Source organism: Phasianus colchicus, chromosome 9 (assembly GCF_987193195.1).
Source record: "Phasianus colchicus chromosome 9, bPhaCol1.hap1.1, whole genome shotgun sequence".
Classification (NCBI taxonomy): Eukaryota; Metazoa; Chordata; class Aves; order Galliformes; family Phasianidae; genus Phasianus; species Phasianus colchicus.
In genome coordinates this window covers 6,865,191-7,402,751 of record NC_143444.1, presented here as the reverse complement: position 1 = coordinate 7,402,751, position 537,561 = coordinate 6,865,191, and the positions used below count along the sequence as shown (strand labels likewise).

The 537,561-nt window shown below is 44.0% G+C and overlaps 13 protein-coding genes, 3 long non-coding RNA genes and 1 other non-coding gene across 73 annotated transcripts; 8 read left to right on the top strand and 9 right to left on the bottom strand.

Annotated features, from left to right (window-relative positions):
* Positions 1–3,299: 3,299 nt before the first annotated feature.
* TDRD5 (tudor domain containing 5) lies at positions 3,300–24,572 on the bottom strand. Of its 5 annotated transcripts, none has more exons than XM_090146003.1 (13): positions 24,554–24,572; positions 17,571–17,811; positions 15,994–16,395; positions 15,180–15,304; positions 12,282–12,329; positions 11,907–12,127; positions 10,662–10,868; positions 10,130–10,196; positions 9,045–9,245; positions 8,399–8,560; positions 7,580–7,720; positions 4,407–4,620; positions 3,300–3,609 (listed from the first exon to the last, which is right to left on the bottom strand). In XM_090146003.1, the coding sequence occupies exons 2-13, from the start codon at positions 17,806–17,808 to the stop codon at positions 3,407–3,409; spliced, it is 2,229 nt and encodes a 742-aa protein (XP_090002129.1). In that variant the 5' UTR covers positions 17,809–17,811; positions 24,554–24,572; the 3' UTR covers positions 3,300–3,406. The 5 variants fall into 5 exon arrangements, with proteins under 5 accessions (XP_090002129.1, XP_090002130.1, XP_031451455.2 ...); XM_090146004.1 differs by lacking the exon at positions 24,554–24,572 and adding an exon at positions 18,341–18,421; XM_031595595.2 differs by lacking the exon at positions 24,554–24,572 and adding an exon at positions 17,936–18,333.
* Positions 18,059–31,354, top strand: NPHS2 (NPHS2 stomatin family member, podocin). Of its 2 annotated transcripts, XR_016469088.1 has the most exons (11): positions 18,059–18,134; positions 19,227–19,572; positions 20,449–20,552; positions 21,201–21,273; positions 21,565–21,647; positions 22,594–22,797; positions 23,484–23,539; positions 24,389–24,467; positions 25,171–25,538; positions 28,955–29,078; positions 30,799–31,354. XR_016469088.1 is itself a non-coding variant. In XM_090146009.1 (9 exons), the coding sequence occupies exons 2-9, from the start codon at positions 19,272–19,274 to the stop codon at positions 25,447–25,449; spliced, it is 1,179 nt and encodes a 392-aa protein (XP_090002135.1). In that variant the 5' UTR covers positions 18,059–18,134; positions 19,227–19,271; the 3' UTR covers positions 25,450–25,717. The 2 variants fall into 2 exon arrangements, 1 of the variants encoding a protein (XP_090002135.1); XM_090146009.1 differs by lacking the exons at positions 28,955–29,078; positions 30,799–31,354 and having other exon boundaries at positions 25,171–25,717.
* Positions 26,002–50,476, bottom strand: AXDND1 (axonemal dynein light chain domain containing 1). Of its 3 annotated transcripts, none has more exons than XM_031595594.2 (26): positions 49,086–50,476; positions 47,611–47,768; positions 46,975–47,090; positions 46,504–46,604; positions 45,799–45,916; positions 45,306–45,391; positions 44,403–44,459; positions 44,169–44,274; positions 43,370–43,491; positions 42,718–42,858; positions 42,207–42,311; positions 41,443–41,563; positions 40,756–40,857; positions 40,024–40,187; positions 39,152–39,215; positions 38,488–38,722; positions 35,911–36,124; positions 35,219–35,312; positions 34,351–34,559; positions 33,702–33,798; positions 32,583–32,693; positions 31,646–31,783; positions 31,362–31,493; positions 30,037–30,128; positions 29,470–29,621; positions 26,002–28,775 (listed from the first exon to the last, which is right to left on the bottom strand). In XM_031595594.2, exons 2-26 carry the CDS (start codon positions 47,705–47,707, stop codon positions 28,675–28,677), a joined length of 3,075 nt encoding a protein of 1,024 aa, XP_031451454.2. In that variant the 5' UTR covers positions 47,708–47,768; positions 49,086–50,476; the 3' UTR covers positions 26,002–28,674. The 3 variants fall into 3 exon arrangements, with proteins under 3 accessions (XP_031451454.2, XP_031451453.2, XP_090002128.1); XM_031595593.2 differs by having other exon boundaries at positions 26,007–28,775; positions 46,975–47,156; XM_090146002.1 differs by lacking the exon at positions 49,086–50,476 and adding an exon at positions 48,361–49,023 and having other exon boundaries at positions 26,007–28,775; positions 46,975–47,156.
* Positions 50,477–50,631: 155 nt separating this feature from the next.
* On the bottom strand, positions 50,632–76,534 carry SOAT1 (sterol O-acyltransferase 1). 6 transcript variants are annotated; one of them, XM_090146008.1, is made up of 16 exons: positions 76,430–76,534; positions 73,527–73,660; positions 67,612–67,670; positions 61,688–61,836; positions 61,539–61,598; positions 61,261–61,368; positions 59,266–59,548; positions 58,675–58,753; positions 57,935–58,016; positions 57,214–57,259; positions 55,994–56,123; positions 55,559–55,656; positions 54,956–55,054; positions 54,552–54,687; positions 53,767–53,912; positions 50,632–52,922 (listed from the first exon to the last, which is right to left on the bottom strand). In XM_090146008.1, exons 2-16 carry the CDS (start codon positions 73,648–73,650, stop codon positions 52,866–52,868), a joined length of 1,656 nt encoding a protein of 551 aa, XP_090002134.1. In that variant the 5' UTR covers positions 73,651–73,660; positions 76,430–76,534; the 3' UTR covers positions 50,632–52,865. The 6 variants fall into 6 exon arrangements, with proteins under 6 accessions (XP_090002134.1, XP_031451458.2, XP_031451459.2 ...); XM_031595598.2 differs by lacking the exon at positions 76,430–76,534 and adding an exon at positions 75,919–76,014; XM_031595599.2 differs by lacking the exon at positions 76,430–76,534 and adding an exon at positions 75,919–76,001 and having other exon boundaries at positions 73,527–73,656.
* A 12,457-nt stretch (positions 76,535–88,991) lies between these two features.
* On the top strand, positions 88,992–124,622 carry ABL2 (ABL proto-oncogene 2, non-receptor tyrosine kinase). Of its 3 annotated transcripts, none has more exons than XM_031595588.2 (11): positions 88,992–89,256; positions 112,501–112,671; positions 113,408–113,703; positions 113,951–114,223; positions 114,967–115,051; positions 116,326–116,503; positions 116,596–116,780; positions 117,053–117,205; positions 117,686–117,775; positions 118,955–119,128; positions 120,262–124,622. In XM_031595588.2, exons 1-11 carry the CDS (start codon positions 89,073–89,075, stop codon positions 121,950–121,952), a joined length of 3,480 nt encoding a protein of 1,159 aa, XP_031451448.2. In that variant the 5' UTR covers positions 88,992–89,072; the 3' UTR covers positions 121,953–124,622. The 3 variants fall into 3 exon arrangements, with proteins under 3 accessions (XP_031451448.2, XP_090002122.1, XP_031451449.2); XM_090145996.1 differs by lacking the exon at positions 88,992–89,256 and adding an exon at positions 104,085–104,366; XM_031595589.2 differs by lacking the exon at positions 88,992–89,256 and adding an exon at positions 106,632–109,967.
* A 1,591-nt stretch (positions 124,623–126,213) lies between these two features.
* TOR3A (torsin family 3 member A) lies at positions 126,214–139,081 on the bottom strand. Its single transcript, XM_031595592.2, has 8 exons — positions 138,336–139,081; positions 133,872–134,153; positions 131,620–133,283; positions 131,207–131,320; positions 130,287–130,552; positions 129,737–129,909; positions 127,998–128,122; positions 126,214–127,730 (listed from the first exon to the last, which is right to left on the bottom strand). The coding sequence occupies exons 3-8, from the start codon at positions 131,897–131,899 to the stop codon at positions 127,480–127,482; spliced, it is 1,209 nt and encodes a 402-aa protein (XP_031451452.2). The 5' UTR covers positions 131,900–133,283; positions 133,872–134,153; positions 138,336–139,081; the 3' UTR covers positions 126,214–127,479.
* Positions 139,082–139,236: 155 nt separating this feature from the next.
* FAM20B (FAM20B glycosaminoglycan xylosylkinase) lies at positions 139,237–163,428 on the bottom strand. Of its 4 annotated transcripts, XM_090145998.1 has the most exons (9): positions 163,304–163,320; positions 162,427–162,651; positions 158,084–158,613; positions 155,393–155,479; positions 154,033–154,142; positions 151,737–151,908; positions 143,096–143,287; positions 141,246–141,305; positions 139,237–139,536 (listed from the first exon to the last, which is right to left on the bottom strand). In XM_090145998.1, the coding sequence occupies exons 3-9, from the start codon at positions 158,458–158,460 to the stop codon at positions 139,305–139,307; spliced, it is 1,230 nt and encodes a 409-aa protein (XP_090002124.1). In that variant the 5' UTR covers positions 158,461–158,613; positions 162,427–162,651; positions 163,304–163,320; the 3' UTR covers positions 139,237–139,304. The 4 variants fall into 4 exon arrangements, with proteins under 4 accessions (XP_090002124.1, XP_031451450.1, XP_090002126.1 ...); XM_031595590.2 differs by lacking the exon at positions 162,427–162,651 and having other exon boundaries at positions 163,304–163,428; XM_090146000.1 differs by lacking the exons at positions 162,427–162,651; positions 163,304–163,320 and adding an exon at positions 162,925–163,039.
* Positions 146,503–147,896, top strand: LOC149916798 (uncharacterized). The gene has a single exon (XM_090145997.1). The coding sequence runs from the start codon at positions 146,503–146,505 to the stop codon at positions 147,883–147,885; it is 1,383 nt and encodes a 460-aa protein (XP_090002123.1). The 3' UTR covers positions 147,886–147,896.
* A 3,615-nt stretch (positions 163,429–167,043) lies between the features above and the next one.
* Positions 167,044–175,539, bottom strand: LOC149916797 (uncharacterized). Of its 2 annotated transcripts, none has more exons than XR_016468940.1 (5): positions 175,327–175,539; positions 174,943–175,250; positions 172,158–172,200; positions 171,709–171,813; positions 167,044–167,367 (listed from the first exon to the last, which is right to left on the bottom strand). It is a non-coding gene; the product is annotated as an uncharacterized LOC149916797 (long non-coding RNA). The 2 variants fall into 2 exon arrangements; XR_016468941.1 differs by lacking the exon at positions 167,044–167,367 and adding an exon at positions 170,882–171,516.
* Positions 175,540–191,640: 16,101 nt separating this feature from the next.
* RALGPS2 (Ral GEF with PH domain and SH3 binding motif 2) lies at positions 191,641–325,491 on the bottom strand. Of its 14 annotated transcripts, none has more exons than XM_031595576.2 (20): positions 325,395–325,491; positions 279,409–279,540; positions 275,938–276,066; positions 267,013–267,063; positions 261,288–261,371; positions 252,685–252,774; positions 249,673–249,765; positions 246,488–246,614; positions 223,137–223,274; positions 222,102–222,192; positions 219,667–219,734; positions 219,194–219,329; positions 218,165–218,316; positions 209,667–209,721; positions 205,982–206,059; positions 204,316–204,421; positions 203,716–203,808; positions 196,711–196,816; positions 195,502–195,593; positions 191,641–193,301 (listed from the first exon to the last, which is right to left on the bottom strand). In XM_031595576.2, the coding sequence occupies exons 2-20, from the start codon at positions 279,463–279,465 to the stop codon at positions 193,272–193,274; spliced, it is 1,776 nt and encodes a 591-aa protein (XP_031451436.1). In that variant the 5' UTR covers positions 279,466–279,540; positions 325,395–325,491; the 3' UTR covers positions 191,641–193,271. The 14 variants fall into 14 exon arrangements, with proteins under 14 accessions (XP_031451436.1, XP_031451441.1, XP_090002121.1 ...); XM_031595581.2 differs by lacking the exon at positions 325,395–325,491 and adding an exon at positions 308,489–308,587; XM_090145995.1 differs by lacking the exon at positions 325,395–325,491 and adding an exon at positions 305,930–306,000.
* On the top strand, positions 225,616–244,752 carry ANGPTL1 (angiopoietin like 1). Of its 2 annotated transcripts, XM_031595587.2 has the most exons (5): positions 225,616–226,153; positions 231,754–232,606; positions 236,941–237,134; positions 239,108–239,378; positions 240,337–244,752. In XM_031595587.2, exons 2-5 carry the CDS (start codon positions 231,784–231,786, stop codon positions 240,522–240,524), a joined length of 1,476 nt encoding a protein of 491 aa, XP_031451447.1. In that variant the 5' UTR covers positions 225,616–226,153; positions 231,754–231,783; the 3' UTR covers positions 240,525–244,752. The 2 variants fall into 2 exon arrangements, with proteins under 2 accessions (XP_031451447.1, XP_031451446.1); XM_031595586.2 differs by lacking the exon at positions 225,616–226,153 and having other exon boundaries at positions 230,719–232,606.
* Positions 304,311–369,227, top strand: LOC116230435 (uncharacterized). Of its 6 annotated transcripts, none has more exons than XR_016469083.1 (5): positions 304,311–304,398; positions 308,882–308,950; positions 321,468–321,573; positions 337,687–337,796; positions 339,942–340,022. It is a non-coding gene; the product is annotated as an uncharacterized LOC116230435 (long non-coding RNA). The 6 variants fall into 6 exon arrangements; XR_016469082.1 differs by lacking the exon at positions 339,942–340,022 and adding an exon at positions 338,821–338,899; XR_016469087.1 differs by lacking the exons at positions 337,687–337,796; positions 339,942–340,022 and adding an exon at positions 369,108–369,227.
* On the bottom strand, positions 342,538–492,041 carry RASAL2 (RAS protein activator like 2). Of its 14 annotated transcripts, none has more exons than XM_090145985.1 (19): positions 491,874–492,041; positions 422,435–422,562; positions 416,386–416,509; positions 383,993–384,099; positions 373,177–373,286; positions 364,878–365,031; positions 363,378–363,476; positions 362,383–362,937; positions 359,986–360,130; positions 357,362–357,506; positions 356,271–356,507; positions 355,416–355,617; positions 352,721–352,920; positions 351,403–352,264; positions 348,037–348,171; positions 346,762–346,964; positions 346,178–346,265; positions 344,783–344,813; positions 342,538–342,825 (listed from the first exon to the last, which is right to left on the bottom strand). In XM_090145985.1, the coding sequence occupies exons 1-19, from the start codon at positions 492,031–492,033 to the stop codon at positions 342,683–342,685; spliced, it is 3,828 nt and encodes a 1,275-aa protein (XP_090002111.1). In that variant the 5' UTR covers positions 492,034–492,041; the 3' UTR covers positions 342,538–342,682. The 14 variants fall into 14 exon arrangements, with proteins under 14 accessions (XP_090002111.1, XP_090002116.1, XP_090002114.1 ...); XM_090145990.1 differs by lacking the exon at positions 491,874–492,041 and adding an exon at positions 483,215–483,346; XM_090145988.1 differs by lacking the exon at positions 491,874–492,041 and adding an exon at positions 479,697–479,794.
* A 4,507-nt stretch (positions 492,042–496,548) lies between these two features.
* On the top strand, positions 496,549–507,269 carry LOC116230430 (protein Cryzl2-like). The gene is made up of 11 exons (XM_031595562.2): positions 496,549–496,605; positions 497,074–497,197; positions 497,359–497,455; positions 498,266–498,324; positions 498,656–498,721; positions 498,916–499,025; positions 499,178–499,259; positions 499,707–499,888; positions 500,309–500,537; positions 501,309–503,970; positions 507,175–507,269. Exons 1-10 carry the CDS (start codon positions 496,580–496,582, stop codon positions 501,375–501,377), a joined length of 1,044 nt encoding a protein of 347 aa, XP_031451422.2. The 5' UTR covers positions 496,549–496,579; the 3' UTR covers positions 501,378–503,970; positions 507,175–507,269.
* On the top strand, positions 503,895–519,171 carry SEC16B (SEC16 homolog B, endoplasmic reticulum export factor). Of its 7 annotated transcripts, none has more exons than XM_090145980.1 (26): positions 503,895–503,970; positions 508,485–508,731; positions 508,929–509,035; positions 509,344–509,449; positions 509,561–509,651; positions 509,806–509,935; positions 510,142–510,293; positions 510,713–510,774; positions 511,852–511,987; positions 512,500–512,724; positions 513,011–513,108; positions 513,678–513,759; positions 513,851–513,968; positions 514,105–514,216; positions 514,445–514,550; positions 514,793–514,933; positions 516,346–516,459; positions 516,623–516,692; positions 517,353–517,553; positions 517,793–517,851; positions 517,965–518,096; positions 518,294–518,392; positions 518,561–518,639; positions 518,719–518,762; positions 518,864–518,926; positions 519,028–519,171. In XM_090145980.1, the coding sequence occupies exons 2-26, from the start codon at positions 508,511–508,513 to the stop codon at positions 519,091–519,093; spliced, it is 2,814 nt and encodes a 937-aa protein (XP_090002106.1). In that variant the 5' UTR covers positions 503,895–503,970; positions 508,485–508,510; the 3' UTR covers positions 519,094–519,171. The 7 variants fall into 7 exon arrangements, with proteins under 7 accessions (XP_090002106.1, XP_090002104.1, XP_090002103.1 ...); XM_090145978.1 differs by lacking the exon at positions 503,895–503,970 and adding an exon at positions 507,270–507,408 and having other exon boundaries at positions 510,145–510,293; XM_090145977.1 differs by lacking the exon at positions 503,895–503,970 and adding an exon at positions 507,270–507,408 and having other exon boundaries at positions 517,968–518,096.
* Positions 519,172–519,500: 329 nt separating this feature from the next.
* On the bottom strand, positions 519,501–519,820 carry LOC149916796 (Nuclear RNase P). The gene has a single exon (XR_016469409.1).
* A 224-nt stretch (positions 519,821–520,044) lies between these two features.
* On the top strand, positions 520,045–536,838 carry LOC149916795 (uncharacterized). Its single transcript, XR_016469080.1, has 4 exons — positions 520,045–523,921; positions 526,268–526,498; positions 526,986–527,116; positions 536,295–536,838. It is a non-coding gene; the product is annotated as an uncharacterized LOC149916795 (long non-coding RNA).
* The last annotated feature ends 723 nt before the right edge of the window (positions 536,839–537,561 follow it).

The window sequence follows — 537,561 nt, the reverse complement described above, 5'->3', positions numbered from 1 at the left end:
AAAAACTTCTCAATAAGAGCAGTGGTGCATTGGCACAGACTGTCCATGGAGGTAGTGCACCCTGGGGGTGTTCAATAACTGTGCACTGAAGGATGTGGTCAGTGGTGGGGATGGGGTTGGACTTGGGGATCTTAGAGCTCTTTTCTCAACCTTCATGACTCTATGAGACGCAGCTGCCCAGGTCAGCTCCCCTGTGAACTGTTCCTGCACGATTCAGGGGTTGCTGAGGCACAGGGATGTTTCCCACCCTGGTAGAATGTTTCCAGCAGCTCCTTCCCTCCGGGATCGCCCTAGAGGAGCAGTTTCAGACTGAAGAGAGCAGAGCTGTGCCTCGGCCGCCACCTAGCAGCGATCCAGCAGAGCTGGGGACATCGAGACAGCCAGCAGAGCTGTGCAAACGCACTGCGCACTCCTCTGCACAAGCAGTCTGCAAACACATGGCAGAGACAGCCAAGCTCCATCTACTTTTAGCTTTCTGTGTTTCAGGACATCCCACCCCGGCCTCGTATCAGCACTACACGCTCAGCACCCTAAGAGACAACTCTGCTCTCCACATCCACACATGGGGCACTGAGGGATGAGAGGGCTGCCAGGACCACCAGCATCCCCAAAAACCACCATCAGCAGTGAAGGATGTCACTACAAACCAGTGTCAGCCCACACCAGCAGCACAGCCAGCTGCCTGTTTCACCAGTACCTCAATCTTGTCAGCATTTCCCCAAGCTGCTCAGAACTATCCATATCCTTCCCCCTTTCTGGGGGTATGGCTCTGAGCCAAAGGGCTTCAGGGTGGTGACTTGTGATTTTGGTCCATTTAGAAAGCATTTGGTTTGGACCAGGTAACCAGAAAACACACAGCATCTCTGCCAAAGTAGGTCTGGGCTGGATGAGCCCGCTTACCTCCAGAGTCCATCTCCTTCTGCCCCTGACACCCATGGTTTCTGGTGTTCTCTATCAGAAAACAGCCCAGAAAACAGGTTGCTGTTCTGCTTTGGACAATTCACACACTTGTAAGGTGGGAATGGGAGTGCAATGACAGCATCCAAAAGCCACAGGGCAACTTAGCATGCAGCTGATACAGCAGTGAAACCAGCTGCTGGGGATGGGGCTATGGAGAAGGCAATCAGCAACAGGAAGAAGGTTTTTCTAGGTGACTTGAGATCAAAATACTCAAGAATATCTGAGACTCAATTAAGGCAGCATCACAGCCCCTGACCCAGTGCAGAAGGTGCCTTGGTTGAGCCAGGCAGTGCTGGAGGCAGTGCCAGAGACATACCAGACCACAAACCAGCAAGGGAAGGAGATGAAACAAAAGCTGGCAGGGAGGGGAGTAGAGCCAGGGCAGAGCTCAGCTCTGGAGAAAGGCACCTGTGTGTCCACAGGTTAGATAAAGCCAAAACCCAGCTGCTCCTGGCTGGAACAGGAGGATCCTGACCCAATTATCACCTGGCTCCCTTCTCTATAACACTTCACACAGCAAGCTTTTATCCTCAGCTTGAGGCAACAGAGTCATGAACCTCACCACTAAATAAACTCAATACAAAAAAGACAGGAGGAATCACAGGGCTTGAAAGAAGTGCTGAAGTGCTACCAAAAGCAGCAGGATGCTGTCTATAAGCAGCTGCTCTAGGTAGCTTGGCTCGAGGACAACTCCCAGAATGGAGTTCAGGGGCTTTGCCTTAAACTGAGCTGTCCTGGGGGACAGTCCCCACATAGCCATTCAAGTCCCAGTGACTCTGGACAAACCAGGGCACCCCAAGATACCTGCCTGCACTTTTTGCAATAGGGCAGAAAGCTACCAAGCAATTAGATTTTTTCGCACAGCCCAAAAGTTCAGCATTCCTATCCTTTCCTCGTAGATGCTATTCCTCCTCCACAGGAGAGGAGCTGCTACAAAAGTAATCTCTAGGATAGAAAAACAGATGTTGCCCTCCTCTTTTGGCACGTGAGGAAAACAGACCTTCCAGGAGCATTCAGCTCATTCAAATCCCAGCTATAAAACCAAGCAGATGTTACAGCCCATGCTATATGGGGAACAAGGATCCAGTATATCAAAATATAACTGAGCCCATCTTAGTGTTTGAAAGGACACAAAATGCTTTTTTTCTTTTATTCCCTCCCAGACTGCCCACTACTCAGGTCACAGAGATACATATCCAATTTTCCCTGAGTTCTCATCCCAAGAAGGCATCACAGCAACTGTTTTCCCACAGAAATGGGAATGCTTAACTACCTCAGGCCACAGAAACCTCCCTGTCACATCAGGGAGAAGTAGAAAAAGAAAATTCTGCAGACATGTTCCCATTTGAGGACTTTTATTAGATTGCAATGAGCAGAAAAATTAAGACAAAAAAGCACTCAAACCTAGACAGCTCCATTGCCCACGCAACTCTGAGCAAGCACAAGTGTTTCATCCATTTTCATGCTAGAAGACAAACACTTTTGTTACAACCTCATGGCCTTAACACAGGACCAGAAAGTCAGGCAACTTCTGACACTCCCTGTAGGGCTACACAGCAGCTGCACAATGCATAACTCCCATAGCTCTCAACTTCTCTGCTTTCACCTCCTTTCACTGGCTTTTTGCCCAGTTGTTCACTAACAACCACCCATTTTTCTTTCTTGCTCTCTGCAGTTCTACCCTCATCCACATTCAAAAATTACAACTAAATGGTGAAATTCAAAGAAAATAGTCATCTTTCCTTCATCAGTGCTTCTCAGGGAAAACTCTTAGGTCTGAATCAACTGGGCACACAGTTCATTCCTAGAAAGGAAGCCCTCAACAGCCACAGTGAGATACCAGCACAGGCTGCCCAGGGAGGTGGTGGGGTCACTGTCCCTGGAAGTCTCCAAGCAAAAGGTACATGCTGCACTGACATGGCCCAGAGCAGTCTACAGGCATGGGCTGATGGTTGGATTAGATGGTCATAGTGGTCTTTCCAAGCATAATGTACTTGAAGGGAGCATTTAAACAGGAAGGGGAATGGCTGTTTACAAGGGTGGATAGTGACAGGGTTGGCATACAGCTCTCCTAACAGCAAGGCTTGAGCAAGAGCACCGACTGTGTTAAAACAGATGAAAACATAACCACCTCCTGTACACACACACCGAGGGAGGGATGCATTTCCAGTTTTCCCCTCCTCAGGTTAGAGCACAACGTGACACTCAAGACGTTCTTCTAAATCATTAAAGAGCAATAAGGCAGTATAAGACCAGTACAAGTAAAACAGAATATTATCCTCCACTAAAAGTAACATGTGCTACAGGCACCGGGCATGTCTGAGAAGATGTCACACAAGTTTTTCAAACAAGTGCTTTATAATTAAAAGAATGACAGTACAGTAATATTTCACTGCTCCACAGAGCCTTCCTCAGCAACAGCTCCATTTGCTTCTTTCACCTCTTCTTACAGTTCCTTTCTTCGGCCTGGGAGCCAGTGGAAGTAGCCACGACAAGTGGCTAAGCGTGCAGCAGCTGCCAACACTGCAGACAACGTGGTAGGAGGGACATAGAGCTTGCAGGACATCTCTTGCTCAGACAGCGCTCTGGCGCTGCACTGCTCAAGTGCAAGATTCTCAGGAAGGTCTTTGTTCTTCATTTTCTCATCACCTGCATAAGGAAGGAGACAGGAAAATACCTGCATGAATCTCTTAAGAGTTTCAGCTTAGATAGCAATATCTGCTTGCTGTACTTGATCAGGTGATTGCATGACTACTTCCTACTGCAATCTTACTGAATTAACTTGAAAAAGATGAAATCCAAGAGGTTCTCTCTATCTCCCCCCAGCTCTCATCCCTATTTCCCTCAGAGGTGGGAAAGAAGACTTAAAGTGAATAGCTCCTATCTTGATGACTGGGGCCTCAACTCCAGAAAACAGCAAACTGTTCTATTTCAAGAAATACACATATACTATCTCATGCAAGCCACTTCACTTTGGCTTGTAAATTGGGCAACTCGCACATGGGGGCTGTAAAATTCTTTCATTATTTTGAAAACAGAAAAAAAAAACCTATCCCCTGGTGGACCTTTTAAGGTTAAAAAAGTACTTTTCTGCCTTACAGCTAGAAGGAGAAACTCAGTATGAAATGAACATAGCCTAATGTAGGGAATGGAAAAAAAACTTCAGCATGAAAAGAGCAGAAAGTCTAGGAACCACAAAAAAAAAAACCCTGAGAGAAAAACACCTCAATTCACTATGCTTACTATGCTTACAGAGGTTAAAACAAAGCATTGCATCCAGCCATTTATTTTTGTCACAGCTCGTCCCACAGAAATACCAACAAGTCCATCAGGTCTAGCAAAGAAGAGCACTACGATACTTTCACATTGACTGCAGGTCTCAAGGGACAGTAAGAGATTGCTCAGCTTTCCTCTACATTAAACTTTACTGATAAATCCATTCGTACTGTTACGGTTGTCCAGCATAAATGGTGCTGCCATAAGTAGAAGAGAGGCATGTAGAACTTCACAAGACAGGGCTTTGTCGGAAAATCCTTCTACATTATTAGGGCCATTTTGGCTCGCTTCTGCTGGTTGCTTGACATAGAGGAAGGAGAAGTAGTCTTCCAATGACTTGAAGAAGACAGTAGGCCTTAAGGACTCTCCAAGAGGATGAGGTGTCTGCAATTATATTAAAACAAACAAACAATAAACCCTCAGGAGAGGGTGCGATTAGTGCACACTCAGTTCATTAGCTGCCCTGACCTTCATGATCTCCCTCAGAGTTCATAAAGAACTGAAGTGTCAGCAATAGGATTTTAAAAAAAATACTAGTTACTTGCAACCCCAGGCAAAGGGCAGCTCTTCCTGCACAGTGAGCTGAAAAGAGTGGCAGATTATTACAAGATACAAATTAGCATGTCTTAGCAAAGAATTAACAGCTGGCTCATCTCTCAGCAGCCCCACACAAAACAAGTGATGACAGAGGGAGTTTCTGCAAGGGAGTGAGATCTGAGTCAGAGGAAGTTCCTCTGTGTTTTTTGTCACAAATACAAATTAAATTTAAGTTCCAGGGATGACCACCTACATCTCAGTCAAAGAATGGGACTGAAGCCAGTGTTTTTATTTACTGATTCAGCATGAAGCATGACAAAATAGTGAGACAGGCAAGCCACCGTGCAATTCATCTGCCCAACGGCAGCTGCTCAAAAATTAGGTGCCCACTTTGTAGGCTTCTTCTGCTGAGGCAGCAGAAAAAAGGCACCCACCTTCAGATGAGGTGAATCACCCTCCAGAGGTGCATCATCCACTTGTGAGAGAGCATTCAGATGATTAGCCCGGAACAAAACAGTTTTATACAAGGTGGTCCCGGATGACTGGAGGAAGGGTCACGTCACTCCCATTTACAAGAAAAGGAGCAAGGAGGACACTGGGAAATACAGGCCGGTGAGTCTCACCTCTGTGCCTGGGAAGATCATGGAACAGATCATCCTGGATGACATACTTGATCACACGAGGAAAGGGCGTGTGATCCGTGACAGCCAGCACAGCTTCACCAGAAGAAGGTCATGCTTGACCAATCTGGTGGCCTTTTATGATGGAGTGACGGCATCAGTGGACAAGGGAAAGGCGACTGATGTCATTTACCCGGACTTGAGCAAGGCCTTTGACATGGTCCCCCGCCACATCCTTATCTCCAAACTGGAGGGATGCGGATTTGATGAACCTGATGAGGTTCAACACAGCAAAGTGCAGAGTTCTGCATTTGTGCTGGAGGAATCCCAGGCATACAGACTGGAAGGAGCAGTCCTTGAGAGCAGCCCTGTGGAGAAGGACCTGGGGGTCTTGATAGATGAAAAACTTAGTATGAGCCAGCAGTGTGCCCTTGTGGCTCGGAAGGCAAATGGTATCCTGGGCTCCATCAAAAGAGGGGTAGCCAGTAGGGACAGGGAGGTGATTGTTCCCCTCTACTCTGCTCTTGTGAGGCCCCATCTGGAGTACTGCGTCCAGGTCTGGAGCCCCCAGTACAAGAAAGACAGGGAGCTGTTGGAGAGGGTCCAGAGGAGGGCCACAAAGATGATCAGGGGACTGGAGCACCTCCCCTACGAGGACAGGCTGAGGGAGCTGGGCTTGTTCAGCCTGGAGAAAAGGCGGCTGCGGGGTGACCTCATTGCAGCCTTTCAGTACCTAAAGGGAGCCTACAAACAGGAGGGGAATCAACTCTTGGAAAGGGTTGATAACTGCAGGACAAGGGGAAATGGTTTGAAGTTGAGGGAACGGAGATTTAGCTTGGACATCAGGGGGAAAATCTTTAGAGAGAGTGGTAAAGTACTGGAACAGGCTGCCCAGAGAGGTTGTGGATGCCCCGTCCCTGGAGGTGTTCAAGGCCAGATTGGATAGGGCCTTGGCAGCCTGGTGTAGCATTAGGTGGGAAGGTTGGTGGCCCTGCATGTGGCGGGGGGTTGGAGATTCATGATCCTTAGGTCCCTTCCAACCCTGGCAATTCTGTGATTTAGGAAGTTTAAGTTGGCCGCTCACAGGGGGACTGTGAGAAGCTCCTGAAGCAGCAAGGACAGCCTCAGGGCTGGGCAACAGAAGTATAATGCTGGCAGGATAACAAGGCAATAACTTGAACAACAAGCATGAGAGCCTAATTAACCAGCTACTCAGCTTGATACCACTAGCCCACTAACAATTTCTGCCTAATGTGCAGTAAAAACAGCAGTGTTAGATTAAGAAAGAAAAGCAACATTAAAAAAGGTAATCATGCCCTTTGATAACCACGCTGACTTTGCTGGGGGACTCGAAGTGTCACTGCCACTTCAAGACAAAGAAGGAACATTCATGGAGGAAAGGCTGACAACGGAAGGGTCTATGAGTATTGGAAAAAGCTGGAACGCACACAAGTCATAAATAAGCTGTTCAGAAAAGATAAGAGATAGTATGCCCTAGAGTGCTGTGAGGGGCAGGAAATAAGGAAAGCACTATCTACACTTCCTCCCAATTCACGTGATTAAGATCATCACCACTAAAAGGAAAGCATGAACAATGAAAACTGGAAAAGGGGTGAAATACCACCTGGCAACACTACAGGTACCAGCATCTATTGAGGCCAAGAGATGAAGATGACACAGAGAAAGGAAAAGCTTCTGTTTGTCACAACTAGCTGACTAGACAGCACTTTTCTCCCTAGGCAGAATTCCGCTTTTCATCCCATGGACTTCCTTAACAGAAAATCCTGTCACTTTCTCTAAAGCTCCTAAAGCGATTACAGCCAGAGGCACACAACATGCCCATGATCCAGCTGGGAAATTCCTATGCTTCTATACCCACGTGGTTTCATACTTGCAGAGGAGTGCTTAAGTCAGCTTGCAAGGAGTAAAGAAGGGCCAGATTTGATCCATGAAGTGCTGACACTGACACTTGATTCCATAATGCCTTGATGTACCAGCGAAACACTAATGTTTCTGGTGCTGCTGATAATACAATAGCAAAGAGGTGAACGTACACCTCTGGCCCATACTAATAGCCGATCATTGTTTCATTGTTAGTAATTAAAAAAATTAAAAATAGTCAAATTATCTACAATTTAAAACAACTCCATCCCAGCAGCAGTGGCTGAGAAGAAAAAAAACCTTACCTTAACCAGTGCCATAAGGTCAGTGGAAGATTTATTTGTATCCTCCTGTTTGAGTTCAGGGTCTCGGTCTGCAGTTTTGGAATCAATTACTTCAACTGGAAGTGGCTGCACATCATCCCATTTCTCCTCTGTATACAGGTTCTGTTGCAAGGACACAACCAGCATGAAGAAATCAAGAAGCACTGGAGCAAATCTACTGAAGTGCAAGCTACTGAGCAACCAGATGGTATCACTCTGACAGATTAAGAGAGCAATCTTCCCACCCTGCTCTTTCTGAAGTTTTGGCAACTTTAAAGGACAGAAGAACACAGAGGAAAGGAAACAGCATGAACAAGAAATAAGCTGTCACCTTAACTTCTTTCCACCACCATAAAACTAGTTTCTTGATTAAAATCATACTTTCCAAGAATACTGTCCAGTTAATGCAGCCTCCTGAGAACTTCACCATGTAGGAGTGTCCTAGGCTAAGAGACCTGGTACAACAGCATCCACGCATCTTGTTTTTAAGTGGGAACTGAGGTGTGTGTGGTGGGGAAGCAGCAAGTTGTTAAGACCAACAGGGCAAATCTAAGGTTTGACCACATCAGGAGGGTTTCCCTGCATTGAGAGCAGTTACAAGGAAATGCTAGCTGAGCTGTAACAAGTGTCACATTAGACATGCTTCATTCCAACTCAAAACATGTTATGGGAATGCTGTCAGGCTTTTTTTGGTCTTATTTCCAACGTCTTTGAAAAAGTGCATGGTACTAAACCAATATATGTCAAACAAGCTGGAGTTTATTCTGCTGAATGACAGTTATGCCACAGCCAAATGCCCACCTGATCACACAGTTCATTCTCATCCAGTCTGGAGCTTGATGCTTCATTATCTGCACCTACAGAATCCTGCTGCAAGCAAAGGTCTGGCTCCACCAGTTCAGCACTCTCCTGCTTTGCACCAGGATGAACATACAAGGCTAAAGAATTCAATTCCTTGAACCCCTAGTAACAAACAAACAACAACAAAAAGCAACACGCAGCGGAGTTAAGAAAGATAATCTGTAAATACCACCAATACCAGAAAGAAAAAAGTGTGCTCCAGGCACACTTGACTTCCCGTTGAGATAAATAATCCCAGCAGCATTTTTCTCATGGCTTTCAGACCCACACAGTTCTTATCAAAACAGAGCTGAGACATTCAGATAATGATACAAATTGGCCTAACTCATAACCACTCCCTGGTGCTTGGTTTATATTCTGAATGTCTGCCCTAGGTAGAGCATGCAATCACCATGCTTATGCTGTCCCACACTGCACATTTCACTGGCAAACTAAGACGCTTTTAATCAAGACCATTTCTGTAATTCAGTTTGTCAATGGCATAACTGATCTTCAATGATGAGAGCACTAAAGATCTTCCCATTATAGGCATCCAACCGATCCTACCCCTGCCCTTTCTTACAGCAGCACATTCCTCCCTCCTGACCTGGGAAGGTAAGTTCTCTTTGCAGATGTCAGCATATCCCTTATCCTTCAAGACAGAGTGAATGTAGACATCTTCCTCAGAGGATGTGTCACACAGAAAGAGATGCAAAATGCCATTCACATATTCATCCACAATGCCCACAAGGACCTTTGAGTAGCACAGCTCCTTGAACTGGTGAGTTGCTTCACTGGTCCATGTATCCTCAAGAAGAAACAAGAATATGAAGTTAATATAAACAGACCAGAATCCATCACGTGAGACTTTCCCTTCTGAGCACTCATCAAGATGACAATTAGGCCAAGACAGTTAGGGATAAAAATGCAGGAAAAAAAAATATCAAATTTTCCAGAACTGCACTAAATTAAATTACCCCAAAGTTTGCAAAGCCAGTTACACTGGGAATGCCTTTCCACTATAAGTACCTATTTTTAAGTGTAGTCATTTTATCTTATCTATGGGGAGTGGGAGGAGGCGAATTCCTGGAACCATGAGATGATAAAAGTTAAGCGTCAGGAGTTTTTACAAAGCTGCTAACGCCTCACAGCAATGAAAAACGTGGATCTTTTGCCCTCAAGAAGGAGAGGAAAGTTTAAGAATGTTTTCAAAACACAAATTTGAACTGTGCTCCCGTGCTCTGCTTTGGAAAGACTGTTTCTCAGACTTCTCGACCATGAGATTTCTCAGGACAGGCTGACCCGAGCTTTGGCTTTTTTGATTGCACCAAACTCACTTAAAACTTGGTCTCAGAAAATTTTAGAACAAGGCTGAATCCACCGGTGTTTTAGAAGGACCCTAGAGAACTACTGGAGGGGGAAACAAATACTTGCTAATTTGCTTAACAGTTACTATCTGTTTCTACAATAATATAAGCAAGAATACTACAACATAAAGAAGAAACAATGAAAGGGTTATCACTTGCAGAGAAGCAGTCGTATTCCACTGAACATAACAGCAACAATTCTGCTGTAAACATCAGAGGGACCTGAATAAATTCAAATATTTGTCCTTATCTTGAGAAAAAGCCTCTCTCTTCTTGACAGTTCCTGTATTTATGTCAGTAAACAAAACTGCATATGAACACATACCTCCACAGGCTTCACCCATGCCAAGGAACACGGGATGGCCTGAGCTGGGAGCTTCAAGTAGCACCATCTGCAATATAAAACAAGTGATGGTCATTAGAGCAAACAAAGCAAAAACAGACAGAAGAGCAGAACTTACTCCTCTTCCAGGTTTTAAAAATCCACTTAGGAATAAAGAGTGGATTTATGATTAAAACCCAACAGTAACCTTGGAAAATATCCAGGGAACAGGCACAGTAAAAACTGCACTAACAACTGATCTCTTATGTCTTCCCACACACAAGCATCTTTCTATCATAACCCCTCATGATTACAAAGTTGTGGACAGAGAACAATGACTTTCGAACCAAAGAATGAAGCATAGAAAAGATATTAAATTGCAGAGGCAATCAAGTACCTCTGACAAAAAAATGCAGCTCATTTCAACAGATGACTTCTGAAGAGAATGTTTACATCTGCTCGTGGAATCTAAGATGAGGATGAGATCCAGTCTCAACCATTCTGTCATTCTGTCAACCGTGCGTGATCTACTCACTTGAGGAATCTCAGCCAAGACTTTTGAACAACGCCTACATTTCCGTAATCTGGGTAAAACACCTCCACTTCTTGGTCACTGATCACACGGTGGATGATAACTCGGTACCACCATCGTAAGAACATCACACAGCAAAGCTGCCCAGGCTGTACCGAAGACTCAGGCATGATGTAACGATCGGAAACAAGTTTATTTGAATAACAGCATCTGCAAAACATCATAAGGAAATACTGTGCTTGGAAGGATGCAAGAGATGAACACAAAAATACACAGGACTTCAGAAGAATCCTGATTTCTCAAAACCCAGTGACACAAATTTTCAGAAGTTATTTAAATGGATGCTTTACATCACCATTCTGCTGGACTTAAACTGGAAATGACTATAAGAAATGCAAACCTAGATTTCAACACTGAATGTCCTCCTTGGAGTCCTATTAAAAAGAGAATTCCTTAGAGGCTAAATACAGTCATTTTCATCATTAACTTTTAACATTATCTGGCTAAATCTTTACTTCTTATAAATCAGATTTTGGAGTACTGACTACACATCATCTGTAGTATTTGCCTGCAGAATTTATAACTCCACTTGTATGTGCCCCATGGACATCAGGTGCTTCCTCAACACATAGTTAACAGCAGTTACAGAACTGCTGTGGTGGAAGAGAAACTCAAATGCATAACGTAACTGACTGTCATTGATGAGGCTTTGCTTGCTTTCAAATATACATCGTTTGCTCTGAAAGTAGTGCTTCTTATTTATTTTCACAGTAACCACAACGATACACAACACCACTATTATAGAACATTCACCTCTGACATCATGAGCAGACCATCATACAGGAGGCATTACTTTCGAAGCAGCCCTTGTACATAATGGCAAGTGCGTATTACTTGTTGCATTTTTACAAGCATTGGAAATGGAAGGAAAAAAATTTAACTGAGCCCATTAATAACACACTGAAAAGAGGTGCAAAGAAAGATAAAAATCCCCCTTCTGGAACCTTTATATTCTTTTACAGCTTAGAACTGTCTAGGACACACTCAGCAACTGTGAATTGGTATTAATCATACTTTTGGCTTGCTAATTAAAAGGAATGGATAAGCATTATGAACACATTTCAGACAGCACAGGCATCTCCGTTTCAAGTTACCAAACCAGCTGCAACCATAACTATCAAGCTTGGTGCCCTGTTCTCTCAGTACAAACACAACAGGCAATAGTATCTATCAGCACAGTGTTCTCACCTCATCTCAATCATGAGATCCAACAGTTTATCAGAAGTTTCCGTGCTGCAGACATGGATGTAGAACTCACCAGGAGAGACTATTAAATTCACAATTACTCCCACCAAGCACCTTGTCTCCAGTGGAGGCAAACTGCAAAGTCTTCTGTCCTGAACTGCATCTGGAGGGATGTCTGAAGTCACCATCATTATATCCAGCCTGGACTGTTCCAAATCTTGAGGCTACAAAGAGATAAGAGGGAGGTGGTACTCATATCTCTTCACACGCTGAGCATACATGAATAACTGCTCCAGTAATGTTTTGAAAAGAAAAAGTCTGCTTTGCTTGGAACCTATGAATTACTGAATATCAGCAAATCCCACCAGTTGTGCAAACCTGGATTAGAACTTCCCCTGTGTTGGGAGCATTCGTTCTCTCTTCTCCCTAAAAGGGAAGAATGAAGGAAATCAGTAAATAATAGTAGTGTAACAACAGTGCTTTGCATTCCCACAAGGAGAAAAGGAGTTACAGTCATGTCCTGTATTTAGACAAAAACAGAAAACAGCTATTGCTAAAATATATGTTTTTAAAAAAGTTTGCTGGATTTTACCCAAGAGATGCTATTTTCTATGCTCTGTGACCAAGAAAGAGTATGTGATTGAACCAGGAAAGCTATCTGAAAGTGATTCAAGTGACATTTTCACATTAGAGCTATTTCCCAAGGACAAAAACAAAATCTACAAATTCTGTTTTCTCACTCGAGATCTGTCTGAATGGCTAGTGCAGCTTACCATTTCTGTAGATGGGAATCTGAATCATACATAAGCTACTCTCTCACTGCCTCGAAAGCTTTCTTCTGCAGCAGTGAACAGCATTCCTCCAAAGATCAGAAGTCAAAATGATTTTGTTTTGACCCAAGTCAAAACAAGTTACACTGCATTATACACCAAGCAACGCATGGGAAACATCTTCCAGCACGTTTACCTCTGCTTACCTGGCTAATCCAACTGCAAGCAACATTTTTTGCAACACTGACTCTTCTAAACATTTTTTTTCCAAGAAGTAGATAAGTCTCTCCTTCTACAGAGCAAGAGAGAATGCCCTTGAAGTTTTTGAGTTAAAATTTTGAGTGAAACATTAAATTAAACAACAGCTGAGGAAATTCCTGGCTGAGCAGCAGCTCAAAGAAGAAAAAAATCCATACCATGGAAATCCTTTAAGAAGTGCCTCTGAACAGTGGCATTTCTGAGGGACAGGTTTGCTCCCTTGAACGTTGCTTCATATCACCCTGTTATGGGCATACACTGTCTTTATAATCTAGTTTACAGATCAGTAGTGACAAAAGACATTTCCATGGATGTATAGAAATGTGTATTTGTAAATATGCTTAAAAAAATCCCCAACAAAATAATAACAAGAGAAAACAACAAAACATTAAAAGTGAGTCCTGCAATATATTACAGCCTGTGAAACTGGCTAATCCTTTCCCTAAGACGGACAGGCAGCTGCCACAGTGGTGTGAATGACCCTTCCCTCAGCTGTGGGTGAGAAAAGCTGCTGAGAGCAGCAGTTCCATACACCTCTCCCCTTCTCGGAGCCAAGTGGATTGACTCAGCCCATGTTCCTCACATTATTAGTTTCCTTTCCATTATTAGTTTCTCGTGACAGGATACTGGGATACCTTATAGCAGGGCAGGGATCAGGTCTCTTCTTTCCCCTCTACCTTGCAGCATTCTGATGAACAAGCATTCACTGCACATCCCACATACCAACTAGCTTTCCTCCCTTTTCTGATTTCTTTAAAAACAGAAGAGCAAGCTTAATATCTCATGGGGAACACAAGTTGAACAAACACCTTTAATGACCTGATCAGGAGAAGTCTTTAAACAGGTTCCCATTGTGAGATTTTTGTGCCTTCATATCACTTGAAGTCAGGGTTATCACAGTCTTTTTTTTTTTTTTTTTCCCTTCAGACTCAACAGGCAGACTGCACTTGATTCAAGGAGAATTTCTGGCTGCTTCATCACACCGATCTAAGGCTTCTTTAGAAGCTCAGTGCTGACTACCAGAGAGTTTGCTTTAGGAATGTGAAGTCCAGCTGTAACAATCAGAAAGATCAACACAATGGAAAGGTGATACAAGAGGTTTAATGACAGAGGAACTAATGCAATAGAAAGGCATTATAAAGGAAGGAAAAAAGACTGCTCACCCACCTCTGAAGATCCAGGCTTGCAGGGGAGAGCTCTACAAGAGAGGGATCTCCAGAAAGAAATCCTTCCACAGTGGCTGTCAGCCCTTAAATGAGGTCTAAGAAATACAGCCAGGCTTTACCCCTTCCAGTTGCACAGCTGAAGTGCCTTCACCTGTGCTCCCAGGGCTGACCAGGTCTTTTCCCCAGGTGCTCAATAGTGGTTCAGGCCGTGACTCAACAGTTACCAAATTAATTGCAAAAAACACCAAAGTCAGGAATAACTCTTGGGACTCTTTTCTGGCACTCCAACCCTCAGGTTGCATACAGCCACCTGGAAAGTTTGGCAGAGAGAATTACAGTAGGAAGGTTTTCTGGAGAAAAGGAAGGCAGGAAAAAAAAGAGAGAGAAAAAACAGAGGTGACAAATTCACCCAACCTATTAGATGCTCTGAACTGCTCCTCTCCATCTCCTTCTAGAAATACACTGTCAAACAAATTCAAAACTCTGAAAGTCCAACAAGAACGACTAGGAATCCCCACAACTTTAGACAGTGAATAAAGTCTTATTGTTTCCCTTTACTAAAGGAAAACAAAGGAGACAATTCTTTTTGTGCCCCACTTAACCGCATTATTTAGTCACCTAAGTGAAACTGTAGGAATCTAAGTCTCCACAAGAATCATCTCCCAGTTTTGTCTTCCTGGCTAACTGGACTGAACAAGACACTTAACTCTGCCTACTGCAGCCCAGGAAATTCCACAGAGCTGATCTTCAGATCACCAAGATGTAATAACAAATAAATACACAAAAGAGTATCACCACAACTATCAGGGAATGAGATTATGATTAACTGACCTTGGATGGTTTTTAACACAGATCAGAAGACCAGAACAAGAGAAGAGAAAGATTTAGGTTAGGATGGCATATGAAGCTATATACCAGCCTGAAGTCTTGCCACTTCCAGACTTACCTAGAACAGGTACTGAAAATTTTGTAAGCAGCAGTGCATCAACAACACAACCTCAACAGTAAGAGAACTAAGCAAAGAGCCTCCAATCTGGGATTGAGTCACAAAGAAGCTACAGAGCACTCATCCAGCTACTCACTTGTTTCAGGCCATCACCCGGACCTACTGCTTGTGCATCCACTGGTTCTGACTTCTCTTCTGCTGCCTGATGGAAGACTTCTGTCTCACAGCTGGGTTCCAAAGGAGGCAGCTCAGCCATGGGTACTGCAAAGACAATAACTTGGCTGTTATTCTTTCTTGGACTGATGCAGAGTTACACGTTAAACAGAAAATGCTTGAAAAATGAAAGCACTGGTTGCATTTTTCCGATCTCTTGTAGCATTCAGTTACCACATTCACAAACTTCTGCTAGAGAGGCATCCTTCATAAACGAATTCTACCTAGACAAGTCAGGAACCCTGCAGGTACTGCGTGCAGTTTTCTGCCATGGCTGTTACAGGAACAGTGAGTACACACAGTCTCTTCCGCAGGAGATTATAGCTTAATCTTTCATAGCAGTACTAGTAAATTTTCAGTCTCAAGAAGTGCACTGAAGGGCTCTAACGACTTATGGAGCGAGACACTCAAGAGATCCTTCTACTTTTGTTATCTGCTGCCTGCAACAATTACCATTTCTTGTCCTCCCTGTTTATATTTGGAAGGTAGATCCCTTCTTTCACCTGCCACCAAAAACCAGTGGCAACTTGTAGAAAACCTCCGGTTAAGCTCTCTGCTACTGAGACAACTCCTTAAACTATTTCTACAGAACCACACAGACCTTCCTTGTTAAATCAGAAGGGAAAAGGGACGATTACAGCAACTGAAAACACAGCAACATCAACCAGAAATACGGCTGCTTGTTCACAATGCTTAAAAGACCTACGTGTTTCCAGCTAACTAACACACAGCCTTACCTTGTGTCATCTTCTCCTGCTCTATCTCACTTGAGGAGCTCTTTTTCAGGGTTATCAAGGAACCCCCTATTGTCTCTTTAACCATAATTATATCAGACAAGCTTTCGAAGACTTCAAATATGGATAAAAATCCATATTGCCTGTACTGGAACGTCCGCTTAAATCGTGTGTAGTATGCATCGTTGAAATCCAAGAGCAGAAGTGGTGAGGAACTCAAGAGATCTTGCAGCTCCCTCTTCACTGCTGCTGGCAGGACACGAGTCTTGACCTTTGGAGGCAAACCCTGCTGGTTCTGAGAGGGAAAAGCAGCTCTTCCCTTCCTAGAAGCACTCCGTGCTTTACCACTTGTTTTCTGTCTGGAAATCAGTTTGAAAATATCTTTGGTGGTCTCATCGGCAACAGCTACAGTAGGAAAAAAATATTAGCTATTTATTAGCTATTATAAGACTGGAACAGTAAACCATTCAAAGCTCTGCATAGGCAAAGCTGTTCTTTCCACTCTTCCCATTTCCCTTTTTAGACAGGTCTCTCTTCTAAAAGCAATCCCACTAAACCTATATTGTTTGCTGTACTAAAATACAGACATTTTCCCTCTACAAAATGGACAGAACCAAATTTAATAGCTAATCTGCACCCTCATTCCTATAAAACCAGACAGAAGGAAGGCTGGTCAAATGCATACTGCATCACAAGAAGAAAGCCAGCTGCTGTGGGTTTTGTTGGGAAACAGTAAATGGTTCGCTGCTTCTCTCAGCCTGAATTACAGTACAATCTCAATACAGCTTAAGAGCATCAGGATGTTGATGAACTGAGTCTTATTTCAAAGTGGCTATGAAAAAAGAATCCAACAGCCACCTCAACTCTTGGAAAGGGTAGATAACAGCAGGACAGGGGGAAGTGGTTTTAAGTTGAGGTAGGGAAGACTTAGGTTGGATGTCAGGGGGAAGTTCTTTACCACGAGAGTGGTGAGGTGCTGAAACAGCTGCTCACAGAGGTTGTGGATGCCCTGTCCATCCCTGGAGGTGTTCAAGGAGAGGTTGAACGGGGCCCTGGGCAGCCTGGTCTAGTATTAAATGGGGAGGTTGGTGGCTTTGCATGTGGCAGGGGGGTTGGAGATTTATCATCCTTGAAGTCCCTTCCAACCTGAGCCATTCTGTGATTCTAAGCTTCACAAAACTACAAGAAGCTGCCAACAGCGCTCAAAAAAGGGCTGTGTTTATGCACCTATTCTCCAGGTTCACCATCAATCCTAATACTCAAGCAAAAACAACAGGTCAGAATCACACCAAGAACTGGTGTAGAGGACCTCTCTGGAGATCATCTGGTCCACACACATCCCAGCAGCTCCAAACCAGAGCTGGTACTGATCTTCTCTCACCTTCCTCACCCACTGCTTTTCTCACTCTTAGCCAAACAACGGGAAGCAGCTAAAACAGAAAGTGCCAGAAACACCAGCAACAGCAGGGAGCCAGAGACAGCCTTTGGGTGGGCACCCTACAACACAGCCCTCACTTTGTGGCACTGCTTCACCCCAAGGCGTAACGCCAAGTAATCCTTCTCTACCTGCAAGGTCTCACCTTTGAGGAGAAACCCTCCGTTGCTGTTGGGACAGATCTGGACCACTCCCGGCATGCTGGCCACCAGCTCCATGGTGGAGCAGAACCCCAGGTCACGCAGCGGCAGCGGCCTGCCGACCATGGCCAGGTACTCCTGCTCCAGCTGGGCCGGGGTGAGGCCCCCCTTGGCAGCCAGCAGCTGCGACCTCACCTCCTTCTTCAGCAGCTCCATCAGCTGCGCCTGCTGCGACATGTCCATGCTCTAAGAGAGACAAAAAACGAGCAGAAAACACCTCACACTACAACTGCGAAAGGCTTTTTAACACACGGCGACTGAAAGGCAGCAGGTCAGGCTGAACGCCGCCGCCACGCCCCGACTCCGCTACCTCAGCCACGACGGCACGAGGCCGCACTGCACCTGCGCGCTCCGTTCCCGCCCTTTCGGGCTGAGGTGGGGAGGCGCGCGTTTCTCTTCACAGCGTTTCCCCTCACAGCGCTTCGCCGACGGTGCGGCAGGGGAGGGGACTCCTGCTACCCTGCCTGCTCTGTGGGAGCTGCTCCCTCAGCCTTCACCTGGTAGAGCAGGTGTGCTTCCCTTCTGACAGGAAAAGTCAGACCCACCTGTGAAAAAAAGTTCTCTTTTCTTGAAAGCAACATTTAAACTCAAATGCCAGTGTTAATCAGGGTGATTCTGCATGTTTTTGTCCCATCTGAGAGGAAAGCCTACAGTGGAGTGCCTTAAGTGTCATAAAGTAGCTGTTTTCTGCCGACTTTCATACAGCTTTTCTCACCTACATTCAAGCTGGCACATCTGCCCTCCTGCTTCTAACATCCTGACTCAGGGCAGCCCAAAAGCCTGCAATCAAACAGGAATCTTTTAAGAAAACGAGATCAGCACCTCCCAGGCTGCCTTCCCCGCTCCCTCCAGCAGCTCCTCCGTATGGCACATCTGCCAGAGGCTCAGTGGGAAACCCTGAGCTCAGCACTGCCCAGCCACACAGGGTTGTCACAGCTTGTATGTTTCAGCCTTGTTAAGTGTGATTTCCAGTCAGGTATTGATTTCTTTCAGACAGACAGTGACACGGCGTGATCTGTGGCACTCCTTGCAAAGGTTTTCGCAGACGGTACCACAGTCTGTGCCATATGGCTGCTCTTCCTCTGGTAAAAAGCTCTCGTGTTTGCACTGCCTCACTTTTGCTGTGCAGAATTATGAAGGCATTTTACACACAAACTCTACTGGCAATTTAGAGATAAATTCAATAGTTCTATGCTTGCAAGGACCTCCAAGCTCATCACACTCAGGAACTGAATTGGGAATGTATTGTGCTGAACGCTCAGACCATTTTGGGTTTTGGGAGTTGAGGGTCTTCTAGTTACTTTTAGGTTGTTTTTCAATAGCTTTGTAGAAACCATCTATTAAAAATCATCAAAGTGCTTTTGATTACATTTGATTTCCAAAGGCAGGAAGGTACAAACAGAATGTCTTTCTGCAGTTCACCCTTTTAAGGTCTGACATTCTGTATCATCTCAACAGCCATGTGAGATGAGAGCAGGAGGGAAACAGCTTGCTCACTTCACTGTCCATTTTGTCTGACAAGCTCGTGATAAATTTGAACAAGCCTCCTCAATCTGACACCTCCTCTTCTCTCCTCCCCTGCCTGGATTTTCTGCCCGCAGCAATAAATTCAAGCACGGCTTCATCCCACTCCCACAGGAAGCTGTATGCTCCTCGGTGCAGAGAATCAGATGAGGATGGATAAGAGATCTCGAAGCTCTTCCAGGGAGTCCCATAGGAGAAAGAGAGAGTCTCCAGCTACGCAAAGGAAACGGGAGAAGAGGGAGAGAAGCAAAGAAGCCAGCAAAGAAACAGGAGATATAAGGCAGGAGAAAACAAAGGAGACTAAGAGCACTGTAGGCACTGATGGTAGGGTGCACACATCCACAGTGGTGGACGTGGATGATGTGATATCTGATGAAGAAATGGAAGCAATGATGTTGCTGGACAGCGAGCATCAAGAAGAAGGTATGATTTATAGAAGGGAAGGGGCAGAAAAGCTATGGGCTCTTTGACACTGTGTGGGTGACAGTGTCTTTGCTTTCTGCGTGGTGAGTGTTATCACCCCTTGCATAGATGTGTAATTGTCCTCAAGACAGATTATGGGAAGCTCCAGTCAGCTTCTACAGTCAGTACAGGCACATCAGTGCTGTCTAGCAAAGCAATGGACTTTGAAACAAGCAGTTACATTCCCAGCATCATTTATGCTTCAGTTCACTACTCTCCCATTTTTTTTTCCTGCTCTTTTCTCATTATTTTCTTGCTTCCCCTCCTTTAGGCAGACAGAATTAGCTTTAATGCCAGTTCACAGCCCTAAGAACTGTGCTGTAGGGAGAATGCTTGAGGCATACATTCGTAACTCCCTTCAGGATAGCCTCTGAGTGCAGCTCTATTCTCTGAAATGCGGCTAAAATCCTGTTCCAAAAGACCCTGGGATCTTTTAGATTCCCCAGTGGAGAGGGGTACTTCAGTCTATATGTATTGAAAGTTATGCTTTATTTACAGTCTTTCTGTTTGCCATTAGCTTATCTTTTCAGATAAATTTCTGTGATTTCAGGGTCAGCCAGCAAGTTGCCCATTCTGAATCTTTCAGTGCTGCTTGGTTGTCATATAGATCTACTGTGCAGAAGCCAAAAAAGTAGAATTAAAGTTTGTGAGCCTGTCTTGGGAACTCTCGGCCACTTAGGGCAGAGACTGTTCTTGAAACACAGCTTGAGAGAGCACTGAACAGGCAAGGTCCTAGGCAGAGGACCAGCAGAAACTGACCTGTACAGGCACTCATCAGGTCATCTTTATTTTGGGAACTTTCCTATCCTAACACAGTCGTGTTGGATTTTCCCTTAGGTATGAAATCTCCTGGTCTCAACATCTGTGAGTGGCTTCTGACTATATTGTCTTTCCTGTTCATCATAATGACTTTCCCCATTTCTGTCTGGTTCTGCATGAAGGTAAGAATAGGCATGATGCCTCTTTGGATTTAGTATTTGGTGTCTGATGTAACTGTAACCAGCATGTGTTGGTCATAAGCATATAGCTTAGGTTCTTGTTATTAAACAGTTTGCAGGTCTTTTCACTTTTAAACATAATCTTCAGCTCACCCAATCCGGACATAGCTGTGTTGCAGCAGCAGGATAAAATAGATTTTGTGTTACAAATTTAGAGGGAGGTTGATCTTTCAATTAATAGCAGATTTTTCCTCTTCCTCCAGTTTTCTCTGATTTATAACATGGTTACAAGTAGACATATTTTGATTACAGCTTCTCAGGAAATAGATTTAGCTCAAGGTGTTCAAATTCAGCCAAACTACAATAAAGCAGAATGCTGGCCTCATCCTGGGAAACACTGAGCAACTCTAGCATGGGCTGCTCTCACCTAATCACAGGCTGATTATATGCAAGCCAGCTATCAGTTTGGGGTCAGGTTTTCTTCTGGGTTAAAGAGGCTTAGGAACGGTTGACTCCACTACCTCCGATCTGCTGAAATTCTCCTTTCAAAGGACTTTACCAGAACAGAGGTCTTCCTATGCACAGCCCATAGAGGCTTTTTTCCTGGTCCTATGCCTTCCACTCCAGCCTAGCTTTTGTTTCCCTCTGCAGGTAGTGCGGGAGTATGAGAGAGCCATTGTTTTCCGGCTTGGGCATCTCCTTCCTGGAAGGGCCAGAGGGCCTGGTAAGATGCCCACTGAGTTCCCCCCAGCCATATTGTTCCTCTTCATCATGCTCTACCAAAGCTCTTGTTCTGGTGCCCTCCAGGCAGGTACAGTTAACCAGGAGACTCGTCTTCTTAGGTCCAGCAGCTTCCGATGGCTTTTCCAAATACAGAAGCAGACTCACAGTTTGAGCCTATATATTGCTGTTCCTTCACAGTTCTGTACTCAATCCCCTCTACTTCTCCCTAGAGCTGAAGAATCAATTTCTGTGGTTTTGAATATCACAGGAAGACTTTCTTTTCTTTCCACAGGTCTTTTCTTTTTCCTTCCCTGCCTGGACACATATCACAAAGTGGACCTCCGCCTCAAAACCCTCGAGATCCCCTTCCACCAGGTATGACTACCATCCCTTCTTTATTTTAATTGTTGGATCTCTTTATCTGATTGTATTTGATGACAGCTCTGATTTTGCATTGATGTCAGAAAAAAACAGCTTATGCTTAAGATAGTGATTCTGGTTCCATGTCACTCCACTGGCCACAAGATACTGTTAAACACTGCCAGTCCTTAGATCTTGCTGCAGATATTACATCAAGCCATCTCTGCAAAGCCTTAGCTGCTGAATTCCTGTGAATGTATGAGAAATGTCCTTTACCTTTCTGCCATTTTAAAACCATTGCTTTTAATCCCATTCAGTTTGACAAGCTCTAGTGGTAACCAATAGGAACTGTCTGGGCCATGGATATTGGAGCAGTTTTTACCTATCACACTGCGGGGTACATACAGTGGGGACAGAAATGCAGACTAAGATCTTACAGTGGCATCTCTAAGTGTGGCAACTCGGCTCTTGTATAAGTCAGGGAAGGGGCTGAGAGCTCACTGCTAACTTTGAAACTGGCACCCTCCCTAGCCACAGTCCCACAGGTCAAACCTCCCAATAATCCTGTTGTCTGTGGCGCTGCCTTTATCTGGTACTTTCACCAGCTTCCCTCCCATGGTGTAAAGCAAATCCCTCTGGGGATGGTACTCAGCAACACCAAGCACATAGCAAACAACAGGAATGGACCAAGCAGCTGTGGGCCAGGAGACAGATTAGGATGTTCAACTGCTCACAGTCTCTAGCCCAGCAACCAAACTGAGGAGACAGACGCAATGATGCTATACCAGGGAAGTGAGATCCACAGGTGATGCAGTTTGCTAAGGTCAGAGAGTAGCAGAGGTGGCAACTACAAAGACATAGCCATCTAGCTAGTCTTCGTCTTTCCCAGAGTTGTGTACTTTTCTGTGCTACCTTAAAGTTGTCAGAACCAGATCCATCTTCCCTCACGTCTTCTGCTTAGGTGGTGACTAAAGACATGGTTACACTGGAGATAGATGCTGTCTGCTATTACCGTTTGGAGAATGCCTCTCTTCTCCTCACCACCCTCACCAGCATCTCCAGTGCCATCCAGCTGCTGGTGCAAACCACCACAAAGCGCCTCCTGGCACATCGAGCCTTCTCTGAACTTCTGTTGGAGAGAAAGAGCATCAGCCAGGAGATAAAGGTGCTTCTGCAGCTGGGGAGAGGGTGGAGCAAGCAGGGAATTAAGGCTCTGCTAACAAGCTTGGAAGATAATCAGTCCTAAATCAGTATTTTGCAAAAGAGTGTAATAAGAACATATGCCTCCTTCATAGAAAAATGGGAATTTTTTCTCTTTTTAAAAATCATTTTAGGGGAAGGATTTACAGACAGTGTGGGTCTCACAAGCATATGTGGGTAGTAGCAAACATTATGAGGTGAGAAGCATGAAGGAACTGCAAATCATTTTCATCAGTCTCTGCAGTACCTCGGGTTCTGCACTTATTCCAGAGAGGACTTTCTCATGAGAATGGTTTTCTGCAGTGTGAGAGAAATGCCATAAACCCTGAATACATGGGATCTTCAGCAGCAGTTCTCTGCGGCCACAATGTGCAAACATGATTATACCACTCAGGAACTGAATGTTTCCTATGGAATTGGATTGGTTCTACAGTCAAACCAGTATGGACTAGCTAAATCATACTAAACCCTCAGGGTAAATACAAATCAGAAGTGAGGGGTATAATTTTTATTTCTGAGAGTCTACACACAATATATAATAAATCCTCCTCACTGCCTTGAATTAATGTTCCTGGACTTCTAAGTCCCTCTGAGGGGTCTGGACAAGGGCTTGTGTTCTCCTTGTGCTCTAAAATATCTTCCTCTTGACAGGTGGCTTTGGATGCTGTCACAGGCTGCTGGGGGATCAAAGTGGAGAGAACAGAAATGTAGGTAGGAAGTGCTGGTAGCAGAGACTTCCTTGCCCTTTTGCAAGTATCCATTCTGTCTTACTCATGTTTCTTCTTTGCTCCTGGCCCTCTCCCTGCAGCTATTTTGCAGCCCTCACCTTGTTTTCACTGCCCCTTTCAAACCTCTGTCTCACATAAAACTTTCATGAGCAAAGATGTTACTTGTTCCTGCACTGACAGCCAAATGCAGAATCCTTAGCTGGGATCTCATCAACTCTTTTGCAGACAGAGTTTGTACCCAATTCTGTTAGCCTGAGAGTCACAGCAGGCAGTGAACCTGCTGCGTCCTACTCTAGATCAAAGGCCTCAGGGTCTTAGCAGTGTTTGGACTCAACTCTCAGAAGCCTGTAGAGAAAGGTGGGACTTGCTCATTACATAGAGGACCATGACAGAGAGAGCCAGGCAGCAGAGAAGCACATCTGTAAAGAGAAGGAAACTCCTGTGGCTGTCTTGAGAGCAGTCTCCCAGTGGATCCTCTAGTATCTCACAGATTTTATAAGCCTAAACTTCAAGCCTCAGAGGCACAAACAGAAAAGGCCTCTCTGCTGCCTAGTGATCATGTACATCACTAATGATCTAGTTATCATTCAAATTATTTTCTAATGATTCCAGCTTGGATCTGTAGAAAACCAGGCTGCAAAAGAAAGATGGGAACAGAGGTAGAATGCTAAAGGGATTAATCTATAGAGGGACACACAGAGAACAAAGGATGTTCATGAACATCTCTGTAGAGGCCAGTATATGAGCCAATTCTAAGTCCTAGAGGGCCAGTACAGGGCTGTCAGATGAGCCTAGAGCCCTTCTAATCCTTATCCTTCACTACCACAGCAACAATGTGCAGCTGCCTGCTGAAGTCCAGCAGTCCTTGGCCGTGGAAGCAGAAGCCCAGAGGCAGGCCAAAGTGCGGGTATGTGAACTCTGAAGACCTCCAATCTCCCTCCAAAGCATCCCTCTTTCCTTTCCCCGCTCTAGTTTGAGGTTCTTGGAACATACCACAGTAGGGTACAGCTCTGGGAAGATCTGTTCAAGATCTTCAGATCCTGTTCGAGAGCTGTGTCAAGCAAGGTGAGCTGCAGTAAAAGCATGGCCCAGCGCAGTGGAATCCCAGATCTGGTACCTATGCACAGAAAGACAGATAAGAGGCTGGTACCATTCCTGACCCACAATGCCTATGAGAACCTCTCCCTTCTCAGGGTTTCGCTCTTGCTTAGAAGACCCCGCCAGGAGGGTGGAGCTGGGCTGTCACCACTGTCATGTACCCCACACCTTCCTTACCCTGGGCTGTCTTCCATAACTTATACTGAGCCTAGGTTGGATTTGTGTTCAGTACCCTTCTCACAAGCTTGGCCTGTGGGCTGCCTTCTTACATGCTTTTGCAGCATGCGTATGCCCAGTTGTAAGCTCTGATGGAACTAGTAGCACCCAAAGCACACATAGCTTTGGTGAAAACAAGTTAGACACGAGGTCTAGTACATGCCACGATCAGAACAGCAGGAATGTTACAATCACAGGGGCCCCAGAAAGTTCGTGGTGGCAACCTCCCACTGTAATAAGTAGCCTATGCCCCTTACTCCCTGCCTCACAAAAATCTTTATTCTTCTCCTTGGTAGGTGATTGCTGCTGAGGGGGAGAAGGCTGCTTCTGAGTCCCTGCGGATGGCAGCTGAGATCCTGTCCAGTGCCCCTGCTGCTGCTCAGCTCCGTTACCTTCACGCGCTGCACTCCCTTGCTGCAGAGAAACCTGCTGCCTTCATCTTACCCTTACCTTTGGATCCCACGAATCTGGTCTCTCCGGCTACCCGCAGCCCTCCAGGAGTGAGCAGCGTCATCACAGACACCACAGAGCTCCCAGAAAGCGTGAAAGACAAGAAGGACTCACCCATGCTGTAAGAGTTATCCCAGAATTAGTTGCCATAAGCACTGATTAATCCTGCTCAGAGAGGAGCAAGATGGCTGGTCTATGGACAGCCCACCAGCAGGTACTGGACTGCAGACAGGAGGGAAAGCAGCCCAGACCTGTAATATAAAAGTAGATTATACATGAAAGAAGCTTCTGCTTGTTTTGGAAAGGGAAAAATATGGAGCACAATGAGCAGTGTTGGTGCATATGTGAGCAGGGGACTGAGGGAGAAGTGCCATCCCTTCCTTTTCACATCACCTGATGCACCTTGACACAAAAGATCCCTGGGATCTGATCTGTCCTACCTCATTACATTGGCAGGAAAGCCTGACTAGCCTCTATATGTTTAAACACCCCATCTCCAAATGAACAGCCTGTCACACATCATTTGTTACAGGGAAAACCCCACAGTGGGATAAAAGAGGCACAGGTTGCCTCCTAGGAGGGAATGTCTTATCGGAGGGCATTGTTTTCCACTGGCTCTGTCTTTACACTCAGGCTCTTGGGGTTTTCCCTTTTACACTTAGCTGCAAATGGCTTTTTTTTTTTTTTTTTTTTTTTAAATAAAAGCAAATCCTGCAGCTGGGTGGTAAACAAAGCCAAGGCAGAAAATCTTGGATAGGAACATGTTCCTCCTCACAGCCCATTTCTGCATGCTGCATCCTGAGAAAGTGGGAGCGATTGGGTGGTACAGATGGGATCCTTGCTAAGGTGCCTTTTCCTTTATATGAATTAGTGGGGAAAAGACAACAGGCAGGTGGGGGTGGGAGCCTGACGAATGAGGGAAATAGGAAGGGGCTTAGCATGCAGGTAATTTGGTAGGTGCTGCCAGCCTGGTTCTCCTGTGACAAGAGAATGAACCAGGTCTTATCCATGGTGCACTAGATAAAAGATTTCAGTTGTCACCCATACACATATATGTACATTAGTAGGCAACCAGGATATTTAGTCATAGTACTAGCATAGGAGAAAAGAAGGAAAGTGGCAATGCTTGTGTCTTGCTTGACGCTTCTCAGCCGGGTAGAGGGAGGAAGGCAGGCTGTGCTGCTACGTGCTTCCACTGGGTGGTGAGACAGGACAAGATCTGAGCTTGTGAACCTCTGCTTCCAGCAGGACTGTCTGAAAATATAAGGAAGATGATCCATTTAGCCAACTCCCACTGAGCTGAGAAGTGGGAATCCAGCACTAAGCAAAGAGCCAGCTAAAAGCCTTGAGAACAGTTCCTTTGCCCACTGCAGCCACATTAGTAACCTTTACTCACAGGGAAGGAATGGAGAGTGTCCTCAAAGTTCTTAAAAAATCTTCCCTGCCAAAAGCTACTTGAAATAGCTTTACATACTGTAAGCTTTTACTCTGATAAGACATGGGGCACTGTCAAAGAAAATAACACAGTGCCCTTGCTTTCTTTGCTCCTGGTTCCTTTGGGTGGATATCAACTCCGCTCTTCTCCTTTTACTTGACCTGCAGCATCTAATCTTGCTTCCAAGCAGATCTCCCCTGCACAGCCTTTCCCAGACCAACAACTCTGGCATGCTGCTGGCCAGTAGAGGCCAAAGGAAATTTTGTGTCCCCTGCTCTTAATCACTCATAGTAGTTTCCCATCATCTGTGTAGCTAGCAGGGGTGGACCAGCCAGCTGCTCACTCTTTCTTTTTCACTCAGTCTCTCTTGGCCTGCTAGTTACATTCACACGCTTGGTTCATATCATTAATTAGCAAGACTTCTGGTACATGCAACTGTGTCTCAAGGATGGTCTGCAGGTACTGGTTTAACATTACTACAAAGGACAAGGAGTCCACTCGAATGAGTATCAAGTTATTTTGTATTTAGTCAGCTCTTTCATCTCCATGAAATCCCCTTCTCAACATTCAGTGCTCCCATGTATCTCACTCCCCTAGTATTTGCTAGTCTTGCAGCAGGGACTCTCAGTAAACTAGCCTCCTTAGAGGTGGTTGAGAAGGGAAAAAAAAAACTCACCTGTGAACTTACTGTGAATTACACAGCATCTGAGATCCAGGTGTAACCTCACATTCAACTCATTCTACCACTGTAACTCTCAGGAGATGGCTGGCTACAGGATGCCATTGGCTGCTGCTTGTACGTCTGCAATAAAACTCAGTAGTGATCTAGACACACAAAACTAATTCTGGGAAGCTCTGTAATCTTCCACTGATGAACATGAGCTTTATATTTACTTCTCTAAGGCTGATTCTGTTTTTTTCTCACAATGCTGGAATAAGCCCCTGCTTCCCAACCAGAAGCAAAAGGGTGTAATTCCACACAGGGTGAGCTACAGATGATCCTTTCTCTGAGCACTTCTCTGGCTATATTTCTAACTTCATGTGAAAGGATCCAACCAGACCAAGATTCCTTAGCACATCAAGGACCATCACCTCTGCAAGTTTAATGTCTGAAAGGAACAGTGCTTGGCCAGAGACACGTAGTATTAGGCCAAGGCACACATTACCCTATTTGCACTCGTATTTTCAGAAGCATCTTTCTTCAAACATGCAACTTTTCTACAAAGTTGCAGAAAAGGCAAATGACAGCTAATTGCATCCTCAGTTCCAAAGAAGCCTTGTTCCAGCAGGATTTTCTCTCTTTAACGTATACAGAGTTGGCAGAAACTTGTAATTTTACCTTCAGGAGGTATAGACTCAAAACCTCAAAGAAGGAAAACATCATTTAAAAATGTGCTTCAGTGTTACTGATATATGGTAGGTTCCACAATAGAATTTACTCCAGGGGAATTGGCAGGAGCTGCCTGGAGCAGACATGATTCTTAACAGCTTCAGTACCTGCTCTTCAGAGCTCAGACTGGGTCAAACCTCGGAGTCATGCCAAATCCAGGCAGCTGCTGCTGTCCTGGCAGAGCTTCATAACCACACAGACTAGCCCAGGCTGGTGTCTGACTGAGGCAGAAGCCCTGGGTGACCGCCTCTCTGGATGATTTGGCTTGTTGAGGTTGTAGGGGTACTGCATGTGGGCATATCAGCATACAGAGAAGGTGAACAAGCTGTAGAGATGCTAGAGCTGTGGGGGGAAGTAGAGGACAAGCACAAGACAGGTGTGGAAGTGGTAAAACCAGCTAGAAGAACAGCATAAGTGCCCAGATGGCACAGAGAGAGGGGTGGCTAGTAGAGAATAAAGGCAGCAGTCTGGGGTGAGAAACGATTCTGAATAGTAACGAAGAAACTGCTCAGATATTGTTATTTTTTATTTTTTGCTTTTTCTGGATTGCTTGGGCTGGCCAGAGGTGGAAGTTTTGGGAGTTGAGCAGGCTTCCCCTTCAGGCAAGCTTTCTTGTAAACATTTTTCTGAAAGGAAAAAAAAAAACAACAAAAGCCTGTAGAATGCAGAGTAAATACATCGAAAGTATTGTATTTTAAACAAATTAGTCTCTCTTCTTATTTTGATATCAAAAAGAGCATACACTAGAGTGTTAAGAGAAGTTTTAATTCCCACTTATTCTCCTTCACATCTTATTTCTGAGCAGATCCAGCCGAGAAAGGAAATACATTAATTTACAATAAACATGCCACCTAAAGAACTGACTGCCACACCACATGGGCAAAACCAAGTGGAGACAGCAAGAATGTCCTCTGCTACAAACACAAAAGGTATGTGGGATATGAAGGGACCTGAAACATTCTTTTCTACCCACAAATCAGTGATTCTAAACAGACCTTGACTGTAACAGTACTTAAAAGGAAGGCGAAGCCAATTACAGTGACATCTAATATCTAGAATTTATGTAGACCTGGTGTCATATCGCAAAATCAAAATTATTTTATCTCAAAAACAGACAGAATTCAGCTCAGTTGTTTCTGCCCCAATCTGGAACGAGAGTAAAAGCCTCCTTGCTTAGCTTCTGACAGCGAGTCTAGACAAGAACCTGGGACATGCTCAGGAAGAAAGGAGCATGTGCTAAGTGGGACATGAAGGAGGTATCCTCAAAAATTGCTTCCTACTCTGAGTCCAGGAGAGGTTCAGATCACTGATTATCCTGACCTTGCCCTTCTTTAGGTGTTGGTTCTCGGATGACTTTGCCCCTTTTCTCCAGCTCACTCTCTAGCTCCTGGATTCTCTCTAGGGCTTCTTCCAGCTTCTTCTCAAAATCTTCAGATCTCTGCTCTGCATTCTGAGCACGGATTTCTGTTTCTCTGAAACAAAGAAGCAAAGATAATGCTGAAACCTGAAATCTAAGCAGGTGCTGGCAGAATACTTAAAAGAAAGATTTAGAAAGCTGAAATGTGCAGTGGAATTGAACAACTATAAAATACAGTTATGGTTTCAGAGAAAGGCATTGTTAAAAGAGCTTTAAGAGCTGGGGATATCATGGCACAGCTATGTAAGCCCTGCAAGTGAATTCATTTAAACTCAGCATTTGCTAAGAAAGTGTTAAAAGTATCACATCTTTAGCTAACATCACAATCAATGGCTTGAGACAATCAGAAGAGAAAAAAACCCAAAACTAAGCTAACAGAGATGGCGGAAGCAGAACCTTGATCAGAAAGCAGAACAGATATAAATGAAACCCTGCCCTGTTTATCCCTCCAGCATAGGACCAGCACTCACATAAGCTGCACTTGTAGGTGTTCCAGCAGTGCCAGGGCTTCAAACTCTTTCTGAGAAAAGGGAGTTGATGACTTGCTGGCAGTCATCTCTCTCTGGTTGGGAAGAGCAAAACCTTCCATAAGTGAATGTGAAATCAGCAGTGCTGCATTTCATCTACAATATTGTTTGGCTGGGCATTGCTAGTGTCTCTACATGGTTACAACACATACAAGAGCTCAGTATCTGTAAATCATGTAAAACCAGAAGCTAAGTCAAGCATTTTCTTTTGATTGGATCTGATCACATATTGACATTAAAAATAGACTAAAATCACTTCCTGATTTGGACACAAATATCTCACTTGCACTTAGTCTTGGTTGCACGATTGCCCATGCATTCATCGGGTTACAGATATTGGAGATGGCTATAGCCTGACCAGGAGTGAAGTAACTAACAACCAATGGCCAGAGGCAGCTCCTCATATTGTCCAGCAGGCATTAGTTTTCTTCACTTGAAGAAAAGAACCAGGACTTCTGTAGAGTCCCATTAAAAGACTCCTAATCTAAGCTTAGTAAGGTTACTATGATTTCCAGAGATTCACTTTTACTAACTAATCTAAATCCATAAAAACTTAGTCTCTCACTATCACTGCACTAGCTGTCTGCCTCTAAAGCATTGAGAGCAAGGCACACTTAACAATGCAGCATACTTAAGGAGTAGCACCATCCACTGACAGTTTGCTAAAGCTCCACAATTCATGTACATCTGGGTTCTGCTCTGAAGGTCTGACTAGCCAGGAAGTGACTGGAGAAGGAAAGCTGTATGACTTCTGAAGAGCAACTTCACAAACTGATGCCTTTAGCCTGGACTATTCTTCCAAAGAATACAATCCCAAAGGTAAGTGGAAAAAATGGAGACCCAGGAAGTACAGTTCACCAAAAGCAACCTGAACTTCTTGCATTCCTACTGTTCTGAATATCCCTGAATCTCTTCTTCTGTGTGTTCAGCACCATATGATTTTTACCATCCCAGGAAGTGCTGGCAACACTCAGTCTCTGGTGATAGTTCTGGTTCAGACTACACACATCACCTGTTACTGGTCTCAAGTTCATGGTACAGGGCAGGAATGCATGAGTCACTTGGATAAACTGAGGCAGCAGAAACTGTGCTAATGAATATTTTGTAGTGGCAAGGAGAAATGAGAACACCAGCATCTTTCACTCATGGAGCAGGTCTGATATAAACATTAAACAGTGTCTGACAACAGAGTCTAAATAGACAGCTAAAACCCAGCTCCAAATCTCTGCCACATGTGCTAAAAACATTAGTGTAGTGGAGATTCCTACCCCTGTAACTGAAATGATGTCTGACTTCAAGGACTTCAGGTGGATGTTGGAGTCCTGTCCTACATATCTGATCACATCGGCAGTAGCTTCATCGCCTTCACTCATATCATCTGTACTAGCACCTGGTTGCTCCTAAGAGAGAAAATGAACAAGAAGTAGGAGAAATATCACTAGCTCAGTGATGCTCACGGCAGGTAAAAGGCCATGTTTCCCATCACATGCACCAAGCAATAAAAGAATCCCAACTCTGCTGGAAAGTAGCATATTGCAGCTACTACTGTCACCTGCATAAGGACAATTTTCTCCTTTACTGTTGATGTTTCTTTCTCTGTTATTGGTTTCTTTTCGCTGTTGGCATCATCACCTTCAAGCCCTTCTTGAGTTGAAGAAATGATAGTGTCCTTAAGTTTCAACTGCAATTCCTGTAAGGCACCACAATAATTTGGTTAGTATCAAAAGTCCCTTTTGTCCATCCAAATAACCCAGGCAAAATGGCTGGTCTCTAACTTCCTCTTGCACACATTTAGACTTGGACCCACTGTGGTATATTTGCTTTTTATAGGCCATCATATAGAGAAAAAAACGTAACACATGGCCTACAGCAGTGGCAGTATACTGTAGTACTGACATACTAGGCATAAGTATACAGTTACTCATGACTAACATCACTCTGCTTGAGGGCTGAATTGACAGCTGATGCAAATAATTCGTACATGATAATAGATCTAAAACTATTTCCTTGTCATCTGAATTTAGGTTGTTATGTATGACATCATCAATGCCAGGCCAGCCATCTATAAAACACGTAATTGTCACAGGCAGTGTCAGACACCCATCCAGTCGTATAAAGAATTAACTAGAAGTTCAGCCTGATTCGGGCAAGCCAATCAAAAGAACTTCAGCCAAAGTCCACACCAAAGGATGAAGCAAAAGCTAGCAGGCACCATGCTGAACTGTTCTACCAGTGCAGTAATACCTCGTAGCTTCAGTGAAGCTTCAGTTTTGCCTCAGTAATACCCTCACAAGAAGCACAGTGATTTTTAACCAGTTTACAGTCTTCATTCTTCAAAGCTTTAACTGCAGCCTTGAGTACATGGAGGCCTCCATACTAGATCTTCCCTCAAATTGAATCATAGCTGCTTCATTTAGAAATTTTAAAGCAGATGTTCATTCAAATTGGTTCAACCTAGAACAGCATTTGCAAATGCAGTCAATATATACCTCTGATCCAAAGAGGTTTCTCAGTTCTTCTAAATGCAGAAAGGAGACTGGAGTGCCTTTGATCTCTGAAAGGAGAAGGCTACACACATGAATCCAGTTATAGCACTCAGTCTGAGAAAACATAACAGAAAAGAGGCATTATTGATAAAAAAAAGTCTGTGATCATAATTATTCAGTCAGTTAAATAATTCCATCTTTCTATCTTTATCTGTTCCAGGAACATGAATGGACCCTTCCATTCACACCTCACAGAGCAAATGTAAGACATTTCTCCAAGCTTCCAGATATGGTACTCATCACTGTCTAATCACTCAATTCCTTCAACACGCTCCACCTTAGGCCAGCACAGAATGTCTCTGTTAGACCACTCTCCCAGCCCATGTGGGGAGAAGTGAAGGAAAATCTGAAACTTTACTTTTTCACTTGCAAAACTAACACAGAACAGAAGCTTATGTATTTCAGTCACTGAAAAGAAGCTTCTTGAATTCCTTTTAAAAATCTCATCCGTTCTGTGCTCAGTGCAGTGTTGGGCTTTAGGAAAGGTCTACATCTCAGGTTCCTAAAGCACAGACAAAGCTTGGCTAAACACTGAAGATGACAATGGTAGCAATTACCAGAGGAAGAAACGTACATGCTATCACGCTCCTTGCACTGCTTCAAATAAAGTTGCCACCATCAACATATACTTTCAGTAAGAGCTCAAGTATAGAGTCAAGGAGACAGAAGTGTTAGCTGACAGCAAAACACTTCAACAAAGTCTGTATAATGGTATATTGCACCAAACACCTCCAGAAACTCCCAAGCACTGCTCAAATCTCAATTTACATGGGTCTGACAAGCTCTAATGTAGAGGTAAATCTACTGTTATTCATATGGAATAAATCTAGCAGGATATCCTGAAATGAGATAAGGAAAATATTAAAACTGAGTCATGTTCAGTTTTATGCACTTTCCACTTTTGTGGAGTCAGTTGGAAATTTGAGGGCCCAGGGTAGTTCACTGGAGTGGTACGAGTCTTCTTCCTTGAAAATTATCACATTTATTTTTCTCTACCTTTCACAAAACAAATGTGGTCTCGAGGTACAGACCTAGACAGCATGAAACATTGTGGCTTTTTACCTTGAGTTTATTCAGCTCCTCTAGCTCAAAATCAGCTTCTGCATCCTTCTCTGATCGTTTCTTCCGAACAATTGCACTGACAATCTCATGGCAGCAGCTGCAAAGATGGAGAATGTCATTGACACTGTGGGGGTGCCCTCAAATGCTTTCTGCCTTTCAGTCAGCATCCCTTGCTGTCAGCAAGATGTATGAGCTATCTGTGGACTTCTGTACTAGAGAGCAATCTTCACCTGCATCACTCACACAGTGACCTCCCAGTCAGCTTGTTTGTGCCAGTACTGTACTAGCCCATAGTGGAAATAAGAGCACAGATTCAGGCTTTGCTCCAGGTGACCTGGACTGCAGACTCACTGCCTATACTGCTTTACATCCTCCAGAGGTAATGCTCAGAAGAGTAGACAGAGCCTACAGAGTTACAGATGCATGTTTTACAACAGTACCAGGTATAAAGTAGATACTGCCATTCTCTTTAGATATGCCTAACTTACTAGGCTCCCTCCAAATTCCAGTAAGGACCATTTAGAACCTAGGAAAAGATCTAAAGAAAACCAAATTGATCAGATCTGCTGCTTCAAGGAATCTCTTGGCACACTACACATTTTTCTTTGATTAGCCTCCTTTAGTCAAAATTGAAAATCTCTGTTCATACCTGACTACAGAACCAGACAGTCCACACATCTTGGCAACCAGGTTTTCTGCTTCTTCCTGTAGTTCCTGAGCACTCTGAAGACTGAGATCCTTGCCCATCTCAAAGTCTGACTCTTGCTGCTGGGGACACCGGCAGGACAAGCGATCCGCTATCACATATTGCAGCAAATTCACCAGCCACAGGGTCAGGTTTCTGTGCAGTTCAGTCACCTGCACAAAACATCAAAGCAAATCTGAACCAGTAAGAAATGAACGATCTTATCAAGTAGTCTGAATTCAGTGCATTTCACTTATCCAGTATGCTACCCTAACTCAAGCTGACCTAATAACACAAACATTTACCCATACTTTTTTTTCTCCCATATTCATCCCTATTACCAACAAATATTTTCCTGCTGTGGATCTATCTTTCTGCAAAGTGTTTGTTCAGCAACGAGCTGAACAAGAGCAACGAGCTCTTTATCAGCTATGTGGCATTCTTGTCCATATTTCAGCAGCAAACCAAAAATCACACATCGTGCTTGTAAAACATTTAGAAGATACACAGTGAGAACCTCACTAACACAAACACACACACACACAGAAAAAACACATCAAAAACAGAGAGCTAACAGCCAAAACAGGAAACAGGAAATATCAATATTATTCCAGAGGAAAAGCTTGCTAAAGATTAGCAAAACATAATTCTGTTGGGGCACTATTTTTAGTAGTCTTGATATGTTCCCCTGGCTGGAAGACAAAAGCCACAACTCAAACAAGAAAGAAGGTGTTAAAGGAGAAACAGCATTCCTCTCAGCTGTGGTCTGTCCAGACAAAAATTAGAGGAAAGAGTGAATCTTAAATACAGTGCTTTACTTGCTTCCACTTACTTCTTCATTAAGATGCATGGTGCTCTTCTCAACCTCAATGTTCATGGACAAAATCCATTGTTGAATCCTCTTAAAAAATTCTCCAGGTACCACCCTTAAAAAAAATAATCCAGAGACAAAGTGACATCTAATGCACCACACCCAGGGATTTCGTGTCTCAAAGACACTTTTGTTTCCAGCTCAAGGAAAATAATGTTTAGCACACCAGATGCTGGAGACGTGGCACAAGCAGTTTTATTAACAAGGTGGTTGTGGGTGAGCTTGTCATTTGCAAATAATCTCTGACATATGTTATGCATGTGCTCTGCAAATACTTTATTTCCTGATGATATTTGCAAAAGACAATAGAGCACGATGAGAAGTATGCCCCCACAAATCTGCCTGTAAATTAATCACAAATTGTAGTTTTTTCTTCAAATGCCAAGATCTCCAAACAGGTGGCATTCTAGGAAAGACAGTGATGTTCCAGGAGTTACATTGGAGCCACCAACTGTCTCCACAGATATTGCCAAATCAAAGCAAATGGCCAAATCACAGCAAATGAAAGGCAACCACCAATCATTTTAACACTTCAGCTGATCACAGTTATCCCACTGCCAGTTTCTTGTGCCAGAGTCCCCACAAAACAACATTTTTCTTTTCTTATGCATGTAGTTTAATGTATAAGGCAAAATTAACACCTCTGTCCTTACGGGAAATGCAGTTCCATATCATTTTCAGCTTTATGCAACTGGCTGGAGCCTATAATGCTCATTAATGCATCCACTTGGGTCAACCATGAAGGAATCATGTGATAAAATGCCTGCAGTTCAGTTTCATGCGTGCCAGAACCTCGCGTTAGCTTTTGCGCCTTGAATAACCAATCTTCCATGCTTCTCACCAAGACTGTCAAAAATCTAGCTGTGCCTGGAGGGGAAGAAAATACAAACCTTTAATTACATTCTTTCAGCCAACAAAAACAAGGCTCAATTCAAAGTCCTTTGCCAAGAGGGATGAACAGCCTACATGAGATCTGGCTATACTTAGCGCTAAGAACAAACTGTTTAGTAAGCACTGAATTAAAAACAAGTTGAAAGAAAATCTGCTTGATGTGAAGCCGACTTTCCTTCTTGTCTTGGCAGATTTGACTTGTTGCATAAAGAAATGTGATGGCTTAATAGAACTCTTATAAAAAGCTCTGTAGTTCTTTTCAAAAGAGATACAACATACGTAGATATGCAGAAATGTCTGGATAAGACAGTAAATCACATGTTCATTCACTCATCTGGCATATGCTGATGGATATTCTTTGATTGCTGGAAGTATGCTTGAAATTAACAGTGCTTGCTCCTGATGTCCAGCGTTTAGTCTTTAAATCCTGCTAAGGTCCTGGTCTTCATGACATCTTGTTTCAAAGATAACACGTTACACATGTGGAGGTAATTACCATTTTTGAAACATTTTAATGACTCAATTTCCCCACTGTACTGCTGTGGTACAGAACTGGTTAACTTCTACTCTGGATTATTTGTCGTGCAATGAAGCAACGTTGGGATGTTCAGACTGGTAAGAAAGAAAAGAAGTTCCCCCAAAAGGTTGGATGGTACCAGAACATACTGTGGAAGCCCCACAACCAGACAAGTTCGCTTTGGGAAGACTACCTTTATCTTACAATCAGGTCTACAGGAAAAAAGAAGAGCTAGTAGGATCTCAATGGAGAGATCACTGTGGTCCCAGCCAGTTCAGAGTCAAAAACTTGATCTTACAAAAAAGGTATGACTTTGAGAAATGATCAAGGAAGATCAAAGGTCTTAAGTGAAAATTTATAAATTTCAATTGTATATGCCATTGTTCTCTTTGCATCTTTAATCCTTGTCAACAAATACTAAACCTTTTGTATTTCTGTCACATGGTGCTTGAGATCAGGTAACCTGATCTTAGAAGATAATAAATATTTCAGGTAAATGAGTATCATTGCCTAACAGAAAAAAATTTACAATAATTACAACATTTTCAGTATTTTCTCTCATCTATTTCTTATAGCCACTTTCTTTTTTACCTTTTTTTTTTTTTTTAACTGTAGCTGCAATGTAAACAGATGGAATACCTTGTCTCTTCTCATAGACAGGAGAAGAGCAGAAATGAGTCCAAGCAATTCAAATACACTGCCTTGTATGGAGGAAGAGAATACCCTTACTGAGATCCAGTTCCCAAAACCTTTGTTAAAATAAGCTAAACCTCCTTTTTCTGGACTTTACTGATGGAAGCAATTTTGTATCAGATGCCAGCACTGTGTCACCTAAACCTTTGTTCAGACCACTAATAAATACAAAGACTTCTGACAACCTGCTGTTAACTTTTTGCCATGATATCTGGCCAATTACGTCCCTGCTTCTTTTTCCTTCTTTTACTTTTTAAAGAGAACTGCTAGGAGTATTTACTTCTTTCAGCTGTCTTTTAGATTGGACAGACTTACAGTATATTGTCTCTTTTAGCAGAAATATAAAAGGCAGCATAATGTAGGAAAAAGCAAAGGATAACATTCTGAAAGACTGAGACGACAGAATGAGAAGCAGCTTAGAAAACATGAGCAACGGTTCTAGACGCATATTCATTTTAGTCTTCTAAAAGAAAAGGAGATTAAAAAAACACCAGAGATGAAACAATTCTGAAATCAGAAATGAGTCAAGGCCTAGGAGAGTCAAAGGTTGAAAAAGTTGGTTGCAAATTACCCAACAAATGTTTGTTATCTTAAGCAGAACATGATAACTTTATATCAGCAAGAAAAACATATATTTGCATAGTTTATTATCAGTATAAATCAATATCTAAATTTAGATAACTTTGTCTTAATAATAAGGTAATAAAAAAGTATTACCCTCTGAAACAGTATTATCAGGTTAATGAACTCTAAAGTGACATTTTGCTTTAAAACTTAGACATCTATTCTTTTACTGTCCATTTGCTTTCTTTTCCACACATAATTCACCCAATCACAAACTACACATGCTCTGAACTTAACACAACTTATGTCTTATGTCTTAGTTGTACTGCAATTTTCTTTGATTGTATTGCATTGCATTTCAGATTCCAGATATTCTTTGTGCGATCAAGAGTCAAGTTTCTCAGAGTTTATACCTCCCATGTTTTTGGTTACTGAAACATACGTAGGGATCAGACATTACCTTTGGAAAAAATCACTGCAGATTATACTAACTGGTCCCTTATTACCTGCTACTTCCCTGGTATACCCTAAGAAAGAATGAACTACAAAAATGGTTATTTCTTACCATTATTCCCACTTATCCTTATATTATATTGCTGATAGAGTTCACGTGCACTTTGGTTTATTTCTTCCAGGGCAGTGAACTGTGGAGGCAATGCTCCAGTTAAGTCCTGGTGTCGATTCAGCACCGTTTCTCCTAGCTCTGTCCAGTGTTCCTGTATCCTGGCAGCACTCCTGAGACTTTCAGTCTTGGCTAGATATGTCTCCCCTGCATACAGCTGTACGTCTTCCTTCAGCATCTGAAAGAAAAGCAACAGGCTTACTGTGCCCCCAAAAGTTGGACCACCCCTTGGCTGCAATGGAAAGGTGGTAGAAATCAGGTAAGAGAATGATGAGGTATTCATGAGCATCAAGATGTCATAGTAAGTACAATAAGTTGGAAACTTACTTCATGAGGATGACAACTGTGAATGGTTCTACAGATTAATATAATTTATCAGTCACCAGAACTGGCAATCAGTGCTCAAATGTGTGTAAGCCTAATGGCTGAGCTGCAGTATTGGTCAGTTACAACTTTTATGTGTAGATTCTCGGTTGAAGCTTCAGAACAAAAAATGTCAGTTGATGTGTTTTCATTCACATTTGGGATGGGCATAGATACTGACAGCAAGCGGTCATTTGCTGAGCATATACCACTCAGTAGTATGTCCAACCTCCAGAAATCTTACATTTATTAAGAGCTTTGTATCTTCTAAGATCTCATCCAATAGCTCTTCTTTCATCTGAAAGGAACTAAGCAGAAAAAAAGAAGACATGAGAACTGAGAGAAAAAAATCCCGTAGTAGTTCATGTAAAACCAAGGTCAAGATATACTGTACGCATGCCAAGTTTGTGATACAAATTATAACTTGGGAAAAAAAAAAGCCAAAAACATCAAGCCTTACTTAGCTGGTAAGGCTAAGTCACTCAACATAATGCAAACACAACTGTAGTTATGAAAATCAGTTATTAACATATGTGATAATGAGTGAAGTATGTAAAATGACATCTTTTGTTAGTGCGTACAGTGTGCATTTCTGGATTTTGCACTTGCATTTGTCCTTTATTTAACATATCATGATGGACTAACAAAAAGTCTTCAAAATATACATTAACATACAAGACCACCTTGCATTTGAAACCTCATGTGCCTTACAGTCTCATTTTGTATCTTTACTGCTCTATTGAAGCATTAATGCAAGTGTCATGAGTGTTAAAATGAACCAAACTAAACAGAAGAATTCTGTCATGGCAATCACATCTGCAAAAAGAGAACTGTGGCTCCTAGTAGGAGGGTAAAATCCTTGCTCTACTGGAGTCAGCAGTAACCTCACCACTGAATTCAGCCACAAACATACACCATCACTTTGAAGCTACCACTAAGTACCCAACTATCAAAATAAACATGTCAATCATAAAAACAGAGCAGTGAGGAATATAAAAAATGCAGATTGTAACAAATCTCACAACATCTTAGTCAGGAATTCTGTGCATGCTTTGACTTGCTGCCATGGGGCAAAGGGGAAATGACTATTACTCCCAGTCCCTCCAGGCCACTCACAAGTTACTGTGTTGGTACTGAAGCCATTTGTTGAGGTTTCTGCGCACAATTTGCAGTTTTTCCTTGCTGGACTCCTCCAAATGCTCTATGTCTGCTCCAACGTGACCTAATATTGCTTTGAACTGCTCAGTCTCCTCCTGTAGATCAGCAAGGTCTCTCAGATCCTGCAGCCGTTGAACGGTAAAACAAATGTTGTAACTGTTTTGATCCAAGTAGAAGGAATTCTCCCTTCAGTCTAGGTATTTTGAGATATATCTATATATCAGAGATCTGGGAAATTTCTGCAATTCCACAGCACAGCCTCACAACCCCTTTCATGCAGGATTAAGTTGGCTTACACTTCCCAGGCATTCCAGAAATGAGCACTTAACTGCTGCTTCTATGCTACATAGAGACCATGCAACTATACACCTTCAAAGACAAAATTTCACTAACCTGGATCTGTTTGGTTTTATGGCGATGGAACAAGGAGAGGGAAGGATAACACAAAAGAAGGAAAAAAAAAAGAGGAAAAAGAAAAGCTTGAGGTAGAGGAAAGAGGATATGGAGTAATGAGAAAGGGAACCGGAAAGTCAATGAGCGAGTTCAGGTTTTAACGCTTGTTCAAAACTAGATCAAGATTTAAAGTTCTAGTAACAACAAAAGTACTGAATGCTTTACTGAGTATCAGAGTGCTACATGCACCACACACACAAACACTTTGAACAGGTACCCATGGCAGACAAGTCCTACCTTTGAGGCCAGAAGGACTATGAAATGCTTGAGAACCTTGGTCAGAGCCTTCCCACTTATATGGAGCCTGCGAAACAACGTGAGCTGGTTTCTTTCTATTATCTGAAAGAAACATTATTTTCACTGTTGTCTTTTGAGAGAAGGCATCTGATAGTAATGTGAAGCTCTACCATCAATGAAATAGAGTGCAAGCAGACAAAGCCACTTACCTCAGAAATAAACTTCTTATCCACAAGACAGACCAAGAAGGTAGGTCTGCTAATAAATTTAAACCTTTATCAAGGAAAAGGTCACAAACAAGAAAAACACACAAGCAAGGAAGCAGAGTTATCCAAGAATGCTATTTTGTGAAGCTTAAGGAATCTGGCTACAGATTTATGAGAGAGTCCAAGTTATGGGGAAGAAGGAAACTTTTCAGTCAAACTCATCTCCAACAGGAAATATTCATTTCATCGTTCTTCCTGAACAGAATCTGGAGGCCTGTACTAAAAATGCTGTGTGAATCAGCTGGAACAAACCAAACAAAACATGAAATACAATAGTCCTCAGTAAATGAGGGCAAGAGATGTGTTAGCACCCAATTAGATTAAATAGAAACATTCTTTGGGATGAAATTTGCTTTTAGAACAAGTCTGTCTGCTGTGATGGTCTATACCATGCAGCATATCACTGACCTCCCATACTTACCATCAGAGCCAGATCACGTACAGCTGAGCTCCAAATGTCTCTCTCTTGAGCTACCATCAGAACCTGGTCTTCCAGCCTTCTCCTCTGTAACTCGTATAACTCTCGATACTGTTCCAGAAGGCTAGAAGAAAAAGACAGTGAAATTTGTCCATGCTTCTTATTCACATTTACTGTGTTCCTCCCAATTCCTAAGACATTTCATCTCCCTCTTTCCTTCCTTGATCACCTTCCACATAAGTGTGTGAATTCACAGTTCCTTTACCCAGAGCTCCTACAACACAATTGTGTTGATATCCTCACGTCGAGTTTCCAGTCAGTATTCTTACAAATCTCTGTTGGATCTAGACTAGCTGTTTTCTTCATGACACAAAATTCCTGTAAGTGAACCCCAAACACTCAACACAAATCTGATACCAACCACCTCAGTACTTCATTTTTTAGGTATCTGAAGATGTCTACAGCCTCATACAAGTTCCAAGCTGCAGGCTCTACTTGACTATGAGCTTACCAGCTGTGACTGTGGGGTGAAGAGGATGGCTGCACCTGAGCAACAAATGCAACTTCTATGATTTAAAACTAGAAGCATTTTAAACAGCTTCTTGTCCCTTTGAGGAGTTCAGGACTTATAGAAAAATGACAGCATTTGTCACAAAGAGCCAAGCTCTCTTCCCCAGGAGAAAATCAGTCCTTACTTCTTCCCAGCCAGGAGAACGATACCAGCATGCTGCAGAGATCTCCCAACCTTAACTTTGAAAGTAACTTACTTTGCATTTGCCTCTGCCTCTCGCATGGCTGCAGCTAGCTCTTTTTGAGCCTTTTCTGCTTCTTTGGTCACTTTGCAGTCATGTTCTCGTACCTCATACAGTTCACTGAAACAGCAAGGAACAGCCTAAATAAACATAGCCCAGCCCAAAGGTCTCTGCTCTGCCAAACACAAACTGCTCTCTCCATACACAAACAGCTCGCTATAGAGTTGAAAAGCATTTTGAAGACCTCTTATTCCTGCGCACACAGATTGCTCCTGCAATCCCCTTCAATGCAAAGTGCAAAGGAAAGCAGGTGGTTTAACCCTTATTCTGTGCTTCCATGCTGCACACCTAACAGTAAAAATAAACTAATGGTGTGAGGAGGCTAAAGTGTGGTCCCTGTAGCTCTGGCTGAAATTAGAAAAATAATTGCCTGCTCCTATGGAAGGAAGATTTGAAAACTGAACAAAACCAGTATGCTAAGCTTAGTGCATTGAGATAATTTTTTAGGATCAGGAAGGATTCAGACCTGGCCAGCTGCGCAACACACTCCTTAAAATAGAGTAGTTCTTCTGTAATATGTCTGTCAACCAGTCGCTGAGCCATCATTTTTTTGTAGAGTGTCTTCATCTGCTGCGGAATACGCTCCAGGAGATCCACATACCTCTGCCTTCAGTAAAAAGAATAAAAATAGAAATTTTCCTGAAAGCGAAGATCTGAAAACCATTCCTTTCACTGCACAGGACCGTACCTAGAGGGCAACCTTCTGACTGTTTGGACTTGGGATGTGAAAAACTCTGGAACAATGTAATTGCTACAAATACTGATAATCTGTGTGGTGAAAAAGAGCAGAGGAACCCCAGCTGTGAGAGTAGTTCCAGCTATTCCACACCTGAAAATTTCCATTAAATGTCACACCCATAAGGTGCCCGCATTGTCAAGTGTTGTGTCAAGGGTTCAAGCTCCCAGTTACATAACAGTGGTTCATTAGCACCGGTTGTTAACTAGGCAGGGCAATCCTATTTCACTTCTGGCATCAGATCCCATGCCAATGACATTGTGACAGGCTAGCTTTGTTGGGCGGTGACATTAAGAAAGATCTGCAATAGCTAATGCTGCTCCTGAGAGGATGGACTGCCATAAATCAAGAGGGGGATTAAGGGTGCTTGGCAAATGATGACCTGAGTTTAGAAAGCAGCTGTCCTCTCTCCTTGCAGTCTACGCTGACCTGCCGAATCAGCTCATGGAAAACTATGTTGTAAATGTTCTGCTCCGCCTTCATCAGCTCCAGCACGTTGTGCAGCTGGCAAAACAGATGAGACAAACACCAGCCTTGCAGAGACTGGCAAATCTACTTCATCATCAACTGAGACTGGCACAGCACACTAAATTCTTCTGAATCTAATTTCCCTCTTGAAGGGGTAATGGAGAAGAGAAAGAGCCAACTTGCACACATTCACAGGTTCTTTTTCAAATTTGTTTTGCTCTATCCTCCCATTAACATCTGTGGGAGCTTTTCTGCTAACTCCAGCAGGAGTTCATATTGAAGCAGTGCTATACATTTTTCAAAAATCCTACTTTGTCCATTTAAACCTTCCCCATTACTGTGCAAGAATAATAAAAAGTAAGCCCAAGCAAAGTACAGAGATTTTTTGACACGAGTTTTGGCAAATGAAAGCTTCCAAAGATCCATTTTTAAACACAGCAGCTTGTCTGCTAATGAGGAGATGAGATAGCCACTGCTTTATTTCCTCCATAGTAATGCCAGATGCATTCCTTTCTGGCATTTTTGCAGTTGCTTGTTCTTCAAGGATCAGACAAAGACAACCAGAAGCTCAAGAGGGCGATCTCTCACTTATGACAGCAACTACAGACAGATGGCTTGGGCAAAAAGTAACTGCTTGGAGGCATCTTAAGCACAGCTGAGACAAATGCTAGGGAAAATGATAGTATTTTTCTGGGTATGAGTGAGTTATCCACCTGTGAAGGTCCTGTTACTCCAATCAGCTCATCTACTCCAGCTTTTTCCAACATGCTGTCCATTGCCTCCATCAGCTGTATGACCTCTAACCTCCCAGAAGGTTTCCTGACAGACCAGAAAGAGGCACATCATTATTCTATACAGTATACTATGATATTTTCCTACAAAATGGAATTCAAACTTTTGTGTGTGTTTTTTTTTCCCCCAGTAATAATTTGATTCAGGGTACATACATGGATGGGAACAGACGTAGCCTCTTTTCACTGTCTTCAAGCAGAGTTGTGTATTTACTAAAAAAAATATAAAAACTGAATTATATAACAGCCCTTCCAGTGCTAGCTAAGAAATCCTGCACTTTAATTCAATCTCTATATCCCATGTACAGTAAGATAGGGAAAGAAGTGTGGGGTTGTTCTCAGTGGGAGCACCCAGAGCCTGAAGTCTGACCTCCTGCAGCTGTTCATCCAGCTGACAAACCAACAGGAGCTCCTCCTTGCCACCAACCACATAAATCTTGTAGGAACACTGAAGGTACTCAGCAGCGTTTTGGAGTAAAGCTTCATAAATGAAATTCTAAAGTTACAGCCTGAAAAACTGAAGATCCCAAGCAAACAAACAAACCCACACCAGAATGGTCAGCTCCAAGATGTTAACAGGCCTGAATGAGCTCCAGTGAGAATAAGAACTACCCTGAGTCTGCCCAGTGTTGCTACAGAAAGCAATTCTGGAGGGTAGGTAGAAAAACAAGACTAATCAAAACCACAAAAAAAAAAACCAAAAAAAAAACAAGTGGCAACTTGTTCCTTTTCCTCAAGAGATAAAAAGAGACTTCAGCTTCTACATCCATGTTCAAACAGGGAAAGACTTAGTAGTAATAGCCTACAGGAAATCCTCCTTTACCCTTCCTAAAGCAGTAGAGGCAAAGCAAAGGTGGCTCACATTGCTCTGGTGGGCTGAATGCAGCCTTACCATTAATGCGGGATTTGTAAAGCCACCTTTTTTAAAACAAAACAAAACACTCTCCTCAATTGAAAGAAGTTCATTTTTCCAGCATTCTCAGCCTCTTAGCATTTTACCCCTCCATTCTGAAGCTCTACAACTTGACGACAAATCCTGCTCAATCAGAAAGCACTTACTCATCAAAGTACTTCAAGGGCAAAACTCCCTGCTTTCTCACGATGTGAAATTCCTCAGGAACCAAACTATCTGCTAGGGTTGCTTGCTAGGGATAGAAAAGAGAAAGCATTAAACATCAGCATAGAAGATAACATGCATATTCCCAGTTCCTTGCCAGAGATGGCACAGTTTCGGCCATGTGGAGAGCAAAGCTCACAGAGTGACTTTTTATGGTGCTTTTCTGTTTCCCACTCTACGTAATTAGAGCACAACAGAAACAATCCACGTTTGGAAAAAATTAAAATAATTAATGCTGAACTGTGGCAGGGAGCTGGAGGCTGTGAACTGAAGGGAGAACTGATGGCTTTTAGAATCAGGGTAAAACACTAAAATCATTTTGGCTCAGAAACCGAACAAAGCCACAACCCATGGCAACACTGGGGGTGTACGTGAAGAATTCCCTTCTCCCACTTATTGATGTACACAGAAAAATAAATGAGGAGCAGCACTCACAGGAGTACTTGAGACTGGACCACTGCTTTGTTCCTGAGGACTCTGAGAAAAAGAGCTTTTGAGGGCCACTGTTTTCTTATCTTCTTGGATCATCACATCACACAAGTAAGAGACATCCCTGAAACAAAGGGAAAGAGCTGTACACTGACCCAGAACACAAGCAACCTACCTTTCTCTTCTACTGGCCTCTTGCGGCACAAAAAAGACTGATAAGATAATGTTTGTTTGGCAGATTAATCTCACATTGCCTATTACTGGCCAAGAAACTGCTTTTCATGCCTGTTGTCAATGCTTTGTCAAGTACATAGCTGCAAACTGTAGAGGAGCAAAGCATTTTTCAATTCCTAGTGCTATTTAAGTAACGCTTATTTACAAAGAAGTGTAAAGCTATTCCCTGCTAAGTCCATTAAAGCCAGAAGAGCTTCTTTTCCTAATCCTGGATCAGAGTATGCCAGTGAGCCTGGGATCCATTGGAAGAAAGCTTCCAAGGAGAGATCACATAGCAACTCTTTATTTATTAGCCCTGAAACATCGTTCTCTTGAATTTCACCCAAATAAGCTCAGTTCGGATAGCTGGTCCATTCATCCAGCCTCATTAGGCAGCACAGACACTCACCACTAGAGAAACCAATGGAAAGACCTATCTGCATTTGTAGTGCTAATGTCTTTCCATCGCAGTCAACTCCTTATCCCTTCTTTGCTTACCTTCCAGCGCCTGTCAAGCTGACAGGGTGGTCTGTCAAGTGTCTGAACTTGCTCCGACGATTAGGATAATGCCAAAGCCGATCTGGGGTTTGCAGGCAGCCCTGCAGACAAAGCACACGTGGCTGTCACTTCTTAGCCAGAAATGTGCCAAGGAGTGGGAGAGGTCAAAATGACTGTCTAAACAAGCTCCATGTAATTATTTCGGTCTTAGGGCTAAAGAAAGCAGCATGCACAAAACAGTTGCTACAAGGGGTTCACAGAAACACATCGGTACAAACATGTTTACCATTTTGCAGGCATTAAGACTATGCTTTGGATCCACATCAAATGACACGATCAGAAAAGTAACGTAACGCAAGATCAGTTTGTCTAAGAAGGTTGGCACCCTTCTCTTTCACCAACAGAATAAAAACATGCCCTTAAGAAAGAGTCAATTCTGGACAATAAAAAGCAGAAGATGGAAACGCTTACCCTGAAGCCCATTGTGGTTTTTGTTTTTTGGTAGGACTGTAAGTAGTCTGGGCTGCCAAGAGAACTGCTAGCACAGGTCAGGGCTCGGAAAATCTCTTCGGGAACAAAACTGTACTCTGGGGAGGAAGAAACAGGCCTGACGTGGTCCAGCATCCTCGATGTACCCCTTAACAAAGGGATCTCTGGAAAGCAGTGTGTCAGAACTCATTTATTCTGCTGATAAAACAGAGGGCTGAGAAGAACTGTGAGAAGTTGCTCACTCATTTATCCCAAAGCAGGAACAGTTCTCTCAAACACAGGCAGCTAACCCCATTTTTAGCAGCTGCTGAATCTTTGGCGAAGCCTATAACAAGTTACCTTCAAATTGTGGGGACAGTGGCACTAAATGCATAGCTGTGCCACGCTGTCAGGTGTGCAAACACCAAGGGATGGTATAAGCAGCTGAAGTTATTTATGTTAATCCATTACCCTTCTTCAGGATTTCTACCAGTTAACTTTCTACAAGCTTTAACACCCTGAAATACTAGCAATTGCCTAAACAAAGGCAAGGCTTAGAACTCCCCCAGAAAAGCATCCTGTTGTGAAAAGGAACCCAAAGGACACCATCCTCTGCCCCATCTCCAACTCCAGCCCTACCTGAATGGTCCTTGCTGACAGATCCCATGCACAAGGAATTGCTCATTTGTCTTCCAACTGCTTTCGGTCCAGGAACTGGCATTCCATTGGTGGGCATGGTGAAGAGATGCTTGGATTTTTTTTATGCTTAACCAAGGAAGTTTTCAGTAATGAGCAATCTAGAAACAGAGTCAAACCCACCTTTGTACTTCACAGGGTTAATATTTTTTTGTGTTATTAATTAACAGGGAAAAAAAAAAGCATCTGACACTAGGTAGCTCAGCTGGGAAGAAGCACCTGATGCTTTAGTTCCAGGGAGGAATACCCAACAAGAAGCTCTTAAATGGCTCTACAGAGGGCAAAGCTTGAAGGACTACCCTATTAATTACCTACTTAAACCTATAAAAATGCATTTCATAACTGACATGGCATCAACTTGATTCATAGATGTAGAAAAGTCAAAGGTGTTTAAGTCAAATACAACTTCTGCAATTTATTAACATTTAGCATCACAAAATGATAGCTCAGTGCACTTAATGAAACCATCAGAAGAGTTCTGTTCTCTAAATGCTACATGCACAAGAGTGCTTGATTTTATCATTTGCAAATGGGGTTAACTGCTGCTTTTACACATCTAACAACTGAACCAGACTTCATTGTAACTGTATTTCTCCATTAACATTACTGCTTTTCCTTCTTGCTTGCTAATGAAAAAAAAAATCTTATTTCCATTAATTTTGTAACCTCCAGGGACCCTCATGTGAAGCTTACCCTTGCCAATACACACTGTTCTTTGTGAATACTCTTTGACCTCCTTATCAGCTATATCCTTTTGTACTGAGGTTTCCAGATAGGTTAACAGCATTTCATTGACTGCACAGAAATGTGGTCGTGCACATAGGTGTAACCAAAGAAAAATAGGGTAAAACTTCTGATAGGTGAATACATGGCAGTGATTTCCTCCCGCTCTCCACTCCTCTTTAAAACTAGTGCTTGGCAGTACACTCCATTCTCACCACAAAGGATGGGAAGATTGATTGATGGTGCTATTCTGTCGCTGCTACAGCTTAAGGACATAGAAAAGACTTCAAGCATGTGGTGCACAGCTGGAAAATAGCACATAAAGTTCCTGGCACACAAACCATTTTCAGGCCCAAAGCAAAGGCAGAAATCACCAACATGATGTACATTTTGGCAGTTGTTCCAATTTAACACGGGTTAAGCTGGGAGAGGCTAGAAACTCTAGACTGTTCCAAGAGCTACAGGCCCTTTCCCTGTGCTCCTCTGCACTTCTACCTCAGCTCCAAGAACATCCACTCCTCTAGCAGAGGGGCTGGACTGGACAGAGGCTGTGCAAGGAGCTCCCTGGAGCTGGGACATTTTTCAAGTCACCCCACAGCCATCATCTTGCAGCCCCTGCTGCAGACCAGCAGCTCCCAAACCTCCCAAGTATTCCAGCTCCCACGCTGCATAGGGAGCAGCAGAGCCCTCCATACCTGCTAGCTATTACCAGCCAGGCAGCTCCTCGCTGACTCCATCACTATGGAAACAGAGCATTGCCATCCCTGCATTCTGGAAGCAGCCTCTCACAGCATCTCCCCTCCCAGGGGAACAACCCCACACATTACCCTGCCCCAAGCCCAGCTTTACTCCCCTTCCCCTTCTTCTTCTGCCACCCTCATCCCAAACCAATCCAGAACCTCAGGAAAGAAACAGGCCAAGACAGTTTTTGTTGGTTTTTTTTTTTCTCCTCTAATAGGAAAATATATTTCAACTGCTGTAATACAGTAGATTATAAACAGCTCCTCTGCATGACAGAACACAGTACAGGTTGCATATACGTGGGACTGCTGGTACCAGGGGCCAGCAGGTGACTGCTGCACAGTCCTCTCCTTGCACGCCTCTTCCCTGCCACTCCGCTGCTGGATGAGGAGACAGCAATGGCTTCTTCACCCTGGAAGGGGGAGCTGGCCTGGCTGCAAGCACCAGAAAGGACAAGGGTGAGCTCAGCTGGCTCAGAGGCACAGCACAGAGCTGCTTCACAAACCCGACACTGCAGAGCGTGTGGGCCTGCTCCTGGGTCACACTTACACTGGACTGCCAGCCTTCCAGCCCAACTATATTCAAAAAGGTGGGAACTCAAACAGCTCAGCTGTCCATTGGCAGGTGGACTGATTCATGTCAGTACCATTTTATATTTAAAAATACATTAGGATCTCCCCCCTCCCACCACAGCACGGACCACATGCCTTATTTGGGTGGCAGTCACAGGATAACGTACAGTTAACAGCTCAAATGCAAGACTGCTTCACTTTGGAAGGCAGAAAGCAAAACATCCTAACAGAAAGGACGTACAAGGCGTGAAGACTCTGCACGGATTCAGTTTTCCTGAGAACTAACCATTATCTGCATGATAATGGGACAGATTTTGGATAAATTTCACAATATTAACACTGATTTTTGTGATGTTGAGCAATGAGCTGCAGCTGTACTGGCTGCCATTCCAAAGCTGGACGCTTCCCACCTTAAAACTGAAGGAGTTACTATGGAAGCAAGCTTTATAATTCTTGTGTTGGTAAGAATCACAGAAGACAGTATATACCATTAGAAACTTGAAAAGGGCAGGAAATAAACTTTAACATTCACTTACTTGACCAGAACACCACACCACTAGCTCTGGTACTCATGGTCTAAGCAAGCTCTTTTCAAGCAAACATACTATAACAGACTAATTAAACAGAGGACTCAGTATTCTCCCCTCCAGAAAAATGAATGTAAGCCTATATTCAAAGCAATTTAAAAAACCCTACGAAATTGAAAATAATTCCCTGACAGCACAGTTGTGAGATGCCTTGATCTACAAGGCTGAAAACCTTAACCTGTCATAAATCTTCAGACCAGTGCCAACAGCTGAGCACCCCATCCCGGTTGCCTTTTGCTTGCCAGATGCTTGAACCCCCAGGTTTCCAACACCAAGGATGCTGACCCAGAAAATGCTGATATTTTTCATTAGGGGTATGACACAATGCCAGCTGCAAGGGCAACACTACAACTTGGCACAAAGTGCCAGGATTTTATTTCTTTTCAGAACACTGAGATAGTAGCAAGACCTGACACAGGCATCAAGAAGAAAAAAAATGAGTTCCAAAACCATCACACCCTGTTTGAGTACAATCATATCTGTATATAAGTGTTTCAAGCACCAGCTCTAAAGTACTAAACTGAATTTCATCCTGTATTAAGCAAGTGATAGAGCTGTTTGGCCAAAGGGTTTACTTGCTTTTGTTCATGCTTTCTTTGCGTTTTAAAGAAAAAAGCTTGATTTGAGAGTGACTGTTCAGTTCCTCCAGCACTTCTATCCCTTGCTCTCAAAGCAGAAAGGGAAAGAAAGACTTAGGATTATTCAGACTGAACAAGATAAGAGCAATGTATTTCATTCTTGGGATTTTGTATACTAATACTGTCAAGTTTGGTTACATACACGAACTCCTTCCTCTGAAGCTAACTCAACTGTTTCAGACAAGTTCTGGTAGGAGATGTTTTTAGAAGAGAACAACACATGCAAGTCTGCAATTTGGCAAATTTGACCTGACAGCATCCCTTCTGAAGTATAGCATTTCCTCATATAGGCATTTCAAAAGTTGGAAGAGTAAGTATCGCCTCGCTCTCATGAATTTACTTTTGACTCAGGTTAATAAAAAGAGAAGCCCAAAAGACATTTAAGTGGGAGACAGGTCCACAAGTCCATAACTGCTGGTATCTGATACCAAGGCTGTAGGTTAGTAAGGAAAAGCTGTTGCTGTGATGTGTCAATTAAGAACACTGAGTAATTAAGAGAATTCCCCATGACCAAAGCCAAGGTGACAACAGTTAAAGAAACTAGCAGGTTACCCTCCTTCTCCAATAATGGAAGCTATGATTTCAGGAAAACTGAACAGAAAAACACCCAAATCTGATCTAAATTCCTTTCTGTGCTTAACATCTGACAGAGCAAGGAAACTGAAGGGGCTCTGCCTAATTCAGACAGGATAGCTGCTGTTATAAATACATACTGAAAGATCAAATTCACTACACTTCTTTTAGCAGTGTCTATGGGAAGATGTCCTACCTCTTCAGAAGAAGAGCAGCAATACCTAGATCTTCACCTGAAAAAAATCTCACTGATGAGGGCAGACACAGGCAGATGCAAAAGCAGCTCTGACTCCAGCTGCTGGGTCAACCCTAATTCCCTACTGACAGTGATAGAGACTGCTACAGTACCTGTTGGCAAAGGGCACCATGACATGCTGGTAAAGAACCCAACACAGCCATCTCAAATGAGAAAATACTATGTACCTGTAAAGTCAATCACATTTTCTTACAGTTCAGTCATAGTATTTCAAATCTTTCTCACTACAGAAAGCCTTACTATGTATACCTTAAAGCATCTGCCAAATTAAAAGAAAAAGCTCTTTTATGTAAATTGTGTTAAAAAAAATCTGATTATCTGTGAGCAACGGAAGAGCTACAAGAAATCTATTCCTCAAGTCACGAGGGCTTTCAGAAGACAAAAAAGCTGTAAAGTCAGCAATGAACTTAACGAATATAGAGAAAACCTAAGTTTTCCATTTAAAAGAGACAAACTTCACATACTATGCCCTGCTTCTGAAGATAGAAAGAGCTGATTCTCCAACACAGCCACACAAAAAATACCCTCTTCCTCTGCTCATTTGAAATCTCTAGGCAGCCATCGTACATAGAATGCAGTTCAAAGCCATCCAGGAATGCTTTGGCTATTTTCACAGCAAGGAGGCAAATAACTTGTTGCTCTGTCACTTGTCCGTGGCATAGCAACGGACAAGATCACAAAGAATAGAAGTTCTGTAGACATCCCATTACCAAAAAGGAGAAAGAATTACAAAGGGGTGACCAAGGAAATGGACGGAAGCCAACCATGAGCTACTAGCAAATCTGACTGGACGACTGCCCAGAAGAGCAGCCACTTGGGGGACCCCTGGACGAGTAGGATTCCAGTAGACTCCACCTTCAGCATAATGTTTCACTGGCATGGAAATGGCTCAAAGGGTGGCAGCACATAACAGATGCTGCCTATGAAGCCTGGTGCAATCCAGCTCAACTGGGTTGCCTCAGTACTGTTTTTAAAAGTTACAGTTTCTCCCAAATAATCAGGAGGCAAAAATTCCCTTAGAAAAAGTCCGCAGTGAATTAGTCAATGGTCCAAATATGTGGAGGAAACTCTGTTCTTCTGTGATGGCATGGCCAGAGCATACAAGTTCTTACATCTGCACGTGACACGACCATGAGCGAGGCTTTAGGTAGTCCAGGAACGCAGGCTGCAAAACACAGAGAGGCAGTATGTTAGTCACAGGCAAACAGCACCAGCTGCGGTGTGGTCTGCTGAAGTCAAACTTCCCCAGAAAGAAAGGTCAAACCACATTTCCACACCTCAGACTCTATTCTCATCTCCCCTGAAAAGCACAGGTTTAGCTGCAGACATGACAAGCTCCTTGCCCACCTCCCACTCTGCACAGTATTTAGCAGATGCATCAGAACTGTGGATATAACAGCATCTTGTCTCATGGAGCCTGTAATTTATGATAGTAAACACTTACATGAGACTCAAAATTGGTTTGTCTGAGCATACCTTTGATTAAAATTGAAATCAACTAGCAGAGCAATATATTTTATGTGGAAGACAACTCCGATACCATGAAAGTGTCAGAGTAAGTAAAGGTAAAACCAACTACAGAAACATCTGACAAGAGGCAAGCAATTCTTATTATCACCCATTCTAGCCTAGGAGGAACACAACAGGCTCAGTTTTTGCAGACCTCCTAGAAAAGTTTCCCGTGACCTCAGTAGCCAAGTGCTATAGTTACACTCACATGGCATGAGTGGTCTAGTTTACTTGCAAGTAGTAGCTTATGTTTTCTTCAGTGAGAAAAATGGCCTCAGTTTCAAGAAGTGAAATACTGTCAGCATACAAAATACTAATTAAAGTGCTGCCATGACAAAAAGCTTTGAGACTTCTATGCAGTTTCTGAATAGCTCCTACTGAACTAACATAGCACACTGTCGGAAAGGCTTGTGTCATTTAACCCCTGCCCCATCCCCATGGCAAGAAAGAGCAAGCCACTGGCCTGGTCAGTTATCCCCTAGGGAGGGTCAGCCACTCACATTTTCTGCAGGGCAGTACTGGCGGGCGTACCACTCCTGGCTGTAGAGGCAGATGATGACACCTTGGCCCAGAAAGAGGGATGTCCACATGATCACGTTCCAGATGGGTCCCTTCCGGCGGTCATTAAGGATGAAGTTAAAGAGCACTGGAAATGAGAAGCATCATTCAGAAAACAGCTGATTTTTGCTGGATATTCCCCCTTCCCACTGCTTCACCTCCAGAACAAGGCTGTTCCCCAAGGTCAGTGCAGTGCACAAGTATCTGATTATGCCTGGCAGTACAGCAAATACTACCAATTGACCTTAACTTCCAAAAAAGTTCTCCAAGCTGATGCAGCTCTATGCCACTTTGCTTGGGTGTCAATACTGTTTGTGTTATGCAGATGACCAAATCATGCTGGCAGAGATGACCTAGAGATTTAGAGCCCTCTCACTTACACCCCAAAATGAAATGCCAGAACCTTAACTTGTAAACGCACTCTCTTCCTTGCTGCAGTAGCAAAGTAATACTTGTCTTACACTACAACTTTAAAGGAAGAACATTCCCAACTTGCTGACAAGCAGCAATTCAACTAAGGCTTGGCAAAAAGGAAGCAGTGCTACTAAATGCATAGTGTCACGTGAACATCAGGGTATCATACATAGGTCTCTTCCTCCCCATTCACATCTTCACATCTCTAAGCCATTCACTAGGTTTGGACACACAACTGCAAACTCTTGGAAATCAGATGATTCTGTACAATAATGACGCCACAGCCCACTCACATACTCTACTGGGAACTTACTTCCAAAGCACATAAACAGGCAAAAGAGAACTGGGTAGAAGAAGCCGAAGCAGATGCTCAGAACATACTCGTGCACAGCAGCTGATACTGTGAAAACGGACAGCATAGCTGCAGCTTTGAACTTCTTGCCAAAAAACTGGAAGACAGAAGAATACAAAGTATTATTCATCTATTCTGCTGTGGTTTTAGTTTGGTCATTGCAAGTTGTTTTCTTTTGTTTCATTAAAAAACAAAACCACACAAAATCCTGTAGGCATAGTAAAAGATGCTGTAAAAACTATAGTGGCTGCCCAAAGCCAGCTTTGCTTCTCAGTATAACAGTAGTGATGTTGCATGTTGAAAAAAGCACCATCTTGCTCAAGATTTAATTAGAAATACAAGGAATATATGAGCTTGTTGCTCACCCAGAGGAAGTCCCTATAGGCATAGTAATAGAGCCAGTCGTGCACTACCACGTTCCAAGTTCGGTAATAGTTTGCATAGGATGTGGAATTCCACCAGTCCTGGAAGCAAAGTTGAAAGAATATAAAAAATCTAATTAAGCATCAAACATTCTACAGGTCTCTTCTGGAATATCAAGTTCAAACACATCAATCAGAACAATACGAAGCCAATATAACAATTCACACCACAAAATAAAACACACTGTTGTACTTTCAATGATTTTGAAATGCATAAGGATTTACTCTCATCTAAAACCACAGTGGCTGAGATGATAAAAGAACAATGTCCTGACTGAGCTCTTCAGTAGGCCTGGTGCATAGATCCATTCATGCACAGGGTTACTACTGCACAAACAATTCAGACTACCAAATAAAAATAAGAACTGTTCTAGAACACAACCACCAATTTAAGGCATAAGATAAGGAAAACCCCATGGATTTTTTTTTTTTTAGTAAAAAGCAAGAGGAAAACACCACCACCACCCCCTCTAGTTTCCGCTTTCCCTTCTGTTAGAAAAGGTAATACATTTTATAGAGCCTGCTTTATGAACTTCTGCTTCTTACCTTGTAGAACATCCTATCTGCAAAGCGCATCATCTCAGCAAACGCATTAAGCCAACAGTGAAGGAAGGCAAAGAAGACCAGGAAAAGAATCAGTACACCTAGAAGCAAAGCAGAGTCAAACTGATTTTCTTGTATTTTCACTTGGCAATAAGGGGGAACATGTAACACAGTCAAGATTTTTCTTGTTAGGAAGGGCTTTCCAAGACACTGACACACACAAGCTTTATGCCACCTACACAAAAACAGTAAAACCATTTCAGTTTCTTACTGCACAGGATCACACTTATCTCAGAGGGCAACAGTAAGGTTGCAACAGGACCTATAATTTGAAGACTTCAGTTCAAACTTGCCTATCATGAATGCTTGATGCAAGAGTTATTTTCCCTCCCTTTTGCCTGTTCTACAAAGATAGTTATTCATGAACCCAGGTCTTACCAGGCAGAATCGAGTTGAAGATGCACAAGACCAGCCCTCGAAGATTAAAGGTTTCTTGACTACTGTTGCGAAACTGAGGAATGCAGAGCCTCACAAAGATGTAGTAGGCATAAAAAAGCGAACCAAGCACCTGGAACAAAAAAAAGTAGTCTGACTTTGTAAGAGAAATGCACAGTTAACACATCACCACTTGATAGCTCTGAAAGAAGAGCAGCAGCTGCCAATACAAGCCAAGTATTTTATTTCACTTTGCTACTAATAAGCTTCCATAACAGTCCAGGCAAAGAATAAACAGCAGCCATCTCCCCAGCATGTTGACTGCCAGGAAGAAAGTCATCTTTTCTACTACAGAAGCTCTAAGTTTCTCCTAGTCCTGTCAGCTCAGAAATTACGAGACAGACTTACATCAACATGAAACTAAGCAGGGAACAGTGCCTTGTGATCCAGGTCCAAGACAAGTACAGAATTAATTGAAGAATACTCTATAATTATATCTAGTATTAAAACTTACTTTCCTTAATCCCAAAGAAGATAGTAACAGGCCAAACCACCTCATACCTTCTGTGGCTTACAAACCCATGCTCTGAAAGTTGAAGACCAAACGCAAACCACTGCTTTAGATACTGATGTAAGCCAAATACTCATGTGAGCAGCCAGAGGCCTTTCTGTTACTTGTTTTTATTTTTAAAACAAGACTGTATTGCTTTTAAAGCAAAAGTTTCAATCACACGAAGCCACTGCTTGAAAACAAATCCACAAGAAGCTACTGAAGTTTACAGTCCAAATAGGTTCTCCCTCAATACTGAAGTAAAGATCAGGTCAGATGTGAGCTCAATTAAGCACTGAACTCCAGCCTCTTATTTCAACACTGGTCTGAGTATCTGCAGACAGGTTGCTGTGCAAGTGCAGTACAGCAAAACATCAGAGTAAAGAGGACCAGTGCACAGTGCTCCCCGTACAGGCATACAATTTTAGTTTTTATGGAATGGAGTCCACTTGCTCAAAAAAACCATTTGAAGGTTTAACGACCATTTTCATATATTTTGACAGAATCCTTAGTTGAGCAAGAATGCTTTTTTATTTCTTTTTAAATCATTAAAAAGTATTCTTTTCCAGTTAGCTCACACCATGCTGACAGCAACTAGTGCTAAAGGGCTGTTTAGCAACACAGTTTAGATGATCTCTGAAATATCTGTTCTTCAGAAAGCTGTATTACTCACCTGTGCAAACTTGGTAGCTACGTAGCCCCATCTTACCGTAGGATTCCTAAGATAAAGAATGCAGAATGTCACATCTAAGTAGAATCATAGTGCAGCAAAATCCTCCTTTTGGTTACTGATTCTACTTTGGAAAGACTAGTTTTTTAATTCAAAGTCCGTGACCTCTTGAGTTTTAAAAAGAGGTGCCTAGACCAGATTTGCTGGTTCCTCACAACTATGTAGGACAGCTGTGACAATTACATAAAGGAAAAAGTATCTCTGGGGCAGCATTATGCAATTACACAGGAGGTGGTGATCCACCCGACAGTCATGTAAAGTACTGCTGACTTGACACTATAAAAGTACAACAAGAAGTACATAAAAGTTCATGAGTTCTCAGTTTTATAAGGCTTCATTCTACCTCCTCAAACTCAATAGGCAAGACCATCAATTAGCAATGCATGAAGCAATGCACAAGTCCACTGCCGGGACTGGTACTATTAGATATTAGTGGCAATTTGGTTCAGTTCATGCACACTTCACAAAAGCAACAAAAACAGGAATTGTAATATCAAAAGCACTATTAGTAGCGGAGTGAGTTTTCATAACCAAGACTTGTCCATGCCAGGTTTCTGACTTAACCATGACTTTATGAAAGCTCTACTTAACTAATAGGTCACAATCTGGGGTCCTCAGTACTGGCTTCAGTTCTTTAATGTTCTGCTAATATTGCTCATGTTACCTGGGATAGTTGTCTCTATAAATGAGGGTGGGAGCAAAGAGGAAGTACAAGTATTGAGAAATTCGAGGAATAGGTACTGAGCCTGGAAGAAAAGGAAAAAAAAAAACTCTTCAATCTTTTTGCTTACTGAAGTTTTGTTTTACCTAGTGGTCTTTCCCAATATACAACACTCAGTGTATCAAAAAAGATCAGGCTGGAACTAAAGGTAGAGGATTCCCAAGGAATAAAGCAAACTGTCAGATGGAAATACCCTTGTCAAGTGCAGTTAACAAGCCAGGATGACTAACAGACAGTGCAGTGATGACACATTGATATCACATCTCCTTTCCTGCTCACAAAAATCACAGAATCAATGAGGTTCAAAAAGGATCTCTGGAGGTCATGCAGTCCAACGTCCCTGCTCAAGCAGGGTAGATCAATCTTAAGGCCTGTATCAGCATGTGGGTTCATGTTCAGCTCTGGTATACATTGCCAAGAAGCCCTCTAGAACTGCTGTCACTTGACCAGTGCACTGGACTAGGAGTGAGCAGGCAGCCTCTCCATACTGCTCACAAAAGTGAAATAAGAAGTCCTGCTGAAGCGTGACAGATCTGAGCAACAGTGTAGCTCATTACTTAAAACCAAATAAAAAAATTCAGATTGAAATGATGCTGCAGAAGGCCAGCTCCCTGTCCAAAGTCAACAGCTCTCAGAGCAACAGCTGGTTATGCGCAATTGTCAACTAAAATGAAGTTACTCACTAGACTTGTCCTTTACAGAAGACAGGACTCTGGGCACATTCTCACGGACGAATGAATGAGCCTTCATAACAAGACGAACCTGGGAGATGAACAGAACACCAGTTTAATACCAACTTGCATCGAGTCTTTTAGGGTAGGGCATTCAGCACTTTGGTTTCTCTCCAGTTTGTACATTCCACCAGGAAGAAACAGGTGCTGACTATGTACCCCTTATTTATTTACTTAAAGGGGAATGTTACATAACAGCTTACTGAAGTTGTTTTAAGGCACTTAGCATCCACAAGACAACTAGAAGTAAATGCAGTTTCAGCCTTGATACATGTTCAGAAAAAATTATACAATCAAATCTTGAGGTGAAAAAAAAGAAAGTTGTTTCCATGTCAAAACAAAGCTCACTATCATCAGTTTTTCTCATTAGACCTGATACATGTTTAAGTCATAAACTCACTTCATCCATAGCCCTGTCTTAATTTAATGAATGAAAAAAACAACCAAACAACAATCCCACAACACTTGATTCTTTAAGGAAAAACACCTTTCACTTTTGAAAACAAGCTTCAATATACCCAAGGACACTGGGTAGGTACTTACCTGTTCCAGTATTACAATAAAACGGGAAGCTGGAGGCAGGGCATATGATATAGCAACATAAGTTGGCCCAATCCCAAGCCCAATGGTTTGGAAGAGAGTGAACAGTGTCCCGTAGAAGAGAGAGTAGATTACACGATGGGAGGAAGTGCAGTAACCTTGGGCCCACTGGAAGAAAAGGCTGTATGGAATGATAACCGTGGCACAGAACATGCACAGCCAAGTACAGAAGACGACCGGAAACTTTCCAAAAACGTAGACCAAGAGATCAAACCCAAGGACCAGCCTAGAAGGCACAAGGAAATAGACAACAGTTAGTGTCCACTGTTTCAAGAGGAAGCGCTTCTGTTTCAGTAAATGGCTACAGAAGGCCAACCACACAGATTACAGTTTGAGTCTTGACAGTAGTGAGGAAGGTAGTTTTCAGCTCAGAAACAGAGGGCTGCCTGCAGCAGAGATTTAAGTGACTACCTGCAAGCACATCAGAAGATAAAAACTGAAGGACTCATGCCATCAGTGCTATAAGGCACAGCTGTAAGCTGTCCTTACCTTCAAATCCAGCAGAGCTTAAGTGCACCTTTAAGATGAGAAAGTGCTTTGAGAATACGCTCAAAACTTATTCCTGCTGGTAATTAAGCATGTCACTGAATGATCCACTGCTAAGCTGAACTGGGCCCAAAAGAGCTTTTGGGGAACACTCATAGGATATTGCCACTACTATGTTAAGAACCAGTTTCTCCACAAGAGTTCAACATCGAGAGAGGCCTTCTCCAACTCCCCCCAATAGGAGCAAGATATTTTAACACCTACCACCCAAGCCTAATTTAATTCTGCTTTGTGAAAATGGTAGACATTTTTGCAAATGACTCTAAAGGATAACAGCCAGAGGGAATGACCAAGTTACGTGCACCAGATACATGATTTCACTAACTGAACTTAAATATAAGGACTAGATGTGCAGTCTGAGAGCCTATCAAAGCCACCGATACTTAAGTAGCAATTCTAAAGCAAACTAAGAGGAACAAGTAATGCAAAGCATACCAATGAGATGTATTTGTTCTTAAGGTAGAGGCTCAACTGCAAATCGGATCCAAATTATCAAGTAGTTCAGAACTTATTTTTTTAAAGCAATCACAGATAATCGAGTCCTACTAGCCAATTTTAGAGAAAAATGTCTATCCCCCCAGCATCCACACTGCTATTAAGTTAGAATTAGCCAAATAAACGTTCAGTAGTGCATGAGCCTGCTTTTATACCTAGACAAGCAAGATAACGGTAATAATCAAGACACAGCTCTGGCTTTACACACTGAACAACAGATTATCAGCAAGATAAACATGTAATCCTACTCATGTACACAAGATATATCTTGCCAAAAAGATATTCAAGGCAACAATCAAGTGTGAGGAAAGCAGTCTTTTGCAATCTCTTTCAGAACAGGCTACCTACGAAGCACAAGCTTACAGGCTGTGCCAATATCCTTGAGATTTTTCCACAGGAAAAAATGAGAAGTTTCTATTTTTATTTAAGCACAAGTACAGTGTATCAGAACTGTCATTTCTCACTACAGAAAAGACTGATAACGCATTTCAAGTTTTTTGTGTTTGTTTTTTATTTCTCCCTAAACACAGTCCTCCAAGCACTGCAAGCAGCTGAAAGCTGCTCTTTCCTTACTGATATAAAAAAAAGCAGTCCACATTCACTGATGGCTCCCCTCCATTAGGCCTTGTGATGAACTAAGCATGTTAAATCCACAATTCACTGACAGTACACCTACCTGTAAGATCTTCCCAATGTTTAGCTAATCGTATTTGAAATTACCCTATCCACTCAATAACAATTGCAGGATATCTGAAGAACATCAAGTTGAACATCCCCTTTCAACAGCATCTCAAGAAGAATTACTTTGTGCACCATTCTATAGTTTTCGTGTAGTTCTGGCTCTTTGGGAGTGAGCATTTCCCAGCCCTGGCCCTTGTCCTTCCAGAGCACTCTTACCTTCCTTCATCAATGAAGTCTACTAAAAGCGTGCTGAGGATGAAGACGATGAGAAGAGCGATGAACATGTGATAGATCGTCCTGATGTGACTCACTTCAAATAGTTCACTAGGGGAGAGATTCAAAAGCTATCAGGCCATTCACATAGCAGATCACACATCATACTTGTGTTATGTAGCTTTCAAATGAAGCATCTCAAAGCAAAGGCTAGTTAGTTTGCTGTCAAGAGTACTTTCAGTCAACTTATTTAATGGAAAAAGCAAAGCTACACTACTCACTCCAAGAGGGACCTCCTGGCAGTGAAGATCTTCCCATGTTCTGGAGGAGCTCTCAAGGCCCTGCAATTTAGAAGTAGAACATTCAAGAAAAAGAAAATAAGGCTTCCAGGAAACAATCTTGTTATAGAACTAGCATAGACCTGACTTACTTGGCTTTGTGTAGCTCCTTCTCAGAGCAGGAAGCTGGGAAGAGGGAAGCTGAAGATGAGGAATCCAGGAGTGCTGACTTTGCCACCAAACTGTTCACAAACTCTGTGAAGTGACTGTCCACCTCCTTCATGAAAACTGGCTTCAATTGCTGACCGAGCAAGAATAGAGCAACAAGTTACCAAAATGTATCTAGAGTTAAGTAAGGTATACTCCTTTTTATCCCAGAGCACAACAGAGTAAGGGATCCTGTACCATTAGCCCACAGCTAGAGTCAGCTTGGACAGGGACATCCACACAGCTCTGAATATCCTTAATCTTCCCTACCAGGTGCAATAGAGGAGCAAAGCAAACATACTCAACTTCACACATCTGGAGTGGCAGGTACTTCACATTTTTGGTGGTGCTGTTACGTTTAGCTCAGCTTTCATAATACAGATCCAGAAAACACTTCTCAGTTTTAGTCACAGTTACATCCTTAGTGCTAAAATCAAGTGCAAACAAGATTTACATCATAACCAGTGTAGTGCTACTGGAAGTACTTGTGACTCAAAAATTCCAGGTGAACCTGCTGAATCCCTTTTTGTAAGACAGAGCAAATAACCAGTGTAAAGCTCATGCAACTCATTAGAACAAAACTGCACCATTTTCAGCCTATTCATGCTTTTTTCCCCTCATTTTATCAGAAAAATGCAACTTCTGAAGCATCTTCTTTGCTAGCGCTTCTAAGGATGCATGAGAAACTAGATAAGCATCCTCCTCCTTCACCATCTTCCTGGAAAAACACAGACAGAGCACAAAGAAGGTGTTAACAAATAACTGGCTGTTAACAAGGCATAGGCCACCCTGGTCAAAGACTGCTTACTTTACCTGATTAAAAAAAGTTTACTTTCCAGAAAGGAAAATATTACTTAAACGTTCCAATAACAAGTTAACCAGGAAAGAAAGGCAAACTACACAGTGATGAGATTATAATCCTGTTTCCTTATCACTTCTGTCTTCCCTAAAGGCTAACATGCACAATTCACTCTAATTCTCCAGTCTACAGTATAGTTTAATTTGCTCTTCGGTCTCTCAGCACGAACTTTCAAAGACCTAATCTCCACATGCCTGGAAGACATTAAAAGATGCCTTTAGAAGAAACTAAGCAATAAAATGCTCACTTCAAAGTTACTTACTTCCATAGAAAATATTACACTGAGCTCTGGACAGCTCTTTACTACAGTGCAAATTCTCTTGCTCTTTAGATGCAAACAGGATCCCAAGATTTGCATAGTGGCATAAGAGCTATTCTTGCAAGTAGAAAATCAGGCAAAATGAATTCACTCAAGGAAATAAAAGCAACATGGATTTCAAGTGAACACAAGAGCTTAAAAAACCATGAAATCCTAAGATTATTAGCCCTTCAGAAGTCACATAGTTATCTTCAGCACAGAAGATAAGCATGTTTAACGAAGTTTGTAGGACTACAAATCTAATCATGTATTATGGTCATTGTTGGTTTTCTTCTTGATGCAAGTATTCTTTGCAAAACTTATCTGGCCATCCTTTTGCTTGAGACTTTCTCAGACTGTTCAAGTATTTCTAGGTGGTAGCTGCATATTATTTCATCTTATCTTCCTACTCATCATTGGCTCAAGAAACATTTGTTTTTCTCTCCAAATGCCTTCATGATTCCTTTCTGATACTTATTTTCTAATCTTGAAGGCTGAAAGGCAATAAAACCAAGAAATCCATTTTCAAGGAAGGAAAGAATCTGGAAGTTGTACGCAGGAACACTGCTTTCTTTGGAAGGCCTTTGTGATGCTCTGTTGTTTGGTGTCTTTTTTCTAGAGCCTATTATACCAGAGAAAGATGAAGCACTATTGTTTTTTGCTAAGCAGAAACAGGCAGAAGGACAAATAAGATGAGGAAATAGACCCAAAAAGCCAAGCTAAAAGGTCTTTTTTAGATGAGCAAAGCCTAGTAACAGACAATGCATTTGTAGGAAGTGCTGCTGCGTAACGCAATAACAGCCAAGCAAGCAAGTTTAACTTTCTGGTAGTAAACACAAAACCTGAAATGAGACCACATTCTTCACAGTGGTCAGCTTTAGTGAGAACTAAAAAAGCTGCAGTAGGAGAAAGAATAGATTAATATTTAACTTACAAAACATTTTCTCACTATTTGGCAGCTGCTAGCATAGAACAAACAAGCTTCACTGGCACTTGATGATACAACTCGATTGTCTATTCTTAGAGCTTTCTGGAAAGCAGAGAAGAGGCTGATCTCTTGCAAAAACACAGATTAATCTTTTAAAAACAAGAAGTAAAAAAGTTGAGTACTTTGGAACTACAACCTGTAACAGAAGACTGCTTTTTGGCACAGCCTGTTCTTACAGCACACGTGCACGTATCCCTAACCAAGGAAGTCAAATTCCTACTCCTCCTGGAGTGTGCTCATTTCCGTTCCAGAAAAACACTATTCATTCCTACCACATTTATTTTTATTTTTAACTTTCCTCTCAGCAAGAGTTTAGCAGAAACAATTTCCTTAAATTACACATTCCCTTTGCAGTTAGCACTCTGCTGATGCTGCCCCTCCTAACACAACCCTCCAAGGCTGACATCAACTTATGCACATATTTGGGCTGGGAAAACAAGATGTGAATTCTCATGAAATAAAATAGGATGTAGCCAGAGCAGAAACTCCACGTTAACTGCAATTCTGCACAACAGAACTGCAAAACATTGTATTATACTGACAACCATCACTACTGCCAATCAAAGGCCTGTCTAGTTGAGTAATTGCCAGAGTAACTGTTCACACTCAAACTGATCAAGCCCTGAACTTGTAAAACATAAGAGAATGCACCTCACACAGATCTTCACTGCAATATGGCACAGTCCTCTAGCGGAGCTTAACTGCTCCCTAACTGGTGTTTCAAGTGTTACACAAAGAATAGGGCAGATATGTTCAGCTGTCACAATTTAGTTTTAAATAAAAGAATCTGATCATTGGAACAACAAGGAGGGGGAGCAAGTACGCAATAAATGCTATGCCATAAGAAAACAGAAGCAGGCAAATAATTGATAAGTCAGAGGAAGTTGAGCCAAGCAACCCTGTAACAATGCTACAGAGAAATTCACCAGAGTTTCCCTTAATTTTACTCATTCTAACAGATACAACTGGAATCTATGCTAAGGCACAGTGGACATGAGGAAGCAATATGGGATAACCAGCACAGCTTCACCAAGGGCAGGCCCTGCCTGCCAAACCCCGTGGCTTTTCATGAAAGTTTAACTGTGTCAGTAGACAAGGGGAAAGCCACTGACCTCATCTATCTGGACTTCAGTACAGCCTTTGACACAGTTCCCCACAACAACCTTCTCTCCAAATGGGAAAGATGTGGATTTGATGGGTGAACTGTTTGATGGATGAGGAACTGATTAAGCAATCATACCAGGGAGTGGTGGTCAATGGCTCAGCATCTGGATGTGACAAATGGTGCCCCTCAAGGATCAGGTGTTCTTTAACATCTTCATCAATAATATCAACAGTGGGACTGAGAGCAGCCACAGCAAGTTTGCAGATGACACCAAGCTGTGTGGTGCCACTTGGAGAGACCTAAGCAGTGGGCCCAGGTGAACCTCATGAAGTTCAACAAATCCAAATGCAAGGTCTTGCACCTGAGTTGTGGCAGCCCCCACTATCAATACAAGTACAAAAAAAAGGAGCACAGCCCTGTTGAAAAAGACTTGGGAGTACTGGTGAATGGCAAGCTGAACATGAGCCAGCAGCGTGCCCTCATAACACAGAAAGTCAACTGGATCCTGGGCCACATCAAAAGAAGTGTGATCAGCAGGTCAAAAGACGTGACCTGCCCCTCTACTGTGCACTGGAGAGACCTCACCTGGAGTACTGTGTCCACACGGGGAGTCCTCAGTACAGCAAAGTTCTGGATCTGCTGGAGTGTACCCAGAGAAGGGCCACAAGATGAGCCAAGGGATGGAACACCTCACCTATAAAGACAGGCTGAGAGCCAGAGCTGTTCAGTATGGAGAGAAGGCGGCTCCAAGCAGATGTGAGAGTGGTCTTTCATTATCTAAAAGGTGGCTGTAAGAAAGGAGACAGACTCTTTACCAGAGACTGCTGTGACAGGACAGAGGAAATAGTTTCAAACTAAAAGAGGAGATATTTAGATTGGATATAAGGAAAAAGTTTTTCATGATAAGGGTAGTGAGGCACTGGCACAGGTTTCCCAGAGCAATCTGATCAAGCTGTAGAAATCCCTGTGCATTGTGTTGGAGTTACACTGGGTGAACTTTAAGAGTCCCTTCCAACTCTAAGGATTCTATGATCCTAATTGGAACAACACCCACCAGTTACAACTCCCAGTTAAACGAATGGAAAGGAAGCTGTCAGTGATTAGCGCTTGTCAGAAATGAAGCATCTGTACAGGCCTCAGATACAGACCCCATGAAGGGTAAAATGGGATCCAAGCTTCTGTTGTGTGAACCACCGGTCAAAATGATGAGGCAGAAGAGGAATTCTCGGGCATTTGTAACAGATGTAGGTTTTTATGCTTAGCTATTCTTGGAGCTTTGAGGAATCTTAAATCTGCAATCTGCTGAACTCAGCATATAAAACCTGAACTTCCCATGTTTCAGGAGCAACTTCAGCATTCAAGTGCCACTGAGCCTTCTGGTTTTCTTTGATTCTCTTTCTGAATAAGAAACTGCCTCGACTACAGGCTATCACGTCTCAAACTTTGGAGCCAGAAAGCATACAGAAGGATGACTTTCTCAAAGAAAGAAATCCAAGATCAAGTTGTCCCCCCAGCATCCAGATAGTGTCCCCTGGAACTTACACAGCTACATGTGCTTCAAAGGTTGCTTGTGCAAGCATTAGTTGCAAGCAGTGAATTGCAGTGGTTGTATTTGTCTGCAGAAAAAAGATATGAGGCAGATATGAGACTTGCTCTATCATGCCTTCAGTAAGAGTCACTCAGAGAAGACAATATATGAAATAAAATTAAGAGCTGACTATCCTTCTGATGGGTTGAATTCTAGGAGCATCAGCACAAAAAGCACTACACACTTTGTGAAAGACATTTAAATACACTACAGTTATATCTACTGTAAGTTACACATCATATCTATATAATAAAGAGACTTTAAAACAGGAAAGGACCTCAAAGTTGCAAGGTATCTGTCTCTGTCTTTAAGTATTCAATCCCTAATAATTACATAAGGCTGAGACAATTAGATGACCTCATCTTTAGCATGGAATTCTCTGCAATAAAAGTGAAGCAAGAGTGCAGGACAGTTTGCCTCAAAGAACATGCCTGCTGTGAAACAATGCTTAGCAAGAAGGGTGCAGTTCACTGTTAGCTAACTTCATTTAATTTGGCCATAAATCACCTTAGTGCATGCTAAGGCAATGGTAGCTCACACAGATGCAGATGACATTTATAGAAATATTATTTTCTCTGAGGATAGTGCTTACTGAGAAGTAGTAAGGTCATCTCCACAGCTAGGGCAATGGAAGCCACGAGACACAGGCCAGGTGCATCAATGGGTAACAGGACACAGAATTTGAAGCACTGGATACACAAGCTGTCAAAGGGAACAGGCTAGCTGACAATTAGACTTTCAAAAGTTAGTAGTGAGGCAAGTTCAATTTTATTACAGGCCTCAAAGTTCATTCTTATCACTGGACTCTAACCTATTGGGGTCAAACAAGACAGAGCTGCATCTGACAACAATACTTCTCTTGTGCAAAGTGAGAAGAGATACGGACAGAAAGAGGGCTGTATAAAAGTCACCACGCTTGAATTATGACTGAATAGAGTATATTTGTGTTCCAGGATTGATGAGTCTCCAAAGAAATGATCAGGCTCAATTATCCTGCTCCTCCCCACAAAGAAGCATTAGAGTATATTTACCTCAGCTTCTGCTATTAGCTGCATCTTCCTTGTTATCACATGGTCCACATCAACGCGGCCTAAGGAAGGAAAGCAAATATTTAACAGCTGCATTTGCAGCAGTGTGTCCTGCATGACTGAAAATACAGGAAAAACAGCAGCCAGTAGTTCATTCACTAGTTTCTCATTAATACTTTCGATTCCTAGTAATGTCACAGCAAATACAAAACTAAACTACAGTAAGTTAGTAAGCTATGAGCAAGTATTTTAAACAGCCATTTAGGATCACAACATGATAAAGCAGGCAAGAGCTGATAACGTGTTGGATTTCTGAAAGCTTTGCAACTCTGCAAATCATTCCAAGGTCCTTAAACATATTCAGCCTTGAAACAGCAATCAGAACAAGCCCTAGAAGGTCATATCCAAGCGTGCTGATCTTCTAGCATAATTTTATCTTATGCACTGTGAACTAGACGAAAGATTAGGTTGTCTACTGGCAACGTAGAGACCTCCAGGCAAGGCAGTCAAGACACGACTATCTGTAAAATAACCATCCCTGAAGATGGGCAGACTGGCAAGTTGGAAGGCTGTCATCCTGTATTCAAACCTAGCTACTCTCACTCCTTTCTTCCCCCATCACAAGCATCAGTCTGACTGTATTTCCCCAAAACATTTTATCCCTTAGAAAAAAAAACAGGTCTATGCATGCTAAAAACACCATGGGACTTCTGTCACTAACAATACCAAGAGTTAAGTGAAATATTTCCTATTTCCATCTTCAATGAAACTATACTCATCTGTCAGCATTAGACATTCCTATGACCCCATATCAAGCAGGCAGTAAGAACAGATTTTGGACAGAAAGAAATATACAGTCTATAGACTGAAGATTGGAAAGTGGCAACACCTTCTTACAGGTAGTTTTAGCCACCTCATAATGCAACAAAGAATGGAAATAGTAAATATCATGATTTCTTTATATTTTGGCTGCGTGCAAAATTCACTTTCCACAGAAATAGAATTCCTGGCTGCTAAGCACCTCGCCTCCAAAACAAAAAGTTACCTCAGCATTTAAGTCATTCAGCAAATACAACGGTGTGATAGACTGTCATTTGGGAAACAATTCAAGAGTGTAAAATGGCTTTTGCCACTCAGCTCCTGCACTTCACTGGTCTCAAATGGGCACCACAGAAAAAAATAAGCAAAACCATCCCACAAGCAGCAGGAAAACATATCCTTCATAACATCTCAAGAACTCAGTTCCCTCACTGCACCGCTCCACAACTGTATTAATAGTCCTTCTACCCATTATTGCTGTGCTAAAAACCACTGTGTGTTTACCTGCTGGCAAGCAAACCGCACAGAGCTGTTGAGCTCACAGCCCAGCTACCTTTGCTGCAAAAAGTGAGAACTGCTCTCTCACCCACCTGCCAGTCTTCAAAGTCTTCAACTTCACTAGAAACTGTCCAACAGGGCCAAAGACACCAAGACATCTGAGACTTGGGGGGTCGCACTATTTCCTTTGTAAGCTGAACAAAAAATGAGCAGCAACTGCTTTGACTGCGCATTTCCTATCACTACAGCTGCTCAGGAGTGACTCTCTTAAGAAATAAATCATCCTTTTTCCACTAACAAGGCCCTAAAAATGGCTAGTTTCACCCATACCTTAGCATGTGACTGTAATATTTGTAAAGGAAAATGGGCAGGTCTCTGACCTGTTGACATTGCAATTGCTGAAGTTGTACACAGTGTCCCTCCTATCACTTTATCCACCCCCACACCAGTGAATAAGCAAACACCACGTGGACTAGAAACACAGCATGGCTTAATGAGTCTTTAAATCAAGATCTCAACATCTTCCACACGTACCTCATGCAGCAAACTAAGTAAAACCACCTGTAAGCTCAGCTTTCTTCTGAAAAAGATGCAAAACTGTCTCTTGTTGAAGAAAATCTGCCCCCCCACCAACACATCCTGCTGTTCCACAGGATGAGTTTATTGGGCAGGGCATCACCAGGCAGGTACCAGAGAATAGATAAATCATCATCTTGAATCATTCACCTTCTGCTGTGCAAGCTGCTACTTATGTTTCCTAAAGTCATTTAGAAATAGAATCATCACATGATTTTGAGTCTAAGAGGAACTGTACACCACTAAGAAGTCTAAATTTTCCACTTTCCTTTGCCATCAAAAATCCCTTTGTACCACTCTAGGATTACATTACCATCCAAGAAATCAGACTCAAGGTCACACAAGACAGGCAAACACATCTACCATTAAAGTAAAGCAGGTTCCGACCTAAGAAAACAGGAAATACATTTAGAAGTTGTAAAGAAAAAGATCTTTAAAGACTAGAATGACATAGTAGCAAATCACACAGGAAACCAGCCTTAAAGAGATCATGTAGTTCTCAATTTTCTTATTGTTGAAAATGTGAGCAACTTAAGTTTCACCAAAAAAGGTTTACAAACTGTCTTTTTTTTTTTTAATTGGATTTGATTTTCTTTTCTAATCTTCTTTTGTACATATTACAAGCAAGTGACATTGAGATGAGAAAAAGAATCATCCCAATTCACACAATTCATTAATACTGCAGCCTGGAATCCAGCAAAACCAATTCCTGCATGAGATGCTAGCCAGCACTCTACTGAGCAAGCTCTCAGAAAAATCAACAGCATTAAAAAAAAAAGTACTCATTTTGTTTAACTGCTCCAGTGTGTAATTACAACCAAGAGCACAGGTGGGAATAAGTCGTGTGAGTAAAGGCAAGGCTTGTGAGCAGCGTTACAGTTCCAGCTGGTAATGCCTTCATGAGCCACAGAAGTCAGAACAGCTGAGGAAGATGACTATCTGAACTGCACAGCATTCAAAAACTTTTCTTCCCAGAAAAGCTAAGAAAAGCACACAAATGAACTTCAATTTATTGTCATGTGTTCATAAAACAAAAAGTACTTCCCCAGATGGTTTTAGGACATGCTGTACACAGCTGCATCTGATAACCAGAAATATTTTCCCCAATGATTACAGAAGCTATTTAGCTTCAGGATCTTCTTGGAAAGTAACAGATACCACACAAACTGTACCCAGTACTGCCCTTTCATAAAAGGAGATGAAAGCACTATATTCATTATATCTTGATCAGACAACTTATCACTGAAAAGGTAAAAGGAGGGAGCACTGGCAGGAGGATTTCCTGTTACTGTCAGATACCTGGATTCAAAGGCTCCCAATCTAAAAATCACTGAAGATGCTGTTATCTAAAAGACCAGCTATGTTCAAGCCAGCCTAGCACAGGGATACTGTAAAGGACAGAAGCATTCCACACTAGATACAACAGAACACAAGTCAGTCTTATTCTGAATCATTCCAATTTATGCATCCATACAGCAGATAGGGAACAAAGTATGACTAAATTGCCCTCAACGCTCAGCTGATCTGCTTGAAGAATGCATGGGCTACAGAGGTCACTGTGCTGTAGCGGGGCAAGGAATCCAGTTAAAAAGCAAAGTCTGCAGGGACATGGAACCCAAACAGCCTCTTGACTAGCAGAAGGAAACAGCAGCATTCTCCAGGTCACAACTGCACATTCCCAGGCTTGTCACAAGAAGCTTCTCAGCCTTCAACAAACCCATATATTACAAAACATGTCAGAGCATAAGAATTACCAGCACCCATATAGTCGTGGGCAAGACAGCTTTTTCCATCTAACTCCCTGAAGTGCACCCAAGAAATTCAATTTCAGCAGTTTATGCACACTCGTCACCCTGAGTCAGACAGTAAACTCTCAAGAGTTCAAAATTTCTTCCAGGTTCAAAGCTCCCTCCTCCTGTATCAATAAGGACACATCATCTGTGCAGCTTCATGAACTTTCACACCAGGAATGATCCATAGTAACCTCTTGGTTGGAAGATAACAAGCCCTTTCCAAGACGAGCATTACCAAACATGCTTACTCATACCCAGCAAAGATATGCCACAACAGACTTGTTTGCAGATCAGTCCTCTTCTGATTTCTCCACAGTCATCAGTTTACTGGTTTCAAATGGTCTTACCTCTGCATTTCAGAGGGCCTCAATACAGTGAAGAGCCACATCTTCTCTAACCTTTTACATCTGCCATGCAGTTTCTATTACAGCCATTCCAGGTTAAATCTTTCCGCCACAGTACTGCCCAATGTCAATATCCCATTAAGCAGAACAGTCTTGCATTTATCAATGCATCTGCAGCTGAAAACATGCAAAACTTAGGGCAGCCTGGATTTTGTCAAAGGATTACTGTTGCCTAGATCACCTGCTCACACTATGCCAGGACTAAATCAGCTGCTTAAGACACTCTAGTCTTTTCAAGGAGAAAAGAGTACGAGACCAACACGCTTCTGGAAACAAGTCAATTGCCCCTTAACACTATTAAGTTAAAAAGCAGATTGTCTCTGCTAATCAGGGAGGATAAAGGGTACAAAGTCACATTAATGATTTAGTTTTTCCTGCAGAAAGAATTGCTACAAAAATACTATGTGTTTACTTGCATACAAGATACTGTCCTGGGGTGTCTAGAACTCCTGAACTGCAGTAAACATGCGTATCATTTAAAACTCTACGCAACTCAGGTGTTAAGATGCTACAGTAAAAGGATGTTGCCAGATATTCCAGATCATTAGTCTCAAGCTGCCTGTGTATTTGTCAGGACTAATGCTTTAGGAACAGTTACTCTGAAGCTAGGATGAAAGAAAGCTAGAAAATAGTTATGAGCGCTACTTTTGAGCAACCCTTCCAGCTTAGCTGTGCTTTCACACAAAGTTACAACTACTTACACAAACACATTAGACTGCATGAAAGGGCCACTATCTAGAACATGAGAGCACTCCTTTGACTTGGTAAAGCTTTAAACTCTGTGATGCAGAGCTGCTGGTCTAATCCAGCAGAGAGGAATTCCTGTACAGAGGGATCCATCTTCTGTGTCACCCTATAACACAGTCAGTCAGAGAGTGACTCTTGTCTCCCTGTGAAAGACCTGCACTGCACTTTGGACTGCACTGAAACACGACTTTTTATACTAACCCAACCCACCAGATGTGGACCTGCCCATGAAAGCCCAGCACGCTGTCAGGACATCCATCCCAGATTGTTTAGGTGCTGCCCACTCACAGCATCTCACCTGCAGTGATACGTTGCATTTCAGAGATTCTAAAAAGAAAAGCTCTTAAGAAGCAGGCACACGTGCCTACCACGTGCTAATTATCACAGCTGTATTTATTCTTTACCCACAAGCGTGCAAGAACTCAAACCTACTCACAACAGTTAAGGTTTCCGTAGGTAAAGAGGTAGAAGTCTGCTTCTAAACCCATCGTAATTGTTTTCCAGCAGTCACTACCTGCAAATTTCTAAAAACAGCACTGACATAGCAGTTCCATTCTGCCAGTTTAAAACATTAGTACCACCAACAGCTGAAAGTCTCATTTCTGCAATAGTCTGTGGGACAGCTTTCTCTCAAGGATATCTTTGGAAGAAGAAATTTCACTTGTTCTCAACTTATATTTGCTCCAACCCCTGTTCCACTGAAAGATATACAGTGAAATAGTGACATTATTCAGGAGAGCATTAAAAAAAAAAAGTTATCTCCTTCAATTACTGTTATCAGAGTTTTGGAACAGAGATTCATGTGGCACGTCGTGACAAACTAGCTTAGCTTTTCATCTCATCCTGCCTCCCAAAGAGAAAGAATAAGAGCTGCAGTTCTGTCATTAACCTCCTCACAGAAAGCAGCACAGCATGACCAAGGAAGGACTCTGGGGACTCTGTCTCATAGTCCACAGGCAAAACCACTTAAACTGCCACATAATCATCCACAAATCAAGCCAGCTGTAAGCCACATCACTTCCCAGCTGGCCACAATATAAACTAACACAAACCCAATTAATCCCAAGTGAAAGAACCTCACCATTGCTGGAGTTTTGAAAGGATCTGTCGCCATCAGGTCTCCTCTGCATTTCTTCATTCTCAGGGCTCTTGTAGGTTGTGGTGGAGCCAGACGGGCGTTTTCTTACACAGTCTTCACCTGCCATTGCTGCCTAGCTAAACCAGAAAAGGACAGGAAATAATTAATGACAAAACCCCATTTATTCTTCACATAGTTACAGAATGAATTACACAGTCGCCTCTGCACTACAGTTACGGTTTTTCCCCTGCTATTATGAATTCAGAGTAAGGGTAGTTGAAAAGAAGCACACACTGGCATTAGTCACTGTACTGCAGGTCACACTGCCTTTCCCTTACTGTATCTGTAAAAGAGCAAAGTATCCAAGCAAGTTCTCCCTCACCACTACAAAAAGAGCTTTTATTTTCCCACAGCTCCCTCTTTTCCCTTACAGATCTAAGTATTTAAAATGACTTGAGCCTTTGTGAAATCCTTAAAAGCGCAAAAAGCCCTTGAAAACACTCTCCAGTAGTCAGTCTGACAGCAAAATTTGTCTTCAGAGAGCTCTGGCACGTTTGCTTTGCAAGATCACCCGCACGATTCTGCCTGAGCCAAGCCCCCTCCTGTCAAGCTTCAGTTCTCACTGAAAAAGCAGCTTCCTCAATAGATCCTTGTACTTTGTCTGGCCAGACAACGGCTGTGCTGCGAACCAGGGAAAAACAGGAAGAGAAAATCTGGTTTGAACTACACCAGATTCGATGACAGAAATCACTGCTAGTGTCAGAGCTGCTAGCTAATAGGGAACACCTGATCTATCACAGCTAGGCCAAAGAAAAAGAAGTCACAAAGTATTTAAAGAAGGATTTCCTCAGAAAACTGAAACAGACACAAAAGGGAAACTGGACTCTTATGATCATATGCTGGCAGGAGTCAGCTTCCTGCATTTGTTCCTCCAGCAGAGGATCTGCCAATCTTTTGGGTACACAGCACACAGAAGCAGCTTCTGCAACACCAAGCAAAACATCAATCGACCACAAACCATTTCTTGCAGGACACTGCCCCTTTTCAGCCCCATGTTGTGAAGTCACAGCCAGGTCAGTCTACATGCTATACAAACAGCACAAAAACAACAAGCTTCTCAGCTGACTGATATATAAATTACAGTGGTGTGAGCTTATACAAAAGCCTTTACCTGAAGCACACAAAGAACCAGGCACGAGAACAACACACCTTCTCACAGCAAATAAATACTCTCACTGGTGCAGAAAGCTTGCTGGCAGGATCTGGCCCCCTTCTAACAGCTCTCTGCCATTACCGCTGCAATCAATCTGAACAATCCTCTCACCTATAGAAGCAAGCCAGCCACCACTGTGACAACATGACTTTCTCCACCTTCCTGCCTTCCCACTGCAACAGCACAGGACCGTTTTGCCCACCTGCAGCTTAAGAGCACGTGGAAATTGTAGGAAAGCAGCCACTTCAACCCTTCTGCTCTTACACCGGTGAGACACATCCGTCCTTGAACAGCAAGGGTTCTGTGGCTCCATTCAGAGCGCGCTGCCCACCTCCAAGAAGCAAGGAAGCACTCCTTCCTTCCCACGGCGTGGGAGTTGTTAGCATCCAGCAGAAAGGTTAACAGAAAGGAAGTAAAAACAAGGAGTCCTGGGACAGGGGAAGGAAGGATCATAGAATCATAGAGTGGCCTGGGTTGCAAAGGACCACGGTGATCATCTAATTTCAACCCCCTGCTACGTGCAGGGTCACCAACCAGCAGACCAGGCTGCCCAGAGCCACATCCAGCCTGGCCTTGAATGCCTGCAGGGATGGGGCATCCACAGCCTCCTTGGGACCAAGTTCAAAGTTAAGGAAGGACTCGGTGCCCCATCCGAGCCCCGGGGATACAGCAACACATTAGCACCGGCCACAGCGATTTCTGGCAAGGAAACAAGAGCCGTGCAGAAGGAAATCGAGCAAAACAACTGCCTTCCTCACTTGGGTTCCGTCTGAGCAGCCTAACACCACGGCACCCCAACGCAGCGAGCCTCTGCCACGGCCAAAGCACGGCGGGACAGCGGGCTGAGCTCAAAGCGCCCACCGCATCCCTCGGGAGCATCACAACACCGCCCGCAACCGCCCCGCGCCCCTCCGAGCAGCACACACGCGGGTTCCCAGCGGGCAGCCCGCAGCCGTGCCGGAGCAGCGCGGCACCCGGCGCCCCGAAACACGCGCGGAAGTGACCGCTGCACCACGGCAGCTCCCGCTTCTCCCCTCCTCGTCCTGCCCAGCCCCGACGAGCTCTGCCCCCTCCCGGCCCCTCGCAGCCGAGCCTGCAGCCGGGATAGCCGGGAGCGGGCCGACCGCTCGGAGCCGGCCGGGCAGAGACGAGACAACGGCCGCCCGCAACCCGGACGGTCACCTCCGAGCGCCCGCGCCGCTCCTCTAAGCGCCGGCCCCGCGCCGCTCTTCCCGCCTCCGCCGCTCGCCGCGCGCCCGCGCACGTCACCGCGCAGTGGGAGGGGGGAGCGGCGGCGCCGCCCATTGGCCGCCGGCCGCGCCGCGGTGGGGGGGCACGTGAGGCGCACGTGGGGGGAGCGCGCCGCGCTCCGCTCCGCCCGCATCTCCGCCTGCACGCCCCGGGCCCGCGGGAGATCCCCGCCCTGTGGAGGCTGTGGGCGCTGCAGGCGGGATGCCGGAGTCAAGGCTGGCGGGACCCCGACCCTCCGCCCGTCCTTGTCCTTGGCGGGGAACGCGGTTGCTCAACAAGTTGCTCCGGGGTTCGGCACGACTCGCGGCCTCCGCGGGGAGATCGTTTCAAACGGTTGTGCCGGAACGAGGGCGAATGTTGTTACGGGGAGGGAAACGAGGAGGTCCCGTCTCTGTTCGGAGCGTCAGAAATGGGGTGAAAGGCCCAACCCGCACCCGCTCACCGCCTGCAGCAGGGAGGGCACGGCGCGTGACGGGCTGTGAGTCACTGCGGCACGTCGGCAAACCCCGGTAACCTCTGCCGCTGCAGCGTAAACGGGGAAGTGTTCCTAAACTGAGAACTGAGCCGCCAACCTCCGCCTTCCCTCCTCCTCGCAGCTCCAGGGCTGTGCCCTGCACGCAGCCTGCTGAACGATTATTCCCGGACTGAAGCGTAGGGCTGCTTAGCAGGAAAGCTGCTGTAAAGATTGAAAAAGAGGAAAAAAGTAATTGCTGACGTGCGAATGGCTGGGCTGGAACCTTCAGAACTGAGCCCCCGTTCTCCACAAGTGGGTTTTAACAAGGTGCCTCTCAGAGATGCTCTCAGGGCTGGCGGCACGCAGTCGCGGGTGCCCTCATGCTGGTCGTGCTGTGCTGGCTATTCACACTGCGGTGCCTTGCGGTGCCAGCGTGAGCAGGGGGAGCGAGGAGAAAAAGGGGAAGAAACTGAAAGCTTCGTTTCCTGAAGATCTAAAACTCGCTGATGAAACTGTTGTGTCTGATCAGCAAAAGCTCAGCTCTGGAGGGTAGGAAGATCAGATACCTTTGGCAGAAAGAAGAGAGCACCTGGCGTTCAGAGCTGGTTGCAGGGCTTCACTTATTGTGCCTTATAGAGATGAGGGGTAGGTAGCACCGAGTTTGTTAACAGCTCTTAAAGAACCTCTCTGGCCCAAACATCACTGTGTGACGGGTGCTTCGCTCACCTCTGGTCTCTCAGCCTTTCCCTAAAATCTGTATCACAGCTTCCTTCTGCCCCAGGTGTGTTTGCAGGCAGCACTCCTGACCAGCCCCCCTCGTTGCCTTTCTTCCCATCTTTTATAAATTCAGTGAGGCACTGCCACCACTGATTTTTTTGCCACTCACGTGCATCTTCTGCTCTTGTCTTCACAGGTCCAAATTGCAGCAGTGTTTCATCAGCTACATCCTTTACCATGCTTGTCACCACTCTGCTTGCAATCTTGATTTTCTTGAGCGTTTTACACTAATCCTACAGGCTGCATTGCTCAATGATTGCCTCACCACCACCACCACTTCTCAGCACTCCTGGCTGAATCACGGCGTGTTCGCCCCCACATCACAACTTCTGTCCCAGACACGCCAACCTTTTTGCTTCAGCTTTACTTGATCTCACTTGGAGAGCCAGGACAGGCCGAGGGCTGAGGTTTTCACAGCCCTTCAGGAAGACCTTTGCCTGCTGCTGTACCTTGCCATAAAGCTTGGCACTGTTCCCAAACAGATGGGATTAGTGCTGCTTTTTCTTAATTCTGCATAACTCCATGCGCTACTTAAAGTTCTAAGTAACTGTGGCTGTTTATTGTCACTCATTTTCACAGGAATTAGAGCTTCTATCTGGGCTTTAAATTGAGTCTCCCAGAAGCCTCAGCACTTCCACATATTTCAGTCAAGTGCAGCATTCCCCATAATATCACAGAATTCTAGAACGGCCTGGGCTGAAAAGGCCCACAATGCTCATCCAGTTCCAACCCCCTGCTATGTGCAGGTCACCAACCAGCAGACCAGGCTGCCCAGAGCCACATCCAGCCTGGCTTTGAATGCCTGCAGGGATGGGGCATCCACAGCCTCCTTGGGCAGCCTGTTCCAGTGCATCACCACCCTCTGTGTGAAAAACTTCCTCCTAATATCTAACCTAAATCTCCCTTGTCTCACTCTAAAACCATTCCCCCCTTGTCCTATCACCATCCACCCTCGTAAACAGTCATAATATGCTATTCTAAGTATGGTTTAATCGTTTCTCAATATGCATGCACCATAGCAACTGTCTAAGTGACAATGTATAAATGAAAGAGCTCCCTCAAGTGGTAGGAAATACTGTAACATGTTACACTTTTTAAAGAGTTGGTGTTTTTAAAATCCTTTTTTTTTAAACAAATAACAAAATGACAGTGAACTTAGACCTATATCATCAAGCCAGTTCGAAGCATAGCAATAAATGGTTTGATTTTGTATAACCAGAAAAAATGGTGGTGCTGTAAGGCCGAGGTCAAAACTCAGTCAGCAAAGCAGCAGTTAAAAAAATATCAAATCATCATCATTTAAGAAACTGTAGAGGGTTTCAGCCTGATCTGATAACACATGACTGCATTTTGACAAGAAAACCTAAATCTGGCTTCAGCACACATCACATAGCCAAGGGTGCCCAAAGTGTTTATAGATCACACAGACTGCTTCTGAAACCTCCAGTTCAAGTTTTCACAGTTGCTGCTGTCATCGCATCCAGATTTGGTTTGTAATTACCCTTGCTCCTATTTACTTTGGGAACGTTCAAAATATTTGCTACAAGAGATCCAGATGAGCAAGCTCCTGTAAAGAGACAGGAGCAGCAGGAATTAAACGTGGGCCTCGGTGAGCAATTCCTCGTGCACTTACAAGCAGTGCAATTGCTGCTTTTGCTGGCACTTGGAACAGGCAGAGAACCAAGTGCAGTTCTCTCAGCAGAGGGCAGTGGTTTCCTTACTCAAACATCACTCAGTGCTACTGAAATCAGCCTTCCAAAAAGAAGTGAAGCCCTGCTGCCTGTCAGCAGGTTGCCGGATTGCTCTGCAAGCTCAGAAATTCAAATGCTGACCTTCTTGCCATGTCAAATTTGCATTGTTTTCCAAGAGGCAAATAATTTTTCCTTTCCCTATTATTTTGAATGAGCTGTGTCAGTTTGGTTTTTTGTTTCACTTGAGGACGTTGTTTCTTTGGTATATTTAAAAAGAAGCTCCTTAACTCCGCATCACAAAAGGTACTGAATCTGTGTGGGTGTGACTACAGTTTAACCCTGCAAGTGCTTTTTTCCTTCTGTAACATCCCAGCTTTATTTTGTAATCTTTTAGACTGTCTTCGAAAATAATATTATGAGGCCATGGGAAAGGTGTGGGGAAATGAAATGAGCTGCTCTAGTGAGAACAAATCAGCCAGGTTTTCTCTTTGAGGAAACACGTGATCTCTGAGGTCATCAAGAAGAGATCTTAGAGAGAAATGTCACTTACGTAGTCAGGGTGCTACATAAACTCCACAGTGAACACGATGGAGAAGCCCAGGAGCTTTGGGATGCAACCAGAATCATAATGCTGAAAGTGGTTTCGCTTCTTCATGGTGAAAGCCCTCCAAAAATAAGAGGATGTGGGGAAAAGTAATACCCACCAAAACCACAACCTATCCAGAGGGGAACAAATATCTTCATAAAGCCGCGGGAGACCGAGTCTCCATTATAAACTAAGAAAGAAATTATGTTTTCAGCTTTCAGCATGAGGCATTGCCTCATTTCCACTTTGTTTTAATCTCTGCAGAGATAGATGACATCTACTGAAAGTAGTCCCAAGCAGAAGACGTTTCTAAATCTGTCCAACCAGCAATTTGGCTGTTTCCATGGCAGTGATGCAGCCAGGCCTGCTGCTCTCCCTTCTGCAAGAACCCTTCCCAAGCCTGACAGAGAACACCGTGCATTTGTAGCTGCCCTGCCAAAACCTTCCCTCTTCTTTGCTCAGGGCTGCACCCATCTGTTCCTTTTTGCTTCCCCTTCACTTTGGAAATACCTGGCCAGAGAGGAAATCTCTGCATTTGTTCTCTTCTCTGCTGAAGCCTGCCTGAATCAGGCAAAGGAGGGAGTGCTGCTGGGTTTGAGGGATTGGAGACGGCAGTGCTTTCCAAGTTTCCGAGCTGCCTTGGAAAGAAGTTTTGGGTGATGGTGAGGGAGAACAGTGTAGGAGCCAGGAGCAGAAACAAAGCAGAAAGAAAGAAAATCCAGATTTCTGTCTGGTCTCTCAAAAGAATTAGGCTGAAACTTGGCATCTCTGGCCATAGCAACAAGTAGAGCAGTAAAGAATGTACAGCCTTGGTACAATGCAGTGCTTTTTGAAGGAGATGACAAGCGTGAAGGAACACTTCCAAAACCCTGAATTCAGATAAATCTGTGTCACAGCTGAGTCTCTGGCAGCTCTATTTCACTGCAAGTGAAAAAATAAAATAGAGTTACAAAGCTGAGAGAATAGCCATCCCTATCAGCTGAGGACCAGCAAAAATGGAAGGTTGTAATGGAACCGTACAGGGAGGTGAAGCAATAAGCAGGGTTTGCTGCATTTGATTGGCATTGGGCTGAGTTGATGTGGTTACAAAAACATCTTTGTGCTCAGCAATATTCCGTTGTTGGCCTAGTGCCTTGAGGCTTACATGCTTTGGAAATATGGATGAGGAGATGAAAACTTGAGCTTGTTTAAAGGTTTTAAAGTTGAAGATGGCAGACCTGGGAGAGGGATTCTGAGTTCAGGCATGTAGGTCATGCAAGAAAAGTCTTGTCTTCGCTAGCAAGTTACTATGAAATACAGTAAAAGTGTTCCTGCTGGTTCCACCCTTGCTCACGCACACAGAAAATTCCCCTTGCCTAAAGTGTCAGGGGAAACAAGAATTGACAAACAAACCAGAGGACAGGGTAAGCTTGAGTGAGGTAACTTCATCCTTTACCACTGCCATTTCCCTACATCATGTAGCCAAGTTAGCACCATTAGGACAACCAGCAGTGCTTACTTACCATGGTTTGTCCTCTTGTGCTTTCATCACTGTCTGCTGGCTCCTTGCTTTTCATTTATGAGCTCATTTACTCAGTTGCAAAAGGCATCCGGCATCAACACTAGCAATCACCCATCTTCACTGCAAATGTCTTAGTTTTGCTATTTTGAAAATGTGCCTCCGAAAGACTGCATTTCTCTGTTGCCTGATGATCAGGCACCAAGTCATGGGAGAATCGCTGGTGTGATGCTACTGTAGTCTGTGATTTTAGAAGGAAAGATCCAGGCTGAAAGCTTTCTGGTGGCATTCCAAACGAGCTGTCATGAGAAGAGAATCCAACGCACAAGACCTCAGTGCTGAGAGAAAATCAGAGGGTTTCATGTACTCAGAGGAAAAGTGTGGAACTATAAATGCTAACTCAGTAACTCCCCAGGAATGAGCATGTGCCATGCTGGGACTGAATGCATCATTAGCAAATCCCTGAGGCAGATCTCTATTTCAGACTGCACAGTATAACAGCTCCAGGGAACGCACAGAGACACAGAGGATGCTGATAATTTCACAGTTTCTGCTTCCCTGTGAGGCAGAAAATAGAAATGCTATGAAGCTCTTTCCCAGGAACACAAAACTAATGTTTTCCGGGGCGACTGAAAGCTGAAGGAGACAGCTTTGTTTTCTGTAAACTGAGAGAAAAGGGAACATTACAGCCTGCTGCCATCGCTGCAAAAGAAAATCACTCAGCTGATCAGGCAAGCTCTGTGGATTGAAGCAATACAGCTGGCCCCTTGCAGAAGAGATGCCGAGGGATGCAAAGCTGGCTTAGGTGAACAGAAATCTCAGGGTCACGTCCAACCCACAGTGGGTTGACACTGTCTCAGTGTTCCCTGCAGCAGCACAGACTGTCAATGCACGTCACACGTCTGCCCTTTATCGCGAGCAACCCCTGGGAAAAACTTTGAGACAGATCACTCAAGGTAATTTTGTAGTGTGACTACATCCTGAGAAAGAAGAGACAGAAAGGGAAAGGCAGACAGCAGACAGCCAGGCGGTCTCTAGCATGCTGAGGTCAAATTCCCCTTTCTGTCACTCTCGGGTATGAGAAAGTTGAGGATGACACAGATAGGTAACAGACACACACGACACAAATGTGCTTAAAGGGAGACTTTAACACACACCCATGTGAGCACAACAGTATAACCTCTGACAGAAAGAAGATGCCCGGGTTTCAGGCTTAAATGTCTCAACTTCTCTGCATTGTTCCCATTGTACAGTAAATGTCTCAGCTATATGAAATGTGCTGTTGGCTCTAGGGGGGTATTATTTCAGGTTGGCTGCAGCTGGGAATATACAACACAGCTTCAGGCCTCATTCAGTGCACACTTGACAAGTTTTCCGCTCAAAAGTAAACGGAAGGAAGGTTGTCTTAAGAAGGCAAGGCTTATGCAGCTGTCCTGTGTGTTTGATGAGGGGAGTGCCTGTCTGTCTGCTCCATCTTTTACCTCCAGTAACTTTTGAACCTGATGGCTGATTTTACACAAATCAGATGGAGGAGCAGAGGTTCCGGAAATATTCAGCTCCTGTGAGTTTTGTGAAGAGTTCGGCCAGGCTAAAGGACAGTCTATTAATACTCTGAATGGAGGAAACCTGCAGATGATCTCAACTTTTAACAGAATAAGAATGTAAGCTGGCAGGGCTCATTGGAGCTCAGTGAGTCCAGTCTCCTGACCGAAGCACATCTAGCTTCAAAGTTAGGCAAAGTTGCACAGAGTTTCATTTTGGAAACATCCCAGGTGTCAGAAAATCCACCTCAGATTTCAGTTTTCACAAAACAAATGTATGGAGTCAGCAACTCCTTTGGCTCTGCCGAGTAGTTCTCAGCAAACAACTTTTCCTCTCTTCTACACAGGCCTTAGAAGTGGCAGCCAATGGCAAAGTCTGCAGCAAACCCCACCGCAGGCAGCCCATAGGACTCAGCTGATGTTCAATATATTTAACCACCAGCTAGTTACTTAATTCTGGCATTCTGTGTTAGTTAATGATTAAACGTGCAAAGGCCAAACTCAGAGACACAAGGCTTTGTATGTCTCATTATTTGCTTTACCAGAAGCTACAAGGGAGGGCGTGCGGCTCTGTGTGAGTAGGAACTGCAGGCTACATATCCAGCCTGACAAGCTAATGAGAACAAGTCATTCATTAACAGAAGACTTGCTGCTAGGCAAACACACACAGCTGGTATGGGAGAAGAATTTGGATGCGAAATGAGACAGTGTAAGTTTTTTTCATAAGATGTTTCCCACTTCTGCAAGTTTACAGTCGAACTACAGACCACCCAAAACACTCTAAGAGCCCGATCAGAGGAAGATTAGGGCTTGTGAGAGGTTTGGTAACGAGCAGAGAGGCGGAATCTGCAAAGAGAATGGAAATATTTGCATGTTTAACAGAATGAACAAGTTTTAAACTGAAGTGAGGTTTGATTCCAAACGCCTATGCTGATCCCTTGGGTACTGCTCTGTGTGCTCACACGTGGAAACACAGTCACAGAAACATCTCAGAGAACCACGAGGCTTTCACGGTTTGATTTGTTTGCTTCATTTGTTTGGTTGCATTTTTGTTTTCAGTTTCACGTGGCTGAGCACTTTCCAAAGAAACAACATTAAATCTGAGAACTGCCAAGTGAAGGCATTTAATTCTGTGTTAGAGTATGAGGCAGGAACACAATGTCGTTTGAAAGACGCAGCGATTGCTTGCAATTCTTGCATAATTAAATTAGAAAGCCTGCCAAGGAAGAATCTACCAGGTCTTTGTAGCAGTATTGGAGACTGAACTTGAAGAACTCTCTGGCTGGCAAAGCATTCTGAGCATGAGTGACAGCCAGAGGGGGCGAGAGAGAAGAGAGAGGTGGAGGAAGCATGAGGGGAAACCGGTATGTGAGGCAAAGAGCATGGGAAGGAAGTGCTGTTAAGTCTGAATTCAATTTAATCTTAACTGCACTTATTAGAAAACCAAGAGAAGGATGTATTTTCTTCTGAGCTAATGAAGCCTCTATTTTGTTTTGGACTACTATGGTGCTTTGCTTAGTCTAATTCAAACACGGCACAGTAGTTATCATGGGAGGGTAGGGTGGGATGAGTTTGGACTTGAGGCATTGAGAGAGTACTGCACTCTGAAGTGTTTGCTGTCCCTTAGCTAAATGTCAGCTCTCTGGCTACAAACCTCCCAGCCAGTGAGAAGAGAAAACACAGAACAAAAAGCTTCTGTCTGCAAATAGACATCTCTCACTGTTCAATAAATTAGAAACCAAAAGAATTAGGCTCCTAAATATGAATTTGAAGCAGCGCTGGAACGCTGGTGGCAAAACACTCCTATTGACCCTTCTGCAGACAAACCTAAAAGCCTGAATCATCAGCAACACCACCAGGGAACCTCATATTACCTCAGCAAATGTACTTTATCAGTAATCACGCTGGCCAAGCTGAGTACTGATTTGCAACTGCCAACAGATGCAGAGGCTTGTCATCTTTTTTTTTTTTTTTCTTTTTTCTTTTTTTTTTCTCCCCATTTTCTAGAGAAAAAGGCAAACAAACACCATTCTGAATGTTCTTATCCACATACCCTTGCACCTCTTTTCCTGCCTTAAACAGACACATGGGAAGGACGGTGCAGCTGTAGCACTCACAAATACAGCAGACAGGAAAGCAGTTGCTGAAGAAGTCCAACAAACTGCTTATTCCATGCCCCTGCACCTCTGGCTCTCCCCTGATGGACACTACGAGAAGGTTATGGGTTGTACCGTGATGGGAACAGTTCATGTAAACCCTCAGAGCAGTCAATATGTTCCTATTTGCAATTAATAGATATATGGGCAAGGACGGACACACAGCTGTAACCCAGTGAGAGCAGTTAGTTAACTGGGCACTACGGCTAATGCAAAACCACAGCGTGTGTTTGTAGTTTTTAAAATGTTAACTATGGTGGACCAAAAGAGCAGTTAGTAGCAGAAGAAATGTCATCTGTCAGAGGCTGTGCGTGAATGTTTCTATGCTGCTGGCCAAAATCTGGTAGCAAACCTTCCTTCCCAGGAAAGAGTTTGTGTCTGTAGACTCCCATTAAACAGGCATGCATGCACTCCAAGCAATCTTGCATGCACTGTAACACAATTTAAATCATAGTAAAGATTAAAAATAGCTTTTAAAAGGCTGAAATGCCAACCATTGTGCTGTGACAGATCTCTGCAGACTGTGTGTTAAGAGCCGTCAGTCGGAGACGAAAGGATGAGCGTTCGTGTGTGTTTCATCCAGAAATGACATTCTCCTTTGAAATGGCTCAGCACTTACAGGTTTTATTGTTTTTTGCAGGGTAACTAACCTCTTGTCACAAAAGCTGTATCACATCTTTAAATTTCTCTTTCTTTTTTTCTTGCCTTTCTCCAGAGCCCCTTCGTTTCGACTCAGAGGAGGCCGCCTGGTGTTTGCACTGACCGAGGCTGGGTGTTACAGGTACACCCAGCAGCAATGCCCGGGCCACCTAGTGGACATCACACATTGCCTTTTGCAGCCGTCCCAGGTGAGTTACAGCCATCCTTATTTCCACAGCCTGTTCTCCTGCACTGCAGCAGGAGCACGAAAATCCTGCCATGGGAATCACACATTTCCCTTATTCTCGGGAACTCTCCAAATGCCTCAATTGGGATTAAGCTTCTGCTGTCCTAAGCAATTAACAAATGCTTCAACTAATATCGTCCACTTCCTAAATATGGGCCAAATATTTAATAGTTCTCTCTGTAGCTTCAGTACACAGAAGGTGTATGAGTTGGAAAAAGAACAAAGACTACTCCTAGAATTAATTTTCACATTACCAGTACAGTAATGCTAGTTAATTTTTCCTAAGTTACAAATCCAAATTGCTGAGCTGACTCAACATAGGCTTACGAGTCTCCAATTTATCCATGGGCTTCTTCTGGCACAGAACCCACACTTCATGCAAATGACAGCTGTGAGTTCATGGCATGTAAAGCATAGCACTGCTCATCCACCAATTACTTGATCTTGTGATATTTGGAGCACACCATGGATGTGCTGCAATGCATTCTTAGTACTTAGAAGAAACTTCAAGAAATGGATATCTGGCAAATATTTAAAGTCAGTTCTGAAGTGATGCTGGAAATACCACATTTCTGGTCAGGCCTATTACTGCAACGTCAATGCTGCCATTGTTCCTTGGTGCTTTTATCCCTTACTCAAACAGCTCATGAGATGGCAGATTGACTGGGAACCCAAAATTGCCAGGAGGGCAATAACTGTTAGGGTACCACATGCTGCCAGCCTTCTTCAAAATTTGAAGAAGAATTTGAAATTACCTTCTGACATATAACCAATTCCTGATACTGCGTGTGCCTGATAACATTACAGTTGACAATAAATGGGTAGCACTGATGCAAATTTAAAAATCTCCTCTCAAAAGCAGTTTGTAATCTTGGCATAGTTAACTATAACTGTGACACTCCATGAAGTAAATACTTATTAGCCCCTGTTCTAACAACATGGAGTGGTGTGGCTCTGCGTCATCGGTGACTCAGTCACACAGGGTCAGTTTCAGTTCGGGGAGCTTCTTGTTTATATCCCCATCACTCTTTTAGGTAATTCAGAATGGTGGGCACCAACCAGGACTCAGCATCCCCTGTTACATGGGGCCAGAGGAAATGACACCATTTAAAATACGTTGCTGAGAGAACCAAGTGGGATACAGCCCGAGGACATAGCTCGTTCAGGAGACTGACCACAACTGGGGCACTGGTTTTGAAGCTTCTTATGTAGGGTATGGCACGGTCTTAAAACACTGCTGTAGAGTAGCAAACAGTAACCATGCTGCAGACCCCTTCCCTTTACAACAAAGTCCCTGTTAACCCCCAGTTAAGATGTTACTGTGTGGCAGACATTTTCCAAGCAGTCAGACATTAAGGAAACCCACAGCGAGCTGTTACATGTGCACAAGCTGCTGATACAGGGAGTGAGGGATTTCATAAGGCCTGAGGAATAAGAGCAGTGATTAAACACAATTCTCCTTAGCGCACCTAAGCATAATAGTCTCTTGATGTTGGCATCTCCTTTTGAAATGCTAATGGCCTTCTTCTGGTTAGCTCTTTAGGATCAGCGAGTAAAGAGGCATTAGGAAATAAAAGTACCATTCCTGTTGATATGAGAGAGTTCTTCTATCCTACAAGGCAACTGCAAACGGCACAGAGGAGTTTTATGTTCGTTGTCTCTCCCCAGTCTCCAGAGAACATACATTTTGTTTACGAGGCAAGCCATTTACAAATGCCAAACCCTGCAAATTCTAGCTGGAAGGATACCAGGAAATATCTCCACTGCAGAGATTACCCATGTCGATCAGCTTTGCACAGGACTGCCCATCCTGCACGCACACCCTCTGCTCATACTCTTGTAGCCATGTCTGCACGAAGTCCTGGTTTGGCAGAGTGTACCCCAGATAGTCCCAGTGCTATTTTAGGAACTGCTTTGTTATTAGCAAGCCTGTCTCTATTTCCCGATCTCCCCAGTGTTCCTAGCTTATTAATGCATTTATTAAGGCACTTCTGATTGCTCATGCTCCTCGCTCCTATTCACTCTAGTCTGTGTCAGAGCACGGACCAGCCCAGCCAGTGCACTAGAACTGGGTGCAGTTCAGGTGCATGTGACAATATGGGTAGCATTTTGGTCACACCTTGTGACCCAGGGGAGGTACAATATGGCCTTAGAAATGTCACTAGACACTTCACACAGGCAAGCTGACTGCCATGGAGGAGTTTCTCCTCAGCATCCCAGTCTAGATGGCCACAGGAGGGCTGATGCAGGCACAGGTTGCTGTGGGTCCCTGGGGCCTGGCTGGTTCTGTATCAACAAGTGAGTTTAATGTTGTTCTCAGCGATGAGGTGAGGGCACCTGAGTCTGACAGCCCTGCACCTGATCCATGAAGAAACAAAGACTGCTATGAAACACTGCCTTTACTGCTAAAATTGTAGCCAGCTTGGAGAGCAAAACACCTTTGAGAACTCAGGTCTTCTAAACTGCAGCAAGCATCGCTGTCTCTCAGGATGAAACCTCCCCCCTTTTGCTTCAGTTGGAGAGCCTTATGCGGGATTAGAGAGGCTGAAAGAAGAGGGTTTGGTTGCACACCAATTAGTTACAGTGCGTGCTCAGCCACCTGATGACGAGATGCTGCTGCCAGCCGTGCCTGGGCAGCAACACGCCGGTGTTGTTCGTGTGGCTGTGCCTCCTGCCCTGGGTCAGGAGGGGACAAGAAGGGCAGTTCACCTGGGGCCCTGTGAGCAACGGGAGAGGTGCACGCGGCGTGGGAAGCGTACACAGAGCAGAGGGGGGAAACAGTGCACGCAGAATGAGAAAATGGGCCTGCAGAGGGCTGGGTTCAGCTTCCAGATCCAGTGCCTCCCCACCGCGCTCTGACCCGCACAGGTGGGAAAGCGGTCCCAGGTTTACGTAGAACCATGGAACTGTTCGAGCCGGGAGGAACCTTCACAGGTCGCCCTGCGCAGTGGAACAACCGAACATCCCGAGCTGGAAAGGACCCGCAGGGTTCGTGCATTCGGCCCCGCCGCCTCCCCGCAGGACCACCCCAAAATCGCACGGCGTGGCCGAGCGCGGAGCCCGTGCAGAACCTAGCAATTCCTGACGCCCGAACTGCCCAGCCCCGGGTCACAGCCCGCAGCTCTCGCCCCCAGGCGGGAACGGGGCGCCGTAACGCGGGCAGCGCGGACGCCTCGGCGACTTCAGGAGGACGCGACCCGGCCCGACGCGGCCGCGACCCCCCGCCCGCCGGCGGCACCGCCCGCCAGCCTGGGAGGGGGCGGCCTCCCCGGGAGGACTGCGGGAGCCGCTCTGTCCCCTCTCCCGGCGCTCTGTGGTTTAAGATGGCGGCGGGGGCCGAGGGGGAGAGTCCGTGAGCGCCAGGCCGGAGCGCCGCGGGGCCGGCGGGGGCGGGCGGGAGCCGCCGGGCCGCGCACACGGGGGAGGAGCGGGAGGCCGCCCGCCGGGCCGGGGAGCGGCGGCATGTGAGCGGCGGGCCGCGGCCGGCAGCGCGGCGATGGGGCAGCAGGTGGGCCGCGTCGGGGAGCCGGGCGCCGGGCTCCAGCAGCAGCCGCCGCCCCAGCAGCAGCAGCAGCAGCCGAGGGGACCGCGAGGGAGCGGCGCGGGCAGGCCGGCGGGACGCCGCAGGGAGGCGGCGGGGCGCGCGGCCGAGGGCGGCTTCAACGTCTTCGCGCAGCACGGTGAGGGGCCGGCGGGGCCGCGCGGGGAAGGGGCGAGAGCGCCCTGCCGCACTCCGCTTTTGTTGTGGCCGCCTGGGCCGGGGGGGCGGGGAGGAGCGGCGCCTCGGCCGGGCGGGGATGGCGCTGCGCCGCGCTGGGCTGCGCTGCCACGTCCCGGGGGCGACCGGGGATGCGGCCCGGGGCGCTGACCCGGCCCCGGGGCACGGCGCGGCTCGGCGCCGGTTTGTTTACGAGGACGGCCGCTCCATGTGCTTGCGAGCCGAGCCGGGGCTCACGCTCTATCGAGGGACTCGCGGCGCGCCCGTCTGGATCGGTAACTCCTGCTTTGTCAAGGTCTGTGTGGCACAGGGCTTTCTTTCTGTTGCCTGGGATGCTGCGGCTGCCATCCAGCCGCTTTGCGGCTGAAGTTTGTGCTTATGCCTTTCTGTCTCATGGCTGTGAGCAGAAGCGCTCGATGCGGCGCGATTCATCTCTGTAATCTCTCGCACGGCTCCAAATCCCAACCTTTTATACCTCTGATATTTATCTGTTATCTTGGTTTGACAACTTCCTAATAGAAGACACGGTTTTTTAGGAGGTGCCATAAAAGGACTGGCTCAGCACGAGTACCGAGGCTATAGGTGCGTGGATGAGTCTGTAACCCTGAAGAACTGAATCTGCTCTGGAGAGCATCGTGGTTTGCCTTGTCATAGGGAGACATCAACGTCTATGGAACAAGGCTATTTCTGACAATACATATTTCATTTTGCTCAATAGAATGAGCAGAGGCAGAAAGATTAAGGAACACTCAAGCAGCAGTCTAAATGTAAATATCATCTGCTGTGACTGCTGACATGGAAGCATCAATCAAAACAAGAGTGCAGCACTAAATCTGCTGCTTAAATTCTCAGTGTTATCACAGCTTTTAAGTCCAGGGAACAGCATCAACTAGAAAACCGTAACAGCTCCACGCTCACTGAAATGCTTGACCCACTATTAATACAGTTACAGCTAAAGATTACTATTTCACTGCTTCTTTTAACTACAGTATCATTGATTTGGTGTCTCACACTGTTGTATTTTTGCATTTTAGAAGGCGCTTTGGGGAAAAGGAAAACATTACTGTAAAACAGAATAACACTGTAAATTCAGATCTCTGCTGTGCATCTACCCTCGTTCTTTCAGCTTGCTGACATGTACAGCTTCAGAGACAGAGTAGAATTGCTGTATAGATTGCCAAGCATGACATAGCAGGCAAGAGTCCTGCACGTGCCAATCTGACTTACAGTGCTTTGGTACCATAATGACTGCTTGGCTCTTGTTCTCACAAGGTTGTGTGTAGTAGGAGAAGCAGAAAGGGTGTTTGAAGTGCAGCTACTGCTCCAGCAGTAAGGTAATGAATTTCATTTTACTTAGGCTTTTGTTGCTTCAGTTACCTTTTTTGCAGATGGCACAGTGTCTGTTGAAAATAAAATGCAGATTTGTAATCTTTTAGGTTAGATAAAAGTTTGTGGGTGTTTTTTTTTTTTTTTTCCTATCTTGCTTTGGAGAGATTCAGGGCAACCTTCAGCCTCCCATCCTGTATTGGTGAACTCCTCAGCTCCATATATCCACGTCTGTTCCACTCGGTGTGAGTGAAAAGCTCATGAGCAATAATCTATAGCAAAAGCTAGTTAAAATCGGGTACATTTAAACACCTGTCTTGGGCAATAACCAAAATCCATCGTATTCCTGGATCTGGAACCAACTTCCTTTCTCAGCAATTTCTTCTTTTTTTTTTTTTTGTGACTCTGACTTCCCTTACCTGAGATTTTTTTTCATGAGATCTATTCTTAGCTTTCACTCACTGACCTTCTTCTCCTGTTTTACTTCATCAGGCTTCCTGCAAGCTTTCCTTGAACACCCTGCTGAACACTGTAGCTGCTGGTGGTTGTACTTGAGCATACAGTCTCCTATGCTAGGCCACCAGAACCCAAAACATATTTCTAAACAACTTACTTGAAGTGCATTTGTCTATGAAAGATGGAGATGGAGTTGAGCCAGTTTGTCCCAGCGTTGTTTGCTATACTACAGAGGTTCCAGCTACAGTTATGTACAGATACCCAGAAGTAATGCTTGTACCTATTTTTGGAAGAAACAAAGAGTTTGAAAATGTTTTCCACTTTATAAGAAGAGTAGAGAAAGCTGCATTGTAGCAGCCTGCTATTCTGCCATGAGAACAGACCTCTCAGCTCCTTGGGGCTCCAGCTCACCATTGTATCAGCTTGCTTAGGCCTTTTCTACTCAGCTGCCATACAGTTGTGTGGGTTGCTGTCAGTGGAGCAGAGTTCTTCAAGATCGTAGAATCATAGAAGATCAGCTGTGAATTTTGCAGTTATGCCTTCTAAGTACCTCATGCTAGCATTCCTAGCATGTGATCTGTGACTTAGAAAAGCAAGCAATGTACCACCAAGCACGTTGCTTACTAGTGATGTACTGCAGGGGAGAAGCATGAACTGAAACACTTGTATTCCTTCTTACGCAGCTGCAGGGTTAACTGGACCCACAGAGGCAGTGGGAAGAAGCTGTAGCAGACACCAGTTTAAGATCATTTTTTTCCAGTTCAGTACAGCCAGACAAGAGTTCTTGGTGCTGTCACAGGTTGTTTTCCTTCTAGAGAAAGAGCAGGGTGGAGAACAGGAAGGTAGGCTCTCTCTTATCCTTTAGGTAGTTTGTTGGAGAGAAAGGGTACAGCCACTGAGAACCACGGGATTCCAATTGGTGTTGGCTCTGGTTGGCTCCTTGTATGGCCTTTAAGCAGTGACACGCTCATGTTTTCTTCTCAAAGAGCAGAGATAACCGCCTCCTGTACCAGGATACCCTTTGGAATGGTGTTAGCATGCTTTTCATCTCCGAGAAGACTTGCTGAGTGTTGAAGAAAACATACTGCAGGAAAATGAGATTATTTAAATCCTGGCTGGGAGGCCTTTGCTATACCTGTTTGCAGTACTGCTGCCGTTGCCTTGGTGATATATTTTGGGGTAGCAAAAGGCACTGCCACACTTGAGCTTTTGATCCAGCAGGCGCAGGACATTTGTTCCTTGTTTTGTTTTCTAGAGGAGGGGTTTAGCAACCTTTTGCTCAGTGCATCAAGGTCAAGCAAGATAAGCCTATACTTTTAAAAATAAAATTATCATTAAAGCTCCCCTAAGGCAGTTGGAGTGCTATGCCACATGATAAAAACATTCTAAAATAGGAAGAAGCACAAATAACTGTCCCTTTGAAATCCAGTGAAACTGAAGGGTTGGGTACAGGAAAATGGAAAGAGGGAGAGAAAATAGGGTCAGTTTAACAACTGCACTTTGTGGGCCTCCTAAAATGTTCTTTATTTTTTCGTCCCAGCAAAAAGCAGTGAGTTTGGGCCAGAGCTCCTTGCCCGCAGACTTTCCTGTCAGTAAATGCCCTACGCAGATGGAATATAATCACTGTATTCAGTGCCTGACTCTTTGTACTGTAAATCAGAAATCTTGTGGGACCATAAGGTATAAATAACTCTTAACTAATCATTTGGGGAATAAAGAATAGTTCAGCTGAGTGTCTGGAGGAACGTCTCCTGCAGAATATGAAATTGCAGCCTTCTCATTCTCTGCTGCATCATCCTCCACGACAGCTGAGTTACTCCTGCAGCTTCAGTTGCACGTTCATTCTCATCCCTTGAGTTGGAATTCTTGCATCCTGTACTTCACAAGTGAGAGGACTCTGCTGACTCAGAAGGGACAGTATAATACAGAGCACAGGTCTGTTTGGATTCCTGACATACAGCAGATATATTTCTCAGGTACTTTTCACGTATGCTGGAGCGCAGCTGAAGGTGAGGCTGAAATGAAGTTACTGACAAACACAGTGATCAGAACTATCTTAAAAAGCAGTCTGAAAGCCCAGGCAGATCTGTGGTTTCTCAGCTCTCCACATGCAGCAGATGGCGTGGTACAAGTTGTTCTAGCAATATTTCACAAACTCTCTATTGCTTGCAAGTGCAATGTTTGGCAAAAAAAAAATTGTACATTTTTCTTGAAATAAGGACACAGCCAAGTGAACAAATCAGTGGCAAGTGGCTCTATAAGCTATTGGGCACAAAAGTGAGTTGTCACAAGCAGCTTCAATCATCTTTTTTAATCTAGCTGAACTGACAGCTCCTGTAATTAAGAGTTAAGAGAGGGCTGGGCTGTTTCCTAGTGACACTGCAGCAGGGCTGTCTTCAGGAAGATCTCAGTGCTAATTACAGATTCTGGGACAGTAGGCTTGAAGTCATGTTTTCACTGGCGTTCAGAAAAAGTGACCTGTTCTGTGACCTACTTGCTTCAGCATATGTCAGGTTGCTCAAATCAAATCATACTTTTTAGATCTTGTTTTAGAAATACAGCTAGATAATTGTTAGCATGGTTTATTCTAGCCCATTTCTGGTAGTTGTCACAACTTCATGTTGACTGTCTTCTAACTACTGCTGACAGCTGACTAGTTCACACTGCTAAGATACCACACAGAAATGCAACTAATAGGAACCAAGCAGCAGCATTTTATACTCACTCTGGTAGGGATGTGTGTGAAAGTTACTGGAAGTAGCACAGGTGAGGCTGCTTAGTGACTTGCCAAATTCATTTTCATCTGCTTCAAGAAAGCCAAGGATGGATGAGTGCAGACCAAGGCCCCACCTGGGTTATAACTTTCAGAATCTGAGGGCTGGCATTACTGCTTGCCAGATGGTTGGTTGTTCTTGCAGCACTACAGAATTAGGAGTGATGCAGGGCTTGCTAGCTGTGGTGTGAATGTGTTCCTGATTGGCTTCGCAGGTGAATCTGCAAATAGGCTTTCAGGTTCCTTCCTAACAGCATTCAGAAGATCATGTGCTGATAAACAGTTCTCATGGCTGTTTGGACCACCAGCAGAGAAGCACGGGCTTGTGCCAAGTTGGTAACACAGCTGAGCTCTCAGGCCTGAATTTTTTCTGTCACTGTTACAGCATCATCACTGGCATCTGTCTGGCTTTGTGGTCATGAAATATGTTCTTTTATTTTAAAGACTGATCTTGGTATTACCCAGAGAGATTGTTCTGAGTGTTACAAAACCATTGAGGCTTCCTGTTGGTAACACTGCAAACCACAACAACAAGGCTCAGCTCTATTACCAATATCTGCTTAGGAAGTTTCGTGTGCTTTGTGGTCTTCATAGGAAGACGCAGGCATCTCCCACCATGGCTGCTTATCTGCGCTTGGGTGCACATTAACTCTCACATAGGCAGCCTTTTCATGTAATACTTCGCCTTTCCATCATGGGGAGGGGAAGATAACAATGAACAGAAATGCTTCACTAAGAATTGGATTGACTTTATGGCTGTATTTTGTGGGGTTTTTTTAAGTGTCAATACAGTATTTTCCTTACAATAGAGTTTTCCTCATTTCTTTCCTTCCACCCCGCTGCCCAAACCCAGATAAGTGTTTTCAGCCACAAACATTGCCCTCACAATCTTGATCTATGACATTTCAATTAAAAAAAAAGTTGTTAATCGACGTGGAGCTTCATTTATGTTGATCTGAAGATATTCTGTGATAATAATCACGTGAGAACTTTTCACATAAGAAAAGTTGCTCTTCGATGAAGGAAAACTCATTTTCCCTAAGCCAATTTTACTCTCCCCCATCATTAGATCGTGTTACTGGTTTGGCTTTTGGGCTCATCTCTGCTTTTTTGCTGTTGCTTTGTTATTTAACACTGACAGGAAACAGAAGCAGCTTCTTCCTGGTGTAAGCTGTATGGCAAAGGCATAGCAACTATCATGTGCTGCTGTCTGGGTCAGAGTAGAGGATACAAGAGCGAGAACATTCTGCATTTGTGACCCTGTGTGCATCTGGCCTGTTTCTCCTTCCTTGTTATTGTTATAATTCCAACAACAAAGCATTGAGTTTTCACCTCTGCTGTTCTTGTTTACCTTTGTCTCTCTCAAGTAGAACACATAGAAACAAAAGAAAAAAAAAATCTACTTACCTTCAGAAGGCCTCAGATATGCACAGATCTCCAGCAAGAGATGCCCTCACCTCCACTGCCAACCCTTAAATGAGGGCTGGGAAGGGTTGGATCCTGGCTCCAGCCCTTCCATCACTCAGGTTCATTGCACACACCTGAGCCCTGCCTTCCCACCAGGTGCTCAATCATTGCTTCAGGCTGTGACTTAGCATTTCTGTTATACCCAAGTTCAGTTAGACGCTGACCTTCCCGACCCCAACCCCACACAGCCTAGCAGCTTCCTTATAGTCTTCCCATGGTACCTGTGCCTGTTTCCACTGCCTGTGCGTTTTCTTTCTGCTCTCCAGTTTTGCAGCAGGTCCCAGTTCAGCCACACCAGGTTCTTGCCTTCCTTTCCTGCATTCCTCCACCTGGGGATGGAGAGCTCTTGTGCCCTAAGGAAAGCTTCCTTAAAGCTTCATTTTTGTACACTGGAGATATTAGCTTAGCTGTTCAACTTCAGGAATAATGCTTTAAAATAATATTTTTCTCAGTATTATTTCAAAGCCTTTGCTGCCCTGGGTTCATTTTGCTAACCAGCAGTGTCACAGAGTTAACAAGACTGTTCAGTCCTGCTGCTTAGAAACATGGGGGGGGCTGTGCAACTGATAAGAATATCAATTTTGGGTTGCTGCTTAGAAAACCAAAGAGCACAAGGTATTTCTGAAATGCATTAAATGATGGGAGGAGTCTGGAGGAACTATTGAGTTAAAAGGCCCTGAAAGGATTTCCGAAGAAATCATTTTAAAGTGTAATTTGTGGTCCAGAGACCTCACGTATCACAGCTTTCCAATCAGTGAGACTATGAGGACTGTTTAGGAATAAATGAAGTCTTTGTTTTTGCAAACTTTTTAAAAATTGGTACAAGTGATGTCATCTGGGAAGAGTGAAATGAGCTCTTCATAGACACGTGAATAGCATCCGAGATCTTCTGGAACAGTTTGTGGCACAGCTTTCCTCCCCCATTGAATGGCTGTGCCCAGCAGAGCTCTGTGTTGTGCTGCTCTGAGCTGGGCTGTGTGAGATGGGCTCACTGCAGCTTCTTACACACACCTTACACTTTCATTGTAAGGCTTTCTTTGTGTCCAGCGTAGAAGGAGAGAAACTGTGTCCTTTGTCTCAGAGCTGAACTGCAGTTCCTCTTCCATAACTATTTTTTCCATCCTTGAAGTAGCTGTAAACCAGCAAATACTAACGGTGTCTAACAGTTGGCAGTTCCAAGGCTCAGATTTAAGGTACCTAAATTTAAAATAGCAACTTCTTCGGACTTGAGCTTTAAATTTCTAAATGTCCTACATGTGCTGTTCAGAATATCACTGATCCTTGGTACAGGTACCCTTTGAGTGGCACAGTGATTACACAGTGAAGGCTGTGGTACAGGCAGGACCTTGATCAGCTGCTGGGAGCCTTTCTTTGATCACTTGGTGATGGCGCTCAGTTCTGCTTTGGTTTCAGACCTGCTTTCTTCACTGGCTGGATTGGCATCAAGCGAGGTGTGATGAGCTGTGTGGTTTGTGCAGTAACCTGAATGAGCAGTGAGGGTCTGCTCTCTGCAGCTCAAGAGAATCCGTGCTGTGCCTCCTGACCAAGCAGATGGATGTTTCTCTGGTATCTTTCTCTCTATTTTTTTTCTGACAGGGAGAGTTGTAGAGCCTGGAAGGGACCAGCAGTGTTTTTGTAACCGATACCAGATGAAAGCTGTGCTCTGTCCCAATTACCCAGTGAAGCACAGCAGAATACTTCCCCACTAACCATAAGCTCTGTGCCTGTTATTCGGTGCTGTATTTGTTGGTTTTACCCAGTAGTTATTTGTGGCTGGCTTTAAAATCTCAAGAGTAAACAGAGAAAGCAGAGGTACCGTATCAGATTAAAAAGGCTTTGTCTGGAGGAGATTCTTAGAATAAATAAGGAAATGATGTATCACATCTTCTCAAGAAGCTTTGTTGGTATTAAGTTTTCCATCGCTGTGAGAAATGAGCTGGTTGTTCTTGTTAGAAGCCGAGGCTTTGATTTGTTTCAGTGCAATAACTGGAGTCTGATAGGAGGTGCAGAGGAGCAGCCAGCCTGCTTTTCCTACTTCTTTCTCCCATGGTTGGATGGTTTAAGAGTGCTGTGCAAAACTGGTGGCAGCTCAAATGGTGGTTTGCATAAGCCTGCCATAACTGCCTAATGAAACCCATGGCTGGCAGCTTCGGCTCTTGCTTTTGTCATAACAGCATCCAGTGCTGTGCCAGATTGTCTGTTTGCTCTTTGTAGTCATCATCATTAAATATACTTAAATTCTTAAAGGCAAAAACATCAGGGTGCTGTGACTTTCTGTGCCAGCCTTGTGGCAGTGTTTCTGCTAAAATACGTTTTTCTCATTTCATGGGCTGGGGTTAAGACATAAATTGGCTTCCAGGTCCAGCCTAGCTGGACTAAAACCCAGCAGCCAGCAGTGCCCAGCAGCTCACAATTAGAAAGAAAGGAAGAAGGGAAAGGGGTAAATTGCTGCTGCTTTATGAGAAAATCGTTTTCCAGCCTACCACGAGAGGGTGCTACAATGCTTTGACTTAATTTCTCTCCCACTGCAAAGTTCTTGTTAGCCTTGAAAAGGGAAGTTTTGTAACATTCCTGTGTTACAGTGAAGAGTTGAGATGCTCATCTGAGCCCTGACACTCCTGCTGTGTTCGTCCTTAACAAGCAGCCCCCAGCCAAGCAGTCACATTGCCTGCCATTGCCTCTAGCACCAGGCAGTGACAGGCCACATTAAAGGGAATGCACTGGTCACAAAACAGACTTTTGGAAAAGAGATCTGAAAGCATGTTTTAAAATATAACTAAGATGGATTTCCTCTGGTATGCATATTACTGCCTAAATGCGAGGGCACGAGCTCTGGTGTACTGCAGCTGTCCTTTTCTTCTCCCCTGCACTTTCCTAATTTGTTTCGAGGCCTTAAGTGCATTTCACATCTTAACATCTGGCTTTGTTACATCCCCCCGTCCATTATTTCCTCGTACAGAAAGGTTGAAGCACTCTTCATCACACGGTTGCCTCCCTGTGCTCCCCCTCCTTGGCCTACTGGGAGATGAGCTCGTCAGTTTTTAAACCATAAAAGCAATTACAGCAGCAACATCTCAGTTTGTTAACAGGAGAACAGGCTCAGTACATCAGCCGTACGGCGGTGCTCCATTTAACCAAGCTGAAGATCACCCTTCTTGGGATTACTCTGGATTTGCTTCTAGGAATTAAATAACTGTTATTATGGGGCTGGAACTAGATGATCTTTTAGGTCCCTTCCAACCCAAGCTGTTTTATGAGTTAACTTGAGAAGCAAGTGTCATCCTATGCTGGATATATGGTGTGAAATAAGGTTGTCTGAGGCTTAGGTGGAGGGCAGCAGAGCTGAATGTCCAAGGATAGATGCTGGAAGAATGACCATTTCCTTTTCTTTGGGCATTTAGCTTTCCTGCTCAGCTGCCTGAATCTTTATATTGAGCCACATCCGATCTGTACATGAGACAGGTGAAATCATAGCAGAACAGTCACCTTCCATTCCATTTGTCCTGTGACTATTTTCTATTACATACTGCTCTACAACTTTTCCTTCCTTGAAGTCTACTTTCTGGCCCTGCTGTTCCTTTTTGTGTTGTTCAACATACACGCCCTTGTTTCTTCTGTGGTATTTATCCTTCCTATCACTTGCATAACTCAATATACTTGTTTTTCCTCCCTTTCTTTTTCTTGCTCTGTGCAGGTCCTGCCCCCTTCCTTCTTATCCTGTTGGCATGATGTCTCCCTATCTGACCATCTCCTCTCCCAGTGGAGCAGTCTGTTCCCTTGTTCCCTGCCTTGATGGACAGATGAAGGATGCCAGCTCTAGAACCAGGAATACAGGCATGCAGGAATTGAAGGAAATGTTTTTTCCTCCCCATGAAGATAACCAACCGAAAGAATGGATATTGAAATAAGTAACAATCCCTGCATTTAAGAAAAGCTGTTTTCTTTAGTACTTAGCTACTTAATCTATTTTTCCCATTGATAGGTTAAGTAAATTTATAAAAGGAGGGCAGTGTTTCATTGTAGAGATAAGGCACAAGGCAGAGCAGACAGGATGGTTTGTGCTGCAGAGCTCTGGCAGAACTGCTGACACTTTGAAGTCTATGCTACACACTCACACTGTGTGCTTTCCACAGGTCCAGCTTTCTTTCCAAGCCCAACTATAGAGGCTTTGTGTTGTGCTTCACCCTGTGATGGATTTGCTTCTCTTTTTTGATGCTAGAAGTTAACTTGCTGTAATCCTACTTCATCAGTATGAGGAAGCGTAGGAGAGTTTATGGAGGGAACATGAGTAGTGTTGCACACCAGCTGTTTTTAAAGTCTTGTATGCTTTGTATTGAAGGCATCACTCATTAGGTATATGCTGAAGCTTCTGGCAAGTAGTGGTTAGCAAGGGACTTTGGTTTTAGCTTTAGACTTTCCCTTGCACAGATGGATCTCAACACGAGATGAATCCCAACAGCTGCAGAGGGCTCAGTTTCTCAAAGTTTTTCCTAAGTCCCTACTGCTGGTCTTAAGGGCTACAGAGCCCCGTTCAAGTGGTCAGGATAATGCTAACCTCTTGTGGCGGTGTGACTAAACAGAAATATTGCCCATAGAAACCACTGTGGCTTTAGTTCCCCTTCCTCTTTTTCTCTGCCCAAGTTGCACCTTCCTCTCACGCACTGACTTTTCCCTGCGTTGCCTGCCATCCTTACTGCTGCCCTGCTTCCATAAGAGCAAAGTGCCCATCAGCAGTGGGCTGAGAGCTCCACACCCAGAGCTGAGCATTGTGCCTCCCCAGTCTGAAGGGATGACCTGCACTTCATGGGTTTAGATGATAGCAGCCACCTTCACGTATTAAAAACAAAGCCAGCACTGTTGGTTTCTCCATGATTATGTTGTACCTGTCATTACGCAGGAAGCCCTGCCCTGTCTTCAGAAGTAACATCATTAAACCTCTATATTTTAGTTGGGTGAGTCAGTTTCATTCCTGCTCTTGAAGTGTACATCTATTGTGAGTGTAATTTCACCTTACTGGGGCCAGCAGTAGCAATGCCAGCAGTATGAAGTCCGTTATAAACAAGCTCTCTGCAGTACTCACTGTATAGAATTTTTGGAAGTTGCTTTAAGAATTTTTGAAGAAAAAAAGACTTGGATTTTTTCCTTCAAGAGGAATTAGGTGTGAACGTGAAGGTGGATAAACAAGTGGGTTGATTATTTGACCAGTTTGTCTCTCAGAAAGATGTCAGTTGCGTGAACAAATCTGTTAGTTTCTCCAGTAATTAGAAACTTACTTCTTACACTGCTGATATTCAGCTGCATTTTAATGAGACCAAATTCTCAATGGAGAAGTTTGAACAGTCACGCTGGACGTGACTAATGAATGGACGTACCAGCCTGGATTACTCAGCCCTTTTGAGGGCCCACTGCTTGATGTATTTGATATTAGCAATTTGATGTTTGCCATTAATCAGTTTTTCCAGCTTCAGAAGCTGAGGTGTGACCCTACGTGTTTAAATTAATGGTCTTGCTAGCAGGAAAAAGTGGCAGACTCCATGCAGGTCTCTGGTGGGTGTTCGTGGGGCTCTAATCTCCGTATTTCATTGCTGGATTTGTGTGCTGTGGGTGCTGTATTTGGTCTTTATGGGTGTTTCCCTGTTTTGGGTCTGTGTTCTTAATGGAAGCATAACCTTCAGGGGCCATTGCCCCAGAATCTCTGCTGATCCTTCCTGCAGGAGCTTCAGCATCCTTGGGTGGAGGAGCTCCCATCTGCTGACTGCTGCTGGGATTCAGAATTCCAGCCCCTGCTTCAGTCTCTGCAGAGGCTGACTATGCAGGCTTCATTCAAATGCAACTTTTTATGCTTGTGCAGTTTTGTTTTAGATAGTAAGAGGTTAAGATGTCAAAGCAATATGTTCACGTAAATATCATTCCTTGCCTATCTTCCCTAACTATTTCTGAGGTCTTGGCTTCAATTCTGTGATCTATCAGGAAAGTGGTACTTCTAAGCACCTCGTGCAGCGCAGTCACGTAGCTTTAAGTGCTTACAGCAGCATGAAAGCAATGGGAAGGCTGTTTCTGGCAGTGATGTTGATGGACAGGAAACACGCCATTAATTCTAAAGACCCTTCAGATAACTTTCAAATGTTTATCAGCTTCTGATTCCATGAAGTCTTCCTGAGCTGAAAGGCCTATTTGAAGCCTGCGTGGTGCAGCAGGTGAGAGGCAGGTACAGGCAGAAAGAAGAGACTGTTCTGTTTCTCCATTTTCAGAAGCAACATCAGGCAGCTGAGTTTAGAGGTTTGCTCTGCCTTTAGTTACTCGGATGTCAGATCTGCAGTAGGTTTGCTTTGAAGAGGCTCAAGAGGGAGAGCGATTTTGAGAGGAGCAGTTGCAGCACTGCCTGTTGTTTGGAATTTCGGATTTCAAGACAGCACCTGGTGTGCTGCTGTCAGCCCAGTCTTGAGCCCTGATCCCAGAGGAAGCACTTAGGGTGCCTGGTTCTTGAAGGGATACAATGCAGCCCTGTGTAACCCAAGCAGTCAGCTGTCCTGACAACCTACATGGGCCAGCAACAACTGGGAATGCTTTTCTGTGGAGTGGGAGGAAGAAGGAATGAGGTGGAACTCTGTCAAATTTGTCAATAATTCAATTTAAGATGCTGAAGGAATCTTGGGCTCTGGCAGCAGGAGGTGTGGGGGCACTGGGTGAGGATCCCTTCTGGATGGCACGGCTGCTCCTTGGTCTCAATCTCAATTCAAAATTTCCATCTCCTAAAACAACTCCTAATTGAAGCAGCAGTTACACGTATCCTCCTCAAAGCTGTGAGGCACAGCTGGCAGAGACCTTGCTGTGAAACAGAACACAGCCGAATTCTGTAGGCAGAGGTCTTGTTTTCTGCCTCGGGTTTAGTCGTGGGTGGGTGCTGGGTAGGGGTAACCACTGCTCTGCACAGCCAGAGCAAATGGGATGCTGAGCCAGCAGCAGTGCTGACCTCCCACCAGGAAATCCCATCCCTTTCCTTCTTCCTTCCTCCCTCAGAATATATATAGTACACAGAGTAAATGAAGCACTCGGAGAAGTGTCACCCAAAGGCCAGAGCAGTAAGAGTGGGCAGGATGGCTCCCAGGTAGGAACGCTGACAGCACAGTGAGCGGTGCTGTGTGCTGCTGTGCCACCAGGAGTGCAGGCCGTAGGAGAGAAGCCTCAGACAGCAGTGCCAGTGTTAAGTGGGAGGAAGGCTCCTTAAAGAACTACCCCTGGGTCTCCTCTAACTGCGTCAGCACAGAGTTGTTGCTTTTCTTTACTGCTCTAAAGTCAAACTGGTTAAAAAATACCTGCAGGCTGGCCCTGCTTTGCCTGCATCCAGGCACGTTCAGGTCTCCCATTATCTGCTGTATTCTTCCTAGATGCAACTCTGCACTTTTTAACTGCTCTTTCAGCTCAGCGTTTTCCCTTATAACATCATCTTATGCCTCTCACCACAAGATAGCAGTATTTGGTAACCAAACCCAGTCATACAGCATACTAAGCAGTGGCTATATGTCCTGTTGGAATGCATTCATGTTTTTGTTGTAGGAACAAGAGTGAGGAATGCAGCTACTGGAGAGCTGGGTAAATAGCCTTTTTTGTTCCTAACTTTTCCTTACCTGAGCTGTTCTTTTCATTTAAAAGCTACTATCAGACTGACAAATGATGTGAAGAGGAAGAAGTCAAAAGCAAGCAAGATAGCAAAGTTGCTGATAATATTAAATTGTTAAAAGCAACAGAGAAAAGCCAGTTGAAAGACTGCAGGTTGAAGAAATGATAGAACATTCAGCGTAAGCGTGGATGTTGCTGCACAGGACAATGACTCCCACTCTGCAGGTGGGGTACTGAGCTCTGAGCTGTGTACAACAGCAGGAGAAATGGATCTGTGAGCTGTAATAAGGATGTATTGTGGCAACAATTATCCATTATAAACCTGTAGTCATACTTAGTCACGATATTTACTCATTTGCAGTTACTCTTCTTCATAAGGAAGCCGTCTCTTTTATCAATATACCTGCAGTTCAGACTTGTAGCTTTGATTGCTTTTAGATTATGAATGTTGGACTTGTTCAGTCTTCCTGTCTTCGAAGGGCTCTTTTTCTTCAAAGCTGTATTAATTCTGCTGAATTCCAGGACGACTCTTCAGAAAGTGTAATTTCAGTGAGTGTATTCTTGCTTTAAACACTAGGTCTGGACACACGAGGGCTAACCACCACTGTTAGGAGATCTTAAAAAACAAATGCATGGCGCAGCCTGAAACTGACAAGCTGTCTGCCCCGAGTAGGAACTGTGGGGTTTGTGTTACCCCAGTTATTTGGCAGCTGTTGGGAGCGGCGCTGCTGAATGGAGTCCCTTGTCTGCTCAGCAGAGCCAATTACAAGTGTCTGGCTTTAGCCAAGGGGAAGTGAAATAGCAGCCAGTAACTAAGTTTAGTTTGATGGACACGTTTCTCTGACTTCACCCGTGCTTCCTCACATTGCCCCACACAGCAGTGGGTCGGGGCTGAGGAGGAGCAGGGCAGCTCAGAGTCCCTCAGCCGGGGCTCAGCTCCACGTGAAGGGCTCTCCCTGGTGCTGCAGTCAGGACAGCATGCCATTTTGAGCACTCATCCCTGCTCAGGACAGGTTTCTCTTGGATAAAAGGAAGCACTGGCTTATTTTCTGAAGTGTATGTATTTCATGGAAGCGAGATCATAAGTATTGAGTTAAATATATAGTAAATATTTTTAAAAGAGAAACTCTTCTTTGTTCAAGGGAAGAAAATGGCTGTGGACAATTGCTTGAGCAGCATCTCTGTCAGTGGCTGGCAATTGAGGCTGACAGCTCTGTGATTTATTTTTAGCTCGAGAACTTTGATTAAACCAGAAGCACTGTGTAGCTTTGGCAGTTGCTGCATATTCACTGTGGGTGGATGGAACTGAGCAGTCGCATCTGTGCTAACAAGCATTCCAGGATTGTGTTAAAGAATTAAACTCATGTACTGGAAATTGAAGCTCTATCAGCTCACCTGGGGAGCTCCACCCTCCGAACATCTTCCAGAAGGTAAGTAGTGCCAGCTGCCAAAAGATGCTTGCCAAAACGGCCACTTGGGCTCAAGTCCTGCCATGGCTCAGATTGATGCCATCAGATTGATGTTTCTTTGACTCCTGAAATTGCAGGTCAGTAAGTTAGACTCTACCCTCTCCTTCCAAGTTTTCCCTGTAACTGGAAAAGCTAAAAATAAACCTCAAAAAAGCTGGCTGAGAAGTAGAACAATGCGGTCATTGTTCCAGGTGCTGAGTCTAAGGAGAGATCCTAGCACTGTAGTGCTTCTTATTGGAAGTCATTATGTCACTTGGAAAACAGCTTGGACATTTATGTCATGTTAACTGCAAGGGCTGATCAGTTGCTGCTTTACATCTGCAGAATGAAACTCTCAGCAGCTAGGCTAGGTCAGTGTGGGTATTTCTGGCTTGCTTAGGGTTTTTCAAGTAGCCTTTCTGTAGAACAACTCTAACTTCAAATGCTTGTCTAAGACTGGGTGAGTAAATAGCATCCGTTTGGTTTGCGTAGAAGTAGATAATATCTCAGCTTTGATCTGGCCAGAATTAATGACTCCTCAGAAATTCCATGGAAGCGTAATTCACTTTAAGCTATTTCTCCCCCAAAGTACTGCTTGAATAAACCTAGATGACTGCTGTAAGCTGTCATAACTTTTGGCCAGCCCACCTTTCCTGTAGGGCTGGGTGACCTAATCCTTACTCTTTATAGTGGAGTTTTACTGGAACTCACCACAGCTGAGGAAGAATGTTAAGCACTCTTTTGATCTACATGTGTGTGGTTTCCCAGTTATCTTTGCTGGTGTCCCTCCATAGCACTCCTTTCCTAAAACTGCTCTTGTGGGAGTAAGTCATAGTCTACTGTAGGCAGGATTCAGAGGAACAAAAATTGGACCATCATCACCTCTGTACTCAATGGAAGGAGGTATGTAATATACAGCACCTAAAGCTGGTGGTCTCTCTGCTTCTTTGTGAATACTAGCATTGCAAAGCTAGGTAGCTTCAAATGAGCTGAACCAGTCCTTTGTAATTAGCTAATAGACATTTTTGATAAGATGTTCAGGATTCTGTAAGGAGGTTACAGGTGTAGTTTTTCATTTAAAATCTGTTGTTGTATATCACTTTTAATTGCATTACAACTTCTTTCTCCCATAGGAGAAAATTATTCTTGTTCTATTGTGTGTTAGATTTGGCTTCCTCACATGGAGGCATGTGTCAGACTGGTGAATAGTGTTGTCCCTGACCACTCTTGATGCCCATGACAAGAAACACCTGCTGTGCTTTTTTTAATCATTGTTAGGTCCAGCTCACTTGTGTTCAAATTAGTTCCTCACCTCAAAGTGCTTTCAAGTGCATATAGAAATCTGCATCATCTGTTAGCTGTGTATATCCCAGAGTCATTTTCCTGCCAGAGTTCAGTGAGGACAAGAAATCAGAGGTAATGAGCAGGCAGTCCATCAAGTGTTTCTGCTGAAGGTGGTTGATACTTAATCTGCTTCGAAACTCTTGAAACATTGCTGCTACCAGATGCTTCACAGGAGGTTCAGTCCATTATGCCTGCACAGCCGATGAGCTATGAAAAAATCTGTGCATCTCACATTCAGCAAGGAATGGTCCAAGATTCTCAGATTAATACTTGGATGCTTAAGCTTGATTCATTCCAAATTCTGTATCAGAGCGATGTTTCTTTACCAGGAAGAAGCTGCAAGTAGGAAAGTTCTGCAGTGGGTGATACTGAGAGCAGTGGTGTGCTGTAAGAGTTACTGGCAGCAAGGAAATGTGCTGGTGGACACCACTGAGATCGATCTGTCAGTCTCTCCTTCCACCAGTAAAAATACAGCAATACCAGGTATCGCCTTCGTTTGGCCTTCCACCTCAAACCAGCTCAAAAACATCTTCTGTGCCACTACCCACTGCTTTCACCACGAAATGAACGCAGGAGAACATCTCATCCAGCTCTTTACCACGTTTAAAATAAATCTGTTCTTAAAAGGTGAGCTGTGTGGAGAGCTTTTGGGCTCCCCATGTATTTCACTGTCCAGTACCAGACATCAGTTGTTAACCTTTTCCTGTGTCAGATGCATTCTGATACCTGAGGGAAGAAGGCACGCCAACTTGGCTTGCAACGTGTTTTTATGATGAGGACTCCTCATGATGCAATGTTGTCACTGACTCTGATGCCTCCTCCCACATTCTGTCTCTCCCAGCCTGAGACCATAAATAGAAACCTATTTCTTGCCCATCCCAAGTGCCTGGCTTGGAGCTGTATTTCTTGGCATTATGCAGTGGGTTGTTTATGGTACTTAAACCTCACAGGGCTGTGGGAGGCCCAGAGACTAATTATGGATCTGTGCTCAGCGCAAACAAACCACATTATTAAGAGCCTGCTTGCTTGCAGGAGAAGAACACCTAGGAACAGCAGTTAGTTTTGGTCTCCTGTATCTTACCAGGGCCATACATGGGCTGTCCCAATCATTTTAAGCTGATGTTTTTCATGGCTGCACACATCAGCAGAAAGACTGGGTGGTCCATCGAGGTAAGGCCTCAAGTCTGTTGCTAGGGTAGAAAGTTCATAGGCCTGCTTCTGTGCTACTGAGTTATTAGACAGCAGCTGCTCGGCCTGGCAAGCATTGGTTTGCTTCTTAGGATGGATGGAGTACTTTTGGTTAGTAGGAAGTGCTCAGAGTTGGTTTCAGAAACAAAGCTACTGTAGGGTTTGATAGTGTTCCAAACCTGTCAGCAAAATAGGAAACCCTCTTGCTGCTGTTATCAATTTTGTGTCCTCATCTTCATTAATGCAGAAGACCTCCCACTAAAGCAGGTTGAAGCTCCTGAAGCCTAGCACACGAAGTGATGTGTGTTTGGAGGATGCAGTGGAAAATGGCAGTTATACCAGGAACCATTCGTGACTTGACAGTCCAGTTCCTGTGGTCCAGGCCCATTAATGCCTACACTTTGTTACTCTGTTAGTCTTAGCAGCAAGAGTATGAAGTGAGGCTGGGTAAAGTAGTAGCATGGATTGATACTTGGTTTGAAAACCCCAAGTAGAAATAAAGTGAAAGATGTGGATGCACATGGGGATCTTGGTGGCCTTGTGTTCATAAAACAAAGAAAGGAAACCCAGAACACCCACACTGTGCTTCTTGGTATTAAAAGCTAGTGTCAAAGTGACGCTGTCCTGTAGCTCTTGGCCTCTCTTCCTTCCTACAAAGAAGTCATGTTGGCCTGCTGCCAGCAGCACCAAACCCCTCAGAGCTGCATTTGCTATTTGCACTTCTTTTGTTTGATTAGGAGACATCGACAGCCCGAATCTTCCAGATGTAGCAAGTTTTAGAAGCTGCTCATACTACTTATTTCAAAGTAGTGCAGTCAGCAAGATTTCCTTACATTAAAAGCAGTACCTCAGAAAGGAGGATTTAAGTGGTAGAGGAAGGTTAACCATGCTCAGGAAACAGCTTTGAAGGGCACAGCAGGGAATAGCCCGAGGAGCTGAGAAGAGCTGCTCTGCCTGAAAGGCTGCTGCTTCGGTCAAACAAGTTGAGTGTACCAGAATTCATGTCTTACATTGTGCACTTAGTGTGAAGGGAATAGGAACAGGATGTTTGCTGTGGATGCAGATGTCAAAGCGATGGTCTACACAGTAGAATAACTATCCAGCAATCAGTTTGAAAGAAATGATGCTTATCCTGATGTTCAGAAGAAGTCTGGTTTCATTCTGCCTGGCTGCACATGCCAGGCCTTTACAAACCTCCCCACTGTGCAGGGTCACTGGTGCCCTGCCCACACCAGTGCTGGCTGCCCCAAGCTCACCTACAGACCTGCTGGCCATCACAGCTCAGAGAGGCTACAGACAGCACACTCAGTGCCTGTGCTTCCATGCTGCATTTGTAACCCAGATTCATTATCTTCTAATCCTTCCTTGCTCCAGAGATACCACTTACACATCTGTTGTATTGTAACAAGCAGGCTAATAACTATTTTGTTTGTTAAACTACTGCAGCTGATACTAATTGAGCAACAAATTAATATGTAGCTTTTCACTTCCCTACACCATTTCAGACCCACCTGAAAAGCTTATTTGCTGCAATTATTTGCTCTGCATTTCTCTCACATTGTTATTCTTTGTGTATTAATAAATGCAATATTTCAAATGCCAGCGTAATTAAGAACATTCAGAGCACACAAGAGAGAGAAGACAAACTGCAAGAGGAAGAACAAACAGGAAAAAGATAGCCTGGGGGTTCAGAGGTAAAAGCATCTCAACCTCCAGCTGCTGGGTAGCATGCAGCAGGATTCACAGAGCTTTGTTTTGGAGGAGAAGGAAAGGATGCATCTCAGCTGTCAGAAGAACTTTTGGAGGCCAACTGTATGTAGGCGTTCTAATATATTCTGTCTGGTTTCAATTTCCACTTCATTAGTGATAGTGGAGAGGGGAAAAACTCACAGTACAGCTCACACAGGGAGAAGTAACTCTTTGCACAGCCTGCATCCAGCCTACACCTGTTCTGTAGTGACTCCACACCTACAGCCTTACAAAACACAAACACTTCTAACAAGCCCAACTGCTCATTTCTTACCTTCAGTCTGAGCTGTGCCCTCATCACACGAAGCTGCTGCCTTCCTCACAGAGCTCGTGGCTGTAGAAATGCTGCTCTTGGCTGGTGAGCTGTAACAGCTTCTACCCCTCTACAAAAAGCCAGAGCACTTGCTGCCCTTCCCCTGCTGCCTTTTATGCCCTTCTGCAGGCCCACCAGCATCCCAGCTGTGGGACTGCCACAGGTGATTGCTTGTGTTTTAACCCTTCCTCCTCTGCATTAGAAGTCTGTTCTGCTACCAGCCCTAGAGGCTGCTAGAGAACTGGGGCTCCTGAGGACTCCCCCAAATAGATCTCATGTTTGTGACAGGTAATTTGATGGTGTCCTTTCAGAGAGCTGACCTGAACCTTACTGGGTGAGCAGCTACGCAGCTCAGACTGGGCGTGTTGTGCTGTGCTGCCTCTGCTTGCTGTTCCTCTCTGAAATGTTCAGCAGCATTTTCTCTTTCAATGCTCATTCATCTGTTAATATTTTGACTCGCATCACTTCTGCTTAGTTCATGTGAATGGTGCTCGTGCACTGGCATGGATGTGGAGTGGAAAAATGAATCAATCTGGGCAGTCTCCTTCACGAAGGATCTGTTTGGCAGTTTGCACAAAGGAATTTCTCCAAGGAAACGGTTTGTTTTCTTCCCAACGCTTTGCTGCCTGACTCAGAGCAACACAGCTCTACAGCTCATGTCAAAATTGCTTCCCCCCGCAGTCCAGCCTCCGCATCCCTGGTTTGTTCAGAGCTCCCTGGGAAGCTCCACCCTTCCTAACCAAATAACCACAGCTCCCTCACTCCTCCACCCCGTAGGCTGCGCTTGCTTTTCCATTGGCTGCCAGTACGATCTGCACGTGGAGGCAGCCCAGCACTTCTCGTGGCAGTTAGTTGGCCTTCTGCTTGCTGTGCAGCAGGCATGATTGTGGGCACGGTCCTGTTCCAGCCCAGCAGCTATGGCAAAGAGAACAAGCTGCTCTGCTGCCTTGGCAACGATGCCTCTGAGCCTGCTGGGTCGAGCTTCACAGGTAGGATGCTTAGGGAGATTGCAGTGTGCCCTCCTGTTCCTGTACTGCCCTGGCTTAAAGGAGGGTGTGGAACCTCTCAGCTCTTTGTCTTGTGTGGGAGCAGGACTGAGATTGCCTGCTTTTATTCGGGATTATCAAAATGCTTTGTTTCTACAAGCGTTAGTGGTTCAGAAACACAGACCATCAGCGCCTGATCGGTTCTGCTATGGGAGATGAGGTGTATGCTGGGCTCTCATTCTGCTCTTGAACTGAAGAGATCCGTAATTGTAGCCTCAGTGGCACAGGGTGGGAGGCAAAATGTCTCTTGGTGGTGGTGACTGAATAGGAAAGCATTCGTGTCCGGAGGGAAGCAAAGTGTACTGTGGGAATAAAGCAGAGGAAGGAGGTGGCTGAAGCATAACCTTCCTTGTAGAATAAATGATGATGTAAGTTCTCAACTGTGTAGGAAATGAAAGCGATCACATATGATTTATGGTTAGGCTTTGAGTTGATGTCAAAGAGAACTTCCCAGTTCACTTCCTTGCCCTTGGTGTGACCAGAGCTCACAGCCTGTTCAGTGTGAGGCGTGTCCTTTGTGGTGTCATTTGGCTATCTCAGTTTCCTTACCGAGCTCTTTGTGATTACCGTATTGAACTCAGCTTGCTTATCCTTGCACATGGGATGGCATGGATCCCACGCTGCACTGAGCACCGTAGGTTATTAGGGATTGGATGCCTGGTATATGAGTTGGGCTAGCTTGGAATTGTAAGTCATACATTGGTTGTGAAATAAAACAAGCGTATGTGTTTTTGTTTGAAGCTTTTGCTGTTTCAGCAGCTGAACAATTGAAAGGAAGAACTTAAACACCATTAAGGTATTTCAGAGCAGAAAAGTCAGGATGGTTTTTGGAAGCTGCCTGCTTTTGTATTTGCTGCTTGTAGCCAGCAGGGAAGCACTACTCAGGTTCTCTGTGCAGCACACTTGGTGAGCTGCTTTGCTCAAGACACCAAACCCCCTCCTGCTTTTCTAACACAAGGCCTTGTTGGAGTATGAAGAATGTGTTATTTAATTAACCATCTATTTGTGCTCTACAAAGAGAGCTGGATTTAGGAACCACTTTAGGAACCACTGTCCTTTTCTGTTGCCACTTAAGCTGTTCCTGATGCATAATAACTGCACATGCATGTGCACAAACCCAGCCCTAAAAAGCAGCAGCCTGTGCTGACAGCACAGCATTATTACTCTTTATCTGACAGGCTGGGATGTTGGTAATTGCAGGTGATAGTTAAGAACAAGAAATACAGAAATACTGCATCTGCAGAAAACGAAGCCATACTTCGGTAGCTGTGGCTCTGTCACTTCTGCTCTTGCTAGGAGAACCTTGATAGAGTGGCACTTTGTCATGGCTGGGAAGCAAGTTATTTGAGCAGTGTGATTACCAGAAATGCAGGCAAAAGCCACTTAGCCACGTGTTTGGGAACAAACTAACAAACCTCAGTCATTTCCTTTCCCATCTATGTATAATAAGGCTTAAAAACAATCGAACATGGATTCTGGGAAACCCCCTACACTGAAGTTTTCCAGGCTTGAGCTCCTCACGTGGCACAGATTCGACACGTGTTTGCCTGTTACTTGGCATAGGCCTCTTCCTGTTCTGTCTCTCTGACTTCCCAACTCTCCCATCTGCGTTGCTCTCGAGCTCTTTGTTCTCTCCATGTGCCATGTAGACTGGCTCTTGCTCACGTATGTAAGTCTCATGAGAATGTGTGGGAGCCTGGTGGGGTGGATTCTCCTGCAGCAGTCTGCTTCAATACATCCTGTACCTGACTTCTCAGGCCCTCAGGAACAGGCCAGGTCTGCTTATGGGATGGTTTCATGAGCAGATTCAATGAGGGGCATTGGGAACACGTGGTGGTGCAGGAACAGCTCTCAGTTGTGCCTTCGGAAGCATTACTTACATCATTACACTTGCATATATTTTTGCCCCACGTGTAAGTCTTTCTTGTGTCTTCATACTGAAATGCAGCCAGCTGCTTGTTCCTGGGGGAACTTCAATGTGGATTAGAAAACCCTTTTTCTATAAAAACCATTTCAAGACTGATTTTTCCTCCCACTTCCTTGTACTAGCAAGTATGCATCATCTGAAGCAGTAAGACAGAATTGCCCTGTGTTCAGGAGCACTGCTCCTAAATACCTCGTGTTATCCTTATTACTTTCTATCCTTGTCAGCTTTCCACTTTATTATTTGCATAGTCTTGAAATGTGTCACAAATCACTACCATTCCTACTGACTCAGTTACGGTTGCGTATTATTTGTCATAATTCAGTCTGGTTTACCTCTACTCCTAACATTGCTTTCAAATCCAAGCCACTTATCTCAGCCACGGAAACAAAGATTGAAAATGTAACACTGCAAACTGTAAAAGTTCATTACTTCACATCAAAAGGGCATTTTTTATTTCTTCCACATACTGTGCAGTGGGAGCTCTGCTCTGCTGCTTGCCGGGCTTTGATTTACTTACAGCTGTAATTTCCTCTTCTGCTCTTCCTTCAGAGGCCCTGCACCGCCCCTATGGTTGCGATGTTGAACCCCAGGCACTGAACGAAGCCATTAGGTGGAGCTCCAAGGAGAACCTGCTGGGAGCCACTGAGAGCGATCCCAACCTCTTTGTTGCACTTTACGACTTTGTAGCAAGCGGTGACAACACACTCAGTATCACCAAAGGTGAGGATCTGAGTTGCAGAGCAGCCGCAGGCCGTATGCTTAGCAAGAGAAAATAGAACCCTGAACGCTTCTGCTGTTGTTCCATTGGAAAGAGTGAGTGCAGTTAGAAATTGTTCTCGAACCAAGGATTACAAGCCTATGATCTCTCTCTCCTGTGTTGGAGAGACACCTGCTGGGCAGTTCTAGTACTGGTACACCTTGGATTAACTGGCCAAGGATCTAAACCAAGTACATCCAGGCTCCCCAGCTCCCTGGCTGTGAGGCATCTCTGTGAGGCAGAGGAGAACCTTTACATTATCGGTGATAACTGAATTCAGGAGCTTTGAGCTGCAGCCAAATCAAGAATTAAGAATGTCACAGAAGAATTTCTGTTTAGTAAGTATATCAGAATATGCCCATCTGCCCAATTGTTAAAAAACCAAATGCCACTTAAGGTTTCAGGATGGAGACAAACCTCATTCTTCCAAGAAAAAAGGAAAACATATCTCTAGTCTAAAATGTGGACTGCAAGAAGCTTTGTGAGCTCGTTGTTTACACTGCAGTAAGTTAGTCAAGCGTTTTGGCTGAAACTTTACTCGTAAATACTTTGCATATACCAGTTTAGTTAGGTCACTGCTGCAGGATTTTTATTGTTTAGCTACAAAACAAGGCTTAGTCAGCTGGTAGTGAATGTCTCTTAATGAGACCCAGTAGATCATATTGTGCTTACTTTCCTTTTTTTCCTCTCGGGTCGTAGGTGAGAAGTTGCGAGTCCTGGGTTACAACCAGAATGGTGAATGGAGTGAGGTACGTTCGAAGAATGGGCAGGGCTGGGTACCAAGCAACTACATCACACCAGTGAACAGCCTGGAGAAGCACTCGTGGTATCACGGGCCGGTGTCACGCAGCGCAGCAGAGTATCTGTTGAGCAGCCTCATCAATGGCAGCTTCCTGGTTCGTGAGAGCGAGAGCAGCCCAGGGCAGCTGTCCATCTCGCTCAGGTACGAGGGACGTGTTTACCACTACAGGATCAACACCACCTCAGATGGAAAGGTAAGGATTTCTGCACAGCCCTGTGGGGAAAAGAAATCTAGATGCCTTCTGCAGGTGAAAATTGCACAGAGGAACATTCATTTGCTCAACACAACTGAGAACAAGTACTCTAACACCTGGTTCTATCACTGTTTTCTGTTTTTTTTTTCCAAATCTGTTGGAATGTTTTTACTGTATCCATTTTCCAGCATAACTGAAAGCTCTCAGCAGCCTTTACCTAAGCAGATTCCTGATTCCTTCCTGCCAGGTGTACGTGACAGCAGAAAGCCGTTTCAGCACGCTGGCAGAACTCGTGCACCATCACTCCACAGTAGCAGATGGACTGGTGACGACTCTGCATTACCCAGCACCCAAGTGCAATAAACCCACTGTGTATGGGGTGTCCCCCATCCACGACAAGTGGGAGATGGAGCGGACTGACATCACCATGAAGCACAAACTCGGGGGAGGGCAGTACGGCGAGGTGTATGTTGGTGTCTGGAAGAAATACAACCTCACCGTTGCTGTGAAAACATTAAAGGTGAGTTATCAGATCATTGCATCAGCATTGATGATAAGTAGAAGGAAATTGTAACTTCCTTAGTTATACCACCTGATGATGTGACTATCTGAAAATGGAGCGTGCTGATCTGTATAAAATCCGTGCTTTGAGAGTAGCTTTGCAGAACAAAGATAGCTTGTTGAGCTTGCAGCAGTGCAGGTAGCTTAGAAACAACTTTTGGTCCAATGGGCTCCTGCAGAAACTGCACGTCCAAGCCAGGCCTGTAGGCATGGTTACCACTTCTACTTCCCTTCCCTCAGAAAAGGTGTGGAAGCTGTAAGAAATAAAAGGTGTTGGAAGTACATTCTACAACTTCTCCCATCTTTCTGGAAAAGTTCAGCTTCTCTATTTTTATTTCTCTCAGAGCCTTCTATTTGTTTCAACATGACAGCTGTTGGATGTTAACATTTTAGGTACCCCCCCACCTAAATAAGGGAGATTTCAAATTTAATTTTTACAGCTAGGCAGAACTAAGTGACTTTTAGAGTCATCCTTTTTTCAGCCACAGTAGATACCTAGTTGGTAGAACCTAATGCTTTCCAGAGGCTGTACATCTGTTATTTGGCTGTGCTGCAGGCCAGCTTTTCAGGGGTGTTGTGACATTTTTGCTATAGTAAAAGCCAAAACATCAGAACAGAGATAAGGATACCATTCAGCTAGAATGTGTAGCATTGAGCAGACCTTGGTCGTGAAGATAAATCTTCTCTTCTGTGTTTGTCTAGGAAGATACCATGGAGGTGGAAGAGTTCTTGAAAGAAGCTGCTGTGATGAAGGAAATCAAGCACCCAAATCTAGTGCAGTTACTGGGTTAGTGAAATACCTTGATCTTTCTGTTCTTATTCAGGTTTCTGCCAAAATGTAATCCATCTTGTTGAAAAAGAGTGGCAGGTTTATTTATATAGTTTTTTGAATCAGGTCAGATTATGGGGTGGTATTTTTGACTGCTTTCTCCTTAATATAGCAAAGTTGAGCTGAGACACCAGTTCTAAATAAAACATCAAATATTGTCATATTAGTGACATGACTTTGCTCTTGGGGCACTGTATAAAACTTGCAGTATCAACCTCCTGTTAAACTGTACCATTGGCTTTAGCCATTCTCCTGGATTCAGTTATCAGTGAAGTCAGATTCCTCTTCTACTCAGTTAAGCCAGCCTTACAAAAGTATCTACAAAGATTTTTAATGAGACATTTTAAACTTTTACTGGTGTTTATTTCCATCTGGACTTTTGCTGCCTTTGGGAGCAAAGCTGTCAAGCCAAGCCTAGGATGAAAGGAGAAATGTGAAGAACGTGAAGGATTTTAATAATGTCATCTATTTTGTACCCATTTAAAAAATGGACACAGATGAAGGTCACCCAGCCCTGTTTGCTTCCAGACTAAAACAATTTCTCATTAGAGATGCATTTTTGCTCCTGTATGTGGATAATGGTATCAGCACGCATTCAGCAGTGCTGCAGTGAGAGCTCACAGAGATTTGACATGAGTATCCCGTTGCCTTCCTCCTCCACTCATACATACTTTGTACATAACTGCAATGACTGTAGCAAGGAGTAATCTGAGCAATGTGTGAGAATGCTGCTTTAGGAGCAGGTCCCACTGCTCTGATCCCTTACCCAGCTAGCATACATGGGAGTGCTTCACATTACTCTGTCGTGACATTCCAGCCTGGGTGTCTTGCTGCTGACAGGTACCCACTTCCAGTTGGCCACTCTTTAGCTTTAGGAGAAGAGGGAAAGGAAAGTAAATAATGGGTGTTCAAGATATGTCCTGTTTCGTTCTGTAACCCTCCAAACAACAGTGTATAGTATATAAACGTATAATATACATCCTTTATGCATAACATATAGGAAAAGTGGTGCTTTGGTAGACACGTTTCTCATCATCTGTGGATGGATGTGTAAATAGATGCAATGAACTTTAAGCTGGGCTGCACTGATGCAGGTCTTGTAGATGAAAGGCTTGGATTTTCAGAGAAACCCTCATTGCTAGAGACTGCAACAAATGGGAATTAAATCAGGCATACTGGTAGGCTAGGGAAAAACCAGCAGCTTTATTCACATGCCTTCTCCTCACTGCTAGGTGTGTGTACCCTGGAGCCCCCCTTTTACATCGTGACAGAGTACATGCCATATGGGAACTTGCTTGACTATTTACGGGAATGCAATCGGGAGGAAGTGAGTGCTGTTGTGCTGCTCTATATGGCCACTCAGATATCCTCTGCTATGGAGTACCTGGAGAAGAAGAACTTCATTCACAGGTGGGTAAGATGGCACTGAGAAGCAGAAAGGGACAAACTCTGCAAACACAAGACTGTGTTTAAATGCCCTGTGTGTTTTCTTCTTTATACAGGGACCTGGCAGCACGGAACTGCTTAGTTGGAGAAAACCACGTGGTGAAGGTGGCTGACTTTGGCTTAAGTAGGCTGATGACTGGAGATACCTACACAGCTCATGCTGGAGCCAAGTTCCCAATCAAGTGGACTGCTCCTGAGAGCCTGGCCTATAACACCTTTTCCATCAAATCAGATGTGTGGGGTAAGAAAACTCCACTTCACTGTTATATTCTGTTTCATTCTGGCTTTTAATTTGCCACCCTGGAGAGTAAAGTGTACTCTGGCCTGAGCAGAAACGTGGGAGGAACATGCCAGGTCACAACTTCACAAATTGTTAATGTCTTCACCTAGGCTGGCCTGAAGAGTCTGCAGCAAAGAGGTTCTGCCTCTAGCTGCAGCGAAGGCCAAAATGTAAGAGCAGCATACCATGTGGGCAGTCTTATGACCAGGAATTTTATTTTCTTCCTTCTGCAGCCTTTGGGGTGCTGTTATGGGAAATTGCTACCTATGGGATGTCACCATACCCAGGCATTGATCTCTCTCAGGTGTATGATCTGCTGGAAAAGGGCTATCGGATGGAACAACCGGAGGGATGCCCTCCAAAGGTTTATGAACTGATGAGGGCCTGTGAGTATCTTCTTCCAGTTTGGGGAACAAAGCCTGGCAAGGGTGGGAGAAATCTGTGGTCAGTTCCTAAGTCCTTACTTCTTAATGCCATTTTGTTAGCTGTTGTGGAAAAGTCCCTGTCACCTGAGACATACCTGGTCAAAGTGAGTCTGGTCTCCAGAGAACAAGAACTCTCAAAAACTGTCATCTCTGATTACAGCTAGGTAGCTCTTTGTGGCAAATTGTAGTCACTTGTGAGCAGGACTCTTAATATGGAATCACCAAAAAAGAAGGAAATTTAGTTCTTAGCAAACACAGCACCTCTGCAGGAGACAAGCAGCTGACATGGTTGCACAAACTCATCCTCCAAGTGTGCTGCTTAGCATTTGCCACAAAGAGCTCTCTAATGCTGCATAACAGATTTTTAATCTACTAATGAAAGACAGAATAACAAATTATCTCCTACCTGTTACAGACTTACTCTGCTTTCTCACACTGCAGGTTGGAAGTGGAACCCACCAGACCGACCTTCCTTTGCTGAGACTCACCAGGCTTTTGAAACCATGTTCCACGACTCGAGCATCTCAGAGGGTGAGAGCCCCTGTTGTTTCGTTTCTGAGCAGTGGTAGTGTTTATCCTACAGAGTGCTGTCTCTTAAGCACAGGCTCTTAAAGCTTATCTGCTTGCTGTGGAGGCTGTGATAAGGCTTCATCCTCTACTTCTTATTCATATGTCTGTAAATACATGCTCTTACTCCTGGCACAAATTCTGAATAAACTTTTTAGATGCGTCAGTGCAGACTGCACAGTAATTAACTCCAACACCAAGATACCAAAGAGTTTGTTTAAAGAATATTGTCTCCTTTACTAGAGGAAGCCTAAAGGAAGACTAAAGGAGTCAGGAATAGCGAGCGATGCGAGGGGAGAGAGAAAGATGCATGCATATCACATTCTGTTTCTGATTGCAGAAATTAGTGTAGTGAAATACTACTCTATTAGCATTTACTTAAAAAGTCTGCCTCAATATCTGGATTTTCTACTTAGCTATTTTAGGAGAAAATCTATGCAACTCAACTTTCAAATCTGGTCAGCTAGGAGAGGTGTGATACTAGGCAAAGGAGCACAAATAGTTTCAGCATCTCAAATTCTGAAATCAAGTATGAAAATCCACGCACTTCCCTACTACAGAAAAATCACACCAGATGAAATTCTACCAGGGAGGATCTGTAACAGACATATCAAGGGACCTACACAAACAATAACCTGGGGCTGTACAGGAGGGTTTTTTGGTTAGTGTTTTTAAATCACTTACCTTGTGTTGATACTGAGGAGGAAATGTAAAATCTTCATTTCTAATAGAGATGTGCAGTGTTTTGCCTCAAAGCAGCGTATGTCTAAGAGTCAGAAAGAACACAGCTTTGAGGCAACTAACAAGAGGCACCTTATTTAGAAAGGGAAGAAAATGCATTCATTGTGAACTTTAGCACTTGAGCAACCTTAACCCAGCAAAGAACTAGATATATACCAGAGCCTCACTTGTGCAGATCCTATCACCATTTTGGGCTGGATTTACAAAGATGTAAGTTAGTTTGACTTCTGTTTGTAAAATAAGGTATACCCTAAGCACCTCTGAATTTGCAAAAGGCTAAATTTATAAACTACTTGAATTCTCAGTCACGTCTTCTTGCTGGTCTGGGACTGCTGTAGAGATCCATATTTTATTTTCTTCTGGATTTGTTCCAACTATTCCACTTACTGTTCCTCCTTATAGAGGTAGCAGAGGAGCTTGGAAGAACAGCCTCCTCCTCATCCATTGTTCCTTACCTGCCCCGGTTGCCCATGCTTCCCTCCAAGACAAGAACACTGAAGAAACAGGCAGAGAACAAGGAGAACATTGAAGGAACACAGGATACCCTGGAACATTCGGCATCCAGCTCCGCACCAGGTATGAGCTCTAGGGCACTCACACTGAGGCTGTGTGTTCTGGTATAGATCTGCTCCCAGTTTAAAGACAAGCAGAAGAGAACAGAACATCCACCAACTGGAGATCTTTCAACCAAGTATCCTGCCAGGATGGCTTGTAAAATTTCACATTCTAGTCAAGATATGATTAATAGTGTTGGCTTCTTTCAGTCTGTAGCCTGACTGCAGGACTTACATTATTACTGTGGTAGGAGAGGCAGGGCTGTGGGTACTCTTCCTGGATTAATGAGGTGGAGAGATCTGAATGATGGCAGATTTGCTCCTTGAGGGAGCTGAGGGATGAGATGAGTCTTGGGGAAGAACCCTGCATGGTCTTGTTCTTCAGTGACAGAACGATACAGAGCAGGATGGGAGCCTGGGCCCAGTTCAGGTGTCACTCTCATTCCTGAGAAGGCAGAGGAACTACTTTTGACAACTGAGAAGATGTCTGTACAGGCACAATTCTTTTGGGTTCTGCTCTCGGTTTGCAGAACAAAGAACCCAAATGTTGGGACATGAAGCAGTTCTGTGGTAAATGTGTATGTGGGGCTCCAGCTTTCTTCAGCCTTACATAAGCTGACACCAAGCTCAAGTTAACTCTTGTCCAGCCCAAGTATTCTAGGCTGGTGCTTTGAGCAGCAGTGTCATGAGGGCTGTTTGCCAGCCTGATATTCCCTAGTAACCAGTAAACACAGCAGCTTTTGCAATGTCCTTTTAGTAAATTCCAGTGCATTTTTTTAATTTTAAATTTGATTTAACTAAATTTTTAAGATAACAGCTTTCAAACTGAAATTGACAATGCAAGAGATTTTCTTTTATACTTTGCAGTATCTGGGGAAGGAGAAAAGAACTACAGCAAGGGGGTAAGAAACTGAGGGAAAAGAGCAGCTTCACTTTCTCCTGACCTTCTGCTAAACTGCCTCCCCAGACAACAGACAGGTCACGCATGCACAACGTTAAAAAAATTGAAATCTCAGAAATAAAAGCGCCACCATCCTTTCTCAGTCTTTCTCTGCAGATCCTGTGTAACTAAAAGTTGGGCCCTTACAGCCTTCTGGAGGATAGGGAGGTGGAAATGGAAATAGATTTTGTAGATTCATTCTTGTTTCTTCCTAGGTTTTATCAGAAGCACGCAGCCAACAAGTGGGTCTCCCGCACTGCCTCACAAGCAGAGGGACAAGTCACCCAGCAGCCTGCTGGAGGATGCCAAAGAGACCACTTTCACCAGGGACAGAAAAGGTGGCTTCTTCAGCTCCTTCATGAAGAAGAGGAATGCTCCCACACCTCCCAAGCGCAGTAGCTCCTTCCGGGAGATGGAGAATCAGCCCCACAAGAAATACGAGTTAACGGGTAACTTCTCATCTGTTGCTTCCTTGCAGCACGTGGATGGGTTCGCTTTTGCTCCCACACAGCAGGACGCAAACCTGGCACCACCCAAGTGCTACGGTGGGGGCTTTGTGCAGAGGACCTTCTACAATGATGATGGCACTGGTACCAGCAGCGGTGGGGGTGTGAGCACTGGTGGTGGGTGGTCTGGCATCACAGGTTTCTTTACACCACGCTTAATTAAAAAGACACTGGGTCTACGACCAGGAAAGCCCACTGGCAATGAGGAAGCATCAAAGCCTTTTCCAAGGTCGAACTCTACATCTTCCATGTCCTCAGGGCTTCCAGAGCAGGACAGAATGGCAATGACCCTACCCAGGAATTCCCAGAGGTCAAAAATCCAGCTGGAACGGACGGTGTCCACCTCCTCTCAGCCTGATGAGAGCACGGGGAGGGCAAATGACCTGCTGCCCAAAAGGTTTGAAGAAGGTTCTGCTTTGACCAGAGAAAGACCAAAAGCAAAACTCTTGCCAAGGGGTGCCACAGCTCTCCCTTTCCGAACCCCCTCCAATTCAGAGGAAAAGGAGATTCCAGGGCTAGCAGCAACTCCTAAAAGCAAAGAAAAGAACAGTGGCCCTCGACAAGGGGCCCTCGAGGATGGCGAGAGACCAGGGTGGTCCTCTCCAGTAAAGGGTGCAGCAATACTTCCAACCACTCATAACCACAAAGTGCCAGTCCTAATCTCACCCACTCTAAAACACACTCCAGCAGATGTGCAGCTCATTGGCACAGACTCTCAGGGTAATAAATTTAAGCTCTTATCTGAGCATCAGGTCACTTCTTCCGGTGACAGGGACCGGCCCAGACGGGTAAAACCAAAGTGTGCTCCACCTCCACCACCAGTAATGAGGCTCCTACAGCAGCCAGCTGCCTGCACAGATGCAGCAGAAGAGCTCAGCAATGCAGCGGGAGCGCAGCACGGGCTGGAGTCAAGCGAAGGGAGTAAGAAGGCAGCAGCAGCACCTGTCAGTGGGAAATCTGGGAGGCCCATGATGCCTCCACCTCAAGTGCCTCTGTCGTCGTCTTCCACCTCCCCAGTGAAAATGGCCAATGGCACAGCTGGCGCAAAGGTAGCATTAAGAAAGACCAAACAGGCAACTGAGAAAATCCCAGCAGATAAAATCAGCAAGGAAGCATTGCTGGAGTGCGCCGATCTTCTCTCGAGTGCCATCGCTGAGCCAACACCAAACAGCCAGCTGGTGGACACAGGGCATCAGCTGTTGGATTACTGCTCAGGCTACGTGGACTGCATTCCGCATACACGCAACAAATTTGCCTTCCGGGAAGCCGTGAGCAAACTGGAACTCAGCCTGCAGGAACTGCAGGTGTCCTCAACAGCTGCTAGCATCCCTGGGGCAAACCCCGTCCTTAATAACTTATTGTCGTGCGTCCAAGAAATCAGCGATGTGGTGCAAAGGTAGCTACTGTCAATCTGGGTAAGAGAAATAAACGTGGGGTGGGGGGGACTTTTTTCTGTACTGATGCTTTCAAAAGGAAAGACTGATACTTGAGTATGTGAAGTACCTCAGATCACTGAGTTCTCACGTTTACAAGTTCATCTCAGAAAATGGGGATGGAGAGGGTAGATTCAAGCTGTAAGGGGCAGAACATCAAGTATTTGTCCCTACCTTGCCAGTCTGGTCTGCTCAGTATGGCAAGGCAAGGAAGATCCTTGCTCCTCCCTTTGACAGGCAGGAGAATCGATGGCAGGTTCTCGCTCTGGGAAGGACGGACGGTCTGGCAGCCGGAGTACTGGAGTGGCTGCCGGCCCCTTGGCTGTACAGATGCACCCCATCAGCACTAACACACGCTTTTGGGCTCCTGACAAGGCGAGGAAGGGCCCTGGGGCTCTGCTGGTACCAGCTGCTGAGCAGTCCTGGCTGGGCAGCTCTGAAGGAGCAGGCTGTGTGCAGCTGGGGGCAGGTCTAATGCACTGACAGTATTCAGAGCTGCTGGAGGTGGATGCACTAACCTCAGTGGCTTACTTCCACAGTGCTGTTGCTGCTGTAATGAGAACTGCAAAATTAGTTAATATATGAAATTATCCCTTTTCCCTCCTGTCCACCTCATCTTCCACATGTTCTCGTCTTCATTGTAGCTGAGGCATCAGGAATGCTGGGCAGACTTACCACTGGAATTACCCCCTTCCCACCACACTGCCTTCACTCAGTCGATTCCTATTTCTAGTGGTCTAGCATGAGTGCTGCTTGATGGTCATTGGTTGTGAGTAGTTTGGGGCTCTTGCACAACTTGCCAATGTTAATGGGATAGGGTGTTGTTTTGTTGTTCTTTTTAAAGCTCTAGATTGTTTTTAACTCGTTACCAGGTTGACTCCCCAGTTCAGTTTCAGCACCTTGAGGCCCATGGGAGGCAAGGCAGAACCTCTGCCAGCAGCAGCCCCTGGCTGCAATCTGCTTACCTTCAGCAGGCAGTGCTGGAACCAGCAGAACAGCGTGGCCTGCCTGCAGGTCTCCCTGCATCACTCCCTCCTCCTGACACAGCACAACCACATCACAGCGCTTTCTGGGATTTGTTGCTCTTGCTTAGCAATCTTGCAGGCTTCCACTGTCTGGGGGCGTGAAGGTGACTAGGTATGTCAACACATGAGTCACAGCCATCTTTTTTTAGTTTCTGTATTTTGACAGCTGGACCAGAATCTCCTGCTGTGTAAACTGCACTCGGCCTGAAACGTGACAGAAGCGTTAGGGCCTTGCTTGGAGAGCTTCCACTGGAATATGGTCTCTGCTGGTCTACTGACAATCCCAGAAGGCAGGCAGTCATGTGGCTGGTCTCTTTCCGTCCTGGTGCTGTTTGTTGACTGTTGTGGCCTCAGAAAGCTGGTGTTCTGTGCATGTGCAAGACTGGCAAGTACAGAGACCTCAACTACCTGTTGGTTAGAGAGAAGAAGCAAACAGGCCTGATACCTGCATCCAAATACCTGTTACCCTGCATGCTGCTGCTCACTTCACACTGTTTGTGATGACAGAGGATCTGGCTTGCTTTGCACCTTAAATCTTTTTTTTTTTTTTTTTTTTTTTGCTTTTTTAACTTGTTTTTAAAGCGTGACTGTGCTGCTTTTAGGTTGAGCATTTAGAGTTGAGCTGGAGCACAAGTGTGAATTCAGATGGTTGGCACTCAGGCATTCCTTGTCTGCCTACAAGCATTGCCCTGTTGGTGCTCAGAAGCAGGCTGGACCTCTTGGCACATGCCACTGTTGTTTCCATGGAGCACGGTGAGATGTGGCCTGAACCATTCTTAGTAATGTGCCCCTGTCTGAGAATCCTCATATTATTTACTAGTCTGTAGTAGATAAAGTTGTGTGTCACGCTGCATGAATGTGCACCAGTGGAGCAGTATGCGAGGTGAAATGGACCACGTGTGCTTCACTGTCAAAGTGAGTGAAATAATGAAAAAAAAAAAAAACAATCCTTCCACCCCAGTCAATAGATATTAAGGTAAATTAATTGTTCCTACAAGACGGCAAGCTGATCCCTTTGTGGGTTAGTCATCCTTACCTCATGGCACCAAGCCCACCTGGAAGAGCCTGCTGTCTCATTCTGCAGTAAGATTTCCAGCTTGTCCTGGATCTCCTCTGGGTCTTGCACTTCAGCTGCAGGTCCCTGGGGCAGTTATTCAGCAGGGAGGCAGAGCACCTAACAGCTATCTTGTAGACTTTACCGAGGGCTTTTGTGGTTTACCTTATCTGCTTCAGTCATCTTTATTGAACATGTGCATCACTGCACACCAAATTAGCTGCCTTTAGAAAGCAGACCCATAAAGGGAAAAAAATCTTAAGGCATTGCTTCATGTTGCCTTCTTAACAATCAGGAGGAGTGGAAAGGTATGAGAGCTTTCTTGGTGTCAGAAAGACTGGTCCTGTTTGCCCTGCAGACAATCGTGTGGTTTCATCACTGTACTGCTTTTCAGCCCAGTAAAAGCCAACTGGAACTGAAGTGGTTATTCTCAGGGGAAAGGTATTTTAACCAGAACGTTTTAAAAGTGTTATTCCAGTTCTGCTGAGTATTTTAAAAGAAGCTTTTTAAAATTTATTTTTTCCTGAATGTAGGTCTTCCAAAAAAGCTCCTGCAAAAGTGATAGAATAGCAAACAATTCCCAGAATTCTTAATTATTAGAACAGACCCCTTTCAACTCTTTCACACCCTGCTTAAGAAACAAACTGCCCCAGCAAAGCTACCCTCCCCACTTTTGCTTTCTTTGAGTGTTGCCTGTTTTCTCCTCCCACACAGAGGTAGTTGGCAGGGACACAGCTGTGGGCAGTTAGAAGAAGCAGAATTCACCTGCTCTCACAGGATCACAAACAGTTGGGGCAGCTTCTCTCCCATCACTGTTATAGGTCCTTTCCCTCTGCTAGATTTGCCTTTCTGTTCAGCCTTAAAGGTCTCAACCGTAGCAGCTTCTCTGCTTTCAGCTTTGCACACAGTCTGTGTCAAGTACTGTATGGATGGCAAAGCCCCATTACTTCTTCCAGTGAAGAGCATCTCTTGATCCAGCCTTTGTGGATATGACAACCTCCTCTTGTTGTTTCCTTTGTTCACTGCTGTGAGAAGGCCTCGTGGTAAAGATGCAGATGCAGCTGGGCTCTCTAACTTGCACTACTGTGGTCTAGAATTGAAGGCAGTCATCTTGCAGCAGGTTGTGGCAGACCATAGGGGCCTGGTAAGGGCAGTGTGGGGAATTTCTCTCCCTAGCTCCCAGGGGAGCAGCCGACCTGCAGGTGCAGCTTTCTGCACTGTGTGCCCTTCTTAACCCTGGGCGCAGTGCACTTGGCTGGCTGGGTGGCAGCACACAACTGGCTGTACTTCTCATCAGTGCTGGCAGGACTGAATTAAGAGCTTTGGTCTTAGGACTGCATCAAACTTTGCAGCTGGGAGAGCAGAGCTAAACAGAGCAGCACTCCTGATGCAGAACACAGGGCTGTTCTCTCTGTTCCTTATCCTCACAGAAGAGGCTCCTCCCGAGCACCACTGGCCCGGTGTCAGCAGGGAGCAGCTGGTGTAAATAGGCCGTGGGCACTGGGGTACTCTCAGGCCTGGAGTGTAGAACAAACCCTTGGCCTATTCCCTGGTAGTAGGAAGTGACAGCTTCTGGGATGTATCTGCAGTACCTGCAAGATGAGATATACCTGTACCAAAGGAGGTCATCTTCCCAGCATGGCTGCTGTGCACGAGGGTGTGGAGCCTGCTCAGCATGGCATGCTGCAGGCATCAGTACTGAACTCACAGAGGGCAGGAATGGATTAAATCAAACACATTAATCACCAATCACTCTACAGTGTTGTCAACTGTTTTGTTTTTAATTGTTATTGTAATATATTTTGGTTGTTTTTCTAATTTAATTCTCTCACTATCGTCTGACTGTGAACTGCGAACAGTGTTAAACTTGATGTAAATAAGGCCCTTGGAAGGGCCTCTTTGCCTGTTGTTCCACAAAGTTTTGCCAATTTGCATTTTGTTTTAAATAAAGGTTGCAATATTTTATTGGCAAAAAAAACCTTGCCTAGACATTGATTTTTTTAAGAAGCAGGTTATTTTTTTTAACCTGCACTGTACTAACCCAAAGCCAGTTACTCAAAAAACCAAAACCTTACTGACCTCACGCTGGCTTACACAAGTGACCAAGCAGATCAGCTGGTTGTAAAGCAGAGCCTGAACTGTGCTGTTCTACAGGGTTGCATCCTCACTGAAGAGCTGCTTTCCTTCAGGCACCCATCTGCTGTTTCCAGGACTGATGTGCGTGATGAAATGACAATCCATAAACCAGCTCTGAGCAGTGCCTGATTAAAGTAGGCATAGCACTTAGGTCCAGCCTCAAGTCAGCAGCCAAGCTTAAACTAACTTTGTACAGAGAGCAGCAAGATGAGCAGCTGGCTCACCTCCCTGCTTTGGACCACACAGCCTCATTAGATTAGATCGGCAACCTCGGAGGCTGCAGAGCAGTGCTCAGCCTGTCCATGGAGTTGTGCTGCTCATCACTGCCACTGCTGAGAAGTTCCAAGCTTAAAATAGATCAAAGGTCCGCACATGAGGTAGCTGAGCTGTCCTTGGCAGCTGCTGATTCACCTCACCGTGCAGCAGCTGTGTTGGAAGGGAGTTTTGACCTCGAGGTCACAAAGCGATTCTTGTATCACTGTTGAAGTATTTTGGTCCATTCTTATCACCTGGCAAGTATCCAGACAGCAAACAGCCCCTTGGTGTAGTAATGCTGATACCAGCCAAAACCCCACAGCATACAACATACTGGGGGGAAAAACTATCTTATTCCACCTCTGAAACCCAGAATTCATCTGCAACCTGTTCTTTCACCCACTGTGCTCCTCAGCTGCCCTTTGCCCATGTCTGTCTCTCCCCAAACCAGTTCCTGCAATGCAGCAAACACGCTCTTCACCAAATGGCTCAGAGAAGTGATTTCGGCAGGAGCTCACCTCATCCCACAGCTGCTTCCATGGAGCAAAGACCAAGAGAGCAGAGAGAAGGTCACTCCAAAGCAAAAGGCTGTAGGTTTAAAATCTCCAGTGGAGATGAAGCAGTCATTTTCTGTATGTGACTGAGGAAGCTGTGGACAGGGATGAGGCCATGGCTTGTCTCGATCAGTCTGGCCTGGGCCTTCGCTAAGTGGCAACAAACTGGCAATACCCCCACTCACATGAAACTAAGCATCTGTCAGCACAACCAAATCACTGCTTCAGGGTAAAAGGAGGGAGTGAGAAACACCATGTGGACTTAAAAACCCAGCCGAGCTCAGCCTGCAGGCACCCCAACTGTAAGGTTGGGCAGAGTGCACTGCCTTCCCTGTGAGCAGCCCTCGAAGTAATATGGAGTTCAGTTCCTGCACCTGTGCAGGAATGATCTGCTTGCCTGACCTCGTGCAAGGAGAGCAGCTCCTGGTGTACAGAATCAGTTTCACCAGGGATGTAGTCCCACCTGGCGTTCAAGGAAGGAAGTAATTGATGCGCTGTGATACAGATTTACAACCTTGTGCAGAGAAAAGCTTCTCTTCTTTGGGGACAAACACCATCATCCTGGCAACCTCATCAAGGGCTGCCTCTGTGTAGGGAAGTCCACGGGCCAGGAACGCATCCCGTGCGCAGAGCTTCACGTGGTGGTACTCCAGAGGCAGGAATGGCACAAAGAAATCAACGAGGTTCTCTTCGAGAAGATGGCTGCGGGCATAACCGTTCTCTGCAGCAAAAAGCAAGACAAAGCAAGCTTCAGCCACCTGAGAGCTGGCAGCTCTGGGGCTGAAAGGGAGCAAGATTGGCTCAGCTCCTCTTCCTATGTGCCTTGCTGCCATGCTCACTAGGCTGCGTTATGTGGAAGAAAGGAAGGGTATGTCAACATTTTTCCAGATGTTCCTGAAGCATAAAGCTCATAAGGAAGCCCCAGCCTGGTGCTCATGGGCAGGTTTGTGACTAGGCAGGCTGCCTGCTGCAGTAGCCCAGCTCCTACCTGCAAGCTGCAGCATCTCCAGCTGCAGCTGTTGCTCCAGGAGCTCCACAGGGATCTCCTCCCGTGCCCGTCCAGCTCGCCAGAAGTCCAGGGCGACCTCATTGATGGCACTGCCACCAATATTGCTGCAGACAGAAGAGAAGTCACTCCATGTTACCAGGCTCAGAGCTGCCAGCAGCCTCCTCTACAGGCAAAGCTCAGCAGTTCTGTGTACAGCAAAGCAATCACTGTGCCCAATCAGCACCTGAAACATTCACACAGATGAATGGTGTCAGTCCAGGCCTGGGGCAACCGCTTGCTCTCCCACGTGGGGCCAGGAGCCAACAGAACCTCTGTTTCTGTCAGTACCCTGCCCTGTCTGGGAAGCCACTGACCCCTTAGGTGACACTTGGCTCTACAGCAAACTCTCAGTGAGCCCCTGCCAAGTCCAAGCCAGAGGGCAGAGTACATAGCAGGAGTCCCATGAGAAGAAAAGGGCAGGAACATGGACCTTTCCTGGTGGGGGATGCAGGGTCCAGGCAGCCATTGAGGCTCCCAGGGCAGCCCCCACACCTCAGAAGGCAGCCCCTGATCTGAGCGCCCTCCCCCCCAGGGTATTGGTGATGCTGGGAACCAGCTGGGGTTGCCCAGAGATGTGGAGGAGGCCTTGTCCTTGGAGACACCCAAAATCAGGATGGATGAGACTCTGAGCACCTGATCGACCTGTAGGCATCCCTGTTCACTGCAAGGGAGTTGGGCCAGACAACCTTTAAAGGTTCCTTCCAACTCTAATGATTTTGTAATTCTGTGTGGGGGACTTGGGTCTCATACCTATTTTTCCTTGTGTGTCAGAGACTGCAGACCCGTTCCACAGATGGTGGGGAGGTAAAATGAAGAAGCCATCACCACCTCCCTTTGCCACCTTGCCAGCACAGCTCATACCCATCCTAGTCCATTTGGCTGAGCGGTGGCCATTTGCTCAAGCCCAGCAACAGCTGCAAATCCAGGCCACATCCAGATAAGGCTGGGCCAGAGCCAGCCCTGCAACAACAGGTCTGTGTCACACTGCCACTAGGCATAATGAAACCCCCTCAGGACTGATTACACACTGCTGCAGTTCAAGACGCCCTGCTCTGTCTGGTTGGTGACACAAAGGGGGTGACGTGGGCACTGGGGCTGCGCAGCACGCCAGGTAGGTGGACCAAGGCAGCTCCACACAGCTGGCAGCATGCCTACTCTGCACAGAGTGGACAGGACACATTAGGTCAGCACTGTAGCACCAGGTCCAGAGTCAGGTCTTCTACAAGCAGAGAAGCTTCCCTAGGGAACCGCTGAGCTTGGAGGTCAGCACACTTGCCTGGATGGTGTGAGGTGAAGGTACAAATTCCCTTTCAGACAGAGGGGGAAACTGAATATAGTTTCCCCATATACCAGGCCAGGCAAGTGGGACCTCTCCACATGGCACAGCCACGTCCCACAAGGAACTGCAGTACTGGCTGTGCTCCCTGCAGTGTAGGGTCTCCCTGCTCTCATACAAGGTGCAGAATGACACCACACTATCTCTGAACCTCATTGGTGCCCAGGCACTAGCTCAGCTAGGCCTCAGCTCCTCAGCAGCAGCAAGGAAAGCTGGCCATGGAGGCAACCACCCCTCGGAAGAGCTGGGCATCTCTTCCCTCACCTCTGCATTCCAAGCCCCTCGTACCACACACTTTCAGGGGCTTTGTCCCTCCCCACGTCCTTGGAAGCCCAGGAGTTACCTGAGGAAGAGGAAGATGGATCTCCGGTTATCTTGCTGGCTCTTGTCAGAGTGAACCATGAAGGGCTTGATGACATCCAGGAGACCAAAATGAAGTTTCTCTGCCTCATCAAAGATGAACAGTGACTGCTTGCAGAGCTGCACAGTCTCACTTATCTGCTTCTCCAGCTGAAGCTGCAGAACAGCAAGCAGGAGTGAGGTGCCAACAACAGGAGATGGCGTGGGGACCAGGCCTACCCCAGGCACCCTCCCCTCAGCTTTTACTGCTGAGCACGATGATATATGGGACATCCCCTTGGTGAGTTGTCCCTTTTGTACCCTTTCCCAGTTCCTCGTATACCCCCAACCTACTAGCTGAGGGGCAGAGTGGGAAAAACAGAAAACTTTGAAGCAGCGCGCACACTCAGATCAGTAATAGCTAGAACACCAGTGTTACTAGCTCTGCTTCACTCACAAACCTAAAATACAACACAGCACAGCTAGTATGAAAAAAAAACAAAACAACTCCATCCCAGCTAGACCCAGTACACCAAGATACCACCAGCACTCACCTTGTAGGAGTCTATGTACTTGTGGTGGGGGAAGTGGAGGAGCGCAATGAACACCCTGACACATTCACTCTTCAGCCCATCCTGGTACAGGTGAGCAGCCACCATGCGGGCCACAAAGTTTTTGCCTGTGCCAGACCAGCCATGGAAGGAGAGGACCAGAGCCTTCTGAGGCTGAGGGCTCTCCAGGAACCCTCGCACTGCCTGGATAACAATTTCTTTGGCCAAGTGCTGCCCATGGAGATGCTTATGGAGGTCCAGTTCTAGCCCTGAAAGAAATACAGCAAAAGCTTAGCCTTAACCTAGAAGCCCAGTTGCTGCTGCTAGGAATACGAGAAAACACTGCACAGCACCAAGCCCACACGGCCCTGCTCATGGCACTCATGTTCAAGAGAACCTTGAGCTGACATTAATAGTGCAGGGTTAACAAGGCAAGATGCTCGCAAATCCTGTGCCCTGCTCATATCTGCCACTGACTGCAAAAAGACACAGATCTTCCGCTGACTCCTTTTTCCCTTTGGAAATTGGAGGAAGCATTTGATGACTACACAGGGCACTGAAGCCCCAATCCTTTCTGTAATATTTCCTGTACCACCATTTCCAGGTATCCCCCAGCAAACTGTACAGAGAGCAGAAGTTCCAGGGATGGCAAATGAGTGACACCTGCATGGGGCTTGCACACAGATCCTGGGACACTTTCCTGCCCTGGGGCCAGAACTGCCAGGTGAAGGCAGGGCTGGTGCAAACCACAGCACTGCACTGCACAGAGCATGCTTTCTTGCAGTCCAAGAACTGCAAATGAGTGACAAGAAGCAGGACTTGGCTCAGTCCCTCCTCCCCCCAGAAATGCCTTTTACATGCATCACTTGCTAAAATAGGCTTTTTAGAAGAATGACAACAACAAAGGAAACAGCAGCACCCACCTGTGACATTGTTGATGATGCGGCAGTCTCCTGTCTTGCAGCACTTGCCAAAACTGCAGTACCAGGCAGAGAGGATCTCCAGGTAATCCTGGCCCACCAGAGGCAAGGTCCAGCCTGCAAAGGTCAGAGCAGAGACAAGCCTCACTCCTGCGCTGTACACAGGCACCCAGATGTTCCTAAGTTAACTGCCACCCTGCCCAGGTGCAGGGAAGGAGATGGAGAGAGTGATAACGAGCTGCAGCTGGCTCCATGGCAGGCAGGTGCACCAGAGATGGAGCCAGGATGGGCACGAGCACACTTCCCTCCCCAGGACAGCACATGCTGAGCAATGGGGAATCCCTTTCCACAGAGCTCGTGGGAGCTCGGGGTGCAGACCCCACTACTTCTCCCCAAGGAGAGAGGAAGGAGCTTACCTGGGCCGGTCTTTTCCTCCTTCCCGCAGCCCTCCTGCCACACCTTGCAAGCCAGGTACTGCCAGTACTGCTTGGAGAGAGCTTCCACGGCTCCCAGCTGCTTCTTCACCGCCTCGTACCTCGCTCTGCCCCACGGTGCCGCCTCCGTCACATCGCTCTGGCGCTCCTCCAGCGGCCCCCGCTGCTTCCCACTGCTCCCCAGTACCCCGTAGTTCCCCAGCAGCAGCAGCAGCAAATAGCAGGCTGGCCTCGGGCAAGACAGCAGCGTGCCCCGACCCATGGCCGCGCGGATCTCCTGCCCAGCCGGGCTGTGCGCCCGCGGGCTCCCGTCCTGCCTTCGGGGCGCCGGAGCTGTGAGCTCACTTCCTGCAGCGGTGAAATACGCGGGCCGGGGGCACGGCCAGCTGAGTCCAAGCAGGACGGCCTGCCCCGCTGGGCCGGGCACGGCTCCTCCTCCAGCAGCACGCAGCAAAACCCGGCCCCGGGGATGGCCGTGTGCGCACAGCTGGATGGACGCCGCGGGGACGGGCGGTCCGAGCCGGGCAGCACCGCGCAGCTGCCGCTGAGCGCTCAACACGGGTGGGTTTTGTTTCTGGGGATTTGACTTTCCCTATGGCGTGCTAGGGTGTGAGTTTAGCAGGAAAACGTGATTGCAGATGAAACACACGCAAATCCAAATGCTCAGATGATGCCAGAGACACGAGGTGGGGCTTCGGGAAGCGCCCTCCGGGCTCGCCGTTCCCAGTACGCAGCTGGCCGCGTTGCGCAGCGGGGTCATTTCCAAAGGGCACAGAAATGACGAGGGGGCACAAACGGACTCAGGACAGCTGCGAGGTGCTCCTAGGGACATCTGCTGGGGTTTAGTCGGCAGATCGAGGCTCTGGGAGGAAAGATTTTGGTCTCTGGCTCTGGGATGGGTTTGCTGTGTGTGTCACGTTCCTTATCTACACTAAAGTTCCATTTAGTAATTCTTACATCAGTGCATCTTTGCACACCAGTGCATCCAAACAGCAGCAGCTGGGGTGGGCTCCACACAAGCAGCCAGCAACAAAGTTCAGATCAGCAGATAACCACCATGAAGTCACATCAGAGAACAGCAGTACAACCCATTACCACCAACAACCAGTTTTCTGCAGCAAGCTGCAAAAGCAATGAGCTGCACAGGGCAGCTGCAGGCTGCCAGGCCTTAGGGCTGCCTGCTCTCATTAAAGCAGGAGACTCCGGGACCCCAAGCAAAGCCTGGGTTTGATTTTGGGAGGACATAATAGGGGAAGGGCACACTTCTGCCCTCTAAAAGAGGAGCAGTCAGCGCTGTCATGCCAAGTGCACAAACTCAGCTCTGCAGGGAAGGTGAGAAGTGGATAAGCCACGTGTAATTTGCATTCTACCCCAGGCTGGACCCTCTGCTGGTTTACTGTAAGGAAGTAACAAGTACACAAGTTGGTGAGCGTCAGGATGCCCACAACTTACCCTAACCAAGATAAGGCTGAGACGTGCTGCTTCAGATATGAATGAATGTCAAGTTTATCTCGAGTGCTCAGGAAAATGAAGTGGATCCTGAAATGCAATTCTCTCATCCAGGTGATGGGGAGCAGGATTCCAGCACCAGTACGGCGTGGCATGGAGCACATCTCCATCTGCAGGTGGCCATAAATACTGCAAATCTGCATCAGAAAGATTCTGTGTTGATTAATGTAATCGCTCCAGCTTAAAAAATTATTTGTGAGGCTAAAACCTTAACACTAGATGCTGTAACTAAAACAGAACTAACATCAGTGCACATTAAAAAAAAATAAGCAAAATTAAAAGCATTGTAGCCACAGTGCCATCAGCTAAGAAGAGCCTATCAGAAGAGAGAGGCTTCACACAGAGAAATAGATCCTCCCATGTTCCCAAAGAAAAGGATTTGAAAAATATAATAGCAAAGGTAAAACGACTGTCCCATAGCAACATCAGCCACAGTGCTACAGCACAGCTCCTGGCATGTCACCTTCATGGCACACTGCAAGAGCTAGAGTAGAAAAGAGTCACTGTTCAGTAATCTGCCAAATACATGCACCCTGTCTGACCAGGCTCTGAGGTTAAAAAGGCACTGAAGCAAAAGAAAATGAAGTAACATGAAGAAAAAAAAAAAAAACCAACAAAAATCCACCCTTCCTGAATAATTCAGTTCCCTCTGCAGGGCCTCAGGCAGGAAGTGATGCCCAAGGACCAGATGGGAACATGCAGAAGGGTGGACAAATGGCTCATACCTGGCTTGGGAAGCACAGCACTCAGTGCCCCAGTGCAGTTTGCTGGGACTTCGTTGCTTTTTTCCTCCCTCTGCTGAGTCTCAGGGGTTTGCTGTAGTATTGCTAGCCTTCAGCTGCTCTCACAGGAGGAAGACAGCTGCTGGGGTTTGCCCAGTCCCAGCATAACACTGGGATGTGTGATTTCACCTCACTGCGTTATTCCACAGCAGTCCTGGTGAGCGATATCCATCTGATTAAAAATCCATGATCTTGAGTCAAGCTGGGCCTTACACTGCAGAGCATCTAAAGAAAATGGAAGAACAGCACTGCAAAAAAAAAAAAAAGTAGCTACATCTGCCTTATTCAGCACTCCTGGCAACTTGGTGCAAGCACTCAGAGCAAATCTTGCCATCTGGATTTTATCCTACAGCTGTATCTGCTGGATGGGGAAATGCCAAGCATCCATCCTTCTATGGTTTGAATCACTAAGTAAAAGGAAGATCTGGAGTAAAGGAAATCCCTGTCCCCCTTAATTTATTTGTTCCTACAAAGTCCTGTCCCCAGCCTCCTAAAAATATTGACACTACAAAGGAGAAACAGCAGAGTACCACACATGGGATACATGAAGAATGAACCTACTTTTTTTTCCCCCATTTCTACATTTTAGAAATGTGCAGAGAAAGAACTTGAAAGACGTGCAAGAAAATGCTAGTTTTCAAAAGCATTTTCTGGCTCAAAGTTGTCTCTGTGTATTCTTCTGCAAGATTGTGTTCATTATATAATCAGAAACACTTTAAAACCTTCCACCACTAAGCCCAACTGCACCACAACAGTACAGGAGTATTACAACAATGCTGTCATAAAAACTCTCAAGATGAGCTATTTCAGCCTTTCAAAACTTAAAAGCATCTACAATGTTTACCAGTTATTGACCTGCTTATATACAAAGAACTGTGTCCCATTCATGAAATAAACTGACATCTCACAGATAGAAGTAGGAGATATGAAAAACTGTCACCATGCAATGCTGAGAGCTATGAAAACCCAGAACTGCTCCCAACAACAACAATTAAATCCCAAACCAGTTCTTACAGAAATCAGCAATGCTGAATTCCAAGCTTTCAGCTGAGAAAATGCAATTTAAGAAAAAGTAGGAGCTTCTGGTGGCTTAGCATGGCAGTGCTGCTGATGCTCCAGGGCAGGTCAGAACCAGTGCTGCATTTCCACAAGCACAGTGCCTTGGCCATTTCAGGGCACTCTTGTGCCCAAAGCCACGGGCCAGCACAGCTCACGCAGATGTCACGGGTACACAGCAGCTCCCAGTGGCCTCCTTTGCTTCCAGATGCCTGACACTGAGAGCTGTGAGCATCACCTCCTACCCCTGAAATGCTCACAACTGTTTTATTATTACAAAAACAAGCTCTGATCCAGCTAGGTCAGTCCCTGTGCTCTGTGGGAACAGATTTTTGATAGCTGTTTATTTGCCCTGTCTCATAACAGGGCTTCAATAGGAGCTCAGGGAAGCCAACCACAAATGCATGCCAATTCTATATGCATCTGTTGCCAAATGAACACACACTCCTTGCTCTGTACAACAAATCCAGCCTAGTGGGACACAACCAAGACATCAGCCTGGATGCTTGGCACAAGCAGGGCCCTGGAATGTGTTTTCTAAAGCAAAAAAAAAAAAAAACAAAAAACCACCCATTTTCTTCCCAAAGACCATTTAAGCCTAGGTATGTTTTGTTCAGCATCGCTTGGGAACACTTCTTAAGCACAATCTTCCCTTATTAGCTCTTCCAACCAAGCTGCACATATGGCCCCACTCTTGAAAATACACTTCTGGAATAAATGCCACTGATAAGTATCAGTGAAGGTATAACCATGAAACACCAGCAGCGAAACAATTCAAACATTCAACTCAGTACATGCTGGAATGAGGGGAGGGGGGTGGGTTGGGAGAGAGACTTAAACAATCCATCAGCACTGCTTTATTAAAATCTTTATTCACACAATGTTCCTTTATGCAGAACCCGACCCTGGGGGATACAAGTAGAAAGTTGTGATTGCACTCTGTTTTCTTATTAGCAACCTCCATTTGTGCAGCTGTTCCCAGGGGCAATCCTCTGACAGCTCCAACAGGGGTGTCTGTTTCAAGCATCTTGCTCCAGCTGCCACAGCAAATAAATTACCTTCTTAATAAATTATTATTTTTCAGTTGAAGTTTGTTTGGCAAGACACACTCCAGTTCACTAGCTGCTGGAAGAGGAGCAAGTCTCAGGGGCTCCTCCAGCCCAAGTGCTGACTTAGGAAGGAGGAGACAGAGCATCATCAGCCATCTGCTGTTTCTTTTTAATTAGTTCTTGGTTTCTGTGCTTCAAGCGCTCTGCTACTACTAACATCCACAACATAACTGTTTGGTAACATCTGGAGCCAGGAATTACAGTGTGCAAAGTGAACAACAATTAGAAGTGCCACAAAACCCTCATCGACTTAAGAACATAGCACCTGCCTCACAAGTGGCACTACTGCCAGAGATTCAAGCAGATTCTGGTTTGTATGTAGATGCTGCTGCTTATTTCCTTTGCAACGCTTACAATTGAGTTTAACATTTCTCAGAGATCCACATTCAAACAAAACAGTGATTGCTGCCAGAACACCAGAGATTCTCACAATGCCAAAACTGGATCTTCCTGATTTTGGGGAAGAGAGGAATTCTTCCTCCCTGCTGCAGAACACCAAGCTCCAGCAGTGCTTATAGTGACCAGAAGCATCAATATGACACAAATACAAAAAGAGAAAAAGAAAGCACCTATCTCCTGCTTACTCCTAAATTACGATGCTTGATTTCATGCCCTTTGCTTACAACTAAACCAATACAGTGCTTTAAATCTTTGATATATATATTGATGGAAAACTTATCCCCAAGAGTAATCTGACTGCAAACGCTTTGGTGTAGAAGCCCATGACATACAAAGCATAAGCACTGAACATTAATTTCATTTCATAAAGACAGAGATGCTTTTTTGAAATCTGTTGTTAAAGTCAAACACAAATGACTAAGAGTGGCCAAATCAAAACTTCAAATTTCTGTAGATCCATCCCAAAACATTAAGTGCTCAAAAAGAGAGTAAAAAATTAATGTGCTTTACAGTCTCCCCTTTTGTGTAAATCATTTTGAACTTTTTGGGAAACAAGCTATGTCCAAATGCCTCGGTGTAAGCCTCTTCTGCTTCAGAATGAGAGCATTCCCTAGCCACCTGCTGCTCACTGTACCTCCAGCAATGTCAGCCTCAACTACTCACACCTGCCCACATGTCACAAGTCACGGCAGTGCAGGCAGTGACAGACAGGTCAGCCCTTGGCAGCTCCTGCCCCTGCTCACACCCAGCTATCAGCCCCTGGCTCCGTGCAAAGGGGACACACAAGGCACTGCCCACACTGCCTACATGCAGAAAGGATTGTGGCTTGCAGTGCATGTGTTACATTATCCTGTACAGCAAGAAACAGTTCAACACCAGTGTCCAAAAACTGGCTGTGTGTTAGCCTTAACTAGCACCACCAAGAAGTAATTCTAGCTCCAACCCTTAGTCTGTGTTGTGGCCAAGTCTGAAAGATGTCTACAAGAACATAAAAGCCAATTTCAGGAAAACAGTCGCATTCTGCGTCTGAGATACTCTGCTCAGGCAGTACAAAGACTTCAAACTAAATTCCTTTTAAAAATAAACTCTTTCACTAACACCCCTTTGATCAGGTATGGCAGCAGATGCAAGCAACAGGAAGCAGCTCTTCATCTTATCTGCCTGTCACCCTGCTGCAGAGCTAGAAAGATTTTGACAGACAAATCAAGAAAAAGATCTCGAGCTGACATTTTGCTGCTCTAGCTCATAAATCCAATAACATGTAATCACTTCAGGAAGTGATCTGTTTCCTTACTTTTAAGTTCCATACTGTCTGAACTGAAAATTGATGTGAAGGTGGTAAATTTGGAAGTACGATGGAAGCTGTTTCCCTTCTGGAGACAGATTCAGACCTATCACAAGAGTGACAAGTTTCAAGGTGCGCAAGCTCATCTGCAGTGCAGACTGACACAGTGCTGAGGGATGACAGGACGAGCACAGAGGAGTGCTGCTTGTCTGCTCTGCAAAGCCAACTGGCAGACGGTTCCTCACCTTACAGCAAAACCATCAGGAACAAAGACTTCAGGATGGCTGCCCTCCTGTCAGCACAGCACAGCGTGGGTTGCAGGAAGCAGCTGGGCAAGGCAGAATTCTTACTGCAAGTGCTCACAGCTTCAGAGCTAAGCCACAAAACAGTCCAGGCAGAAGGTGGGCCTGAAAAACTGCTGGTGCTCCACAGAACGGCAGCACTGAGCCGTGCTTACAGCAGCAAGAAGCTCTCTCCATGTGAGATGAGCTCAGGGTTCTCTCCACCCTTCAGGGCCCTTCCCATGGCTGTAGGTTACTGGGAAGTCCATCAATATACCTCTTTTTCAGCAGCATGGCACATCCAGATTCTCCAAATTAAACAGGGCATGCAGTAAGCAGCACGGCTTCGCTAAATGGAATCTGCTTCCAAGGACAGACCCTGTCCTTCTCCTCCTCAGCTACAATATAATAAAGATTTGGTTAATATTGACATAGGACTGGAGGGGTGTTTCCCTAACTCAGACCTTGCCAGGTCTCTTACAAATGGGAAACAGTGAAGGACACGTGGGAACTTATTTTAACTCCAAGTGCTTATAACCACCCTGTCCTCCTCTAAGTCTTCAACCCTGTGCATAAATCTTTGATAGGACTTCAGTGATAAAACTGAAACGTTATCACAAAAGGCAACCCCCTTCCCCAGTTTTTATTGAAGGCAATTGAGCTGAGAGGTCACCACTCCCACCCCAATGGCATTCCGAAGAACATCCCACCCCCTGAGGGGTGCAACTATTCAGTCTAATAATTATTTTATTCACCAGTTCCTCATTTTCTAAAGAAGCAGTAACATACCTAACCAGCTCACAGCTGATTATGTACAACCCTGAATCAAACAAAACTCCCAAGAGTGTACGTGGGGAAGAAAAGGGAGGAGGATCAGACTGTTCATCTCCATTTGTCCCCTCTAAAAATCAGTCCACACATTAGTGTCTGTATTCCATACACTTCCACCAACACCAAGAGCCATTTTTATCCAGTGCAACGTCCACTGCCGGCAATGGACACACCACAATGACCATGATGCCCTTACAGGTACTGAGCCATGCAAGGCTCAAACTTCCCACCTCTCACTGCTGTCAGCCCAAGGTAAAAGCCAGCATCACCTCTGTTTCTCTGGCTCGGAAGCTTTCCTGTTCATTTCAGTCCATCTTGGCCACAGCCTTTCAGAACTGATTGTGCTGTTTTTCTCTTTTTTTTTGTTTGTTTGTTTCTTTCTTATAAAGGGAGTTTCCTCTGTGTTCCACTAGAATTACAAATGAGACAGTGTCATCCTGTCTTCCACCAGCACAACATCTGGCCCAAACTGGTCTGTGCACTGCTTCACTGTAGCCAGAATGCTGAGAAGCCGCTGGTCTAGGGCATCCAGATGAGGGTCAGAAAGCACTGGTGAGATGGGGTCATGCGACATAGCAGTTTTTAAGGCAGACTTCAGTACTCCATTCTTCAGGTAATTGAGTCTGTTCCAGGTAGAAACCCGGATGCTGCAGAAGAAAAACAAAACACGTCATCATACCACTGTCTGGGTAAAGTCCCATCAGCGATAACTAAGGCCAGCTTCTTGATGGAGCTTCTCACATCATGATTTTATCTGCAAAAATGGCTTGGGAATAGCAGGTCAAGACATAACAGCAGCACAGGCAATATATCTAGGTGTAACTCAAAAACTTGCAGTGAAAAAGCGAGAATCTAATGGGACATAATTCTTATGCTGTACAGGAACACTTTCAGCTCCTAGCAGGGAACTTATCCAGCCCTGAGGCCTTCTGGACAAAGTTCCAAACAAAAAAATCAATAGTCTGGCTGTTAATGGCAAAAACAAAACTCATGCTACCTCAGGAAGAACATCACTGATCAGCAACTAATCAGAGGACACAAATCTGTCACTGAACACATCAGTGACCTTTCTGCTTTAATTGCCATTAACTTTTTTATGCTAACCCATTTAAATAGTTTGCTCCAGGAAGCTCCTGAGATTCTCCCAGCACATTTTTGTGTTTTAGAATCACTGGTCTAAACTCTTTTGCTTTTGATGGACTCCAAGGAAACACGCAATGCAAGTAAGTGTTATAACAAACCAACAGTTAAAATAATTCAGTATATGGCTTCTAATAGTGGCACTGTATTGTGCGTAGTGCCTGGTATCAGAAGAAGGGATATCTGAAAAGCAGGCAATTGCAAAGTCTGTTAAAACAAACTTCTCTTCTGGTTGTGTCTTGAAGACTCTACATGAAAGATTCCAAAAGATTCTCATAAAACAGGAAACTAAAAATGCATTTAAAATTAGCACAAGAAAACTAAAGAATCTGAAAAGCATTTAGTTTAATTGTTCTCCCTATGGCTTCTGCAAAAATGTTTCAGAATGTAGGTCAGGTGTGCTGTAGCATACACAGAGCCCTGCTTGGAGCAAGCAGGGGCAAGAGCTCAGGCTTTCTGCAGAGCTTCCAGGTTTCCCAGGCCATGAGGGATTCAGGAGACAGAACCATCCACAAACAGCCTCAAAGAACTCTCAGCTAGAGGCTTATTTTGGCAGGCCTAAGGGGAGATCAATGTTATCTTGGTAAAAGCTGCAGGAAACAGATATAACACTACTTTTCTTCCTGGTACTTTCATCTACTTCTTGTTAATGAGAAGCAGCAGTGGCCTGGTGACAGAGGGGACAAAAAGAATCAACTGCCCACAGGTATTAGAAAAAAAATGAGCAAAAAACACAGTTTACAAGGCTGAAAACAAAAACCTGCAAAAATTGAAAGCCATTTTGCAAGCCACACCCTGAGCAGTGCTACAGTCTTGCTTAGAAATAACACTTGGAAATGAAGGCAGTTCAGTTGCCAGACACAATGAGTTTCCATCAGGGAGAACTGTAACTGTGGTGTGAACTTCCAGCAGGAGCTGGATGCAGACAGCTGCAGATGCAAAGTACCTGCCATACTGACTAAGGACAGATTTGAACCAATGACCTGGAGGTGAGACTGCTTCCTATACTGCCTGATTTACTGCCTTAATAAAAATGTGTTTCTCAGCCTCCTGAGCGCTGACAACACATCAAACAAACACAGTACTTCAAAACTGGAAAGCATCGTAGTACCTGAGTATTTTCAGGTTGCCAGAAAGCTTCAAACGTAATTTTATTGCAAATCTAAGAACAGCAATAGCATAAGTAAAGTCAACAGCATCTCTGCGCTTCACTTACATGCAGCACTGATAAAGAGGAGCTAGGATGCTTCTTTCATCCAGGGCAGGGTTGCCAAAGCTGAAAAGCAAAATAAAAGTAAACGAGTTGAACACAATGTTGCTCTCAACATCAACAGATTTGTAAAGAACTCAAAAATCAATACTAGGCAATTTCACACTCCAATAGCACAAATCATTTAAATGAGAATATAAACAGGTCATGACCAATCACAGAAATAACCCTCAGTGTCAGCTAACATACCAGGTACACGGAAGAAACATCAGTGTACCTAACTCTTCATCAGATCAAGGCACCTCAGGAAACAAACTTCAGAGGAGTTGAAGAACAGAGTTCATCTTGTAAAGTGGAGGAAAGGAGTAAGTAGTACTCCAGACACAGAGCATGAGTTTTGCCTGTCTGACACAGCAGCCACATGTCAGTTTAGACCGCCAAGTTTAGTTCAACAGTTCAGTGTAATTGGTGATCAAGCTTAACACTTCACGATCACACTTCCTAAGGGAGATCTGCCAGAAATATTAAATAGTATTCTAATCTTCATCTAAGCTCCCCCCCCCTTTTTTTTTTACTCCTTGTAACACTGCTTTCAACAAAGAACTTTTCCCTCAGTAAAGATAACTAACCCTATGAGTGTGGCACTACTCTGCTCCAACAATTCTGTTGTTAGTGACTTTAAAAAGCTGCTTCCCTACACTAATCTCAAAGAAGAGGAAAGAATTCTATCCAAGCTTACAAAAAACCAATTTACTTCTTGGCCTGTAAAGCCCCACCAGAAGTGTTTCAGTAATACTATGAGCATGTACCATAAAGAAAGGTTTTTTGTGACCCTCAACTATAATATTCACTTCCAGGGACTAACAAACTAGCATCCTCCCAGCCCACTGCCAGAGCAATACAGAAAGCCATTTTTTGCCAAATTCACCTCAGGCAATCTGAAAGCAACAGTAATTTAGCAATCTCAAGGTAGAACACATCCTGCTGACATAACTGAAGGGGTCTTACTGAAAAGGCTAACATATAAAGACAAAATGTTCAATTCAGCCTCTTCAGACACATGAGAAGCATAGGAAGGGGGAAAGAAAGGAATCCATAATCTGGAAGTGAAATGGATGAAATGGGGAAAGAGCAGACACACACTTAATAGTAAAGGTTGGCCTCAGGAAGGACTTCCCATCAGTTACTCCCAGTTACTACTACACACTTCATTTTTGTCTTGATAGCAGTTAATGTTTTATATAAAAAATGATTTATAAAGTCCCTTAAATATTTTCAAATGTGTGATTCTGCAAAAATGATATTCCTAATAATGTTATCACACCTGAAAGTAGGTTTTTCCTCCTCTATCATATTTTGCTCTCTCTGTATCAGCTCTGTCTCCATTTTAAACTTCTATTGGTATAGCAGGCAGATCCAGAAGGCACTGAATGCTACATCACCCAGAGTGACGTTACAGAGGGATCTGTTTATACCATGGCACTCACACAGCAAATCCTATAACCTAACAGTACAACTGAGAGGGGTTCTGTGGTAGGAGAAGCAAACAAACCTTTAAAAGCTGATTTTAATAAAGAAGTTCTACTGGGTTAATTTGGGAGTTTCTGTAGTTTGATTAAGGCTTTACCCAGAACAATCATACCCACGTAAGCAAAACACAAAGTACCATAGCCTTTGAAAGTTTCTAATATTTGGTGAGTACTAAGATAGCAAGCTTTGGATTTTAGGGAAAACAAAACCAAAAGCAATTATTAATGGAAAAATAAGTGAGAGAAAGATAGAAAACGGAGAGAGCAGATAAATGTGTGCCCTCACACCCGCCGAGGCCTGGCCACCAGGATTTCCCTTACTCTCACCTTTTGGCATTATCCAGAAGGATGAGCATACTGGCTCCTTCATCATCCTGAAAGCTCTCATAGTGATGCCGGTCAGCGTTCCCGATTAAATAGTCAAATATTGCTGTGTCAATGATATCCAGCAGGCGGGGGCCCGAGTCGTAGGGTGAAGTCTTCTTCACTGCATCACAATAGCTTTCATCATACTCCCATCTGTAGGCCATCAAGAGAAATCAAACCAAACCTTTGAGAAAGATCCATCCTTGCACACCACAAGTATTTACAGCTCTCCCAGTATCCAATCATCAGTGTTTAGGGAAAAGTTGAGTGCAGCAAATCAAGACTCTAAAAGAAGAAAGAGCTAGACAAAAGTGTTATCAGAAGAGTAAAACCTGTGTTAGTGCTCTACTGTACAGAGCAAGCCATAGTTTTAATAAAGGGTTTCACATCATCTTCCAACAGAAAAGGTCAGTTTGCTTACTCACTGCTTGCGAGCCAGCAGTGGTTGGGCTGCCTCATGGCACGGATGGATGTCCATCGTGACTGGTCTGCTCTCATTTCATCCAGATTTCAAGCATCACGTCTATTTCTACTGCTATGGTCTGCTTCCATCAGCCTTGCTTTCCACCAACCTCCTGACTGTTTTTCCTGTCTAATGCAAATAACTTCTTCATGGTTACTAATGATCTCCACTGGCTTCAAGATAAGGGCCCCACGTATGCTCATTCTCTTTCACTCACAGTTGCCTCTTTCCTCTTGGAATCTCTCACCTTATCCACTGGCAACATTCAAAGTTTCTCTTTTCTCTCCTTTTCTTCTATACATCGCTTATGCACACACCTGTAGACTTGGAACATAAATATCACATCTCCATTCCCCAAATCTAGGTTTCTAAATTTTCCCCTTTCCTTCTTTACAGTTTTCAGAGCTATTCACCACCACCACCAAATCAGCCAGATCTTTGGCATATTTCCTATCCATCTGTCAATCTAAATAACAAGTACATCTATAACATCTTCCATGTAAAGAATGAAACCATCCTTCGCAAAATAGCAGTTGGCAATGCCTTCAACCATCTGTGAACTGGAAACAAATGGAGGAAACAAAAGCTGGAGAGAATGACGTGCTCAAAAATGTGCAGATTAATTAAAGCTGAGAGAAGATCAGAATTTAACAACTAGAACTGTCACACACCCCAACCTCACCTTCTAAAGGTCTGGACTCTAAGCTCCAATATCCCATCTTACCCTGTTATCCAAAGCAAAGCAACAACAAATTATTTTCTCGGTGCTTTTTGTTAGCACTTCTCTAGTTCTCTCTCTCTTTTGCATCCAGGTCAAACTCATATTCAGTTTACAGCACAAACCCACAAGGCAAAAGCCTCAGAACGTGTTCTTCCTTGTGCTTCGCACGCTTCCTTTATGCTACCTACTCTCTCCCCCTCAAGCGTTTCTCTTTCTCTTATTTTAGATTGGCACTTAAATCTCTTGGAAACAAAGTTGAGATACACTCTCTTCTCCTCATTTTTCATTGAATTCTCAAGACAGATCTTTCTCCAACATTTATTACTCATTCTTAGTATCTAATTAGCCTAGGACTTTGAAGGTCAGAGATTTTATCTATTACATGTCCATTAAAAATTATGTAGACTAATGGCACTATATGAATTATGTTCAAGAGGCCATCTCAGGGCAGAGTATAAGCAGTGAGATCAGAAAGAAAACTCCTATGGTTATTTTTTTCATAATTACCAGAAGCAGAAAAAAAAAAAGTGAGTGAGACATCTGGAACGTTTCATTCTCCTGATGCCCTCAAAGTGAAAAGCACAACACAGTAAGATGTAGAACAACAGAACTACACAATCTGAATGAGTCAAGTTTAAAGTTCAGTGAATATTAAGTGCCATGGGGAAACCCCCACATAAGCAGGTAGCATACGATAAAAAACAGTCCCTCAATAAAGAGCACATTTCCAAGAAAATCAGTCAGTCAGTACTGTAATTGACAGCGTCCTGAATATTGTTGATTTTGACTGGTTGAAAAGGATATAATGTCTGCTCCTCAGAAATCAAATTGTACACTTAATACCCTAAAATAATTCTCGAATCCATTGGATGAGACTCCTTCTGAGAGCAATCACATCACTGCAACTCAACCAGAATTTTAGAACACAGACTAAAAGCCTTTCCACTTGCCATGGATACAGACTTGGTTTGGAGCTCAGTAAGCTTTTCCATCTGTTCTGGCCATGGCAAATACACGGAACTCCAATTTAAATACTAACATACTACATTCACTGTACAGGACTACTAGATTCCATGTCTGTTCTCCTCTAAAAGCATTTTTATATACTGGGCATGCTCCCCAAACATCACTGGTATCAAAAGCAGGTTTAGTGGCCCAGGAGTCTTGGATCTTCAGAGCTTAGAGTGACTGTATGGTGGAGTTATGTAAAGGGCAAGAAAAAGGAAAAAGACAGCACTCAGTACCATGGGAAACAATGAAGGTTTCTTTCTTGCTCACTTTTAAATTAAATCTCATCCCAGACTTCTTGACTTCTACTCCTGTATAAAGAAAGGCACTGACAAAAATCCAGGTTTAGAAAAGACCTGCTCCTTAATCGGCCGTTGTATTGCAAGGGCAATTCCAGAATAAATTATCACATATAAAGATTAACCTTATGTCATGGTTTTGTGATTTTTGGTTTTCGGTATTCCACATCATAACATCATGTGGGGCAGTGGGAGTTTAACTGTTGGTGCTCAAGCTCTGGGTACCTGCCTGGAAGAGAAGAACTACATTCCCCAGGGGACTTTGCGGTCACAGAGAGTCTCGAGATACAACTCCTGGCAAGGTCACCTGATGCACTCTTCTTAGCCTGCTCTTCGTGGGCTCTCCCCCCTTTTTCTCCCTGCTGCTCAACTGGACTGCGCATCTCACCTCAGCTCTCCGCGTTGTGGTGAGGCCTACCCACCTTTCGGACATTCTCTCTCTCATTATATTTGATTTATTAGCTTCAAATTTAATTATATTGTATTATAGTGTGTTATCTTGCATTCCAATACTATATTTAGTAAATTAGTTTGTTTCTCCTCAGATCGTTGCCGCTGTTTTTAATTATTTTGGGGTCCCCTGTTCCCTTTTTCCGGAGGCGCGGATCTGCGGATCCCTCCGCCCCGCTAGTCACGGAACTGGGCCGAACCAGCCCGTAAACCGTTGACATTTTTGGTGGAGAATGCGGGCATAAGCTGCTTTTTAGTTTTTTAGAACGAATCTCTCTCTGCTCTCAGAGAGTTTTGTTGGGAAAGTTTATCTTTTTCACAGGTGCTCACTGAGAACGTGACCTTGAAAGTCTAGGCGGACTGCCAATACTCTGGGATATTTGTAAACTTTGAGCACTATCTTGTTTTTGTAAAGAAAGAGAAAAAAATGATTCTGCTTTCTCTTTTAAACCTGTTTGCAGAGGGAGCTGCTAATTTTACAGAACTTGGGATTTTTAAGCAGGCTCCCAGTCTCTCCTTTGAATCCTTTATGCAGTTTTTGAATGCTCACCTGATCACGTTGTCAATCTCCCTGAATGTTCTTCTCATCATTTCACTCAGTATTTGTATTTATCATATTATGAGGAAGCCTTCCCCAAAACCAGAGAATACTGAGTGGCAGGGAGTGTGGAGAGGCTTGGGAGAGACTTTAGAGAGATGGACATCTTCGGTGTCATGGAACTTCACTCCTGAACACCTGAAAGACCCTGAGAGTTTAAATGCATACTTGAAAGAGGAATGTTGCGGCTCAGGCAGATCTGAGGAGGCACAAATGATTTGGGGCCTAGCTAATGCTTATCGGGCCTTATTCAATAGTATCCCAGAGAGGGAGAGAGTTTGTGAAATTGAGAGAGAGCGTCTGAGAGCTGAAATGGAGAGTCTCAGGGAGACAGTACGAAATGAGCGAGAGAGTCTCCAAGCTGAAAGGGAGAGTTTGCAGGAGAGACTCCGAGCAGAGAGGGAGAATCTCCGGGCTGAGCGAGAGAGTCTCCTGGTCAAGGGAAAAGACCTCCAATCTGAGAGAGATGCCCTCCGGTCTGAGAGGGATAGCCTCAAGTCCGAACAGGATGCCCTCCGAATTGAGAGAGACTCCCTGCAATCCCAAAGAGAGAGTCTCCAAGGCGAGACAGAGAATCTCCAGGTTGAGAAAAAGAGTCTCCTAGCCAGGAGAGAGAATCTCAAAACCTGGCAAGAGTGTCTCCAAACTGAGAAAGAAAGTCTCCAAGCCGAAAGGGAAAATCTTCAAACTGAGAGAAGGGATCTCCAATCTCAACGAGATGCCCTCCAAATCGAGAGAGACTCCCTGCAATCCAAACTCGACACTCTCCAATCTGAACGGGACATTGTCCAAACTGAGCGAGACACCCTTCAATCTGAACTAAATGCTCTCATGATTGAAAAAGACAGACTCCAAGCCGAACTGGAGGGTGAGAGCATTGGAACTGACCAACCTGATCAACCACAGGAGGCACCACAATTGATATCAGTTGCCCCTGTGAGAGGACAGAAAATGAAACGAATCTCGACTCAGTTAGAAGAGAAGAAAGAAATGAAAGACAAAGAGGAAGGTATGGAGTCCAGTCTGCCTGTTAGCAGCATAGAGCCCTGTGTCATATGCCAAAGCAGGCCAAAAAATGGCTGCATAGTACATGGCAAAACAGGCCATCTCATGTCATGTTTTACATGTGCAAGAAAACTGAAGAAGAGGAACAAACCCTGCCCGGTGTGCAGGCAGCCCATCCAAATGATTGTACTAACTTATTTTGGCTAGGGCGATGGAAAGCGACAAAAGGAACTCATAAACTGGTACAGCAAATAAGAGAGTAAGAAATTATTTCTATATGCTTATTGCAGATAAATATTTTGGGTGTCTTTACATTTGGTATGAAAAGTAATTGCTGAAGTAAATGCACTGGAATTGTTAAGTTTAGCCTGATACTTGCTAGTTAATTTAACATTGAACATTTTAAATCCCTCTCAGTAGAAGTAACCAATTCCTGTTGGTCAGTGTTTGTGTTTCCAGGTGTTTTACTGTGCATAAAAGTCAGTAACGTTTCAGTTATGGTATTGATTACCTCAGAAGGGGATACTTTAAGGATCCCAAAGGGTATCGATGGGCCTTTGGAATAGCTGCTGTAGACACGGAAGGTGTTAAGCAGTTGTCTGTTTTGCCTGGCCTATCAGAAGATCCGTCTGTTGTGGGGTTGCTACGAGTAAAAGAGCAACAGGTACCGATTGCTACAAAAACAGTGCACAGGCGGCAGTACCGCACCAACAGGGATTCCTTGCTCCCCATTCAGAAACTGATTCATCAACTAGAGAGTCAGGGAGTGATCAGCAAAACTCACTCGCCTTTTAATAGTCCCATATGGCCAGTGCGTAAAGCCAGTGGAGAATGGAGGTTGACAATAGATTACCGTGGCCTGAATGAAGTCACACCCCCACTGAGTGCTGCTGTGCCGGACATGTTAGAACTCCAATATGAATTGGAGTCAAAAGCAGCAAAATGGTATGCCACCATTGACATTGCTAATGCCTTTTTCTCCATTCCTTTGGACAAAGAATGTAGGCCACAGTTTGCTTTCACCTGGAGGGGCAATCAGTATACCTGGAATCGTTTGCCCCAGGGGTGGAAACATAGCCCAACCATTTGCCATGGGTTGATCCAAGCTGCACTGGAACAGGGCAGTGCTCCTGAGCACTTACAGTATATTGATGACATCATTGTGTGGGGCAACACAGCAAAGGAAGTTTTTGAGAAAGGAGAGCAAATAATCCAGATCCTTCTGCATGCTGGTTTTGCTATTAAGCGAAGCAAAGTGAAAGGACCTGCCCAGGAAATTCAGTTCCTAGGTATAAAGTGGCAAGATGGCCGTCGTCACATCCCGACAGATGTGATCGACAAAATCACTGCCATGTCTCCGCCCACTAATAAGAAAGAGACACAGTCGTTTCTGGGCGTAGTGGGTTTTTGGAGAATGCATGTTCCAAACTACAGCCTCATTGTAAGCCCCCTTTATCACGTGACAAGAATGAAGAATGAGTTTACATGGGGCCCTGAGCAGCAGCAGGCTTTTGAGCAGATTAAGCAAGAGATAGCCCGTGCCGTGGCCCTGGGGCCAGTACGGACGGAGCAGGATGTAAAGAACATTCTCTACACTGCTGCTGGAGAGAAAGGTCCCACTTTGAGTTTGTGGCAAAGAGCCTCAGGAGAGACCCGAGGCCAACCCCTGGGATTCTGGAGTCGGGCCTACAGGGGGTCGGAAGAGGGCTACACTCCAACTGAAAAGGAGATCTTAGCTGCTTATGAGGGGGTTCGGGCTGCTTCTGAAGTAGTTGGTACTGAAACACAGCTCCTTCTGGCACCTCGACTGCCAGTGCTGAACTGGATGTTCAAGGGAAAGGTTCCTTCCACCCATCATGCTACTGATGCCACTTGGAGTAAGTGGATTGCGTTGATTACGCAGCGAGCTCGGATGGGGAACCTCAGCCGTCCAGGGATCCTAGAGGTGATCATGGATTGGCCTGAAGGCAAAACGTTTGGAACACCACCAGCAGAAGAGGTATCACGTGCTAAAGAGGCCCCACCATACAATGAACTACCAGAAAATGAAAAGACATATGCCCTGTTCACTGATGGATCATGTCGTATTGTGGGAAAGCATCGCAGATGGAAAGCTGCTGTGTGGAGCCCCACACGACAAGTTGCAGAGGCCACTGAAGGGAAAGGAGAATCAAGCCAATTTGCAGAGGTAAAGGCTGTCCAACTGGCCTTAGATATTGCTGAACGGGAGAGGTGGCCAATGCTTTATCTTTACACTGACTCATGGATGGTGGCAAATGCTTTATGGGGGTGGTTACAGCAGTGGGAACAGAACAACTGGCAAAGAAGGGGTAAACCCATTTGGGCTGCTGAACTGTGGAAAGACATTGCTGCCCGAATAAAGAATATTGTTGTAAAGGTGCGCCATGTAGATGCTCATGTGCCCAAGAGTCGGGCTACTGAAGAACAGCAAAATAACCATCAGGTAGATCGAGCCGCCAAAATTGAGGTGGCTCAAGTAGACCTGGATTGGCAGAACAAGGGTGAATTATTTCTAGCTCGGTGGGCCCATGAGACCTCGGGTCATCAAGGAAGAGATGCAACATACAAATGGGCTAGAGACCGAGGGGTGGACTTAACTATGGATGCTATTTCACAGGTTATCCATGACTGTGACACATGCGCCACAATTAAACAAGCCAAGAGGATGAAACCTCTCTGGGAGGAAGGGCGATGGCAAAAGTATAAATATGGGGAGGCATGGCAGGTTGATTATATCACCTTGCCACAATCTCACAGTGGTAAGCGTTACGTACTTACTATGGTAGAGGCAACCACTGGGTGGCTTGAAACATATGCAGTACCCCATGCCACCGCCCGAAACACCATACTGGGTCTTGAGAAACAAGTCCTGTGGCGACATGGCACCCCAGAAAGAATTGAGTCAGATAATGGGACTCATTTCAAAAATTCTCTTGTAAATACTTGGGCCAAGGATCATGGCATTGAGTGGATTTATCATATCCCCTATCATGCACCAGCCTCTGGTAAAATTGAACGCTACAATGGGTTGTTAAAAACCATGTTGAAAGCAATAGGTGGCGGAACATTTAAGCATTGGGAGAAGCATTTGGCAGAAGCCACCTGGTTGGTCAATACTAGAGGATCTATCAATCGTGATGGTCCTGCTAGCTCCCTACATACTGTCAAGGGAGATAAGGTCCCTGTAGTACATGTAAAGAACATGCTGGGAAAAGCGGTTTGGGTCTTTTCAGCTTCTGGGAAGGGCAAACCTCTTCGTGGAACTGTTTTTGCCCAGGGACCTGGGTCCACTTGGTGGGTGATGCAGAAAAACGGGGATGTTCAATGTGTACCACAAGGGAATTAGATGTTGGGGGAGTGCAGTCAGTAATTCCATGTATATATACAGGTTTGTGTGTGCATGTGTTTAGTGTTTCATAATTATATTTTGTTTGTATATGTTAAGCATGATGTAGTGATGTAGAATAAGGGGTGGAATGTCATGGTTTTGTGATTTTTGGTTTTCGGTATTCCACATCATAACATCATGTGGGGCAGTGGGAGTTTAACTGTTGGTGCTCAAGCTCTGGGTACCTGCCTGGAAGAGAAGAACTACATTCCCCAGGGGACTTTGCGGTCACAGAGAGTCTCGAGATACAACTCCTGGCAAGGTCACCTGATGCACTCTTCTTAGCCTGCTCTTCGTGGGCTCTCCCCCCTTTTTCTCCCTGCTGCTCAACTGGACTGCGCATCTCACCTCAGCTCTCCGCGTTGTGGTGAGGCCTACCCACCTTTCGGACATTCTCTCTCTCATTATATTTGATTTATTAGCTTCAAATTTAATTATATTGTATTATAGTGTGTTATCTTGCATTCCAATACTATATTTAGTAAATTAGTTTGTTTCTCCTCAGATCGTTGCCGCTGTTTTTAATTATTTTGGGGTCCCCTGTTCCCTTTTTCCGGAGGCGCGGATCTGCGGATCCCTCCGCCCCGCTAGTCACGGAACTGGGCCGAACCAGCCCGTAAACCGTTGACACCTTATCATGGTCTCATACCTGGCAAGTTTGCCCTCACGGTATGTCCTACCCCACGGGTGCCGATGCTTCTGAAGAGGCCAGACATCTGGTAGCCAGAGAGTCACTGACCCCTCCATGATGTCCCCATCTGCACAAGCTGGTTCTGTTTCCCGACAATAGTAGCACTTTCCATAGAAGCAAGTGTTATTACCTTAAAAAAAAAAAAACAAAGATAATCAAAAAGCAGAACTTAATTTGAGGGAAATTCAGGAATGTGTTGTTGCAATAGCATTTCACTGCACTTGACCTCATGCTTCCTCTCTCTAAGAAGGAGAGGCTCAGAAGGGATTTAACAGACATCCATTCATTCAAAACAACATTAAGGACTTATACTCAAAGGAAAGAGTAATTGTATTTTCCCAGAGAAATTGTATTTTTATCACACAGAGATAATACAACACTGTGCAATCGCCAAGCTTTTATGACCCCTTCCTAATCCTCGGGAACTTGACTTTGCAACCTTAGCACTGTTTGTTTAATATTTTTTTCCTTGAAAAAGTTGACCGAAAAGAAAGAAGTAAAAAAAAGACTAGGCAGAACTCAAATGGAGTTGGAGACCTGTAATACATCCTAGCTACGTGAGCTGACTCAGCAGGGGAAACAAGCTGTTGCTCGCAAGAACCAGGAACACAGTAGTGTCAGAAGTTTCTGAGTGTCTTCTGACAGGAGAGAAACAATGAAACCCTGCAGTCTCCAGTCCTTTAAGGGCTTTGAAGCCTGCAGGGTAAACTAATCCATTTGCCTGGATTAACATGTTTAGCTTAGCCTTTTCTGTTTCATCCTCCTAGCCTACCTTGGCTTGAATCTTGCCAAGTCAATTCCAGTTCCATTCTCAGAGGCCTTCTTCCAAAACGTTCTTCAACAATGGTATCACAAGGAAGAGACACACTTACTCCCTGTCCTTTCTTTCTCCAGCTCTACAATCATCATCTTCCCCAAATACCAACACGTGCTTTTCACTTTCCATCCTTAGGCATGGGTTCAAATCCCACACCACAATTCTTTAGTCGGACAGTCTTCTGTGGTCCCCTGTTCATTCAAACCTGGCTCTTACACTCCTAGCATCTCACCTGGACAACTAAAGGACATCAGACATTTACAGCATTGAACTGACAGCAGACCAGATCTCTATGTACATGGAAAGGCCTGTAAGTCTCTCTTCCTATCCATGGCTTACAGGTCTACCAAGAGACAGAATTCTAAGAGATTCTAGAAAATTTGCAGAGTATTCATGAGCTACCTTTCCTTTAAAACCTCAGAAATTTTGGCAAATGTGAGAGATACTCCCCCTGATGCAATCTTCTCCCCGGTACCACCCATTTCTCTGCTTTATGCTCTGTAGAACAAGTTCCAAGAAAGCTAAGGAAAGGCAATGAAAATTCTGCGGAGCCATACTTTTCAAGCCAGTGTTTTTGCTAGAATATTGCTTAGTTATTTTGGCTGAAACGAGAAAAAGTAAATTCTGCCTGTGGCAGACACCCAGTCAGAGTGCAAAAGGTTTGGCAAGGCAAAGTAACCTTCTGAAAGTTCAACCTTAGAATTGAAAGTGTTACGTTAACTCAGTAGGTGAGACTACCAGCAGTGTTTGTAATAGAAATGCATACAGACACAGACATCAGCTGTAATGAACAACTATCACTTAATTCATCCCGTCAAGAGAGAACCAGTAGCTATTAGGATTTTCATGAGGAGCCTGAAGGAGTTAAGGCTGCACTCTAAGTCCCTTCTTGATGCTTAATGACCACCTGGCAGGAGTTCATATTAATCATCTCTAGTGAGCACTATTACATTATCACAGATTTATTACAGTAAACAACATAAGGAAGTTCTGACACAGTTATGAATGCTTACCAGAGTCTGATGTGGCACAAACAACATTTAACATCAACCAACGCTCCTTCTCTATCAATTATCCCAAATAACCACTGTGTTCACATTAAATACAATTCCATTTTTTTCCTTTCAGGTCTCATCACCGATTTTCTACCAGCTTCTGGGAAAATAAATGCATTTCTTACTCAAAAAATCCTCATCTGTAACAGCAGCATTAGGGAATACAGAAATTACAGATGAAAAACTACTTGGAGAAAATGAGGCTCTCCTCCCCCGCCAAATGGGGTTATACAAGCATTACGATCTCTTCTGGCACAGAAAGAAGCTTACCAGCTTCCTGTATCATAGTTAACTGTTCTATAACTGTGTCAGAATCCCACAGTTCTTTTTTCCATTAAGCATTCTTTTTTACTGGGTTGGAGAATCCATGGAATCCACTTACCCACAGTCATGAAGGTACCCAGAAGCTGCTCTGTGGCAACTGGTTTGATCTCTGTTCGTAGATTCACAAACCTGCCAACCACCAGTGGAGCTCGTCGGAAACCCAGAATCCTGATTTGGGGGAAAAAGGGAAGGAAAAAAAAAAAGCAAAACACAAGATGAGGAATGAAAATGAACAACACGGACAGCAGATTGAATTAAAAATAACCAAACAGTACACTGTCTGTCTCTGTGCTGTTGTGTGAAATCAAGATGATTTGAGACCAGGGAATAAAGTTGGAATGCTGCAGCAACCTCCTTGCTGTTCCAAGGCAAAGAAAGGAAATTCCTTTTCCTGAAGTGCCTGCATGTTAGACTCACTTTACAGGATATCAGTGACAGTTCTTTATTAGACCATTTGCAGCAGAACAGCACAGGATGCATCATACTCCAAATCTCAGAAACTGGACTTTATGCCAGAAATATTTATTGTCTGTCTTGTGAACAGAATCAAGCAACAACCATATGATCTCTGGACTGGTCACATGCAAAAATCATCTATTTGTGGGAATTGCAACCTAATAAAATGTTATGCTTAAGCCCAATTTAATCATACTTGGAAGTACACAGTCTAGGAGTCTGGCCTTTGAACAGGGACAATCGATGCAGCAACAATGGCAAAGTCTCTCATTAACAGCTGTGGTTTGATTTGATTTGTAGCGTGGGGTTTTTTGTTGGTTTTCTTTGTTATGGATAACCAACAAATAAGTCCCATAAGTACAAATTAACTCTAAGAACAGGCACCAGTCTGAAAGCAGAAGACTTGCATGAAGAAAAAAACTTGCAGCAAATACAGATAAGCAAGTTTGAGAAAATGTGGGCATTACAAGTAAATAAATGCAGAACTTAGACTTGGAAAACCTGTTGCTGCTGCTTCAGGCTCACACCTGAAAGCCCAGAACCCTGGGCTGCACAGTGCCATTCAGGTCCTCTTTGACACAATGGCATCTTGGGCCAAAATACGTAGCCATCACCACAACAACTAACGTATATGCTAGTTCTGAGGGCATGAGGCTTTTGCTAGGTATTCTTGAAGAACACAAGAATAAAGGGGTACATATCCAACAAGAGATTCTTTCAAATATGATGCATCAGTGGTTTCAGTGCTCAGTCTCCTTTTCAAATACCTCACAAAAATCTTTAATGACAGCAACCTGCATAGATCTTTGAACTTTCACAAAAAACCCTTATCATTTTAACCCAAAAGTAATGTGACATATTGGCAGGTGAGAAACAGCTCACATCTGAGGTATATTTGTCAAAATATACTGAAAAAGCCCTTAACACAGATGATGAAACCAAGTAACCCAGTAGTTCCATACCTATCCAAGTGGAAGGCTGCCACTTCTGCATTGTGTCTGTCATAGCCAGCATACGGTTCTCCTTCCACTACATAATCCCTAGCATACCTGTAATTGAAGTAAGAAAGAATGATTCATGCAGGATTTCCATCAGTTCAGCTGTACAGAGTAAAAAGTACAAGAACAGTGCTAAGCTAAACACTCTCTGGGTTACTTTCAAAATGACTGCCTATGGGAGAAGGAAAATTATTAATGATTTTAAATAGAGTACAAACCATTGAAGTAGTAAATAAAGATGAAAGATCAGTAATTTACAGTGGGCTCAAGAGCTTGGAAGCAGGGCCTGTTCAAACTAATGAGTTTTAATTCAACCATATGCCAAGCCACGTCTAAGAACAAAGCACACAGACCCAGCGACAGAACAGGGGCCTACTTATATTGGAAAGCAGCATCTCTGCAAATGATTTTGGGGTTAGAATGGATTGTAGATGAACATGAAAATAAAACCTGATATTGTGGCAGAAACGTCAAGTGCTATCTTTAGTAGTTAAAGGATCAGCAAGCATGAATCTGAGAATGCAGGATATAAAAAGGCCATTTATTTTGGTGGAGAAAAGACAATTACCAACAAGAAATAGAAATTCAACACACATCACAACAGCAGCCTTTTAAAAAAAAAAAAGTCACTTAAATAGTCAAAGCAGAGAAATGTCAGAGATTCACATCATCTGAATCAGGCCTTGATTTGCTAAAGAAGCATTCTTCAGATAAGCAAAAAATAACACAATTAATACTGAGCAAATGGGTGAAACACAATATGCTGTCACATAAAGTAAGGTAAAATCATCTTACGTGTTTTCTCATTTCCACCTATGAATCTAACTGTGCAAAATGGATGTTTTTTCAAATGACCTGGGGCCCAAGCAGTAGCAGTGGAAGTGAAGCCACAGGGCTCTGATGTTTTAACTCTATGCAGAGAAAATCTCTGGAGCCAGACAACATTTCATCAGCCTGAGTAAATGCTTTGGCTTCTCTGCAGGGCAGCTCAAGAAAGAATTGACCGGTGCTAGATGGCACGCAGGCTTTGGAAGAAGGATATGAGAGATTCCTTCCAAATTTGACAGTTGCTCCAAACAAGCAACTTTACAAAAACCATTGGCATGCAGTGATAGCAACCATTAATCACTGTTCACTTAAGCTAGATTTTGAGTAATTGTGAAATGAGATAGCCACCTTCAGAACACTGCCTCAAAGCCAGGTCTTTTGTATACACTTACAGCAGACTTGTGAAAGCATGATCACATTTTGGAAGCCGCAGAGCTAAAACGTATTGGCAAAACACAATCAACTTCCTGCCTCCACGCACAGTAGGCATCAAGTATTTCCCAGGGCAGAGGTAGCTAATCAAGAGAATCCATTCTTTTCCAGCCAGTAAGCACACTCAAAAAGGTTGTTTAACACAGTAACTTCCATACACGGTTCAGGCCAAAAGCTAGCTAAGCAGACTATCTTGCAATGACAATACAAGACTACCTACAAGAGCAGCTATTCAGCAGTTGCAAACAGAACACGAGGCCATCCATCTGTCCTCACCTGTGGCCATATTACCTAGCACTCTATAAATTGCCTAGCATTCCTGTAAACACTCCCAGAAGCACAAGTTCTTCTTGCAGAACAGTCACTGCTCTTGCTTGCCCAGGCATTCCATTATTGGGATGTAATTTAATGCTTGGTGATACTCTTTATAGCACCCACTTATACAGAAAACACTACAGAAATGCCATGCCTTGTCACTACCTTCACTGGTCACACTGCCTGCTGTGCCACCAGCACCCCTGTGTGAAAGGTTCACACCGTTAAACCCAGCACAGGTCAGTAAATGACCATGTGGAAACAGGGCTGCAAACTAAAAAAGTGAAGGGCAGATGTTTTTCCTCATTCTCTAATCATTCATTAACACGACAGAAAATCTTTATGTTCCTCAATCCAATATCCTTTGGAGAGGTATGTATCACTCTGTGATGACACTTGAAATTTGCAATGGACTCATAAGACACACCTACCTTACATTTTTACATCTTTTTCTTTTCTTCTCCTTCCTTTCCCCCAAGGCAAGCAGTTCAAAAAGCTTTACAGATGGGCTCAAGATTTCATAAGCATTCCATCATGTCAAATTTCCCTTCGGGTCACCATAAATAGAGGCCACACCAAGGAAGTATCACTGCTTGCCCATTCTTAATTTGCTCCTCCTGTACTCAATGCTGGCAGCCAAGAAATGCAGGGGTTTTTGCTCTGACCTACAAGTCATTTTTACAGCCTTAATACGATTGCACCAGACACCCAGATACGCTTTTAAGACCACTGTGAGCTTTCATTCCTTCCCTATTCCTGAACTGCATTCCCTCATGGCACCTTAATGTGACTGTTATCAAGAAAGACCCTCCACGCTCCAGAACCAGCACTTCCAGAATAAGGAAGATGATGTTCAGCACGATCAGGTTTAATCAACATTCCTAAAGGTTGTTTCAAGCTGTACAGCCAGAGACAGCTGGCTCAGTAACCTCAGGTAACCAGGAGACCAGCAAGGCTTTCTACTGTCTCACAAGTAACAGAATGACCTTTCTGTTTGCCTGCAAATTTGTAACGTAGATAAATGCAACAACATAAATAAGTCAGGCAGCTATTAACTCCACCACTGAAGAGAATATTTACCTCTTAGGTTTGAAAACAACCTTCTGTCCTCCTTCAAGTATTAGCAAAGCTTTCAGCTGGGTCCCTTTGTATCCCACGTCAGCTTTGATGATTTTCTTTGTTGACATGGCATGCATAACAGCCCCCAGCTCAGGTGTCTCCTCAGGGTACACCTCGCGGGGCACGACCCACTGGGCTGCGATCTCCCACGGGGACTGCAAGGTGTGGTCGAGCCGGGGGTCCAGTTCTACACGCAGGCTGGCCATCATGCGGTGAAAGGCGCGCTGGTCCTCCCGGTTGGCAGCTGAGGTGTCCAGGTTGTCAATGAGGAAAACTTTTGTGAAAATGAAGATGACAAGGAGGATGGCCAACAGCACAACTCGCTGCTTTAGCTTCATGGCGACCTCGGGCCCTTCTCCTCTCGCCCCTTCTTCTGAGCGTTACAGGAAGTCTATTGGAGATCAGGTGAGGAGCGGGCTGTTAGTTACTAAATTTCATTTGTAACTTGCATTGTAAGAGACAGATTGCCACTGAAGCATCTCCTGGAACTCCTGAAAGTAAGCAAAACACAAACTTAGAAGATTGCCTTCCCACAAGCTAAAAATCAATCCAATCTTGGCACATAAGCCTGGATTACCTACTTGTATCCTAAAGCCCAAGCATTTCTGTTATGTTTTACTGCCTCCCTGTAGCCTGTATGCACACAGAAGGGGAACTTGCCTGATACCATCTCTGTGGAGCCAAAATCATAACAGTATGCTGCTAACTGCAGTTACAACAGTAGAGACTTTTACTGAAACTGCAGTTTCAGCTGATGGCTCCAATTCCACAAACACCCCTCCACCAGTAGAACACACGACTTCCAGTTTCCTAGAGATACGCCTCTCAAGAGAGATGTGCCAGGTAGGCCCCTCTGACATCAAACACTCAGTTACAGCAGCTTCACTGCCTCATTTCCTGAAGGTGTTAAGACTTAAGTACACAACAGACTTAATTTATTGCCTTTGATTTGTAACCACTACAATTTATTCATCTTTCCTCCATTCCTAAAGTGACAACTTCGCTTTCTTGTGGTTAACTATATATCTTATGCAGTCAACCATAACACCAGTAACCACAAAAAAAAAAAAAAGCAGCAAAATACCTGTAATCTCAACAATTGAGATTCAGTTCAACAATTCAATTAACAAGAAGAATAACAGGAAACACTAGCACTGCCTTGTCCCAGAAAACTTACCCAGGGCACACTTAAATTCACACTGTTCTAATGGTGCTGCAAGAGGCGCCTCACCTCTCAACAAACCTGTAACCTGCAGTGGTGCACAGCCATCGTGCCCTGCTGCACAGCTCACCAGGGCTGCAATGGCTCTGCAGCCACCAGGCAGCCCAAGGATCCAGGCTGCTGATCCACCCTGACATGAGCTGCTTTTGCCAGTGTTGAGCCAACTCAATAAGCTGGAGAGAAAAGGGAGGAGGCACAGAAGCTCCAGTAATGGGAGATGACACAGCATAGCCCATCTGTCTCTGCAAGATGGCACGTCAGCACTGCCACTGGAGAGGAGTCCTATGCTCATGTCTTTTCCACCTTCATGTAAGACTTGATGAGCGTTAAAACTTGACCACTTCCCCCACACGTGGTTCCAAGAGTTGCACAAGCATCTGAGGAGGGGATGCTGCAAGAGCAAGCATTTCTCCTGGAGGCAGCGCTGAGGATACCTGAACGTGTAGGTGAAACTACAGCCCACACCAGCACAACAAAGGATAAGTGGCTGAATCTTCTGGAAGAAGCCCGCCAGCAGGGACATGGACATTCCATGGCCAACCAGCAGGCTGTCCTATTTTCAGACCAGCATTTTCCATCAGCACCACTTTGCCACCACTATCCTGCTCCAGGTGACAGCTCAGTTCAGCTGAGCCTTTCCCAAGCCACCCATTTTGCCTCTTAAACACTTCCTACAAAACCCATCCACAAAATCTCCTAATGACAACGAGTTAAAAGTAAAATGTGGACATGGAGCTTAACAGTCACAACAACATAAAAACCCTATGGAGATTAGAGAACAGGGAGAAAGAAGCCTATCAAGCATCAGGGATGCTTTAAACACTGTGGTCATATGCTAAACACATGATGTTAACTTCAATCTACTGAAAAATAAGTGCTTGTACAAATAGTGAAAGACAACAAGCCAGACGTTTATATGGTAATTAAAACAAATTATTGCTCTTCTCTGTTCTGTGGAGGCAGCCTGTATTTCTGCAAACAGCACATCCACTTGTATACTGCATGCTGCCAGCATAACAAGAAGTGCAGGCAAGGAAGACATAGCTGACCCTAGAGCCCTGACTGACAAAAACAAAAAGGAAAGTATTTCAGAAAGCCCTAAATAATAATATTATTCTTAAACCTGAAGAAAACAAAGCAGATCAGGCTACATCTGAGTCCTCAGTCACAATTTCATAACTTCATTTCTTTAAAATGAGTAATTCTAGATCATTTTGAACACTGCTTCTTTCACCCATTTCACAAATGCATTAGTTTGTAAGAAGCTGCACAGGAGAACATCCATTCCTTTCAGAATGGTCACTCCTTATTGTGAGATATCCATCCACACATATGTTTTAGGAAAGTCCCACAGCCCAGTGTTGGCCAGGTAAAGCACTGGATAGAAGACACTCCTAGCTCTGACACTCAAGCTGGGCACTCCATTTCCTAGACTGATTTCCAGGCATTTCTCTAGGGGTGTTTTGGGCTGGGGAGAGGGGGGAGAACACAACTATTGCCACTATTTAAATTAAAGGTCATTGACTTCACTCATCTGTTGTGACAGCTCAAAGTAATTCTGGCTGAAAGCCTCCAACTATGTAGATAGAAGCTAGCAAAAGAAATTAAGTATTTGCTACAAGATGTTTCAGTAATTCCCTTAGCCGAAAAAGCAAAGCTTCCTCCCCACGCTATAGGACTCCTCCTCATGCTCTGATGGAGCCCTGACCACGGCTCTGCTCTCTGCAGCTCCGAGCAGGTGAGCCCACTGACTCCTTATGACATCTGTAAGAAAGAGACATCAGCTGCTTTTCTCCCAGAATCAACCAAGCACCCCTGAGGTTGCTATGAGATCGATTTTGCACACTAGCTGCAGAGCCTGCACATTACTCGTTAGTGCCAATATGATGCTCGTCGCTGTACGAAGCGAGCCAACAAAAATCAATCTTTTCATGAACGAGTTTGCCATGGAGAGCAAGAGCTTCATCTTTATTAAATTCAAGATAGTAAGAGTGACACCACTGGGGTACCGTAAGAAAATATTTATCCGGTTTGGAAAGAAATTAATTTCTCCCAAAAGGACAATTAATTTATTTCAAATGAAAAGTACAAGCCCTTGTCACAACAGATTGAAAAAGAGGATTATGAGAGCTTGGGACGTGTGAAGCTGGTCCTGGAACAAGGACAGAGACGGGAAGAGTGGCCACAGAAACAAGGAAAATAATGGCTACAATGTCATTTTTTTTAAAGGGGGAAAATAAAGGAGAGAGAACTCCATGGAACAAAGGGCAAAAGGTCAATGAGAAAGTAAGGGACCGAGGTAAGCTTTGAGGAGATCCAACAAGGAAATGGTTTCAGAAGCAAACCCAGAAGACAAGGCCAGGATCCCCACACTGGGCAAAAGGGAGCAAAGGGACAAAGAAGCCACTTAGCTCTACATCACAGGAGCATGAGAAGTCTGAAATGATACCACGCATCCTTAATACCAAAAGGCATCAGAGTAGGGAAAGGCAAACAACGTTTAAGCCTCCAACCACAGCTAACACAACACAACAACAGAGTAACCCAGAACAACTCACCTTCCTCCCACAGTGCAGCTAACGTTCATCTCTCTCTAAGCTCAGGTGACTCTAGAGCTGCTGCATTCTTTTTTCTCTTTTTTTTCCCCCCACTCTTTCCAGCTAACATTATTGGACAGAAGACATAACCCAAAGAATCTGCTGCTTTATCACCCAACCTCCATCTCCATGACACAGTACAGAAAAAATCCACTTCCCTCTCTATTGCTTTCCCATACTTGTGATCGAGCAGAAAAACAGAAACAAACAACCATACCAGCTTTCCAATACCACAGTTAATACCAAATATACAATACCAAAAATACTTTTAGATTTTCACCATTTCACCAGGTCATTTCCTGATCAATTCTGCCTCTCATTACGGCCAAGTCTGTATTCTCAGCAGCTAATAAGTCTTCCAACTCGATATCTAAAGAATAGCATCTGCTAATTACCATGGTTAGGTTATTATGGTTAGGTTGCAGTTGGACTTGGCGATCTTTAAGGTCTTTTCCAACCGAGCAGTTCAATGATGGTGGGCTCACCGTGCACACAAACACCTGAACTGAAGCATGCTACAGGCTACAAACGGCAGCAAGCCCACGGGCATGGCCAGCAGGCTCCAAAGCTAGCAGAGCACAGCCAGCTGGGCAGCCATCTCTGAGGCATCTCTGCAACGTGCTCCAAATGACGGAAAAGGTCCGAGCGGTGCAGAAGTTTGCTCTGTTGGCAGCAGGACACAAAACACCAAGGTTTGAGCAGACGACAACCTGAAACAAACACGGTTACGCACGCTCTAATTCCTGTTCAAACACACGTTTTCTTTTCCTACGCCTTTTGGAACCTCCTACGTAAAGGCCCGCAGACCTTCGCTTCGATTTTTCACCTCATTCTGTCACTTCCACTCTCAGCACGCTGTGCCGTGGTGATAATCCAGCACACAAAGCTCCACCTGCCTCTCTTTTTCCGTAAAAAAAATCCCCGCTTGCCCACAGGCAAAACAACCTAAGCGTGAACTTTTCTGTACACAAGGAGAACTCAACCTCCAGCTTCCAACGAGCGCGGTGCGGTCGGCAGGGCTGCGAGGCTGCCCTCTGAAGGCGCTGCGCGCCCGCATGGCAGCTCGAGGCCGTGCAGGTGCTGCTCCCTCAGCCGCGGCGCGCGCCGCTGCCCAACGGCCGTAACGGTCCTAACGGCTCCGCCTTCCCGCCACTCACCCCCTCTCTCACACACACACACGCACGCACGCATCCTGAGGGCTCTCAGGCCGGAGGCGCTCCGCCGAACCCCGCAGCGCCCCGGGTAGGGGCGTGCCCGCCCTTAAGTGCCTCCAGCCCCGCCTGAGCCACGCAGGCAGACGCGGAGCGGATCGACCTTCCCTCCCGCCGCCCGCTGCTCGCCGCCGCCCGTCCCCGCTCTCACCGTGCCCCGCTCCATAGCCCGGCCGGCGCCGCCGCCAGCTCCCCAACATGGTGCCGCCCGCCGCCCCGGGCCCGCCCCGATCGCTGCCCAATGAGAAGCTGCCGTCGCCTCGCCGACGGGACGCGGCGCGCCTTCCCATTGGTCGGCGCCGAGCGCTCCTGTGCTCCCTCCGCCAATAGGGACGGCGGAAGGAGCGCCACCTGCGGCCGGCCAATGGGGCGGGAGGAGGGGAACGCGGGCATTAACCCCGTCGTGCCCGCGGCCGGCCCTGCGGTGCGCAGGTTGTGTGCGCATGGACAGCCCGGCATCCTAAACACGGCGCTGCGCCCTGTCACTGGGGATACAGGACGGCTGCATTGCATTACAGCCTTAACAGCAGCTCCCTACAGCACTTACAGTGCCAACGCCGCTACAAAAGCGATATCATTTTCCCCCTGCGTTTACACGTTTCTGATCGTGCAAATCAGCGCGGGAGGGTTAAGAGAAATCCGCCACAGCAGCGGCACGCGCAGGGCAGAAAGGCTCCCCTGCACCCTCCGGGAGCAGCCGTGGGCTCAGCACCCTCATCTCCTTGGGGCGGCTGGCTCTGAGGCTGCAGCTGGTGGGACAGCCCCTCTGCCACATGCAGGGCCACCAACCTCCACATTTAATCCAGCCCAGGCTGCCCAGGGCCCCATCCAACCTGGCCTTGAACACCTCCAGGGATGGACGGGGCATCCACAGCCTCTCTGGGCAGCTGTTCCAGCACCTCACCACTCTCTCTGTAAAGAACATCCCCCTGACATCCAACCTCAATCTTCCCTCCCTCAACTTCAAACCATTTCCCCCCGTTCTGCTGTCACTCACCCTTTCCAAGAGTTGATTCCCCTCCTGTCTGTAGGCTCCCTTTAGGTACTGAAAGGCTGCAATGAGGTCACCCTGCAGCCTTCTCTTCTCCAGGCTGCACAAGCCCAGCTCCCTCAGCCTGCCCTCACATGGGAGGTGCTCCAGTCCCCTGATCATCTTTGTGGCCCTCCTCTGGACCCTCATACACATGAAGGCAAAACCTCCCCCTCATTTAAGACTGCAAAAATACTGACTGAGACAGGAAATATATTCGCTTCCAGGAGTTTTCTCTTCCATTTTTAAGCTGAGAAATAAAAAGCTTCTTTTTTCCCACGGAACTTTGAGCAGTCCCACCTAACATCTCTCAGCATCCCATCACACTCTAACAGCCCCAGCCATCCTCACACAGGATACTTTTCTTGTGCAGTGTTACTGCTAGAGGGAAAGGTACTTCTGCATATTCATGCAATGTCTATATGCATGTATATGAATAGCACCCCCTGGTATTTATGGACCGCCTCTCTGCTGACTCCTCAGCTAATTAAAATTTTAAACCCAACCACAATTATGGCTTTCATTATTAATTAGCACATCAATATTGAAGTGCCAAGCACTGTAACCATAGAAACATTGAGAGTTCCAAGGGGCCAGGTGGGTTAGGTTATGGGTAAGGTGAGGGGCTGGTGTGGGATAGAGGAAGGAAAATGGTTGTGATGGGCCACCATCTTGGAGAGCTGGCAGGCAGAAAAGCTCCGGTATCCTTTGCCAAGGAGGCAGCAGACTGCAGGAAGAGAGCTTAAAGAACCACAGCTACCAACAAAACCTGAACTGGTACTGGGCATGGGAGCTCGGGCTGGGGAACAAGGTCTGGCTGGGGGAGAGCAGGCCAAGGACAGCCTCAGAAGCTGGGCTCAGTGGTGGAAGGAGGCCAGAGAGACTGTTAAATAATTCTATATCTGCTCCAGGAAAAATCTCAGCATGCTCAGAAGAAAAAGCTTTAAATCAACATAGACACTGTCACCAGATGCTGCACAGATCTTCCTGCTCGGAGAGGTGTGTGATCCTGGCAACAGGCTGAAGCCAGGTTTTTAGAGTACAAAAGAAATTCCTGAGTTGAGAACAACACTTAGACTCAGCCAAGCAAGCTGACTGTTGCTTTGCAGAAGGTATCTATGTAAAATAAAACCATGAGCCAATGGAAACAATAAACTGAAGCCACAGAAATTATTTCAGACAGGGTGACACTAAGGGCAAGCTTCAAACACAAGACTTCAGACCGAAATTCTCAAATAAAATAGATGCTACCTCCTTGCCCTTGGTGAAGCCATGCTGGTTCTCACGTATCACCTCCCTGCCTCCCTCACCATACCTTGCAGGAGGATCTGCTCCATGATCTTCCCCAGCACAGAGGTGAGACTGGCAGGTCAGTAGTTCCTGGGATCACCTTTTTTATCCTTTATAAAAATGGGTGCGGTGTTGCCTTTTTTCTACTCACCAGGGACCTCATCTGATTGCCATGACTTTTCAGGTATTGTTGAGAGTGGCACATGAATGGCATACGGGCTTTGGGTGAAGCATAACGCGTGTCAAAGTCTCTTTGATAACCAGGTCTCTGCAGTAGACTCAGGGTTTGCAGTTTTCTTGCTGACTGCAATTGGCCCCATTCACCCTGCTCACATTTACTATTCCACCTTTATAAAGACATAAACCAGCCTAGCACAAACCAGAGCTTTAACCATCAGCTAAACCACACAAGCTCTCACAGAGCAGAAGAAAAGCAAGTTTGCTGGCATTGGAAGGACCAGATGGGTCAGGAAGGCCCTCCTGGGCCCATCCAGAGGGAAGGATGGAACGCTGCTTTGAGCAAAATTTCTGATGCTCCCCAAACCCAAGTGAAACAGAAACTGCATGCTGTGCATTCCTACTCTACCCCTTGAGCCCAGCAGGCTCCTTTCCTTGCTCCTGCCTGTTTCTCTGCTTGGTTACTGCCAAACCCTGTCCCCTGGTGCCACAGCAGCAGTTCAAGAAGTGAAGAACCCAATTCCCTTTGCCACCAACCTTTCTTTTTCAGAGTCATTTTGAAGAACAAAACAAAGTCTGTTCACTTGGTTTCCTATGATGACATCTGCATCACTCACAATAGAGGCTGTGCTGGGCTAACGAGGAAGAACATGGAGTCATTGAGCTGCCTGCACACCAGAAACCCACAACAACTAAACAAACAAAACCCAACAAAACCAGGTGGTTTTTCTGTGCTTTCAAGCTTCGCAGCAAAGGAATGAAAGATTAAAAAGTTTTCTTTTATCATCTCAGAGTATTTTCAAATCAAGGTGCAAGTCTGGCTTGCTTGTCTCATGAAGCATCAGTGGGCGTAATCAGTGTTTGTAAGGTAGAATCCAATATGGAAAAAATTCTGTGTAAGTCTTGTTTGAAGAGGAGCATTTTGCTTTTATTGCTAGGAACAATAGAAGTGTTAGATACAAGGGTTGAAACAAGAGGACTCTTGGAAGTTTCTTAAACAGACTGAATCCCCTTCGCTTGAGAGACAGCAAGCAGTCACCGTGCCTCAGTATTGTGCCAGTCAGGCTGAGCAGGTTTCTATATCTTTGCTTCCCTTCCTGTCCTGTATGTCAGTATTAACCCAAATAAAGACATTCAAATCATATCTGACTGGAGAGCAAAGCCAGTACACTGCACAGAGGCCCCAGAGGTTCCTCCTATCGCTCGCTTAGGCTGTCAGCAGTCGTGGCAAGTTTTTTTTTCTTTTATCAGCACAACTCTTATCTGATTCACAGCACGGAAGTGCTTCATTCTTCAAGCCAGCTCCTTGAAAGCATGCTCAGTGCTTTTAAGAGAGGTCAGACAGGCTGAGAACTGACTGCGGGGACTTTTACTTTGTGCGTGGGTTTTTTTTTCTTTTCTTTTTCCTGGAGTAATTTAATCTTGACCCTAACTTGACTGATTGTGAGACTGCTGAGGTTCTAGGGCTGCTTTCATGCCAAAGGCTACCAGCTCCTCTCCTGGTGAGAGGGGAGACCACCCAAACTCACCCAACCTTTGTTTGAAAGGAGTGATTGATGCTGTTTGTACTCCACGGCTGCAGGTTGAAACGCTTCCTTACAGACATGACCCGCTTCCTTCAGGGCAGCAGGCAGTGGCTGCAGAACATGGAGCAGATTTATCCACCCACTTTTGATCAGAAGGCGGCACAGCTTCGAGGCAGTAAATCTGGGAGACAACTGAAAGGAAATACACCTTTGTCAGTGATGGCTCTTGGGGCCCAAGGCAGCTGGGTGAAGGGGAAGCACACGTCACCCGATCTGCAGCTGGCACAGCTGGGGATATTGCATTTGGAACACACCCAAGGGGGTGTTTGGGGGGTGAGGGGAGGGAGGAAGCACGCTCAGCCATTTTGAGGTTGAGCTATTCAGTGTTTGAGTCTGCAATCCTGTTCCCAGTCTTGGAAGCTGGATCTGTCCGTAAGAACTTGTTGTCTATAAATATCTTCCATCTCAAACCTCGTTACAAATGGACGTGTTGGCTCTGCATGGAAACCCCATCACCAGGATAGGGCTCCCTGCTACAAACAAACACACTGCTGGGCAGTTCACTGCTTCCATGCCGAATATTAAATATCCATCTTCACCCAGATGAAAGCATGAAGCTCAAGGGAGTGCTGATGTGACTTAAAGTTAGTAAAGTTTGCAATTTGGTCACAGTCCTGGAAGTGAAATATCCATTTTTATGGATGTTTTTATGAGATGCTATCTTTAAAAGGCTTCATTACACTTGAATGTGAACTTCCTCTGCGGTGGAAGGCCTGTCCATAGACAGAGCAGACAGTGCAAACACAAGAGAAATACGCATGCGATCATCCTGGAAGGAAATTATCATACAAGGTGAGTAGAGGACTTGGAGCACTTGGGTTTGCTGTGTTTGAGTGGATGTAACAAACAGAAGCACCCTCACATCCTGCCATCATCTCCTGTGCAATGCACGGCTGCACTCAGAGCACCAGGACACTCCTTGCTACCCAGCCCTGATCCAGATGGGGATCCTGTGCTCAACTCAAGCAAAAAAGGAAATGCACATATCTGGTTTTTTTAATTTTAATTGAGACAGTCTCTGCCCAGAAGCACTGTCAGGAACACAATCAATCGACTTGGAATTGGACCCAGTGATCCTCGTGGGTCCCTTCCAAGTTGGGATATTCTTCGATTCTATGATTCTAGGTGTGTAGAAGAACAGCCTTTGTGCAACGCAACCCATTTCAGGTTCATTCTTTGTATCTTCAAGAATATTCCTCCATAGACCAAGAAATGCTCTTCTTAACAAATGAATGGTTACGGTTTTAGCTACAAGATTAAAAAACCAAATCCGTTCTAATTGAAAAGAGGTAAACGATTTTTTTTTTCTTAATGACTTTTTAAGAAGACGAATTTGGAAGAAGTTTGACAAATGGCCCATCTAAACTAGGACATGAAATAACTCAATAATTAACCCCATGGTATCAATGAGGGCCGGTAAGATCTGCATAATGTCCCTCCGTATGTCTCCACAGGGTGTCAGTGTTTTTTCAAATTTGGGTCATTTCATGCTGGAATCAGACCGATGTCCTCAGCAGCTTAGTTTCAGGAGCTGCTCCTCAGAGGGCAGCCTGTTTGTCCTGTGCTCCCTTTTTCCTCCCTCAGCCAGTGTTAAAATGACGATTCTTAAAATATAAAGACCAGAAAGACACAGTCATGATCTGGGGATGACTTGAGGGTTTCAGGGGCTTGAGAAGGGGCAAGACTCCAAATTTGCTAGTGGTTTGGTGGGTGGGATTCCTGTGGGGCAATCATCTTTCAGCAGGGAATGCAAAGCTCCTTCCTCTGGTGCTAGGTGGTAAGGTGGCAAGCAGTGTGTCAGAATTCACTTGAGCTGCACATACTTGTCACTATTTGTCCTCCCATCCCTACACCAGTTGTGCCAGTACTGTGCAGCTGCCCAGGCTGTTGTAAAGTGCACTGTGGAAGTGACCTTAGTTAAAAGTAACCTGGCAAAGAAAGCAGGTATGTTTAACACAGATTGATTACCCCATCTAATTCACCAACCAGCTGCATAAGCTGCAGCAGGGATGAGGTGCTGGCAACTCAGGTCAGCACTGCTGACAACAGTGGTGATCCAGCTAGAATCCAGCTCAAGCTCTGAGTGTACAACAAGGTGGAAACCCAGATGTCCAAAAGTATCTGATTTCCCACAAAGCTCAAGTTTTCATGTTTCTCCTGCATGAGGAGCCAGTGTACTTTTACTTTCCATTACAAACCTGTCCTAAGCCCCGTGAGCAGCCAAGCCCAGAGGCTGACAGCAGAGACCTGGACTCCTCAGGTCAGCATCACTTCCCCAGCTCAGCATCTCTCAGCTCATGAGGTTGCAGTGAAACAGAAGCTGGCCTGTGGACTGGGCTGAGTGGCTGCTCAGTGGCCAGCCTTCCTTGCCATCACCCATTTGACGGTTGGACTGGATGATCTTGTAGGTCGTTTCCAACCTTGTGATTCTATGATTTCAAGGACTTTTCTATAGGATGACCACCTCCTCTGCTCAATCGTGTGACTGCTTTTTCAACTTGAAGGAAGCTGGAAAAGTTGGAATGCGATGGTGGCAGATGATGTAATGGGATAAGGATAGTGACCCAATGGAAGGCCAGGCTCTGGACCTCTGCTAGCTGCCTACAGAGGCAGAAGAGAAGGATCTCTCTCCCCTTGAGAGTTGTCAGTGGAAAAGTGAGGAAGATCCCGCGCTCCAAAGAAGAGCATCTTCACCAAGACTCTGTGCTATGGGTTCATTCTGGGCAGGCCAAGACAGCAGGTTCTTTCTCCTTCTTTCTCCTTCCCTTCCTGCAGCAGGCAGGCCACCAGCCTCACAGCCAGCCCCGCTCTTGTTTGAAGCTCCCCGGTGGTCTGCAGAACATTAAAATTTCTGGAACGGCTGCACTGAACGATGGTAGAGAAGGGATATTGACTGGGACCACTGTAGCTATTTCTTAAGTTTTTAAAAGAGAAACATCACGGCAGCTATTTAGCACGGCTTTGAAAATTCAAATATTGACAGAAGGAAGTTTTCCGGAGGACGCCAGCAGCGTTTGCAGCAACCCCAGCAGCAGAAACACACTGCAGTGTCAGATGTGGGCTGCAGCATAGACCAAAGCCACAAGCTCCACGCCGGCAGAACTACAGCTGAGCACCAGCAGCACTGCACCTTTCTGTTTGACTGCACTGGAGAAAGGGGTGGTGAGGGCAGGAGAATGGAAGGGAAAGACTAAAACGCCCTGAGGAACTACAATTGCGTTTGCCAAACGCTGCATTTTTACTGGGAAAGGGAGAGAGTGACTTCACTTTTTACCTTGCTTTCCCCACTTCCCCTGCCCCATACAGACAGATGTGGCTTTGCAAGAAAATTAATTACAGATGGAGGCTAAAAAAAAAGGGGAAAAACACCCTCCACCGCAAGGCTTTTTCCTCTGCAGACTGGAGGATGGATGGGGCGGCCTGGGAAAACTGGCAGATGGAAAACCCATTACAGATGTGAGGTTTGGAGAATAAGGCTGAGGGACAATTTGAGAGCTGTAAATTTTAATTTTGGGGGTATAAATGCATTGCTTAGCAACAAGAAACAAATAGGAAGCAAGAAGCCTCAGGAGAGAAATGCTTAAATATTTTAGAATCCCTGTTTGAGGTGAAGACTGCATTACCAGAGACCTGAGGAGCTGCTATTCTCAACAGCTAACGGAGTGGAGTCAAGAGAGAAAGAAAACATGGGCTTCAATCTCATTTCCACACAGAAGTGTGGAAGTGAATGTAACTTACTTTGGGAAAGGAAAACAGCATTGTTTGTTCCCATCCTTGTTGTGTGCAGCACAAACCTGACCAGATCAGACACAAGGTCATCTTTAAGCACTTTCCATCCAAGGAAAGACTTTTCACAACGCAGCCAGGGCTTTGCAGGGAGGCTGCTTTACAGGGCTGTGCAATCATTGCTACCATATGTCTGACCCTCACTGCACGGTCTAATGCCTCTTCATGCTGCTGCATAAATCTTCGCCTAGAATTCCTGACATCTCAAAGGATGATGGGGGCCTCCATCCCCAGGGAGGGGAGGAGAAGGGTGAAAAAGAACAGATCACCTGGAAGCAAACACCAAATGTTTTACTGTGTTTCTTTACCGTGAAAAGATGAGGACAAAGAGGAAGGGAAAAAGACATCGCCAGCTCTGGAGGTCAAATGTTATTGCTTTTGTCTTTTTTTGCTGTTAATCCACTGATACTCCATAAACACGAAGACGAGTAAAGCACAAAGCTTCCAAATGAGCCCATGACCAAAGCTTTAGCTCTGCAGTAACAAGGGAACTCGCTAAGGATTAAAAAAGAAACGCGTAAGAAACCAAAACTCCCTTAAAAAGTTATTTTTCTTTTAAGAGCCTGAAAAAAAAAATAGTTGTTCAAGGACATACATGCATACATTTAAATTCAAAGAAGTAACCAAATGATCAGAGCCAACAGCAGGCGGTTTTTGCCTCACTGCAGAGCACTACCCATAACATACCTGGGGGCTGTGCTGCCTTGGTAGGAGCACGCTCTGATCCCCTCCTGTGCTGCTGGACGTGACATCACTGTGGCTGTCATGAGGGAGGTCTGTACTGATGGAGCTCTGAAATAAGCCAGACGTTCCCATTCAGTTTTGCTGCTCCAGCTAAATGGGAAAACTCCAGTTCTGGAGGAAAAAAACAGTCCGCAAACCCAACCAAATAAGAACTCTTGAAATAACCAAATCCCAAAGGCCTGCAAGAGTTAAAAATCCAGGAGGAAAATTTATTGGTAGCTTAGTACTTCAGGCCAATGAAAACAGCTGTTTGGATGCACGTATTAGCTTCAAAATTAATGAAAAATGAGAAGCACAATGGACACTTCTTGTTCAATGGTCAGAAATCCAGACAGCAAACAGCACTTGGAGAGAAGGCACTCTGACATTGGACAAAGTAGCTCATTACTCACACAGTTTGCCTCATTTGGAGGGCTGGAAGAGTTCTCTAATTACCTAGAAAGGGAAGACAAAAGAACCCAATATCAAATGCAGCTAAAAACTGTGCTTAGAAATGCATTCAGTTACCATCTTTGGTACGCTAACGAAGCCAGCTCAGAGTTTAAAAAATGGAACCACAAAACCTGAGACATTTGGATACCTATTAGTCTTTGCATAGAGACAAGACAGTGCAAGGGCCTGGTGGGCTCCTCGGGTCACTGTTGTCACCCTGGAATCAAAGTTCTTCATACGAGTGCACTTTGCTTTGTCTGCCGTTTGGAAAAGGTGATGGACAACATGAAGACAGCAACTGTGAATAGCTGCTGCCACAAACACCAACAGGTTTTGAAGATGTTAAAAACGTACAGGCTAAAGCTGCCTTTAAAGATGAGGGAAATAAATACTTCTGTCTGGATCCTCCAGTGTTTTTCTAAGCAGCGCCACATCAGCTGAAACAACTCGATGCAAATAGAACAGACAGGCTTCAAAGAACCAGCTCCAGCTGTGGTCAAACTTCCAGCACTAAGGGATGCTCAGACTGCCATTCTGCAGCATGCTGCAGTGATGGGCTACACCAGAAAGCAGCGTCTGCTGCAGAGTATCTGAGCACCTGCCCCAAAGCCAGCACTAAGCCATTCCTGGAAGACGGGCTTTTGGGAAACAGATTGATGCTTGTCCAAAAGAGTCATGTAACAAAAGCTTGTCTAGGAAAGACTTCAGAAGGATAATTTTAGCTTGGTTTGGAATGGGAGCAGAGGCTTACAGTAGAAACTTAGTGTGCTGAAGGTACATGAGGCTTTGGAGAACATAAGGGCTTTGTGTCTTTTATGTTCTCCATCCCCACTCTTTTTTGGGTGGGTGGGAAAAGGTACGTGCACGTTTTTTGAAGGGCACTGCTGGTGTTCTTTGTTTCCCACTTTAAAAGTGAGGGCTGGATTTGTTAGAGCAATAATACTATGGAAAGACCAGCTGGCAGAGAAAGCAGAAAGGGTAAGGAGACGTGCACATCCATTGACTTCCCCACAGGACATCTAGACAGCTCCTTTCCTTCCTACCTGGACTCCTTCCAGAGAACTATTGATAGAGACTTCTTTCCTCCACTGTACTGCACGAATCACAGAATCACAGAATGGCCTGGGTTGAAAAGGACCACAATGCTCACCCAGTTCCAACACCCTGCTATATGCAGAGTCACCAACCATCAGACCAGGCTGCCCAGAGCCACATCCAGCCTGGCCTTGAATGCCTGCAGGGATGGGGCATCCACAGCCTCCTTGGGCAAGGAGCTTTTTTTTTTTTCTTTTTTTTAACTTAGCAAACTAAATGGACGCTTTCCAATTCCTGAATTAGAGACCTGGTTAATAAATCATGCATTTATCTCATTTAAAACACAGTGAATTGGAGGAGCACGGAACTCCTCCTCTGTTGCACAAAAAAAAAAAAAACACTTGGCCCACCAACACCAGAAGATGAGCTTAATAAAAAGGCCCTCGCAGCTTCCAGTGTTTTTCCTACAGTCAGTTAGAACCAGCTGACAAGATGGTAAACATGAGCCTGAAACCAAGGGCCCCATCCAAGCACAGACTCCCTGCTGCTGCTCATGCTAATAGCCTGACCTGGAGGTAATGTCAGCGGGAGCACCGTACAGAGCTCCCTCAGATAGCCTGGATTTCCAGGGTGAAAAAGGCAGGAAAACTTAAAGCTGTGTGGGAGTGTAAGACCCTAACATAAAAAAGCCAAAAAGCTCCAACATTTCAGCATTGCCAGAACTTACACGTGTCTTCACTGTACAATTCAAGGATGCAAAATAGAACACAAAACACTTCTCATTCCACCTTTGCCAGATGCTTTGCTTTCTGATGAAGCTTCTTTCCCCCCAGTGTTCCCGTCACAAAAGCAGAGTGACATCCCTGCAGCAGCAGTGCCATGGAGCCTGCATTGTGCTTTTTTCTTTGCTTTGGAACAGAAGGGCAGACGGAGGCATAGTGAGAAATGAGCCTCATTTTGTTGTTGGATTCCTTCCTGTACAAAGGTAGGAACTCCTACCAAACCCCATGCGCTTGCAGCCAAAGTCATTTCTCTGGCCAATGAAGCAACACAGGTCACTTGACCCAGGTGTTAACAAAGGAAAAAGCCCTCAGAACTTATCCACGTTCCTGAGTGAAAACAGGCTGCTAAAAACTGCACTCGAATTAAAGAGCCTTATAGTGTGGAAACTGAAATGGCATCAGATATTCCACTGGAAAACAGAAGGAGAAGCTTCTCCAAAGCGCAAGACGGCACTGCTGCTCTTGGAGAGCAAAGGGGAGCGAGCAGCCAAGGGGCTGGCCAGGCTTCCCTGCCAAACAAGTACGACTTCTGATGCTGCTGTCACCCTGCATTTGATGCGCACTTCAAGCAGAGGAGAGAGATTTGGGGCAGGGGAGATGAACATGGGAAAGGGAGTGAGCAGAGATAGGGAAAGGGGCTGCTCTGTTCCCCAGGCTCTGCCTACCCCTGTTCCTTGTGAAAAGGCTCCTTCAGCCAGACATATCTGTCAGCCGCCAATCTGCCTTGCAAGATCGTGATGCTCTTTGATTTTATTCATTCCTGCTGGAGGTTTTGCTTAAATATAAACAGCGCAGCATTTCAGCGGGAATTAAAAAAATACAAGTTAAAAAAAAAAAAAAAAAAAAAGAAATAAGAAATTCCCCAAACCTCCAGGCACATTTTAAAGCACATTAAAAGAGACACAACAGTTAACAGCTTCATACATACCACAGCTGCAGTGATTTGGAGCAAAAGTAAGGAAGGCTGAATGTGTTAGTGTTTTGTTTTAAAATATGGCTTCATATTCAGGCAAGGGCCCTCCACGACACCGAGGTCTCCCTTCCCAGGCCAAGTCCTTTGCTAACTGTGCAGACATTCAGTCCAGCCTTTGCCAGCTTCACGCATTCTCCTGGGCTCTCTGCTCTCCTTCCTTACCCTCACAGCCTCAGGGTTCACCTGGTGAGGCATAAGAGAAACGAGGACATCACTTCCACATGCTCTGTCCATGGGCAAGGTGGCTGCTGCCCCTTCTTTAGCTGTGAAAAACAGAGAATATTAGAAGCCAACAGTGTTTCCAGAGGAGCTGCCTGCTCTCCAACTCCCAGCACTCACAGCCGCTTCCCTGGTGGAGAGGGAGAAATCCAGTAATTGCCATTCTTCTCATCGTCATTTTGACTCCTCTGTCTGCTTCACGTGCCCAGCTGTTGGACTGCAGGAAAACAGAGGCTGTTGTGAGGTCCCCAGGGCTCTGGGAGCACAGGCATTAAGATTTACAACCAGTAGGCGAAGAACAACTCAAGAGGTGCTTTATTGCTTGTGATGAGGGACTGTATGAAAGAAGCCACAGGGCACTTTTTCATTTGGTGGTGTTTCTTTAGTTCTTCTTGGCAGCAGTCTTTGGTTATTGCTCTATTTTTCTTTCCCTTCCCACTCATCTTTCATCTTACAGCTTCTGAAGCTGACTTAATTGCAACGCACTGAACGTTGGAAAGACATCCACACAAATGCTAAACAAGGCAGCAGCTAAAGCTCCTGACAAAGACAGGCCAAGATACTATCCTAGCACTTTATCCCAAGTGTGCAAACAAAACAAAATCCTAGCCCTGAACCTCAGGGCTCCCAGCAACCCAGAACCAAGAGCTCTCAGCTCAGTAGCCCCTTGTTTTGGTTCTGCCCTGCCAGCACAAGGCCTGCATGGAAACTAAACAGGAACCAGAGACGGAGCCCTTTGGTTGACCAACACACAACTGGCAACCCCACTCTTCTGTAAGATGAGGAAGATCATAAAATTTTAAGTCAGTGTTTTATTTTTTACTTTTTTAAACATAAACTAGAAGTTTTCCTGTTCAGATATTCATATTTCTACCGAATTCTATTTCTCTTTGAGGCCTTGTCTGGAATATTGTGTTCTGCCTGAGGGTGTCCAGTGTAAGAAGGGTATGGACCTGTTGGACTGGGTCCAGAGAAGGGCCACGAAGATGCTCAGAGGGCTGGAGCAGCTCTCCTATGGAGAAAGGTTGAGGGAGTTGGGCTTGTTCACGTTTGGCTCTGAGGAGACCTCACTGCAGCCCTGCAGTGCCTCAAGGGACCCACAGGAAAGCTGAGAAGGGTCCTTTTACAAAGGCACATATGGATAAGACAAAGGTTAAAGGCTTTAAGATGGTAGATTTAGATTAGATATAAGGAATAAACTCTTTACTATAAGGGCGGTGAGGCCCTGGCATTGCTGCCCAGAGAAGCCATGGGTGCCCCATCCCTGGAGGTGCTCAAGGCCAGGTGGATGGGGCTTTGGGCATCTGCTGATGGTGGGGGGACTGGAACTGGGTGTGCTTTAAGGTCCTTCCAACCCAAACCATTGATGTGATTCTACAGTTGTGTTTAAAGAAAGGTTTACTGCCTTTGTCTCCACAGCTCTGATGGTTCCTTCACACAGACTTTGATTTTCTTGCTTGAAACAAGGCCAAAGGATGAACAACTTTTTCTTTTGTAAGCACACGGCTTTAACAATGCATTCCAACGTGTGATTAACACGAAGTAACATCTTGGTTTCTTGACTCTTCTGATGCGAAAGATGGGACAAGATAATCAACACCATGTGCAGGGTATACACATACACTGTGCCCTTATGCTTTTAGCATTTCCCAAGTGCTGTCCACAACAAAAGCACAGGCTTGCACTGTGAGTGGCACACATACTCTTTGAAAGACAAAGCAATTTGTCAATGTAAGAAATATAAGCAAATACCTTCTGATATTCATCTACAGCGTGTGTGAATAAAGGGACCAAAACCAGGGCAGCTGTATTTTATAGTGTCACTGGTGTCAGCAAGGATGGACTGGCAGCAAAAGTAACTTAAAGAAAAATGAAGAAAGAGAGGTGGTGTGCGCTCTTCATCTATGCTACAGAATTCAGAAGCAAATAAAATTCTATCAGTCTTCTCAGGCTCGGATATACAGATGCGCTACTTCCTTTAACACTATTTTAAGTGGGACCCAGGTGTTGTAAATCAATCTGGAATGCTCATTAATGCTCTCCTTCAGCATTCCATGCAGTGCACAGAGCAGAGCACTCACCCTTTGCACAGATGACACATATGACCCTGGCAACTCAGCACAGTTCAGGCAGTGGATCTCTTTGTAACAGACTTCAAGACTCACGTCTATAAAATGAACCCACCTTCTGAACTGATGATGACCACCAACCATTGCTCCTGCTTTTAAATTTAAAAATAAAAGTTGTAAATCCCATCTCCAGCAAGAATATCTCAAATATGAAAACTCTCCTTCAGCTTTTCTGGAGATTGCACTGTTCAGAGTGACCATCCAACTCCGTACATGAGCTGTAAGTGACCAATTAAGCCCAAGGAAACATTTGCGTTGCTTGTCTGGTCCCACCATTACTTCTGTATTTTCTCCTATTTTGTTTTGCATTGCCTTTTCTTGGCCTTCCAATCATATTAACCAGTCACTACAATCCTTTCTATTACCAATTGTTTAAAAGAAATGCCTGTACTTTTAGACAGTAAAACATGGAAAACTCCAAAGGACAGAAAACTGCAGTCCAGTGTAAATCACGACTGCAGGGCACTGATAATAAACCAACCTTATTCAGGCCAGATAAAGCAGCAAATCCTCATGTAACACACCAAATAATTTATCCTTAGCCAGAACGACACTTAGTCTGAAATTCAAACAGCCGTCTTTGTACGCACATGGAGGCTGCCAAGTCTCCATACTTGAATGATCTCATAGACTCTGGAAAAAAAAAAAAAGAGAAACAAAACATTTTACCATGCTAGTTGAATACACAGGGGCAAAGAAAGATCGACGTTAAAGCATCTTAGAGGTTTGGGTCTTCATGCAGATCTTTAGACAAACTTCAGGAAAAAAATATGAACACAAAGTCAGAGAAAAATAGAGGACCTAAGCAAAACCTCCTTTAACTTTCCTTGCTTACAGTAATGCCGTCAAAGAGGAATAATCTTCCCTAAACATCCATTTCTTTTCTCTACTGAACTCATACCAAGCACAGCTCGTAGTCGTTTCACAAACAAGGATAAGATGCGTAATGAAATATAACCACTCCTAGAGAAGTTCAAGTGCAAGGGCAGTAACACTTTCCCCTGAAACATCACAAAAATGGATCAGTTTTCATCTCTTGTGACTTGCTCTCTTGCTGTAAGAGAGCAAGAAGGGAAGGGAGAGGAGTTAGAAGGGAGAGGAGAAGGGACAGAGCAATGGGAGACAACGTGGATCCAGGCGAACAAGAGGACATTGATGGACACGCTGCTACCTAGCAGAAAAACGTGTGCAGCCCAGTTGGCCGGTGCTTAGCACTGAGCACAGATAGTTACTGAGCTCAGCTTGGTGCCCAGCTGTGTACACTGGACCTGATCCTCTACTTGGGTGAAGTCCCGCAGTTCAATCAGTCTATGAACGATGACAATTTTACCAGCTGGAGACTGGCTACCTTTTGGGTTTCTGAAAACACTGCGGTACCTTTCAACATGCAGCTGCACACACGAAGCCAACTCCAGAAGAGCACACAAGCTATGTCTTACCACGCTGGGATGGGACAAAGGCGAGCAGAAGTCACGGGCTGAAATAGCGACTGATAGATTTGGATTTCTCCCTTGCCAGTTTGCTGGGTCAGGATGGGCTGCGTTTCCAAATGCACTGCATACTCAAACTCCCAGTTGACAAGAGAGACTCAAGCGGTCCATTATACCACTGAAAATTATGTCCCTTGCAGCGTGAAGCCAGGCACCAAATATGCATAAGCTATCTTAAAAAAAAAACAGGCATAAGTCACTTGCTTCACCTCAGAACGAGTGCATAAACTGCACGACACAGGGAACATTAAGATAACTTTTTTTTTTTTTAACAGTTATCTACAGTTTAACAGCACAGTGAAGTACGAGGAGCAACGAGGAGAGTAACATCAGCTGCAAGTTTGGAAACTCCATCTCAGCATCCCTCTCGCCCTCCTGCTCGTCTCTGTGGTGCTCCCAGGCACCGAGGGCATCTCTCAGCACGCACCGATGGGAAAGAAACAGTCTTGGTGCCACGTGTGGGGATTAGCCAGCATAGCTGGGTCCGCACGGACTGCAGCACCCTGCTGCACACCTGCAGGTAGTTCACACTGGAATCTCTCTCCCTGGTCCTCTCTGCATAAATCAAGCAGCAGGGAGGCTCAGAAACATGACGAATACGTTGGCTAGAATATCTCCTGCTGTAAAGACACAGGGAGGAAGGGGGATACTAAACTAACCTTGCCTTGGATGGAAAAGCAGCTGGAATTTAATGTTCTTGGAAGCCAGCCCTGGCTGTTCAGACGTGGATCTGCCAGGGAAGTCCCCAGCGGAGGCATTGCTCATTCTCCTAAACTAAAATGTCAAGAGAAAACACTGGAAATCATTAAGCACTCTGTTCAGCATTTCTTGAGCCATCTCAGGCAGGGGGTGGGGAAAAAAGCCTCAGCCACAAACAACACAGAAACAAATTCTCAGTGTTAATACAAAACAGAGGGGAGAGCATCAGAAATCCAAAGCAGGATTTCACTTAATCTTCTTCATCTGAAATGACATAATACCAAGCCAGCCTTGGAAAAAAAAAAGAAATGAGAAGGAAGATGTGGAAGTATGGAGCAGAAAGCAGAAGGCACCTCTCCTCCAGTGCAGTGCCTTCTGAAGTACTGAGTGAAAGGCTTAACTGGGACAACAGTTTGGTACACCACAGGACCCCCATCTTTCACAAGAAATATAAATGACCAGATGGTGTCCATTGATACAACTAAAAGCTCAGAGATAAATTCAGTAAGCTCACCTTGGTGGCTAACTGGTAGCAGGGTAAGTGGGCTGTCTGTCTGTCTGTTTGATAGCAGAAGTATTTGTACATCCTAACAAAATCAGGTTCTGTATTTTGTGAGCTGGGTAACCTGGATGCTCAGGGCTGACTACTGCAAGAAATGCCAGAAACAATTTCTCTTCCTCTGTATTACTTGTAAAGCATTTGGCAGTGTCTTTTGGATGAAGGCTGTATTGAAGGGGGGAGAGAAAAAAAAAAAAAAAGACTTGAACTTCAGAGAAGTGTTAAATAATAAGGAATCAACTGAGAAAGTGCTGTGCAGCAGCCAAACTTGATGTTTTAAGCTCAGATTAGCAACATTTCTTGTGCTGGAAACCATAGCTAAAAGTATTTTCCTGAGTGGTCTCACCATGGACCACTGCTCATGTACAAAGCATTGAGTCCAATGGCAACAGAAATAGGGACTTCTTTTCCCTGAATACCTGGAGAGGTGTGTGAGGACATCTTATAGGACATGTGGAAGGGTACATTTGAAACAGGCAAAAAGCAGAGTGCCTCTCACCTGATGGAAAGCTCTTTGAAGGCAGAACACACGGCATGCATGAACTGAGCAGCTCCTACTGAGCATCCAATGGGGCTGAAAGGATGGAGTGCAGAAAACAGACCTGGGTATCTTGGCATAGCTGTGCTGCTGCTTTGAGGCCAGCGGAGGGAACAGGAGAAACAGAAGACTGAGATACAAGGCAGATTTCCCAAATTTGTGGCTAACACGTTCCATAGATATCACTTAAAAAAATTACATTAAAAAAGAAATCAACAAAATTAGAAGCAGCCTTTGAGCTTCTTTGGCCTGAGACATCTCTTCCCAGAGGCTTTCAAGCAGAAAGAATCCACGCTGATTCCAACACTGATGTATGTTGGATTTAAATGGACAGAATTAAAAAAAAAAAAAGGTAGGTTTTATCTTCCCACAAGCTGACTGGTATAGCAATTTTCATCTGAAGCAGATCACCAAGACAAACGTATTCTCAGGGATTTCCTGTCAAGAAGTCACTGTAACACAAACATTTTTACTGGGAGAAAAGAAAGCTTACCAGTGACATCAGCAGAACACTATTTCCATTTAAAATGGAGAGTGTGGCAACTTCAGGTTTAATGGAAATTAAAGCGTGCTGGCACTGTCAGCTAAACGTTAAGCCACTTGAGAGGTTTGCTTAATTTTTAAAAAGTAATGCTCCTGAATGGGACGCACTGTCAGTGCTATTACAGATCCGACCCTACTTTCCATGTGTGCTAATGGAACCCTTATGGTCCTCGATTCACGGGACTTCAGTTCGCATTACCACAATAAATGTGTTACGACTTTAAATCCTAAGCCTGATCTTTTAAGAAAAAACTAAAAAAAATATATATTTTTTCCATAGCTCATAATTAGCTATGCACCAAATGTCTGTTTACCAGCTCTGATCCATCTTCCAGTACAAACAAAGGAACCAGATTCCACCTTTGGAAAAGATGCGTAAATTCGTGTTTTCTGAGTAGTTCAGATCCCTACAGTTTAAGATGAGGTAAGCAAAGGCCCAGAGCTCTTTGAAAGCTCAAATTATTTAATGTGCAGACAATTATTTAACGTGCAGACATCTCGGCTTGAAAATTCACATCCTAAGAACTCGTATTTCAATAGAAGGCAGAAGATAAGAAAGATCTGGGCAACCCTATGAGCTCACTTTTATGCTCAGTAGGAGTTCTAGCCAGGCAATGCTCTCCCTTCAGTGCAATTGAACTCAATGCTTTGTGCTCCTTACACACTAGAACTGTTATGATATTTAAATTAAAAAAAACCCACTTTTTGAAGTTCACATTTCCTTCAATATTTAACAATCTCTGAGCCTGCTCCTAAAAGACTGCCGCATGGAACAGACTTCCTATGTGACTAAGTGCCATCTCTTGGGACTGCTCACCTATTTACAGCTTCTTTCATGATCTGATTCAGCCCCACAGAAAGCCCGAGGGCCTTGGTCCCCACACTTCCCTTGAGAAGCTCTAAGAGGAGATTTCCCTCTCCCTGCTGACTCGGAACATCTTTTATTCACAGCCAGTTTGCGCGCAGTTGTTTGTGTGACAATCTCCTCTTACTTTAGATGCTGCTTTTCCATTTCTTGTGTTCCGGGGTATGGATAAAGAGCTCCTTCAAGTTTTGCAATGTGGGGATAATACATTTTTTAAATACTAAAGGGAGTTGAGAAATAAACTTAACAACAGTAATTTAGCATTAATATATGAAGTGCTGGGTGCCTCGGTAGCTCTTCAGAATGAACCATGAAAACTCATCCACAGTTACCAACATTCAGAGCAGCACTGACTTAATTCAATTTATTTCCTTGCCAGCAGGATATTTTTATTTTAATCTAACTGCCTGCTACGTTTCCATCCCAAATACTTGGCAATGAAGGAACAAATAATGGGTTGATATCATCGGAGCATTCGATGTCACTATCTAAGTAGAAATGACAGGGAGAATAATATATTAAAGCCTAACTGAAGGACTCATTGAGCCCAAGGTAAACCAATCTGATGCCCCACAAAAGCCTCCTTTGGAAGCTGTTCATACACACGCACAGCAGCAGGGAGAAACACGGCTCTATGTGGCTGCTTATTTCCAGTACTGAAAAAGGACTTAAAGGACCAAAAGGAAACAAAGCACTGTTGTAGAAAACAAACGTATACAGCTTTGCATGACTTCTGTTACCTCCTTTTAAAAAAAAACCAACGCAACGCCTTAGCATGAGGGTGAATTAAGAGGTTTGTGTTTCTTTTTTGCATTAGACCTGGTCAACCACTTTCTCCTTACCTCGTCTACTTGAAGGAACTACTTTACTCTTATTTTCCCAGCTCACTTTCATGCAAGCAGAACAGCAAGAGGAAAATACAACTTACCCCTCCCTTCTGAGACTGGCAGGAGACTTGACACAAGCAGCAGGCTATCTCACAGACCTCCTCCAAATGCATTATTAATCTTAGGTAAACCACTTCTTGGGAATGTTAACTGACATGCTATCAGAAAACCTTCATCTCGGTAAGCTTTGTACAGAGACCATTTTCTTACAGTGGTTTTGATATTATAAGCTTCCTTGAGCGAAAGAGATCATTTTGTCCACACGGAGCCCCCACTGAAATCCCTGGGGCTCCACTTCCACATACACCCATATCCAGCATTGGCAGCACCAGAAATTAAATGGATTTAGCTTGCCCAACATTCTTCTTGGTCTGTCTGAAAGACACAGCCAGGCCACTGATGGCTTTACCTTCACACATCATCAGTGCCGGACCATATGATTTAATTGGGATAACGGATGTATTTTTACCAGAAACACTGGAGCAGATGTGCTCTGACAAAGTCCTTGCCTGATTACTTTATGCATTTATGACCCACTGGAAAGTATTGGATAAAATCTCAGCAGAGCTGGCTTAATCTCCAGCCTGGCACTACTATTACTGTTACGCACCAACCACAATGCTTTTTTCTTCTCCGTTATGCCTCAGTTTCTCCATCTGTAGCAAAATGACAGTGCCATACCAATTGCTCCTGTAAGGCAGTCAGACCTGCTGATGAACCACCCGGTAAGGAGAGACACCTAACTTCTTGCTGAGACTAAGAATGGGGCGATAAGGCACCGCCACTCATGAGGAACAGCTTCCCCATCTTACAGCCATCATCAGGTCACTTTGCTTGGCAGTTCTCATACAGTCAAATGGAACTGGAAGAATAACAAGGAATAGGATTTAAGCAGGATGTTGTTTAGTAAATATTTGTAAGATACCATAGTAGCAAGCACGATATGTCCGTGTGTAATGGCTAGCAGTTATTCTCAAATAACCAAATAGCTAATACCTTTATCCTCAAATAGTTTCCTTATTGCAGCACCTCACAAATTAAACACAAAGCTGCTTGCAATAACCTTTTGTTTAGGCATTACTTTGACTTCTAAAAAGAAATCTTCTTGAAAATAAGTAATAATATACAGATGTCTGTGACAAGACGTAAACTATGATTTAAGACCAAGCCTGGGGCAAATTTCACATTGGCTCTAAGCTTGTGTGTTCATGCCACGTTGGTTCTGCTCTTTATCATCTTACATGTACAGCTTCAAGCCCTTTATGAAAACCATTCTTTCTGAACAGAGACAAAAAGCACCACATCCCCCCCTCCTTTTCCACTTCCCTCACTTCCAAACTTCAGGATATGTAACAAAGTAAGCATCAGTGAGATCTTCACGTACAACCTTGCTTCCAGTCGACAGTGAGAGTTCATCTACTGCTTTGGTGGCACACAGCACTGCAGGCAAGAGGCCCCAGGAACAGCTCATCCTTTCTCTGGAACTGTAGTGTCCAGACACTGCTGGAAGCAAGACTCTAGATTAAATGAGAATAGAACAAGCTCTTATTTTCTGACATCAAAGACATTAAATACGAACAGTGCTGCACGTACTGCTGAACGTAGTTCTCTTCAAGTACATGAGACACTTCTGGGAAAAGCTGCTGTATTCTGCAACCTCTGACATCTCTAGAGCCACCTGTCCTCTTTCACCACGCTAATACCGATTTCTGTAAAAGAAAATTTGCTTCCACAGTCAAACTGGAATGCCACAGGCTTTATAGGAACACTAAGTTCCCACAGACAGACTTCTGCGTGATGGATCCTCATAAATGAGCATGGCTGGAGCTTGGATGGATTACACCAAGAAAATTAGAAGACTAGCAGAAAGATTTATGACAGCCCTTATTATGTTGTATGAGATGTAAACAATCAAGCTATATTGCTTTCAGAGCACCATCATTAACTGTCAGAAGCCACTTAAACTGCCAAAAATTTACTCCACAGCAGCACAGGTATCAATGATAAGGCGTGAGAGGAACAGCAGCACCGATATGATTACAGATAATAGGTTTCAGTCCAGTGGAGCACTGATCAGTGAGACGAGACTGACTTCAGTTTGGTAACTTCCTATAGCAGTATTTTGGATAAACAGCATAAGTCAAAGGTTCTAAACGCTTGTCAACACCAAATAGCCACAATCAAGTAATGCAACAGATCACAGTTATCAGCACCACTTAGACAATCTTTGAATTAACTCTCCTTATATGTTTATGCCCATACTGCTACTTCAGCTCTGGGAAATTCAGGATTTGCTTATGCTTTTCCCAGTACTATTTCATAATGCTACTGAGCTATTCACGATACAGTAAATTTCACTCTAAGCCACTGCTTTGTGTGTGCTCCTGTGCAAGGCAAGAGCTCCCTCTCCCCACGTTTGCTTAGAACATTTCTACAGAGCTCTTCTCTTGTACTCTAAACCATTAAACAAGTTCTGCATGGTCATGCCACGAGTCGCATAAGCCAGAGGTTATCCTTGGTTGCAGAGTGCTTTTACAATATCTTACAATATTTCTTTATATATCTATCTAAATGCTTAGCTATATTATTTGACCTTACAACAGTTCAACTTATCCTTCTTCTATAAAAGTAGTAAGATATTTTCCTGCCTTAAAAGAAAATGGAAGATATTAGCAGTTTGATGCTGTTGTATTCTTGCATGAGATCTCTCTTCAGCTTTAAAACGGCTTGGGCTCCCTTTGTGTTTTGCTGCCCAAGAAATAAAATCTGAAAAAATACTTTCATTTTTCCCTTTGCAGATCACCTTCATGCAAAGCCCTTTGGAACCTTTCAAAACAAAAGCTTCACTCTTATACTCTGGAACATGTTACCTGGTTCCTAAGATACTCTATCATGTTACACGTACCAAATAAAGACCTTCAGTAAAGGTGAGCTTTGCACAGCAGCAGCTAACAGCCTCTTGTACCAGGTCAGGGAAAGTAGATGACTTAGGATCTTCAATTTGTTCCAAATCGAACAAAAATTTGGGAACTTAAAGGCAAATACCAGCAAAAGATAAGCATTATGTTTATGAGGATGCATGTTTTGGTAATAATGCTCAATTTAAGTGAAAACAGCATTACAAGGTAGAAGCATGGACTCAGTCTGCTGTATGCAATTTATTTGCTGTTACAAAAACAGGTCTTTCCACTGTTCAATCAAGGCACACAGTTCATGCCAGAACAATATCATCTGCTTACATCTGGATATCATCTGGTACCTAACATTCTCACTCACAAAATCTGAGATTAATACATAAAGATGATCTACTTTCAGCTCAGTTATTCCATGCCTCTGGCAGCACCTTGCTGTGGTTTGGTTCCTCCACTTCTCCCAGACTCAAAGCCCTCTCCCTCCCTCCACCTGGGTTCCTTCACATGCAAAAAGGAAAAAAAAAATAATTTGGAAGTAACAAAAGAAGTCTACTTTAGCCCTGCTCCTTTTGTATGTACATTTGAAATAAATTGTTCCATTAAGGAAAAAGAGGAAAGGAGCCCAAGGCTCACAATCTGACAAGCAGTGACCCCACAGCATTTCACACTGAGGGCTGCACAATCCCTTAGTAGGGCTTAGGGGGAATAAAAAGGCAGAGAAAGTAGAGAAAACATGAACCAAAAAGCTAATGAAGTACAATCCCTTTCCCGCTGTTCATTTGTTCTTCATTTTTATTTATCCTCCACGTCCTTAAGTTAAAACCAATCTGCCTGAGATCTGTGTTCAGCGAGCTTAATTCATCATACCTATAAATGGGAAAAATCTGATAAACTGCAATGGACAGAAAAACACACAATTTAACTGAATAATCCCTAAAACAAAAGCAGCACAAATCTCTTCAATGAGCTGCATTTTCCTGCTAGCTTATGGGCTCTTATGTACCAGCTGACAGTGGAATACTTACTTGCTGTATTCCAGAGGTTCACCAAGAAGAGTTCTACAAACCCCAGCACCATTCCAAAAGACAGTCAAATTCCACACAGCAAAAAAATGGTGGTTGCATCCATGCAGTTCTTGGCAAGAGAAATCAAAACTTCAGACACAGGCCGTCTTTTAAATCATTTATTTCAATAGGAAAGCTTTTTGAAACCTGTACTTCAATTCATTTAAACTAGCTTATGTGAACACACAGTTTTCACACACACACACGCACACACACAGTAAAGTATTAAAAATGTTGAAGAAAAAATAGGCTAGAGGGCAGCCAAACTGCACATCACTCCATGAGATCATAGTGCAATCACTCTGCCATTGCAACGCCTCACGCCAGCAGAGAATATTACAAACGGCTGCGTTTACTGCATGACAACCTTGATCCCCTCTTCCAGTGATGCTTGGTCCTTAAAGGTTTGTTATAAAACGTCGATGTGATTCCTGGTGCTTTTTACACTCGAGTACAGCAGTGCTTAAATGCAAACATTCCTGTACACGCACAGAGGTGCCTGCAAGCAAGGCAACCTAGAACCCTTCCTTTCAATGTTTTATTTCATCAATTTATACTGCTTTTCTGTTTTACCTGCCAAAGGCTTTGGAATGATAAGAGATACGTTCAAGAAACATATTTCAAGGTCAGAACTTACCCAAAGAAAGAAAAATAACATGCTAAGCAAACACAAAAGGGAAATGGAATATTCACGATGCTTTAAGCAATTCAAGAGGATGATCAGGCTAGCAGCCGCAACCACAACATGACCAGGAATTTCTGTTAATTACTTTTTTCTTAATAACATAACTTCAAGCTCTTTTCTTCAATGAGTAGCTAACCTAAATGATTTGGCTTTTCTCCCTTAACTGAACCATTCTGCCATCTCCAAAGATGTTTAGAAAGCATAAGATAAAACTTCATGCTATCCTTCCCTTTCCGACATCCATTAACACCACAGTAAAACTGCCATTGTTTTTATCAAGGATGCAGGGAAACAGAAAAATAACATTTAATTCCCTATGAAGAACATATTCTTTCATTTCCCCTTCTGATGCCTATAAAGCCTCGCTATTAAAACAATCTGCAGCAGTTGTTTCAGTAAAGGATAGTCCTCTCTACCTCGTGCTGGCACCAGAAGCGTAATACACATAACTGAGCTTATGGGCTATTATGAAAGAATCAGATGGATTTATTCAGCCTTCTCTTCCCACAAACATTTTTCTCTGTAGTTTTTATGTTGACAAAAAGCCTGTTAAGAAATAAATCCTCTCATAACTACACCCTTCGATGTTTAAATGAAAGGAAACGGGACAAAGAAGCACACTCATTTCTAAACACGTGAGCTCTTAGGCTCCTATGTTCCAAGCCATGACTCAGACAATCCTTTTCAGGTTTCCTTCTCCACTACTACATCCATTCAGACACATACCAAATAAAAATAAATTAATTTTAAGGAAGTCTGAGCTACGTCTGGTAAAAGCCGCATGAGCCCAAGCCACCAAACACTGCTGCATTTCTCCTAAAGAGAAACCATTCAGTGACAGAAGAAATACTACAGCAACTCAAGCTACAGCTATTTTGCACTGCCCAAAGCAGCTAAACTCTTCTGCAGAAACAATGACCGTAGGGAATGTTACCCCCTGTCACACCAAGGGCACAGCTCACAAGTGTGCAATACTCTCAGCACTGAAGGAACAGGATCAGTATTCAAGTTAATAACAAGGCACTGACAAAAGTCCTCCTTTAACCCAAACACACACTCTGCTTTGGATACATAACAAATTAGCACGAGCAGTGATCCCTACTAACAAGTTTTAGGTCCACTCATGCAGCTTCTTCAATTAGAACTTTCCCAACCCCATCAGCTTCTCCACGAGCCATTTTTGGAGGAAAACTGAAAGAAAAAGGGCAATACGTAAATAATAACTATGCTTTTAGAACACGATGTCATAGGCAGAACAGGCAATTAGCTGATGTGATTTAGTACCAGCACTAATGTCTTGATGTTTTAACATGCAGCACACTACAGCCAGCCATGGAAAAGTCTAGTGACTTAGCATAAAAAAATCAGAAGTAGAAAGCAAAGAAAAATGCCACTGACAGAGCCGTAAGAAATGACATCCCATGATTTACCTTGATTTGGATAAGATTTGCTAAAGTTAATCCAAAACCATGAGATGGATTTGCTGTCTGTCCAAAGGGACCTCACCTCCTAGAGTGCCTCTGCAGCACAAAAGGCTGCAATCACTTCTGCTGGAACGGAAAGCATTTCCTTTTAACATTTGTTACATCTCGCAGAAGAGGACTGTACTGTTGGAAAGGTAGAAAATGCAACTAGAAGAGATTGATGCTGCCCCCAAAAAAACCCAGATGGGATACTGAATTCTAGTGAGGAAAAGCTGGCTAATAAAATCATGCTGCGTTCTTTTATGCTATTTATTTTCTTACCACCAATAAGCATATTTCTATTAATGCTTTTCTGGGTAAAAGTACAAGGGCTTTGCAGTTGAGTTCAGAGGAGGAAAGTCAATCAGCTGATTTCCCAGAAGAGACCCTGGTCCATCAAGCAGCAGGCTGGAACAACAGGCTGTAATGGCATAACTGGGGGCTGCTCAGCGTGCAAGCTGCCGAGATGCAAAATGTCTGCTGTTAGCTTCCTGATCAGATCTTTCTCACATAGGATATGATTTTAAAGGTAATTTTAAAAAGCTAACAGTAAGACAATTTCAAAGATGAGTACTAAAGCTCATTAAGTATTTACATGCATTCATTTAGTGTTTGTAGTTTTAACGCTCGCAACTTGTACCTAAATACTTAATGAATCTTAGCAGCTTGAGCAATATGCCTGTGCCACGAAATGCCTGCAAAATGAAATACATGTCTGGGAAGAGCTCTATTTACTCATATTATCAATGTTTTTCAAAACTGAATCTCCTTACTTGCTGTCAAAGTATACTGAAACAGAAGTCAGGTTTGAAAAAGCTTGTAAGAATTAGCAAAGGAAGTTAGGAAGGGAAAAGTCAGCAGTAAGTAATAAAAAAATAAATCAGTACCAAGGGCATTGTAGATTTCTAGAGCACTGCACCAATTTGACAAACCTGACGTCCCCCACTGTTCAGTGTCCCCCAAGATTGTCAGTGCAAAGCAGTGAGCGCTCAGCAGGTGACTCACAGGTACATGGGAAGCCTGGCCAGGAGGATCTACACTGAGTACTTTTCATTCATATGCCTGCAATCAAGGAACTGTAAGGGATGCCTTTAATTTCCAAACCAAAATATTGTGAAATTGGAGTGACAAATATTAGCTGAAGAGCTTCATCAGTCATTAACAAAATAAAGAGAGCATGAGAAAATACACAAACTGTTAACTAACTGAAATAGTCTGGGTAACAGTCTTACCTGAATAACAGGACCTCACTGCTGCCCCTTCTTTCTAAGCACTGATTTAAACGCATATTTTTAACCTCCTTTTTTTAAAGCGTGAAGAAAAAAAGCAAAACCAAAAAACATTACTGTGTTCTTTACAGTGTATTTGACTCGTCCAAGTCTTTCCAACGCTGAGCTGAGGCAGTTTTCCCTCAGGGAACCAAACCACCACCTCTTCCTGAGCACCACGTATGTCAAAGTCTATAACATTTCAGTAGCTGTGTTGCCCTGTAAGACTACTTGAACAAACATGAGATCAACCATAGGAAAGTACTGAACTACTCACTGCAACAAGTGCCAATAATGCTTTCTGTGTTGTCATTAATCACTCCAATTATCCCAGCTACACATTTTAAGAAACTACTCCCACAATATTCCGTCTCTCCCACAGAAAGCAGCATTATCTGAGGGAGGAAAACCAAAGACAGCAGGAGGCGTAAGGACAATTACGACTGGTAACAACAACTCATTAAACGATGATTTGTGAACTGTTTTCCCCACTATCCTCCTACCACAAAAGCCTAATTCAAAACAGCTGGAACAAACAAAAAAAAAAAACAATAATAAATGACACCTTCAGACCTGGCTCTGTCTTCAGTAAAGCTGTGTGATGTCAGGCTGTGGCTCCCAGATGCACGTTTCCTTTCGCTGACAGAAGAGCAGACACAGTTATGCTGCAATGACTCTATAAGAGCTTATTTAAAAATTCAACATCCACGGGCTGTTATCCACAATGTTTAAAAAAAAAAAAAACAAAAAACAAACATCTAGCTGCTGAGAAGAAAACACACATTAAATAATTTTTGAAACGAAAAAGCAAAACTGATGTTGTGCAAAGTCTACTACAGTAACACTGCTGGCTACGAAGATGTCGTCTTCACTATGCACCCAACATGGGTTAACTTGGGTGATGTGTGAATTGAAGAGGGATTCAGCACAAGCAACCCCTTTTCAAAATACATGACTTCAGGATCAGAACAGACTGTTCGTTCCCCAAAGCAGAAAAAAAAAAATTGCAGAGGGACACAAATTCCCACACTGCTTGCGGCGCAACTCTGACAGAAATATCCTTCTACTGTTTTCTTTCTACCAAGTGCCAATTCACAAGAACAATTTTTGGAAACATAATCCAGCTTATTGCCATTTAACTCCACATTACCAAATATGTGGGTTTTTGGTTTGTTTTTAACTGTGAGACTGGATTCTCCTTCTCTATTTTTTCCCCCTAGAAATCAGAAATTAATCATTTCCATTAAGCGATTAATTTAACTCTGGGGAGAATGAAATGTGACTTCATAGGCTTCTACTCTGATGCAAGAAACAAACTGTACATTTTCAAAATAATCACTACTAGTAGAAAACTTTATTACACAGTCAGAGAACTCTGCCACAAACTGGTAGGTAGTTTGTTTCTTTTTAAAAAGGAGTATTCACGGTGGAATCTGCAAGCTCATTTATGGCCACTAAACCACAACGTCAATGAAACATTTACTATTTTTCCACAGACTTCAAAGTTCTGATATCTCAGAGTCATATTTTGGATAATGTTTACTTGCTTTACAAAGACCATGTTTTGGAAGGTTAAATGAAGACTAATCATCCAGGAAATGCTATCTAGGTGATGTCAAGGAAACCCAAACAACGCAAGAATCAAAGTTTTTATGCATAAAACACATGTATAAAGCATGTTTCCCTTTTTACAATCATATTATTTTTCCAAGTAATTTCAGTGACCAAGAATTATTCCTGTCAAGGATATAACTTTGACAGTCCCATACCTTTTTTCTCTTTGTATTATCCCACCTAATAAATTATTTGCCCAACGATCAAAAGAGCTTCTGTATTTAAGGTCTACTTTAGGCTACATTGTCAATACCACACGATGTCATATTTTGACCAAGACAGATAGTAAAATCAATTATTGCCAAATGAGATCATGAAAGCTTGAGATTGTGCCTCTATCATTTTAAAATATAGACTGTAAGTGATATTATGAAACACCATACACTGACAGTGGTCCCTAGCTGATTAACAGATACCTGGAGAAGTAAAACGTCTCCAAGAACTACACCAAGATGTTGGGTTGTTGGTTGTTTTTTTTTTTTGTCATTCAACCTTCATCTGTAGGAGACAGAGGTGTAGAAACAAATGGGAAGAAAACACTCAGTTCTGAGCCAACAGTGCTTTCAGTTTTGTCTTTCACACACACCCCAAGCACCCAGAACACGTGAACTATGCTCTAACCAGGAATTAGGTAACAATGCTCCAAAAGCATTCTTAGTGTGTAAGTGCCCGCTCACAGGGAATGTGGCTCCCATACAGTACTACAGTTTGCAAGCTTACTGCTACTTCAAACTTGCACTTGTTATGTTTCATATACTCGTAGGTCCGAGAGAATTAACGTTGCTCCAGGCTCAGTGTGCCTGGGACAAGCTTCCATTGAGAACTCCTGGTATAGTCCACAGAACATCTCTAGAGTGTGCAGCACCTCTTTTACCCAGTTCAGACATAGCTTTTGATACAACTCTTAAATACCAGTTTACTTGCTTTCTTAAGAATACCTAAAAAGGTGAGTTATTTTCAAAATTAGTACAAAGTTAAAAGAAACTCAAACAAGCTACAATCTATTTAACTCAAGCACAGCACCGCCAGAAGTTTCACACACACTATTTGGTGTTTCATTGTTGTTTTTTCCTTTCACTCTTTAAGGCAGTGGTTTCCACAGGTCAGTTCAGAGGATATAACAAAGCATGGTCCATGGCAATTCATGTTGCAATTCCATTTTTCATTCGGGGGACCCTAATCCCCAGCCATTACTTGTTTTGTTCAGGGCTCCAGAGTCCAGGAGATCGGCTTGACAGGCTCCCTTCTGGCACAGAATGCAGCTGGCACATTTTCCATCAGGACCTCATTCTCATTTATGAGATGGTTCAAATTGTTCTTTTTTTTCTGTTGTGTTTTGAATTAGCCTGCTATTCAAAGGTCATCAAGTTGGCAGGAACCTGAAAACAAAAATACAAATAGCTGATGTTACTTAGGTAGCAGCTACTTACATCCTAATGTTTCACAGACCTTCAACCTGTTCAAACATACAACCTAATGCTCATTCTGCCAAAAAAAAAAAAAAAAGGGGGGGGGGGGTGAGGGAGGAAGGAGAGAAAGCTGGGAACGAAACCATCATTAATCCAGTCAGTACAGAACAGTACAAGCATACTTACAGTTGTAGAAAATGCAGGAAATACAAAAATACTAAACCACTGCACTGTTTATAATTTTCTTACATGGCCTTAGATCTTATTAACTCTGATGAAATTTAAGATTTTGAGTTGTTGACAAATCAACTTTAACATGATGAATCTCAGGACTGAACTACACAAGCAGAACCTTCTCACTTGAGTCCCACGAGCTAGGAAATATTTGGCACAGGTCAGTGACTGATGTAGGCCCTCCAGCATTTTTAGGGCTAATTTACAAAAACAAGGCATAAACACTTGGCTGGGCTTTTCCCACAGGAAGCCTGAATGCGTGATGCAGACATCACTCCCTTTCATGAATATTAAAGGTAGCTTGCATTACACAGCTTACATCCCCAATTTCTCCTTATCAAGAATTTGCCTGAAAGCAATAAATGCTGTTTACTCAGGGTACTAAAGAGCCACTGCATTCCCGATGACTGTCAATAAATGCACAGTCTGGTCAGGTTTGAAGCAGATTATTTCTTGCCTTGCATTTACCTGCAGAAGCAGAAATGATAACTGGGTTAAAATTACACCATTAAAAATAATTACATACAATTAAAAATCATATATGTTAAAATAGTTCCAGTATTCTTCAATTTGGTAGATGTCCATACTCTTGTCTTACGCAGCCATACCCTCAATAAGGAAAGATCTGTTTTAAATAGATCTGTAAGGCACCTCTCTAGGGAAAGCACTGATCAGGGGCAAAATCAAGATCAAGATAAATAATTTAAAGGATTTTTTTTTCCAAAAGGTTTTTTTGAAAACTAATTTTTTGCTTATTAGCCAATCTTTATTGCCTAATGCTTGCAGGAAGAGCTGCTTCTTCTATGGGAGACTCTTAGGAGTAGCTAATGCTGCAAGACTGCTTGCTGTACAACTGCATTCAGACATACCAGAAAACAAAGTATGCAACATATAACAGTAACTGAGGCTGTTGGTCTCTTAGAGGTAGGTTGGTTTTTTTTTTCATGACTCTCTCCTCTCTTTTCCCCCTCTTTTAAACCTCCATCATCTTTTCCCCAGGCCCCAAAGGCCCCAAGGCTTGCCACTTCTGCACAAGCCATGAGCAGAATGCTTTAGACAAGTTTGCATTGAATAGAATTGTTAAGCCTTACTGAATAAAAGCTGTCACCAGAAGGCAGTTTTGGGGCCTGCCTGGCAGTCACCACACTCTTGCAAACTCCTTGCCACTACTGGCTACTATTTCCACCTCCTCCAGCCAGGAACACAATTTTCACTCTTTTGCACCGTCTCAGACATTTCTGCAGCCCTCCTTATTCCTTAGACTTGTGTCAGAAATAGAACTGAACAAGAATACACAGAAGGATTTGGAAAGGTCTTTAGTTTCCCCTTATTCTTAAGTATGAAGCCATGCAAGTTCAGCAGTGCTTCAGGAACCCAACAGATGTGCAAAGAAAGAAAGGAATTTGAAGAAACGAGCGTTAAAGATGCACTTATGCTGATGAAAAAGTCAGTATCAATATATATGCGAACAGAATTTAACAGGGCTTGGAGAATAGACTTTTCTTCCTTTTTGATTCAAAGAGAATTCTATTTTTGTTTCCCAAGTCTTTTAAATATACTCAGATCTAAATAATTTTTATGTTTTGGAAATACACACAATCAACATAACTACAGAGTTGCCATTTTTAAACGGGCAGTGACAAAAATACTGTGTCTGAGACTGAGATTTGTCAGTATTTCTTCCATTTCCCAACTTTCCAAATTGCTCTAAGGTAGCCTCAAGATTTTTCTTCAATATCACAGCTCTGAGGAGTCATTTTAAAGGAGACAAACAGAAAAGCTAAGCCAAGTCAATAAGCAGGTGAAATCAATGTCCAGGCCGGTCAGAGAAGATTGCTCTTCATGTGAAGCCATCAATTACAGCTGGTCCTCTGGAAGCTCAGTCAGATCTGAGCTTTTAACAGCTGCTATTTCTTTCTCAAGGTCTTGTTCTCACCTGTTGTCTGTTGCTTTGGCAGGCAGCACTCAGGTGTTTAAACCAGAGCATCGCATTCATTCTATTTCCAGCTTGAAATTTGTATGAATTTCCTAAGTGAGAAAGGTAGGGGGGGAAAACAACTTAGGAAACACAACAAATACTACATTTAAATCTCATCTACAGTCAAAGAACTAAATTTGAATGCTATGAAAACATGTAATAGCAAAAGGTTTTGCAACTTTGCACCTTGACTGCCATACGTGGAGGAGCATAAACAATTTTGGACATAGTGCAAGAAGTCATAGCTTGTCTGTCTTCCTTTTGGACATTGTAGATTTCAACTAACACCAGTGTCAGCAAGAAAAACAACAAAACATTTCTCAGAATTATGTAACAAAAGCACATTTTTATTCAGTGCCATTATTTCAACTTGGTATATCATCACATTAGTTTATTAAGTGCAGGACAGCATAGAAATGCGCTCCAGAAAGCTTCATTTGAAAATCTTTGAAAATTATTCCCAAAGACATTGACATGATAGATTATTATTTTCAGTATCTCATGTCAGACAGCGCTTACCTGAATTCAGAAAGGCCAAGTATTACAAAAGCTTTTCACACTGCTGTTGCTGAGTTTAAGCTGATAATCTTAAACTAGCCCAGACACTCTGAAATAAAATGTACTCAGACTGAAAGTAAATAAAATGAGGAATGTCAAACTCCTTCATCACAACTGCTCGTAATAATGCTTTTTGAGTAGAGTTATAGAAAAATAACATTTTCTTCAGTTTAAACTGAAACCAGGGCACTCACTATGATGGAATAAAGGAATTTTTTTTCCTTTTTTTCTTTTCCCCCCTCTGGCTTCTCAGTGCAAAATAGTGAATTTTACTGTTTTTCCTGGCAATGGCACTGCATTTGAATAGCTGTTTTGTTTTGTGGTTTGTTTTTCATTTGGAGGGGAGAGGGGCCTGGTCAAGCATCTGGTGTTAGTGGAATAGCAAACTCTTTTCATGGCTACTTACATTTTCATGTATGTGAAAATGCCTCTGAAAGACTAAACTAAATATAGTTTGAAAGAATGAAGATGAATACTTAAAATAAAAACACAAGTTGTTACTTTGGACAGTACTTAGAACGTAATGAAGACTAAGGTACACAGGTTAACCTCAGCAAAATCAGCATTTATTCTTGGAACCACTGTGCTCTTTGTGTGAGTGCTGCCTACCTTTCTCAGAATCTGTCAATAAGAAGAGATCTGGATGTTCAGGGTCGTCTGCCATCATCACCATCCAGCCCACGACTGACACATTCTTGCTCGGGGTGGATTTGAACTGAAAATGCAAGCAGAGATGTAAACTAGCATAAAGCCTCAGCCAGACTGACCGACTGCACAGAACAAGCATTCAAAAGAACACTTCCTCTCAGTGTCACTATTATAGACAAAAGACTATCACAGCACTTAATTTTAAATAAATTTAATTTTACATGGAATTCATGAAAACAGACCTTACCGCAGCAAATTAAATCCAAAGGATATTTAAAGGAATACCACAATCCATCAAACCAGGCACCCAACATCTAAACCACGCTGTATGAATACCACAGCATTCCTCACCATCTTTCTGCTTGTGTGTGAATATACCATCATTAAAAAACGCACTAAAAATGCAAAGTTAATCCCCTCCACTGTTAACAAAGAAAAATTTAACTAATCTGTGCCACAACTATTCAAAGTGAGCATATATATTCCAGTAAATAACTCATTTTTATTGAGAAGATATCCAGAACGATGGGGTTTTCCTGCCTAAGTTATCACTCATACATTGACATAATTTGTACCTCCATATTTAAGCATGACAACTGTCTCTCCTATGCTACTCCCTCTCTTTACAACTTCTTTATTCTGCTCTCCTTTTCACCCAGCTGGGCAATATTATTTTCTACTTCTCAGTACTCTTCTCTCAGTTCCAAGCAACTCGCCCATTAAATCCCACCTTGGCCATTTTTCTTCTTGGTCTTCTTGTTATTAGTAGACCCTCACAATTCACTTCCCATGGCTTGCTCACACACTCATTCTCTCTTCAATATCAATAATCCATTCAGTTTCCCTCAAGTCTTCAGTTGACAGATCTCCTCTTCCCACATTCATGTGCCCACTGCAGACGTTGAGATAAGTCCTTGCACTTCTCCCCTCTGCAATATTTAACCTCTCCACTGTGCCCATAAGGTCCAACTCTACTCTGTGCTGTTTGTTATCAGATGCATCTTTGTCCTGGCCTCGTGAAATCCCTGTTCTAACCTCTTTGTTAGCACAGTAATTTGGTACTCTCTTTCATTACAGGTATTTTCAGAAGCCATACAGCTAAAATAATTCCAAGGATATTTTCAGTTATTGAGATGAATTTATAATTCTAGAATACTTTCCACATTAATGTCTTATAGCAGACTTACAGCGTTAAGTATCAAATCTCCTCTGTATCATTTTAGAAATAATACTGTTTAACTTTTACAAATCCAGTTAAAAGGGAACATTAGCAAAAGGAATCATTCCTGCTAATTAGTTTGAGAGTATCACACTCACTATAATGTCTATATATGCTCACCTACCTGGGACTTGTCCAACACCCTACATTTTAAACCTCAATTTAAAACCACAGTTTAAAACACATTAGAACTTTAAATGAACAAATGTTAGGTCAATACTTGAAACATGAAAAGTATTTCAACCAAGTACAAAATAATTTAGGAGTCCACCCTCTATCTTCTAAACACAGCATTTATGTACTCTCATCATTATGTTGCCATAGTGACATTTGCAGGAACCATTCCACAACAAGCTCCTATCAGTCATGTTCAGCTCAACTATTTAAACATCAGTGGAAACAACACTTGGAAACTTTGAACGGATGCTTGAACACATAGCTTAAGTGTAAAAGGGTAAAGACTGTTCTTCCAAGAGACTTGCCTGCTAAACTTCACGTGGATGGTTTCTTTTGATACCACTATGGTACCTAAAACTGTGGGAAAAGACCATTCCTTAGAAAATCTGTAGAACCACATATATTAAGTCGTTTTATGGTCAAGTTTTAAGTCATTCTACTGCTTCTGGGTGATAGACATCTTTGGTAACAACTCATGAGATTAAGGAGTAAATTACATAGCTGTATCACTAAATTTGCAGCTGGATAACAGGTTTTTTTCCATATACATTCAGGACCTATGGACTCAAGACATTGCCTTGAAAAATAAGATGACAACTTACACTAAGAAGGGATTTGCAAAAGCAAACTTCAAGTAGTCTTACAAAGCATTAACAGGTTAGTTTTACCTAAGTGGAAATCTGTGCCACTAAGAACTAACTGCATCCATTTCTAGAGTGTCATTTAAAATGACACATTTGCTCTTTCTTATCTCAGTCATACGTTTCAATAATAAGCCTGCAATATGCAAAAAGATCACATGCCTGAAATTGCCAGAGCTTGCTTCTTTCATTCTTACTGCCATCTCAAGAGTGCTCAGCACTTTCAGAACAGTAAGTTAATCACAATGCCTCTCTGGAAAGTAAAAAGCTCCACACAAGGAAAGCATTTCCTGCTAGCATCAATCCATCATCACGTGAAGCACACGTCAGTTTCCCAGTCCTTTGCACTGCTGGCTTTGTATTGCATGTTTACATAGTTCCCCCAAGGCAGTTCGTTCTCCACTGATGCATGGAGCCACGCTAAGAGCAAGTTTGCTTTGTTAATGTGAAGGGAATGAAAGCTGCATTGTGATTTAATGTTCATGGTCCCTCAGCTTTTTTTATACATGCCACAGGAACGAAACTCTTATGATAAGCATAGAAAACCATAGCTCTAGTGTAAGGCTTCACAGAACTAGATGTGCTGCTGCAGTTCTGAGCTCAGAAGTATTTTTACTTAAATCTTCAAATCAAAAATTCAATCTCCTGTTGAGCTGATATTCAGATCACTCCCTCAGCCTCTGAGCAGCAAATAACAATTTTTCTGAAGTGCCAATAAATAGGCATAATCCTGGATACAGAATGCAAGGGAAGGCTTGGAATGAACAAAGCTTCATTCTTGAGTGAAGGCTCAGAAAATCTCTGTTGCTTTTCCAAATACCTACAAACATGGAAAAATCTCTCATGCATGCTATGTTGTCACAGAAACTGGCAAGATTTTTCCATCTCAATCATTATTAACAGCTTTTGATGGATGTACTCACATTTCTCCAGGAGAATACTTTCTTTTTCTTTAATACTAATTTTAAGTTGTCTACTTTTATTATTGTCCTTTTCTAAAGCTGTGCAACTACTGGTTTGATCACAGATGCATCTTTGTTGCTACCATTAAGCTTTCAGCTTCTTACAAACATTCCTCTGAGATTCTCCTGTACCTCATCCTCTGGGCTCTGAGGTCCACATGTTCAGTATGGACAGCTTTCCAATACTGTCGTAACAACTGAAACCTCCTCCTTATTAAAAATACAAAGGTCATTATATTTATTAGTCTGTCTTAGTAGATGCAACACAAGAAAACTTGTCTCACCCAGGTACCTACAGTACCCTTCAGAGCAGATGCATATCTACAGCACATCCTACACTGGAATACTCTTTTGCCTTTGACCACAGAAGTGAGAACAACGGGCTTGCCTGTGTTTAAAAGGGAGGTGATTTCTTGCCCATTTTGCAATTATATATCTTGCCCATTATTATGAAGTAATTTTCCAAAGAGGTTGGCTACTTTAAGCTTGGAACTGCTTTCACTGTCAGTGCATTCCAAGTCCTCAGCCTCGGTTGCCTAAGGCAATAGCAGCAGGATAGTCAAAAGCATGCCTGTAATCAAGACATATGTGCCACGAGAGCTTTAGCCAGGAACTCCTATATAGCAGATTAACTATTGTTTGTTTCTAGCATTCCCTTCCACATCAGCAAACTTTGGGCAAAGAAGTTGCAAGGACAGATGTTTACATGACAATGGTAAGTGTCTAGAATATTTTAGCTAGGTAAATCTCAATGTATCAATTTTAGAAAAAGAAACCTGCTTCCAGGTAGACAGCATCATTCCTTTAATCCATTTAACATGGACAGTTAGAAAATTCTACCCAGATCTAGCCTCCAAACTCTATTTTGCAGAATGGATCTCTTGGGAATTTAAGTGGACAGAATTTGCATAGTGAGCACATAATGATACACCAACTATCTACAGCTGGTGGACCATCTACAATTTATTCTACTTCAATTAAATCTGCTTTCTGAAATTGCAGACAAATGAGAACAGGGGCGTGACACTTGAGAAATCCTCTTCATTGACTGCAGAACAAAAGCTGAGCCTCTGTACAATAACCCTCAAGTGAAACTGATATTCCAGCCACCAAAAGCTGTACCAGAAGTGCAACACAAGTAAATTAGCTGAACAAAGTTCCTGACCATCTATGATGAGGCTGTTTAATAAACTGGAGCCTCTCCCCCTCCTTTGCCAACCTCCTACAGCAGTTATTAGGTAAGCTTTCACCTTCATTTCACCGTAAAGATTGTACTCAGAGCTATAAATAAGCTCTTGAGAGCAGGAGTACATGTGCACCCACTGTGAATGATTTGTTCAAAATAAATAACAGCCCAAACTGTAGCTGATAGGTATTACATTATTTTAATCATCCCTGCACGTGAGCAAGCAAATCAGAGACCTGGGCTTCCCAACATGCTTTGCATCTGTGTACAGAACAAGCTGTGTTCACTGCCCTCAACAGCTAAAAGCAAGACATCAGTTGTGCACAAACTCAAGGCAGAACTGGACAATTCATTCCAATTCCACAGAAACAACCAGTGAAATAAATACATAATTAAACATATAATTAAGACCAAGCCAACGTGCTCTAGCAGCCATTTCTCTCTGTTAGCACTACACTCCATCTCCCTTTCCTAGGGACTCCATACTGCTCAAACTCAGCTCAGTGCTCACAGCAGTCAGAAGCACGCCAGCATTATCATTTTGAGTATGTCCTAGTCTCAGTCTGTAAGCCTGGTCTGCTAGCTCATCCTCTGGCAAATAAACAGGGGAAGAAAAGGATGTGAGATGTTTAATTCTTAGACACTACCCTCGGTTTGCTAGCAGTTTAGTTGTATGTATCGCAACAAATCTGTGAATTGGGAGATAAAAGTCAGCTCAACAGGTTCAGAAAATAATTTCTGAAAGAGCATTCTAAATGGGCATCAAATAGATATGACCAGACTCCAAGACAAAAGATCTTTGCAGTAACAGATTAGATATTGACCTTGAATTTTTTAAAAAAATTTATTATTACTTTTTTCACATTTGCTGTCTTTTTACTTCATTCACTCTTCCTAAAGAAAGGGCAAAGTGATCTACATAATTAAAATGGTTATTCTGAAAAAATGAATAAACAGATGGATCACATAAACATTCAACACCTTGACTTTCCAAACACCACCACTACCAGCCAAACAATTCTTCCCAGCTCTCTACACCTACATGCCATTTAGATTGCTTTAAAATATTTATACACAAGCTCAAAATAACTTCTGATTGAATAGGTACAGGTATGGTACAACTCTTCCATCGTTCAGGATTTTAACAGACAGTGGACAGGAGAGACTTGTAAGATGCACGCTCTGTTCCTGAAAGAAAACAAAATGTAATTTTGGCATAAAGCCTAAAGGCATCATGTCATTAACAAGAGCGCAAAGTCTGACGTGACAAAGATTTCTTTTCAATTTCTTTGTGTTTCCAGAAAGACTAGCAATTAATTGTTAGTGACATTATGCCAGCCTAAGTTTTTTCTCGGTTCTTTCTTTTGCATTTGCTTTAGTAATTCACATTTCTGCTCATAATAGTTTACAAGTCTGCGCTTTCCAACTACGTTCACTTTTAATGAGACAGTCCTTTATGCCTTTCACTGATAGCAGAGGTAAATGCATTTATACAGATGCCCTTTTCTGAAGACGCTCTGGAGGCAGAACGCTTGGCTCACAAGACTTTGATCATACCAGCATTGCCATTCTTAGCTAACAAATTAGGGGGATGTTTAGCTTTCACCTAAGCAATCGAAGTTAGTAGGGGTGGGGTAGATTGATATGGCAAAGAAACCTTTCTACCAATAATTAGCTTGTATTAAATTACTTTGAATATATTAGAATACTGCTTCCTAATTATTTGCTTTCAGTAGAAGTGGAAAACACTCGACTGCTTTGTAGATTAAGACAATACATGACACAAACTTTCCAAATGGAACAGAAAACTCAAATATTCAGGAGCCTTCAAGTCAGAAACGTTAAGCTTCCAATCTTTGCCCTCTGAACATAAGTACGTTAGGATTAAATCCCCGTATTTTGCACCAAAAAGAAAAAAGACAGTCCCCCTTCTAGGATCCTACAGCACATCTCAGTTTCTAAAATTACATAAACTTTATGCAAAGCAAATGTTCTTCAGTGACAGTTGTCATAAATTAAACTGAAACACTGGCCAAGACAACTGTAAGTAATGGTTCCAAGTAAAGAACGAACTTGGAAAAAGACTCAAGTATCTCAAATTTTATCCAGTTTCCTAGCAGAATCTCTGGCACATTCTCTTCCATTATAATTAACCAATGAAAACAGAAGTGAACTATGCACATCATGACATCCCTGGAACGGCAACAGAAAATTCATTTTATTACTTTCCCATATAAGCAAAGTATTTCTAGATTCTTTCAAATGAAGTCGCAGCAGACGAAAGGAAAGCCAGCATCATGTGATGTGCTAGCTCTTTGGGTAATGTATGAAGTGTTTTGTAGTCACTTGTAGTTCATGAGATGAGATGGAAAAAGAGGGTAGTCTCATTTTACCACACGTATGAAATCGGTTGAAATCATTGCATGCTTAATGCCACATCTAATGATGTCTCAGTGACTTCTTGGTTTTCAAGTAGCAAACTCTTGCAAGATTCAGAAATCATCAGGAGATACAACTTCTACCTCAAAAAAGCAGGCAGACCCCATGACATACTTTCCATCCTTACAGATGTACAAATTCATGGCACATGCAAAGCAGATGTTCCTGTTGTAGCACATGAGCATGCATGATATTTTCACTAGGGCATATCTGCACGAGGTGAACCGACTGACTGGAAGACAGGACAGTACTCACTAGGAATCATACTAAAAACTTATCTCGGGGTTTACATCAGGAAATCATATTCTAATTTTGATACTGAAATATGCCTGTTTTACGTACATGTTTTCTCTCCGTGGCCTTCAGAGATTTTGCAGCATAGTAGAAGAGTTGGGTTCCACACAATGCTACCCAATATTTTGTCCAAGATGCTACCTAGGGAGAAAGGGGAAAATACAAGCATAATGTATAAAAGAGATGTTTAAATATACTTGAGTATGCTTGCCCCTTTTCTTTTTCATTTTATGCATAGCCATAAAGCATACTCCTTTGGCATGAATACCTATTTTGGTTTGTAATTAATCAGACAGTTGCAGTGCAATGACTAAGAGAGTTATTACCTACCCATAAACTGTTCAGGAAGATGAAACATGTTCATCACCTTTAGAGTTATCTGTATTTGCACAAAATTTTAAGCTGCATTACACTTCTCTTCCACTTCCTACATCACGGGCATATCCTCATAAACTGAATAAACCCACCAAACAGAAGAATGCAAAATCTAGCAGTGACCCTAACCTTTATCAGCAAGGCAAATGAGAACTCAGATGCTTAAATCAACTGCATGTTTGCCATTTACTGTACTTAGAGTTGAGCAAAGGAAGAAGCTGAGAAAATGAGGTTTTTCTTTTTCTTAAAAATAAATCAATAAATCAATCTTACTGTGGGTTTTTTGCCTTCTTTCAACAAAGTCTTCCTCCTGAGAACGCCTTGAATAGTAACTGCTCCTGGATACAAATGAACAGCCAAATCTTCAGATTCTAGGGAGCTGAAAGGAGCATGTGAAAAAGTGTGTGAAAAGAATATATTTTTCCTAGTGAAGTTCTCCAATCATTACCTCAAACTACTGCAAACATCTGTATTTTAATTTATAATTGCCAGCTTCTTATTTATTAGACTTCATTGTGGAAAAAGACTTTGGCTGTTACGTGGAATTGCTGCAGTGGAATTTACACTCACAAGCAAAAGCGATCTGAAAAATTAGCCAAGCAGGTAGTCTTTAATTAAAAAAAGAATTAAAGCCTAGAACAACTTAAATTCAAGAGCAATTGATTTTAACTGGCAAACGTTTGGAGTACAGTTGCTCTCTGTATTAAAACATCTCCTTCAGTCCTTGCAGGAAAGATTGTCAATTTTCTGTTGTTTGTGTTAGAAACACTGGAATCATTAGCACATCAGAAAACAAAGCAAAAGCTCAAACATGCACAGTCTTAAAAATATCCAAGAGCAAGAACAGTGAGCAGGAGCAGTAATAAAGAGCAGAAACCCAAACCACAGCTTTAAGGTGTTTTAATGCATCTGGTGTGCTCCTCATCCTGATCTAACTCATGTAGGATACAGGAGCAAAGGGCAAAAAACAAATGCCAGCTACAGCACTGAAAAATAAAACTTAGCTTTATTACAGTTATGAAGCTGACTGGAGCATAAAACATTTTCTATCAGAAAAATTCACAACAGGAATCATTTCAGTAAATGTCAATCAGAGCATACAACTCAATGCTGAACCCAGCAGCTTTCTGGAAAAGCCAAGAAGTCATGCAGCATCTGAAACTTGTTTTGAAGTAAGCCAGCATTTGCTGCTTTATCCATCCTGCACTTGTACATATTCAAAGTGAACTGGAAATCCAGCAAGCCTTTTCATTGCAGCACCTACTGAGGATGAGGATGTGGAGACAATTTTGGACATCAATGGGAACATGGGTTTAACTCAGTGAGACAATGCTTGCTTCTTAACATGAAAAAACTGCATAGTTACCTGCCATTTATTTCCCAATTACAGTGCCACACAGCTGCAGACAATGCTTAATTACTCAGAAGAATCAGTCACATTACTGTATCAGCTTTCAAAGAACACTGTATATTATATAGAATAGGGACCAAATTTCATGCGTTACTTTGTTTATCCATCTCACTTATCTTGGGGAAAAGGAATTCAATAAATAACCACTAACAAAGAAAACATTCTGAGTGCTACAGCCATTAGCACAAGAAGGAACTTAGCTGTCTGCAGAACTACCAACACTACTACACAGTGGCACGCAGTTAGAAAGCTACCAATGGTAAAATACCTTTAAGCATGGATACAGAGATCCAGTGGTTCAGAATTGGGATTTGCAGACCAGAATGAACAAAAGCCCTTATGATGACACAGATTAAGTCGCAGAAGGAAAAAGTTTTAAGTTTGAAGAAAAAAGCTCTTTACCTTTATTTATTTGGACATGTAAGTTAAAAAGAGAACATCAGAAAACACCACTTAATTATTAAACCAAACCAAATCACCAACACCAGAGGGAAAGTTTGACACCTCTGTGTGCAGTGGGGATTGTACCTGCTGGCCTTCATGTGGCCTCGATAGCCATTTCGTGACACTCTTGTCCCCGGACCGAGAGAATGGTACAACCTGTTCCTGTTGGATTCCATTATAAATTGTATGTATTACATATACTTTTATTCACACAAACAGCACGACTGCTAAAACAGCTTAGTAATTTTTTTTTTTTTGTGTCCGTATCACAAAGCCAATTCTTCCACATAAAAAGCAGGATCATTTTATTTACAAAAACACATGCAGAGGTAGACACTATGCCTTTTATTTGAACAGGTGTTCACTTTGTCAAAACTCATGATGCTGAGATGTTTTATTAGCACTGAAGGTGACCGTTGAGAGAAAAGCCTGAGTTTACTGCTTAGAAACTACATCTCTATAAAGAAGGCATATTAATAAAACATTGATGTCTTAAAATTTTGACTAAGATGTTACTACAAAAAAGAACACATTTCTAATTCTATGAGCAGACACACACACACACACAAGCTGTTGGGTTGAAGGGAATCAAAAGCTCTACCAAAATATCTTGGGATTTTGACTGACAACCACTGTTGTTCTTATGATCCACTGAAGGAATCCAAGCCACATCTCAATTCTCCATTTCATATCAACGTTCAGCTCTACGCATAGGCTTCACATTTTAGAACCTGTAACCTGATCTATCCTGTTATCCAGGATTTGTGTTCTAGATCTCCGTTTTGAATACTGCTTTGCTTTACTGAAATTTGATTTTCTGAACTGAAAATTTACCGAATTCCATTTAAATCAACAGAAATATGTCCACTTTTCTCCTACCTCCTATTTTCATCCATTTTTTTTCAAATTGAACAAATTAAGCTGAAATGCAATTCTGCAGAAAGCAGGTGGTTAAGAACATGATTGAGAAGCTTACAAACAATATCTCCTAGATAGTATAAACCTAACAAATAGCCCACCACTTGTCAGAAATGCCTTGCATTAACTGCAAAAGTGCATATATATGGGCAGGGTGATATGGGAATCCTAAAGAAGTAACACTGTTGTGTTCCAATCCAGATTCAGAATAGCAGGCAAAAAAGCCCGCAAAAGTAGAAGTCTTACAAAAGAGATGCAGTAAAGGTCCACAGTATTAAATGAGAAAAATAATGATTTCATTGTTGTCATGGCTTTCTTTTGAAACCAGATGAAACATTTCTTCTGTTGCAAGAGGAATTACCAACATGTTACTAATGAACTACCACTGCAGATAAAAGATAGCTTAGAATGTATGAAATATTTTTTTGTTTTTAAAGTGCATTCAAGATTTGGACAAATTAAGCAGTAATTAAGATGAAAGAAAACCTGTAATTGAGTTGCACGTATATGCATACAGCTATTTCACATGCAAATGAAGTAAGTTTTCTTCTTAACCTTACAGTTCTTTTTTGCATAACAGGGAGGGCATCAGTCTTGGATTTGAGCAATATAAGGTAAATCTACTCAGAAACACTCAGGTTGACAACTAATGAGAATGAAGTGGCATTTCATATACTACCCTTAAAATGATACACTGCCACAACTGGAAATTAAGTTCTTTGGAGTAATTTTGATTATCTTAAGGGGACACTCCAGTGCTGAAAGCTCTCTCAAGTTTCAAAATAAGTTTACTCTTAAAAATATTAAAAAAACACCACGGAGACTCCAGTTCTCCTCCCTTCTGCATTTTCCAGTTAAAAATATCTGGAGGGCCAGAAAAAAAAGACAAGAACATTTGATATTCCATACACTTCCTTCTGTCACTGGGGAAATATGCATCTCGTTTCTTCCCTTTAGGCACATTATTTCTCCTTTATTTCTATTGTTATGCTGATTTGAGCTCTCGTACCCAAAGATCCTATTTCTAAATGGAGAATATTGAATTCCCACTTGTATGGCATAGGCACAGTCATTAGGAACACTGACTGCAGCCCTATTTACCAGTATCTATCAATTCCAGACAACTAATGTTTATGCCTTGATGAATAATTCTTTTAGGAGTGGTAGCCAGACTGATAAAAATTGCAAGGATGTTCTTTCTAGTGATTGTACCATCTTAATATTTGCATTTCAGCTTATTATTTAAATTCACAACATGCTTCAGCATCTTATAAACCAAAGAATAGATGCAAGCCTATTGCATATCACATTTTCTGAATGTCTGTTAAGAAACCAATCCTTGCTGGAAGAGAAGGAGAGAACTTATCAAAAATGTGAAACTTCAAGTGGAGTTACCAAAGTGCCCTTCCCAGGAGGAAGGAAAATACTGAAGGAATTGGGAATTTAGAGGAAAAAAAATCTTCTGACATACTCATGTTGGACATAAAGCAAAATTTTTAACTAGCAGAAGTCAGGGCCAGTCAGTTCTCCTCACAACATGGATGAAAAAAACTCTGCTTTACCTCACAGGTCCACACAAACAATCCTGGAGAGTGCTGCTGTTCTCTAGAATTATGATACACATTGAGACTTACTAAAACTTAAGAGTGTTTTTGTTGTTGTTACTTGAGGAGTACACAGCTGAATTCATCACTTTTGTCTAAAGCTTTCCCATAAGATTTTTGACTGAATATCTTGAACTTGATTAATTTCATAATGCAGCTGGGAAATTAAAGATGAAAATCTCTGAAAATTTCATGTTGCATCAGAGAGCACATAAAAGTTACACATCTCTTTTCTGACCCAACTTTCTTTCTATGCTTATATGGAATGTTCTCACTTCTTACCTAATGAAACCTTGAGGGTGTTTCCTTGTGCATATAATCATATCTATACGTGAGATATTAAAGTGTTCACTTTTGACACTGAGATATCTTCAAAATTTTCAGCCAAAAAGTAACACAACTTGAATTGCTTCAATAAATTCAAGTAGAACAAAGTTTGTGATACGGTTCCTGACTACAAATCTCTTCAACAAAAAAACTTGTAACAAGCATGTCTTCATAGCATGGTAGAAGTCATCCAAGGCAACTCTGAAGCTGATGGATAACCTGAAACCAAGTTACTGAAGCAAATGGCACATTTATGGCACATCTTATCAAGCTGTGGGAAGATGAAACTTCCACCTTTTTCTATAAGGTGCAGCTGTTAGTCTTCTTCCACATTCTCAAAAGCCATGAGAAAGGACTAAATTGGGCAATATAGCCTGAGTATTTGCAGGTATTTGGATAAGGGACAAGATACTAATTCTGAACCACAAAAGAAGACATAAGGTTTGTTACTGTGCTTTCCTATGTAACGGAGAGGCAAGTAACAATGAGTTCAAGAGGACATGGGAGGAAAAAAAAAGTGAAGATGTCAATGACAAGAACAAATGGAACAAAACTGGATCAAGTATCTCAGAGAAAGTGAAAATCAGCAGGTTACATGAATACCATACACAAGATATGCAAATATATAAAAGAAGAAAAATCATTTGGGGTTTAATGATACTCTGGCTGATCTTTTTGGAAGAATCTGCGCAATGAGTAGGTATTCAATCAGACAAAAGTCTGTTAACTACTAGTGAGCAGAAGGTACTTCTCTGCTGCCTTACCAGATTCAGCAGTCCTCTTTAGAGTTTTATTAACCTTGGCTCTCAAATTCTCACAAGTGATCTACAGATCACTAAAATAAAATCATTTTCAGGACTGAGAGATTGCAAGCAGTAATATTTCAATAAAGAAATGCAATTTGAGGAAGTTTTTCTTACCTTTCAAATGCTGGCCAAGAAGTCTCTTCACTGAGTTCAGAACCATCACTGCTACCTTGAAAGAATAAGAATGAAAGATAACTTCATCATCCACAATTCAACTACTTCTGATGTGGCTGTTTCTCCTCAGAATATTGAAGATGAAATATGTAACATACTTCACCAAAACACTACAGTGAAAATGATTAAGGGTTTGCTTCAGGAATCTCACATTAAATTGAAGTAGAGATTAAAATGGACTGCATCTAGGTGCACATGAAGAAGATAAATGTAAGGAATCCTACCTAATAAGGGAAAGGACATTTTGAAAATTTAAGGATGATCGTAAATGCTGATTTGTCTGATTAATAGATTATGCACTTTAGAAAGTATTTAAAAACTGACAAGGTAGTGTCATGTCTAGTGTTCTTAAAAATGAAAACAAATAACTTAATCAATATGTATACAAATCTGTGATTTGCTTTCCAGCAACCTAAAGGAAATATCTGACAAGTATCTGCTTTCTTTCATGGCTTTAACAGGTACAATTTTAGCTGTTACAGTAATTATAACTACTACTACCTATGCTGTTCAAGTAATTTCTGTCATTCTTTCAGGTACTTTCGAGGATTTATTGCTGAAGGATCTGTTGTTTTGGCACTCTAACTTGAAAGTTTGCTGGCTCTCCTACCTGAATACATTAAAAAAGTTATTTAGAACTACTTTCAAAGAAACTTAAAAAAAAACAAAAAACAAAAAAACAAACACCACAAAGCAATCTGACTCAACACACCTTACTTAAGGATTCCTATAGCAGAAGAAAGGCTGAAAATAATAAATTCCCTGTGATTTCATACAGAAAAATCAGGAGGGCAGTTGTGCCCTGAAGAGTTAAGCAGTCTGTATATTTCTTGAGTAAAAGTAGAATAAAGATGGAAGCAATTCTCACACAGCAGGAGCAATGCAGTCAGAGCAATGAAAATCTCAGCACTGGCTGTACCTCTCTCCACGCAAGAGAAAGTACATGCCTTTACCTGCCAACCAACTCAACTTAGCCTGCTTGCCAAACATTAGCTCAACATTTTACTAACATAATCTAGCATAGTTCTCCACGGAATACTAGATTATTTGTCTCTCCTTGATTTTGCCCTGAAAGGAACATCCTAGTCTGCTTCACGCTAACATTAAAGGTAACTGATACGGTGGAAGAAGCTAAGAGACAACGAAGTGATGGTGGAAATACTGGCTCCTAAGCCAGGCACAAACTGCTGCAAGAAAGAGGAGTATAAGACTCAAGAGGTGACTAAACATTTTCTAGAAGTGTCTTTAATATTTAAGTACTTACATGCTTCAGCATTTAACTACTTAGAAGTTACAGCAGCAGGCAGCTGCTGTACAGTTGATTTCTGTGATTGTTTCTTTCCATATTTATGAAGATTTCATACTTCTTCATTATTTACCCTCTACATGGAATAGCAGATCGGCACAAATCCTTGAGATTTGTACCTGTATTCTGCACTGTCTCTTGTTTTACAATAGCTGGGTTGTAAAGGGACTGATGGAACAGAAACAGCTTAAACAAGATTCCAGGAAAAACAGTCAGCGTAGATGGCATCATCCAGCAGCTGTGAGGACAGCACATCTAAGAGCCACTGTTACTACAGTGGACTAAGAGTCCTTACTTCAAGTAACTGCACAACAAATTCTGTATTACGAGGGTTTGGTTTTATAATAAATATTTGAACAGGATGAGATGTTAAAACTTTATCCGAAATGACATTTTGATGCTAACTAGATTGGCTTTGCTAAGAGAGTTATATATCAAACACTATGCTAAGTATTCTAACAAAAACATTTAAAATCAAGTGCTGCTTTTAGAAATGCAAAACAAACTACTGCTGAAGAGCTGGAACGTCATCTTTCAGAAAGTGATAATCCTTGTGACACATTCAGAGCAGTGAGAGAACTTACATCTATTCCGGGGGCTCAATCAAAAGGTTTCATTGATAAAGAATGACACTTTTTAAAGCAGTGTTAATTTAGAAGAAAGCAGAGTAGCCATCCCAGCTATGTAGATGCCTATGTAGTTCTCAAAGCAACTGTAACAGAAGCCTGTAAACAGCTGAATTTTAGCTCTCAACTCTCTCTCTTTAATGCTTACACAGAACATATCTAACGGAACTTCTTTTAGATTCTAAGAAACTCAAGATTTTCTGCATAACAAAATACATTAAAAAAAAACAACCACCTTTCCTCAAAAGAAAAAGATGTATTATATCCCCCGATTCAAAACAAAACAGAGTGAAAGGAGCTGTTTTAACATACTAAAAATTAGATGCCTAGCCAAATTCTGTTTAAACATTAAAGTGCACTATTTAACTACCACCTCAACTGGAAATATTTCATTCATTCACTACTTTAAAAATATATCACCTTCTTAAATTTTTCTCAAGTATGTACTCAATATTTGTTTTTTTTTCCAACAACCTCAAGCAGGTCTTCAGGTTAAACTTAACAAGAAATTCTAGGCAGTTCAAATCATTTCTATTAAGTAATCTTCTGCACGAGTTCTGGTTTGATTTAAGAAACCACCTAACACATACTGTTATCTTCCTAGTTTCCTTTCTTACTAATAACACGAATACTACAGAACAGGAAGGACTTTTCCTTCCCTAGGAACAGCAGCAATTGCTAAAATGGGTTTTTGCTCACTGTGCTGATGATCATCGGAGACGTTTCAGGATTGCTTACCCAGAGCTCCAGAACTGCAGCTGAATACAGAAGTGAATTTGCTGGTTGCATTTCTAGATACACATACACATGCCTCTGCTACAGCCACCCAGAGAGCGAGGCTAGGCTTCCACTTCTGTGATAGGGAATGCCTTGACCATGGCATACCCCATTCCCCCCACCAATCACAGCATCCATTCGTTGCTGAAAGTCTGAGGATATGGAACATTTAACACAGGCTTCCTTTATCCATAAGTTAGTCCCCAAAGTTAAACAGGTGTTAATATAAACAAACCAACCCCAAAGAGCTTAAAAAGTATTCAGACTAAAAATTCTTTCCCCTTCTCAAATCTGTAACTGACACTCTTTTGGCTCCAGTTACACAGTGTTTCCAGAGCTCTAGTCGCTATAGTCAGTGACTGACCTGACAGAGCCTGAAATTCTAATCCAAAAACATAAAACACTGGTCAGTAGGCCTGATCCTCAATTGTTGCAGCACGGTACAGTCTAGCAAAAGCCATGGAGATGGATTTTGTGTCCTAAAAACCGTTCTGCCTTGTTAAGTCTATTACTATAACAAAATTTCTCAAATATTTTAACTTGTTATCATGTACTGTATGACAAAGTTTAAGGAGCTCAACATTAATGGTGTTAAGATTGACTGATAACTCAATATACTGCCAGACACAAACATATAATATAACTAATAACTACTTTCATCCAGCTAACAAAAAGAACAGAAGCCATAGGATACAGATGGGGCAAAAACAGAGGTTGTGCACAGCTGCACTGATCACAAAACACAAAGAGTGAATGTCCTCTGCCAAACAATATTAAGGACTGGGGAAGGCCAGGTGCTGAATGCCCCTTTCCTCTACTCAAATCCATGTTTCCAGATGCACATTTTTAAATTAAAGTACTTCACAACTCTGCTTTTTTTTTTTTTAAACGATATCCCTAAGAAAGTAGTACTTCACAACAGTAGAAAAGGGGTAGCCAGAATTAGAGGAAGAGATTGGCATCTATGTTCTTGTGTAAAACGAATATTATTAAAAAAAAATACTACTTCTGCCTGAAGTCCTACCCAACTTCAATCTTCTCCATCTGATTGCTGATGACTCAGGAGTCCTAAACACCTGAACAGTACAGGATGGGATAAGATTCAAATACACACTGGCTGTGTAGAGTTCTTCCCTAAAAACTGAAAATGTGTATGCTGTATACCTACATCTATACTTTATTTATTTAAAGAGAAACATAAACCCTTGTAGAATTCAAGTACTTCATGATGGAGAATTAATAGAGGAATTCATTAAAAAGTTGACAGTCTTGTCAGCATTTTATGCCAGTTCAGATTTGCCAAATGTACTGTTCCCACAAAGCCATCTTCTTACATTAATTTGCATTGATTTCAAACACCTTTCTTAAACTGTGGTATTAATTTCTCTGATCAAGTTATCCTTGACCAACTGGAACACACAACTAAATACAAATGCTTCATAGCTTTAGTTTTTCAGACCTTTCACCCATAGCACTGTAGACTAGGAAAAGTAAGGAAAAAAAAAGGCCTAAGGAAGAAAAGACCAAAGTTAAAACTTAATTTGCATCCAAAACTCCTACAAATATAATCTAGAAACGTGTTTTCTTTGAGTTTTTAAGCACCTAAAATTTAACTCTCAATTTCAGCTGTTTCTTTCTGTGGTCTTGCTTCTATAACAGCACTTAACTGGTGCACCCATGAGAATGCATGTTCAGAAACCTCCCAGACAAAGTTGCCCTGCATCTGACTGGTGTAAGAGGAGAAAAGCCACACAGAAGCAATATAGGAAGAGGTGATTTTACACACTCCCTTCACATCTGCAGAATTATTTGAACAATTAAACAGATGCAGAATATAGATTGGCTGAACTGTGCTGGAAATCCCAAACTCCTATAAACATGAATGAAGGTGAACACTTCTGCAGAGATACTTGAAGACACTTGAGTATGTGAAGAATTTAAAAAAAAGTATAAGCAAATCAGGTAGTGTTAGAAAACTGTATTCTTAAAAAAAAATCCAACAACCTTATGAATAAAATAAAGATTTATCTATCTATGAATGCAACCATGATCTAGTAGCAGCAGCTTTATTTATACCCTACTTTTAGATGAGAAGGAAACGGTGGGCAAATTCAGGTAGACAGCTGGTAAAAGTTCACAGGTTGTTCCTTCAACCCAGCCTAGGGTGATGCTTAGATGTCTCTTTTGAAAGAATGGATGTAGCAACCACATCAAAACAGAGAGATCACAGCTTGTAGCATTAATGCCAACTGATAGCAAGTTGTGCGGAGTTCTCAATAAGCTTCCACTAAAAAGTAAATGCATCTATCCCAGTTCACTAAAAACAAAAAACAGAAGTCTTGTTCAGTGGTTTCTGTCCACATTTTCATTTGTGTTAGTTGTCCAAATCCAAAGAACTGAAGTATTTTAAGGACAAAAGTCATACAAGCTGTTTTTAGCTGCTCCCTTGAGAATGAGATGAATCATACCCTTGAAGATACCATCTTTCCATGTGATTATAAAAAGCTCCAGATGAGCAGCTCAAATGCAGCTGTTGAAAACATGAATGTCTAAACCTCAGATGAGACAAATATGTGTTGTTAACATTTCTGAATTCATGTAAACATTTCCAATTTCATACTGGGTATGTCTGCTCCAGTGTTTCTTCTACTTAAGATATCTGCAGCACTGCTGTTCTTGTTCAGATAAAATTGCAACAGAACCAGATGTACATCTGGCTACCTTACTCTACAACAGTGATACTGATGCTGATCTCCTGATTACTGAGTGAAAGCTTCTATCATAGATAATTGGACAAACACAAAAGGAAGAGTGCTCAAGTATATGAAGAAGCAGTACACTGGATAATCTTTGTTTAAAAATTGCTTTTCTGAACTGTGAAAGAACTACAGCCATTTATCAACAGAAAAGGTAACCAGCATGAGGTCTGACAAAAAAGAAATTTGCATGCTCCAATGATTTAGATCAGGCATATCCAACCTGCAGGCCACACGTGGCCCCACGCGACCATGAACTTAAACATTATTATGTGATTTTTAGTGATATGTTTCATGAGATGATTGTGTGTAGCACAGACTGCATAGGAACACTGTGCAGGGGAGGGCAAAGGGCAGTGACAATTCTTCCCCATGTCTACCACATACACTCAGTCAAAACAAAACCCACACATACTACATTACATACTACGTTACTGTGCCACTTGGCAGATAAAATGGACAGATTGCTGATAATATTTCAACCTGCATACACATGTGCTTGACTGTGAAGACGTGTGTTTTTTTGTTATTAAGTGGACATGTATGATTTTTTAAATTATCAGGACATAATGCTAAAAAGATTTTATTATTTGCAAACTGAAAAGTTCAAACAGCTCTGAGCCTCAAACCAAAAGAGTGATTTAAAATAGTAGTGAAGTGGCAGAGTCATCATTAAGGCCACTTTCAAGCTGCTGGCGTATCAGAAACAACAGGCACATTTTGAAGAGGAATCATTTATCCAAAAACTTAAGTCGTGTATGGGCTTTTATCTAAGAAAAGGCAGTCCTGTTTCCAGAGCAACAGGTTTAAATCCACATTTATGTGCAGAGAGAAGAATAACACTCTTTTCAGTGCATACATTCAGAAGTTTTCTCGTCCATCTTTTGAAGTTGTGTAGAACCTGGTAAACCACCTCTGCTGCAGTGACTGTACAACTTCCAAGTACTGAGTAAACAGAATACTTCAAACCTGATGGACGAACTTAAGCAGCTTCAATCAACTTCTTTAAATACTGCTGAGGCAGCAGTACAGAATGCCAGACAACTAAGAGTTCCAAGAATTCTCCATTAATAAATACTGCAAGCCTCTAGAACTTATTCTATATATGTATTTCTATTTTCCTTTATGTATTTATCTACCTATCTGCCCTTTGCATCATAGAAATTTTTATAATCAAGAGGTAGCAAAAGCACTGATGATGCTGGACTCTGTCAAAGATTGATAAAAAACTGAAGTATCTGAACATGCGGAGATTGGAGGTGGAAAAGAATGGAAAAGGTGAAGCTCTAACCACAAATGGTTATCTTCCACAGAACACTTATGGCTGATGTTTTACAAGTGATTTTAAAAAAGTCTTCTAAAGGGGCAATTTATTGCAGCTTGAAAGAGTGACTTATCAAGTTGACAGGGCCACGATTGATCTAAGCAATACAAAAAGTTGTAAGATCCACAGATTAGACCAAATAGGAAATCCCTGTATTCCCCAAAACATCTAGATGGTGACAGGTTATTATACCACATGGAAAAACTGTCTGTCAACTCTGGCAAACTCTTCCTGCTCAACTCTAATGGAAGCAGAAGAATAATCTAGCCTGAGAAAAGGGTCAACTGCAGAAGTTTATTGTATTATTTAGACTGAAAACATCAAAAGTAAACAGCTAAAGCATCACATGAAGGATCCAAATCAACTGCACTAAGAAAAGGACAGTGCTACATCTCAAAGTTGTATTTCCTCCCTAAAGCCTGCACAATGCTGAGAAGTTACTTGGATGGTAGTAAACTGCACGAGGAGCTCTGATCTCCTGTATGGTGCAATCCCAGAGAATGTGAGCTGTGTGCTGCTAACAAGCACCACCGTTCCTGCTGGATGATTATGGCAACTTTTGCCAGAGCTGGCAATCTACAGACAACTGTCAAGCAGTACACATTTAATAGTGGAAGCTGTCTGCTGTGAAGAAGTCCAAAATACTCTGATTTAAGCTAGTCCCAGGGATTCTCTTACTAACATAATTTTAAAAATCACTGCCCCCAAGTATTTCATTTTTTCACAAGAAAAATGTGGGGTTTGCTTAAATTGTGGCTTTCTTCTCAATAAAACACAAGACCAATTCCTGAAAACTATAATTTGAAAATAGATGACCTTGTTTTCTTGCTGGGGGAGAAAAAGCAGAGGTGCTTTCTACAGTTACATCATCCAAGTAAGGATATATCACTACAAAAATCCTATGTTATCGTAACTGTAAAAAAACTGAAACACCCTACCAAACAAATTACTTCAAGAAAAGGTACTGTGGCAGAAGTTTAATTTCTCAACTCTGGCTGCAGTTAGGTAGATCTGAGAAGCACTTCCTTCTCCTCCCCTCCCTTTAAGTTCCTGAGGGCAAAAGGAAAAAAGAGCAACTTATGGCCCATCAGAAACTCGGGAAGCAAAAAGGATACCTCAAATATCTGAAGATAAATAATTTATCAAAATGAAGTCTATTCTGACATTTTGAAGTACCTGAAGGTTAAATTGCTATCTGCTCCTGCCAAGAAAATCTAAAGGTCTTATCAATTATGCTTCTAAAGACTGTCAGCAACTTACAGTTCTCACTGTCAATTTTATAAGGCATTTTAAATACATACCTTGAGACCATTTTAATTTAGAGCAACCTGGGGGGGGGGGAGGGGGTGGGCATTTGAAGAGAGAAAAAACTATGAAATGGTGTTCTGTACTTCTCTCCACTCCATGAGGTAGGAAAGAGGTAATGAGGGGAGTATCATTTAAGAGGCTATAAAAATAATGACCCACTTTTTAATAATTTGTTACCCTGTGGTTTATGCTGTACAATTTATACTACCTTTCCACACCTACATTTCTCAAGTCTGCTCTAAAGTAGAATTGGTATTTTAGAATAAAACAACGTCCAACTAAACATGCTAAAATCCTTACTGGAAGATCATTTACTGCACAAGTATGCTTACAGTTCCCACCTATTGAAATTCCACTAGAAAGGGTGGAGCTTTCTGCCTGCCCTCTCGATGGGACGTGAGGCTCCATGACGCTGTCATCCAGTAGGTGCCTTGGTCCTGCGTTAGGGAATGTTGCGCTTTTGAATTCAGCTGTATTCATCTTGTGTATGAAACTAGGAAAAAATAAAAAGAAAACTTACATCATCTCTGATGTATTTCAAAAGATGCTGCTTTAACATCCTGAAGGATAACATGCAATGTGTTCCAAAAACCTAACAAAAAACATGGCTCAAGTCATAAATTGTTGCAAATAGACTTTTAGATGAGTGGCACAGGGAGCTGCACCAGTACATAAGTGACAGGGCACAAACATTATTACCTGAAGGAACTGCTAGTGCCAAAACTACACAGTGCTCTTTGAGCCAAGAGAAAATTAGAAGGCCTTGAATCATTTTTAATATCATAAGGGCTTAGTGTCTTATGTAACACTCACATGACTACACTTTAGAATTTCATTCTAGCCTCATATGAGCATCTAGCAACTGAACTTGCAGAATTAGAAGGTTAAAGATGAATTACAGAAAAGTTAACTTCTTGCATTTTGAAAAAATGAGAAGGGAAGCAATGAGATAATTATCAAAATATCAGATGTACAACTAGATAGATACAAGAAACTCATACCACCAATATGCAAAGTCATAAAAATCCACAAAGGAGCTTTCTCACTACAAGAATAGAAATCAGAACTACTTTTTAAAATTAAAACTGAAATAAGATCAACTCAATGGCATTTCATTAAATGTTCTGTCAGTTAGAAAAAACTATTTTGACTAATTTACCAGCTATTATTTTAGCAGACACACAGGCTTCTCAGTTTAACTAACTATCAGTTGTGACTCTAGCAGTATCATTTCGAATTTGAGCTCTTGGCACAAACTGGTCTCCAAGTGAAATACTGCATACAAACCACACCATTTTAAAACAAAGCCTTTATATTGAAAGATAATACATCACAAAGCTCAGGATTTTCAGGTTAAATAAAATGCTGACTTGTATCCCAGGCTGTGACACTTCCTATGCCCATGTGGAATCAAGTTCCGAGGTGAAGGGGGTGTTGGCGGCAGCAAGGCTCCTTCAGCTGCAACATTTTTCCGTCCGCTTTGTGGCGACGCTCCAACTTCAGAACCTGGGAACAAAGACAACATTACTTCCAAGTAATCTTAGAATTATTATCAAGGATACTACTAAGAAAACTGTGGACAAGCTGCAAAAAACTTTCTAAACTCAACTAGTAAGAGATGCCCCATAACAAAACTTAATGACATACTCCTACTGATATTTAACTGACCCAGCTTCTTAAAAAAACCCTCTCTTTACAGATCAATTCAGAATTTTCATTACCAACATACTGTGTTTAGACTTCATGCTTCCTCATTAGCCTAAAGTAAACTGGCTACACAATCACAACTCAAAAATAATGAATTTGGCAGCATGAAGTCTTCTCACAGGTACTGAGCACTTACCTACTAAATCCTCTCTGGAAGCAGCAGAGTGGGGGGTGCTGGTACCTGGTTCTATCTTTAATGAAAGCCTGCACCAAAGGAGAACTAAAAATTAGCAGGAAATAGAGGTGTGCAAAAGGAAGAGTTTTGATATATATGTAAGTTTACAATTGAAAGTTTTTTGGTTTTGTCATTGCAAGAAACAATATGATGTCAACATACATCTTTGCAGCTATGTTTAGCATACGTTATTTCCAAACATTCTTTTTGTTTCATGTGGAAAAATGACTGCAGCAGGGCTCTGGGCTTAGAATACAACATGTCAAGGCATAATGCAGTAAACGAACCTATCACTTTGACTCACACAAACCAGAACAAGCAATACCGTGTTGAAGGAGGACTTAAACCAATAGCAAAACTTACACTACAGCAAAGCGCTGCAACTTTTACTGATGATCTTTAAGGTCTTTTCCAACCTGAGCAATTCTATGATTCGAACTGTGCAACATTCCCTGCCTGGGAACAAATATTTATATTCACTATACCCTCAAGATTTTCTTTTTGCTATGAAGTGGGACAACTCACTTGTCTTTACTGTTACGAAAGCCAAAATCCTTCTTTGGCATTTCATGAAATATATTATCAACTTGCTCACATCGATAATTGAAGCTTTTTCTACAGCAGGCACTTTTAAATGCTATTTTCAATAGCACTGTAAAGGAAGCAGACTCTATAAATATCTAACATCTCGTTTGCACAATTTGCAGAACTATAATCTTTGAAATTAGTAAGCATGGAAAAGCATCTATTTATTTTTAGGGAGAGTTATGTTTGAAGTTTGACAGTTCCTCTCCCTCCCATCACCAGACTGCTTAGCAATGATTGATTACAAGTTCAAATTTCTTAAATAAAATCCTTCAGTAAGAAAAAACGTGGACTCGAGTCACAATGACTGTTCTTCAGTTTCAGCCTTTTTGCAGACACTTCAGAAGTAAAACAGTTACTTAGAGTAACAACGGCTCTTCAAAATACACTTCTTTCACACAGAAAACATTTAGACTGGAGCCATACATAGCCCACAGGTGTAAAAAGTCTACTCAGACTTTCTGAACAACAGTCATGTTTCTGTATTACTTGCAATTGTCTCAGTCTCCCTGCTACCAAAACTTGCGTTGTACAGGGTGAAGAGGCTGTAGCTCCTTCAGCAATAAAATTCCCATCAGTACATAATCCTGCCTAGGGAAGAAGGAAGGTGGAATCTGAATTCATGAAAAGAATCTGCCAATAAGAATCAAACGCTGCAGTTCAACTTGAGGGTTTATTTTAAACTGCAGTGCTTGAGCACAAAGCTTTATTCAGTGATAAGTAAGAAACACTTTCTAAATCAGGCTATAGAATATTTTGGTGGAAAAAATAAGGCTGGATACTTGCACAAGAATGCATATAACGTGCTCCAAAGAACAACTCACAAATCTTAAAGGATTAAACACATGAAAGGAATTTAGGTGATTAAACTCCTGCCAACCATCCTTTGACATAAATGTTAAGGGTCCCTATTTACTGCCTTTCAGTAAATCCATGTTAGATCTATAAACATTTTACCATTTAACAAATTGTTATTTTAGAAAAGATAATCTGTCCCTTTAGCAAGCACGCCCCCTCCCACCATTAGAATGCAGCTACACAAGCAACTGATTCAGCACAACTAAGGTGACAAACTTCCTGGACAGGCAGGATGGGAATGGGTGGGGAACCTCCTCAAGCAGATCAGCCAGTAGCAAACAGAAACTTTCTTCATATGTAACAGATCTGCTGCGGGTCGCTTCCTATCCTCAGGGCTTGTTCCTGTTTCTTGCCAGAGATTTCCAACCCCTAAGTTTTGCTGGATGCCAAATCATTTAATATAGTAATAATCTTTTCATTAAGAAATTGGACGCCTCTGTCTAAGGTGGTGTACTTTTTGGGAGGGGCAGTCAGATGCACAATGTCTCGATTCTCAAAAATCAAGTGTTTACATTTCGCACTGTGTAACCTAACCCAAGGGTAAAAATAAAAAATGGGAATTTATGAAAGTGAAAGCCTTCACTAAGAACTTGGGACCGGGATGCATTGATTAGTGTGACATTTTTCATCAGAACAAAGTAACTGCATTCTGCTCAGTCAGTCAGATGAATCCCATGAAAAGAGTGTTAGGTGTCAGCCACTAGGATGGGTACTTCATTAACAAACACTCAGAGGACTGTGGATTAATTACAGTCAAACAGAAAAGGAAGAAACCATGCTATCCAGCATGCTGTTATCCTATCTTACCAGAGGACCCTACTGTAACCTCACAACTTGCAACAGATGCTCTGGAAGCAATTGCCTCCTGTAAGCAGAATTTTAGCAGTGACAGGCTTCATGTTCTAAAGTTCTTCTGTCATGAATTACAGTCAGTTACAGCATTTCATACTTACTTATAATTGTCATCTTCTACAAACTTTTGTAGTTCTTCTATGTACTGAACCGAGTTTAGATATTTCTGGACGTGAGGCAACAGAGGAATATCTGGAGAACAGATGACATTCATTATCACCGTACCGTTCAATAAGCAAAGTTCTTTTCCAGAAAGTATTTAAACAGAATCAGATCGCTTACCTTTTAATGTGAGACAGAGGTACAAACTACAGTTTCTATTGCTGCTGAATTTTGTAGTCCTTCAAATTCTCATGCACTGAGTTTACATTCTCCACTTACATAAACCAAGTATGTTTCCCTGTAGAGCACTTTGAGCTGCTCTGCTTATCAGATTATGTGGAAGTGAGATGTGGGAGAGAACCCGTGGCCAAACTGAAGTCTCAGACCTGTAGGACTCTATCTGAGGGCTCCTTCACAGACCACATTCTCATTATATTGAGCTTTCAGTGGAGCCACAATCCTCTGCTAATATCACATTCCACCATGACAAATGCAGCTTTACAACTTCACTAGAAATTGAAGAGAGGGACTGTGAGGGAGACCACCTTTGAAGAAACAATACTTTATCTGATGCACGAACAGCAATGTAAATGTCCAAAAGACAAGCTATATACATTTTTATTACGTCCAGTTAAAGAAATACTCCAAAAGCAATCTTACTAGTTTTAGAAATCATCATAAAGCTATTACAGAGATAGTTATATATACATTACACAGGGATGTAAGTTACAATGTACGTACCAGCAAAACTACTATTAAATGCAATGTATTCCACATTTTTCTCAAGAACGTATGTACTGCAAACGTGTGTGTGATTTAAGGAAAAGGGAACTTTACTCTTTCATCCTGATGCTGATGCTCTATCATAAGTAACAATATCAAAATTAACTTTTACACTTTTGAACTGAGAGGGTAAGGCAGAGAGATGATGGCATACGAAAGGGTTACGCCTTGCTTGCATAGTATTACAGAAGAGAAATATCAAAGCTTTTGAGGTTGCTCTTTAACAGCACAATATTCACATGCTAGCTTACCATATTCACAAGACTGCTGTAAGTCTGAGATAATTCGTAGGATGTTGTTCATTAAGTTTGTTCTTTGCTCACTTTCCAGAATGCTCCCCGTTGATGGGTACGCAGAATCAATGTACGTCAAGTCTGACAGATAAATACCTGAGCAAGATTAGAATGAAAGATTTCTTTAGTGTCTCACATTTACCAGAAAAAGTTGCAAAGAATATTTTAAAGAATTTCTTGCTTTCATTGACAAATTACCTTAGTAGGTTATTTTGGATATGCCTGAGATCTTTGGCAAGATCTATGAGAGCTTTCAGACCTGGAAGTAAAACAGTAAGAATGCCTGGACTTCCAAGAAGACACATCACCATACCTCCTCTGGCTGGGATTGAATCTAAGCTCCACTCCATGACTTAATCCTCAGTTTTGAGTCTCAGCAGAACAGAAAGGATCCTTTTCTCTCCTGCATTGTGCCAGGCATGCACTAGCTGACTGCTTGAACGCTGACAGCATCTTTCTAAATTTAGAAGTAATTAAAAGAGCTACCCAAGAAGTAATTACACACAGCTACTCATGAACCTATTCTTCTGCCATGCTACCAGCAAGGAATTCCCCTTGACAAATATGAAGTAATCACATAATGCTAACATACCTGATTAAGTTGACTGAGGTTTTTAGGGAGTCTACTACTTAACTCGTCCAACTCAGCAAAAAAAGCAACAGAAGGAAAAAAAAACATCTCATCTACAACTCCTCAACCAGAATGAAAACTCACACTCAACTTGTAACATGGGAAAAGTTAACTAGGCAAGAAGTGCATGCATCGAAACACAGTGTGAATTGTGCAGTTTATATTCACCGTAACTGCTAAGACCCAACCTTGTTTTTAGGTCTCCAAGTCTTAACTCTTTTTTCTTCCTCGCCAGCACAGTAATTTCACCATTCTTTCACCCCATGATTATGCATAAGGGACGAGTCCTCCTCCTTTTAAGTTCATGTTACTGATACACTGCTCATTTTGCTTATTTTAATCCTCCATCTCTAGAACTTCACCTAAAGCCTAACCTTTCTCAGCCCAATTAAATGAAACACCCTGACCAACTAATCCTGCCATTAAAAAGCAACTGCGCTTCTACATCTTTCACAATACAGAAATCCTACATGACTGTGAAAATACCTAAACTTGACAACATGACTGGAGAAACTTGTTTCAGTCGTAGGGAATTTTTTAAAAATATATTTTGCTTCACGCTCAGACTTGTATAACCAGAATCATAACAAAAAGCGTGGCTTTACAGGTGGAAGGCTGTTAATACAATCTCACTAGAACAGCAGTCGTGTTTGTATAGCACCCAACCAGTACAGCCCTCAAATGTGAGCTGGGAAACTCTGGGCATCACTCCAAAATCAACACGTACATGCGCGTGTGCGCACACACACAGAAACAAATTAAAATACCTGTGGTTGAAAGGTGACATATAAAAAAGTGAATTAAAAGGTATTACACATGACCTGATCTAATACTAAAATTCTCTGTTTTCCATTCTGCTAAAATCAGCTTATTAAAAAAAAAAAAAAAGAAAGGTCTGAAAGATCAGATATTCGTGTTTACACTGCAATGTTATCCTGAACTGCATAAACTACCCCTGAGCTCAGCTTTGGTAAGCAATGTCCAAGCAGGCCTTAAAAAGCCCAAACCTACTCAGTCTTTTGTAGAAAAAATAAAAATCAATCACGCCTACTAATTATAATCAAAGAAATTCCCTGTGAACGAGCACCTGCAGTATCACCCATGAGCTTAGAAGCCAGTTGCACAATTCTCTTTCTGAATGACTTGAGCAATTCAGCATGGATTTTTCTTTTAGCTCCATCAAGAGTTTTGCTGTAGAGAGCTGCTCTCTAAAATTATTTGGTGCATTTCTACAAAGTCTAAAGCAGTCCTGAAATTGTACGAAGGTCATTCCTTCCAGTGTAACTGGTTTGTCTGCTGTGAAGAAATCGATGACAGTAAAACCGATGCACTGAACTGCTGCTTTACTTCACGGAGCTGCATCCTGCATTCCTCACTAGCTCTGTTCTACTTTTCTTCTTCTAACCCTAATCAGATGTTATCAAACACTCTGATATCGACCCCAAACCATCACAGCCAGCTCTAACATCTCCCACATGCATCAGAGCCTTCATGTATTTACCAACTGGAACTGTTTCTCATTAAGGGAACGTCAAGAATTGAACGTGACATTCTATTAACATTCTTCTCGACTATAAATGGTTCATTTTTCCCTGTTGTATCCAGCCAGGCTGCCCCTTTTATTCCCAGCAACACAAATGGAGTTTTATCAGCCTGAAAGAATCTTTCTTCTAAATGAAGCCCAGCACTGTAACAACTTGAAAGGCATCTTTAGGCAGCGTAGTAAAAATGTTTGATTTGTAATTGCCTGCTGAACTCTTGCACAGTCTGTTGCCATATGGTACCCTCCCCTCAGCTGGCAAACAATCTTTCCTTGTTCCTGACTCCTCGGCCTCCCTGCCCCCGCTTTTCTGGAGGGTATGGATAGGAAATCCGAAGGAGGAGTTTCTGCTGCTCTCCGTGTTGGCGGTGACATCATAGGTGGGCTGAACGGCTGAGGCTGGTGTGTTTGTTTAAAAAAAACTGTCCAAATGTGATGTATATGGAATCTGGGTCAGCTGTAGCTGGTTAGTGCACTTCTGCATGGGAGAGTACAACACCGCAGCTTCAAAAAAAAAAAAACACAAAAAAACACATTGCTTTTTTTCCCTCCCTCCGGAATAAAACATACTGGAACTTTTTCTTCAATTATATTTAAATGATTTAAGTAGTTTGGTTATCGCATGGAGAAACCCAACTCCCCAGCGCAGCCTGGATCTAACAGAGAAAGACAAAAGCAGTTTTCAACTCCAACTGCAGCTTAACAATCCGCAACATCAGAAAACACTGAAAGAAAAGGCAACTTGGCCTCCGGATCGTCCACCTACGACAGAAGCAAAACCAGCTGCAACATTCTTTCCTCTTGGTAAGTTTTCACGTTATTCTTTTCTTGCGAGTCTAATTTTGAGCTGTGTGCAAATTCTGCACGCATCTATCATCCACAGGCAATTATGAACAAACCAATCTCTCTCAGCCTGAGAGCAGTTTGACAAGTAAAATATAGACCTCATTTTCGTGGCGTTTGGGAGAAACTTGGAAGGAATTATAAAGCACTCTGCCTAAGAGCAGGGACTAACTCATTCCAGTTGCAAGGATGAACAAGTTTCATTTGCTCCGCTGTAAATCTCCTGTAAGTTTTATGTTATTGAAAGTTACTGAGAAATCAGTACTACCAGATTCTTTGTTACGCATACAATTGGATATTGTGAACGTATTCATGTGAAAATCAGATCCCACCAGAAAGCAAAAGCCAAAATTGCTATCGACCTCAGGGAGCTGGATTTCACCCAGTGTTACAGCTCAGACATAGCATTACTAGAAAATGGATACCTCAATAAAACCACTGTAAGAAACCCCAAGTAAACCAATGCACATCTCTAAGTACAATCATTGCGTGCCTTTCCAACTACAGCTTTATTTATGCTGCTTCTGAGCAGTGGAAGCAGCACGATTTGTACAACTGGTCAAGAAACCAGAGTCATTCACTGGTTCTGAACAAAATTAAGTTTGCAGCACTGCAATCGTGGAGCTGAAAATCCAAAGGAATCACTGTAATGGGCACTAGGCTCTTCCTTCTACACAGTGTGTAAAGAGGGAAAAGAAAATTAATCGTATTGTTATGTAGCAGCAGATTGTTTTCAAACAGTTTCATAAAAATGAAACGCAACTGACAAGGCAACAGTTTGCCTTGTTAAACAGAGGGGTTTGTTACAGTTCTTGAAGGGCTGGGAGGGGGAAAAGATGAAGTTACAAAGCAGTGATTAAAACAAGAACGCTGCTTTACACACAGAAAACAAAAGTACAGGGAGAAATAAACAAAGAAGTTGTTAAAACAAAGTGCTACTTTTGCCTTCCTTTATGCTGACTTTGAAATGAAATTATGGCAAATAATCCAGAACAATACAAAAGAATTTAAGTTACGTATTCACATTAACAAGCCCTCAGAAACGTCCGGCACGGCAAGAGGGTGAAGGGTGAACTCTGAAAAAAGAGAGTTACAGCAGCAAACTTAATTAAAATTTAGTAGCTATGGAACGAAGTCTGAGGCAACCTTGACAAACAGAAAGATGGAGCCTTTCCAAGTTCTTGAGCTTTTTTTTTTTTTTTTTTTAGAACTATCCTTTTGTGCTTCCTACATGCTAAAAGGAACAACTTAAGTCACAACAGCAACAACAAAAACCCATCTGAAGCCTACATTACACGCTTTGGACATCCATTCATTACTCCCCAAGCTTTTGATTTACACTGCTTAGAACAATTCCTAAATCTTTCCCAAATGAAAACAGCTGAGTCAATAATTTTATAGCAGTTAAATGGTTACATGCGAGGTTTTAACTCCTGGTCCTTTGCTGTCTTCCAGCTTTGGAGTTCAAGTTTTGAAAAGCTTACTTTAAGCAAATAATGGGCTATTAATATTACAGCGTTGCCACAAGAATGGTTTGAAATGTGATGGAAAAACATGCCATGTAAACTTCTGCCAATAACTACGGGCTATTATCAGGTTTTAATTATTATTTTACTGGGCTTAATTGGCTGCTCATAACATGTCTTATTAGTCTGGTCCTTGAAATTTACACAGCGATGAATGAAGCAGAACTTCCCAGAGCAAACACTGCTAGATGCCTGACAGCTTCAGACTTTGGAGGCCCCCAAATAACACAACAGAATGCACCGGTCTACTGGGGCTGCTTGTTAAGATGCTCCATCCAAACACGATGGGTGCAAACAAATGTGAACAAATCCTCATTAAGTTGCAGTAATGCACACATTTGTTGCTAGTTTTCAGAATATTTAGTATGACATGGTCTACAAACCTCTCCTGCAGAGAATTTCGAAGGACCTATCATAGGAAGTGATAGATTTATAGTGAGTACTTCAAATAAATACCTGAATATTTTTATTGCCTTTCCTAAAAGGAATCAGACTCCTGTTAAGCTCAGAAGTAGAATTCTGCCAGTCAATTCATCATCTATCCGACAAACCAAACCCAAGAACTTATTATTTCTGGACTCCAGTCAATACAATTGAAAGCAATCCTGTTATTCCACCGAACACTTACTGGAAAAGCACTTGTTTATACAGAGGAAAGTAATTTACGGATGTACACAGATGCATCAGGAATCCATGTGAACTTTTTTTTTCCCCGCAGTGTTTTCCCCATAGCAGTATCACTTCTAATGCTATGGACCCAGTTTTAAGCTAAAAACACTGTGCTTATTTGGGGGGGGGGGGGGGGGGGTAGGGGAATATAGATGGCTTTAGTAATTTTAACTGCTTAGAGGATGCTTAAGAGAAAATGTACGTGTATGAGAAACATCAACAATAAAGCTTTCAGATTCACATTAATCATTCTCACAGGAACATTACTCTCACCATATCATTTACTTGCTCAAAAACAAACAAAAAACTCAGCTGGCTGTTTCTCTTCCTGTTGTACGTGTTTATAAATGGAGGCTTATATAAAAGGCCCTGATTAGTATTTATTATCCAACCAAATCCTTTTGATAAATATGCTGGGTAAAGATAGATACTGACACCATGCTTTCCATACAAAGGGAAGCCTATATTCACGTTTACCTGCAGCATTTCCATTACAGTCAGTCATCACAACCTACACTGCCCAGGGAGAGGTGGTTTTCATCAGCTCTGAAAGAACAGATTTCCTAATTTCTGCTGTGGGTCTCCAAATTCTACATCCTGCTGAACATTACACTCACAGCAGCTCAATAAAGCACAAGGTTTGCAGTGCAGATAGTTAAAACAAAGTACTCTCAAACCATTTCCCATCTCTAATATTAGTCATTTTAAAGTCTTACGTATTAGTCTATCGTTCTGGGATATTTTGGATAAGCAGTTTGTATTTTTTTTTTTTTTAAGCTGCTTGCCCAGAACATCAGGAAATTTTTGAAACAGTGCTTTCATTTCCTTCTAAGATGATTAAAGCTCCGGGTAAATATGTTACACAGAACCAGCTCTTGTATGACAAGCTCAGCATTAAGTTGCTCCAGCACCCCAAACAACATCTTGAAATGTTTAATTTTTTCCACCATCAAGTTTTCTGTGGAAGTACACGTTACCTACCAGGTAGATTCTCAGAAGAAACTCATCTTTGCATATGAGAAGGAGTGAGTTTAATACAAGATGTTTCAATTCTTTAAAAGTTCTAGGGCATAATGTTGTGCAGCAGTTTCATTTGGTTATGCTACATAGACCATTTCATTCATTTTACAGTCTGACAGCACACGTTGACAAAGAACTTCAAACTTTACTAAATACACAAGCATAAATGTTCAAAATGAACATAATGATTAAAAGATAGTGGAAAGCAGGCTGCTACAGAATACTTGGTCAAATAGGGGTTTGCACTGCAAAATGTTTTATTTTTTCAAATATTCATTTTAGTTTTCATCTGCTTCAGGGAAAAAAAAACATATTGCTTTTCCTCCCCCAGCCACTGATTATTTAAGTAAGTGTACAGGGTCTTAAAACAACTGACAGGGACTCAGATGTTCTTCACCTTGTTGGGCAATGAAGTAGCTGCTATATGCTGTGAAAAAAAAAAAAGAAATAGTAAAATACTGAAATTTAATTACAGTTTCATAAAGTGCACCATGAAGTCACTTTTCCTTCAACTGAAAATACTGACAAACAATTTAAGAGACACAACAGGGCTTTCCAACTTCAGACTATTAATTTAGCTCATCCTTCTCAAGTTCAACACCACACACAGTTTTGTTTCCTATGTCATCACCACGATTCATGTGAAAATTTAAACTAATGAACTTAAAACTCTGAGCACCGCTTGAGTGATTACTGAAGTCTGAATTTGACAAAGGAAAATACACAATTAGTCCCAGAGAAAAACTATACTTTCCCCTACATATTTTTAATAGAATGTATTCCTTTAGTACAGACACACTAACAAAACTTTTAACTGAGTTCTGTTTTTGAAATACATATATATTTACCAGTAGTTCATAATCAAAATAAGAGTGAAATATATAGAAAAAATCTAATTATAAACATTCTCAAGATTGTAAGTATTCTCTCATTTCTTACTCTACAATGTGTTAAAGGCAAATACTTTCTTCTCCCCCAGAGCAGAACGTGTAATGCAATTGTGAACCATCTGATTGAGGATGTAATTCCTGATTGCACATTCTGAAGTTTGCATTCACTGCTCATAGTTAAATCAAAAAAGTACAAACTTCATGCATTTACTCTGAAGTTGAAAAGATGGAGTGTGCAGCAGTAATATTAAAGTCAGTAAGAGAACAGGGAGAAGTGACCTGGTATAAAAGTCATCACTTGTAAAGCTGAAGGTAAAGGAAGCAGCATTAGCCTGCTTTTCCTTCAGGGTAATTGCTGCAGGACTGCCAAATGCACTTACATTTGAGTTTGGCAGGAATTGCAAGAAAATTACTAACTTTCTCTGGGTTTACTTGACTCCTGTCCGTAACCATGCAAAGGCCATTGCACAAGGCCTTGTACAGCTGCTCACAGTAGACTGCAAATGAAAGCCAGGTCTGCAGCTGAGATGACAGAGAAGAGCAATCTGCTTGACAAGACAAATTAAACTTGAGAAATGAGGTTTTCTCCTGACTTTTGTGCTGCCTTTGCTAGTTACATCAAATATTTAAAAACAAAGTAAACAAAACACGTATTTCTACAAGTATCCTTGTATTTTCATCACAGCATTGTAGTTATTTACATAGAGTTGAAAAGAACAGGTTATTTTCTTAATATCTGAATGACATACTTCAATATGGTATTTAAATTGACAAAATACCTGACACTTTAATGTTACTGGGATAAATACATCCTCAAAGATATATGTGATAGTACTGAGTTTAGAGTAAAGTCAGTTAAGCAGGGATATACAAGTACAGATCACATCACGATAGGCTTTCTTTACAAATTTGAAGTTAATCAAATATGTAATTCTCATCAACATTAAGACAACTGTTTGACTCATATCCTACCTAACACCATTGCCCAAAGTGGATGCATATATGTATTTTTCAAGTCTACCATGTCAACGTGTATACAAACTTGAAAAATGCATGGGCATATGAATGGATACGTATGCATAGTCTATTTAACAGGAGGTATCTATAGATACTAATAGATACTAATATAAACCTAAGAAACTGGCAGAAAGGTTTGTGTAATCCAAATTCAAATCTTTTTAACTAGCTGTGGAAAAATTAAAACCACCACTTCCCAACTTGCATTCCAATAAATATACTGCAGGCAACTTGGTACAATCGATAAGTTTGTGCTTTACTTACAGTGAGTAGGCAACTGTATGCTCTGAAACTAACCTAACAGAATCTAACTGCAACCAAAAGACTCCAAACATTCGTCTACAAGCACGCAGGCATGATGAAACCCATCAGTTTAGTTAGCTTAAGCACTAGAGCCTTAGTTATGGCTCTAATTAATTATGTTCTATCTGTTCAACAGTCTCTTCTAAGTCATCACACTTCCTTCAAAATGAAGATACTGAAATGGACTTTGGGTATGCTGTTGTTCCTACTGCTGTCTATCGGGCGCTGTACAGAACCATCGACCCTCAATAAAACATCCCAACGGAGGCATCCTCGTTCCACAGATGGTGGAGAGGAAGGGAAGAAATGTGGTTACACCTTCTTGGTCCCAGAACAAAAAATCACAGGGCCAATCTGTGTGAATAACGAACCAGGCACTGGTAACAGAAAAGACGAAGTCACAAGAATGGACATAGAGAACTTGAAGGATGTGCTGTCCAAGCAAAAACGCGAGATTGACATCTTGCAGTTGGTGGTAGACGTGGATGGAAACATTGTGAATGAAGTAAAGTTGCTGAGGAAAGAAAGCCGTAACATGAACTCTCGGGTCACTCAACTCTATATGCAACTCTTGCATGAGATAATCCGAAAGCGCGATAACTCACTTGAACTTTCCCAACTGGAAAATAAAGTCCTCAACGTAACAACAGAAATGTTGAAGATGGCAACAAAATACAAGGAGCTTGAAGTAAAATATGCAGCACTGACTGACCTTGTAAATAACCAGTCTGTGATCATCTCCCTGTTGGAAGAGCAGTGCTTGAGAATCTTCTCACGGCAGGACACCCATGGGTCCCCGCCGCTCGTCCAAGTAGTGCCACAGCACATTCCCAACAGTCAGCCATACACTCCTGTTCTCCTGGGAGGCAACGAGATACAGAGAGACCCAGGGTACCCCAGGGACAGAGATGTAAGGCCACCACCTGATCCAGCTACTTCTCCGACAAAGAGTCCCTTCAGAGTACCACCGCTGGCATTAATTAACGAAGGTGAGTAAACTACTGCTATTTGTCTAATTCCTCAGAAGGAAACTGTCCTGATTATAAGACTAAAATGAAGAATTAGAGGTACCTTCTATACTAACCCTTCTTCCAGATTGAATTTCTGAACATTGGCTATTTCTAAAAATGCATCTTCTGCAACTATAGCTTAAAATTGCAATCTGTGAAATAACACCTCTGAGTCACAAAGTGCTGGGGCTTGCACCTCCAGCTGGGTTTTACTTATGGGAATGAAAATTCATATGCTTTCTAGTATCTATTGCTCTTTCTCTGAAGATGCTTAATGACTACACGTTACAGTAACTAGCAACAGTGAATACAAGAGAAGCCAATTCACCTTAAGAAAATAATTTTAAGTAGATGTCCTTTAGAGCTATACGTACATAACTTGCCAGAAGTTACTCCTGTTGGAAGAATTTTATCCCTTAAGTTCTGATCTGCTTTAAGATGAGCACCGCACAATGGACGGTGACTAAGGTGTGGATGAAATACTTGAGAGTGAAACAAGTTTGAGAGGGCAAATGAAGGAAGGCTGGGTCTAATCAGATGCACTCAACTTTGAAAATGTTAAGTGAGTAACTAGGTTCACAACAACCTGATGTTAGTAGGATGTCAAGTTAATATCACAAATATTATGAAAATGAATGCAGAGGACTTTATCACATCTTCACATTACATTCCTTAGATCATTACATAAATTCATTTTTCACTACAAGCAGAACTACTGATAAGAAAATTAACTACTGAGATGCCCCGACTTCAATTAAAACTCTATTAAACCTTTTTCAGAATTACAGTAAAAAAAATAATTAAGGATTCAGAAAACACAACTCATGTTTTTCATAGACATCCATACTAACTCTTGCTTTTGGCTTCTGTTAGCTTGCACAGCAGGAATAGTTACTCCTTCTGTCCACCCCTAAATTGCCTTTAGTTACAACTTGGTTCCTAAATTGAAGGGAAGCATTTATTTGTGATTATCCCACAACAACACAAACAAGCTGCTGATGTAAAGAATGACTACTTTTATTCAGATCTCTAGAACATTCAGGCACAAGCCCAAGTCAAATGCCAGATGTCACGAGAATTTAAGTCACACATCATGACACAAAGGGAACAGCTAATATAAAAGCATTAACATCCAGTCACACACAGAAGTATAATTTTAAAAAACAGCCATTCCCTGTTTCCCAGAAAACCTATGCCTCAAGGTTGCATGTTAATTCCTAGAAGTCCACAGTTTTAATCCATTTTTTGCAAAGGAGCACAAAGTATGCTTAGGAAGATTCAATCATTCAAAGAAATACCTGCACGCAACAAGTTTATGAAAATGTCAAAGTGCATTTTCAATCACTAGTGAGGAGCAAAACTCAAAAAAACTCTGGGGGAACAGCAGGCCCATCTTACTTTCAGAACAGTTCTTTATTTTGCATTAACACTGCTCTAGAAATTGAGGAAGAATTTTCCATGAATTTCAGTTCTCACCATTATCTCAGTGCTTGTGGTAACAGCCAGCATCCCCAAACTGTCCTGCATTTGTGTTAAAGCAAAAAAGCAGCTACAAATTAAACAGGTACTTGAAAATTCCACATGCACAACCCACTTTACTGCTAATACATCCCAGCTAATAATGTAACTTAAGTATATACCCTGTTTTATGTGGGGATTTTCCTTTACTACTGATCATAATCCTCTGTGTGAAGCTTAAATAAGCATTATTTCTATGTCATCAGTTCAAGATGAGACAACAGAACATGGAATGTAATAAATCACGGGTCTAAAACATTTCAGAAGTAATATACTAACACATCCATCAAGTTATTTCTAACTTAAAACTCCTTAAAAGCTGTATCTAAGAAGTCAGTTTGCCCCAAAAGCTTAGTAAACAGGCTGTTACAGAACACACGGAGGAGTTGGATTAGATGATCTCCAGAGGTCCTTTCCTATTCACACGTATCACATAATCATAGGAGATTTCTATTCCTTATACAGAGAATACATTTTTAACTAAACTTAAAAGCAACCGAATTTCAAAGGCACAGCCTTTTGTGATTAAGCAGAAACCCTGCACCCACACCAATGCTATGGCGAACACTGTGGAGAATCTTTCACTCTTTCACAATCCCAGCATTTGCACTGAACAAGGAATGGATCTCTTCTTAGACCAGGAATTTAAAATCAAAATGGATGTAACAAGATTTACTCCTCAAAATACAGAACATATTCAGACTATGCACCAGAAGTCATGGGATTTGATACATTTCCTAATGCTGAAAGCAGAATTTCATCAACTCTACTACAAGACCAATTCACGGTATGGACACAGACAAATCTGAGCATCAAAAAGCAGATAAATTACTATCTTACTATGATCTTAAGGCCAGTTGAGCTTCATTGGCTTTGGCTAGTATAATTTGTTCTGCTGTGAAGGCTAAATCACTTAAACTCACTCCAAACATCTGCACAGTTCGCTCATGCAAAAATGTACCCTCATTCCTCCTCCAGAGAAAATTAAAGGAAATAATACATGGCAGGTCTAATTGGGCTATTTTCAATGTTTGATATTATTAAAAACCTACTTCTGTTTACACTTCTTCTAATGCAATAATTGCTTCACAAGAATACTTGTAGAGTGACCTCTGTGTTCAGTTATACAGAGCCCAATTTTACTCTAGGCAGTTCAAGGAAAGGAAATGACATCAAACTTAGCCTAGGAGATGCATAAAGAAGTTGCAATGTACGCTATCTACATGGAAATTTTAATTGTGAACCAGGGAGAAAGCACTCACATAGCAAAGCTATTGTGTTTCTTTACTAAACTATTATTACAAGCACTAAAAGAATGACAAAACATCAGATATTGACTGCACAGTATGCACAGCACTACAGCTCAGTGTGGGCAGGCACTGCTGCAACCAGAAGCCGCAAGTCACCTTCTCCAGATACACAAACTTTCTGCCTGCTAATTAATATGAAATGTTCTACAGATCTCTTGCTAATTATAGACTTAGGTAACAGGCAACTAATACTCTAAGAATATATTCATTAAAAAAAAAAAAAAAAAGAATGTTTTTCAATTTGCTTTTGTCTTGGAAGCTTCGTGTGCAATGAAGGTCACTTTCACTCAACCTCTGCTTTTAATTAAAGATCTTTCATGCCTCTTTGCACATTAGCCTCTTCTGTGACTGACGAGAATTTTCTCTGAACTTCCAAGCAGATTTGAGAAAATAAGCCTTAAAAAAAAAAAAAAAAAAAAGGGAAAGCAGTAGGTCATTTATTTCCAGATTTACTGAGTTTGAGCTTTTAAATGCCTTTAAAGCATCCTCCACTTACTAGCCATCAGAGCATAGCCCGCTTTGCTTTATGAATAGCTGGTCTCTAATCAACTTGACTGAAGTAATGATACACGAACAGACATAATTAAAATATTATCAAAATGTGAAAGGCAAACAAAGCAAAGATTAATTTAGAGATATGTAAGCTGCATGCTTCTTACTGTATGCACTTCTGTAAGTAGTCTTTGTAAAGTCTGTATTCATATGCTCCAAAATAGAGCTTCCAAGCAGCACTTTTTTGGAATCATAAACCTGAAAACACGTACATGTGCCCCGTTAGCTGCTCAAAGGCCATCTGCCACCACTTGCCTATTTCCTCCCTCACAGCAGCACTTTCACATGTAGCACAAACGGACAGCACATGAAACTCGCACAGACTCCTACTTACATTTATTTAGCAGGCTGCTCCTTGGACGGGGTAAGAACATAAAAACAGAAGTGATGCAGCGTAAGGTTACTCCGTTCCCCTAAATTGCACACCTGTACGTTCTGGCACTGCTCTCTAATACTGCGTGTTCAAGTGTGGGAGGCTTTGTTTTGGTGTGAGTGTTTTGTGTCTGGTTTTCTTCACGTTTGTTTTCAACTGACCAGTTTCAATTTAGCACGCTACAAAATAAGTTGCCATTTAACTATGGTGTAAGTGGTAAAGGAGAAAACAGTCGATGCAAACCATAACGTACTTCTTCAGCACCAAGAGTCAGGGAACAAATCCTTGCCAGAGACAGTTAAAAGTCACACGCTGATAACTGAAGTGCGTTATCTGCTTAGCAAAGTGATTATTCTATTCAAAACAGAATACATTTATTCTTATACTTTATATGTATACACACAAAGCAACTTTTTACGCTGTTTTTCACGGTAATTTTACCTTAATTGAATTTCTGACTTTCCATCACCTCCAAGTCTTTCACTGCAAAACCAAACATTTTGGAACAATGTACACTGCACAGCCAACCTTGAACGCTTACAGAATTTCTCTCCATAAAGGTCCGTTCAAAGACTGCCAACATGCCAAAGATGCTGGGTATTCCAACAGTGGCATTTATATGATCAAACCTGAAAACAGCAACGAACCAATGCAGTTATGGTGTGAGAACAGCTTAGACCCTGGAGGATGGGCAGTTATTCAGAAGAGAACAGATGGATCTGTCAACTTTTTCAGGAACTGGGACAGTTACAAGGTAACTTCTGGAATGCTGGAAATGAGCACCTTCATTTTGGTGTGACACTGAGTATGCTATCTACTGCAGTCAAGGTGTTAACATTCCTAATGCAATTCTTCATCCCAAATGTTTCCAGTGAATGGTAAATACTGAAGAGATGAAAATAGGCAGTCACTTAAGCTAGAAAGGAAATTAACTGCACAGAAGCAGGAGGGGCTCTCCTCAGAGATGGGTGTATTTCAGTAGGAACGTCTTATTTCATTGAATGCATTGCTTAACTTTGTATTGACTCACAGTTTGAAACAGCCTGTTTGTAATGCACAACATTTGAGAAGAGATGTTACTCTAGACAGTGACTGGGAAGTCATTAATTACAAGGACCTAATTGAACACATGCTTTCCACTAACACACAAACTACAATAAGTACTCAGAGAGTTTAATTGTCTCCTCTATGAATAAGTAATTTCAGCTAGTGAAATTATTCACTTAAGCATACCAATAGATCTGTAGAATTAGGGCCTCAAGTGATGAATTAAAAGAAATCATTCTTACCTTTAAAATTATATTAGAAACTCTGCAAGATGTAGGGCTTGTGAAGGGAAACTCATTCTTATACGACATTTTTACATTATTGTATATTATTTACACTACATTGTGATATTATTACATTATATAATGTAATACATACATATATAATGTATTACATTATACTATGCATATTATGACATATTATGATATCAGGCAATACAGCTAGGCCAAAAAAACCATATTGCCTTGGAATAATTACACCCTTAGCAAAAAATGTGAAAATCTGTTTGTTTTTTTAAATAATCATGTTCTAATTTCATAGATGTAGGACAGCTCTTTCCTGTGTGCTTACCTCAAATGGACCTCCAGGTGTGGCTTTTGTTATATTTAAGAGAAAACAGACATTTAACTCAATTGGACCAAAAGTATCATCTATGCAAAGAAAAGACAAGAGATTTTCACCTTTTTTTTTTTTTTTCCCTCACTATACTTGTAGAATTTAATCATTATTCTTCAACAGTTGTTCAAGGACTTTACTTCTGAGAATGGTGGGTGGGTTTTCCCCACATACCTCAAAATATCATAAGGCAGTTACAGCATCTTACAAAGTAGCCATAAACATTTTTAACATAATACACTGGAAGTGTATTAAGAGTCTATAAATGGTGTTTGACAGAAGGCCAATCTTGATCAAGCTTTCTCCTAAGTGATTTTTCATTTTAGTAGGCCCCAATGTGTTAAGAGAAGCTGAAATCAAGCAATACAACATTCAAATTAAATAGAGACGTTCAACTGCAATGGTATTCTTAGTATCCTTATTACTTAGTATCCTTATTATTGGAGGGAAGATTTAGGTTGGATGTCAGGGGGAAATTCTTTACAGAGAGAGTGGTGAGGTGCTGGAACAGCTGCCCAGAGAGGCTGTGGATGCCCCGTCCATGGAGGTGTTCAAGGCCAGATTGGATGGGGCCCTGGGCAGCCTGGTCTAGCATTAGGTGGGAAGGTTGGTGGCCCTGCATGTGGTGGGGGGTTGGAGATTCATGATCCTTGAGGTCCCTTCCAACCCTGGCAATTCTGTGATTCTGTGATTACCAAACCTTAAGTACTTAAAGGCACACTACTGCATGCAGCTGACTTAAGCAAACTGCAGGCTGCACTGCTGATAGCATGGATGTCTCCCATTCTATTTTTGCGTGCCTGCACAGCTCCATTAACGCAACTGACAACATTGCCACCTTTAATGACTCTGGTACTATGTCATTCTGCTAGCAGTTCATAAATAGCAGTAAATAAATGGCCAAAGGCAGCAAATAAAGCATTTAAATGCATGTGTTGAGTACTCATCCTAAAGCTTAAAAGGTGCTCACTACGCCAGTTCCATTGGTTTATAAAACTCCTGCTGATAAAAGCCTGACAAACAAGAAAAACTGGAGTGAACATCTCCTTCTTATCTTTTGTACAGAAAGGATTTGGAAACATTGATGGAGAGTACTGGCTGGGACTAGAAAATATTTACATGCTTACCAATCAGGATAATTACAGACTACTGATTGAATTAGAGGACTGGAGCAACAAGAAAGTCTATGCAGAATACAGCAGCTTCCGTCTGGAGCCCGAAAATGAATTCTACAGGCTACGCCTAGGAACATACCAAGGAAACGCAGGCGATTCCATGATATGGCACAACGGAAAGCAGTTCACAACACTGGACAGAGACAGAGATATGTATTCAGGTAAGGCAATTACCACGTACTTGAAAAACAAACACAGCAGATTCCAGCAGTGATATTATCCTTAAAGAAAAAATACCAGAAAAACGATGCAAGTTCTGATAGAATAACTCTACTAAAAGATGTTTAAAATAGATCAAGAAAAATTGCATTGACTTTGTAACTTAGCTCAATGACAACCTCACCTCACGCATGTGATTCTTTGCAGTCAGGACTCCTTTGCAGGTGAGCTCCCAGAATAACAAGGCCACATAAATACAACCTCCATGAACAGAAGCTTCTGAATAGCACCAAAGGAACTGCAGCTGTGTACAGGCTCTTAGTTACATGACTTACATGACCATACTTGAGAAATGGGCAGATCACTTCATTTAATTCTCCTTAAAGAAGGCTTTGTTGTTTCATTTTGACTCTCATCCTATAGCCTTAGGGTTAAGAGAAGAAGCAGGGGAGTGTAATAATAGAACTGCGCTTAAGAATTAGTCTCTGTTTTTTCCTCAGCTGTCAATAACCAGAAAGCAACACAAACTCTGCAAACTCATAGAAGTCTCATAGAGTAAATGTACAATTAGCAAGCAGCGATTTGTGGAACCGTGGACCCGAGTGCTGCTTGGGACTGCATCAATTCACATTACTTCCACAGAAGTATTTCTAAACAGCACACAACCCAAGCTCTTTGAATGTTAGCTCACTGAGAAGCACTGCTAGTATTCTGAGAAGAGTCGATCTCTTTAGTTTTCAGCTGTCACGTTAAGTACTGTGTTAATTATCTCCCTCCAGACAATAGTAGTTACAGCAGAATACAGAATTTAGATAGAAGCAGCAACTGATATGACTGCAACAGGACGTCGAAAATCCCCTCTGAGAAACAACCAGAATGTGAAAATGTGAAAGTGTTTCCTGATCTCTTGTGTTTCTCCTGTACTAACAGTGACTTTACCTACTTCTTTCTCTTCCACAGGAAACTGTGCTCATTTCCACAAGGGAGGCTGGTGGTACAACGCATGTGCACACTCCAATCTGAACGGGGTGTGGTACAGAGGAGGCCACTACAGGAGCAAGTACCAGGATGGAATATTTTGGGCTGAGTACCGGGGAGGTTCCTACTCCTTGAAAGCAGTTCAAATGATGATCAGACCTATAGACTGAGGAGGAAAATCCCACAGTGCTCAAGCCATCAAGTATAAACTTATCGGTGCTTGAGTTACAGAAAAATAAAATATTACTTTCAAATCATTATTTTGCACAATCTGTCCCTGCAACATGCAGGTCTACTATTTTCCTTTCTCCCCAGTTGCCCCTTGCCTTTTTTTTTTTTTTAATTAAAGAAACCTTTTCTACTGTAACAGACAGTGTTTTTTAAACATACATTCAACACAAGCAGATGTTCACATTTGTGATACGTATTTATCTATGTTCAAGCCCAACATACTTCATGTAAACAATCTTTAAGGCTGGTAAAAAAAGATGTCCAGATAAATGAAAAGATATCAGCTCAACGCTTAAAAAGCTTATGCTTCTTGAGACCAGTTCAACCCTTAAATGTAAATATGTGAAATGACATTGTCTTGCTTTAATGTGAAAATTAATCAGTTATTTAACAATTTATTTAAAAGTGTTAGTATAACTTGCAATGAAAATTTGACTTAATGTTTAGGACTTACTCCCAGAAGCTACCTAAAAAACTGAAGACATCCTAGCTTTCCAACAGAAGGAGATTTTGCTACAAATAATTATTTCAAAATGAAGTGGTGAATTAAACACAAATTTCTTAATGGTGTAGGAATTCCCTAAGATCTGAATGTCACAACTTCTGTTCAACGCTTACACAAAGAGAGAAAAAGAACAGTTCTATGAAGTGGATGATAAAAACTCAAGACAATCAAATCATTCACCCTACTTAAAACCATCTTTTGATCCTTTGAACTTTGATGGCAAAAGGGAAAAGTCCCGATGATAAAATCAGGACTTTACAGGTAGAGATTCTCCCCTGCTTCCATTGGGAGTGATGAGGTCTGAATGGATACTCACACGTGTTAGGTTAGAGAAGAATCAAGTCTCACAATAGTAACAAAAGTTTTCTACCTGTCAGCCTGGATCATACCAACATAGCTTCCTGCTGACATAGATCAGGAATCAGCTTCGAGACACCCAAAACTAGTGGACTGCTCTTATGACACAAATATTTCCTTTCCCCTATGTGTATATTACTCTAATATTATCTATATTAAATGTTTTTGTCTTCTGGATGTCTGACTTCCACTGGGATTAACATGTAATTTGAGAAGTTGATTAGAAAATACTTCCCCAACCTTCAACAAAAGCCATACAAGGTACTGTACCAAAACTATATTTGGATATACTTCCAAAATCTGACATAACCAAATGCTCCTTTAAGCTATCGGAGTCTGAGATGAAAATCTTCTTCCTAGTATAAAGTTATTAAACAGCTGCAACCAGATATACAGCTTCTATAATTTAATCTGATACCACACAAAGCTAAATATGCTGCTCTGAAATGCAACCCAAACATTTCTTTGGCACTTCATGTTTTAAAAGAACTCTGCCCCACTTAGCCTAAGAAACAGTAACAGCTAAAAGAAGAATTTAATATTATTGTTGTTCCCAAATTAATCAACACCAATAGCTCTGCAAAACATCATTTGTAATTCAGAGGAGAGAAAAGAGCATTTTGGTTTCAAAGCACGTTCCCTCTATATTTTAATCGGTCGTATATGGCTTTAAGGATTGTAGTTCATCTTTTTGGACAGGGATTGAAGTCAGTGAGTTTCAACACTATTTAGCTGAGGGTGGGGGAAGGAGAAAAAAAATGAATCAAGTTCCAGCGTATTTCATTCCTGACTTGCAAGAATATTAACAGATGTTATTTAAGATTACAGTTCTGAAATTGGACTTCATGTAAGGGGTATTTGTTTGTTACAGACGTTGTACAGACCTCATTGATTGAGTGTTCTACAAAATGCTTTCTCAATTGCAGACGCTTAAAATTCAAGCCACCTATACTCTACTCTTTTTTTCTGTGGTAGCTAGTTAGAAAAGCAGTTCAGTTAAGTTTAAAAACTGAAAATGACCTGGGAAATGGTCTTTAATGAACACTTCTGTCAGCTCTAGTTACTTCAACTTACAGATTTCATCTGCTTGGAAGAGATCTTGTTTTACCACAAGAATCTATTGCCCGCTACAAAAACAGCATGTGTTTATTCAGCACAGTCAGTGAAAGGTGTGTTCTGCAGAAATCCCTTGGTGAAATCAGTTTGCAGTCAGCCTTTAAATTAAATCTTATTAGACATCTAAAACAGCCTCCCTTAATTTCAAACTACAGAATGAAGTCAACTAAACATTACTACAAATATACCTCAAAGCTTCCGATTGCACAAATGCCATAAGAGGAAAGAACTCCTCTGAAGTTGCCAGTTTATGGTTACGAGGAGGGAGAACGTAACACCTCTTTATCAAGTTGGTTTACAACCCACAACAAACTTCTACTTTCAAATGCTTACAATACTATCAGTAATTCTGGGGCTGAATGTTCTAAGCAGTGTAAATGATTATGTTTTCGTGCTTTGTCTCTCACTTTTCTGCAGCAGTTTTCCACAGAGGTTGTAGCAGCATCCCTCAAGCTTATTGCACTAGACGTTGAGAAGCACTGTCCCAGAAGGACAGAGCTTTCACCACTCCTGTACGGCCAGTTCAAATATAACCAAACAGACCTTGAAAATGTTTAAACTGTTAAAGCCAGAAACAGCTTGCAAAAATGTTTCCAAAGTTTATTTGCAAGCAACATCACCAAAGTAGCTGAATGGTCAGCAGATGAACACTTTGATAATCTGTTCTCCCATTTCTGGATATAGATCTTGAAAGACAGCTATAAGGAAGTATTTCACAGGGTAGTACTGCTTAGTTAAATAAAAACCTCACTTCTCATGATGTGGCTCACTTGTTTCATTGCACAACCTCGGATCTGACAGAATTCTGAAAGACTCCTGAGAAGTGCATTTGTTCCAAGGCAAAATAGAACATCGTATACACAGCTGCCATTTGTTCTGACTACTCTAGTGGTCCAGGTGATTCAGCAGTGATAACACATCCCTGACCAGACAATGAGGACTTAATACTGCACCAATTTATTGCCCTTGAACAGCTTTTAGCTCTCACATTCAGGTTAGGAGCCCACAGACCACGTGCTGCTTCTCATTGCCATTCAAGAACTCTGCAATCAAGACATTTCTTGTTGCTGCAGGGAACTGAGAAGCTTTCTTGGTAAGTATGGAAGAATGTCTTTGTCTTGTCCACAGTGAGCTGTGGTAAGCAGCAAGAAAACAATCTGTACTTCTGTGGCTCAGAAACCACCTCCATTGCAAAGGCTACAAAATAAAGCAATTAAACTTTAAACCATAATACTAAGACAGTAAAAAAAAAAAAACCTGAAAGACATCCAACGTCCGCATTTGGTTGCATGGACAAATCTAGAACTCTTCAGGGTAAAACATTAGTCCTGGAAATTGCAGCTGAGATACCTATATGTGCTCACTGCCTTCCAAACAGTGCCCTTCACCACCAAGGCAAGCATTGCTCTGGAAGGGATTTCCAAAAGTTACTATAGAAGATTTGATTCTCTGAACTCTTCTGAAGAGCAGGTTAGGGATAACAGAAACCTGAGCACCTCTGTGTGAACACTGCAGGGAGCCCCACCCCTTGTTTTCTGCAGAAGGAAAGGACTTTATGATTCATCCCCTCTGCAGCACGTACCATCTTCAGAACTGCTATTCTGGTAGACTTCTGCACACATTTTGAACAAGGAGCAGCAATACACCTGCATATGATTCTGATACTAGAAGTAACAGCAGAAAACCATCCTTCCAGAAATTGTAACTTGCAGCTGGGAAGCTTAAGACAGAAAGCAAGCAAGTTTGGTTCTTCTGTCCCATATTACACTCAGGTCAGTATAAACTCCTTGGGAAAGAAACATTAGAATAATACAAGTCTACTTGGGTGTTACTGAAGATAAAAACCTCTGATCAAATGAGAAAAGTAGGAGTCCGCAGTCGACCTTCCAAGATGGATGCAGATTCATCACGACTGTAGCTGCAAAGCAATTTTTTTGTTTGTTTGTTTGGCCACACATATAAATCTTACAACATTAATTCTAGAAGAACGCATCGGTGGGCATTTGCTTTTTCTTATGAGAATTATAGGCTCAGAGGACACTCTGTGTCATTACTGAGAATTCCTACCATGGCAAAGCATGTCACAAAACACTAACTACAGCTGGTCACAGCAGAGCACTAAACCCCCCTTCTTCCTAAAAAATATTTGCTTCAATAAATTATTAAGTTAAGCCAAAAACTTACTCTGAACCAACAAGTTACACAGAGTTTCTCATGTATGAAGAGGAAACCATCTGTAACAGAAGAAAACCTGAAAAATCCCCTAAAAATTTGGAAACCAATGTTCTAAATATAGACTTGCAGGTAGTAGGACAGTATGTTAAAAAAGCCTGACAAACAGACCAGAGTGTAAATAATTCTCTGCATAGAAGTAGATTTTAGAGAACCATAATGGCACAGGACAGAGTATCACGAGATTTGGAAAAAATCTAAAAGCAGGCTGGCTTGAGACTCTGTAATTGGCAAGGAAACGATTTGAACCTGGCTTCATATCTAATAAATCATAGCATATAGGGTAAAAAGCTTCTAGAAAGCTAGAAATTCCATTTCAGAACGAAACGCAGATCGTATATAAGCACATGGATGAATGGGTAAAGTACAAACTGCTATTATTAATTACATGACATTCTGTTTGGTGTTTTTGGCCCCTTTTAATTCAGGCCTAGTTTTAATAGCTCTGTTAACAAACAGGATGTGTGTGATATGCACCATGCTCACAATTCTCACACACACATACAACAGACAAAACAGGCTTATGCTGAGTATTTCAAGGTTCCATTATAGGCACAAACAATTACCAATATTCTGGGAGGGATGTAAAATGGAAATAAAAAATGAGGACAGAATGACAAATACTATAGGACTGATCTTTATAATTACTACTACTTCTGCAGAGTAAAGTGTTTCTTCCTGTTCGAGTCCAAAGCATGAATTTAATGCAACTATTATGCACTTTAGAAGCATTCTAGCTACAAACAAAAATGATGGCAACGTGGCTCACATCAAGCAATGAAGCAGATGATGCAATATTGTGATGAATACATTGATCACAGCATTAAGAATTTTATTTTTTAAAAGCTAATATTAAAAAGTAGTATCAATCATCAAAGAGATTACATTTTAATGAAACACAGCTATCACCTTAAATTTAAGTGCGAGAGCATTGAAATCAACAGGGGTATAATTTTTTTTTTTTTCTAGAGAAGGAAAAAAATGAGTAAACATTTCCTGAATTTTGTATAACCACTGACACCTGACGGTAGCAAAGAAAAGCTACATTATAAGAACACAATCGCCCGGAACAACATAAAACATTGAGACAATGAGTGACACTAGATCAGCTTGGAAGCCAAAACAATTCATACTAAGCATTTATCTAGCTTTCACAGATATAATATCAGTTACTGAATTATCCCATAAATGAGTCAGTAGTAAATATCTAGTTACTTGTCATCTTAATATAACTGAATGCAACAATAGCTGCAGATTTTAGCACGTTCCAAACCTTAAAACCTGCATTTATTTATCAGAGGCTGGTGATTTAAAGCTTCTCATAAATTAAAGCCCAGCATTACTGTAACATTCAAATATTTAGCTCTTCAAGAGGGCTACCAAGCATAATAGTTTAAGCACTTCTCCAGAAGTCAGCGTACATATACAACATATGGGAAAACCATTTACTAGAAAACTGATCCTGTATGTAAAACTTGAAGTGTTTGTGAGGTTTAATAGCAACTTTCTTCCTGAAGCTGGTGAAGCTATTTCTTGCCAAATACAGAATACACAGAACCAACTGGTGGTTCTATATTCTTTACTGAAGTATTAAAGTTGTTCCATGTACGTTTAAGTGTCACTGTTCAGTTTGTGTAATCACTGCAGAAAGGTTTTTCATTAGTATTTCCCATTTGAAATACTTCAGCTTACCTAAATAGGGAATACATGGAGTCATCTTCAAGCTGCTGATGTAATCTCTAAGCCTTTTGTAATTATCTTCTTTACTCATAACATACTCCAGCTTTTCAAAAGTGGCTTTATCCTTCCGACTCAGTAACTACAAAAAAAAAAAAAAGGCAGAATCAGTTGAGATGAAGTGTCATTTTTACGACTGCTCAAAGTTTTACCCTTAAGTGCATGCATTTAATTCTTTTGTTTCCCTCTCTCCCCCTTTTTTGGTGACTTGTTTTCAAGTACGACTGCTTAAAATTACAGCATTTACTCCTTATGGATGAAATACGTTAAGGACAGATATAGAAAAGTGCTATTTCAGTGGTCAAATTTAAATAAGCCTTTTTAAAAAAATAGTCAAATATAAACTTCGGTGCCCTGGTGATCCTTCTGAAATAATACAAGTTTTCTCATGACTAATCTAGCTAAAATACATCACTTCACACATTTGTCCACTTTTGTAGTATTTGAAAGTAGCAGTTTGTTCACTACATTGATCTTTAAAGTTAAGGTTTGCTTGTCAGAAGTACCAAGTTCTATATTAATCCAGTTTCAAAAAAAACCCAAATTCCCAAATGTTCTTATTCTTGAATTGAAAACTTTTTTAACAAATTAGTCTTTCAAAGAACAAAATCATATCATTAAAACCTGATAAATATCCTTAACCAGACTACAAATAATAAAACGAATGCAGCTATAGACATCCACATACTTGATGCGCTGGAAGAGTGTGAAGATTTGATCCATTTTTCTCTATAGAGGGCATACAGAAGACTTGAATACAGGCTGTATTTACTGTTCCACCAGCTAGCAACTTTACTGGATCTTATCAGTATTACAGCGACCTCCACTTAAAATACCAAAGTCATGATCTCCTCCAATGCCTATTCTCCCCCATCCCAACACCTTCCTTTGACAGTATTAACTGAACACTGAGCTCTCTTTGCAAAACTGAGAAACTAAACAATGTCTTTTTGAAACATCTAACCGCACTACTGTTGCAAAGCCACATTAAAGGCTTCACTTCAGCTTGGAGCCAGAATTCAAAGGAAGTGTAAGATGTTTACAGTGAACATTTTGACAGAAGGCTTGGTGTCCTAGCCTCCCAATCACTTTTTCCCCCCTCACAAGATCCTCAATAGTAGAAGAATTACAAGGTGCAAAACACTTAGTGCTTTCATACCCTTTCCTTTTTCAAATAAAGATCAACTCATGTGACATAACAGAATTGAAATAAACTTTCAAGTTCTAATTTCACTACTGAAATAACTGCTTTTTCTACCAACGTTGCCTTCATCTTAATCTTTATTAGTGAATTCAACAGTCTTTCAGAAGAAAATCACTTTTAAAGAGGAATTTGTTTTCCAAGACATGTTGGTCTTTCACATTCCAGCAATTAACTTACATTGTTAGCTTTGCTTCCAATATTCTAATGAGCAGTAACTCATGTCTGCAGTTTCAATGAGGACGTGCCAATTGCTTGACAAAAAGAAAGAAAACAACCACAAAAGCAACAGTAAGGGGCCATGACTTCTTCCCAGCCACTGGGACATTACGTTTAGCTTTTAAACTTTATCTCCTCAAAGATGGCCTCATTTTGATCAGCCTAGATTAGCTTGCTTTCAATAATATTAAAAAATATGTCTTTTGTCTGCATATCATGCTTGGAAGTCTTTCTGTCTTTTGTGCACTGGAAGGTATGGCAAGTGCAAATTCAAACTTGAATTCAATTAATTGCATTTTCCTCAAAGAAACATACAGAGCTGCACAAAGTCTGATACATCATTTCAGGCTCTTTGAACAATCTCTAACAATAAGTAAAGCCTATAAGAGATTCCCTTGTGCTTATGGTGCAATTCACATCAGGTCTCCAGTTCGTGCCCGACCGAAGTGCAGAGAACCCAACAACACAAAAAGTGTAAAAGATGAAGTAGGAAAGAAATCGTGAATCCAAATGGTTTAATCATGGTAGCAGCTAACAAATTTATACTAGTACAGAAACAGTATGTATTAATTTTGAGTCATGCACACAAATCCATTTCTCATCACTGCTAAGTAAAGTGGTTGAAGCACCACAATGACAAAACCAGAAAAGCAGAAGTTTGCCACAAGAATGTTCTGAAGTCTTAGCTTCATTAAGGTTTTCTTGGAGTGATTTGAAGGAATACATCTTACTTAACTGCACGTTTGCAAAACGTGCACTGAATTCTAGACGAGTATCTTGGCAGGAGTGCTTTTAATTAATTTCTGGTAATCATCAGCTGTGCAACACTGGAATTGAGATTTTCCTACCTTGGGTGGAAAAGGAGGCAGAATGACAGAAACACATTTTGTAATGCACAATATGTAAGGTATGTCTACAGAGAAAGTTTAGTTTGTTTCCTTATTTTAATGGTCTATCTGTAAAGATCCCCTGCAGAGAAGCATTTCAGCCATCTGATACCTTTCATCACATTTGAAAATGCATCTGTTTGTACGACTGGGTAACTACCCAATGGATAGCTGGATCAAACAAGGTTTACTCAACTCAGAGGTATCAATGAGCAAAAGTTGCTCCGAATGTCCAACTGATGCAACCACATGAAAATACTATTAATTCTAGTCAGAAAACATGTCAAAAAAACATTTACAAAGAATGCCTCTTACATAACTGTACAGAAGACCACCTAAGAAATACAATGGTTAGAGCAGCTGCAGTAACTATGAAAACCATCCTGAAAACTGATGAAGATTGCTGGATTCAGTTATCAGTAAGAGAAACTACAGATCTTTCTATGGAAATTGAATCATTAATTTCTGGACGTCTGTTCTCCATAGCAAAAAAATTCCATCAGTATAAACCCCTAAATGATTAAAATATGGCCCACATTGGCATTCTTAATTTTCCAGCAACTAAATACAAAATAGCTTCGGGCCAAATTAAAAGCCTCTGCATTTAGCAGAATCTGCAGGGAACTATTTTTCAAAGGAATTTCTATGCCAGAATGGAAAAAAAAAAAATCCAACAGGAAACCATAGACTTCAGATGCAATAGAAACATTATGTATGTAGTACAGGAAGATTAGATCTGTAATAATTATTGCAAGCTTGAAAATAAGCTAGAGAATGCTGTATTTTTTTTAAGAATGCATTAAAATCCCTCCAATGTCCCACTGCTCACTTACCGCCCACGTTTTAGTCAGTCTGAAGATAGGAGCACTCTGTAGGCCTGACACAACTGCCATAAGAGCGTGCAGATTGTTCAGCTCATACAGTTTCTGAGAACAAAAATATACAACAAATGACCAACGTTCCAATTACTGTCCACAGTTAATACAGAATAAGCTGCAATCTAAACTGAAGGTACCTCACATGTTTTTAAATGAACATTTAATTATAGCAAATTGCTGACCACTCAAATAACTTTCATAGCACTTTCTAGTTTTCCAGTAGTGCTTCTATAAAGTCTTGGATTAGAAGATACTGGCCGTTGCATAGTCCAGATATAGCCCTGCCAAAAATATATGTTCCAAAATGTATATTATACATCAGAAATGCCAGAAATTTTCAAACCCAACACATTCCTATTCATAGCATTCAAGAGAATTTTCTGACTGAAGATGCCAAAAAGGATAGCCCACGTGAATGATGTAATCACAGCAGCATTCAATATTGTAAGAGCGTTTTTCACCACAGATTTATGGAGCCACTGAGGCTGCAACAGAACTCCTACAGAATTTGAAGCAGGATGGAGTCAAGCAGGGTAAATGTACCTGGAGTACTTCTCTGACTGAAAGGCAATTTGGGGAGTATGAAAACTAAAACTAATTCATAATACAAGAATACGAGCAACCTTTATAAACATGGTGAACTAAGTCTTTCTCCTCCTTCAAACTCAGCTTACCTAATTTTTCTTGAGTGGGAGGTCACACATGAGATGAGGCTTTGTTAGAAAAGACTGGCTTAACCAGATTCTGAGTATGACGGACCACATTTTTTAGGGAGGCTGAAAGTGATCCTACGGGGTGGCTTTCCAGCTCATGGCTTTGAAACTCAGCAAATGATTCTCTCTCTGCTTAACACTGGGCCAGAGAACCAGCGGCCTCAAGAAACCAAGTCCTCATAGGTATTACTCAGGAATCCCACATTTAATACATATTATCAGGTCACTCTAGTAACAGTTTGAGTCTGGATGTCCAGAACTCCATGGTTCTAGCAAGTCTACTGACCAGCAGGAACTTTCTAAACCTACTGAATAACCACTTATCTCAGCTAATCCACTCTTCAAAGGATTCTTCAGCATTTTGTGTAAAGGGCCATCAGTGTTCTGTTGGGTGAGGTGGGGAAACAACAGCTGGTCACCAGTGCCATTCCTCAGGGCTCACATCTGGGGCCTTGATTTGTTAATCAGTGATCTAGATCAGGGAATCACATGCAGTTTCAGTTAAGCTTACAGCAGTATAGACTTGAGAGGCTTGGGGAAGCATGGCTGTGAAGTCTTCTGGTAGGAAAGGTTCTGGGGCTGCTGGTCAACAGCCAGGTAAACATGAGCCAGAAGCATGCCCAGGTAGCCAAGCAGGTCAGCAGCATCCTGGCTTGTATCAGAAGAAGCTGTCCAGTAGGAGTAGAATCTCAAGTTTTGATGAGACTGTACCTCAAACACTGCGTTCAGACAGTGAGTTCCTTGAGCATGTGTTGACAAGACCAATAAGGTTGGTGGAGGGACTGGAAAAGGCAACACATGAGGAGCAGCTAAGGAAACTGGGGCTACTTAAGTCTGGAGAAGAGGAAGCTGAGAGGAGATCTCGTTCTCTACAACTACCTGACAGGAGGCTGCAGTAGAGAGGTGTTGGTCTCTTTTCTCAGGTGGCAAGCAATAGAGCATGAAGAAATGGCCTGATGCTGTGTCAAGGAGATTTACCTGAACATTAGGAGAGGGTGGCCAAGCATTGGAACAGGATCCCCAAGGCAGATTTGTGGACGTGGCAATAAAGGACACAGGTTAGTGGTGGGATATGGTAGGTCAGGCAGATGGTTGTACTTGGTGATTTTGAAGCTCTCCTCCAACCCAGATGATTTTATATACCATAGTCCTAACTCCTACTAAATAGCATTACTTGTCTTTGTCCAACCACTCACACAGTCACTCATTTTTTCCCCCCACTGGCTTCCAAATAAAGTAGTCTGCTGTCCTGAAGAAGGATGCAGAACAACAACATGGCTGATTAAAATGAAACAAGAGTCTTCTAGCTGCTGCCAGCATTGAAACAGATGTCATAAACAATCAGGATAGCCTGGGAACTTCAGGAGAATGCAATTATTAAGTCCAATTAGTTTGTGCATGTATAGAATGAGATACCAGTAAAGGACAGCCAGCTATACAACAGACAGATAGTAGTCAGCACAAAAAGTTCTGCCTAGTGGATTTATAGCTTCTCTGAAAAGTTAATTAACGGGACCTCTGGCACCATGCTGCTTTGATAACAGCATTGGTGTAAACAGAAAACGGCAATAATTGCAGCAACTTTATATTAGAAGCCATATGTAAGCAAAGTCAAGACAAAACAGTAAGTAAATTAACATAAAAGCACCCTCACATATTTTGCTGTCTTTTTTTAGATTGTAATCTTACAACTCACAGCTAAGTGATGTTCAATTGACTTCAGTTATTCAAGCACAGAATTCTGTCTCAGAAACAGCAGCATTTCTGCAAACACTGCTGCCTGATGCCATCAGACACATACAGTGTGCTGTGGCCAAAGCAGAGCCTAACAACAGGCCTGGTCCTGCTTTGTTTCCGAGAAGAGTTCTGCACTATGTTCACTACTGGAAGGTTCCCATCTCTACACGTAATGTTTGGGTTTATTCAACATTAGAAAACATTAAGTAACAATATTTCAAATAAGTTACCATTGTGCTTCCTTAGTTAAGCCTTTTTTGATGTCTTTTTTCTTTTTTTTTTTTTCTTTTTTTGGCAGACAAAGGCTTCTATTTCAGGACTTTGGTCTGTCATATTTCTGACAACTTTGTTACACACACAAGCCAAACATCTAATCATGTCAGGAGATAAAACCACAGCTAAACTGGGTATCAGATAAATATTTACCTATGTGTATTTCTGAACTGACCAACCTAATTACAAGATCCTTCACTGTGGTGAATCCCACAGTCCCCACCATCACCCTCCAATTTCTTACCTTTGCAGTTTTAATATAGTGGCTCAAAACCTCAGCTCTTATTTTTAAGGTCTGTGCATGTAGAATCTCTCTGACTACCCAGAAGCTTACCTGAAAAAGAAAACAGGCCTTTTGAAACAGAGCATCAACGTTACATGTTTAGTTCTGTCATTTCACTAGCAATACATCAAAAGTCTCTTAGTGTTCAAGTTCCTTTTACTACATATAAGCAAACTTAGAGGATTCAAAAAGTTATACTACCCAATGCCTACCAATAACACAGACTTTAATAAAAGACCTGATTTTTATTTATTTACTTATTTTTTGCTGTGTTATTCTGTTCATTTGCACCCACCATACCATCTACCATTACATGGTCAAGCAGTTGCTTATAAATCAAATTAATAAATCCACTCTTTGTTTAGTATTGAATTTGAAGAGCCTTTTATCTTGCTGTTCTCTTCACTTATCGTAACTGGTAGCTGTGCACTACAGACCTTGGTAATGATGTGCTCTGTTTCTGCTTTTCCATAACTACAAAGCTGCACTACTCAACTCACAGATATCTTACAGTTCACTGACAATGGCAAATTTTCAACACTACTGAAGAAACATACTCAGATTGGAGTCACCTGGACACTGGAACTCACGGGAAGAATCCTATGCTGCAACCTGGACTTTATTATTCCTAATCTTACTGATGGCTAAGTCAATTCCCAGCTAATACAAAGCATATTATCAGTTTCTTTTGTTAAGTTCTATAGTGTTGGCTTACAAAAATTGTCATTATGTTCAGTATAGCACAAAGGATGCTTGCTGCTTTTATTCACTATATGAATGCCTCACAAAAGCTATACTTTGAAAATGTTTTGATAACATTTCCAACTTTTTCTCTTCCCACATCCTCCACCCTCTTATGCTCCAGCACAAAGAGGAACGATAAAAAATAAATTTCTTCAGATAAGCAGTAAAACAGTTGGAAAGAATTAGCAAAAGGTCGTAAAACACTGCAGCTTTTATTCAGGTGCCCAATACAGGTTAAAAGAAAATTTACAAATTAGTAAGATGCAGCATAACTGCAATTTACAAAACTACAGAAGAAATGCATGCTCTCTTATGCAAAGAACTGTCAATCTGTCATGCTGCTGATTTTTAAGATTAATATTAAACTACTACTTGCAAACTAACATTGTGTACATGCCCAAGTTCCTGCTAAAATTTCAATTTAAAAGAATAACAATAAAAATCCTATCTATCCTGTTTAACTCTGTACAGTATGACAATTCTTCACACACAAAAGCACTGAAAAATGAAAATAATAGCACAAAAAATAAAAAAAAAAACTACATTTCCAGTTAAGTTTGTCTGATCTGATGAGAACTGAGGTGCCCTAACATGAGATCTGGAACAGAAAAGCAGAACTACCAAAAAAAAAAAAAAAACCCAACCAGCATCCTAAAGCATCCTACATCATTGTTTCCCTTTGGTCTGTTTATCCAGGGCCATATCAGCCAGGAAAGGAAAAAGTCATAGAGCTCAAGTTTTCTTTTTCCCTTAAAAGGGAAAATAACAACGACAATTAAAAAAATGCACCAAAGTGTCTCCTGAGAGACTGTTACCCTGATGAACGTAAAATGTGGTTCTGTGCAAACAGCATTACTACAGAATACCTAAGTTCTACTGAAGTGTCCAACAGTACTTCAAAGTATAGTCAAAACAATTGAAACCTCAATGTGACGTGCTGCTGTAGTTACACAGCTTGAGAAAAACTATACCCTTGAATGATTAAGCAGTTTCTTCAGAGATGCTCTCCCTCTGAAGGACAAAGAAACCTCAAGTTTTAACATAAGTTTTTGCATCGCAAAGAATCGCATTGAGACAATGCACTCTAAATAATGAGCCTTTGGTCAGAAAAACAGAGTTTGGATGAAATAAGAGATCGTTCGCAGATTAATGGAACAATGCTTCAGTATGTTCATGAGAACAGAAAAACAAAGCATTTGGCACGTTGGACTAAACGTCTATGGAAGTTCATCAGTCTCACAGTGACACAGGCCCCGTACCACACAAGTACTCCTGTTTACTCAATGAAATCTGGTTTCTGTCCCAGTCCCAGCCAGACTGGGTTCTCAATGCTTCCAAGAACTTACAAAGAAAGCAAACAAAACTAACTCCAAACCTCCTCCTCAGCTTTGGGCTGTCCAATGCCTTCAGTGAGAGTAAGCAGCAGGAAGAACTAAACTCCTGACCATTTCCACTCCAACCACCTCATCTCCTCCTTCATGCATTTTCAGTGGTACTGCTATTGGTTCTGTCTGGTCTATATAAACCACCACCTCGTTTTTCCAAATATTGAAAAATAAACAATTTAAACAAAACCTTTTGTTTCAAATCAGCCACACAGAATCACATTTATATTTTATTCAGGTTCTTTCTTCACATTAGCAATGGATGGTTCCATAAATACTGTGGTTATTTGCTGTAAAATCCTCTCACTGTATTCACATCTTATTTCCCCCACAATGTCCACCCACCCAACAGTTAGATTCCTCGCAGCTTTTGGGTATCCATCTCTTTGATATCAGCTCAAGACAGCATTTAAACCCCTACTTATATCTGTATATTAACATTCTTCCCTGTTACCATCATCATGTAAAAACAGAATCAACTTCTGAATGCATTTTTCCTCAAATCACAACAGTTCAAGCTTTTTATATCGTCCCTTGCTTGCCATATCTGGAATACCAGCCTGGCTATACTGGCTTTTTTAAGCACATAGCCACTGGTTCCAAAACTATTTTTGCTCTCTCCATGAAGCGACAGATAAATGCAAAACTATCTCGTTATTAAGAGTTTCAGAATCATTCTTCCTAACGTTTAAAATCTTCTGATATGCTACCTGAAAACACAGGATGCATAATAAAACCTTGGACCTTGCATCTTTACAGATGAGGAAGAACCTCCAGTTTCCTAAGCTTAGCCCATCCACCCAACTCAGCTTCCAAAGGAAGAATGCCACCTTCTCCTCCACGCGTGTTTGTTTGTTTTTAATTCTGAAGGCAGCCCTAGGAAAATTTCACTACCACGTCATTGCGACGCCGCAACACTACATCACAAAACATATTTCCCCCCTGCCCTGTCATTTTTGTATTTGGTTTAAAAATCAGCATTTCACAGCATTAGTAAAACGTACACAATTGGCCTCTTTCAAGGAGGGATCTTCTGCTTTAAAACTGTTCCAATGCACTGAATCTAGTTGATGAGTTCATAGAACGGCCTGGGTTGAAAAGGACCACAATCATCATCTAGTTCCAACCCCCTGCTGTGTGCAGGGTTGCCAACCACCAGACCAGGCCACTAGACCAAGTTTCTGTAATAGTTTAAGCTCTGTGGCAGCACAGTTCTGATCCCATTTAAATGAAAGCGTTGGGGAAAATGGCTTTGAATACAGATACTGATATCATCAGGAAAGTGACAGTTAGCTTTTACATAAGGTATTTCCAAAAGATAGAGAACAAAGGTTCAGTAAGTAGGTAAACTTGACAATTTTTACACTAACACATTTTTACCAATTACAACAGTTGTGTATTTTGATACAACTAACTTTCAGAAAGAAAGCTTCAATAGGCTGGGATCACAGCTTGAAAAGAATTATGTAGAGAAGCTGCTTTTTTTTTTTTTTTTTTTTTAAAGGAACTTAATAGCAGATGTGCAGATCTATGCAGTACTGCATCACAACACATGCTTCAAGAATAAAAGGATCCTGGCATGGAATGATTCACTGACTTCTCCTTCCGTGAACTCGAACTGTTTTTACAGGCACCACATATAATTATCACATAACTAATGCTGGAAATACACTACTTCATTCTCAGTAGACTGCAATCAACTGCACATAATTCATACTGTTTCCAAAACGCTATCAGCAGATCAATTTGCTGTGAAGCAGCTGTTACTGATTTAATGTTCTTTTTACTTACAACGTGAGAGCTGTTCAAGGCTCTCTTTTGGCAAGTTGGGGGAAAAAGGAAAGACAGATGCACAATGCATATTTAAGCTCAGTGAAATTTAAAGGTGAGCAAAAATTTGATGAAATGGATTTGTGGTCTTTATTGGCCAAGAGTTACAGTGATTTTACTGAATGTATTTTAGCTGTAAACATTTGTACCCCACAAGAAGTAGGGCAGGTGCCCAACAGGAACTGCCTTCAGCTGAACAAGAACAGAGAAGTTAGACCAGGCAAGGAAGACAAAAACTTGCTCCACTGTATCTTCTTATTCCAGCTGCTACTGCCTATGCTGTTTGAATTCTCGGCTTTTCACTGCTCTCCAAAAGATGGCAAAATCCAAATATAAACAGTACTATTGAAATGAATGACTCCTCCACAATGACACATTCTGAACTGTAGGCCCACACTACATCAAAAGTTATCCCAAGTACTGTCTCAGTAAGCCAAAAACTGAGGTACTAACATGAAGAATTTCAATCTGCAACTGAAACAACACTTGCAGCCTTCTGATCTCCTCTCCAGTCCCAGCACGTGAAGGTAAGACTGATGACTTTTCCTTGGTGCCAAAATAAAGATTGATGTAAACTTCCTGGAAGAAGTTCCTGCACATGCTATGTCCCTTGGCCACCGAAGCTGCATGCTGCAGTTTCTCAGAACATTGGCTGGAAGCAAACTAATCCACCTCACAACCAGTCGTTAAGTACTTGGACTTGTTTCCTCTATTATCAACTCTCTGACCCTTCACAGTAGCTTCTCTGACAGGCTGATAAGAGTCGGCTAGCAACAATTTTTCAAGTGACATTGTAAAGAGAAACCAACAAGAAAAAAAGAAACGAGAAAAAGAAGGCCTAGAAATGTCTCCAAATCTTCTGGCTTTAAATGTAGTCAAAAAGAGAGACTAAGAACTGGAACAATTGAATGCAACAGTGCTGACAATGTGAAAAACAGACAGAAAAGCTACTTTCCTTGATCCAGTTGATTTACTGTTGAATTGCAACGGCTCCAAGTACTTACCACTTATCTCTTAAAAGAGAGACCTTGGAAGACTAGCTCAGCAGCAGAGCCCCATACTGGCCTGTCCCAAATCTATTATTATCCACAAAACTCAAAGACATGGCAAAGATGCTCTTTTATATATATATATATATACAGCACTCTTATTTTACGGATTTTCCAAAGACAATTTCAGATTACTGACAATGTATTTCTTTCAGATATTAAAAACATCAATAACAGGCATCTGACTAATAGAATCTTCGGAAGCAGTAAATGCAGCCGAAACCCAGAAGGGAAGTGAAAGTTAGGGACAAAACACAGAATCACAGAATGGCCTGGGTTGAAAAGGACCACAGTGCTCATTCAGTTCCAACCCCCTGCTATGTGCAGGGTCACCAACCAGCAGACCAGGGGCTGCCCACAGCCACATCCAGTCTGGCCTTGAATGCCTGCAGGTATGGGGCATCCACAACCTCCTCAGGCAACCTGTTCCAGTGTGTCACACCACCCTCTGTGATTATACACAAATACTTTCAGACGATTAACTCTGCCGGAAGCAAGAAGACCACAGAAAAAGAAAACCTTCCAACACTAAGAAGGCTCTCAAAAAATTGTTAACGAAGACATCTTCACCTGACAGAGTTGCACATCTGACTTCTATGACTGTACAGAAAGCACTTACATAGGATCAAGCTTACCTATAAACCTAAAGCTTCTGACTAGAAAATTTGCAGCTCTATTTGCACGCAGCGTAGAAAATGTCTACATGAAGGATATCTGAAGTCAGGCAGCCTCTCCCTGCATCAACCTGCCTGTATGTTTATTGCTTTTCTGATCACTGCTCCCTTCCACAAGAAAGGGTTCATAAGCAAATCTCAGCCCCTTCCTGACTGCATCATTACTGTGAGGCCTTCAGATGCAAAGCCAAAGGGGCAAAAAGGGAAGGCAGAGAAACAGCACAAGAGACTCTGCAAACAGCAGCTCAAAGCTAGTCAGATTGCTGCATTTTATTCAAGGTTCTCCTTCACCATGTTGAAAAAATTTGAAGAACAGGGACAGACCTTTCAATCTACTGAAGCACTGAACAAACTCAGACACTACAGAACTTTGAGAGTCACCTAATTCTAATATTTCTTCTTGATCTGTCTTTCAATCAGAAGTTCCTTGAAACAAATGACGTGCAGTCAAAAAAAGATGACAGATGAAAGTGCCAGTCACTATCAACAATTATCTAACGTGAACCACGGAATAACGAAAATACAAAGTTCCCTTCAGCAGTTAGCAAGGCTTTCTAGAGAAACAGGACTGTGAACTGTTATGAAGAAAGGTGTTGCAGAAAAAGGCAATTATTTCTGGTATTGTACTCTCTGTATTGCACGCACAATGACATTTCTTATGAATCTTTATAAAAACTAAGATAAAACAAAGTCGATAAACCAAGCAAAAAAATTTGGTAAGCATTCTGCAGAAAAAAAAAAACACACTGCAACAACCTTTGAAAAAAACAGCTAAAATCTAAATTGATCACAAAACCAAAACAGTGTAAGAATGAATGGGAGACAAGATAACACTACAGCAATAAATGAATGGAATTTTGCTAGATGAAATTTCTGTTATTCTAAGAATACTGCATTTAGGTGTTTTCTAAACATTATTTAGATGCTACTAAGATGTTAATTCCATTGTTAAGACCTTTAACAACTGCTAAGTCACAGGCTGGCTCTGGCCAACTCTACAATGCACACCTTCCCTCCCTCTGTCCTTAACATCTCTGACTGGTTAGACACTTTTAAACTGTGCCTCTGTAATGACAGACAGTTTGCAGACAGTTAATTGCTTATTCACATGACCTGACTTAGCCGCCTTACTTCTTTCTAACAACTGTATTATTCCAATTCTTTAATATGTTTCAAGTTAAGTCTGAGAAACCTGGCTCTGCTCAGCCTGACTGAGAGGGGATCTGATTAAAGTTGATAAACATCTAAAAGGACACGGGAGGCAAATGGACGAGGTCAGACTCTTCTCAGTGGTGTGTAGTGACAGAACAAGGAGCAATAGCCTAAAAGTTCAACACAGGAAGTTCCATACTGATATGGGAAAGAAATTCTTTATGGTAAGGGTGATGGCCCACTGGAACAGAATGCCCAGAGAGGTTGTAGAGTCTCCTTCCACAGAGATATTCAGGACCCAGCTGGACACTGACCTGTGTGGCCTGCTTTAGCAGGGAGGTTGGACTCAGTGATCTGCTGAGGTCCCTTTCAACCCCTGTTGACTGTTTAGCCAATTTCTGCAGTTCCTTATTATGTTATACCAAAATTGTAAGTATGGTAGTTGACGTACACTAATGTGGCCCTTACTACAAAAGCATTTTGGGATATTGAGCAAAACAGTATGTTTCTTCAAAGAGACAACTAATATGAATCGAGAGCACAATGTTGGAATCTGGTTTATCAGTGTAGAACTAGTCTCATGCTGGATATGCAGTAACTTCTCAAGTTAGACCAGGAAGATTTCAGCCAAATACTGGGTGGGGATGGAACAGATTTCAGAAGGTGATGTTACAGGCACAAGAATTTCAAGGCACAACATCATTTCTTCAGTCAAGAGGTGAATCAGGCAAACCCACTCCCAGACATGCACTTTAATCATTAGATGGCTAAGTACTATTCTAAGTGTAGATATATGATAAAGCTTGGTCAAATCTTGAATATGAGCAATAATGGAAAGTGTGAAAGCATACAACAAAAGACTGAAAAAGTCAGAGGCTCAGTCTGAGTTTGAGTTGATTAACAAAGATGTTCAAGCCATGATTCTGGGCACAGAAAATAAATAGGTCTGGAAAAGAGCTTTTATACTGGAGACATTATTAAACATTTACAAGAGGAGAAAAGAGGGTAAGAGAATTACTTCATCTGAAAGACAAAAATAAGGTATTAAATAAAAAGGCATTACAGTTTTGAGATGCGGCTGGCTAACTACATAGCTGCAGTTCTGCAGCTTTAACAGAGGAGAAGGCTAAAATTGTAATCTTGTTTTACACAAAGAAATTTTTAAGAAAGCCACAAGTCTCAAATGCATAACTGGAAAATTATGCAAAATAGAGAATTAAAAAATAAGCGTAAGACAATTGATGTTTGGAATTTTTAAGTTTGCTCAGAATCACCTTAAAAAGATAATCATACTGACAAGAAGTTCTTATTTCTAGGGACAAACATCTAACGAAGCAAAAGACATAATTAACAGAAGGAAGTACCTAATTATGACTCCAGAAGTCCTACATAGTAAGCTTTTGATGTGAAATGATTATTCCCATCGTTATGAAAAGGACAACCAGCATGTCTGGGAAAAATGCTTAATATTTTCCTCATTTTATTCATTAGTAGCTGCTATTTAAAAAAAATCCAAAACCAAAACCAACACAGCTATTTGTTTAGCACTTGAGCCGTGATCTTTCTGTACTAGCTGAAGATAATGAACTCTTTTAAGCAATTACTTGCAATTTTCAAATAACCAGCTGTGATCAACAAGAAGTGATGTGCCAGAACACTTAATTCACCAGATGTTTTAAACATATACATGTAATTACAGTGAATTTAAAAAAAAAAAAATAGCAACTCACATGGTTGAATCTTCTGGTGAAAGCAACTGCGTTTGGAGCAGAACTATATTTCTCTTTTTTATTCCAACCACAGCTTGCCAGCTCCTGCAAGAACAAAGATGAGAATTCACTTTTTGCATCTGTGAGTGTTCAGAGCCATTGCCATAGAGAGAAGCATCGTGAAAGTTTCAAAATAACAGAGCAATAAGAAGTTGACATAATAAATACAAGAGTCGTACTTTTCCTATTTTCTTCTGTAAACTGAAATTCTGTAAGTATTGTTTCCAAATGCTTTTGAATTATTAGATTTCATCTTCTGTTGAATTAGACTTTTTTTTTTTTTTAATTCAGCTATTATTAAAAGCTAAGGAAATAATTCAAGATCCATTTGCTAGCACAACAAAGCTAACACACAAAAATACTGCTGTAAGCATGAATCTGAACTAGGAAGAGGAGTGTGTCTTTTGTCTTTAATTACCTTCTGAAGATATTTAAGTTTAGATTATAAAACATTACATCAACCAAGACATGTCCTGTTGTTTTAACTTGGCATGCTGCATTACAGAAATACCAAAATGGTCACCTTCTGCAGCAACAATAAAAGAAGCACTACTTCCAGTTTTCCATTCCAAATGAGCCAATTTTATGTGAAGCTGAGCAACATTCAGCATTTAAGAAAGGTTTGTGGAATAAAATGGTGCAAGATGGTTTGCTTAAAAAGAAAAAAACTAAAGCCACTTTGTTGCTGTACTTGAGCTGTAATGCCTCCTGTCTGTGCAACTTACACAGCAGTTGGGCAAAAACACCATATTCACTGTTATTTACTACCTCTTAATTTCAAAAAAGCATTTTTAACTAGGAGCTGTAAAAATCTAAATTTACTACTGAGCTCTTCTACTCGTATACAGTAGCACACAGAACAGACCCAAATACATTCAGCATACAACCTACTCAGCAGTGCCAGTTGAAACTATCAGGAACACTATCCAGAACAGAGACAGCTGAATTATTAAAGCAGCATAATAGCAAAGCACAGCCCTTAGTTTTCATTTATTCATGCTTTCTCTTCACATCTTTCACTCCAAAGTGCTCTCAGTTTTATTACTGTATTGATAACCACTTACTGAAAACAGTATTACACCATACATGTCAATTATCATATCAGTTAAGATTAAAAACAAAAATCAACACATAATTAACAATAGTGCTGTTTAATGCAGTCAGGTATTAAAATTATCTAGCATCTGAATATTTGAAGCTCTAACCTCAGCACAGCATGTTATCCCACACCGTTCTGAATTTTGTTTTTAATTAGAAGTTCTTAATGTTTTCAACCAACATCCCAAAGCTACTGAAGAGTCTCACGCCAGTTAAGAGAGATCTTCAGTTCTTCCACTTGTTTAAGTCTGGCATGCTGGTCTGCACTTGCTAGAGAAGGCTGATGCTCCCTCCTACCCAGGAAGAATGCATTCTCCAACTCAGCATTCTAGAGCCATTCCTTCAAATGTCACTATGAAGTCCCACTACCAGCACCTACCCAAGAAAATGCTATCCTGTTCAACACGTGCTCAACACATGTGCCCATCTCCTTACATCAGCTCATCAGTGACTATGCACAAGACAACCATGCAACTGTGATCTACTCCTATTGCAAAGAACAGGCTGAGAGGTGAGGAAACCATCCAAAAGATCTTGGCTTGCATTCTCTGTCCCTCAGCACCCCCAGTGATGCAGTTTCCATCAGAACAAAAAAAAAAATCACGGCTTTGCACTTGGGGAGAACACAAGTTGATTCATCCTTACTGGCACCTGATGATTACACTTCCTTAATAGCAGAAAAAGAAATCTAGTTGCTTTCTCAGGTTTAGAAAAAGCATGGCAATTTGTTAATAATTCAAGGCACACCTTTCTATCATTTCAATTCCTTGTTACCAAACAAAAAAGCTATGATGGTTAAAGATATAAGTGACCCATTGCCCTGGCACTGTGTTAAGGTTGCATGCAAGTTTTGCCTCAGAAGCAGACCTGGTTTAGATGGCTCTGGGGTTTAATGACATTCATGTGATTAACAACAGTAGTGGTATTTTTTAAGCCAAATCCATTACCAAGAATCTTTAGACAGTACGTGGAAGTATTAAGATAAGGGCCCAATTTATAGTTATATACTAATATCTGATGGGCACAGGTGCAACATCTCACTCAGACTGAAATGTACATAGAATTATTTGAAAAAAAAGAGGTCTCCCTGTCTTTTCAATTTTAATTGCATACAGCTTCTTCTGACCTGAGAACTAACCTGTACGTCCCTTCCTTTTCCATTGAGAACTAACATAACTTAGGAGTATGTGAGATACAAGGCAACTGGCCTCCTTCTACCTGTGAAGGAACACTGATGGACAGATATTACTCACATGCTGTCAGTATCTTCAGCTTCTTTTGTGCAAATGTGAGAAGTACTAAACTAGCTACAGATATTTTTCACTGAAGGCATCATGTGGCTTCTTCTTATGTAGCACAGATTTCTTAAAATGAATTTATTTCTAGATATGTTCATCTACTCTCACAACATTTTCTTTTAAGAAGTTAGTTTCTTATTTTCTTATGCTTCTCCCTTTTGTGGTATACACTAATAAGGTAGAACAGTCAACAAAATTAGATGTGTTTTCTTGACATTTCTTATCATCTCCCAGTGATTTTCTGTAGGTTTGCTCATAAAACATAAGCTACAATACTGGAGAGGCAATGTTACAAGAGCAGCAAGTTACAAGGTATGGAGTGCTGGCTTGATCCACTATATCCACATCATTTGATTCCTTGTACTCGTTATGCAGCTGACTGCTCATCCTATGCAAGCAAGACTGAGAAGAGCAAACTACCATCAAGCTCAAGCAGTGGAATTTCTACATTTGCAGAGCATTAGGAAAAGTCCTAACTATTTACACTACTGGTTTGATTTTTTGATACCCAGTCCTTTAAAGCTCAGTGACTACAGAACAGGCATTGTGTAAAAGCATACAGATGATACACTGATTTGCAGGAGGATGGGGGGACAGGATGACACGATATGACCTGCATAGCAGTAATGCTTAGCTTTAGAAGTACACGCATACAGAAAGTACTTCAAATAATCAGATAAAAAGGTAATAGACTTTAAGGATCTCAAAAAAGAGCTAAAAAAAAGATATCCTACTAGAAGGATCAGGGTAAACATATCCTGTCAATCAAAAAGACTAAGGATGTCCTGAAAAGAGATCAAATGGGATGCTCTTTGAAGGATTTAGGAGAAAAGAAAAAAAAAGGGGGGGGGGAGCTTGCTGAAATCATGAAAGCTAAATCATTAAAACATTTTCAAGTACAGATCAAAAAGCAGCCTTTGAAAAAATCTGCAAGTAGATAAATGATGAAATCAGCAACCACAGCTAAGATATTTTCAGCAGATGCATTTAGTGGAAGCCAAACATTCTTCACTGATCCATACAGAGACAAATAACAAAAGCCTGCTACCAGTAAAATAGATTGTAGTGCTCTAAAGGTGACTGATGAGCTGAAAGAGACTTCCACGCTACTGATAATGTAGATAATAACATGAGAAATAAAAATTAAGCTTGAAAGGTGTGAAGCAATGCCCACAGGAAAATGCTAATTGTACCAAAAAAAGGATGAACAAATTTAAAATTTATTATAGTTGCTACAAAAACTCTGAAAACATCAGATCAAGCCAGGCTATATTCAGAAAGGAATACGGAGTCATTTAAAAACAAAACAGAGAACAAATCATCCATATATTATCCCAATACATCTACAGATCTCACATCTTGAATACAAGATGTGTTTGGTTACTCTCACTTTTCTTTTTACAGAAAAGATATGAATCAGTCAGAGAAACACAGGACACAATGGATACAGTCTGAATTCATTTCCTCTCCTATGTAAGAAAGAACCTGAATAGAGTTGCTTTTTCAAATGAGATCAGAAAAGATACAACAGAAAGGCAATGAAAAGGTGCATGGTACAGAAAAAGCAAATAGAACATCTACTATTGAATAGAAGAGCACAAGTTACATAGAGAGTGACATGAGCAGCACACATAAAAGAAGCATTTTCATATTATATACAAGAAATAACAGTAAAATGTGAAGATCTAACATATAATTGAGTTCAGTGGGGATGAGCCCCAATTAGTCAAGGAAGAAATGTCCTGTGGGCTGTTAAGCATGTTACATGGGTGCAACTTGCAGCTCCAAGTTTCCAGTTGATGAAGTTTAGGAAGGATTTATCCATGATTAAATGCACTATTTCTCATACTATCTCTCAGCCTTTACTGCTGGCCACTTGGTGAGGCTAAGAGGACTGCTGACAGTCACTCTGATGTTCGACATTTTCCTGAGACAAAAGACAAATTTCATTTTAACCCCATAATTTTTAGACATGTGAACAAAAAAACTTGGCTAATTACCAGCTAAATTAAACTACAGTTAGGACTGAACGCATAAGTGAAGCAAATGCTACGTGTAAAAGCATCCCTAGCCCTGATACATTGCTATACAATGATGCTAAAAATGTTACATAAAATACTGAACAAAGCTGATCAACTCCAGATGGACCTCACTGTTCTATGAGGTTGAGACAGCATTCCTGAATCTTGTTATTGTATAACTGGGCCACGTGTGCATGTGTGCTCTCTGAGCAGAACAAAGAGCAAAAGCACAGAAAAGTTGCCATATTCGTTAAAAAAATATAATGGACAAATTGTGGTATTCAAGCTTAGGGGTGCTATTTGGTTTTGGCTTTGATTCAATAGACGCTGAGGTTCTGGAGTGTGTCCAGAGAAGGGCAACGGAGCTGGTGAGGGGTCTGGAGCACAGGTCTTATGAGGATTAGCTGAGGGAGCTGGGATTGTTCAGTGAGGAGAAAAGGAGCTCAGGGGAGACCTTATCACAGTCTACAACTGCCTGAAGGGAGGCTGTGGTGAGGTGGGGTCAGCCTCTGCTCCCATGTAACTAGTGATAGGACAAAAGGGAATGGCCTCAGGTTTGCCAGGGGAGATTCAGGTTGGCATCAGGAAATACTTCTCTGAGAGAGTGGTCAGGCATTGGAACAGGCTGTCCAGAGGAGTGATGAAGTCACTGTCCCTGCAGGTGTTCAAGAACTGTTCAGATGTTGTACTGAGGGATGTGGTTTAGTGGGAAATACTGGTGAGAGGTAGAGGGTTGGACTGGATGATTTTGGATGATTTTTCTTACCTGGGTGATTCTATGATTCTTCCTATCATACCTTTAATATATACTGAGATACACGACCAACTTTAAGGCAACAAAGCAAGCACTGTAGCTTATTTATTAAATTCTTTGGAAAAAAAAAAATCACAAAAAATGTCAACTCAGATTATCAAACCACGTTTTTGAACATACCATCTGCAATCCATCCTATTAACTTAGCTTTTCATTTGGATCTATTAGTAGTTGGAACCTAGAATGTTCTCATCAGAATAGCCAAATTAAGATGTTTATCAAACAGACATTGAAAACCAGCTTCACTTCCAGCACTGGTTGAACACATTTAAATTTCCATTCCTCAAACAATTAGTTCCAGATATTTGTGTTAAATAACATCTGCTTCAGATCTATACAAACTGTAAAAGAAAATGAAATTTATTGAACATACTTACGCTTTGCAATTCCAGAACGTGTGCACAGGCATAACCCTTTTCATTTAAAATTGAAAAGCAAACCAATGAACAACTCACCTCTGGCTGAATTGCTTTAAATACGGGGACATCCATTAGTGTTATCTGACCCTGAAATAAGAAATCACCAGTTAATTTCAAAATTAGCTTAGCAACTAATTGAATTACTACACCGCAGGAAAACAAGTACGTTGTTCTGTTCCGTTTTCTTTTGTGATTACATTTTCATCTAGTAGCAAGCCTCAGAGGTTTTGGCTCTCACCACACAGCCATCCTGCAAAATTAAAGCACTCTGAACTATACATTTAATAAGATAAACAAATCATGAGAAATTCTTCTCAGGAGCATAATTCTACAGTCAGGTATTCAAGTCAGAGCTTGAATTTAAAAAGTTTTCTATAAGGATCTATCCAAGAATACAAGGGCCTCACTTCAATTACTCAAGCACAATTTCTCTTCAAACTATAATGTACACGATTCTATTAAAAAAACACCTAAAGCCTGCAGTTGACACTTGGACCATATTTGAACCATGTGAATAACCAAGCCAAGTAATTGTTCAGTTACAAAGCAACAGTTAAAATTAAATACAGCTATCTCACCTTGGTGTCAGAATCACCAAGTACATTTTTATTGTGAGACTTCTGTTTCGCTTTGAAAGGGAAAAGCAGGACTAGCAAAAACAGCCAAAGACCACGTTTGGCTTTTTCAATTGTATACAGAGCCTCACATGAAGCTTTCACTTCAGGACTGTTGCCTGCTTTCAAATTCAAAGGAAGAGATCGCCTCTTCCTGGTGTCCAGACAGCACAGAAATTCTACTGCCATCCAAGTCAACTGCAAGTACACTTTTAACAATGAATCCAGAGGCTTTGTTCAGTCGTCCTTGCAGAAAAATTCAACTAGTGTGCTCTGGCTGAAAGAGAGCAGGTGCAAAGAGATGCACCTACTCTAACAAAATGAGCATGTTTTCTCCTGAAACAATCACATTTACAGACTGCAAATCTCCTTGACCTTCACTTCTCTTTTTTGATCTAAACTCAGACAACCAAACATAACCATAAAAAATTATCAATCAATTTAACTGAGTCCATACTTCCAACTATAAACAGGACAATATGCTCTCTCAAACATGTCTGAACACCTTTATAAAAGTGAAACTGTGTGAGTTTTACATAAACAAGACATTCTTGGTCCTGTAACATGAATATACTCACATCTGGTTAGAAGCATTTAACATATCTTTCATTTATTAACATTCACCAACTATTTAAAAAACAGTTTAAAAATGAGACCCCAAACCACATTTTAAAATTTGGTTTAGCGCTCAATTGATCAGCAACAGTACCAGTTTCATCAGTAGCAATTCTATCATGCCCTGGAAGTTTCAATGAAGTTGAGCATATCAGACACAGATACCTCCCCCTCCAAGTTCGTTTAAGTGGCAATGATTAGTAAGAGCAGAAATTCAGGACTATAGTAGTCCAACATATTCTTTGCCTTCAAAATTAATTCTCTGTTCACTTGCGCTCACAGCAAGTACAGTAAAAATAAACAGATTTCTGTGAAAACCAAAGAATGCCTTTTGAATGTGAAGCAATCTAAATCAAGCTGCTTTTTTATTGCGAGGTTAAAAAGTGACTTATTCTTGAAGGAAAAAAACAATGACTTTTAGCACTGAAGCTGGAGACTGATTCAGCGTTAAGTTTCAGCATCGTTTTGTTTTTGAGGTCATCAGGCTCACTAATGCAGAAATGCCAACATGAAGCCTGTTGCCCAGACACGGAATTGTTGCTTACCACAAAAAATACTGACAGCCCTAAGTCATTTCTGGCAAGGTGAGTGGGCAAATCTGTGAAATCGAGCCGAGACAACACAAACTCTTCCAAATGTGGTTAATAAAACTTTGCTTTCGAAGAATTCAAAAGGCAGGCGCAGGAAATACTGTTCAGTTTTCATGGCATTTCCCACTGTCTCCTAACTGGAGCAGATGAAGCTGAAGTTGAGTAGGCAAGGATGAGAATCCTTGGGTAATGACTGAAGCACCACTCTGCCAAGAGCCACAGCTATAGGTGGAGGGTATGGCTGGAGCTTTACAATCCACCAAGTATCAGAAACTTCTGAACATGTAATAGAGCACATTCTGGGTTATGTTATACTGTAGCTGGCTCAACAAATACAGCGTTAGCTTGTCAGTTTAACAGCATGCCTTCTTAGTGAGAAAATCTACATTCAAAGCTCTTCAGAGCAAACAAATAGGCAAGGCATGCCTCGGGCTGGGAAAGATGTCTGACAGGCAGAACAAATACGCAGAAGTATGATTATATTTTAAAAAGGAATGGGAAAAATCTTGTGAACAGATTTCTAGAGTTAATAAGAGTTAAAACTAATAGCAAAGACGTGTTCATAAAAAACTTATTCTAAGGAAGTTGAAAGATCCAACATTAAGTAAGTCAGATTTCATAGCAAGTTTTCAGAATGAAGGGAAACCTTCATGCTTAGAGGCCCAAGTTTAGACTCTGGCTAAACAGATAAGTAAAATAAAATAGGCAAATACAGGACACTCCAGTCCTGTAACATCAGTTTGCAGAACTACGTCTTTACTCTATTGCATGCCTTCTAAACCTTTCAGGTAATACATTGTTTGAGGTAAATATGTGTCAGAGTTTGTCACAGTGCTACTCAATATAAGAAATGAATGTGAGAATGGAGGGGAGAGGTGAAATCAAAAGGATGGGCACTTAAGGTTAAAGGCAGCTGGGAAGACTTTCTGAAACAATTCGTTCATCAAATTTGGGATATTTTTAGAGTTTTTTGTTGTTTTTTCTTTTTGTATTAGTTTTGTCCTTTTTTAAGTAAAATTGAAATAAAACTTGTTATAAATATATATTAATGATATAAAAACATCCTCACAAAAGAAACAAAACAAAACAAAAAAAAACCCTAACATTCAAGTGCAAATCCTCCTCACCAAAACAACTATGCAAAATTGCAACAGAAATGAACCAGAAAACCAATTTGTTGTTTGTGCAAAAATAGAAAAGAACGTGCAAATGTTTTGCTTCCCAGGGCTCCCACATTTCTGACCTTGATTGAATTGAACTGCTTAAGCTACCTTGGAGCATTGTTCCTTTCAGTACTGATGCCTAAACAAACGATTACTTTCAGAAAAAATGCACACATTTTAAATAGGGAACTGTGTATTTGCATTGAAGAAAGCTACACCCACCACAACTCAGCATTAACTCTCATTACTAAAAACACCTGAAATAACTACTACGTGACTCCTAATAACATGACAACATAATATATACAGTGCTCAAAAAGCGACTGTGAGAAAATTTCAATTGTGTACATCAGTTTGCTACAGTGAGGCAAGCCAAGAATTACCTCTGATTGAGTTTTCAGCTGCATGTATTATAAAATTACACATGCAATAGAAAACCCTGAGTTTACTCTTAACTATCTTTACCTAAGCTCTTTGATTAGACCAAGACTGGGAAACTTCCTATTTTCTGTCGTTCCAGAAGTGAGATGGCCAGTAACTTCATCTATATGTTGTTCTTCATTAATATTGTCAATTAGATCTTAGTTAAAAGCTCTAGAATGTTACTAGAAGAGATACTATTTTAACATACAGTTAATGTACTTCCAGCCCCTCAACCTCTTGAGGAATCCTACAAGGGAGAATCGCCTTCACAAAACAGCAAGTTGTCACCCTGCAGTTAGGACACAGGAACATTAGCTGGAGGGCAGCCCTCTACTGCAAAAGCTATGAGAGTTTTTTGTATGTAGTGGAAAGATATCATCTGGGGACGCTCCTCAGCAACAGAGTTTAAAAATATTTAGCTCTCCTGGGTGTTGAGATGCTGGACTTGTTAAGAACTAAGTACTTCAAAACAATAAAATGACGACCACATCACTTCACATGAAGGTATTTACCCCTCTTTCAGGCAAGACTGTCGCACCGTATGTTTTTCATCCAGGTGAGTAAGTCACACCTTACAGCGCTGCTCCTTTGCACACACAGGTCACTGAAATGAAATTTTATAATGCTCCCTAATTCCTTCTCTCTCTTCTGTGAGCACTGGACTGCCCTCCTGCCAGAACACCTGTAACTTAAGAACATCTAGCTGTAGTTAGCACCACTGCATCAAGCTCCTCTCTGTGCCCTACACGGCCATTCACATTTGATGATGCAGACTACAATCCCTCTTTTTCCAGCCCTTTGCAAGCCTCAGCTCCTCCAGCCAGGCTGCTTGCTTCGCACAGGCTCTCCAGTCGTGTACCTACCCTGCAAGGACACTGCACATCCCAGAGCTCCTGGAAAGAAACCCTCATTGTGAAAAAGAAAAACCAAGTTTCTGTCTGAAATGAAAAAAATAGTCTGCATTCTGGTTACTGAAGGACACTGCGATAATCTGATTTTCCTTGAAGCCATGTTGGTTTGAGCAGCACTTCATAAATTGTTTCTTAATCTGAATTTTTAGAAGGAAATATATCTAAGCCTTCCAACTTGGCTTAGCACTGCCTCTGTGGGCTGCCAGAACACTTTTCCTCTCTGAAAAAATAGCTAAGCTTCTGTTAAACACTGCATCAGTAGTAAAATACTTCTGCTGCCCAAAACGAAACAGGGGAATTAAAGTTCCCGTGTTGAAACTCTACTTGTTTTCTCACAATGTCCACTCCAAAACTTTTATCAGTAATAATTCTTCTACACACTAAAATTTCTTCTTCTTGCCCTCACTGCAAACATACTTGTTTAATATTCTCCTCTAAAGCGAAGCTAACAGGAACACATGCAAGCTTTTGTTTGGTTGGTTTTTTGAAATCAGATGCTCCCAGGGCCCAGCACTCTGCTTTATTCAGCCTGCTCTCAGATGCAGACAGACTGCCTCAGGCTCCCTAAGGCACTGACACCCAGTGCAGTAGATGGTGAACCTGGTGGAGCCCTGCACAACAGAGAAAGGATGCCCTACAGGGAACCTGGGGCCAGCCCAAGTTACTTCTGTTCCATTCTAGACGTGGGGATTCAACAAATCCAAGATCTCTTTCTGCACAAACAACGTGGCTTAAAATGAGCTTATTTGTAAATTATTTTCAAAGCAGTATTGCTTCCAATATTTATTTGACAAAGCTCAATGCAAATCAAAATGAGAAATGCACATACGTGTTAATCCAAATCTACTTTGTAGCAAAGACTATGTCATGGAATAAAGAATCCTTCTCAGATAACTGGGTAGGAAAAGAAGCAATGGATTTATGCAGCCGCGCTTCCCTTAAGTCTACCTCAAATATTTACACCACTGTGGTGAAGTTGATGAATAAAATGGAAAAGCAAGTCAAAAAGTTAAAAACAGTCAAATAATTAAACAGTAGCTGCCTAAGGAATCAGAATTTACCGTAAAGCAAAAAAATAAATATTTCTCCAACCTGAGGTTTGCCAGCATCTTAATTTGGAGCTTGAGCTCCCAAAGCATTTTTCTTTTTTTCCTTTAGTCCCACCATCCCCACCCCCCAAATTGTGCCTGTACACTTGAAACCACAGTTCTCCTTTCAAACAAAATGGACAGCATTCACTGTAGCCGTGTCTATCCTGTAAACATATTGAATGGCTGCAACTGCAGGGCCAGGCACCAGTGGGTAATGCTGGCACCAACTTGATTTGTGGCTTTCAGCTGTTTAAGGAAGAAGTGAGCAGTGATCAGCCTAAACGTTGGTATTTGAACAGGGACAGACTCCCATCAGTTACACCAGAAGGCAGCCTGTAGGATCTTTAGCAGAGGACAAACATGTCCTGCTTTATACCCACTGAATGGCATTCTTTTTCTCCAGGTTTAAGAAACATGCACTCAGTGAACACATCTTCCCAGAAACTCTGCTTTTAAGGTATGTGTACAGCAAGCTCCACGTTTTCAACAGCAGCAGCCGGGTCTTGAGATCTCACCCATTCCAGCTGCAGCGTGGCCCTTCCCAAAATAGCCTTTAACCTTACTTTAGCCTGAACATCTGCCTGTTGCCAGCTCTGTAACTGTAATATTATACCTTTGTTACAATAATCATTACTGCTACTGTTCAAACTGGAACCCTTGAAGATATGTGGTACTTTTGTTAGAAGGTTACTAAGGACAAACTAGAAGGCCATCACATAAACTTGCACACCAACTGTACTGAAGTGTAACACCAATTTGGCCATTGCCAAAGGGAAGAATGTGAAAATAAAATTACCAAAAACATCTTCAATTTGGTGAACAACTTTCTCAAAATACAGGATTAGGATCAATCCATCTTCTCCTCCACCTTGTCTCTTGTTCACCCACTCACCAAATTAATTAAGCTTTAAAATAGCAGTGATGTCCCTAACGCAGTGGGACCTGAGAAGACATCTTGGTGTCTCATATTGGTATTGAAACTGCAAGCACAAATAATTTCCAGTATTTCTGAACTTAACATCATTCCAACTTTTGCTCTACCCCATCTGTACACAGCTACCTGCTTTCATCAAAACACAACCCAACGTAAAAGATGCAGGACGAAACTTTCCATTGCTGACATTATCACTTAACTCTCATCTTTATGGCAATTCTATCTCTTAAGAGTCAAAGCTCCCTGATAATTATCCAACTAGCTCTTCTGCAACAACTTGCTTTTATTGCTGTTCTACTGCTTTTAGCACATTATCTTCTCTCTGTGCATGAAGTACTTACTTCACAATTGATCTCCTCAGTTCACCACTTGAGAAAATACTATTTTAAAAGCAGTATTCATTCTACAGCTGCTTACTGTATGCACCTTTCCCTAAATCACAGATGTCAGAAGTCTGCACTGCATCTGTTTTACAAGAGGTACAAACTAGAAGCTTTCTCATACTTCCCAAAACCCATGCATAACATATCCATGTCCAGTCTGAGGGGTACATACCCATTATTATGATGAAAGCCTCACTAGCATAGCTTTGCATTATCACTGATGCTGGCATCCTCAATGCGAAAAACCCAATGAAAAGTTTACACTTTTCCTTTAAGGTAAGACTGAAAACAGTAAGAATAAGGAAACAGCCAATAAAATAGAGACAAGTTTAAGGAGTCAAAGGTACTTTTCTGCCAAGGTACGTAAGTTTTTGGCAAGCCAACCTATTTCCACAACCTTCAGCAAGAATGATCAGCATTCAAAAAAGCAACAGTGCAAGACCAGATGAACTTGCCCAAAGAACCGAACATCAGCTAGAAAGCACACCTGCATACAGAAACATTAATGAAAGAGAAATGAAATTAATCATAACCTTGCTAAAGGATCGTACACTGACCACTGGAAATTCTACTCAACTGTTAAAAATGCTTTGCAACACCTCAGATCCACTTACAGCAAACAAAACCTGAATGTCCTATGTAGGTTGTTCTGAAATTAATGCCTCCTATTTATTTATTTCCATGGAAACTACAGTAGAACACAACAGCACTATCAGATAGAGCAAATTACCAGCTACAAAACACTGTTTTCCAATGCAATCACCACCATTAGCTATGCATTTCCAAAAGGGATGATCAGGAGCCCGCATGCTGTGCACATCAAAACCTGCACCAGCAGAGCTGAGAAAAGAACAAAATATCACACTCTATAAATGAAAACAGCAGCTGCATGTCCACAATGCAACACGTTTAAACAAAAAAAAACAATCATAACTGCAAGTGAGACCCTACCCAGTTTGAAGCACCATACATCGCTCACTTGAATTAAAGAACCCAATGGCTCAGGCTCTGCAGGATATCCAACTGATATTTCTGTACCACTGAGCTCAAAAGAAAAACACACACAAAGGATGCAAGAATTAGCAAAGTTCAAGGAGTACAGAATAGTCCAGAAATTATTTCACCTTCTTTGTACATAGAAAGTAAAATCCAATTACCCATCTTTGACTACATAATAAATGCATTACAGACACAAGTCTGAGAAGTACTGGAAGAGAAGTGATATTCATGTGTTATCTGTAAAAAAAAGTTCTTGCAACGTAAGTGCTACAAGATGACACTGAGTGGAACTTAGGAAGTTCTGTGTTTATCCCAATAAGAATACCTACAAGTAACAAACACTCTCTACTTATTTATTATTGAGCTTAAAAATTTCTATGCTGCTGAAGACTTTAATCCAGAGAACCTATAATCCTGAATCACAGCCACCAGGTGTCCAGCAGGACTACCTCAAAAGCTATCCTGTTGGAGAAGAGCTGAAATGCAACAAGCCTGACTGCACATCACACAGGCTTTCTGTAATATAACTGAAACACCATCTGGGCAGCTCATGTGTAAGTCAACCCTAAGTGTTTTTCTTGGGAAAGTGTAAAAAATTACTACAATCCCTTCAAGGGTGGGCAAAGATTATTAGCAGTTTTGATTATACCATTTCTTATTTTCATACAGGACTGCTCTGTAAGAATGAGTGAAAATTTCTATCTTGCTAAACGTCATCACAAGTTGTTAGTAACTTCAGTTAGGATGAGTGTGCACCATTTGCCAGCATCTGCAACTGCCTGAGCAATAAAACTAGGCATCTTCACTTCATTACCCAATTAGCATACATTAATAAACCATCAAAAGGTTTAAATAAAATGCCTCCAGAAAAAAAACAAGTTCAGATCAAGTATATCCTAGCAACTAAAATATGTGTCAGAATCAAGCTGCATCATACAGAAATGAGTCTCTGATCCATGCTGCATACAACAGTGTGAAAAAATGCCTGGAGAGCATAGCCCCAAAGGACTACACAGCATTAACCAGAATCTGGATCCTGTGCTGCTCTTCATTGTCTACCTATGAAAGCAAAAGATGAAAGAAATTACTCACAAAACATACAGGATCTCCTATAGGGAAGGGAAAGCTACCAAAAATAATAATAATAATAATAATAATATATATATATATATATATACACACATATGTATATATACACACCATCCCACAAACAAACAAAAATTACTTAAATTGCTTACTGCATATTCTTCTGGTGTAACCTTCAGAACATCAAATACCACTGCATCAAAGCTCTTCTTCAGTTCAGCTGAACCTTTGTCACTCAGGGATTCGGAACTGCTGCTCTTCTGCAGGAACAAACAAAAACACTAACAATATTTTGGTTTCCTCATTTTTACATTGCCATGAGCAAAATTTCTTTTCTAACACCACTGTTGCACTTTTTTCCTGTTGGGCAAATTAACAATTAAAAAAGCCACAGAACTTGCTTCCTCCTGACAAAAATCACTACAGTCAGAGACTCTCAAATTGGCTCCTGTGGACTTCAAAGGTGGTCCTCAACACACAAACCTTCTATTTCAAGGTGTAATTGAATTCCAGTGTCTCACTGGGAGAATAGTTAATAAGAACCAAAGTCTGAATTTCAAGCAAACAACAAATCACTGAAGGAGGAAAAAAGACAGTTAGCCCCAAAAGAATAGTTAACAAAGAACAGTATCAATCTCTTACAAGCTTTAAAATTTACAAAAATTGCACTGTGAGCTACATTACGTCTGCACTTAAGATGCTTATTATAAGCAATTATGTATCTTTTTAACAACTAAAATTTGAAAGAGATAGAGATATAGATGCAAATCTAGATTCTGTTCTATCATCACACTTTTTTCCCCATAGAGGATCAGATGCCACATCCAGATGTACACTTCTTGGACATTTATTTCAGACATGTACACACACAGCAAGTCACCACTTCACTGCCCCATGCTTTCCTGTGAAGACCTGATGAGCTATTTGCTTAGTTTCTTCTCACTTTTAGAAAGCTGGTGTAAAGCAAACTCTTGATTAAAAAAGCAAGAAATGAGATGTGACATTGACAAAAACATTATGAGGGAGCACAGTTACCACAATCAATAACCGTATTACCTTTTAATGCTTCTTCTTAATGCTTGCTGTAAGCATACTGTAATATGGGGCTGTTCAGTCTGGGGAAAAGGAGGCTGAGGGGAGACCTTATTGCTCTCTTACAAATCTGAAAGGTGCTCACAGTGAGAGCGGGGTTGGTCTCTTCCACTGGTGACACGACAAGGGGAAATGGCCTCAAGTTGCTCCAGGGTAAGTTTAGGTTGGATATCAGGAAAAACTTCTTTACAGAAAGGGTTGTTAAGCCCTGGAATGCGTTTAAAAACTGTTTGGATGTGGTGCTCAGGGACATGATTTAGCAGAGGGCAGTTAGAGTTAGGGTAGTACGGTTAGGTCGTGGTTGGACTCAATGATCTTTAAGGTCTTTTCCAACCAAAGTGACTCTATGGTTCTATATCTGCAAGTTTCAAGAATAGCAGAGCCTCAAACTAAGTGCTATCTGAGCTCCTATGTCATTTTTGCTTATGCATTGGAGGCTTTTAAGAGAGAGAAACCTAGCACTGATGCAAAGAACACTCACAATCTTGCTGGAACTTCCAACTCTGCAGTGGCAAAGCACACTGAACACAAAACAAAACCCACCTGGTTTTAACTTGGAGACTCTGAACTACTCCTAGGAGGTTGAAAAGACCCTGACCCATGTATTGAAGCACTTTCTAACAGACCTTGTAATTTTACTAACATACATGTCAGATCATGGTTATAGGTCACATACACAACAAATATCAATGAATGTTTTTGCCTGTTGTGGAAGCCCAGCTTCACTGCACTTTCAGTATCATCCTGTGTCATTTACACTGATGTCAGGGCAGGAGGGGAGATAGCACAGCGTCACTGATGCAGGTAAACAGTTATCGTGCTCTCATCTCTTCTCCTCAGAACCTAACAAAAGCAGGTCTTTATGGCTGTGCTACACATTTTGACTTCAGCTTCTCACTCACAACACAGAGCATTTGAACTCGTTCACAGTTCAGCAAACTGAAATTAACTCTTCCCCCCCCCCCCCCCTTAAGCATTTTTGTTGCAAGGATAAATAATGAATACACATGTAAATTTAACATTGTGGTTAGCTTCTTCTGACAGTGCCAGACATGCATTTTCAGTAACCAAGGTACTGCACTTTCAGAAGCATGTCACTTCCAACATCTTCTTCCTCCACGTTGTCCAAAAAAAGAAAAACCAACCTCAAAAACCCAACAAACAACTGGTTTCAAGCAAATTTATATGACACAGGTAATTATTACCTTCTTAAGCACAAAGTATTTGAAATAAAGTTTCAATTGTATTCAATTCTATCAGACATAACATAAACATACTGGGTAAAGTAAGAGCTTTTCTCTAAGAAAGGCTGTTACGTACCAAGAAATGGTCAAACAATACATAACAGCAGTACAGTGCTTGTGAAGTTTCTGGATGTGATTTGATTCTTTGTGATCACACAACACTTGTCCTTTCACCTTGTTTGTGGTGCTTTCCATATGTGTGTACAAAGAGCATGGAACACCTGCAGCCCTGCTATTAAAATGGATGCGTAAATATATATAAAATAAACATGTTTTAAGGTTCATATATTTATTCAAGGAAACAACTGTTGTCAGGACTTAGTGGATCTCATCATAGTGAGTTCAGTGTTCTTGAGCACTGTCTTCTAAATAAAGTGAAAAAAAATGACATCTACTGGTTGGACTGACTGGATGATCTTGAAGGACTTTTCCAAACTTGGTGATTCTGTGATACTGTTGTAAAAATGGGTTTTGTAATTTGACAGAAGCACCAACAATAAAATAAAACATGCACTGGCAATAAAGGAACTGTCCTCTCCAAGCAGAAAGCTCAGGTTCTTACTGTACGTGTGTACATGCCCACGTATGTATTCAGTCACTCAAAAGAGAAACAGCACTTCTGGAAAGACCACTCACAATAGACTGAGGGCAGATCTTAATATCCTTTCAGCCCAAGGCACTTCAGGAGAAAAAAAAAAAAGCTTACAGAAAGAGTGATCTGCAAGAAAACAGATCTTGCAAGCCCTCCATCAGCACTAAGAATTTATGAAGCAGTCACAACTCTCAGCAGTTCTGGCAAAAAATCCTCCAAGTTCTGGTACTGACTTCATTTTCCAGTCTCAATGAGTGGATGGTAAATGGAAAGCTACAGTAACTTCAAAGGAGGAGAAATAAGTGTCAGTTACCCCTACACTCACAACTACCTATCAAAGGCAAGAACATCTCCCACAGGCCTTGCCAACCTAGCTTCATGCATTAAGAGTGTCTATTATTGTTAAAATTCTCAAAGAAAAGCTTTCTTGTCTAGATGTGATGGAAGAGAGCACAGAAGAGGCAGTTACTGGCTATGGCAAAGCTGTCAATGCTAGCTGATGCTTTCTGTTGGCAAACAGAAGTCAGAGGTTTAAGTTATTCACATCTAAACTGGGGTATATAAAACCAACACATCAAAAACTTCCCATGCCAGACCTGTTGAAATAAAAAATTACTTTTTGGCGAATATAAAAAAAAAATAAAAATAATTGGCATTTATGATATTAAGTATCCACAGAGTTTTATAATCCTTACCTCTGAAGCAGTGGCTGCAATATTAACACTGCTTGACTGTCCGTTCATTAGGTCCATACTGCCCACAACATTAATCTCCAGCCCTACATTTACAGCAGAAGGATCATCTCCAAGGCAACTGAATGATCATTCCTACAAAGAGTAAAAAGGCAATTAGAAACTATTTTGCTCAAGTGTTTTAAACAAGATTCAGCATTGGGAAAAAAAAAATCCATCACAAAACAAGAAGTACTTCCAAAATGGCTATAGCACATCGAGGTCCAAACCTTAGACTCAAGCACATATCCTAAAATGATCCACTTAATGTCTAAACAGCTGAAGGTTCCATTGCAATCAGTTACTCAATGCCAGCATGGACTTTCGGTGCAATGCATACCAGGTATCAATATGTAAATTTACCCTAATAAAGCTCAGAATATGAACTATGTTGCAGGCTATTCTTTTCCTTTGACTACCAAAGTAAAGTACACTTAATCTATACTGTATATTACTATATCTTATAGAAAAGATGTTTACTATACAATTTCTTAGGAAATTAATGGATAATTCAACACCATCAATTGAAAGTTATCCCATTAGAAGCAATTTCAGAGTACGACTGGAATTTGCCTGTTTCACCACAAGTGATTCATATTATCGTTTGGAAAAAAAAATAGCAAAAAAACTCCAAAAGACAGGAAAGAAAATTCCACACACTGATTTTTGATATATTCCTGCAAGGATGCATTTGTGTTTAGCTTTCATTCCTACAGAGAAATGGAAGCTACAAAAAGAATAAGACTACACAATATGTGAAACAGTAAAAACTGGCTTGGGTTTATATTTCATGAGATACTAGTGCCCCCTAGTGTGAAAAAGACTTATAAATCAGTTTTCATGGGTGAGTGTTCCTAACGAACACGGCTGTACCTGAATGCATTATTTACGGAATCCACTTGAGGTTTGTAGTTTGACTCAGAACTGTTAGGCAGGTTGCAAACAAAAGGCAACGACAGGCAGGTGAATAATATCGAATGACAAAATCACTGCATCAAATATTTAAGACCTTTACAATAATGGAACAAAGAAAATAATCTGTAAAGCTCTGTCTCCAAGTAAGCTAAACAGGTATGCTGTGCTGACAAGGCTGGAAGGCAAGAAACTGCAGTATTTAAATAATAAAATAGCCTCAAAAAAGCAATAACTTTAAAATGTCATCGTAGGACTGCAATACACAAAAGAGGTCAATTGAAACACAGTGTGAATTCCAGCCAAACGCCACAGCCGCCAGGTATTTCTGGGCAGTAACAGCCCTCAGCTGACCTGCATCGTGCTGTGCTTCAGAACAGCCATTCACAAGCTGGGGTTTTGAGGTTTTCTTTAAGAAACATCGATGAGATTATCTTTCACAACACACAAAACACTGCACTCTGCTTTAATGTTACACTCCCAGCCCATAGACTACATTTAAGATTATGTTTCCTCCACTAAAAATAGCAGCTAAATGTATTATGCTAACAGTCCATGCAAGAGGGAAAAAACCACCTCCTGTTTGCCTTGCAACTGGTTTTGTCACTGTCATCCTCCCCTGTCCCAACTGTCTCTCACATTGCCTCACTGGCATATTTCCAAACTCAGCTCCCGACTGCTTCTTTCCTACATACTTTTCACATGCTGTTGTTCCCACTGCATCTTATTCTCTGCTCAAAAACCAGCCGCTAAGAACACACATTTATAATGATTAATTATAAGGAAAATTAAAACCATACCATTTCAACATATTACAAAGCCTACCAAGTAGCACACAAAGCCCATTTTAAACTAAGGACCACACGTTTGACTGCTATCTCATAGATATTCCACTTCTTTTTCTTCACTGAGGGTAAGGAGTAAAAAATGGATTGGGGAAGAGAAGAGCTTCTGGTAAGCAAAGTGAAAATGAAGTTTTGTTTATTTGCTCCATGGAGGGAATTGGAGGGTGCTGTTTGTTTTTGTTATGGCATAGCATAATTGGTACTTTCAAAGAAATTGTGCTTATTAGAGAAGCCTGTGGAGTTGGCAGTGCAACCTAATCTAATCTAACCCCACTATTAGTAATAAGGTTGAAGCCCAGTTTCCTGATGATTAATGCCACATACACACTGAGATAAGCTCTAGCAGCCTTGCCCCCACCACCCCCACATTTCCTAGTGCAGTATCTCAAGCCTTATCCTTGCTTCCTCACCACACCTCCAGCTTCCTACCTGCATCCTAACTTAATTCATCCAGATTTGTTTGCACCCACCCATTCCAAGAGCCAGATGGAAAAGCACTCACTGCTGTGCTGAAGGAACACAGCACAAGCTCATTCACTTAACAGCAGGATAAACAGAATAGGTAAACATGGAAACTAGGCGAGAGACTTTCCACTGTACAGCTAGAGCATAGAGATGGTGCACACTGATCTGAGATCTTCTCTTCTAAGCAGTCAGTGTGCTGGATCTTGTAGGAACTGTGTTTGCTGATCAAGAATGGCTGAAATCCACTGCTAAAATGAGAAGTGCCACCAGACAGGAAGGCAGAGAGAGCAATCACATATGCTCCAGAAAAGTAGATCTCTTTCTCTTTTCCTTTTTCAGTTGCCCCAGCCATCACACGCTAGGCCAGACAGCATGGGCTGCAATCTGCCCTGCAGCCAGAGCAGGAGGCAGGAACTAAAGCATACCTAGTGCACAGACTGAGCTCAGAGCTCCAGAAGCCAGCTGCCCTCCTGCTGTCCTAAGTCACAGCAGCCTCAACGAGTTACAGCCACTGCTGGATTCAGTGCTTTATCTTGCCTTCTGCTAATAAAACAACAGCTCTCGTAAATTGTGCAACGAGGGACTTTCTTTAAGTTCTCATTTAAAAGAAAAAAACAGTAGATTTTGTGAAAATCACTTAGAAAAAGTCTGTATTAAAAAGAAACTGAGCTAGCAAAACAAAACATTCGCCAACTAGGCTGCACTGTCTGTAACAACACCATCCATGCGATCTTAATTTCATGCCCACTGCCACATTCTGATATTATCTTTGAATATATTTACACATACTTCTTCCCACTTCATTAATAAATAGCAAAGGGGCAGAAATAGCACCAATTAACAAGCATTTATCGACTTTAAAGTTCCAGAACTTACAACATTAAAATTGTGCCTATGAAAGATAAATTTAATATGAAATCATACTCCTCTCATAACAAGAACAGCTCATGGCAACAGTTTTGGCTGGTGTCTCATTCAAGGCAAACAAAAAGAAATCCCAAACTTGAAGTAATTAAGCATTTTGCTATCCTACCCTTCTGCTTAACACTACAGTAAGCAGTGAACAGCAATATCACAAAGTGATTCACAGTGTGAAATGACGTACCACACCGCAGTAGTGAATCACACATTAGTTTTCAGCGTGTACTCAGTATATCCAGTTACAAAGAAATGAATTACACTGAGTAATTTGAACTTTCAGCATTTGTTCTTTTCGGTTTAATCACTGCCTCTGTGCTCAGAAATGTATTAAGAGTGGAACTGAAAGATTTATATGCAGTATGAAATACTCAGAGATGCATTTAAGCCAATCTAAAGCCTGGGCTATTTGATATCCCACACGGTATCTTCCCACCTATTCATGCCATGCATACCAGATTTTAAAAAGCAACCCAAAAATACTGAAGATTTGTCATATCCAAAGAAGGGAAATGCCTACACTAAGCAGGGACTGCTATCTTCAGCGAGTCTCAGTTATTCTGTAGACTCACCCAAGGCAGCATTTGAGGATCACTCCATTACAGGAAGGTGCCTAACAAGATGCCTAGTCCCTTCCAGTGCAGAATCCAGAGATACTCTTGTAAAAGCTTTGGTAAAATATTAGCTGGAAAACATACTGTCCAAAGAACACTTTAAAAGAAAAATCTAACATTATGTTAAAAAATTGTCTGCTAAGGTCAGCATCCAGAATAGTACAACAGCTTTGAGGAAGCATATCCACATGGCAATGTAATGAATAACCCAAGAGTCAGGATGACCAACATTTTTAACCATATTATTCATAATAGCAGCACAAAATGTCATTGTGTTGTTCGCAGATTCCCATGAAGGAAAAAAGAAATGCCCCACATGGCTTACGATCAACTATGAATGTGGAGCCATTACCAAGGACTTGAGGACCAAAGCACTGCAGAACCCAACGACCTGTTTAACATGAGATCAGGAACTTAAGTTGATTGCGTGGAAACTCTCAATGGTATTTTTGATACAGTACAGAAAAAAGTTAGTTCTTCCTAAACAAGGAACAGAAAAATACTGGGCTTCGCTGTCTTCACTTCCCTATGTGCACAGTACAGCCCAGCTAGGTTTAATTATTCCATACCATGCCTTCAAGATACTTTGATGAAATCTTGTGGCCACTCTGGATCTGAGCCCTTAGATTCTTAGTTATAATTGTGTTTCTTCCAGTATCACTTGGCACTTCTTAAAGTAACGTTCATTTTTAACACTGAACACAAAACATGCTTTAGTGAAACAAACTTCAGTTCCTTAAGTTCTTCTTTCACACCCACCTCATACGTGCAAAGTCAGATCTTTCTGCCTAGAAGTACTTTGTGGAACTGCTTCTGCATTTAGGATGTCTCACTGCCCTTTTCTCTTGAATGTGTAAACACAAAACAAGTCAATTAATCTCCACTTCCTTCTTACCATGCATAGCTACAAGAGCATCTATCACAACCACTCTCTCTGCACACCAATTTCTACTTTACATGAAAAACACCTAAAAGTGCTTGTTTTTTTGGGTGTTGGGTTCCTTTTGTTCCCTAATTCCCATTAAGCAATTCGAAACCAAAATCTGTCTGCTAAAAGGTCACAAACAGTACGACCTCTGTAAATCCAACAACACTAAAAACATGGAAGAATTAAAATACTGCTATTTTAATGCACTCTCCAGATACTTTTCCCTTGATCTTTATAACATCACACATTTGTGAAATGCCTTTCAGTCTTATTAAGACAAATATGGGCTATAGTTCCCATAAGATCACCATAGAGACATTGTGACTCACCCAGGTAACACGCTGCATCTTGAACAGGAAGCAGCACAAAGAATCCTGCTGACTCAACCCAACTCAGTATGAATGCTGGGGCACCTCCTGCTATCCACACCAAGGTGGCAGGTGGAGGTTCTGGATATCCTGCTACATGGCAGCACTGCCTGCAAGCTGCAGCATGGCCAACTTCACTCTGCCTGCAAGTGGTTCAAGTCAGTCTGTGGGCACGCAGGAGCCAAGGAAGTACAAAGTACACTGGCACACAGGCGTGACGGTCACCACAGGATACCTGAACTGGCACCAGCTGCCAGCAGGGTGAAGGCTGATCACACTGCTTTTCCTTTCAGTTTGGTGCATACGCTCCTCAGCACGCCTAGAAGACCTGTGATGTAAGGATCACGGTTAGTGAAGGAACACTTTATTTAACAGCAAAGAAATATCACTTATTTGCTAGGCTGAATGTTGTCTGCCTTGTAACTGCAAAGAGTCTGGAAGCAGCAAAAGTCTGCACTGTGATAATGAGTCACAGAATCACAGAATGGCTTGGATCGGAAGTCCCTTAAACACGTTTTAATTCTGTTTACAGCAAGCATGATACTAATAAGAGGTAGTAAAACGTATGAAAGCTGGTAAGTAGAAACATTCACAGTAGAGGTGAAATAAAAGCTCAAGCAACTTAATATAACCCCACGCTCCTGCAAAAAACTTACAGTGAAATGCTCAGATCCCAGATCTAAAACTTCATGTATAAGAAGTCTCCAGTCAGACATGAATCTTGGCAAAGCATTTGATAACCTGACACAGCTGGCAAGGACTAAGATAAGAGACCCCAGCAGAAGACAGGCAAGTGGATAACAACATGACAAAATCTGAGATACGGAGCATAATTTTGAAGATAATATTAGACTAGGAAGAGATTACTAATGGTTATTAAATACCCAACACCAGTACAAGTATTAGTAGAATGATATAACATTGGGAAATAGAAGAAAGCAGAATAATATCAGCAGGAATAAAGCCATCTGGAGGACAAGAAAATGAAAAATGAAATTCAATCATTACAGGATAATCCCTGTAAAATTTCTGCTCGGAGTCTCAGCATATCATTTGGAAATGACTAATGCTTGCATTAGTTCAAACACTACTGCCACCATATTTCATGAGACTGACTGCTGTACTCTGTGGGGCTCTGGTCACTTAGCTTCTAGAAGATTTGAACCCAAATACGTGATGCAGGCAAGGGGTTCCACATTGATGGAAGATTCCATTAGAGATGAGGAAATGGAAGCCTCAGCTTGCTTATGCTAATAAAACTGAACCCTGCAAGAAGATACGCTTGCTACGTGTAAATAGCAGGAGGATAAAGCAGAAAAGCATGAATAAAATGTAAATTTATGCTTAAAGTCAGAATAAAACAATCAAGTTCTTGAAAAGTGTCTGGAACACAGCATTAGAAGAGGAAAAAAAACCCAGAGCTGTTTCAGTTGATACCAGACTCCTTGCTGAAAGAAATTGTGCGATACAGCAACTGCAAGAGCAGTACAGCTAAACCAGTAACAGACTCCTTTCTTCAGTGGTTCAGCTGGGCCTGTTGCACCCCTACCCTCCTCAAATAACTCAGCTGCTCCACGGTATGTCACACATGCACTCTTTCCCTAAGCAGCTGTTGCACAACAGTCAGGGTAGTATCAGTTGTTCAAGCTCCATCACAGATGAAATAAAAATCTACAGAACAGCAACAAATAGAAAAAAAATATTTTTATTAGGTTTTACATTTACAATTAAGTCTTTAACGTACAAAAACAATGCTTTATTCAAATATGGTCCTTAACTTAGATCCCCCTCTCTCTCCCTATAAAGGGTTTTAGCCTTTGGACAAACAAACAAGTGAATTTCTCTTTTTTTTAAGCAAACACTCTCTAGAGTGTTTTACCATCATGCATGCACTCACATTCTGGACAATGCAATCATCACTTAGATCTAGGAAAAAAAAAGACAAAGAAGTAACATTAAGGCAGTACACATTAAAGTGCTGTCTCATATCTTACTCAATTTACAACTACCACAATTACTCCTTCATGATGCTCCAGTAGTCAATGCTTTGCTCTTTTACACACAACGAGGAGATTCTTACTGTTCTAACCTCTGTCATTCAAACCTGCCCATACCCAGCAGAGATGACTGACTCACAGCCACGAAGCTATGGCTTATAGCTTCCAGCACATGGAAGATATCACAACACAAGGCAACGCATTCCTGCACTAGCGTTGGTACACAGCTGCCAGCAGCAGGTCCTGGTGCTCCCACAGTGCAGGCATGAACTGAGCAGAAGGAAAGAATCATCACAAGTGACAAGTAGGCCAAAATCCCGAACGTGTGTTTCATGTGCTATTTAAGCTCATCCTCAAGTTCTAAGAGTTTTGCTTTCTTTCGACAAAAATGTAGAGATACAGAATTTTAAGGCAAAACAAATTCACTGCACAAGAACTTAAGAAATTTATGCTCAAAAATTACCAGGTTCCTCAAGTCTGTTTCTTCAGAGACCACCTCATAGCCTCTATCCCATTCTGTAGGTTTTCAGGAAGGACACTGCATAAAGAAGCGTTTTATTCCTTTGGGCTTGGCTATTATTTTATAGCAGCTGTCAGAACAGCCTAACATCTAAAGTTATGATGCACGGTTTGTTTTCCTCACATATTCCAAGAGGGCGAGAATTAGGAAACCAACAAACATAAGCACAGAAAGCACAACGAATGCATTAAGGTCTCACCTTCTTCCATCTCCCCCTCCAGAATGCAAGCCTATTGATAGCCTGTTTCACAAACACTTCTTCAAACATCTGAAGAAGAAATTCAGGCTTGTTCATTCAGGAACCAGAGGAGAATCCCCAAACTAACAAAACAGGAGAAATCATATCCTGAAGACATTTTTTGAAAGATAGGAGCTACTGGCATTTCTTTGCCTGAATAAAAGGTACAAAGAAAATAAATGGGAACAATTTCAACTCGAGTCAGATACTCTCATGAATTACAAGACGAAACCCTTCCACAATCTGCTTTTCCAAGCCTCCCACCACAGGGCCTTATTACAACCTGTTTTTAAACAAGCAGAATAGTAAAAGACTGATGATGTGCTGATTAATTGGTGTTCAGTTTGCAAAATATTTTTGTTATGCATTAGATAAACAGTCATGACATTAGTGAAACCAACAACAGAAGGATACATCCATAGACAACACACTCTGAACAGAAACATCGTACTAAAAAATTTGTAACAACAGTGCATTGAATGCCCTTAGCATTTCAGGAACAATCAGCAGCATCACTATCACTCACTGTGACAGAAGCACAGGTAAGTGATGAAAACTGAGACTAAGGAGCTAGGCATGGAGTAATTATATTATACCACACATCACGTGGGCACGCAAAGAAAACTCACTTTTCCATGCAGCTCTTTGAATAAGCTTCTCTAAAACAGTGTGTGCTGCAGGCAAAACTGGCAACAGCCACATGAATACAACCCAACCATCCCAGGGCCAGGCTTTTAGCAAGGTAGAGATGATAAAACACTCAACTGCTGCTGAGTACAAGTTTACAAGCCTGCAAAATTCAAGTCCTGGGATATACATCTGCCTCACCTACATTACCTCACATTATTTGTACAGTGGGACAAAAAGACAGGCTTCACATTTATGGGAAAGAAGACAAAACTACTGACTGAATATCTTACACTATAACTGATGAGGAAGAAAATACTGCTGAGGAAATATTTCACTGTAATTTATGTCAAGCTGTTAATAGACAAAGAGGATCATACTTGGACAAGAAATCCAACATCTCAGCCTGCTTTAGAATTCAGCTTTCAAAGAGACGAGTGAAGTCCTTACCAGCAACACTTGGGTGACATTTCAACAGTTTTCTCTATAACTTCTTTTTAACATCACGTATCTACCTGGAAATTTGTACAGCTGCTATAGAAATGGTGCTAACAGGAAATAATCTGACAGCTTCTCAATTGTCCCGTTGATATGATGAACATTATTTGGGAATACAACAGACATTTGGGGAAGGAGGCTGAATTTTCTGTGCCAGTGAGCTCTGTCTGTGCCAGAATCCCCTGCATTTGTTTATGGAAGTTTATCAGTTTCTTCCATCTTCTATAAGCAAACAATACACAGATAGTTGCTTATCCATCCAAGCAGACATCTCTTCTGCACTCATCACTCCCCTTGGAAGAACCTCGGTAAGCCAAGCAACTGATAAGCAAGCTCATAAAAACTCAAACACCAACCATTAATATTGAATACTTTTCCTCACCTCAGAGCAGCCAGTAACTACTAGCATCTGCCTGAGAAAAGTAAAACATGATACAGAAGCTGAGCAAATCGAAGTTAATGCACACACACATGCAGGACTTCAATAAACCAAACAGATGCTACTGACTGATACTGGAAACCAAGCATGTGTTCGTTTCTACTGTTGTGATTTAGAGTAAACACTTTCATGAAGGAGGATAACATATTATTATTGTACATCATCAGATCTTGTCATCAAAACAAATTCATACTAGACTGAAGGAAAACCTCATCTCTTTAGATACTCAAGGCAGATAGGAATTTCTTTGGAAACATGAAGTTCTGGTATAACCAGCTCATTTCTTGTGCACTAACAACAGCTGAAGCACCAGAAAAAAAAAACTTAAAAGCAATTTAAGGTAAACAGAAAGTGCAAGTGAGAGCCCTGCTGGAGCTATTTCTGAGCCATCTATCTACATTATTGATGAAAGGATCTGCTCTGAAGAAGAAGTGACATCATAAATATCTACATAGTTTGTAGAACTTGTATAATTGATGTAGAATGCAATGTTTTTCAGAAGGCATCAAAAAAGGCACTGAGATATAAAACAAGCATTAATTTGAAAAGCAAAGCTGGCAAAGTGCAGGAACCAACTAAACAGAAATACCTGTACACCTCTAACAGTAATGAAGGCAAACCTCAAAGTCCTGGCTGCAAAACAGAGGGAAAAATACTGCAGCAGAAAGATAAATAATAGTTATTTACAGCATGTGAGACAATTCAAACCATGTAGGGACCAAGGAAATCATACAATTACCCAAAGCACTTCCCACAGAGGTAGAAGCATGTTATTTTACGAGCCATGCTTGAAAGGAATATAGAAATCATCAGCTGCTAAAGGTGCACACATCCTTTTGCTCTGTATGGGATTGCATGACAATATGATCGAAGTACCAGGGAAACAGAACACAAGTCTGGACTGAGTTTACTGGCATTACAGAAATAAATGCAAACAATGCATACAAGGTTGACTGGCCTGTGTGGTTTGTTGGCACCTGAAGCAAGCAAGATTCCTGCAGTTTAAATATGCCTCTAAGTGCATGGCAAGCAGTGACAGAAGAACAGCATTTGTTGGCCTTTTCAGCGCCTAGGAGTCAACCCCAGATCATTTATCCCACACACAAAGACTGCTCCTGCATGCTTTCAATAGAGCGTATCATGAAGGATTTTTAGGATTATTCCTGCACTGTAAGCTCAGTACAGTAAGCTCACAAGTGACATTCTGTCCAAATGCTACTTGAAGTCTGAAATATTCAAGGGGATGATTGGATAATTACTACCCAGACATATGCTTCAGCTTAAGATAGGCAGCTGTGCCCATTTCTGCCAAATCAATGCACGCATTAAGAACTGATTCAGTTACAGAGATGTGCAAGCTGGAAACCTGGATCCAGAAGGAATGACGAGTCAGACTGTAAATACAATTTTGGGAAAGGTTTGGAGCAGAATGGCATTTTGAATGGCAAAACCCTGTTTTACAGCAAATAAAACTTAACTCTTGAGTTAAACACGCTGTTTATCTAGAAACAAGGTGACATTCATCTCTGTGTTAGACTTTCTAGCTCATAAAAGGTAAATCTTGGCATTGCTATAACGCATGGAAGTTCACTCCATGAGATGGCAGGGAATCACAATTACAAATACAAACAGCATTCTTATATGAGCACTCTGTGATGTTAATTGCATCTTCACAAAGGCCAGTCTGACATCCTCCAAAATAAAAAAAACAACAACAAAACCACACACACAGGAAAGGAACCTACTAGGAGTCATTACTTCAGTTGCCATTAAAAACTGAACATCTTAACACACTAATTAGTAAATGTTTTGCTTTTCTTTCCAGGATCTTCAAAACAGCACAGAGCTAAAATAAAGGAATAGTTTAGATTTTGGGACATAATAATTAGATGAAAGCATAAATCATCAGGTTTTACCACGTAAGCTCTTCCATTCTCTGACAATTTGTGGTAGGAAAGCTTGCAAGAGCTCTTTCCAAAAACATTTCACACAACTCTTCTTCCTTGCCTTCGCTAAGAAGCCCAGCCTAATTAACAGCATTTGTTTTAGTCATAAGCAATGGAAATTAGACACTCTGGAAAAGCAGTGAAAGCTAATTCTTGACTTCACCTAAGTGGAAATACATTTCTTGAGGTCCAGTCATATACTGTATTACAGACTTAAGAATTTAAAAAATATATAAATAAATTTTAAAAATTAACAAAAACTTAACCAGTCAAAGAAATGCACAGCTTGGTCAAGACAAGCATTTTTTCTATCACAAGACTCACCTGGAACAGGAAGTGAAGTTACAAAAAACCCTACACACCTCTGAGAGAAGCTTTCATTGTGTTTTAACACTGTAACACTTCATATCAGTACTATGAAAGATTCAACTACCACTGCTCAGATTTTAGAAAAACAGGAACTGCAAATAGTTCAGTGAGAAAAAAAAAGAAGAAATAAAGATCAGATGCCTTTTTTTTTTTTTTTTTTTTTTTTACAGTTCCAAAACCACTTGATTTAAATTAAGGTGGTTCAGTTCTGTCTAAAGCCAAGGTGATCTGTTTTAGGGACCCTTTCCCTGCCTGCAGCCTTTCATAGAATCACTCAGACTGGAAAGGACCTTAAAGATCATCAAGTCCAACTACAACCTAACTATACTATCCTAATTCTAACAACTCTCTGCTAAATCACGTCCCTGAGCATTTTCCTCTTACAGTAAATTAACAACCTGCTGCTCTTCATACAAGCTAGCAATTTGTTCTTCCATTTGGTGCTATAAGCAAGTTGCCTTTTACCTGATGGCTGAAAAAGCCAATCCCTTGGTAGCAGTATGAACGCATTCTGTTTCTGAACTTCAGATTCAGCTTGCCAGGCTGAGAAGGTTCATTCTCATCACGTTATCAAAACATAAATGAGAGCCAACCACCTCAAAGGGAATATTAATATCTCATGGAACAACAGCTCAGAAGGCAGGTAGCCACAGTAAGGTCCGAGTGGTTTTGGCAGGTACTACATTTTGGACACAGCTTCACCACTTAGAAGTTAAGAGACTGTAATAAGTCACACTAACTTATCTCCCATTGCCTCTGAGACCACGGAGGGAAAACCACCTCAGCACAAAGAGCACAGACGCAGCCACCAGCTTAAACTCAGTATTCACACAGTGGTTTATTTGCAAGACAGCTTTGTGATCTATTTTTTTCACCAATAGCAGAACAGGGTTTTGCAGCAGAGCTGTGCACAGCATCACTAATAACCACTACATCTGACAGAGCTGGCAGGCAGCAGCCAGTGGAGCTGTTTCACCACACAGGCTGGCACATCAGACTGCTTCCTCATCACTGAGGAACAAAGCAAACTCAGCATCTGTTCACTCTTGGGACCCAGCTGCACGCTCAACCCAGCCCCATTCTGAAACGATGAGCAGAATCTGCAAATGGCATCTCCAACTGAGGAAAGACTCCTTCACCTTATATATTTTCTAGTTTTGGGGATCCTTATTAGAAAGTGTTGGCTTTCTATGGAGTAGAAAAGATACCAAGCATAAATTCCCAAACATTACCATTTTGTTCTGGTAAGCAAAGCGCTTCAATCAATATTAGTAGAGTCGTAAATACAGAGAAAGCCACAAAGAAATACTCATCAGCTATTCTAGTGATAAGATCACAGCAGCACACCCCGATGCCCCAGGGAAATAAGATATCCAATTCCATTAATGACGTGGAACGCAAGAGGGAAAGGAGACACCAGAGAAAGTGTGAAACCGGCAACAAAAACTTCAGTTGCTGAAGCCCTTTTGCTTCTGCTCATCTTCCCTCTCTCACTCCTACCAGCAACATTAGAACAACACCTGTGACACTCGGTGCCAGCACAGAAAGCTGACACCTAAAGCCACACAGACTTCACGATGCCCCAAGACAGCAAGAGGAGGTTCTTCTCCTGCTCCCCAAATAGATCTCACTTCTGTAGTCCAACTCCACTACTGCTTGGTTCTGTGTTTGCAGTTCAGATTACCATTTCATGCAAAGAACACGTACAGCCATTGATTTTTTAGGTCATGAAAAATAAGAGCTAGCTTTTTTTCCTACTCTCAAATAAGCACAGCTGAAATACTTAAAGCCTTCAGCTTTTCTGCAGAACATTTTTGTTTAGAAATGAGGGATTTAACGGAAGTTAAATAAGAGTACAATAGGGTAGCAACACATTTTCCATGCTAGTGACCTCAATTGTTTATCAAACAAGCTTTCCTTTTTAGCAGTATCACTTAACACTGGCTAAGTAGATTTTATGTTCACCTAATTTAACATAACTACATCTCACTTATTACATTGCTGTTATATAAAATCTGTATTGAATGACATTTCCATCACAACAGATTTCCCATTTTCCTAAGCTACCCTTTAAACGAGCTTTTTAGCCTCAGCAACACATCCAGACCACGTCCTTACTGTCTAACAACTAAGCTATTAAACTGACATCAATAATTACTCCTCATCAAAACTGTCATCCTCAACTCATGAAGGTATACATCTCTGCTACTGCAAGCCTGAACTCGATTTCCAGTTGGCACACCCAGGCTTTGGGCTTTTAACAAGCACATGCCATAAGCATGCAGCTCTGCTTCCACACCTACAGGCATTTCAGTTTTCTCCCATGAGTTAATCAAACTGCACAGAAAGGAGCACCATTTCACAGCACACAGCCCAGCTTTTCTGGGGTTCCTCTACACGTCCTGGCATAACACCTTAAATACCTTAGAACCTTGTATTGTACATACAGTAAATCATTTGGGAACATACAGTAACAAATACACAAGTAGTCCCCTTCTCCCTCTTCCAGTCACACCGCATTTGTTCACAAAAAGAAATTAAAGCAGTTCAGAGTGTTAAAAAGATGCTTGAAAATTATTGTGGAGCAGCACAAGTGAAGTCCCTGAACACCGGCTCAAACAGATTTAATTGAATACTTCTTTTAATAGAAGCTGGATTGCCTTCCCTGAAGCATGAACTAAGTCCTAATGAAGAAACCTTTCCATCACTAAGACAGCAAAAGACCCAAGCTTGACTTTTCAGAAGCATTAAACACAAGTCGTGGCATGAAATGCGGTCTGAGTTCAGTCACTGCACAGACCCTATCAGCATTAAGAAGTCAGCTGCTAATTAAGTGCGAGGGCAAGCCATTACACGTAGGCACTGAGGAAACACTATCTATAAGTGGGTCCTAAAGCATACTATCTGCTTATGAACAAATGCCATTCTTCAAAGGCAAAGATACGCTGTACCTCAAAAGCAGTTTTTCTACTTCTTTGGTATCACTTTAATATACCTTCAACTTTATAAAACACCACAGACCTGGCATCCACTTCAAGAGAGAACAGTATTGACTAGTTTTTTTGTTTGATCTCCTGACTACAGTTTGGTTAAGATCATTTTCCTCCCCATATTCCTTTAGATGCATTCTGGGTAGACACTTTGAGCTCTTTAATACACATTGCCACTCTACACAATTTCCACAAATAAACTTTCTGCCAGCACAGCAAGACCTACAAATGGCATTACACAGTATAAAAAAATAACCAAAGAATCACAATTTCATACCGTGATTAAATTTGGCACTTTTGTAACGAAGACTTTGTCTAACCTAACACAACACAAGCAGCCTCAAAAACTCTGCTATTAGCATGACAAAGAAAGCTCTACACTGGACTGCCTCAGAAACAAAGTTACTGTGCTCTAGGGATGAGAAAAGCACTTCTAGCACAGCGTTGCACCAGGAGCAGCAACATGTATCATCAAAATGTATCTAGCAGAATTTGCTCAAAATCAATCCAATACAAGCCTAGGCTCGGGGAGTGGGGAGTAGTTGATCAGAAGGAATTATGCATCATTAATAGGGTAAACCAGGAAAGTGGTTAGCCAAGCACTTTTCAAACAGGAAAGAGGAGAAAAAAAATCTGCTATAGAGGGACATTGGCTACTATACAAACAGAATGCAGTTTCATTCTAGAAAATGCACGCCTAACAAGCAATGCATGGCGTATTAGAAAGTAATAATAATAAAGCTTTATACCTAGGATATCTTTATCCTCCTCCTACCTTCAGGCAGACCTGCTAGGCCTGGGTTTTGACCTGTCTAGCAACCAGCTTGAGCATCTGGCTGCTCACTGTCTACCACCTTAATGGTTCCCAAATATAGGATCAGAGTGGATAGCACAGCAGATATCTTACTATACCTTCAGGAACTCTGCTCTCTGATCCCTAGGAGGTACATGAAGGTCACTTCAACCACATGGGATGACTGAACCCAATGGACTCTACTACTCTTAAACCAATAGGCAGTTTGGAAAGGAATCACAGATATTTCCATAAAACTTTCATCAGTAAGCATACCACCGTTACTCAAAGCTACTTGTAAGACAAGCCTGACACCAGATGCCAAAACGAACGTGTCATTGTACAGAAATGTGAGTATTATCCAAAATATTCTAAAAATAAATGAGAGCTTACACAAGGGGAAGCCACAACTACTCGAGTGTGCTTAGCAATAAAGTCCAGGGAAAAAGCAGCTGCTAATCAAAGACAAGGCTGTCAGCAGATTGGCCTGGACTTGCTAGGACAGTAGCACATTGCTGGTGCCCTGTAAGCATACAGAGAAAGCTAATTGCATGACAGAGTAGGACAGGAAATACAAAGACTGACTCATCCACTTAACTATATGCTTTACCAGCACACCGGATTATATTAGAGTTATTAATTACTAACAGCACAAAATTGTGATGTATTAATGGAAAAAAAAAAAAAAAAAAAAAAAAAAAAAAACAACCAAGAAGCAGTCCAAATCATTGTGTTATCTTTTATTGATTTAGCCTGTCAAACTATTAATACACATTTTGAAATCCAAGATGTCCACCTAAAACTTAACACACGAGCTGACTGCAAATGCTTTTGGAAAGCAAAAAAAAACACTTTGAAGCCTTCTGGATCAGGTTTTGTATGATCAAATAGATGTCTCTATGAGCAAGTTTCCAGTAATATCCTCATTTCTACTCCAGCCTACTGAAAAAGACGGGACAATTACAAAACTGACCTTCAATTTGGAGCAATTTTCAAAAGCAACGCAAAGATCCTGTAATGCCTCAAATGTTTCTGAATGAAATGCAATAAATACCAAGTTCACAAAGGACTGATAAGTTTTTACCCAAGCTACTAGACTTGCAAACCCTGCTAGGGATCCAGGATAGAGCATAGCTTGTGCTCTAACATTAGAGATGAATGCTCTACATGCTATAACCAGTGGGACAGATAATCCATTTTGATTTCAGCTGGTTTGTGGGAAGTCTGATCTGGCATTGCCAGCTGTCTCTGCCTCTGATCACTGTTTTCCATTCCTTTCTCTGCCACAACTTCAGCACAAGACTTTGTAGGGCTGTAGAAGAAACAGCTTGGAGGAAACTATCCAACTGAAAAATAAAGCAAGGGAGGAAAAAAAAAAAGAAAAAGCTTAATTTCTTAGCTGGGTAAGTCTCCTGATGCAGTTCACCTCACCAGCATTTCTGTTAAAACAGTGTGATAAGTGAATGGCAAGAAAAAAGCTGCCACTGAAAAATGCATGAGGTCAAAACCTGATTTCAATTACAAACCAACCTCAGCTGGTTACAAGTGTGGAGAACTCTAACTTTGTCAAGCAAGTGACAGAGCTCAGCAGCAACTGTAAGATCAAACTAGCAACTTGTCAATGAAATAAACTCAAAACACAAGGGTTTTTTGTTTTTTTTTTTTTTTTAATTTTATACATTTATGTACAACTGACAAGCCAGAAGTCCACTTGTGATTGTCTCTCTTCACTTGGAACAAATTCAGACATCAGCTTAGCAAGAAAAGCTTTGAAAATGCAGGCTTTTAGCTTTTCATTGCAGGCTTCAGTCTGCCTCTATGTTAATAGGAAAAGTTTATATCACAGCAGAAAATGTGCCTTGCACTAGACCTGCTTATTCACTTCTTGGTCCAACTCCAGTAATTCTGTAATGTTATACTGCTTACTCTGAACCTAAATGAAAATATGATACTATAGTTTAGGCAATTATCCCAAGCCCTGGGCACCTTAATAATGTGATAAAAGCAAACTAATTTACAAATTGCATTAAGATCACTTTCTCAGGATCTCTGCCAGTTTCATCTAGCCACTATTATCTAAGAAATACACCTCCAACTTTTAAAACAAGATCAATACACTTTTCCCCCAGTACGATCAATCTGAGTCAGCCTCAATGAGGACAGCAAACTCCATGCTCTGAAAGCTGTCCCTTAATGAATAATGAGGGAGGCTCAAATCAAACAGCTTTTAATGCCATACTTCTGCAACAACGGTCAGAGTCCTGATTCTTAAGTAGCCAGTCCTGGATGGCTTCAGACTTAATTGATTGCAGACAATCCCACAGCTCCATTAGGAGAAAAAGAAGTAACACATATATATCCCAAAGCAGCTGTGCTCCCGACTCCTGCTGAGATGGCTCCCAAGCAAGATGTTCTGCACTAGATGAAGCAAACATCTAAATTGCTTTAGAACAGAAATTCAACATAAAGGCCAGCATCTCAAACTTCTCTGCAACACACACTGTGCATCTCTTGCCTCTCCCACAGAGGCCTCAGACAGCCTACCAACACATGATACAGTGTAAGCAAAGAGACTGAAGAGCTCCCTGAAAGAACCTAATCAGGCTGGTCCCCTTTCAGCAGAGGATCCCACAGCAAGCTTAACCATCACTCTTTCTCTATGCCATTTCTGTTTATCTCCTTGGTATGCTGTTATTTCTTCCTTAACTGACCCATGCTTTGCCCCCAAGTTACACTTCATTATTTGCCCTAAGAACTGCTATAAAGATCTAAAAAAGCAGTGGCAAGGGTTACAACTCCTAGCCAGTCAGATTAGAGGGTCTCAATCTTTTAGTCAAAGACTTAAAAAACTGATTTTACTGCTTCAATGAGTGCTAGCAACAACTGAAGTCACCAGAGGGCACTAACACTTACCTAATGACAAATGCACTCTTCAATTAGGAAGGTTGATAATTACTTCCACATCATCATGTATATTTTATCTGGATTGAACTTCAGCCAGCCTGTTTTAATCCACGTTCAAATCTCAACTACATGCTGATGAGGCACCGAGCTACGTTAATTGCTGTGGGTCACACTTGCAACATGTGGGGAAATCTTTGAGACTCCTCAGATAGAGCAGAGAAAACAGAGCAGGCACATGCGTCTCCCAGGTGACCCGCAATCTAAAGCTTACAATGCCTATTAAACATATTTGCATGTAGGCATATTAAAAAAAATCTGAAATAAGCATGGAGAATAGATCAAAAGACCCACACCTCAAATAAACAAAACAAACTAGTATTCTTAAGAGTCTACACCAAGATGAATCCTGCTGTAGGGGACCCCAAGCACTATCTGCCTTCAAAGGAAGAAAAAAAGAGAAGGCTTTCAATTTAACCATTGAGCAGCAACAGATGCACTGCTCTCTCAATTCTGGCATCACATCAACTGCCACATATCAAAAGAGTGCGGATTTGTTTTTACAACTGAGAAAGCAAGTTTTTAAATCACAAAGATCTGTCATACGTAGAGCTGACAAGAGCATTTCTTGACATTTGGACAAAGAAACTCTTCAGCTTCCCAGCACTGGAAAGCTACACCCTGAGATCTTCAGTAACAAGAAACTTCAACTTGTGGGTGCACCTGACAGAGGTACAAATAGCCAGAACACAGCCTGATAAGTGCAGCCCTACAGAACTAAGGGCAGAACTTGTGGGATCTGCAAGGTACACTGCTTCTTTATCCCAGCACTACTGCCCTGCAGTTCTAACTACACAGCCGTTCTTGTAGTTGGAACATAAGACAACATGGATGGGGAAGCAAGGGGAAATCCTGTCCTTACAGAAAAGGGTACAGTAAGCATTCATCAGCTCTCTGTGTTACATCTGTGGAAAAAGCTGTGCTGATAATAAATACAGGACAGCAAAGATTCTCACAGCATTCTCAAGACATCTCCATGAGTTGAAGGAAGATAGCATTTGTGCCACGGAACAGCTTACAATCCACCTCAAAGCCTTTAAGAAAGTTAGACAAGACCAGCTATGACTGTATTAGAGCATGCCAAACCTCAGGTTGTACTTCAGGAAAATTGAATTTCAAAGTATTCAGCACCAGCCCAGTGGATTTCCCAGTATTTCATTTTGTTATTGGTTTTTCTAACCAAACTGTCATATAAATGAAAACACCAGTGCTCAGCCAGCAAGCACGATCAGTGACTGCCATTTAGACTACGCTAACTCAAAAGAGTCACAGCAAGAAGCTCTGACGTTCTGAACATACCACATTAACAAACACATCCTCCCCTTCTGGAATTTTGGCCACTTTCACATTTCCCCCCCTATCTTCTCTGCTTTCCATAGCTCCTCTGGCTGCACAAAGCTGCTGCCATCAGCTTGCAGTGCCTGGGCCGCCACTGGAGCAGCAGGAGCTGCAGTACCTCTGGCTGCTGTCTCGCTCCATCTCTGGTTGCAGATGTCCTCTTTCTGCTTGGCAGAATACAGGATGATACCAGCTTGACCACAGGCACGGTTCTAACGCCAGTTTCCTTGGAATCCTACACGATCTTTAAGGATCTTTGCAAGAGGAAAAAATTGCAGTCACACATCTGCATGTACCAGCTAACTAAGCATGCAGAGCTTTTTTTAAAACACCCAACTGTAACACTACAATTCTCTTGCTTCAGCAGTCTTCTAAGGTGATTAGTTCATAAACAGACAAACGTGAATCCCGCAGAGCCCCATTTCTGCAATAAATACTAGCCATGAATGCATATTAAGAAATTATTTCTACTGCAGCAGCTTCAAGTATCTAAATGTAAAGGTATTAACGCAAGTGTTTTCTTGTTGGTTTTAAAATGCATTTGTAAGTATCTCTTCTAACATTACCCCTCCCAAGGGCTGTAAAACAATATCCAAAGCAGGAATATACTATGCCTTTGATGTCTTACAGTTAGGCAAAACACAACTGCGCTCCCCACCCTTAAAGCAGGTTTTCAACTCAGCTTTATTTATTGAATGAAAGGAGGAGCCCAAATGACTCAGCTCCAGGGAAACAGAAAGGAAAAGAAATCTCCAATTTCAATGGAGAGAAAATAAGGAAGAAAATAAGACAGAGGTGTGTCCTTATCAATTCTTTTAATATTCGAATTTATGTGAACCAGAGCATTAGCACACCAAGATCAGAAGCTTTCTGGAGCCTCAGAGTTGTCCATCTTTCTTTAGTAATTTTTTAACATCTAAGTTCACACATGTAGCCAAAGCTAGGGAATTAGCTGTACATCTTCATGTTGTTTACTGGTGCTGAGCAGTACCGTGATCAGTAACATACCCACATTGAGGGATTCTGGACTATACAGTCACCAGCAAGATAAGTGTAGAAAAACAAAATCACTCTCCAAACCTTTTGCACAAAAGCAGGACTATCAGCAGGAAAACAACACCACATACAGTAAACAATGAGCTCATCAAGAGCCCCCTCACCCCATGAACTGAGGAATCCAGCTCCTCCTCAAAATGCAGGCAAAATACAAGTTAGAGTATTTCACAAGACGGGCAACAGACTCCAAGTGACTGCTGCACATCTTATCTTCCACATGTATTTACGAGTGACTGCCCTTCCCCTCACTCAGACATGCACCTGAGCGTTTCTGTGTAGAATAAAGCTCCAGCTCCGGTGGTAGGAGCATTAGAGAATTAGAGCTCGGATCAGCAGGAGCATTTTTTTAACCCACGCTCTAAACGCAGATGTCACCAGAGGGCACTCTTTCAATTCAAGTGACCTAGCTTAGCAAACTTCTGAGCGCGACTACAGACAACCCACATCCAGGGATATACAGAGAAAATGATCGTTTTCTGGGGGGGCAAATCTCTTGCAGAAGCAAAAGCAAATACAAACGAAACATACATATTTATCCCAGAAAGAAAGTATTTCAGAGTAGCCAGAATGCTAGGATTACAAGCCATTATCAACCCCTGAACACCAGCTGGTATCGATTCATTCAAACAGCTTTGGCACCTGTGTGGAACGTGTCAGTTTACAGAAGCAGGACCCAAGCCAGGGGAGATTATGCAGAGATGCCTACGGATGTCCTGAGAGTATCTTATCACAGCTTCTGAACCTTACAATAACACATGAAAAAAATCAAACACATGTACATCATCAAGAGAAAGCTTTGGGGAACAGCTTATTTCTTTACTGTTTGCTCTTCTGTATTAGATGCTGCTTTAGGTGCTAAGAATTAGACCATTTGCAATAAGACAACAGAAAGGTATCAGCAAAATCAGTAGTAAGGTCCATGCATTATTTCTAAGGGTCTCCTGGGATGTAAAAAAGATTTAAGAAACCAACCTGTTGAGTTGCAATTCATTAAGAAATGTACACAACCACAGGAAAACACAACAGGTCTATGAACGAGCAAGGGTTGCAAACCTCTTCTGATGTGAAAAGTAGCCTTCATTTTGTTTAGAAATGAAACACCACCACAACATCACTAAAACCAAACTAGATTCAGAGGCAGACAACGATTAAGAAAAACACTGTGGTGCAGCCCATGGCAATTGACAGCCTTGAAAAATGACCAAAAACCATAGGCCTACAGTACATGCACTGCCTGCTTATGCATCTATCCCATTTGGAGAAGTCTTTGTGTTCTTTATCATAGAATGGGCTGGGTTGAAAAGGACCACAATGATCATCCTGTTTCAACCCCCTGCTGTGTGCAGGGTCGCCAACCACCAGACCAGGCTGCTCAGAGCCACATCCAGCCTGGCCTTGAATGCCTGCAGGGGCATCTACAACCTCCTTGGGCAACCTGTTCCAGTGTGTCACCATCCCTTGATGAAAAACGTGTAGCCCCTTAGTTTAGCATAGGAATAGAAGCGGCGATAGAAAAATCCACCAGAGGTCTGCATAAAGGCACCTTTTGTCAGCACGGGGATCTGCGAAAGAAACACATCCACCCCATTTTGCCAGGCAGGATCCACCGTTACACACACGGGTAGCAGTTAAACCAACACCTATCGCCGGCACTCATCTCGCTTTGATCCCCGTATGCCATTGATCTTCCAGCACCAGCCGCCAGGAACACGACACGCCGAACGTTCCAGCTGTCAAACAAGCAGCACCTATTTGCCTGCTCTCCCAAGCAGCCGCCTATCCGCGCTCCCGGCGCTCCGAACTTCCCCCGCCTGCTGGAAAACCATCGCGCGTGTCGCCCGGCACCCCGCACGGCCCCCACACCCCACACGTCACGCTCACTCGGCCGTCCCCGATATCGGCATCCCGGCACACCACCGCACGCCTCGCGGCGATAAGCCCCGGCAGCCCGCTCCCCGCACGGGGGCAGGCCACGACCCGCTGCTCGGGGTCCCGGATGGAGGAAAATAAGAATTAAAAATAAAAAAGACGAGAGAGAGGAGACGCTCCGGCCCGGCGCTCAGCCCCGCATCCCTCCATCTTGCGGCCCCGCACACGCGCGCGCTCCCGCACCCACCCCTGGCGCGCTGACAGGGGAGGGGGCGCCGCGGGGCCCGGCCCAGCGCCGCGGATGGCGCCCGCCGCCGCGAAGGGGAGGCGGCCGCAGGTGGGTGCCGGCCGCACGGAGCCGGCCCGCGGCGGGGCCGAGACCCTCCCCGGATCTGGGAGGGGACCCGGCGCTCCAATCCCCGGCCGGCGGTACTGCGGGGCCCGGCGTGCTGGCCGGCCGAAGCCTCCTTTTTCTCCTCCTCCGGACAATAAACCCGCCGCGCCGCGCCTGCCTCACCTGCGAGACGGCGACGAGCGAGGAGCGGGGGCGGGAAAGGCGCTCCGGCTGCCGGCCTGCGCTCGCCGTGCTCAGCGCCGCTCACCCCCAGCTCGCTGAGGGGCGGCCGGCGGCCCCTCCACACGCGCGAGCTCCCCCCCTACACACACACACCACACACATACACACACACACACTCTCTCTCTCACACACACACGCGCGCGCGGGGGCGGGGGGAGCCCCGCCGGCGCCGCCCGCGCATGCGCGATGAGCGCTCCCGGCCCGCCTCCTTCCGTGCGCACGCGCCAGCACAACGGCGGGGCGCGCGCCCCCTCCTCACTCAGCGCCGCTTACCGGGCCGGGCGGGAACGCGGCGTCCCGCTGAGGGCAGCACGGCCGCCCGCCGCTTCAGCCCCTTCACGGGGGCTGTGGGCAGCCCCGGCGGCTTCGTCCGTTCCGGTGCTAACCGCTGTCCCGAGCTCCTCGCAAATCCCCACGAGGGAAAGAGCCCGAAGCGCTTCTTGTGGAGGCTGTTCTGCCGGTTAGAGGTGGACTCGCAAAGAAAAAAAAAAAAAAAGCAGTGGTTTTAACACAGAAGTTGACACAATTTAAAAGCAATGCAATACACGGCCTTCCTATCATCTTTTGCTGCACCCGTCGCCGTTAAGAAATGATGAGCGTTGAGAGGAAAAACGGGGCCTTGGCTCTCTTTGCATCACCTCAAGAGTGAAAGCCTTCAGAAAACCACCGGGTTTTGCAAGAGCTGCCATGAAGTGCAAGCACTGCCGCCATGGAGACCGGGCCTGGCATCGCCCGCTTTCCCACTTACACCCCTGCCAGCAAGGCTCCAGCCCCAGCCAGTTACTGCAGTAATTAACAGCCGGCACTCACACGTAGTCAGAGCGCTGTACAAACAACACCTAACCTCATTACATCGTGAATGGCCCCGTTGTCATCCCGCCGTGGAATTGAGACCGTTACTGCTTCCTCCACATCCCTGCTGGCACAGTGGGCGATCCGGAGTTGCAGATAGCACCTGATAGAGTGCACATGGACCAGGGTCCTGAGCGTATCTGAGCAGTCCAGATGAAATGAAGGCTGCCTGCAAGGAGAACACACTCTCCTCCTGTGTACTTGTCTTGAAACAGGATAAATGAAAGGAAAACAAAGCGCCGAACACCATCCTTCCACAGTTTGGTCTACCAGTGAATGGAAAGAATGCGAATGGAAAGAATGCTTCACCAGCTTTGGAACCTCTATTATGTTTAACACTGAAATAAAGGAAGATTCGAGAAAGATAAGAATGTATTTTTAAAAAAGGAAAGCGTAGACGCTTCAGAAAGGGGAAGCAAAGGTAAATTTGCAGTAAGCAATTCTCCTTCTCTAAAGCAGGAGGTAGACCAATGTCTGATAGAATAAGCTTCTCAGTACTCGGTACCTAAGTGGTGGATACAGGGGGCTGGCAACACAAATTTTGAAAGACTGTTCAGATCTTTCATCAAATCTTTCCAAAAAAGCTTCACAGTGGGTTGTGAGGAAAGAAAAACAACAAAGCATGGACCAAAAACTAAAAGAGATGAAACAGGAGAACAAACGGGCATTTAAAATGAGAGTGAAAAGCCAAAACAGTGGAGTGTATGTAAGATTTTGTGAACATGTGTTGTAAACGCCCTTGCAAAGGGCTGTACAAAAGAAAAAAAACACTTGTAGAAGGCACGAGAGCATGGGACAGATGCAGAAGATACTCAGGGTGAACCAACTGTGCAGGTAGGCAATACAGTAAGAAATTCAGTACTGATAAATGATCATCAGTACAACAGAATAGATGCTGGGGGAAATAAATCTGATCATACGTCTAAATTAAAGGGGATAGGTTGAGAAATGAAGGCATCTGAAACAGAAATTAAGTAGAAATTTCTCCTCAGTATATGTATGCAGTCATACAAACAACATGCCAAGAGATGGAAATGTTGGATGCCATGTCATCATTTTGTGCCAAAAAGATTTTTAAACAAGGAGTAGTAAAGAGAAGTGATAAGAGGAAAACGTAGGTTCTAATTGAAGATATATTTGTCTGTAGAACCAAAATGGCCAATTCTACCAAAGTGCTGAAATACCAGTTTTACACTGAAGCCCCATCCTTAGTTAGGTGCTTTTCCTCTGAGATTCCTCAATCTTTTCCAAGATACCATCTTCCAGTATCCAGGCACCCATTCTATACACACAACTGATGCTCCTTATTATTTTATAGGGACAGTTCTTCCACATTATATTTAGTATTGCATTTAAAATGTGTTATTAGTTGAACACTGCAGCTGTGCTGTTAAACATTCAAATCACAGGAAGCATCGTAAAGAGGAGATGACTAGATGAAAGCGTGTGGCAAAATAGCTGATTAGAATGAAGAAAGCTGCTGTCAAAAGTACAAGGAAACCGCTGCCACTTGTGAGTGGCAGACTGTTAGGGAATGTGTGCAGATGGTCAGTCCTGAACAAGCTTCTTTCATTCCAAATGAACGTGGCTGAAAATTTTACAGCCCGCAGGACATCACATTTGTCACTGCTGCTTTCATGTGAGAGAACAAAATTAGAAATGATGGTTGCCTGTCCATCCTTTCTGCATTTACATACTCTCTTGAATCGTTATTTAGTATAGATTTTAAAAGTTGTTTTTAAGATGCTTTTATCCCAAATTTTATTAGTAATGATTATTTATATCATCTACTGCCAAAAAAAGAGAGTTGCACTTCTCTGCATGAGTGTAACAAACTCCACTGTAACTAGAAACCCCTCAAGCCAAGTAGGATATAAACATCTCCTTTCTGAAGGAGCAGCTTACATCTTCAACATTATCTACCCACTGACATGTTGGAAATTTATCAGCATATTTCTGATTTCACAGATGAAAAACACTTTTCCATTAGGCAATATAAAATGCCTGTGCTTCTATACATAAAATTTAATATGTTTGGAGGAGCAGCTGTAATAAAGCACTGAGACTGCAAGCCAGAGCGCTTGCTATAGCAAAACTTAAGTCTATAAAAATGTCAGTGGATTAAAGTCACTGCTTACTATATGTTCATTAACAGAAAATAGCACAAGCATCTTATATGAAAAATTCATAATGTCAGTTACTTTAATACAATTAGTTTTGCTTGCATAGGTTGCAATACAAACTATTCTAAAAATCATAAGGAAAAAGAGAAATAGCATTTGTTTCTAACTAGTCATGTCATGATCCCAACAAAGCTCTGGGATTATGGTTATCCATTACTATAAAATCAAATGAATTTAGTTACCTTTAAGACAAGATTCCTGAGTACTGCAGAAGAGATACTCCTTAATCTTAGTTTTGGTAACTAAGGATTGGAAAGAGCACAGCTTACATTGTGGCACTTAGTTAGCACTTCATTAATTACTAATTACATAGCACTAGATAAAGTTCTTCTAACGAGCTGTGAATCTGAAACCAGCCATTAACATATAAAGTTGTTAGTTAAAAATAGTTTGATATGAGATATCCCAAAAGATAATTGCTAAAGCATACTGTTCCCTTCAGGAATTAATAATATAGTAGAATATATTTTAATATTTCTAAACATTCCAATATAGTAGACAATGTTTACATAGCTTGTAATTCCTACTTTTTATTTTCATTCTTTGGGTAAGTCATTTCATGGGTTGATTTGCATTTAGTTCACACTACTGCAGGGTTAGAGATGCAAAAGAAATGAAAATACTGCTAAATTTACTTCAAATTTTATGAGAATTAAATTGGTTTGTTTTGTTTTCCTTTGGAAGTGAACAGTCATTTCTCAAGTCATTTGTCATCACTATGCAGCTGTGCTACCTGCCTCCTTAATTTCGTTGCTTCCTGATATGGCAGTGCTTAAGTATACAAATCTAGCTTTATAAATGCAGTGCTTTACATTGTACAAGTAAATTTTGGAGTTCTAGTAAGATACACAGTCTTCAAAGCCCCCTCATATATATTCCTACTCTTTTGATCTGTCACTTTCTGGTGTCCTTGCTTTTGTAGTAGGTAAAGTAAGAGCCAGAACTGGATAAATGTAACATCTCTGTAACTATCATCATTTTCCTATTCCCTTAAAACTTTATATGCTCATCTTTTTTTCCTAGCTTTTAATAAGTGGATGACATTCCTGCTTCAATCACAAGAAAATACAAGTTTCAGTTGCTTCAGTTAAACATGAAAATAACCATAAGAAGTATTCTAATGGATAAAATCATCAGTCCTAGAGGAATCTGATTCTAATACACCCAACTAGAGACCCAACGTTTAGAGTTTTCAGTTGGAGAAAGGAAATGCTACAAGAATGTTTTATTCAGGAGTGTGTGTGTGCTTTGTGGCTGCTTTAGTTCAGTATTTCAACAGATGCACTAATATCTGCCCCCTAAAAGTACTGTGATTAATGTTAGAGCACCTCCTTAGGAATTCACATCTACTTGTTACTTGTGTTCAAGCAGTAATGAAAAGATGAGCTGGAGTCACAACCACAGCAGCTTGTACTGGTTGTTCTTCACATTTTTAAGATCACCATTTTTTAAAGAGTATATTAAAGCAGCAGCTTCTGAATTCTCCCAAGCACACGTGTGCATTTATATATATATACACACACATCCAAGCACATACACATGCTTTAAGAGGACTTCCTCTTCACATCTGCAAAGTATTGTTTTCCCAAGGTCAGCAGAAGTTCTTCCACTCCTCAGCAGTGAGGAGGCTGCACACAGATAACATGTTATTTCCTAACTGCCCTATATGCAACTTATAGATGTTTCCACAGGAAGACAATACAGTTTTTCCTGTGTTGCCTTCCTATTCCCCAGATGTACAAAAGTCAGGTTCTTGGTTCATGTTAGAGTCCTAAGAGGAGTTGTTTGTGATGGGAATAACGCTGGTAGCATCAGGGAGGGAGCTGAGGCAAAGAATGGATTGGCAGCACAGAGGCTGAATAATAACATCCTTCTTTTTGTGCTTTCCTAGCATCCCTGTACATCACTGCAGACTGTATGTCATTAGAGACAATGCCTGCAAACTGCTTAATAGAAAGCAAATCCCTCCACATTTTTTTTTTATGCTGTATATCTATCTAGACATTTTCCATAAAGAGTGGAGATGAATACCTATATGGTTTACACACAGAATGTAAGTAGCACAAACATGATGATTTACAACAGGTTTCAAAGACCATCTGATGGGAAAAGATCCCAAATATGGACAACAGCAACTGTTAATTGAAACTAGTCATATTTCATCTGTGTAAACAAAGTAATGATCATGTCTGCTACAAGCCTTCAAGAGATTTATCTTCCAGGCTCCCTAATATGGATACATCTGTCCCTTTCTTAAATCCTGTGTTCTTGCCATCTGCTCCATGATGCTTTTTTCAACCCCAAGCAGTGATTAAACAGCTATTTGGAGAAGAAATAAGTATTTTTTTTTTTTTACCAAAATGTTGAATAACTAAAAAGAAGTTTAAAAAAAAAAAAAAACAACAAAAACAACCACAACATAAAACCATATCCCTCTTGGATCTCCACTGATTCTGTTACATGAAGTGTTATTAGATAGATACTCAAAGTTTAATGCAATGTTTACATCTGACCATACAATAGGAGACATCACACCCACAGATTCTATGTAGTTTCATTATAGAGAGTAATAAATTAGCAGCAGATTAAGTTAATGCCATTTAGCTAATAAGCCAAAATATGATTAAGAGGTAACTTAACACGGGCAAATAAAGAAGTGCCCCTCTTTAAAAGGTATGAAACTTCCTAGAGTTCTTTACTTTAACAGTAGAAAGTAGTAAGTTTTGCTCCTGCATGCTTACCTCTCCATATTCTGGATTGCAGAGGGTGGAAGAAAGAGATGTAGCTCTCTCTTTTCTGCATGAGAAGAACCAAGAAGTGCAGTTGGGTAGATTCTGTCTTGCCTTGTGGGCAAAACCACAGCCTGCCTGGTCCTCATGTGGGTCATGTAAATTAGGGAAGCTCTTTATTTTACATCCATCATTCACTGCAGTCACACAAGAATCAGTCATAGTCCATCTTTTATTGCTCATTAGATGCCATGAAATCTGTGTAAACTGCTAGAGATCTGTCAAGCATTTTGTTACTTGTTAAGATAACAGCGCAGGGCAGTGATAGTACTGCCATAAATACACTAAAAAATTGAACTTGTCCTTTTACTGTAAGTTCCTCATTTAAAATTTTTTTTTTTTTAGATTGCTTCTTCTTCCTGTATACAAGAAATCATGGATTTCACCTTATTATTCCCTTGAACTTCACAGAAGGTAACCAGACTCCATATTTATGTTTCTTAGCCTTTGCTCTCTTGGCTGGTTTGCTACGCTCCTGATATCCTCTGCTCTTCTAATTGTTACTGCTTACAAACATGGGGAAATAAATAAGTTTGGTTATGTTGTTTTTTTTTTTTTTTTGCACTGTGAAACAATGCAGTGTCTTTTCAAAAATAATAAAAAGCAAAATCTAAAATGTCCCTTTTTTAATCCAAAACTAATAATCCTTGTCTGAAAAAAGTAATTACATCTAATAGCCTAAGTAGCTGAAGATCCATTGAAGGCCATTTATTAGTAAAGAGCATTTCAGTGAGGGATGTGGATGGCTCACCTGTTCAGCTTTATGTTTAATAAGTACCAATGCTTCAGTTACTTTGAGCAAGTAGAATAGATTGTTTTATAGGCAGTATTTTCAGAATTGCTTACATAAACATTCCAGGGAATGCTTTTGGGATGAGCAAAAGGGCAAGACATCATGTTTTGTAGTCTTGTGCTGGTAGGTCTTATATGCTGGTAATCTCTTCAACAACATTTGATAATGCTGTAATATTTCTTTGAGAACATTACTGCAGGTGCAGAACATTACTGCAAAGTGGCTTGTCAGGAGCTGAAGTTTGGTGTTGTAAAGGACACTGATGATATGCTCTTATATGAAAATTAGAAACCCGGGTTGTAATACAGTTTTAGATTCTCATTTGCAGGTGAAAAAAAAAAAAGAGGTAGAGATAATGTCTCAGACACTCCCTTGTTTTCCAAGTTCTCCCATTTTTGTTGTGCATGAGACATTATCAATATGAACGAGTTTAGTTACAGAAGCAGGACATGCAGGGGATGCTGAAGGTTAGGACTTAGTAAACAACATTCAAGATCATTTGCAGTAAAAGAAAAAGATGAAACAACATTTAGTAAAAGACCTGAAGGTTTCAATATTCTTTACCAGAGCTGTCTGAGAAACCTGAATTCTAGGTCTGAATTCTCTGCTAAACCATGAAACAATTTTCATACCAGTACAAATACTATGGGGAGTGTAGAGACATCTCAAACTTTCACTTTAAACCAAAAAAGAAGAATCATGCCACTGTCACTGCCTTATAACATCACTGCTGAGAATCACTTTAAAATATATCCTTAAAGTAAATAAAAAGTCAGTCTCTATGGAGGCAAGGCTTGTTTCATGAGAAAAATCATCTGACATGTAGCACTTGGACTGGAAGGTCTAATGTTTATAAATGTGTCTCAGCTGGAGACAGCTGCTGAACTTTTGAAATTTCGAAGAGATTCTTCCTGTATACTCTGGAAAGGCTTCAAAGTACAGTCAGCAAGCAAATTCAAGAAATACAATGGGTGTTTTTTAGCAAGTGTTCACCTCAACTACTGCTCTATGCCACGTAATATCAGAAAAAAACCCACACGCCCGAGAATCAGAGGAGTATTACATCTCACAAAAAATGCACGTCCATTTTAAATCAGCCTTTGAGAGTTGCATGAGAAAATACTTTGACAACAATCATTCTAAAGTGATGGTGAATTTGAGTATTTCATTCTGTACTACAGCTCATCACATCGCCCTTGCCAACACACTAACTGAACACCTCTCAGCACGTTACAGACAACAAAAATTTGACAGATTTATTATCTTGTTCTTTCCCTGGAGGAGAACTGTAAAAAAGCTAGCTTGTTTTGTTACTCTTTGTCTTTTAGATATAGCTACAGATGCTTTTAGTTTTCACCAGTGAAGATAAAGTGTAGTGAGAAATCAGCAAGTTTCACAATGGTCTTAATTCACACAGGAATTCTTTCTAAGGACTCACCTTGTCTTTCCCTCTCTTCTGCATAGATTAAATTTATATAAAAACATAGCTGTATCATCTATGACAGAAAGATCCTTTGTGACTAATGAACATGGTAAATTTTGCTTCCAGACTTGATGTTTTCATAGAGAAATACTGAGCTTAGATCACTGAGTAAATTCAGCTCAGAATGAACACTTTTAATATAATATTTTAACGATGCAATATTCTGCAGTAAGGCAATGCAGAGAAAGTTTGATGTACTCCTCATTACTCACTCCGTTCGTGTTGCATCCATTTTTTTTTAATAGTTGGCATTTCAGAGCTACTATTCATTACACTGTTGCTTGTCATATGTAATAGCCCCCATTCTCTCTGTCTGATAATTTACAAGCTACAGTCCAAATCTCCCTGACAGGGAGAAGGCTGCCAGAACTGAATGCAAGTTGTACTTGGGATTCACAAATAGTTATTATCCACATACAATTAATAATTCATGAACCTTGGATAGCTTTTGGATACCAGTTAGCCAATGGCACTAAAAATAGCTGGGTAAAGGGAAGAGCTTTGGGGCTGTCCATGGAGGTCAAGACATCATGCTGAGCACAAAAAGAGGTCACATAGAACAGGCAAGACACACATACTATTTTTGTGAGTGTGCTTGTATAATGATAGAGAAATGAATAGGAAGGCACAGGCTGCCCAAGGAGGTTGTGGATGCCCCATCCCTGCAGGCATTCAAGGCCAGGCTGGATGTGGCTCTGGGCAGCCTGGTCTGCTGGTTGGTGACCTGCACATAGCAGGGGGTTGAAACTGGATGATCACTGTGGTCTTTTTCAACCCAGGCCATGCCGTGATTCTGTGATTCTATGAGATGTCTTTGCATGGGTGGAAAATACAACAGTTTCTCATACCTGGACAATCATGACTTTAACATGCTATCCTAGCAATCTGAATTTGGGAAGTCTAAATCAAGAGCATCTCAAATGACTTTTCTGGAGATAAGGGAAACACAATGCAATGCAGAATTTTAGGAGGGAGCTTTCAGAAGATGGACTTAAAATTAAGCATGAGGTGGACTTCAGTTATGGGCATAGTCCAATAAAAATTGAATACTGTACAAGCACTATAGAACTAAACAAAACATATAGGGAAAAAAAGCTAACAGAAAATACAATCGTATTTTCAGTAATAGATTCTTAGCTAAATACTACTTTGCGTTTTGGCTTCTGGCTTAATAAAATAATAAATAAAAGAGGATTGGAAAGAAGAATCTAAAAGAACTACAAGAACAACACGGTAAGAGAAGACTATGAAACAAGAGAAATGAAAACTAGTGTATCAAAGTGCTTTGATCTACAGGTGAGAATGATACACAACTATCCTATCTGCATTATCACCGTCCAGTGATGTGCCACGTTACTGCAAAGTGCCACTTCTTTGGCTCAAGGAACTCTGTGCTATAGGACGAATGGTTGAGCAGATGAAACAAATAGCTTAGAATATTTGTGTACAGATTAGACACGTGAAGTATAGTATTAGTACACATATAGTAACAACATGCTGACAGGGAGAATAACTGCAAGAATTAGTGCCAGTGATGCTTCACAGCATAAACTGATCACTGACAGGAGAAATTTCTCTTCTTTATATATTTTGCATAGAGTTCCGGTACACTGCCTTCTCTGTAGCATTAAATATGGGCTCCTGCTAGAGATAGAGAAGATCCTCAAGAATAACAGCCCTTGGTTCTGTTCCTTGTTTTTTATTACCAGTTATTTATAGCATATTATTAAAAAGTCAGACTGTACTGATTTTGTTTTGAGACAGAGAGAACAAATGTGCATATGTGAGATTTATGCCATTGTGTATTTGGAAAATGAAGAGAAAGTTGCTCTGTTTCTCCCTTCTGTTTCTGAATCCTGTTTGAGATAAATGTTTTTGGTTTGGATTCACACAGGTGGGAAACATCTTTCAAGACCTTTCCGTTTCAATTTAATCTATTCCTTCTGATGGTTTCCTTCTATTCTATTAAGTAACTAGAGGCAGGTATTTAAACTAATTGCTGCACAATGAACCATGAGAAAAGGCAGCAGTTAGATGGATGCTTATAAGGCAGGAGGTTCAAAGGAGACTGACAGGATATTGCCCCGTTTGCAGCTCTTATCTGTCGAAAGCAGCAGAACAGAATTAGGGCAATTAGACCTACTAGCTGGTTTACTGACCTTTAAGAATAAAGGGAATAAAAATGCCAGTGTGTGATAAAGCAGGCAACACTTGTAAAACACCATCAGGGCATGCATAACAGCTCACAAAACATTCTTAAGAAAAATATAATTTTCCACTTCTGTTTTGTTAAGTAAGATATAAAGGGAGAGCACTACTGACAGCGATACAGAGTTAGCTTTTCAGGAAAGCACACAGGGCCAGACCTTGCCTCCTACATCTGCACATGTTTTTTGCTCTTCAGGCCCATGGAAACGGGCCAGGAAAATTAATTGGCAGAGGACTGTGTTATCTCTTCTGCATAGTTCCCATGTAGTGTCTCAGAGAAAGACCATGCAGCGAGGGAGCTGACAGGAAAAGCAGCCTGCTGGGGAAAACTGTCCTTGTCTCCCACGGATCCCAGAGGATATTCCAGATTTGAGTGGGACATCTCTTTCTTGTTGATCTGAGACGATCTGAAGAACTCTGTCACTGAGATTTCCTTCTATAGCTGAAAAGCAAGGGTTCATGTGGGTGTCAGGTTTTTTACATACAGTGTAAGTTCTGGGCAGAAGCATGAATGCTGATGTAATGACAGCTTTCTTAAACTAAGAAGCAACGATAGGTTACTGCTTGCATACTAGGTCATCAGGCCTAGTATCAGCTGCCTCAGAAATATTGTAGAAGAGGATTTGATCTTGGAAAAGGGAGCCAAGGACATCATGAAGTGCTGGCTTGCTCCCACACAACCCACTCCTTCCCCTACTACATGCCCCTCCCCTACCTTTTGTTTTAGGAACAGTACTCAAGGCTCTCAGTACTCAAGAAGGAAGGAGGATGTCTTTAGGAGATGCTCATCTTCCCCTTTAATGTCTTATGAATGGAAAGCTATGATCCAACCTGCTGAATTACAGAAGAAATAACAGTCTATTTTCTTTTCAGATCCCCATTAAGTAAAAATGTACATCCTTCTTGTTGAGCGGAAAATCCCACGAAGCAGGAAAAAACAGTCTGGAGTTTGCACTGATAGATTACTTAAAAGTGCCTCTCCAGTTGGGGTCTGCAAGGCACGTAGAAGGGTCAGAGCCCTCGTATTCTCAGCCCCTTGGCTCTCAAGGGAATTCTGCATCACTTCCATTAAGAGTCATTGGAGTCCTCTCCCCTCCTCCATCATTTCCTGCTCCCTTCACTTTCTTTACTGCTCCTGCAGCATGGCTCGCTAAGAAACTGTACTGCTGTTAGCTCCCTCCATACGGCTGTGCACTAATCCCCCCTCCCACACATCCATGCAAAGAGGGGAGAATCTATAGATGTAGAAGAAAGGCCTTTCTGAGCCGTCTGCTATCTAGGTTACATCTGGTGAGCAAAAGGTGCAAAAGAATCATGCTAGGCAGCATTACAACTTTACTCCCTGTTCCTCACAACATCTGCAGTGCTTCCAAGTACCTGAATCTGCAAAGGAAGATTTCTGGGGGAATTTTATTACTGAGAGAGAGCTAATAATCACCCTTCTTCTCCACTTAGAATCTTAAACTATTTTTCACACTATTTTTAATTATTGCTTCTGCTCCCTTGCCTGTTCTGTTTGGTCAAAAGAAGAGTCAAACCTGGAATTTACTGAAACGTGAAGGGAGGTGAAAAATCAAGTCACACAGTAACTTTCTGAAAAAAACCTTCTGTCTCTGTCTATTTACATTGAAGCTTTTTTTCACATCCTAAGGAAACATGTCAAGAAACATGCCATTTGTCAGCAGCTTGCGATAGCAGGCTGTCAGCTCACTGCCTAGCAACTCACACTGCATCGGGATACCCTGGCACTACATACACTGTCATGTCTCATTGCTTAATGCTCGCCTTGATGCTGTCTCACTCGCTAACAACATGTTACATCAGGTTCCTCACTTGGGAGATACTGAGCTGTGTTGGCTGGCCCAGTGAGCTCAGCTAATGACACCAATAGGAAAAGCAATATAATGGCTTATCTAAGTAGCAGATTTACTACGCCACCGAAGTCACAATGTATTGACACAGGATTTTACGTTAAGCAGAAACTCAGCATTGGTGCAGCATGAGCATCAGGCTCCTTGAAATGTCAGAAAGCATTTTAAAACGTATTGCTCGCAACCAGTTGGTGATTTTCTGTGAAATAAAACTATAATCTTTGAACTAGGAAAACAACAACAACAACCAAATGTATAAATTTTGCTTTACCCATGCAACAGTAGCTTGGTTGTGTGACTTGGTGATTAAATGAGATGAATAGCATTTAGACTTTATCTCCTAGGTAGAAAATCAGAGGTTTTAGCCTCCTCAGTGACAGCAAGACACACAGGGGACTTGGGCTCTCAGATGACTGCCACGTGCTACTGATTGCCATCTTGCAGGTGATGGCTTCCCCCTCCCAGGGCAGTCTGTCCTGCAAAGCTTCTGTTGTTATTTAGAGGAATAGGAGGAGCACAATTCTGTATTATCGAAAAAGCTTTTAGAAGACATAAAAATCCCTTGACTTTGCTTCTATGACTTAAACTCACTAAAAACTAGCCAGATCTCAGAGGTCACAAGAATGCTGATTTTGCAGGTGAAAGTCTTTGAAAAACTCCCTGTGCTGTTTGTAACACAGCTGTGGTAGGGCCTTGGATTCCCACAAGTATTTCAACGAGATTTTTAGTTTTTGGTTTTTTTTCCACAAACCACTAATGCTTTTTTACGTAGGTCAAGGGTTTTGAACCACAATCTATAATATAATACTGAAGAGATGACTTAAGTAAAAAGCACACCAAGTAAAATAGAGGTCTTCTCTCACTGCCTCTTTCCGTAAGACATGAAAATCAAGAAAATTACTCCACGCTTGTGGATTTTATGTACATATACACCATGGAATTGTCTCTGCTCACATACCTTTTAAATTGCCTGCACACTAACATACAAATGCAGAGAACCTTTCAAAAATGCACGCCTTAATGCAGTCAGTGTAGCGAGGGACATTATCGCATCTGAAAAATGGAAAACAAAATCTCCAGTTTGATGAGACTGATAGAATAAAGCAAAACAGAGTTAAAACCAATACATGATTACAGAGGTAAAGCAGTCACAGGAGGGAGTCTGTTCACAGCAGAACAGTCACTGAAGCCACCCTACTGATCACCTCCATCACAAATAGAGCCCTACTGGTTTAGTTAATGCCCACAAAGCTCTGTGCAGAACTCTCAGCTGTGAGCAGTAATCACTAAAAATTTGTCATCGCTAAAAAATTAAAGCTCCTCCCAAAGAGCACATGAATGCATTCTCAGCGAGTCTCATTTATGCTTCTGTTACTTTGTGCATCTTGATGTCATTAGTCATCAAGGCATCAAATATCCCTGACCAAGTGACAAATCCTGTGCATCAAAGGCAGAAGATTCTCTAAAGTAAGTGTTTCCATTGTACCTAACATACCGCATAATACAATGGGCATAGAAAGCCAGATAATTCTTTAGAAGCCCCAAATCCACAGAATCCTAACTGGAAGGCATCATAGTGCTTTTGGAATTACCCAAATCATAGAATGGTTTGGGTTGGAAGGGACCTTACAGGCCATCTAGTTCCAACTCACCTGCTATAAGCAGGGACACCTCCCTCCAGACCAAATTGCATATATACATTTTTTTCTTCAATAAGCTCTATTTAATATGATAATTCTCCTGAACACCATGTACACAAGTAGATTTTCCATATGAAAAAAAACAATCATTCTAATTTTTGTATCAATCAGAAGATAAAGAAAGTCAGTTAGTGAAGATGGTTTTATTGGATCCATTGCATTTAAGGATGCAACATGGCAAATGTGTACACTTGGCTGGTTACATCTCAGCTGGGGATTGGGTAACTGTTACAAAACAAATAAATACTAACAGGACCCTTGTGAGTGCAACTCCAGAAATCAATGCCCTAATTCCTTTAGGAAAGTGACACTATTATCTTCTGATAAACAAACAAAAAGGATATAAAAGAATTTTCATATTAAACAAAGAAGAAACTTGCAATGTTATTTTTACCAGCACACGCCTTCATTTGCCTTAGGAAGGTTTCAGTAAGAACCAAAACAGAAGTGTATACCTTACAGCATTTTATGTGCTTGGCAAATCAGCAGCTCTGTAAACTCTATCTTCTATATCACTTTCCTGAAGCCTACTTATCCTAAAGTGCATTAAAAGCATTTGCACAGATGCAGGAAAGTACTGTACATGTGATTCTTATGCTTAACTTTGACTAGAAAATAAAGCAAATGTAGTAGTGCATGTTTTGTAGCCTTTGGAGCATGGTACATTTAACACTCAGTTACCTACCTGACTTTTTAATTGCAACATGTCTAGACAAAGACCAATGTTAATCACTGCATCTTTCTCTCACTACATTCTATGTACATTCATATAAATAGCACTTGCACTCCTGGCAGACACATGTAGACATACACACAAATCACCACTTGCAGTACACTCTGTAGGCTGTCACCAACATGTCATTTTTTATCAGCATTATTTTCAAGTAGGGATGGAATGATTCAAATAAGGGAGGTTGACATTCTCGAAAGATTATCCAGGAAAATATATAATCATTTGCCAGAAAATAAACGCAGAGACTACTTGGGCTTTAAGCAGAACTGTGTCACAGATCATTCATCATCATTTTGCTGACCCAGTTAATTTTCCAGTTCCATAAAAGCTAGGTTTTTTTTTGTGCCTGTTTGTTGAACAGGCCAATCCAAGTTGACATGTCTCAGATTTGACCCAGCATTTCCATGGGTAGCTCATCATGCCATCTCTTTAGTCTCCCTTCCTCCTTGCTCAGACAAGCAGGGCATTGAGGAGGATTTTCTGCCTGGGAACACCTGGTCATGGCAGCGACTTGCTGCTAAGTAGGATGAGAACACAACATTGGTCAGGCTCTGGCACAGCTGCCCAGGGAGCTGGTGGAGTCCCTGTCCCTGGAGGTGTTCGAGAACCATGGAGATGTGGCACTGAGGGAAGTGGTTAGTGGGGATGGTGGGGATGGTTTGATGGTTGGACTTGGGGATCTTACAGGCCTTTCCCAACTGTAATGATTCTATGATTCAAAGTCCAGTGGCAGCCTCTGCACTCGTCCTAGATACACTGGGCTCAACTCCAGAACATGCCACATTCCCCTGAGGGCAAACAGACTTGCCAGCAATGACTTGATTCCTTTTGCAGCAGGCAGCAGATTGGACCTAAGGAGCACATCACAGCTGTTTTAGCTGCAGCAACCCCAGGGGATCTGCAGGATGTGACAACATTCCAGCCTTTTCACTGCTTGCTCTTTACTACACCGGAGGAGAAATGAGGGTAATTCCCAGCTGTCTACACATCTCTACTTTTTTTCCAGGGCTCTCTTGACACCTGGAAAATCCTTTTACAGCCACACAGCTTTAGGACTGCTTGGTGACGTCCTGCAGCTCTGGGTCTCTGAGCTGGGCTTTTTCTGCTGAGCTCCAATTTCCACATCACACCTTTCCACGTGGCTTGGCTGGAAATGAAAAACGTGTACTCATGATGACAAAGAATCAAGGCTGGAATATCTGCTGTGGTCTGGAAAGCAATGTGACTCTACTTATGAGTGGCACAAGAATGACAGCACCAGCCTGTGATGAAGTGCTGTGCCAGTGGGTAAGAGATCAGACAAAGCTTTATTCCTGAGCAAAGACTAATGTGTAAACACCAAGCTTTGGAGGCGAGTCTGGGCTTAAATGCATGTCCAGACCTGTGCTTAGAAGAGTGCAAACCCAGCTACGTGACTTCAGCAGGGTCAGGATGTGGCCATTAAAACTACAAAACAAAACAACACCCCAACAACAACAAGAAAACCAGCCCTGTAAAAGCAGTTGACGACTACTGGCTTCTTATTTTAGTGCTACCTATAAGAAAAGGGCAGAAGGTTCTTTTGACTCCCTCTTTTGTTTTGTCCAAGATCTCCTTAAAATATCAGAAAAGAGAAATACAATGCCCTTAAGGTATGCAACAGAAAAGACCCATACTCCTGGCTGGGAGCAAGATCACATTTGAAGTCTTTGTGCTACTCCAATTTTTATCATGGCTAATAACTCAAATTTAGAAGGAATTTCCCACACCTTTTTCTTCCTCATATTGGTTAACGTGCTTCATCTAACTCAGGTTTCAGAGATAGCTGACTTTCAGAGATTTCCCAGGATCCATTCAGTTGTTAAAGTATTCAGACAATTGGGACTACACTGTGTTTCACTCAGTAAGAAGAGAACAGAGTGGATTTTATACTATGTGGGTCACTCCCATGAGTTTCCCAGTTTGGATTAACCCAGATTTCAATGATTGCTTGCTTATTACAGAGAAAAGTAAACGCAGTTCATGATTAACAGTAACAAAAATGTTACTCCGATCTCTCCTATATTTTAAAATCTAAATAAAAGCTTGAAAAAAATCAGGTTCAGATCTGTAAAGATGGAAAAGAAAACCAAAGCACCCCTGAGCATGATCCTGAAGTGGTCTTCCCTGGATCTCAGACCACGACAGGTGGTGGGTCTGACAGCTTCTAACAGTGGGTAATCTCTAACTAGAAGAAGCACAAGGATTTCTTAAGTGCATAAGCCTTTTCAGAAAAATAAACTATAAATGCTTTAAACAAAAATTAGATAAACAAAACAATGAAGAAGGGAATACGGAATCATAACACAGCAAGATTAGGCCTTCAGATGATCTTAAAGCTGTATAGTAACACAAGGGTTTTAACCTACTGTATCCTATTAGTCCCTTTTTAACTCTGCTGTGCAAATGCAATTGCAAATAGCCTCAGAAGATGTGCAGAGGTTCAAGGAACAAACTGGATTTTTGATTTGTAAAGAGGGATTTTTGTTTGGCCAGTTCTATACTTGCTGTGCACTCTATTCCAGACTCACTGCTTACAGGAGGTAAATGTAATTTCATATAAAAGCTGCATAACCTAAAAGACATCTGCGTTTGTACAGAGAAATTATGTGTTCAAATGATGAGAAGTGAAACGAACGCTTCATCATTAAGTATTTGCTGGACTTCTCACATGTTAAAACACTTGAACAGAGCAGATTTGTTTATGCTCCTTATACATTAATATCTTACACATATTCACCTTTTCACTTTTCTTATCACAAGTTCAAATTGCTAGGGATGTTTAAAGGATGGACAAGAACTAGGAGAACTACAGTGTTTCTAGTTAAAAACACATACACAAAGGCAAGGATAGCTAAATAGAGGGAAAAGTTTTATTTGCAGTAGATGTAAAAAAATATCCTAACACAAAAAAAGGGATCAGTACAAGGGGCTCAGTGTAACGCCTGCCAAAACCAAGCAATTTGCAGTAACGTATTGCACTCACTACAAATTGGAAAGGAATTTAAGACCAAAATAAATGCATGAACGTACAGCTGGGAAATGCTCTATTTATGGTAGATAACATTTTTGTTGGGCATTTAAAAATGTTTACAAAGTAGAAGAGCAAAAAAAATTTACTTTTTAACCATGTAAATAAATGAACAGGAATGAACTGAAATGTAACTATTGAAATAGAACAGGGAGCACTTGTATCAAGGGTATAAATGAAGGATAAATAAAGGATAAAATATTACAGGGGATGCCTACTTTAAAAAAAAAAAGACCTGATGCTCTTTCAAATGTGAGCGTGCAGCAATCACACTCCTAAGAGCAGATGTATCTTCACTGGGTTTGTAATAGCAGAACAAAAAGTCCCATATGTGCTCAGGTTAAACAGCACTCCCCAGATAGAAATGGTCAAACTGGTTTATAAACCTGCCTACAAAAGAGGATGCAGAAGATAATCCCAAGGAATTTGATTAAGTGCTTAAGAGCCTACAATCATTCAGGAGGTAATACATTACATTAATACAGGTATCAGAGTATTTATGTATTATGTAAACACTGTTAGCATAGAAAATTAAACAAGTTGATTAAATGCTAAAATGAGATGTCATTGAGATGATCTTGATATTCACTGGATAAATTCACCATCTCATTCATGTAAAAAAAACATTCAAAGTTACACTATAACAAAGCCACCTGATTCTGACTGTTAGATTCTGAGGGCAATTGAGAAGACTTGTATAGGTTGTAGATGGTAGAGTCATTCTGGAACATCCTTGTAGACTGAAACCTATAAAATCTGTACCCACAATTCACTTTCTAGTCATTTAAATAGGGCATTTCAAAATTATATACAATAGAACTGAAAAAAATGTTATGGTCTAGAAAAGAAAGCCCAAAGAGCTCCATCAGTGCAAGCACAGAAGTGTTGGGAACCATTCTGCAGGATTCCATGCTGCCCAGCACCTACCTAAAAATGAGGTTTCTATAATGTAGAACACTTCCTGCTGTTCAGAAAAACCATCAAGAGGCTGCAAAAGGAGCTTCTGGTGACTTATGCTTCCCCATAGTAAAATCCAAAAGCTGCAGGAAAATACGTTTTTAGAAATATGACTCAATACTATTATATCTTTCCAGAACATGAAGCAATATGACAAACTCAAGCATGAAATATGAAACGGATGAAGCATATCAGAGCATGGGAAAATAACTCCTGATGAAGTTCTGGATTACACTGTTACAGGTAAGGGGGTAGAAGTAAAACAAACAAACAAATAAACACTAAATGACCTTCCATGATTGTTCTTCTATCCCAGGAATGGTGTCTCCTCCACTCCAAGGGAAAGGCAGAATAATAGGAGTAGGCCTACCTGCTTAATATGGTCTGTCTGCACACTCCACTTGCATCTGAGATCTAACTAGTTACAGCCACTGTGCCATCCCCTTTTTATTAAAAGAATAAAATCTTCCTACGCCAGTACCACTCCCAACACCAGAATTGTTTGGCTAATTATTCACCCAGTGTACATACAAACTTCACGTTGCTGGGATGCTTTGTGATGAAATATGTGACTTGTCAACCCTTCATCTCCATAAAACTGATCCAGATGATCAAAGTATGACTCTTCTGAGTCCTGTGGGGAGCTCCCAGACTGCTTTTGCAGAGAGACGTGCTGCTGTTGTAGAGATGAATGCAGAGTGAGGAAAGCATGCAGCTTCTATTTTGGTAATAAGTGGTTCAGTAATGTGTGGTTTGATGGCGTATTTTTCACACCAGAGCAGCCCCACTGGGCACAAAGCTCAAAAGAAACAGTAGTGCAAGTCCTCAGAAAGAAAAAGTCAGGAAAATAAATATCACATTAGGCAGAGCAATTAAGTGGCTGCTATATATGTATTCTACTGCTATATGCTGAATAGGAATTGAGCAGCTAAAGAACATAAGTGTTCAGTTTTAAAAGCAGTCTTTCTTCGGTTGGAGTTATAATGGCATATTTATAAATAGAAGTTCTGGTCTTTTAATGTTATTCCCATGGAGAGGTGCTAAACATATGCACCCCACATTGCAACTCTTCAACTTGGCCTCGAGTTTTAAACTGTATTCTTAAATATAAACAATAATAATGCTCCATTGAAAGCAGTTTTAAAGATCTATGATCCACACCGTCTGCCTAAAGGAAGATGGGGAAATTAAAAACTGAAAGAGAAAAATATTTCAGTAATAAAAGCTACAGCAGAGCAGACAATAAATGGAGTGCAGCCTTTCAACTCTTTAAAGCTGCATCGTGTCGCAGTCTATTCAACTGCATATCAGCACAAACTTTATGTACAGCAAACACGTCCTTTGTGTGTCACAAAGTATGAATGTACACGTGAGAGTCTCACATAGTTCTGTATCAAAAGCACAGAAAAAATAAACTCTGAAAAACAATGTTATAGAATGCTTGCTCTGGAAAATTACTATCAGAGACAAAACAAATCCACGCCAGAACACAGCCCTGTGGCATTACAGTATCCCTCGGGCAAATGGGGAAAGATAACCCTTCATGCAGCCAGACTACCAGCACTGGCACACAGACCAACAGACACTTCAGCAGAGTGTGGAAAGCATCAGTGATCCGTCAGGCCTTGAGCAGTCATGTGTAATAAAGCTCATCTGTTACAGGTACCTACCTGTGCTGCGTAGCTAGGGACAGACAGTATTTTCTTATTGCTAAAAATACATCCTTTCCCTCTTCAAAATGACAGAAGTATAACTTTGCCTGACCTATTTTTCGTCCTTATTCATTCCGTGGAAATCTTGTAAAATTGACACCTAATTTCCAGGTGCTGTTGCTTAGCTTTCTAAATTATTAATAGGAGTGTAATAATTATCCCTTTTTATCATTACACGGTACAGCCAATAGATGCAAAGAGTGCAATCACATCACCACCCTCATATCTGAGCACGTTTACAATATCAGAAGATCCCTCTGCCATTGTTAATTAATACGCTGTATTACAAAGATGCACTTTATGTTATGAACTAATTATGTATTAAGCTGATCTCACATAATTGTGTCAGCAGAGATCCAGGGTAGAGCACAAAATTTGGTATATATTTGGAAAATATGGACCAAAATCTAGGATGCCTGTCACGGTAGCCACCGTAGCTCTTTTCTCAAGTGACAAGTGATAGGGCATGAGGAAAAGGCCTCAGGTTGTGCCAGGCGAGGTTCAGATCAGGTATTGGAAGAATTTCTTCACGGAGAGGGAAACCAAGCATTGGAACAGGCTGCCCAGATCAGGGGGGAGGCCCAGTCCCTGAAGGCATTCAGGAGATGTGTAATCATGGCACTAGGGCACATGGGTTAGTGGTGGGACGCAGTACATTCGGTTGATGGTTGGACTCAGTGATCTGTAAGGTCTTTTCCAACCCAGGTGGTTCTGTGATTTGGTTAGTGCATTCAAGAGTGGTGTCAGGTGGAGCCAGAAGGCTTCAATGCGTGGGGTGCACTTTATGTACCAATCCTGACGTGGGTTTAGAAAGAAGAAATGAGATGCGCAGAGAAGAAGTGAGACTGGTTATGGGGAGTGTAAGGGAACTACTGAGGAGTGGAAAAACTTAACACATCTTCTAAATGTTCAGAATTATTTCGTAAGTGAAAACGGGGGATATTTCCATGTCACGGCATCTTTACAGCTATACTTGTACCAGCAAAGCTATGTCAGCAGAGTTCCCTATTAGCAACACAACCAACATGAGAGCTTTTCTGCTGTCCTGTCTCCCAAGTCCAATGCCAGACATCCTCATCTAGCCCTTCTGGTTGAGTGGGCTGAAGAAGTTCTGACTCTCAGTTGTCCATCAGAATCTGCCAGCTGTGAATTACACAGCTGGGCACACAAAGTAAATCCTGTGAGCGCTCTCATTTGCTTTGAACAAAGCTTCTAAACACTTTCATCAGCACTTTATATCACTCCACTGGACCTTGCCTCAAATGTGCTAGGGCACAGTATCTTCTGCCTGCAAATAGAGAGGGTTGCAGCCTCCATAACAAAAGCAGTAATAAGCCACAAGTGGACACTAAAGTCACAACTAATGGCAGTATGAATGTCTTGGCATGGCCTGATCAGTATCAGTCGAGGTAACAAAAGCACTTGCTGGTCAATAGCGGTGCATCTACACTTGTAACTTTTTCTGACACAGCTTTCAGCAGACATTTGTAGTACCAAAGCTTGAGATCACAGCCCCTGCTGGATTTAGCTCTATCTCCTAGAGACGTTTTTGCTCCCAGAGCTGTGAGGTATAGAAATGTTCAGCCACCGTAACTAAATTCAACAGAGATTGTTAAATGGAGCTCCTCACTACCAGAATGCGCATCTCACAAAGCTCAGCTCACTGATTTTACAAGGTGCTCATCCAGAGAAACAACCCACCTGCTGCCTTTGCTCTGCATCAGCCACCCTCTGGGAGAGAGGCAATGAAGACAAGTCAGGGCAGAAACCTCCTAAGTGATCACTGCACACGTGGCCGACCTTCAAGAGATCAGGCTCTAGAGCGAGCCAGCTGTGGGAAAATCAGGCACTTAGCAAAACACTAAGAAGATAAATCAGCATGAGATACGGAGAGTCTGGTTGCAGGTGGAAAACAGGGAACTGGAGCCCAGCTAAGAGATGGGACAAAGAACAACTAATGAGTACCAAGCAATCTGGACAACTGCTTTCGCCCTCCTGCTGCCCTGCCCATCTGCTTGGAATTTGTTTTCAAAATAAGCTCTATTTGCCCGATTCCTGTCCTGATCCAAACTCGCATATTGTGGATCTGGTGCTGTCACTCAAAATCGCTAACAAAAGAAATGCTGAATTGAGAAACAAAGAGAAACTTCTTGTTTAACACACGCTGATAAATTTCCTTTAACTCATTCAGGTCTGGCTGGTTTATCACAGACATTTAAAGACAACAACGACGTTATATGACTAACTGTTACAAATTCATCACAAGTCCTGCCCGTGTCTGACATTTAAGTCCAAACAACCACACACTGTTGCAGAACCCCCCCCCAACCCCCATGAAATTCATTTACTGACCTCCCCTTCCAGAAGAATGAGGTCACCGGGATAATGAGCTCTCCACATCGATCTGTAAACAGCCTGATTCACTTTTTTTTTTTTTTTTTTTTTTCTTCTCTACGAAAGAGGAGGAACTTATGAAAGGAGCAGCTTGAACAAAAAGGGCTTCAGCTCCACCCAGCGGTAATAAGGAGCTTTTCACGCTATCCCTCTTCCACCTGTGTGCTTGGGCATGTGCCGCTGGCACGGCGTGAGCTGTTATGGGGCTGAACAGCGATGTTGCCTTAGCTGCCTGTGCCTCTAAAACATGAGGGTTAATCTTTACTCTGCATCAGCCGTCACTGTTCTTTTTTTGGTATTTGCAAAGACTGAACATTTCACCGCCTTCCAAATAACGTACCCAGAGAGGCTGTGGATGCCCCATCCCTGCAGGAATCCAAGGCCAGGCTGGATGTGGCTGTGGGCAGCCTGGTCTGCTGGTTGGCAACCCTGCACATAGCAGGGGGTTGGAACTGGATGAGCATTGTGGGCCTTTGCAACCCAAGCCATTCTATGATTCTATGACCCCATCTAGATCTCGTGTCAGCAGCAATGTGGGGAATGTTGGTGGTGTGAAACTTCTCTATCTCCCACACGTGCATCTTAGCCAGGTTTGTTTGTTTGTTTTTTTTTCCTAACAAAGAACCACTTTCTGACCTAACTCTTGGAACTACTTTTAGACTTGGGGATGCTTTTAAGGAAGGTGTGAGTTTTCAAGGACAGAATAGCTCTTTAAATTAACCTTACACTTTGAATGACAGGAATCTCAAGAAATTTAAAGCCAGTTCCTGCTTTTTTAGTTGATCAATAATTAAATAGTTCACAACACCTGACCTAATTAACGTTCAAATACACATCAGCAACTCTCAGGTGCTACAGCATGAACCTGTAACGTGTGAAGGCTTGGCAGATACCCTCCTTTCATCCATCCAAAAACTCAGCCTCACCATCAGCTGAATGCATTTTGCTTTTTGAGTAGCACTGAAACATCAATTTGTGACTTCTGGGAGCAGGTTCTGAATTAGAAGGACTGCTCAGAAATGTAAAATTTTGGGAACCCTTATTCTCATTCCTCCCTGTGACCTTCCTACTTGCCTCAGGTGCTCTCTGTTAACCTTTTGAATGTCTCATATTTACCTTTTAATTACTTCCATGTAAGAATTTTTACAGTGGTTATATTTACATTTCAATGTGTAGAATTTATCCATGGTTTTGAGATCCTAAATAGATGCAGTGCTTCTTTTTTTTTTTTTTTATTTTTATTTTTTTTTTTTTATCTAAATAGTTCAAAACATGTGAAATCTGAAATATATTTTAAACAAATGTGTGCTGCATGTAAGCAAAACTGTCGTTTTTTCCTGTCTGACATTTCCAAACCTATTTGCCTCATCCATTCTCCTTTCTGTTTATCTCTTCCCTATGTACATATCTGCCTGTATTTGTTTTCATTTTAATAGTATTTTCCACCACAAAAGTGATATGATATTTTTAGCTATCAAACTATATCACTTTCAGTAATTAAGGTTTGAAAATGATACACAAATAACATTTAAAAAAAAACCAGCCATCCTTTCTTCTCCTACGCAAAATCTAATTTACAAAACCAGTATTTCACACAGCTTCATAACAGCTATTTCATTTTTCAGCTCATCAGTGACAAAACCAGTTAAAGTTAGTTTTATACATATGGAATGACAATTGGCACACTGCACTGAGTAAGGCATCATGATGGTTTTACTTACAGGAGAAAGGGAAGCAGCTAATTCATGCAGGCTCTATTGCCCGGATAATAACATCAGTCTGTCAAGGGGCAGAGCATGGAGGAAAGGGCTGCTGTGCAGGACAGGCAAAATGAGTCTTCCTGAGGGAACCTAGCAGAGAATGTTGTGCTCTGGCTGTAGCCGCATAGCCCCCATCCCACACTGCTTCTGCCACCAGCAACCCCACAGGGAAGAGGCAGAATTGCCTTACTTTGAATTCAGCAGGCATCTCACCAAAACACCTCAAAGTGTGACACCTTGCTAGCACACGTCTGTGATGCTAAGGGAGTCTGGGAACCCCGTGCTTTGAAATAACACTCAGTCCTGAAAGAAATCTGTCTTGTTGCCTATACAGCCTGGGTTTTCAGCTCTTACACTTGGAATCTGAGGCACTGCTGAGCAACGCCATGCTGCCAAGAACGTCTTCCACCCTTGTGCAGATAGGACATACTGCTAGACGAGCATCTTTCATTTCTCACACCTAACATTCACATATGCAACAAAGTCAAGAGAATCAGCTTAAAAATACTAAAAGTGCCTTTCCTGGGTGATTCAGTCCCCAGTGACACCCTGCACCAGGACAAAGACGTGTAGCTGGGCAAGCAGCAAACAGAATATGGCCCAGGGGAGCTGAACGTGTTCCATGTCACCCATCCTTCCCTCTTCTGTATAACTTAGAGACACAGCATCTTTTGAAACGGCCCTAACCTTTCTCTGCATATGTAATGAATTGCCTAGCAATTCTGAGAGAAAGAAAACACGAGAGCATTTTCTGCACATTAATCAAATGTCCGGAGCAAACTGTGAGCAAAGCCAGCAGCAGCTCTGACAAAGTGTGACCCCATTCTCCCTCAATCTGTGCCCATCTCCATACTTTTTGTGAAGAGTTATTGGTGGCTTAGGACTGTCTTATCAATTTAGAGCATTTTTATAATGCAGGATTTTTATTTCTTAAATGGAAATGTATATTTCCACTTGATATAGGGAAAGCAAAACCCATTAGAAATATGGCAGGAAAATTTCTAAAAAAGGGGTTGTTTTTACAACCAGATGATCTTTTTTTTTTTTTCATTCCTCCCCTCCCCTCCCCCCCCAGATTTTCCTTTCCTGTGTCATATAGCAAAGCCAGAAGATGACAAATATTTGTGTTCTTGTCTGTAGCCCAGGCCCCTTGTTTCTGGACTTTGATTAAACCATGGAACGGTTTGGATTGGAAGGAACTTTTAAGACCACCTAGTTCCCCCCCCACCCCACCCCTGCTGTAGAAGGGACACCTCCCACCAGACCAGGTTGCTTACAGCCCCATCCAGCCTGGTCTTGAATGCTTCCAGGGAAGGAGCATCCACAACCATCACTGGGCAACCTGTTCCAGTGTCTTACTGTTCTCGCAATAAAGACTTTCTTCCTAATATCTAATCTAAATCTACCTTCTTCCAGCTTAAAACCATTTCCCCTTGTTCTGTCATTACCTGCCCTTATAAAAAGTCCCTCCCAGTTTTCCTGGCTCCTTCAGGTACTGGAAGGTCACTGTAAGGTCTCCTTGGAGCCTCCTGTTCTCCAGGCTGAAGAGCCCCAGCTCTCTCAGCCTATCCCTGTAGGGAAGATGCCCCAGCCCTCTGAGCATCTTTGTGGCCCTACCTCTGGACCAGCTCCAAAAGCTTCATGTCCTCCTTGTGTTGGAGGATCTTGGCCAAATCTTGGCCAAATCCAGCCTGATGACACAGCTCCAAACACTCCTGTGATACTCAGATTTTTTTTTCAGGGAGAAAAAGAAATTCATAGCCTGTCACCTTCCAATGATGACCAAAACCACAGTTCATATTTCACTTAAGTTCCACCAGGTCGATTAAGCCTGTCAGACACATTACTATTAGGCCACAACAAACAAGCAAGAAAGAAAAGCAAGCTATTACCAAAGTTAGCAGTAAAGCAGAGGGGCAGAAATGCTTCTGAGATATTTTCATGAAACATTAACCTTCAAACATAATTACTACAGTGCACTGAAATTGCACTTGAAGGCTGCATTGTTGAGGAGCATTGCGGTAAAACTGGCCTGCAGGGCAAGAACGTGGCAGGTAAACAAAAGCAGTATCTGTGCAGAGATAATGGGATACAGGTCAAAGCATTAAAAGTGTAGCTTTAGGGGATGGAGGTGCTGTTACCAACAGGAGATTTTCCCACTTTCCACATACCAGTAGAGGTGATGGTGACTTGTTTGACATTGCACAAACAGTAATCTTTGAAGACAGCCAATACTGAATCATAAGCTGAGCATAAAACTGATACAGTCCCCACTAAGATCTTGTAAATTTGAAACCATTTTATTATCTGGAAAAGTTATTAAGCTAGATTTGCACTGGGAAGTTGAACATTTACATTTTGCCTTGGGTAAAAGGAATAAACGTCTCAGACTTTTTTGCCCTATTTTGCGGATTCATGCATTAAGAGCAAACAAAAGGTAATCATTCGAAATCTTCCACGGTTACAGGCTCTCTATATCCTGCCTGAATTATCTGTAAAGTACAGAGGCTGAGACTATGCACTCTAAAAACATGGCAAGAAGATGGGACAATGGCTGCTGTTTCCAGGTTACTGCATTACTCAGTGTGATACCCATCACAATCAGAGCACCACTTCTGGAAATAAGCCTTGGACCAGGCCACAGCTTCTATCACAGAAGGACATTAGGTTGTAGCTGGGATGTTTGGGAACACGGATGAGGCACAGAGCCAATGAAGGAGTCAGGAAATACTGACTTGCTGTGCAGCACTGGGCAGGTCTCCTTCACTCAGTTTCTCCTACTGTAAAACAGAGCAATGAAGTTTGTTAAAGCTCCTTACCAACTTACTTTGCTCTGGAAATGGGAAGACTACATAAGCAGACAGAAATGCTTTTATTGTTCTAGAGAGAACATTACAGCTTTCTCTAACTTTCTATTGAATTAAATGTAACTGGGGCTTCAGCTCATTATGGCTGAAGCTCTGTGCCAGACTGCAAGGACCCTTTGGATTTATCCACATCATCTCAGAAATCTTCATGCTCTGATGACTATGATAATTTTGTGCTTTAAAGCCACTAATGCTTCAGTCAGAGCTCAGCTCCGGGGATTTGATAGCACTATTGTCATTGGCATTCACCTCTGCAGGGGGCTCTTCTGACTCCAGAGATGTGCGCATCAGGAAAGAGGCTGGTAGGAAAGGCTGGGAATCAGGAAAGTGCACATTTTACCTAATTTCTCACCTCTGCAGTTTGCAGAATGCATTCATGAGCAAGTTTTGCTACTGTGCTGATTTTCTGTTCCTGGCAAAGCGGGTACATCAGGAGAGAGACGGTGAATATAGCAAAGTCCTACGTGGAAGGCATTAAGTTGTAGCTCAGCATAATGGTAGGCCCACAAAGTCTCTGCTAGGAAGATACTTTTGAAATCTTCAGATGCAGATAAACTTAATTCGGGATTGTTTTTGAGATGCTTGCCCAGTACACACTTTGGATTGAGCTGCAGAAGCCAGTCTTCCCAGGATGGTGCACTGTAACTCACTGAAATAAGCTGATGATCATTCCCCAGACAATTAGCACCCTCCAAGATATTGCCCAAGGTGGTACAAAAACAATCTCTCTTCAAGCCTTGTTTCCAGCGAGTAAATAACTCAGCCCACATGACAACACAGCTCCCATTCTTCTTAGCATTTCTGTTTACTTTAATCATGTGGGATAGGCTAAAATACCTGATATGGGTTACAAGTTACTTCCATCCCTGCAAAGGAGATGCAAATTGCTCAGTGTCCCCATGGCTCCAGAACGGTTTGCATGGTTGCAAACAGAACAACATTGATTGCTAAGCCCACTGTTTGTCTAGCTGATAGGCCAAGGCAGATTCCATCACACATTTCTATGCAGTGAATTACAACACGCAAGCCCAATTAGATTCTTCATTCCATATCTGCTTTTAATGGTTTCCTTCCTTTTTCCCACTTGAGCCATTGTTCTTTTCATCCCAGACTTTAAAGCCACTCAGTTAACTTTGCAAGATATTCTGAGCCTTGTGTGTTTGAAGATGGCTCCCAAATTAGCACGTATGCTGTTTGGACCGAGGTCAGAAGAAACATCAAACAAAATTGCAGAACTGCAGATCACGTTTCAGCACAATCAACTATTTCCCTTTCCAGACAACTCTTACCTTGCAATCTGGGAGAACCTTCTGATCTTCGTTTTTAGCAATAGCATTCCAGGTTATCGCATATTTGTCCAAAGCTCTGCTAGATAGATCTACTGCATCTCTCTTACATGGAAAGACCCCAACTTCCTAACAAGAGATGTAGCCACTCCCCATCCACGGAAACACAGTTTTTACTGAGAGTGTTTGATCCTTAACTCATTTGTTGGGTTGGAAACGTGCCACAGGAAATGAGGATACGTGTAAAAGAACACAATAAACCTTCAGAAATACAGTGCCTGGAGGCTACAGATTCAAGTATTACCATCTATTCTACCTCTCACGTCTTGAAAACTTTTTCCTGAGTTCCAGAGACCCAGTACAAGGCAGTAGGTTGCACTCCTGGGACAAATGCTATTACACATGTTGGTCAACTCTCCAGCCCAGCAAGTGTGCCTGTGCCAGAGAGCAGCTATTTCATCCATTTTCCCAGTTTTCAGGTCTGCTCAGAATGCCTCCTTGCTGATATGAAGCAGAGATTAAAGATTCCTGATGCTTTCCTTGCTGCCTGTAGCAGTGCAGAGTTTTATTACACCTCAATTCTGTCTGAACTTCAGGACTGGGAATGTGATCTTCTGTGGTTATCACTTTCCTTCACCTCCAAAGAGCAAGAAAATTTTTCTTCTTCACAAGATACCTACTCTGTTTTTTTCTTACACTTTCTTCCTCTTTTTGAGAAGATCCACTAACAAGTTTTTTTATTTGTTCAATTTTGAAATGTATCACTTAGGATCTACATTTCTTTGCATCTTTTCCCTAACAGTTCACCATCTTCCATTTTCCTTATTTGGAGGATATCTCCTCAAACATCATTAAAGAGCTTGGGAATAGATTTCAAGTTGGAGGAAAGGATGTGAGAAAGGAGGTCAGTTTGGGTATCAGGTATGTGTTGATTCCCAGAGAGCCTGTCTTGAGTCTTGCCCAAATTCAGAACGAATGAAAAACACGACATTATATGGCAGCTGTTTGACAGCCTAACATCTATCCTTCACCACAGTTCCTACTGGATGGACTTTTCAACAAAAACCTGCTGCTGTGGGTTTACTTTGCTGTCCATGTGAACAAGGACTGAAAATCCCAGCATGTTTTGTCCAGATTAGGACTCACCTATGTTGAAATGAGGAAAGCTGGTTGCTATTGCTGTGCATGCACTCTTCATTTTAAGCTATTTATTTACAGTGTACTATTGTATAGCTATTAATCACTAGCTATTTTCCCTAATAAATATCAATTCTATCAGATAAAAGCATTTTAGACTAGCCAAGTGAGAGATTTGCTATTTACCAAGTCAGCATCTGCTTTGTCTGCTTTCTGTGTTCCCAGCACTTCAGTGAGACATAAATTAGTGGACAACTTGTGTGGGAAGTCTGTGTGGACTTTGTCACAATGACATATCTCGATATTGTCAAAGAGAGGATGGGAGTAAATTAGCAGAAATGGCCTGAGGCTTTCGGGAAAGATGAGCATTACTGACAGCAATTCCTAGCATACTGCACTGCAAATGTTTTCCCTGAACCAGCTTGCTGATAACACTTGTACTCCTGTAGCTTCTGCACAAGTGTGTTTACCCAAGATACTCAACATACCTGTTTTTCGTGCTGATAAGGGAGCAGTGGTTAAAGGAACACTTGTAGCAATGAGCATGTTCCTGTCATGTGTAGGATTCATTTATCAAATTCATTCAAAACTCATTCTAGAAGGAGCCCTTTGGATAGATGTGGCTCTTCTAAGCCAAAAAAATGCAGTTGGAACCTGGAAAAATCAGAAAAGAACAGCCACATAGCCTGGTACCAGTACAGTGTGTACTCAGACAGCCATCATTATTTAAGTATTTAGAGACCAAAACTAAATGAAACATTGCAGAAGCTGGTGCAGTCTTAGTGATGATAATGCCAACCTTCCCAAGGAGGAACCACAGCTAGGCTGAAATCATAGGTCCAAGATTTCCTCCCTGCAGATGCTGGGGTGACCTTTCCCTTGAGAAGGGCAGCCAGCTTGCCACGAACTGCGCTGGGCCAGCTGTAAGTAGAGCAGATGTAACATTGTTGGACTCCTCCACGTTCACGATCAGCTGATGTGAAACCTGCAAGCTGCCATTTGGATGAGTCTACCCTTGAGCTGCCCTTATCACCAAGCCCATCCTGCATGTGCCCACAGTTATCTGCAACCGTCCTACTGGATGGTATAAAATCTTCATTGTCAATATAAAATTTCAAACTATTTCATTGCATCCCGCTTTGTGTTGGTGGGGTCTGAATCCAAAGTACTGATTTGCTGACGGCCTGATAATCCCACAGTCAGCCCTACTACCTTTATGCCAAATTACAAATCACATAATTGAAGCAAAAGCCATTTTAATTGTTTAGGATAAGAAAAGGGCTAAAAAGGGAAAAAGAAACCCAAAGCAGGAAGGCATGTATGAGAGAATGACATATATCCCACAGGCTTGTCCCAGTTAGAGAGAATAAATCTGTATCAGCATAGCAACACAATGGCTCCTCTGGGTGCAGTCTCATTTCTATTCTTGAAATCCTTTGAAAATCCTGTTTGTTACCCAGGCAAAGCCATGCCTGGAGCTGGGACTGCCACCCAGCTCCTTTTAGGAATGATTGTAATTTACATTCAGGGTCCCAGCAATTAGTGGCTAATGAGATAATGTTAGTAGTTTCTGACTGCACTTGAAAAGCTAATGCCAGCAATGTAACCTTAAATGGCTTTTAACCCAGGATTTCTCATCTCTGGGATAACTGATGCTCACTCCTCATGCTCCGAACACAGGAGCTCTGCTAACACTCAGCTTCTGTCACTTAACCAGAGCAGGAAATGCTTTGCATACAGGTGGGAGCATTAACGTTTGTGATATTATGCTAACTCTCTAGGGGACAGTCATTATGGCAAAAAAACACAATCTAGCCCTTCAGGAAAATTTCCTGGCAGCTGTTAGACCACCAACGCATTGGCAGAAGTCTCATAAAAACACGTCAGCTGTGATTGAACAGAGCATTCCTGTGCACGCAGTATTGAACGGCAAAAGGGACCCAGCACGTTGCCTCCTTCTATCTCTCCATTTTAGGAAGGCAGCTTACTCCAGCATCACAGTTGTCAAGTCAGCAGTTGGGGCAGATGGACTTTCCTTTTTCAGCTCCGTATTTTGCCAAAGCCACGATCTGGAATCTGCCCACAGGGAATGGATTTCTTTCAAGAAAAGAAAAAAGCCCACAAAAAGCCACCCATGTTATTGAGGGAGTAGCAATTTCTCTGCCCTTCAATCAACCCCAAAAGAGATGCTGCATACTTTATAAGATTTTCTAGCTTTATTGGTTGCTGGAGCAAAGACTTTTTAAACACAGCCCTGTAAAGCACAGATCTTGGCATAGCAGGGAACTACCATTCACAGTTTCCCAGTGATAGAGAAAAATCTGAAAGACAGCGCTTCACTTAATTCCAGTTATAAGAGTTTCGATCGGATCCGAGTTCTTCAACGATTCCTGAGCCTAAAAAACATCCAGCAACATAAAACAGCAGTTTGTGGTGGTTTCTGGTGCTAACAGGAAAAAGGATACCAGTTCTCCTCTTTCATTGCCTTTCCCTTCAGGGGAGTCCTGAAGAGAGTCCTTTGAAAGTGTTAAAGGAACCAGCACATGCTGAGATTTTACTGGAGAGCAAAGCTTTGAACAGTGAACACGGACTGTTTAACCACACGTGAGATAAAGGGAAAAAAGGCACGCATGTTCGGAGGCACAAGTTAATGTGCACTGTGGGGCCAAAGGGGATGCTGCTGGTGCTCCCAGCTATTCCAGTGAAGTTGGAAGCAGAATTCCCTGACAAAAGAGAACTGAAATCCACCCATCACCTTTAAAAAGCCTTTACAAAGCAGCTTTTTAACCAGACATTCCTGGCTAGTGTCCCCTGTAAGGACAGTTCCTCCTTATAGAGACAACGCTGGCTCTGCAAATTGACTTTGTGCACAGAAGTCAGCTGCTGAATGCGCACAGGATGTCAGCCCAGCCAGCTGCCAAGCAGGGGAGCAGTGCCTGGGGCTCCAGCAGGAAGTCTCACCCTCTAAGAAAGAGAAAACAGCAGCCAGCAAATCTTCCCTCCTTCCCCTAGCACTGTGTTCCAGATCAGGAGATGTCACGAGCTGTGTGACTTCTCAGCAACTGTTTGATTACATGCATTAGCGTTATCTGTTTGTAAACAGGTCCATAATTCCAAAAATTGATTTTATCCCATGTGATTCTAAAGACTGGGAGAATATAAAAGAGTAGTGGGCTTAGGGAGGCACAACATCCCTCCCATCAACATAACAGCCACTCCTACAGTAACAATGCACAAACTGTTTTCAGGTAGGGTCCAGGATGAATAAATGCAGCTACCATTTAGCTGTAGCTCCTTCTCCTTCACTGCATGCAGGACTTCCTGCTTGCCAAGCAAGTAAGAACTGCTCTCAACATCTGTATCCTGCTGCAAGCAGAAACCAGGAGAGCGGACAGAAGGAAAGAGAAGCATCATTCATCTCTGTACAGCTCATGTTTATTCTGCATTAGCTTCTGTCATCATCATTCTTCACTGACAGTGCCAACAGCAGGCATTTGTCCCCCAAGATCCCTTTCTCCCCATTATTAAGGTGACTGTCCTCAGGGTCATACAACAAAGCTAGAAGAACCTAGAGGTGTGGAGAACCTCTATCTTGAGGGCCCTGCTCCTGTCAGCTACACTGGAGCCTGCAGTACTGATAGTAATTTCTCTCCTTCAGCAAAGCTGCTCTGCTGTTGAGCTGGGCTGACTCAGTATACTGGAAAATGGGTTCAGGTCCACAGAACTCACATTTCCAGTTGCATCAGCAGATTACATGTTCCCATGGAGCTTAGTACAGACAAGGTATTCATTCTCCTGCAAGAAGAACTGAGGGGAGCCAGGCTTCATGTCTACAAGCAAGCTATTTGATCCACCTTGAAGAGCAAAAAGCAGGAATTTAATACACCTTCTGGAGACATGAGGACATTTAATCTGTGGGACTATGAGAAAGGTGAAGGATGGCAATGCGAGATGAGTTGTAGTAAGAGTAAGGACTCTCTTCTCATGAGACTAATTATCTCAGCGTAAGCAAATTGGTATTCCACCTGCTAATGGATTTAAACAGCAGCTGCTGCTTACTTATGTACTTTATGCCAAATGCAGCACACATTCTTGCACATAAGAAATCATCATCAGAGGTTTCACACTTGCATCCTTCAGGCAGGAGGAGGCTTAGGGGGATGTTTCTTCAGAAGAATCTCCCAACTGGAGCAGGTGAACTACAGGAGTGCTGCAGAACCCCACACGTGTTGTCCAGAACATCTAGAAATGAGCGAAGAATTTGCACAATTACATAAGGGAGATTTGCACAGTGGAAACATGGAGTACAACCATGGCAAATCAGAATCTGATGCACAAAGAAGGATGTAACACTTCTCTCAGTTGCTTTGGGACAGACACAGAAAAGCCTGGACTTCCTAAAGCTTTGGTTGCATTTTCCTAGTGCCATCCCAACTCTTTGTACAGTGCTCCTGCTTTCCTTCAGCTTCCTCCCCCTGCTTCACCCAGCACACCCTCATGCTGCCTCCTCCCTCCTCCTAGCCCTGCCTTTCCCTGCTCATCCCTCTCCCAGTTAGATTTTCAGCTCCCCCATCCCAAAACCACAACAGTAAGCACAATACTGAATGACAGCCCCACACCAAGTCTACATCCCATCTTACCCCTTGTCTCACGGGCCTCTGTCTGTCCACGTCTTGGCAGCTGGACCTGCCTTCCCCTGTGGGCACTGCTTGGAATGGGCACAGGAAAGCAGGAAACTCCTGGGTGAGTGCTGACAACATGGACAGCACATGGGTGTGGGAATTTACGGATGCATCTTCTTCAGCGATGTTGTTTGTGCTGCCCTCATGCCCAGAAGCATGCTTGGGTTCTGTACCAACATGCAGGAGACAACCCTTGGCATGAAAAACTTACAGCCTAAGCAAGAACAAGGCAGAACATGTAGGGGACTCAAATGGAACAAAGTGCAGAGCCAGGGTGGAGGTAGACAGGAGCAGACTGAAGTTGGCTGTGTGCGTTTTGCAGGCTGCAAAGCTATGGAAAAACAGAGCAGCATGTAAAAAAAACCATTAAACATTATTAGCAATAATAGATTTGCAGATTTTACATTCAATAATGGTCTTTTTTTCTCTTACTGTAACAAAATTTCACGTACAAATAAAAGGATAAATCCAGCACCTGACATGAACCTGGGACTAAACATTCCTCTGTATACCTGCAGCTCTGGGCTGGTGCACGACAACCTGGAAAACAGGAATTGAGCAAGAAAAGAAATAGGGCTGATCACATTCGCATTGCCAGGAGAGGCAGAAACACGTTAATTAATTCCAGGTAACTCTTTTCATTGCTTCCTATTACACACAAAAACCCTGCCCCAGAGAAGCAGAGTGATTCTCCATCTCTCCACAGCCTGTCACTCTCTCCCTCTGCAGCACCAGTGGGTGGCACACAAAGAGCAGAACTTGAAAGCAGCACATGTTTACTGAGTCCAAAGTGTTTAAAGTTAAAGTTTATTTGTATTCTTTGTAGGAATAGCAATAAAAGACCTCAAATGTATCTATATCTGTACATATTACAAGAACCTTCAAAAATTATTCACAGAACAAAAATAAATCTTCTTTAGAACAAACCCAGGCAATGAAATGCAGAAATGGATCTCAGAGACCAAACAGTCCAGTGCTACTAGCATAAAAATACGGCTTGAAAAAACAAGTTTATTACTTCTTAAGGTGTACTTTGTCGAAATAAAAAATAAATTATTTAGAGCTATCATTGCAAAACAGTTCTGTGTAATAACACTCTTATTAAGGCCCTTGAGACAGAAAATCTATTTTTACAGGTAGGATTCCTGGCAGCCATGACCTGCAATGATAAGCTCTCTCTCCTGGGAGCCAGCTGACTGTAGAGAAGGAAACACCTAAGAGCATCAGCCTAAATTTAACCCTTTTGCTCTGTCATGCTCAGCTGGATACCTGTGGCTGACCACACTAATGCAAGATTTTATTATTATTTACACTTAATGGTTCAACTTGGACAGGACTTGTTCTCCAGAAACGACACAGACATTTTTGCAGAACACAAGCAGAATTCATACATACACGGCAATCTGAGCACACAGACACTGCTGGCACACTCCACAGGCACTGCTGTAAAACCGACTGACTTCAATCATTGAGTTTGCAGATGAAGTTAAAAAGCTGGTGGTTAAAGAAAGCGTTAAAACATGAAATTAATATATGAAAATAAAAAAAGCCTAAGCCAACCCAAAGCAACTGCAAGAACAGAGAGTAAAATCCATTTCTCTGATGGATGGATACAGAATTTATGATTGACACACTTCATATTCTCTAACTAGGAGCATACACATCCCTCTGGATCTCATGCTTAGATTTATTCCACTGCAAATGACAGCTGTAAGAAGTGGAGCTGTGTGAATCTGTGCTTTGACATGTAGCTGCCCATTTCCAGCACACCAGGGATATCACAGCTGGTACTTCTGGATGTGAAATCTGCCTATTTCCCTTACAAAAAGGTGAGAACTCCTTGAGCTGCAAAGAATGGGCATTCACAGGACGTGGCTGTGCTTGCTCTGTGAGTGGCTCTGTGGAAGGCTCTGTGGCCTGGGAAGTGTCCTAGAACAGCAATGAGTGACGGCCAACAAGGACTGAGATGGGGAGCTTTCCTGCCCCACACCTAGAAATACAGGAGTGTTACTCTGACAGCTGATTACATTTTATTACTTCAGCTGTTTCTAAATGACAGCAGCAGTTGCTAGCAATAGCATTAGCAAAGCCTGATCAATTTGCTGGATGTATGAACCACAGTCTATAATGCTTATCATCACATTTTTCCACTGTTTGCCTTCTCACTCATTGCTGCAGGGACCCACTGGCTGTTAGTCATAGAAAGAATGAGATGGGGCCCAGCTGGGGTTCTTGTTCCAAAAGAGACAGAGCTTTTTGGCTGCCACGTGGTTCAGTACCACTTGAATTTTATCAGACTGGACGGAACAGAAGCTGGCATTTTCACATACTGTCAGCTTAAAGTAGCTTAAAATTTCTCTAGAAAGCTGCTTGGTGACAAATTAGGAGAGACAGTTGCCTGCAGAACTCAGAAACATAACATTTTGTACTGCAGCTCATCAATTTTAGTCTTGCAACATTGTGAGTCCACAACCTTCACCCCCTTTTGGGTCAACGGGCAGCTTCTCCTCTGTACAAGGAGATGGAGGAGTACATTTTGCACTTTGGGGTAGAAATTGAAATAGAATCGAATAGCATCAAGCTGTGAGGATGGTACCATGGGTCACATTCTTTCAGAACAGCAGCTCTTCCCAGTCCATAAGCTTAAGAAATGCACACAAGAAGGTACATTATTCAGAATGATACACCCCAAATAGCTCATGTATCAACAGGTATTATTTCCCCTCTATAGAAACCAGGACTCAAATGTTGCCCCTATTGCATTTCTCTGCAGATACCAAAGTGGACTCCTTGGAGTCTACAGCACTGAACCATACAGTTCAGCAGCAATCACTGATGAAAGACTGGAAAGCTGGGGAGTTCTGCTGCAATGGATTTCTCAAATTCATGTTAGACAAATGCTGTCAGAATGACATACCTGTTTCTGCCTTGCTCTAGTCAATGCATTTACATGACTTCTTGCTCTTCTGTCTCAGTCACAGAGCACCCCTGTAGTCTGCACTGCAAGTTAAATGAGCAATGCACATGCCCACCTGCAAAGGCTACTTTTGGGAACAAACTTTCCAGGACACAGCTGTGAAATTACAGCACACAGCAAAGGGGAGATGCAAATCACATACAAATACTCAATTAAAAAAGGGGTTGCTCTTGTAAAAGGGCTACTCACAAGACACTGGATAGAATGCCTATGGCTGTGATGCACAGAGGAGTAAGAAAAGGAGAAGGAATGGAAGGGCACGCTTGGAAGATCAAATCAGAGTCAGTGGTGACCCAGAGAGGGAAGACAGTTCTGAAAGTACTGAAATCACTACTGAGCACCAAGAAGCAGACAAGGATGCTGTTGGGCCTGTAGGACCAAGTCACATTCGGCAGCCAGAGAAAGGCTTTGATTGGAAAGAGCTGAGCACTGAGCATAAACCCCAACTCACTGCAGACAGGTCTCCTTCAGATGTAAGTGACAGCATTTTTCTTCCTACATTGCACGGGATGTGGTCTCTCTTTACCCATGGTTAGAAATGTAACATACTTGTATGACAGTGTTTAACTTAAGCATCTCAACTCACCACAACCAAGGTAGAACAGTTAACGTTCTGTGTTACAAACTGAAGTTTGCCCACAGAGATTAATTTATTTGCAAACAACAAACAAACTCCACGACGAACACTGAATTTGAAGCCTCTGTATTGCCAGTCCTTCATGTTCAGGGCAACACGGGCCCGATCTCAAGCAGTTATGGAACTGATTTAGAAACCTCTACATTTTTAATGTAGTACAATTCTAGAGAATCATAAACTGAGGCCAGGAAGGATAATCAGCTCTGACCTCCTCCTTGTCCCAGGCTACACAATTTCAGGCAGGTACCCCCACATTCATCTCACTGGCTTGTTCCTTTTTGCTAGACATAACCCAGGGCACACTTGTGTGCTTCCAACATCAACTTTTCCACTTTCCATAACTTGTTTGAATGGTGAATCGCACTCGTTATTAGCATACCCATCTAATTCAAAGACTGCTGTTGCAAAAATGGTATTTATCTTCAGAGATTAGGGGCTACAAATGTTTATCAACAAGTGGAAGCGAAGAGTCACACACCTCTTGACTTCAGAGTCTTTTAGGAGGACCTCAAACTAAGTATTGGGGCGTATGATGAAATCATGAGAACTGACAATACTGTGCCATTTGTTGTTCATCTTTTATCAGCTGACAATCTGCCACGAGAAGGTCACTTTGTACTTGTAATGACACACACTGACATACAGCCTGTAAATATGCTTCTAAGAAATGCAATTGAAAATAATGAGAGATGAAAGCTAAGTCAAAATTCCTTATGAAAAATAAGAGTGTAAAAAACTTCAAAACAAAACCCTTAAAAACATCCAGAGAAAGGCAAATTTCAGTGGAAATGGAAGCTCTTGCCTTTATCTGGAACTAAACTAGCTAAGCTGGTGACTGAAACAGTGAAAGTGAACAGGACAGAGTTGAAGAGATCTGCCAGGAAAACTGAAGTTTTGCATACAGAACTGTAGTGGCTGGGCACGGGCGCCCTTTGGTTAGCCCTTTCCTCAGAACATTGACCTGATTGCTCCTGATGGAGTGCAGGGAATAACTCAGGGTGTCACTGCATGGTGCACAAAGTAAAGACTGGATTGAAATTAAAAAAAAAATAAAAAAATAAAAAGTATTTACAGGTCTGTAAATTCCCAAAACAGAAAATACAAATTGCATTACAACGAGGGGAAAAAGAATCCTACCTTGAAAACTGCAGATTCCCCCTGCCTGTTTGCTGGGAAGCTTGACTGCGTGCAAAAGCAAGGAGACAGGGTCACTGCTCCTAGATTTTGCCTTGTTCAGAATTTCGGTTTTTGCTGGAATCCCACCAAAATCGGGTACAGGAGCCAGCAAGAGCCAATTTTCTTGCTAAAACATTTGCTATTGAGTTGGCATTCGGATAAAGGACAACTAGAGAAGAGAGGGATAAAATCAGAGGATGAGTTTTGTTACAGAATTCGTTTCACTGCTATTTCACTCCATTCATGCACTTACATCAGTCAGCCTGATATATACAGCTGCTATCTAATGTAACCCACAGCTCAGCTCTCTCACCCACGACACACATGCACTCACACTCCCCTCTTCCTTCTCCAAGGACTGCAGTGCTTTCAACAAGAGGAAAAAAAAAAATAATAAAAATAGCAATAATTAAAAAAAATCTACAGTATTCACTTCCTTTTGGTATATTACATCGGCGTTTTCTGTACATGACCCAGAGCTCCCTCTATTTACACAGTGATATGGAAGGACTTGCTCTTGGGAGCCCGATTCTCCTGGCCTCGAGTGGGGAATTAAAGCCCACCGTTCAGAGTTCTTTCTTATTTTCTTTTTATTAGCAGCAACATGTAAACCTGGCGGGGAAGAGGGGCCGTCGGTGGAGTTTCTCGAGTCCGCTCCCTCCTGCCCTTCTCCTGGGAAGATGGCTGGCAGCGTCTGCCCAGTTAGCAGCTGCTGTTCTTGAATTCACCATTCTCCGTGATGGAAAGCTTGGTGGGGTTGGTGGGCGAGATGCCATTGCGGACTTGCATGCTGTAGCGCTCCTTCACTTGCGTCAGGGCACTCATCAGCCGCGTGTTGGCAGAGTCCAGGGACACGATCCGCTTCTCCTGCAACAAACAGCCAACAGTGTCAGAGCTCACAAACAAACAGCCTTTGCCCCACAACCTGCGTTACGGGCCTTTTCCAGGACCTGGGGCCGAGACAGTGTGTCCGGATGATTTCTAGGCCGAGGCAGCTCAGCTAACGTTCTGTGGTATGATGGGATGTCTGCCTCTTTCTGTTTTCTTGGGGTGGCGTGGCCTCGCGGGCTGTGCCCGTCGGGCCCTCCTGGCCTTAGGCATGATGGAGGAAGTGATGGTGAGTCGGAGTTACGTGGTGAGCTCTCTCCAGACAGCCTCCAGCCGAGGCAGATGGAAATGCAGCGTTTTGCCATGGAAGGGGGAGAAGGGGGGCACGGGTGCTGGCGTTAATAACAATAGCCAATATTTCCTTTTAATGGGTTAGAAAAAACAGAAACAGGCAGCAGAAAATAAAAGTGGTGGTTTCATCCGGCAGAGAAAAGTGCGGGTGGTATCTAATGGCCATCGTCTCTGTCGTTGGGATGGAGTGTGCTCAGAATAAACCGATGGTATGTTTGAAATTAAATGGAAAAAAAAAAAGACAAAAAGCAAATGATGGCAGCCTGCAGTCATCAGCAGGAGTGAGGGTGCAATAGCAACACAGAGAAGCAGCCAAAAGCTACAACTAAGGGGTTACTTGAGGTGAAGGAGAAAGAGGGCAGTGTGGGTGGAGGGGGAGATGCCATGGACAGAACACAAAGAACAAACACTGAACACACACTGCTCCTAGACCCATTCCAGCTCGGAGCGGCTCCCGGGCTCTACTCAATTCTGGGTTCCCACATCCCAGTTTTGGTTCTTCCACCCTCTGCCTTTAGCAAGAGGAGTCACAGAGCTGAAGGACATATACTGAATTTATCAGAAGAAACCCTAAAAACTCATCGGCAAAACCCAGCCTAGATTAGATGCAGTGGGATGCAGCACTAAAGGGACAAGCTAAAGAGCTGCTGGTGCAATTAGAAATGGCAGTTTTCATCTTCTCTAAAAAAATAAATTTAAAAATGCAACCACACAGAGCAGCAGCAGAGATGGCAGCAGGCCCACATGCTGTCCATGCTACCAGCCGACTGCGTTTTTCATTCTGAGAAGGAAAAATGACTAACTTACTTGAATGAAAAAAGTAGCATGTAGGAACTCTTCTCTGTCCAGCCCATTGAGAAACAAAATGGAAGGAAAATGATGTACAGGAGGCACAAACATTAAGGGACAGTTCAGGCAAACGGCTGAGGGGATGTAGGTGCTACAGACAGCCCCTTGAGATTGTCATCCCAGCATCGTGCCTGCTTTTCTCAAGGGGCCTCCCCACAGGGGTGAATGGTTGGGTGCAAAAACAAAGCAGAACGTAACTACTGCTTACACTGCAGCCCTGGAGAGACCAATCTCTGTACTGCAGAGCAAATGGAGGAGGAGGCAGAAGTCAATAAACAGGAAGGCAGGCTGCAGCCCACCCCAGCACCCTGCTGCTTCTCCTGAGCTGGGAGCAATGGCATGGAGGCGATGAGGGCCTTAACCTTTTCACCATGCCAAAATAAATCCTGTGAAAAAAACAGCTGCCTTTGCAGAGATGTGTTCTTCAGCAAGTTAAAACTTCTCCTCGGACTAAATTTCCAATATATATGTTATTCCAGTAAGCACCTGGAGTATGTACTTCAAAATCAAAATTTCTTCCTCAGGAGTGTCTTTACAGATTGTTAAAAGTGAAAGGCTGGTGATTTTCTGGCACTGGTGAGTGCTCTCTGTACCAGTCTGTAGGCAACCTACATTTGGAAAAGGAGCTCAGTGAGTAAAGGCATCCTCTGACTCGAAGGAAAACACAACCTATCCAACACATCTAACACTCAGGAATCAGGCACAGGGAGTGGGAGGAGCTGGAATGGGTAGGAGGTCAGTGCACTGGGCCAGGACTGGGTGCTGCTCAGCTAGAGAACTGATTGGGTTTACTTGCCTGTTTGAATTATCTCATTCCCATTAATGACCTGTAATTCAACACAGCGAAGATGTCACTTGCAATAGCAACTGGGCTAATACCCTTTGCAGCTCCAAGGAGGGTGCTGCCAAACCTCTGCTCAGTGGGGGCTCTCAGTCAGCCTGGAGGGCCTCTGGCACTGCTGTGCACAGCAGGCACTGCCCAGAGCTGGTGTGAACAGTGCTGAGGACAGGGCTGCCCTTGTGCTCTGGGTTGTGTTGGGTGCTGCACCTGAACGCTAAAGAGCTAAATCCTGAAAGGCATCTTGTGGTCGTGTCATTAAGCACAAGAAACCCAGGTTTACTTGCAGCAACCTCTCTTCAAACAGATGTGATAAGCCAGGTTCCAACTCCATTCCACAAACTGCACATGATAAAGAACTCTTCTCTTCTGATCCCTGCTAGATCCCCGTACCAAGGGAATCACAGACTATGAGAAAATCTTCCAGATGTGACTTAGATGGATTGCTATGCTACTCAGCAAACATGTGGGGTCCTCTGGTGGACCTGTTCTGAATCTAGCTTTAACAGCGTTCAACTGAGGGAAACAACTTCCTGGAACAATTGGGGTTATTCCTGAAATAAGGCAATTTTGAAAGATTATCTATTCATAAAGTTTATAGTTGAGACTACTGAAAAACCCAGGAGCAGGAAAGACATCCTCCAAACACAGCGTGGCAGGCAGATACCAAACCAGTCTCGGGTTCTGTTGGACAAGCTTTGCTCTCTGGGATCAGCACAGACACAGAAGAAAAGCTGAAATGATCCCACACGATACACCCACATGCATTGCCCACGACGTCCCAAAGCTAACTCGTGTCGACTGAGACAAGCACTGCAGTTTGTGGCAGAGGGGGCATTTCTCCAAGACTGACGCAGACAGTCGGATGGGGTGAAATGCCACATATGGGGTTACGTTGGGCAATGCTCCATGGCAAGCATTCTCTTGTCTTCACAGGAACGTTCAAAGCCGTGCTTTTAGCTCACATAGCTGAGATGCATGCACATGGCAATCCAACTATGCTGGTATGAAGCACAGCTTCTCCAGAGTTCCCAGGCCCACACTTGGAACGATGTCTACACAATGCACCACTATTCCTTTGCCCCCCTGGGATCTCATAAAAACAGAAAAGATTTTGGAGAAGCAGTCAGTCCTGCAATTTGTTGCCAGGCTTTCTCAAAAGCCAGAGTCAGACAGTGCAGTCTGCATTAATTAAAAAACACAACTCTCCTAGAAGGCAGTAGGTCACATGTGCAACACCACGAGCCAGTACTGGCTTGGGAGCTAGATAACAACGTTGGGGCAAGACGATAGGAGAAAATAATGGGTTCTATGCACAGAACTCTTAGCTCTTGGGGATCCTGAGCTCCTTACCTGTGCATCAATAATTTTCTGCTTTGCGTCGATGACAGCTTGCATCTCTGCATGATCTTTCTTCAGTTCCTCTTCAACTGCCATAAGCCTGATGCACAAAAAGAATTATAAATTAGGACAGTTCAGCATTATTCCAGAGTGTTTGAGGTACTCTGGACTCTTGGTTTGACTTCTCTGATTGTCCTGGTCTGCAAGAAGAGAATTCTGCTGCACTCTAGGAAGGTTAGTTACCCATCTCATACTCCCAACTGGCTAACCTTGGTATTTGCAAAACGGACACAGCCAAAAACACAACTGTTTGGAGAATGTAGCCTTCAGTATCGATTCCAAACAAAGCAAAGAGACCAGTTCTAAGTACAGCAGAGACCAGCATGACAAATTCCTGAATCTATTCCTCCACCCTCTTGGCAACCTGAGGCGAGTTTCCATGTCCATATCTCAGTTCTTTCACTTCCAAGGCAGGGCAGTACCACTCCAGAGATGTCAAACCACCCATGCAGCTCTACCTTCCTTAGTGCCAAAGAGAACATAAGGCACAGGGGAGCTTCTTGCCCTACACAGTTCCAAACTCTCCCAAGCCTCACCTGCTGATAATGCTTTTCATCTGGCTGTCCTTCTCCTCCTGTTGCCTGCGCAGTCTCTCCTCGCTGTCCTCCAGCCTGGACTTGTACTCCATCAGCAGCTTCTGCATTTGCTGCTCCTGCACCAGGAGCCGCCGCTCGTACTCCTCCAGTCGGCGGCTCGACACTTTCAAGCGTTCCTTCAGTTTTGCTATCTCTTGTTCGTACTGCAGGCAGGCAGAAAGAAGGGAAGGATCAGCCAAAAAGGGGAAAGGAAGACATCAGATTGTTATACTTTGCTGCTGCTGTTTAGGGCCGATGCTTTCTTCATTAAGAACACAGCCATGGAAGTAAACGAAATGACAAGCAAACAGCTGTGGCCAGCCACTGACAAAGGAGAGTGGAAGCTCCTATTCAGCGTTATGCTATTGCAGGATATCATGCACAAACTAAGCATCAGATGGCTCTGACATGGCTCCTCAGTCCAGGCTGGTAACATCCCCAGTCACTCCAGACCCAAGGAGTTCCCAGACAGATGCTGCTAACAGCAGAAATGTCAAACACTGGGCTAATGCAGCACCCCAGCAGCGCATTCCTCGGGACCAAGGCATGAAACCACTTGTCCCAGGATGAAGGCAGCATATATTGCTCACAAGGCTAAAGTTTTGTTCTTCCATTTAATATCGGATAACCATTTCTGCATTAATGCAGAAATACTATGCCATCTCAATGACAGGTGTCCACCTCAGGAAGAACCCAGGACAAAATGTGAATGCTGGTGAATCTGAATCTACTGGAGGACTGCGCTTAACTGAGATATGCACAATCACTTTGCAAATCCTGAACTATACTCAGTTGGGATTCACAATCGTGTTGTTGTTTCTTTTTCAAATGGAATGTCACGATGACTAAAAGACTTCGCAAGCATAAAAAACCAGCAGTATAATGCAGCTATGATGTGGTCATCAAAATAATAACTCGAGCAGGATCTAATGCACTTACGCAGTGTGACTCACGATGCAAGCAAACGCTGAATACCAGCCTGTAATCTATGAGCCCTGAGCTATGTCCACGTGCAGCCACCTGATATGCTGCAGCCTGGAAGCATGCTCATCCTCAGCATGGCACTGTGCCTCAGAGTGTGACAGCATGTGCAGCACTAAGCCTTGCCCACACAGCCTGGTTGGTTCTGAAGGTATGACTGGCACGGCTGCACCTGTCAGCTGCTCTGCACCCAGCTCTGGGATGGGCAGGACCTGCTGGCAGCCCTTGCATCCGCCCATACAGAATGAAAGGTACCTTTTCAGCATGCTTGGCTTCATCTGGGTTCTGCTCTGTGTCCTCCTCGACTTCCTCGTACTGCCCATTATTGAGGACCCACGCTGCTGTCCTTTCCACTGGTGACATTGTGGCTGAGTCCACAGGCGACTGGACCTGCAGCAGGGACACCTGTCAGCATTTTTCAAAGAAATCCACCCAAATCAGCTTAACATAGTTTATTTGGAGGAGAAAAATGCCCATGGATCTGTCAGCCTCCACAGCCCCAAAACCTCTCTTGCAGAGATACTTCATCCTCCCTGAAATCTCTCTAAAACCAACACACTTGAGAAAATGTATTCCTCTTTGTCTAGGTGAGCTTCTCTGGAAAAATTCTCACTCCCAGATCCCATTCACATCCTTTGCTAGACTTTCAATAGGATCTTCTTAATGCAGAAAATAGAGCAATGAACCCCGTATGCAGCTGGCTCAGGTCAGACAGGCGGGGTCTGGCAAAGGGCTGCGGAGCTGCAGGCAGGAATTTGGGTGGGAGACAGCGTGGTGGCACTCAGAAGTGCCAAGAGGTGTGCCATTAATACAGGGATGCCTCTCAGATTTCCAAGGGTTACTGCAGCATCGCACCCAGCCACAGCCATAAAAGGGTCCCAGGGCCAGCAGTGCTTACCAGGAGGGCTGTCTAAGGGAACCTGGAAAGGAAGCTGCAAAAAGAAACCCTGAACTCCATCCGGCCGGGAGAAGCTTGGTCAAAATTCCATGCAGTTCTCGTGGACAAAGACAAGTTTATAAGCCCAGAAATTAGCATAACGACCCCTTGAAAGAGCAACACTGTCTCTGGATTTTGAGAAATGTGACAGACCAAGTTTTTCCCCATCTGTGGCTTCACTTTGTGCCCAAGCAGGCTGCCTCCAGTTGCACAAAGTGAGGGCTGCTCTGTGGCATGGCCATTTAGAGGTCAATGTCTCAGTGAGGAGCTGTGAGCTTCCAGCAGCCACATTCAGAGGGCTTATGAAGAACAGGAGGATGGCGAGCACTTGAGATGCTAAAGGTTTATGATTTACAGGAGAAAAAAAGAAATGCCTGCTAGGAACCAATTCCCCTCCTTGCTCCCTCCCAGAGGAACACGCTGACATTTCTGTTCCCACCTACCTACTAAATGGAAATGGAAGGCAAAAGCTGACCTCTCCCAGCAAACAAAGGGCCTCGCTCTGCATTCAGAAACAAATGGGACTTGTGGAGAACAGAGTCTAATAATTATAACGCCCACAAAGCTATGCCTGGAAAGAACATGCCCAACGTCTCTTTTTACTCTTTCTTTTATTAAATAAGAACAGAATTCCACAACACGATTTGCAATTAAAAGGATGCAGTGGAATTTGCATTAAAAAAAAAAATAAAATAAAATGTTGGCCTCTCATTTTGGCACACTTCAAGGCACTTCACAGGGGTGTGGGGAAGGAAAGAACAAATTGATTTCTCTAAAGTAGCAGCAAGTACTCCGGTGCACCCAGTGCCAACAATTAGCATGGGAAGGAGAGTGGAAGAATAAGCAGATGCACGTTGCTACAAGGGATGGGGAGGAGCCTGCCCTGAAGCCAGGCATGGCTGCAGGTATTGGTGCAGCTATGGAGCACACAGGCACCTGCAGACACACCACTCTGATGCTAAACAAAGACAGGTAATGGATTTATTTAGGACAGAGGGAAGTCATTCCTGGCCTGCACATTTCCTACCATCTCTGCACTAGGCTCAGTTGCACTCAATGCACTTAACCTGTCACCCCATCCATGCCTGAATGTGAAACACACACTCAAAAGAAGGACGCAAACGCAAGCACTTCAGACAATGAGTAATTACGTTTCTGGTATGAGCAACTTGGCATAGCAGCCTCTGCTTTGTGATTCAGTGCTTCTCATCTCGTACCTCAGTTCTGGAGCCCTGGTTGCTCTCGGTTCCCAGGCACTAGTTAGACTGTCTACCTTTAAACTGCACCGTTCAGAGGAGTTGGCCAAGACAGCTACGCCAGCAAGGACAGCAGCAAAGCCCCCAGGAGCCTGTGCTGGCAGCAGAGTTCCTCTGCCAGCTTTGCCTTACAAGCCCAAAGCTTCCCCTGCTCAACCATGGCTGCAGCAGTGCTTCTGCTCCAGCAGGGATGCGGCTGCATGGGCAGCACAGCGCAGCCTCAGTGACCGTGACTTTCTGGAGCTGAACTCCTCCCTCATGCCTATGTGCACAAGGGCAGCAGCATCCTTCATAGAAGGTCCTGTGTGACATTAAAATGTCCTTCAAAAGCAGGTCAGGTAAATCAAAGCCCCACGTCTTTACTCCTGCATTGACCACAGAAGAATACACTCAACCCAAGGAACAGCACAGGTGTTTCCTTGGTGAGCCTCTCCCTGCCTAGCCATAGGCTATAGGACATTCCTGAAACCAACCACCTTCCCTCTGACCCACAATCAAGACACTTCCTACACTCACCGTAGCATCAAGCATTTAGATACTTCCTTTTCTCTTTAACATTGCACTGATCTAGCAAATACTTTTCATACACAACAAATCACAGCAGGAAATTTTTTTTAAGGTTAAGGGAATGCTGGCTTTCTGACAAGAAAATCCTGATTTACAGCTGCCTACCAGCAACTGATAAAACACATTAGGAACTGGTACATGTAAACACTCCTTTCCACAAAGTGTTTGCATTACTCACAGTTTGGGACGATTAATGAAAAAGCAGGATTTATTTGGGGCCAGTGGTAGGTTGGTGCATCACGGTGAAATGCATGCAGTCTCTCCACACTTAAGACACCTCTACTTATTTATTATTTTGGCAGCACTTCATTCCAGGATATTTAGTCTTTGTTTATTCCTTTTTTTTAGGTAGCTATGCTTTTAAATTAGCACCACAGGGCAAATGCATTCACCTCTGGCAATCTTAACTGTGACTTAGAACAAAGCTTCTGCTACTTTATTATTTGGGGAAATGTTCAAGTGCTGTTTCTTTCAGCAGGCGTGCTGCTGCCTTAGTAAACGAAAAACATTTTCGTTAAGCTTCTGTACAAAAGCATCCAAAATAATAGGTAACCTAGGTCTGCTGGGTAACAAGTTGGCAATTTGTGGCCAGTAGCAAGGCTAAGCGCTGCTGTCAGCCAGTATGATTCAGCTCAATTTAGGTCACAGAATAGCTTAGGTTGGAAGGGACCTCAAAGATCACCCTGTGGGCTGGCTGCACTCAGCTCAGGCTGCCCAGGGTCCATCCACAGCCTGAGGCACCTCCAGGGACGGGGCAACCACAGCCCTGGGCAGCAGCATTGCACCAAAAAGCTTTGATGGTCAGTGCAGCGATCAGTTGAATACCAGAGCACGAAACGCCTGGGCGGAGACTTTCCTTACCTGCTGCGTTTGCTGCCTCTGAATGGCCCTCACCTTCGGGACAGGGCTCTCCCTAGAGGACGAGGACTGCTGCCGGGAGCGGCTGCCGTTCTGGATGGGCTCAGTCACCACGGCCCCCGACACGGCCGACATGCTGCCCGTGCTGCGCAGGGACGCGCTGTGCGGCAGCGACTGCGGCGCTTTGGCCCTGGCCCCTAACCCAGCCTGGTCCATTTTGCGGATCTGTGCCTGGCTGCTGCTGTTCTGGCGGGGCAAGGCGATGGGGACGTGCTTATCCGGGACCGTGTGCCGCCTAGAGAAGTCCTCGCTCTGCGTGCTGCGCTTGGTGAAGTCCTCCATGCTGCTGTTGCTGGGCCCGCTGAGCTTGAAGTCTTCGCTGTTGCTTCGGCTCCGGGAGCTGGCGGTGCTCAGGTTCTCCAGGCTGGAGTCCACGGAGGCCTTGGGCATCGGCGCGGGCGGGTTGTTGAGGTGGTACACCGGGTTCTGGAATGACAGAGGCTGGAGGCTGCCCTGTTGGTTCAAAGCTGGGTGCAACGGCCTCCTCACCTGGGGAGCGCTTTGGGGCGTGCTCTGAGTCTCCCACAGCTGTTTGATGTTTGCCACTTGGGTGATGGAGAGCTGGCTGCCGGCCAAGCGCAAAGGCACGTCGTGCATCATGGAAGCGTGGTCGCTGTGAGCGGGGTGGGGATCCTGCAGGTCCATGAGGGAGATGCTACGTCCGTTGGGCAAGATGCTCTCTCTTTCGTCCTTATCCGAGTAAGTCATGCTCTGGGTGGACGCCTGCTGAACCAACAGCAAGGTCTTGCCCCTGAAATATCCATCTATGTTTTCCTGGGTTGGAGACTTCAGTTTATGTAAGTCACTGTGGAGTGGAAAGGAGTTTGGTTAATTTTTAAGCAGCCAAGACCCTCAGAGATCTGTTCCAGAGGAACCTCTTTACCTCAATCAAACCTCCCCGTCTACTCCAAAAGCTTCAAGGAACTGGATTTCCTTTTATGAGCAATCTGTGTTCAAGTCAGAACACAGCCTTCCTTAATTACCGCTTGCATCTTTGAAAATTAAGCTCGATTCAAGAGCGCTTCATCTTTATTTTTCACAGGTGGAACACAAACTATTCCCACCAAATCCACCCCTTACACACCTCCCTTTCCAGCAAGACTTCAGAGAGGTTCCCGATCCCCTTTAACCCTGCACCAAAGCTTTGCACATCTCAGAACCCAACAGGAGCTGTGTGAAGCTCCCACAGATGTAGCTGCAGGTCGGTCCCTATCAGCTCCCCGTGCCCCCAGTGTCCCCTCGGGCTCTGGCTGTTACATACCCATCAGTGGGGTCCTCGAATATCTTCTGAAGCCCTGAGGAGAGACTGCCACTGACGTTTGGACTAGAGCTGTGCTCAGTGAAACGCCTCAGCTGCTGCTGTATTGGCGTAGGGTTGGTCATTGATTTGGTGATGTCAGCAAGAATACGAGGAAGAGGTCCCAATTTTGCCACGGTCGCCTGTAGGAAGGAATTTTCACCCTAATTGGACAACAAGCACCGCGACATCCGCCAGTTTTTGATAACGATGCACAGAGGCGGAGGGGTGGAGGTGGAAGGAAGGAAGGTGGGTGGTTGTGTGTGGGTGTGCCAGGACCGTAAGGCAGTGTTACGGAGCAGGGTGACCACGGCGACGAGATGGATGGAGGAGACGAAACGGGGTGCAGCAGACATTGAGGAAAGAAAAGGAAATAGAAAAGAAATTAGGATTGACCTCCAAAAATTAAAAAAAAAAAAAATCATGCTCAACAAAACAAAACTATGGCCATTCCAATGCAAAACTCTCATGCAAAGCAAACTAAGTCCAGGCTGGGTGAGGTCAAAGTGAAAACTATGGTATCTATTCATGAAAGGGCATTCGCAGACTACAGATTCAGCTGGTGGGGGAACTTTCCAGGCAAAGGGTGTCATGTGGTGAAGGAAATGCATGCCAACAGACAAAGGGGTGCGCGGCATTCACGGGGATCATGGCAGGACTGCAAGGGTTGGGGGAGATGGGAGAAGGGAAAGTTTTCATTTGCCTTTTGGCATCCTGCACTGATGCCAACTTCCGTAGCAACCTGTTATCAAAAACTAAGGCGTTCTTCCCTACTTAAGAGTGACTTCATGAAAACATCAGCGATCCTCGTCCCCACATTATCACATCAGCCTGGGATTAAAGGTGTACACACCCTTTGCTCAGTGCTGGCTGGGCCTAGGGGAGGGCAGCTGACCCTGGAAGCTGCTCATTCAGGCTGCCTCTCTTTCCCTTTGGGTCACTGGCTATACAACCTGTAGGGCATCTTCAGGCTCGTGGCTCTGAAGGAAGAAGGGGAAATGCTGGAGGTTTATCATTAGGTAAAGCCTTGCCACAAGAACCGCTCCCTTCAAAGACATCCGTATTTTTCCTGCAGGCAGATATTCAGCCAGCTTGACTCCAAGGAGAGGTATCTTTACAGACACTATCACCCAGCACTACTTCTGGGTCTATTAAAATCTCAGAGCTGACTTCTCTCATCGTTTCCCAGTCGTTTACCTGCAGTAAAGCAGCACTGCAACATAACTTCACCCCTTAATTCTTCTTTTAGCAAACCACTGTCGGGACAGATCTGTGCATCTAACCCGCAGGAAGGGCAAAGCAGATCTGCTTTGATGGCCCAGCCAGGTGTGGCTCCTCCCTCTCCTCAGCATTTACACCATCTGCATTGCAAGAGCAGCTCACAGGAACTGAATGCAAGGATGCATTTGCAGTTCTAAAGACTGGAGCTGGGTTTCTCTTGACCTGACACCTGACTGGCATTCATAAGTTCACCACAACCTAGAGAAATGGAGGAATGGTCTTCTGAGTGCTCCCTTTGCTTGTTTTCCTAAGGCTGCTGAGCTGCTTTCAGAGCAGACCTTACTGCCTGTGACATTCTGAACGTACGCTGTGTGTATGTAGGAACTAAAGGGACAAACAAGGCAATAAATTGTTAGCAAATGACAATTAATACGTATTGTCTTTTCAAGACAAGGACATTTCTGTTCACTCTGATGCAACAAGCTCAAATTTTTCATTTTTCTTTTAAAGAATGTACTGTGAAGAACGAGGTATCCAACAAATCACTGTTTTGGCAAACCTGAGGGTAATAAAAACAGGAAGAGTGCACTGCAACTCACCTCGCCTCTCCAGTTTCAAAAGAAACAGAATGATACAAACAGAATATGGACAAAATAATGCACCTCTGAAGATAAAATATGGAGTGGTTCCTTATCAACTACCTTTGTTATCAAGGTTTTAATGATTTGGGATCCTGGAAAGCCACGCAGCAAACAAATGCCTCTTCTCTTTCTATAGCTAAATGGAAACGATGCTTCCTGTTGGCAATGAGCATCTGTTGTGATCAGCAGAACGGAGTCTGGAAAAGCCATCTGATCCCAGCGTGATACAGAGGCAGAAAGCACCTTGCCTTTGTTACAGGATAAAGCTGAGAGTCGAACCAGCTCTTTACATGGCACCCTCTTACCTACTAAAACCTAATCTGAAGACTGCAGAAATGAGACCATCTCACTGGCTTTGGATCAGGAGTTGAACACGAACGGTTCTGCCTGGCCAGCACATTCCTGCACCAGAGGAGCATCAACAAGGGCTACAACATTTTTACTTCCTGCCCATACGCCCTCCTCCCTCCCTTTTCCCAGATCACTTATGAGGAACCTGGCTGCTCAGAGAATTCCAGACCCATTTTTAAGTGCTGCCTTCTCCACTTTTAACATCCAGCCTTACTTCAGGCTCTGCAAAATGTTTGCACTACTGCTGGAGCCAACCACTTCACATGCTCTGATGAAGAATCAGAGAAAGAGCAGTTGTGAAATACCACTATCACACATTCCTCTCTGAAGCTGTTGAATATGTTATCCCCAGTGCAGGCTTCAGCTGCTCCCTTGATGTTTCCCAGTGTTTACAGTTGCTATGATACAATCGCCGGATTCACCCTCCAGCCTCCAGCCTGCTTTACCTTATCAAGTTGGGACACAACCTCCCATAAGAGGGAATGCAAAACTGAGAGCTCTCTGCCCAGGTCGATATAGCCTTCAAATCCAGGCATGTTTGAGATGGTATCTGGATTAGAGATCTCCAGGAGAAATCGCTTCATTCCCCCCCACTCATGTTCCAGAAAGTCGTTCATGAAAGCCATGTACTCTTCCTTGTTACCGAACCTGCAAGAAAGGAGAGTGGGGGAACATCCAGTCAACAACTTCCATACAAAGTACAAAATACAGAGCACGAGTGCTTGCAGACAGTTATTTACATGCTTAACTTCAGATCTCCCTTTCTAAAGATCGGATCTGGGAGGAAAAAAAAGAGTGGGGTACACCATTTAAGGGATTCACTGCTTTTGGCCATGTTTAAACACCAATAACTCACTGGTTGTGATAAGAACAAGGGGCTCAGCCCATCTCTCCCTCCCACAGCAATCTGTTTGCTCCTCCCCTTCTCTGCACTCCCTCCCCTGCAAGAGACATGCCCTTGTTACCATTCAGCTGGGAATTTTGGAGGAGAGGGGGAAAGTCAAGTCCCTTGGTGGGAAGAGTCTTTCTTCTTTTGAAATAGAATATACACTGACATGCTAATGCACAACGCTCTTGGGTTTGTATGGTGTCCCTCTACAGTTCAACACAGCCCAAATCTGCATGTGAAGAGGTGTCCCCAGGCATCACATCTAAGTGAGAACTTTCTTCCATTTCTAAAGCTGACTTCAACCTGCTGTGTGCAGACACCACTACCAAACCCTGCTCTCCTCACTCCACTGCAACCTCCAGCTGCTTGCAGCCCTAGGGGCACAGACTTCAGTTTTACTGTCACCACCTACTTAGCAAAATTGGCGAGATTCTGAATGACTTTAGCTATAAGTGTGAGCGTGCGCGACGTCCGGTCGTCGGGATATTCCTGCATGAGGCTGAAGAGGCTGGGAGACATGATGGCAGGGCACAGGAAGCGGAGGAACAGGGAGGCACTGATCAGCCGCTCGCTGATGTCCTGCTTGCCCCTGCTCAGGCACTGCTGCTTCCAAGATGCAAACACCTCCTTCAGCTCACGAGGGAACACGCTGAAAAAGAATAAACCAGGATGTCAAATTGCACGGGCAATGAGATATAGCAAATTGAACTGATGATCAATCACCTGAAACAATTATCTGTGAGAAATTGTAATCGGCTTTATTTATTGTCTCTTGTCTCCCCTAGGCTAGGAAATGTCATTAGGCATCTATTCTTGGATGCTCACTTAATCTGGTGATACTTAAGTACTCTTTAAAGCATCCCTTTTAATATCTATTAGACGAAGCCCTTTTCAGACACACTGACTTACAAGCTAAGAACTACCTATCCATTGCTACTTGGGAGCACACATGGTGTTAGGATATGAAAAACAAACTGAACCAAACTGAACTCATCTCCATGACTACAACTGTTATCTTGCTTGTTAACCTCGCTCAGTGCTCCACACGTGCTCCCCTTGAAGCAGAAAGGCCCTTCTTGCAATGGCACTCAGAGACAGAGATTAACAGAAAGCTCTCGGGCAACGATTTCTCCATCCCTGTGTTCTCCTGCTCATTTTTACAGATTTAAAGGGGCTGAGAGCTTTCCTGAATATCTGAACTTTCAGCTTTTTATCCCAAGCCTAAACTCAGCTGCAGTGTTCTCACCGGATTCCCTCCCAGCTGGGGTTCCCTTGGCAGAAGCTGCAGTAGGTATGGTACATTGCACTGCAGTACCTGACCTGGGGCTGAGCTCCTGTCTCACACGCAGTAAGACAGTGACAACAAACAAGGGCAGGATTGGAAGGTCTACTGGAAGGTCTATGCTATTTCCCTGTACAACTGTTTCCTCACCTGTAGAGGAGGAATGGGCACCTCCTGAGCAAATGACCTAAGAGGGGAGAAGGGGAGGGGAGATGCCTCACCAGTAGGAATTGATAATCTTGCAGAAGGCCAGCTCACAACACATTTTCAGGTTGCTCTGATGGTCTGTTAATTCACTGGACGAACATTTGCTGGGATCCACTTCACAGTTTTCATCTGACTCATACAAAGCCTTGATAAACTCCCCTGGACAAAAGGAAGAGGATGACAAACCAGGGTAATTACATGAGAAGCCTCCTTGACACACCTTTAAATCCTGTTTATGCCTTTCCTTGGCAACTACCTCTTCTCCTCTCCGTGTCTGCAATAGTCTCCAGACACCAGCTGTTAGGGACACGGCTCCTCCCAGCTCTTTCAGAGCAGCATTTGCTGTAGCAGATCAGACGACTGCTGCTCTAATGCCTCAGCCTGCCGTGCCCTCAGTGCCCCCACACACAGGCACAATAACAGGATGGCTTTGCTGTAACCCCAGCAGACACTTCATTTATAGCCTGGAGAACAGGATTCGCCTCTGTACTCCGGCTGTATTATCAATCATATGATTATCCACAGCCCCAGAAATGAACCTGTGCTATTTGTCTTCATAATTTCTTCAGGAAATATATTTGACAATGTTATTTATTTTTCTTCTTTCTAAATTGACTGTTTTCTGAATTTTGAAGAGTGTCACCTTGCACTTCAGTAAGAGGACTAGGTAAGTACTACCAGCATTCTCTTCCATCAGCATCTCACAGCATTTTCACAGCCCTCATCCTTCAAAATCCCTCTCTTGCAGTGTAACAATGGAAGCTGGACACAAACAGGTGAAACTCCCTTCTTTGAGCTGGAATGAGCTACTTGCTGCTTTTCCTATGGTAGCATGCCAAACCCCTTCATTCATTCCTTTAATTATTCAATGCCTTCTGAGTTCATCCCCTCAGATGATCTTGCTGGCTCCGAGCTAACACCAAGAGGCTTGTTTGTGCAAGGGGCCTTTGTTTCTTCTTGCTTTGTTTTCACACAAACCCTCAGTGCTTCCCCCCCACCTGAAGCCAGCAGTGTTCTTGCAAGCAAAGCAGGTGGCACATCTTAAGCTTTTTTGTTGGGATCCAAAACATTTCTGCTGAGGGCATCTACATCACTTAATCGCCAACCTTTCGGCATCATTTCTGTACGAGCCAACTCTGTTTCATCTCTTGCTTGCTGGGTCTATTTTTTTGCTTAACCACATTTGAAATTTACTCTTTGTGGTCCACAAGGCCCTGCCTTTATCACATATTAAAATGCTCTTATGAATGTTCCAGAGCTAACACTGAGCACAGTGTTGTTAATTATCTCAAAGAATGCGGCATCTGAGCAAACCGACTGGGCACACTGAAAACTCAACCAAGAATTAGTAGTGCTGTGAACAACCTTGCCCTGGGATACAGACAGGCTGGATGGCCTCCAGGGATTTTCCATTTCTCCTATGACTTCCAATCTTACAGCACAAAGCAGTGCTCTGCTCGCCTGTCTGGGAGCTCAGCACTGGGATGTGTGCTTGTGGTTCTATCGTGAGAGTAAGACTGCCAGGACAGCCAAAACACACACAACCACAGAGCCAGCTATACTGACCCTTGGAGCACTAACTTAGCCAACTATTGCCTTGATGACTTGCCAGCATCTGAGATTGCTGACAACAAGCAAGACTGCCGGGAAAGCAAGCTGGTGTTTTATTTTATGAAAGGATGTGGCGTGGAACTTGGCTTTGCCCTCAGCTTGTTCCTCTTGTATCAGTTTCCAAAGCTTTCTTCATCCGAGAAACAACAATGGGATGGGAGGCTCACTGTGCAGCCTTGGATAATAGAGATGGTGGGAAGGTGGTAACTGCTAACCATAGGAGGGGCACATGCCTTCTAGCCCTCTTTATGGAGATATCAGTTGTGTGCACAATAATTCCCAAGGCAGTGGCACCGTCCTGAAGTCATTGTGTTTTTCAATACAAGGAATGTGTACTTCATATTCACACCTCTTCCTGGAATTTCCACCTAACTGGATTGCACCTGATAGCAGGCTCACTCCTGACAAAGTCCTCCATTCCCACTGTTACAAACTCTTTTTTAAACCTGGTTGTAGAAGAGGTGGAACAATCACCATTGCTCACAAAGTAACTGTGCTGTTACACCCCTCCAACACCAGAGATACAAAAGGTTACCCAGAAAAGCAGTGTCATGATGTAAACATGCTGAGGGATGCTGCTGTATCAAATCAAGTTAGTCCTTCTTTGGCTGCTACTCCTACAAGCATCAATGAGCGTCTTCCTCCGCAGAGAGGAAAGGCATCAAGAGCAGAAAGCATGTATTCTGCTGCCTGGATAGCTGCTCACACATTCCTAAATGTACCTAGGTGCTCAGAGCTTCAGTCACACTGCAGAACTGAGATGCTGTGACTCTCACGCCGCCAATCCATGCAGTGACAGCTCTTCACACACCTTGAGAAGCACGTGGGGCAATGCAGCGTGGGAACAAGGGATAATGCTATGAAGAAATGCTGGGTGTGGAAGGTCCATTCCAATTGCATCGCTAGAGCAGCAGCTCTTGGGTCAATCACCTCCTGTGTCTCAGCACGAGGCCCATAATTGACTGGTTCTCTGCACCAGGATCAAGCCCTTGCAATGCAAACAGCTGACAAAGAGGTACATCCTTACCTAGAGCATCGTGGAGATACTTCTGCCCTACCAACTTCAGGTATTCCTCAATAGCTTTGGTAGCAAGTGTGTTCTCCCTGAAGATCAAGACGTCGTGTTCCCCACAGCGATCGACCTCAGACATCACCAGATCTGTTAAGAAGTCCTGAAGGAAAAGTAAGATAGCAGGTTAGTTTAACCAGACTCACACCAGGCTAACTGCAGAAGCCAAGAAGGAAGGAAAAGCAGAGGAGACAGAATTACTGAAATAACTGCCCAGCTTGGCACAAGGGCTCCATATGCTACCTGTACAGCCAGAGCTCCTCTTGTATTTATTATATTTAAAAATATTATATATCACAATTTATAAAGGGAGAAGCAAAGAAAACCTTTACAGCCAAGCTTGTGTTTCAGTTTAGATCCTGAACAGAAATCCTCATCAATTTCTTTATATTTGGCTTAGTCTGTTGAAAGCAACCATGATATTACATTTGCATTTTAATATTGAATACTGCATACAACTTTAGATTTAAAAATCCAAAATGGAAGTGCTGCACAAACTCTCACAGCTTTGCAAAGTATGAAGAAATGCTTTTACATTTAATTAATAAAAAACAACAATTTAATTCAGAAAAGGGAAGTGATTCAAGATTTGGGAAGAAAGTTGATGTGACTGCTGTGTATCTGTATGGCTTAACTTGTTCTGTGCTCAAAGGCACAGATGGGAACAATCAGTGAGTCCTGATACAGTGAATTCTCTCTTGATACAGGGCCCAGTTCTACAGTCACACTTGAGCAAGGACATGCAGCATTTCACAAGAAACACTCCTGTTTCACTACAGCCCTCTGATTCAGTTCAGAGGAGCTGCCATTCCTCCTCATCACCACTCTCTCTTAAAACTCTTCCAACCCTCCCACCCAAAAACCAGCCCTCCAAGGGAAAAAAAAAAAAACAACACCAAAACAAAACAAACAAGAAAGAAACATAATAATGTGACATCAATTAGGGCTGAGTGACAGCAGCTTGAAGAGCACTACAGTAAGGATTTACAACCCCATTAAGGACACAGTCCAAGATGTGGTGCTGGCATATGAATGCAAAAAACCCAGAACAAATGAGATGCAATAGGAACACACGAAAAACACATGCAGTACTGTTGTTTTTCAACCCCTTATTACTTCTTTTAAACAAACTCTTCATTTTCACCTGGTGCAAAATTCAGCTGCACCACGCAGTGTGACATGGAAACCTTCTTTGCAGACGAAGGCTATGGCAGCCTAAGGAACTCAATGCTTCCAGCAAAGAGAGCTCCAAACTTACAGGCACTAGGAGAGCAATGGTGTAACAGTAACTTATCTACTTGTTGGAGGTAGATAAACCAGAGCCTGCTTTCCAGAAGGATTTCAATACAGCTCTGCAGGAGCTGCCCCAGCTACCAACCTCTCTAGATCAGACAAACAGCTGGTAAGTAACCAAGGGAATCACACAGTGCCACGGAGCACCAGCCTTCCTGAGATCTACATCAAGCAATAGGGGAACAGTAGAGAGTGGGACACTCTTGAGAGTTACAATGGGACCTTTTCAGAGCAGCTAACGTAAGCTGTCCCTTGACTGCTGTTTGTGGTCATTTTCCCACATCTCCAACTCTAGCCTGTGCTCAGTGGTGCTTAACTTGCTCTAGCTGGCATTACTGGAAGGAGCTGGCTACAGCTTGGTACTACTCCCATGCAGCCACTTGGCAGGCAGCACCTGAATGCTTGTCAATGCTTCTCAGAATTTCTGGAAACCCGCAGGATATTCTCCCACAACCTGTACAAAGAAACCAGGGCTCACATCAATTACTGCATTACAGAGAACCACCATTGTGCACCTGGAAGTCCTAATGCCATTCTTGGGGCAGGTGGGATCACCATTAACTGAGTATGGATTCTCCAAATAGCTGTTCAATTGCTGACCAAATCAATGTTCACATTGATTAGCTGACTTAGCACTGAATCAACAGTGGCATGCTGCTGCTCGCTGTATTGGAGATGTATCTGTAGAAGTTATTCTCCAGTCTATTGCAATCTTGCTTACTTATCTCTTTATCTAGCATCACGATTCTAGAAACACAGAAAAGGTTCCTGAATACTTAAGCGTGGGCTCTCATTTTTCCCACTTACACTTAGTACACAGTATCTTTAACTTTCCAATCAATTTAATTTGTGTTGGTGTGGTAGCTCTTTGCATGCCTTCCTGCTAGATATAATCGCCAAGTCTTTAAAAACACTTTTGAGGCCCTTTTCTCATCCGTAGCCCATCAGGCACCTTGTGTGGCTGGTTGTGGTCACACCAGCCCAGGAATCCTATTTTCTACAGGCCAGTAGTTGAGAAGGTATCACCTATCATCAGGAGGAAGGAGCCATTTTGACTCTTACCTTAGCTCTCCCCGTGCTCTGAAGAATGTGCACCATTGCACAAGCCATCTCTTCCTTATTCCTTACACTGATGACTGGCTCCAGCACGGAGCACAGCATCGTGTAGTTGCTGGTAACAAACTCTGCAAACTCCTTGTATTGCTCCATGGGTAAGATGGTGATGGTCTGATAACGCGACTTGATGCGAATGGAAGGTCCTCCTGATTTCCCTTTGTTGGGTGTAGGTGTGCTGACTGGGTACCATTTTTCCACAAACTGGCGACCCGTTACAGTGGCCATGGGAATGTTGACCAAGCCGACGTAATTGTTTTTGTCCTTTTTCTTTTTCTTCTCCACATCCTTGTAGATGTGAACCGTGATGCTGTGAAGAGCTGGGAGACCGTAGAACTCAAAGTGCTCTCCCCAGAAAATGTTATCTGCTTTTGTTTTGCTGGTGGTGCGGGCAAAGAGAGTGTCATCAAGGCACAGCTCACAGAAGTATTTCTTCTTGGGGGCCAGGTCCTTTGCCTCAATGATCCAGAGACGGAGCACATTTTCAGCTCGGCGGCAGTTGTCCTGCACAGAAGAAAGAGCTCAGTTTTCATTCGAAATTTCTAAAATATCAAACATGTTGTCTTATAGAGAAGCAGCAAAAGGCCACCCTTTGCATCAGAGGTAGGGATAGAATCAGAATTTGCCCAGATCTGCCTCCACATTAAACCTTGAAGCTCCCCATCCGTTCCTTCTGAGCGCATGGCACCAGAAATCCAGTTTGAAACATCATAATCAGGCACAGAGAGATCAGGAAGCAACGTGACATGATTTATTAATCAAAGCTTTAACCTACTGCACTCAATGGAAAAGAGCACAGCAGCTTTTGATACATTTCTGAGTGGACTTCTCCCCGGACTAAATTAATTGAGCAGGTATCTGTGGGAAGCCCTGTTACACCGGACTAAAACCCAATCGTATCACCTGTGTTGCCCCAGTAATCTCATTTCTGTAGTTTCTATTACCTTATTTGGCTGCACTGTTCTGCGTAGGTTTTCCATCCACTTATCCCTCTCTGCAGCAGAGGAACAGCTGAAGCATTTACTGCCGCTGGAGTAGGTTACCTGGAACATGGAAATGACAGGCTGAGTTCAGGCAAGCCTAGGAGACGTGTAAGGGGCTGCAAGAAGCAATGTTTGAGCAACTAAGTAAACATGAAAAAGGCAGGAAAACAATACGAGAGCCTGCAAGGCAGAGAAGTTAAAAGGCCCCCCCCCAAAAAAAAAATGCAGAGAGAAAAAAAAATGTCAGTTCAAATTAAAGTAACACACAAGGAGCACCAAAGGCTCCTCTTAGAGGCTTTTAAACAAGGCTTTAAACAAGCAGTTAATTTTTTTTTTAACACTTGTTAATTGATTCATAGCTGTTAAAGACTTGCAATTTCCCCTGCTAGGTCTCAGAGACAGATGATTTGGTTACTAACAGGCTGAAGGCAGACAGAACATTGTATTAATACAAGTTAGAACACAGTGCAAATGGTGTCTTCGGGAAACAAAATGTTCTGACAATGAAACTCAAACCAAAGGAGCTGTGCTCTGAACCAGCCCCTGCATCCAATGCCATCCTGCTTCATGCAGCTGTGAGCCACCTTGGTTCTTTTACATGTACCTGGCTGAAAAGCCTAATTTACCCTTTCCATTCATCTGTGCACACAATTAAAAAGCAGTTTGAGGCAACAGCCTCTGAGCTCTGATGCTGCCAGTATTTTCACAGCACACCTCAAACCTAAGCAAGCTGGAAAATGCTTCCAACCGAAGCAATATGAGGCTGAAGCAAACAGGAGCAGCTCCTGGATCCACCCCGAGGGAGAAGAGCCTGATATGCTAGTTTTCTGCCCGTGCAGTTTCCCAGGTTGCAGACAGATCTCTGCCCCAGAAGGTACACATCTGAGCAACCCTGCAGCAGACAGACCGGACCAGCTGCCCATCATCCCTGCTGCCAGATTTTGGCTGGTTTAGATACAGCCAAACAGCACGCATGGATGTGCTGTAAGGTAAGCACTGTGCTCACACCAACAGCAAGAGGCTCCCGCTGCACAGTGCAGCAACATGCCCACCGTCACTGGAACCCCTCCTGCAGCAGCCAGGGAACAGGCTGGGCTAACAGAAGCAGGTTGAGACTGGCAATCACATTTCTCAGTTATAGCATAATTTATATGTTTAATTCTAGGTAAATCTGGAGAAGATGAACACGCAGCTTAGGAGCAATAGTATGTTTCAACCATACCCTGGCATCCAAACTACAAATGCTTAGATACTTTCTAAGATAACAGGACTTTTCCACTTTGAAGACGCAGCAGCTAAAGATTTCCCTGCACTGATGGCTCAGCCCCAAGGACTCCGACATCCCCCACCCAAACCCCCAGGAAGGTTTGGCTGCAGACCCCTTCTCCTATTACAAAGAGAACAGTGCCCCGCCAGGCTTCAGACCCGCTGCGCCGCTTCTATTCGGAGGACGCTCTTTACCTCAAAGCAAAAGTCCTGTCCAAGGATGCTGCTGTGAAGTGGCTTCACAAAGACCTTTTCTTCTGCCCCAAGGTCCAGGGCCTCCACTGCGCTGCCGGGGCTCAGCAGGGACTCATGGGAGCGGGACTCCTTCAGCTTTGGCAGCCCACGTGATCTGCAGAGTAAGGGGAGAGGAAACAGCCGTTTTCTCACAATTACCAGCAGACTTGGCAAGATCTCAGAGAAAGCTGCCAGTTGTTTATTCACAGCAACTACCACAGTTAGCCTGTAAGCCTGACGACAAGAAACGTTAGTCCAGTAAGCCCTGATTCCTAAGGAAACATCCCGGGCACAAGTCTGTTCCCACCCGCCCGACCACTGCTCCCATTGAGCAGTGTCAAACCCCTGTGAAAGATGCTGATTTTAGAGGTGACAGGAGTGTCAGAACCTTCTGCAATAAAGTCACAGCACGCTTTAGGCACAACCAGCATTTCTACTTTTAAACACGACGCACATACACGTTTTTCCTCCAGCTGGAACTCAGTCAAAGCAATGAGGAAGAGCACCTGCCCCAGCTTAGCAGAAGAGGAGCTGTTTACCTGGCAGGTCTCATTTTGTAAGATATTCAAGCTCACGTTGGTACCTACATCTGTTCATCTCTGAAGGCGCAGAATCATAGCATCATTAAGGCTGGAGAAGACCTCTCAGATCCCCAAGTCCAACCCCAACCCAACCCCTCCATGCCCACCTCCCTCAGTGCCACGTCCCCACGGTTCTGTAACACCTCCATGGATGCTGACCCCACCACTCCCCGGGCAGCCTGTGGCAGTTTAACAAGAACCTGGGTATCGTGAAGGAGTCACAAAAACCAACAAGCAGAGTTGAGCTGAATGCTCTTTTGTGCAAAATGAAGTGCTGAAGGTACCCTAGCAGATTCACGTACAATAAGATATATTGAAGGAGAACTTTGTTCCCATTTAATAGATTAAATGACCCAAATGCAGGCAGCAAAAAGCTTTCATCAGTGGGACGTTACAAAGACACTGATTTCAAATGCAAAACAGCAGCACTGGTACAAATGCTTTGGCTGCACTGTGCATGCTTTGTTATAACAGGTTCCAGCAGCAGCAGCTGTACCAACGCAAACCCAAAACCTCAGCCATGTATAATTGAACACTCGCTGCAGTTAAGGTAGGGCAAGTCTAAAATAAACACACCACAATACACCACTTTAATACCATCACTGCAAAATCCTCTCTAATTTCTCCTCTCGAGAAAGCACTGCTGAGGTCACTTGGCTTCCATCCCTGCCCCAAACTCTCAGCAATTCCAGCCCTGGCCGAGTACTTTGGTGCATGATGGAGGGGAGCTGGCTGAGAGCCTGCAGCTACCACCAGCCTCAGCTCCTTGGACAGAAGGAAAGCATGCAGTGGTCACAAAGAGGAGGGGAGAGGGAAAAAAAAGACAACAAAAGCACTAAATAAAGGAGAAATTTTGCAAATCCCTTCTCAGCAAAGGCTGCATTTGGAGGAAGACAATTCAAGCCCACCTACACGAAACAACTGTACAGCCACTTAGCAGTGCATCCCCAAAGCATAGCGGTGCCACATGTCAGAGTCCTCCGTTTCGAGCCCGGTTCCCTGGGCTCATTTCAGACAACAAATCCTGCTGGGAGAGGAAGGGAGGCCCAAAATCCAGGAGGAGATGTTCCTCAAGCCTCAGGTCCCGGATTTCCGAGGAGCGCCGTGCCAGGAGGATGTGCTGGGGCATGGAGAGCTGCCTTGGCACTGTAAGCACTGCCCTCACTGCGCGCTGCCCCAGGGGTGCCACGAAGAGGCTCCTGGCACGTGTTGCCATGGCACAGCTCTGTAAGGAGATCAGGGGAGGCTCGGGGAGCCTGCTCTGCTGATGTGGTGAAGGTGACCTTTCCAAAAAAGACAAAGTCCTTCCTCTTCCCTTCCTACAATGAGTTTAACGAGACCCAGACAGTGAAGGACAGCAGAAAGAGCGAGGCATCTTCCAAAAACACCTCCAAGCAGCCTTTGGGGCTGGGTTGGGGCTGAGGGGTGTACATGACAAGCTGTACAAAGTGCTTGCACATCCCATCATGAGTTACACCTTCCAGGAGCATCTATTCTGCTCAACTCGTTATCTTTGAACATGTGCTCTGTTGCAGACCAGCTGCAGAAGGTCGGTTGTGCTGGCTCAGGAGCCAGCGGTGGAGGAACGCCGATCTGTTCGAGCAGCTCCTTGAAGCTACCATGCTTAAATAGCTCATTAAACTGATTAAGTGGCTTAGAATTGGCACTTTGTCTTCCATAAACACCGCGGCAGTGCTGGAAAGCTGTTGGTTAGAGGCAACCACACGCATTTAGGAACACAAATATACACACTTGCAATCCCCACAATATACATTTCACCTATTGATAGATCTGCAATGCAAATCATTGATATGTGCCTAAATCAGAAGCGTCCCAATCAATAAAGGCAATAATTACAGGAAAATAATAGTTCTCTGCTTCTTAAAAGCCACATCTGATGTTCTGAAGCCATCAATAAGAGCGAAGGAGAATTGCTTGCAGGCTTCCCTTTTGCACAGGGGCAGAGTTAATAAGTCAAAGTCACTGACTTGTTTTCCAGTGCCCAGCAAAGGGGCGAGATTAACAGGGTCTTTTCCCATATTAGTTAGGGAACTGCTGGTAACACGAGTCTCTGCTAAGAGAGGTAATCCCAGGGAAGCAGATTACTGTAAACAGGAAGATCACGCATGCACGAGGTGGGGGAAGGGTTGTTTGTCCAAATCTGTTTCTGCTAAACAGCTCCATTAACAACCCAAATCCTGATTTACAATACAATTAACCTCAGGTGACAAACTTCCTCACGCTGCTTTTTCTGTTCACTATTGCACACAGCAAAGTTGATGCACGAGTTCAAAGCAAACAGTTACCGACAGCACTGACGCTTCTCACACAGCTGTTTCCCACAACCCATTTTCCAATAGGAAAAGCAGGTGGAAGAGATGCTTTTCAAGGACTGCTCTGAGCACCTCACCTCGCTTCATGTATTTTGAAGCAGCAATCGTAAGAGCTCTGACTCCTAAGTCAGAGCCCAGTGACCCAGCAGCAGCGTAAGGTCCCTCCAGCAGCAGCACCTGACATTCTCTCCTTGCACACAAATTTGCTGCTGCAGGAACACTTTGCTTGTAAGCAGGGAGCTCAGCTCCTCCAGGTTTTGGTGTCGGGTTTTTAACAGACTGCACTCTACTGTCTATAAGACACGCAGGATAAAGGGTTAAACCCTAATTGCTCTCTGGTTATGAAGCTCTCCTGCTGATTCTGACCTATTTAAAAGCCAAACAAAAAAGCACAAAAGACTTCCAATTACCGAGCTTACCAGGGAGAGCACTGTATTGCCTGGAAAACAAACGCACGGTCATCAATAATCCAGAAGATGGAAATTAAAAACCAGAAAAACGCATAGAAATAGAGAAAGGAGCTACCAAGGAATAGAGTCCCACAATCTACGTTTCCTTTAGCAACACAAACTGGTGTGAAGGCAAAGAATTCTAACGCGAGTTTTTTGCTCAGCCAAAGACCCGAAGCTGAATTGAGTACTTAACCCCTCGCAAAGCCACAGCAGCAGCTCTCTGCTCTGCTCAGCGCTGCTCTTGGGATCCCAGCTCTGCTGAACCGCACCCCAGTGTTGGCAGCATGGTCTGCAACAGGGCAGCAGCAGCAGTGGGCTCCCCGTGCAGGCATTCATTCTGCTAGCACACCACACCCTGCTTCATTATCCAGCTGCCTATTAGCAAAACACCCTACGACTTGGTCAACAATTCTACAAGTCCAACCAGTTTCATCATTATCACTGTTTTTTTTAAGCCAGACGCCAGCGATTTATATTGGAGGAGGCTGGGGTGTGCTGGTGGAGCCTGCAGCAGGACGGAGCATGGCTTCCAACAGACGGGCTGCCCTTGGGATGTTGCTCAGTTTTCACTTGGAAACAAACAGCTGCACGAGGAACCAAAAAAACCGGCTGAAAGAAATACGTCTCACTCCAAACAGGAGATGTCTCTCTGGAAACAAACCACTCCTCCCTTTTCCCCGTGCAGACAGGAGGAGATATGCTGAATGAATACAAGCTCTGACTGAGTCGAGCCTTAATAATGCATTGCATAATACAGATTTTATCCTCGAGTCTCAAGCGAAACAAAAATCACTCACTCTTTTTTTTTTTTTTTTTTTTGAAAAGGGGGATTAAATGACAACAAACCAATATGAGAACTCAGGAACAGGAGATGAAGAAGCGAGGAGGGAGGAGCACAACTCACCGAAAGTAGAAGAAGCCATCGTTGGAGCAGCGGTGCCGCTTCACCATGAAGCCCAGAGCCATGGCTACCTGCTGCCCTGCTGCCCACCAGAGCCCATCCTGAGGGAGCAGGACCTGCGCTCGGCCACCACCATCGGGTAATGCCATAAAATGACTTTTAGTGCATCAGGAGGGTTCCCACGTGGCACTAAATCCCAACAGGGCAAAACCCTCCCAGCTGTCTGCACAGCTTTGCCGCAGTGGCTGAGACCACATGCAGCCCGTCTCAGCAATCTCTGCTCCCTCTTTGGGCATCAAATGGAGGTGAGAGCTGAAGACACTCATGTGGTCCTTCCTTACAGTTTTACTTTTCCTCATGCTTTTCTATGTATTACTGACAGAAACAACCTAAGAGAGAAATGCATGGGTTGGAGAGCCTAAAGAACGTGGTTAGAAAGGCAGTGAAGGGTGATTTGTGGTGCCAGAAAGACTTGTGGCAACTGCTGCCAACAGCCCACTGAGATGCCACTGCATGTCTGAGAGTTTCATGTCAATCTGGCAATGCCACAACCAAGCAGAGTCCTTAAGTTAATGGCTTGTGAAGGCTAAACATGAGTTTTCAACAGGCAGAACGTGGAGCAATGGAAGTGGTGTGTGTTACAGAGGCTGTGGATTCATGCACAGCACTCAGCTACCGGACACAGTGAGCTCAATTCTGCATGGACACCAGTTTTCTCTCCCCCCCCCCAAAAAAAAAACCAACTAAGCCAGCTGAAGTTTAAAACCCAGACAAACAAAGTAGATTGGCCAACTGCTTTCTGCTGGAACGCCAAATCTGATCGCAAAAATATCTGCAAGTTATCTCCAGCACTCCCTTACAGCATTCCTGAATCCTTTCTATTTTAAATTGACTCTGAACAGACAGTGTCCATCCTTTGTCACCATCTGGAGTGGTTGTGCAGCATTACACTTCCCCAAGCCTTAATGTGCACTGTGATCTTCCTTATTTCAGCTTTCTGCAGGTACTTATCTATAAGCACCTCCTGCTTCTTAGCAGGACCCAAACATCTCAAAAGAATGAGAAAAACAACAGCAGTCTCTACTCCCTCCCAACCTTTCAGTGTTTTAATCTATAAAGCTACATAATACTTTCTTTGAAGCCAGGGCTCTGTATTTGTCACAGCAAGAAAAGGTAGATGCTATCAGTCCATCTGCCCTGAAAGCCAGCACAGCATCATGACATCACCCAGCACTGCTGGCTCCAAGTGGGAAAGGGCTGACTCACTGGAGCAGCTATGGGACATTTGAAGAGCAACAGATCAAGCCTCATACAGAAAGCAAGCAGAGCAGGAGGTGGGAAAATGGCAATTCCCTCTTGTGAGTTCAGAGCCAGCTGCTGTGTGCTACCTTCTTTCATGCACACACAGGTGTAGCTGACTTGTTCCTTTGGAAAGATCCCAAATAAGAGCATAATTCTAAAGGTTAATCAATCTTTTTTAGCTTCCTTCTTCCCTCCAGCTCATCTCCTCCCAGTATACTAATCTGTTCCTCATCTTAGGAGGTTTTTGAGTCGTTTTTCCTGCTGGTCTGTTCACCAATTGCATTTTTCAGGCACCTGTAGATAACACAGTGAAAGGTATATGAGGAAATGGAGAAACCGTTGCCAAGTTTCACTTGGAAATGATTTTCCTTTATTTGTGAAGATTTTATTTGCAAAATTAGAAATAACATTTGAAAAGCTCCAACCATGTTCTTCCAAAGTTGCTGTGTTCCATTTGTGCACTGATTAGACCACAAATGCAAAGAGAACTCCACAGAGCTCTCAATCTTTTCAACCACAGGAATCCACAAGGTTGAGTGGTGCTGTGGCATTTTCCATCCAAGAACAACTTATCAACAGTTCATGAACCTCACCTGCATCACCACGCTTCACAAACATAAACATGCTCTGCAACAGCTACTGTCATTTGTGCAAAGCTCATCTCCAAATAAACTTCATCTCAGTTTGTTCTCTATGTAGCTTGGCAACTCTCAGATGACCCCCCTTGCCTTCCCTTCACTTCAGCCCATGTACCTCTGAAAGGAGGAGGACTGCATGGACTCATTATCAAAAGTGCTTACTTCCATTAGTAGCAAGTATGGTATCAAGGCACAGAACATCCAGAACACAGATGGACTTCTATCTCCAGCGCTGAGATGCTGCTCAATGTGGGAGGCCAGAGCAGAACCATGGCAGGATGCAAAGTGCAACCCCTAGCTTGTCCCTGTCCTACACCCTGAGGTTTTCCAAGGCTCTGTCACCCAAAATTGTGCATGGACTCTGCCACTGGAACTCCTCAGTTCTCTTGGCTCCTCCTTGTTAAACCCATGCCTAGGAGACTTGAGAGGATTGACACGACCAGCTATGCCCAATGCCATCACCATGCAGGGCATGATCTCCAGAGGTCCCAGATTCTGTGATGTTATTCTATTGAAACAGCCAGAGAAAATCCATGTGTTGGTGAGGTCTAGATGACACAACTCATGTCCACAGCAGCAAGGAGGAATGAGTGAACTGGTTTGAAAGAGAAGGTGGCTTTGTTGTGTTTATTTCTTCAAGTTGTAGGTATTAATTATAACTAAATTTATTGGCTTACCCAAAGTGATAGCGCTTCCCTTACAGTACAACAGAAAGCATCATCAGACCATGTTTAGTGTGAGAACCAAGCAGGGGAAAGACAAATATGTTATTTATGGCAAAAACATTTGTGCATTACAAAACATCAAGCCAACAACAGTAAAAATAACAGGTACTTTAGCACAGGGTGGCATTATTTCACGTGCTTTTGCTCACTAAGTTGCTTTTTATAGCAAAGCTGCAACTCCCTGAAAATAGGCAGTTATACAACAAACCAAAAAAACACCCACCACAAACTGGACTTCAAACAGAAGAGGTGGACGTTGCCATGACTGAGGAGCAACAACAGCCTGTTCTGTAACTCATGGAGTTAACAAGACCCCTAACACCCAATGCCTTGCTATCTCCATGATTTTACGGTGCTGCTTTTCAGCTGGGGAAGATAGGGCCATTGATTGAAGCAGCACAGCATGACAGATGCAACTAATGAATTCAGCTCAGCTACAGAAGAAGGGAAAATGCACTAAACGGTGTAAAATTGGAGAAGCCTGTCACAGCCCTAAGTACAGGGCAACTTATTTTGCACTCATTCTAGCTCTCCTGCTGGGCTGCTGTGGAATATAACACACAGCAACGTTTAATGAAGACAATCAAGACACTTTATAAGTAGTTAGGAAAAAAAAAACGTGTAAGATGAGCATTTGCTTGCTTCACATACAATCCACTCAAGCCTGAACCAGCAGACAGAAGCAAAACAAGCAGAATGTACCGAGATGGACAGGAGTTACCAAGTTTTCCAGTTTTCTGCATAACAGACCATCTGTTCCTTGCAGGACTCCGCACTGCAGCAGCTATAGCATCTCCTGACATTAGCAAGGACTTTTAATGTACCTGAACTGCACCGCACACCCCTGGGCTCTGCCTGTGTTAGCTGAGCTGATCTGCTTGCACCAGCACAATCCTCACATTGGTCACTGCACCGACCTGCAGATCAGCACTGCACGCATCGAGGCAAGGTTCTGTAAGAGCCAATCAATCCAATGGTACTGTATCATGAAATTCCAAGTGTGCACTTTATTTGGGACAGATACTGATGAAGTATTTGAGTCTACATGCTTAAAGTGAGCTTTTTTTTTTGTCAGCTGTTAACTGCAGTAAAAGATTTCAGCCCTGTGCCCAAGGTGCATCACAGAATCATAGATACAATGTATAGTAAATTAGAAAAACAACCTCTAAATACCATTCAGCTCCAAAACCATCCATCTGCCAGCTTAACAAAAAAGCCACAACCCTTCCTCTCTCTCCCTTTTCAAGTTGAAATGCATGCTGCACGTAGATTTCACAAAGTGCCTCTGGATAAGGCAAGGTTGCTTTGGGAGATGCACTGACCCTTACCTGTCATCAGCATTGCGGAGGGATGGGAGGCGGAAACTTGTGTTCCTGTCCAGCTTTGACTGACTCTTTGTCCTCTTGATGGACCCTTTCAGACGTTTACTGAAGAAGCCCTGAAATGAGAAGTCATACAAGTGAGATGCCAGGAATAAATCAATCAGTGCACCATCACCGAGTCCGAACTCGGCAGTGATTCCTGCTGATTGTGGGGAACGTGCTGTATTGGGATTCCTCTGGGCAGGAGGAAAGGCAGGACTACGTTGTTAATGACAGTTCCAGTTATGTGACAGCTTCAAATTGCAATAATTAGCACTTCTCATGCTGCAGGTGCGTTTCAATGAATTACAACTACTATAGAAAAGATCAAAAGGCTCCTGTATCTCTCTGAATTACTTTATGCAACATGCAAAGACATATCCTATCAAAATATTTCCAGGGGCTGCAAGCATGCATGCATATACATTCTTTGGCACGATCAAAGCAAATATAAAGGTCCATAGGATTAAGCAGCATTTTTCTGGCTGAATCCATCCCGCTCCTTCACAGAACAGCTGCACAGAGTGCTGCTGTCAGGAGATATACCAAATGCATGCAAGTGAAACCATGTTTGTTAAGAACCTTACAAGGCCAGTTGATAGAATTTGCTCAAAATGAATTTTCTTTGGGCGGATTGACCTAGCAGAACTCCTGCCTTGTAAAGGTCTGGTGACAGCAACAGCCAGCTGGGGCTAGCCCTTCATCCCATCTCGGTGTTTCTCTGAGCTAGAAATCGAGCACAGCCACTTTTGAGCACAATTTGTAAGGCAAACCCTTCAGCTGCATTTGGGGTGGGTGACAGATGTTGCCCACAGCTGCCTGCTGTAATACAGAGCTCAGCAAACTGGAGACAGACAAGGTCTTCTGTTCCTCCCTACGCAGAAAACACCGACAAAGCAAGAGTGTTTTATTGGCTGCAGGTGACTCGACCAGATGGAAGCATCCAACTTGTACATTTTACAGACTGGTACAAATTAGGCCAATATAACACAAGAAAACATTGTCTGCAATCTTTTAGTCTGAAAAATCTTGTATCTTTTTCACCTCTTCAGGAAGAAAATGAGGTTTATTGATGGCGTCCAAAGGAGAGGGCTACCACCCTGTTCTCATCAGAGCTGCTGGAGAACGAAGTTGTTCCAAATGGCAAAGCCAGCATTTGTCCAGGTTCATCTACAAGCAGCTCCAAATCAATTTTCCAATTGTTTTTGCCATTATCTCCCCAAGCTTTCAGTACTTCTTTCAAAAAAAAAAAAAACAAAAAAACCTATCCTTTTCCTTTTAAACATGCACATCCTTCCTCAACCCCCACTGCCTTTCCTCATTCTGTTACGTGTGGTCCTTTGGGGGTTGGACTCAATGATCTCTGGAGGTCCCTTCAAACTCCTACAATTCTGTGATTCTTCTACAGTTTTCCCTTCTTCCACCCCCTATAACCTAATCCTTCCCAAAACCATATACTTGTGCCCTCCATAGAGGCTGGCGTACGACTTGCACGAGTTCTCCATCTCCTTGCACTCCTTAACACTGCTTCATTGGATTTGGAGGGTGGTATATTACTAAAATCTTATTCATACCTAAAGCTGGCTGGATACCAAGCACACACAGACTGTCCTCTCCTAAATATTGTGTAGGGAACAACCTGCTCACTCACACCACAGCCCACGGGCAGCTCAGAGAAATATGGATGCCACGTGGCCTATGGGATGATGCCACATGGGACAAGGGAAGGAGGAGTGTGTTTTTTGCATCCAGACATAGTGCTACATCTAAGGCTGCCCTTCAGTTGCTGAGGCTTGCCAGCCAGGAGGCTCCTGAGGGATGAAAGCTGCTATTTCTACTGAAACAGAAAATAAAGTGTAAAAGAAAAGATACCAAGATACCCCTACAAGAAAAAAACCAAACCAAAACAAAACAAAATAACAACCCAAACAACCCAAAAAAACCCTAAAAAAAAAAATCCCACAACAAAAACCAACCTAGCGTGCTGGGAGAGAAGGCACTGTCAGAAAGGAGAAAGTGTTATTAGCTGAGTATGCTACTCAAACCCTACCCATGTTCCTGCACTTTTCTTGGTCCTGGAATTGAAAAGTGCCTTTGAAAAAACCCTGTAATCAATAGATGCTCTTGTGCTTCTCTTGGGGCCGTTGCTGGAATTCAAGTAGAAGATGTAAAGCACTTTCAAAGGCACTTTCATATATTCTGACCTCTCAGCACAAAAGGTAACAAATCCAGCTAGAGGGATTCAGATCTGGTGGACTCTGGCTTCATTCCAGTACCTCTTAGGCTACTCGGATTGCAAACACGAAATAAAATGGTTTTCTCCCCTTAAGGACAAATAAGACAAAGCTGACCCCATTCAGCAGGGGTGAAAAAGTATTGGTATTGAATCACTCCAAATCCCACTCGGAGAGGGACCGTGAAGATTCATTTCTGTGTGCACGCACAACTTTAAATTGGCATTGCTTTTACATTAGTGAAACATGTTCTGGGTTTAATTGAACATCATCTATTCCTTAAGAGATTATTCCTTATCTCTGGTTGAATAAGGCCATCCAGAGCACAAAGAAAAAAAAAGGGTAAGAACATACTTAATAATAAAAACTCATCAAACAAAGAGCATGCCTACTGGAGAGAGCCTCAACATTTGGAATACCTGTCCTCTGTACCTTGCTGGCAGTGCTTACAGATGGACAACCTGGGAGCAGCACAAATAATTCACATGCCAGATCTGAGCAGAGCTTTTCGGCTTCCATTTGCCAAAGGAAATCCTTTTAAACGCTGACTACAGCTATGAAAGGTATGCAGAGATGAAAAACAAATCTGTAACACAGTCTAGCTTAAGAAAAAGTTTATTTTTCTTTTCTTTCTGCCAACATTAATACAGTTCATACTGTTAAAAAACAACGCAGTAACACCTTACTTCCTATCCTACTGATTAGATATTTGTCTTAAATGCTTATTTCAATACCAAATACTGCTGCTTGGTTCTTATACCTCAACGCAATGATGCTGAAGAAAGAGAGATGATGGTTGCCATCTAAAAGGACAAAGCTCAATACAAATCCCTCCCAGAGCCATGGGTTCGGGGGAGGAGGGATGGAAAAGGGACACGGAAGAAAAGCACTGGTTCTCCACTTCAGAGAGAGCAGACCACGCCTAATAAATAATGGATCTCTTTGTCGTTACAGAAGCCAAAGGTTAATTCACCCAGGAACCAACAGAAAATAAAGATAACTATAATAGGAATTATCGATCGACAAAACGCAACGTTATAAGCAGAACTTTCAAAAGCACAGAAGCCAGAGCGAAAGGGGCGATGCTAAGGAATGCCCTGCAGACCGCGCTGTGAGCACCGCTGCCCACGCTCTGCATTCCTGGAGGCAAACACGTTGTCTTCTGGAAGCTGGCGATGCGTCTTGAACATTTCTGATTCTCGATGAGGAGCACTGATGCATTATTAATAACAGCAGGTGGGCAACTTCATTTCCAGAGCAGTGAGACTTGTCTTCTCGAAGGGAAAAGATTGGATGAGTTACAAAGACAACATTCTGATGGCTCTGGATGGTGGCAGAACTGCCTCCCAACTGCTGCTCGTTGTGAAGCGTCTCGTTTCTTAAAGTTGCTCCCAAGCAGGAGCCAAGTGAAAATTCTCTCAGGTGCCACGGATGCTGCAAGGCTCTGACAGGTGGGGGAAGAGTGCCAGATCATCAAATGGGCACACACAACTAGCAGGGTGCTGCAAGGATTAGGAGCAAACGTGATGCTGATGATGCTTACTTCCTACCTCCTGCAGAACAAAGAAACGTATAACTAGCAAAGAGGTACAGGCTCGCTTATGAACCCATTTATCAGCACCTCTGAAAAAGCTCTGGGCCACTCCTGTAGTGGGAAAGCAGATGGAACCCACTGCATGTCCACTGCGTGGTAATATAAAGGGCAAGGTGGTGGCTTGGGGCACTCCGAAATCCATCCATCAGCTGAAAGCATGCCATGAAGAGGTGCTTCCTGCACAGGCAGAGGACAGTGAAAATTGTGCTGGGATGTACGAAGGATAAACAAAGCACAATAAGAATCAAGTGGTATTACGTAAATCTGCCACTGCTTTCACACTAATGCACCGCTCTTCTCTGATCTTCTCATCTCCGCAGCAAAACCGGAACAAAACCGAACTCCAGAAGTGAAAACTGATTGCAGGCACACAAGAGGAGGATTTAGCAAAGATGTATTTTACAGACCGATTATTCATTTTCGAAATAAAAGCAAGGAGGGATTAGAGATGTATAAAACAAATAGAATGGAAATTAAGTAAGCCCCTTGTGCAGCCCGTTACGTAACAAAACCGAGGGGCATCTCCATAGGAGAGGCAGCAAATATTGGTGCCTGTCAGGAGACCTTTCCTAACGCTATCCATAAATCAGCTGGCAGAATTCTCTTCCACAAGATATTATACAGACAAATTTTTTCAGCAAGATTAAAAAAGGATTACGTGTTTATATAAGGAAGAACAACATATGTAGCTGCATTAGTCAGGTTTAAAAATAACGGGAGTGAGCAATTATCATGCTCCAGGACACAAGCTGATCAACAGCAAGGATCAGGAAGATATTTTTCCCCTGATGGGACAGCACTGCAGATTTGGCCAGATAACAGTTCCAGCTCTCCAATGAAAAACTGCCTCCTGCCACAGGAGGGATGCAGAACAGGATGAGACAGTCGTGAGAAAAGCAAAGAAATGGAAACAGCACATCAACAGGGATACCTCAATGATGTATCTTTTAATAATGTGCATCGGAAGATTCCACGCGGTCTGCATGATATGCAGTCAAAAGTAAGGAAGGAATCACAATTCCAAGCACTAGGGATCGCGCTGAAAAATTCATGAAGAAACAAGAGCTGCCACATAGCTGGGCAGAGCTACGGCAGGCATCCCACATGGCGCAGCCTGCAGACACACAACACCAGCACGGGAGAAGATCACCCCTGAAAGCCAATATCCAAAGAAGGAGGGAATATCCAGCCTGACCCAGCAGGAAGCAAGGGGCTGCATTTTGTGGTCCTTATGCAGGAAGGAGGCAATAATTCCTGTGAGCTGGGTTCTTCCCGCTTGGCATCCTGCCTGTAAGCAGCCCAGCAATCCAGAAAATCTTCAGATAACACAGCAGCAATTAGGAAAATTAATGGAAGTGAGGTTGGTCAAAGCTAGTAACACAAACCTGAGAGCTGGCTGCAGGAATATCTACAAAGAGTAATTATGACAAACGATAAGGTATCAAGGTGGAAGGAACACTCCATGGGATGTGGGGGGGATAGCAGCACATTGCTTCTGTTTAACATCTTTGTTAATGATCTGGAAGAAAAGTTAAACAGCGCATTAATTATGCTGAGTTGCATTAAATTAGGAGGTGAAGCAAGGGCCAGCAAGGACACAGAAATAACACAAAGGGTTGTGAGCAATTAGAAGCTGATAAGGCACATCCCTGTGAACTTCAGCGTGAGTCAATTGGAGGGAATTTAAAATGGAAAAACAGCAAGAAAGGTGATAAAAGGGCCAGAAAGACTGATTTGTAGAGAATGCATTCATTAAAGTGTGTGTAACTTGGCTAAGCCATGATTTAGAGGTGAAGAACAGAATGAATGAGTTGGTACACATTCAAGCAGAGTTAAACCAAGGACAGACTGGGATGTAACCAGGTGTGAAAGGTACCACTTTCATAGTGCCCCTACACTAATCACAGGGGAATTGGATGAAGTCAAGTTTACATCCAATGTTCCTGCAGCTGAGGTCCACCAGACAATGTCCCAGATCGGATCTGCCACTCAGATCCTGAACAATTTGATGTTACAGACAAATCCACTTGGGCAGAAAGCTGTTGTGAAGGTTGTAGAGCATCTGAAGGGCCTTTATCCCAGAATAAAGGCACGGATGAGAACCTGGCAAGAAAGCCAAACTTCCATTTTCTCCCCTGAAGACACAGACCTGTGGAATAATGGCCAGCAAACCTAAAGCAACACATCAGGCAGAAGATTAAAGCAGCTTTAAACAAACATGTTATTGTGAGGAAAGACAGAGCGAGCGGAGGAAGGAGAAATGTTAATCTTACAACAGGGAGGACAGTTCTGAGCAGCTTTTTCATGAAGGATGCTGCGATGCCTCACATTAATGTAAATCAACAGCCCCATCTCTGCATTGGAGCTGTCGCAGAATTAAAAATATGCACTTGTAGGCCATCAAGTCACATGGCCAGGGAAGATGGCTTGTCTTAACCTGGCAGCATGACGGCAGCGGAGCAGCGCCTGGGAGAAGCAACAATCTTGCTGACTGCATAAAAGATGAGGCTGGGCAGCCGCGAGATCTCATCAGGCTTTGACCTTCACTTAGGCTGGCTGCATTGTCTTCTGTTCCATTTAGCAGTACTCTTAAAGAGCAAAGAGGCTGTATTCCTATAGATCCAATTATATTCTCGACTGAAAGCAAAACAAGGAAGGCAAGCAGTAAGGATCAATCTTCCCATCATACTCATGTAGGATTTCTATAAGAATCATTTTATTTACTTCAAAGATTGTGGGTTTTTGTCTCTTTGTTTTTTTTTTATTTTACTAATAACCATAAATGATATATTGTTTGTAGAAACAATTCCCTAACAACCCTATCCAAAAGAGCCAAACTGGAGAGCGTGCCGTGAGCCTGAAGGGCGGCTCACTGACAGCCCTCCACCCTGCCATGCCAGGAGGCCTGAAACCATCCCCAGCTCCAGCACAATGGCAGAGCAAATTGTGAGAACACAGCCCGGCAGTGCAGCAGTAGGGAACGGGATGCACTGAGACTGAGACACTGCCAGGACATAGCGTGCGTGGGAAGGGAAAGCTGGTTTCTCGCCCACCTATGCGTCATGGTGCCTACTTTGAGCCAGTTCCGTCTGTCTTCCTATTTGCTCAATCTAGTAAGATCCATTATTAAAAAGATGAGTTTTCCTATATATGAATCTCTATAAACAGCACACAGCTGTCTGAATGTGAGAGAGCACGCGTACACACTTCTCCTCTCCGTTCTCCTGCCTTTCGTGGCACAGACATGGTGGAAACTGTCTCGTGGCACTTGGCACAGGTGAACCCAGATAGGGACTGATGTCACTGCAGGGGATGATGTTTGGGGAAGCAGGGAAGGAAGAGAAAGGACAAGCTCCCATCTCTGCATGTGTTGCATACTATCAGCTGGGCGCGCTGTGCATCCCTAGGTGGAACGGAACCAGAAAAAGCACATTCTTATGTTGATCCATGAGTGGTTGGTCCTGAAGTGAGGGTACCAAGTGTAAATCTCTCTCTTTTCCTCCAGTGCGTGTGGAAGACGTTGGAAGGCAAATTTCCTGAGCTTTACACGTCAGCTCCTTGAAATAAATCCATCCTTGACCACTGCCACTGAAGACATTAAAAAAAAAAAAATGTCTCGTCAAGGAAACGTTTGCTTAAAGGCCATTACGCTGTTATGAATCCAAATTCCAGATGCCAAACAAATGCCAATTAGCAGTATTAAAAAAACAGATGCCTCGCTCTGAGGGAGTATCACAGCCTGGTGTTTGAAGGGAAAAAATGGCACAGAGCATGCTGGAAGCCACTGCCCGACTGAGAAGATGGTTTTTAAATAGCTTTACTGATATGCAAACTTAAAAAGCTGTAAAAGCAACTTATTATGGAAGTCTCAGCATAATTCTTCATCAGTATGGATGAAGGTTAAGCTGTCCCCTGCCTTAAGCTGCTTTCCGTGAGGAAGTTGAAGCAGGGAGAAGAAGAGGTATGGCACAGAGTCAGGTCCACAGAATCGAAACAGCACTACCTTGCAGTTGCTTGCAGCCCTCCAACCCATGGAGCAGGTGTCAGCAATCGGAGAAACAAAACTGCAGCTTCTGGTGTTATTCATTTCCTTTCTGCATACGACTAACCACTGCCAAACGCAGACGACACCTCGCACAAACCCCTTTAAAGCCATTACAGGTCCCACTTCCATCCTTCAGTTAAAGCTCTTCCCAGACCACTGGTCTGAGACTTCCACAAGGCGTTCAAATGCCCTCCCTGCTTCTGAGAGCTGGGGAGTTTAGGAGGCAGCAACCAAAGAAACGCGAGCCCTCTTCTCCTGTCCTGTCATCCACTCAATAGATCTGCAATAACCACTCCACAGGGTTAATGGGTAGATTATTTCTGCAGTTTTGATTTGAGCTCATCTGTATTCTTAAGCAACCTGACTTCTAATTGCAGCTTGCTCTTTTAAGCAGATCCGGAGTTGGCGTGTTTTAAAAGTGGGTGATCTCAGCCCCCACCTGCACCACAACCTGCCAAGGAGTAACAACACGTAAATGGACGATTCAGAACAAAACCTACCAAGTCAGAAGCTCCATCCCTGTGAGAAAGACAGGAGGGTGCATTATGCTTCTGGGTATACAGGTGGCCAGACAGACAGAGCAGCTACACGTGGCACAAATAGCTTCTAGATGTCTCCTGGTTTATGCCCAAGAAATGCAGCCATGTGCCACTACCTCACCCCTTAGCCAAAGTCCTAGATAGCACAATAAACAGATGGGGAAATGAGGAACAATCCACAAAGTTCTTATTTTGAAAGGAAGTGGGAACTAAGAAACATTACTTAAAGATAGGATGAATTTAAAAAAGCAAGCAAAAAATGGGAAAACAACAACAACAACAATATGGATAGTAACCAAACACCCTGGTTATGCAGCTTGCAGTTAGGTGAAGAGTCCAACCATAGCACATGGGTACACCTACAGGCCAAAGCAATGACTTATACATGAAGACAAAGAAGACAGAGAATTTCTTATAAACAAGGAAGGGAACAGCCAGGCCTTCCCTCCAAGTTCAGAAGTCCTCCTGGAGCTGTGTGGACTTTGGGTTCAGATTAAAATTCTCAGAACCTGACATAACAGACTATTCTTGTGATAACTTCACATGGAACCACACCGAGGCCCTTTCTGCCTCGAGAAGCACTACCCAGAAAAGAGATCACTGAAGTGATGGATGGTTCTTAGCATCTCACAACAGCTGAAGTGGGAAGGCACCTCTGCAGACTGCTAGTCCAAGCCCCCATCTCAGAGCTCAACTCAAGCAAGAGCACCGTGTGCTCGGGTAGGTTCTGAATACATCTTTGAGGAAGGAGACTTCAGAACCTCACTAGACAACCTGTTACAGTGCCTGATCACCCTCACAGTAAAAAAAAGATTTTTCTTACATTTAAGTGGAATTCCTTGTATTTCATATTGTACTCATCACCCTTCCTCTGAAGAGCCTGAGTCCATTTCCTTTACTCCCTGCCATCGGGTACCTGTACACATTGTGAAGATTCCCTCCTGATCTTCTCTCCTCCAGGCTAAGCAATATGTTCTGTTTCATCTGTTAATTCAGTTATTTTTCTCGCTAGATTAAAATGTGATGCTTAGTCTTTCAATAGATATTGGAAATTCCAATTACAATCCAACAAGAAAGCCTCTACAAAAGAAATATCCTTCAAATAAGAAACCAAACATTGGAGCAGGCTGCCCAGCAAAGCATCCAATCTACATCCTTAGGGGCTTTTCAAACCTGCCTGGAAACACCCTCAGCAACCTGATGTGAGTTAGTCTAGCTGTGGGGAGGGGGTTGGATCAGAGGGTTCCAGAAGTCCTTTCCAATCAGTATTATTCAATGGCTCTACAAAGGAACCAACAGAGACATCAGAACATTCACCACCCATTGACAGAAGTCAGGAAGAGCTGTGAAACAGCCCTTTGCTCTATTGCCTTTCTTAATTCCAATAAATCTGACATATAGTCTATACACTCTGATCAGACTTAACCCCTTTATAGTTTAAATAGCCCTCAACAAATTCATACCTGATGTTTTTTAATTCCCATTTTCATTTTTAAAGGTGATACAACGTACAAGTCAATCTAAACTCAACATTTATATCTAAGGCAGGCTAAGAAATGTGCTTAAATGTGGATGAATGTTATTTAAAACAAGACTCGAATTTACACAGAGACACAGAAATGGTACCCATGTCTATAGAGAATATAAGAAAAAATAAAGTTCTCTAGGTAACTTATTTCCACAGGTTTTAAAAGAGACAGATTTCTTGCAAAAAAAGTAGATAATATTCAAGTTAGATGTTTAAATCATGAGAACCTATTGTTAAAGGCTTACTGAGCCTCTCATTTTAACTTGCGGCGTTTGCCCTCGGTCTGATAATAAAAAAGCTTTTGTGTTGCTGGCTAAACTGACCACAGGCTGACACTGGCAAGAACATCCACACCAGCTGAAAATGTTTCATGCAGACTCTCAGCCAACTGAACTCGTAACAAAAGCTGAAGAGATAAAGAGCAATTAAGACACCTGCAGAGATTTCACCTGCTCCCAAGTCAACTATAAAGCTGTTTTGGTTTTCTATGTAGCTCACTGACTTGAGGGTACAACAACACAGTATTACCTACCCAAAGCAACTTTCTGCCTAGTCAAGCATGCAATGCAATCCCTGGCAGCAGCTATACAGGTATTTATATAGCCTGCTGCCCACACTGAGATTGGTGTTCTGTATTTCCAACGTTAGATCAATGCAACGAAAAGAAGCAATCTATAGGTATACCAGAAATCTCACTGATAACGCACGGTATTTCACAAGATATACCAACACTTCTTGCTCTACTGAAAATAATTTTTCAGATCCTAGTTATACACTGTTGATATTTGAATCTCCTCCTATTCGGTGAGCACAATTCCCCCTCTGCAGGAAGAGCACACTTACCGATACTTTGAAAGGAGAGGTATTTGCAGCATCCATGGAGTTGGTTTTCTCAGATGTGCTGGTCCCGGAGATGCTCCGTCTGCGAGGAGATCTCTCTGCTGGGACCTCTGAGGAAGAACAGAAAAAGGTGGTGAATGGGAGCAGGGGGTGGGGATCCGTTAGGTTTTGTGCCTCAGCAAAGTTTCAAGTGCACACCGGGCTGCTGAATTACACTCACCCAGTTTTTATGTCTTATTTACCTCCTAAATTACAATGGCATTTCCACTGACAGACTCAAGGTTGTGAATCTGGCTTGATTGGAGGCAAGAGGCAATAAAAACGCTGGTGAAGATCAATACCCACACATATATCACTGTTTCTGAGATGCTACCCAGAAAAAAAACAAAATTCCTCTTTTCTACATAAGCGATGCGCTCATTTACTGATAACTAAAATCAAGACACCAGGAAATTCAGCGTTAGTCACAGCTTTGACAAAGGTCAAAGTTTGGTCTCCTGTGATCACACAACTTGGCAGGACCACACAACCACCAGAAGACGCATAGCTGCCCGGGCAATACAGCATATATCTCTGCAGATAGAAAGAAATAGGTCAACTTCTCATTCTGGCAATATGACCTTACTAAGATACGACTTCAGCATCTTAAATCCACGCAGGCTGATCTGATGAGCACAAATATTCGTTAAAAAAATATACGTTTGTTGGCTTGTTATCACAAAGTATGCACACCACTGACAAAATGTCACACACAAAGGCACACGCACCATACGTACGTGGGTTCTGATACACAGCGAGATGCACACAGACACACACAGATACCTTTGTCACAAGTGCTGCCCATCTCCGGCTCGATCACCAGACTTAAAGGAACACAGCTCCACAAACCATCCTAGCGAGGGGAGGGAGAAAATTACTTCCTAGCAGAAAGTCCATTGTTAAATGCCGAGTCTTAACGAAGAGGAATAAAGCGTGACTCCAGACAGCGGCGTTCTTTCTCCTGCTGTTTTCCTTCCAGGAGACAGATATGGTTTAAACTTCCATTTCTGGCTGCCCGGCCCTGGGGATCCGTGCTACTTCCACAGCAAAAAAAAAAACGCCGGGGCTCCGCTCCCCCTCCCTGCCACGGCAAGCAGGGAGAGAGCAAGTGAAAAGGGAGCACAGGACTGCAGCTATTCAATCAATCGCTCCGACTGCACATCCTCATTAGTTACTTTCAGGCTATTAACAGACGCCCAACTGCCGGCTTCCCTCCGTTACAGAAAATTTCCCTGCGTCTCCCGATTGAGAGCAGCAAGGAAGCTGTGCGGAGACGGGCAGCCAGCTGGTGCCACGGGAGCTGAGTGGCAAAATCACTGAAGAAAAGGAGAGAGAAGCCTCCTTCGGCGACACAACTGCTCGTGATGCCTCGAAACAGCCAACTGATTTCAGCAGCATTATGACACGCATCTCCGTTGGATACTCGGAGAGCAACAAAATGGAGCATTCTGAGAGGCGAGGACAGCCGGACCCTGCAGTAGCAGTGGCTCACCCTGAGATATTTCTCTCTTAACCAACGAGACCTCCAGCACTCAGCTCGGAACCACCAGCAGGGACTGAGCTGCTGAGCACACGGCTGGGCATGGCACAGCTGTCCCCGGAGAATGGGCAGAGCAGAGCAGAGCTGCTGGCTGCAGGGATGGGGCAGGAGCTCTGCTGCATCCCAGTCAGCACAGCAGCGTCGGGGCAATTTCTTGGTGCTGAGCTTTGGGCGCTGCCCATCCCGGTGCTGGAGGGTGGCTGATTCCCCTTGGGCACCGCAGGAAACAGAATGCCTGGAGTGGGGTCAATGCTGGTGTGCAGCAGCAGCCCGGGCCCAAGGAAGGCTTTATCCCAGATGTGCTCCTCCTTGCCATCCCCCTTTCCCTAAGCACACCTTGCCCTGGAAGTGCTGTGCTCCCAAAGGGAGCTCTGTTATGTAGGATTTAACGACGGCTTCTGCTGCTCCCATTGTAAACGTAATGAAAGCAAACAAGAGTGATGTATGCAGCCGGAGCTGGGGAGCAAGGCGAGCACCTTTCCTTTTAGATCAACTAGTAATGAGAAACGTAATAGGCTTGGCTTGCTCCACTCCTCACCCACAGGAAATCACATCAAAGCCGCTTCGGTAATTTAACACAGCCTGTTAGCTTTGCTGAGTCATAAATGAAAGCCGGAGCCCAAGCTCCCCTGTTCTCAACAAGAGGTGGTCGCTCAGGGTGGGGGGAGCTCAGCAAAAAGTCGGTGTTCAAAGCAGAAGGAGCTGAGAAGTGACAGCAGGGACCTGCTGGCTCTCCTCACCTCCCTCCTCCCTCCACGCACATCCTGAAGCAATGCAGGTTCTCAGCCAATGAAACAAGGCTCCATCAATACAATGAGTTTCTGCCGCTCTAAGAGTGGGAAAGGGAAAGCGAGACGCCCACAAGGTGCCTGTAACAACCTAAAAATGCAACTACCTTCCCTTCTCCTCCAAAAAGCAAGAACAAACTGACAACGTGCTCCGTCCCCAGGACAAAACAGGACCCAGATACAGCAGAATTGTCAAGACAGGTTAACTCAAAATCACCAACCAACGGCAATCTGCTGTGATGCCCATAGAGCGGTATTTCTGCTGAGCTGTGTAAAAAGTAAATACAAATCTATACTGTCACTAGCAGGCAAAAAATGAGATGGTTCCCTCCCTGACTGCACAGGCAGCGCTGGAGGCTGTTCTTGCATAATCCTCACCTGCTGTAAAAATCAATGCACCTCTCCTAGGCTCAGTATTAAATCACAATCGCTCTCTGCATTGCTCGCTCTCAGGGACCAGGACCACAGCTAAATCACATCGTTTCTACGGATAAACACTCTGAAACTCTCCTCATCCGCTCTCAATCTCTGGGGGAGAAAAAAGAAGCAGACAGCTCTTCCCCTTTCCACCCTCAAATAGAAAACTCCATCAAACCAATGAATTGCAGACATCCCTATGGGACGCTTTTCATTTATCACCTGGCTTATTGGTGATCTGCAGTATTATTTATGCAAATAAACATTTATGCAAATAAACATCTTGGTGCTGCATTAGTCCCAGGAGTCAGTCAGGCTGGGATGGCTGCAGGGCAGTGCCCAGGGACACAGGCAGGTAATGCTCTCTGCACCCATTTGCACTGCACTGCTCTTCCCATGCCACACTCCAGCTTGCTTTGCTCACTGTGCTTTGCCTCCTTGACCTCCAGCCAGGACGTGGCTCTTTGGCTCCATCTGAATTTCCCACTGCTCCGTGCTCTGGTCACTTGAAACCCAAAGCTACAATGCTTTGGGAATCTGTATTCTACTGTAAAGAGCTTTTTTGCAGATTGGCAGAAGGAAAGCTGAAATAAACCCCCCTGCTTTGCAGGATGGTGTTTGCTACTCCATCTCTATTTTTCTGAATTAGAAACGGATTGGAGAAGGGCAGGGAAAACAATCAGGAACAAAAGAACATCCTCAGGGGTTAGAGTGAGAAGAATGAGGTTGGTGACCTTGTAAACGAGGTCATGGAAACAAAGCCTGCAGGGGTCCTGCTGACCCCAAAGGCAGAGCCATGGAGCAGCCGTGGGTCACAGAAGGACCCTGCCACGCGCCGGGGCTGGAAGGAGCCCCAAGCATCCACCCAGGGATGCCAGGAAGGGGTGAGCATGTTGGCAAGCACAGCTCCTATCTGTCATTACTCATAAGGGGCTGGTCGTGGTCTCTGTCACGGCAAACATCAGAGCATCCCATCCCTGCCACGGCAGCAAGTCCCAAGATAAAGATACTGTCCAGCAAACAAGAAAATCTGTGCCTGTGTTCATTCTGCAGGTATCTTTCTCTGAAATCTTTGTGCTGCCTTTGCCGGGAAGGGGCAGACTGCTGATGTGCGAGCTCCTGGTTAAGGGAATAAAAGGCAGATACAGCAGGATCCCAGGGACTGGGGCTTCCTTTTTTCATCTGTGCACATCCTGATATGACAGCGCTTTGGTCTGCGACTGGAGGGAATAGAGAATGTGATTCATAAAAAAGAATCAATTCATTCCGCCTCTCGAGTCTAGCTTAATTACAAGCATCTGAAAAATACAAAACCAGTTCAATGCCACCAATTACTTAGCTATAGGCAAAGACTGCCTCTCAGGTGCAGTGGCATTCAAACATCCCCAGCCGACACGGACCAAAGAAGCACCCACCCCAATACTTTCACCCCCTTTCCATAGCTACCTATGAGAAAATGGTAATTGATTATTCTTTTTACTCACCTTAAAGGTGAAAACAGCCATGCTGTTTTCAAAACCTGTCTGCACAGACGGCTTCCTTTACATTTTAGAATACAATAATGCCTAGAGGCCTCTTACCAGGCTGCCCTACTGCAGCCACAGCCACAGACCAGAACACACAGGATTTCAAGGCCATCTCCAGCACTATTTTCTCCTCTGTCAAAAGGCCAATTAGTCATACAGACTAGCTACAATGCAAACACACAATAAAACCCTGCAGCACTTGACTTGTTGTGACTCATGACTTCTTTCACAAACACACTTTGAGAAATTAGGGGTTCCAAGTTTTGCTTGGAAGAGTTGAAGCGCTTACGGGCTTGCTGCTGGAGTTTTTGAAGATGTTATTCATATAGGTAACCACCAGCGGAGTGGTTTACTACAGAGACAAACCACTGGGATGCAATATTCGTCTCACAGACAACAGGAACACAGAGCTGGTTTCTTGCTTTACAAAGGCAGCACGCTGGAAGTTGAGCTCGCTGCGCAGCCAAACGAGCAGCCGAGCAGAGATGCAGCCTTTCTGCTCTATGACGTTTTTATTAGCTATTTTCATGGCGAGCTGCAACTACACAGGGCAAAAGTAATGCAGGTGCTTGTTCAGCCCTGGTGGCTGGCTCACCTCACACACCTACATCTATCTCCGTGCACGCACGCATGCAGTGTGTGCAGCATATTAATGGAGTGTAGCATCATGGCATCCACAACTTCATCAAAACAGAAGAGGTTATTTTTATCTCGTTGGCCCCTTAGGGTTGTTTCAGAGCGCTCAAATGACAGCTCTAATGAGAAGGAGATCTCGTCGGGTGCAGTTGGTATTTACTTACCATTTCTTCTACCACGGTGAAAATGCCTAAGAGCCAACAAAATTACAGGTAGCAATAAAAAGCAGAAAGCAAGCAGGCATCAGGAGATATGTGCAGCCCAAGCAGCATATTTCAGATGAGCACTGCCTAATGAAACAGCAAGCCTCGTATAAAAATAAATAAAGCCATTCATGTTTTATCTTGGAGTACGTTTTCTATCTTGTTTTACTCACTTGGGGAAAACAATCAGACGGGGGCCCAACTCACAGACCGTTATAACAACAATTAAATGCCTGGGTAAAAACCCAGGCTAAAAGCAAATGCAGAGTATGATCTGTATTCAATCTGAGGTCTTGTGCTCTGAACACATTATGTAAATTCTAGCAGGTACAACTTAAAGGAGGAAAGTGAAATTCGCAGCGATAGCTCTTCCTCATTTATTGAGATAACTAGATAGGAAGAAAAAAGCCAAGAGAAGATATGTCTGAGAAAATACAACAAAGCCACAGTTACAGCATACTGAATTGCACAAAAGCCACCAAGGCTGGAAAGGGAAATAGAAAGGAAGCCCAGAGAAGCTCACTTGCTATAGAACTCCACCATCAAACTACTACTGGGTACCAGTTATGATCAAAACCTCTTCCAGTCCATTGGAAGAGACTATGCATCACTGAGGATCGAGTCGATTGGACAAGATGATCCAGGTAAACATCCGGGTGATTTTTAGTGTGCACGCAGGTAATTCTGTTGCTTAGACACCTGCATTGCTTTGGCATCTGAAAAAATGAAACCGAATTAGAGCCCAATTCAGAAGGTGCACAGCAAGCAATGCAAGTGACAATTTGAGTCACTTACAAGATGTTAAGTCATTGGTTCCCAAGGAGTTCAGTCTGAAAGACAAGACATAACAAGCAGAGCAGATGAACGCACAGATGAAGCTGGAAGAAAGGGCAAGAATATCACAGAAGATAAAAAAAAAATTGGCTTTCAAGCACTGACTATCACAATCCCTTTATGGAGAATGTTCTGCAGACACTGAACGTGGCATTTCATGAGTACATCATCAGCTGTTATCAGATTGATGCACTCACTTTGAGGCGGAGGAAAAAACCCTCTAGCTCTACAAATGCAAGTCAGAAATGAAACATACGTGTGCCCCTAGCTGTCCAACGTGTCCTCTGCATGAAAGCTGGAACGGCTGCCCTTTTTCTTTTCTTTAACCTTCATCAGCCTCGAAATCTCCTTCACCAATTGACTCCATGCACAGCAGTATAAATTGGCAGGACTGCTGTGCCAAGGCATAACCAGATACGAGGAGCACACCACGCATGACCTGGAGATGCTGATGCCCTCGTTAGCTCCTAACGATCTTGGACTGCCCCTGCTAATTTAAATTACCTTGTGTTTGCTGCAGAGAGATTGCACACAGACAATTAACACAGATCAACTGATGCATGGCAACTTGTTCCCGCAGCGTAATTTGTTGAGAGGCTTATGACTTAGACACGCATTAGTATGATTTCAATATTTATTATCCTTGTTATTAAACAACAGCCTTGAGCCACATCTTACAGAAATGATCCTTTTTCTCTCTGTGAAAGGGCTGTGAATCAAGGTGTTCTCTAAGCAGCAAGCCTTTGCTCTGGTAATTGGGATGCTCTCACACAGGCTGGCTCCTGGGGGCATCAAGGCTCTGCAGCTATTCCCCATTCCCCTCAGTGGGACAGAAGCTGGAGTGACCATAGCTCTTGCTCACTCTGGCAGCATTTCACCTTTCAGCAATAAGAGTTATTCTCATGGACACACAAACAGAAAGATCTCCACGGACAGCAGATATCTGAGGGATGTCAGTGAACCTTTAATGGGGCTCTGGACTTAAGACAGTGTCTGGGAGCTGTTATCTCCTTAAGATAAAAGAGGTAAAAAAAAAAAAAAAAAAAATGCCACCTTGTGACACTCTCCAAACTCCACGTTAATAAATATTTCTGTGATGAGGCTTAGAAGGGCCTCTTGGTGCAGGAAAGCAGGCCCTGAAGAACAGCACTGGTGTCAGTCCATGCATGCTCCTGTCCCAGCTCACATTCAATACAGTATTCCCAAAGAAGGCCTCAGCACACAGGAAATAGCAAACACGGACAGACTCCAGGAGCGCTTACTGTCCTCCCACCTTCTGTACCTCTCTGAAGCTGCTGACATAGAGGAAATACTGTAAATCCAGCTTTCTGGAAAGAGCACAGCAACACCAGGACCAGGCAATCTGGATGGAGATAACAAAAGTGAGGGAAAAAGTACATCTAGATGGGCTGCTGCCTCCTAGACTGTGAAAGATCCATAATGGTGACTACTGTATCGTGGCAAAAGTAAATAAAAACATGCAGCAAATAAATTACTTTAAGTAGTCCATCAAGAGGGAAAGGAGGATGCGTATGAGGCTTTCTCATTATCAAAGCAGAATAGAAGCAGAATGCATCCTGAGAACAACGAAACATGGAAGAGAGATGGAATGATGTGCAGAGATGAGATGGAAAGAATAAAAACAAATGCCAACAGCCTGAAATACCAATAGCTGAAAGGGAAAAAAAACAAAACAATAATCAGCTTCTTTGTGCGAAAGCGGTTTCAGCTTCTTGCTGGTATTTATGTTGGACTGCAAATAAAAGAGCAGTTTCAATTTCCTCCTTGAATAAAGTTAAATTGATGCGTACGAACGCAGAAACAGAGCACACGATTGTTTGATTGCGCTCCCTAGATCTAATTTCTAGAGTAGAGCAGCATCTGATCCCTTGGCTGAGATCTTTATTCCAAATGCATCGAGGCATTTCTCTTTGGAGGAAAAACTTTCAGCAAAGTCTCCTCTTTGATTTACCGTCCGAGCGTCGCGCGGTTGGGAAGCGAAATTGCAGGCAAGCTGACAGCAAAGGGTAAAGTGGAGTGAAAGCAGGGATAAGGTGGTCAGATGGCATAGAGGGATAAAAACCCATTGTTAAGAAACACTTCAGAGTCCAAAAAAGACCTTGTGCTGAACTAAGATGGCACTGCCCAGTTGCAGCTTGACCTTTGCCCAGCGCGCACGCAACTATTTTAAGCAGATTCTAAGCTGGTTTAATTAATAACTGCATATCATTTAAAAGCTTTTACAAAGAATTAACATCTGGTAATTGAAGGAGTGAAGAAATTAATGCCACTGAAAGCAGTAATGGCTTGCCAGTCAAATGTAAACAAAACGAGAACAATCAGCACCCTACCGTACCGAGAAACGACAGAAGGCTTTTCTCATCTTCTGTGCTGCTATCCAGCCACTCGGCCACATCGCCGGGAGAAAGGAGACTCATTCTCCAGCCAGAAAACTTTTCCATACAGACAACAGCGAGTGAACGGAGCAGGGTAGGCAGGGCGGGGAGGAGCGGGTGGTCTCGGGATTCCAGTGCTCCAGTTGTTGCCTACACTGACAACACGCCAGCGCAGTCCTGTCCTGCGCGCTCAGCCCCGCACCTGACGGCCCATAGTGCTGGGGCAGGCATGGGGGGATCTGCACTTGTTGTCTCTTTGTGTCAGCTTTCAGTTCAGGCAGGAACAGAGAAGAAGGCAAAAAAGGGGAGCGGGGAAACCAAGGTTTGAAAATCCAAAGGAGGTCGCAGGTTATGATGGAATCGGTTTAAATTAAAAAAAAAAAAATAGATTTCAGAGCTGACAAAGCTCAAATAAGTAAGCAAAACAGCTCCTCAGCTAAGTGTGCTGTATCCCTGCCATCCCCCTCCCGTGTTGGCTTTGTTTGTAGGCTCAGGCTTTATGCTTTACGCTAAAAGAAAAAATGATTCCAATCCCCCCCCCAACTACAGAAGAGCCAGCATTCCCCTGCTCACAAGCCCCTCCGTGCTCCAGCTATTATACCAGCACCCCAGCCTCTCTTACAATGCATTTGTTCATGCAATGGCAGGTTGATCAATCTGGGAAGAGGAAGCTCCCACCCCTCCCTCTCCCCTCCTCCTGCATGGCGGCATTGATCGGCAATAATGGCATCTGCCTCCGCCCGGCAGCACGGCGCGGGGAATCGCTCCTCTCTGGGCTGCGAAGGTGGTGGGGAGGGGGCACTGCCCACAGCAGCTCACGAAGCAGCAGTGCTAACAGTCCATTCTCTCCTTTATCTTTCTTTTTTTTTTTTTTCTTTTAAATTTTAAAGAAATGGAAAATAATCTTGCTCTGTCTAGACAGCGAGTTTGCCCTGCACAGACCTGCGCCGAGCAATTGCCATCGTGACTTTACGGAGGGCACTTTTAATTGCATGGGATTTATAGGGTATGATTTATTCCACACAAAAGAGCGTTTTACAGGTTTCCACATGCAGAAGCAGACACGAATCCTGGTAAGTGAGGGACTCCCGGGCCCCACAAATCAAAATTGCCTTTGTCCTCAGGGGATGGAGCTGATGCTCAGATCAAACTGCGCTCTTTAAAGAGACAGTGCCTTTCGTGCATCAGCTTCTGAAACTGCCTTTATTTTAAAGAATTCATATCATTGCCATCCCCTGTTGCAAAGTAGGACACGTGCTGACCCTGCCCAAATCCCGAGCCAAAACAACAACAAAAGCATTAGATCAGCAAGGTGGAGAATTAGTTACTAACCAACCAACGAAGGGGAAAAAAGAAAAAAGAGCTATGAAGTCCCAGCAGGGAAGAGAATTCCAATTACTTAGACAAACTGTAGCAAAGTGTTGCTTGCGCAGGACAGATATTTTCATAACACACCTGCCAAGCAGGGCAGATGCTGCACAGAATGCACAATTAATGAGGGAATGGGGGACCGACGGTGCAGGAGCAAGATGCTCAGCTGAGCAATCCCCCTGGTCACCCTGGAAAAGTGCACATCCAACCCTGAAAGCGGACAGAAGGTTTTAAAAAACAGAAATACTGCCTGTGTAATCTAATAGATTGAAAACCAGGCTGCTTGGGGAGGTGCTTAAGCCCCCATCCTTGGAGGTATTTAAGAGCAATGTGAACATGGCACTGAGATAGTGGGCACAGTAGGGATGGGTCAATGGATGATCCTAAGGGTCTTTTCCAACCTAAGTAATGCTATGATTCTAAATATGCTTTCCCACCAATGCAAAACCCAACCTTTTTGTTTTGACAGCAAGCTTTTCCAACACATTTTCCCTGCGTGTGGAGGAGGATGACATTTTGTCCAACTTCCACAAGCAGAATCTTCTTTGAGTTACGGATGTGCAAACTGATGACGTCAATCTCCTTGTGATAAGAATAGAATTAAATGCAGCTCTCAGAGCGAGGATTAGGTGGCTGTTTTTCTCTATCCAGTTGGTCAACTTGAAAGAATTTTACCTCTTCCCTTCTAGTTTTCTGTGAAACAAGTTGGTGCCCCAAAATGCTGACAGCCCTTGCACTAAAAGCTGGTTTAGTTTGCCATGTTATCTATCATTTTCATAAATAAGAGGTTGTAGGGAAAACAAAGTTAAGAGTATTGATTTCCTATGAATGCTTCTCACTCCCATGAATTTTCTGTCCTTTCTAGGAGTGCAGATTGGGCACACGCTTTCCTCCACAGCTGCCTTACCTTGTATCATGATCCAGCTTTACGCATCCCTTTCAATTCATCACAAGTGCTCATGTCAAGAGGGTAAGGATATTAACCATCAAGTATGAAAATGGCTTATTGAAGCACTTGAAGATATGAGAGCGTGGAAAACAGGGTAAGAAAATGGAGGCAGGGCCAGCAAAGATTTCAGCCAGGCTGAAGTGCATAACACATAAGTGGGAAATGAAAAGGCACCCAAGCTATTCCCAGGCACACAGTGACATTTGCATTCCTGAGGCAACGTGTGGGGATCACGTCATGATTAACATCATCTAACCTGACCGACTCGAAACACCTCGAGGACATCACCCAGGGGCTCTCCTCCATTTGCTGCATTATTTCCAGTTGAACAAAAGCACATCAGAAAAAAGGACATCTGATTTCAACAGACACTGCAAAGACAAAGCATCAGCATCGCCCGTCCCCCTGACACACTGTTCCAATGGTGAGCTGCACGTGTGGTTAGCAACGTGCTCCCAGATCTCCAGGAATGAATATATCTGGCCTCATCTCTTAACCACTGGGCACTGCTTCATGTTTCCATGCTTTAACACTCCCCATTATCAAACTCTGGTATCAGAAGTTTCCCCCTGTTTACACAGTGTCTGGTTTCAAACAATCACTTCAGGAATACCTTGAAACCCCTCTGTAGCATCGATTTTAATTTTGAAACCTTTTGCTGTAGGGAAAACAAGGAAGATGAAACTTGCTGTGGGACTGGAGAAGGGGAGTAGTATTGGTCTCCCATTAAAGCCTGCCACAGGCAGAAGCAGCACTGAATTACTTCTTCAATTTCTCTTTCTCCACCTTACAGCAGGTGTTGTGAGCTCCAGAGCTTACCAAAAGCCTTCAAGAAGACTTACTCAAATTTGCCAGGGCTGCTGGGCTTTGAGAGAAGCTGCAAATAAGCACAGGGGGAATATTCAAAACATACCTTATGTTTCCACGCTGTGACAACGACCTACGCTGGAAAAAAGTTTGTAGAAGTGATGCAAATATAGATACAAATTGCCTCAGCAACCAGAGGGGAAGCATGCAAAATGTAAAAGCATCCTTCACTGATGCCTAAAGGTACAGAAAGGTGGGAGAGACCAGCAAAGTGATGATAAAACAACCGGGGAGAAGCAGCAGCTAACTGCCTCAAGAGGCTGCTGTTCTCCAAAAGCAGCCTACAGAACAGCAGGTTCTGTCATTAAAAAGTTGGGGTTCACCTCCCTCACCCCTGAGGCCCTAAGGCAGATGAGCCCACGAGGCTGAAATTTAAAGCAAGCTTTTACATTTTTGAACCTCTTATATAAATACTAACAACTTAAAACCTATGCACATCCCCAACTGGTAATTCCTTAAATTACCACCAGCGAATGGGCTTCTGCTCCTTCTTGCAGTTGTCAGAAATGTCACCCTCCTACAGTTCTGATTTCGAAACCCATGATGCTAAGCAGCTTTGCTATCCCATGGATTTAAAAATTAGCATTCTTGATAAGTGAAACGACACAGAAAGACGAGTACTCATTTTTTTTCTATGCGAATTTTAGAAAACGATCATTCATAATATATGCAAATAATAGAGCACAGATGCCTTCTGATGCGGATGCTTTGTAAGCACAAAGTAGCAGTGGTGTTATAAATCATCATGTATTAATGCTCTCTGCAGGAGGCACTTACAAGGAAAGGAAAAATGGATCTTGCTTGCACTGGGGACAGACTGATGGGCTGATTGATGGATATTGCTATAGTCAGTTGGTGATTTCTTCACAGCAATATACATTAGAGAATGCACACCCAAGTCATTCTTATTGAAATCTTATGCAGGCAGTTTAGAAGGGAAGGAAGACAGGCTGCTTATGTACTTGAAAAACGAAGTTCTTCCTTCAGCCTGGGGGCAAGGTGAGTAGGCAGAGGCAATATTAATGCTCTTTTCCCCAAAAGCAGGCAGGCGGAGATGTATAAAAGCTTGCCTGAGGTTGCAGCACTTGTTAAAACCACAAGATGCAATAAACATCCGCTTTTCCAACTCCTGGATCAATGTCATACGTACCAGAGAACAAGGCTCACCTCTGCACTTGTCCTTTAGAAGTTATTTCTGTCATTTTCCCCACAAAAATGCCAATAACTTCTCAATCCTATTCAATGCCACAGGACAGCACAAGCGAGCCAGCTTTAAAGCAACCTTGCCAGGTACCTAAAAACGTCAGTTCTAGACACAAAAGGTGCTGTTTTCTGCATTAAATCATTTTAAATGCCTATCTAATAGGAATAACATACTGTTTGGAGAAGCAGTCGCACAACTTAACAGCCTCTAAGCACGCTGTAATCTGGTTCAAGAGCAATGTGGACAGATAAGGGCGAGCAATCCATTTTGCGTTATGGAATCCCCATGGAAGGACACACAACTATTCTGTGACACAGATAACTTTCCAGCTTAAGCCACATAAGCAAACCAGGCTGTACCACCATGACAAACAGCTGAGCAGGATCACTGTTCAGGTGAGCCCCTCTGGAACAGGGCAGAGCAACCAGGATGGCCCTTCTGTAGGAGTGATGGGCGCCTGCCTGTTCTGCTGCTGAAAGCAAAGCATGCTAGCCCACACATGCACGTTACCATCTACTATTTAATCATTCAGATTGCTTAATGATGTGATTTTAGCACAGCCAGGAATCCTCAGCACTCACAACCAGCTGAAGATGACAACTTCCACGTGCCACCGTGCTGATGTTTACACTGGTAAAATATGATGCTGTGATCCCATTACCTTCCAGAGTACATCCTTCAAAACCCAGCTGAGCTCACAGACATTAAGCCCGTGGGAGCTCAGGGGTAGCAGGGTACAGGACTTCCCAAATGCTACCTGCTGGAGCAGTAAGGAATGGAGGGGCAGCAGGAGCTGGGCCCATTGACAGCCTGTGAGGATAAATGGGGACGGGAAGGCAAAAAATGAAGGTGAGCAGCACAACAAACCTTGAAGTTCTCCAGCACATAATAACACAGGCAAGAGCTCTCTTGTGTAAGTGACATTTTAAATAATGTCACGAAGCTATTTCCACACTTAATTTTGAGAGGGGGTTGGAGGCAAGCAGGTCAGCAACCAAAATGAAAATTTAAATGGAACGGCGAGGTCCTAGCCTCTATCAAGCTCTTCCATGCCCAGGTAACCCCCAGGCAAACCACCCCTGGCTGCTCATACCTCGCCTTCATAGCAACTGAGCAGCAAATCCCTACCCCTATAAAGCTACCTGCTAAGGAGCTGAATTGTAAACTGCTTTTAAGGCACATCTTAACAAGAGGATGCTTGACAGTAGTAGGAAGATCAAAGCTGAGTGAGTGAGATCCACTCTCACAGCCACGTCACCAGGATGTCTAGCACTAGGTAAGAGAAGAAACTCGGATCTACCTAGAGCTGAGACAGTAGGCACTGAAGGAACCATCCCACAGCCTCAAATGATCTTAAAATAACAACAGTAATTGAAGGCGAATTATTGTGATTTTGGTTGCTGGGCACATCAACTAAAGAAGCCAGTTCCCAAAGTCAGACCTAGCAACATGGAAGCTCTGCCATGGTAAGTCAAAGCATCCTTTGCCCTCTTTGCCATGGAAAAGCGCTCTGCCTTTGTCAGAAAACAGCCACCCAAGGAGCAGCAATCAGGAGCTCTGACACAGCTATCTCTGCTAGGGAGACTGCTGCATTTTCAGAACTTCACTGATGAGGCAACTATGGGGCTGCGTGCTGTTCCTCCCCTCTGCTTCCCTTTCCATACCAACATAATTACATTTTTGTCCCCAATCCAAGTTAGGTAGCTTCAGTATAGCCAAGGGATTTAGCTAAGTTATACTGCCAGTACTACGATAGTTTGTAAGCATCTATTAATGACTACTCTAAAAGCATTAAGCTAATTTAATTCCAAATTAGGGTGAAGACATTATTTACAAAGTCATGCACTCCATAGTGCTTTTCCAAACTGTGACCACATGTCTTATGTAAACCAAAGTCTTCTATTAAAGTATGAATACATCCAGCTGTATACTTAACATACATTATGTAAAGACGACTTAGTATCTGTTGCTGGTCTTCAAGTGATGATTTCTTTTCCCAAGAATGTGTTCACAAAGAACACCTTCAAATATTCTCCCTCTCTGACCAGAAAAATGGGTGTTCAAAAGGAAGAACAGACTGATAATGTTTTGAGAACATGGAGCTGTGTTTCAAACAAAGAAAAAAAGAACAAATATACCAAAAATCAATTAAAAAACTCTATCAAAACACGCTTCCAGATTTGCCAACGATCGATATGGAAGCAATATTGCTCAGTAATGTTGTAAAAGTGGCAGCTTGAAATGAATTGAGTTTTAAGCACTTCAGATGGGGATTTCTGAGCTAGCATATTAGCTAGAAACATTTAGCGCTTTAAGACTGAAAGAAAAATTAAGAAGAAACACATCCAAGAGATACCAAACCTTCAGGAATGGATGAGAACAAGAAAGAGATCAACGTGTAGGGCTTGATCCTCCATCCACTGAGACCAGTAACATCCCCTGCTTCACAAACCTGAAGATCCAGCCCAAACACTCAAGAGCTTCCATTTTTTAAAGCAGCATGAAAGAAAGATGGGGAGTAATTTTTGAACCCTGAAACCAGGAGGACTGTAATTGCCACTGCATTACAGCACTTCTCTGTATTGGAGAATGCTAAAAACAACTACAAATACTTGCTGTGAAAGCAAACAAACAGGCAAATAAAAAAAACTCCAACAGCATAACTTCCTCCCTTTCTTATGTCTGTCAGACCTGCATCTCTGTGGTTGTGTAAGAAAAATCAGCCTTCCCAGGCAATGAAGACTCAGCTGTAGCTCTGCTGGCTGTACTTCCATGACTAGCAGGTATTACAAAGGAGGAGGAAATAATCTGAAAAGAATTAACTGCCAAGGAAAACACACTGCATGCGGACCATGAGCTGCAGCACCCACCTCTCCCTGCCCCGTCTCCACTTGGAGATGCTGACTTCCTACAAATTGTCAAAAACAGGAAACAAGGAGGCAGGAGAAAGGAAGTCTTGCAGTAAACTGCCCCATGGGCTCCTGTTTGGATAGCAAAGCACTTCCCCACCAATGCAGCGGTCAAGTATGGAAAATGAAAACAACTTTTCTTGCTCAAATACTTTGAGTGCTTCATTTTGCCCAAATTCAGAAACAGACACGAGTGAAAATAATGCAGGCAGTTTTGTTGGAATACTAGCTTCATTCATGCTGCTCCGCACTCTTACTTTCAGGCCTACTGCCCATCCTTGGGCACAGACTTCAACAAGAGCAGAGAAACAGCTAGGAGACCTTTTTCTCACCGAGATTACAAACTCACTGTACAGCACCTCCAACAAACAAAAAACCAATACATGATCCCCACTTGACCACACAATTTTTTAAAGTCCTGCTGGGATCATGCAGGAGTTGCCACACCAACCCCAATAGCTCACAGATTGCTTCCCCTCTTCCTGCAAGCTTCAGTGCATGGTAATGCTAGCTTTATGTAGCACTCCCACAAGAAGTTCAACTTGCTTGTTTTCAGAACAAACTAAATACCAGTGATTCTTGCAGAGCAGGGCTGAGGCTGCTGTGCCAATAGGGAACTCTACTCCACCCTGAGGTCACAGCTTGCTCCTTTTGTATGGTGAGAAACCACAGTCTTACCAACGTCGTCAGGTGGGAGGTGAACTCGTCTTGATTGGCACAGACAATAAAAAAAAGACTAATTCACAACAACCTGCACCTCCAGCACCAGGAAACAAGACAGAAAACCACCAGCCAGAAATTGTCAGTGTCTAGTAGCCCAAAAGCATGCAGTTGCACTTACCAGGTATGCAGCAAAGAAGCTGGAGCATTCTGGAGAATGAGTGGCTATGGCCAGCTATATGGCTTCCTATCCTGCCTATGAATCATGCAGCCTCCCTCCCTCTTACAACTCAGTTCCACCTGTGTTTATAAGAATACTGTCTTAATCTCTGTGCAAGCATCAAAATAACGCAACTGCCAAAGCCTAAGGTCTTTCCAAACATTAAAGATAAGCACAAGAAAGGCAGTATATGGAGTTTGTTTGTAATCCTTAATCTGTTTCCAAATTAGGGACCATATTTAGTGGTGAAGGAAGGGAACACAACAAGAGACAGTACAGATTAGCAAATTTTTATGAGGATGTACCAACACCAAGTCCTCCATCTCCTGGACACAGGCTTAATTTCCAGCTGACTGTACCTTAAAGAGTTTTCTTGAACACCCTGGCAAAAGCTTCCCTAGAGAATGCATCTGACTTTTCAGAGTGACCTCATGACTTAACAGGGCACGGCTTTAGGAACATGAATGCTGTAAAAAGCTGGCACTGGAATCATGGTGTATTTTGCAGCATTTGGCATTATTCCTGTAGCCAATTATTCCTGGAATCGAGCAAGTGGGTAGACAATTCCAGCCTCCACCCTAGAAAAAGGACCTGGTCTTCACAGAGTGCAATTGAGCTGAAAATCTGACTGAAGCATACTCTAAAACAGATCAGAACCAGCAGGAAAATGAACACAAGAGTATCTTCAATCTCCTCTTTCCTATGCCAGACTGGAACTCCTGTGGTTGGCAACACTTGAAGGGTGCCCAGAGGTCTACTCCAGGCAAATGCACCACGGAGCTGTTTCATTTCTCTGGCAAGCATCCATGTCCCAACATTGCCCTCCTCAGACCCTGCTGAGCTCGCTGCAGGTGCAGGAGGAGAAAAATGCAATGTTGTGTGGCATAACAATAGATCCACTGCGTAAGGAGCAGCACTGTTCAGCTATGTAAGGAAACTCTATGTAGACTCGACACAGCTATTTGTAGATGCCATTATCTGCTCAGATAATCAGCTATTACAGAAGCCCACAACCCGGATTTTACAGCTAGGTTTACCATGACAATTCCACCACCGTTTCCCATTAAATTCATATACTGGAAGTCCGCTGAACATTTAACTTTTGGAAACAATATTGCTGATACTGTATGCAGAAACTATAGTTGCATCGTCTGCTTGCTGATTCCTCGTGCAGATCTCCTCTCTCCCTTACTATAAGCAGTCACCCAAACACATAGAAAATTAAGTGGAATGGGATCATTAGGTCTCCATTCTGCCATTGGCCCAGCTTCAAATCCCACCATTATTAGCTCTCCTAAAAAACATTTGTGCTGCTTGATACCAATTAGTCAGGAAATCTGGATAAAAGATAAAAGGAAGTATTCCCTTTGTGGAGAATTAAAGCTTTGAAAAGGTATGTACCTCTACAGGCTAGAAAATGGATCCATCTCTTGATGCCAACAAGCCATTTACTAACACCATCCGCTCACCGTGTTCTCCTGCAGCACATAATTTTCTGACTTCTGTACTCTGCAGCTGATGTTATGCTCACCCCCAGCTATCAGAGAACAGCAGTGAGCAGGTCAAGCCTCGGTGTACCAGAATGCCCTTTCCTCCCACCTACATACAGATGAAGCTGATTTGTTCCCACGGACTTTAAAGAGCCATGACAGATCTCTCTGAAAGAAGTCACCTCAAGCATTCATCAGAATTATGCATCTTTCCCCTTCCCATACTTTAGAGACAGAAAATACAAGAGCCCCATCAGAGCACCACATAAATACCAGGCACAACATGAAGAATCTGAAACGCTGCTACTCACATCTGCCTTCAAGAGATCGCCAGTAATTTCAATTCCATATCGTAAAATCATCATAGAGTGGCCTGAGTTGAAAAGGACATCATCTCGTTTCAACCCCCCTGCTGTGGGCAGGGTCACCAGCCAGGCTGCCCAGAGCCAAAGATTAGAAACTCTAAAGGGTACATCCTGGCAACCACCCTGAGATCACCTAAATTAAACCTGAAAGGGCCAAGGAGTGTGTTGCCATGAGTCCTTCTAAACTTTGTTGAAAGCTTGATTTGGGAAGATACACGTTTGCTCCAAAAAAGCTAAGGCAGAAGGTTTTCATTTTCTAATCGTGTAATTCAAAAGCAGCTGCAGCACAACTTCATTGGTTCAGGCTAACAAAAACAGTCCCTCCGAGTCAGCAAATTAGTATTCTCCCTGGTCTACAGGAGAGGAGGAAAAGCAGGACTTCATAATCAGTACCTATTAAAAGCTGTTTCCAAGGTAGAAAAAATTTAACTGTGAAGTTTTCATTCTTGGTTTTGGTAGGTATCGCTTACTGCTCATGCAGTCTCTGAAAAATATCTTAACTAGATCAAAAGGCATGAAAATAAAGTGCTTTCCAGCTTGCTGTAATTTAACATCTTAACACAAAGGCCGTTAGAAAAGCACGCAGCACTTCTGTACAGAAAAAGAAATCCTCTTGTATTTAGGAGCAACCTGTAGGATTGCTTGAACTGCTTTGATTTACCAGTGCTCGCTGGAGGACAGGAAGCCAGGTTGGCAATATCACACGCTGGAAACATCACACAGTGCCAGCAGCAGGTAAACCCTGAGAGACATTCCCACAGCTACCCATCAAGAGGGACGCCTGGCCTCATCCAGAGACCTGACATCCATACAGCAGCATGCACGTAGTGATGTATGGGAGGTAAGGAAAGCCTTTCAGGGAGAGGGAGAGACTGTCAACCCAACAACGTAAGGAGCAATAAGCCACCTTTGGAAGCCAGCACGCAAACTTCCTTCTCATCTGTGTGAGGGCTGAATACTAACACACACCTCAATTCCATGCCAGCCAGCAGAAAAGTACCAGTTACCCATTTTCTCTCTGCCAACTACTTAAACGCGTGCAAGCATGCCTTTAAAAAACACTACGTATGAAACTAAAATGGAGAAGGTAGATACAGATAAGCAGCGAGGAAAAGCTCAGAACCCTTGAAGTTTCTAATTACATTCAATCTAGTCACTTCAAACTTCCAGCACAACACCTATGTGCCCCATCCTGCCTGACCGGACAGCTGCAGCAGCCCCATCCCTATCTGCACGGTGATGTCAGGAAGGATCTCACCTGCGAGCTGCATTCCTCTGCAATTCTCCTCCCTCCACCATGGTCCCACCACCGCGTAAAGCAGAAAGTCAGCACAGCCTCTGCATGCTTCCCTCCTGCTCTGTTTTCTCTGCCGCAGACGGTTTGGAATGCAGAAAAGCCAGAGCTGAAGCCCGTGGAGCACGAGCAGCTCTATTCAGCTCCTTGGCTCTAGTGGAACAATAGCTGCCCTTGGTGGCTCGCCTCCCCTCGCACGCAGCCACAGGATGGGGAGATGCTTCATTCTCCCTGTCCCGGGGGTGGCTGGGGGAGAACAGAGCCAGCACCAGCACTTGGGGTGGAGTGGGAGGGGGTGTGGGCAGGAGGAGACGGCTCTGAAGCAAAAACACGCCCGATGCTGAGAAAACTCAGGGGTTTGGAGCAGCTGACTCCAAGTCTAAAAGCGGCAGCAGGGAAACTTAAGAGGCTGGTAGCATTGAAAGCCGTTCCCGACTGCAAAAAGTCAAGATGAAAACAACGGCTTTGTCAGCTGAACGAGTAGCTGTGACTCCAAATGTGCCGCTCCAAACCCCAACTTTGCTTGCAGACGTTGTCCCACTTCAACCATTCTACAGCCAGGAAGTGTACAATACTAACAAAGCCCTGAGATGCACTTAGAAAGAAAAAAGACAAACTTTTCTTTTCTCTGCATCCTGAGCTGCCTTTGTTGTTGTTGTTTCTGCTAATTCCTACTGTGATTTACGGCTCTGGTTGAGTCTGTTGGTTAAGCTGGAAATGGTTAAGCTTTTTCAGAGCTCTTTCCTTGTTTGTTTTACAAGGGCCAAGAGCTGAACTTCCAGGTGTAACGTTGCTCTCGAGAAAAAACACAAAAGCTGCTCTTAAAGATGCAGAAGCAGAAACTTGGACATTTTGTTTACTGCCGCCGTCATAATGTCTCCTACACTGAAAAGCCCCTGCTGAGAGCAGTGTGTCAAGTGGGATCAGTGTAAAAGCCCAGGGCTGGATTCCCAGCAGATCCCACCTGCCAGGCGGGGACCAGAGCAGGCAAGCATGCATGCAGGAGGAATGCAAAGCTGCCCAGCCTGTTGCTGATCTGGCTAAAACTGCTTGTGAAGAGCCGAGACCGGCAGCTTTCGGTGTGCTGGGTGCAGGCAGGAGAGCAATTTGAACTGGTTTACGCCAACTTTGTAAGGTGGCATTCGGTGCTCCTTCTCCTCCAGTGCCACCCACTTGGGTACTTCCTTTGGGAATGTCATTGTTGCAGCCTGCAGCCATTCCCTGGAAGAAACAGAGCCTTTGGTCACCCTACCCTTCGTCAAAGCTCACGTGAGAAATCTGGATGTAGTGCACAGCACAGACCTTGGGAAAGGGACTTCTGAAGGCCTACTTAAACACCACTAACTGCTAACTAAAGAATAGAAATGCCTAATTGCTCCCCTGCTCTCCAAAGCAAATTGCTGAACCGTAGCGCAAAGATAAACGCTAGAATGGAACTGCAACTCAAAATCCAAAGGAAAACCAAAAAAGGACCCCCCAAACCTGTCACTGACAGCAGTACAGCAGCATAAACAGTCAGATCTGTTTGAGCAGCTGCTTAGAAATGTCCAGTTGCTGGAACTGGGAGGGCAAAACAGTCTCATGACCTCAGCTGATCGAGATTCAGGCAAAAACCAGTAACCGCTTGTGAACGATTGCAATCTCCTCTCCCTCACCAAAAAAAAGAAACCCAACAAATACTGCAGTAATTATATAGAACATTTCATTCCACAGTGTTTTTTTTTTTTTTTTTTTTTTTTTTTTTACCAACTACATTCACAGCACCACAGAAAAGCATCTCTGCTGAGGGTGGAGCAACATCAGACAATTCGTGTATACCACAAAGCATGATAGAAGAGATGGAAAAATTAAGGACTGGTATGCTGCAGTTGTGTCTGTGTGTCTTCAAAAGGGTTCTAATGCTTTCATGGGCAAAAAAAAAAAAAAAAAAAAGAAAAAAAACCAAAGCTACTAACTAATACTTTGAACTATTCCAGGAATTACTCCATTTCAGGTATTTGAAATGCAATTTGGGAAGTCTAGGACTAGATGTTACTTCCAGAAGACTGCAACCTTCATCCTGTCACTCCAGCTTTTCAATCTTATTTTCTCCACTTGTCTTGTTGAGTGCCCAGGTCAGCCCACCACACCCTGCATTACCAATGCAAGGAATACAACACCTCCTCCAAAACTCACAGTCTTTACAACCCAACAAAAAGCATCACTGCAGTCCTTCCCACCCAGTCCTGGGCAGAATGGTTAACACCTCACCCTCATGGTCCAAGGAAGACCAGAGCACCAACAATGGTGAGCCCCTACAGACCACCTCTAGATGTTTCCTTTGGGTTTTCCCAGCCTTTAAACTGCCAACTCCCACCATTCAGCCCATGGGAAGTCCTCTCCAGTGCCTGCTACAGTCAATGGGCAATGAAATTGGGTAAAAAAGCAAAGCACTCGTTACTTGCATCATGCTGATACCCTGGGGTCAGCAAAGTTGGTGATCGCTGCTACAGACTTTCCTGCTACATATCAACAAAAAGTGGGGAAAGTCAATCTGTGAAGAGGAGCTCAGTGATTCAGTTTTTCAGTGATCTCACTGGCCAGACCCTTACCAAAACTACACATAGCTCTCGTGGAAAAAAAAGAGGTTGCTAGTCAAGCAAACCATTGCAGTTGAAATGGAAAGACAAAGAAAACTCATGAAAACAAAACAAAGAAAACACAACAGAAAAAAAAGCATCAGTTCTTTGCTGGATAATACACAAGATAAAGCAATCTCAACCATACATCAGGAATTATTAGCCTGTAGCCAGAAGCACTTACTGGACACCGAGTTGAATCTTAATGGGCACTAATCACCACTAGAACTTACAGTCCTCTCCATCTCCAGGGCTTCTTCAGGGAATCGGGGATTTGCCTGCGACACAGAGGTGCCTGCTAGAAGAGCTGATGATGAATTCCAGTAGGGTTCAATAGCCCACTTTTCCTTTGTGGCTTTATTATTTTTTCTTTTAAGTGAATTATCCCTCTGTCGTGCTGCTGACACATTTTTGTCTCTTTTGAAGATAAAATCACAGTTCTAATTCTTTTCTTCTTCTTCTATGGTAGAGCAATCAATTACAAAAGGAGCAGCAGGTTAGTAAAATATCCAGCACACACCTGAAGAAGTCTCATTTAATAACTAAGGCACCATACATATTATGCACTTTTTTTTTTGGTTTAGCTATAATAGCAGTTTGCCCACAGGAGATACGTCACTGCCCCACTGAAGTGTAAATATCACAGGATGGCACAGGAAGCGCTGTAAAATTTGCTTTTTTAATTTATTTTTTAAAAGCTTGACTTGCATGCTTCCCAGAGGCACTGTGCAGATTAATTAGCTCATCTTCATAGGCCGTTTTCAAGATATAAAGTGCTATGTAAGTAAGTACAATTACTGCCTGATGGAAAACAAATCTCCTGAGGCCCTACTTGGAAAAACCCAATAAACAAGGGCTGCTTCAAAAGTAATTTTATTGTTGGCCTGCGATGTAAGAGGAGGACGTTAGTGGGATGGCAGTAAAGGTTGAACCTTCCCACCAATATTCCATTCCTTTTTGTTGCTGTGAGACAGATGGTGACAGAGGGTCACCTGTATCCGTAGTAGCTTCCTTGGAAATAAATTGGAGGCATTACTTCTGGAGCAACCTATGTATAACTGACAATAGATTTCTTGCCTCATTGTAGCTTTCTCAGCCAAGTTCTGCATCCTCAGCTAGAACTAATTATTTGGAAGAAAATCTCCTAAGTGGATCAGAAGCACAGAAGGAAACCTGCCGTGGGCCACAACAGCAATCCTTACCTTCATGAAGCAGAGCAAAACAAAAATATAAGGATTCAGTTTTCAGCACTCTAGAGAGAAGATGCAGGACAGCTCATTTGATTAGTATGGTGCATTTCCAGCCAACACTACCTGTCCATTTTGGTTTGTCATGAGAAACTCCAAAGTATAGCAGAGCACAGGCTGAGAAGAGAGGGAGGTACAGGGAAAGAAGAGACAGGTTCAGGCTTCCCAGAAACAACACACGACCATGGGAAATAAAAACTCAAGTGGCAGTCCCATGTTCCAAGACTCATTAAGATAAAAAACATGATGATTTTAATAGTCTGCCTAGCACACTTACTGAAACCTATGGGCTGTGAGCGACCTGGCCTAGTGGGAGGAATCCCTACCTATAGCAGGGGGTTGGAACTAGATGATCTTGAAGATCCCTTCCAACCCAAACCACTCTATGATCCTATAAAAACAATATGAACATGTGCATGATTTCACTGCATGAACCCATTCACTGATTGGTGGCAAAGCAGGGAGACAGGAGTGTGCACACACGTGTGCAACAAAGAAAATTTAGTATATTTAATTTCATACCAACTTGAAGTGAGATGCACCTAATCTGATATCATAAATATTTGCATTGGCATCTATCAGTTCATGCTAAAGCAATAAACCGGTCAGCAACGAGTACTGGAACTAGGAGTCTGAAACAGATTTAATTACATCAACCTCTTCTTTTTTTTTTAATTTAGCTCAGTGTTCAAATTAACTGCTGAGGAGCCTTCAGATAAGGAAATTCAGGCTGTAGGAAGATAGGTTAATTTTCCATTAAGTGTTAAGTTGGCTGTTACTGAAGGAAAAAAAGAGCATATACACGGTTGGGTGGAGTGTAATTACTTTTTGCCACAAGATCAAACAGCTATAAAAGAAAGCCTACAACATTTAACAATGCACTCGGTAAGTTCATGCACGACTTAAGGTAGATTTCCCTAAAGAATTTCATAAATACCTTTTTCTTTTTTTTTTTTAGATGGGGAAGCTAAGGAAAACGACAGCTTCCTTCCTACTGAACTGGGCTTCAATTAGAACATAGCCAACACATCTGCCAAGTGGCCCAAGAGCTACCATATAAATATGCTCATGTAACAAAACCTTCAAGTCTTCTAAAGCAATTTGTTGAGCAGGCTGGAAGCAGAGGGCAGGGATGCAGAACATTTCCAAGAAACAAACCCTAACGGAGCACGTGGCCACACGAGAGAGTTCAGACTGTGTGTTCATACCCCTGTTAATTTCTGCTCTAAAAAGGTTTAAGATCTAAAGAGATAACACTGGCTTCATGACGAAACTTGGCTCTCGGTGCAGATGATCTGCAGCCAAGGGAATAAAGTTTCAGCAGCGTTCAGAACAAAACAAAATCCTCTGGCTTTGCTTGGGTTAGACAAGAAGGAAAAGACAGCAGCTTGGCAATTTTCTGTATACAAATAACTGCAATTGCCCAGAGGGAATGTCACTGAGACATAGGCATCCTGGTTATACCTAGCCTCCCCAGAGTCTGTTTTAATTTCAAGCAGAGCTTTCTCAATTCCTCTCATCCTTCCAAGGCAGGCAAATTGTACTGTGCATAGTCCAAATTTCAGATTACTTTGGGGCTTTTCCCAAAGTTTTCTAACCAATTTTTGTGGATGCTGAAGATAGCAGGACACTCGTCATGCAGTAGGTGCTTCTCTATGTAGCTCTTGGGTAATTTAACAATACTCAAAGGCAACTGTATTTTACAGGAGACTTACACAAACACAGCATGGAGCTGTGATGAACAACACAAGTACAGAGCAGTGCTTGCTGTGCTGCTCCCAGTCATCTTCCAGCTGCTGGGTGCTTTTTAAAGGTAGAATTTTGACACAAAAGACTTGCAGGTAAAAGAAAAAACAAAAGCAGCAACACAGAGGATAGTCATTTAAAAGATACATCTGATCCCTTGGATTCCCAGGTCTATATCTCTCTCATGTATGTTTGTGCACCTATATACAAACAGGCCCATGCAAGCCCAAATCAAGCAAATCCAAAGAGCTGCAAACAAGTGAAGTCAACACATCTGTATCCATCCTCCTGCCAGGGATAGTGCTGTGAGTGAGCATACAACACACACAACCACTTCCCTCCCCCAGAGCTCCTGCTCTGCATCCCAGCTGTGCACGAGAGCTGACAGGAGATGGGTATTTTGCACATTGCAACATAATGAAAGAGCAGACAGTGCTGTGGGGAAAATTCTTTCATCAAAACACGTCACAAATCTGTAAGGCTGAGATACTGGGAGCTGTTAACTGCATTTCTCCAACCTCCCTATCTAACAGATATGCTTTACAGGCAAGGCTGAGTGATGGAAGAGAGCCCTCTTTCCAGCATAGTTTTGTTAGAAGTTGCAGGAAGGGTATTATTTCAAAACCCTGCATATTTCTTAAATCTTTCCTGAACACGAAAGGTTTGGTGCATTGCAGATTTTTTCATTGACCAGGTCACAAACAATCTCTCTTCTTCCAAAGCAGACCATCTCCCTCCCTCCCCTCCCAAGCAGTCACCCTTTTCAGGCATTCATCCCACACCTCGGCGCACCAGGACTGTAATTACATGGTGTGCACAGAATAAGTCTTATTTATTCTTTCATCACAAAGTACTCATTCCAACTGGAATATGCAGAAAGCAAGGCTCAGCTTTGATTTAGCTGCAAACAACCTTATGTCTTAGAAGCGGCAGTTACTGAAATAACCCCAGAAATCTTTTCAGCTAACGTCTGTTCTCTCCTGCCAAGTTTTTTACCTGAAGGAAGAGCATGGGCTGTATGCTTTCTCGGTGCAATCATCCCACGTAGGAGGGCTCAGCAGCAGCTTGCAGACCTACCATGAGAGGCACATGGCAGGCAGCAAGGAAGCTAGATGTGACTGAACCGATGTGCTGTTGCTCGCTCCATCTCCAAGTCTCTGGACATATCACCTTTTACAACAGCACCGAGGCAGCATTTCTGCACAGCTTACCGGTCACCTGATAGCTATGCAGCATGGATCCAGAGCCAAAACAGATTGGTGCTTCGTTTTTATCACTTCTGCCCTTGTTTGCCTGATCAGAGGATTTTCTGAACTCAGCAGAATTGATAGTGAAAAAAATGAGCTTGAGTAAGTGCAGTATGGGTGATCGCTGAGATAAAATCCATCAACTACTCAACTAAATCCAAAGATCAAGAAGTTAAATGCTATTTTTGCACCTCAAAATTTCATCTTTGCTAAATTTCAAAACTGTGCAGTACACCACAGTGCAGCAAGGAGGTGACTGCTGTATTTACCACGTGCATGTAAATATCTCCATATATTTTTATATCTACACAAAGCCTTTCTATACATACAAAGCATTTATATGATCAAGGAAGTCAGTACCTAAAGGGATGCTGTAGGAAAGAAGGGGACAGACTCGTCAGCAGGGTCTGTTCTAACAGGATAAGGGGAAATTGCTTCAAACTAAAGGAAAGGAGACTAGATACAAGGAAAAAGGTTTTTATGAAAAGGGCAGTGAGGCACTGGCACAGGTTGAACAGACAGGTGTGGGTGCCTTGTCCCTGCAGAGACTCAAAATCACATTAGATGGGGCTCTGAGCACCTGATGGAGCTGTTCAGTGCAGGGAGTTGGACCAGATGGCCTTTAAGGGTCCCTTTCAGCTCAAACAACTCTATGATATGGTTCTAAGTCAGGGTGCCCCATTTTCTAGCTATTTGCATTTTCCTGCTCATCTCCCAAGTGGAGCACACTGCAACACATCAAAAGCACTCTAGTCTTGCTCCCTATATATTTCTGACATGCTGAATTGCCTCCAGGTTCTCAACACTCTTCTTAAGCTGGCAGGCCTGAAACTGGACTCAGTATTCCCATTATGTCAGCAGTGCTGGGATCAGGAAATCAGCACAACTGATCTTCTATTGTCATGTTCCTGTTTGCAAAGACAATCTCTACAGTGATGCTCAGAGAATGGAAACTCTGGAGGGCACAGATATACCCAAGCAGGAAGAGCAGATGCTGACAGTAGGCTGGAAAGGATGGGGATAGGAGAGCAGCGACAGAATTCAGCTATTAAAAAACACAGATAGAGCTGAGGTACTGAAAGCCTTCTGGTTCTCTGACAAAAGAAGGTGCATCCACAGCCCAAAAGTTTGGAAGATGAGCCAGGGCACGATGCAAGGGGAGCAGGCACTGGGTATACAGTGCTGTCTGTATAAAATCTCCTACAAGGCACACACACCTTGCCTACCCAGACCATCCTCAGCCTTGGTGACAATTCCACCTCCCTCCAGCCAAGAAATTCCAGAAAAAAACCACTCTGAATTGGTGTTTCCAGACACTTGTCAGCAACAAAACAAGCTGAAGGAGTTCCTGCCTCCTCTCCTCTCACATTTGGCTGCACGTTGCTCTTGCAGAACCATTCCTCAAGTTGTGCTGGCACGGTCATCTACAAGACAGGGAAGTGACTTGGATTAAGAAATAGCTGCAGAAATAAATGACTGCACAATGCAGGGAGACGAACTTACTCACTGGCAAGGGGGAAGGGGGATGGAAAAAGTCTAACTCAGAGTTGCTGCCAAGTGAAGTGTCAGTCAGACCACTGCTCCTCTATGCCAGAGCGCCTCGTCTGTACTCCAGTTTTGTTTACAGCAATTAGATGAGTGAAGGCAAGAACGAACACACTAGCATTTAACATGTATGGAGGGCACAAACTGTATTTTCCCCATGTTTTTAGACCCAGTGACTGGAGAGAAAACAAAAATTCTCAGCACGGGTGACTCATGGTGAAGACAGAAGAAAGATGTGCACAGAGCATCGTTATCTTTGATCTGCTTTCATTTAGCACTCACAGTCTTTTATCAAAAACCTTTGTGTGAGATGCAACTGAGAAAGCACAGGGTTAACTTGCTTCAACAAGTGAAAGTCTTCATTTTCTTCTCAGATGACTCTGTCTCCAAATATGAACAGAAAATCCATTTGCATCAACATTAGCTCTCTACATCATTAGCCCTCTGCAATCCATTTGCATCAACATCAGCATCAGAGAATCTCAAAAAACTCCCCCCCATGATGCTCTCTCCTAATAATTTCAAAATAATTAAAAACATCCATTTCCTCACTTGCAGTCCCTCCCTCTATTTCCACACATGCAGGCAAAAAAATCCCTTCCTCGTACCACAAAGATGGGCCCAGATGCCAGAATCAAACTTTCACTATGTATTCTCTTTAACAGCTCTCATTTAGTATGAGCAGGTGGTGAGAAGGAAGCAAAGCAAGAAGGAAGAGCACTATTTTGGGTAAGGAAGCAATAACTGTGCTACTACTCTATTAAATAGCATGAATGGTGGAAATTTGAATCATGCTTTTACTGTATGAATGGTTAATTTCAATACACTATTATAAACAGCGATCCTCTCCCTCTGCATCTCAAGACTGCAATCTCCCTAACAAAAAAAAAACCATACACCTGTTGAGAAAGAGCAGGATCTGAATCAGACGTGGTGACAAGCACGACGGATGCATTCGCTTGAGTTTTGTGTTAACCCTTCCTCCAACACTCAGGTTCTGGTCTCTAGGGCCCATAACACACTTCATAAAAAAAATGAGCCCACTGAAAGCAATGCTTGAAAGAAAAAGGAAAGAGGCTGTCAGGCTGGAGTCTGGGATAAATTACAGCTCATTTTTAGTTTCCCTGAATGGAAGCACTTCTGACAATAAGAGCTGCCAAGACAAAACCCTAGCAAGAAAATGAGATAGTTAAGAGTGTGCCTATTCACCCTCAGATAGGTATTACTGCAATGATAGAGATTACTTCCCAAGGAAATTTCATGGCATATATTTAAGAGGGCTGGATTGCACAGCTGTGTGTACAACGTCCCTTCCAGACAAGAATTAAGAGTTTCAACACTGGAAGCAATCTCTCTGCTTCCTGTGAGCAGAGGGCAAGCTCTTAGGCTAGTAGGCAGTGAGCATCCTCCAGAGCTGCATTTTTTAGAATGATCTTGCAAGTTTTTGCTGTTGAAACAAGTCACTTTCTATCTTGTGTGTAATCTGTGTGTCCGTCCCTCTGGCTCTCGTGCAGGGGTGACTACAGTGGTTTCTGCCTGCACAGAAGGGATGGCTCAGCTGCTCCTCCAGCAGCTGCTGAACCATCACAAATTACAGCTTACTGCATTGAAGTATGTAGAAATTGGTGCCTATCTTAGTATGCAGGACTTCAAACCGTGATGGGTCAGCAGCTGCCACACAAACAGCTGAGCCAACCCTGCAGCAAGGGTAGCAATGAAAGAGATGGCAAGAATGACTCCAGCAGCCCTTGGGTAAGGCACACTTGACTTAGTGTTGACCTCTGGTGAGTTACACATCTCTTGCTTCAACCTCTCTGCTGTAACATGGGTAGTTCCTCTCCCACACACTTCCTAAGAATGGTGCTGCATGGATGTGTGCACATGGCTATAAAAGAATGCTGCACATATTCGCTGTTAATTAATTAAGCACTGCCACACACTGTTCCAACTGCTCCATTTAAATAAAAATTGATTGATCTGATAATGATACTCTTCATGTTTTATAAAGGTGCTACAGATAAAGAAAATAAAATACATCACCTGATTATTATTATTATTATTTTTAACAGCAAGAGAGGTACAGGAACCTTACTGGGAGAAAAAAATACAAATGTCATTGCCATGTGCTAACCTCTGCGTTAGTGCCAGCCCCTAGAAACTCATCTACAGGTAGCAGTTCCTGATATCACCAGAAGATGCACAGCCTGCTCTTGCTGTCATGCACATGCCTTCCTAGGACACGTGAGATATTCTTATCAGCTCTGCTTAGCATTTTCTCTGCTAGGTATTTTATCAGCCTCTGATGTGCTTTCAGGTTTTGGTGTGCATTTCAAAGCTATTTTAGCCCTGTTGTCATCCGTACTGCTGGCGATACATCCTGGCTGCCACTATCCCCTTCTTACACTATAAAGATGTCCAGTGGTTTCCCACACTGGTCTGCCCTCTGACAAAAAGTAGCTTTGACACAAAGCTACTCCCACTGCTCTCCCTACCAACCCACATTCCTTATTAGCAAGGCGTAATCATGGTATGAGGCACTTCTAACCAGGATGTGAAGACAAGGAAACCTCACTTAGGGTGCTGCTATCAGATTATGCATAGCCATCCCTCCCACTTACTCCCATCCCTTCTCACAGATAGGACATTGCTGCATTTTTCTCCAGCTCATGCCTTTCTTCCTCCCCACCCCACTGCACATCCCCTTCCTTTAGTTACACACTTTGTTGACGTTTCCATTTGCTAATGTTCTCATATGGAGAAGATGATGTGGATATGGGTTTCCCTTGTGCTGTTAATAGATTCCTGCCAGGCATTCATTTAATAGCACACTACAAGATGCGGCATGCATCTAAAGTAGTCACAAAATACACTGTAATACACGCACCCAAACAGCACAGCCATCCATTCCCTACAGCATCCGAAGAAAAATGAAGGTTGAGAGGTTACGTGCAAAAATGTCACACTTGAATTTCCACCTATTCAAATGCTCAGTGATGCCTATGAATTCTTCTCCATATTTTTTGCACATGGTATAGAAAAAGTAAGCACTGGAATCCCCTGGATTTTAGAATTCTATCTAACTTGCAAAGCTGTAAACAATGCTTGTTGCCTAGCACAGCTGTGCTAGATGTGATTCCCCTGCCATCCCACCAGCCACACACCTGGAGCAGGTACTTTGCCTGGAGCACAATGTAAATGTGCTTAATGCTGCTTTTACTTCCAAACAAGAATGAATATTTGTTCATACGACAAAACAAGATGATCATTTTGCACTGCATTTGAAATGCCATAAATAAATCCGATGGGAGTTATGTTTACCTCTCTCACCCCCCAAGTATTTTGCAATTTCCCTCCCTAAATCACTGACCTGCCTCTTTCTTCTCAGACTCCTAATCCATGAGTCAAACAAAACAAAACAAAAAAATCCCTATCTGCCTCCCCCAGATAAGGAAATGTTAGGTAGTGCTACAAGCAAGTTAGAACAAATAAGTGCTACACTTGCAATCTGTTAATTAATTATTCAGAAGAGTGGGATTCTCTATGTTTAGCTTCACAGTAGTTTCTCTTCTGATGACTTGAGTGTTATATACTTAGAAAATTAAATTCTTTGCCATAAAACACACAAGCCTATGAAATAAAAAATACCTTACCTGCTCTTCACCTCTGATAACAATGTAATCACAGTGGTCTACTGTTTATAGGTGCACAATAGTTTCTGTTACAGCTCCTTCTTTCTCAGGATTGATATTTCAGAGATGAACTAAAGAAGGATTGCTCCTAGCTCCTATCAGTAGCTCACAGCTTATGCTTAGGCAATTTTTTGCATGAATGGGGAATGAAAAGAAGAATTCCTCTGTGTGTGGCTGCTGCCTCCCCTAACTCAGTGCCTTGGAAAGAGCTGTAACGATGCTTTATGCAGCCAGATATGGTGTGGAATAAAGAAGGGAGAAAAACCCTGAACTGGACTTGGGAAACCATTGCTACAAAGCTTTTGTCACAGCAAAAACACCTTCAAGCTACCAGCAGAAGTCGTATTCCTATCGCACTGCCCCAGCACTATCAGCACCCTCACACACACAGTTACAAGCCTCCATGTGTCCCACAGCAGCTCAGCTTCTCCAGCACCCCGCACAGCCTCAGTGACACCAACCCTGCTGTGCAAACCCTTTTGCACAGACAGCACCTGGCTGCAAGGTGCCGACCTCCGCGGGCTGCTGCACAGAGATGCTGCCTGGGAAGCACGTGGCTAGAAATAAATAAAACCCATCCTCTGCGGTTCACTTACCCAGCTTGGAGGCCCCATCTGGTGGGTACTCTGGGAACTGGCCCTCGGAGGGCACGCTCACTGTGCGGCGCAGGCAGCGGCCTTTGGTGGCATCTTGAGGCTCCTGCAACCCCTCGCTGGGCACCTGGGGAAAAAAAATGCAGACAGCTGTTAGCCTGCAACCCCGCTGAGAGCATTGCTTTCCAAACGGAGTATTAGTAGCAAACAAAAAGAGAGCATTCATCTGGAATCGCAGAACGGTTTGGGTTGGAAGGGACCTTGAAGCTCACCTAGCTCCAGCTCCCTGCTGCAGGCAGGGCTGCCATCCACATCAGATTTGTACTGAAGGCTGTAAAAGATGCATGAGACGCTGCACTATTTTAGAAGCTACACTGCCTCTCGCAAACTGGTTCCGGCATTTCCTGACTTTCATGCACTTAGCATTAAAAATGACCTTAAGAGAATGCTGCTTGTCACTACTGCCAGTCTATTTGTCTCCTTCAAACAGCGCTCATTTTTAAAAACACATTTCCCAAATCCCCAGTGGTTACCTCTGCTATGGCCACTCTCTTTGTTGGTACATATTTACAGCAGCTCCTTTGCTAAACGATCTGAGGTCAAACAGAGTAATTTTGTTAAGTTTACGCTACACTCATTCAATGAAGGTCACAGGTTAGATTTTCATTCAGGTTTCATCTGGAGACACCACTTGGTCTCTCTCTCTTTGGCACACTCTCTGTTCTTCAAAGCATGTTTTTGGAGGGATGCAGCACGCCCTACAAGCACTGAGGTGCTGCACCTTGCTCAGGGAACTCATTGAAACCACACTACGCCCCACACTTATGCAGCTCCTGTGGGGTAGACTTCTCCACCATCTGACTTATAGCTGAGAAATTCACGCAGTCCTTCTTCTTTTAAGTGCCCTCCTTCAGTACCTTTACTCTCTTTCTGGCACAGGATGACAGAAACATTCTTTGTATCCAGCGAGGTGAAGGGCTGGCTTGAAGCACCCTGCTGGCAATGTGTAAGAAGGGTGACAGTGGCCGGTAGGACAGCCTAGGGGCAGGGACAGCTTGCTTCCAGGGCCAAGGAGGAGGTTGGTGGCTCAGCCCACGCTGTCTTTTGCGTCCTTGGGAAAAGCAAACAGGCAACAGCACACTGCAGCAAGTGCCGAAAGCAAACCGACCACTGCATACCAGAGATAGGATTTATCTTCAGAGAGGACCTGAGCCATTAGCAGGAAGAGTGTCTGAGGGTTGAGGTCCTGCCCCTAAGCCACAGCACCTTCTTGTACTCACCATCCACCCGGACCAGGAAAACGTGGCTGGGTCGCACACCAAAGGAGGGGCATTGATGCATTAACACTCATCTGGTGCAGAACAGACCTCACCAGAAAAAGACTGCTTTTGTTACAGTGCCTTGAGAAACACCTCATACTATTATTTCACTAGGGAATTCTGCAAGCTGCACCAGGAGCAATACTGCACCAGGACTGAGGAGAACCACTAAGCATTACAAAGTCAGGCTCGAGCAGCACTTCAGGCTGCCAGCAGGTTTTTGTGCAGTTTTGCTGCCCTGCTCTTTGACCTGCTGAGACTTCAAGCAACTCTGAATGGCCCAGCCCTGCTCTGGCTTGCTGACAATCCTGACAATCCTGACCATGTTTCACTGGTGATTTCCAAAATGTAACAAGGGCAGGCTCACAGCTCAGGCTTTCATTTCTCAAACAGTATCACAGCTCACCTGCTGCTGAACACGCTTCTTAAGTATAAACCTTGTTCCTGGGATTTCTAGTATGATGATGGAGAGATTTCAGATGAAACAGAGGAACAGCATCACAAGCATTTAATGCCACTTAAAGTAAGCTGGGAGCTTTAAAAAAAGAACAGAAGAAGGCAGAAAAGAGCTTCTCCATTGCAGACAGATTTTTTTTTCAGACCAGAAAGACCAAAAAACTTGAAAATCCACAGCCTCTTCTGAATTAATAATTGGGAAGTTTGGAATCACATCAACAGTTACATAACAATAAAGCTCTTCACTTTAGCTTTTGTCTTCCTTGAGAAAGTTAGAAGCTGGCTAAAATCCTAGTTTAAGAATCCACTTTAAAAATGTTGATAAGCATTTCTTGGGGACCTTGGGAGGCAAGTAATTAAACTCATTTGGTCACTGAAACAAATCTTATGCCTGAGTTGAACTTCGACAAACTCATATTTATGGGCATACTGGATTAGTGGTACCAAAAAGGTGAGGCCTGGGGTGTGGGGGAGAAAAGGGAAGAGCCTATCACAGCAATAAGAGATTTGCATTTGCAGCTGAATGCAAAACTGAAGGATTCTGCAGGACAGCAGCCAAGTTACAGACAGTGACTAACCCAAAAGCAGCCCGAACCCAGATGTATTCATTTCTCACATCCCTCATGAATGTGCTGTGCAATGGGTTATCTATCAGAAACTGCTGATCAGAAACACTGACTCATTCCCTTTTCCTGTTTCAGTGCCTCTGTTTTCGCAGGCACCCTATATGGTGCCTTCTTTAGAAGTGGGTGCTCACAGCTCTTGCCTATGGAACAGGTTTCACTAATGCTGAAGACATCCACACTCCTGACAGTGGGAAATTGTCCTCCTCATATAAAAAAGAAACACTGATTTGTAAGTGAGAATCAGCCTAGACCTGTTCTCCTAGTCTTGGAAGATGCTGCTAGGTGTTGCCACACCACAAGATGTTCTAGTAATTGCACATCTGTCACTGAAGCCTCCTTATTTGCTAAGTCGTCCCTCACGCCCTTACAGGTGCTCATTCTCTTTCTACTTCCTTTTTGGGTCTCAGTCTCTTCCCTTCATTAATAATCTTCATTCTGCAATCTCACCTATTTCATTTTATGAAGTTGATGAGCTGACAAGTAATTAATATTTACCTACGCTGCACACGGTGATACTCTCAGCCTATTTTTGTCTAAGCAATTACAGATATTTTTGGACCAAGTTGGACCAAATTTCTCTGATTCCCAACCTACTGTTGTGCTTGCACAGTGCCAGTCTGTCTGCACACACTGTCCAAACCGCCTCGTCAATAAATCTATGTGGGAGTGGGCAGAGAGGGTGCTAGAAGAAAAAAGGTTTCTTACTCATTGGTTTACCTTTATTCTGTTATCTCAGCCTTAAAATAAAAGACTGCACAATGCATGATGCCGCATTCCAACTGAAAGCCATTTTAGCAGTTATTTGAAGCAATTAAGACATCCTTTCTTTTCCTCTTCACACGTTGTACATGTTTTCCTACCTTTTGGCTTTCCACACATGCTTGTATAATGATTCTACAAAGTACCATAAACATCAAACATTTCTGTTCCCTTTCAATTCCACATGAGCTGAGCTTTCTTAGATTCCTGTTCTGGGAAAGAACAAAGCAGATGCACAGAAAATCCAAGGAGATGCCTCGGATGCTCCACACCACATTCACATTACGCCAGCTTTGAGATGACACAAGTGCTCTGTGCAGCTGGGAGGGCACTGCTGTTAGCATCTCTTCCTTCTTCCCTCCCACCCATCCCCTTACTGATGTGTATCATTCTGTTCCTCAAATTGTTTCTAAGATCCTCCTCAACAGTCCAAAGAAGATCTGACCGACCTGCTCTATCAGCAGTTTCCACATTCAGGGCAGGAACCTCTCCATCTTCCTGTTGCCTCACTTCAGGTTAACAAAAATCCTTCTCCAGGATCACCCTTCCAACAATTTCACTCTAAATATCATTTTACTCTGAGAATCTGTTTTCTGCATTTTGTGCTCCTTCCCCTCCCCCCCCCCCCCCCTTTCCTCAAACCTTTAACCCCTACCCTTGCTTAGGAAGGTGGTATCTGGGATCCCACCCAGGGGCTCTTTCCCATTCTCCTACACACTTCATCATTCAGTTCTTCCCAAGCTCACAGGCCTCTGTCCTCTCCTGCCTAGAGACCCCATGTCACGGGGCCTTTCCCCTCCCAGTGACTCACCAAGCATAAGGCACCACGCTGCTGCCCTTCTCCAGGAAAGCTGTGAGGGATCCCTCTGCTTGGGAGGCATTAAAGGTGCAAAATCCAGAGCATCAGCTCCATGCCTCAACCAACATTTCTACCAGTGTAGCTGCTATATTTCTTTAAGGACTTGCATGTACACTGCTGTATGTAGACATTTCTAGATGAAAACCACCTTTTATTTTCCCACAGGCACTTGTGCCTGCTAGGAGTTCCCTTTTCCCCTTCACTTAGTGCAGTCCCAATTTACTTTGAAATCAGAACAGCCAATCTGTCTCTAACTTCTGAAACAAATCATATTATCAGCATGTGGAGTCACACCTGCACCAAAGGCATGTCTGCCTGGCTCATCTGCACACAGCATTCTCCAAAACAAGTTATTTCTCATTGTGATATTGCTGGCAGACTCCTTTGAGAGCACGTTACAAAGGTTTCCTTTACTATACTTAAAACCCACGCTGCATATGCCCCAACGTGGAATTTCTCCAGCTTCTAGGAGAAAACAGGCTAAAACAAAGTGCATTTAAATACCACATGTAATGACTTCACATCAGCGATGCTTCAGAGTTCCCATATTTACTCCTCAGGATCTAAGCAAGAGGCTCATCTGACTCCAGGCAAAATGTTTTAACTGTAAGTGGTAAGGAAAATTAACAACCCTTAAGAGCATGGTTACCACCTTCAGATAATTATTGCTGATATGAGCCAGTGTTTTTTTTTCAATTATGCTCCTTAATGCATCTCTTAGTGAGATGCATCCTTTTAGCCCAGCTGTGCTGGTAGAGCACAGCTTTAGGAATACTTCTCATGTCCTTACATTTCTTCAGGAGATACCTTAATTCCTTAGGTGACATTCCTGTCAGACTAGAAAAAGAATTATGTAGTAAACAAACATTATGATATGGGTCTTCAATTTTCCCTGCATTTGATTACCTCTCCTACAAATTAGCATTGATGCTGTTCCATTCTAATAACTCAAGTCGTCCTCTAAACCTTTTCCTCCCACTCTCCCCATGCAGGGAAATGCTTCAGCCCTTGTAAGCACACCTAATCAAAGCTCAAGATGGATAATGCTTAGTGCTACACTGGGAACAGGTCTCATGCTCTCAGCTTGCAAAGAACCCAGGCCATTTCCAAAATGCAGGAAACCATGGTATTAGATTCAAATTCATAGACGTTTACAGACAATAAAGTCTATTTCAATAATCTGAAATCATTCCTACTTTATAGCTCCTCCTGAAATATTTAAATGGCAAATCTATAGCAGAGTAATTAAGCAAACAAACCCAGGAACATTATCAACTTCTCAAGCTCCTGTATTTGCAAGAGCCTGTAGACATTAAATACAACAAGAAAAACAATACTGTGGTGTATGCTTGAGAAAGGACTTATCACCATTCGTTTGCCCACAGTGCTTCAGACAACTAAAATATGCCTATTCTTTAACCATATTGACACGACCTTCATACCAAGGCACAATGCCAAGTCCTACATGCTATATACACATACACACAGTAATTTTATAATTAAAGCAAAGGTTGCAATAGCTTTGAGTATTCCACGCCAACGGCCACTCAATCCTGTAGATTTAGCAAGAGAGAAGGCAAACCCTTGTCTCAAACAATTTACCTTCTGACAGCAGCAAAATGACTGCAGAGCATGAAGGTTGCACGCTTCCTCTACTCCAACACAGGCACCAACAGAACACTTTTGCAAGCTTACGTCTGCACTGACGTGAAGTTTAGGTAGCCATGGTGGCTTTAGCTCCATTAAAAGCAGAGCTAGCACAGAGAAATGCAGTGGCAGGCTGAAATGCTGGGCCTAAAACTCAAGCAGGGAACAGTGGATGCACTCATTTTGTTCTGTGCAACACCTGGGCCAGCTGTTTTGTAACTCTGCATGCCATGCCAGCTATATGCACAGAACTGGTTAGCTCTCCCATTCACACACTCGATTTGACTTGTGAGCAGCTAAAGAGAAGGAAAAAAAAAAAATAAAGAGAGAGGTGAAGAAAGCTGCCTTCCTGTGTTACCACGGAAGGCCGACGTGTGTTCTCTCACCTCCTTCTCCCTGTTGAGCAGCACCAGCTGGCTGTCAGTCAGGATGCAGTACTTCCTCTCCCATGTTGTCGTCTCGGTGTAGGGGGACTGGCCGCAGGACAGCCTGTGCGTAGGTGGTCCTTTTACATCTGTGAACACAGAACGGGGATCCTAGCATCATTAGCCCGTCTCATTAGCTGCCCTCCTTCAGCTCTGTAACTCTGCAGCAGAGCAGTGAGCTGTACTTAGCACCAGCATGTTAAAAGAAACTGCTAATCTTGGGAGGCACCATGGGGAAGGGAGTGTGAGGCACACCATGAATACTTATATGTATCTACAGCACAGCTTATGAAAATAACAACACCTGAGAAGAATATGAATGCTGTCGCCGAAGACTGAAATACAACCAAAAGCAAAGAGTGACAGCCTGCACGCAAACTCTGCTTCCTTCTGAGAAACGTGGACCCTGGGTGTTCTCTGCATCTTAATAAACCTATGTGAGACTGAGGGCAGAGAGACATAGGAAGGGAGATCGAGAGCACGTCAGGAGGCACAAAGAAAGGGAAATCTCAGGGGGATGGCACTGAATTGGGAAGGGCTTCCTGGCATCTTTTCAGCAGGGAAGCTGTCAGATTAAATCGTGACAGACAGCAGTCTCCCAGCATTTCCATCCAGCCACAACCACTCTGGTGACAAGAAACTAAAAAGTCAATTTGCCTCAAGACTCTCAGCCTCCAGCTCCACACCTCATTGTGCCTCTTGCTACAGGAATTTTCCTCCAGGACCAGAAAGGAGAATCACAGAATGGCCAGGGTTGGAAGGGACCTCAAGGATCATGAATTTCCAACCCCCCCACCACACGCAGGGCCACCAACCTTCCCACCTAATGCTAGACCAGGCTGCCCAGGGCTCCATCTAATCTGACCTTGAACACCTCCAGGGGATCCACAACCTCTCTGGGCAGCTGTTCCAGTACCTCACCACTCTCTCTGTAAAGAATTTCCTCCTGATGTCCAACCTAAATCTCCCCTCCCTCAACTTCAAACCATTTCCCCTCGTCCTGTAGTTATCAACCCTTTCAAAGAGTTGATTCCCCTCCTGTTTGTAGGCTCCCTAAGAGAATGCAGACAGAAGCGTGGCAGCCATGCAGGTGGCACTGCCAAGCAGGTGAGCCCTGAACCAGAGCTGCTAGGCAGCTGGGCACACTGACTGCAAGCCGGGCAGCTCTCTGACCCAGCTCTGCAGCTTGCTGAGCTACTGCCAGGGGGATAACGCTGCAGAAAGCAGCACTGCCCCATCGCACTCGCTCTGCAGGAAGCCAGCAGCCCCCCACGTATTTTAGGAACCCGTAAAGCAAAATGAGTGTTGAAATCCTGCTCAAAGAGCTTCACAGCTTTCGCACGCGGCTAAGGACGATGCTTGCCATACCTACTGCGTGCATTCACCACTAGAGGCCACTGAATCCTCAGGCACCCGCCGCCTGCAAGGGAACCACGTTCCAAATCCCACCTCGTTACTAACAGAGCTGCGACATCTCCGTGCTCTCCACCTACTCACAGCAGCTTTGTCTCAGGGCCCACTTGGAAAGCTGGAGAATTAAGCTGCAAAGCAGCTCTCGGTACGCAGTTCCCTGCTCACGTTGCGTTAGGATTTTGCATTAAGATTTTGTGGTCGCTCAGAGGATTACCTGAAACGTGCAATCCAATATCTTTAAGCAGGAAAAGGCACAGAACAGGTGACTGAGAATAACAAATGAACTGAAATCTCTCTTTGTTTCCTGGCTGTCAGGTAGGACCATTCAGAGAAGGAGGGATGCTCAGAAGCACGCCCTGCACCACACCAACCAATGCTTGCTTTCCAGCAGCCACAAGCAGCACTGCACAGGTCCAGCGTACCCAAATGTATGTGTAGGCAAAAGCAGGGTTTGGGGAAGCCACCATGGTCCCTGTGCATCCTCCACGTGCTGAAAGAGCCCAAGTGAGGAGCAGCAGGCCAGGAGCATGCAACAGATGCAAAGTCCAGACCTTGGGATGCAGTCTTTTGGGTAGAGGAACAGAAAATCAAGGGAAAAGGGATGGAGAAATGCGGTAAGGGAGCAACCCGCTCTGGGGCTTCCTTTCCCATGACACTGCAAAACCCTTCTGAACCACCAGCTCCAGCACACAGCCTACTACACTCACAGCTTGCCCAGCCCCACAAGACTTTTGCATGATAACTTCTACTAACTAAAGGCTTTGGCATCGAACCATCCAATCGATCTGCGGGCTGCACAGAAGGATTAAAGAACAGAATGGCTTCTTCCAACTGCAGTAACAGCTCCCGGACTTCAATGAGTCATTGGGTGCAGCAGGCCAGCCTCGGCTCCCTGCCAAGCAGGCTGGCCATGCTGGAGGAGCGTTCTGCAGACTGCTGGCAGCACAGCGTGCCACCTCGGTGTCTGGAGCTGTCAGTCACTGCTGGAGCACACTGCAGCTTTAACATCTCATGTGTTAGCGACCTTCCGAACGCATGCCAGGACACAGCCTGGCAGCCCTGCAGGCTGACCAAAGCTGCCTTCCCAAACAGAGCAGTGACTGGTGGTAAATGACTGTCTAAAGCATTGGATACCTCTGCTTCTCTCCCTTCTCTGATGCTAGAAGCCCGTCTTGCAAACCACAGGGAGCTGAATGTGTAAGGTAGCTGCCTGCAACAACCACAAGCTTCAATGCACTCGTACCTAGCAGCCTCCCTGCCTCATTCCAGTCCTTCCCTGCCCGAGCAGCCAACCTCTGCCAACAGCTATAACTTCAAACCTTACCCTGAAATACTTTACAAGTTCAAACTGAAGACTCCTGGGGACTTTGCACAGTATCACATATACGCTTGGTTGCTTCACAAAGCCCATTTTGTTTTCCAGAGTTCTTCATCTTTGGTTTTCACTTTATATTCTTGGCCCCAATGTGAATGCAATAAAACCCACCGATCTCTGCCACTAATGCCCCATAAAACTGATTTAGCAGCACTGATCGGATCACTAAGGGGAGGTAAAAGCAAGAAGTCCATATGTATCGTATCTGGGATTGCTTTAGGGAAAGGTTGAAAATCATGGAATTGCTTGAGTTGGAAGGGACTCTTAAAGTCCATCTGGTCCCAGTCCCTGCACTGAGCAAGGACACCCACAGCTCCATCAGTGCTCACAGCCCATCCAGCCTGACCTTGGTGTCTGCAGGGATGAGGCACCACCATCTCTCTGGGCAGCCTGTGCCACTGCCTCACCATCCTTCTTATACCTTTATCAAGGGTGCCATTTCTCACCTTGGGGTCATTCTCTTTCATCTCATACAGAATTATTGGTTCATACAAGCTCGGGTGTTAGAGAGCAACTCACTGATGAATGTACTAAAAGAGATGCGGGAGGAGCAACTGACAGCTTTGAGTCTGCAGGCGTTTGGGTGGGATGGGCTCATGCAGCCACACACCTGGGCACGCAAGCACTGCTGAGAGATGCATTGCTCTACTCTGGTGCAAACCTTCTCCTTCTGCATCGCTACAATGAGGCATTCAGGAAGGCAGAATCAGTTAGACTGCACACGGTATGAAAGGTCATGCCTTATGTGCCTTCAAATGCTAATATCAATTAAGTAACAGCTTGGAAGAAATCCCCTTCTCTGTCCCTGCTCCCTGCTGAACCGAGCAGCGCCGCTGCCCGCCTGCCACATCCGACACAGCTGAAGAGCTGAAACTGTGCCGTTTTTCCTCGGGGCTCTGAAATGCCATGAGGCACGTTATAAATATCCACAAAGCTCCCATTCTCTCAGCCAAATAACAACTTGTACCTTATTATTAACTACAGAACTTAAAGAGAAAAAAATGGGGGGGGGGGGAGAGGGTGAGGGGGGAAGGAACAGTCATACTGCAACTGCGTATCGAAAAGAGGTGTTGATTGGTGCTGGGAGAAGGAAGATGGAAAGAAGGAGCCAGCGCCAGGCTGATCCTGCAGAGAGGGATAAGGCAATTTATGAAAACTGATGGCAGTTGAGGGAGTAGTACCAGTGCTATCAGATGGGAACGTTACTGAATCTTCCACTGCAACCACGCAACAACAAAATTTCCAAGCGCATTCATAAGTGGAGAACACTTTCCAAAATGCAGGATTCAATGGGTACGATTGGAGAATTATTTCCGAGCGATGTCAAACGTTCCAGCAGCATTGAGCCCCCAGCAGCTCTGCCATTACCAGAAGGAGGGCATCTTCTCTTCAGAAGAAGTGAAAAAGACAGAATTTGCAAAAATCGGGCCAAGAAATCTACATTAAAAGCAACAAAATGACATAATTCACATCTTCGGTTTCTTTTGCCAAAAAGCACTCTCCCTGCTATCAATAAACACAGAAAAGCAAACCTCCATCCCAGCGATGACAAGAGCACCCCTGGCATGAGTCAAAGCCTCTTTTCTGAGCCAAGCTCTTCCTGTGGTGAAACTGAGGGCTTACTGAAGTACTTGCCAAATGTTCATCGACTTTATTAGGGTCTGTATTCTGCTCCTCGTGTTTCCAGCACGGAGCTGCCAAGCAGCTGAGTAACTAACAGAGCGGCCAAGCTTGAATGCACGGAAGATTAGAAGGAGCCCTAACACCTCCTGACAACAGGTCTACCCACCCGGTGTCAGTGTTTCCATGATGGTTTATGTACTTGCCATAGAGACTGGACTCAGAGAGCTGTAGGTAAATGCTGTTGTCTGAGATCGGGACTCAGACCCACACAGATCCGCATGGGCAGGCAGCTCAGGTTGAATAATCGTCAGTTGGAATGTTCATCAGGCTGCTGAACAGGAGTTGAAGCTTCAATTGCTACTGATGTGAAGCTTCCTGACAGACAAGGGGCAATTAAGAGGCTCTAACTGAACCTGCCCTGTCTCTAGAAGGTGATGAAGGTAGTGATTCAGTGGAAAGACATGGCAGGAAGGGAAGTGTGCCATGTCTCAACACGCCACGTTCCTTAGACCTACACTTGGTAGGAAGGCAGGATTTTTGCAGAAGGAGTTACCAAGGCAAGTCAAAATAAACAGCAAAGTTATGTGACATAAAGCTATGTGTATCTGTGACTATTTCAGACTGTTACATAGCATTGAGATGAAGGTCCACAGGATCTGGATCTAAAGCAGAGCAGAGAATTTGAGAACAAGCCCAGGCCCAGAGCAGCCCTACTCAGTGCAAAAGGACAGGTAACCTCATGGCATGCACTTAGGGCTGCTAGGGAAGGCATGGCCAGGCAATTCCACTGTATCTCCTGCAAATAAATACATACAGCTTTTGTTTACATTTCCTATTTCACCAAGCTCAACTCCCAACTTGAAGTGATACTTCCTGGTCGTGCCTGTGACCCAAGCAGGCTGCATGCATCTTCCCATCTAATGATAGAGACGGATCTGGGAGAAGGCAGGGATGCTCATCCCCAAGCAGACAGCCACTATGATGTCCTCACAGGGAACACAATACTCACGACTAAGCAAGCAGCACTACAAAAGAAATCAGCACATGTTACCAAGCAAGAGAAAACATGAAGCTCCTAGGGGCGACGGCTTCTCTGAATCACAACACTAAGAAATATGACCAGGACACGTTAGAGAAACGAAACTTGTTTTTGTCAATTTATTTGAAATCACAGCATGGGCAGTGGCTGCAGGTCTTCTAGGAAATATCTTACGTACTGTGAGACGGAGCATGACTCACTTCCCTATCTCTATCACCGTAGCACAACTCTGACACAGCAAAGAAGTACCTACATTTTCACAGCAGGTGGAAGACCTCTGTCGTGAAGGAGGTGTGATTTTAAGCACAGAAAGCAAGAGCAGACCCTTTAGGATGAGAAGCATGCTGTTTGTGTAGGATGTTATTAGAAGGAAGCATCCAGTGTGAATTCTCTGTTATATTTAATAGCTACATGCAACAACCTTCAGTACACAGGCAAGCTCTTGATTCAGCTCAGTACAGTTGTTCTCTTCCAGCAGCTGCATGTAGCAGTGCCCAAATTCTTCTAGGGAAACCTAATATCAAGAGGTGGGAGGCAAGGAAAGCTTAGCAAAGCCACCAGATTTCAGGGATCACAAAAGCTCTCCCACCAACTGGGGAACGCCAAAGCACTACCTGGAAAATCCATTCTATGCAGAATACAGCTGTAAAAGGTTTAAGTAGATGAAAAAGGTATTTTAGAACCTGGCAGAACTTACGACCAGCACCATGACTTTCTCAGATTCCAATGCATTTGGCACAAATTCTTTACAAGATCGTTAATCCTTCTAGCATTGGCCAACCTTGCAGTAGTATCCCATTAACTTTCTGCTACTCTTTTATTGGTCAGGCAAAGCTTAAGAACTGTTTTTCCTTTATCCCACTTGAGAATCTCATCAGCCACAGATTGTTAGAAAGGTTGTTTAGCCAGATGCAGTTTGCATGCCCCATACTCTAATGGAAAGCATCACAACAGCAATCCATGTGCCATCTGTGAGCTTTCCCTTCCCTACTACCAGTGCACCACCTCTGGGTGATGGACTCTCTTAACGTTTCAGGATGAGAATGCTGGAGGTAGTTGCTGCTCACTGTTTGGACATGGAATTTGGAGCGTTCTCCCTCCAGCTGCTGTAAAGCTGTGGTGGGATCTGCAGTGGGGTGGAGGAAGGCTTGGCTTTCCAGCTTTGAATTCCCCAAGCACAGCAGCCTCACCTCAGCACAGGGACAATGTGACTAACCCTAGAAGGCTGAAGAGTGAGTATCAAAGTTTTACCCAGCAGACCAGAGCCACAGGCCGGATTCTTCAATTTCCTAGAGACGTTCTGTATTAAAATGTAAGGAAAGATTTTTACATGGGAGAGGCTAAGGCATCAGATCAGTGGATGTCTAACGATGCTGAGAGCCAGCCAAGGGCTGTCTCCTTTGCACCAAACAAGAGAAAAACCCCAGGATGGTACAGCTTAATAAATCTAGCATCCTCCAGAACGATGAGTTCTCGCTGCTTCTCCTCCTGTTGACATTGCTCCTGCCCCCTCACTCCTGCACTGTGACTTGTTTGCAGAGATGCAGCAGGCTGGCTCACCCGGCTGAACTCCCAGCCAGCTGATTTTCTCACTCCCCAGTCAGAACATCTGCCCTATGCTGGCAACTTCGCCACTTTGCTTATCAAAACTCAGTAATTTTCACACTGAGGCTGCGCGTACGCTATGAGACGAGCCAAGATTCCCACTCTTGTTCCACCATCAACCACACAACTCAAAATCAAACCTTCCCAAAACACGCACTACCAGCCCCTAATGACAGCATCCCCAGTACCAAAGCCTCAGCACAAGCCCTAGAGTGCAAATGCAGTTTGGCCAACGAGAACACAGCCACGAGATCTGAGATTTCACTGAGATTTTCCTTTTCAGAAGGAAAAAAAATCATGGAGACATTCCAAAAAAAGAAACCACAAGTCTTAAAATCTTACGAGTTGTTCAGCTAGCAGATGCTGAGTGCGCCAACAGTTCGAAGCTCTCCTGCAAGTCCTAAAAATGAGAGTTAAGGAGCTAGCAGCAAAAGCAAAATTAGGCATAAAGCTAAAATTGGTCTGGCAGGGTAACTGATTAGAAAGCAGAAAGCTGCACCAGTTTGCTGTCACCGTGCAAAAGGTGTGGAAGCTCTTAATAGCAGTTTAAAGCCGCCAATTAGCTTCAACACTGCTGAGCTGCGCTAAGCCTCTTACACTCCGCACAGCCTATCGCTAACCTTACGGAGGGTAATTGAGCCTTGCCTCTCCCCTCTGTTCCTTTTCTCATACATCACAGCCAGGTTCGTGAGAGACAGCGTGGAAGATACGTGTGACAAGTTAGCATCTTCTCTGATGGATCCATGCCAGGACCCCAAAGCGTGTGGTCATTGATGCGCATCGATGGGCGGAACCAACCAGGAAACACAAGGTGATCATGGTGGGAACCTTTGGAAACATGCAGGTGAGCTCCGGGCTCAGCCCAGCCTGCAAACAGACAGCTCCTTGTAGGGCTTGGGCAATCCCATGACATCACCCGCAGAGAAGCTGCGCTCCGTGGAAAAAAACCAGCTTGGTTCCCAGGGTAGTCAGCAGGGCTGCAAACCTCCTGTGGCCATTCAAAGCCATCGCTGTGACCCTGCCTGCAATACTGAGCAGGTTTTCCTTCCTTCTCATTCAGTGCTCATTCTTTGTCCAGGACCAGGAGTCTTTGCTCCTGAATATTAAGTATGTGTTTCTTTTGGTTAAATCCCACTTGGCCTACAAAACGCTTTGGAACCTCAAAACAGAAATGGATATTACAAACCTGAAGAGAGGATTATAAAAGATTACATGCCCTTATTACCGAGCTGCCAAGTTCTGAGAAGATTCTCAAGTGACACTTCTCCCTAAAGCAAGGAGAAGCTTTCGTGAGAGCTTTAGGAAGTGGGAAATGAAGAACAGCAGAAAAGTTAATTATTCTTGGGAGAAAAAAATCCACAGTTTCTTCTCTTAATTAATGTAAGATCCTTTTCTCACCCAGCTCAACACCCTTCCCCCGTTCTGCTCTCTGTAATGCTTACTCTCACCCACCCTAATCTGCACCTCGCAGTCTCTCCAGCAGCAAGCAGTCTGCTCTGGTTGCTCTTGCATCTTTATTCCTTGCAGCCAGCCTGCAGCACTGCAGGAAGGAGGCTGAGGAGAAGCATCCTGAACCTAAAAAGGACTTGGCCCAAGGCAGCTTTGGAAAAAGAAAACAAAGTATTTGAAAAAGAATAACCAATTTAAAAGCAAAGACTTTTCAGTTCCTGCTTATTTTTTGGTTGCATAAGATTATAACGTACCTGTGGTCAAAGCTAGAAAAACATGCAAATGCAGCTTTGTTCCCCATCCTTGCCAGCAGACACTCACTGCCTGGCTTCAAGACCCTTTGCCTCGTTCTGGTAGGTAAAGAGGAGGTGATGTTGGAAGAGGAAAGGCAGAGGAGCACTGCTGTGAAGACAAGAACAAGCCATGGGCACACACAAGGTGGTAAGAGAGCAACCATGCAAGTTCAAGTGGAGTAACTGGAAACAAACACAGTCTCACTGCCTTTCACATGCAGATTGTGTTATACCACGCAGCCTTCAGAAAAAAAAAACCAAGGCATCCATTCAGCCATTGCCACTGATTTGAACAATCTCCGCCCCAAAACTGACTGCTCAAAGCAGTATCAGAATTGCTGAACTCCCTTCTCTTTAACAGCACCTCTGCAGAAACACAGCTTCTGTGGTCTGCAAAACCAGCCTCTATGTAGCTGTGGTTTTTGTGATGGGAGAAAAGAGTAATGGGGAAAAAGAATCATCACGAAGCCCTCAGCAGGATGCACTTCCAATCCTAGGAGCTCTGAATGCTTGGTCAGCCTGCCAGCACAGTACTGAATCTATTGCAAATAACCTGAATCCCACACTTAACCCAGTACAGAGATGTGTGCCACCTCTTTCTCCATCTTTTCACTTGCGTGTTGTATGCAGGTGTATAAGGCCAGCTTCCCCTCGTAAATCAACCCAGGAACCGAATCTGTTTCTGGGGAGGGAAAACTGGCTCTGGGATAAAAATCCACTTTGTTTCAGCATCACGAAGTGACAAGCAACTTGGTGGAGGATAATTTCTTTCTTCTCGTCTCCTCTTGGCCATGCTGAAGGAAAGCAGCTGAGAAGAGGCAACAAGGGAAATAGCAGCACCAGAGCAGAGAAGCTGCAAGTGCTGGGAGAGCCCAGTGCCAGGGGAGGTGCTGGGCTCAGTGGGACACCTTAGTGGTGCTGGGAGCAATAATCCTGACATAGCACCAAAGCAGGTGGAGCAGGTTTACTGTGCTGCTGGAAACGCAAACGAGCGTGATTAATGCATCCTTTGATGATGGTCTAGCTAATTAAAGGGGATCCGTAGCTGGGATGCAGTATTTCAGGTATTTGGCACACTGGGTTTTCCCTTCCTTCTAACATGTTCCTTCTCTCTCAGGCAAGCTGGGCTGCCTTGAAGAAAGGGAACCCCACATCCTCCTCCCAAAGCTCCCATCACAGCGCCCACACCACTCCTGTTCCATCCCCAACGCCTGCAACACACCCAGCATGCAGGGACTAAACCTTTTGCTGCTCGCTTTGCTGATTTCTCTGATGCTGAGCACTAATGCCACAAATCCCTTCAGCACAAACACGCGATCTTCCCCAAATGTTTTCCAAATGGACATCCCAAAGCCCCCCATGACAAATCCCCTTTTAGCAGGCTAAAACCACTGCTGCTCATCTCCAAAATCCTCGAAGGAGGCCGAGTGAGCAAAAAGTTCTTTCCTACAGCAACACTAAACAGAAATTTATAGGTCACAACCTCTCCAAAACAGTCCTGATAACATCTAATTAGCTGCCCTGCTGTGCAACTGCATTTTGTAACAGCAAATCTGAGCAGACTGGGAGTGCAAAGGGAATTTCTACTTGAACGTGATGGTTTTCATCCAGTTAGGAGACCTGTTTCACTTCACTGCTTTGTGGGATTCCCCATTGTGAATGATCAACAGAGTGGTTTATGAGTTACTGCTGAAATCCATGGCACTTCTATCGGGAAACAATTACAGGGCAGCATGGATTTATCCCCTTCATTTCTTTTTAAACAGCAATATTAGGAATTCTCCCTGCTGCCAGAAGATGGGTGGAGAAGGTAAGAAAAGTTCACGTCCCCCAGGGACTCTGCGAGAACCAACTCGGACAATACCTTGAGAAGCATTTCCTTCCAGCTACTGTAGATAGCTGTCCTTAACATGCCTTTACCAGGCAGCCAATTTTCCACCGCTGAGTACAATGAGATTTCAAAACACACACGGAATGAGAGCATAAACAGACACAAACATCCACTTAGTGATATAACAAAAGAAAATATGGGGCAGAAACCCGAGCACCTCTATTTTCTTCCGTATTATAAAAGAGCTTGGCACATTAACTGCCCTTCAATCCTCCCGCAGGTGAGGCAGGCAGACCCCAGGCTGGCAGCACGAAGCCAGAGCACTCACAGCACATCTGAACACCCTTCACAGACGAACAGAGGAAAGGCAACACCAAGGAGTGCTGGTTGGGGTGCAGCTCTTTTTGCTGTGAGTTTTAGGGCTGCGATGGGCAGGCTTCACTGCTTGCACATCCCCGGAGCTGCATGGTACCCTGCCCCCAGCCCCCTGACGGATGTCTAACTTATTTTTGCAAATCTCTGGTGATAAAAACCATGCATGGCATCTTGCTCATTTCCTCCTTCCTACTCAGTTTGCCAAAAACTTGGAGCTCTGCTTTCCCCGCCACATCTACAGAGCAGTACTGTTTGTTCTGCTGGCAGCGACTAACGGTGATAACGCACCTCTCTTTTCTGTGTAAAATCCTCTTTAATAACAGAACAAGACAAAAATGATATTTTGTTACCCGGTTTTGCTAGCCCTGGAGCAACTAGACACCATAATGAAAAAGAAAAAATAATAAGCCTATCTTTTCTTTCCTGAAATCTCATGTGATTTAAGCCACTAAAATGCAAGCAGGAATTTTATTTTATCCATCAGTGACCACACTCCACTGTCCCTGAGCTACAACTGCCTCTTTGCGAATTCTCTGCACGTAAGAGGAGTCAAGCTGTATGTTTAGGAGCAATCCATCCAGCAAACCTTGCTAAACATACATACGTGTACATATATATCTCATAAGGACCAACATTTTTTACATTGATTTCCACCGATCACTGAGAAGAACATGCAGTTTCACGTTTGCTCATCTTTGAATAAACAAAGAAAAGGCTGCTGGGCATCCGCAGACAAATGAGACATTACAGATGTAGACAAAACCCATCATCACCCTGAAAGCATTTCTCTTTCAAATTATACAGCTATGCAGGAGCTATTTGGAGCAGAGATTGCTATGCGTGTGTTTAATTCAGCCCAGGCTGCTGGGGGCAGGCTCTGTGCTGTCACATTTTCCCTCCATGCATTTGACAATTCAGAAACGTGTGACTCGGTAAGGACAAGTCCTTTGATACATAACACAATACAACTTTTTTTTCTCCTCTTGCATTTACAGCTTTCATTTCTGAGGACGGGTCTGTTCACACACAGCATGCCTACCTAGAGGATTGCCATTAAAATAAATACACCTGCATCTAAACGAACATGTGATCCCCCATGGAACACAAGCATTTGAATCAAATACCATCAGTGCACCAGCTGGACTCACGCTGCCTTCCGTCTGCAGACTTTGCCCCTTTTTGTCTCAGCATATTGGAGACACACGAGCCTGGAGGTAGGAATGACAGCTGCTACAGTGTGAGCACAAAGCTGGGGGAGGTCTGGGCACAAAGGCTGCACCATGCAGCTGAGCTGTTGTACTCACAACATTCAAAACACTACATGCACACACAGCGACACTGTTTGGGGGTGCAGCACAAACAGCAGTTTCTCAATTAGAGAAATCACACGTATGTGCCTTCACTTCTGGTTATAAGCATGTGGCATTCATGGAAAGTTTAGTAGAAACCTTACAATGAAGAAAGAAAAATATATATATTTCCTGGAAAGAATGTCTTCCCTTCTGCACTACAAGAGCATATCTATGCAGAAGCTAACCACCTCTCATCACATACAGCTCCTTGGGCAGGTTCCGTGGCTGCCTGTGGGGAACTCCTTGCCACTGGAATTACCTTGTTGGTACAGCCATAACAGGGCTGCAGCAGTCACACATCTGCATGAAGAGAAGGAAAAGGAGTCACAAACACTGGATCAGACAGGGGCAGAGCTGAGTTGGAGGCAGGGATGCCTACTTGTGCCCACTGGCATCTAATGAGCACCGAAGCAGCTCATAAGCAAGGCATCCACCTGGTATGAGATGCATACAGGACTTGTCTCTCTGGCACCAAGAGGAAGAAAACTGCACAGTATTTTACTGACACTCATTGGTTTCCCCTTTCCATGCGGGTTATATATAGCACTATCCCACTTGCTCTTCTGGAGTACTAGGACAAATAGCTCAGCCCTTTCCTTTAGGCTAGGTTTTAATAGTGAGAGATACATGAACCTCCTCATACTTAACACCTCTCAGCTCAGGTCAGCAGAATGGGAAAGCAATCCTTCCCCGTGTGCCACGCACATTCCATGAGCTCTCGGGATGGAAGGGCTCCTCACCCTGCTCATCTCGCGGGGTGGTGAGAAAGAGCCAGACCTGCACGTGACAGTGACACATGGCAGGAGGGGAAGTCGTGGTCACAAGTGTGAAAACCAACAGACAGACCACACAGCTCCTTCGCAGCTGGTTCAGGGCTGTTACGGCAGTTCTCTACCATTTTTCCCCCAAACTTTACCCCCGTTTTGATTATACGAAGGCTCAGCAGATCAACAGGAAGCCGCACAAAGGAAAGGACCGTCATTTCAAGATGTTGGTGGCTGAAACCATGCTTGTGTTTCTAATCAGGCTACAGTTGGGCTGACAGGAAACCTAAGGCCACAGCAGTGCAGCCAGAGACCTTCACTAACACAGTGCTCAGCAGCCCCAGCCTGGAGACACTTGTACCTGCCATCACCGGCCCATTGAGCATGCAGGGAAACTGCCTGCTGAGGCTGTTCACAGAGGACACGGCCAGTATACCTGAGCAAATCTGCATAAGGAAGGTTGCTTGCGTGGAGATTTCATTGGGAGCAATTCAGATCTGTGTATTTATCTGCTCAGAGTCATGATAAAACCATTTCTTAGGTACCAGTGCAGTCAGAGCTGATGGGAGCCACAAGGAGGATGGAAACACATGGCAAGGATCAAAAGCCGGCAGATGTTTCTGCAGTAATTCATCAAAACCACATGTCAAGCATCCCTGTCACTCACTGACTGTTAGAGGAGAATCATTCCTAGATGTGACTACATGTAAAGGGGCCTGCACTTATCCTGTGAAAAAGGATCATAAATTGTGGACGGAATGGGAAAACACTGCAACCTAAGGTCACTGAGCTGAGGAAGAGTGAGATGCAAGAACAAGTCTGACCTTACCATCATCACAACCATGCATGATAATCTCAGAAGATTTTAAGATTACACCTGCGAGTACTTTGAGGATGGAATGCTGGAAAGCTCTTCTGTTCCTGCAAGACATACAAAACCAGCTCAAGTGAGACATAACATTAAGGACTAGGCCTGCTCACCACTTCCACTGGACTTGGCAGTGCAGCTCCTTGTATTTCACCGTCTAAAATGAGTGATGCATTTGCGATGAGAACAGAAGAAGGAAGAGGAGAATTTGAGAGCTTTGCAGAATCTCAAGAATGAGAATTCAGGCCTCGCTCAAAGCAAGGAGTCATTAAACCAACAGAACCCTGCTTCTCAAACCAACAGACAGCATCAATGTGTGGTAACAGCTGAGAGCTCACATGCATTGAGCTGGAAAAATGGCACTTGCTCACTACCTGTTCTCATATGCTATTAAGAATCCAACCCCCTTCTGCATCACTTTTCACACGGCAGTTTTTGAGAGGGATGCTCCTACACCAAGTGCATCCATTAAAATGAACAGCAGATTCCCCATGGGGAATAAAGGCAGAGAATGCCTGCTCTCTAAACATAAGCTTCTTTGAAAAACTCATTATTTCAATGATTTTTTTTTCCACCTTCTCTGTACACAGTATTTTTTAATCCCACTCAAACCATCAGCCTGCACAGAACTCTCCTGCCCACAAAGCACCAGATGTCTACCTTCAGCTTCTCTTGTGTAAGAATAAAACCACATGGGGGACAGTTGGTTTCAATGCTAACATGTCAAGAGGTTCATGCATTAGCTTGTTATTTATGTAAACAGCTTCCTCTAAAACAAGTGATGCCTTACAGGACTATAAAGTATTTATTTTAGAAGAGTATAAAGAGCCTTTCGAATAATTACCACGGAGTACCAGTACAGAAAGCAGAAGGATAAATAAAACAAATTAATTAGTTAGAACAAGCAATCAAGTAATGCTATAAGTAAGGGGCACAGAACCTTGTGCATGTTTGTTTACATCTAACATGCCATCGCTTTGAGTCCTCAATCAGGCGCTGTCAGCATTACAAACGTACTCCATTCATTATTTGGAAAAATGAGGCAAAGACCTAAAATGAATACTTTCTTTTGGGTTTGTTGTTTTAAGAAAAAAAAGGGGTCAACGTGCCTAGGAAGCTCTGGTTGTTTAAGCACACCAGCACTTCTCATCTCACGCCAAGCTCCATTACGGGCAGCAGTTGTGGGAAGGCAAAGCAGGGAGCTTTGCCTGAGGACGATTTCTCCTCAGCAGAACTTACCCTCTGGCCACAGAATCCAAATGTCTCTGAGAGTTAAGGTTCCTATTTCTAAGATTGCAGAACCTCAGAGTTTTCCAGGATAGCTGAGCCACGGGATATAGTTCCCCTTTCTGAAGCGCTTAGCTGCATTTTAGATCCATCTTAAAGAATACAGAATTTTAAGAAAAGCCTAACAGGGTTTCTTCTCCACCGTCTTCTGCATGCTCCCTATGCTTGATACGTGGGGGAAAGGCAAGGAGAGACTGCTGGGGTTGATGCTGACCCGCGAGCCATTCCTACCCCAGGCTGGTGTTTCTCTTCCCAGAGAATCAGTGGGTGAAACATGAAGTTTTGCTGAAGACTCCAGCCCCAACTGCTCTCCAGATACAGCTCCTCCTCTGCAAAGCAGCGACTTCTTCATCCAGCCATTTCCTCGAGGCCCTGTCTGTCCTGCTATCAAAGGAAAAGCTTCTCCCACCAAACCCTTAACTTCAACGGAGAGCTCTTTCTCCTAATCCCCATACTATCATTCCTTGATTGCTTCTAAGCAAGCCTTACTTCCCTGAAAAGAAAATCCAGAGGACTAGATGTCTCTAGGACACAATTACCCTTTCCATAGATAATTAATTCCCATGAGATAATTTCTGATTATCAAGGTAATCAGAGATAATATTGCAAGCACCAGCTGTCAGCCTGCTCTGCACAAAAACTACGACATCCTGGCAGTCCCACAGACACAGACCACAAAAGCAAAAAAAAAAAGCAACCTGGAATGTGAGACTCTGCCATTCCCCCATCATGATTTCATGAGTCAGAAAATAGCTCCCACAAATACAAATGTCCTCATTCATCCCGGCGGACGTTAAGTTTTGGCTTCAGAAAAAAAATGGTCTGGAATTAAGAAGAATGAAAAAATCAACAGTCAAAGCTGAAATGAGCACAACTACCTGCTTAGAGACACCCTTTGTTAAGCATAATCAGCACCAGATGAGAAGTTTTATTAGCCGCAGATATCGCTGCTAATTATTTTCTGTTGTGACCATAAACATTCATCTGCATAGCATTAGCCTATCACCCACAGTAAACGATACCGTGCTTGTGATGAACCAGGCTTGGGTTGAGATCAAAACCACTTGGGAACAGTGGTGAAGTAGTGTTCAAAGCTGCAAAGTGCCAGGAATGCTCCCTTGTGTGCCTCGCCCCTCTGTGATGTTCTGAATCTGTTCTGCCAATTAAAGGTTAATGACTTTAAACGCTAAGACTAAAGCATGCAACAAAACACATGGGAACATAGATAAACTGACATTTACACGGCACTTAAATGGACGTATTACAGCATAAGCTTAATTGTGTAAAAGTTCCCTAATAAAAACCCCACCAAAATAAACTACTTAATAGAGAACGACATTTGGGGGTGGAGAAACATGAGTCAGTAGAAGCACTTCTAAAATGAGAAAGTGCTTCTAAAAACTTGAAAACAGAAAAGCTGCCCCAGTGAGCAATAAATACCGAATTTCCATTTTGTATAGTTTTGCATTTTGGGAATCACTGACAAAATGGAACAGCTTGGCTTTAAACCAAGTTACAAGTGGGAAAATACAGGTTCTCTCTAAATCAGTTTATAAGGGAAGATAAAAACATAGAATTTAATAACTCTAGACTGTAGAGATATTAATGAAGAGCACCAAGCTTGAGTAACTCTTGTGAGTTACACAAAAAAGAACAATTCCAGAAAAGCAAAGATATAGACTGTGCTCTCTGACTCTAGGCACAAGAACCCCTCTAAAATGAATTAAAGCATGACATCAAAGTGATAAGACTGAAGAAACATATCATCATACAAGTCAAAAAAAGTGAAAGAAATAATTCTGCAGGAAGTGTCATTATAAAAATCTTAACAGTAGAGTGCCCACGGGAAGCCAAACGGGCATCAAATACAAGAAACCAGTGTTTACTATCTCCATCCTGCAAGCTGAGATACAGATAATTGATTCTACTGAAGAATCATTTTGTCATCAATCCCCAATTAAACCTGCACCGCCCTGAGATTCAGATAAGAAGGAACAGCAAAATAAATGTTATCTGTGAAGTTGCTCGCAAATCCACTCTTAACAGTGTTTAGGGTCGTTAAAGGGTCATTGGCAACACAGAAATACAATAGAGAGCAGTAGCTCACTGACAACCCTCAGGTCCAAGGCTCTGAGCTATCTGCATAACTCCTTCTCCACACGGTTTCTATAAGATGGGCAGCAGGGTGCCCTGTGCCACAGCAAAGCTCTGATGAGCAGCTCTCCCCAGGTTCAGCATCCTTTCATTCCCCAGGAGGGGAATGCGCAGCCAAGAAGAGATGAAGCAGTGTCTGAACACGCTTCCTAGACTGTGAGACCAAGTGGAAAATATTTATCCAGATTTTTTTTTTTTTTTTTTCTAATCCCACTTCCCTGTTCAAGCTGCCAAAAAAGCAACCGGTCCCCTTTCGGGAGGTAACCGTTCCTTGCAAAAGGGAGCTGCTCTTCCCCAGGTTTACAGAGGTCAGAAGCAAAGCAGCTGCTACCCAAAGTCATGCAGAGGTCCCAGCCCTTGCAGTTCTGGCACAGAGCTAAAGCAGAATTCAAGAGGACAGGCACGCTCCAGAAGGAAGTTTTTTTTGCTTTTTTAAATGAGTTGATAATCTGTAACTATTTCAGAGGAAAGTGGAAATGCTTGTAATGAAGTAACTAAAGGGCTTGGCTCCTTGGACAGGCAACTGAAAGCACCTTCAGGTTCTTCTGGTTCAACTCCAAAGCGTGCCTCTCGGTCTGGGCATTCAACAGCACGTGAAGGGTTCTCCTTGGAGGAGAAATTCTGCCCAAACAGATCTTTCCTGGGAGACTTTTGATCAAGCTCTTCTAAGCTAACCTGTTTACACACTTTGGAAAAGCCCCGTGTCTCACACTATCTGTTGGCAAGTCAAAAGTCTGGGCAGACCGCCTTTGTCAGCCCAAGGATTCAAAATTCTACCTCTTGCACAGGAAAGCAATCAGTTTTCTTACATTTTTTGCAGTACAGAGGACTGCAAGCATGGGAAGATGCCTTCAGCCCACCCAAGCACCACCACTGCTTGTGGACAATGTGCCCCATAGAACCCAGCCTGTGAGGTATGTGGTAGAAGAGAAGAGCTCAGTACTTCTGAGCACCCAGGCTGCAGGTGAAGAAGACAGCAACAGGTTATATTGCTCTCCCTGCAGGTTCTCCCTCAGACCAGCCCTGAGCCCCCAGAGCTCCCAGTTTGCCACCAGGCCTCAGGCCGGCTGAGCCCACCGGCCCAACTAACTCGAGCTTCCTTCAGGAAGAATACATCCCGTGACAGGAGATTAGCTGTCCCATGACTACATAACCCACACAGCAGCATGTCTTATGGGGTGAACGAGTTTTCTTAAACCTCAGCTGCTGTTTGCTTGAAGAGCAGAAGCTAACCGTCCCAGAGCAGGGCCTGTTTCAGGCAGCTCTGCAGGTGACGACGGCACAACCTTGTTTCCCCAAGCACCTTCCTGGTTATGACTTCCTCCCCCGAGGCAGTTTGACTTTTAATCTCAAGTCCCACTGTTGTTTCTCAGTTCCTGAGCTGAGAGTCCCTCTGTAAAATCACTTTGGGTTAGCTCAGAGGATTCAGGCTCCAGAAGCCAAAAGGCTCCGTCCTCATCTCACGACCAACATATTTACAGTGCGGTGACTTCTCACAGATAACCTTTTTCTGCCCTTTACTTTCCATGAGCACCCCAACACCTGGCTGACCAACAGCATTTAGGAATTATTAGAGGACCATTTGTTCCAAAAGAGCGCCAGAACAGTGTGAAAAAGGAACTACAGGACACTCTGCCCTTTAAAGATTGCAAGTGTTTAATCCAAAATGCTTGTGTCATATAGAACACCTTCCCAAAATAGCTTGCTGACATATACAGGGTGGCAGAGACCAAATCAACTGTCCAAAGCAACAGACCAGCCTGCAGTAATAACAGCTTCTCAGGAAGTCTCAACAACAGCAGGAAACAAACCAAACCCTTAACAAGATGTGTTCAGAAGCAAAGTAGCCATCTCTTCATTTTTTCCCCATCATGTATTTCACTCAATTTAACAAGTACTGCCAAGCCAAGTTTTCTACCTGAGGTCTTGGAAGAATACAAAGCAACGAATGGAGGTAGCAACTCTGAACAAACCCTGGGAAGCTGAAGGAGATGGTCCTTCTTCATCACTGCTTGTTTTGCATTTTAAACCAATGAGACTGCTCCCAGTGGCAAACATAAGCCTGTAAGTGACAATCCACCATCACTCAGACCCACTACCTGTGGGGACAAATAATAACAACAGCAAGCTCGTCTTGTACTCTTTTTTTTTCTTTTTTTGAATAGGGATGGCTTTTCCAGCAGTCCCAAGTAGGTCCAGATGTTACCAGGTTTTAATATGATAATCTGGAGGACTCTGGAAAGCACGGAGGTTTTGGAGAGAAGGAAGGTCTCTGTTTGTTTTTATTATAAATTTAAACTTTGCTCCCCTCCCCCTAACGCCTCCTCGGTCACTCAGATCAGGCTGGGTACCCCACTGGAAAGTTCCACAAAAGACCAAGAGAACAGAAGACAAATTTCTCCCTTTTTCCCTTTTTTTTTTTTTTTCCTGCTTAATGAGTGTTGTTAACAGCAGGGCAGATTTAAATGGAATCTCAGAATGGCATCTTGCTGACCTCAATCCCAGCTGGCTAAACCTTCGTAACACTGCTGTCCTTGGCATCTAACAGAGAACAGACATCAATTTAACTGATTGACTGCAAAACTGTGAATCTGGTATGAGGAACTAGATCCATTCCACTGCCTTGCACACTGGATAAAAGACTGCTTTATTTCTCTTTCTCTCCTCCTAGTACTTCATCTACAGTAGCAGGCTTGATACATCCATCAGTGCACAACAACTCCTCTGAGGCTGCTGCGCTCACAGGACTGCATGCACCACACACGCAGTTCATTTTGGAGAGAAATGCTTCTGCTTCCTCCAGAGACATCTGTTTTAAAGGGACCTTCAGGTTTTTGAAGCGCATGCCAAAACATCACACCACTTCTTTATCAGGAAAGGCCTTTTTTTCCCCCCAGTCTTATTTTTTTTTAATTAAGGCAGAACAGCAGAAGGTTGCAAATCTTACTTTAACAAACAGCAAAGTTCAAAACCGGTGCAAACAACAGTGATACAACCCATAAAATAATTATACACACCTGCAACACAAATAGAACATAACAGAACAGAGTCCATTACCTGTGCACGGGTCAATTTGACTATCGTCTGTTCTCCACTCCAGTGGCTCACTGGGGGGCTGCTCCCCTCTTCGATTTATTATCTTTGAAAAGCCACTTGAGAGAGTTGAGAAGATGCCACGGACAAAATAGCCGTGCTGCTCGCAATCCACAGAGCGCACCGACTGCAGAAAGGGCTTGGCATTCCTGTTTGCAGAGTGTGGCACGGGTTCGGACAGAGAGCGGTTGAAGGGAACCCGCAGCGATCTGGTCCTTGCCTGGAAAAGCATCTCTGTTGAATCTTGTTGGAAATCTTCGGCGCTGGTAGCATCCATGCTTGCAGAACTTTTGACAAGACTTGAATCATTACCTTCCCCTCTAAGGCTGCAAGAACGTGCTCTTTTGCTTATCCTCCAAGGAAGACGAGGATGTGTTTGCCACCTGTATGCTCCGAGCGCTTTCTCTGGGTCCAAAGTTTGTTTGCTCACCTTCTTGCTTCTCATTTGGTGGTACCAATGATAGTCCTTCAAGGCAGCGGTGCCAGCATCTTGTTCCGACAAAGACCTCCTAAAGGCCCTGGGAGAGAGACTGTAATACTTTTTAAAAGCACTCATCTTCCAGCTCTTGAATTCCAGATTTTAACTTGCATCTCTCATCACTCAGAAGTCACATAGCTGTAGTTCCCGGCTCAGCATTTTCATGCCCAAATCATTTTTGCTGCAGTGACCAAAGGACAGCAGAGGTTCTTCCTGAAGAGCCTGAGCGTCAATCCCAGCAATTCCTACATCTCAGCAAGGAGGACAAGCCCTCACCTACAGCAAGCCGCTCTCCAACGACACGCTCAGCCTTACTATGCCTGCTGCCGCTTCCTGCATTGTCGCAGCTCTGCACCGAGCTCTCAGGAAATGACTAAAAGAGCCCAGCCATGAAAACCCACAGTGGTGATCTGCACCAATCACACTTCACTTTTTTTTTGGTAGACATTAAAGATTTGGTTAAACAAAGGAAAAAAAAAAAAGAATGTGAAAGTAGAGTCACAGCAAAGTCTCCAAGCAGTGTTAAAATTGCAACGTTCTGCTGAGGAGCATGCACATTATGTTCTTCAGTTAAGTAGGACTGTACATCAAATAGAGCAAGACACAACATAAAGGCAATCCTTAGAGTTTATATTTACCACAAGAACCTCGCATCACCCCAGAGTTTCCTTTTAGAGAGCAGTAAAATACTCAGAGTCATCACAATTGGGTGCTGGAAGCTTCACAGAGCAAAGGCAAGGAATGGAGTAAGGAGAAGGAATGCTGCAACTTAATATAGTGAGAGTGTAAATACACCAAAGGCAAATAAGTAAAGGGGAGGAGAAAGAGCAGAGGGTGGGTGGGACTTCATCCATCATGCACTGAAGCAGAGGTTGGGAAAGCCTTGAGGCGTTATCCTCCAGCCAACAGAACATGATAGAGGGCATCTGTCTTTTTCTTTCTTCCTTCCTCTTTTTAAAAAAAAAAGAAAGAAAAAGTAAAAAGAATAGGGCTTTATTTTCATATATCTAGTTGGAATAAGAAGGGTGGAAAAAAATAGTCCTATCTGCTTAATCAAGAGGAAAAAATCCCCTCTCCTTCTCTACAATTTAAGAAACAGCTGACTGTTAAAATCTCACAAAGAAAATATCTGCTGGTGAACTCAGACCATGCTTGCCAAGTTTTAGACCAGAACACTTAAATCTCAAGTCTACTAAAATCTCTGAAAATAGGAGGTTTATAATGGAAACGCTGACAGACCCTTGGCAATCAAGTGACAATGAAAACCACTTCTCTGGTTAAATAAAATGATAATCTGCTCTGGCAGACCAATAAAGCTTAACTGACCCGCTATGGGATCCCGCCTTTAAGCTCTGACAGCATTCATCAGCCAAAGTACATTCCTGACAGCTGCAGATGCAAAACTTCCTTCCTTTTGTATGTGTATCGAAGAGGGTGTCACTACATGGAGGCTATTTGAAGCTGAGACACTGCATTACAAATTCTGCATCAAAACCACTGAAGCCGACTCTTCTCCTACACTGGAAGTCGTGCTGCTCAGCACACAAGCCCTCAATGGTAACACATACCTAAACAAAAGCTCTGCTGCAGTTTCCATACAGGGTAAGGATCCTCTGGGAGGCACAAGGCTGAGTGCTCCAGCATGACAACAAGATGGAGAACTCACCAGGAAAAAACCTGCTTGCTCCTCTCCAAGCAAACTAGAAAATACTTTTCTGTTTTTTTGATCCCAGACATTGCTGAAAATGTGATGCAGCTCATTTGGTCCAATGGACTCAGTCCCTTGTGTTGAGGTCCCATAAATAATTCCCAACTTGACCCTTACCAACCACTGATAGTTTTTCTCCTCCTTCTGACAGAGCACAGAGACACGGGAGCCCTTGGTGCTGAAGACCGAGGCAAAGGCAGCATTAAGCACCTAGACCATTTCTGCTGGTACTCGGTCACCAACCTCTTTCAGCAGTGAATCTTGGTTTTCTTGTAGAGCCTGTGGTAACAAAAGCAGCAGCAACGCTTTGAACAAATGCTTTGAATTAGTCAGTCTGGTAAAACAGGCTTTATGGAACTTTAGAAATAAGCCTAAGTAAATCTGACAGACGACGCTGTGGTTCATTCTAATGGCACAAGCCATAATCAGCAGAGAAAACTGAGAATGTGCAGTAGGTTTCTGGTCAGCCCTGCAAGACTTGCACAAGGTTTCCACTAACACATCTGCACCAACTTTCGGGAGCACACAAGGGCAGGAGAGGACAACACAGACAGCTGGTGGAGTAGCTGTCCTGGGATCTGCTTGCTGCAGATTTCCAGCACGCTTCGTAGCAGCCACTGAGCTGAGCACTGAAATCAAGCATGTTTTTTGCAACAGGGCTTTAAAGCACATGCGTTGGGTCAGAGGATTGGGTATGATCAACATCAGTGACTCAGATCAGACAGTCCACCACCACTTGCAGCAATGTTATTCTAATACAGGACTTCGGCCTCGCAGCAGCATGGACAGAAGGAAAGTTAAGGTGGGACACTGGCCTTGGCATGCAGCCATTGGTGATCACAGGGCTGATCCCGTGTCACCTTCATGTCCTTATCCTGTGGGAACCCAAAAAGTAAGATTGTTTCACAACCCTGTTACACAGATTGCTAGCACAGATCACCCATCTCCAGAGAGGGAACACACAGAGACCAGCGGGGTACCAACTTACAGACTGTCACAACATGCAAAACCCCTTCTGAGTGAACTTCCACTTTAAATCCTTGTTAGCAGTGTGGCCAGGGCTTGGGCAGCAGTTCTATACGGAGCTCACACAGAAAAAGACAGGCTTCATTAAGCACTCAACGAGGAGCTCAAGAACATCAAAGCCACGGTTTAAGTTCAAATAATGTCAGAAAGGTCTTCACTTCCAACTTTTGATTTCATTTTTGCTTTCTTGTCACCACTGCTCAGATGAACACATTTCTTGATCAAAGAAAATAATGCGTTCACTGAGCAGAGATCTCACTGGGTGCTACGCAGGGGACAAAATGGACTTTCTCAAAGGAGCTCTAAATAAGGCACGAGGCTTGCACATTATTGATATAAAACCACTGACACACTACGTTTGCTTAGTCTACAAACTAGCCAATTTAAACTGTTCACTCAAATATTTTAGCTTGGGCTTCAAGTCAAACCAAACCCTTTCTTCCTTCAGCACATCAAACACAGCCAAGACGAGGCCCAAACAAAGCCTTCATCTATCCTCACCCAACATCACCCAGGTAAATCCGGCCTCACTTGGCTTCAGCATCCCGTTTCCACGTGAGATGCAAGAAGGTAACCCATGTAACAGAGCTGCTTTCTCCTTGATCTAATGTCCCTACGTGAAAGCTTGAGCCGTTTCAGAGCAGCAGCTTATCTTGAGCAGCATTTGCACGGTCAGCTATCACAAAGCAATCACCTTGCCCAGTGACTGCTGGCATCCCACAGAGTCACTAACCACACAGAGCCACCCACTCGGCTGCCAGCAGGGAAAATAATTGCACTGGAAGAAAGGAGCTTGTCAATTTGCTGGAATATTTTCACTCACGCTCCTGCTTTTATTACCTACTGCATAAAAACGTGCTCCTCGGCTGGCAAATTTTCCTCAAGAAAGGTGGTTTTTTTTTTCCTTCAGTATGCTTGCAGATCATTGTGCCACATCATTCATTAAGCCTTTTCAGAAAATTACTATTTTCTTCCTAACAATCAAGTCATTTAATCATCTGATTTGACATGTTTAACAGCATATATTTCGCTGTTCCTAGATATCTAAGTAATTTATGCCAAAAATGCAGATTTGCTAGACTGAAATATAACTGTATTCCAGCTTTAGCATTACATTGGGTAAACAATCTTGCCTAAATTTATAACAACATTTCACAGAAAACTGACACAAGCGGCATTACATTCTCACTGAGCATACGAAGATAATTCTTTGGCAGCAGCCTCCTGCGTGGGAAGTCCTCTCTCCACCATTCAGCTTTCCAAAAATCCTACACAGCTCTGCTGCATGGAGTTCAGAAATCCCTCACGCTATCCACTGCTTAATAAATACCAGCAGCCAATTAAAAAATAATAGCAGAGAAAACAAAAGCAGCATCGCCAAGCAGCTGGAGGGAGAATGTGTCTCTGATGACAAAAACTTTTAACACTGCCTCGCTCGGAAAGCTGCCTTGTGTTTGAATAAAGGCACGTGCTAATGTGTAACGTTTGGGTTCATCTTTAGTACAGCTTACACCGAGAAAAAGATGAATTGAAACCTTCCATGATTGAACTACTCCATTTAAAATTAGTTTTGGACCAAGCACAAACTTACCAGCTTCTCATTTTCTAAAATATTTTCCAGGAGGGGGAAGTGGAGGCAGTGCAGAGTGAAATGAAAGAAGAAGAAAGCACCAAACCCCTACCGCCATCCCTGAAGGCTCACTCTCCACACTTGGGACTTTGACCAAGTCCTCTCCTTGAAATCACAACCACAGAGGTTCAGGAAGTCTTTGCAGAAGACTCTAGGTTGCATTCCCAGCTTTCAGCCAACAAATGGGTTCTTCAGTGCATGGAGAAGTGAATCACATTGCACCCTGCATCCTCCCTCAACTAACCAGAAGTGATTGGGCTGGTCACCCACACCAGACTTTTCAGCCTGGATCCCTTTAGCTCCTTTCTCCTTCAACACCAGTCCAAAACTCACCCACTGGCACCACCCATGGAGAAGTAATCAATATATAAAGCAGAAATCATCACAAAACTCTTCCAGTTCATCCTATTTGACGCTTAGCTAAACAGCGCAGCAGAAGATGAAAGATTTTTCCTTCCCTTTAAATTACAGACTTTTCAAACTATTAAGTTTTGTTTATGCAAGGCTTAGTAATTAATGACTTAACATCCCCTTCCCATCCCCTATCACCAACACGCATCTGTTTCCCCCCCCCACCAACATTTCCTGCAGGTGAATATCACTTCTCCTTGGAAGTGCACGCACCCGTGCACCTGCCTGCTTCATGCTTAGTGCACTGAGTTATGCAGAGGACAAATGAAATGGTACCTCTGTAGCATTTGGGATTACAGTGATTCGAGGACTGAGGCTTGCTGAAAGTAGAATTGGTATGTCTGGAATACTGATAGCTTACTGAGTCCAAAATAGAGTCCCTGAGAGCAAAGCTCTGAGCTGGGAATGTGCCTCAGTGACTGCACAGGAAGATAACCTGTCCCAAAAACACACGTTGATCTCCCTTGCACTATCCTGAGAACACAGTGCATCTACAAATGAGCTAAATAGTGATACTGGCACATCCACATGCCAGACAGCACCTACTTTTCATGATCTGTTGTGACGCTCCTGTGCTGAAGCACCCTGTAACTGCTGTGCTGCCATCACTTTGCGTTTCCAAGTCCTTACCTCCACTACAGCAAATGATGGATAACCACCAACTCAAAACCTGCATGGTGGGAAGGGATGGGGGTCTACTTTTGGAAGGAAGGTAGTGAAAAGGTCCTAAACACCCCTGCTCTCTAACCTCCTGGCAAAACTTCTACCACTGCCCTGCTGATACAAAATTAGGAGGAAGTTTTTCAGCCAGAGGGTGGTGATGCACTGGAACAGGTTGCCCAAGGAGGCTGGGGATGCCCCATCCCTGCAGGCATTCAAGGCCAGGCCAGATGTGGCTCTGGACAGCCCGGTCTGGTGGTTGGCGACCCTGCACATGGCAGGGGGTTGGAACTGGATGAGCATTGTGGTCCTTTTCAATCCAGACCATTCTATGATTCTATGAAACTCCCCACTTGAAAGTTTCCTGCCTTCCTTTTTCCATGCTGTTCTCGTGATTGGCGTGAGAAGCTGCTCCAGCCCTGAGCAGAGACTGATAATACAGATTTATAAGATGCTGGGCTCTGGATCACTGCCAAAAAAAGTTAGTAAGAAAATCCCATTTCAGTACATCAAGAATAAACCTGCAGAACGGCGATGCCAGACTTTAATTTCACTAGGAATCTTCTTTGTTGTCGACAAAACACGGCTCGTGCCAAGATTTGAGGGCCATAAAAACGTACCTGCAGACGCCAGCCAAGTGCACGCAGAGGCACAGCAAGCCCACACACAGCTGTGAGCAACAGCACCCCAAGCAGCCACGTATTTTGGAAACACGTGCTGGTGCAAATAAACAAACATATAACCTGAAGGCAAATACTGGCAACTACTCTGCAGTACAGAAAGAACAGCAAAAAGATTCGTTGGTGTTGACTGGCAGCACTCGCCTCTAGTTTACAGAGCTGCAGCCACAGGTCTCTGGGGTGGAGAAGCCTGAAATCCTTAGCAGTGGGTGACAGCTGTCCTGCAGGGCTGGCTCCTCTGGGCTTACCCATGTGCCATGCTGGGAAGCCACTGACACACTCAGGGTTTAGAGTGAAGAGGAAATCCTTCTGAGCTACTGATGCTGAATTTCAGCTCCTGAAAGAAGACCAGACCATTAACTGACTTCACTGATAATTTATTTTTGCAGGATCATCTTTTGACTATTCAAAAAGAAAAAAAAAAAACACCAAAAACCAAACATTCTTATTCTCTGACATCCACTTCTTCAAGCCTGTAGGTCGGGCTACACATCCCTTTAAGCATCATAAGCAACCCATTGATTCACCTTTTTAATGGTGCTGCTTTTCAACAAGCTGCTTTACCTTCCCATCCCCCAATTCTTTTAGAATTGAAATTTTTAAGATTTTTGTCAAGATTAAAAAAAGAGAAGCATTATTCTTGCAACCTTTTTACTAGAACGCAGCATTGCTCAGTGCTGTCACAGCATGAATCAAACTAAGTGCAGCCTTAACATAGCTAAGAGGAAAAGTAATCACATTATTTAGGCAAGCTAACACATAAACATCTCAACAATGGCCTTGGTAACTGTGCTCAAATAGCAGATGTATATATTCAAGCTTTTCACCCTTTATATAACTGTCAAGGACCACATCCTTAGTGCAGACTCCTGCAAAAAAAGCCAACCAGGACCTATCAGTTTTAGCATCCAAATATAGGTTGACTGAGGACAAGGGGAGGAAAAAGGTGGTGAGCACGTTACTAGCAGGCCACGTGAGAGCCCAGCTCACAGCCCAAAGGAAGGCAGCCTGCACTCCCAGCCACCTAAGCAGCAGCCATGCAACCCTCCTCTTCCCTGGGCATCCAGGGAAAGGAAGACTGAATGTAAATCTTCATACACATCCATATTTCTAATCAGAAAAAGAAAGATGATTCAGAAGGCTTTCTTCTGATGACTAACTAGGAACTTGGTTCATGATTTCATTCTATTTATTTTTTTCCTACCTGCTTCCTACATCCGTTGGACTTTTTTTGTTCTCTTCCCTAAAGCAGACAGCCTGAGAATGAACAAACAACTTTTATTTCATAAGTCCTTCATGCAATGCCAGCCCCGTAAATTTTAAAACATTGCTTCTCAAATGCTGGAAATTCTGCAGGAAAGCCAGCAATCAGCAGAAGACAGCCACCAGTAATCTGCAATACTCTCCAGCATCATTGCATATCAGCATGCTATTATGGGATAAACAAGGAACAATCTTCAGCAACATTGCAAGGAAGACACTGAAGTCCTGGAGTGTGACCAGAGAAGGGCAGAAGTGCTGTGAGGGGTCTGGGCCACAAGTGAAATGGGGAACAGCTGAGGGAATGGGATGGGGCAGTGTGGAGAAGAGGAGCACAGGGGAGACCTCATTGCTCTCCAAGTGCCTGAAGGGAGGCTATAGTGAGGTGGGGTCAGCCTCTGCTCCTGGGTAACAGCGATAGGACAGCCAAACTAGCAAGGCTTCTTAAAAGCTCAGTTAGTGACGAAGTTTTCACAACCCAAAACAAGCTGCAGTATTCAGCACCCAAGATGACTTTTATAGCATCCATGCATCGAGAAGCATCAGCACATAAGTCTAATTTTTGAAATCACCAAAGCCACATGTGAGCTTCTGGTAAGCTCTGTGTCCTGTCTGCACAGAGGTTCATGGCAGCTCTGACATTCAGCAGTATTTGTACCTGTTAGACCAACCACAAGTGCTCAGAACCTGCTCACACAAGTATCAGAAGCATTTGCTCAAGACTGGCAGTGGGAGCTGGCTGTACAACCAACCCACAGGAGGAACACACAAATCCAAATCAATTTCAGGCTCCAAAGTTAGGCAGTGAAATTCTTTCAGCTGTAGGAGAATTAGCATAACACCCAAATCAAAGCCCTTCCAGATCATATATTAAAATCAGCAAGCTAAAGTGCAACAATTGATAGCAAATCAGAGCTGTGCATGAGTTCCATGTTAAACTTTCATCATGTTATAAACAAGAAGGAGGAGAAAAAAAGAAGTGGGGAAGGAAAAAAAAAAAAAGAGTAGTTATTCAATGGCAATGGCCTTCTGACCAGAAATGTTCCCTACAGTCCATGCAAAAGGACAGCAGTGCAAAAGCCAAGGGCTGAGCAAGGCCAGGTTGGATGGGCTCTGGGCAATCTGATCTAGTGGCTGGTAACCCAGCTTGGGGCAAGGGGGTTGGAATTTGATGATCCTTGTGGTTCCTTCCAATCCAAGCTATCCTATGAAAGCGTGGACGTGAGGATGTACCAGTGCTGGGATCTTGGCACTAGCAGCAGTGTGAAGCACGCCTTGTAGAAACTGCGTTTGATGGCAAAGTACAAAAGAGGCACTCCTAAAAAAGAGAAAGATGCAGGATAACGTCAGGTTTTGAAGAGAGAAGGAGGAAGGATGGAAGGACAGAATGAAAGGTAGATGGAAGGATGGGAGGAAATGTCTCGTAGAGCCTATTTACGGAACAAATCTGTGACAGATGCACACTTCTAAGGGACTAAAGAAAAGAACTGGATACTGTGAGAAAGGAATCACACAACACATGTGCCATCACATCCCAAGCAAGGTATGCCAACATCAAAACCACCTTTCTGAGACTGCTTTCTGCCCAGAGATGACTTCTCTTCCAGGTTCCAAAAGGACTTGGTTTTTGTTTCATTAGGTGTGAACACCAGCTTATGCATAAGAAAACTGTCCCTTTTGCAGGCCAGCCCCTTCCATGCGGGCAGGCAGAGCTCAGCAACCTCTCTGACAACATTCTCAATTATTTCCATTGCATAAATGGAAATTTTCACTGAAAGAATAGGAGAAATTACACCTTATGCTCTTGCTTAGCTTCTCCAGGTGGTATTTCTGAAACACAACTATCTGAGGGTATACCTGCCACTTCAGCATGCTATTATTGTAGCCATCACACCAAGCAAAGGAGGTTTCAAAAGGAAGCCATTAATTGCCTGCAGGGAACATTACTGCCAGGCCAGTGAAATCACCTACCAGCACCCAGCAGTAACCAAGATCATGGGAGACTTTCAATAAATACACTCTTCTCCCACCCACTCTTGTGCAAATAAACAAACAACAAGGTGAGTACGTGTCAGGGCTTGTATTTAATTGCACTGTCACTAAAAACAAGTTATTATCTGTTGTGCTTGCTGTGACCACGCAGTATTATCGGTAAACTGTTCTCCATCCTTACCAAGTGGATCAGAATCCTTGCCTGCAATCACATCTGACACTGAAATTGTATCCTGAAGCTTCAAGCCATCCACTCAAAAAGCAAATATTTGCTGTAAATAAAACACACAAAGCTTCTCTGGTTTTTATAACTGCATGAGCAACCACCGAAGCTAGACCAAGCTAATGAGCACGTGCATCCCAATTGCAGCTGACTGCATGGCATTCATGTGTCTCCACTTAGTAACAAATCACAGCCTGTGCTTCATAAAAAGATTTACACATACGAAACGCTCGTATAGCAGTCAGACATAAAACCAGGATGTAATCAAATCTCCGCTGTTTTATGTTTAAATCTCTCAGGACTTAAATCTGCAAAACTGAACATGAATAATTGCAGCTATTTTCTAATAAAGACCACATGCTGCAGGAGTGGAGTACGCAAGCTTTCAATAGCTCTGCATAATATTTTTGGAGGTATTTCTACTTCAAATAAGCAATCTGGTTGAGCAGAGATAAACACACACACATCAGCGACCTTGTTTAAACAATGCCCCGATTATTGCGATAAACCTTATTGCCAAATCTAAATATAGGCTTTTAAGACAAGAAAACCCCCAAACCAACAACAGTGGCGTTTTAGAATGTGACAGCCTTCCCCTATTTACTGTTTACCTCGTTACCCAAACGCCTGTGCAGCTGCAGGAGGCCCTGCAAGGCAGGGGGGCTGTGGCTGCCAGACGCAGCGCGAGCTGCACATGCGATGCTCCGAGTGCACTTGGGGCAATTTCAAAACTTGCATCACGCCTCGGGTATGCATGTGTTCTGCTTCCCACAGACAGCCCAAGTCCTGACACAAGGCAGATAGGCACCGCAGCACTGAGTCACAGCCTCAAAAACAGGGTGGTTTTTTTTTTTTTTAATTGAAGGCATGGGAAAAAAAAAAAATCCCATTCAAAAACCCTTCTGAGTTTCAAGACTTTGGGTGTCCGAGCAGGAAATGAGGGGAAAAGGAGAAAGTTCTTTGAGTCAGGGTTACGTTTTTGGAGTATTGCTAGTTGTGTTTTGCCATTGTGCTGCAGAAATTAAGCCTGTGTGAATTAATGCAGCATTATCTTTTCCAGGTTTCTAAGCCCATGCTGCGGCATTAACCTAATCTTGTGCTCAGAGCACACTCCCTCCCCATGCTATGGACAGTAGACAGCTTTCCATCACAGATGCCCCTGGCTGTAGCACACATCCAGCCACATATTCCTGTTTCACCTTCTTTCCCCAGAGCATGCGGGAATGTCAATAAGTAGAACTGACCTCATTCACGTTGGGAAATAAAACCTAAGAATTGAAGACATGAAGCCTCAAAGTTTGATTTTTTTTGGAAGCCTATTGAAGCACACAGTTCATAACCATAACATATGGGAAGGAGCAGCATTGAAGTACTTTTCTTCCTTACTAAAAATACGATTTTGTCCTTCTTGATCTATAGATATTTATAAAAATAAAGCTTGATTTTGCTGGGCAGAATGAGGCTAGAGGGAAATCTTTGCCTGCTATTCCACACCCTATTACAGTTCATAAAAGTTACATAGCACATTTATTCTTACTGTTTCAGAACAAGTTAAAACTAACTTACACTATTATGATATATGAACAGGTTTTGCCCAAGGAGGCTGTGGACACCCCATCCCTGCAGGCATTCAAGGCCAGGCTGGATGTGGCTCTGGGCAACCTGGTCTGGTGGTTGGTGACCCTGCACATAGCAGGGGGTTGGAACTGGATGAGCATTGTGGACCTTTTCAACCCAGGCCATTCTATGATATTATTTTTACAAGTTTCTCTCCAAAGCAATCATTGCTCAGGTTATTGTCAGCCCATTCTTTTATCCCCTTTTCTCCATTCCTGATACAGCACAAGCCCAAACCATCTGTGACTTCCCTTGCTAGATGCAAGTTGCCACAAGTGGATCAATTATGCACAACTACAATGACTTACGGTAAAGAAATCATTTGGGGAAAAACAAGAAAACAAACCACAAAAAAACCCATATGGAGCTCAACTTATTTATAAATATCTTCAAAAAGCAGCCTGGAAATGTCCCACCCGGGCGGGTGATGAGCACAGACATGGCATGGAGCAGCAAGGGAAGAGGCTGGGAGAACAAGGGCTTTTTTGTTGTCAAGTTTTGTTTTCTCCTTTCCAAAAAAACAAGAGCAGCCAGGAAATCCTCCCAGTTTGGTATTCCCACCACTGCCACGACAGATTAAATACAAGGCCTTTGCTTCCTGTCCCCTCCGCGCTGGGATGGAGCAGGATAATGCCAACGTCAGATCTCACAGGAATGCCACAAATAGAGATGAAGCTCTAGATCAGCTTGACAGAAGCTTGACTATACTGCCTGGACAGCATGCAACCTCCCATCCCAGTTTAACTCATTCTTTTTTATTTTTAAGCAGAGGAAAACTCGGTTGAGACCTCAGGCTGAGTGAGACACCTCCACTGCCATGCACAGGGTGAGCACCAAACCAAATCTGAGCTGCCTTTGGGAGCGTTGTAAAGTGCAATCTAGCTGGTCACAAGTGACTCTTGGAGAATACAGAGAACAAAAGAATCATAAAGGCTGGAAAAGACCTCCAGGATCCACAAGCCAACCTCAACCCATCCCTACCATGTGCACTGACCGCATCCTTCAGTGTCGCATCTCCAGTTCTTTAGCATCTCCAGGGACGGTGACCCCTCTACTCCCTGGGCAGCTGTGCCACTGCATCACCACTCTGAGAAGTTTTTCCTCATACCCAACCTGAACTTTTCCTGGTGCAACTTGAAGCCATCACCTCTCATCCTACTGCTGTTACCTGGGAGCAGAGGCCAACCCCACCTCACCACAGCCTCCTTTTAGGAACTGTAGGAGCGATGAGGTCTCCCCTGAGCTCCTCTTCTCCACACTGATCCATCCCATTCCCTCAGCTGCTCCCCATCACTCTGTGCTCCAGACCCCTCACAGATCCACTGCCCTTCTCTGGACATGCTCAGAACTTAATCTTTGCTGTGTTAATAAGCTGCTCTTCTCACTCTTCTAAACTGCAGCCAGCCCTGATGCCAGCTGTCCCCATCTCAGCTCATGAACTTGAGGCACTGTCTTGGGCAGCACTCCATCTGAGTGCTGGTTTAACCAAAGGAAAGCTCCCTTAGCTTACCTACACTTCTCATCTTTGAAACCCCAATTAACTGGCCTGCAGCCCTGGGCTCTGCTTGTGGCACTGGACTGAGACACAGCTTCTGGCTCAGGGAGAAGTTGTATGGTTTGTGCCAATTGCATGATGCTAAAACTCCACCAACACTGCCCCAAAATCACCTTTCTGTACAAATCACATAGAGATATAAGGACAACTGAAACCAAAACAAAAGCAAGTTCTTGTCATCCAAAAAACCATCAAGCTTACCAGGTCCTTTCATTTTGTCACCAGCCTAAAAAAATAAATAAATAATAATAATAATGAAAAAGCCCAACAGAAGAAAACTGGCCATTACTGTGGAATGAACTGTGGGACAGAGGAGAAAAAAAATATCAAGGATAAATCAGTTTATCTTCTTAAAATATAAACCCCTCAAGAACATAATTTCCTGCAATTAAAAATAAGAAGACAATCCTCAAGATAATCCTAGACAAATCACCTTAAGAGTTTAATATGGCTTGGGCCATTTTGTTTTATTTTTTAACTTTTTTTTTTTTTTTTTTTTTTAATGTTCACATTAATGTTTTAGGCAAACCTGTCAAACCTTCTTCTCAGCTTCTCCCTTACAACTGATGCACACCAGAATTTACATAGGATGTGTTCAGGACCAGTTTGTTTCCAGCATCAGAGTTAGCTTTCTCAACAAGGAGTTTTAGAACATCTACTTATTTCACTATTAAGATGAGTTGGGTCATAGCTTGTTACATTCATAACTTGACTAAGCTTCTACAAAGAGCAATATATTCAGCTATCAGACACAACACGGCCACCAGGTGAAGTCAAGGGTCTCACCATCAAAGACTGGGACTCAGGCTCTAACAGACTTGCTCCATCCTACTAACCAAAAAGCAGCATTGACATCAAATATCAACAATAAGTTATTGGTGCCAAAATTGCAGCACAATGGAAAGTGCAGCAGATAGCAGAGTAGCAAAACCCTAGGCCGTAGCAAGTAAGGGTTTGCTCAAATGCAACAGGCATGGGCACAGAAACAAAGGAAAAAAGCCACTTACCTTCAGAAGGCCTCAGGTATGCATAGATCTCCAACAAGACGCCCTCACCTCCACTGCCAACTCTTAAATGAGGGCTGGGAAGGGGTGGATCCTGGCTTCAACCCTTCTGGTCACTCAGGTTCATCTGAGCTCCCCTGGGTTGGCCCTGCCTTCCCACCATGTGCTCCATCACTGCTTCAAGCCCTGACTCAGCATTTCCAAAGTGCTTCAGAACAGTCAATTATGCTCTATATATTTACAACCCTGAAGTAAACACATATCTACAAATCCAAAATGCTTTACTGACACCAGGCCCTTGCACCCTGCAGAAGCTCTGGCTGCAAGGCTGTCTTGGTGGGAGCGTTTTGGTGCTCGGAGCTTTTTAAACCTTTCAGTTCAGTGACAACTGAACTGAAATTTTAAACCCCAGTTTACAAACCCACCATTTAGGAAGGTTCATGAGAGGAACCTGTACCAACGGTGAGAAAGCACACATACCTCTTGAAGTGACTATGTTAATGCAATCAGTCTACAGTGGAATTTCAAACCTAAAAAAGGTTTTCAGAAATAGGACAAGATTCATACAGATTGCACATAGATTCCTTACTCAGAATCACATTATCAAATCTACTGGAAGAAAAGTTCAGTTTCCCATCTGCCCTCTATCTCTCTACCTACTGATTTTTTTTGGTTACTTTTCCCCTCTCCCCTCTGCTCTTCCCCCCTGACAGCCATCAAACACAATCGATAGATGGATCAAACCAAGGGACCTTTTCTGTTGCATTCACTGCATTTTTCACAGCTGAACAGCTCATACCCATTCCATTCCAATCCACAGGGAATTTGAGAGATTATGTATCGCTGAAATTAACAGGAGCATTCATCCATATACATATCTTTGATTTCAGCCCATTTCTAAAGGTCCTCCTTAAGATCACAGCTGCCGACTATCAAATCAAATGAACTGTAAATCAATAGACACTACAAAGCAAAAAAAAAACAAAAAACAAACCAACAAATCCAGTCTAACACCGATTCACATTTTCTCTTTTTAACACCTTTTGAAGCTAGCAATGAAAGCAGTATAAAAAGGAGAGCATCAGCTCCTTTAGCATTAAGATCTCTACATTTTGCATGGTGTCACTAAGGGCATTTCTGAATGAACCAGGAGGTGGCAACTTCAGGGTAATTCTGGCAAGGAAAAAAACACCCTGCTCTCACATCCTTTTCTATTATTAAATGTGATACAATAGGATTCCTACTAAAATAACTGACGCCAATTGCCACAAACTGTACTACTGGGAAAATTAAGCAGAATGAAAACAAGTGATGCAACACAAAAGAGATTAGCAGCACGCAACGCCATTTCTCACAAAAGAAAATGAGGGCATAAACTTGTATTTAAAGCTCAGAACTGCAGAGCCATGAAACATGGCACACAGTACAGAGTGAGGGGAAGAGCAGAGGAGGAAGAAGCAGAGGTACTTATTATCTCTGCCCCTAACTGCAGGGATTCTGAGCGCAGTACAGAGCAGCAAGGACATCCAGCTGCAGCTTTACTATTATCACCATTACCTGGCCGTGCCAATTGGACCATTTCTGTAGAGCTCATGAAATCTGACAGCTAGAAAGCTGCAATTTCACACAAGTGGTTATTTCTGAGCCCTTGCTCAGGAAAAAAACTGAATTCAGCTCGGGGAAGAGCCTCGCCACTGCCCGCGACTGTCCCAGAAATTAACTGGCAATGTCAAAAGATTCAGACTGGCACTTTTATGCTTTAAAGACAAGAGGCACAAGCAGGAAATTCATTACTGACGTATGTTTGTATTTTTGACTTGCCTAATTATAACTTTCCGCCCCAAAGCAACTTTCAGTATTAACTCAAAGCTTAAATTTCCTCTTCCTTCTACCTCAGCTACCACCTCTTTTGCTCTCTCCTCTCAGGCCCTACTAAGATTGGAAACCTCATTTCCAAAATGAATTCTCTCCCTCGCTGTTATCTGATAACAACCCTCAGGATTGCAAATTTAATCATGATAACAGCCAAAAACCTCGACATGGGAACCTGAACACTGAGAGCCTTTACACCATTGGCAATAGTTGGTGTTCATATACATAGAGGTAGCAGTGGAGAGCTGCTGTGGGGAAGGGAAAAGAGCTGCACGATACGCTTGGTGTTATAAACATCCTTCAAACCTTAGGTGGAGAGCACTGGGAGATTCAGAAAGCTGAACAAAGAAATACCTGCTTTGCCACAGCCCTGTGGTTATTTGTAGTGAGGAGCAGATAGACACACAAAGAACAGAGCTGTACCTGTCACAGAAGGCATCTTCAGAAACAAGTGATATTAGAAATTAAAAAGGCTTCCTAATGACCATTTCTACTTCAGGAGAGCTGTGTTAATCACGGCTTTAATCCATTTAAACCAGCCTTGGGATGCTCCTGACGCCCATGCTGCAGGATTCCCATTGCACAGGATGCTACTGTTAGTCAATACGCTCAGCAGCACGCTCAACTGAACAGCAGCATAAATGTCACTGCACTCAGGTGATGAAGTGAAGGCTGAAGCTCACCTGGCCACGGGGCTGATATGGCAACTTTGTGCATATTGCCCCTAAAATCTGTACTATTTCACGTATGGCCACTTACTGTAAGGCGCCTGATTTATTATCTATTGGCATTCTCAGATAAAAGATGTTCCTTGTACCTGGAAATTCCTCTGAAGTAGCAGAGATTTCTGTGAGACTATCATTATCCACCTGCCACAGAGAGACACGTTCTGATGGTGCAGCCATTAAGCTGTTGCTTTTTGCTATTTGAGAGCTTTGATGTGACAACTTAAACTCTCCTTGAACGCCTTCTCGCATCCAACATCACCTCGCACAGCCTGCAGAGGATAAGGCAGCACCCTTTGTAGTGATGCAGCTGAACTCGCAGGTGTCATTTCATGCATTAATTAAAAAGGAATATAGCTCATAGTTAGAAAACAAAGGATACTGCTTAGCTAAGGGCTTCTCTACAAGCCTTTGTTACTTTGCCGTTGTTTAATGCTTTGGGTTTTCTATACCGTTTGTCTTTTTGTATTTCACAGTGCAAACAACGATGTCAAAGAGCCAATTCCAGTTTACTTAGATGCCTCTTTAGCTCAGGCTGTTTTCGTTTCACCTCAAATCCAATCAGTCATTTGCATTTTCTCCTGCAGCGGTAGACTAGCAGATAGCCAAATTAAACAGCATTTTAAAAGCAACGGGGATTTCAGGAGAGGGGGGAGAAGCACAGCAGCATTTGCTAAGCTGGCAAAATGCCATTTGTCTTCTTTGACCTTCACTCTTTATAACCTCTCTGTTAAATAAAGATCCAAACCTTACGATGTTCAGTTCCACCAGCACTACACAAAGAGCTCACGAGTTCTTTTCCACAACCAGCCTCAAACATATTCACACGGACGGGTCAGTAAAAGAAGTTGAAGCAAATGGAATATAGATGCAGCTGAAACAACCAGAGACCATAACTATCCCATAGCCCCAGGTATAGGAACCAGACTGCCCCAAGCACACACCTTCTCACAGGGTGCCTGGATGCACGTGCCCTATCCAAATGGTTGTCCCACAGGTACATCCCCCCAGAACCAGCTTCCAAGCAGCTGCACTTCATATCAATTCCAGCATCCCCAACTTCCTAACATCCCGGGCCTAATTTCAAAAATGCATTTAACACACATCCCCGCAGTATAAATAATGAGATTTAAGCCTAAAGAGCCTCTCCAGGGACTCTGAAAAGATACAGAAAGTTACCCAGCTGATGTTTATTACACGTTTCCCTATTGGCCACGTTTCTGTCATCAGAGAATTGCACTTCTAAACACTGATGGGCTACAACTGCTCTGAAGAAATCCATGCAAGGTAAATGTTTGCTCTACTCGTTTAATAGCCGCTGGACTCCTCTACAGAAAAAGCTCTCTAAATTAATTCTCAACAGCCTTTTTGCCAAGTGAGATTTCAACTGCCATCGCTGCAGTCTCCTCCTCTCTGAAACAAGAAAAGAAACCTGTATTTATTTTAATTCTTGTTCTTTTTGCAAAGGTTGGTTAATTTACTCCGAGTCCCAGGTTATTTACCGTGAGATCAAAGAGATCTCCTCCGCTTCAGCTCTCCGTATTTGGTGCCATGTCTGTCAAAATGTAATCAAAGGAGATTACTCAGCTTCAGATGACATCTCTGCTTTTCCTAGAGGCAGAAAATTCATGGTTTCTAGGAAGCCGTGAGTAAATGAAGAGAGACAAGTAGATTTGGGCTAGAAGAGAATTCCAGCTTCCGACAAAATCTCCTTTTCAGCAAAATCCAAAGCAGTGCTTGGCACATCCAGCCCATCGCTTCTATTCAAGAGGTGCTGCTTACATCTGTGTCTGCATCACCCCCTCCATAGACACCAAACAAACTGCTGCTTGGGGAGAGAATAACAGCAGTGAGTAATTCACATAGAAGCCCAATTTTCCAAGAATAACCATTCACTGGGGCTCATATATTGAGAACATGGGCACCTGCACACACCTGCACACACCTGATGGCACCAGGCTCAGCTTGTGACCTCCTACCATCATCACAGGGCAGGCTCCCTGCTGGGGGGCTATTCTGGCTCCTGCACCTCACCTCATCAGGCTCATTCATTGCTCAGATTTCTACCCTATTACAGATGGATTCCCTGGGATACACGGAGGTAAAAATCATTCCCTGCTGTGGCAGTTCATGATGTTTGCTTTGCACTGCATGAAGAAAAGACACCTACACCAGAGAAGACACACATCCAACAATGAATTCCCAAGCCAGTCTCTTAAAAACACTCACCAGCTCCACATATAATCAAGCTCTACAATTATTCTAATTTGCACAATTAAGAGTTGAACAAACACTGTAAATGTAAATGAAAAACCCCAGGCACAGGCTGCTGCTGCTACCGGAACATTTTAAAATCCCAAATACACAACGATCTCTGTAACAACGCAACAGCAGAGCAACCTACAGAAACCCAGTTAGCAACAAACGAAAACCCTCAAATAAAAAGCCATCCCACGTCCACACACAGCTGCTGTCACAGAGCCAAAAGCCAAGGCAGAAATCCTGGGCAGGCTGAGGAATGGGCTTAGGAGCGAGTCTGCCCAGTGGCTGGCACACTCCTCTCATCACCTCACTCCCAATGGACAAAGTTCTTGACGTTTCCAAGTAGCCATCTCACGCTGGAAATGGGACACGAATGTAACAACAAAACCCAAAAGCTCTCTGCCTGCTTGTAGGCATCTACAAGAACGCTTTCTGCTCAGTTATCTTTCCCATCAAGCAAGAGGTTTCTCCTACTCACCGCTCCATGGCTTTGTCTGCACTAGCATCTTCCTCACCAGGCTTGCCATACCAGAATTTTTACCCGTTGTTGTCTAAACCTGCTCTGAATCAAACTGGATGGAAGAGCTTTAAAAACCCTCCAGCATCCAGCCCCTATGTCTGCCCGCGCCGGTCCTGCTGCTGCTTCTGCGGAGGCTGCACAGGCTCTGGATGGAGGAGGCTGCAAACTCCCTGCACACACACACACACACACACACGTGTGTGCACACGCACAGGAAGCTTGGAACTGAATCAGTGCTAAATGTACCGACTTCCTTCTTCATGCTCCAGTATCTCTGGTGTAAACAAGCGGTTCATGTTAGCCAAGCGAAGCTGAAAAGTCCGGCAGGGAAGGACAAAAGCAGGGAGTGGCCCCGGCTAGAAGTAACTATTTTAAATACACAAACATCTTCCCGTCAGATTAAGCCTTACTTTTACATTAGGCAAATTCTGAAGCCATTGTCATGATAGGATAGCTCAAGACAAACAGGAGACACTGCTTCCTCCTTGGGAGAGCCTCCTCATTTCCAGCACTAGGCACCTTGTAAGCTGAGCAGCGGTAGGAAAGACTTCATATCAGTCCTGAAGGCAAAGAGAGAAAGGCAGATAGATGCCAAAACGAGCCCCCAGGAAAGCACCACAGTCTCCAACCCATCACGGGGCAGGGATACTGAGCCTGGGTCCACATAAGAGCTGGTGGCTGGAACTCCAGTCCTGACCCCAAACCAGCCATCGGCAGCCACCAGCTTCCAGCAGCGATGGCAGATGGCAGCAGGAGCATGCAGGGACGAGGCAGAAGGCAAAGCCATCCTCTCTGATGTTTAAAAGAAGCCTGCTTGTGCTTGGAGAGATGTCCCTGCTCACCCGCACAGCTCCAGGCTCCTTCAGCCTATAACTGGCTTGCAATGCTGTTTAACCTGCAGCAGCTTCTGCCTCTCGGCACACAGCACCACCACACAGCACCCACTGCTTTTGCACAGAGGAGCAAAACCACTGCACCAACTCTCCATCAACTATCTTCGTGGGTAACACTAATGAAATAATGCCTGACAGCGATCTGATTTCTCAGACAAAATGATACAATGGCCAGCAAGGGGCTGAACAAAAAGAAAGCTGATGGCTTGGCAGTTCTTTGCTCCAAAATGATAAAAAAAAAAACCCAGCTTTTCTGAAAGAGTCGCCACCTCATGTCTTTTCAGAGAGCTGTGTGCTATTTTTATTTCCCTATTTGAGAACACTGGAATAAAAAGCTTTCTTCTGCTAAAGCTGGAACACTGAATATCTGTGACTATTCAACACACGTCCCTCTTATTGTCCTGAAAGGCTGCTTGCTAAAAGGTCCTACAGACCACCTCTTCCCATTCTTTCTTTCATGGCAAACTTAATTCTCAAATCACGCCATGCATGTAAAGTAAAACTAAATCACTGCTATTCCCAAAGGCACAGAACGCAGGATTGAAGAAGCAGGGTCAGAAAAGACAGGCTCTTTCCTGTGTGTCATTTCTGTGGGTCCTGTGGTCAACCTCCACCTCTAACATTTGGATTCAAAACCAATTAATTATCTCCAACGATGAAACGAGAGCCCATATTTGGGCTCGGAGCTCCTACCACAACAATGCAGATCTATATCATGCAAGAGGGCAGTGCCTGGTTCCACAGCCCTGTGCACACCTCAGGACCTTGTAGGACCTTCTCTGACCTCCTGGGCAGCCCTTGAGGAGGTCCAGCTGCTCACCTTGTGTCCAGCAATAACACTGTGCAGGGAAAGCAGCACTTGGCATTAAGAAATCCATACAACAGCCTGTCCTCGTTTGGAAATGAGATCTGTACAGAAGAAAATGAGAGGTTTGCGGAGTCTAGTACAGCTCACTGCCTTAATACAAGTGTTTATGTGCACATCTACAAAAACACATCCGGAATTTCATTGTTCAGATATAATGATAATGCTGGGACAGCACTACACACAAATCACCCTTGCAGATGCATCAGCCAAAGGAGGCTTCACATGAACGCCCTCACCCCTGCCAAGTGCTGAAACAACTACCACACAAATATTAACAGGGATTCCTTGGCAGGGTGATGCTGCTACCAGAGGAAATCTCAGGAGACACCACAAGATTCTACGAAGACTGGCAGCATCCTACAGAGCGATCACTTTGGGTACCCAGGCAGCCCGTGCTCCTCAGCCTGGTTCTGAAGGTGCAATAGCCATAACAAGCCCCAGGACAAGACAGCCTGGGAGCAGGGGGAAGCAGACAATGCTGCTTCCAGCAGCTGTGCTCTGAGAAGTCAAATTCCTTCTCGTCTTCATACAGGGAAAAATACAACAGCTGCTCCTCTGCTTCTGACACACCATAAAGAAAAGAGAAACGGTCTTGGATGGGGTATTCAGCTGAGGTCACATTAAAAGGAACTGTCTGGCTGCTTGACCCCTTGGAGAAGTTTTTGGGATCAGCTAACACCATAATGTGCTCAGATGGGGAGAACAAAGAGCAGCATGCAGGACTCAGGTCAGCAAAACTGTTTTCAGCTTCTTTCAGTGTCACAGACTTCACCTGGCACACACCAAATCTATCTGCATGTTCTGCACTTTGGTGATGAGGGCTGATTACAGTTCCTCACTAGCTCCAGAAATGCAAGGAGCCGTGCTCCCTCTCAATCTCAGCCTGCCCAGGTTCGTGGCTCTGCTGGCATCTACCTCTTTTTGCACTTGCTAAGTTTAGGATCTCATATCTACAGCTCTGAACCAAGCAACCAGGAGGGCGTTGTGATTTCAGGTCGTGTTTGAACTGAGGATCCACAAGCACCTCCAATGCTCCCAGCTTCACCAAAAGGAAGGACATCCTCTCCCCAGCCCTGAATACTCCTCCTTCCATGTGCTCTTTAAAAAAAAGCTGACATCCAGTACGCTGACCCAATGTTTTCCACACGTTTGCCTTCTGATAAGCACACAAATGCTTTCTGCTGGGCATTTTCCCTGTTAACCTTCCTGAACAGAAACAGAAGAAAACAGAACCTAATGCAGTAGGTAATGGTACTAAATATAAGCAGTGAGTCGAGTCACTTTGTTTCTCAGGCACTCAGCTGAACGGGTCACTTTAAAAGTCCACATCTACTGTCCTTATGCAGATCCCAAAAGCGCTGACCACTTCTCATTTCAGAAGCAAAATGCACTCTTGAAATCAGAATGATTACTGAAAACCTCATCACGGGTGGCCAACTGATAGGCACTGCATTACTGCTGGTGTAAGCAAGGAGCAAGCAGGTACAGAAAGCACGCTGGACATCCAGGAGATGGCTGCAGGTCCTTTGGGATGGCTCTCATGGTGGCAATGAAGCTCTTGGTGGGTTGGTCTTTCATTGCCTCAGGTGGCTGCATTACAGGGTGTGGGACAGGCTGCTCCCCAACACAGCAACAGGAAAAGCCCAGAGAGTTCAGCCATCCCTGAAAGAACAGTGGCACAGTGACAAGGAGCCAGCAGGAGCTGCTTCCTGAGACACAGAGCGTGGTGGGAGGCTGCTTTTGAAACTGAGAAACACACACTTTTCAAAAAAGAAGGGATTAAATATCTCACAGATGGGTCAATGGAGGAGATCAATGATGTGGTAATAGTTTTGATCGTTCTCAAAGTATTTACATAGCTTGTATTCAAAGGCTTAAAAAAAAAAAAAAAGATGAAAGACTTGCTGGATTATTAAAGAAATGTATTCACATTCACATCTTCATTTCTAAAGTTTACCTCTACAGATACACACCGATTTCCCACCTTCCACACCTGCAAAATGCGTCCAGCCTGGAAAAACTCATCTAACTCTAAACTTGATATGGTAACATGACATGATAACACTTTATGAGACATCTGTAGGTAATAAGGTCCTGGCACTGCTGCCCAGAGCTGTGTGTGCTCCATCCCTGGAGGTGTCCCAGGCCATGGATGGGCCCTGAGCAGCCTCAGCTGGGAGGCAGCCAGCCCATGGCAGGAGGGTCTGGGGGGCTTTGGGGTCCCTTCTGACCCATCCATGCTGTGATTCTGTAGGAAGAGAGGGACCACATACAGCTCCAGAGATGCACTGATAAGACAGCAAGTTGTATTCAAAACTGTATCCTCAAAGAGGTCAAAACCAAACATCGCTATTAACTTACAACAAGACAAGGAAAGTACTGCAATAAAGTTGCCAAAACAAAACAAAACAACCCAATGCAAACAAATAACAAATAGAGGTCAGGAAGCAGAGGCCAGATCCTCTGCTAGAGGGAAGCAGAAGTCAAGTACAGTGCGTGCAGAGGAGGGGATAACACATCTGTCCTTAGGGAAGGGATCTGCAGGGCCATCCCAGCAGCTACAAGTTGTCTGCTGATGGATAAGCAAAAATTTCCCCCTAGAATATAAGCTTCACTGTGCTGGAGATGAGAAACACTTGGCACAACGTCCATGATGAGCACATCTTGGCTGGAGTTAACCCAGTATCTTGAAGAGGACCAAACACAAAGTCTGTAAAGAAGGGTAAGTTTTTCTATTCCACTATAAGTAAGAACTTGCAGATTCTCTCCCACTCTGCTCTCTGTCCTGCGAGACAATTTCCTACACAAACACACAAGGAAAGGCAATGCTCAAGATTGCTTTGGAGTTGTAATTTGAGATGCACACGTTTTAAAAAAAGACAAGAAGCTAAATTCAGAAGATGGGAAATCTGAACCGTGAGGAAACGTCTTTGAAAAACGCACAAATTATGTCATTGCCAGTAAAGGGGAAAGCCTTTGTGGCTGACAGACGGCCCTGACTGCCAGCCTGGCAGACCTCAGCTGCAAGGAGTTCTCAGCAGCCTAATTGCCTCCGTTAGCTGCCGAGTGAATAACCCAAAATCCGGGCAAACAGGAAATTTAGTGGAGACGGAATGAGAAACAGCCCCTGGTTCACTGCGCAGGCTGAGGTGCTTTTCAGTAAAATGAACAATAAAGAGATTACAGCTCCTTAAACAAGCCACACTTTCAAAAGCAAGGGAGGAAAGAAGGGAAAGGGGAAGTCAGCAAGAGAGAGGAGGGGGAAATTAAAACGCTACGATTTCTACAACATATTAAAAAACATGGAGAGAGTGGAAGAAACACACACCCAGATCCTGTCTTTCCACTCTCCCAGTCCTCATGCAGAATCCTGCAGTCCCTAGCCCAAGGTAGACAGGTGTACATAAGCTGGAAAAGGGACGTGACATCTCTCCTTTTAAAAACAACTTCAGATTCTCCTTGCTGTAACTCCGTACAAGGCCACACGCTCTTGCAGTTGGCAGACAGCTGCCACAAAACCCATACTTAATCCCTAAACTTGAGCACATTTGCAATGAAAACAGAAGAGTTCAGAACCACATCAGTACCTTGTAATTTGCTCTCCGAAATAAGCCCTGAAACCAAAGGTAACCCATGTGCAAAAGGATTTATTTTTCCTCAGGAAACCTCAAACGAGCATTTCAGTCCCATGTCATCATGCACATCAAAACTATCAGTTTTGAGAAATCAGGGATTTTTAGACTGGCTGTGTGAAAGTCTCACTGCATGGCTTTGGGAAGTAATTGTCCTTTAGTGAAATAGAAAAGCAGTTGGTTTCAAATGTTTTGGACAATTTGTCCTAATGTGCTTTGCCCTGAGCAAGCACATGCACACCCCTGCCACAGTGCAGTCTTTTGGAATAGGTGGGAAGAGAAAAGCTGCAAGACACCGCAGCCCAAAGTAAATCCCACCTTCCCATAAGCTTCCAGCTCTGTTACTAAATGAAAGGCAGGGAATTTCCCCTTTTTCTGCACTTCAGTGACTACCCAGCAAGAAGAAACCAATGCCACCCACATTCCTCTCTTTCTTCCTCTTCAGAAGTTTGTCTGGAAACAAGAAGTTTGTCAAAAGCAAGAAGCAGGGGCAGCGCTGCTGAAAGAGCTGCTCCTTCTCCAGAAGGAATGAGGAATAACTTCATGCACAAGCACCAACTTACCTGCTTGGAAGCAGAGCTGACGGCTGCTAACCGCTTTCTTGTGACTGTGAGTGGCTGCAAAACTTCAGGATGTAGCCCAGCAGCACACACAAGCTGCCAAGGTTTTCCTAGAGGGGTTAAGAATCCTAGAAGGATTCTAGAGAATTATTAAGGTTGGAAAAGACCACTCGACATCACTGTGCCCACCGTGTGATGGAATGCAACCAATACACAGCCAACAGTTCACTTACTAAGAGGAGCCTTCCCCATAAGGGCAAAACCTTTCTGGGATGCCATTTTCATTAAAGGTGAAAGGCACTTTGAGCCCCAAAGCATGATTTCAAATACGAAATCACCAGCACCGCATCAATAACCTGCTAAGAATTAGTTACACAAAAGCATTTTGCACAAAAAGGCTGCATTAAGGGAGGTAGGGCAGGGTGAGTGCAAAACACAAACCCCCTCAAGCACGTATTTCCCTAAATGAAGTGCAAATCTGGAAGGAGAGTGGGTGACAACAATTGCTGTCATCATGGCAGACACAAGAGAAAGCTTTGCCTTCTACAGACAGTTGCTGGAAACCTTTCCTGTCCCCCAACAGACTGAAAAAGAGCACAGGTAGAGGACAACTGAGAGAACATCACTGCCAAAAGAATATTTATTTTGATAGGAAATGAACAAGATGGCACGGGGCAGCTGTAAGGAAAGGAAGCCTACAGACAAAAGGGACAGGATGAGATACACCATGAGCCACGCAAGAAGGAAATGAGAGAGGAGGAAGAATAAAGCTAGTGTGGCTGTTCTGGGGGTGGGGGAAGAGGCGAAACATAGGAATTGCAACAAACGAAGTGCATGGAACTGATTCATTCCTATGGAAACCCGAAGGGACACGATGGTACAGGTATTTTTCACCTCAGTTAACAAGCATGCGTCCTCAGGCTAGGAGGTGTCAGGCACATTTTTCCAGAGGCTTGAGGAAATATTTATACTGGAATTAAAAATAAAAGGGAATGTTAAGTTAATCTGCCATGCAATCTGAATCCTCGCATATAAATAGCGGCGATGGAGACAATGTGAAGTTGCAGGATTAGTGAGGCCTCTGCAATGCAGTTAGCAACAGCTGAGGGGTAAAGTTGGAAAAACACCAACAGGCTTAAGAATGCCAAATTAAGTTTGCTTGCACAGTTGTTGCTAATAAAAATATGAAGCCTTCCTCTCCGTCTGCCTCCTCCTCTGGAATAGCAAGCTGGCAACGCAGCCGAAATCCCAGAAAAATCCCAGTGCTGCTGAATGGCAGCACTGAAATCCCAGAAAAATCTTGCTTCCCGCAGTGTCAACCCTTCCTGCTCTCTCTGCAGCCAGCTGAGCAGCTGGGATGAATGCAATCCCCATTGCAGCTCCCTGCACAGCCCTGTACTGAGCTCTGCAGCAGATTCCATCCAGGATGCTGCAGGAGCAGTCGCATTCTTCCCATGCTGTAGGCAGCAGCACAGGTGGGACACATTGGCTAAATGTGCCATTTCAAGCCATGATGGGAGCAGAAAATACTTTCCCAACTTCTCACAGATAAACAGAACTTGCCAGAATGTATTATAATGTGTGTTGGGAGCTACAAATCACCTTCTACACTTTGCACCTCAGAGCAGGCGTGCAGCAGCGACGTGTGCCTGGCTTCAGAGATGGCTCTGGCAGCTCTGTAATTACAGCACTGAGCCAATGTGATGACAGTTGGCCCAAATGCAGCCACCCCAGGGGCCACAGCTCCATCAGTGGTGTTTTCAGTGCAAACGTGGCTGGGGAGGGAACTGCAACTGCAGAAGGAAAGAGTACAGCAGTGAGAAAAGCAGCAGTGAGACATCACCTCCTTATGGAATAATGAATGGTGCTGTTAAAAATAAAAAGTACATTGCAAAGAACTTCATTTCACTCTGGCCACATTTAGAAGCCTAGCAGCTAAGACTCATTTGCCTTGCTACAGCAGATTAACAATAAAAATTCTCAGCTGGCATTGAAATCAATGGATTTCCTCGCTGTTAGTGAAGTAAAAATCACAGTGCTGCAATTTGTAGTGATGTTACTGCAGTGGAAATGATTCCGATTCCAGAAGGCTGGAAGCTCCTGGCATGGCAGGGAGGTGCTGGGATCACTGAGACACCCTGAGAGCCCCAGCAAAGTCAGCCCACAGCCCGAAAGCCATCCTTCAGAGGCACACGTTCTCAGCCATTTTCTTGGGTAAATGACACTGTAAACCAATTTTAGCTGCTCGGGTCAAGCTTATACAAATTAGCCACAAAAGCTATTTGCATGTTTTCTACAACTTCAGATTAATTTGACTTTATCTTAGTCCCACACTGTGATTCTGGAGAACTGAACATAGTTGGGAAAATATCTGACTTTTTCAAAGAATATTAGTGCCTGCTTTTTATGGGTAGATGGTATGTAGATATTGTCAAATTCATGCACGGCCAGCATTCCTCCTTAAATCCCCTACAACTCAACACACCGATCCTACTTGCAGCCTGGACACATTCTGGGTTGCTCTGCTTTTCTAACTGCTCAGAAGAAAGGAAATACCTCTCCATTACTCACCTCTACCCCTTACAACAGGAAGAAAAAAAAGAAAAAAAAACCAGCAATCAGGAGCTCCTACATCTATATTACAGGTAATACAGTGCTCAGGGAAAGCTGCAGAAAAGGAGGCAGATGTACACGGCACCAAAAAGTCAAAGAGTAAGTGTGAGGAAGGCTGCCCAGTTCCTTGGAAAGACTGCCACGTTATTACACTCTGTTCGAGGCAAAAGCTTCAGCACTCCTGAGGATGAGCAAAAGGAAAAAGAGATAAAGAAATAAATATGAGGCAAACAGTCCTCAAGACCAGCTTACTCACAAAGAAACCCTGGTAAAAAAGACATGCAGTGTTGCCTGCTATCTCCTTTCATAGGAAACATAGAATGGTTTGGGTTGGAAAGGACCTTTAAGACCATCTAGTTCCAACCCCCTGCTATAGGAATCAATCCAATCACAGCAGGTTGCTCACAGCCCCATCCAGCCCCACCTTGAACACCTCCAAGGAGGGGGCATCTATGAACCTTGCATGCCTCTTTCCTTTACTGCCTTACCTATATCTCATATACAAAGAAAACTGCACCCAGCTTGGATGATCACAGCCACAGGCAAGAAGTCAGCAACTTGCAGCACACTGGGGCAGGAGGGACTGCACAGACTGCAGTCCCTTTGTTACCGGGGCTGAAGGATATCAAATATTTATCTCATTTGACCAGCACATGTTGCTCTGGCATGCTTACAGCTTGCACTGTCACAGCTTTCCATCTGAGGCAGAGAGAGAGTTTTTAAATTGCAATTTTACATTTCCAAAGGAGACCGAAAGATCAAATGTTGGTCCGCAGCAGTAGAAATGCAAACAGCCTGAAAGGATCACTGACAAGATGTTAGCTCTTGCATTTTTATCATCAGGTTCACAGTGAAATAAGATACTTGAATTATTAAATCTCTCTCTTTTTTTTTTTTTCCTCACATCGATATCATTCTATCAGATTTGCTCTAGAAGAAAACAGAGATAGGATGGAAAGGGAACATAAGAATGCATCTGAAAGAATAGCTATGGGAGGAGTAACACCAGGCTGCACCGAATCATAGCATCACTAAAGTTGGAAAAGACCTCTAAGATCATCTAGTCCAACCTAACCCATCCCCTCTGTGCCCACTAACCCGTGTCCCTTAGAGGGAAACCTTCCCTTCACACTTCCCTACTTTGAGGAATGCAGCCTGTAAATAAAAACAAAGGTTTAACAAAGCCGAGTGTTGCTATATGGCACCTATTACTTTATGGGGAACAATTCAGACCTGTTGCAATGCTGAACTCGGGCCCTCTTGCTTTCCAGTCATTCCCATTTGCTACAGAGGCACCGAATCCAGCCTGGCTTGGATGTGCAAGACAGAATTCTGCCTGGCACCGCATTCATAGCATCATAACCAAGATGTGGGCCAGGCATAAGCTGGGTGGGTAACGATGGAGAGGAGAAAAGCAAGGAGCAGAGCGCTGCTGTGAGGTGAGGTGTGGAGGCAGCTGCCCGGGGAGTTTCTGCTCCACTGAAATCCCTAATGAGATCTCGATGCAAAGGAACACTTCAAAGCCACTCACTGAAATCCCGCAATTAAATTGGAGCAGATCGTTCGAAACGAGCTTCAAATGATAGAAATTGGCCCCGAAGGCTCCTCGTAGGATTACCTTATTTAGATAATCAACAAAATAATAAGATCGGAGGAAAAGCGACAGGAGCAGTACGAATATCCTACTTAAAAAAAGCAACAGCACAGTTTAGCCTTCAGAAGTCATCTTTCTGCCTGCCTGAAACAATAGAACTCTGTTCCTTTGTGCTCTGAGATGGTTTATTTCAGCCACCACACCCAGTTCTGGGAAGGGCACCACGATAGCCGCTGATTTGTTTGCAAGATGGTGCAAGGTGAAGTCAAAGTTAACGACCCTATATCCTGTTTAATGCATTTAAAAAATTAAAACTCTCAGTAGTAAACGTGGGAGACAGAGCTGAAAAGCCAGTTACTTTGTGTCAGCAGCAGATTGAAAAGCAAAGTAACCCTGCCAGGATGGAGCACAGCAGCATGTGCTAAGGGCAAGGGGCAGCCACGGGCAGCAGCAGTGATGGGTGCAGCATCCAGGGTCACAGGCTGCATCCACACCGTGTTGGCAGACTACAGCTGATGTGGGACTTGGGCTCAGCAGGGAACAAGTCATGCTCAGATCTGCTTTACATAGCTCTTGGATGGCTGCTGGTCTGAATGTTCCCAGCTTATTTCCATCAGTGACCTAAAAATGATAGACAAATGACGCCGATGCGAGGCCAGATGAAATCCAAGCAAACCAGTTCATGTGCTGGAGAGGGAGGGTTAATTTTCCTTCTGGCTGTACATCACAAGGTACATAAGGTCCCTCACCCAGACCAAGGACCCAGAGAGGGCAAGCTGATAAGCTTTAAAGTCAGTTTTGTGCACGATCCCCACGCTGGCTGCTGGCTGGAACAATAAAAGGATCGCAGCCAAACGAGCATTACTTCCTCCAGACCGTCCTTTAAAAATTAAACTCCATAAAGATAACAGCAGTCCTGTTCAGAGCTAATTATAGCAGGAACGTTAAAGTGCCTAGAAGTGCTGAGAAGGAGCTGGTGGGAAAGGAAGGAAAGGGAGCTGAGGGCAAAGAAAACAACAACAAACAAACAGGGAATGGCAAACTTGTCCTGTGACTGTCCCCAGCCTTTGGGCAGTGGGTTGGAAGAAGGGCACTGAGAGTCCCAGAACTGGAGAACTGCACTGCAGCCCTACACACCAACAAGTTATACACATGTAGAAAAGCTCCTCTCCCTGCTTTCTGTCCTGCTGAGAGCAGCGAGGTGAGCACAGCCCTGCTCTTGGCTTCCCAAAGCCCACATGCACACCTAGAAGCTGTCCAGGTCTGAGCACATGTGCTAGGCTGCTTTATTTGGGTTGGAGCAAAGGCTGCTCCCTGCAGGGATGCTAGCAGGAGAAACAAGTAATTGTGAAGTGGGAGAGACCCCAAAGCCAGCAAGCCCCTATGGGGAGGGCTAAGGAGAAATCATGTGTTTCAGTGTAAGCTGGGCTTGCCTTCTCCAGTCTTATCATTTTGTTTCTAGCCCTGCAATTAAATGTTTAACTGCAACTGTGGCAGTGTACACACTAACAGCTTTTTCTTTCCATCCCTCTAAACATTGGCTGAGAGGCAGGTGATCCTAGGGCAAGTTGCCCATTTTGCTGGGAGTGGCCAATAGATGAATGGAGAGCAATGTTCACCACGGTCCTCACCCTGCTCTGCAGCTCCCTTCCCCTCAGCAGCACCAACTGTACTCACACCATGGCTTGGGAAACCAACCTCTGCATCCACAGAAAAGATACTGGAAAGCTGTACCACGCTAAGGTTGCATGCATGTTCATGCCAGATATGTAGGAGGATGATTTCTCCCTCAATGTTTGTAAAATCATCGTGTCAAACTGGAAAATAAAGTTTCATCACCCGTGAAATCAGCACAAGTATCAGAGACTCTTAATCTCTTCCAAGCTGAAGCGACGTTCAGCTCCCTGCTAACCAGGTCAAAAGAGCAGCAGGTTTGCTCCATGGAATATGCCTAATCAAATGGCACAGCACTCAAATACACGTGTGCACAACAGCAGAAATCACATTATCATTCCTTCTGCCCTTGCCCAAGAGGAAAAAAAAAATAATATCTTGAGAAAGGTGGGTAAAAAGGAGTTGGGATAAGCACTTGATCACAAAAGAAAGCTCAGAACTGAAACACACACTGAAAAAAACTAGTTTATCACCACGTCCTTCAGAGAGCTGGGGCAGTGCTCGCGCTCCTCAGAGCCCGTGTAAGTCAACATATTATTCTCCGTGCTCTGCCTCACATAGCAGGTGCAGGCAGGATCGCTGCTTACAGCCCAGATAAAGTGCAGTTTATCTTTGCAAACACTAATATTCATCAATTCCTCCTGCAGATAAAGCAATAAATGTTTGCTCCCCCAGATGGAGGGAGCATTATTTAAACCGCGGTAGTATTCTAGTAAATCCCGGACAGATGGACCAGGATTCAGGGACAAGTGAAGTTGCTGTGTTTATGATAAGGGAATTAGAATGACAGAAAGCCTCTTGCTGGGAAATGTGGGATCTGGTGGATTTGCATTTGCTTCATAAAGAACGCTCTACAAACACACTATTCAAGGTCACTGAGCCAGAACGGTGCAGAGGCCCACCTGTACCATGCAGCCAGGGCCATTGAAGCTTCTCCATCTCTTCTGGTTGAAATAGTGTCCAAATGAAGACAGGACTAAAGCACATTCAATTTATTTCTAACTTAGCTACATGTTACTGAAGATGAACTTACTTATTTGTAGCCAGCAAAGAAAGAGTCCAAGGCGTTTACACAAAAGTAGACCAGCAGCCCTGTGACCAAGGAAGCCACATTCATCCACTTCAGCAAATGTTGACTGAGCCATTACTCAGGCACAGCTTCAGATAAGGCACTGGGACTGCCTGCAGTGCTGGCAACAAGCTGCTGGGGTCCCTGCACTCAGCTTCATTGAGATTACTGCAGGTAATGCACCGGAGCAGAAAAAGAACAGAGAAAAGAGCAAGTTAGCACATACAGTTAGGTCAGCAAGTAGATGCACACAGGCTGTGTTAACGAGACCTCACAGAACTGGCATTTTTCTAATGATTCTGTTTTTTTCTTGTTTTTTTGTTTTTTTTCCAAAGGATGCTATCTGATCAGATTAACAAGTCCGTAGGGCAAAAAAAAAAATGAAGACAAAGAGAAACCAATCCTACATATATTAACTCAGGCAGCTGCCAAAACTTATTTGGAATGTTTAACTGGACAAGCAGACTGTGCTAACATTTAACCAGAGCAGCCAAGTTTATCGAACAGAATCTGTGCTACTCCAGGCGTGCCGGCTGATCCCATCCATCTTCTTTACACCACACTGCTGATAGTTTGCTCTCTGACTATGCATCTCTAAGAGCAGATATTGGTGACTGTGTGCTCACTACACTTCTAACAAGGCATTTTATTTTCCCACCTGAGAAGAAGCTATGTGCAAGCTAACGAAGTAATTCCTTTCCACTGTGCCTATTTCTTGCTTCCCAGCTAAGCTGCAGCCTGCAGACCCAGCAGCACCAGCACTGCTGGAGGAAGGACTCAGCATGAACTGTTTTTTCATATCTGGATGCATTTGGAGCAGATGGGAAGGAGGATGAAATATTACAAGTTGCTTCTGTAAGGACAGAAAAAACACAGAATGAGGTGTGTGCATGGCTTAAAATAAGCAAAAACGTTGCTTCCTGGAGGTCACTTTCAAATCCAAGCAGCTTTTGCCTACATTGGCCACTGCTACTTCTCCTCTTCCAACAGGAAACGCAGCTCAAAAACACTGAGAGTATCAACAGCTCAGTATTTGAGATAGGAAAAAATAACTAAGTGGTATTCCAGAAAGTGGCTTTTTAAAGCACATTCCTCAGCTGCACACAGGGCACCCACTGGGGGCTGGGCTCGGCTGCAGCAGCCCTCCCCTGCACCAACCCCAGGGAGCAGGGCAAGCCCCACGGCCACAGGATTTCCCCTGAAGGCAGAGAGCAGCCAGCACCCAACACAACTGCCTAGAGACAGGTGTATTTCTAGGGTTGGAACTGAATTACCAGGTACTCACAGCATCCTCTTTTTCACTGCTCCTTCATACCAGGAAACTCCATGACACAAAGACTCTTTCAGATTGGTAGAAAATTGCCCTTAGAAGCACCCTTTTCTTAGGAAAGTTCGATATATTTATGCCTTCATTAGTTACATAAGACAAAATTGCTACTAAAATAAAATGACAAATAGCAACGCAAGTGTAACAAAACATTCAGGAACACAGGTAGTGGGCACGGTGGGGATGGGTTGATGATTGGATTAGATGATCTTAGTGGTCTTTTCCAACCTTAACGATCCCATGAAAACAACCTTCTAAACCAGCTTTGTTCCATCCACACCTCCTGGCTCTTGTTGGCATGGCACACCAGCAGTAATGGAGCTTTTTGTGCAATCTCTGCGTCTCCTATCGCTTTGCCTTCCCCAAACGTTTTTTAAAACAACACAAGGCTGCTTAACACACAAGTGCAAGAAGCATTTCATCTCTACAGTAAAGCTTAATTCTTCTGGCCTTATCAGTATTTTCATTAGAAGTGCTTTTAACTCCTATCTTCCATCTTTATTGCTCGTACCCATGTTGATGTTGAAACACTTTTAAAGAGTGTACCAGGTCACAAGCTGAAGGGCTGCTGTTTTTCTCTCTGAGCTTTGCAGAAGTTTCTTAGAACTCTGAAACAATTTCTTCCTGAAGCTGTTCCTCTTCACAGCAGACTGAAATTCCAAAGGCTCTTTGTTTACTTCCTCATTTGCACACAATCCTCCACCCTCCGTTTTTAAACTGGTTCAGTTCTGGGAATGCATAATTTCTTAACAAGCTGCTGCTGAAAAGCCTGAAGAGAGCAGAATCATTCTCACTGACGAGTTTCAGAAAAAATACCACAAAGAAATAGGAAAAAAAAAAGCAAAAAACACATCTAAATTTCATTGCCTAGCTTCGGTACTAATGGATGTAATCACTGAGAAAACGTCATACATTCTATCCATGATTACTATTAGTACTATTACCACAGAGGATTTGATAGAATGTTTGGACAATTATTCAACCCTTCTTCTGCAGTTGCCTTCCACGAGTACATTCAGCTATTGCACTTGCTGCACCTCAGCTTGTAAAATCATCCCCCAACCCCCCAACAGCAGGCAACAGAAGGGCAATGGAAGGATGGGGCTGGAAAAGAGACGAGAAGCACCAGTTGCACGTGCTACAGCTCATGATTAAGCCAGTGTTTTGCTGGGAGGCTTTGATTTGACTTCCAGCTTTCCCTCAGCCTTCACGCAGACAGCTTTCCAGAGCTCTCCTACTCGCTGCCCATTAGCTCAGGACAGCACACAGCATTACAAAGGCACCAGATGACAAAGATCCAAATCTACTGACGGGAAAGAAAATCAGGAAGCAGAGGTGTTGAAAGAGATGGAGTGATGATGAGATTGTTGTGAAAACAGAGCCAGTAACTAAGGCAGTCTTTGGATGCAAAGGACAGACTCCAGAGGATGCACACTAAGGCCGTGCCTGGACCACAGTGGTATTTTTGGTCACTTTTCTAGGAAACTGCTGACAAATGGTGAGAGTGCAGAACAGCAACAAGAGAAGAAGGAGCCGCATTATCAAATCCAGGCAGGGTGACAACCTGGAAATCCAGCAGCTGCTAGCAAGCTGCAGATAGTGCTGGGCTCTGCACAGCTCCCTAATCCCTACCAGTTCTGCAGTGTAAGTACCCTGCTCCTGATTTCTGGATTCCCCAAGCCTTCAGTTACAGCTCCTGGGCTCTGCTTCTTATCACAGGCCAACGTTAACCAGACCAAACAAACCATGTACAGAGCAAGCCTTGTTTTCCAAGGTGTTGGATGCTACCCACCAGTTGTTTCCCAGACTTCTGAAAGATTTAAACACAGCAAGATGAGATTTCTTTGCATTTCCTATCAAATAGAATAAGGAGTTAAAAAAAGAAGGGCTGGATATGCCCCAAGTGTCTTCTGGAAATATCCTGAAAGCTGGCTTAAATGCACCAAGAATAGCAGAGGCAGCACGGCCTGTGACATTGCATTGAGCTGGAAATACCTATAAGCATTCCTGGAAATAGATCTGCATAGATGCTGAGGATAAGGGCTGCCATGACAGCCTGGGTAGCTCACTGAAATATTCAGCTGCTGACAGAAGGGAAGGAAAGGATATTATTAAAATGTTTATTATGGTAATACATCAAAATTAATTTGAAAAAATCAGCTCCCACTACACAAGGCTTATAATGAGCTTATAGCCTAAACACTGATGCTTTGTCAGATTAGGCGTCTTTGCTTCCTTTGCATTTTTACAATGTAATGTAGCTACATGCTTTTTTCCTCCCTTTTCTTTAAAAGGCATCTCCTTTAATTTTCTGTTAGTGGGGACACGGGGCTAAGGAACAGAAGTGTCAGCCTTTCAAAGCCAACAGGATTTAGAAATGAACAGAGGGGAAAATATCCAGTTATCTGTTAACACTAGACAGTTTTTTCAAGCAAGTTAATGTCATTTTACAGCTCAGGGCTTGCTAACGTTGGGTTACAGAGATAACAGGATTTACATGATCACAACAATTTTTAAAATACCCCATCACTATTACTAATTTTTACTTGTCCTGCAGACAAGTCAAAGCAATTTTCTACCTGTCAAAGATGATAAATCTGTGTCTGGTGACACTGACAGGTGGATTTGTCAAATCCCCCTTGAAGTGCTTCGGTCGCTGCTTTCAGGCTGCAGCGTGCTCCCAAGCAGGGCACGGCCAGGATGAGGGAGAGCTCCTGAGGGCCCAGCTCTGCAGCACAGGACCCCAGTCCTATGCAAGGAAGGAGGATAAGCAGCAAGAAATTATTTTTAACCTTGCCATACAAAACATGAGCTACGTCCCAGGAAATGTAAGGCAACTCCCTACTCACGGCAATCCTGTTTCTCACAGGTCATCCAAGCTTCTTCCTGAGCTGTCTGGGAGCACATCCTCCCTTCTTCACATCACACCCAACACACAAGAAGCAGGAGAAAGGCTGCAGCACTTCTGGCTGCCAAAGGCTGAGCACATCCCCAGCAGCACAGCACAGCCCTACATAGCCGGGGTGAGGCAGAGCTGCCGGTCCTCACTGCACGCTGGTGGGGTGGGAACGATGGCAATCTGTGTTAGTGAACTTAGACATTTGGTATTAGTGTAATGCAGACACAATTGTAATAAAGTCATTTATTGGAGCTGTGAAGTGCAGCTGTTCTTCCCGTCTTGCCACCCACACTGTGCTGCAAGCGCCGAGGCTCAGACCGAGGGGTGAGGCAGGGAAGCCAAGTGGGAAAATGGAATAAATCACTTGGAAAACAGCTGGATGGTAAAAATGGTCAGCCCTTGGGCTGGAGAACTACTCTAGATCCTGCTGTTTTACATTACCATTAAATTGAATGTAATTGCCATCTGAGTAAGCAAGCTATATTTTAAAATAAAGACACATGTAAATTAATCTGCACTTATTTCCGAAGATAAGCTGTCACTGCTGCCAGAGAACCCAGAGCACAGTTGCTCCATGTTTTGACGAAGCAAAAAGACTTTGTCCCTGGAAGTCCTGGGATTCCTTAAGAAAAGTTCCTTGCTTATTAAGTAATTCCCTCTGTCATGAATAAGTTATGTATCGTCACACTCTAGAGAGACAATTGTGAACAGAACTGGAAAAAACTGCAATTTTCCATGTCACTTCTAATTCGGGATGCATTTGTACTATCAAGGGGGAGGGAAAAAAAGAAAAATGAGCGAAGCACAGAGCCAGCCAGCATCTCTTTCAATCCTAGAAACCAAAAGCATTCAGATTAGAACACAGTTTTGAAGAAGACAAAGGGGGAAAAATGCAGAGGAATAATACCAGCGATGGCTCAGAATATTAAGGCGATGCCAGATTGTCACAGCTCTGGAATCGGGTGCCGATAATTCATTACAGCTCCTGTTCAGCTTCCAAGCAACAAAACGTGTCTGCGTGTGTTGGAGAACAGATTTGCATTCGTTGGTTTCTATTCTCTGATGAAGAGTAACACTAAATAAATAAAAGGATAGAAATTAATAGCTTTCCCTCCCGGGTTTCACCTGCCTTACTGGATATTTCAAGCAGAGAAAAGGAATATCCTAAAATTAATCTGCAAACCACTAAAAGCTTTCACATGCCTCCACACAAGCACAAGTACCGAGTTCACCTCCAACACAAACAGCCCCTCCTTCAGCCCAGGCCCTGCTAACAAGAAATGTGCAGAAAGCTGCTCTGTCCAGCAGCCTACTGGGGAGCACAGCTTGACACTGCACCGCAGCTGGCATCCACTTCTTTTGCTGAATTCTTCATTTTCTGCCCAATCACATCCAGTTCATTTAACCTCAAAGTCTTAGAGAGGCTCAGCCCGATACCCTATGCTCAGCTTTTGAGGCAAAGACTCCAAAGCAGTTACTCTGGGCCACATTTTTGGCTACTGAAGCCCTCCCAGCACTCCACGTTTACCTCACATTGATACCATTGCATCACTTTTAAATAAAAGTAACACAAGGCAAGCAGAGTGGGAGAAGGAATATTACTGATAACAGTGGCTGCTACTCGTACCACTGGCGAGCAGCTCCAGCTGCTTTCAGTTCTTCATTCACCCTCTGCTGAGGGTTTTCCCAATGCAGTGGAGCGCTGCACACACGACACCAATGGAGCAAAAACAAATTCACCCCCAGATTATAAAAAAAGCTGGATGTCACCTCTGCTGAAATCCCCTCTCCCATTTGTATACACAACACTATTTTCCTTGTGGCTTTGGTTACAAGCAAGAACCGCACAGTCACAATCAAAAGCACAAACAAACAAACACGAGATCTAGCTGCAATCTGGATCCAAAGCTACTTAACCAAAAAGCCATTAAGATTCCAGGAGAAGGGCTGGTGTGGGTTTTTTTCTTCAGGGTCAGCCTGTGTTTACATCAACACAGCACCGAAGAGAAGCGTCGGGAGGATAAAAGCCTCAAGCCTTAGGAGGTGATGACTACAAACACAAAGCTATGTCCACTTGGTGAAATCACAGAAGTGAATTATTCTTTTCCAATGATATGTAATACTTTGAGGTATTAATTCCTTCATAAGACTTAGCTAAATGCTATGCAGCTGCTGAAAACTGCACATCTGCATTACATTAACTGGTTTTTAAGTGTCCCCAAGAATAAGCAAGCACATACTTCATGCCCCAGATAAAAAGCAAAGGGACCACTAATTGGAGAGAGAGATACAGCTAAGCCTAGAGCTGAATCACCACTGGTGGAAATTACAGGAAGAAACCACAGGGAAGAATGCAAAAGAAGAATATCCCAGAATGAGTAAAAGGAGCAGGAATTGGGATGTTCCTTCCCCAAGCTCTGCAAGTAATAAGCACATGACACATCACTGCCTCCTGAAAGGACAAGGGGCAAATGCAATGTCCTCACAGTCACACTTCACAGCAATGAGTAACAAGAGCTCCAAGGAAACACAGGCATTTCCTTCCCCAATTCTCCAAACACCCCCCTCAGGGATCTCAGAACCATCAGCAAGAGAGCTTAGGAAGGAAAGTACCTAAGAGTCACATCGTTGGTGTGACTGAAGGCTGCCCATTCAGTTGGGTTCATATTTCCACCTACCAGCACGAAAAACAGGTGAACAAATTTCAGATGTTTCTCATGGGAGACACTTCCTTTTGGAACAGAATGAAAAAGAAAAGAAGCAACCTTAAAGTGGTGAACACAAAGTAGGTCACAAAGAAGCCACATCAATGAAGTCTGGAAACAAAACAGGGAGGGATACCATGTCAGCTATGGAATTGAGTGGTTGTTATAAATGGACATCAAAAGTACAGCTAGATCACTTCAAGCAGTGAGCCATGAAACACAGTGGATGAAACACAAGCACACAGCATAGGATGCACCACAGCTTCTCCTTTAAGTCTCTTGCAAAGCTACTGTAGTTTTGTACATAACCCCAGGGGGTTTTGACTGAAACAGTAACCCTCCTGAACTCCACCAGCAACAGTGGATCTCAATCCAGCTCCACACCTCTCTCATAACAGTTTTAATTCAGCAGGCTTCCCAAAATCACCTTACAGCCAGCTGGGCACAAGGCAGATTCACAAATGGATTTGGTGCTTATATTCTACAACTGGATGCATGTGACAATCAAGGGATCTCACAACCCAAACAGCAGAGCCTCAGCTGATCCTACACAACTTGCTACCCACACTGCCATCGTGAGCACACAGAACACTGGGTGCTGTCAGTCATCCCTTCAATAACAACTTAGGCAAAAGTGCACATCTGTGTTAGCGTAACCTACAACCACAGGAAGCAGTTTCTCAGCAAAGAAGAAGTAGGTCAATTTTATTCTTGGCACTTGTTTGTAGGAACACCTACCTACTCATATGGGAAACTACCTTACCTCTCATCAGAGAGCCTTCTATGCATGGAGCTCATCTTGTTTCAAAACCATCCTGAGAACAGTCAGGTAACTGCAAGGAAAACACATCTCTTGATAGTAACACCTACTGCACTTCATGTTCTTCACAAAGACAGGGCTTACAGCAAGTAATAATGCAAAGTCAGAATATATGACTGAGGAGATAAGGATAATTCACAGCTGCTTAGAGGCTCACACATGTAAGTGTGAGCCAACTACACACAGGTGAGCTGACAACACACCAGTTTGGTGCTGATAGCCGTGCCATTTTTGCAGAGAGCTTTCCATTTTCACCCTATTCTGTTGTGCTGGGCTTTTTTTTTTTTTTTTCAAACACAGAACAAGCAATATACTGAGAGCATTTCTTCCCTGATTTAATGGTTACACAAGTGAGAAATGAGTTTGTGTTTCAGATGGCCGTGGCTCACACAGCTGGATGGGAACGGCTGCCTGCTGCAGTGCTTCTCCCAGCACAGGAGTCCCCAGCTCAGGGCACGTGAAAAACAACTGACATAAATATTTACAGCGAGACCATAAAAATCTTTGCTACCTTCCTATATGGGATATAAAACTCATTGCCTCCACAGAGTTTAGGCTGTTGGAGAAGGTCAGTGGACAAGGCCCCAGCTAATAGAGGAAGGATTAAGGAAGAAGCCCATGAAATCCAGTCAGTGAGGCAATTGCTCACACCATACCTCACCAGCATCCTACAGAAGCACTGTCAGAGAGCAAGGGAGAAGGGATCCTGTAAGTACATGCTATCTCAAAGATAAGTCTCCTCCAAGCAGGATTAAAAGCACGTTGAATTTTTACACCCTATCCTTTTGTCAGAGCTCTTTATTTCTGCTTTGGTGATACCACTCCATTTTCCCTGCTTTCCTCTCCATCAACTACTCACCATCGTGAGCAAAAAGATGGGAAACAATTCCAGAAAAGTACCACAAAGCAACAACTGCTCAGCACTATTTGATGAGGAAGCCTAATGCTCTCCCAGCCCTGTGCTTGGGTTGCAGCATGTGCTGTACAACCTGCAGCATAAATAAAACATCGTTCTCGGGAAGCTTTTTGTCTTCTCCTCTTGCAAAGCACCTGGGCTGCACACTGAGATGAAATACCAAACTAATATGGAAAACTAATCCACATGGCCCAGCTCCCCTCACAAAGCCAACAAAACAAAGATGTTCTGCTCAGCAGCACAGGATTTCAAATGCCATGGAAAGTATGGTAGAGCTTCAGGTGGTATCATCTTTGCTCTGTCGTTTTCCAGTCTCCATCTGTGATGCATTTTCCTCTACAATGAAGAGTTATCTTCTTGGAAATAATGATTTAGGCACACACCTGGCCCTGTACACAAACGGAGAGGAGTTAATCAGTACTGGCTGTCCAACGCCCTCCGTGCCAGCAACCCAGCCTGCTATCACTGCAATGAGATAAGTTTATTACATTTTGAAGGTCAACAAAACTTCACCTCTGTTGCTGCCAAAAAAGGGAGCGAGCAGACATAACCACCTGAATGGAAGCTTCCCTGGGGAGCTTCTTGCCCCGCTGACCTGCAGATCTGACAGCTAATGCAGTATTTGAGAGGATTATTAATAGCCACAGGAGAATCCAAGCAAAGTAGCAGGCTTAAAGGTATCCCAAATGCAAGGCACTGCAAGTCGAGCTATGCAAGCAAAGCACTGCAGAGGTCTCAGGAGATCTGACTTCTGATGCATGTCCTTAGGCAAGTTATCTGACCTACTTGTGCCCTGCTTCCTCACCTTCCTACATCTCAGCAGCTCTCTCAAGTAAAACCGCTGATGCTTCAGATGCACTCACATAGCAAGGCAACGAATGGCGTAAGTGTAACTGATTTAATTTTATTTAAACCCAACAGACTTGAGGATTGCTAATAAAACTGTCACCATTTACCACGACAAAATAGTGCACAAAACTGAAGAAACCATCATCATTTCACTCCTCTCACTTTGTTCCATTCACTTCAGTCTCCCTGGCCATGCTGTCCTAGGATGGGAAGCCCCTGCTCCAACACTGACAAGCACAGCATCTACAACTGAGCTTGTTGAGACTGCATTTGTGCACTAAGGACTCACTGTGTGAATTACCTCCTCTTATCACAAGCCAATCCACTGAGTCAATGGCAACTTAATTTGGAGATGCAATGCACTGATGCTCACCAGCCCTGAAATGCTCTGCTGGCAACCAGGGCCCCATCATGCAGCAGGAGAGACAGGGCAGTGCCCTTCCAGAGCTGCAATCCTCCAGCATTAAGCTTCCTCTTGAATGCTGCTCTGTTGTCTTTTGTTCCTCCGTGCCAAAAAAACCCTACAAGCAATCCAGACACAAAGCCTCTTCTCCCAAAGCCTGGATCCCAGCGGCAGGCATCCAGCATTTGACGCAGCAGCCTATGCAAAACATCGCTTCCTAATTCATTTCTCCTTGTCAGAAACTTCACACCACAATCTGAGTTGTCGTCTTCTTTTCCATTCTGGGCATCGTGCTCAAACTGCTACCCGGAGTACAGCAAGTTTCCAGAACTGATGCCACAGTATTGCTTTCTATGCTTTTTTCATGCCAATCACATTGGGAAAAGGAGCAATCTGAAGGGTTCTGCTGAATCCTTTGGACTATGAGAAGAAAGCCTACTGCTGGGAGGGACTTGGTGGTTGGACTCAGTGGTCTCCAAGGCCATTTCCAGCTTTTCTATCATTCTATAAAGCCTGACTTTTAATCTCTAAATTCTTCTCATCCCCCAGCAATACTGGTTCCCAGTCCTGCATCTCCTTGTGAGCACATGTCCAGGCACACAGCCCCCTGCCAGAACACTCTACTGTGTAGTTCTCCATCTCTCTGCAAACTCATTTGCCATCTTTGTAATTTCCTTTCTTCTCCAGTCCAGACTGCAGTGTCCAAAGGCAGGCAGCCTCCATCTGTAAAACACCACGCATGTCTACAATACAGCGCCGTGTAAATACAATGAATAACCTGAACAAAGAAGAAAACAGAGCATTTTCAATTAAACTGCTAATGTCCAAGAATGCAGACATGGCACTACAGGAAAGGAAAAGGTGCCTGCAAGTTTTAATCAAGCCAGAACCGAACAGAGAAGCATATGCATTCTTATGCAAATCCGCAGCAGACGCATTGCACATCTGCTGAAATGGGAGTCGTTTTCCCACAGTTTGCAGAATTAATGTGTTGAACTAAGTGGCTGCCTGTGCTGGCAGTGTAAGAGCTAAGTTTTAATGGGGCATTCCCAGCTGTAGGGAAAAAAAAAAAAAAAGCTTTAGATAATACAGAATCTAAATCCAGGACGTGGTTTTACATTTACTTAAGTGCAAAGACCTCCCTCCACCTCCAAGAGCTCATTACTTGCACTACTTCAACTTTATAATTAAAAATAATCCAGATTCTTGGAGAAGAGCCTTTCTACAGTTTTGTGACCTTTTGAAATCCCATTAAAGAGAATTAACAAACGTTATTCTCTCCTGATCATCTCTGTAATGGCTTTCTGAGATGAAGGGGGGGGTCAAAACACACAAAGGACTGTTAGAAGTTTACTAACCAAAACGCAGTCATTTTTCCCTTCCCTTGGTTATTTTCCTTGCAGACACAGATCTTACTTCCATGATTACTGTGAGTCTTTACAGAGGACTTTGAAAGAATTCAGATGAGGGTTTGACTCGGTGACCTTGGGGCTATGAAAGCATAAATGCCAGAAAAAATGCTGAAATCTCAGCTTTTTTTTTTTTTTTTCCCTCCTTCTTTTTAAATCTATAAATATCAGTTGAAAGGAACCCATGATCTCATAATAAGCCAATGGGTCATAGTTATGCTCCCGTTATCTTTCCCCTTTTTTTCCTATTGTTTAAAAATAGGAAACAGCACCACATTAAAATGTTCAGCCAGAGACAAATCGTGCGGCCGAAATCCAGGAGTCAGGAAGCTGGTGTTTTAAAATAATGTCATCCTCGTTTTCCCCAGCACACACCAGTATTGTTGATACTTCCAAATACTTCAGTGACTTTTAATAAGCGAGTAACCTAGGCAACATTTGGCACAATACAGGCAGCTGAAAGGGCCCAGCTAAAAACTCCTACCGAAATAGAAGAGCAAAAAGAAAAAAAAAATAACGACACCAAACATTTATGCACAAATTAAAGACAGTTTTCCTTAAAAAAGGGAGTGGGCAAACAGTTTGTTGCAAGCTAACAGTGCAGCAAAGCTGGGAGTAAGGAGAAAGCAGGCTACAGGCAGCCCTCAGCTGCCCTCCAAGTCACAGGCCAATGCAGGACACATTACAAAGGAGGTAGCAGAGGAGCTGACACATGGCAGTACTTGCAGACCACGTGCAGGAGTGCTTCAGTCACATCCTTGGACATCCCCCTTCTAGGGACGTGGTTAGTGGGCATGGTGGTGACAGCTGGATGGTTGGATTTGATGATCTTAGAGGTTTTCCTCAAACCTTAATGGCTCTGTGATGCTGGCTGGCAAGGGCAGGCAGTGCCTCTGCCCAAAGCATGCTTATCAGCTTTAACCTGCAGCAAGCACAGTTACTTAAACCCTTGCTTTTTTTTTATTACATTCTGTCTTTTAGAGCGGACAACCAACTGGAAAGGATTGTCATTTATCAGCTTAACAAGATGTAAAAAAGCTTCCACGTTATTTAATGTCTGTAACAACACACCACAGTGGTACACAAAGGCCACCGTAAGGTCAGATACCACGACAGTCCAAATGCACAGGAAACAGCACTTCCATCCCCAAAGCCTTACCTTCCCACTTCTGCACAACTTGCTGGGTGAGTTAAAAATAAGCCTATTGATCAGAAGGAAAAGCAGTGCTCAGAAGCACCGACCTCCTCCGCTTCCCAACAAGGCTGCCTACACAGACACTCCACAAGCTATAAACCGACTGTCAGCTTTCCTTGGCAGCAGCTTCTCATTCACACCTTCAGCTTATCCCACTTAATAAGTCCTCTGTAACAGTAAGAATCACACACACAAATGCAGCTTTATGCAGAACGCAGCCCAGCTATGCCACCTGAGCTCACCCCGAGGAGAAGAGCCCAGCAGAGTTTAACAGCTCGACCATCAGATTGTCCTACACGCGTTATGAACTTCTGTTTGATTGCCCACTTCAAACACATCCTCCCTACTTCCTCCTCATCAGGCAGACTTCTGAACAGAGCTCCTGGAGATGCATACTAAGGTCTGGAAGTTGGAAGCAGAGAGAAGACGTTGTGCATTTCAGGCAGCCTTGAGCATCTTCAGCAACTCCGGCAACACCGTCAAGAAAATGCCGCCACCTGGTGGGGTCTGCTTGGGTCGTGGGACAGGGTGCTGGGTTTGGGGGAGGACATCACCTCCAGAAGGCTCACCAGCCTCCACAGCTCAGCGTGAGCAGGGCTGGAAGGACAGGGACTGCTGACAGTGAGATGATGCTGGTTGTCACCAGCGCTCACCCAAAGAGGAATGACCTCAGCATTTTTAAGTATCACTGTAAGCAGTAGAAATTAATATATATACACATACATATATAGAAATACCAAGCTACCGACAAAGTCACAGTGAGCCAGGCTGTAAAGAAACAGAAAACTCTTGAGAACAGAGTCAGAGCCATTTACAAAACGGAGCAAGGTAGATGACAGATTGCTGGAACAGGTAACTTGTGGAAATGGGGTTTTTGGACTGAATTTCACACGATTAGAGATGCTTCTGGTCAGTGCTCGAGTTTCAGCTGTTTTTTTAATCTCCACATGACATTACGTGGATTACTGGAGCTTCAGCCCTGAGCACAAGCCTAGTATTTTGCAAGGGCCAATGCTTAAAAGCTCCAAACTCGAGTTTCAGGCAGCTGAGAGACGTTTCTGTCTGGTTATACCAGGTCTAGAGCTTTCATTTGGAGTTAAGCTCTGCCTGGAGGTCAATATCCAGACTTTGAGCATCTATGTGAAGAGCAGATCCTGCTGCTAGGAAGGGGGGTAAGCAGGGCTGCTGTGGCAACAAGGCACGTCCTCTAATGCTGCCAGTGGCTGGAGACAAGGTGGTGAAAACACCCACGTCTGATCTGCACTACGGTTTTGTACAGCCACTATCGTCTTTTAGCACCAGTGCTAAAATGGGAAGACATCTCCTAGCCCAGATAAGGCCACAGGTCAGTGCTGCCCGCTCCCAGGAAGAACATTAAAGAAGGAACAGTCTCTTGAACGTGCTGTTTTCTACTTATTTCTGCAACCCCTGCTTCAAAATCAATCACTTTGGTGCACGAGTGCCAGCAGCGAGCTTAGAGCCAGAAGCAGATCTGACAGCCACCATTGGAGAAGTTTACAACCTGTTTAGATGCAGACTGTAAGTTTGACAAAATCTGATTCTGCCCCCATCACATGCAACATTTAACACCAATGCTGCAACGCCAGCTTTATAATTCATTGTTACAAAATCCATGGGCGCTCAGTCAGCCGTACCAAGCAATATAATTGCTCTGTTTTCAGAGTTAGCACTGAGAAAGCTGTAAATCACTCATTCCTTCGTCTACCCCCAAACCAGTTCTAAAGAACAGAGAAAAAGACGTTCAGACTTTGACTTAAAACACTGGTGAAGACTTTCAAAAGTCACTCTTCCCTTCTACAGAGGAAAAAAGCATAGTATTAACCCATGCAAGACAATCTCTTCCCTCTCACCCACTCTGCACGTTCAGTCAGCCCGAAGGAAGCTGTTACTCAGAAGACATTGATAAGTATTTTACAGAAACATTTGTTGTGTGTCAAAACTAGTTCTTGGAAGTATCACCCAGTGACATTCACGTGATTTGTGCTTCGTAAGTAACTAAACCTCACAGTGAGAGGCAGATGTGCTGTTCCCACTCACTGTTCAAACACCCGGCCAGAGGAAGCTGCCTGTGTTACAAGCTCTGTCCGTCAGGAGGGAAACTGTGTTCTTGTGGTCTGATCACGTTCCTGCTAATTCACCCAACTGGGGCCTCCAGAAAACAGAATGGCAAAGCTACACTTTAACTACGGCAGCAGGAAATGCAAAAATAGCTGGACTGCGATTTAGATATCACAGTGAGGTCAGACAAGACCTCAGTGTCACTGTGAAATCACATCCCAGACATGGCAAAGTCCTGCTGTACTCACATCATGGTCATGCTGCTGGTGAGCCACAAAGGCCGGTAATGATGGTACTTTACTGCTCAGAGCTCTTCTCTCTGCTTACAGATGAAGTTTTACAGGCTCTGCAACAGGACCAGCTCCCCTCATGCCGATAATTGCTGCCTCAAACAGAGAGGAGTGGGATGGTACACTGCTGCAGAATAGACGCACAGAAACAAGAGGTCATTCCCAGATAGATACCAAACTCCCTTCCTCTAAAACGAGCTTTTCCATAGCTTCCCAGGCAATTACCTATGGAACAACTCCATAACGCAGCTGTCCACGTCTCACATGGAAAAGAAATGCAACGACATCAAAAGCTGCATTTCTTGCTATGCCAGAAAATGGCTCTCATCTTTTCACGTCAGATATTCCTTCTCTCCTCCGGCCATCCATGGTGAAATAATTAGTGTTAGCGTTCTCATTGTTTATCACACAATGCAGACAATGAGGCTGAGCTTTCTGCTCCTGTTTGCTTTAGCTGTGCTGCTGTGGTTCCTCCAACAACTGCGCGGGGCTTTACTTTTAATCCTATAAATAACACTTGTCACTCACAGGTTTGTAACCCACTTTTAGTTGCGCACAAACACAGCGCAATTTCAGTTCGATTCATTGCCTGCAAACTTATCCAGGAAAAAAAGGCGAGGAAGGAGGAAATACACACATCCTAGATAACCTGACTGCAGCTTCAAGGGGAGGAGGGAGGGAAGACACCGCCACATCAGATTCTATATGAGGGAAAGAGATAATGAGTTGTTTTTAAACACAGACTGAGAATAATTAGCTCCGGTCCTCGGGCTACGCGACGTATTTTACATGCTTGAAGTCTACCCTGATTCTTACAGCCTTAGAGTTGGTTGCTCCATCGCACGGCTGCCGTTCCGTTCATCCACACGTTGGTGTCAGCCCACAAACCTGTCACGGCGTGCCCTCACCACCAGCACCGCTCCTCAGCACGGCCGATTCTGAGCAAGCTGCTGCTTCAGCCACCCAGGCAGGACGCCGGGCAGCAGGCAGATAGGCCAGAGCCAGGCATCCTGATACGAGAAAGCACACTCTCACTTTACCTTATGGAAAGCGCTCCGTGCAAACAATTAACCCAAAGGCGCTCAGATTCTCCTGAGCCTTCCGACAGCAACAGAGAGGTGGTTTTATGTTGTGTGTTTTTTTTCTTTTTTTTTTGTACATTTTAGACTGTGAGCATCACAGCGCTCAGCTCCACGAGCCCAAGTCGGAAGCCACAAGTCGGACGCCGCTAAAAAATACCCCAAACTTCCATCAGGAAGGAAAGAGCGCAGAGCACCGGCGGGGAGCGGGGGGCGGCGGGCAGGGCTGCTGCGGGAGCGAGGGGAGGGGAACGCGGAACGGCCGAGCGGCACCGAAATCGCGAGCGAGGATCAGCCGGCGTCGGGAAAACTGAGCGAAAAGTTGGGCCCGTCGCGGCGGGGTCTGTCGCGACGATCCGCACCGCCCCCCGGCGCCCCTTACCGTAGACGCGGACCCAGCCCTGCTGCTGGCACACCGAGTCCAGCAGGACGCGGTCCAGCGCTCCGCCCGCCGCCTCCAGCTCGTCCGAGCCCAGCTCCGGCTCCGCCAGCGCCTCGGCCGCCCAGGCCGCCGGCTCGCCCGCCGCGGGGGCCGCCTCCATGGCGAGGAGCGGGGGACGACCGCCGCCGCCGCCGCCCGCGCTGCTCCCCGGCCGCGCCTCGCCTCAGCGCGGCTCCATCCCGCCCCTCGGCCGCCGCCGCCGCCGCCCGCCCCCTGCGTCAGCGCGACGGGAGGAGGCGGGGGCGGAGGCGGCCGCGCTCCGGCGCCGGGCGGGGAGCGGCGGGAGGACGGGTCGGCGCGAGGGGCGTCGCGCTTCGGGCCTGAGCTGGGCTGCGCGGAGCGGCGTGGGGCCGGGGCAATGGCGGCGGCTCGAGTGCTGCGTGCGGTGCTGGGCTCCTCGCTGCACTGGGGCTCTGGAGTGTGTTTGGAGGTGGGCGCGGAGCTGTGCGTTGGGGGGCGGCTGAGGGAACGGCACGGGGCAGCGCGGAGGAGCTGAGGGGAGACCTCGCTGCTCTGCAGCTCCTAAAGGGAGGCTGCGCTGAGGTGGGTCAGCTCTGCTCCCGGTAACGGCAATAGGATGGGACGTGGTGGCATCACGTTGTGCCTCCAAAAGAGCAGTGATACGGCGGCAGGAGGCCCGCCGAGGTGCTGGGTCACTGTCCCACGTTGTGAAAGCCGAGGGTGGATGTGGCTGCGGCTGAGGGGTGGTCAGAGCGGTCGCTGGCATCGTTGATGGTTGGACTTTCCAACCTTAATGATTCTGCTGCGTTTCAGATCATAGCACCAAAAAATGAGTTTTCAGGGAGGACGGGCAGGGATTCGGCTCGCACTGGGCTCCTTCCCCTGCCCTGCGCCCAGCACTGGTCGATACAACCAGGCAAGTTCGTCCAAGCACACAGATGCTGTGATTATCTCCACGGTGCGGAGATGATGTAGCAGTGCAACCATCTCCCCAAAACAACATGCTAAGACCGAAAGCTGAGCACAGGCTGCCTCTAACGGCTCCTCTCTGTCCACAACTTCTGCCTTCATATAAAGATACAAATATTTTTGCCTTTATTCTGACACTTAAACAAGCACTGTCCTTGGCACAGTCGTTACCCAGCCATAAAGCTGCTCCAAGCCAGACCCAGCTCTCCCACTTCCAGCCGTGCTGCTTGCTGTTGTGTTTCATTGTGAGCTACAATAAATAAGGGCATCCACACAGTGAGTTACTGCACCTTGGCTGAGAGCCGTGACCTCCCTCTGCTGGGGCTGTAACTCAGCTCTGCGGTGTGGCAGGATCGCCCACTCGAACCCAAAAGTTTGCCTTCTGTGCTGAGTGTCACATCTGCAGGACTCGCACAGTGGCAGTGAGCCGACTGGGTTTGAGTACCTCCTACTGGTGTAGTGGGATGCACAATGGAAGACATATAAACTGTCTCAATGGAGAAGTCCTGCCAGCCCTATGAAACTGATGAAACCTTATTGACTGAGAGCTTGGCCTGAATCTTGCCCTACAACTAGGTCGTTCTGTTTTCTGGACCGGGATGACCTGCAGGTTTTTTGTTGTAGGATGGGAAGATGCACCTTGCTGCCATTTCCAAACTGATTTTGACAATAAAGAAACCTTCCTCAAAATGTTGTTTGTGATCAGCAGAATCAGTGCAGCCTGGTTTTCCACCAGTTTACAACCCAAGGCAGAGTCCTTGGGATCCGGCAAAGGGTGGGCGCCTGTGGTGCAGAGCCTTGTTGGATCTCTCTGCTTTGCCTTGCCTCTGGTGTTCATTATTCCTACAGGAATTTAATTAGCTCTTGGACCCTTATCACTCTGTTTGAAACAGATCAGCAGGCTCAATGCTTACTGCAGTCGTAGGAGATGAAACACGGGACAGTGGGAGAGGGGACATCCTGTGAGTTTGGTGTTGTCAACCTCAATTTTCTGGGAAATAAGGGTTAAAACATATCCTGCTATCCAAGAAGAGTTAAACCAGGCAGGAGCCTGTTGAGGATTCATCCTTTTCTCCCAGTGACAGGCAAAGGATAATTTTTCCATGCATCTTGCAGCATGGCATAGCCCCTCACCTCCTGAGCTGTCGCATGCGGAGAGCCAGGACTCCCAATAACACTTCCTGGCTGCTTCCTGCCCCACACCATTCCCTGCATCGTGCTTCCCAAAGGCTTGGGAGCTGAGGGTGTGCAGGGCTGTTCTTTTTGCAGAGGACATCGGCACGGATTGCCATAATGACACCACAAAGCAGTATGGCAGCTAATTTCTCTGTCCTATGTTCTCTTTACCACTGCTCTTTCCCACTGCTGTTGATAATATACTCCCCAAGTTTGTCCTTCAGTGGCCATAATCCAATCAACTTGTTGAGGTTTTTCCTCTACCGCTCTCTGCAGCCCCCTCCTTTCCTTCAGCCTGCCCTGAGCCTGCATGGGCAGCTGCAGGGAAGTGGGGATGGAGCTGCTTGTGTTGCGAGGGAAGGATGTGGCTGTTGAGCTTCTGCCAAGAGAAGAATTGCAGAGTTTTTAAGAGTTGCCACACGGAGCTGGGATGACAATTTACACAGGATCAGCATGGGTCAGCAGTGACTGGTTCTCATCAAGTAGGGTCGGCCCACTCCCAGTGCAACCCAAAAGTGGACTCTCTGAAATTTTATGCTCCATTGGGAAACAAAATCCATTCTTCTGCCTTCATTTGTGGGTTTGGGGGCAACATAAGCAATAATAAATAGCAGAGATGACTAAAATAGGAAGGGTGACAGTAGCAAAAATAGACATATTTTGTAAATAAGGATGTCCTGGAAACAAAGATGCCAGAGTTCCATGCGCACTGGTGCAGCTGTTCTGGCTTGGGGTCCTCTCAGCCAGTGATGCAGCAGGCATCTGTGAAGGGAGCATGACAGTAACCCAAGCACATGTGTAGGATTCCCTCTGTGAGAAGCAGAGCCAACAAGCTGCTCATAGCCCTCATGTTAACACACAGGCCCTGGTTAAACTGGGACTGGAACTTTGCTCAAACTTATCCCAAAGTTCTCCGTCAAGCAGCACGGAGAGGAACGGCCGCATCCAAAGCGGACAGAAGGAAGCGCTTTCTCACGCAGCACGTAATTATATTCTGCAACTTATTGCCACAGGATGTCATGGAGGCCAAAAGCATAAATGAATTCAAAGAAAAAAAAAAAAGAAAGGATTAGATGGATCCGTGCAGCCTCTGGCTCAGGAAGTCCCCCCGCCGCCGAGTGCCGGAAGCCAGGAGGAAAGCTTGCTTTGTGTGCTCCCTTTCCGAAATCCCTTCCTAAGCATCTGCAGCTGGAGCAGTCAGAGTTGCTACCCACATCCCACTGGACATTCCTTACGGATGGAACCTCAGCCCTGTTTGGTTCCCTTGGACCTGCTGTACCAGGGCTGGGTGCCAGAATCTCCACGGCAAAGCCCATTTGGATGGGGATGGTAGAAAATGCGCACGCTGATTGAAAAAGAGCAAAAACAGCGTGGGGGAAAGTTAAATATTAAAGAACGTCCCTCCTTCATCTCGTGCCAGCTGCCCCCAGGGTACGTGTGCGGATGTTGGGTTCCTACCTCGCCTTCTGCTTTATGCTGCTTCAGCAAAATTCTAATTTTTCTCTAATGGAGGAGAGGAATATCTGGTCCTGCTGCAGCGGGACAGTGTCCACTGAAACACCAAGTGGCCTCAAAAATGGGCTTCTGAGAGCCTTTCCTGCCAACAGCTGCCCATAAGAGGGAAAATGGAGCTGGAAAAGCACGCTGCAGCCACTTGGGCATTGTCCCTCTGATTTTGGGAGCTCTGTGCCATTGGTCAGGCGCTCTGACGCGGATCTGAGAAACCCTGCAGCTGGTGTGAAAAGGCATGGGGCTGGCATTGAAGAATATTGTCTGTAAGTGGACTTTTTGGTGATGGAGCTGTTCCCATAATATCACTATTAGGTTGATTACCTCCGGGCCGCCGAGAGCTGATGGCGGTGGATGTGGGTCAGGGTTAATCTTTGGGCTGTGAGGAACGAAGGATTTATCCCTATTTTTCTTGTTGGATGACTTGGAGAGTATTTTGAGAAGCGAATAACCACTGGATTTGCTTCCCTCTGTAGGAGCACGGGCTTCTCCCTCCTGGCTCCTATCTCACCGCTTCATCCATGCCTCTCTGCTGTGCTTCCGTTCCGTGTTGCCTAAAGCAGCAGATCCCTACCCACGCTACTGGGAGCACAGACGTGTGCCAGTGCCCGGCCCGGCGCTGTGGCTCCTTGGGGAGGCGGCTGGCTGCGAACAAAGGCTGTGCGGAGACGCGCGTGGGCCGCTCCCGCAGTCCCCATCCTGCCCTTAATTACGAGCTAAGCGGTGGCTAATAAAGATGAGGCAAGGCAAATAAATCGAGCCGCCGTTCTAATTAAGCGGCGTGCAACGAGTCAGACCCATCTGTGCGATAGATCAGCACGAGAGGGCACCGCGAGGGATCGCGTTGGATGGAGGTTGCATCGCTCCGAGCGGGGAGCGCAGCGCCGCGCATCCCCCCGGCCAGCACCCCCACGGCACGGCGCTGCCGGGCGCTCACACCTCCCTCGTGGCCGGTGCCAATCGCTGCCCAGCGCGGCCCGGCTCCTCCCCGGGCGGGCGGTACGCGGGGTCCGGAAGGCAGCGGGAGCGGCATGGCGGCGGCGGCGGCGGGGCGGCGGTGCGGAGCGGAACGGGAGCGCGTCCCCATCGCGTTCCCTGCCCTTCCCCATCCATTTCAGAGTCCCTTTGCCTCCGTACCGTCCCCATTCCCCGTAAACTCTCGTCATCGTCTATCCCCCTAGTCCCCATTTCCCCCTTTCCATTCCCAGTCCTTTCCTCTATAACCCCCTATACTCCCTCTCCATTTCCAGTCCCTCACATTCCTCATCTTTTCCCTTCCACCTCCGCCCATTCCAAATCTCATTACCCCCATCTCAACTGTTCTCCATTTCCCCTCCAACCCCACTGTTTCCCATTCCTTATTCACCCCACTCCATTCCCCATCCCATTCCTCCACCCTTTCCCCTATCCCTCTCTCTGTATCCCCATCACCCCCAGCCCCCACCCCTTTCTGCCCTCCCTATCCTCCTAGCAGCAGTGAGGAGTTGGCACTTCCCTTCACAGTTCCCCTTCACTTGTCTTCCAGGCTCTTCACCCTGAGGCTGCCTGCCCAGCGTGGTGCCCGGGGGTACCGAGCAGCTCTCTGCACACAGCTGGCACAGCCCCTGCTCGTGCAAGACCTCCCAGCCCCTCGGCTGCTGCCATGCCAGGTGCGTGGGGACCATTGGGCATCAAAGGGAAGATTGGCTCCGGGTCGCTGGGCTGTGATACGCACATGTTGTGTGGTCTCCACCAGGCTGGGGCAGTGTCTCTTTTAAATCTCTGCTCTTGGCTGAATGCAGGAGTTAATGTTTGTCCCCTTCTCTCGCAGGTCCGTGTGCGTGTCCATTACTGCGGGTTAAATTTTGCTGATATCTTGGCCTGCCGGGGGTTATATCAGGAGAAACGCACTCCTCCCTTCACCCCTGGTGAGTAAGAGACCAGATGTCATAGGTGACCAAGTGTCACATCCTATGGGAATGAGGAGGTCGAGGACGCTGCTGACTCGAAGCAACTTCTGGGGTCAGTAGGATCACATACTGGCATCCTCTGAAAAATACCCAGTGCGAAATACTTTGCACTAGCATAGGGAGAGTAACAGCAGATACCACCTTTGCTGGAAGCTGAGAAAACCGAGACACGGAATGGTTTGGGGTAGGCAGGGTCCTCCTGTCTGGAGCCCAGAGCTCTTGCAGCTCAGTGACTGCCACAAGCACAGGTGGCAGCTGTGCCACTATAGCATCTGCACAGGGTCAGTCACTGTGCTGGCGGCACCTCCTGTCCCCCTGCAGCATCTGTCTTCTGCAAAAATGCACTGGGATTCCGAATTACAAGGAATTCTTAATTGGTGTTCGCTGTCTCTTGTGCTGATGCTGCCATCTTCTGTCCAATTGGTGCTTTGCTGCTGAGAACTTCAAATCTCTGAAGTTGGAAAAGCCCTCTGAAATCATCACCTGCTGCTTCTGCATGGCCTGGCCCTGGGGCTGCTCCACGGGTGGGTGCTCAGCAGCCACTGGAGCAGAGCCCAGGGGTAATTTCCTCACACTCTGTTGTTACAGCTGATGCCTGGAGGGCTTGGGGGCACAGCAGTGCCTGTTGCTGGGAGGTTTTCTCCCAAATTCCATGTGCTGGAAGCAAGAGCTCATGACCTGAGTCTGTTTACTGAGGTTGCTGCTAATTGTGGGTGTGAAGGCGGGTTGTGTCAACGTATGCTGCATGTGCATATACTTATCCTGCAGGAATGGAGTTTTCAGGGACTGTAATGGAGACGGGAGAAAACGTCAGTGCTGTGAAGGAGGTGAGAACAACATGGGGATATAGGGAAACTCAGCAGGAGAAGGGAGTAAATGCATACAGTTAACACAGTCGCTGTTGGTAGACACAGCTTGAGCTGTTCACAGTTCCCTCTGAAAACATAGGAAAATGAAATGCACAATTAAGAGGGGGCTGAACCATTTGGTAATGCATACAAACAGGCAGCCCAGAGAGATGATGGGGTCACAATCCCTGGAGGGACACAGTCAGCGGGCACGGGTTGATGGTTGGACTAGATGATCTTTAATGGTGTTTTTCAACCATAGGGATTCTGTGATCTCTCTCCCAGTGTCCATACAGTGACATTTTTGCAGGGTCACAGGGTGATTGGTGTGTCTGGCATCAGCGCTATGGCAGAGGAATGCATTGTCGATGAGAAGGTGAGGACACCAAGCATTTGGGTTTCCCTCTGAGATCAGCACTTCAGCCCTGCCACAGCTGCAGTGGGATACAGCATGCTTGGGGCATCTTTTCTAAACAGCACGCAGCTACAAGATGCAAAACCTCTTTAAAACAAGCCCTTTTACATGGTGAGCCCCAGTGATGCTGTCAGCCCATTGAATCCCATGTACAGGCACTCTGGCAGATCCCTGACAACGTGTCCAGTGAGGATGCAGCAGTGCTGCCTGTTGCCTATGGCACAGCCTGGCTGGCTCTGCACCACCGAGCACATCTGCAGCCACGGTGAGCAGCTTCAGTTCAGCACAGCCCCCAGGCTGACTGGGACTCAGCATCCCCTGACGGCAGGACAATCCCCATGCTGCTGAAATATTGCCCTATTAGGGAATTATGGGTGTGTTTCCATTGTACTTTCTCATTCTTTCTCTTCCTGCCAGGGAAACAGTGCTAGTGACAGCAGGAGCTGGAGCCACTGGCCTTGCCATCATTGATCTGGCTGTCAGCGTGTTCCAGGCAAAGGTACTGAGGTGTTGTCCTTTTCACCTGTCCTCATGTGCTCCAGCCTTGGCAAGCAGGTGGCCTGGAGTCACAGTGATACAGTGGCAGAGAACCAGCACCAGGCATTTGCTGGGTCAAACACCAGCACCACAACCTTGATGCCATATTTCCCTCCTTTATTTTACCTTCATTATAAATCCCCATTGCCTTCATGGGCAGCACAAAGACCCTTTGCATCTGCCCCATGGGTCATCATTTCAGATGGGGCTTAGAATTTTGGAACTCCTGTTTCCAGCCCCATGAAAATTGTCACCTCAGTGTGCTTCTTTTGATGCTCACGAGAAAATATTTGAATATACGTAAGGAGAAAGAGCGGGGTTTCCAACTCCAAATGTTCATTTTCCCTAATTAAAATAAGCACACCTAGAGGCTGAGTGGCTGCAGCACCGGCTTCCCCTTTGTTCTCAGGTGATAGGAGCAGCTGGCAGTGACCCCAAGTGCAAGCTGATCCTGGCAAATGGGGCAAGCCACGCAGTGAACTACAGCCAGAACAGTCTCAGGGAGCAGGTGACAGCACTCACAGGTGGCAGAGGGGTCAACGTGGCCATCGAAGCTGTTGGTGGGGACATCTTCAAGGCTGCCCTGCAGAGGTGAGTGAAAATGAGAGGTGATGCTATTTGCATGCCTTGAGCAAAGTGAAGCTAACTCACCAGGCTCTGCCTGCCCCATCTGGTGGTGGAGGCAGAGATCATAGACTAGAAGAGACACCGTAGAACCATGAAGGTCGGAAAAGATCCGTAAGATCATCCAGTCAAACCCCAACCCATCCCCACCATGCCCACTGACCATGTCCCTTAGTGCCACACCTCCACAATTCTTGAACACCTCCAGGGATCTCCCTGGGAAGCCTGTGTCAAAATCTCACCACTCTGAGAAGAAACATTTCCTAATATCCAAGCTGGAAGCTGTATAAGATGCATTTGCTCAACCCCACATGGCTTCTTATGGCCACGATAGCATACGTTGCCTTGGGATGAGGTTTCAAATACCTGTCACTTGTCTTCTTGCAGTTTGGCTTGGGAGGGCAGGATTGTGGTGATGGGTTTTGCTGGAGGGAAAATCCCCTCAATTCCTGCCAACCTGCTGCTCCTGAAGAACGTGTCAGCCATGGGAGTGTACTGGGGTCGGTACCAGCAGGAAGACTTCCCTCTTTTCTCCTCTGCCATGTCCTCCCTTCTTCAGTATTGCCAGGAGGGAAAGATCCATCCACACATCGGAACGGTCTTCAAGCTGGAAGAGGTACACATGGCTCAGAACTGTTAGCCAAGGCCTTTTTATGGGGGCAGAAATAGGTTTGTGCGTGCAGTTAGACCCCTGGCACAGAAAATACAGGAGTCCTAAAATCCAAAAATATTAAATCAAGAAATCCCATTTTCCCTCACCCTTTTTAATCTTCTTCCATTGGGTTTCAGCCAGGGAGCCGTTAACTTCTGGTTTGCTACTGCAAGGCCAGAACTGCAACGTGTTCAATGGGGAAATCATAAAAACACACGCTGCTACACCAAAGAGTTTGTGGTCGTAAAGAATAATGTGCTGGGATAATATTTTAGAAGTGGATTAGTGGATTGTGATGTGCCTTCATTTGCATTTCCCCCCGAGCACCTCTGAAGGTGCTCAAAACACTTTTTTTTCCATGTTATGATGGTCTTTGAAGCCTTAAATAACAGTTCCTTAGAAATGCCTACGTAGCCCCCATCCAGCAAACTCAGGGATGCAAGGTGGAGGAATACCCAGGAGCTTGCTGGCTTCTGATTTGTTTCAATCCCAGCATTGGATCCCAGGGACAGAAAACCCAGGCTCAGCTGCAAAACATGAGCTCTTTTTGTTCACACCAAAGAAAACATTACAGCCTATTGTAAGCCCATATAAATACAACCAGACCCTTGGTTTAGCTTAACTTATTGAGTGAATAACACTGCAAACATTACAATACAGCGTCTACTTCCACGTGTTCTGCACCTCCTGCCCTGATGACCATCCTCATAAGCACTCAGGGCTTTGTGCTTGCAGGTGAATGAAGCCTTCAACCACGTGCTTCAGCGCAAGTCCACTGGAAAGGTCATCATCTCCATGAAGTAAAAGGGCTGTGAGGGATTTCTTGCACACAGTAAACCGGAGGACGCTCAGCCAACCCTGTGCATGTCCTGCATCATCATATGGCTATAGGAGCAGTAATTTTCCATAAGGCTGTCTGGATTTCCAAAATCATGAATAAAATTACATGACACTCCTCATTTGACCCAGCAGCATTTCTGGGGGCAAAGAGTGACAGGGCTGGTGTGGATGTAAGCTGGATTCTGTCCAGCAGTAGGCTGTGAGCCACTTTTCCCCCACTGGGAACAGCTGAACTTCCTACATCAGCTGCGGGAAGAGAGGAAACCAGCTTTTTTTCTCTGATTTTTAGTACAGTTTGAGCTGGACAAAGAACAAGATAACTAACTGGAGTCCTGTTGATGCTCATTTGGGAACCACTGGGGTAGGCAGTGGAACAGTGCCCTGCCTGTTCCACCTTGATGGAACACTTGGATTTGAAAGGAAGAGCAGTGAGGAAGACGTGGGGGTGAAGCACAGAGCAATGAGTTGCCTGCCCTGCCAGGTGCCTGTGTCTGCTCCTGACCCCACATCAGCTGGCTCAGTCCCAGGAGAGTGATCACAGTCCCAAATACCTCCATACACATCATGGCAAACAAAAGCAACCCGAAACTCTAAGAACAAGCAGGCTGCGCTCTTTGAGGCTTAACAACAGGGACTTGAGCTTTAATGGACTGCAGAGACACAATAGTTGAGCCATTTGATCTGACCATACTTAAATTTGTCTGTACTGTGTCCTGCTGATCCAGCTCCCAGTGTTGTGCAGGCTCTGGCTTCACAAGCTACTACAGCATCACCTCATTATGAAGCACTGCAATAGCCCTCCTGCTTTCCTAGCATGCCTCTACTGCAGCAACTCCAGCCCAGCCATACTCCCCTGCTTACTGCTGAGCCTCACACCCTGGAGGAAATTATTTAACTCCCATCTATTCTCTAGAAGCCTTGCAAATTCATCATGGTACATGCAGGTTCTCCTTTCAGAAGTGTTTTTTTTTAAGCTTATTCCACTGGTAATAGCAGGAAACTACCTGCTGCAGTGAAGGATTCATCTAAATAAGCTGAAAGCCATAGCTGGGCTGTAGTTAATGCCTAGCTCACTTCAGTGCTTGGGCTATCACCATGCTTTAGGAAAATGGGCTGCCTAAAGGAAAAGCTCTAGCAGAGGCTATGAAACTGTGACTTCAGCCTACATTGAGCCATCTCCTGGGAGTTATTGATAACATTTACAATTAGTGGTACCTGACAACAGAAGAACAGGACCCTTGCCCTGTTGCACCTACTAAGCTTCCCACAGCATTTAAGGTCAGTGCACTCAGCCTTCAGCACTCATTAGTTTTTTAATCACCACCCTTCCATCAATTTTGCTTAACTGAAATAATAACTCTGGTTTCTTCAGGTCACACCACAGGGGATCCAGAACTTAATTATGCAGAAGATGTAAATAAACTGACTTTAAGAATGCTTAATAATGTTAAAATTGTTTCGTTACAAGGGGCTCTGAAAAAATCCTCTCACAATTATTTGAGCCTTGCTTACCTCTACCACACCTTGATATTCATCTGTTGAAGGAGAAGGACCTTCAGGGACACCATACCTTACCTCTTCAGTAATTAAGAAAACTAGAAAAACCTTTAACTTGTTGTTCCCAAACAACAGTTTTAGGCAATGGAATAATAAGCTTGTTCAGCTCACAGCTTTATAGTACTTTTCAGGCTTTAATAGCTACTTCTCAGCCTAATACACAACCCCTACAGCTATTTTTCTCAAATACTACCACCAACAGCCAGCATTGGAGTAAAACTCACCTCTTCTATTCAATACGTAAACCCTTCAGTCCCCTCTGAGTGCCTTAGTAAGTCTTAATGGCCATGGTGAGGCTCACCTGAGTGTCCCCACCCATGGACTGGGATCCTATATGCGCTCAGCTCAGGGAATCATTTGTTTTTTTGAACTGTGCTGTAGGTGCACTGTTTTTTAGTTTACTTGACTTTGTTTTTGAGTTGTGGACTGACTTCATTGCTGGATTTCAGGCTTTATAGGTGTGCTTAGGAAAGCATCTTTCTTAAGAAGAACAGTGAGGTATTGGTACAGACTGTCAGAGATGTTAGAGCCTCCATTCCTGGAAGCATTCAAGAACTGTAGAGGTGTGGTGCTGAGGGCTGTGATAAGTGGGTATGGTGGGGGTAGGTTGGATTTGATGACTTTCAAGGTCTTTTTCAACCTGAATGGTTCTATGATATAAGGGAAGTTTCAAGACCCTCAGATGTCTTGTTCCCATACTTGGATGGAATCTACCAGGCTTGTTTGCTCAATCCAGCATCATTCTGATGCTTCTTTAGCTCACATCTTGAGTTTTACTGCTGATATTCTGGTATTAATGCTATGTCTGCTTGGTCTTGAAGATCATCCACCACCCTGGTGGTTCCTATGTGACACCCATGGAACACTGAGGAAGGTTTTCCCTCCTGCTCCTGGCACCCCAACCTGAACTGCACCTCCTAACGTACTGCATTACACCCAAACTCTATCTAGCTGCCTTGAGATGAGCTCATAGGTACCAACGAGCTGCCTACAAGCAATGGTGAGTACCTGCTGCCTCTTGCTGACTGCTTGCTATTGCCTACCCCTGAGTGAGGGGGTAGTAAGGCAATGGAGGAAAGGAACATGCAGTATGCCAGGGTGTGTTGCATCCCTGTTTGGTAATAAAGCAATAGGGAAACAACTGCAACTACCTGCAGGGTGCTGCCTTCTGTGAGGCTTTGAAGGATTTATCCAGCTCTTCAAAGCGTCTGCAGTTTAGCTACTCACAATCTGCAAAAATTGGAGTGGAGCAACAGTAAAGCACAGCTTTCAAAACCTCATTTTCCTTTCTTCCTTTCAAGCTGACAATAAGATTTTAAGAAAAACTTTGAATAATGGATACACTTTTGAATAATGGATGCTCTGTAGCCCAAGTCCCTTGCCTTTTCTCTCTGTGCCTGAGTGAGAAGGCTTCTAATTGCCAAGCACGTGGAGAGGAGGTGCGGAGCTCTTTGTCTCTCGCACTGCTGATTAACCAATGTGTACGTGCACATTAAAAATTCAGAGGTGGGTAAGCACATCCCAGCCCTGGGCTCTGTGCTGTGCACCGTGGCTTTTATCAGCAAAGGATCTGGCACAAGATGTTTTGCATTTGTTCTTGTTTTCTTCTTGTGGCTGAGTGTCATCTTCTTTTTTGGGGGGTCAGATTTGGCTGTTTCCATGGAAGTGCTGTTCCTATATGCTGATTGGGGAGGGAGCTTTTAAATAGGGCTACCCAAACCAGTGCCTGTCCTGAGGGTTATGGCCTTGTGGAGGCTGTCTTTTGGGGTCACTGTATGTTTTTTTTTGTGCTGGATTCTCATCTGCTCCATACCAGTGTGCTGTTCAATGCTTTGAAACTAATACAATGTGTGCTGCTGCCCCTCTGGCTCCTCAGTCTGCCCAGAAATGCTCCAGTCTGGAATATTTCTTCTCCAAACAAGCAGTGATGCAGTGGCACAGGCTGCCCATAAGAAGTGGTGGGGTCACCATCCCTGGAGATGTTACAGAACAAATGGAGATGTGGCACTAAGGGATGTGGTCAGTGAGCATGGCGGGCTGATGGTTGGACTTGATGATCCTAGAGGTCTTTTTCAGTCTTAATTATTATTTGAACCCTCGATGCTAGAGCAGTGAAATAGCTGTGGAGGTGCATTGAGGTGAAGCAAAGGGTCCTCTGGTCTCTGCCTAATCAGGCATTTTTAAGAACCTCACCACAGGAGGTTGCCAGCCAGATGTCTGCCTTCGCACAGCTTGTTCTCTCCCAGTTCTGCAGCTTCTTGCCTCGGAGGGTAACTACAATTTAGTTTTATTTGCCAAAATTTGACATGACTTGAGACTGTGATTTACTGGCCTTGAAGGATATGGTATATGTAACTGTGGAGGGTGTAAGTGGCTTTTCATGGCACAGGAGTTGTAAATTGAGATGGAAAAAAAAAAAAAAAAAATGAGGGAAACATTACTGTCCAACTTTACAAGGTAGCACTAAGAACAGGACACACTGAAGCCATCTGTAACTGTCGTGGGTCTTTATGGTCCCTGATTGTGTGCAGTAAAGCTCCTAAATGAGCCCCGCGGTCTCTAACGCAGAGGTAACCAATGCTGAGTGCTGGAGGAGACACCAGATGGCAATCTCTTCACGAGCTTGCTTGGATGCCTCAGGGCTGAGGGTTTCCAAGCTTTCCTTGGGCTGGTGCTTGCTGGGGGCATGGGGCAGGGTATCTGCTACAGTAATGCTTGCTGGGGACAGTGGGAGCACTTCCTCTGTGTTTTCATAGAATCATTTGAGCTGGAAGGGACCCTTAAAGGCCATCTGGTCCAACCCCTTGCCCTGAGCAGGGACACCCACATCTCCATCAGTGCTCGGAGCCCATCCAGCCTAACCCTGTATGCAGGGATGGGGCACTACCACTTTTCTGGGCAGCCTGTGCCACTGCCTCACTGTCCTTATTGTTACAAAACTCCTTCCTTCTACCCAGACTAAATCTCTCCTTTAGTTTGAACCTATTTTCTCTTGTCGCATCACTGCAGACCTTGCTAAAATGTTTGTCCCATCTTTCTTACAGCCCTCCCGCTTGCCTTATGACAATTTCCAGGCCTCTTGGTTCTCTGTGACCATTTTCAGCTGTTCTGTGTTGCAATGTGGCAGCATGACCCGGGCAGTGTGACAGCACTGGGCTGCTTCTGCTTGTTTTTATCAGCAAACAGCCGAATTTGCAATGTGTAGTGATCGCTGCAAGGCAGTTAGTAGAGATAAACAGCAATTTTATGGCTGGGAAAACAGACAGGAGGGGGCTGGAGAAAAAGGCAAGATGGCAGGGGCTGTGAGCACCTGATGGAGCTGTAGGTGTCCTTGTTCAGTGCAGGGGAGTTGGATCAGATGACATTTAAGGGTCCCATCCAACTCAAAGAATTCTATGATTCTATGACCTGAACTCCCTACTTGGTCCCCGTTATCCTTTGGGCATCTCCATGGGTCATCCATTGGGATGTGCAGCAGCACAGCCTTCATTTGGGCTGGGAAATACTGGCAGCAAGGATATAGCATCCACAGCCAGGAGCAAAGCTTCCTATTGTTGCCATTTAAAATAACAATCTCATCTCAGAACTGATTAGAAACAGCATAAACCACCTAAAAATAGGGCCAGGGACTGCAGCTACCTGAGTTTCTTCTTGGGTGCAAGGATGTAGGCTGATGGCTCTGCAGCCAGGTTTGGTGCCCAAGGTTTGGGCTGGCTGTGAGCAATACAATGCATGCCCCAGGGCATGAAGAAAAATCGTGTCATGGTGACAATAGCGGGGAAGCCTTTTAAAGAAAAAATAAATAGGATTTTTTTTATATATAGCAAATGCTGTCCATGCTGTTTGCTGCCTGCTTTGCAATATATGCTTGATGGCGTTCACAAGTCTGAGTGTTTCCTGGAAATCCTCCTAAAATAGAAATGCATTGGCTAGAGGAGGTGCAACAGGCTGCCCCTCTCTTTCCACCCACTCTGTCCTTTTATCTCTGCTTCTCTTCCCTCACTTCTTGTATCCCAGCTCCTTTCTCTGGCTCTCTTCTTCTAATGTATTTTCCTGCTTTCTTTTTCTCTTAAATTGATGTTTCCCACCTGTGTGTTTTAAGCTGGCTTTGCTCACAGCTGTTTGCTGGTTATGCTCTTGCATCTCCTTCTCACACAGTGCTTCCCACATCCCACACCTGAGTGTGACTGCTGCTTTCCTGCAGGTTGAGCATCTTCCCTGCAACCCAGAGCACAAAGCACTGCTGGCAGCAGCCTGAGAAACCACCAATGAGCTGAGCATCTCCATAAAGCTGTGAAACCAGTAGGAGAGACTTAATCCCATCCTATCCCAGCATCTTGTTGATGCAAGGATTGTGCTTCCCTGCTTGGTGTTCCTCTGGGGCTGGCGGTGTGGCTGAGAAGCTATTTTTCAGTTGAAACCTTAAATTCTATGGAGAGTGAGTGTTTATTTCTTGGGGTCTCTGGGAAAAACTTCTTATTGTCCCAGTGGTTTAGGAATGTCATGTTATGAAATCTCTGTCATGTGCAGTTTAAATGGGGTTTTCCTGGTGGTGTGGGTGGGATTGCTGTGCATTCTGCTCTTCCTCCAAGGCCACCCTGTGATTTTGGAGGGGGAAAAATGTTTTGCATTTTGCTTTCACTGTGGTTTTATTCTGATGCAATTTGCCTTCATCCCCTCCATTTTCACTGTTCTGGGGGGTATCATGGGGAAGAAGTTGTGGTTGCCTGTTGAGTAAAGATGTTGCTGCAGAGTAAGGACTTAAGGCATCACTGGGGTGAGCCTGCAGCCTGCCCACGCTGCGTCCCGTGCACAGCCCGATAGAGCAGATGTTATTTTGTTGAGTTAACTAAATAGCTTCAATGGGCTTTATTTATTTCTTCAGACAAATGGGATCAGTGTTAGGATGGGAAGAGGAGGATGTGTGGATCATGGCTTACTAAAAAAAACCAAATAACAAGCCAAAAGGGGAAAAACATCTCTGGCTTTTTTTTTTTTTTTTAGCTCAGAGGCTCATGTCAGGCTCTATCTCAGGTGGAAGAGCCTTGGCTGGTCCCCGGGCTGGGCTGGGAGCTGCTGCCCTTTGTCCTCTGCAGTGGCAGTGGACTTTGGCAGTGGCGCCGGGGAGAGGAAGTGGGGCAGCAGGTGTGTGTGCGGCTGTGGGGGGTGGTGGGGACCCCGTCCTATAGGGGATCCAGGGGACCTGCACCGGGGTGGGAGAACTTGCTGGGTCCATCCAGACCCAGAATGGTCCCCGAATGCATTCAGTTCTGAGTGCGAGGGGTTGATGTGCGGTTCGGCGATGGCTTCTTGCATCCTGGTGTTTTAGCAAAGCTTCAGGTGGAACCAAAAGGGAAAATACATGTTTTTACCTCTGCTTCTGCTGTAGGCATTTTGGGAACAAAGGATGGCAGCAGGGTCGGGAGGTGGGAGGAAGGTGGCAATGGGCTACAGAGGAGGTTTTGGGGTGGGTGGAGAGCTGACACCTGCAGGGATGGGTCTCGTTGCCTGCAGGCCATTGGAGCCCTTGGATCTGCTGCATGGAGCCCTGGGCCCCGCCGCGGCCACCTCCAATGCGGCGCAGCCGAGCTGCTGGGAGTGAGTGGGCAGAAGGCCGCCATGGGACCCCACTGCCCTTGAGGCCCATCCTTCCTGGCCCTCTGCCTCGTCCTGGCTCCTGGGACCCTGGCAGGGACCTGCAGCGGCCGGCATCCCGGGCTGAGAGCTATGAGGGTGGCCATGCCTTCCGGGCCTACTCCAGGTGGGAGCCAAGGGGCTGCTAACACAGAGCCCCGTGCCTCAGGAATGAGTGTTCTGTGAGTTCCAGAGCTTGGTGGGGAGGCTGCTTTGGTCTCCGTCACCTCCTGCCCTGGAGATCCCATCTGTGGGTCTGTCCCTGGTGTAGTCCAGGCTCTTGTGGGATGTCCTCTCTCAGCTCCATGCATTACGCTGTTTCAGGCAAGCATATGAAGACCCCCACTGGCAATACCCGGCAGCTGCCTACAGGGACAACCATGTTTACCAAAGCCACCAGTGGCAGCCCACAGCCTGGCAGGGTGACAGAGGTACCTCTGGGTCCAGGGATGGACCACCTGTGGTTATGCTTTCTACAGGATGGGGATGTTCTCCAGGGCTTTCTTCTGCCTGTACTCCTGGGCAGTGCTGCCCTGAGCTTGCATTTGGGAGCTGGAAGCACCCAGGTAGTGTTTAATCCTGATCTGCGTGGTTAAAAGTCAGCATCAACCCAGGGTGCAGGCTAAGTATGGGGATGCTGATGGAGCCGTGGTTTGTGCCTGACTCACTGCTTTGCTTTTCTAACTGCAATTGCTCGCTGCTCTGGAGAGGCAATGCAAAATCTTGTTTCCCTCTCCAGATGTGACACAGGTTAAGCCTCACAGCAGGAGTACTGCTTATAGGGACCAGCATTACTACAGGGGCTACCACCCCAACCTGGCTGCCAGCCCCTCAGGGCAGGATAGGTAAGGAGGTACCTGGGCTGCACTTCCAACTGATGCCATCACCTGCTGCAAAACCAGGGGTTTGGGGCCAGTCCCCACACCTCCAGCTTCCAGATCATCTCCTTTCCACAGGTCCCAGACCTATGATGCATATAGGGAGGGCTCCAGGCATTCGTGGGCTGGGGTCAGCAATCTGGGGGAGGCCACTGGCCAGCCTCAAGAGGTAACCCTGAGGCAAGCAGGGATGGAGGAAGGCTTGGGGCTCTCACAGGGGTTTTGGGAGCCATTTCCATGCCCCCTCCAGCTGGGAAAGAGTGAGGAAAGGTAAGTGAGTTTTAAGGATTTATTCTCTTTTTCCTTGCCATGCCACGGTCCAGCCCAGCCTGCTCCAGCAGTACCGTGAGTCAGGACTCAGCTCTAGTGGCTATGAGCTCAGCCAATATATCCGTGATGAAGCTGAACCCAACAACACTGCGTTTTCGGGGGGCTGGAGCCCTGTGCAAAGAGGTGAGGGCAGGTGGGGTCTTGGTGAAGCTCTGGCAAGGGGGGAGCAAATAAATAAGTAGCAGATCTCCTCCTAACATCAGCTGTCTCATAGCTTGAACCTTGGCTGGAGGAGGTGCAGCAAAGGGTAGCTGTGGAGTGTGTGCATGGTTTGGTGGCTTTACCATGGTGGATCCAAGGAGCTGCCACCTATTTGTCTTCTGTTTTAGGAGAGCCCTCAGAGTCAGCTGTGATGGCACCCCACAAGTTCCTGCAGCCGCATGTGCCAGTCTGCCTGGGAGCTGGAGGACAACTGGTGCTGGTGTGTCCCCACCGCCCTGCTGAGGGGCAGCTCCCCCTGGTTGAGCTGCACAGCCTGGAGGTAAGCCCTGGTTCCCACTACAGCCTGTGGTTCCCTCCCTAGAGCTGCTCCTTCCACCGCAATGGGGTCAAATACCATTCCTTGCCTAAGCAGACCCCTCAGCCACATTCCTGTCCCCACTGCCATTCCAGCCCTCATGGTCTCTCAGACCTCATTCTGCCAGCCATATCCATTCCCTGAGCACACCACAACCTCCCTTCCTTGCCTTGCAGATGCCATCTCAACAGTCTGGTCCTTAGCACTGGATTCTATGTGATGGTTTAGGGTCTGTGCTGTGGGGGGTTAACCTTAGGATGGCACGGAGATTGTGTTCACCAACATGGTTAAACCCTTGGCCAAGACAATAAACTTTCATCTAGTCCAGCAGGTGCTAACCTCATTGCTGGGGTCCAGCTGCTGAATTTGCTCTTGATTTTCAGGTAATCCTTCAAGGCACAAAAGATCAGGAGGAGCTTCAGGCCTTCCCGGGGCCTCTGGCCAGGTATGGGCATGGTGGGTTGCAGACCTGTGTCTTGTGCTGGCACAGCTGGCACCTCTCCTTCAGCAGGAGATGAGCCTGAGGCAGGCATCGCTGTCTCTGTGGCTTTGGGAGATGATGTGTACAGGGGCTGTGTCTGGGTTCAGATAGAGAACCCATCCCCTCTTTTGCTTTTGATTGGTTTGTGTTGTGGGAATTGGCTTTTTTGGATATCCAAAGGGTGCGGGTTTGGTGTGGTTTCTATCTCTGACCTTATTTTGTGTCCATGCCCTGGTAAACTGATATTTGGGACATTTCCTTGGACCTCTAAAATCATGAGACATGCTGTGGTTTAGGCTTCCCGAAGTTTTTGCCCTCTGAGGCTGCTGAGCACCTTCATGAGCCCTGGGATCAATCATAGTGTGTTGAATCAGGCTGCCTCTCTGTCATCCCCATTACACCAGAGTGAGGAAGGAAAACCATTTACTGAGCAAAAGGGCTGAGGAGACCTGGAGGTCCTTCTCCTGCCCGATATTCCTGTGTCTCTCAGTCTCTTTTGCTGTCCAACTGTCAGATTTTTTTTTTAATTGTAAGATGGAGTAGTGCTGCTTGGTTTGCTTGGTTTGCACATAGCTTGAAGTTTTCTGCCTTTGTTTCAGACCTAGAGGGTTCATATGGTCACAGGTGTCTTTTTCCCCGTGCCATGCCAATTAATCAAGTAAAAGATACTGCCTGCGTATGCACCTCTCACAGCCTTGGATGTCTGTGGCTGTAATGGCACTCACTGCACTTAAGCAAAATGGAGGTTCTCTGAAGGTGAATTGATGAGCAAGTGAGCAGGAGGGAAATGAGGGTGTGAGATGGTCTCAGAATCCCTGAAACCTGCAAAGTCCTCATAATGACCAAATTTCTTAAGTATCTTTGAGCTTAGTGTGCCTGATGCAGCGTGTAGTCATTGACTACTTAGGATCTTCTCTCTTCTGTCTCACTTCTTTACATCTTTGTCATCCTTGTCAGTGAACTCAGAGATGCTTTGGCTCTTAATTTGTCCTAGATTGCTCTCCCTTAGGTTCCTTTGGATGCCTTTCTTTGCTGCCGTAGGGAAGATCTGCACAAAGTAGATGTGATGACATTTTGCCAGCAAAAGATAGCCTCAAGCTGTGATCTCTCAACACAGCGAGGCAGAGATTCAGCTCTTCTCTGGAAACTCCTGGTCCTCCTCTGCCGACAGAATGGGGTAGGTGCCCCCAAGAGGGGCTGACCCTTTTGATCTTTGTGCTGAAGCATGTTAATATGCTCCTCACGTCTTTCTTGATCCAGCTGCTGTTTGGTGGGGAGCTGTACCTTGAAGTCATCCCATTCCCACAGTACCATCAATCACTTTGGTTCTGCCTGGGTATTTGGAGCAAACCTCTGCTCCTGGATTGCTTTTCATCCTTGTGAAGTGCCAACATCGCAATGCAAGAACAGCTCTGAGAAAGACTCGTGCTGTCTTTATTGAGGAGGCAGCACTTGTACTTACAAGCGAACTAATCCCTTAATCCAATGAATTGTACCCATCTAATCCATGGCTGCTCCTTGGGAGCAGGTGAACACGATCATCAGAACAAGTCAAGCTGGGGGGCTACTTTGTCACCCAGAAATGCACGCTAGTGGCCAAGGCTGGTCTTGCTTGGAGCAGTGTGAGGGCTGGAAGTGCCACGAGGAGGCAGCCTCCATTGGCCTTTCTCCTCCCCTTCCTTTCCACAGTCCATGGTGGGCTCGGATGTGGCGGAGCTGCTGATGCAGGACCGCAGGCAGCAGGAGAGGTACAAGAGGCAGGAGCCAGCGTTGGGCCCCGTCAGCCTGGCAGATGAGGAGTGGCGTCAACTGGGGACACTGGACCTCATCACAGGGGAAGTCCCTCCTGTAGTGGAGACTCAGGCACAGATAGTGGAGAAGTTCACCAAGCTCCTCTACTATGGCAGAAAGAAAGTAAGCATGGTTTGGGAAATAGCGCTGATTAATTTTCGTGTTGGCTCCATTGGCCTCCTAAAGGGAAGGGTGGTCTAGGGTGCCTTGTGGTTGTGGCATCTATCCTTCAAGTTGCATTCTTACAACATTTATCACTGTGGAAGTTAGAAACTTACTGAATATACTTTGTGACTGTGTATATAATACTGTAAAAATCCAATGGGATTTGGGGCTCTTCTCCAAAATGAGGAGGAGGGCAAGGAGCTGAAGAGTGTGCAGACCCCTTAGCCCTCTGCCTTGACTGCAGGATGCACTGGTTTGGGCCATGAGAAACCAGCTGTGGGGCCATGCTCTCTTCCTGTCCAGCAAGATGGACCCTCGGACCTACAGTTGGGTGCTTACTGGGTAAGTTGGGGAGGTTAAAGCATAGTGCTTTGTGACTGGCTTTGCTGAGCACAGATGACCTTGGGTGCTCCTAGCACCTGCCAAAAGAGCCCTGGTTTCACCTGGATCTTTTTAGAGGAGTCAGAGGGGACAAGGAGCATCATTGAGTTCTTCAGGCTTCCTGATGGATGGGAAGAACTAAACAAGGTGTTGGGAGGCAGAAGGAAAGCTGCTTCCCAGAGTCATGGGATGGATTTGTTGAGTCCTTGGTTTTGTCGGCAAAGGGTGGGTGGTGAGAGCCATCTTCACTGTGATCCAACCCAGTCTGAGTCATTCATTCCACTCATACGAGTGTTTTCTGGCAGAATTAATGTACTTAGTCTGGATTGAATTGATCCCTTCAGGGAGAGTTAAGCAAAAATTTTCTCCTGCGTAACTCAAATCCGTTTAAGGAGGTTTTATCCAGCATTGTCCTTGAGACTCTGCTGGAGGCTATGCAGATCCCCAGTCTGATGGGGCCTGCTCTTCTTTTTGCCTTCCCTTCCCCAGCTAAGTACAGCTCCCTAGGACATACTTTCCTGCCTCCACAGGTTCACCAGCACGCTGGCCACCAACGACCCTCTGCAGACCTTCTTCCAGCTCATGTCAGGAAGGATCCCGCAGGCAGCGCAGGTCCGTGAGCGGCAGGCAGGCTGGTCCCATTGCCCATCTCACCCACCTCATGACAACCATCCCGCCTCACCTTTGCTTCCCTCTCCTCCAGAGCTGTGGGGATGCCAAGTGGGGAGACTGGAGGCCTCACCTGGCCGTGCTGCTGTCCAACAAGGTGGGAGACCTGGAGCTGAACCGCCGAGCCATCGTCACCATGGGAGACACCTTGGGTGAGCTGAGGCTACTTGAGAAAGAGAATGGAGTGGTTGGGTTGGAGTTTGCCTGTGAGTTTGGAGGCCTTCACAGCAATGCTGAGCACGTGTTGCTGTCCCTCAGGGCTAAGTTCAGTGTCTTTCTCCCACCCAGCTGGCAAGGGAGCAGTGGAGGCAGCTCACTTCTGCTACCTGATGGCAGATATTCCATTTGGTTACTTTGGGGTGAAGGCAGACCGCATGGCTCTGCTGGGCAGCAGCCACCGGTGAGTCAGCCCAGCCCTGCAGGGCCACATCTCCAACTCTTCCCCATTCCTGTGATCTCTTCTGCAAAATAACAAATTAAAAAAAAAGCTTTGGAGGTTTTACTGCCCTTAATGGCAGCTGTGCTCCTCCAGCTGCGGTCTGGCACTGTGACATGACCATGGCCCCATGCTTTGGGCATGTAAAGCCTTGCTACTGTGTCCTGAACATCTCTCCTCTCTGCACTGCAGCCAGGCTTTCACCCAGTTTGCCACCACCGAGGCCATCCAGCGCATGGAAATCTTTGAGTACTGCCAGCAGCTGCAGCATCCCACATCCTTCCTGCTCCCATTCCAGGTACTGGGTTCAAGCAAGAACAGCTGCTGCTCAAAATGGACTGAAGACACCCCAAAAGCATCCCCTGCCCTGATGGAGCTCAGGTGGAGGTTGCTCTCCAAAGTTTGGTTTATTGGGTTTGGGGGACATTGAGAGGACTGTGCTGGCCGAGGGGCTGCTCCAAGGCTGAGAACTGGATTTTGGGGTCTGGATTGAGTAGGAGCATCTCCTTGCTCCCATCTCATGGCCACTGCTCTCTCAAGGTGTACAAGTTCCTCTACGCCTCCCGTCTGGCTGACCATGGGCTGCCAGCCCAAGCACTGCTCTACTGCGAGCAGATCGCCACTGTGCTCCTCCAGCAGGACCCAACCAGCCACCCTGTCCTGGCCCAGCAACTGACCAAGGTGAGTTTTGTGCCTCTGTCATATGGATCCTGCATGGGGATGTTGCTGGGAGCCTGATGGTTTGGGGATTTCACATGGGTGCCTATACTCATCAACATGTTTTGTGCCAGATAGGGTAGGAGCTGTTTGGAGATGAAGGACACCTCCCCCCAGGTGCTTGTTGTCCCCATGCTTGTGCATCCAAATGTCCCACGTCCCACAGGCTGCATGCCCCCCCCCATGACAACACCTTTGTGTGGGCAGCTGGATGCTGCCGTGCTGCAGGAGCTGCCCCCAGCCCCAAAACTTGGTGCTGCACACTGCAGCCCCCCTGCTGCATCACAGAAACCTATTTACTGCCTAACAGTCTCTCAGATCTGCCTTTCTGCTGGGGATAATGCTCCTCCTGGGAGAAAACACTTTCATCTGAAAAACCAGTGCATTCATACACACTCTTGTCTTTGATGTTTTAGACTGTGTTACAAATTATGATACACATTAGTGTTTGATTAAGACTTCCCCTCTTTTGAAGCCGGGGACGATATACAACCAGGTGCTGGTTCATTAATATTGGATCAAAGTGCACATTAGCTTTTGGATTAAACATTCCCCCCGTTTAGGAGTAATCATGCTTATAATTTCCTCTTTCCTGCCATTGATTTGGGATGAGTGCACGTTCGCACAAAGCTGGGACACACAGGGGTCCGGCTGTGCTGGGTGGCTCTGGCTGATCCCTGTCCCCAGCATGTGTCTCATTTGGCTGTCACCAGTGAATCACAGCATCGTTTGAGTTGAAAGGGTCTCTTAAAGGCCATCTCATCCAACCCCCTGCCCTGAACAGGGACACCCACAGCTCCATCAGTGCTCAGAGCCCCATCCAGCCTGATCTTGGCTGTCTGCAGCGATGGGACACCAGCATCCCTGGGCAACCCATGCCAATGTGTGGCTACAGACCTGTGTAGATGTGCAGCAGTACTGCAGTGAGGGACACGGGGGAGACAGCGGAGCGTGGAAAAAATACAGAGCACAGCATGATAGCAGGATGCTGTCTGTGGTGGGGGAAGAGGGGAGAAAAAGAAGGTGATGTTATCATGTTATTCTGGGCTGTGAGAGCACAAATGGCATGTGTGAGACAAGGAGGTGATAATCCCCCATGCTTGAGGGTCTCAGCTGGGGCACTGTGCCCTGTTTGGGATGCGCAGCACAGGGACAGTGCCAGACTGGTGCAGAAGAGAAGAGCTCAGTGATAAGAGGTGAAGGGAAAAATGACCGCAGGGTTGTTTTTTGCAAGATAAGGTGGAGAGAAAAAGGGTGCAGGGGGCTGTGATAAAGGTCTGTGGGAAAAGTGTGTGGGAGACTGGTTTTAGGGAGCAAGGATTGAGAGGCTTAATTTGCAGTGAGGTCAGGAACAGCTCTGTGTCCCTGCACCACAGCTGGCTGAGCGACTGAAGCTCTGTGACCCACTGCTGCTGGAGATGCCTGAGCAAGACCTGGTGCTGGAGCCCGAGTGGCTGCTGCAGCTCCGCAGCCACTGCCAACACTGTGAGGTGAGGAGCAGCTTTGGGCAATGCTTTGCCTTCTGCTTTCCCCTCCTGCCGTGCGGTGGAAAGCTGTGGTGGTGGTGTGGTTCTTGTGCTGCAGTGTCCTTTGCTCTTTGCCCCATGCCACACGTTTTCCTGTCCCCTTTCTTTGCTCTCTGGCTCCCTGCAGGTGCAGGATGACCTTGCTCCAGAGGTGGCACCGACCCAGCCAGAGCCATGGGATACTGCAGCCACCCCAGGTAAGGAAACAAAGCCCAGCAGCTAATTCCTTGAGCCCCAGGTTCCACCATGGGTGCTGTGTGCCCATCCACACAAGCCCTGTAGAGAGGCTATAGCTGCCTCCATCTATGCAGTGTTTATGTGCACCTGGCTGCCTGTTTGGGTCTGGTTTCCTGGAGATGCCAGCACTGATGGGTGGAGGACTGATGCAGATAGGATAAAAATGACAAATCTCTCTGAGCTGTTTCTTCCTATCAGCTTTCCTCACTGCTGCCAAATTCTCTTTTGAGGAGCTCTGCCTGGCAGTAAAAAGGATCATCAATCCTGATTGCCTCCTGCTGCTATTGGGGTTGAGGTTACGATCATCCCTGTCTGGAAAAAAAAAAAAAAAAAAAAAGCATTGCAGGTGGTTTGGGATGGCTCCTTCAAGCCATGGTCTCAGCAGTGCACCTACTTTCCTTGCACCTGGGGCCTCCCTGCATTGGGTCAGGGTCCTGCCTGGTGGTATGTGTGGGCAGTGGGACAGAAAATGCCCTATGAACAGCAAATTCCAAGTTGTCCTTGGGGTCCCTGTTCACCCTGGCAGCTCATGCTGATGTGTAATGGAGAAAGAAAAAACCCTCTGCACCAACCCTGATGGACTTGCAAACGGTGCTGTGAGCTTCAGGTGTCTTTTCTAGGCAGAGAGATGGACCATAAGCTGCTTCAGAGTGATGGCCCACAGCATGAGCAGTGGTATCAGCCTCCTGTGCCACTGCAGGGACCTGATCCCCACCAGGATGTGTCCATCCAGCCCCTGGAGGTTGCAGTGTTGGGCATGGGGCCGACCTCCCAGGAAGAGCTTTGCCCTGAGCCCTCTCTGCAGGCAGTGCCAACAGCAGGTAGGTGCCCATATACTTCTCCCCATGCTGTAGCACTCATGAATGGTGTCTCTTGGGAAGCGTGGTGAATGCTGCTGCTGCCACACCAGCACACTGCTTCCCTGGATCATGCTTCACCCAGATGGAAGGTCACAATCACCTTGTCCAAAGCAGCAAAGGACTAAAACCACCTCTGGTGGAAGTGGGGCAGGAGCAAACTGGGCTCAGCCCTGGCTGTGCCTTCTCCATCTCTCATCTAGGCAATGCTGAGGAGCCCCAGGATGCCCATGGCATGCAGCAGCCAGTGCTGGCAGAGCCGGTGAGTTGGGGCAGTCAAACCATGGTGCTTGGGGTTGGGATGTGGGATTTGCATGGCAGGTCATGCTTGTTGATCCACGAGTGCCATGTTCTAGCCTTGGTCTCCAATGCCAGCAGGAATTAATGCAGCAGGAATTAACAAGGGCTCACTCAGCCTCAGAGAGCTCCACAGCATCCCTGGAGGAGGGCAGCCAGACATCCTCAGACAGCACTGCTGAGGAGCTGGAGGAGACGTCGGAGGACAAGGTGAGTGGGTTGCAGGCAGATGACATATGACTGTCTCTTGCCTGGCCACCCTCTCCCAGCCATACTTTGGGCAGGATGGCATTGGCAGCCACATGGGGACATCTGTCTGTGTGGGTGTTGATGATGTGAAGGAAGCTGTGGGCTTATGGCATCCTCACCCTCTCAATGCTTTGGCCACGGAAACCTGTCCTTGCCAGAGCTCTGGATTCCGATGGTTCGGCTGGTTTCGGTCCAAGCCCCAGAAGGAAACCTCTCCCAAAGCCACGACCTCAGACTCCCCCACGCCAGGACTGCAGGTAGGGGGGGCACCCAGGGTGCAGCACCGGGATGGTAGCATGTTGCTCCCTTCATCCCTCCTCTCCATTCTTTTACCCTGGAAGTGAATCCTTTACTGATAATAACTGTAAATAAATAGAGTGCCTTTGTTGTGTGAGGAGTGCTCTCTAACCCCAGGTCGTTTTCAGGATCGGAGATCCCCATCCCCACCTGGTGCTGTCCCTTCTGCTCAGCCCCCAGCATCCCCATCTCCTTACAGAAGCCCCGGTAAGTGCTCCTATTGGGAAGCTTCTCCTTTCTGTGTGGAGCGGAATGGCAGGAGGGTGAAATACCTTTGTTGCTGCAGTGTCGATCGACATGAAGGGCCAGTGGGATGCAGATGGCCAGGAGGTGAGGAGAGCTGTGCCTGTACCCATGTTGGGGATGCTCTGCTTGGGGTGGCTGTGGGGCTGCAGTCGGCTCTAAGGTTCTTCTCCCTTCACCCATTGCAGCCCAGCTCCCAGCAGCCACTCCCAGGGATGGTTCCTCTTTTCAACCCAGCGCAGGTTTCCCAGGTGAGGTGGGCAGCACCGTGCCTTGGGGCTGCCCATTACATTGGAGAAGGAAGGGGTGGTTGGTGTATAAGCAATTCTGAACTGCTCTCTGTGCTTCCCAGCTTGCTGCTGCCCGGCCCACCCAACCCAGGCTGCTGTCTCAGCGCCGCTACCCCAACCCACTGTGAGTGGGGGTCTGTGTGTGTGTGTGATGCTCGGAGAAAACAACAGCACTTTGTGGAATGCTTTCATCCAAAATGGTGTTGGCTTTTCTTTTTAACAGTGGAGGGGAGGGGTAGGAGGGAGGAGGCCCAGGTTGGGCTGAGTGGTAGTGAAAAACAGTGAAATGTGGTAGGACAAAGGGAAATGGTTTCCAAGTGGAAGAGGGAGGATTTAGACTGGATAATGGGAGATGTTTTTTTCTAAAAGGGCAGAGAGGCGGAGGCTGCCCCGAGAGGTGCTGCTGCCCCATCCCTGCAGTCATGGAGGTCAGGCTGGATGGGCTGCGAGCACTGACGGATCTGTGGTGTCCCTGCTCAGCGCAGGGGTGGGACAGCTCTCACGGTCCTTTCCAACCTCAAGCATGAAAAAGTTGTCCGGCGGAGAGTAGTCTGAATTAGGTTGTGCGGCACTGCCCCACCTCACCCATTGGACTCAGCGCGCCGGCCGTGAGTCTGTCTCAAAGCACCGCGGGGCCACGAGCATCCGCCCCGGCTCAGATCAAATCCGCAACCGCTCGGGCTTCTCCTGCCCAGGCCGGCCCGCGCGGCGCCCCCCCTTGCTGGTGGCTCACCCACCCACGCGGGCAGGGCTCTGCTGGAGCCGCGTCAGGCCCTTCCCTCAGACCTTCCCCGAGGCGGGGAGCGCGGGTGACGGGCACCCCGTGCGTGGCCTCGACGGTGAGCTTCCTCCGGACGCTGCAACATTTTCCCGTCGAAGGTATATATAGCTTTAATTCTCGAACACTTTAAGGGTAGGGTGAGTTACCCGGCATGCTCTGCGGAATATGGTAAGAAGGTGGCCCCGCCCCTTCTGCTGGGAGCGGCTACGTACGGAGCGGTTAGGCGGGCCCCTGGGTTAAGGGGCCCCGGGCAGCCCGAGCTGGGGAGGGAAGGGGGGGGAGGGGGTGAATGGGTTTGTTGCTGCTGGAAGCCCACCCTCAGCTTGCAGCAGCGCATGGAAGCCCCAGGATGGGTAACTGGCTAACGGAGCTCATTGCTAATTAGTGAGGGTGCGTACTCTACTCCTCTATTGAACAGAATCGGGCTGCTTGTAGAGCAGCCTGTGGGTATTACCTGGATCTGGAGCCAACCGTGCCCCGAACAGCGACGTATTTAGGAATTAGGTACCTGATGAGATGCTTTGATGCACCGCACAAGGGGACAGCACTGCACTCGGCTCGTTCTTCCAGCATCCTCTTCCCAGCTGCGCTCAGTGCGTGTGTCCCACCGGGCTCAGCAGGGCTGTGATTTTTTAGAACTGCTATTTATTAGATGAAGTGCTGGGTGATGACCTTGCCTCTGTTCCTTCAGCTCCCGGTGCCACCCGCCATGCAGCTGAGGTCACTTACTGATCTGCTGTCCGAAGCAAGCTTTCATTGCTCGCTGGAGTGTCACTAGGACATGAATATTAACAAAGCTCAGGTGTCCCGTGGTGCTGGCTGTCACTGTGGGCCACCACCCAGGGCTCGTTTGGAACTGCTTTGCTCTGCAGGGAACTCTTGTGATGGAGCTGTGATCAAGTGTTTGTGACCTCTGCTCCAAAGCACTGCTCAGGACTTTGGAGCACGGGGATGTTTGTGATGCTGCTGGCTGCAGCTTGAGGTGATACATGTTAATGGAACAGTACTTTGGAGTCATGGAATGTTCCAATTTGGAAGGGAACCCATAAGGATCATAGAGTCCAATTTTGGTTCTCCTTGAGTCGTGTGCTGCGAGCAGCAGTGGGGGGACAGGCACAACACACCAGCTGTAACAGTGCCTCCTGCACCTGTGATGCTGAGGGACCTATGCTGCTCTTGGAGATCCTAAGTACTGAGTACATCATCCCAAGGCTGCGAATTAGTGTTGGAGAGATGAAAAAAGCAAAACAAACAAACAAACAAAAAGGTTAGGAGCCTCTGACAGCATAGGGTAAAAGCATCACCTTTCTTGATGTGTCTGTCGTGAGCAGAGATTGTATCTGGTGGTGAGATGAAGAGAGGTTGTGTGCTTGCTGGTGTTAATTACAAAGAGAAAAACACATGAAAATCAAGTGAAATTGAATCCCACTGCATCTGCTATTCCCAGAGTGAAAGGCCTTAGTGCATCTCATTACTTTAAAACCCCTGATGGTGAGAGCTCAGCTTCCAACAGGAGATTGATGTGACATTGAGACCCGGGAGAGGATTAGCTGCCCGCCTGTGAACTTGTCCAAAGGAGTTTAACATGTAAATGTTCCAGCAACGTGGCTCCCAGTGAGAAGGCATGCCTGTTAATTAAGGCCCCCGGGACTGCATGGTTGCAATGAGGGAGGGATGAGCTCTGTGCGTGCAGGAAGGCCTGCTGCTGCTTTCTCTATGGTAGAGCCCTTCAGACTGAGAGCTTTGCATGGGTGGGTGAGCTCTGCTGGTCGCTGGGATGATCTGCTGTAGGGCAAGGTGAGCACTGTGAGTGCTGGGTTGGGACTGCAAGGCAAGAGAGATTGGGATCCTCCTCCATCCTTAGCATCGTGTCTCTACTACTTACCTGACTGCTCTCAAGCCCTGCTTAAAACAAACAGACCTTCAGGTACTTCGTGGGAAGAGAGGCTCCAAGAGGAGAGCCTGCATCCTGCTGTGGTGCCTTGCGGCTTCCTCATGAGGATGATCCAGATTAGGATGCAGCAGCCTGGAAAAGATGGAGTGGTGAGAGACCTATACAGTTCTAAGCAATGCTAAGGAGGTGATTAGGAAGCAATGGCTTGTTGTTTCCTGTAGAGCAAGGAGCTGCGGCTGCCTGCTGAAAGCTTCAGCCTCCGTGTGGGTTTGGAGCAACGCAGGTTTGAACCAAACTGCAATACAGAGCTGTGTGTGTTTGGGGGAAGTAACTCAGCTGTGGCAGCTTGTTGTCCTGGGATGTGAAGAGACCAGAAATACAACGAGCCTTTAAAAGGGAATTTGATGATGTCATGGCAGGTAACTCTTGTCAGCAGACCCCAAGGGGCTGCGTGACCCAATGCTCTGCAGGAAGACCCTCTTTTTGGGAGGCTGTGATCCAAACAGCCGTCGCAGCTCAGGCTGAAGAAGGAAGTGTTCCTTGGTGCAGACGCTTACGTTTCTTCTTGTACCCACGCCTGCCTTGCAGAAGTTGCAGCTGCGTGTGGGTTGCTTGGTGACAGTTCTTCTGGGCAGGGCAGGGAATTAAACAGTAAGTAGGATTAATAAAAACGTATCAAAATATGTAAACATATGCATCAAGTCTCTTTGAAAATGAAGGAGCAGTTAATAAGTATTTGCAGTCAACGTTCCTACGTGGAAGCCTTCTCTGAGAGCAGCTCTGAGACTGCTCAAACAACCCATCTCTTTCCATCATTTTAACAGCCTGCTTTCTCAAGGCAGATGAAATGATTTGCCTGAAGAGCTGTCTCCCCTCCTCCCCACCTATGACAGACTGTGTCAGACAGGTGTCTGCCTCCTGGCTGTGTCCTGAGATGGCTCCTGGGCCTGGTGGTGCCTGGGTTCACAGTTAGAGCATTGTTTGAGTTGGAAGTGACCCTTAAAGGCCATGTGGTCCCACTCCCTGCACTGAACAGGGAAACTCATAGCTCCATCAGTGCTCAGAGCCCATCCAGCCTGACCCTGATGTCTGCAGGGATGGGGCACTACCACGTCTCTGTTCCAGCATCTTCCCATCCCAGGTTCCTGCTCTGCTGAGCAGCTGTGGGTCACAGTGAGTAGCTGGATCATGCCTTCTATTTATTTCCGTGAAAAGTACAGTAGATAAGAAGAGCACAACAACATGTAATGGGATATTGGTGGAAAATTTCAACCTCTACTGCTGTAATGCTATGATCTGCCTCTGACATTGTGGGCTGGCATAATAAAATAGAAGGCATCACTTTTGGAGCAGCCAATCGTATAAGCTTGTTCTTCTCTGGGTTATGGGTCTTGAAGCACTGCATCCAGGGCACGTGGGCACCATCTAGATACAGATGACTCTTGGCTAAGGTAGGATGGCAAGTGATGGGTGAAATGTTCTGTTTCTGGGGCTTACCCCTCCATAATCCCTGCAGGGATTTCAGTGCTTGGGTGGCATTGCCACTTTGCCTTTCTCCAAGGCTACAGGAGCTGGGAACTACACAGCTTATGGTGCTTCCCTGGTCCCTGCAGTTGTCCCCCACCTCTCCCTCTGAGGATATTTGGGTTCAGCTTTGTGGGATAACGGATGGGACTGTCAAGCCTGTTGTCCCAACAACCCAAGAAGATAAATTGTCCAATGTGTGCAGCAACCTTCACCGGTCCTGCACCCCAGAAGGAAGCAGCCCCATGACAGATGGGCTGACGAGCAGCACTGACACAACTGGGGCAGCGTGGATGTCAGAGGGTGAGATCCACATCTCTCTCCTTTCCACTTGGCACCCCAGCGCCTCTGGGCCAGACAGCTGTTGCTTATCACCACCTCCCTTGGTTATTGATGGAAGCTGGCAGCACGAGGGCCCTGTCTATGAGAAAGACACTAGTCATGGTCTTAACGTTGCTCTGCAGAGCTGCCATCTGTCCTCTGGATGCTGGTAATGTATCTGAGCGCATCAGTGCTGAGTTAAGTTTCTGGCTAGACTTGATTCTGCTCCTCTATCTTCTTTTCCAGAAGGGAAGATCCTAGATTGGCTCTTCAGGATCTGGATCCTGGGCTGTCCCTTCATCTTCTGTCCTGCTGAGGAGCAAGCAATGCAGGGATGGATGGTTACAAGTTTTGGCACGTGTTGCCCAGGAAGGTGGAGGGGTCACCATCCTTGGAGGTGTTGAAGAACCATGGAGATGTGGCACTGAGGGATGTGGTCAGTGGTGGAGATGGGCTGGGGTTGGGCTTGGTGATCTGAGAGGTCTTTCCCATAGTCCAATTATTCTAAGATGCCTCACCTAGAGCTGTTTGGAGAGGCTGTGCAAATAACAGCACAACTTTCTCCTTTTGTCAATATGTGAGGAAAGTTTGGCAAGGCCACAGCAAGGTGAATCTTGTGAGCATCCTGGAGCTGTGAGCTATGAGCCAGCCTTACTATGAAAGTCCATTAGCCACGAGCAAAACTGCTCCTGGGCTCAGCATTCAGCACCTGTTATGGGCTGAATTAGTCCTTAATTTCTATCCCTGACAGTTAAAATGACTCAGACATTTCTTCCCGAGACTGGGTATTGCTTCTGACTGCATCCTTTGCAGCCATGGCTCTAGTGACAATTAAATTGTTCTCAGAAACCCAGCGACCATCGTGTCTGCAGGTCAAGGTAGGCTGCTGCTCTCACGTGAGCCTTGCTATGTGACCAGAAGAGGGGCTCTGCTGTAGAAAGCAAATGCTGAGACGCATTTGAGGACTCAATGGCTGCAGGTTTAACAAGATCAATACCACCTCTGCAAAAGATTACATGGTATACTAGGCAGCAAATAGACCACTTCTGCTGGATTTGGAAGCCATTTATAGAGTCTATTAGGGATGGTAAGGTAGAAGGGACGTATCCGGAGTGAATTGCACAGATGCAGTAACTCACTCTCATGTTAAGGGTTTTGCAGTCTATTAAATAATGGAACTAAAGGCAAAATAAATGAGATTTCTTTCTCTGTAAGAAGCTTTACCACCGGCAGCAATGATGGGGCCAGGCTGTTGCACTCTTCTGGCTCCCATTGCTCACATTAGGAGGGCTAAACCTAATGCAAATTTGGTGCTTTGGCACTGGCTGAAGACTGAAGCTTCACCCTCACGCAAAGAATCATAGCATCACAGAATGGCTGCCTTGGAAGGGACCTCGAAGACCATCTGGCTCCAATTCCCTGCTTCAGGCTGGTTACCAACCACTAAATCAGGCACCAGATCAGGCTGTCCATGCATGCTACGTGGCCAGTTCTCATGTTTGCCCATGGTAAGCAGGCAGGAGCTGGTAACTGCTTTTGGGAGCAGGCTCTCTGAGCTCAGGCTGCTCCGTTGGGCTCGTTTGAGCTGCCCTTGTGCCTTTATCACCTCCTGCGGTGTGCCCTCTGAATAATTAGCTCTAATAATGCATGAGCAATAGCCTGCCTGCTCACCGTGCTTGCGTGGCTCTGCTTCTGTCATTCCTCCCGTTCTCTGTCCAGTCTTATTTGAAATATCCTGCAGGATGAATTATGGTGCTCTGAGAAAATCTGCAAAATAGGATCACAGGCCAATTGAATCCATCTGCAAAGTATAGGAGCACAATATATCACCCTACAGATGGATTATATATATATTTTTTCCCGCTCCCTTCTTTATTTCAAAAGGTTCTTGAACCTAGAAAGAACAGCAGACACTTAGGGAGCAAGCTGGACGGTGTGATGAACTGAGTGCTGCCTGGAGCTGGGCTGTGCAGGAGGGATGGTGATGCTGAGATGTCCATAGGGAGGCGATGCACAGCAATGGGTTAGGGACGCTTCGCACCTTGGCGCTGCCCAGCCTGCTCCCTCCTGCAGCAGAATGATGCTGTGTGAGTCTCTGGGAGGATGTCACAGGGCACAGCATCTGTGTGCTGAGAGAGAAAGGAGCTGGCAATGTTTACCAGCAGCAGCAGGCTTTAGGGACAGACCTCTTTGCACTCCAGGTGGGTGGAGGTTGGCCTCGTGCTGCTTCCCAAACCTCTCTTGTCCTCGGGCTGGGATGCTCCAGTCATTACCCGAGGGGGAAGGGAAATGAGTTAAACCCATCTTCAGACACGTTTGTATTGATTCTGTCACTTTCTTGCTGCTTGCTGACAGGTGATGGATGGCTCATAATGCGACCGGCACAGTACATTACGTTTCCCATCCAGGGACTCCTAAATCATTTCAAATTTTCAAATTCCCTAATCAATATTTTATCAGTAGCAGAAGAAAGCGGAACGGGCCCATTTCTCAAGAGGGAGGGGAGTGAGCGTGTGTGTATGCGTGCCTGCACATGGATTTTGTATGGGCATGTGAGTTTGTGTATTTGTAATAGCAACTAAAGCATCACTAGCACAATGCTTACAGTACCTACAGCCATAAAAATAAATGCAGAAGTAGGACTGGGAGTGGTGTTCACATTCTGGTGACTACAGGATGAAACAAATTAAGGACTTGAGCATTTGGGGGAGGGGCTATGGCACATGGGAGCCCTCTTCCTCTTGGCCTGTGCTCTACCCTTTTCTCTCTGTTGGTCACACAGGAAAGCACCCAGTCAGGGCTTGAATGTCACCAGTGAAGAAGATTCCATCACCTTTCTGAGCAACCTGTTCCACTGCTGTACCACCTCGCAGTAAAGAAGAATAGGGCTCATCAGCAGGAATCCTATGGAATGGATCCCATCAGTGTGCAGGAAGCAACAGCCAACAGAAACCCATGAGTGTTCATCCTCCAGAAGTCAGTGCAGCTCCTGCGTCTTTCAACCCTACAAGTGGTAAAACCCTGTTTTTTCATACCTACAGGAAAAGAAAAACACCTAGTTAAGCCAGGGACAGATGGCTTTGCTGTGTCAGTGGATGGTCCTGCAGCTATTTGGGGCTGGATGCTAAAGGGCTGGGGGGCTCTGCTGGGAGTACTGGGGGCAGCTCATGAGGGGATGGGATCATAAAATCGTTGGAGTTGAAAGAGACCTTAAAGGCCATCTTGAGTTCTCCTGCCTTGTCTGGGTCTAAGCTAGATGCTGATAAGCAAAGAGCTGTTTTTCCCCACCAGCCACTTCTACCAAGCCAGAAATAGCCTGCCCAAGTTAGCTCACATAGCAGCATTTCTCATTCAAAAGTTAATAAGCTTTGAAATTGGATTTTAATCAACTAATCTTTGATCCTAGGCACTAGAGCTCCATTAGGAGGGTCCAGTAAACCAAGTTTCATCTCTCTCTCTCATGTTGTTTCTTTATGTTTTTTTTTCCCTCCGTCTTGCAGGGATGTTCTAGCATTTGAAGAGCTGCGTGTTGTAGGATTTTGTTGTCCCTGCTCTTATGATCTCATCCCATCCTGTAGATGAATGGAAAAACTGATCTGGCTAACATCTTTTTTCCCAAGGTTTGAAGCCTGTAAGTATTTTTTAACAGCTTTTTTTGGGAAAAGTGCCAGAGCTCTTGGAATCCAGCTCTTTGCTAGAAATCAGCGAGGGGGGGGACGGGGGACAAGAGATAGAAGATGTGCTGTGGCTCTCAGCATGTTACCTGCCTCATAAAAAGAGCACCACGAATCCTGTGTCCAATGGCAGAGCAGCTGGCGTTGGAGGGAGCTCATCTTTTCTGATCTTCCTGCACACAGTTGGGTCAGATGGAGCGGGCTGCCTGGGACCACAACAGCATTGGATTGTCCCCAGGGAGAGAGACTTTGAGTACCTCCAAGGATGGGTGCTCCTCTGGCATCAAGCATTCAAGGAGTTCTTATATTTAAACAAACTTTCTTGTATTTAATTTAGACTGCTGAGATAGGTCTGGCTCCCTTGTCTTTGCTCCCTCTTCCCTGTGGGCGTGCAGTTGTGCTTGCCCACATCCAGGCCTTTCTCTCCATGAGATTCCCATCTGCCCATCTCTCCGGCCTGCTGAGGTCCCTGCAAAGAGCAGCACAACCATCTGCTCTGCTGGCCATTCCTCCCCGTATCTTCTGCGAACTTACAGACAGTATGCTGTGTCTGGTCACCCGAGTCACTGGTGAAGTTCATTAAGGGACCTTTCCTATCCTCTTCATGAATTTTGGCAGGCAGCAAAGGAAGTTATAGCTGGACTTTGGGGTTATGTAGTTGCACTACCACTCGAGGGATGGATTTGGTTCAGACCTCTCCAAGTTGTTATTCAGAAGCCTCATAAATCTGCACAAGGACTCCTGTCTTGGTTTACCCTCTGAAGACTTTTCTCTTGATCGGATGGAGTGGAGCTTGGTTTTATTTTTCAAAGCTATATTTAGATTCTGGTGCACAGACACCCGTTTCCTACCGAAATACTAACTTAGTGAGCTCTCCAAGGACCAAACACAGTTCCTTCCTGGGCTCGTGTAATGATCAAATCAGACGGGGGAGGTTTCTTTCAGTAGCAGAATAACCATGCAGAGCCCCTGCACAGCTTTCCTGTAGTAGTCTTGTTATCTCACAAGTCATCATTTGCTCAGGGTCAGGGCTCTAATGAGCATCTCAGCCCAGAGCCTGCTGGGAGAGGCTGTAAAGGACCCGCGGTGGGCTTGCCAGGGGTGGTTTGGGTAGGATGGCACGTTGGCTCTGTTTCAGCACTGGGCAGGCCAGGTGTGCTGTCTGTGAGCCGTGCACTCTGCTCTCCCTACTTCTGTTAGCTGTCACTCAGGACATTGCACTTGCCTTGCCTTGGGCTGTGAACACCTGACTGCACATTTATCTCCTTTCCTCTGGGGAAGGATGAGAGAAGAAGTATGTTTGCCTTTCCGTACACTTGACAACCTGGAATACCTGCATCTGGTATAAAACTGCCCTGATGGCCAGCTTTGGCCATTTCCATACTTCTCAGGGCTGCTGAGCCCTGTGTTGGTACTTGTTGGGAACATGAACTGTCACATGCTAGCTCTACGGGACTGTTCAGTCTGTGCCAGGCTGACAGCACCTTGAAGGAAAGCTGGTCTGCTTCACAAAACTGGCCCTGCAGAGAGCAGGGTGCTTAGGGTGAGCCAGCATCACCTGCAAGGGATGCTTGCAGCCAGCCAGTCACGTGAGAAATTAAAAGTGACATGAATCTAGTGGATGCCAGGCCAACGCAGTTGGCAGAGCTGATCATACCGTGTTTTGGAAAGGGACATCAGTCCTTTCTTGTGTTAACAGAGCAAGCAATCTCTCTCTCATGGCATTCAATGATCAAATATTTTGCAAAGCTATTTGGAGAGGTTACCCGCTCCCATTACTGAGCAGCAAGAAATGTAGTGTGGCTAAACAGCACTGTCCAGATTAACTCCTCTTCCAGGCAGTGTGCAAGGTGCGAACAAGCTGTCAGCAGTTTGCTGGGTGCTAAGGCTAGACTCTGCTGTGGAGAGTGAGAATTTCATTTTAGTTTTTCCAAGGCTTCCCATTATAATGTTTTAAGGTCTGGTTTCTGCCAGGGCTGTGTGTCTCTCAGCGTGTCCGTCTCTCTTGACCCCATCAGTGGCGGTAAAACACGGAGCCAAGTTTCCAACATCTCTTCTGGAAACCATCCCATGCTGTGACAATTTTCTGTTTGGATGAAAAGCAGACATAGCATGAAATAACTAGGAGCATTTGCCACGGAGAACCTCTTCCCATTTCATCCCTATATCCTCTTCTCCAAATACTCAGCATCTTTCATAGGATGACTATAAGGTTGGAAAGGCCACTAAGATCCCCAAGTCCAACCCAACCCATACCACCATGCCCACGTCCCTCAGTGCCACATCTCCACAGTTCTGTAAAACCTCCAGGGATGTTGATCCCACTACCTCCTTGGGCAGCCCATTCCCTGGAGATGCCCTCACTGGATACGTGTGCATAAAAGACACGCTGGCTGCAAGAGACTGAAGCTGGAGCATGAGTTCAGGATAGAGCAGATCCAGGTTGGAGTCCCTGCTTTGCTAGATTCAGAGAAAACAGCTTTTTCTCCCCATTCGCAGGCTGGGGAACCTCTGATCTGTGCAGTCGTTCCCCAGGCTCACAAAACTTCACAAATATATCTCCCTGAGAAAGGTTGCTGGTGTTGAAATAGCATTTTAACTGTCTTTTTCATGGTTGTGCTGTATTGTGACAGGTTTGGAAATGATTATGGGGACTGGTAGGAGGATGCTATAGAAATGCTATATGCCGTGATTGTGCGGGCCTAGGCAGGGGGAGGAGGAAGGATGGAAAGCTGTTGTAAAACCATTGCTCCAAGGGGAGAAGAGAGTGTTTGCCTGGAGCTGTTCCCAAGGGCTGATGCTCGGTGTACGGGCATCCATCAGTCTGTCCTCTGGTGTGGGGTGGGACTGAAGCGTTGGACCACTTGGCAGACCTGACTGTACCTGGAAGAGTAGACTGAGGGCCCACTGGGGACAGGCATTGTTCTTTCCTTATTCCCTATGACTCTTTTCAATGAGGGCAGAATTTGTTCTCTATATCCTTATGGACAAGGACCATACTTGTGTTGGGGTAGCAGCCCTGCTTGGACCTGCATACTGCTCAGGAGCTGGGGGAGCTGTGGAGTTTACCTGTCTGCCTTCTCCCTGTACCAGCAGCGACATCAACAAGCCTGCAGCAAAGGATGCAAATGGCTTCACCTGGAGGTAATTGTTCCCAGGTGATGATCCCCAAGGATTGCTTTGCAGAGCCCTGCCAGAGCTGCAAGCAGACATGGGCTTGCTTGGATTCCAGCGCTGAGCTGGTCGGTGCCAAAGCCCATTTGCATCACTGTGAAAAATGGTAAAATTATTGTTAGGTGTTCACTAAAATACTCTAAATTTTGCAGAACATGAGGCATGAGTCAGGCATTGAGACCTGCATCCAGAGGAGGAAGGGAGTGGGAAGAGGCGGCAGGAGTGCTTATGAAATATTTTGTTTCACTGGCAAGAGGACAAGAAATAATTGGGCCCTAAATCAAGGAAATGGGAGAAAAGGAACAGCAAATCAAGGGAAATGGTGGAAAATTAGGTCTTAGAGTAGAGAAATGTGTACACATGATCACCTGGTAGTTCTGGCAAAGATATATGCCTATAAATCTCCTTTTTTAACCTTTTCTCTGCTGCTTCAAGGGGATTAGCATTAGATGTGCTCATCCTGTCCATCTTTCCTGGATGTGACTGGCAGTGCGCCCCGAGGGCTGTGGGCAGCCTGGAGAACAGGAACCCCATTGCATAGACCCTCCCTGTGTGTGCAGAGGTGTAGAACCATAGAATTGAGTAGAAAGGGACCCTTAAAGGCCATCTGGTCCCACTCCCTGCACTGAACAGGGGCACCCACGGCTCCATCAGTGCTCAGAGCCCATCCAGCCTGACCTTGATGTCTGCAGGGATGGGGCACCACCAACTCTCTGGGCAGCCTGTGCCACACTGCCCTTATTGTTACAAAACTCCTTCCTTCTATCCAGTCTAAATCTCCTCTCCTTTAGTGCAAACCCATTTCCCTTCGTCTTATCACAACAGGCCCTGCTAAGCTGTCTGTCTCCTTTCTAATAGCAAATCCACGCCATCTCAACCCTGGAGACCCAGGGCAATCCAGGATGCCCAGCAAGCTGCTCCAGCCCCAAGCCTGTCACCCTGCATTTAAACAACCCCCTGACTCCCCTCGCTCCCCTTCAAGTCCCTGGCTTATTTTTCTTACAGAAAGAATGAAATATAAAAATAAAGCTTTGTGTTTGCTTTTCCCGGCCCTCCCTCCCACTGCACCGTGCTCATTAGCTCCCCGAATGCTCGAGTCAGACGTGGCCTCTGGTTAAAAACAGCAACCACCCTCGTGCCTCGCCTGTTTCCCAGGAGCTGGCAGCCAGACAATAACACTGATGGGATCGTCTTCATCAGAACATGTCAGCCCCTCTGTGAAATTTAAGTAACTTCAACTGGGAGGCAGAAAATGATAAAGACAAAAAAAAAAACCCGAGTGCTAGGGAGAAGAAGCAGAGAGATCAGAGGAGAGATGCGGCAGGAGCTGCCCGTGCTGGGACAGCGGGTGCGGGCAGGTAGGAGCTGCTGCTCCTGGATCAGAGGTGATGCGAGTAGTGCTGCTGATTTGTTTTGTGTTTTTTGTTTTGCTGGAAGAGCCGACCCTGTCTTTCTGAACTGTTCAGATATCTGGAGGCAAAAGTGCTCTGTAGAGCGAGGTATTAAATTATTCTGCTGAAAACAAAAGTCTTGGCTGAGCATTGCACTGACATCACTGGCTTTGGCTACGTGACTGCGTGTGGCTGAAGAATTCTATTAGGCAGATGGAAATGTTGTCTCCTTCCGTGATATTGAAGCATTATGGGAGTTTCCAGAGGTACCTAATGCAAAGTTGTTCCGAGAAAGCCTTCTTCCTGGTGTTGTCTGGCTGTGGGTCGGTCCTGGTGGGATGCTGGTGTCTGCGTGGTGTGAAGGGCACAGCTTGAGAAGAGGGGTGGGCTGGCGTAGTGTTCCATGGCCCTGGAGCTCGAGGTGTGTAATACCATCACAGATCCCTTTCTGTGGTCTGTAGGTTAGACTTGTGCAGTTACCATAGCTCCAAAGATTGTGGTGGAGCTGAAATGGGTGCCAGCAGCAGACGAGGGGATGGGCAGCTGTCTGAGCCCATTACACAGAAGTTCAGGGCTGAGACAGTGCTGAGTCGTTGCCATCTCCAGCTGAAGAAGCCCAGGAGATGTCAGGCAGAGCTTGTCATCTTCTGATTTTCTGCCTCTGTAAACCTGGAAGGTGCTGGAAGCTGCTGCAGTAGGGAAGATGAGCAGGCACGACGGTTGCTTTTTCTGCACGCTCTCACATCGCTTCAGTCACTGCTTGTTTGCTTGCCGTTGTTGTGGCTGTGTTTTTTTTTCCTTCCCCCGACTTCATTTCTAACATAAAAAGTTATTTAGCCTGAAAGTGCGCGGGAGCTCATTGTGCAGGGAGCTGCAGCACAAAGGGTTCCAGAAGCAATCATGTTTCCTCTCACCAGCGCAAGCCGTGCGACCAGATGATTCAGAAGCACAACATCTGCAAGTCTTGAAAGGAGTTCTGCTCCATTTGACTGAGAGCAAGGAGAAGGAGGAGGGAGAAGGGGGATGGAGAAGCTCCTTTGGTGCCTTCAGGATGCGGCTAATTGCTGCGTCACCACTGCATCCCACCCATGCTGAGCCCATGGGTGCCTGAGTTTGTGGTGGGTGGAGGGGTGAGCAACCCATGGGCTGCTGACCGTTCATTCATTCCCTTTGGCCTTGGGAACCCAAGCATGTCCAAGCCCGTGGGCCGACCTCCCTTGGGATGCTTTGGGTTTGCGTGCGCGTTTCCTCGCTCCTTGGGTGCTGTTGGAATGGAGCACTGCATCAAGTGGGAGAGGAGGAGGAGGCGTTTGAGAAAATGGCAGGGACAAACAGCTTTAAAAAAAGGCCTATTTTCGGAGCGCCGTTTTCTCGTAACCTTTCGCGTCTCCGCTTTGCTTCCCTTCACAGCCTCCTGCTTTGATTTCCCGTTCACAGTTGTTATTCTGGCAGCCCCTGGAAGAAAGGAGGGTGCGAGGGTTAAAGAACAGCTGCGGGAACGTAATTAATGCTTTGCAACTGTTCTGAAGGCCTTTAGCACCTTGCCGTGACCCAGCCGGTAACATCTGTGCGTTGGCAGCAGCCAAGCTGTAAAATTTCCCCCCTCCAAGTCCCACACAAAGCAACTGTCATCTGCCTGAGGCATGCAATCAGGGCACAAACTTAACAAATCGGTAGAAAGGCTGCAGTGCAGATGGCAGTTTGTTGGGTGCTGGGGTTGGCTGTGGTCAGAGGCTCCCAGCTGCTGGTCCATGTACGTGTCCAAGGCGGGAGGTGGGAGAGACCCTCTCTTGCAGGGATCTGATGGTTGAGATGGGACGTATCCAAATCTGAGAGTGGCACCAGCCCCTTAGCTCACTCCAGTTGAATGGCTCTGGGCTGAAAGCAGTGCCCGCAGTGCCTGGAGTTGTTGGGATGACTTCAGCACAGCTGTTCCCAACCCCACGGGATGCTCAGCGCGTCCCTGTTTGGGGACGTGTTTCATCAAAGTCTGTCTTTTGCAGCGCTTTTCCCATTTTATGGCTAAAGGGCACCTTCAGGGCCTGCCACCCTCATTTTTATGTAAGCTGTAATTCAGAGTAAAGGAGGCACGAAAGTGCCTCCAATTCTCAGGAGCTCCAGCTGGAGTTTTCCTTTCAGTCCCAGAACGTGAGGCACAGCTGGCGCTGCCTTGGTGACCAAAGAGAAGATGAACGAAAACACTTTCTGTTTTTTAAAGATTGGCTTTTTCTTCTGCCCTATCTCCATTTCCCCCCCCCTGTTTCTCCAAAGCCAGCCCCTCTGAGCTCCCAGCCTTCAAAGCCCATCATGCACAGCTGGAGGGGAGTGAGCCTGCCAAGGGCAAGCACTCGTCCTTTGCTCTTTTTGGTTTTCTGAGAGGCCCGTGACTGCGCTGAATGCCAAGCAGCCCCGACCTTCACCCAACTGGGGCTCCCAGCCGCTACGGCGTTCTGCAGCATCCCTGCCTGATAGGAATTCAGCCTGGTGCTTCCCACCTGCAAGTTTTATCTGACAAATGGGTCTCATTTCTGATTCTAGTCTCCTTTTGATGGACCAGACCGTCTGCTACCTGGGAGAGGTTCATAGATCTGAAAGGCCGGAAGGAAGCATTACATTTCTTCTCCTTTGCCTCCTATTAAGAATGTGCCAGAGACGCTAATCCCACATTTGAATTTCAGCCAGGTAGCTGGAAGGGATGGCTCAGCACCCTGCTCTGATGGACTACCCAGCGCCGCTTCTCTTCACGTCTTCCCGTGCTTCTCTTGCCTTTGGGCAGGAGGGAGGGGTCACTGGTGAGAAAGGCTTCATCTAAAGCAATCTCTTTCTTCACAAGTCAGATGAGGATGTTTTTCTGCATTTCTGACGAAATTTCTTCCCTTCAGAAGAAAATGTGGTTGGTTTTGCAATCGGCTCCCTCCCGATAATGAAAGCGGTGGGGCGACAGGGGGATGGCAGCAGGGGGAATTAGGGCTCACACTCTGACAGCACTATATGATAACATCTGAGACACCTTTACTTACGCAGCTTGAGCCACGTGAGTGGGTAAGACATGATGTCCCCATAGGCCAGCTGTGCCTTGCAAGCTGTATGGCCTCTCAGCATCTTGGGCACCTCTGCAATGCACCCCTGCTATTGTGCTGCTACATATCAGCTGCTACACCACTCTCCTCTGAAGAGGGATATGGATTACTGACCTGCTGAGATGCAGCTCGGCTGCGCCTACATTCCTCATCCTGAATTATTTTTTCTTTGGTTGACATTTGCAAGTAGGTGTCTTTTTTTTTCTTCTTTTTTATTCCTGGTAGTCGTGTCTTAGAGTCCTAATTCCTGAGCAGCTGCTCTTCCTGATGCATCCTGAGCAACTGTTTGTTGCAAACAGTTCATTTCAGGGGACCAGAGGAAGGAACAGGACGTGACTTTGGTTCGGGTGTTGAAATACAAACTGCTTTTTCTTTCATGTTCAGTGCAGTTTCAGGCATGTCCAAGTCCTGCTGGTTGGAAAACAGTCAGCAGGTTGGTGGAGGCTGCGTGGCAGTGAGAAGCAGAGAGTCTAACCATAGAAGGAAGGCTGAGTTGGCTCTGAAGGTTGGAGAAATGGGATGCAGGCGAGAACAGGGCGGCGGATAGATAAGTTATACAAAGCAGATTGCCATGGCTTCTTTTCTTGCTCTTATCCCCCTCAACTCCAACACAGTGATTTTTAGGAGAAAATGAGTGCCAAGACTATATGGGGAACAGCCACCAACTCCCAAGTGTTCTGTGAGGCAACTGCTCTTTTCTCCCGAGACTATTCTGTGCACATGGCACATGTCCTGGGCAAGTTCCTGTGCACTCATTTGATGATGGAGGCCTTCAAATCTCTATGCTTGAAGGAGACACTGTTTCACATCCCCACCACAATTTCTTCTCGTATGGAAAAACCCCCACGTTTGCAGGCAGCTCTCCTGAAGCAAGGCAGCGTTACATCCCTCCTATTAGCAGTGCTTCCAGAGGCTCTGCAGCTCCTGCTGACGTGAGCGGAGCCGCTCAGCAAACAACATGTGAGAGGTCTCCAAAGAGCACAGCCCTCTGTTTGCTTTTTGCTAATCGGGTGCTGCATCAACCAGGGCCCATCTGCTGAGTGCTGGATGGGGTTGCATGCGTGCTTGTTGGCATGGCAGAGAACATGGAGATGTGGCATTTGAGGGACGTGGTTCATGGGCATGGTGGGAACGGGCTGATAGTTGGACTTGGGGATCTTAGCAGTCTTTTCCAGTGTTAATGGTTCTGTGGTTCTACGTTCATGCTGGAGAAAGGAGGTGCCACCTGGCTGTGTTTGGGCTGTCACCTGGAAGTCAGGAAGTGTGTGTGTTACCTGCAGGTGGGAGGAGGGAGAGCCGGGGTTATGGGATAATATGGAACAGAGCAGTCAAGTAATTTAATTCTTAAATCTCGTCTCCCTCAGGCTAATCTCCTCTGAGCCGCTCTTTGCTCAGGTCAACTGCTTTTAATTAGCAAGCTTCATTGATCGGGGTGGGAGCGGGAGCTGCTGTCCAGACTTTTTAAACATGGAATCTTTTCTTCCTTGCAGGAGGGATGGTGCTACTTGCAGAGGGACCCACAGCAGTGGGACTGCTGGCAGGAAGATGGCGTGGGGCTGCCCACAGCACATCTCCTCTGGCACTGCCTGGGCAGGGAACCCTGCAGTCCAGCACAACGCAGCTCCCACCACCACATCAGCCTCTTGCAGTGGCTCACTCTGAGCTGTTGCTAATGAGGATGGTGCTCATCATGTGATCGCGCCTTTGGGCAAGGGCGGTGGTGCTGCTAATTGGCTTCTCTGGCTGCGGTTTCCTTAGGAAACAAGGTTAAAGCAACTCACAGCTCAAAAATGTACCTCCCGGAGGAAGGCACTTCAATACTGCTTGCCCTGTAAATGGAAACAGCTCTATGCCTGACGCCAGCCCCTTTCTATCACCAGGTGGAACCAAAGGATGTGGGTGCATCTCTGCTATGTTCTCTCTCGGTGTGTTGGTCCTGTGGCCCAGCCCTGGATCAACGCATTTTCTATCTAATGTATTTGACCATCAGAGCTATGAAAATTCTGAAATGAAGTTCTCCCGGATAAATCAAATAGGAAGTGGCTTTGTATCAAACCACTGAATTAATATAATTATCGTATTGATTAAATCATCAAACAAACCTGCAGCTCCTCTATCGGATTCACCGTGCCTGGTTCGTGCTCCCTGAAGCACAGACCGCCATCCCAACTGCTCCCTTTGCATGCCAGGCAGAGAGCTGCTCCTCACCCAGGCTGCAGTGATCTCTGGCCGCATCTCACACACAGAGCAGACCTCCAATGCCCATTACAGCTGTCAGCCAAAATTATATGTATTTGGGGAAGAGGTGATCTCTCGCATACCCACTCCGATGTGAGTCACTGAGCCTGAGCTGGCATTACACAGCTTGATGCATTCCAAATTACAGAAGGAAAGTGCTGGCGGGTCGTGGCCTGTTGGGGCTGAATGTGGCACGGGGGCACGTGCACCTCTCCTGCAGGCAAAGGGCTGCGTGGAGATGGGGAGGGTAAGAAGTAATGGCCTCAGGTTGTGCCAGGGGAGGCTCAGGCCGAGTATTAGGAAACATTTATTCTCCAAAAGAGTGCTGATGCAGTGGCACAGGCTGCCCAGGGAAGTAGTGGGGTCACTGTCCCTGGAGGTATTGAAGAACCACAGATATGTGGCACTGAGGGATGTGAGCATGGTAGGGAGGGGTTGGAGTTGGACTCGGTGATCTGAGAGGTCTTCTCCAACCTTAACGATTCTGTGATTCTATGATCTCTCCCCCAAAGGACTCTC

What these genes read in the sequence shown, in the direction of transcription:
- TDRD5 (XM_090146003.1), bottom strand. Translation starts at nt 17,808, where the DNA reads ATGGACATGTCGCAGCAGGCGCAGCTGATGGAGCTGCTGAAGAAGGAG. An exon ending in ACCTTATGGCACTGGTTAAG is followed by an intron (nt 4,621 to 7,579) that starts GTAAGGTTTTTT and finishes ATATAATTGCAG; the next exon opens with ACACCTCATCCTCTTGGAGA. An exon ending in TATGCTGGACAACCGTAACA is followed by an intron (nt 3,610 to 4,406) that starts GTACGAATGGAT and finishes TTCCTTATGCAG; the next exon opens with GTGATGAGAAAATGAAGAAC.
- NPHS2 (XM_090146009.1), top strand. Translation starts at nt 19,272, where the DNA reads ATGCTCCTCGGTGCAGAGAATCAGATGAGGATGGATAAGAGATCTCGA. An exon ending in CTGTCTGGTTCTGCATGAAG is followed by an intron (nt 20,553 to 21,200) that starts GTAAGAATAGGC and finishes TTCCCTCTGCAG; the next exon opens with GTAGTGCGGGAGTATGAGAG. An exon ending in TCGAGATCCCCTTCCACCAG is followed by an intron (nt 21,648 to 22,593) that starts GTATGACTACCA and finishes TCTTCTGCTTAG; the next exon opens with GTGGTGACTAAAGACATGGT.
- AXDND1 (XM_031595593.2), bottom strand. Translation starts at nt 47,707, where the DNA reads ATGCCCACCAATGGAATGCCAGTTCCTGGACCGAAAGCAGTTGGAAGA. An exon ending in TAGTCCTTCTGGCCTCAAAG is followed by an intron (nt 40,188 to 40,755) that starts GTAGGACTTGTC and finishes CAACGGCTGCAG; the next exon opens with GATCTGAGAGACCTTGCTGA. An exon ending in CACCTACAAGTGCAGCTTAT is followed by an intron (nt 29,622 to 30,036) that starts GTGAGTGCTGGT and finishes TCTTTGTTTCAG; the next exon opens with AGAAACAGAAATCCGTGCTC.
- SOAT1 (XM_090146008.1), bottom strand. Translation starts at nt 73,650, where the DNA reads ATGGCAGGTGAAGACTGTGTAAGAAAACGCCCGTCTGGCTCCACCACA. An exon ending in TATAGAGACAACTATCCCAG is followed by an intron (nt 57,260 to 57,934) that starts GTAACATGAGCA and finishes TCTTTATCTTAG; the next exon opens with GAATCCTACGGTAAGATGGG. An exon ending in AGTACTGCCCTGCAGAAAAT is followed by an intron (nt 52,923 to 53,766) that starts GTGAGTGGCTGA and finishes TGTGTTTTGCAG; the next exon opens with CCTGCGTTCCTGGACTACCT.
- ABL2 (XM_031595588.2), top strand. Translation starts at nt 89,073, where the DNA reads ATGGGGCAGCAGGTGGGCCGCGTCGGGGAGCCGGGCGCCGGGCTCCAG. An exon ending in CACACTCAGTATCACCAAAG is followed by an intron (nt 112,672 to 113,407) that starts GTGAGGATCTGA and finishes CTCGGGTCGTAG; the next exon opens with GTGAGAAGTTGCGAGTCCTG. An exon ending in ACACCACCTCAGATGGAAAG is followed by an intron (nt 113,704 to 113,950) that starts GTAAGGATTTCT and finishes CCTTCCTGCCAG; the next exon opens with GTGTACGTGACAGCAGAAAG.
- TOR3A (XM_031595592.2), bottom strand. Translation starts at nt 131,899, where the DNA reads ATGGGTCGGGGCACGCTGCTGTCTTGCCCGAGGCCAGCCTGCTATTTG. An exon ending in CATCATCAACAATGTCACAG is followed by an intron (nt 130,553 to 131,206) that starts GTGGGTGCTGCT and finishes TATTTCTTTCAG; the next exon opens with GGCTAGAACTGGACCTCCAT. An exon ending in TCCATCTTCCTCTTCCTCAG is followed by an intron (nt 128,123 to 129,736) that starts GTAACTCCTGGG and finishes TTCTGTCTGCAG; the next exon opens with CAATATTGGTGGCAGTGCCA.
- LOC149916798 (XM_090145997.1), top strand. Translation starts at nt 146,503, where the DNA reads ATGATTCTGCTTTCTCTTTTAAACCTGTTTGCAGAGGGAGCTGCTAAT.
- FAM20B (XM_031595590.2), bottom strand. Translation starts at nt 158,460, where the DNA reads ATGAAGCTAAAGCAGCGAGTTGTGCTGTTGGCCATCCTCCTTGTCATC. An exon ending in GTTGTTTTCAAACCTAAGAG is followed by an intron (nt 155,480 to 158,083) that starts GTAAATATTCTC and finishes CTTCAATTACAG; the next exon opens with GTATGCTAGGGATTATGTAG. An exon ending in CGTGAGGGCAAACTTGCCAG is followed by an intron (nt 143,288 to 151,736) that starts GTATGAGACCAT and finishes GATGGCCTACAG; the next exon opens with ATGGGAGTATGATGAAAGCT.
- ANGPTL1 (XM_031595586.2), top strand. Translation starts at nt 231,670, where the DNA reads ATGATGAAACCCATCAGTTTAGTTAGCTTAAGCACTAGAGCCTTAGTT. An exon ending in GCTGGCATTAATTAACGAAG is followed by an intron (nt 232,607 to 236,940) that starts GTGAGTAAACTA and finishes CTCTCCATAAAG; the next exon opens with GTCCGTTCAAAGACTGCCAA. An exon ending in AGACAGAGATATGTATTCAG is followed by an intron (nt 239,379 to 240,336) that starts GTAAGGCAATTA and finishes TCTCTTCCACAG; the next exon opens with GAAACTGTGCTCATTTCCAC.
- RALGPS2 (XM_031595576.2), bottom strand. Translation starts at nt 279,465, where the DNA reads ATGGACCTAATGAACGGACAGTCAAGCAGTGTTAATATTGCAGCCACT. An exon ending in GACTGACTAAAACGTGGGCG is followed by an intron (nt 246,615 to 249,672) that starts GTAAGTGAGCAG and finishes TTTTTTTTGTAG; the next exon opens with TTACTGAGTCGGAAGGATAA. An exon ending in AGGCCACGGAGAGAAAACAT is followed by an intron (nt 196,817 to 203,715) that starts GTACGTAAAACA and finishes TTGCATTTTCAG; the next exon opens with TTCAAATCCACCCCGAGCAA.
- RASAL2 (XM_090145983.1), bottom strand. Translation starts at nt 443,550, where the DNA reads ATGAGTGCTTTTAAAAAGTATTACAGTCTCTCTCCCAGGGCCTTTAGG. An exon ending in ATGAAAAGCATTATCAGCAG is followed by an intron (nt 346,266 to 346,761) that starts GTGAGGCTTGGG and finishes TTTGTGCATCAG; the next exon opens with GCTTATGGCAGTTGAAGAGG. An exon ending in GAATGAGATAATTCAAACAG is followed by an intron (nt 342,826 to 344,782) that starts GCAAGTAAACCC and finishes TGTTTGTTGCAG; the next exon opens with GAGAAGCGGATCGTGTCCCT.
- LOC116230430 (XM_031595562.2), top strand. Translation starts at nt 496,580, where the DNA reads ATGGCGGCGGCGGCGGCGGGGCGGCG. An exon ending in CACTCCTCCCTTCACCCCTG is followed by an intron (nt 497,456 to 498,265) that starts GTGAGTAAGAGA and finishes CTTATCCTGCAG; the next exon opens with GAATGGAGTTTTCAGGGACT. An exon ending in TTCAAGGCTGCCCTGCAGAG is followed by an intron (nt 499,889 to 500,308) that starts GTGAGTGAAAAT and finishes GTCTTCTTGCAG; the next exon opens with TTTGGCTTGGGAGGGCAGGA.
- SEC16B (XM_090145976.1), top strand. An exon ending in AGGAGACGTCGGAGGACAAG is followed by an intron (nt 518,097 to 518,293) that starts GTGAGTGGGTTG and finishes TGTCCTTGCCAG; the next exon opens with AGCTCTGGATTCCGATGGTT. An exon ending in ACCCAGCGCAGGTTTCCCAG is followed by an intron (nt 518,927 to 519,027) that starts GTGAGGTGGGCA and finishes TGTGCTTCCCAG; the next exon opens with CTTGCTGCTGCCCGGCCCAC.